This window comes from Anomaloglossus baeobatrachus, chromosome 4 (assembly GCF_048569485.1).
Source record: "Anomaloglossus baeobatrachus isolate aAnoBae1 chromosome 4, aAnoBae1.hap1, whole genome shotgun sequence".
NCBI classification, from domain to species: Eukaryota; Metazoa; Chordata; class Amphibia; order Anura; family Aromobatidae; genus Anomaloglossus; species Anomaloglossus baeobatrachus.
In genome coordinates, this window is record NC_134356.1 from 128,178,109 (window position 1) to 128,754,824 (window position 576,716).

Below are 576,716 nucleotides of genomic sequence, written 5' to 3' on the forward strand. Positions count from 1 at the left end.
GGCTAAAATTCAGCCCTGGCATTTGGGGGTACACAGGCCCACTTTTCGCGTGGTGAATGTGTAATATCTTTCTGCACTTGTATATATGTGAGTACTGTATGGCACTATGTGACACTGTATAACTCTATGTCACACTGTATGACGCTATGTGACACTGTATGGCACTATGTGACACTGTATGCATTATGTGACACTGTATGGCACTATGTGAGTACTGTATGTCATTATGTGAGTACTGTATGGCACTATGTGAGTACTGTATGGAATTATGTGAGTACTGTATGGCACTATGTGACACTGTATGGCATTATGTGAGTACTGTATGGCACTGTGTGAGTACTGTATGGCATTATGTGAGTACAGTATGGCACTATGTGAGTACTGTATGGCATTATGTGAGTATTGTATGGCACTATGTGAGCACTCTATGCATTATGTGACACTGTATGGCACTATGTGAGTACTGTATGACATTATGTGAGTACTGTATGGCACTATGTGAGTACTGTATGGCATTATGTGAGTACTGTATGGCATTATGTGAGTACTGTATGGCACTATGTGAGCACTCTATGCATTATGTGACACTGTATGGCACTATGTGAGTACTGTATGACATTATGTGAGTACTGTATGGCACTATGTGAGTACTGTATGACATTATGTGAGTGCTGTATGGCATTATGTGAGTACTGTATGGCATTATGTGAGTACTGTATGGCACTATGTGAGTACTGTATGGCATTATGTGAGTACTGTATGGCACTATGTGAGTACTGTATGGCACTATGTGAAACATTTTTCCAGTGTGTAGCAGACCTTGATGTATTTTCTGCTCTTTGCTTCCCTGATTTGTGGATTGTTCCGCCACATACCTGTGTCCTAATCACTCTACAAGCGCTGCAGTCACTACAGGGGATTGTACCTGTACGGACAGGTCCAGGACTAATATCACTGATATCACACTAATTAGTCCTCGATTAATAACTCTGCGCCCCTCCCTACACACACCCACACACACACACTAACACGGACACACACACACACACACATAGACACACACAATACAATGCACCCCCATTACCCACACACACACACACACACACACACACTACAATGCACCCCCCATTACATACACACACACACAATACAATGCACCCCCATTACCCACACACACACGCACACACACACACAATACAATGCACCCCCATTACATAAACACACAATACAATGCACCCCCATTACACACACACACACACACACACACACACTACAATGCACCCCCATTACACACACAAACACACACACACACACACAATACAATGCACCCCCATTACTCACACTCACACACAATACAATGCACCCCCATTACTCACACACACACACACACACACACAATACAATGCACCCCATAACCCCTCCCCACACACACACACACACACACACACATACAATACAATGCACCCCATAACCCCTCCCCCCCCACACACACACACAATACAATGCACCCCCATTACAAACACACACACACACACACACACACACACACAATACAATGCACCCCCATTACCCCCACACACACACACACACACACACACAATACAATGCACCCCCATTACCCACACACACACACACACACACACACACACACAATACAATGCACCCCATAACCCCTCCCCACACACACACACACATACAATACAATGCACGCTCCATTACCCCTCCCTCCTACACATAATACAATGCCCCCTCCATTACCCCTTCCCCAGACATAATACAATGCACCCCTTATCACACCATACACACACAAATTACACTACCCCATCACTACACACTCCTGCCTCACCCCTCCCTCGGAATACAGCACTACCCCTCTGCCTGTCACAAAGCTGTGTTCCTTCACAAATGTTCCCCATTATGTCCTCAGCCGCTCCCCACTCATCCCCATTAATTAAACTTGCCATCTTAAGCTCCTCCATGGAGCGCGTACCGCTTCCTGATGTCTCCTGTGTGGCGCCCGCAGCACTGTGATGATGTCAGCCTGGTGCTGGTCATCACGGTGCTGCACGTCAGGGGCGGGGCCCAGTCCCGGCGCACTGTTCAAATTTATTTACGTCTGAAAGACGCAAATACATTTGCATAGGAAGGAGGAAGCTGCAGTCACCGGTGCCGCCACCGCCGCGCTCCTCAGCAGTGTGTGCATGCCGGGCCGGCACAGCAGCACACAACAGGGCCGGCGCAGTACCTTCGCTGCCTCCTGGTCCTGCTGCAGCTAGTGTGCCCGGCATGCACACACTGCTGAGGAGCGCGGCGGTGACTGCAGATACAGCGGCCCACTACAGGCACCGGCCCACCACAGGCACCGACCCATCTGGCATTTGCCAGAATTGCCCTATGGTCAGTCCGGGCCTGTTCACAGCACATGCACTGCATGCTGCCAGGATTCTCTTGTGTCGGTGCTAAGAGCAGGAGGTCACATGGTTTACATACATGCGGTCACGTGCTGACTAGACATGCATGGCCTCACTCAATATGAATAAATTGAGCGAGGCCGGATATGCCTAGTTGGAATACTCGCAAATACTTGACTGTCCACTCTTCTTGCTGGCACTTTGCAATCATGAAAGTGTGCAGTGCGCGTGCTGTATAAATTCAGAAGCCTGCAATCACTTAGAGTGCAGTCTTTCATCACAACTCTGGACAACTCCTTTAATTATAACATGAAGCACTGTAGCATGCACAATCCTAACAGTGTGTAATATACTCCCTGTCAGGATTTGGTTCTTCTTGCCGGTAACAGCAGTCATCACATGACCACTCAAAAGCGATCTTCATACTTATGGTCACAACTTTCGTGACGGCTTTTCTTCCTTCATTTCTCAATGAAGCAGGGACTGTAGTTCCCTCAACATTGAAAAAATTAGGATGAGCAACTCTTTGACAAATGACCGTAAGTATAAAATAGGTGTGAAGCTGTGGCGCCCCTGACCTGGTCAGGCACCACTGAGTACTGCACCCATGCTGGGGACAGTACAATACAGGTAATCCAGAAGGCTGACCGAGGTGTGACTAGACAGGCGCATAGTGATCAGGTCTCACACATGTACCTATGAGAGGACCCCTGGGGATCCCAGGAGGGGGAAAAGCCTTCACCTTCACTGGAATAGTGGAGGGGGCCAAAAGCCTCCATCTCCTCTCAAGGGGTGTGGTAAGAGAGCCTGGTTGCTAGGTGGCGTAGGCAAGAACAGGAGAGGAGGAGCAGTGAGCCGGTTCAGTGCAGAGTCCAGGGAGCTCCGAGAGGAGCTGACCCCTACCCCTGGGGCTGTTGCAGTCTGACAGCGCCCGCGCAGTGGCTACCGACGGGGGAGAACGGTCACCTAGGAGTGCTACCCGAAACCCGTCTCCAGCTAAAGAGAGAGCACAGAGTGGGAAGTAAGGAGACTGCTAGGGAGTACCAGGCCCAAACGGGCGGCAGATCCCGGAGCGGGGATAGATCCACCTTTCCTTGCTAAACCTGCCGGTGTGGGGCCCTCAAAGCCCACACCACAACACCCAAAAGCCGCAGCCACGTAGCCACAGTTAGGGCCCATAGTTCACAGGAGGCAAGCAGCTGGAGTGATCTGGTCCAGGCAACAAGCAAACGGCAAACGAAGGGGAGAGAGGCTTCAGCAACTTCCCTGGGTGACCCCCATAGGGACTAAAAGTCGGGGTTACCCCAAACCACCAAGGGCTAAGGAAGGCGAGTTGGTAGTCACCATCAGAAGTCAGCCTGAAGGATACCTGGTTCCAGCCTGGTTCATCCCAGCTACGCCCGGGTTACTCACCCTGCCATCAACTGTGAGTAAAACCCCTGAAAGACATCCTGCTTGTGTGGAGTTATTCTGCGCCTTGTGGTTCTACACACCTATACAGGGCCCTGGGGCTTGCCTCACTCTCAGGAGGCTATTACAACTAACTGCACCCACCATCAGCCCCAGGCATCCCTTAACCTGCAGTGGCGGTCCCCACTGACCGCAATTCTGAGAGTGGCGTCACGACAATCCTACAAGAAGATCTCCTACCTGTGACAAGATCCAGCTGAGTGGAGTCCCTGAAGGTAATGCACCGACACAGCGTTCTCGGGGCTTCACATCTGGCGTCACGAACAGGATAAGGACTAGACCTGTTCAGACAGGTGACCATGTGCCTGGGCGGTCCGCTTGGAAAATTGGAAGCGCCGCCATATTGCCACCATGAAAAGCGCGCTGAAAAACAACAGCAGCCCGCGCTGGGAGAAGTTACCGCCCACGAAGAGGTGTGGCTACCCAGAGATCCCCTGCAGAGTTCTGACCTCGCTTGTGAAGAGAGCGGAAGCGTCCAGAGACGGCGGAACGGAAAAGAAGCCAGCAGCTTGTTGTTAGAGAAAATGGCGTCTGAATGCAGAGACCCAGAGCCAGGCTCCGCTGCCTGGTGGTGTCGGGAGCTCGCCGAGTTCTGCGATCAACTGGAGGCCAGGGTCGGAAGGCTGATCAGAGAGGGACGTGCGGAGTTCCTGGGAATGACCGCGGCGGTTCAGGCCTACGAAGAGAGAGCCGCGCGCCGAGTGCCAGACCGGGCGGTGACGACTCAGACCCCGATGCTGCCACCGATGGGTGAGTCCAGTGATGCCCCTGCCAGCGCGAGTGCCCCGACCCCTGCTGCCACGTCCGCGGTCCCTGAAGAGGCGTCCGGCGCGGCGACGCTGAAGCAGGCCGCAGCCACGCCAGGTGCAGCCCGCCAAGCTCAGGCCGCCGCAGCGATGCCCTGCTCGGCCCACCAAGACCCGGTCCCTGCAGCGACGCCCAGTCCGGCCCGCAGAGAACCGGCTGCCACCGCGACCCTCATCCGCGCCGCAGGTGTGACGCTGACCCAGGCCGCCGCCATGCTAGGCCCGGCCCGCCGAGACCCTACCGCAGCCGCAACGCTCGTCCGCGCCGCAAGTGAGGTGCTGAACCAGGCCGCAGCCCCGTCAGGTGCGGCCCGCCAAGCCCAGATCGCTGCAGCGACGCCCAGCCCAGCCTGCAAAGACCCCATCGCAGCTGCGACGCCGATCCAAGCTGCGCCAGAAACGCCCATCCAGGCCGCCGCCATGCCAGGCGCGGCCCGCCAAGACCAGGCCGCCGCCATATCGGGCGCGGCCCGCCAAGAAAAGACAGACGTACCATTATTTACCCCGGCCTGCAAGGCCAGAGCAGACACCGCTCCCCAGTCCAGGGAAGTCCCTGCAAGGAAGTCCCTGGTAGGTGAGGACCCTGCATACTGGCAGCTGAAGGCTGACCTGGAGGCCAAGTTCCCACAGGAGATGGTGGACCGGTACATGCTACCTCCGAATACCCCCAAGAGGATTCCGGCAACCCCTGCAGCAACCACGCCAAAGAGTCCCCCGCCTGGGCCTGCTGATGAAAGTCCATCCCCAGCACTGCCACCAAAGGAGTGCTCAGAAGAACTAAGGGGGAGGGGAGGCCAGGAAGCTGAGGAGCTGACTCAGGAGCCACCAGCAGTGGATCCATACCCAGAGCCAGAGATGTTGCCATATTCTCGCTGGGATGAAGAGGAAGACTTGTCCAGCAACCTCACCTGGGAGCCTGCCAGCAGTGAAGCAGCCACCCAGCAGAACCCAGCCCGTAGGACACGGCGCCGCAGTAGAACCCAGTCTTTCCCTGCACCGCAATCTCCAGAGCAGAGAGATGAAATAACGGCCAGAGACCTAGAGGAGAAACGGTTCCTGAGAAGAGCCAAAGCCCAGGTCAGAGGACCCCTTTGTAGAGGAATTGTGGAAGACTTTAGCCTGAAGTCAGGATACGGATTCATCGTTGCACCTGGTATAAAGGAAGGTATCTTCGTCAATAGAAGAGACGTAAGAGCTCATTTGCCCAGAGGACATCCTGGAAGAAACTTAAAGATGGGAGACACAGTGCAGTTTACCATGCATCAAGGCGAAAGAGGCTGGTATGCGCTAGATGTAGCACCATGTACCAGCAAACCCCACAGCCATCCCATGCTACAAGATAAAGAAACAGATGAAGACAGAGAAAGAAAAGACAAGGAACCTACTGATGAGACTACCACGGATGACGAAAGAGAGCGAGAAACCAACAGGTGCCGCAGCCCTACAGGCCCAAGCCCTGGTGAGGAGGAATCTGCATAAAGTAAAGTAAGAAGAGAAGTTACTGTTTTGACCAGTTTGCAACGTTACTGTTTAAGAGATGTGCCCACATAAACTAATGTGAGAAATGAACCTTAAGGCTATGAACTGGCTATAGCCACAAACTCTCGCAGTGTAAATAGTTACACCGGAGGGCACCACCACCACCAGAGTCAGCCTGTTTAGGGGCTTGGCTCGTCTGCAACCAGGGAGCACGTCCGTATATAGGGCCTTGGCTTACCTGCAACCAGAGAGCATGCCTGTTTATGGGGCCTGGCTCTCCACCACAAAGAGGGTACCTGGTCAGCACCAACTGTGGAGGCCGCCTCTACACCCTGCCAGAAGAGGCTGAAGGCGCGGATCCACCAGGCCAGGTATACCCTGAAGACCACCAGACCATGAAAGCCGCCTCTACATCCTGCCAGAAGTGGCTGAAGGCGCGGCCAACGTGAGAGGGTTTTGGGTGGGTTAACGGACTTGTGGGTGGAGGGTGGTGATGTATGGTACCTGGTGCTTTTAAAAATGTTTTACCATGTTTTAATGTTTTAAGCATTTTAAAATGTTGTCTTGCAGCCCGAGGACGTGCTGGTGATAACTAAGGGGGAATGTGGCGCCCCTGACCTGGTCAGGCACCACTGAGTACTGCACCCATGCTGGGGACAGTACAATACAGGTAATCCAGAAGGCTGACCGAGGTGTGACTAGACAGGCGCATAGTGATCAGGTCTCACACATGTACCTATGAGAGGACCCCTGGGGATCCCAGGAGGGGGAAAAGCCTTCACCTTCACTGGAATAGTGGAGGGGGCCAAAAGCCTCCATCTCCTCTCAAGGGGTGTGGTAAGAGAGCCTGGTTGCTAGGTGGCGTAGGCAAGAACAGGAGAGGAGGAGCAGTGAGCCGGTTCAGTGCAGAGTCCAGGGAGCTCCGAGAGGAGCTGACCCCTACCCCTGGGGCTGTTGCAGTCTGACAGCGCCCGCGCAGTGGCTACCGACGGGGGAGAACGGTCACCTAGGAGTGCTACCCGAAACCCGTCTCCAGCTAAAGAGAGAGCACAGAGTGGGAAGTAAGGAGACTGCTAGGGAGTACCAGGCCCAAACGGGCGGCAGATCCCGGAGCGGGGATAGATCCACCTTTCCTTGCTAAACCTGCCGGTGTGGGGCCCTCAAAGCCCACACCACAACACCCAAAAGCCGCAGCCACGTAGCCACAGTTAGGGCCCATAGTTCACAGGAGGCAAGCAGCTGGAGTGATCTGGTCCAGGCAACAAGCAAACGGCAAACGAAGGGGAGAGAGGCTTCAGCAACTTCCCTGGGTGACCCCCATAGGGACTAAAAGTCGGGGTTACCCCAAACCACCAAGGGCTAAGGAAGGCGAGTTGGTAGTCACCATCAGAAGTCAGCCTGAAGGATACCTGGTTCCAGCCTGGTTCATCCCAGCTACGCCCGGGTTACTCACCCTGCCATCAACTGTGAGTAAAACCCCTGAAAGACATCCTGCTTGTGTGGAGTTATTCTGCGCCTTGTGGTTCTACACACCTATACAGGGCCCTGGGGCTTGCCTCACTCTCAGGAGGCTATTACAACTAACTGCACCCACCATCAGCCCCAGGCATCCCTTAACCTGCAGTGGCGGTCCCCACTGACCGCAATTCTGAGAGTGGCGTCACGACAATCCTACAAGAAGATCTCCTACCTGTGACAAGATCCAGCTGAGTGGAGTCCCTGAAGGTAATGCACCGACACAGCGTTCTCGGGGCTTCACAAAGCGCTAAACCCAAGGGCCGGAAAACCTAGATCTGCGTCTGACTACACACTACAGTTCTGTGGATTGATGATGATGATGAGGCTGATGATCATGCAGGTTTTTCTAATACATACTACAGTACTGTAGCTTGATGATGATTATGGTGGTGTTACTATATACTACAGTCCTTTAGTATGATGATGATGATGGAGCAGGATGTTACTAATGCACACTGTAATCCTATAGATTGATAGGAATTGGTGTAGGAAAGAGGGTTTTGGGTTCCTGGAGAATTGGGCCGACTTTTCAGTTGGCTACAGATTCTATGCTAGGGATGGGCTGCATCTTAATGGGGAAGGTGCAGCTCTGCTGGGGCAGAAAATGGCTAGAAGGTTGGAGGAGTGTTTAAACTAGGAATGGGGGGCGAGGGTATTCACTTTATAGAAGGGGAATGTAGTGCAGATAGTGACCAGGGCACAAGTAATGAAATTGGGGGTGGTACGGGGGGAAGGGTTAGGACAGTTAATACAGTAAGCAGGAATAGAGGTACAGAGTCATACGTAACGTGCATGTACACTAATGCCTGAAGCCTCACAAATAAGGTGGAGGAATTAGAATTAATATTGTTGGAAGAAAATTATGATATAGTGGGGATATCAGAGACATGGCTGGATGAGAGCTATGACTGGGCTGTTAATTTACAGGGTTATAGCCTATTCATGAATGACCGTACAAATAAGCGAGGGGGAGGTGTGTGTCTATATGTAAAATCATCCTTAAAACCCATCCTGCGTGACAACATATGTGAGGGTACTGAGAATGTAGAGTCCCTATGGGTGGAGATAAGGGGGGGGAGAATGAATAATAAAATACTGATAGGGGTGTGTTATAAGACGCCGAATATTATGGAAGAGGTAGAGAATCTCCTCATAAAGCAAATTGATAAAGCAGCGAGTCTCGGAGAGGTAATTATTATGGGGGACTTTAACTATCCTGATATAAATTGGGGAACGGAAACTTGCAAAGGAAATAGATTTTTGATAACAATGAAAGATAATTACCTTTCACAAATGGTACAGGACCCCACAAGAGGGGGAGCACTACTAGACCTTGTACTAACCAATAGGCCAGACCGCATATCAAATATACAAGTTGGGTGTTATTTGGGGAATAGTGATCACAAAATAATAAGTTTCCATGTATTCTTTAGTAAGATGTATAGTAGAGGGGCTACAAGGACACTAAACTTCAGGAAAGCAAATTTTAAACGGTTGAGAGATGATCTTAGTGGAATAAACTGGGATGATGTACTAAGTAATAAAAGTACACAAAGCAAATGGGAGACTTTTATGAGCATCCTGAATAGGGCTTGTGCAGAAAATATACCCTATGGGAACAAACATGCTAGAAATAGGAGGAAACCCCTATGGCTAAATAGAGCTGTAAGGGAAGCAATAAAAGAAAAACAGAAAGCCTTAAAAGAATTAAAGAGGGTAGGTAGTGATGAGGCATTATATAATTATAGAAAATTAAATAAAATATGTAAAAAGCAAATTAAGTTAGCTAAGTTTGAGACAGAGAGACTCATTGCGAGAGAAAGTAAAAATAATCCTAAAATATTCTTTAACTACATAAACAGTAAAAAACTGAAAAGCGATAGTGTTGGCCCCCTTAAAAATAGTCTTGGTGAAATGGTGGAAGGGGATGAGGGTAAAGCCAACCTGCTGAATGACTTTTTTTCTACGGTTTTTATACAAGAAAATGCCATGGCAGATGACATGACCAGTGATACCATAAATTCACCCTTGAATATTACCTGCTTAACCCGGCAGGAAGTACGCCGCCGCCTCGAAATCACTAAGGTTGACAAATCTCCGGGCCCGGATGGCATACACCCCAGAGTACTACAGGAATTGAGTTCTGTGATAGATAGACCATTATTTTTAATCTTCTCAGATTCCTTAATAACAGGGTCGGTACCGCAGGACTGGCGCATACCAAATGTGCTGCCAATATTCAAAAAGGGGACAAAAACTGAGCCGGGAAATTATAGGCCGGTAAGTTTAACCTCTACGGTTGGTAAAATCCTTGAGGGTTTCTTGAGAGATGCTATACTGGAGTATCTCAAGAAAAATAACCTTATGACAGAGTATCAACATGGGTTTATGAGGGATCGATCCTGTCAAACTAATTTGATCAGCTTCTATGAAGAGGTAAGTTCAAGCCTGGACCAGGGAAATGCAGTGGATGTTGTGTATATGGACTTTTCAAAAGCTTTTGATACGGTGCCACACAAAAGGTTGGTACATAAAATGAGAATAATAGGGATAGGGGAAAATATGTGTAACTGGGTTAAAAACTGGCTCAGTGATAGGAAACAAAGGGTGGTTATTAATGGTACGTACTCGGACTGGGTCTCAGTTCATAGTGGGGTACCACAGGGGTCAGTATTGGGCCCGCTTCTTTTCAACATATTTATAAATGACCTTGTTGAGGGCATGCGGAGTAGAATTTCAATATTTGCAGATGATACTAAACTCTGCAGGGTAATCAATACAGAGTAGGATAATTTTATATTACAGGGAGATTTATGTAAATTGGAGGATTGGGCTGAGAAGTGGCAATTGAAGTTTAATGTAGATAAATGTAAGGTCATTCACTTGGGTAGAGGAAATAAAATTTATAATTATGTACTTAATTGTAGAACACTGGGTAAAACAGACACATAAAAAGACTTGGGTGTATGGGTGGATGGTAAACTTCACTTTAGTGGCCAGTGTCAGGCAGCTGCTGCCAGGGCTAATAAAATAATGGGATGTATTAAAAGAGGTATAAGTGTTCAAGAATGGCCGGAGCACTGACCCCCCCCTACCCCCGGGCATGTGTGGAGGCCAGCATGACACTGATTGGAGTGGAGGTCATGATGTCACGGGTAGGGGAGGGGGAGTAAGTCAGGGTATAGTAAAAAGGTGAAGCTGGGGGAGGAGCGGCACTTTTCCCGCTCTGGGACACCAGTGAGAGTCCCCATCCCTGTACCTGCTATGGACGCCGGGGATCAGCTCCTGGAGCGGCTGAGAGCTGCTCCTGGGACCATCCCCCCAGGTGGCTGCAGAGCCTGATAGCAAGGATCTTCGGTGGGAGTCCGGGGGGGGGGGCAGGAACGGCACCCCTGCGACAGCGGCGCCCCCGGAGGTCTGGACTGGCAGAGAGGCGGTCACCTGACCTGACTCCCAGGGCCCAGCGTCGCCACAGAAGCCCCCTCCGGGGACCCTCCAGGCCGGACGCCGCGAGCTGCGAGGTCCGGCAGGCCCCGGCCTGGGAGGAATTCAGACGGGCGGCTGGGCCCGGCGGCAGTTGGCAGGCCTACGCTGGAGTTGGGGGCGGGGCCTGCTGCTGCCTTGTCGGCGAGTGACGTCGGCGGTGCGGCGGGGCGCTCTGGTGATGTACCGGCCGAGCGCCCTGAGCCTCTCCTCCCTGCAGCGATAGTATCCCGGATGGATCCCTGTGAGGTGGGCGGAGCCAGGCGGCTGCGGTCGGAACTACATCGGGCCTGGCATTCAGGGCCTGCAGCTACAGAGGCCCTGTCTGGGAGAGGGGCCACATGGAGCGGAGCAGGGGGGGCCGTGCTTGGAGAGCCCTGAGGATAATATGCAGCTCCCCCTGTTGGTCGGCGCTACTGATCGTCATGTCCAGGATATGCGGCCGGCGGGGCCTCGGGCCGCGCGGCCAAAACAGCAATGGAGCAGAGTCGGATGGGAGGAGCCAAGTCATGCTAGATCGGCAGGAGGGACGTCAGGATACAGGTGGTCCGGCTGGCGAGGTTATACCTTTGTGCAGCCTGGTGAGTATGATTACATGTTTTGTTTGTCTTCACATGCTGTTTAGGTACACAGTAAAGGGGGGGTGACGGGTCAGCTGGGGTTCGGTTTGGGGGTGCCAGCGGGTGTTAGGGGGAATGCGTTGAGTGGGGAGTTGTCAGAATTGAAGTTGCGTTCGCCAGTTGCGGGCCCGGATTAGGGGCCAGGAAAACCCCGGCGCCAGTGGCGGCTTGGGTTAATTTGTCCGTCATTGCGGCTAGTGAGTCCAGTTGGGAGTGTCTCTTCCCCAGTATTAGTGGCAGTTCAGACTGAAAGGAGTAAGGAGGTGGCAAAAATTTATTTTGACAAAGGGGGAAAAGACGATAGCAAGAAGGAAGATGGGGAGAAGTGGCGATGGCACTTGATTCCTCAGACTTATGCTAATAGGTTTAAGGCGTTGCAGTTTGGGCAAGAGTAATTGGCGACAGGCGCCAGAGAATAGTTTTCAGTGGTTTTGCTATATGGGCTCGATTAAAAAAAAAAAAAAAAAAAAAAAAGGGTGAGGCCTATAGGATTTATGGGGGGTAGACCTGGATCCGTTATGAGGAGCAGTGTCATCAGAGGATGGCGACCGTCCATCCATAAGATGGGATCAGAAGGATATCGGTTTGTGGTTGCGGGTGATGGCGGCAGCCAGATATGGGCAGTCATTTCAGGGCGGGGCAGGGTTCCCTGGCCGGTCAGGAAGCTGGGGTGCCGGTGGTCAGTACGGACAGACAGGGTCCTAGAAGTCAAGTTCGTGTTGGTAAGTTAATGAGGGGGAAGGCACGTCAGTGCCACTTGTCGTTGTTTGGACATCTCCGCACCTATTGTAACGGAGCATCCCATGGGATGTCCAAGGGTCAGACACCGGTGAGCTTAGTTGCGATGCTGCCGTACCTAAACCGGGATCCTGTTAGGGCCAAAGCTGAGGTTTGAGGTTGGGTTTTGGGGAGGGTTTCAGGATTCCTTCCCCTGTTTTTGAAGTTCCAGGGACAACCGGGAATCTCCCTCGGTGTATCAGCATTTGGCGCTGGTAGGTGGAAAGTTAGGAAAGGAGGTGGCGTTGGGGAGAATGGGGGGCACAGTTAGTCACCCCTCTACCTTTTCTTATTTTGTGGTTTCGTCATTCGGGGGGGGGCCCAAGGAGGAGCCAGGTAAAGTTCGGCTAATCCACCATTTGTCTCATCCCAGGGGTAGGTCAGCGAATGATGGTATACGGGCTGAGCTTCGTTAGGTGTTGTATACGTCGTTTGATGAGGCTACAAAGTAGGTAAAGAGTTGTGGGAGGGGTATGTTGATGGCAATAGATGGATATTGAGGCAGCTGTCCGGCTCTTACCAGTTCATCCGAAATTGTGTTCGTTATTAGTTTGTTTTTGGAAGGGAAATTGTTTTGGAGACCCCTGCTTGCCAATGGGTAGTGCAGTATCGTGCACATTTGTTGAAACCTTTTGTTCTTTTTTAGAATGGGGGGGGGCGTGATGTTTCTGGTTTGGCATCATTGGTACCTTACCGGGATGAATTGTCGGTGTGTGGGATTGGCTGTTTCGGCACAGGCACAAGAATGCTAGCAGCAATGGAATGGATAGCGAGAGGCTTTGGGGTGCCTTTGGCACCTGGGGAAGAACTGTTCGGCCAAATACCTGTATTTAGTTTATAGCCATTGTAATTGACTCAGTGATTTGGGAGGTTCGGCTTCCTGACGACAGGTTGCCACGCTTAAGGTTGAGGTAGCAAGGGCATGCCGGGTGGGGAAGTTACAATTAAAGGAGGTTCAATCGCTATTGGGGGAAACTTAATTTTGCGTGTCGGGTAAGGTCAATGGGCCGAGTTTTCACGTCGGCTAGCTTGCGCGACAGCTGGAGTGCTTGCTCTTCCCCCCAACATAAGTTTGTCGGAGGAACATTGAGCGGCCTTGTTGGTTTGGGGAGGATTTTTTGGGGAGCAGGACAATTGGTGGTTCGTTGCTTAAGGATGAGGTAGTGGTTAATTTCAAATAGGAATTGTTTACGGATGCTGCGGGTGACTCAGGTTTCGGGGCCTTTTTTCAGGGTCAGTGATGTGCGGATTGGTGACCAGAAAGTTGGATGGCGGAGGGGTTGACAAGGAATGTGTCGCTATTGGAAATTTTTTCCGATGATGGTCGCACTCCATTTGGGGAGTGACCAGTTGTGGAATAAGTAGATCCGGTTCAACTGGGACAATATGGGGGTGGTGCTAGTGATTAATAACGGCTCGGCATATTTTACCCAAGTTGTTCGGGTGTTGCGGCGGTTGGTTTTTATTTGTTGGGAAATTAATACGGGTCACAGCAGCTCAGGTACCAGGTATAGAGGACCTAATAGCGGATTTCCTTTCCTGTTTCAGTGAGATTGTTTCCGGGATTTTGCGGTAGTGGCGGACGGCAGCAGCTTGTAGTCCCCTGCGCAGCTTTGGAGCGTGGTCTTTAAGCAGCAAGACCACGGATTCAGGCAGTTTGACTGGTACCACGTGGGCGGCGTATTAGGCCACATGGGTTCCTGGGAGTGGTGGTTGGGTGGTGGCATGATGAATGAGGATTCCCAGTTAGGACTGTTCCTGGTAAATCGGGGGAGTGGCGATAACAGGTTGGTCTTCCACGAAGTTGAGTCATTTGATTACAGGGTTGGCATTTGGTTTCTGGTTGCGAGGTGTACAGGATTGGGAACAAATTTTTGGGTAGTTCAGGCGTTGAAGGGTGTGCATAGGGGCCATAGGTAGACGGCCTGTGTGATTTAGCTTATTGGAATGTTTGGGTAGGGAATTAAGGTATCATTGTTGCGGTTGGCTTTTCGTTGGCGGTTTTTCGGGGCTTGGTGTATTGGCGAATTGGTATTTCCCAGGGTGACGTGCCCCGGGGGCTTGGGTAATAGTGACGTCCTATTTTTGGAGCATGGGGATCGAATTTTGGATCCAGAAATCAAAAATGGATAAAGTGGGGGCAGGCGGGTTCGTTTAGGGAAGGTTATGGCATCAGGTATGTGCCATTGGCAGTGCGTTTTGAGCTTTGCAAAGGTCCACCCGAGTCAGGATGGCCCATTGTTATGTCTCGAGGACGGGTCTTTTTGTCCAGATATTAGTTCATTAGTGTTTTGTGGGCATGTTTGCAATCATTGGGTCTGGTTGGCGAGGTTTGCGTTGCATTCTTTTCGTCCTGGGACGGCAGTGGAAACCTCTGGGTGTGGTCTCCCTGCTAAGACAGTTAAACAGATTGGTCGATGGAAGTCTCAGCGTTGTAAGTCGTGGGTTCGCAATGTTTCAGGGGCAATTGATCGGAAGACCGGTTCTGATGGAGGGGGGGTGGGGGGGTGTCATTCTTTGGGGTGGTATTGGAGCTACTTGGTATTTTTGTTAGTGCTTTGTTTTTCAGACACCCCCTCCCCCCCCCCCCCCCCCCGTTTTTCCAGCCTGGTCTGGATCTTGGGCCATTCTAATGTGTGCTGGGGAACACAGAGAGCGGATACGAGAAGGAACAGGAGACAGCTAAATTTTGTCGGAGGGATAGGGCTCCTGTCGGATGGGTTGGAATCAGGGGTATGGGGTGGAATACGGTGTTGCAGGGGGTGCATAACTATGCTCATTTGGGCAGGCCCCCTGACATTTTGGTTTTACGCGTCGAGGGACCTATTTGGGTGAGCGGCTTTCTCGCACTTTGATAAAGGTACTAAGCATGACTTGTTGCGGTTATGGGTGTCTTTTCCAGGCGTGATAATTGTGTGGTGGGACATTGTTCCAAGAAGGGTTTGGGCGGAAAGCATGGTCTGTGGAGAAGCTGAATAAGGTGCGGGTGAAAGTTAATAGGGTTATCTCAAAAAATTTGGGGGCTGCAACGTGGGAGTCGCAGCTCGGCATTTTGAGCTGGAGCGAGAGGATGACGAATTTTGGTAGGCGGATGGGGTGCATTTGAATGCAGTACGGATTGATTGTGGGCACTTGGATTGCAGGGAGGTATTGAGCGAGCTTTGCTATTGAGGGGGGGTCTCAGGCACTTGAAGGTTATCAAGGTGCCCTCGTTGTGGCAGGTTTTTGGTGGGTCCTTGAAGTTGGTTCTAAATTGGTTCGGGGAACCAATCCGGGTATGGATCCCCTCATTGGCAGAATGGTTGGTCACCTGGTGATTTTTGGGGGATCCCGACGGGGTATGTCGGGGCCCCCGTGGGTGTTTTTGGTGGTTAATGAAGGAATAACCCTTACACTTTGGTGCTCCTGAGCCAGTGTGGGTAACGGCTGGGAGCAATTTGGTTATATGGCTTGGTTATGGGAATCACCAGGGTTTTAGCTTCAAGGACCTTACCACAATGCAAAATTTTACATGTTATGTATTTGTTTAATAAATGGCTGCTATGGCCAAAATTATCCAAAGATAAATTGGTGTCTGAGTGGTTATTAGCAGATAAGGGGGAATTGGAAAAGGGGTGTGTGTGCCTAACTTTGGCCGGAATCTACAATTCCAGGGTCAAGAATGGCCGGAGCACTGACCCCCCCCCCTCCCCCCGGGCATGTGTGGAGGCCAGCATGACACTGATTGGAGTGGAGGTCATGATGTCACGGGTAGGGGAGGGGGAGTAAGTCAGGGTATAGTAAAAAGGTGAAGCTGGGGGAGGAGCGGCACTTTTCCCGCTCTGGGACACCAGTGAGAGTCCCACCCGCCCTCCCTAAAGACTTTGAGTTCGCAATGGGCTGCAAGTTTTGTGGGAGGCGATATGGAAGTTTATCGGGTCGTAGTGGCCTGGTGGCAGGATTTTGGTGGGTCTTTGAAGTTGGTTCTAAATTGGTTCGGGGAACCCATCCGGGTATGGATCCCCTCATTGGCAGAATGGTTGGTCACCTGGTGATTTTTGGGGGATCCCGACGGGGTATGTCGGGGCCCCCGTGGGTGTTTTTGGTGGTTAATGAAGGAATAACCCTTACACTTTGGTGCTCCTGAGCCAGTGTGGGTAACGGCTGGGAGCAATTTGGTTATATGGCTTGGTTATGGGAATCACCAGGGTTTTAGCTTCAAGGACCTTACCACAATGCAAAATTTTACATGTTATGTATTTGTTTAATAAATGGCTGCTATGGCCAAAATTATCCAAAGATAAATTGGTGTCTAAGTGGTTATTAGCAGATAAGGGGGAATTGGAAAAGGGGTGTGTGTGCCTAACTTTGGCCGGAATCTACAATTCCAGGGTCATGAAAAAAATATAGTTCTACCTCTGTACAAGTCACTAGTGCGACCGCACTTAGAATACTGTGTACAATTCTGGTCACCGATATATAAGAAGGACATAGCTGAACTGGAAAGGGTGCAGAGAACAGCCACCAAGATTATTAGAGGAATGGGTGGGCTGCAATACCAAGACAGGTTATTAAACTTGGGGTTATTTAGTTTGGAAAAATGAAGGCTTAGGGGGGATCTAATCACAATGTATAAATATATGAGGGGACAGTACAGAGACCTTTCCAAAGATCTTTTTACACCTAGGCCTGCGACTGGAACACAGGGGCATCCGCTACGTCTTGAGGAAAGAAGGTTTAATCATAATCACAGACGAGGATTCTTTACTGTACGAGCAGTGAGACTATGGAACTCTCTGCCGCATGATGTTGTAATGAGTGATTCACTACTAACATTTAAGCAGAGCCTGGATGCCTTTCTTGAAAAATTTAATATTACCAGTTATGTATATTAGATTTTATGACAAGGTATTGATCCAGGGAACTAGTCTGATTGCCGGATGTGGAGTCAGGAAGGACATTTTTTCCCCATTGGAACTTGTTTGCCACATTGGGGTTTTTTTTGCCTTCCTCTGGATCAACATGTTAGGCTACGGGTTGAACTAGATGGACTTAGAGTCTCCCTTCAACCTTAATAACTATGATACTATGAAACTATGATAAATGGAGGTGAAGGATGGTGATACTTCTATACACTACAGTCCTGTAGATTGATGATGAAGATGCTGCTCCTGTAGAATGATACTAATACACAATGTGGTTCTGTAGAGTGATGATGATGATGATGATGATGATGAGGTAGGATAGTACTAATACACAACATAGTCGTGCAGATTGAAGATGATGATGCAGAATGGTATTAACACACAATATAGTCCTGTAGATGGATGATGATGATGATAATGTAGGATGGTATAGTCCTGTAGATTGTTGATGATGATAATGATGATACTGCAAAATGGTATGAATACACAATATAGTCATGTAGATTGATGATGATGATGATAATGTAGGACGGTACTAGTACACAATATAGTCATGTAGATTGATGATGAGATAATGTAGGACGGTACTAGTACACAATATAGTCGTGTAGATTGTTGTTGTTGATCATGATGATGATGATACTGTAGAATGGTATTAAAATACAGTACAATAAAGTCTTGTAGATTGGTGATGATAATGATGATACTCCAGAATGGTATTAATATGCAATATAGTCCTGTAGATTGATGATGATGGTGCAGGATGGTGCACAATACACACAATACAGTTATGCAGGTAGCTGAAGATGATGGTGCTGCTCCTACACACTCCAGTCTGTAGATTGATGGCAGCTGAGTGCTGTCAGAATGCCTGCAGTCCTCATTGCTGGGACAGTGTAGGTAGCTTACAGCATGAGGTTACTGCCGTGCACAATCCACGTGCTGGCTGGATCACTGCAGCAGGAGGGGCGATGAGGTGGGAACAGCATCACTCTGCTATAAGGAAGCAGGAGGTCCCAGAAGAAGAGCTAAAAATACTGCCCTACTGCATAGGCTGGAGCCGGTGGTCCCGCCCGCCGCTCACTGCAGTGCCTGCCGCGGTGCCCCCTCCGCCTCTCCAGCTCCACTGGTCCATGGTGCAGCCGGCACAAGGAGACATGCTTACATTCCTGATAGTGTCTGGTGGCTCCATCTGGCTGCTGATGGGTAAGAAGAGCCTGCATGATGATGGTCCTCCTTACTTCCCCCCTGCACAGCTGCCACTCCACACCTAATGCATGCTCCCTGCCAGTACAAGGGCATTGGCAAAGGAGGACGATGTTTAATGTCAGGCTGCAGATTAATACTGGAAATGTCTATAGGGATCTAAGTGCAGTGTGTGTCCTTCCATGCAAGCATATCCATATACAGCTAGATACACTGTGTATGTACAGAGCAGTTTCTGATGGTAATATTGCTATTTTCCATAGGTCTGCATGGGAGTTATCTTTACATAGTGAGTTATTATGGAGCACTTAGAAATCAATGACAAATTCTGCTGACATCTGTAAGATGATGATTTATAGATAGAGGGATGGATAGATAGATAGATAGAAAGATACGTGGATAGATAGAAAGATACGTGGATAGATGATAGATAGATAGATAGATAGATAGATAGATACATGGATAGATAGATAGATAGATACATGGATAGATAGATAGATAGATACATGGATAGATAGATAGATAGATAGATAGATATAGAGATAGAGAGATTCTTTTCTGATGAAGCAGTAAGTTTCTGTGCAGTCCTGTGTAAATTCACACCTCCTCATTGTAGAATGTCGATGTCATTGGTCTTGTTCCAGTATTTCGGGCATGTTTAGCAGCCTCATTGCCTCTTGTCTCAGTAATGCAGGTGGAGGGGTGAGGCATGCAGTATTTGGGATGCTGGGTTCTCTCTTGTGCCTTTGATAAGTTATAGCACTGGATCCTTTTAGTAATATATGTAATGATTTTTGGAGGTGTATATCGATATTACCAAGCATCACTATCTTTTCGAATCCCTTCGAACCCCCAAGTCAAGGTCTTACTGCAGTTCGGTCCAGTAGCCCTGACTTCTCATGTGGCAGTTTGCCAGGAGTCCAGGGAAATAATAAATGGGGAGCAATTCTTTGACGTCACTATATGACTTCTCTAAAACGGAAGAAACGATATGGTCAATGGTGGTCGTCTTTCCCTGGTTGATGAAAAATCTAATCTTGACTCCCAGTCATTCCCAAGGACAACGTAATCAGTTGTACTGAGTCAGCAGCCATCAAACTGCCCTTCATAACTCAGCTTCAGACCAATGGGAGTCTGATTCTGAGAGGAGGGGAATTCATCTAGTTTTTTGGGGAGTTGATTAGTTTGGCTCTGACTAAGCCATTGCCTAATATGTCACCAATCAGGGTCAATGATGAAGTAAAAACCTAAGAAGACATGCAGATTGCACATTGATCTAGGCAATATTACTTGTCTGTATAAGAGTAATGGTAGTGCCACATTGCTGAGAGGGTGAGGCTGTTATTGTATTATCGTACAGTGTTACATTGTAGTATCATGTTATACTAATGTATCCAATTTCTCTTAATCAACATCACTAAATCTGTGGCAGAGAGAAAATGTCTGTAAATAAAGCTTAAAGGGGTCGTCCAGCCTTATGATATTGAGGACCTGGTGAGCGCCAGCTCAGCTTATACTCTATATAGGTGAGCTGGGCTGCAGTTCCCGGTAACGGCCGTTACACAGGGATAGAATTTTGCGCTTCCGATTCCATCCACTATAACCCCCCCATTTTCGTATGAAGATGTTAACTTCACTGACAGCAGCCATAGATCTTGACTGTTGATGGATGTCCGCACAGGTTTATTGGCCCATTACCGGATTCTTTAGTACATAATGATTCCATTTCATCTACATAAACCCGCTAAGAATCATACTTATGTGCTATTATGGTCCATACAGAGGAATTGTCCTCATTTTTTCAGTAGCAATTATCAAAATCATACACTGGTTCCTTTTCTAATTTCTCAAAGCACTATTGTATGAGCATATAAACCCTGCTTATAGATGGCAGCTCGCAGTAATCCCATTAATGATGGCGGTCGGGTTAAGAAATCGTTTTTAATTCCCAATTTAAGGAGTAACCTTTGAGCAATAGTGGAAATAGATCATAGGATGGATCCTTCTAATGTAATGTTTTTATGTGTGTATTTAAAGCAATGTGGAGTAAAAAAAATAAAGGGGTATTCCATCTCAGATATGCCCCCCATGGTGAAGCTTCTATGTCTGCAGCCTACACCGATCTGGAGAAGGCTGGCCTCATCCTCTGGCATGGCTGCCAATGGCGAGGTGGCCACACATGCGCGGATATCTATATTTTCTGGTAGTTCAGGATTTAGCAGAGCCTTGATTTTCCTGTGTACATTATAGAAACCCCATCAGTTGTGTCTACGCTGTAGGCCTCCACTTGCATGGTGCGGAGCATGGGGCAATCTGCTGCTTTGCACAGTGTATTGTACATGGTACATAAACCAGTCATCTGTGCAAAAGTAAATGTATTTCTAATCTCGACGAACGCTGCAATGTCTGCTCAGGGGTCTGCATTCTCTGCCTGCATGGTCTGCAATGAGGACGAGTAGGCTCTGTAAGGTACATCACATAACACAATATGGCTTCTGATTGAATCATCTGAATTTTACATTTATATTCCTTAAATTCTCTTCTTATTCTGCTTAGATGTGGCTTACATAATATGTTTCTACACAAATGCAGGTTCTGTTACGTAGATGCTGAATAGTGTACAATTTTATAAGATATTTGGAATTTCCGGGGATCATCTTTTTTATTATTTATCTGTTATATATTGCACAGGATTTTTTTTTAGAATTTCATCTTTAATGTAGTCCCTGAGAATACAAGACACCATATAAAATAGCTCTTTTGGTGATACCCTTGGGTGCAGTTGATGTGTTTCCTGCATGCTGCACTATGTTAATGACAGAAGTGGCTGATTTAAGGTCCCTATTAGTGAGATTGTGTTCCCTTCCCCCACACTGCTGTCACTAGGCCTTCACTATGTATGCCGTTTAGATGCTTTGTGTTAGCCTGGTTATAGAGCTTTTCTTAATAACAACCAAGAGGGAGTCAGCAGGTTTTGCTTAGATCAGCAGTGGCGTATAAGGACATAATGATGTGCTTGATGTATATGCTTTATGCTTGCCACATAATTTTTACTGTGCATATTAAGCGCATATTGCATTACCCTATGATGCGAATTATAATGAATACTGTGAAAATAAAATTCCGATCTCCCAGTTATAAGAAGGAGAGGAATAGATGAGAAGGTTATCAATTTCCATATGCCAATACCACAGTAATTGCATGTGCCACTCATTGGCTGCAGCGTATATTGTCACATTACTGCTGCCCTCAGCGACGCCAACACTGCTGGAGCGGTGCTGCTGCAGGATGTGAGTGTATGCTATGTAGATTTTATATGGCATCCGGAATTCAATAAACTGGGATTGTGTCACAAGGTTTCCACAATGGAGAGCGGTCCTTCCAATTTCTGATGTCAGGAGATCGTAGTGCAGGGCTTCATACACACTTGCTCAGGTTAATACTGGTAATTGTGTGGATTCTTCTTTTATCTAGTGCTGCTACGGTTAAGTAGATTCTCTGGTCTCCTGAACTCTGAATGAAAGCTATAGTCAGCTGTTCTCTATTGCTAATTACCTCTGCTATAAAGACTTCTCCCCCAGCTCAGGTAAACGCTTGTGATAGTTCCTGCTTAGCTTGCCTCTAGAGGGAACCAGTGAGCTGTGGTCAGGAAGCCATTCAAAAATCATTTGCTGTGTGAAAGCTGCGTTGAGTTTTTCCTTTCCTTAGTCCTTTATGGTTTTTCCACTCTGGTCCGTTCCTCATTATTACCTCTTGTCGTTTAGAGTGCTTTGTATGATTGCTGTTTATTTTACCCCTATCTGTCTAATCCTCTCTGTGTCTTTTTAACCTACAGCGGGACTAGCATTTCCACTGCCCTGAGTAATATACAGGGCTGAGTCCTGGGAAAGACAGGCATAGGTATGTGATCGGCGACAAAGTGAAGTAACCCGTATAGGGATGTTAGTCCTAGGACACACGGCAAGAAAAACAGTGCGAGTGGAATGCGATAAAAAATTGCATTCCACTCGGACCAATATTACTCTATGGGGCAGCTCCCATGAGCGATTATTTTCCCCTCCCCTCAGCAGCGCTGGCCCTTTGCTCCGCAGAGCCGGTCCTCCCCTTAGGAGCATCGGCTCCCGTCCGCAACTGTGGTCTGATCGCACGATCAGACCACAGTCGCATGAAACTCGCATGACACTCGGCTCCTGCTGTGCTGTGAGCATGTGCCGAGTGTCATACGAGCACTCGCACAAATTCCCATGTGGCCTCAGCCTTAGGGATTGCAGGGATCAGCTTTAGGTGTGTTTAGGAGGTGATCATGCTCCGCTTTCCCTAGTGCCAGGGCCCATCGCTATATGGTGTTGAGGCATGAGGTTTATAAAAAGCAGTAGCTCATCTTATTTATTATTATGTATATAATTAGGTCCAGAAATATATGGACAGTGACACACGTTTTGGCATTTTAGCTGTTTACCACAACATATTCATGATGCAGTTATAAAGTCAATATAGGGTTAAAGTGCAGACCCTTAGCTTTGAGGGTATCCATATCCTAATTGAAATAAGGGCTTAGGAATTACAGCTCTTTAATATGTCGCTGCCTCTTTTTCAAGGGACCAAAAATAATTGGCCAATTATATCAACAGTTCTTTAAGGGACTGTGTGGGCTTTTCCCTCTTTAGTTCATAATCAATTAAGCAGGTAAAAGGTCTGGAGCTGATTTCAGGTATGGTATTTGCATTTGGAAGCAGTTACTGTGAACCCACAACATGAAAGTCAAAGGAGCTCTCAATGGAAGAGAAACAGATCCAAATCAGGTGAAAAAAAAGAAATCCATGAGATAGATAGCAGAAATGTTAGCAGTGGCCAAATTAACAGTTTGGTACATTCAGCAAAAAAACAGACTTGGGAACTCAAAAAGGCCTGGACATCCAAGGAAGACAATTATGGTGAATGATTCCTTTCCATGGAGAAGGAAAACCCCGTCACAACATCTACCCAAGTGGAAAACACTTTCCAGAAAGTGGGTGTTTCACTATTTACATCTACCATGAAAATACTTAACCCCTTTGCCCCCCGCAGATTTTCCGATTTTCGTTTTTTTTTTTGCTCCCCTTCTTCCGAGAGCCGTAACTTTTTTATTGTTCCATCAATCTTGCCATATGGGGGCTTGTTTTTTGGGGGATGAATTGTACTTTTAAATCAATCCTAAGTTTAACTATATAGTGTACTGTAAAATGACAAAAAAATTCCAATTGTGGAAAAATTGCAAAAAAGTGTGATTGAATGATTGTTTTTGAGATATTTTATTTACCGTGTTCACTATATGGTAAAACTGATGAGTCAGTGTGATGCCTCAGGTTGGCTCGAGTTCGTATATACCAAACATGTATAAGTTTACTTTTATCAAAGGGGTTAAAAAAAATCAGAAGTTTGTCCAAAAAAAGTGGCGCATGTTTTGCTCCATTTTCCACAACCCGTAGCGTTCTCATTTTTCGGGATCTAAGGCGGTCTTTGCACACTACGACATCGCAGGTGCGATGACGGTGGGGTCAAATTGAAAGTGACGCACATCCGGCCTCGCAGTCGATATCGTAGTGTGCAAATCCTTTTTGATACGATTAACGAGCGCAAAAGCGTCGTTATCGTATCATCGGTATAGGGTCCGACATTTCCATAATGCCGGTGCAGCGACAGGTACGATGTAGTTCCTCGTTCCTGTGGCAGCACACATCGCTGTGTGTGACGCCGCAGGAGCGAGGAACATCTCCTACCTGCGTCCCGGCTGCAATGTGGAAGGAAAGAGGTGGGCGGGATGTTTACATCCTGCTCATCTTCGACCCTCCGCTGCTATTGGCCGCCTGCCGTGTGACGTCGTTGTGACGCCGCACGACCCGCCCCCTTAGGAAGGAGGCGGGTCGCCAGCCAGAGCGACGTCGCAGTCCAGGTGAGTGCATGTGAAGCTGGCGTAGCGATATTGTTTGCTACGCCAGCAATCACAAGATATCGCTGCTGCGATGGGGGCGGGGACTATCGCGCTCGACATCGCAGCATCGGCTTGCGATGTCGCAGCGTGCAAAGTACCACTAAGGTTCAATTATGGCTTATCTTTTGTGTCTCGAGCTGACTTTTTAACGGTAATATTTTTGCGCAGATGCTACGTTTTGATCGCCTGTTACTGCATTTTGGGTAAAATTTGTGGAGTCCAAAAAACGTAATTTTGGCATTTGGAATTTTTTTGCTGCTACGCCGTTTACCGATCAGAGTAATTGAATTTATATTTTGATACATTGGGCAATTCTGAATGCGGTGATACCAAATATGTGTATATTTTTTATTTTTTTAATCCTTTCATTTTCAGTGGGGCGAAAGGGGGGTGATTTGAACTTTTAAGTTTTTGGATTTTTTAAAAAATTTTTTAACTTTTTTTTTACTTTTTTTTTTATTTTACTAGTCCCCCTAGGGGGCTATAAGGATCAGCAGTGTGATTGCTCATTTATTTCTCCCAATCAGAGCAGCACAGGTCAGATCGGGAGAAATGCTCATCTCCTGTAACCTGCAGTGCTCGGCTGCTTGTTACAGGACCTGAGTCATGTGAGCTACAGGAGTCATGCACGTTTCCTTGATTTTTCACTTTGCCCTTTTTCTTTAATACGCTGTTTCAGTCTGTGCAGTTTCTGGACTGAGGATCTGCACAAAAGGCGTATTCTGGTGACATCATTACACCTGCTGCGCTAAGACTCAGACATCTCATTGAACTCCAGATGCCAGACCTTGGCTGAACTTGATCAAGGCCTCGATTGAAGTTAAAGGGATTCTGTCACTAGGTTTTTGCTCCCCTGTCTGAGAGCAGTATAATGTAGAGACAGAGACACTGATTCCAGCAATGTTTCACTTAAGGCCGCTTTACACACAACGAATTTGTGACGCACATCCGGCCTCGTTAGCGACGTCGTTGCGTGTGAAACATACGAGCGACCGCTAATGAGCAAACATACTCACCTTATCGTTGCTCGTTGACACCCTCCTCCAATCCCAAATATCGTTGCTGCTGCAGGTACGATGTTGTACGTCGTTCCTGCGGCAGCACATATCGCTATGTGTGACACCGCAGGAACAAGGAACCTCACCTTACCTGCGGCCACCGGCAATGAGGAAGGAAGGAGGTGGGCGGGATGTTACGTCCCGCTCATCTCCGCCCCTCCGCTTCGATTGGGCGCGCGCTTAGTGACGTCGCTGTGATGCCGAATGAACCGCCCCCTTAGATAGGAGGCGGTTCGCCGGCAACAGCGACGTCGCTAGGCAGGTAAGTACGTGTGACGGGTTCGAGCAATGTTGTGCGGCTGTGCGCCACGAGCAGCGATTTGCCCGTGACGCACAACCGACGGGGGCGGGTACACACGCTAGCGATCTCATTAGCGAGATCGCAGCGTGTAAAGCGGCCTTTACTGAGCTGTCATTTTGATAAAATCAATGTTTTCTCTGCTGCAGATCTAGCAGTTTTACAGAGCTCATGAATATGCTGGACTACCTGGCAGCAGGACAAGTAGTCCCCTTAATGATAACCTACTGCTGATTAATCAGTGATTTTATCAAAACTATAGTAAGCAGCCCAGTAAGTGACACATCACTGGAATCAGGATCTCTGTCCCTACGTTATGCTGCTCTCAGATTAAGTTGGAAAAACCTGGTGATAGATTCCCTTTGAGGCTACTTTCACACATCCAGCTTGAGCTCTGCGGCTCAATCCGGCTGTGCAAGCTATGCAACGGATGCGGTGAAAACACCACATCCTTTGCATAAGTTTTTCCTGTGCGGCCAGTCCGGTTTTTGCCGCTTGCGGCATGCTACTGAGCATGCGCAGTGGCAAAAACCCCATGAGGTGGCCGGATGCGGTTATTGCCGCATCGCGCCGCATCCGGCCGCCATAGGCATGCTTTGAAAAATGTGCCGCATCGGCCGAATGCGGCGCAATGCGTTTTTTTTTGCCGCACGAAAAACCGTGCCAGGCAATGTTCCATCCGGCCGCCGCATCGGCTAAATCTGCCGCATGCGGCAAAAACCGGACGGAACGCAAGGCCATGCGACACAATGCGGCACTAATTAAAGTCTATGCAGGAAAATCGCAACCGGCAGCAAAAAAAACCGGTTGCGATTTTCCTGCAAAGTGCCGGATTGTGCCGCATAGCAAAAACCGGAGGTGTGAAAGTACCCTAATGGAGACAAAAGGCTTTGGTTGAACTTTCTAATACCTTGGTTACACTTCATGAACATTTGCCTTTTTTACTGTACTAACTATTTAGAATGCAAGATTGTTGAAGATCACATTCCAAGCCTATGGGTGTAAATATGAAATTGTGCCCTTGTTTTGCAACAGTAGCAGCTTACACGTTTCTAGGAATACTTTCCACAAACATTTCATGTATATCTGTGGGAATTTGGAATAATTTAAGAAAAAAAAAAGTGAGTTCGGAACATAATATTGGATATGAAGCACTGTCTTGCAAGGAGCATTTAAATTCATCCCAAAGGTATTTGATGTGTCCAAGCCAGGAAAGTACTTACACTTGTCTCTGTATGTCTTTACGGGTACAGTTATGATGAGACAGTTAAATTGCCCACAGTTACTACAATTGTCTAAAATGTCTTTGTATTCTATTGCATTACTATTATTCTTCACTGGAAATTAATGACCTTGCCCTGACCTAAAAAACAGCCCAATACAATTTTTCTTCTTAAATAGATTTTTAAATAGTCACTATGTATTCTGGAATGTAGCATTCTGTATGCATGTGTCGAAACCAGATTTTCCCATGTCAGCTACCAGATATAACCATAATCACACCAGAAAACATGTCGACACTACTCACGTTCAGTAGCCAAATGCTTTACTACACCACTCTAGCCTACACTTGGTATTTTAAATGGTGATCTTAGATATACGTGCAGCTGCTTAGGTATGTGTGCAACTGCTTAGGTATGTGTGCAGCTGCTTAGGGTTGTGTGCAACTGCTTAGGTATGTGTGCAGCTGCTTAGGGTTGTGTGCAACTGCTTAGGTATGTGTGTAGCTGCTTACAGTTGTGTGTAGCTGCTTAGGGTTGTGTGCAGCTTCTTAGGTATGTGTGTAGCTGCTTGGGGTTTTATGCAGCTGCTTAGGGTTATGTGCAGCTGCTTAAGTTTGTGTGCTGCTGCTTTACCATTGAAACTCATAACCTAAATCTCCAGATGTTCTTCTGGTCTTATGTCACTTGTGTTGCAGTTTGAAACTCTATAGTGAAGATAGATGACCCTCAGCAAGCTGCAACCTTACTCTAAGATTTTGCATGGTCTACTTCATTTTAATTAAACTGTTGTGACTCCTATTTACCTTGACTCAATAATAACATTTACAATTCACAGGGGAAGATCTACCAGATCAGAAATTTGACAAACTGACTTGTGAAAAAGGGGCTATCTTATACCAGTGCCACATTTTGTGCCACTCAGTTCTTCTGTACAACCTGTACTACTACAGCAACTATATAAGCCTAAGGTGATTGCATGGCTGTGTGTTTGTGTTTATATAACAGTTTGCCATGGGTGTGGCTGATGCATGAACTTAATACTTAGAAGGGGTACTTATACTTTTGACTATAAAAGCTGTGACTGACTTATGAACATCTGACTTCCAAACATCTCCAAGTAATGAACATCGGAGATGTTAAAAATAAAATAAAATAAAAAATATATTTATATGCAGCTCTGGCAAAAATTAAGAGACCACTGCACAGATTTACATGTCTGATAGCTATTCCAGTGTTAGTTGAATTTCAACCAGAGTACAGACCGGCAGAGGGTGAAAGCAACTCTCCACTGACCTGAATGACTGTCATCTTAAGGGTACTTTAGACGCTGCAATCTCACTAGCGAAGAAAAAACAAAAAGCCAGGACTAAATGTGCACTTCAGCACTAAACATTCCAAACTGTACTTATTATAAAAATTTTGAGATTTTTGGCAAAAAATTGCAATTTCTTGAGCTGCCTCGCCACGTCACGGCAAATCTCATTTGAGGCAGTCCTACACTAAAATATTTTTATAAAATGTGCCATACGGCCTCACATATGAATAGTAGAACTGCTCTTAGCAGCACTCACCTGGTCTATTTCAATCCCGTACCCATGACTGAGTCATGGCTGTGGGCGGGACAGGTCCAAGCAAATGCTGCATGAAGTAAATAGCCTGTGGACAAGGCCTGATGACTTAATGTGAACAGTCACCAACCGCCAAAATCTAGACAGATGGAATACATCCCAAATTGGGGTGCATAGCAAGGTGGAGGTCAACCACCGACCAATTCAATGAAGAAAAAACAAAAAGCCAGCACTAAATGTGCACTTCAGCACTAAACATTCCAAACTGTATAAACATTTTGAGATTTTTGGCAAAAAATTGCAATTTCTTGAGCTGCCCCGCCACGTCACGGCAAATCTCATTTGAGGCAGTCCTACCCTAAAATATTTTTAGAAAATGTGCCATACGGCCTCACATATGAATAGTAGAACTGCTCTTAGCAGCACTCACCTGGTCTATTTCAATCCCGTACCCATGACTGAGTCATGGCTGTGGGCGGGACAGGTCCAAGCAAATGCTGCATGAAGTAAATAGCCTGTGGACATGGCCTGATGACTTAATGTGAACAGTCACCAACCGCCAAAATCTAGACAGATGGAATACATCCCAAATTGGGGTGCATAGCAAGGTGGAGGTCAACCACCGACCAATTCAATGAAGAAAAAACAAAAAGCCAGCACTAAATGTGCACTTCAGCACTAAACATTCCAAACTTTACTTATTATAAAAATTTTGACATTTTTGGCAAAAAAATTGCAATTTCTTGAGCTGCCTCGCCACGTCACGGCAAATCTCATTTGAGGCAGTCCTACACTAAAATATTTTTATAAAATGTGCCATACGGCCTCACATATGAATAGTAGAACTGCTCTTAGCTCGCTAGCGAGCATACCTGCCCCCGTCAGTTGTGCGTCCTGGGCACATCGCTGCCTGTGGCGCACAACATCGCTAGGAACAGTCACATATACTTACCTGCCTAGCGACGTTGCTGTGACTGGTGAACCGCCTCCTTTTCTAAGGGGGCGGTTCGTTCAGCGTCATAGCGACATCAGTAAGCGGCTGCCCAACATCCAGCCCACCTTCTTCCTTCCTCATTGCCGGTGGCCGCAGGTAAGGAGATGTTCCTCGTTCCTGCGGTGTCACACGTAGCGATGTGTGCAGCCTCAGGAACAAGGAACAACCTTGTTACTGCACATACAACGATTTTTGGTAAATAAATGACGTCTCCAAAAGCAACGATTTTTACCTCTTTTGCGATCGTTGAAGGTCGCTCGTACATGTCACACGCTGCGATGTCGCTAACGACGCCGGATGTGCATCACAAACACCGTGACCACGACGATATATCGTTAGCGATGTCGCAGTGTGTAAATGGCCCTTTATTCAAATGTCTCTCAGCAATCGCAGGATGACATAAAGTAACTTACAAATGGAATGGAAAATGGCAGCTGGGGTGAAGTGCACAGCAAGAACAGTTCATAACAGGCTCCTAGAGGCAGGGCTCAAGTCATGTAAAGCTAGAAAAAAGCCTATCATCAATGAAAAGCAAAGGAAAGCCAGGCTGAAGTTTGATAAAGACCAAAAGGATTGGACCATAGAGGACTGGAGTAGGGTAATATTCTCTGATGGGTCTAATTTTCAGCTTTGCCAATGTCTTGCACCCACTGTGAAATTTGGTGGAGGATCAGTGATAATCTGGGGATGCTTCAGCAAGGCTGGAATTGGGCAGATTAAAGTTTGAGAAGGACGTATGAATCAAGCCGCATACAAGGTTATCCAGAAAATCAATTGCTTAAATCTGCTCACGCAATTTTCCCCAACTCTGAGGACTGTTTTTTCCAGCAGGACAATGCACCATGCCACACAGCTAGGTCAATCAATGTGTGGATGAAGGACCACCACATCAAAAACCCTATCATGGCCAGCCCAATTTCCAGACCTGAACCCCATTGAAAACATCTGAAATGTAATCAAGAGGAAGATGGATAGTCACAAGCCATCAAACAGAAGAATTGCTTAAATTTTTGCACCAGGAATGGCATAAGGTCACCCAAAGACTGGTGCAAAAGCATGCCAAGACGCATGAAAGCTGTGGTTAAAAATCATGGTTATTCCACAAAATATTGATTTCTGAACTCTTCCTAAGGTAAAACATTAGAATTGTTGTTTCTAAATGATTATGAACTTGTTTTCTTTGCATTATTTGAGGTCTGAAACAATGCATTTTTTGTTATTTTGACCATTTCTCATTTTCAGAAAAAAAATACAAAATTTATTGCTTAGAAATTCGGAGATGTTGTCAGTAGTTTATAGAATAAAAAAAACAATTTACATTTTACTCAAAAATACACTTATAAAGAGAAAAATCAGAAAAACTGAAAATTTTGCAGTGGTCTCTTAATTTTTGCCAGAGTTGTATATTATAGTTCTCCTCACGACTGCCCCCCTGCTCACTGCCAGTATGACATTGCAACCTTATGACGTGCAGACTTCTAACACACAGTAACCTTGGATGTCCTGACCTATAGTGAGACCTATAGCATTAGCAATGTCGTAGCGTGTAAAGCGGCCTTTAGGGTATATACACACAACGGATTTTAAACTCAGGTTAATCCATCACATTTTTTTAAGTGTATCCGGCTTCAGGAAATACTTGTGTTTCTTACAGAGCTTTAAAAATGCTGCAATGGTATTTAAAGCATTACACAAGACACTGAGAGAATGGTCAGGCCAGGCTTTATTAGGCAGGTTTCAGAGCAGAACCACCTAAAAACGACGTAGTGTGCCCATACCTTCGTTAGTCCACCATTGTCACTATGAAGTGTAATAAGCCATGGTCAGCTTATTATAAAAAAGAAAGATGACTTTTTGAGACTTTAAGGCTATGTGCGCACTAGGCCGTTTTACCTGCGGATTTACCTGCGGATTTGCTGCGGAAATTTTTTGAGAAAGGTTTGAAATCTTTCTGCAGACATTTCCCAGCAAAACCTATGGGAACAAAAAATAGCTGTGCGCACGCTGCAGATTTTTCTCAAGAAAATTTCTTGAGAAAATTTTCTCAAGAAACTTTCTTGAGAAAATGAGCATGTCCATTATTTTCCGCAGGTACCTGCGGTATACCCCCGGAATTTCACTCCATTCACTGTAATGTAATCGCGAAATTCCGGGGGTATACCGCAGGTAGCAAATGATGTGCGGTATACCCCCAGTATAGCCGGGATTTACCTGCGGTAATGCTCATCGCTCCCTGCAGTTTTGCAGGAAGTGATGTCATTATGCCAGGAAGAGGAGACGGAGCAGAGTAAACACACACGTCACACTCCCTGGACGCCGCACAGAAGCGCTTCCGTGTGACGTCCGGCGGGTGCCCGTGCAGTCTGTGTCCCGCTTCAGCCCCACCGCTGCACGCACAGCAGTGTCAGTGTCTGCCTGCAGTGTGTCAGTGTCTGCCCGCAGTGTCAGCAGCTTGTCACGCTGCAGCGCAGGCAGACACTGACACTCAGCAGTGCATGCAGCCGCGGGGATGACGAGCGCTGCTGTCAGGAGGTGAGATGAGATCATTACCTGCTGTGACGATCTCCTGCCTCCTGACGTCACCGCGGACACTGCTGTCTATGCCCGTCTCGCGAGTGGCCCGAGACTGTCACTAGCGGTGACGTCACGGGCTCTCGCGATACTGCTGACAACACGGCGGGCAAAGAAGTCAGTGACAGCGCTGATGGCAGGACTGCAGGAGATCATCACAGCAGGTAATGATCTCATCTAACCTCCTGGCAGCAGCGCTCGTCATCCCCTGCAGTGACCTGGGCTATTGATGTTAGCTCAGGTCTCTGCATTGCTCTCCCAGCTAATGGGGAACATTCTGTTCTTCATGGACTGGGACAGTGACTATGGTATGCATCGCCGTGGGACGCCCCCCCCTTATTGGATTACGCCGGATGTGGAATTAATTGTTCTTATCAATAAATTGGTGAAAGAGTGAATGAGGGGAGTGTTTTTTTCAAATTAAACTTTTTTTGTTGCCTATTTTATATTTCTTACTGACTGGGTTTGTGATGTCAGGTATCTGATAGACGCGTGACATCACTAACCCCAGGGCTTGATGCCAGGTGACATTACACATCTGGCATCAACCCCATATATTACCTCGTATGCCACCGCACCAGGGCAACGGGATGAGTTGGGGTGAAGCGCCAGGATTGGCACATCTAATGGATGCGCCACTTCTGGGGCGGCTGCAGCCTGCTATTTTTAGGCTGGGGAGTGTCCAATAACAGTGGACCTCCCTAGTCTGAGAATATCAGACCCCAGCTGTCCGCTTTACCTTGGCTGGTGATCCAATTTGGGGGGGGACCCCACATTTTTTGTTTTAAATTATTTATTTAATGTAAAATAACAGCGTGGGGTGCCCTCTGTTTTGGATTACCAGCCAAGGTGAAGCTGCCAGCTATGGTTTGCAGGCTGCAGCCGTCTGCTTTACCCTAGCTGGCTACAAAAATAGGGGGAACCCCACGTCATTTTTTTTTAAAATTATTTATTTTTTGGCTAAATACAAGGCTAGGCACCCTTTAGTGCCACATGAAAGTCACTAAAGGGTGCAAGCTTAGAATATGCAGGGAGGTGGGACATTATATAGGTCTTTCTCATCTATCTATCTATCTATCTATTTATCTATTCATCTATCCATCTTTCCCTCTATCTATTATCTGTCTATCTATCTATTATCTATATTATTTATTTCTGTTCAGCATAAAAAAAACCGCAGGGACCAACCTGCGGAAAAACCGCTGCAAAACCGCGGCAAAAAAGCATGCGTTTTTCCCGCGGATTCGGTGCGTTTTTATACAACAGGTGCAGTAATCTTCAACTCCCAGAAGTTTCTCAAGAAATTTTCTTGAGAAAAATCACTTTTCTAGTGCGCACATAGCCTAAAGGAGGATGGACAGAGTGTTATGGTTTAATTCTTACATATGTAGCTTAGCCAAAAGTATAAATGAAATAGTATCTCTGATAATATTTTAAACAGAATTACCCATAAAAATTCTGAGATATCTGCAAAAAAACGCGTCATTAACTGAAGTGTTTATAAACTAGTTAATTCACTGCCTTGGAAAAAAATGTGGTTGAATTCTTATAAAGTTTCTGAAATGTGTCAAATTGGCATAATTTCTGTTACTGTTTCAATTGGACCTTGACCTGACAGCACACCTTGACCTGACAGGAGGCCTTGAACTGACAGCAGGCCTTGACCTGACAGCAGGCCTTGACCTGTTAGCAGACCTTGACCTGACAACAGGCCTTGACCTGATAGCAGAGCTTGACCTGACAGCAGACCTTGATCTGGCAGCAGACCTTGACCTGACAGCAGACCTTGATCTGGCAGCAGTCCTTGACCTGACAGCAGGACTTGACCTAATAGCAGACTTTGACCTGACAACAGGCCTTGATCTGACAGGAGGCCTTGACCTGACAGGAGGCCTTGACCTGACAGGAGGCCTTGACATGACAGTAGGCCTTGACATGACAGCACACCTTAACCTGACAGCACACCTTGACCTGACAGCAGACATTGACCTGAGAGCAGGCCTTGACCTGACAGCAGACCTTAACCTGACAGGAGGCCTTGAACTGACAGCAGACCTTGACGTGATAGCAGACCTTGACGTGACAGCAGACCTTGACCTGACAGAAGGCCTTGACCTAACAGGAGGCATTGACCTGACAGAAGGCCTTGACCTAACAGGAGGCATTGACCTGACAGCAGATCTTGACCTAACAGCACACCTTGACCTGACAGCAGATTTTGACCTGACAGCAAGCCTTGACCTGACAGCAGACCTTGACGTGACAGAAGACCTTGACCTGACAGGAGGCCTTGACATGACAGTAGGCCTTGACATGATAGCACACCTTAACCTGACAGCACACCTTGACCTGACAGCAGACATTGACCTGAGAGCAGGCCTTGACCTGATAGCAGGACTTGACCTAATAGCCGACTTTGACCTGACAACAGGCCTTGATCTGACAGAAGGCCTTGACCTGACAGGAGGCCTTGACCTATCAGCAGACCTTGACCTAACAGCAGGCCTTGACATGACAGCAGATCTTGACCTAACAGCAGGCCTTGACATGACATCAGATCTTGACCTAACAGCACACCTTGACCTGACAGCAGATTTTGACCTGACAGCAAGCCTTGACCTGACAGCAGACCTTGACGTGACAGAAGACCTTGACCTGACAGAAGGCCTTGACCTAACAGGAGGCATTGACCTGACAGCAGATCTTGACCTGATAGCAAGCTTTGACCTGACAGCAGGCCTTGACCTGACAGTAGGCCTTGACATGACAGCAGACCTTGACCTGATAGCAGACCTAGGTAAGTTGATCTTTACTTAAAGTATACCAGTGTTCCTAGGTATCAGCCCCTGTAGACAATTTAAGGGAAAGTCACAATGTGATGTCATCTCAGTGCTTTATCAAGATAATCCAGCTTTTACTGAAATTACAGAGTTCTGTTCTCTGCATGTCATCATTTTGGGCAATGCTTTATGCGCAGCATGGGAGCTGTGAAATTAGATTAGAAGATGTATAATATCAGAATTTCATACCGTATTACATAATCACAGGGTAAACAAAGTCTCCTCATTATTTAGACATAGTGACTATAGCATGCTGGGATTCATCTAAGCTTTGAATTGATCACAAATAATTAGTTGCACTTTAGTGCAAATCATTAAATCTGTTATGTCTCAACTGCACTCTCATATTCTGAGAGGATGGCACAACGGGGATAGCTGCATATGACATCCTATAATAAATAAAGAAGATTAGTGGGGATTAAGGCCATGTGGAGAAAGCACGAAAAAAAGAATGACCTTAAGTTCATTTATTGCTGGCTATTTTAGGTCATTGTAGCCTTCTGTGCCTTCCACGTAATCTGCTGCTGATGGAATGGTGTGGCTGTAGAGAGCCCCCTCCGAGCAGCGCCCTGTCATGTGGGGGCAGTCAGATATTCATGCTCCATGATAAATCACAACATGTTCTCCACCAATGCAAACCTCTGCTTCACTATATGACGTTGTTGTGATGTCCAATTTCTAGCCGCCAGTAAAGGCAGAGAAGCAGCCGGTGCCTTATCATTGTAGGTGCAGATGCTTGAAGACGGGTGCACTCATTTGCATAATTGTAAAACATGATGTTTTGTGAAAGTATTTATGTACTAACAATAATTACCTTAAGGGACCTCATAGTCCATATCTAGTCCAAACATGATACATTTTGTCTGTAGGGTCTGCAATAGGTCTCTATGGGAGGCATTAGCGGCACTGTCATCCTCTAGCCCTAATTATTGTTGTCAGTAATACTGGTTTTAGCTGATAAAATATACACCATGAGAAAGCTGCACAGGCAAAAAAATAATTCCGTAATCAGCTTGTTTAATTTCCATTAAAAACCCTGCCCTGTAAAAAGTACATTAAAGGGAATCTGACAGCAGGTTTATGCTGCCTCATCTGAGAGCAGCGTGATGTAGGAAGAGACCCTGAATCCATCTATGTATCACATACTTTACTGGGTGCAGCCGTTCTGACACAATCAGTTTTTAGATTTAGCATGTGACAGAGCTCAGAAACCTTTGCCCGCTCACATTAGGCTCTCTATTAGAGATGAGCGGACTCGCAGATAACTGGGACCGCCTAGGATTGTCGCATCGATTAGATGTGACAAGCTCGGCTCTTTACCCAGCTCTTCCCGATTACCCTGGTGCGGTGGAGATCGGGGTAATATGGAGTCAATGGCAGCTCACAGCAGCCACTAAGTCCTTCATTAATAAGGGAAGGCATCTATGAGACACCCCCATCACTAATCTGTAAGTGAAAGTAAATTGAAAGTAAATAAACACAAACACCGAACATATCCATTATTTGGAATAAAATATAAACAACACCCTCTTTCACCACTTTATTAACCCCCTAAACACCCCTGCAGGCCTGATGTAATCCACACAAGGTCCCACAGCGATTCAGCTCTGTGACATCTGCACGCTGTGAATGCAGACTGACAATGACTGAGCCGCGATGAGCGATGATGTCACTCAGGTTATTTGCGGTCACAGGTGGGAACCTCCATCTGGGTTCGATGGTTTATGCCCAGTTGGACCATTATTACTAGAGGGGAATAAAATTGGAACAGAGGGAAATATAAATAAAAACTATCCCAGAGTCATTGAAGCAGTGCCGCTTGGGGGAGGTACTCAGTTTAAAAAAACAGTGAATGATTAAATCAAATATATTTTTAGCTAGAGATGAAAAACTTAAGGGTTTATCAATCATAAGCTTAAGCGACATCTGTTTTCTGATATTCTTGCCGTCCTCACCTTCCACCATAAATTAAAACTGCTTTTGATGCACATACCAGTCTAATTTGTCCAGGAACTATCCCACATTTTTCATCCATAATTTGCCATTCACTCTTTTTAATGCACAGTTCCTCTTCACTAGCTTTCTGCCAGCACTAAAGGAGCTGGAACTTTCCTTTTCTCATTCGCTAGCATGCAGTTCACCTGCTATTGGCGTGCGTGCTCTGAAAGCCCGCCTCTCTCTTATGACTGTGCGTAGTTTGACTGACATTAGAGCATGAACAGAAAGACAAACACTCACCCTTACTTCTTGTGATCTATCTCAGAATCTCTGCTGCTGCTCTCCTGTACTTTGGAGAGATTGTTCAGGGGTAAAACACCAGCAAGTTTAACACAAGGGTCTTGCATATTTTTATTTAGCACACAGCTTATCACATGAGATCAGGTTGTCTGCAAGTACAGTGAACATTTACACATATTTCCTCCCATTATCACAGCTACATTGATTCCAGAGATTCACAGAGCAATGCACTTATGTTAGCCTCCTAGTATTAGAACACCTCTGCTTATAGTAACAAATTCATATCTAGAATGTGTCCTCATACAAAGGTAAATCTGCTTTTTAACTCATTTGTGACCATTCAAAACAAATGCAGTGTAATAACAAGTTTAAATGTCTTTCAGGCCTTTACACATGCAATCTGGCTCCAGGTGTATGCCAGCCATTGGCCAATAAGGTCATAAGATCAGTGTTCGCTCGATGCTTATGTGACGCCCTGGCAAAACCAGGTAGTCACAAATAGGGCCCTGCATAACACCTTCCCTCATTAGGAAACACACAGCCAACCATAAAACCCTAGTCACCCCCGTTAGGGACAGACAGACACACCAGTGAGCGTTACCAGGTGGTTGGGACACGCCCACCTAGGGGTCTAGACAGCCCGGGGCGGGAAAAACAGGAGTTCAGTCTAGATTTGCAGAGAGTTCAGTTTGGAGAGGAGTGTGGCCTGGAGCTAGGGGTAGCTCCAGCAGTGAAGTCCAAGTTGAACGGTACCAGGGTAGGAGCCCTGGTGCCTTGGCTAGGAGGCAGACGGTGGTCTCCATCAGCAGGAGACGGGAAGACGGCTCGGTGGAACCGAGGTGGACCGGGCCAGGGTTGGAGCCCGCCGGTACAGACACGGGGAACCGACCCGGAAACCGTAGCACAAAGGGAGTACTCGGACCCTGAAGCCAGGAACCAGAAACAAGTGGAACTGGTTAATTAACCGATTGAGGCCAGGACTAGAGGTCCTGTCCCACCCAAAGTCCCTCATAGAAGACAACAGCCCACCGATTAGGGATAAGAGGTCACTGCCAAGGCCCATAGATCCCACGGGCCAGCGTCTGCGGGCACGGCTCCTTAGGCCACATCCAGCTGGGAGCGGACTCCTGAGTTTTATACTGGGAAAGTCCACCTTATACAACAGTGCAGGAAAAGGATAGAGACCACCAGCCGGGTGGGGGATCCCGAACGCAACCGGCCGCGGCATTGGCCACCGCCACCTTGGTTTACCAGAGACTTGTGTGTTTTACTAACAGTGAGTACACCAGCACCCCCTGCAGTCATCATCTCCCCTGCACGCACCTACCGGGTCCCGAGGCCAACATCCCTGCCCACAGAGGGGTTAACAACTTGCTGCACAACATCTCCCCCGGGTGCCCCGTAACAGCAGCGGTGGTGTCCCACCTCACCACACACCGTGGGTGGCGTCACGAACTTACTACGGCCTAGCCCGTACATATACATCCCCCCATTTATTCGGCGTGTCGACGAGACCCCCGGGTCCGGAGACCCTCGAGCCACCACACCGGAAGGTCCGGGCCCGAGCAGCGCTGGCTGCTGGCACGGGGGCAGCACACCCCGAAACTTGGCGTCACAAACAGGATACTTACCCATCCTCTTACTTTATGGAAGTGCGCCTTGTATTGGACAGTCAGCAGTGATCCGTTGCCAAATTTTCAGAAGTCGCCATTTTGGTCTTCATTTTGGCGTGAAAAACTGCAGCCCAGCGTTTTCTTCCCCGCGAAAAGGGCGCGAAAGCCGAAGCCCCGCCCCCTGGGAATGCGGCCGGAAAGTGAAGCCGGAAGTCGCAAATCAAAACTATGAGGCCTGAAAGAGGAGTGCCAGCAAAAGACCAAGGAGGGGGGGGGGGGCGGGTGAAGATTCTGCAGCACGTGACCGAGCAGATAAAGGGCAGGGACTCCAGGACCCTGCCACCCGTCTTGTTCCTGGACACCATCAGAGCAACATGGCCCACCCGTCTGGCAAGCCCAGAGTGCAGGAGCCCGTGCCCGGAACAGCAGCTTGGGTAGAAGCCCAGACGGAACGTTTGTGCCGTTGGATCCAGGCGCAGGCGCGCTATATCTTGGAGCGATGGACGGCCGAGATGGTGGAGCTGGCTGTAGCTGTGCGGGCTCATGAAGTGGAGGCAACCTTGGAAGAGCGGGTAAGCGACCCACGCCCCTATGTCCCTCAGGGACCGGCCGACCAGTCTGAGGGGCTCGGCCTGCCTCTGCCCACCACGCTGCCTCCCTCACCACCCGCACCTGCCGCTGACACTCCGCTCGGTCCACTGCCAACAGCACCGGCAGCGGCGGTGTCCGTTCCATCGGCCCGCGAGGACCCGCCCGAGGAAGCCGCCAGCAGCCAGCCAGTCACCGCCCTGGCACCCGTAGCGGCTCCCCGGCAGACCAGCGCCCAGAAGGTGCCCTCTCCCGCCTTGGACCCGCCAGCGATCCCAGAAGAGGCCGCACCCAAGATGACAACGGCCCCTGCAGCCCGCCCGGCCAAAGCGGAGGTGGTTCCTGACCGGAAGCCAGCACAGCGGGCAACGCTGGCCGCTCCCAGGTTCCAGGCCTCGGCTGAGGCGCCGCGGGGTTGGAGCTGCCAAGCAGCCGAGCAGGCCACGACACAGCGGGGTCCCCCATTGCCAAAGGTACCAGTCATAGCCGGCACGGAGGGACTCCGGCTGGGAACAGCCCCCGCACATAGTAAACCGGAGCAGGCCGTAGATGCTCCATACTGGGAGCGGCAGCAGCGGCAGCTGGGCAGGGAGATAGCTGCACGGGAGAAGAGGAAAAACCAGGTAGTCACAAATAGGCCCCTGCATAACACCTTCCATCATTAGGAAACACACAGCCAACCAAGAAAACCCTAGTCACCCCCATTAGGGACAGACAGACACACCAGTGGGCGTAACCAGGCAGTTGGGACACGCCCACCCAGGGGTCAAGACAGCCCGGGGTGGGAAAAACAGGAGTTCAGTCTATGTTTGCAGAGAGTTCAGTTTGGAGAGGAGTATGGGCTGGAGCTAGGGGTAGATCCAACAGTGAAGTCCAAGTTGAACGGTACCAGGGTAGGAGCCCTGGTGCCTTGGCTAGGAGGCAGACGGTGGTCTCCGTCAGCAGGAGACGGGAAGACGGCTCGGTGGAACCGAGGTGGACCGGGACCGGACCAGGGTTGGATCGGACCAGAGTTGGAGCCCGCCGCTACCGACACGGGGAACCGACCTGGAAACCGTTGCACAAAGGGGGTTACTCGGATCCTGAAGCCAGGAACCAGAAACAAGTGGAACTGGTTAATTAACCGATTGAGGCCAGGACTAGAGGTCCTGTCCCACCCAAAGTCCCTCATAGAAGACAATAGCCCACCGATTAGGGATAAGAGGTCACCGCCAAGGCCCATAGATCCCACAGGCCAGCGTCTGCGGGCACGGCTCCTTAGGCCACATCCAGCTGGGAGCGGACTCCTGAGTTTTATACTGGGAAAGTCGACCTTACACAACAGTGCAGGAAAAGGATAGAGACCACCAGCCGGGTGGGGATCCCGAACGCAACCGGCCGTGGCACCGGCCACCACACCACCTTGGTTTACCAAAGACTTGTGTGTTTTACTAACAGTGAGTACACCAGCACCCCCTGCGGTCGTCATCTCCCCTGCACGCACCTACTGGGTCCCGGGGCCAGCATCCATGCCCATGTAGGGGTTAACTTGCTGCACAACATCTCCCCCGGGTGCCCCGTAACAGCAGCGGTGGTGTCCCACCTCACCACACACCGTGGGTGGCGTCACGAACTTACTACGGCCTAGCCCATAAATCTACGGCCACCCATTTATTCGGCATGTCCGCGAGACCCCCGGGTCCGGAGACCCTCGAGCCACCACACCGGAAGGTCCGGGCCCGAGCAGCGCTGGCTGCTGGCACAGGGGCGGCACACTTATGGCGTCCTCTACCACAACATTACTGCAGCCTGTCCTCTCTGTAGCAAAACACACAGATATTTTGCATCATAAAATATGTAGTCCATGGCATAATACTCTAATCAATTTAAAGGGGATGTACAGGCTTGGGGTTAAAGTTAACTCTTGCTCACAGAGCACAGTAAACACTGTCAGAATTCTCCGGAGCAGGCAGGTGCGTCACCACAAGTATACATGCAGTCATATACCAACTAGAAGTACGCAGCCTTGTGCAATACAAGCAAATTGAGCAAGTCTAGACACATCTAGTTGGAATGTGGCCAGAAGTATGCAAATCACATACTTGCAGTCACATGACCATCTGCTCTTTGCATCAGGGAAACCTGACAGTGTGCACTGTGTGCGCTATGAGGATTCACTAGTATGCAGTCATATAAAGTGACTATAGACTTCAGCCCTAAACCTGGACAGCCCCTGTAAAGAGAGCTTTTAGTGTGCACTCATAACTTATTTTGCTTATGCCTGTATATGTTAAATGCTACAAGGTAAATATACAGTTAGGTCCAGAAATATTTGGACAGTGACACAATTTTCGCGAGTTGGGCTCTGCATGCCACCACATTGGATTTGAAATGAAACCTCTACAACAGAATTCAAGTGCAGATTGTAACGTTTAATTTGAAGGTTTGAACAAAAATATCTGATAGAAATTGTAGGAATTGTACACATTTCTTTACAAACACTCCACATTTTAGGAGGTCAAAAGTAATTGGACAAATAAACCAAACCCAAACAAAATATTTTTATTTTCAATATTTTGTTGCGAATCCTTTGGAGGCAATCACTGCCTTAAGTCTGGAACCCATGGACATCACCAAACGCTGGGTTTCCTCCTTCTTAATGCTTTGCCAGGCCTTTACAGCCGCAGATTTCAGGTCTTGCTTGTTTGTGGGTCTTTCCGTCTTAAGTCTGGATTTGAGCAAGTGAAATGCATGCTCAATTGGGTTAAGATCTGGTGATTGACTTGGCCATTGCAGAATGTTCCACTTTTTTGCACTCATGAACTCCTGGGTAGCTTTGGCTGTATGCTTGGGGTCATTGTCCATCTGTACTATGAAGCGCCGTCCGATCAACTTTGCGGCATTTGGCTGAATCTGGGCTGAAAGTATATCCCGGTACACTTCAGAATTCATCCGGCTACTCTTGTCTGCTGTTATGTCATCAATAAACACAAGTGACCCAGTGCCATTGAAAGCCATGCATGCCCATGCCATCACGTTGCCTCCACCATGTTTTACAGAGGATGTGGTGTGCCTTGTTTCATGTGCCGTTTCCTTTGTTCTCCAAACTTTTTTCTTCCCATCATTCTGGTACAGGTTGATCTTTGTCTCATGTGTCCATAGAATACTTTTCCAGAACTGAGCTGGCTTCATGAGGTGTTTTTCAGCAAATTTAACTCTGGCCTGTCTATTTTTGGAATTGATGAATGGTTTGCATCTAGATGTGAACCCTTTGTATTTACTTTCATGGAGTCTTCTCTTTACTGTTGACTTAGAGACAGATATACCTACTTCACTGAGAGTGTTCTGGACTTCAGTTGATGTTGTGAACGGGTTCTTCTTCACCAAAGAAAGTATGCGGCGATCATCCACCACTGTTGTCATCCGTGGACGCCCAGGCCTTTTTGAGTTCCCAAGCTCACCAGTCAATTCCTTTTTTCTCAGAATGTACCCGACTGTTGATTTTGCTACTCCAAGCATGTCTGCTATCTCTCTGATGGATTTTTTCTTTTTTTTCAGCCTCAGGATGTTCTGCTTCACCTCAATTGAGAGTTCCTTAGACCGCATGTTGTCTGGTCACAGCAACAGCTTCCAAATGCAAAACCACACACCTGTAATCAACCCCAGACCTTTTAACTACTTCATTGATTACAGGTTAACGAGGGAGATGCCTTCAGAGTTAATTGCAGCCCTTATAGTCCCTTGTCCAATTACTTTTGGTCCCTTGAAAAAGAGGAGGCTATGCATTACAGAGCTATGATTCCTAAACCCTTTCTCCGATTTGGATGTGAAAACTCTCATATTGCAGCTGGGAGTGTGCACTTTCAGCCCATATTATATATATAATTGTATTTCTGAACATGTTTTTGTAAACAGCTAAAATAACAAAACTTGTGTCACTGTCCAAATATTTCTGGACCTAACTGTATGCAGTTAATTCTAATGGAACCTCTCACATTAATATTTCTAAAGAAATGGGCAGCATGGAACGTGAACTTCCTGACTCATTAAAGGAGTGGTTCACCCATACTAATTATTGGCCACAATGATATTATGTTGAGAAGCAAGGTTTCTCTCAAATTGCTTGTGTTGCCAATGCTATTGCGGACCGGTCTTCCATCGCCTGACCCCTGGGCTCTGTGACCTCGGGAATTCGGTGATGTCAAGTCAACTTTCTAATAAAAAATAAAAGAAGAGTTGGGCACTGCAGCACTAGGCTGTATAGTGGAGCCGTACTCACAGATATCAGCAATCAGCTGTTCCAGGACTTCTTTGCTGCTCCAGGTAGGGTTCAGCTTACATCGCGTTCAAGACTCAAATAGATCCGAATAGCAGAAAGAATAGCGCCCACATTCCTCTGTCCCCCACCTGATGTTATCTGTACCTACAGAATAAAACATTGCAATTTCCCAGAGTGAGCTGCCGCTATTCTTTCTGCTATTCGGATCTATTCAAGTCAACTTTCTGCTCACCTAACATCACCGCGGCTGGCCCCAGTCTCCGTTAGTGACTGGGAATGTGGGCGGAGTTTCACCGCTCAGCACAGCCCAGTGTCACAGCGGGGCACTTCCTTGCTCACGCTTCCTTGGCTGCAGAGTGCGCAAGCAGGAGGGATGCTGGGCAGTGACACATTACTACAGGGGACAATATGGTCACATTACTACAGGGGACAATATGGGCTCATTACTACAGGGGACAATATGGGCACATTAATAAAGGGTACAATATGAGCACATTACTATAGGGGTCAATATGGGAACATTAATAAAGGGGACAATATGGGCACATTATTAAAAGGGATAAAATGGGCACATTATTAAAGGGGACAATATGGGCACATTACTATAGGGGACAATATGGCCACATTACTAAAGGGGACAATATGGCCACATTACTACAGGGGACAATATGGACGCATTACTGCAGAGGACAATATGAGTACATTACTAAAGGGGACAATATGGGCACATTACTACAGAGGACAATATGGGCACATTACTAAAGGGGACGATATGGGCACATTACTACAGATGACACTATGGGCAAATTACTACAGAGGACAATATGAGTACATTACTAAAGGGGACAATTTGGGCACAGCTAGCGATCATCTAGGGCAGGGGTCAGGAACATTTTTGGCTAAGAGAGCCGTAAACGCCACATATTTTGAAATATAATTCTGCGAGAGCCGTACAATATGTTTAAAGGGCCATTGACAGATCAATCGCTCCAATGTTCACTTAGTACAGCAAGGAATGCTCCTCCCTGCTGTATAAAGCCACAACTGGACTGAAACAATGGTAATTAGCAGTAAAAAAATCAAATAAATAACTTACATTGTGAACTTGCGATGCATGACATCAGTCCAGCAGTCTGGCTTCTTCTTTTTCCTGCGCATGACTGGAAGCTGGCATTCTTCCCACCTGATGTTGAGAGAATGCCAGCTTTGAGGCATTCGCAGAAGAAAGAAGCTGGAATATTGGACATGTCACACAACGCATTGTCTGTTATGTCAATTATCTATTTTATTATTTTACAGCAAATTATTGTTTAGGTCCAGCGGTGGCTTAGTGCAGCAGAGAGGAACACTCCTTTGTGTACTAAGTGACCGCTGGAGCAATTGTATCTGTCAGTGGCCCTTTTAAAAGTGTTGGTCTTACAGAAAATGAACAAAAAAGAGAGGCTCAGACCCAGGAGATACACACACAAGCCATACACAGCACTCAACATGCCGTATACACAGTACATAAGGAGAAGAAAAAAAGCTCTGCAGGTAAACATATGCACACCAGGAATTAGATATACCAATAAACCTCACAATATGAAACTTTATTAAGTGCCAAACACAACAAACACAGCACACATACACACCATATACACAGCACACACTCACACACGCCGAATACACAGCACACGCACGCGCCGTATACACAGCACACGCACGCGGCGTATACACAGCACATGCACGCGCCGTATACACAGCACACGCACGCGCCGTATACACAGCACACGCACGCGCCGTATACACAGCACACGCACGCGCCGTATACACAGCACACGCACGCGCCGTATACACAGCACACGCACGCGCCGTATACACAGCACACGCACGCGCCGTATACACAGCACATGCACGCGCTGTATACACAGCACACGCACGCGCCGTATACACAGCACACGCACGCGCCGTATGCACAGCACACACAGATATAAGTACCTGCTGCTTAGTTGCCCTGTAAGATCAGGTGCAGCACAAGTGATGGATGCAGCAGTTCAAGGGCTGGCTTCATTCTCCTCTTTTCTCTCCAAGAAAAGACCTTATAGACCTGAGCAGCAGAGCACAGAACTGGAGGGTGAGAGGCAGAACGCACGGCACTATACAGGCCCCTGCCCCATCACTCTGCTTCTATCTGCAATTTCACAGGGGAGCATGTAGGAGCCGGAGGGAGGAAGTCCCACCCCCAGTGCTGTCTGCCGGCAATAGACAAGATCAGCGGCTGCCCGAGCACTGCAGCCTCCGGGAATCTGCCCCAGTGCCCCGGGGGCCGCAGAAAAGGTCATCGCGGGCTGGATGTTCCCCACCCCTGCGGCATTTTGGCCACTCGCCTTCAGTTCTGCTGTCCCTGGGCTGAGTTCCGGGGACCGCAGTCCTCGGCAGGAAACTGTGCCTGCCGTCCCTTTAAGCCTTAAAGGGACGGCAGGCACAGTTTCCTGCCGAGGACTGCGGTCCCTGGAACTCAGCCCAGGGACAGCAGAACTGAAGGCGAGTGGCCAAAATGCCGCCCCCCTGACATGTGCCGCCCGGGGCGGACTGCCCCCTCCGCCCCCCCTTTGCTACGCCACTGCAGATCTGCGGGAGAGGCGGGGGGCGGCGGCCCCCCCACCCCTCCACCGGCCAGCCCACCGGGAGAAGTCCCGCCCCTCCCGCCTGTCAGTCCGGGCCTGATCAGCGTGCACCGCGGCCTGATGGAGCGCGGTGCATGCATCCTTCCCATAGACAGGTAGGAGCCCTGTCTGCGAGCCAGATACGGCCATCAAAAGAGCCATATCTGGCTCGCGAGCCATAGGTTCCCGACCCCTGATCTAGGGGGTCACGGGCCTGCGGGTGGCCCGCATCTTTGAGACCACTGCACTACAGAATGTGTGGGAGAGTGCGGGGGAAAGGGAGGTGGGGACTCTGATGCACTGTGCCTGCCCCACTAAGCAGCAAGGTGGCAACATGACGTCGGTTGTGATGCCCGTCAACAAAGGCAGGGCATAAGCTCCTGCCCCTGCGATGTAACATAACAAGAAGTAGCAAAATCTCTGCAGGAGCGGTCACATGACCTCTCTGAGTCTCAGTAGAGGTGCTGACAGCAGGGCAGGTAGTTAGTTGCTAAATACCTAGATGCCCCTATGTAGCTCAATGATGAAATAAAAAAAGCAAAATAAGCCAGATAACCCCTTTAATGAATCTACCCCATACTTTGAAAACAGGCAAGAAAGTCGTGTGCTTCTCCTTATGCTATCTCTCTGCATTTTTGTATATAAGTACAGAACTGTCAAGAAGTGGTCACAGAGGCACCACTAATATTTATCTCCTCTTTCCCTTCTCGTTTTCCAGCTTACTTTGAAATGTTGCAGTGTTTTAATAGTAAAACGTGTCTGTAATCTGTGCGCCGTCCCCTGTTTCATGCTACCCATGAGTCTGGCATCATAAAGTTCTTGACCACTTTCACTAAGCGATTTTCCATTTTTGCGCCTCCACTGATTTCAAGAGCCATAACGTTTTATTTTTCGATATGGCCTTGTCAGGGCTTGTTTTTTCCAGGACGCGTTGTACTTTTGAATGGCACCATCCATTCCATCATTTAATGTACTGGAAGGAGGAAAAAAATTCCAAGTACGTCAAAATGGCAAAAAAAAACCTCCCAAAGTTTTGGGAGGAAAAGTGCGTCGTATAATCTGAAAAATACGGTATATGTAAATATATGCTCTGTACATGTTTGACATTTTGTATGTGTATAGAGGCATCCACAACATAAAGACAGAAAGGTAATTAGTTTGTAATGATTTATTACTTACATAATACATGCAGACAGACATACCTACGACATTTCCACAATTACACTGACATTGGACAGGATAGTCCAATCAGCCGTTTCACGTGGTCCCACAGTGTTGGCCTGCATCCAAGTCATGTGACCTCCAGACCAGCGCTGTGGAGATGCATAGGGACATCCACTGCTCTCATAACGGTTGTAGGTTTGATTCCTAGAGAGACAAGATATTTCATTAATTTGGGGCCGTGAAAGCGATAGCATTCAGTGCGAGAACACTAATGGGCATCACTGAGAGTAGTGGGTATTGGTGTATTGTAAAGTAAAAATTGCTGCAGCATGGTCTTTTTTATTTTTACAATGTTGAGAGGTATGGCTGAAACAGGAGATAGGAGGAGGATCTGACAGAGACTGGGTGTGGCGTCAATTGTGACTTGAACAAAACAGGAAAAGACTAGTTGGCATCTGATCAGATCCTCCAGTATCAGCAGTGAAGCAGGTCACATGCCAAAGTGTGTTATCTATGCAATGGTGCAGAATGCTGACAGTGAGTATATTACACATTGTCAGTATTCTGCAGCCTAGGTACATAGAACAGGAAGAAAAGCCCAGAAAACCCCGTTAATAAGGCTGCGTCACCATGTCATAGTTCAATATACAGTAGTTCAATACAGTCCGAGGAGATCTCACAGTGTCATACGGATTTTCCAGGCAATTAGAGGCTTTTCAGCATTGCAATTTGAATTCCTTTGAGAAATTGGTCTTTAACTAATCTTTTGTAGTAGTCACTAAGCTGTCTTTAAGATTTCTAGTTGTGAAAGTAAGAACCTAGTAACAGCATGTAACATTGGAGCTTTGGACTATGTCCTGCAGACAGTGCCCCCACGCAGTCACAAGCCCCTTTAGCACCTTGGACAGAGCTAATCTTCTGAGCTTCTTAAATTAAGTTAAACTCTTGCATGTAACAAATACACAAATTGTTTCATTTGTGTATAAATTCAAAATTCTAAAGGACTGACATGTTACAAACAAGTGAAATGCTTAGTGCAAAGTACACACGCATACAGACATGCAGGTGGATGGAGCCAGTAGTTCAGCCTAGATTGCTTTAAGCATGCACAATATGAAGATTTTCAATTGTTAATAGTGAACATCATCTACAATCTCTGTCAAAAAAAAATATGTACTGTAATCACCACTTTTACAGGATTTTCACTAATATTATTAAATTCACTACAAATCCATAAAGCACAGATGTGTAACTTATCCAAGCGCAAAGGCAGCGACACTCACCAATAGACTAGCAACCAATAAAGGGAACATGTCAGGTCCCAAAGCCTCAGGAACGTGCCTCAATACTATATAGAACATAATTTCAGCTTCCTAATAATAACCTTAATACTAGAGAGAATATTTATTATCACAAAAGTACACTTTAAGGCTATTTGCCCACGTGGCTTTTTTTGCTTTTTTATGCATTTTTCCTTGCTTGTTTTGATCAATAAAAGCAAGGAAAAAGCATCCCAGCAAAGTCTATGAGTATCGTGACTTGCTGTGCACACACTGCTTCTTTTTTCTTGCAGATTTTGTTGCTGAGAAAACAAGCAGCAATGTTTTATCACTACATTGGATTATAGCACAGCACTTTGCCTCATACATTGTGCATACAGCATGGTGTGTGAGGCTCTCCAGAGCTCAGTAACACTGGGTCATCATGGTGATGACCCAGGGTTACTATGGCAACGACTGGGTCCCTATGATCGCATTACAGGGACCCGATCACCAGAGAGAGGTAAGTGATTCCTCTCACTGCCTGCTGAATGCTGCGATTGCACTGATCACAGCATTCAGGAGGTTAAACTGCCTGGAGCGGCGTGGGCACCGCTCCGCGCAGTGAGAGCCGGGTCCCGACTGTAACATCAGCCGGAGACCCGGCAGGGATACAGCGGATGAACCCCCTCATTCGCCATGACTTAAAAAAGCACACAAAGAAGTGAAAAAACGCACAAACAGATAACAGATTGACTTGCCTTGTGTTTTGGATCCTTGTCATGTTGGAATGTCCAAGTACGTCCCAGGCGCAGTTTCCGGACTGATGAGTGCAAATTTACCTCCAGTATTTGCTGATAACATGCTGCATTCATCGTTCCTTTGACCTTGACCAAGTTTCCTGTGCCTTTGCAGCTCACACATCCCCACATCATCAGCGATACACCTCCATGCTTTACAGTAGGAATGGTGTTCCTCTCATTATAGGCCTTGTTGACATCTCTCCAAATGTAACGTTTATGGTTGTGGCCAAAAAGTTTGATTTTTGTCTCAGAACTCCAAACTACCTTGTTCCAGACGTTTGGAGGCTTGTCTCTGTGCTGTTTGGTGTATTGTAGGAGAGAAACTTTATGGCATTTGCATAGTAATGGCTTTGTTTTGGCGACTCGACCATGCAACCCATGTTTCTTCAAGTGCCCCCTTATTGTGCATCTTGAAACAGCTGCATCGCTAGTTTTCAGTGAGTCCTGTATTTCAGCTGATGTTATTTTCTGGGTCTTTCTTTGCATCCCAAATAATTTTCCTGGCAGTTGTGGCCAAACGTTTTGTTGGTCTACCTGATCGTGGTTTGGTTTTTACAGAGCCCCTGATTTTCCATTTGTTAATCACAGTTTGAACACTGCTGACATTATCAATTCTATGGATATCTTTTTGTATCTCTTTTCTGTTTTTAACAGTTCAACTATCTTTACCCATAGATCTGTTGACAATTCTTTTTCTTTCCCCATGACTCACAATCCAGAAGCATTAGTGGCTTGATGAAAGATGCAAGAGTCTGTCTTCATCCCAGAATCTCACTCGGCTTTTGTGCACACACATTGATTACAAGCAAACAGGTCACAGGTGAGGGTGTTACCTTTATTAGCCATTCAAACCCCTTTGTGTCAACTTCTGTGCATGTTATCAGGCCAAAATCACCAGAGTATGTGAACTTTTGATCAGGGTCATTTGGATGTTTTTGGTTGTCATTATGATTTAAAAAGAAAAAACACAGTAGTTTGACAATAAATGGCTTCACCCAACCACTAACCATGAGTGGGAAAAAGATTTTGTATTATCATTCATATTCTCTGAAAAAAGGCCTAAAAAGCAAAAAATCTGCTTTATGTAAACTTTCGAACACAACTGTATCTACATTACATCAGCAGCATTTTTGAAACATAATGTTTTTTGTTAGGAAGTTAGAAGAGTTAAAATATATAAGCAATCTCTCACTTTTACAACAACATTTACAAAACCAATTTTTTTTATGGACCACATCACATTTGCACTTATTTTGTGACAAAATTTTAAACCACATTCGAGGACTTTATTAACCCTTTAGGTGATTCACAGGAGTTAAAGCAAAATGAAATGAAAAAATAAAAATTTTACTTATTCCCCAAAAAATGTTGCTTTAGCCCCAAACTTTTTATTTTCACAAGCGTAAAACAAAAAAGTGCACCATACAATTTGTTGTGCAATTTCCCCTGAGTACGCTGATATCCCATGTGTGATAGTATGTTGCATTTGCAGAGCCCCTAATGTGCCTAAACGGAAACCCCCCCACAAGTGACCCCATTTTGGAAACTAGACTCATCAAGAAATTTATCTGGATGGGTGGTAAGCATCATGAACCACAGATGCTTTACAGAATTATATGAAGTTGAGCTATCACAATAAAAGTCGCATTTTTCCTACAAAAATGATGCCTTAGCCCCAAATGTTTTATTTTCATATTGTATCAGAAAAATTGTTATGCAATTTCTTTTGAGTACGCAAATACCCCATATGTGGTCGAAAACTAGTTTTGAGGCACAGTACAAAGCTCAGAATTTGCCGAATGGCTTGAAGGCACTGTCATATTGACAGAGCATCTGAAGTACCAGAACATCAGCACAATGAAGTCATCTAGGAGTGCAGTGATTATATTGACACCCCAGATGTGTCACAGAATTTTATACCATTGGGCAGTGAAGAAAAAAAAATTACATTTTTACCACACAAAATGTATTTTAGCCCCAAATTTTACATTTTCACAAAGGAAAAGGGGTAAAAATGGCACTAAAACTTGTCATACAATTACCGCTAAATCTGGCAATGCCGCATATGCGGCTGTACAGTACTGCTTAAGCACATGCTGAGATTTAGGAGGGAAGGAGCGCTATTTGACTTTTGGAGTACAAATTTTCATACAGTAGTTTGTTATCTACATATACAGAGCCCTCAAGTGCCAGAAGAGCAGCAACCCCCCCTAAAGTTACACTCCTCAAGCAGCACCGATTTTGGTTCCATGGGTGTTTTCCAGAAACAAACAGCAATGGATGTTGCTGAGTGAAAATTGTAAATATGCCATTGTAGTGATCAATTGGAAACAGAGGGAAGTTCCAGCACCAAATTCACACAAAATCCCCAAAATGTTATTCAAACATCACTTTTATTGGAAAGATTGAAATAATGAAAAAATATCTAAAAAAAAAAAAAAACACAGGGTAAACAAGGTCTAGGCCAGAGGTCTCAAACACGCGGCCCGCGGGCCACATGCGGCCCCTCAGGCTGCTTCGTGTGGCCCCCAGGCCCGTGCCCCTGTTGACTATCGTGGCCGGTGCAGGGGTCGCTCGCAGCCACTGTCTGCGCTTTATGTCAGATGAATGTTTTGCTAGTGCTGCGCTCTCAGAGTCAAGCGCTCTGTGCACAACTATTCCTCCAATGGAAACTGCCTGACCTCAGCTGCTTACCTCTGATTGGTGGACAGCTACGTCTGCGTTGGAAATGTTGTGCACAGAGCGCTTGATTCTGAGTGCACAGCGCCGGTAAAACAAACATCTGACATATATCGCTGACAGGGGCTGCGGCCCCTGCACCTGCCGCGATAGTCAACGGGGGCACGGGCCTGCAGACAAAAAGCAGAGATGAGGCAGCCGAGGGAACGTGGGACATGTGAGAAGAATGTGGTTTTTTTTTGTGTGTGTGTATGTGAAGGACAGCACATTAACCCCTTAGCGACCTATGACGTACTGGATACGTCATAGCTCCCTGGTATTTAAGGACCCATGATGTACCCAGTACGTCATGGCGAAATCGCGGCCCCGGTGGCGATTGCCGCGGTGGCGATTGCTTTGCAAATACCTTAGATTCGGGGAGGAGGGGACCTCTGCCTGACATCAGGAGGGGTGGTGTCTCCCCCACCCGGACCTACGGAGGCTGTGATTGGCTGATGAATGCCGCTCAGCCAATCACAGCCACTGTAATGTTTCAACCATTGAAAATGTCTGAAAACATTGAAATCCAGCCGTGATCAGTGCAGCTATAGTACTGATCATTGGCTGGAGCTGGGTGACCTCTGTTTCACCCGCCCCTAGCTCTGACTGGAGAGACCGGCCTTGTGACTAATCTCTTCAATCACTGTGGATCTGGGGCCGGAGACCGCTCCTCTCAGCTTCACTCCAGCGTCTGTGGAAGCTGAGGACAGCGATCGGTAAGTTATAGCACCACTGCCCCCTTTTAGCCTCCACCAAATTACTATAGGATGGGGACATTACTATAGAATAGGGACAAGGTGGGAACATGACTATAGGATGGGAACAAGGCTGGGGACATTACTAAAGGATGGGGACATTACAAGAATGGGCACGATACTATTGGATGGGGACATTACTATAGAATGGGGACAAGGTGGGCACATTACTGTAGGATTGGGACTAGGATGGGCACAGTACTACAGATAGGGACATTACTACAAAGGGACAAGGATGGGAAACATTACTATAGGATAGGAATAAGGGATTTTTTAGTATATATATTTAAACAAAGAATGTGCACGTTTGTTATAATAAACAAGTGAAAAATGTTCAAAATCAGTGATCCAAAGGTGTGTAAAAAAAAAATAATGGTACCAATAAAAATGTCACTTTGTCCTGCAAAGAATGCGGCCCCCCAAATTATTTCTTTTCCTCTGTGCGGCTCATACACCCAGCCGAGTTTGAGACCCCTGGTCTAGGTCAGCATTTCAAGCTCTCAGGCTCTTATTCTCTTGCTATCCTGAAAGTCAGACTGGAATCCGTTCACCACTTTCCAACATGACATACTAGAATTGGTGAGCTGATGCCTATTTCCTTTTTCTTTTCTATATGCCATTGTACTGCGCAATACGTTGTAGTGCCATACATTGTGCCCAGCTCTTGCTTCTAGAGACATGCCCTCCATATATTAAGCAGGCTCTTTTCACCACAGAAATGCCAAACATGTGGATGCTATATGTGGTTTAGTTGCACTGTGGGGCTCAGTAGAGAGAGGGGCAATTGAATTTTGGGAGCACAGGTTTTGCTGGATTTCTTTTTGTGAGTGAGTCATAGCTCTTTTTCAGAGCCCTCGTGCACCAGTAACCTGGAAGCCCACTTTATTTCTGTTTACAGATGACGGAATTGGAGCTTTTATTCAGCACATTTCACATAAAATCTAGGATCACTTTTATCCTGTGCACTTACAGTGGGATTTCCATCTGAATCGCCGAATGTCAGGATTCAGATGACACTAATCAATGACTTCAGGTGGCCGAATATACAAAATATAACTTTTATTATTTATATTAAAATGATCACCACCATGCCTTATAAACTCTATCCAAATCCACCGTAGGTTTTAAACAAAGGGGAATATGGATACAATTAATAAACTAGGGTAGGGTAATTATCAAATACAAGGGTAAATTCTAAGGACCTAATTCCGAAGGCTATGAGGCGTTCCTGAGTCAGTTATATATTTTCCCTTAATAAAGGACTGTATAACCTAAATCATCCCTGGGGGCATCATCGTCCAGGTCCTAATCTACCTCAACGTCATCCTCCTTTTTAGGTCGGTGACCACATCTAATATCTCAGGGCTTTTTCCAATAAGAAATGAAGCATGTGGTTATGAAAGACAGGACAGGCTCCTTCAGACCTCAATTAAAGTCAATTTTGTGGATAAAACTAATCCAAAGTGGATGGATGCCAATGGAGAGTTTGATGATAATAAGGATTGAAGGATATTTAGTGCTATTCCTAAGATAAGATGGAATGATGGATATCATTGCCATTCTGGAGATGAAATAGTGGTGAATTGTGACATACAGTGCCTACAAGTAGTATTCAACCCCCTGCAGATTTTGCAGGTTTACACATTCGGAATTAACTTGGCATTGTGACATTTGGACTGTAGATCAGCCTGGAAGTGTGAAATGCACTGCAGCAAAAAAGAATGTTATTTCTTTTTTAATTTTTTTTTTTTAAATTGTGAAAAGTTTATTCAGAGGGTCATTTATTATTCAACCCCTCAAACCACAAGAATTCTGTTTGGTTCCCCTAAAGTATTAAGAAGTATTTCAGGCACAAAGAACAATGAGCTTCACATGTTTGGATTAATTATCTCTTTTTCTAGCCTTTTCTGACTAATTAAGACCCTCCCCAAACTTGTGAACAGCACTCATACTTGGTCAACATGGGAAAGACAAAGGAGCATTCCAAGGCCATCAGAGACAAGATCGTGGGGGGTCACAAGGCTGGCAAGGGGTACAAAACCCTTTCCAAGGAGTTGGGCCTACCTGTCTCCACTGTTGGGAGCATCATCCGGAAGTGGAAGGCTTATGGAACTACTGTTAGCCTTCCACGGCCTCGACAGCCTTTGAAAGTTTCCACCCGTGCCGAGGCCAGGCTTGTCTGAAGAGTCAAGGCTAACCCAAGGACAACAAGGAAGGAGCTCCGGGAAGATCTCATGGCAGTGGGGACATTGGTTTCAGGCAATACCATAAGTAACGTACTCCACCGCAATGGTCTCCATTCCAGACGAGCCCGTAAGGTACCTTTACTTTCAAAGCGTCATGTCAAGGCTCGTCTACAGTTTGCTCATGATCACTTGGAGGACTCTGAGACAGACTGGTTCAAGGTTCTCTGGTCTGATGAGACCAAGATCGAGATCTTTGGTGCCAACCACACACGTGACGTTTGGAGACTGGATGGCACTGCATACGACTCCAAGAATACCATCCCTACAGTCAAGCATGGTGGTGGCAGCATCATGCTGTGGGGCTGTTTCTCAGCCAAGGGGCCTGGCCATCTGGTCCGCATCCATGGGAAGATGGATAGCACGGCCTACCTGGAGATTTTGGCCAAGAACCTCCGCTCCTCCATCAAGGATCTTAAGATGGGTCGTCATTTCATCTTCCAACAAGACAACGACCCAAAGCACACAGCCAAGAAAACCAAGGCCTGGTTCAAGAGGGAAAAAATCAACGTGTTGCAGTGGCCTAGTCAGTCTCCTGACCTTAACCCAATTGAAAACTTGTGGAAGGAGCTCAAGATTAAAGTCCACATGAGACACCCAAAGAACCTAGATAACTTGGAGTAGATCTGCATGGAGGAGTGGGCCAAGATAACTCCAGAGACCTGTGCCGGCCTGATCAGGTCTCATAAAAGACGATTATTAGCTGTAATTGCAAACAAGGGTTATTCCACAAAATATTAAACCTAGGGGTTGAATAATAATTGACCCACACTTTTATGTTGAAAATTTATTAAAATTTAACTGAGCAACATAACTTGTTGGTTTGTAAGATTTATGCATCTGTTAATAAATCCTGCTCTTGTTTGAAGTTTGCAGGCTCTAACTTATTTGCATCTTATCAAACCTGCTAAATCTGCAGGGGGTTGAATACTACTTGTAGGCACTGTATCAGCCACCAATGCAACGGGTTCTGAGTTGGTGAATAGTCTGGGTAAATTATGACAGTTAGAAAAATCCACAGAGAGAAAAGAGACAGTGGATCTCCTTAACGGGAATCTGTCAGTAGTTTTTTTCTATCTCATCTGAGAGCAGTATGATGTAGGTGTAAGTCGTGTTCAGGGTGGGCTCCTCAATGTACAGCAAAACCGCGCACCAGGAAAAGGACTCTGGGCAGTTGGTTGATAAATGATTGTTTTACTTTACCAAAACAAAAAAACATGCAGAAAACAAAAAGAACAGAACAATATATTCACAAGGCCAAAAGCCTACACCCCTATGCTGCGCCACTCGTAATAGAGATTTATACCGCCTTCTCACCAACCTTTGCCTAACCAAGGGGTTGTCTGAACAGTCACCTAATACCTGGTAATCCCTCTGGGTAACAGGAGTAATTGTGTGTGTGTGTCAACACGACCTACCAGTAGTGCAGCATAAGAGCTTACAACTTATCTACCTAAACATAAACAAAACCCTGGAAATCTTCTAAAGCAACAGTCAATGCAAACAGGTGGCGCTGTCCCTTTAAGGTTTTAACTGTAACTGGCAAACTGACACAGCAGAGCCAGCAAGTCCCACTGTGTATATAGTCGGCCTAAGCAGAACAGATCTGTGTTTTGGTACCAAAACAAAGTGTTTCGTGCACACACTCCTGGGCCCAGCCTACCGTACCCGGGTACTGTGGTGTCCAGCTGTTATAAATGGAGACTTGAAGATCCTCTCACGGTGATCAGTATACCCAGCAACTGAAGAATGGTGATCTCTGGCACAGGATGCTGCTCACACACGTCACGGTCTTCCTCACCGCACTCTAACACGAGTCTTCTCACAATCCACCTAAGTATTTCTGCGGCGGCTTCTTTCTGTTATGCAAACCTCTCGTTTTCCCTTCAGCTCACATCCAGCACCTCCTCCGGTCTCTCAGTACACAGTCAAAAGCAGTTAGCTGTTGCTATAGTGACCAAACAGTCAAAGGCAGATGCAAAACAGCGGCCCCTTGTGGCCGGTCAGCAACAATGCATACAATGGACAGTAAATAAGCATTTTGCATTCACAGTGAATAAAGGTCATTAATACACGCTTAAGGGGGCTTTACACGCTACGATATCGTTAATGTTTGGTCGCCGGGGTCAAGTTATTAGTGACGCACATCCAGCGTCATTAACGATATCGCAGCGTGTAATACTTACCAGCGACCTTAGGCGACCTCAAAAATGGTGAAAATCGTTCACCATGGAGAGGTCGTCCCAAAGTCAAAAATCGGTAAGGGTTGTTTAGCGTTGTGGTTCATCGCTCATGCGGCAGCACACATCGCTGTGTGTGACACCGCATGAGCGAGGAACGTCTCCTTACCTGCCGCCGGCCGCAATGAGGAAGGAAGGAGGTGGCCGGGAGGTTACGTCCTGCTCATCTCCGCCCCTCCGCTTTGATTGGCCGGCCGCTTAGTGACGTTTCGGTGACGTCGCTGTGATGCCGAACGTCCCTCCCCCTTGAAGGAGGGATTGTTCGGCAGTCACAGCGACGCCGCCGACCAGGTAAGTATGAGTGACGCTGCCGTAGCGATAATGTTTGCTACGGCAGCAATCACAAACAATCGCATGCGCGACGGGGGCGGGTACTTACACGGTCGCTATCGCTAGAAATTGCTAGCGATATCGCTACCGTGTAAAGCCCCCTTTACTCTATTACATATCAATAACAATGCATACAATGGACAGTAAATAAGCATCTTGCATTCACAGTGAATACCAGTCATCAATACACCCTCACCCTATCACATAGGCAAAGAGACCCTGAATCCAAACAATGTATCACTTAAATTACTGCAGTTTAGCCATTTTGACACAATTGGAACTTTTAGATTTAGCCATCTAGCAAAGCTGAGAGAGCTGCATCGGCGTACACCAGGCTCTCTATAAAGATTCAGCATTCTCAGTGAGATGCCAATCAGAGGGGGTGTGCAGGACTGCCCTTTGCGCAACATTGTACTCAGAGCAATGCTAAGTCCTACTGCTTAAACTAACATAGGAGATAAACAGCAGATCAAACCTTGACAAGACAGGAATCCCTGAATTATGTTTTAAACCTTGCAGCATGCTGTTTTCAAATTACATAGCAAAAACCTGCTGACAGATTCCTTTAAAGGCTATTAATCTCTCTAAGAGAGCGCTGACAGAATATGAGATTGATTTACTGTCTAAGGCCTCTTTCACACGTCCGTGACAATCACGTACATTTTTTATGGACATGTTAAAGGTGCGTATGGCCCTCATTGTGCCGTGTTTATGGCACACGTGTGTTCTCTGTGTGCTATACATGATAACACACAGAGAACAGGAACTTTCTGCTCACCTGTCCTGGTCGCTGCTGTCTGTGGTGCTGATCTACGGTCTCCGGCCCTGCTGGTTCCCCGCTGCTGCTGCTTCCGGCCCGCAGTACAGTGAATATTCGATCAGCATAATGACCGGGGGTCGGAAGCAAGTGACAGCAGCCACAGAGACAGCAGGGCTGGAGAAGGTGAGTACAGAAATTCCTTTTAATTCACAGACATGTGTTTTCTCCGGTGTGTGTCACACAGATCACATCCATGTGGTCCATGTGCGGTCCGAGTGACACCCGTGATGCCAGTGAACAACGGACATGTCTACATGTGGAGGACACAGGCACACCTATGCGCCGTATGGACACGCGGTCCATGGCAAAACACGCACGAGGGCGCAGACCCATTGATTTTAATGGGTCTACGTGTGCCCGTGTCTCTGGCATGTGAGGAAATGGAGCAAACACGTGCCGGAGACACGAACGTGTGAAGGAGGCCTAATGCAGTTTGTTCTAAATGTGAATGTGGCGGTAACAAATATGTGCGCTTTTTCATTTATTTTTGTTTTAACATAAATATATGTATTTATTGGTATATTTTTTTCATTTTTGTTCCTTATTTTTCAATTTTATTTTTTTTTTCAATTTTATTTTTTTTACATTTTTTTACAATTATTTTGAATTTTTTTTTTACCTAGTACCAGGATGGGACATCATCGTTCCCTTGTCTGATAGCTGATCTAATGTTCTGCAATGCAGGACATTATCTCACTGAATCAGACACAGACAGGTCCTGCTCAAGGCTTCCTTGGTAACCGGGCCAATGAAGACAATTGGCACAGTTGTAATCGCGTTGTGGTGATGAAAGCAAAGATAGAGCCCTCTCCGTCTACAAGCAGATCAATGTTGCTGTCACTATAAAGAGTGGCATCAGAGGGGTTACAAGCACTGATCATGGGCGTTAGAGCAGAATGTCACCCGCTGATGATATCGCTAGCACTACACGTGAACTGGCACAAACGTAGCATCATACATGTATGACGATTTGTGGGAACGCATCTCCCAAAGAGCTGTAATTTTCCAGTGGATGTCGTGAAGGGGTTAAAGGGGTGGTCTGACATACTAAGTAATTTTCATCTGAAATCCCTATCTATTTAATGCAGTAATCTAAACTAATTTCTGTGTGACAGATGCTTACCTTATGTGGCTGTGGGTGAGGGTCCAGGATATATGTCACATACGGTAGTATAGGTGAGGACCCTCATTAGTGCCAATCAGCTTATGTTAGCCATGTTATTTAGCTTATGCGATTTATGTTCTTACAGCCCAACTATATACCTGGTTTTGCTGAACCTTTATTTATACTCAGCTGAGGGTAAGCCTTTGTTCTTTATTTTGTCCAATTTCTTCAAATTTTCATCTTCATTTCCTTTAGGTATCTATGCTATGTCCTATCTGAATGTAACTACCCTGATTATCCCATAAACATATGAGATCATTGCACGGACTATTGTACTATTGCACTATTGACTTCCAGTCATTTCTTTTCTTGTGATACCTATGTATCATTAGAACTTTCTGAACATTCAGTTCATTTTGTATTTGTTGTCACAATTTTTTTGTATACGAATCTACCGTATATGACATTTTTGGCTATTAGATTGATATTCCTTCTTTTCTTTCTGTAGTCTGATGAAGGTCTGAATTAGACCAAAACATCACATTTTAACTATGTAATAAATATTCAAGTTATTCAGTTTAAGAGTTGCAGATTATTGTTTATAGATTATTGGGAGTGGTTACCTTTCTCAGCACCCATATACACTAACAATCGGTGGAGTGACGTATGTAAATACAATATCTGCACCAAAGCTGACAGCATTATGACAGGACAACGTCAGCTGTAGATGTGTTTGTAATTAAAGATCAGTTCTACTGAGCATGGTTATTACTGACAGTCATTACATGTCTCACACTGCTAATGGTCACTTTCAATTAACATAGACTCTGGAGGCCGATTCTCCTGCAGATCTGTATCTGCCCTATAGATCCTTTACAGATTGAGAAAAATGTGGATTTCTATGAAATAAGAAGTCAGATTGGAGATACAAAAGTATCTTTTTTATTCAAGTTCTATGATCTATATGCCCATACAGATGGATTAGGAGGGTTGATCTCACTGATAAATTTCCTTCTCCTTAAGATTCACAGAAAACATCATGTATTAACATCCTGAGGTCTCTTTCACACTTCAGTGAAAAACAGATGTTTTTCACTGACATGATGATGGTGCGTATGTCCCTCCGCGTGCCGTGATTTTGGCACACGTGTGATCTCCGTGTGCCATCCGTGATAATACATGGACATCAGGCACTTATATTCACCTGTCCCTGCTCCTGGTGTCCGTGGTACTGAAGTCTCCCACGATGCTGTGTCCCACCACCGATGTCTCCCCTCTGCAGCTACCTCCGGGTTGGCCGTGCAGTGCATATGCATAAGCATAATTTCTTGGCCTGGAAGCAGAGACAGCAGCGGCTAAAGACAGCATCGCTGTAGACGGGTGAGTTTAAAAAGCTTTTTATTTTAAATGTATGTGTCCGTGGGACATCAGTGATGCCAGAAAAAAATGGACTTGTCTCCGCGTGGAACATACAAACATGCGTATGCACCACATGAAAACACGTGAGTGAGAAATCACTGATGTGTGCGCAGACCCATTGATTTTAATGGGTCTGCATATGTCTGTGATTCTGGTATGTGAAAAAACAGTATCCTACGTACCAGAATCACTGACGTGTGAAGGGGCCTTAGAAAGGTTAGGTATGTCATTTCATTATCAACATAGAAAGACATGCCACGTGTAGCTGCCAAGTAGCCATGAAGGACTGCATTTGGCTCAGTTAGGACAATTACGTGTTCTTTCTGTTTTCTTCTCTCCACGCATTTGGCTTCTGTCTGTACTCATTAGATTTCTTTATAGTATATAAATAGTAAATACATTAAAGAAATTATTTGCTTCATAATGAAGTGTGGCCTTACAAGAAATTCAAGCTCTGAAACTCTAGTATGGTTGCCCTGGAAATTACTGGAAGATTTTCTCTGTCTAAGAGCTAAATGGTATTGTTTTTCACTACAGGCATAATGTACCGGTATATAGAAATGTACTAATGCCTTGAAAAATTATTCCTACACCCTAAATGTTTCCACATTGTTTCACATTACACCCACAAACTTTAATGTATTTTCTTGATATGTTACGTGATATACCAACACAAAGGAGCAAGTATTTCTGAAGTGTAAAGGAAATTATACATTGAGTCCACCTGTGTGTGATTTATTCTCAGTGTAACTACAACGATTCTCTGAAGGCCTCAGGGGTTTGTTGGAAGATATTAGGGATCATTAGGGATGACAACCAAGGAACACACCAGGCAGGTTAGGGATAAAGTTGTGGAAAAAACTAAAGCAGGTTTAGCTTAAGCTCTGAACATCTCATGGAAAACTGTTTAAGCCAGCATCCAAAAATGGAATGAGTATGGCACAACTGCAAACCTAGCAAGTCATGGCTGTCCAGCTAAACTGGCATCCCTAGTACTCATTAGAGAAGCAGCCAAAAGGTCCATGGTCATTTTGGAGAAGCTGTGGGTGAATCTGTCCACATGACAACTAGTCGTATACGCCACAAATCTGTTTTTTATGGAAGAATGCATTGCATGAAGAAAGCGATTTTTGAAAGCAAGCCATAAGAAGTCCCAATTCCAGTTTGCAAAAAGCATATGGAAAAAAGTGCTCTGGTCAATGAGACCAAAGTACAACTTTCTGAGATAAAACAAAAGCAAAACGCTATATTTGGTGGAAAACACCATTCCGACTCTCAACCATAAAATGGTGGCAACATCAGGGAAATTGGTCAGAACTAATAGGAAGTTGGATGGAGCTTAATATTGGGCAAACCTGGAGGAAAACTTGTTAGAGGTTGCAAAAGCCTTGAGACTGTGACGTAGGTTTACCTTCCAGCAGGACAACAACCCTAAACTTACAGTACTGCCACAGCTTCAATGGCTGGTTTAGATCAAATCATATCCCCGTGTGTGAATGTCCCAATCACAGTCCAGACCTAAATCCCATTGACAATCTGTGGCAAGAAAAATAATAAAAATAATCACATTCTTTATACAATTTTTAAAAATAAAAATCACAAACTAGTAAATACTGTAACATTGACTTTTTATAATACTATAATCATAACGTCTTGTACAATGTAGTGAGCAGATTATTTATAGTGATCAGTAAAAGGGCTGAACGATGGAATGTGTAATGTGTCATCCATAGTAATATGGATCAGATGTTTATTATTATTTGGAAACCTTTACCTGGAAAATGACAGATATAATTTGATTTATTGCTATGGCAAAACCAGCGTTCCTTTATGTCCTATATGCGCTATACTATTCAATACATGAACCTATGTTTGTGGGAGGAATCTGACGTGATCACAGACCATCTTTAGCTACTTTAGCTGTACAGTGTATTACACAGCCCCTCAGAAAAATCTCAATGCCAATTATGCTGGGCTGTGTGGGTGAAGCAAACTCCCAGCAGGGAAAGTCATAATTGAGGTACGATTATTAATTCTTGATGTACATAATAGATACTGTTTTAGCAAAAAAAGTGTAATAATTTATTATAACACAGAGTGCAAGAAGCCAGTGGAGCTCTAACTGCTGCTTTCCATCAATGTCTTGACTAGTATTCCTGGTATGTCAGGTTTTGTTGGCTGGCTAGTGATTTGGAAAGCTCTAAACACCAGCGACATACATGATGTGAAGAGTAGACCAAGTCTTCCCTCACACTATTGTAGCGCCCCTGAGCCACTCATGGCACTACAAGGAACTGCATCCTCTTGGTGATGCCTGACCTACCCCCAGGGACCTGGAGTACCAGTGCCGATACCACCAAAGCACAACCAAAATCCTAGTTCTCCACTCCACACCAGGGCTAAAGGGTTAATCAAGTATGGGGATGGTCGCCTAGAGTTAGGTATGAGTCCTGGCATTGGCCAGCCTGGTGGGAGGGGAGACACACATGGTCAGACAGAGAGAGAACTGTGGCACATAGAGAGGTGTGCGGACGTGCATGAGCTGAGTCCGTGCAACGGTGACTCGGGGGCACAGAAGAGAGGTCGCCAGGGCGGGTACGAACAAGTATCGCTGGGACCGGAGCACGCACGGGGCACAGGGCCCTAGATCAGGTGCCAGTTCTACACGGCTTGATAATCACCTGCACGGTGTAGACACCTTCATGGACTTCACTGAACCAAATAATCCGGGGGCATCAGCAGTAAACTAGGATCGGGGTTCGGAAACTTCCCCACAGGGTCTGCACTGCCCGCCATACAGAGAAATAGACTGATACCCCAAAAGGGACAGTCAGGCCCCAAACGCTCTATGCTATGGGGACCCAGTCAACGGAGAGTGCCGGGGACAGAGCAACCTGGGTCACTACATTGGCACTGATACTCCATGGGACTTGAACCAGTCATCCGGGGTCGGAGTAAGTAGAGACTGTTGATTCCAACCTTGTGTGGTCTCCGTTAGTGCCCTTCACAACTCCCAGGCACGGCCCTACCTGCGGAGGTCCCAACATCATTGCTACAACCACCACCAGCCCTGGGAGTACCCACATTCAGCAGCAGCGGTTCTCTACCCTTAACTGCAACCCACAGGTGGCGTCACGTACCTTAACTTTCACCCTTACTTAAAACATTTCCCCTTTTACAAGAGAAGCCCCATGGCACGGGACCGGGCAACGGCCACCAGAGTGACATTCCCATTTGCAACCACCCGGGACCGAGTACCCCCTTTCCTGGTCGACACACTATCAGTACCACTCCCATGTGGGCTTGTGGCAGCTTCCTGAGATGTAGTGTGGTGGATGGGACAGGCAAGAAGCAGGAGAGGCTATTACAGTTATCAGCAAAGTCTTTTACTGAGGTTGATGTTTAGAAGATATAACAGATAACAAGCAATTGTATTCACAGATGACATGGACAGAGATTTCGTAGAGATGGTTATATATGGCAGCATTTTACATTTCGTCTGCAATACTATCTGGCAGTCATAGAGTCCATCATTACTACTTCCTGCCCACCAGCTGCAACTACTATCTTTCCAGATTTCCATTAGGCAAAATATAGAATTCCTTCTCTAAAATCTTCCACACTAGACTGACACGTTGCAATCCTCCTTTGTATGAGGGCGACCTTGTCTAGTCGACAGCAGTCTCAGGACTACCTATTGCTCTGCTCCCCCTTGTTTTAACTATGCCACTTTTGAGCCTCTCCCAGCTTCCCATTAAACTGTACTCTCTTCCAGAGAAATGCTTTTACCATTCCTTCTTGATTCCTGTTCAGGAGGAATTTCCATTCTGTCTGGCTGATGCTCACTGTGCTGTAACTACAGGCACTCTGTTTTACTAGGTCTCTACAGAACCTTATATTGCTGAAGCCCCTCCTTTAGTTTTCCACTAAACCCTTTCCAACCCAAAGCTTCTGCAGCTAACATAAGGTTTTCACAGTACAGTATGCATCATCATAATACCATACCTCTCAACCATCCCAGATTCAGACAGTCCTGATGTGAGAGCTCACTCCTGCTGTTCAATGCTTTTGTCCCAGGTTCTTCTCAGTGAATAAATTAACTCACAAATAATATAAACTTTAAGCACCCCCACTGAAGCCATATTAATTGACTCCCGCCAGGGTCATGGACTCGGGCCCTGCCACCACTGACTACTCCCCGGACTAGTCTGGCCCGGCACCGGGTGTCCCATAGCCCTGGGGTGGGCGAGTCAAAGCCAGAAGCAGATATTTCAGCTACATAGAGATATAGATATGGTAGCTGTATACTGCATCTCTATGTAGGTGAAGGAAGAAATCTGATTATTTTGTTCCCATAAAACTACTATACAGAAATGAGAAAAAAAAGACAAAGTTTTACTTCCCACCCCACTTTGGAATCAAACTAACAAATTTCAAACACATTACAGCAGCCCTAGCTGTTGAGGCACAAGCTCTGCTTAAATTATATAAAAAATATTTAGATTAACCTGCATGGCTGCCTCTGTCTCCACAGCAAATTATACTGGACATAGAGATCCATAGTACAGAGCAGCATCTCTATGTCCTGTATTCTACAGGGAAAGTAAAAAAAAAAATTCTTCTAATAAAAATACTAAAAATATTCAAACAGAATAGAGTAATGTAATTTTAAATATGCTTTTTTAAAAAATAATAAATAGCACAAATCAGCAAATAACATGGACACATTTGGTATCCCTGTAATTGTAACTACACGAACAACACAGCGAGTAGATTATTTATGGGGATCTGTAAATAGCGACAAAAATGGCACAATTTATTATTTTTCTCTCTTAAAACCCATAAAAAATGTAATAAAAATGTATCGCTAAGGCCGTGTTCACACGTAGCGTAAATGTTGCGTTTTTTCTGCAGGTGTCCGCACCACACAACGCAATAACAATCTTCTCTGATTATTGTGAGTTTGCTGTGTATTTTATGTGTTTTCCTCGATATTAGATACATATTTGGAACAGATGTGAATCTAGGATTTTAATGCAGTTTAATACTACAGAAAAGCTTTTATTCTGCGTTTCAAATACAATGGCACATTTTTCGCTTGTGTTTTTTTTCAGGCTCCACATAGAAGCCTATAGAGAAGAAAACGCCAAAACTGCACAGTTCAGCGGTGTCTTTAGATGCACCGAGGGCGCAGATTTCATGACGTCTCATCCACTTTGTTTGGACATTTAGTCTGTGTTCACATGTAGCATAAATACCGGATTTTTCCTGCTGCTTTTTTGCACATAAATTCTGCTGTGTTTAAATGTCTAAGCAAAGTGGATGTGATTTCATGAAAAGACTCCGCTGAAAAATTTTGATGCTTTTTTTTTCCTCTAGAGGCTTCTATGTGGAGCTTAAAAAAACACATGGAAAAAACTGCAAATGCTTTTTTAAGTGCAGAATCAAAGCTTTTCTCCACTATCAATTAATTAGAATATCATCAAAAAGTTATTTTTTTCAATAATTCAATACAAAAAGGGAAACGCATATATTATATAGTCGTTACACAGAGTGATCTATTTCAAGTGTTTATTTCTGTTAATGTTGATGATTATGGCTTACAGCCAATGAAAACCCAAAAGTCATTACCTCAGAAAATTGGAATATTATATAAGACAAACTGAAAAAATGATTTTACACTCAGAAATGTGATACATATATTATACATCTCCACTGGTGTTGATCACTCTTCCCCTCTTAGAAGTACACAGTACCTAACATAGTGAGCGCTTACTTCCCTATGACTTGAAGCTGAAGAGAAGATGAGGCTCATGATAAATTGTTGAGCTCAACATTATTGTACTCACATTTATTGTTTGCCATGATAATAATTTACAGTAATCATAGGACTGAGCTGCAACAATGCTTCCAAAAGTGTGGCCCTTTGCTAAGTAAATAGTTAAAGGTCTTGGCCACTTTGTTTTTAACAAACATCTGGGAAACACGATTCTATGGCACTTACCGACAAATAAGTATAAGAGCTTCTTCTACTTGTAATTGTGTCCTTCCTCACAGACCGCACAGCTCTTCTATTCACAAATGGAGGAGCAGTAAATAACATTTCCCATATGTCTACTAATATTTTTTCTTGTACCTTAGCTTTTTTTAGAATTTTTAACAGTGGACAACCCCTTTAAATAATTCCCTCATCGTGCGCAAGTCAGGTGCATATTCCTGACTAGTGGGTAGTAATAGTATTGCTAAAAGGAATCAATCTAGTATATTAGGCGTGTAGCTAAATGGGCTGGAAGTATGTTCAGAGCCGTTGTCACACAAAGTGCATTACTTACCAAAAAGTGAAAATATGTAAGCAGAAAAAAACACCTGCCGGGTAACAGCATTTTTTTTTAATAAGTCAGTTTCCCTTTAAATTATTCGATATCATTTGAAATGGTTTATCATATTAGAGAACATTTGTTCAGACTTAAGTCATATGATAAAAATTATAGAGATCAAATCAATTTACAGTATTTCAAACTTGATCTAATCTGAACAATAAAATGCTTTTCGTATGACCAACTGAAGAAAGTCTTTCATCAAAGCTCAAAAATGGAGTTGTGTGCAGACTGTATACTAGTGCTCCCCCATTCTCACAGTAGCCCCATATTCAGATCTCCTGCCTCATGTAAATTACCATTGCTTCTCATCCAAAGTTACTGGCAGATCTTAGCATAGTGTGTTGTGCTCTTCACCCTGTATTGTCTCCAAATGTCCTACTCATTCCTCCACAAATAAACAGAACCCATTGAGGAATATGTAAGGCTATGTGTCCACGGTAGAATGTACCTGCGGATTTTTCTGCATGACTTTCGCGGCAAATCCGCACCTTATTTTTACCGCGAATTTGCCGCGGATTTTGATGCGGATTTTTTTTTTCCCCCATTCTATACCCAAAATCCGCACCAAAATCCGCAACAATTGACATGCTGCAGATTTTTCCGGATCAAAATCCGCGGCAAATCCGCCGCGGAAAAATCCGCAGCATGGACACAGCATTTCCAAAATGCCATTGAAATGGCTTGGAAGTGCCGCTGCTGCAGATTTTCGGAAAATCTGCGGTAAATCCGTGGCAAATCCGCGGCAAAATCCGCGGTAAATCCACAGCGTGGGCTCATAGCCTTAAGGTTCATTTACACTTAACCACTTTAAGTGATGAACAATGCAATAGTAGATCACAGCTAGCAAACAATGTCAGATGTGTTTACACAGGATGAGAATCATGAATGAAACAGTTGAATAGTGATCGCTACATTGAACATGGTGGACTGTGTTCACCGATGATCTGAAGTGTAGATGTCCTCAATGGTCAAATCTCATATGTGATACCATTTATTTTAAATGCACAAATTTATAAATCATGGTATAACCATTTCAGTTGCTACTGTATATAGAATATTTAATCGAATTGGAGATAACATGTTTGATAACCAATATCACAGGTCTAAATGAACAGTATCATTTGCAATAGCGATGAACAGCATGACACCCCACTGAACAATTACATCGGAGCATGATCAACCAATGCCTGATAGCCCGGCCTGTTTAGGGCTTGACCTTCCATTCCTCCTTGTATGTCATTCAAATCTCCATTAATACTACATAATGTTCAAAATATCAAAAAGAATTCTTCACTTATGTAAATGATTTCATGCACGATACAATAAGCATATTTTGACACATCATTCAGTCACTCAACCCATTCACATTATACAATATGAGTTGTTTTCGTTAGAATCTGAAGGATTATCAACCAGTGTAACTGTAGTTTAAGACATTCTGAAAATGCTAGAGGTGATTGTTTGTACTTTCTAAACATTGCCTCTCTAAAGTGATATTCAGTGACAGATGCATAGAAATGATAGCAAATAGTGTGAATATGCAATAGCTTCTTATTCTACTTTAAACTTTACAGGCCATGTCCAAATCTCACTACACTCAAAAAGGTATGTTTGACTCTGAAATGCTGTATTTTTTTCCAGAAAAATATACTTTAATAGACCAACCGTAGATTAGGTCATCAATATCTGATCAACCGAGGTCCCGCACCCCTGCCAATCAGCTGTTCACGGTGCCGGTGGCAGCAGCAGGCGGCTGGAAATGCTTAGTTCCGGAGGGTGCTTGGGGTACTACTGTCGCACCCATGGATATGGGGTACTTGGTCCCGGGCGGTATATGTCCTGGGAATGTCACAGTGGTGGCCGATGCCCGGTTCCGTGCCCTGGGCTCTTTTTGTAATGAGGTGTATTTACAGGGGATTTAGATTAGTGTTCATATGTGACGCCACTTGCGGTGTTGCGGCTATATATGTGGAGCCGCCGCTGCAGAATCTCATTACTGGGGCTGGTGTTAATTGCAGCCTGGATGGTAGGCCCTCTGTAAGCATTTCCGGGCCCTAGAGGATGGGTGTTGTGACGGGCGTTGGAAGAAGGTAGTCCACACAGAGGTATAGTGCAACTGGTTTTTACTCACTGCTGGTTGATGGTAACAGGTTACCCGAGGCTGTATTTTATCTACTAGGAATTAAAGATGATTTTTTAATAATCACAAATTTTTGTCTACATGGACGTTTTGTGCCGGATTCCTCCTTACTTTGCCTGTCCCCGGTTCTCCCTTTGCTACTGAGTCTTCGGATTTTTAGGGTCAGCGAGGTCCTTGATGGTTTCCTCGCTGTGCAGGTGTTAACAGGTCAACTTGAAGCTCTTTCCTGTCCTTGGGTCCTGTACCCCGTCGGTGCATAGTTCCGGGAGTACTCCACCATACTCCTCCGGCAATACTCTCCTGGGTACCAGGTTACCGTTATCCCGAATCAGGATGTCGCTTCGCTTCCACCTTCACTCTTCTCCTAATCTGTACTTTCTGACTACTCTCCACAGTCTGCCCCTCCCACCTGATCAACTAGTGGACTGGTCTGGCTCCACCTCTAGTCGGCCATCCATTGGTCCGACCCTAGTTAAGTACTATTGTATGGGGGATTATTGGGGAAAAACTGTGATTACCTGGGTTTTTGCTGTTACCGGCACTGGGTCTCCGGGTCCCTAGGGGGTAGGCCCTGCATACTTGTGGGGATGCAGAACCTTGTAGCACCCTGATGGCTTCAGGGCACTACATTCCCACTTGGTTAATTCCAGCACGTCCTTGGGCTGCAAGTGAAACTGGTTACACATTTATTTTTGTAATACATAATCATAACAGGTCTTCCCACGCAGGGGAGGTTCATTACTTAAACGTTTCAACTGGAGTACCCCTCCCTGCACCCACCACCCAAAGATCCTAGTCACAAAACCCTCTAAGGAGGCAGGTCACCGGTTCCGCTGGTGAACAGGTCCAGACCATCTCTGTCCCAGACCTTTCCTGCACCCGGCCTCTCTTTGATCTCTCAGATTGGTATACCGGTTCCTCAGGCTTTGGTGCCCAGATCTTGGATACCGAGTAGTTCCGTAGCACAACACGAATAAACTCGCCTCCTGCAGGCAGGACACACTCCAGTGCGGGGAACAGGTCTGCCGGACCCCCGACCGCGACTGGGTAAAGTACCTAGGGACAGTTGTCAACACTGGCGGCGGCCTCCTCCGCGGCTCCAAATGATGTCATCGCCTGGGCTGCTGTCACTGGATCAGGTGCTTGCTTCTTCTCCAGCGGAGAAGGTGATGCGATCACTTCTGGTCTGGCAGGGGAAGCTGGTGCCACTTTGCCCTTCTCCAGCGGAGAACGTGATGAGACCACTTCTGGTCTTGCTGGCTCTGGTGGTGATGCAGCCTGGTCGAGGATGGATCCCAGTAGCTGGGTCGGTGCAGCCTGGTCAAGCGGCGCTCCACTTTCTTGAGCCCGCATGGCTGCCACCACCTCCATCATCTCCGTCTTCCACTCCTCAACTCTCTGCAGGTGTTCCGTTCGCAGAGTCCAGCACAGCCGCTGGACCCTCGCCTCTAGCCTCTCTGCGATCCAGGTCCCTGGTTGACCTGGTGCACTGACACGATCCCCTGGAGCAGACATGTTGTTGGATATGGTCTGCAGGCAATCTGGTGCAGGGCATCCGGGCTCCCTGCTTCCGGTTTCGTTTTACATCCCGGATAGTCCCAGGGCGCAGGGCTTTCTTTTCGCGTCTTTTGGTCTGCTGTGGCGCAGTTATTTTTCACAGCAAAAATGGTGGCGGTTTTTCAAACAATAAAGTATAGTCCATAAAACACAGTCTTTAAGGCACACGTCACCCGGTTTGACTGGGTCCAGTTCAATCCTGTTCGTGACGCCAGGAAAAAGGGTTGTCGCGCCCAGGGATATGGGGTACTCGGTCCCGGCCGGTATATGTCTTGGGAATATCATGGTTGTGGCCGATGCCTGTTTCCGTGCCCTGGGCCCTTTTTGTAATAGGGTGTATTTACAGGGGATTTAGATTAGTGATCATACGTGACGCCACTTGTGGTGTTGCGGCTATATATGTGGAGCCGCCGCTGCAGAATGTCACTACTGCGGCTGGTGTTAATTGCAGCCTGGATGGTAGGCCCTCCGCAAGCAGGGCCGGGCCCCTGAGGATGGTTGTTGTGACGGGCGTTGGAAGAAGATAGTCCACACAGAAGTATAGTGCAACTGGTTTTTACTCACTGCTGGTTGATGGTAACAGGTTAGCCGAGGCCGGCTGGTTTCACCTCCAGGTCCCCTTCGTCCCAGTGCCAGTTCAGTACTCTGTTACCTTCTTCCTCTGCACCTGTCTCTGGTAAATGGGTCCCCGTGGCGTAGAGCAACTGGGGGTCCCCGTTCGGTGGTTTGTCCACTTCTGTCCGCCTGATGGTAGTGTGAACCCTGTGGGGTTGGAGTCTCTGGTCCTGTCCCTGATTCTCCCTTTGCTACTGAGTCTTCGGATTTTTAGGGTCAGCGATGGTCCCCTCGCTGTGCAGGTGTTAACAAGTCGGCTTGAAGACCGTCGGTGCGTAGTTCCAGGAGTACTCCACCGTACTCCACCAGCAATACTCTCCTGGGTACCAGGTTACCGTTAACCAGAGTCAGGACATCACTTCGCTTCCACCTTCACTCTTCTCCTTCTCTGTACTAACATCACAAAAGACAGTTTAAGTGATGACGCCCGTACCACACCCCAGAATACACTATATATACATATATATACACACATATATTGTATCCTATGTATTCATCTATGTGTATTTTTTATTTATTATTTTTACAAACGTTATTTTTAGGGGTGCAGGGGTACAAGAGGACCATAAGACCACTTCGGACATTACTAATAAGACCAAAAAAGAAAAAAACAAATACGAGGGTCTATAATACATACAAAATATTTTATTAATTAAAAACCATTTGATCTCAAGAGACACAGCCGGAGCTGGACAATAGGCGTCACAATCCAAACAATCATATCATCCCTGTCTCAGAGTTCAATATAAATAGGGAGTATATGTATATATATAAAAATAAAAATAAAAACCCCTTGTCCCAGAGAATTAATAGATTTCTGTGTGTGTGTATATATATATATATACTTATATCCTCCATCTTGAGAGTTTATCCTTTTAGGAACTTATCACCCACCCCTCCCCCTCCCCTTTCTAAGTACTGGTTATACCATTAACTCTTTCCAGCCATCTATGGAGTTTTGACTGTTCTTTTAACTATTTAAATACCAATGTATGTACAGTGCCTACAAGTAGTATTCAACCCCCTGCAGATTTAGCAGGTTTACACATTCGGAATTAACTTGGCATTATGACATTTGGACTGTAGATCAGCCTGGAAGTGTGAAATGCACTGCAGCAAAAAAGAATGTTATTTTTTTTTTTAAATTGTGAAAAGTTTATTCAGAGGGTGATTTATTATTCAACCCTTCAAACCACCAGAATTCTGTTTGGTTCCCCTAAAGTTTTAAGAAGTATTTCAGGCCCAAAGAACAATGAGCTTCACATGTTTGGATTAATTATCTCTTTTTCCAGCCTTTTCTGACTAATTAAGACCCTCCCCAAACTTGTGAACAGCACTCATACTTGGTCAACATGGGAAAGACAAAGGAGCATTCCAAAGCCATCAGAGACAAGATCGTGGAGGGTCACAAGGCTGGCAAGGGGTACAAAACCCTTTCCAAGGAGTTGGGCCTACCTGTCTCCACTGTTGGGAGCATCATCCGGAAGTGGAAGGCTTATGGAACTACTGTTAGCCTTCCACGGCCTGGACAGCCTTTGAAAGTTTCCACCCGTGCCGAGGCCAGGCTTGTCCGAAGAGTCAAGGCTAACCCAAGGACAACAAAGAAGGAGCTCCGGGAAGCTCTCATGGCAGTGGGGACATTGGTTTCAGTCAATACCATAAGTAACATATTCCACCGCAATGGTGTCCATTCCAGACGAGCCCGTAAGGTACCTTTACTTTCAAAGCGTCATGTCAAGGCTCGTCTACAGTTTGCTCATGATCACTTGGAGGACTCTGAGACAGACTGGTTCAAGGTTCTCTGGTCTGATGAAACCAAGATCGAGATCTTTGGTGCCAACCACACACGTGACGTTTGGAGACTGGATGGCACTGAATACGACCCCAAGAATACCATCCCTACAGTCAAGCATGGTGGTGGCAGCATCATGCTGTGGGGCTGTTTCTCAGCTAAGGGGCCTGGCCATCTGGTCCACATCCATGGGAAGATGGATAGCACGGCCTACCTGGAGATTTTGGCCAAGAACCTCCGCTACTCCATCAAGGATCTTAAGATGGGTCGTCATTTCATCTTCCAACAAGACAATGATCGAAAGCACACAGCCAAGAAAACCAAGGCCTGGTTCAAGAGGGAAAAAATCAAGGTGTTGCAGTGGCCTAGTCAGTCTCCTGACCTTAACCCAATTGAAAACTTGTGGAAGGAGCTCAAGATTAAAGTCCACATGAGACACCCAAAGAACCTAGATAACTTGGAGAAGATCTGCATGGAGGAGTGGGCCAAGATAACTCCAGAGACCTGTGCCAGCCTGATCAGGTCTTATAAAAGACGATTATTAGCTGTAATTGCAAACAAGGGTTATTCCACAAAATATTAAACCTAGGGGTTGAATAATAATTGACCCACACTTTTATGTTGAAAATGTATTAAAATTTAACTGAGCAACATAACTTGTTGGTTTGTAAGATTTATGCATCTGTTAATAAATCCTGCTCTTGTTTGAAGTTTGCAGGCTCTAACTTATTTGCATCTTATCAAACCTGCTAAATCTGCAGGGGGTTGAAGACTACTTGTAGGCACTGTATATGTATATATATGTGTGCATGCACACTGACCTCTCTTTTCTCCTCTTTTTTCTACTTATTTTGCACTTTATGGTTGTTCAGTAACCATAATTCTTGGACACATATAAGATTTGCTTATTTATATACTTATCACTTTATGATTAACTAATGCATTGTATTGTATTTATACATTTATTGGTTTGAGATATAATTGGATGAACTTCTATATGGTTGTAATTAATATCCTTGATTATATATAATGATGTGATACAATTATTTTTATATATATATAAATATATATATATATATATATATATATATATATATATATATATATATACATATATTCCCTGTTTATATTGAACTCTGAGACAGGGATGATATGATTGTATGGATTGTGACGCCTATTGTCCAGCTCCGGCTGTGTCTCTTGAGATCAAATGGTTTTTAATTAATAAAATATTTTGTATGTATTATAGACTCTCGTATTCGTTTTTTTCTTTTTTGGTCCTTCTCTGTACTGTCTGACTACTCTCCACAGTCTGTCCCTCCCAGCTGGTCAACTAGTGGACTGGTCTGGATCCATCTCCAAGCGGCCATCCATTGGTCCGACCCTTGCTAAGTACCATTGTATGGGGGATTGTTGCGGAAAAACTGGGATTACCTGGGTTTTTAGTGTTAAGGCCCCTTTACACAGAGACTTTCAGCGATCCCACCAGCGATCCCAACCTGGCCGGGATCGCTACAAAGTCTCTGGTGAGTCTCTGGTGAGCTGTCAAACAGGCAAACCTGGCCAACGACGCAACAGCGATCCGGACCTGCAGAACGACCTAGCTAGTCAAACACTGGAAACGAGTGATGTGTCACAATATCTGTCAATCACTATTCCCTGTCAGTCGGTCTCTCCCTCTCGGTCTCTATTCTCTCTCTGTCGGTCCGTCACTATCTCTGTCCCTCTCTCACAGTCTGTCGGTCATTTTCCCCTTCTTTCTCATACTCACCGATCCCCGATCCCCGGCGCGGCGCTGCACGGCATTCACACTGTTGCGGTGGCTTTTACTATTTTGAAAAAGCCGGCCGCTCATTAAACAATTTCGTATTCCCTACTTTCCCCGCCCAGAGGCGCCTATGATTGGTTGCAGTGATACACACCCCCACGCTGAGTGACAGGTGTCTCACTGCACCCAATCACAGCAGCCGGTGGGCGTGTCACTATGGAGTATAGAAATAAATAAATAATTAAAAAAAACGGCGTGCGGTCCCCCCCCAATTTTAATACCAGCCAGATAAAGCCATACGGCTGAAGGCTGGTATTCTCAGGATGGGGAGCTCCACGTTATGGGGAACCCCCCAGCCTAACAATATCAGTCAGCAGTCGCCCAGAATGGCTGCATACATTAGATGCGACTGTTCTGGGACTGTACCCTGCTCTTCCCGATTTGCCCTAGTGCATTGGCAAATCGGGTAATAAGGAGTTATTGGCAGCCCATAGCTGCCAATAAGTCCTAGATTAATCATGTCAGGCGTCTATGAGATACCTTCCATGATTAATCTTTAAATTACAGTAAATAAACACACACACCTGAAAAAATCATTTATCAGAAATAAAAAACACAAACAAATTCCCTCATCACCAATTTAATCAGCCCCAAAAAGCCCTCCATGTCCGGCGTAATCCACGGACTGTGGACTGTGACTGAGCTGTCACTGAGGTTACCCGCTGTCACTGGATCCAGCGGTGGCCGCGGGTAACCTCAGTGACAGCTCAGCTGATCGCGCTACTCACCTCAGTTGCTGCGTGGAGCTGACCGGAGCGGCGGTGAGTAGCGCGATCAGCTGAGCTGTCACTGAGGTTACCCGCGGCCACCGCTGCATCCACCGCTGGATACAGGTAACCTCAGTGACAGCTCAGCCGATCGCGCTATTGTCTTCATTAGCTGCGTGGAGGTGACAGGAGCGGCGGTGTCTTCTGCAGCTCCTTTCACCTGCATGCAGCTGAGCTGGAAGCGACGCTGGAGGTCCGTGGATTACGCCGGACATGGAGGGCTTTTTGGGGCTGATTAAATTGGTGATGAGGGAATGTGTTTGTGTTTTTTATTTCTAATAAAGAATTTTTCCGGGTGTGTGTGCGGGGAGACGCCTGACATGATTAATCTAGGATTTATTGTCAGCTATGGGTTGCCAATAACTCCTTATTACCCGATTTGCCAACGCACCAGGGCAAATCGGGAAGAGCCGGGTACTGTCCCAGAACAGTCGCATCTAATGTATGCGGCAATTCTGGGCGGCTGCTGACTGATATTGTTAGGCTGGGGGGCTCCCCATAACGTGGCGCTCCCCATCCTGAGAATACCAGCCTTTAGCCATATGGCTTTATCTGGCAGGTATTAAATTTGGGGGGAACCGCACGCCAGTTTTTAAAATTATTTATTTATTTATTTCTATACTCCATAGTGACACGCCCACCGGCTGCTGTGATTGGGTGCAGTGAGACACCTGTCACTCAGCGTGGGGGCGTGTCTCACTGCAACCAATCATAGGCGCCTGTGGGCGGGGAAAGTAGGGAATACAATACGAAATTGTTTAATGAGCGGCCGGCTTTTTCAAAATAGTAAAAATCTCCGCAGCAGTGTGAATGCCGTGCAGCGCCGCGCCGGGGATCGGTGAGTATGAGAGAGGAGGGGAAAATGACCGACAGACTGTGAGAGAGGGACAGAGATAGTGACGGACCGACAGAGAGAGAATAGTGACCGAGAGGGAGAGACCGACTGACAGAGAATAGTGATTGACAGATATTGTGACACATCACTCGTTTCCAGTGTTTTAAGTCCCCTTTAGACATTGAAACTTTCTAGCGATCATGCTGCACAGCGGGAAACAAAGGACCAAAGAATGGTCCTGAACGATTTGTAGCGATCAGTAACTTCACAGCAGGGGCCAGGTCGCTGATGTGTTTCACACACTGCAATGTCGCTGGGGAGGTCGCTATTACGTCACAAAACCGGTGACGTTACAGCGATGTCGTTTGCGATGTTGCAGTGTGTATAGCCACCTTTACTGGCACTGGGTCTCCGGGTCCCCAGGGGGTAGGCCCCACATCCTTGTGGGGTTACAGAGCCTTGTAGCATCCTGATGGCTTCAGGGGCCCTATACTACCATATTCGGTAAAAACTGCATAACAAATTGTCTTGTCCATTTTTTTCTAATACCCCTCCTGTATATTTTAAAATTGGTTCTATATCAGTGTTTTCACATCTAAATATTATAAAATTTTGTGATACACCTGTAGGTTAAAAATTATCATTACACCGATAAATGAATCCTTGAAAGGGGCTAGTTTCCAAAATGGGGTCACTTGTGTGGGGTTTCTGTTGGTTTGGCATGTCAAGTGCTCTGCAAATACGACAATATGTCCACAATCTATTCCAGACAAATTTATGCTCCAAAAATAAATTAAATAGTGCTCTTTCCTTTCCGAGCCCTCCCATGTCCCCAAACAGCAGTTTTTGAAAAGATATGCGGGTATCATCACGTTCAGGAGAAATTGTACAACAAATTATGGGGTCGGTTTCCTCTTATTGTCCTTTGTGAAAATTACACATTTGGGACTAAAACAACATTTTAGAGAAAAAAAAATGTTTGTTTCCACATCTACATTTTAAAAAAAAAAAAACCAGTTTCAGAATCATTGGGAGTCATTGAAGGCTTCCCGCTCACACATAGAGCATAGAGTGAGGTGGATAGTCACAACTGTGGTGACGTCACTTCGAAGCAGAGAACAACGGCGCCAGACACCAGAAAGAGCAGCGGTACGTGAGGATAATTATACACTCACAAATGTAATGAGAATATGGTACCTCTTTTACATTATTATCATCCCTTAATTCCCTAACAGTATTTATGTTGTTATTGACGATAATCCAGTTTAGTTGGCTCCGTTTTCTAGTTATTAGGATCCAATCTGCCCTGTACTCTGTGGCCCCTGAATTTTAGTTACACTTATGTTTAGAGTACTTACCATATATACTCAAGTATAAGCCGAATTTATCAGCCCATTTTTTAAGCTGAGAATGCCCCCCTTGGCTTATACTCGGGTCAGGGTCCCATAAAAAAAAATTATTCTCATATTATCACCTCTACTCCGTTCCCGCGGTGCCTCAGCTGCTCCTTGTAGACCCCTCCGTGATAGCGTCCGATGGACGGGGCTGCTCTCATGTCTTTACTGCAGTTGAATGCTTTACAGCAGCAGCGGTGCACAAAGTATTGAACTGCTGTAAAGCATGACAGCAGCGGTGGCTCCATGCACGCGACTTGATCATCAAGGGGTGCCTCTTGCAGACCACAGGTACATACACCCCTCCGTGATCGCATCCTATACAGGGGGACACTGCTGCCTTCAGTGCTTTACAGCAGTTGATTGCTTTACTGCACCACCGCTGCCATAAAGCATTCAACTGCAGTAAAGCCATGACAGCAGACAGCAACCCTGTGTATCGGACGCTATCACATAGGGGTTTACAAGGAGCAGCTGAGGCACAGCAGGAACGGAGGAGAGGTGAGATTATTTTTTTTTTCATAATAGAGGACAAGAAGGGGACCATTAGCAGGACATTATTACAGGGGAAATTACTGCAGGGCCCAAGGAAGGGGCACAAGGATGGGCAAATTACAATAAGGGGAGGGGGGAGAAGGACGGGGCACATTACTACAAGGAGGGACAAGGATTGGCACATTACTACAAGGGGGGGCAAGGATGGGCACAGTACATTTTATTGGGATCTATTTTTATTTTTGATACTTACCAGTAGCTACTGCATTTCCCTCCCTAGGCTTATACTCGAGTCGAGGTTTCCCAGTTTCTTGTTGTAGAATTAGAGGCCTTGGCTAATACTCGAGTATATGCGGTATTTATTTCAAATACATTTTAGCAAAAAATACACGGACAGTAGAAAAAAATGTCTCCAAAAGTATCTGTGTTTGACACTACCACTTTCTACCACAAGAGGGCAATTCCCCTTTCATTACACCTTGAATAATGCTTGGGTACCATCCAGCAGTTCAGTCACAGAACATTTTGTACCCAGACCAAATATATATATGTATGTATGTATATATATAGATAGATAGATCGATAGATCTATAGATAGATAGATAGACAGATATCTATATCACTGAACACAAAAACAAGTGACATATTGCAACATTTATCGTTTTCATTTTTCAAGAATGATCTCTATTACAGTCTGCATGCAGGATGGAGAGTGAGGCTCAGCTGGTCTCTTCAGAATTCCCCATAGGTGTTCTTTTGGGTTAAGATCAGGAGACATGTTGGCCACTGAATCACTTTCATCCTGTTCTTCTTCAGAAATGCAAAAGATATGCATTTTGGATCATTGTCATTTTGTCCACTATCAATAAAATGTAGCTCCCTGACAGTAGCAGAACTCATGCAGCCCCACATAAGACCACCACCATGTTTGGCTGTCAAGCTTCACCAGTCATGCTGGAACAGAAATGGCCTTACCCAACTTTTCTCACAGAATACAATTATCTAACTATCTTGCTATGCTAAAGCATTAAATGGAGTCTGTCAGTTTCTTCATTTTTAATGTGACAGCAGCATGAGGTAGGGACAGAGACCCTGATTCCAGCAATGTATCATTTAGTTTACTTGGTGCAGCAGTTTTGATAGAATGACAGTTTTCTCTGTTGCAGATTTAATAGAGCTTAGAATGTTGAACTGTGAATAAACCGCCCACACCACTGATTGACAGCTTTCTGTGTGCAATCTGCTAATCAGTGTGGGGCATGGTTGGACAAAGAGGCAGTAGACACCTAGTCGTCAAGTGATTATCATCAGCTGATACAACACTGTATTAAAACAGAAATACAACCAAGTAAGTGACACATTGCTGGAATCAGGCTCTCAGTCCATACATTATGCTGCTCGCAGGTTACATTGCAAAAAGCTGGAGACAGGTTCCCTTTAACATTTTTTTTTCATTGGCACTAAATGGCCTCCTCCACCAAACATTAAAGTTTACACACTGTAGTCAGGCCTTTATTGTTCTCCTAGAAGTGTAGAGCCAGCATCAAGAGATTATATTTAAAACCTTTGCTTTATTCTTAAAAAAATACATTAAAACATAGACGCTGTCTGGTCTATGCATTATCAAACTAATGAATTCTTATTCATGACACATACAAAACCAAAATGGCAAGCTTAAATAAATCCTACCACCATACACAATGCCAAAGGAAAGAGCAGTGGGAGGAGAAAACAAATCAGGTGTAGCAAACAATTTCTGAATAAAAAACACCCACAATGAAGACATCAACCCACCACAAAAAAAATCAATAACTACACATATACACATCAAAATTCAAAAAGAAACGGACAAAGAATAATTATTAATTTTATGTATGTATACACAGCAAAAATATAGAAATGCAAACCCCATCAATATGACATAAATATATGATGTAAACATGATATACATCATTGTCATCATTCCCTTCTCTTGGTATTAACCATCCTTAGATAAAGCACATCTACAATGCTGCAGGGTGCACTGGCAGCATGTTTTACACCACTGCATCCAAGACTTAACACCGAGATTTAACACTGTGCTTGATGATTTAAAGAAAATCTGTTAGCACATCTTTTTCAACCTTTTTATCATCATTTTCTAAAACCTTTTTCATCTTGTTTTTATGAATTTTGTCAATAAAGAAATATTTATATTTATTATCTATGGTTGTTGGTTATTTCTTTGAATTGGTTGTTATATATATATATACAGTCAGGGCCAGAAATATTTGGACAGTGACACAAGTTTTGTTATTTTAGCTGTTTACAAAAACATGTTCAGTAATACAATTATATATATAATATGGGCTGAAAGTGCACACTCTCAGCTGCAATATGAGAGTTTTCACATCCAAATCGGAGAAAGAGTTTAGGAATCATAGCTCTGTAATGCATAGCCTCCTCTTTTTCAAGGGACCAAAAGTAATTGGACAAGGGACTCTAAGGGCTGCAATTAACTCTGAAGGCGTCTCCCTCGTTAACCTGTAATCAATGAAGTAGTTAAAAGGTCTGGGGTTGATTACAGGTGTGTGGTTTTGCATTTGGAAGCTGTTGCTGTGACCAGACAACATGCGGTCTAAGGAACTCTCAATTGAGGTGAAGCAGAACATCCTGAGGCTGAAAAAAAAGAAAAAATCCATCAGAGAGATAGCAGACATGCTTGGAGTAGCAAAATCAACAGTCGGGTACATTCTGAGAAAAAAGGAATTGACTGGTGAGCTTGGGAACTCAAAAAGGCCTGGGCGTCCACGGATGACAACAGTGGTGGATGATCGCCACATACTTTCTTTGGTGAAGAAGAACCCGTTCACAATATCAACTGAAGTCCAGAACACTCTCAGTGAAGTAGGTATATCTGTCTCTAAGTCAACAGTAAAGAGAAGACTCCATGAAAGTAAATACAAAGGGTTCACATCTAGATGCAAACCATTCATCAATTCCAAAAATAGACAGGCCAGAGTTAAATTTGCTGAAAAACACCTCATGAAGCCAGCTCAGTTCTGGAAAAGTATTCTATGGACAGATGAGACAAAGATCAACCTGTACCAGAATGATGGGAAGAAAAAAGTTTGGAGAAGAAAGGGAACGGCACATGATCCAAGGCACACCACATCCTCTGTAAAACATGGTGGAGGCAACGTGATGGCATGGGCATGCATGGCTTTCAATGGCACTGGGTCACTTGTGTTTATTGATGACATAACAGCAGACAAGAGTAGCCGGAGGAATTCTGAAGTGTACAGGGATATACTTTCAGCCCAGATTCAGCCAAATGCCGCAAAGTTGATCGGACGGCGCTTCATAGTACAGATGGACAATGACCCCAAACATACAGCCAAAGCTACCCAGGAGTTCATGAGTGCAAAAAAGTGGAACATTCTGCAATGGCCAAGTCAATCACCAGATCTTAACCCAGTTGAGCATGCATTTCACTTGCTTAAATCCAGACTTAAGACGGAAAGACCGACAAACAAGCAAGACCTGAAGGCTGCGGCTGTAAAGGCCTGGCAAAGCATTAAGAAGGAGGAAACCCAGCGTTTGGTGATGTCCATGGGTTCCAGACCTAAGGCAGTGATTGCCTCCAAAGGATTCGCAACAAAATATTGAAAATAAAAATATTTTGTTTGGGTTTGGTTTATTTGCCCAATTACTTTTGACCTCCTAAAATGTGGAGTGTTTGTAAAGAAATGTGTACAATTCCTACAATTTCTATCAGATATTTTTGTTCAAACCTTCAAATTAAACGTTACAATCTGCACTTGAATTCTGTTGTAGAGGTTTCATTTCAAATCCAATGTGGTGGCATGCAGAGCCCAACTCGCGAATATTGTGTCACTGTCCAAATATTTCTGGACCTAACTGTAATAGCCTTCCTATTTATCTTGTGGAGTATATGTACAGTTAGGTCCAGAAATATTTGGACAGTGACACAATTTTCGCGAGTTGGGCTCTGCATGCCACCACATTGGATTTGAAATTAAATCTCTACAACAGAATTCAAGTGCAGATTGTAACGTTTAATTTGAAGGTTTGAACAAAAATATCTGATAGAAATTGTAGGAATTGTACACATTTCTTTACAAACACTCCACATTTTAGGAGGTCAAAAGTAATTGGACAAATAAACCAAACCCAAACAAAATATTTTTATTTTCAATATTTTGTTGCGAATCCTTTGGAGGCAATCACTGCCTTAAGTCTGGAACCCATGGACATCACCAAATGCTGGGTTTCCTCCTTCTTAATGCTTTGCCAGGCCTTTACAGCCGCAGCCTTCAGGTCTTGCTTGTTTGTGGGTCTTAAGTCTGGATTTGAGCAAGTGAAATGCATGCTCAATTGGGTTAAGATCTGGTGATTGACTTGGCCATTGCAGATTGTTCCACTTTTTTGCACTCATGAACTCCTGGGTAGCTTTGGCTGTATGCTTGGGGTCATTGTCCATCTGTACTATGAAGCGCCGTCTGATCAACTTTGCGGCATTTGGCTGAATCTGGGCTGAAAGTATATCCCGGTACACTTCAGAATTCATCCGGCTACTCTTGTCTGCTGTTATGTCATCAATAAACACAAGTGACCCAGTGCCATTGAAAGCCATGCATGCCCATGCCATCACGTTGGCTCCACCATGTTTTACAGAGGATGTGGTGTGCCTTGGATCATGTGCCGTTCCCTTTCTTCTCCAAACTTTTTTCTTCCCATCATTCTGGTACAGGTTGATCTTTGTCTCATCTGTCCATAGAATACTTTTCCAGAACTGAGCTGGCTTCATGAGGTGTTTTTCAGCAAATTTAACTCTGGCCTGTCTATTTTTGGAATTGATGAATGGTTTGCATCTAGATGTGAACCCTTTGTATTTACTTTCATGGAGTCTTCTCTTTACTGTTGACTTAGAGACAGATACACCTACTTCACTGAGAGTGTTCTGGACTTCAGTTGATGTTGTGAATGGGTTCTTCTTCACCAAAGAAAGTATGCGGCGATCATCCACCACTGTTGTCATCCGTGGACGCCCAGGCCTTTTGGAGTTCCCAAGCTCACCAGTCAATTCCTTTTTTCTCAGAATGTACCCGACTGTTGATTTTGCTACTCCAAGCATGTCTGCTATCTCTCTGATGGATTTTTTCTTTTTTTTCAGCCTCAGGATGTTCTGCTTCACCTCAATTGATAGTTCCTTTGGCCGCATGTTGTCTGGTCACAGCAACAGCTTCCAAATGCAAAACCACACACCTGTAATCAACCCTAGACCTTTTAACTACTTCATTGATTACAGGTTAACGAGGGAGACGCCTTCAGAGTTAATTGCAGCCCTTAGAGTCCCTTGTCCAATTACTTTTGGTCCCTTGAAAAAGAGGAGGCTATGCATTACAGAGCTATGATTCCTAAACCCTTTCTCCGATTTGGATGTGAAAACTCTCATATTGCAGCTGGGAGTGTGCACTTTCAGCCCATATTATATATATAATTGTATTACTGAACATGTTTTTGTAAACAGCTAAAATAACAAAACTTGTGTCACTGTCCAAATATTTCTGGACCTAACTGTATATATTCATTGGTGATAGTCTTGTTTACACACCATTGTGCTCCCATTGGTATTAATCGGTTAGCTTACATGAGAGCAGTATGATGTAGGTAAAGGGACCCTGAATCCAACGATATATCACTTAGTTTACTAGATGCGGTGGTTGTGACACAATCACAGTTTTTAGATTTAGCATGCAGCAGAACTGAGAAAGCTGTCCCCAACCACACCAGGCTCTTTATATACAATGTCTATAGATAGTGAGCTGCTTCTCAGCCAGGGTGTGTCGGACTACCAGGCACAAGGCAATGTATTCCAATCAATGATAAGGTCTTGGTGCCAAAACAATCATTGCAAGTAAACAACAGCACACAGTGTAATGAAAGACGAATCATTGAATTCTGTGTTTTAACTCCTGCAGCATCCTGTCTTCAGATTACATAACAAAAACCTGCTGACAGGTTCTCTTTAAGGTTGCTTGCAGCTGCTGGGCACCTTGTGCCCTTGTCATGACACACCAGCTCAAATTTTGTGTTGATGTTAATGGTAGAGGCTGCAGTTATTGAGTGTTGGCAGCTTTCCTTCACGATGTGCCTCAGTAGTCGGCGACTCTACTCTGTAACTTTACATGGTCTGCCACTTCATGTCAGTTGATGTGATTCCTAAACACTTCCACTTTTCAGTCTTACCACACGTAGTTGATCATGGAATATTTAGTAGGTGAGATATATGACAAACTGACTTGTTCCAATGATCCTATAAGAATAACACACTGAAATTCAGTGAACTCTTTAGAACAAAACATTCTTTCACAAATGTTTGTAAACTTTGCACATTTCTGTGGATCCCTGCTGCTGAGATTCCTAATTTCTAGACCAAGGGACAGGTGACAACCATTCTCCTATGGGCTGGTGGCCAGTCACAATATGCTAGAAAATAATAATAGAAATTATACGAACTTTTTCACCCATTACCAGAACACTAATTGGCTGCAGTAATCACGTGTCCATCCAGGCAGGAGAAAAGTACAAGGATCATTAAGGTAAGTACTGTATATTTAGTTTTGTTATTGTAAAGCAAGCTGGGAGTTTTCTTAAAATAACGTTTTTAGGAGGTGGCAACCCCTTTAATAGTAAACAACCATTAATAAATGCAGGCAGATCTTGACTATAAGAGAGACGTTCTCTAAAACCCTCCCGTGTATACTGGAAATTTGTCTAAATGCTATCCAAATTATATTGAACCTTAATAAGCTTCTGGAAAGAAAATCATTTCTGGAACCCGAGCTAATTGATAGGCCTGATTGGAGACAGAAATACATTTGGAAAAATAAGTGCTATTGACTTTCAGTCCTGGAACTGGGCACTTGAGCATTTCTATATGCTTTCTCTCCCATCTACGTGGAATTGATATGAACTACCATAGATAAACTAGTTTACGGTACCCAGGTAAAGCTTTCTCTTCTTGCAGCACTGGAGAGCACACAGCTCATGCCAGTCGCAAACCCCAATCCAGAAGCAGAGCACCACCCCTCCTTCACAAACTATACTTTTAAGTTTTAGGTAAGTGCAAACCTGGATATTGGTAATGCAGCTGATGTGATTTATTTGGACTTTGCAAAGGCATTTGATACTGTACCACATTATAGCCTTATACTAAAGCTCCAGAAGCAAGGACTAGGGGAAACTATATGCCTATTTTACCAAAAAAACAATTTGTATATATGCAATATGCAAATTACAAAACTGAGAAGTTTAAATTATCTCTTCATAGTATACTCACAAGTACCTATGAAAGAAAAACTTTAGAAAGAACCTTATTCAGAAAAAGCTTTATTCAAAAAGAGAGGGGAAAGGGGAGTGGGATTCATATAAAGGGGGGGGAGATATAGAGTAAATATAAAAAATATAAAAATTATATATAATAAATACAATAAATATAAAAAATCTTTTTACAAAAATCCTTTTTCAAATTTGTTTTTTAAAAAAGTATTTTTTTTTTAAAAAAAAATCTTTTCCTACATATTAAATTCTTTACAAAGCGGGGAGAATATAATTAATACAAGCATATATATACATATGCACACTATTAAATCATATACACAAGTACAAACGCATATATATGTAGTAACCTATGTAAAAACCCCATCCCTTATAGAAAACTACCAAATTTAGGTTATGTAATATTTAATTAATTAAAAGCAAATAGTTCGATTTCATTATTTAATCTGTTAGGTTTAAGTTAATTCAATTCAAATATCCATTCACTTTCTATGTTGGACATTTTTTTACTAAAACTCCTCCCCTCCAATCCTTTTCCACTTTTTGTATACCCCAAAATTCTGATCCAGAGAAAGATCCCCCATGTTTACTAATGTAATGTTTAAAGGATGTTTAGTACACTTTTTATTTATATTTCTAATGTGTTCTCCCACTTGTCTGTAGCGGGATCTAATAGTTCTCCCTATATACCTCTTTTTACAAAGACATTGTACACAATAAATAACTCCCTTTGTGTGGCATATAATGAGATCTTTAATGTGGATAGTCTCAGTTCCATTAGTAAAGGTTTTTCCTTGTTTATTTGATATGTCTTTACAAATAATACAAATAAATACAATACAATACAATAAATACAAATAATACATTTTCTGCATGGGTAGTACCCTTTAATGCCAATAAAATCCCCAATTTTACAGGAATTTTGTAGGGTTCCGGATAGTTGGGGGCTACCTATGTTTTTGGCCATCCTATATATAAATTTAGGATGAGGTGGTATAAGGTCCCCAAAAACCTTATCTTCTTTTAACAAATGCCAATATTTAATTATAATCTTTTTTAAAATTGTCACTTGTCCATTGTATTGTAAGATAATAGGCGCGTAAAGTGTATCTGAGGTCACTTGATTTGCTTCACATTGTTTTCTGTAAAATAAATCTCCCCTTGAGATCTCTCTTATTTCTTGATATACTTTTTCTAGAAATTCAGCTTGGTACCCTTTTTCTTTAAATTTGGTTGACAGAATCCCTGCTTCCACCTAAAAATCTCCTACTTTGCTACAATTTCTGTGTGCCCTCATATATTGACTCTTGGGCACATTTAAAAGCCAACTAGGAAGATGGCAGCTATTCAACAAATTGTAGCTATATTGTCTGTAGATTTACTATAGGTTTTTGTGTAAATTTCCCCATTTTCGATAAAAATAGTAAGGTCCAAAAAATGTATTGTTTCCTTGCTGTATGTGGAGCTGAATTGCAAATGGTATTCATTATGGTTAAGGTCACATAAATACTCTTGTAAGGATGAACTATCACCAGCCCATATAAACAAAATATCGTCAATGAACCGACGCCAGAGGACCAGATCCTCCCGAATCACGCCTCCGGGGTATACAGTGGACTCCTCCCACTTCCCCATATATAAATTGGCATAACTTGGGGCGAATCTGGTCCCCATGGCTGTACCCCACTGTTGCAGATAATAATCATTGTCTTCTTGGAAAAAATTATGATTTAAAATAAAATTAATACAGTCCCTCAAAAATAGAATCTGGTTACATGAATATCATCCAGATTTCTTAAGGAAATGTTGTGACGCCTCACATCCTTTCTGATGTTCGATATTTGTATATAAAGCGGTTACATCTATTGATCCCATAATATAATGATCCTTCCATTTGATATCCTGTATTAGCTGTAGTACTTGAGCACTATCCTTAAGATAGGCCGTAAGTAAGGGGACACATTTCTGGAGGTGGATGTCAATGTATCTCAAGAGGTTGGCTGTTAAACAGCTAATCCCCAAGATAATGGGGCATCCCGGGGGGTTTTGTAATGATTTGTGGATTTTTGGGATATGGTAAGATACTGCCATCCGTGGGAATTGGTTATTAATAAAGAGTGCTTCCTCTTTATTAAGAATACCTTCCGTTATACCTCTTTGAATCAGAGATGCCAATTCCCCTTTAAATTGATTACTTGGGTCCTCATTCAATAATCTATAGGTTCTTGTGTCTCCCAACAGACTGACGGATTCCTCGTTATACTTTTTTTGATCCATTATCACTATTCCACCTCCTTTGTCTGCAGGCCGTATTATGATGTCTTTATTATTTTGTAGTTGTTTAATAGCATTATTTTCTTTTACCGTTACATTATTCCATAATTTTTGCTTATTTTTCATTAATCTGATATCACTTGTGACACACTTCTGGAATGTTAATAGTGCGTCCGAATATTCGTTAGTTGGATGGAAATTAGATTTCCTTTTAAGATTAGTATGAGTAACTGTTGCGTTTACATTAAATGTTTGGGTATTTTTAGAATTTTTGAAAAATATTTTTTTAGGGCCAATTTATGCATAAATTGCTTTACTCCTATAAAGGCTTGGAACCTATTAAATCGAGTAGAGGGGGAAAATTTTAGTCCTTTCTGCAAGAGCGATAACTCATTTTTTGTTAATTCATGATGACTAAGATTAAATATTTTTTGCGGATTTTTTACTTTCTTATAACTCGCTTTCTTTTTGGTGAGTTGCCCACCCGTATATCCCCTCTTACGTTTCTTCTTTCTACCAAGCAAAAATCCAAGGTATTCGCTATTTTATTTCTACTATTGATATTGTTGTTATTATTACTAGTTGTCCTGGTAGAAATACAATTAGTGCCACTCCTCCCCGAAGTCTGTCTAATGATTCTTTTATTATATGTTGTCTCCAAACTTCCACTATATAGATAGTAAATAGGGATGATTGAATACCTCAAATATTCAGCTATGCCCATATTCGATGAATAGGTCACCGCTATTCGACTATTTGCGAATATTCAATGCACAATGTAAGTCTATGGGAATCCCGAATAGTTGCCGAATAGCACTATTCAGGCTTCCCATAGACTTACATTGCGCATCGAATATTCGCATAGCAGCGACCTATTCGTCTAATATTCACAAAGCCAAATATTGCCGAATATTTGTGATATTCGATCATCCCTAATAGTAAAGTGTCAGTCTTTGCTAACAACACCAAACTATGTAGGATATTAAAGGGAACCACTTTTTTTGGCTATAAGCTGTGGCCACCACCACCAGGCTCTTATATACAGCATTCTAACATGCTGTATATAAGAGCCCAGGCCACTGTGAGAACGTAAAAAACACTTTATAATATTTACCTAACGGTCGCGATGCGGTGGAGTTGGGTCAAGGAGGCGTCTCCGTTGTCCGGTGCCGGCGCCGCCTCTTTCGGCCATCTTCATCCTCCTTCTTCTGAAGCCGCGGTGCATGACGCGTCCGATGTCATCCACACTCGCCGGCATTCAGGTCCTGAGCAGGCGCACTTTGATCTGCCCTGAGCAGCGCAGATCAAAGTATTGTAGTGCGCCTGTGCAGGACCGGCGAGTGTGTATGACGTAGACGCGTCATGCTCACAGGCTTCAGAAAGAGGCAGAAAGAGGACGAAGATGGCCGAAAGAGGCGGCGCCGGCATCGGAGAACGGAGACGCCTCCGTGACCCAACTCCACTGCAGCGCCACCTCCTAGGTAAGTATTATAAAGTGTTTTTTATGTTCTTCACAGCGTTCTGGGCTCTTATATACGGCATGTTAGAATGCTGTATATAAGAGCTCTGTGGTGGTGGCCGCAGCTTATAGCCCAAAAAGGTGGTTACAGGTTCCCTTTAAAAATGGATCTTGATAGTACAATATTACAACATGATCTGGATAAGATGTCAGAATGGGCAGATACTTGGCAAATGAGATTTAATGTTGATAAATGTAAAGTAATGCACCTAGGACGGAGTAATCCTATAGCTGCATTTACATTAACTGGAAGTAAACTCGGGACTACAGAACAGGAGAAGGACTTGAGTATTCTGGTTTCAAGTAAGCTGAGCAGCAGCACTCAATGTCAGGCAGCAGCTGCTAAAGCAAACAAGATTTTAGGGTGTATAAAAAGAGAGATTAGATCCCGTGACCCGAACGTATTGTTACCCCTCTATATATCACTTGTAAGGCCACATCTAGAATATGCGATCCAGTTTTGGGCTCCGCATTTTAAAAAAAACATTCAGAAATTAGAGTCAGTTCAAAGGCGGGTAACTAGACTACTACAAGGAATGGAAGGCCTCACATATGATGAGAGGTTGAAAAACTTGGATTTGTTTAGCTTAGTAAAAAGACATTTCAGAGGAGATCTCATTTATATTTTTAAATACATGTGGTCAATATAAAGGACTGGCACGTTACTTATTCCTTCCAAAGAAAATACTAAGGACCATGGGGCAAACACTGCGAGTGGAAGAATAGCGATTTCAGCAGCTAAATAGGAAAGGGTTCTTTACAGTTAGAGCAGTCAGATTGTGGAATTCCCTACCACAAGAGGTAGTAATGGCAGATACTGTCTATAACAGCTTTTATAAAAGGGCTGGGTGATTTCCTCAGTACATAACATTGTCGGTTATAAATGACTTAATGACAAAATGTAGAATTGGTGGAGGAAGGTTGAACTAGATGGACCGAGGTCTTTTTTCAACCAATGTAACTACAGTGCCTACAAGTAGTATTCAACCCCCTGCAGATTTAGCAGGTTTGATAAGATGCAAATAAGTTAGAGCCTGCAAACTTCAAACAAGAGCAGGATTTATTAACAGATGCATAAATCTTACAAACCAACAAGTTATGTTGCTCAGTTAAATTTTAATAAATTTTCAACATAAAAGTGTGGGTCAATTATTATTCAACCCCTAGGTTTAATATTTTGTGGAATAACCTTTGTTTGCAATTACAGCTAATAATCGTCTTTTATAAGACCTGATCAGGCCGGCTCAGGTCTCTGGAGTTATCTTGGCCCACTCATCCATGCAGATCTTCTCCAAGTTATCTAGGTTCTTTGGGTGTCTCATGTGGACTTTAATCTTGAGCTCATTCCACAAGTTTTCAATTGGGTTAAGGTCAGGAGACTGAGTAGGCCACTGCAACACCTTGATTTTTTCCCTCTTGAACCAGGCCTTGGTTTTCTTGGCTGTGTGCTTTGGGTCGTTGTCTTGTTGGAAGATGAAATGACGACCCATCCTAAGATCCTTGATGGAGGAGCGGAGGTTCTTGGCCAAAATCTCCAGGTAGGCCATGCTATCCATCTTCCCATGGATGCGGACCAGATGGCCAGGCCCCTTGGCTGAGAAACAGCCCCACAGCATGATGCTGCCACCACCATGCTTGACTGTAGGGATGGTATTCTTGGGGTCGTATGCAGTGCCATCCAGTCTCCAAACGTCACATGTGTGGTTGGCACCAAAGATCTCGATCTTGGTCTCATCAGACCAGAGAACCTTGAACCAGTCTGTCTCAGAGTCCTCCAAGTGATCATGAGCAAACTGTAGACGAGCCTTGACATGACGCTTTGAAAGTAAAGGTACCTTACGGGCTCGTCTGGAACGGAGACCATTGCGGTGGAGTACGTTACTTATGGTATTGACTGAAACCAATGTCCCCACTGCCATGAGATCTTCCCGGAGCTCCTTCCTTGTTGTCCTTGGGTTAGCCTTGACTCTTCGGACAAGCCTGGCCTCGGCACAGGTGGAAACTTTCAAAGGCTGTGCAGGCCGTGGAAGGCTAACAGTAGTTCCATAAGCCTTCCACTTCCGGATGCTGCTCCCAACAGTGGAGACAGGTAGGCCCAACTCCTTGGAAAGGGTTTTGTACCCCTTGCCAGCCTTGTGACCCTCCATGATCTTGTCTCTGATGGCCTTGGAATGCTCCTTTGTCTTTCCCATGTTGACCAAGTATGAGTGCTGTTCACAAGTTTGGGGAGGGTCTTAATTAGTCAGAAAAGGCTGGAAAAAGAGATAATTAATTCAAACATGTGAAGCTCATTGTTCTTTGTGCATGAAATACTTCTTAATACTTTAGGGGAACCAAACAGAATTCTTGTGGTTTGAGGGGTTGAATAATAAATGACCCTCTGAATAAACTTTTCACAATTTAAAAAAAAATAAAAAAAGAAATAACATTCTTTTTTGCTGCAGTGCATTTCACACTTCCAGGCTGATCTACAGTCCAAATGTCACAATGCCAAGTTAATTCCGAATGTGTAAACCTGCTAAATCTGCAGGGGGTTGAATACTACTTGTAGGCACTGTATGTAACTATGTTACGTTACATATGGCATAACTACTTGTTTAAACATAGTGAGCATAATATGTACAATCATTTATAACCATCAACAAATCTTTCAAAACCATAATGGGCAAAACAAAATAAAAATATTACTACCATAATCAGGGGCTAAACCATAGCAGGGTTTCCAATTGCCTTCTCCTTACTGTACTCCTTTTGCCAACCTTATTTTTGCACTGTACCACATAGCTAGAAAACACCTTTGTTTACCTGAAAGGTAGGAGTCTCAGGGTTTTTCTGCCACCAGTTTTAAGGGAGTGGCCAGAAGAAGATACTCATATTCAGTGCTCCATGACATTTGTACATTGACATTACCATCTGCAAGAGGATCAGAGTCACCAGAAACTGATTTGTAAGGAGTTTGTTTCTTCAAGGAAAAGATTAAAAGGGGACTCTGAGTCAGGTAACAACTTTGCCGCAGTTACCAAATATAAAAGTCTGTGCCAGCAGCAGGAAGGGAAAATTGGTGCCAAGATCATCACAGGAATGTACGTGTGCGCAGCAGAGCCGGCCTGTGTCGTCTGTAGGGGAATCATCTGAAAGTACACTTTCCCCAGAGAAACCTGAAGACCTCATACCATTGCCAGATGAACCTGAAGACTGCATAACATCACCAGAGAAACCTAAAGAATGAATATCATCACTACAGGAACCCAAAAACAGAATATTGTAACCAAAGGAAACCAAAGACCGAATATTGTTGTCAAAGGAACCCAGAGACTGAATATCATCACCAAAGGAACCTGAAGACCGAACACCGGGTACTGGAAGAGGATCAGCCTATGCGAAGATTGGACATCGAGAACCAAAAACTGAGTAATAAATATTTGTTGCAGAGCAGCATCCAAGTGAACTGGGCTGTCACTTCCCGCCTTGACGCACGGTATTGAGAGAATAGATAATTACTAATGTTAAGTGTTGGCGTAGTGTATTGCCACTCAACTGTGCCACATTTAATGAACAGCTAAAATACATGATAAAATTCTAAGTTTTCCCATATAATAATAGCATTTTGTGACCATAAGTAGGGAGACTCCAAAGCCCCCCTGATGGAATTAGCGAGGTTGAGTTATTGTTAAGAGAATTTGTTTGTAATAACCTTCAGTGTTTGCATTTATTTCATCAGTTGAGTATAAATGTTTAATATTTAATTTGTCTGTTCTGTACTCCTGCATTGCTTGCTGCTTACCCATGCCTCCTCCATCTCCATGTTTCTGCCTAGTATTAACCTGAATGAGTCACAATAAAGTCGTCCTTACTGTGTGTTGCAATGCTGGCCTTAGTGTAACACACTCATAGAATGATGGTCTGTCCTAAGGATATGCCCTAATGTGTGAATCCTAGAAAACCCCTTACAATGTTTAAACGTCTACAGGTACCACTAAACTGATCATACTGCATAGTGATTGATAGATATCCCATTGAAATGGCACTTTAATAATAAATAATAATTGAGCTCAATGATAAACCAGCATGGAATATGGTTGGGAAAGATTTATTTCATTGAATTTCTTTTTTCATTTGATCTAACCAAAGGTTTCCAAACAATACTGCAGGTATAAAGGGTACAGGTACACCTTTGACTGCAGGTACTAGACACGCACGTCACTTAGGTTGACCGTGCTCTACATATGTAATGTGTTATGTTTTGTGTAGAAATCTTCAATAAATTTCCCCCCATATACAACAGAATAAACACAGGAGCTGTAGTTTTTACATTGTTAACATTTTCTTGTAACCGCATAACCACCCAGTTTCTAATTTTATTTCATGACTCCAAGTATGGCAATTAGGATAAATTATTGGTTCAATGACTCTTTTCTAACAATCTAATACCCATGATCATGTCATGTTCCCAAATGGACATTTCAGTATGGATGACACATCAGTGTAGGCATATTAGGTTATAGTGTTCCAATATTGGAGAATGTAACAGTATACACAGGAAATATTCTGTAATTATTGTTCTCGTCTCAACTTTCTACTAGTATGTTCCATTGAAAAATACACTGCCTGATTGCTGGGAGCAATGTGATCACTGTCTTTGTAAGCTGCCTCCATACATGTGGACCATGGTCTTTTATCAGGAGCTTTTGAGCTACATAAACATTAGCGTGGAGAGCGTTCCTATGCTATCATAAGCCATGTTACTGAAGAACCCATGAGTCATGTCAGGAGCGTAACACTCTTGTACACCCCCCCATTCTTCTCCATGAATTTTCTTAGTTGTCTAGTATGTTGCTGCCACATGGATCACTTACACATGGGTCAAACGCACAGGTCAGACATTGAGACTTGTGTTACTAATAAAACGTTGAAGGATTGACATATGCATAGTGTTAAAGATTGAGTCCAATGTGGAAAGCAAATATGGCTGTTATTTCTGAGCAATGACAGAGGCACTGCAAAGTACATCATTCACATGGGCGGAGCATGCAAATACAACAACTAGTCTGTGTTTGAAAGTCCTAAGACTCAGAGAATTGAGGCAAGAGGCAATGAGTAACTGCAAAGTGTCGCGGGCGGCAGGGCGCTGCGCTCGCTGACGCTCGGGTCCAGCGCTGCTGCTCGGTGGCTCGAGCGGTGGGCCGGATCCGGGGACTCGAGCGGCGCTCCTCGCCCGTGAGTGAAAAGGGGGTGGTTTGTTTGGGGATTTAGTCCGTGACGCCACCCCCAGGTCGTGGTGATAATGGCACCACCACTGCTGGTGACGGGGATCCCGGGAGCAATGGTAGGGAGCAGCTGGGATGTTGTTTTGTCCCTCCGTGGGTAGGTGTTGGTGGTCCCGGGGCCCGGTGGTGTAACGGGGAGGCCGGATGGCTGGGGTGCAGGGATTGCGCGGTGCGGTGCCGGACGGCACTGGTTTACTCACTCAGACAATCACTGACAGAGTCGTAGGTAAACCAAAACGGCCGGATGGACAGGTGCTGCAGCCGGCTGCAGTGTTGTTGTTGTGCTCTCCCCGGACGGCTGATGGTGGCTGTCTTTCCCTGCACCTTTGAGAATGTTCTTGACTCCTGTGGTTGCCCACCGGTAGTCCGCTCCCCGGCGTATAGGTGCCGTAGGAGCCCGTTTTGCCCGCAGGCGCTGGCCCTTGGATCTCTAGCCTGTGGCGGTGGCTGTATATCCTCTCTGGGTGGACGGTTGCCTTCAATCGGGACTTGGTTGTTAAGAAACCCCTGGGGTTCCTGTCACATTCGGATTTGACTATTGACGGCGGCTCCAAGCCTGGTCAGGGTCCGATGGCCCTGCCTGTGTGCTTAGCTTCACTCCGTTCCCCGGTCCGGTACCGGCGGGCCGACGCCCGACCCTGGTCCTTACGGCTCTGCGGAGTTCCACCAACTCTTGCAGACGGCCACCACCGTCTGCCAACCTTGCTGTCAGTGTCTGGGCTCCAACCCAGACACCTCAAGTGTTCACTCCTCTCCCTTTCACCTCCAAGACTGAACTGTCACTTTTCCCGCCTCCAGTCCTGTTAACTCCTCGGTGGGTGGGGCCAACCGCCTGGCTCCGCCCCACCTGGTGTGGACATCAGACTCTGGAGGGAGGCAACAAGGGTTTTTGGTTTGGCTGGTGTGACTGCCTAGGGTGGAGGTGTGTTTGTGTTGCTATGTATGTGACTACCTGGCTAGTCCAGGGCGTCACACAAAGCATCTGTATGATCTTGAGGCTCTGGGGGGTCTGCTAGTCATTAAAGAGATCCAATGCTTCATGGGAAACAATATGCAAATTAGGTCTCCTCCAGAAGAAAGAAAGTGTACTGCCACCTTTTCAAGATACTTTATGCCTACATTGGGGTTGCGCTAGCCTAAACTGAAGGTCCACCTTGATATCAATTTAATGTCTGGGAACGTCTTGAAAAAATGTACACCAAAATTATAAAATGGCCATATTCTAATGAAAAATATCAGAACAGCAAGAATCGTTCCTTTTTCTTATTACAAAATTACTTGTTATCAAATTGTATAACAGAACCAAGACTTCTCATTTACCCCATAGCAGAGCTCAGCTTTTATTTTTTAATTTTGCTCTGGAACATAAAAGCTGGTTGCTACAGGTATCTAGACTAGCTTTTCATTTGGCAGTCTTCATAAAATGAGGTCTGATTAAGTGGATCTATTTCACTGTGGTAGACATGTTTTTTTCAAATGTTTTTCAGTTTTCAATTAATTTCCAAGCAATGAGTTATTAGCAGTCTTAGGTCACTTCCATATGGCCATAATAAGAGCGTTCTTTTCTGTCCATATTATGGGTGACACAGCTGGACCTTCTGTCAGGTCACCATAGGTTTTTATGATTATCTAACTCCAGTCCTAAATAGCCACGGGAATCTAATGAGAGGTCTGGGTATTTCATCTGTAGTGTGGCCACAAGAAAAGATCCACGTTATGGCTATCAGAAAATGTCCTCACCAACATTATTTACTTCTAAATCTTCTCAGTGGTTTGCTGGCTCGGTGCTGTATTCAGCCGCCTTGTGCTTGGAAAGGTTTTCTCACCTAGATAATAGGAAAGACCCTATGTTCACACACTGCGTTTTTTACCTGCGTTTTGGGTCCGTTTTTGCTGCAGAAATTTCTTGAGAAATTCTTGTAACCTTTCTGCAGACATTCCCCAGCAAAACCTATGGCAAAAAAAATTAGCTGTGCACACACTGCGTTTTTTTCTTAAGAAAATTCTTTCAGTAGATTTTCTTAAGAAAAAGAATGAGCATGTCACTTTTTTCTGCAGCTAACTGCGTTTTTTGCCATAGATAATTGGCACAATAACGCAGGGAGCAACCAGCGGTAAAAACGCACCAAAAACGGACCGAAAACGCACCAAAAACGCACCGAAAACGCGGCAAAAACGCAGGTGCATTTTTGGTGCGTTTTTTAACACAGGTGCACTCTTAAGAAATTTCTTAAGAAAAATCATTTTTCTAGTGTGAACATAGCCTAAATGTTATCGATTGTGGGATCTCTCATTATCTTAGAATGGTATTTCTAATTATTATTCATTATATCACTTGACCTTGGTTTATTTTTTAATTTCAATGACAATTTTATATTTTGATATGACGATTTGGAATTATATTTTATAATTTTAAGTAATGTACCTTGGAGAAATATGACTGGCAGCATTTGTGGTATTATCTGAACATGTAGGCCATGTGCACACACTGAGTATTTGGTGAGTTTTTAACCTCAGTATGTGCAAGCCAAAACCAGGAGTGGGTAATAAATACAGAAGTGGTGACGTGTTTCAATTATAGTTTTCCTTTGCTTGTTCCTCCTGGTTGTAGCTTACAGATACTGAGGTAAAAACTCACCAAATACTCAACATGTGCACGTGGCCTTACAAATACTGAGGTAAAATCTCACCAAATACTCAATGTGTGCACGTGGCCTTATTCTGCAAATACTAACTAATATGACAGTGTGAGGCCACAGGCAGGAAAATAAGGCATGACTTTACTTAAGCCTCATTCTGACATTAATGATCATTTTCGTATGCAAAACAGGTCCACTTTTCATCAGTGTTTTAGTCAGTGTCAGTTTTTACCATCAGTCATTTTCTCATATGCAAGAAAATAAATCATTTCAAAGCTTCTCCTACACATTAAAGTATTAAAAGCAGACAGCACTCAGATGGCAATGTGTGCTGTTAGACTTGGGTGATATTGATATGTAGCACCCCAGGGGGTTAGGGGAAAATACTCATCAACGGGCTGGTGAGGATCAGGGGGATGTCACGGGTGACCCTGCCCGGCTTTGTGACAACGGGGATAGGGGAAATAAGGATGATGGTGGAGGTTGATTTTGTGACAACACCTGCGATATGCGGCCATGGAATTAGCCACCGATGCTGTCGCTGTCCTCTGGGGCGGATGGTAGTAGCAGCCAAGGTGTTTCTGCTCCCCAGGTGGAGTGGGCCCCGGGGAGGATGATGAGGGAAGTAGTGATGGCGGATGCCAAAGCGCGGGGCGGCGCCGCCGGGAATGACAGGCAGACTCACTCTCTGCGGGTTCCAGGTGTTTTACTCACAGTTCTTACTGCTCGCCTGGGAAGCAGGTCACCAGCTGTGATAGGCTCCATCGAACCCGGATCCTTTAGAGGTCAGAGACGGTGAATTGGATGGTGGGACCTATCTCCTGCGCTTGGTGTGGATCCCCATGGCTTGAAGCTCTTGAGGACCTTTGATTCTTCTTACGTGTGTCTACTCCCTGCCCGTATGTAGGTGTCGCGAGTCCGATGTAGGGCCTGCCTTGGAACACAAGCCCGAATCCTGTATGGCACTGTGCTCTGGGAACTGTGAGGGCTGGAGGGACATGTAATCCCCCAAGCCTGCAGATTTTGGTGGATGACCTGAAGTACAATCCACCCTAGGATTCTGCAACCTGTCAGTGCCGGTCCCGAGGGAGCAATGAATCTCTCCCCTCAGCGACTGTATTCACTCCTGTGTCTCGCCACAGCCACCGGTGAAACACGACTGCTCCCTTCCTCTCCTGCTGGAGAACTCTCTAACTGTTGTGTTGGCTCCTCACTCCCCCTGGTGGTTGTTTCTCCCGTCCCAGGTCCCATCACTAGTTGATTGGGGATCCCAAGTGTGATGGTATCCTAAAGACCCAACCACGTTGGCGACCCCGTTTGACCTGAACCTAGCCCAGTCCACGGTAAAAGAAGAGCAACCCTGTTTGTGTGTGTATGAGTTGTGTAAGTGAAACCGGCACCGACCTCCTCTAGACCCTGGTTGAACACTGCACCTTAAGTCAGGTGCAGTACCCTGTGGCGACTGAAGCCTCAGGGGTGCCACAGATACATGACTTGGAAAATAGGACGTCACCATGACTTTTTTTGTGGACATATGTTCAGCATAAAAACACAGACTGTGAATCACCCTTTAGATCATGATGGCTACGTGCTTAATCAATGAAAAAGAAAGCAAGCATACGTGAGAAATGGACATTTAATTCAGGGCTTATAACACAGTCGTCTGTCTGAGGGGTTTACACTACTGTCCCTCTTCATTTTAAGTATTAGTTCAAATATGGAGCATTGTGAAATGGAGGCGGCGCTACTGGCTGGCCAGGAATCCAGTATGTGGGACGGATGATATGGAGACAGATGGAAATCTGTAAATGCACAGAGCTTCTGTGTAAATCAGAATTAATGAGCATTCTTCACAAGTTTAATTATCCCGAGGATAAGAGCAATACAAATCCACAGACCAGGGTCTTGTAATAAACTTCTATTGACCTCATTTTGTGTGGCCAGGCAGCTATGTTACCCAGTATACAAAACCCCTGACTTTCCCTTCTCAAAGAGTTATTGAAGCAGAATTGGCTGTTTGAACTGGTTTATAAAGAGCAAGATACAAATTTGCAATAAAGGATAGCTAATAGCTACATATGAGAACATAAAAGCTTTGTTTTGTTATTTTATTTGTGTTAAGTAGAATTTGTAATTCATATTCAGCTTGAGGGTGCGCTCACACTATCGTGTAGCTAGCATACAACTTGGATGAGTGCTATCTGATGTTTTATAGGGTAGCACTCACTCCACTGTTATACTATGGGGCAGTGCCAACTAGTGGGTATTTTATCAATCCGCGTCAGCATGCGAAAATTATAGCTGAGTGCTGCATTTGACAGCGTATATTGGACGTTCCACACCCATTCAAATTCATATGTGTGTGTAAAACATTGGACTGTACTCAGATAACATCTGGGTGTAGTCTGATATACGCTGAGACAGACAATGGAGAAGATGGAGAAATTAATTTGTCCTTCTTCTCGTTACCTGTGCTCCGATTCTCGTATGCAATGAATGACACTCAGCTCACACTTAGGGTATGTGCGCACGTTGCTTTTTACCTGCTTTTTACCTGCTTTTTTGCTGCTTTTTCTTCTGCGCTGTTTAATGCCAAAATGGTTGTGTTCTGCTATTCAAGCAAAGTCTATGGGAATTTGGGTTTCTTGTTCACACTATGTTGTTCAAAATGCTGCCTTTTTGTGGCAGAACTTTGATCAAAAACTCAGCTTTGCAGTGCAAAACCCAAATGGCAAAAACAATTGACATGTTGCTTCTTTGAAAAGCAGAGTTTTTGACCAAAGTTCTGCCACAAAAAGGCAGCATTTTGAACAACATAGTGTGAACAAGAAACCCAAATTCCCATAGACTTTGCTTGAATAGAAGAACACATCCATTTTGGCATTAAACAGCGCAGAAGAAAAAGCAGCAAAAAAGCAGGTAAAAAGCAGGTAAAAAGCAACGTGCGCACATACCCTTACTGCAGAGTCTGAGACGTGTGTTATTTGGATATAGCATCCGATTCTCTCACAAGAGACATTCATTGGCAGCTATATGCTAGTGTAAACAAACACTAAAACGGGCTTTACACGCTGCGACATCGCTAGCATAGGCTAGCGATGTCGAGCGCGATAGCACCTGCCCCTGTCGTACGTGCAATATTGTGTGATCGCTGCCATAGCGAACATTATCGCTACGGCAGTGTCAAATGCACAAACGTGCTCTGCGTCGTCGCTCTGGCCGGTGAACCGCCTCCTTTCTAAGGGGGCGGTTCGTGTTGCGTCACAGCGACATCACACGGCAGGCGTCCAATAGAAGCGGAGGGACGGAGATGAGCGTGACGTAACATCTCGCCCATAGTGGAGGCAGGTAAGGAGATGTTCGTCGCTCCTGCTTAGTGCTGAAAACCTGAAAAAGAGCAATATTAAAACGCAGTGAAAGGTGCACACTTAAAACCATGAGGCTACGTTCTCACAATGAGTGTTTGGTGATTTTTATGTGTGGCAGATTTTGTGTAGCATTTTTGCACCTATTATGTAAATTAAAGGGATTGTCTGGTCTAAATCCACAAGTTTGCAGTCAGTCTGCATCACACGCACTGTGCGCTCTGAGGATTGTCCGGTGTCAGCTCCAGGAACGGCGGTCATGTGGCCACAAATACACGATATGCAGAATCCCAGCCAAAATCCAACCACATTATATCCAGTGCACTCAATCCAAGTCTATTATATATTTATATGGTTTATAACAGTTATTTTAGCACATTTTGTGTTATTTTTAGATTTTAGACACATTTATGTAAGCCATGTGTTATATTTGAAGCATTTTGTGCCAAATCTGTAATTTTTATTTTTGGTTCATCAAAAGAGGTAGGCAGCTTTACACAAATTTATTACATGCAATGTTTTTAAAATATCACACACAATTTTTGCAAAATCACTAATTATTAAGTGACACAAAAAGTGGAAAACTGACCTCTTATTGGTCTCATGATAAATTCACCCATTTTTCTTTGCTCAGCAAGATAGCTTGTCCTTTTAAACTATAAAAGAGGCTGTCCACTACTCAGGATAACTCCTTCTCAATCACTATATTACCCCCTATCTAGTATATAAAGCTGAGTGTATGTATGTATGTGTATGTGTGTGTGTGAGTGTGTGTGTGTGTGTGTGTGTGTGTGTGTGTGTATATGTGTATATGTGTGTGTGTGTGTGTGTGTGTGTATATGTGTATATGTGTGTGTGTGTGTGTGTGTGTGTGTGTGTGTGTGTGAAGCTGGGAGCTACAGGTCATTAATAGGAGCTGTGATTGGTTACTATAGGCAACAAAGGATATTGTTAGTATAAGATGCCTATGTGTCAGTTAATATGATTTTGGTGGAGAGACGGATAGAGAGACAGAGACAGACAGAGAGAGACAGACAGTGAGAGAGACAGATACTGAGAGAGGCAGACAAGGAGAGACATGCAGACAAGGAGAAACATGCAGACAGGGAAAAAGAGAGATAGAGATAGACAGATGGAGAGACAGAGAGAGAGAGAGAGAGACAGAGAGACGAATAGAAAGAGAGAAACAGAGACAGACAGGGAAACAGAGAGAGACAGAGAGCTGGAGAGAGCTAGAGAGAGAGGCAGAGAGAGAGGGAGAGTGAGATAGTGGGAGAGAGACAGAAAGACACTGTTACTATACCTGGCAATGCCAGGTACTACCGGCAGTATAATATAATAACAGCTATGTCACCTCCGATGCTAGCGTAATTCCAAAGATTGTCTGCGACTGCTCTCCTGGGGCTCTCGTAACACATTGAATTGGAACCTAGTAAATGGTAAATAATCCTCATCTATATCTATATATAATTGTCTAATTCTGTCTGTCTGTAACGGAATTCCGCGTCGCTGATTGGTCGCGCCAGCCGCCCGCGACCAATCAGCGACTGGTGCAGTCCGGCCGTGAATTGGTGCAGGATTTGAACCACGCTTCGCTGATTCGTTGCACACAGACTCCGCTGCACACAGAAGCCTCTATATACACCACAGCAGCCTCTATATACACCCCGATTTACCCTAGTGCATTGGCAAATCGGGGTAATAAGGAGTTAATGGCAGCCCATAGCTGCCACTAAATCCTAGATTATTCATGTCAGGCGTCTCCCCGAGATACCTTCCATGATTAATCTGTAAATTACAGTTAAAAAACACACACACACGAAAAAATCCTTTATTAGAAATAAAAAACAATAACAAAGTCCCTCATCACCAATTTATTAACCCCGACAAACCCTCCATGTCCGGCGTACTCCACAGTCCTCCAGCGTTGCGTCCAGCTCTGCTACATTCAGGTGACAGGAGCTGCAGAATACACCGCCGCTCCTGTCAGCTTCACACAGCAACTGAGGTGAGTAGCGCGATCAGCTGCTGTCAGTCAGGTAACTCACGGCCACCGCTGGATCCAGCGGTGCCGCGATTAACCTCAGTGACAGCAGCTGATCGCTATACTCACCTCAGTTGCTGCATGGAGCTGACCGGAGCGGCGGTGAGTAGCGCGATCAGCTGAGCTGTCACTGAGGTTACCCGCGGCCACCGCTGCATCCACCGCTGGATCCAGGTAACCTCAGTGACAGCTCAGCTGATCGCGCGGCCTACTTCAGTTGCTGTGTGAAGCTGACCGGAGCGGCGGTGTATTCTGCTATTCTGCTGCTCCTGTCACCTGTATGCAGCACAGCTGGACGCGATGCTGGAGGTCCGTGGATTACGCCGGACATGGAGGGTTTGTCGGGGTTAATAAATTGGTGATGAGGGACTTTGTTAGTGTTTTTTATTTCTAATAAAGGATTTTTCGGGTGTGTGTGTTTTTTAACCTCATTTAATCATGGAAGGTATCTCGGGGAGACGCCTGACATGATTAATCTAGGATTTAGTGGCAGCTATGGGCTGCCATTAACTCCTTATTACCCCGATTTGCCAACGCACTAGGGTAAATCGGGAAGAGCCGGGTACAGTCCCAAAACTGTCGCATATAATGTATGTGGCAATTCTGGGCGGCTGCTGACTGATATTGTTAGGCTGGGGGGCTCCCCATAACGTGGAGCTCCCCATCCTGAGAATACCAGCCTTCAGCCGTATGGCTTTATCTGGCTGGTATTAAAATTGGGGGGACCGCACGCCGTTTTTTTTAATTATTTAATTATTTATTTCACTGCACAGTATACACACACACACACTGGCTGCTGTGTTTGGGTGCAGTGAGACACCTGTCACTCAGCGTGGGGGCGTGTCTCACTGCAACCAATCATAGGCGCCGAAAAGCAGGAAAGAAGGGAATACGAGATTGTTTAATGAGCGGCCGGCTTTTTCAAAAGAGGAAAAGCCGCCGGAGTTTAGTGAACAGCTGTGCAGCGCCGCGGCAGTGATCGGGGAACGGTAAGTAAGAGAGAGGGGGGGAAACTGACCGACAGACTGTGAGAGAGGGACAGACAAGACAGAGAGAGACAGACAGAGCGAGACCGACCGACGGGAGATAGAATGAAAAAAAAAATGACCGACATTGCTAGTAAAAAGCACAAAACGTGCGTTTTGGACATCAGAGTACCACACAATCTTTTACGTAAAATCTTTCATGTATTGATCTCAAAAAGTAACATACACCAGCTCTATCTCACTATTGGGTATGTGCCCTTAACATTTCCGCCATGAAAATTCATTTTGGTGTCATTTTGGAATGTTTTCTGGTGAGTCCGTAAAAATGGCGTAAAACTCGGACAAAATTGTTCACAGCTGTGACTTTTGAGTGATAAATGCTTCAAGGGGTCTTCCCCATGTTATTGCCATGTCATTTGAGCACTCTTCTGAGACTTTTGTGACATTTTTAGGGTTTCTACATGCTGCCGGGGGTCATTTCATAAAAATACTCGGGTCTCCCATAGGATAACATTGGGCTCGGTGCTCGGGCCGAGTACACGAGTATCTTGGGATGCTCGGCCCGAGCCTCGAGCACCCGAGCTTTTTAGTACTCGCTCATCACTAATAAAGAACTAAATTCTTTGGGTCTAAACACCAACCACTGCCTCATGGAATCAACGGGGCAAAAGGTCAGAACCAACAGAACTATTAATTCTTTAAAAGGAACCTGTACCCATATGATCAGTTTTTGATCTTCTTATTAACATCCCAAACAAATCTCTGTCAAATTGTATATAATCCGATAACAAGGCAGCCTCTAATCTGTTTTTCCTGCCACTATTTCACCATATTTCAATGCCACAAAAAATGCTGTTCTGAACAGCTGAGCTGCGGTTCATATGCAGATAAATTTGATAAGTACCGACCATAAATTGTGTTATAAACCTAATGTGATTGGCCTGGTCTTAGTCATGGGAATCCAATGCCTGCTAAAACCTTTTAACATTTGCACCACCATAAAGTAACTAGACATAAGCATTAAACTCATTCCACAAATTGTATCAACATTTCACCTCCACCAAACCACTCTATTTAGAAGGCAAATTGTGGTGTTTCCATCTCTGGGTAAATTTTTAGTTTTCTCTATATCTAAATTTGTTTAAATTAGTGTCCCCTTTATCTATGGTTCCATCTATGGTGCTTATTCTGATAGGGATTCTTCCTGCATTGTATGGTTGTTGCGGGTGGATAGGTTTAAGTTTACATCTGTTGTATAAAATTACGGATGTTAGATAGTCTATATAACATGCCATTCTAGTCTTTTTAACTTTTGCCACTATTAAACCCTTTCTGCCATGGCCACTTTAATTTGTTTTGTTTTCTTCTTTCCTTCCACTTCTTCTGGGAGCCATAACATTTTTATTTTTACGTCAGTATAGCCGTATTAGGGCTTGTTTCTTGTGGGACGAGTTGTACTTTTGAATGACACCATTCATTCTGCCACATAGTATAAAATGTAATAACAGGCGATCAAAACAGAGCATCTACACAAAAATGGTATAATTAGAAAGACCAGCTCAAGATGCAAAAATATCCCATCACTGAGTCCTAGATCCCGAAAAATGAGAACACAATGGGTTTTGGAAATGGCGCCAAAAGCGCATTTCTTTTTTTGAACAAACTTCTGAATTTTTTTCCCTACTTTGATAAGTATACATGTTTGGTATCAACGAACTCGTACCATCATGAGGAATCATAAAGACATGTCAGTTTTACCATATAGTGAACATGGTGAATAAAAAACAAACAAAACAAAAAAAAATTGTGGAATTGCACTTTTTTCATTGTTTCTCCACATTTGGATTTTTTTTTCCTGTTTTCCAGTACACAGTATGGTAAAATGAATAATGTCATTTAAAAGTAAAGCTCTTCCCACAAAAAATAAGTCCTCATATGGTTATATTAACAGAAAAATAAAGAAGTAAGTGCCCTCGGAAGAAGGAGAGGAAAAACGAAAATGAAAAAAGGAAAATCACCAGTGATGGTTTTATACATTTTTTTTCCTTATTTTTTTAATTACCCATGCAATTGTTCAATTGCTTACACTATACTTATTGGTTGCCATGGCAACTCATCTGCTCCCTGCAATCGCCATTCAGTGAATTACAGCAACATTAAAATGTATAAACTTAGTGATCGGAGCAAAGTTCTGTTGTATGCAGATTTAGTCACCTATCCAATGTCACAATGACTTAGGGATAGCGGGGAACCAAGGCTCCTAAGCTGTCTCTCACGCTAGGGGGCCCTATGCTATCCCCATTCTCAGGGATACTCCTAATGGTGGTGTCGCGGGCGGAGAGGGTTTTTTAGGGGAACGCCGCTCACCTGGGGAATCTCTGGCGCTCGGGTCTGGTGCTTATGCTCCTCGGTGGCTCGAGCACGGGGCCGGACCCAGGGGCTCGAGCAGCGCCTCCTCGCCCACGAGTGAAAAGGGGGAAGGTTTGGTGGTGGGATGTCGGTTGTGACGCCACCCACGGGGTTGTGGTGATGGTGGGCACCACCGCTGCTGGTGACGGGGAGCAGCTGAGGTGTTGGCCCCTCCGTGGGTAAGGGCGGTTGGTCCCGGGGCCCCAGTTGGGGGTTTGGATAGATGTATGTTGGTGGGTAGGGGCTAGGTGCAGGTGCTGATGCGGGGAAGCAGCGCGGATGCGGGGCAGCAGTGCAGCGCTGTGTCAGTCCTACGGTTCCACAGACGTCCACTAACTCCTGCAGACGGCCACCACCGTCTGCCGACCTTGCTGATGGTGCCTGGCCTCCAACCCAGACACACACAGTCACTCCTTCACTCCTCAACTCCAACTCCAAACTCAATTCCAACTCCAACTGACTACTTTTCCCGCCTCCAGGCCTGTGAACACCTCGGTGGGTGGGGCCAACCGCCTGGCTCCGCCCCACCTGGTGTGGACATCAGACCCTGGAGGAGGGAACAAGGGTTTTGTTTGACGGGTGTTCCCTACCAGGGGAGGGTGTGTGTGTGTGTGTGTATGTGGTGTTATTCTGTGACCCCTGGGGTCCAGGGCGTCACAGTGGAGAGGCCTGAGACTCCTTCCTGGCCCTGCTCCTGACCAGTCTGGAACTAATTTCCCCTCCCCCAGGAAGAGACGAGATTGTAGTGTGTTGATTGTAGTGTGTATAAAAAGACAGAAAAGGGGAAAACCAAAAGCACACTCACACACACAACACACACAGACACACACACACATACACAGACACACACACACACACACACACACACACACACACAGAATAAGACAATAAAAGATTCAGGAGGAAAACAAGAGCAAGAAGGAAGTACAAAACAACAGGGGTAAATTCCACAACAGCACAAAGCAAAAACTACCACTGAAGACAACTTTCACCACAAGGAGTCTGAGACACCACACCTCACAGACCAACATAGAATATACAATGGCTGGCATGGAGGAGTGGGCCAACATAATGAAGTAGGTATGACCAGATTAGGTTGTGTGTAAGCAATTGGTAATAAAAAGTAACTTTTAATTAAATATATTAAAATAGACTCAAGGTCCTAAATTACACCTGTGGAAACATGGACACAAAAAACATTTCGGGTATTTCTGTTAAGAAGTTTTTTAGGCTTATCAAACCTTCTTCAAAAAATCGTATAGTCAGGTATTACTTTGTTCAAGGGACTTCACAATTGGTTATTTTACATGAAGTATCATATAGACTAGTAATATACAGTATCTTGACTGTTTTACCACAAATTGTTACCGTAATTAGCATCTGGCAGAAGTGGGGTGTCATATTGTATCCCGTCCTCTCTGTCAGAAGCATGCATGGATATTATCTTACGAATGGGGCATAGAGTATGGAAATTTCCACAATATCTTAAGAAGCCCAAGGCAAAAATCAAAAAAATGCTCAGCGCTCTCCTTCCCTTCCCGACGCGTTTCCTCATAAATGATTCATCAGGGGAATTTTGGAGGCTTATCATAGGAACATGGAGTTTATTAATCCCTGTGCATGAGACATTCATCACGCTAAACCAGGGGCCGCACTTCCTGTAGAGTCCACGTGTTCTAGTGGACTGACCGGGGGCTAACATACCAACATACCACCAACAGTGAGTGCCAACTTTGTGAAGACTTACAGAAAACGTTTGCCCACTGTCATTGCCAACAAAGGATACATAACAAAATATTGAGATGAACTTTTGTTATTGACTAGATACTTATTTTCCACCATAATTTGCCAAAAACTCTTGCCAAATCTCACACACAACCAGGCACATCATCAGACATTCATCATACACACACCCAAACACATCACTACACATACATAAGGAGGAGACCAGTGAGTGGGGAGGAAGTGCACGGTGAGAGGAGGAAGAGCGAGATATGGGAAGGAGCAGTGTGCTGAGAGGAGGAGCAGGGTGCACCGAGGATGAGCATGGTGTTGGGAGGGGCGAGCAGGGTGCAGAGATGAGGAGCAGGGTATAGGAAGTGGGGGGGGGATACAGGGTGTGGGGAGAAGGAGCAGGATGCAGAGAGGAGGGAGCAGGGTGGCAGGGTGCAGGGAGCAGGAGACTAGGGAGCGGGGAGGAAAAGCAAGGTGAGGGGAGGAAGAGTGAGGTGCAGGGAGAAGGAGCAAGGTGTGGGGAGAAAGAACAGAATGCGCCGGGGAGGAGCAGGGTATGGGGAGAAAGAAAAGGGTGTGGGGAGGAGGAGCAGAATGCGGGAAAGCGGAAGTATACAGCTAATCACAGAGGGCTGTTTTATGTTAGACAAACCCTGCATGTGTGTATGGCCTACAACCAAACCAGCCCATCTGGCATTGCCAGATGGCCAGTCCAGCCCTGGAACACATACATTAAAAGATGACATCTGAATGAAACTTTAGTGTGCAGAAGACTCTAAAGATCTTGTATGAATGTTGTAGCATCTTTGTGCATCAATCTAATATTATTACTATATGCTATATGCAAAAAGGGGACTAATAAGGAGGTGCTTATTAGTGAAATACAGTTAAGTTAAAAGAGAGAGGAGAAGACCTTTGCTGGTTGCTGACTGCCTCTTTAGTCATGGCTTGCGGATATATTGCTGCCCCTACATCATGCTGGTGTCTGATGGGGTAACAAAAGGCTGGTGATAGATTACTTTTAAAGGGAACCTGTTAGCTCAGGATTCCCTATCTGAGCAAAGGCAGAGCAGGCTAGTGCTTATAATTAGCAATCACATCATGTCCTGTGTTATAATCACCTTGCACCCTGCTCCTTACCAGTCATAGAGGCGGGGCATAGCACTGAGCAGTCATGGCTGTTCTCCAATCACACCCTCTACTCAGTTGATTAACGTTCCGCTGAGCCTGTGAATGTGCTAATGTGCCGCCCCCGTGCCAGCAGCCGGCGCTGCTCGGGTCCGGGCCTTCTGGGGTGGTGGCTCGAGGGCCTCCGGACCCTGGGGTCTTGCGGAAACGCTGAATAAAAAGGGGGACGTAAATATACGAGCTAGGCCGTAGTAAGTTTGTGACGCCACCCACGGTGTGTGGTGAGGTGAGACACCACCGCTGCTGTTGTAGGGCACCCGGGGGTGATGTTGTGCAGCCAGTTGTTAACCTCTCCGTGGGTAGGGATGGTGGCCCCAAGACCCGGTGTCTCTGTGCAGGGGATAGCGACCGCAGGGAGTGTTTGTGTACTCACAGTTAGTAAACCACACAAGTCTCTGGTAAACCAAGGTGATGGTGGCCGGTGCCGCAGCTGGTTGTATTCGGATCCCCCACCCAGCTGGTGGTCTCTATCCTTTTTCTGCACTGTTTTGTGTAAGGTGGACTTCCTAGCGTGAAACTCAGGAGTCCGCTCCCGGCTGGATGTGGCCTAAGAAGCCGTGCCCGCAGACGCTGGCCCATGAGATCTATGGGCCCTGGCGGTGACCTCTTATTCCTATCGGTGGGCTGTTGTCTTCTATGAGGGACTTTGGGTGGGACAGAACCTCTAGTCCTGGCCTCAATCGGTGAATTAACCAGTCCGCTTGTTTCCGGTTCTGGCTTCAGGGTCCGAATACCCCCCTTTGTGCTACGGTTTCCGGGTCGGTTCCCCGTGTCGGTACCGGTGGGCTACAACCCTGTCCCGGTCCACCTCGGTTCTGCTGAGCCGTCTTCCCGTCTCCTGCTGACGGAGACCATCGTCTGCCTCCTAGCCAGTGGCACCAGGGCTCCTACCCTGGTACCGTTCAACTTGAACTTTCCTGCTGGAGCTACACTTATCTAAAAAACAACAACAACAAAAAGAGGAATAAAAATCCTCCAACAGCTAAGCAAAAACTCACAGACTAATGGCAGAAGATGTAAACTGCCCAGGCCAAAAAGACTAATGCACTGCCAGGATGCAACAAGACCTCCATTAAATGGAGACATCACAGGCGGAAAGGGAGATGGTAAAATTGCACACTTGTCTCTTGCATAGGGCATTGTTCACACATGCAGGTTCACAGTATCTGGTATGCAGCCTATTAGTTACACCCATCACAGTAGATGCAAGCGGGCTGCGCCAGTACTAAATATGTGCTCCAGTCTTTTTGGCCTTGGGCAGTTTACATCTTCTGCCATTAGTCTTTTGCACAAAATATTTTATATAGGATGCAGCCAGGCCTCTTTATGTTAGACCTTGCATATTATACTCACTGTCCCTGCATGGAGCACATATTTAGGCCGGCTTCTCACTTGCGATTTTCTCGCAGTAGTGCAATGCGAGAAATTCTCGCATTGCACTCAGACACATGTTAACCAATGAGGCAGCTCCCATTTGCTATTATTTTCTCAGTCCAAATCGGACTGAGAAAAAAATCGCAGCATGCTGCGTTTTGGAGAGTTTCTCGCGCGAGTCTCTCCAATGCAACTCTATGGGAGCGGGTAAATAAACGGATGTCACACGGACCGGCACTCACATCATCCTAGTGACATTCGTTTTTCTAAATACATTTATCGCATGTTTCACAAAACGCTGGAAATGAGTGAGGTCTCACAATGTCGGTCAATCTCTATCTCTGTCAGTCGGTCTCTCCCTCTCGGTCTCTATTCTCTCTGTCGGTCGGTCTGTTGGTCGGTCTGTCTCTCTGTCGGTCTCTCTCTCTCTGTCCATGTCGGTCTATCCCTCCCCCACCTCTCATACTCACCGATCACGGGTGCGGCGCTGCACGGTGTTCACACTGCTCCGGCGGCTTCTCCTCTTTTGAAAAAGCCGGCCACTCATTATTCAATCTCATATTCCCTGCTTTACCCGCCCACCAGTGCCTATGATTGGTTGCAGTCAGACACGCCCCCACGATGAGTGACAGCTGTCTCACTACAACCAATCACAGCTGGCAGTGGGAGGGTCTATATCATGCAGTAAAATAAATAATAAATAATTTTAAAAAAACGGCATGCGGTTCCCCCCAATTTTAATATCAGCCAGGGTAAAGCCACACGGCTGAAGGCTAGTATTGTCAGCATGGGGAGCCCCATGTTATGGGGAGCCAACCACCCTAACAATATCAGCCAGCAGCTGCCCGGAATAGCCGCATCCATTAGATGCGACAGTCTCGGGACTGTACCTGGCCATCCCGAATTGCCCTGGTGCGGTGGCAATCGAGGTAATAAGGAGTTAATGGCAGCAGTCCATAGCTGCCACTAAGTCCTAGATTAATCATGGCAGGCGTCTCCCCGAGATACCTTCCATGATTAAGCTGTCAGTTTAAGAAAATGAAGACATACACCAAAAAATCCTTTATTTGAAATAAATAACAAAAAAAAAACAACCCTCTTTCACCACTTTATTCAAGTCCCCAAATACCCTTCCATGTCCGACGTAATCCACAGAGGTCCCTCGACGCTGTCAGCTCTGCTATATCGGAAGCTGACAGAGAGCAGTCACAGACCACGACCGCTCTCTGTGAGTTCCCCGCAGTGACTGAAGTGAGTCGCGCTATCAGCGATGACGTCAGGTTACCCGTGGCCACAGATCTCAGGTGGAGGACTTCTGCTGTGGCCGCGGGTAACCTCAGTGACGGCACCGCTGATCGCGCGGCTCACTCACTGCGGTCACTCAGGGGATTTGCGGTCACCGGTGAGACCTTCACCGGTGACCGAAAATCAGTGGCCATGCCACACAGACAGAGCCGCGGGATGACAATGAAGTCGGGTGAAGTTCATCCGACTTCATTCTGATCGTGCGGCTCTGTCTGTGTCTGCTGTCAGCGGGCATTCAGCTCTGCTACATGGCTCTGTCTGTGTCTGCTGTCAGCGGCCATGTAGCAGAGCTGAATGGCAGATGACATAGTAAAAATGGATCCCATACGCATCAAACACGCATTGCACACACACTGCAATCATAAGAAAAATCCCAGGATCGCAGTGCAGTTGCATTGCACACTGATCATCAAGTGAACTGAAATCGTCCGACTTTTTATCATGCAACTCGGACCGATTTTACACGCATAAGTGTGTTTCCAGCCTTAGTACTGGTGTAGCCCGCTTGCATCTACTGTGATGGGCGTAACTAATAGGCTGCTTACCAGATACTGTGAACCTGCATGTGTGAACAGTGACCTATGCAAGCCTCAAGTGTGCAATTTTACCATCTCCCTTTGCACCTGTGATGTCTCCATTTAATGGAGGTCTTGCTGCATCCTGGCAGTGCATTAGTCTTTTTGGTCTTGGGCAGTTTACATCTTCCGCCATTAGTCTGTGAGTTTTAGCTACACTTAGCTCCAGCCCACACTCCTCTCCAAACTGAATTTCCCGCCCTGGGCTGTCTGGACCCCTGGGTGGGCGTGTCCCAACCGCCTGGTCACGCCCACTGGTGTGTCTATCTTTCCCTTATGGTTGGCTGTGTGTTTCCTAGTGAGGGAAGGCGTTATGCAGGGGCCTATTTGTGACTGCCTGGTTTTGCCAGGACGTCACACTAATAGGGACATCAATGGCGTTTGAGCTGTAATACAGCAATTTACTAATAAAATCAAGCAAGGAAATGGCACTCCCCGGTGTAACATTTACCTTCACAAAATCATTAGCTTTGGCTAACTTGTGACATTCGATATATTTGTATCATCGCCTGGAGGAGATTCCATACTGAATTATTGTGCATATTGTTCTACAAAAGACACGTTCTTGTTTATAAAGACTTTCTGAAATGAGAGAATCCGGCATATATGCCTTACATATAGGAAAGCTCTAAGAGGTTTGGGTGACAGTCAGTAGTTCTAGCGGTGACATACATTCCAGCCAATCAGAAGCCAGGGAATGGCGCACAGACTGTCGCACTCCTGATGGGATGCACTGCAGTAACATCCCAGTATAACCCCGGCACAAGGTCGCTGATAATTCTTTGTACATCTGAAAGGATTGTTTTGTTTCACAGTGCCAGTCTTTGTGAGCTGAGACGCTTCCCTTCCTGGCGCAGTTTCTCACTTAGACCGTTGAATAGCAGCAGTACAGTGCTCTCACCGGAGAGGCTGATTTGGGTGGTGTGACACGGCATTGCCAATAACATCCCAGTCTGGTGTTCCCTTTTGGTACGGCCTATTTGCATATTTCTCATTCACATCATCCTGATCATACACGGCCGAGAAGGCAAAGTTCTCAACTATTGAGCCTGAAGAATGGAGCGCTTGAGCGATTAGGTCAGCAATTTAACACCTTAACTACTAAGGCTTCCTGCATTCATAGGTAGCGTGATGAGAGGGGCACTCACAGGGACACAATGCTCTAGTAGATTGAAGTACATCTTTATTAACCATTTCCTTTATGAAGTTTGCTCCTTATTTGTACCAATGATGCAAAACCTCTATGACTTGACATGTACAGATGTAGCATAATAGGGATTGTCATTTACTTTTCCGGGGCGTATGACAGTTGTGCACTGTGAACCGTACTGCCATAGATAAAACCACAGATGACATAGACTGTGATCTCATAAGAAGCTGTGCTCGCATGCCTAGGATAGAAAGTATACCAGGTGTAATTACCAAGAAGTAGAGGCAGCACCACGTCACTTCACGTGTGTGCAGATATACATAGATTGTAGATTCATTATGCATTCATTATAGTGCTCTCTAAAGTAAATTCTAGAGAATCAGTAACTGTTCTTATCTGGTCCCAGTACAGGGTATATCAATTGGAAGGGTACAGTATACAATATATAGTACATATATTAGCCATATACAAAGTAACGAAATCCAGCGGATCACAGGCAGATGAATTAAAAACTTTATTTTCATCGCTTTAAAAATGGATAGACAGCATCCACAAGGCACAGTTCATCCAACGCGTTTCGACATAACGCAGTGTCGTTTGTTCTTATTCATGAATAAGAACTAACGACACTGCGTTATGTTGAAACGCGTTGGATGAACTGTGCCTTGTGGATGCTGTCTATCCATTTTTAAAGCGATTAAAATAAAGTTTTTAATTCATCTGCCTGTGATCCGCTGGATTTTGTTACTTCGTATCTGCTATTATCTCCTTGTGCCTAGGATTTCCGTGCAGGATCAGCTGGTCTACTCCTCCGACTTACACACCAGAGCGGTGAGCAGGAACACGTTTCTTCTTGCATATATTATCCATATTAACCATATTACAGATCTACAGGGATGGAGTCATAATCCAGCGATCACAGCCGACTACCTCTGTGTGCGGACAGTATATGGAAACACATGAAACTCTCAGCACAGAGAATGAAGTACACTACTATGCAGACATCAGTGCTACTACAAAGCGGCTGCATGGGTGCCATGGTGGCTGAGTGGTTAGCACTAATACTTTATAGTGCTGGTGTGGTGGGTTCAAACCTTAATAAGGACAACATCTGCAGAACAGTTTTGTAGGTTTCCTCTAGGAACTCTAGTTTAGGCTAAGGACACTCGGAGAGAGTGGAAAGAGATAAAAAAATTGCTTTCCATCCAGACCCATGTCACTCTATAGGGTCTCTCCTGTGTGTGTTTTTTTCTTAGACCGAGAAAACAATGGCAGCATGCTGCGGGTGGAATCCGATTTTCACTCGCACCCATACAAGTCTATGAGTGCAAAACAAACATTGCACTGCACTCGCATTACAGCAGCGTGCAATGCAATATCCACATCAGCTGACAATGGAGGATCCTTCCCTCTCCTTCGCAGCTCCCGCCCTGTCCTCTGCAGCTATCATGCGATCACATGATATGACACTCAGCTTACACTAGCAGCAAAGCGGGTGTCGTGAGTCATGCGATGCACTCGCAGTAATGCTCGTATGGCCCCAGCCTTACTCTCACACTCCAAATATAATGACCCTGGGGGGGAGCGTTGATAATATCTGTGTAATATGATGGTGCTAGGTAAGCAATGCATAATAAAGGAATAATAATGCATGTGTGATTGCCCACGTGTGGGACAGACATTTTTCTGTTTTGTATACGGAATGGTGTAGGAGGGGTTTTCAAGTCAGAAGCTCTGTAGTTATAAATGGGGTGTCTGGACACACTGTCACATTTCCCCCTGTATTTCCCATGCTGGTGGGTGGTCAATGCATACTAGCATACTAATGGTCAAGTGCCAACCAGAATCTCCTGTGCATCTCTCAACTCTGTTTTATCCAAACTAACTGCATGAGACAAGTTGGCATATAACCACTAGTATACATATCACCTACTGTACATGTGATCACGTGACCACACCCTGCATGTGGATTACAGGGGAATCATGACAGTGTGCGCATCACATTGCACACTGTCACGATTCGGCAGTCTGTGGTCACATATCTTGACTGTAGTTTTTTTAGTTAAGCCCTGACAAATCATTTAAAGTTGAACTAAAAAAAGAAAACCTAACACAGGATAATGAATGCCCTGACTTTCAATCTTTTTTATAAACTTTAAAGATAAAAATATCTATATTCCATTATTTTACTAGATAGGTTAAATATTGTGATATAGCTCGATTGAGATGTGATGATTCGTGATTCAGGTCACTTTTCCTTTTGGAGTTATGTCACTGATCACAAAGGGAAGGATCAGGATTTTAAAGAAACTAATTTATAGGGAGTGTGACTTCAGAATCTAAAGATGAAGCTTTTTGTTAAACATATATGAAGAAATGGAAGGGATAACTTGGATTTTATGTCACTAACTAAAAAGAAAAAAACCTTGTACAGTAGTTTTCACTCTGAGCACTGGGCCTCACAATAGTCTTCCCATTCCTCCCAACTTTCCAAGAGGAAAAAGAGGGACAGATCATGACAAAAATGCAGGAGTCGCCCATTTACCATTCATTATTTTTTGACCATATAAAGAAAATGTTAAAAAGTGATGAATGAATATTGTAATAACCGAACCCAAAAATCATTTAGGAATTGCATTTTTCAGCATTTCATCCCACTTGGAATTAGGTTGCTATTTCTCAGTACATTATATGAAAAAAATAACTCATGTCATTCAAAACTACAACTTGCACTGCGAAAACACAAACTTTCCTATGGCTATGTCAATGGAAAAATCAAAAAGTTATGGCTCCTGGAAGAAAAGGAGGGACAAATGCACACTATTTAAACAAAAATTGTGTGGGAAAGTAAGGGTTATCACACGGTACGATCTATCAAGCGATTGCACGAGTGGTCGTACCCGCCCCCGTCGTTGGTGCATCACGGGCAATTAGTTGCCCGTGGCGCACAAAGTCTTTAAACCCCCATCACACGTACTTACCTCCCGGATGACCTCACTGTGGGCGGCGAACATCCTCTTCCTGAAGGGGGTGGGACGTTCGGCATCACAGCGACGTCACACAGTGGCCGGCCAATAGAAGCGGAGGGGCGGAGATGAGCGGGACGTAAACATCCTGCCCACCTCCTTCCTTCCGCATTGCCGCCGGGATGCAGGTAAGCTGTGTTCATCGTTCCCGGGGTGAAACACGAAGTGATGTGTGCTACCCCGGGTACGATGAACAACCAACACCGCACAAAAACGCAGCGTCAAAAAGACGCAGTGTGCGAACCTAACCTTAATGTCACCGCTCACCTCCTCCACCTTGTATAGTGACTTCTGCACATTCACACAGAATGTTTCCATAGAAATCGATGGGTCCATCTGTAGACATCTGTTTCCTGTAGTCCATGTATCTATTGTACCGGAATTTCTGAATTGTTGATATCACAGCAGAGAGTTGGCTCAAGCAAGATGGCTGCCACAGTAGCATAAACTAGAATTGAAAAATCCACAATCTGATATGTCCCTTTAATTGAGAAATTGAACCACGCTATACAGCGGTAGTAATCTTTCACTTGCATGTTAACTTGCATTAAAATGGTGGCACTCTTAATACTGTCTGTCAAATTTAGAATTGCTACATCTGTACCTGTTCAAGGCTCCCAAAAAATAGCAATGTGTGACAAAAAGATTCAAAACTATTTTGAAATATAAAAGGTTATAAAGAAAATACTAATTATTTCATTCCGTTACAATTTCCACTGATTGTGGTTTGAGATGATTTAAATGACAGTGTACATTATAACCTGCAGAAATCTGGGAGCTGTGAGGATACATGGCCGTGGAGGATCCATCGGGAAGGTCACATATTGTTAACAAACAAGCCTCTTTCTTTCTTTCTTTCTTTCTTTCTCTCTTTTTTTGTTCTCTCTTTATCTCTTTCTCTTGTTTTCTTTCTCTTCAGTTTTTTTGAAATTTCAGAAGTTTGAGAAATCTATTATATCTACTTCATGTAGTCTGTAAGATTTGGACATAAAGAGAAGGCCTCACTTAGATTCATTTTTCTCGCAAAAAAACTGGCCAATTTTTTTTAATGTTTCGAATCGGCTTTTCATCAGTATTTGGTCAGTGTGTCAGTTTTTATCTTCATTTTCATCAGTTTTTCTTGCATGCAAAAGAAAAATGATGGCGTGCAGTGCAATGTTTTTCATTCATCCATAGTCTTGCATTGGCGAGTTTGATCAGTGACTTGAATCAGAATTGGACATGTCTCCGTGTGTTGATGTGGACCTCACATGTGAACAGCCTGTGGATATGTGATAAGTTGTGGTTACGAGATAAAACTATTTCTCCATGAAGGTAGACCTTCCATGGGGTTCAGGTACAATCTAGTTTGTTCAGCACTCTGTATTATGGTTTCCAGCAAGCATTTGGCATTTTAGAAGATATGGAAACTTCTACCATGCTGGCTCTAACTATTGCACTTCAAGTAGTAAAACCTGATTTCCTTATTAAGAGAGTCCCAATGTCATAACTGTAGAGGGAAAATTCCATATACCGTATATTTCAGCCTCTAATTGATCAGATTTTTTTCTCCTTTCAGTTTGTTGCTTGCATTAATGGGAGTCTGCCTACACGAAACACAGGGATTTACATAGTTGTTCTTTTAGTTTCCATTTCATGTTCACTAATGAGGCGCTTAGTGCACCCTCGAAGCGCCCCATTCCACCTTCATCTTTTGCATCTCTCCTCCCCCACCTTCCATGATTGACAGCTCTGGTTTTTCAGGAGCCAGAAAAGAGCAGAAATCGATGTAAAACAAGTATACGGGAAGACACATTGAATTGCTCGGCCAGGCCAAGGGTGCACGGAACCCCTCATTAACATGTTTCAATAACATATGAAGTGTAGAGTAACACAGGTATTTTTAATTATGTCCTATAAGGTGCTGTGCTTGGTTTGAACAGTCATTTTGTGCTGACAGACTCCCTTTATGCTTCCATTCTGAAAATTGTGTTATGTAAAGTATCAGGAGTAGTTAAGAATATGCCTCTTTCACACAAAACGTGTTTCATCCTTAGACGTTTATTGTGTCAATTCACTTACCAGTTTAGATAATTTAATTGTCACTTACTAAACTTGAAAGCATTTATTGCCTAATCTTCCCCAAATATCAACTACCTCTAATATGGACTTTATCAATCAGCATTTCTAAGGTAGTATGACCTGCCTGATACTGAAAGGGGCTACCAGCCTGATAAAGTAGTGAGCTTGCTTTCCGCTCTAAACCTCAAGGCAGTGGAAGAGTTACCTCCTGGGAAACTTGTGTTGTGACTAAGGGAGTCTAAAGTGACCTCAGCCAAGCTTAACTCATTTGGACACTTTGAAGAATGGGAGGGGAGGGCTGACTGGCTATCAGGCGACTGACAAGATTCATGGAACATTTCCCCTTAGGAGTTGTCTGTATTAGGGAACCTGCAGCAGTGCCGTGCATTCTCCACTACACAACATGGGCAAGGTGGCTGCCCACATAGGGGAGTGAGCCCCTGTATGAGCAGAGTCCCTGATTGTAGCACTGTTGGGGCAGGATGGGTCACCAGCTTCATCCTCAACATTAGTACAGTCTGCAGGGCTCTTACATCAGGCTGTGCTGGATATTTACTCAAGGTAAGACGTCTTCATTTTTTAACTGCTTTATGGTTAGCGCAGGATACAATAGAGAAAATACAGTGCTGCACAGAGATCAGCTATTGTCAACTGTCCGTCTTTTGTTTATAGGTAGTGGGGTTGTTAATATGGAAGTGGTGGGATAATTGTATTAACTGATAAATAATTATGTACTTCACAGACAGGAATGATTAGATCAGTGATAAATACTTAATATCAGTCTACAATGTTTAGAAAAAAACTCTGGGAACTTATCCCTCTGCCATAATGTCGGATTTTTGTGTACTGTAACAGTATATGGCAGAGGTCGGGAACCTATTTGGCTGAGAGAGCCATGAATGCCACATATTTTAAAATGCAATTCCATGAGAGCCATACTCACCAGGGAGGAGCGGCGGTGGTGGAGCGGCTCAGAAGGTCCCAGGAGACAGGGTAGGCGATGCTGCGGGCACGGAGGAGGGGTGTCACGGCTCAAGAGGGTCAGTGTGCGGGGGGTCGGCGATACGGCTGCGGGCTCATGGTGTGTCATGGCGGTGGGCGCCATTGGTCTGCTGACAGGCTACTTTGAATCTCCTGCAGTTGACGAGATCAACTTCAACAAAATGGCCGCGGTACGTGCGCAGATCAGCGCAATGGACTTCAAGAAAATGGCCGCGGACTACTACCTGGACATGCCCTGCCTCTGCGGCCAATTTCTTGAAGTCGATCTTGTCAACTGTGGGAGAGTCAAAGCAGCCCGCAGTCTGCTGGCTATTGCGGGCTTGCCGCCCCGACACCCCATGATCCCGCAATTTTGCTGACCCTGCGCCACCACTACCGCCCCAGTAAGCCATATGCAGTTTGTAAGATGCCCCCATTTTTCCCCCAGTTTTTGCAAATCAGAAAATACGGTATTTTTTTATTTAAGATTTGTCTGCAAGCCAGATGCAGCCATCAAAAGAGCCACATCTGGGTCACGAGGCATAGGTTCCTGACCCCTGGTATATGTGTTTTTATAGTCTTTTTTTCCCCATTAACATTGCATCGGTAATGCATTTACCCTATATGTTTTCCCAGATACCTTTTAAAGTTTATGATTGCCATTTTCTTCTATTTTATGTGTACAGTCTGATTACATAATAGATTTATATTTCATGTATGAATTCATGATACTGTGTTATAAATATATTCAGAGCTGCAATCATAAGACTGCTCGCTTAGCCACTTCACCCCTAGCCTGTTTTCACTTTCATAACCAGGCCATTTTTTACCATTCTGACCAGTATCTTTGTGTGATAATAACCCTGGAACACTTCAACACTAATTCTGAGACTATTATTTTGTGCTACATTGTACTTAATGATAGTGATAAATTTACGATGATATTTTTTGCGTACATTTGTGAAAATATTGAAAATTTGGTGAAAAGTTCACATTTTTTAAACTTTTAATTTTTATGCCCTTAAAACAGAGAGTGATGTCACACAGAATAGTTACTAAATTACATTTCCCACATGTCTACTTCACATCACCATCATTTCTTAAATACAATTTTTTTTCTTAGGAAGTTAGAAGGGTTAAATATTTATCAGAAATGTCTCATTTTTCCAATAAAATTTACAAAACCAATTTTTTAGGGACCACATCACATTTGAAGTGACTTTGAGGATCCTATAAGACAGAAAATACCCAAAAGTGACACCATTCTAAAAACTATCAATAAGTGTATTAATCCTTTAGGTGCTTCACAGGAATTAATGCAATGTGTAAGGAAAAAAATAAAATTTAACTTTTCCACACAAAAATGTTGCTTTAGCTCCACATTTTTCAGTTTCACAAGCGTAATAGGAAAAAATGGACTATACAATTTGTTGTGCAATTTCTCTTGAGTACATAGATAACTCATATATGGTGGAAAGCTACCATCTGGGCGCACGGCAGTGCTCGGAAGGGAAGGAGCACCATTTAATTTTTGGATCTGAAAAGTGGCTGTAATAGATAGCTGGCACTATGTCCATTTGCAGAGGCCCTGATGTGCCTAAGCAGTGGAAACCCCCACAAGTGATTTCATTTTGGAAACTAGAGCCCTCAAGGAATTTAACTACATGTGTGTTGAGCACCTTGAACCCCCGGGTGCTTCACTGAATTTAATAACTTTGAGCTGTGAAAATAAAAAATCAAATTTTTCAAAAATGTTGCTTTAGCCCCAAATTGTTTATTTTCAAGAGGATAGCAGGAGAAAATGAACCATACAATTTGTTGTGCTGTTTCCTAAGTACACTGATACTCCAAATGTAATTTGGACTATTGGACTATTGAACTATTTGGGCTCGTGGCAGGGCTCAAACGGGAAGGAGAGCTTTTCGAGCTCAGATTTGGCAATAATAGACTACTTCAGACACCATGTCTTTAAAGAGCTTCTATGCTGACAAAACAGCAGAAACCAACCACGTTACCCCATTTTGGAGATTACCCTTCTAAAGCCTGCTTTACACCTTTCAATTTCGCATACGATATCATATGCGATGTGACCCGCCCCCATTGTATGTGCGGCACTTTCAATTTTTTGACCGTGCCGCACAATCGATTAAAAGCTGTCACACGTACTTACACGTCCATACGACCTCGCTGTGGGCGGCGAACATCCACTTCCTGGAGTGGGTGGGACTTTCGGCGTCACAGCGACGTCACGCGGCATCCGGCCAATAGAAGCAGAGGGGCGGAGATGAGCGGGACGTAAACATCCCGCCCACCTCCTTCCTTTCGCATTGTCGGTGGGAGCCGCGGACGGAGGTAAGCTGTCGTTCAATAATCCCGGGGTGTCACACACTGGGATGTATGCTGCCTCGGGAACATTGCACAACCGCACATTCAATTTATGAGAAATGAACGACGTGCATGCGATGAACGGATTTTCGTTCAATCGGAATTGCATGGAGGTTTTACACGCTACAATTATACTTACGATGCCGGATGTGTGTCACTTACGACGTGACCCCGCCGACACATCGTAAGATTTATTGTAGCGTGTAAAGCGCCCTTTAAGGAAATTGTCTAGGGTTGTAGTGAACATTTTTTAAACCCACAGATGCTTCACAGAATTGTGTAACATTGGGTTACGGAAATGAAAAATGTAATTTTTTTGCACTAAAATGTTGTTTTAACCCCAAATTTTTAATTTTCAAAAGGCCTATTAGGCCTATTATGAGGAAATGGACCACATGATTTGTTACACAGTTTCTCCTGAGTTTGCCAAAATCCTATTTATGGTTGCAAACTACTTTTCAGGCAGAATGCAAAGCTCAGAAGGGAGTGCCATATTGTAATGCAGATTTTTCTGGAACGGTGGTGTCACTTTGGCAGAGCCCCTGAGGTGCCAGAACAGTGACCTCATTTTACAAACTGCACCCCCTGGGTGAATTTAGCTAGTTATGCAGTAAGGAAGTTGACACCACAGGTGTGTCACAGAATTTTATACCATTCTATGATGATATGATGAAAAACAGATAATTGCATTTTTATCAATAAAATACTGTGTTAACTAGGGATGATCGAATACTTCAATATTTTCCGAATACCTCGCCAATATTCGACTATTCGCGAATATTCAGTGCGCAATGTAAGTCTATGGGAAACCCGAATAACAACTATCCAGTACTATTCGGGCTTTCCATAGACTTATATTGCACATTGAATTGTCGAATAGCGGCGAGGTATTCGGATATTATTCGCGAAGCTGAATATTTGAGGTATTCGATCATCCCTAGTGTTAACCCAATATTTTTCATTTTCACAAGGGGAAATGGCTAAAAAGGCCCCATAATTTGTCACACAGTTTCTGCTGAATGTAGCAATACCCCACATAGGACTGTATAGTACTGTTTGGCAACACGGCATGGTTTTGAGGGAAGCAGCGCTCTTTGACTTTTGTTGCACAGATTTTTCTAGAATAGTTTGCGGATTCCTTTTCCAGAGCCCCTGATGTGCTTAATTAGTGGAAACCCCCCTCAAGTGACCCTTTAATAGAATTCATACTGTTTTGGGAATTCATCTCTGGGTGTAGTGACTATTTTTTTATGCTATGGGCCTTTTCCAGAAACAAACACTCAGTTCAAGTTGCAGAGTGAAAATTGTAAATATGCCATTGTAGGTAGTACCCAATATATTGTAGTGTCTGACACATTGTGCCCAGCTTGTGATCCTGGGATCAAGCACCCATAAAACAAGTGGACTCTCCTCACTATGTTAATGTCAAACATGTGGATACTAACTGTGGTTTAGGCACATTGTGAGGCTCAGAAGGGATGTGGCATTTGGATTTAGGAACACAGAGTTCACTAGATTTCTTTTGGTGGGAGCCATGTCTCTTTTCCAAAGACTTTGTGCTACCAGTAATTTAAACACCCCCAATATTTCTGTTGACAGGAGACGGACCCAAGTGGGGACTTGTTTTTTGTGGGTTGCGTTGAAGTTTTTAATGGTGGCATTTTGGGCTAGAGAACATTTTGGATCAGTTCACATGTAGCCGGTGCTCTACTCTGAGCACTTACATCTGGGTTTCCATCTAAATAACTACCGTAAAACATGTGGTTCAGATGAGGCAGGCAGAGTTAGTTTGGACTCTGTTTGGTCTCTGTTTAGTTGTTTTTGGCTTTTCAGAGGTGCACAGACCTGTGGATGACCACGCTTTGGAGAACGTCTAAAAAGACACCTAAAAAGAGGGAAACTGCTGAATCATAAGCCAGACAGCATCCACAGTGTCTCCCTCTGCCTCATTATAGGAAATCACTGAAATAACGTGAAACTGACAAAATGAATTCTCAATTTAAATTTACTGAATATCAGACATTGCTTTTGAATTGTGGATGAAAATAAAAAATAAAAAATACTAACGAAACTAAATTCTCTATCAGTATGTTCTTGGCATGTAGGAGGAAAGTAGAGTAACCCACACAAAAATCTTACAAATGTTCTTTTCGGTGGGATATGAACCTGGAACTCTAGCACTGCAAGATTATACTGCTAACCACCAGTGACCATTGTGGGGTTTTTTTTAGCAGAATGGTAAAAAAAAAAGTCCCTACAACTGTACAATGAAGGATATTTAAAGTGACATGTTTCCATAGTAAAACAATTGGACACTGTGCTCATTGCGCTCATGTGTCGCCCAGGGCTATGGGGTACTCGGTCCCGGGCGGTGTATTGCTGGGGAGATGTCACTTGGTGGCCAGTGCCTGGTTCCATGTCCCTGGGGACGTTTTTTAAAAGGGGTTATATTTACAGGGGAGATTAAATGAAAGTTTTTAACGTGACGCCACTTGCAGTTTGCGGCTATGTTGATGGAGCTGCCGCTGCACAGTTCTCACTACTGGGGTAGGTGTTGGTGGCAGCCTGGATGTTAGGCCCTCCGCAAGAAGGGCCGGGCCCCAGAGGATAGGTGATGTGGATGGGTGCAGAAAGAAGGTAGGCCACAAAGGGGATTGCAGTTTAACTGGTTCCTTTACTCACAGTCAGATGGAAACTGGTCACCCGTGGATGGCTGGTCTTGACTGCTGGTCTCCTTAGCCCCAGTGCCGGTTTAGTGACCTGGTGGCTTCTTTCCCCTTCATCTGTCTTTGGTTGGTGGGTCCCCGTGGCTTGGAGCGTCTGGGGGTCCCCTCCTGGTAGTCTCTCAATGGTAGTCCGTATGACAGTAGCGTGAACCCTGTGGGGTCAAAGTCTCTGGTTCTGTTCCCCAGTTCTCCTGTTGCTACTGAGTCCTGAACTTCAAGGTCAGTGAGGTCCTTGATGGTCCCCTCACTGTGCAGATTTTATTAGGTCTGCCTGGAGCGTTTGCCTAACCTAGGATTCTGTACCCTGTCGGTGCTATGGTTCCGGGAGAACTCCACCAGACTCCACTGGCAACCACACACCTGGGCCCTTAGGTCACCATCTCACTCCTGTCAGTGCTTCCACTCGCTCTCTCCGTCCGTTACGGATAACTCTCTCTCTCCAACTCTTTACTCTGACTCCCTCTAACTGTCCACTGTCTGCCCCTCCCATCTGGTCGTCTAATGAACTGGATCGGCTCCACCTCTAAGTGGCCATCCATTAGGTCCAACCCTAGTGTGGTACCAGTCTATGGGGAATTTGGGGAAAAACATGGATTAACTGGAATGTTTTTGTTGTTAGCGGCACTGGTCTTCTGGGTCCCTGAGGGTAGGCCCTATATCCTGGTGGGGATGCAGTACCTTGCAGCTCCCTGATGGCTTCAGGGGCGCTACACTCATGTAACAAATAAATGCTTATCACCTGTAGAAGAGGTATGGCTGTACAGATAAACCATAGAAAACAGTGACAATGACGTATTGCATCTATTTATAGATAGACCAGTGCTGCACGCAGGGAAATCAGTGGCCTTTACCTTGTTGTTGTATCACTCATAAATCATTTATTCTCTGCTGGAGTGCAGAGATAAACACCATTACTATTTTATTAATGTTACAGGGCAGTCACTCCATTTCTTATTAGAGTCAGCTACATTTACACTTATGGTAGTAGAGGGTAAATATAGATAAATAAGGCTTGCTGAAGAACGGAACCCCTTTACGATAATGGTGATAACATACAAACTGATGTCGTCCTTTGTGTTTTGAAAACGTTCTTCGTGATATTCATAAGGTCATACTCATGTAAGTCTGTGAATATGAAAACTGGCAGTATAATAGTCTGCAATAGTCCCTGTATCTTAGGTTTATGATGTATTTATTCACTTTTCATTTCTTTTCATTTTTTAAAACTGCTTGTTCTCAGTGGAGCCTCCTATGGCTTTCCTGCATGGTCATACTTACATTTCAGTGATATAACACTGTCACTAATGGCTGTATGTAAATGCAGGGAAGACACAGATCTGAGAATATTTTCTACAACTGGAAACCTTTGACGACAATAATGGTCCCACTGGATCTATAAAGGCTGCTTTTCTGACAGGCCGCTGCTTTTTGTCAGTTCCCTGGAGTTTTGTAAGTGTGGGCAGCCATTGAAATGTCTGATTTAGCTAGTAGCATAGGCAATTTTGTTTGGTTTGGCATAAATCAAAGATGTAAATTTCCATCAATGTCAGAAATGGCCTAACACTTTTCCCAATAAAAGGCGCTGCAAAAGGTTAGTATGCGAGGAATCTTGTATGCAGAATTGAGGAGGGTTGAGGAGGCTCACCTTTTAGTGTTGAGCTTTAGCAGTCATAAGTCTACTATATGTGAAATAAAAACAAAAGGCAACGCTTTTCTGACCAGTGTGATCCTTAGACCTCGGTTCCACTTGCGATTTTCATGTGCGAGTACGATCCGATAAAACATCGTATTGCACTCGCACCAGTGCAAAACTATGGGGCAGTGTCCATCTGCGATTGATTTCTCATGCCATAGCGGCATGCAGAAAGAATCACAGCTTGCTGCGTTTGGTAGCGTAGCGAGTCTCAGCTCACTCACCCCCATGCAAGTCTATGGCAGCATGTGAAACATCGCACTGCACTCGCATGTAATCCGAAGTACGCAGAGACAGGCAGCGGACGAGATGGGGAGAAAGTGCTCCCCTCCCTCCTCTCCACAGCTGTAACCCGATCGCAAGATCACATCACAGTCGCATGACCCTCGGCTGACACCCGCAGCAGAGGGTGATTAGCATATCGCTATTGATGCTGTCGCATCAGAAGCTGCATTCAAGTGGAAAAGTATCCTTAGTTAATGCATTGGGGTATTGACTAAGAACCACACCAGTCTTTTCAACATTTTTTTAATTCAGCTTGGATCTGTTAGAAGAGCACCACTCAGGTGAGCTGACTACGTTCCTTATCAGTAATGTTCCTGTATATTGTGTCAGGAAGGAACACAGCTGATGTCTGGATTCCATCGCCACCAGGGTGAAGTATATGACCAGTGTAAGACACTCTCCAAGCGCAGACTATCACATGGATAACAAATGACTGACTTGGATTATAACTTCAATTTTGTTGATACATCTGAGGCCTAAAACACACTTCCGCAAAAAAAACGTCTGTGTGACACGGTCCGTTTTTCGGGTCCGTGTTCCTTTTTTTGGGGCGTTTCTCCGGTACGTATGGCATCCGTGTGATGGCGTATGCGAGCCGTGTGTGCGTGTGGAATGTCCGTATTGACTATTGACATAAAATACGTACGTGTGCTGTCCGTTTTTAAAGGCCTGCATTCTTACCCAATTAATGTTAATCATTCATCATGAGATCCTGGTGTTTTTGTTTGCCATCAATTGACCTGATAGATTGGTAACAAGTGTTTCAGATTTTGTGATTAAAAACGGACACGGACGATACGTGCTGAACACGAACATACTCCGTGTGCGGTCCGTGCAGGCACGGACCCATAGACTAAAGCGGGTCCGTGCCTGCGTGCTGCCGGCCAAAAACGGACATGTCGTCCGTGTAGAAAAGTGCACACACGTACTTACCACACAGACACACGTTCCGTGTGATTTTACGTGTGTGTGCCATCTACCATTGAATAACATGGGTCTCCGTGTCTCCGGTACGTGCAAATACGTACCGCACACGTACAAAAAAAACGGATGTGTGTTGCGGGTCTGACAAATTCAACTTGTTTCAGAGTTCAAGTAAAAGACTATAGCCCGATTAGTTAAGACTGGTGTTTCATATGCCACTCTTAATGAGGGGCATGCAGGTATGAGATGCCGAAATTCTTTAACACCAATTAATGAAGTCAGCGCCTCTTATCAGTGACACGCGCTTCGACAGAAATATTTAGTGATATAGCTAGTATAACATAGACTTCTACTTTTAATTAATTTATTGTTGCCATTCCCCGTCCCATTCTGGCTGTTCCTACTTGGTTGGTTGAATGTGAGATTAAACGCACTGCAGAAAAATGTGAATTTTCAAAGTATCTTTATGGTGAAAACACTTTGTTCAATCTGGACCAATTATGTGCACAAGCAGCAGTGGCGGCTTCTTAAAACATAATTATGGTATTTAACTGCAACATCGGACTGATATTACAGAGCATGAGAACCGATGTAAATGAATAATAAAAAACTTAGAAGAAAAGAGAGTATAAAATATAGGAATAAAGATTAACCACTATGTAATAATTGGACAGTATGTGAAATCAATAAATTTATAGTGATACATTTACTATGCTGTGATGATGGAAAGAGAACCTGTCATTAGGATTTCATACTCCAAATTAATAGCTTGTAAGCACATTAATGCTGATTAAATTCTTTCCTTTTCTGTAGGAAATTTGTGTTACTATTTTGGAGAAATCCATAATTGAAATTTTATGCTAATGAGTTGCAAGTGCAGTGGGTGGCAGTGCACTACAGCTCCACTGCCTCTGTCCCTATTCCCCACCTGCTGCCTGCCTACTGCCCCGGACTGACAGGTCACTGACAAATACATGACCTCTCGGTCAGAGATAAGAAGAAGGCACTGAGCGGGAAAAAGCAGGAAAGCTGTAAGTGCTCAGCCCACCACACTGCACTTGCAACTAATTATAAGAACATTTAAACTATGAATTTCTCTAAAACAGCAAATTGGATTTCTATAGGAAAGGTACAGATTTATTCAGCATTAGGTGGGGTATAAAATCCTGATAACAGGTTATTTTTACATAAGAAGACCAATAAAATCATTGTAACAACATAAACACTAAGAGACGCTATGTATACCTCTTTACATTAGAGACCAGGTGCTGAAAGATGAGTAAAATCTCAGCAATTAGCAGAAATATAGACATGTATATGCACATAACATGCTTTTCATAATGTTTCCAGACTTCTTCAAACTACTTCACATTTTAGGATAAGTGAAATGAACAATGGACTCACATAATTAGTGCATATTAATACCTTTCAAAACTATGCTGAGCCCACTCTGGAAAATGTTCAGGACTACTACTGAGTTATGTTCTTTACTTTATTAAATTAGAACATGCTCTTTATATATTCTCTGTGCATACCAACTGGCACAAATTGATATATACAGTATATCCTTCTACATGCTTGCTGTAATTTGTTTAGCCATTGGAAAGGTCCATCCATTCTTTTTTCATATATATATATATATATATATATATATATATATATATACACAGTACAGACCAAAAGTTTGGACACCCTTCTCATTCAAGAGTTTTCTTTATTTACATGACTGAAAATTGTAGATTCACATTGATGGCATCAAAACTATGAATTAACACATGTGGAATGAAATACTTAAAAAAGTGTGAAACAACTGAAAATATGTCTTATGTTGTAGGTTCTTCAAAGTAGCCACCTTTTGCTTTGATTACTGCTTTGCACACTCTTGGCATTCTCTTGATGAGCTTCAAGAGGTAGTCACAGGAAATGGTCTTCCAACAGTCTTGAAGGAGTTCCCAGAGATGCTTAGCACTTGTTGGCCCTTTTGCCTTCACTCTGCGGTCCAGCTCACCCCTAACCATCTCGATTGGGTTCAGGTCTGGTGACTGTGGAGGCCATGTCATCTGGCGTAGCACCCCATTACTCCCCTTCTTAGTCAAATATCCCTTGCACAGCCTGGAGGTGTGTTTGGGGTCATTGTCCTATGATGGTCCAACTAAACGCAAACCAGGTGGAATAGTATCCCGCTGCAAGATGCTGTGGTAGCCATGCTGGTTCAGTATGCCTTCAATTTTGAATAAATCTCCAACAGTGTCACCAACAAAGCACCCGCACACCATCACACCTCCTCCTCCATGCTTCACGGTGGGAACTAGGCATGTAGAGTCCATCCGTTCACCTTTTCTGCGTCGCACAAAAACACGGTGGTTGGATCCAAAGATCTCAAATTTGGACTCATCAGACCAAAGCACAGATTTCCACTGGTCTAATGTCCATTCCTTGTGTTCTTTAGCCCAAACAAGTCTCTTCTGCTTGTTGCCTGTCCTTAGCAGTGGTTTCCTGGCATTTTACCATGAAGGTCTGCTGCACAAAGTCTCCTCTTAGCAGTTGTTCTAGAGATGTGTCTGCTGCTAGAACTCTGTGTGGTATTGACCTGGTCTCTAATCTGAGCTGCTGTTAACCTACGATTTCTGAGGCTGGTGACTCGGATAAACTTATCCTCCGCAGCAGAGGTGACTCTTGGTCTTCCTTTCCTAGGGCGGTCCTCATGTGAGCCAGTTTCTTTGTAGCGTTTGATGCTTTTTGCCACTGCACTTGGGGACACTTTCAAAGTTTTCCCAATTTTTCTGACTGACTGACCTTCATTTCTTAAAGTAATGATGGCCACTTGTTTTTCTTTACTTAGCTGCTTTTTTTCTTGCCATAATACAAATTCTAACAGTCTATTCAGTAGGACTATCATCTGTGTATCCACAAGACTTCTGCACAACACAACTGATGGTCACAACCCCATTTATAAGGCAAGAAATCCCACTTATTAAACCTGACAGGGCACACCTGTGAAGTGTAAACCATTTCCGGTGACTACCTCTTGAAGCTCATCAAGAGAATGCCAAGAGTGTGCAAAGCAGTAATCAAAGCAAAAAGTGGCTACTTTGAAGAACTTAGAATGTAAGACATATTTTAAGTTTCACACTTTTTTGTTAAGTATTTCATTCCACATGTGTTAATGCATAGTTTGGATGCCTTCAATGTGAAACTACAATTGTCAGAGTCATGAAAATAAAGAAAATTCTTTGAATGAGAAGGTGTGTCCAAACGTTTGGTCTGTACTGTAAATATATATATATATATATATATATATATATATATATATATATATATTAAGGCATGTGTAGTGCTTAGATGAACAGGTCCATTATGATAGGAATGTTCAACACATATGTTTGTATCTATGTCTTCTAATAATTGCCTCAGCGCTTGGCTTACCAATGTGAAGGGGCCTCCAGGAGTTGCATCACATGCTAAAATTACTTTCTGATTTTTATTCGAATCTTTTTTCAATATATATATATATATATATATATATATATATATATATATATATATATCCATGGTGGAACCTGTTGGCTCCCTTGAAATGTTTCCAAAAAATGTAGTATTTCTCCCAGAAAATTATTGCAAATACTTTATACCAATACTTTTGTTTATTATACACATGTTTATTTCCTTTGTGTGTACTGGAACAACACAAACAAAGGTGAAAAAAAGCTACAATTAACTACAATGTCATGGATTGTAAACTTCTTGATTATGTTGTGCACCGTGGACAAAGGAATATCAAGATCTCTGGAGATGGAATTGTAACCTTGAGATTTTTGATATTTTCAACAATTTTGGTTCTCACCGCCTCAGACAGTTCTCTTGTCCTCTTTTCTGTTCTCCATGCTAAGTGTAGCACACACAAACACACAATACAAAAATTAAGTCAACTTCTCCCTTTTTATCTGGTTTCAATTATGATTTTCATATTGCACACATCTGTTACTTGCCACAGGTGAGTTTGGACGAGCATCACATGCTTGAAACAAAGTTGTTTACCCACAATTTTGGAAAGGTGCCAACAATTTTGGCCTCCCATTTTGAGGGTTTTGTGTGGAATTTTGACCAGTTTGCCTTGTTTTCTCAGGTTGTTTTGTGTTGTTCCAATACACATAAAGGAAATATCCATGTTTATGATAAAATGTGTAATTGCAATAATTTTCTGGGAGAAATGCTTCATTTTCTGGAACAATTTTAAGGGTGCCAACACTTTTGTCTAAGGTCTAGTTTTTTATGTAACTTCTTTTGGTCTATTTTAAATTGTATACACATATTTATTAAAGATCTTGATAATTATTTATGTACTTTTGTATTTTTATTACTTTTTTGTACTAATTTATTATTTATACTGAACATGTTTATGTGTGAACACATAATTTGCATTCTGAGAATGTTTTTTTTACAGTATACCATATCTTTTATTCTTTTTCGATGTTTTTATGTAACAGCAGTTAAAAAAGGGCCACCTAAATCCAACAACACATTAAACTGCTTAGTTAACACAAGTGTATGCTATCAATATGTTATCGGTGTGACCAGTTTTTACAGCCATACAGCACCTGTTTTATGTATCAGTAGTTAATATAATTTAAAAGCCAAATACAATTTCCAATATTTAGAATTGAAATATATATTTACAAATCAGATGCTATTTGGATGATTCACATGGGATCCAAAATATGAAGGACCCAGTGCATGCTGCAATTTCTTCTGTGTGAAAATCTGTATCCTGAAAAGCCTAACTGAGTAACACTGGCCTAGTGCTGCCCGTGCAAGGTCAGATTTTCCATGAACAGAACTTAATAACTAAAAATATGGTCATGAGAACGTAGCCCTATCAGTAACTGCTTTGAATAGAATAAAAGCCTTTGAGATAAATATTTTGACCTGCAGAGGATATTGCTTTGTTTCAATGATATTACCTTAAGTTCAAAAATGTAATTGAAATTTCCCATCTTTGATTGCAATAGCAGCTAACATGGAAGACTTCATTTCTAAAATAGATAAAAGTTGCCATTTATTATTAAGCATAAATACTTGTATAATGTTTTAAGCCAATTTCTAGTTATTATCATGAGAGTAGTTCACCGAGTGACATGTAATTGATAAAAGATAGCGACCTCACACTTTACTGTGTAGGAAGATGTCTATAATTCTGATCCCTACGAGCCCTCTTGGTTAGAAGTATTTTTTTCTTTCTTATCTTACTACGGTAGTCTATGTCATGGCAAAGACACTCAGAGAGTTTAATCTTTAACAATAGACCTAAATGCGGCTTTGGGACATTCAGTTATAAATAATAATCATAAACATAGAAACACCTAGAATTAAACTTTCAAACTAGATTGTTCTAATACACAAGAAAATATGTCACCAATACTGGTGCTATACCTGAAGTGATCACATACATAATTGTAAGATATTTTCATTATTTAGAAATTTTAAGTATGTAATATCTGTCAGAGCCTATCAGGTCAAAAAGCTAACTTTGGTGAGACTTGGCACAAGCCATTCCAATCCCAGACAAACCTAGGCCTTCACCATTTAACTCCTATACAAGGATCTGGACTTACAACAGAGGTCTCTGGATTATATCCGAAGAGTAGCTGCTAGCTGGAAGAATGAGTCACAGCCAAGAGTAGTGAAACTTGCTGGGTCAGTAACTAGAGGGAAAGAACCAGGGAAGAATTAGGGCACAAATCTGTAATCAGGGAAATTGCCAAGATCAGGTACCAGGAAGTCAATCAAAACAGGTCAACCTAGCTAAAGTCAGGATTTGGGCAAATATCAGGGAAATATGTCTGAGGTCACAAGCTGGATCTGGAGCAGGAACAGAGTACTGCAAAATTATACCGGTATACATAAACCAAATACTATAACTGGCAACTCCAAGCCGATGTCAGGGAGGTTTAATAGGGTACAATACTGCTCCATAGACTTCTGCGGGGAGCTGATTAGTCCTACTAGACAGCTGGACAGCAAACACAACTATTTTCTCTGACTTCATGGCACCACAATGCCCAACCACACTAGTATTTTTAGCTGCACAGTGCCAAATTTCAGTAATATCGACAATATGTCTTCCTTCTCTATCACCAGCGTTGCCCGAAGAGTGAATATGGTAGCACCCTGTGACCAAGATGGACATTGCTGTGGTAAATCTAGGGAGAGCTATTACAGTGTAATCTTTAGTACATTTGGATAGAATTACTTTAGACTATCCAATAATACTATAACTGCAACAGAACACATTTTTATCATATGTGTCTATATTTATTAAGTACCAACTAAAGTTTATAAGAACATTTCACTTTTCTTTTACAGTTTTAAAATTGTAAATTTTCAAAGACGAGATCTCTAGTATAAAAGCAATCTCATTTCTATACTGAGCTCTCTCGACCAGCATGGGAGCTATTTGAAGTTTTGTCATGGCTTGTTCAGCTGTTTGTCCGTTTGCTCAGTCCTTGCTATGCTGGATCGAAGTTCCCCACTCCTGCTGTGTTCCAGGCTGTGAGCAGACGCAGAGTTATTTTCACTGCTGTAGTGAAGCAGTTTGTTCTCTGGAAAATTTTCTTTTTTGCTTTTCATTAGAAAGAACAATAAGTGAAAAAGTTCTAATTGTCGTAGGTTGAATCAGATGTGAAAGATGCAGTTTAGACAAAAAAGCCACAGCTGAGGAGATGACTGGGGGAAGGGGAGGAATGGTGATGGCTTTCTCTTGACTAAATTCACTATCGACTCTCTTTATTCAGAATAAAAATATATAGATTTTGGTGCTGTCTATGTAAATACTACTTTCCTCATCATTGAAATTGCAACACCAAAAATAAATAATCATGGAATTATGGAAATCACAAGATTAATAGACATTTTACTGATGTGCAAGTGATGACAAAATGGAAACAAACTTTTCAAACATCTCAACATATTCCATATGAGTGCCACACACAGAAATACACGCACTTACATTCCTTAGCATGCTGTCAATGAGGTTATCAGTGGTTGTATGAGGAATGTTTAACCAGTCTAAATGCAGTTGGGCTTGAAAATCATTAAAATGGCTGACATCTCTCTTTGTAATTGCCGACCAATAACATCTCGGATGTGCTCAATGGGGGACAAGTCTAGAGACACTGCAGATTATGGTATGACTTTTAGGCAAAGCAGGTCGCTCACAGTAGCAGAAGTAAGATTATTTTTAAAAAAATCTCTCTTGGGACAATTTCATGTTCTCTAGTGAAGACCTCTTCATGGCATTGCCTATTGGACTGATCCCCAGTCTAATCTCCTGCTATCATTGCAACCTTGACAAAAATGGGAACTTATCATTGAATAGGATGGCTTTCCATTCCACCCTTAGAGTCCAATCACACTAAGCAACTTACCAGCGATCCCAACAACGATAGGGATCGCTGGTAAGTTGCTAGGAGGTTGCTGGTGAGCTGTCACACTGCGACGCTCCAGCGATCCCACCAGCAACCTGACCTGGCAGGGATCGCTGGAGCGTGGCTACACGAGTTGCTGGTGAGCTCACCAGCAACCAGTGACCAGCCCCCAGTCTCCTAGTTACAGCACACATCAGGTTAATTAACCCGATGTGTGCTGCAGCTAAATGTGCACAGAGCAGGGAGCAGCGCACAATGCTTAGCGCTGGCTCCTTGCTCTCCTAGTTACAGCACACATCGGGTTAATTGCCTGATGTGTGCTGCAGCTAAATGTGCACAGAGCAGGGAGCAGCGCACACTGCTTAGTGCTGGCTCCTTGCTCTCCTAGTTACAGCACACATCGGGTTAATTACCTGATGTGTGCTGCAGCTACATGTGCACAGAGCTGGAGCCGGCAGCACAGGCAGTGAGAGCGGAGGAGGCTGGTATCAAAGGTAAATATCGGGTAACCAAGGACAGGGCTTCTTGGTTACCCGATGTTTACATTAGTTACCAGCCTCAGCAGAAGCTGGCTCCCTGCTCACTGCACATTAGTTGTTGCTGTCTCGCTGTCACACACAGCGATCTGTGCTTCACAGCAGGACAGCAACAACTAAAAAATGGCCCAGGACATTCAGCAACAACCAACGACCTCACAGCAGGGGCCAGGTTGTTGCTGGATGTCACACACAGCAACATCGCTAGCAACGTCACAAAAGTTGTTCGTTACCAGCGATGTTGCTAGCGATGTTGCTTAGTGTGACGGGGCCTTTAGTCTACACCAGTGTTTTCCAAACTCCAGTCCTCAGGGCCTACAACAGATAACATTTGCAGGATTTCCACAGCATTGCACAGGTGATGGAATCATAATCAAGTCATCAGAAATTGCAACATTTTCTCTCATCTGTGCAATATTAAGGAAATCCTGAAAACATGACCTGTTGGTGGCCCTGTGGACTGGAGTTGGAGAAACACTGGTCTACACCATGATAACTTTTCAGAGAGTTGACATGAAATTAATAGAACAGTGTTTCATATCTTAGGTTTGGTATGTGATGACTATAGTCACTTGCCATACAGATCTGATCACTTTGCACCATTCTTCAAATCTAAAACGACCACATAGGCAATAACATGAAGAGGCCTTTAAAAGCAAATGTAACATGAGTCCGACTCCTGAGATTATGGTGGGGTGGCGTAATGTATAGTAGCCATACCCTTCATTTAGTCTTCATTCCAGGATCTGTACCAGCTTGGTGGTACAGCTTAGCTGACAATAATCCTGGACCCAGCAGGACAGTCCAGATCTAGGGGAGATGTTCCACTTTAATTTACTGTGTGTTTGTTACATCTGATCTTCTGCCATTTAGGCTTCACTGTGTGTGTTATTGAATTCAATGCTCAGTAGCATCTCTTCTTCACACTCCAGGGAAGGGGCTGGCATATCTATGCTCTGCACATATAATAATTTAATTAACTCATTCTTTTTGAAATATGGTCTTCCTGGGGATTCAAACTCCCCACCTGCTGCATTGGAGGCAGCAGCAATAGCTGTGATCAACATGCTACACTGTTGAGTATGGGAAAAATTTCTGTACTTGAATGTGCATGTTAAAAAAAGCATGTAAATAATGCCTGTAAACCCCCATAAATCTTTACTAGTAAGCTATCAAATAGAGGGCAAAACACACATATAAAATGCAGCAAACATAACCAGAGAAGATTGCTGTTGTGTAGTTTAGACATGTAAGCACAGTCTAAAGGGGGCTTTACACGCTACGACATCGCTAATGCGAACTCGTTGGGGTCACGGAATTGGTGACGCACATCCGGCCGCATTAGCGATGCTGTTGCGTGTGACACCTATGAGCGATTTTGCATCGTCGCAAAAACGTGCAAAATCGCTCATTGGTGACATGGGGGTCCATTCTCAAAAATCGTTACTGCAGCAGTAACGAAGTTGTTCCTCGTTCCTGCGGCAGCACACATCGTTCCGTGTGACACCGCAGGAACGAGGAAGCTCTCCTTACCTGCCTCCTGGCCACAATGCGGAAGGAAGGAGGTGGGCGGGATGTTCGTCCCGCTCATCTCTGCCCCTCCGCTTCTATTGGGCGGCGGTTCAGTGACGCAGCTGTGACGTCGCTGTGACGCTGAACGAACCGCCCCCTTAGAAAGGAGGCAGTTCACCGGTCACAGCGACGTCGCCGGACAAATAAGTATGTGTGACATGTCTTGGCGATGTTTTGCGGCACGGGCAGCGATTTGCCCGTGTCGCACAACAGATGGGGGCAGGTACCCACGCTAGCGATATCGGTACCGATATCGCAGCGTGTAAAGTAGCCTTTAGGCCCAGTTCACACGTCCATGAAAATCACGCACGTGTTTCACGGACGTGTCAAAGGTGCGTTTTCCCCTCCGTGTGCCGTGTTTATGGCACTACGTGTGTTCTCTGTGTGTTCTCCGTGATAACACACGGAGAACGAGAACTTTCAACTCACCTGTCCCTGGCGTCACTGTCTGTGGTGCTGATCTTCGGTCTCCAGCCCTGCAGACTCCCCGCTACTGCCGCTTCCGCCACAGTGAAGTAAATATTAAATGAGCATAATGATTGGCGGTCGGCAGCAAGCGACAGCAGCGCCAGAGACTGCAGAGCAGGAGAAGGTGAGTAAAGTTTTGTTATTTTTTTCTCTGACACGTGTGTTTCTCCGGCGCGTGTCACACGGGACCGCATCCACACTACATCTGTGTGGCACGGGTGAGGGCCGTGTGACGCCCGTGCTTCTGGAGAAAAACGGACATGCATCTGTATGGAGCACACGGGCTCACGTCTGATCCACACGGAGGCAAGGGCCAATGGCTGCACACGTGCGTGTGCATAAACCCATTGATTTTAATGGGTTTACGTGTGCCCGTGTCTCCGGTACATGCGGGCACGGACCTAGCACGTACCGAAGACATCTTAGGCCCCCTTCACATGCACGTGTCTCCGGTATGTGCTAGGTCCGTGCCCAATATGTACCGGAGACATTCTCTAATATGCCCGAGCGCTGTGACTTCAGTATGTAGCAGAGCCGGGATTTCGTGGTGTGGATTACGTCGGAACTGGATATTTTGGGGTTAATTTTTTATTTTTTTAAATAAAGGATTTAGCGTGTTTGTATTTATTTCTTTTTACTTACAGGATTAGTAATGGTGGTCTCATAGACCCTTCCCCATTACCAATCCTGGGTTTAGTAGCAGCTGTGATTTTTGACAAATTAGAGCTGTCATTAACCCCTTATATTACCCCGATTGCCATCGCACCAGATCAATCGGGATGTGCCAGGTAAAGCACCGGCAATGTCAGATCTAAAGGATGCGACAATTCTCGGTGCCATGGCCTCCCCAGCCTGAAAATACCAACCCTCAGCTGTCGGCTTTATATTGGCTGAGAATCAAAATTGGGGGGGGACCCCACACTTTTTTTAATTTTAATAATTTAAAAAAAGCTTCATGGAGTCCCTCGTATTTTGATACACAGCCAAAATAACACATATGGCTGGCGGCTGTAGCCTATAGCTGTCTGCTTTATCTGTGCTGGGTATCAGTATACAGTGGACCCTTCACCATTTTATTATTTATTTATTTAATTATTTTTACACTCAATTAGGGGACCTAGACAGCCTCTGTGAGTGCAACCAATCAGAAACGCAGGGACGCTGGCAGTCTGACTGCAGCTATTTAATGAGATGTAATGAGTGACCCCGGAAGCTGTGTGACAGGTGCATGTGGAGAGTATGTCCTGCTTTAACCGCTTTGCTTCCTTTTTTTCTTATCCGGATGACAGAATCCAAACAGGAATCGATCATTCAGGAAAAAGTCTCTCTTCAGACATCTGCTGTTTGGTATGAACCCCAAACTTTACAGTTCGGGTTCCCTCATCTCTATTCTGGATGTTACCACGTGGCAGTGTTGGGTGAGTGCAAACAGAGAGCTCTCACTAGAGAGTATCCCACAATTCGGGCCTGACTTTTGCTAGAAAGTACTTTTGTTAACAGACTTTGAGAGATTTTCATTTTGCCTGCATTGTATTGTTTGCCAGAGCAAACAGAGAGATGTGGGAATATATTTCTATTGTTACACGCAGCACATTGCAGTCTCACGCTCTGCTGTTGCTTAGCGCTAGTATGACATTTGTATACATCATCACACCACATGCTGAGCCGCCTCTGTACAACTCCGAAATCCTCACTAATTTAGAAGGAGACTGGAAGGTAAATGGCAGAGAAACCTGAGTAGTACTGATTTTAGCAGCAATATATATATATATATATATATATATATATATATATATATATATATATATATATATATATATATATATATATATATATAAAAAATAAATATATATATATATATATAAAAAATATATATATATATATAATCTACATAATGCCTTGTGAAAGTATTTACCTCGCAACCTGGATTTTCACAGTTTGTTTGTTTTTTTTTGAGGATTTGCATCAGTTCATGTAAAGAATACGCCTGCAACTGTGAACATTTAGTTTTCATTTTATTGTGACGCGAACAACAAATAAGACAAAATAACAAAAACTTCAGTGTACATAACTGTTTACCCCCTTAAAATTAGTACTTTGTAGAGCCTCCTTTTGTAGCAATTACAGCTCCAAGTCGCTTTGGATAAAGTATGTATGAAATTTCTACATCTTGCCATTGGGATTTTTGCACATTTCTCAAGGCAAAACTGCTACAGCAAGTTTGATGGTTTCTGCTGGTAATCAACTATTTTCACAGCTGCTCAAGAATATCTCTGTATTTTGCACTATCCATCTTCTCCTCGACTCTGACCATTTTCTTTGTCCTTGCTGATGAAAAATATCCCCAAGCATGATGCTGCCACCATCATGTTTCACTGTGGGGATGGTGTTTTTGGGGTGATGATCTGTATTGGTTTGGTTCCAGACATTGCATTTAACTTTAAAACAAAAATGTTCAATTTTGGTGATATCTGACCACAGCACCTTCCTCCATATATTTTGGGAGACTCCCAGATGTCTTTTGACAAAGTCAAAATGATCCTTCCAATTTTTGGATGCAAGTAGAGACTTTTTTCTGGTTACTCTTTCATATAGGCCAGCTCTGTGGAGTGTATGGCTTATTGTGGTCTTATGGACAGATACTCCAGTATCTGCTTGTGAACTCTGCAGCACCTTCAGGTTCACCTTCGCTCTCTGTTCTACTCAGGCTGAGAGTTTTGGTGTGAGATTGGGATATTTTTTAGAACCCAACGTTGACTTGTACTTCTCAGCACTTTGTATCTGACTTGTTTGGAGATCTCCTTGGTCTTCATGGTGTTGTTTAGTTTGTGATGCCTCTTTCTTAAATGTATACTCCAGGAGGATAAAATATGTCATATTGTCCCTACCCTCATATACTATGAAGCTGAGCTGGCCGCTGCAGTTCTACTATCTTCAGATCACTTATAAATTAATAATAGCAGCTGCTCATTACCCCTCATCCCTCCCATATGGGATGTTTCGTCACACACCAGTGTAAAGCTCCATGCTGCAACAGAGAACAGGGGGCGTAGTGGGGCATGGCCACTGGCTCCACGCTCTTCCTACCTGCCAGCCCCATGATACTTGCTTTTATCCAGTCTTAGAACAGATGGCGTGAAAGGGGCATGACCTCCAGCTCCATGTTCTTACTACCTGCCAAGAACTGCTGAATGAAGCATTTTATGTGCGAATGTCACGGGCGAAGGGGCCGCGCTCGCTACGCTCGGGTCCGGGGCTGCTGCTGCTCGGTGGCTCGAGCGGTGGGCCGGACCCAGGGACTCGAGCAGCGCTCCTTGCCCATGAGTGAAAAGAGATAGTTTGTTTGGGGAGATAGTTCGTGACGCCACCCACGGGTCGTGGTGATAATGGGCACCACCGCTGCTGGTGACGGGGATCCCGGGAGCAATGGCAGGGAGCAGCTAGGATCTTGGCTCCCCCTCCATGGGTAGGGGTTGGTGATCCCAGGGCCCGGTGGTGGTACAGGGAGGCAGGGTAGCTGAGGTGCAGGGTTGCGGAGGCAGCGCGGCGCGGTGCCGGATGGCACTGTTGTACTCACTCAGGCAAAGATTCACAGAGTCTCTGGTAAACCAAACGGCTAGATGGACGGGCCTCACAACCGGCTGCAGTGTCTTTGCTCTCCCCGGACAGGTTGATGGTGGCTGTCTTTCCCTGCACCGCTGTAGAATGTATTGACTCCGATGGTTTCCCACTGTAGTCCGCTCCCCGGCGTGTATGTACCGAAGGAGCCCCTTTTGCCCGCAGGCGCTGGCCCTTGGATCTCTGGCCTATGGCGGTGGCTTTTTATCCTCACTTTGTGGGCGGTTGCCTTCTGTCAGGTCTTGGGTGTGAGGGAACCCCTGAGGTCCCGGTCACTATCTGATTTGACCGTTGTTGGCGGCTCCTAGCCTGGTCGGGGTCTGATGGCCCTGCCTTTGTGCTTGGTTCAGATCTCCCCGGCTCGGTACTGGCGGGCCACCACCCGTCCCCGGTCCTACGGTTCCGCTGACCTGCGCCATCTCCTGCAGACGGCCACCACCATCTGCCGACCTTGCTGACAGTGCCTGGGCTCCAACCCAGACACTCACAGTTTCTCTACTCCACTTCTCCACTCCACTGCACTTGAACTCCAAACTTAACTTTTCTCCACTCCAAACTGAACTAACTGCTCTTTCCCGCCTCCAGGCCTGTGAACTCCTCGGTGGGTGGGGCCAACCGCCTGGCTCCGCCCCACCTGGTGTGGACATCAGACCCTGGAGGAGGCAACAAGGATTTTGTTTGACTGTTGTTGACTATCCAGGGGAAGGGGTGTGTGTGATGTTGTGTTTGTGACTACCTGGCTAGTCCAGGGCGTCACACGAAACATGCATTGGGTGCAGTGGGACCCTGCTCCTGTTATTTAGAGTCAGTTTGACATCTTTTTACATGCCTTTATCTATGTGGGTATTTTTCATACTTTGTTGTTAATTCATATATCCACACTGGTGTTTTTTGTTACTATTTTTTTGGTTGGGTGGCTCCTTATCCTAGTTTACTCTTGTGTGAGATTGGGTGCATGCATCGGGTGCATATATATGTGCTTCATCCTGTGCATGTGTGTTTCCCTCTGTTGGCACTCCTTTCCAAAATAATTTGCACATTAGTATTTTAATTTGTCCATTATTCATACTCGATTTATAATTGGATAGGTTCTTGTTTTGTGTGTCGAGGTTTTTTTACATACGGTACGTGATAATAACGGGATCTAGTAACCTTTTATCATTTATTGGGGTCAAAGTAGAAGTTTAATCAGGTTTTCCATATATGCTTGATGTGTTCAAGTGATCTACACTGACAATCAAAAGGCTAATGTCGTGATCATTCGACTTTCAGGCTCCATCTCTCACCATCTACTACAGCAGAGGTCCCCAACCTGTAGCTCGGGAGCTACATGTAGCTTGCTGGTCCATGATATGTGGTTTGCGGCTGTATGCCAGGTTGGTGCCTTAACACAACATCTAACAAATAACAGTGAACAGCAGGTCTTCAGGTGGTGGCTTTTGTGATTAGCCCCACACAAAAGAACGGGTCTGAATAGGAGTATGGTAGGGACCCCTGGATCTTGATATACCACCTCATTGTGATTCCTTTGGAAAAGCAAAGGCTGTCATTATATCGGTAATGGGGGCTCTGGATGTCACTACTGTGAAAGTGGAGGGAGCTGGGTGTGGCTCATGATTTTGTTAGTTTTTTGTAAATCCACCTTTGGCATGCTCTCAATCAGATTCAAGCATGTCTCGATCAAAATCTGATCCCAAGTATCTTCTAGCAATATTGGTTGACTCACTTGGGCATATATACATCTTTTTCTTCAACTCTACCCACAAGTGTATGCTTGGGTTGAGGTCTGGGAACCGTGGGAGCCAATTCAGCATCTCTACCTCACTGTCATTGAACCATTTTTTCACCAAACGTATGCTTCAGGTTATTGGCCTGCTGGAACACTATGTTGTCCTTTTCATACCCATAGTACTCGAGTGTACAAACAAACTCATCTTGTAGGATACTCACATATAGATCGGCATTGAGACCACCATCAATCCTGGTAAAATATCCAACACCTTTGGCTGTGAAACATATCATTAGGCTTTCTCCATTGAATTTGACTGTTCCTTCAATTTCTCAATGCATTTTACCCCTTGTCCCTTGTTTCACCAATTTGCACCCATCAGAACCTAGTGTATTGACTTTCAACTCATCACTCCAAATCACCTGTTCCCAATTTTCAACTGTCCATTGTTCGTACTTTTTTGCAAACTCAAGCTGTTGCTTCTTATGACAATATTGAAGTCGAGGCTTCTTCACCTTTTTTCGGGCCACCATTCCAGACTTGTATAACATGCATCGCATGGTGCTTGCTTGGATATCTGTGATCTCACTATTATAAAGCATACAAGCCACCTCCACTTCTGTGTTAGAACTGATGGATCTTGTGATGAGCCAACTTGTTGACTCTGAAATTTTGCCTGGACCTCTACCTCTTGGCTTTTGAATGAATGGACGGACTTCACTTTCTATTCTTCCAACTGTCATGGCACGCTCATGATGCAGTTTGTCAATTTTCTTGGCCGAGAGATTGCTATCAATGAGCTGAATGATGCTGTTTCTTTTTTCTTGCCAAATCTTGTTCTTGGCTGCCCATTGATTTGAACCACTGACCTTTCACTTGGGAGTTAACATAATAACACACTGAGCGATCAGGAAATGTGAGAACAAGTTGTAATTTGTAGTATAAAGGAAGAAAAAGATTTTTCCACCACCAGGAGCAAAGCAGTAACAATAGAATGATATGACAAGAATCTGCATAACTAATCAAATGCTAAGTTGCAAGTCAGATTTATTTATGAGATAGCCAAGATGATTGTCTATAAAAATGAAGGTAGTCTCACGTTCAAAGCTGTAGTGGATGGTGAGGTATGGAGCCAGAAAATCAAATGTTCAAAACATTGTTACCCTTCTGCTCATCAGTTTATTATTCTCATTTTAACCTATAGGTGGCCATGTACATTAGATGGCTGTCAACCGAATGATGTTTCGGCATATTGTTTGGTCCGTAGCCATTTTAATTGACTTTTTCATATACAGGGGCGCTCAAACACTTTTGTGTTCTCTGTGACAATGCTGTTGACTAAAATATAATATCTGAATATTATAATGTGCTTTAGTATTCAGCCCCCTGTAATCTGATTTCCCTACAATGGTTCTGTGAAGGCCTCAGTTTTGTTTGAGAACAGTAGGGTTTAAACAGCATCATGAAAACCAAGAAACACTTCAGACAAGTCAGCGAGAATGTTTTGAAGGAGAGTAAAGCAGGGTTGGGTTATAAAAAAATAGCCCAAGCTCTGAACATCTCACAGAGCACAGTTCAATTTGTCATCCAAAAATAGAAACCGTATGGCACAACTGCAATCCTACCACAATATGACCATCCACCTAAACGGGCATCCCAAGCAAAGAGCGCACTAATTAGAGAAGCAGCCAAGAGGCCCATGGTCAGTCTGGAGTAGCTGAAGAGATCCACAGATCAAGTGGGAGAATCTGTCCACTGGACAACCATTAGTCGGTTCCTTCACAAATCTAGCCTTTATACTAGAGTGGCAAGAAGAAAGCCATTTTTTAAAGTAAGCCAGAAGAAATATTGTTTGAAGTTTGCAAAAAGCCATGTAGGGGACACAGCTAACATGTGAAAGAAAGTGCTCTGCTCAGATGAGTCCAAAGTAGACCTTTTTGGGCTAAATGCAAACCTCTATGTGTTGCAAAACATTAACATCCTGAAATCACTATTCCTAGAGTTGATGAAAAGATGGATGGAGCTAAATACAGGATGATCTGGGAGGAAAACCTGTTAGAGTCTGCAAAAGGCTTGTAACTGGGATGTAGTGTCACCTTCCAGTGGAATAATGACCCTTAACATACTGCCAAAACTACAGTTGAATGGCTTCAAGAGAATGGCCCCTGACCTAAATCCCATTGAGAATCTGTGGCAAGACTTAAAATTTGCTGTTCACAGATGCTCTGCCTCCAACCTCACTAAGCTAAAGCTGGTTTACAATGAAAATTGGGCAAAAATGTCAACGTCTAGTTGAGGAAAGCTGATAGAGACATATTTCAAAAGATTTGTAGCAAAAGCTGGTCCTATAAAGTAGTGACTCAAGGGGACTGAATGCAAATGCATGTCACAATTTTTTGATTTATATATTTCATATATTTAGAAAACCATGTATCATTTCCTTTACTCTTCACAAATATGTGCAAGTAAGTATATCAAATAATCTTCACAAATATATGTAAGTATATCATATAAAATACACCAAAAATACATTTAAGTTTGTGGATGTAACTTGAAAAAATCTGGAAAAGTTCACGGTGTATGAATATTTTTTCAAGGCATGTTAAAAACAGCTGCCATGAATCATTGGTAAGTGGAAAGAAGCAGGTATTGAAAGATGGGGTGACATAACTATTGGGTGTGGGGCTGGTCTCTGCTCACTGGGTTCTCTCCTTACAATGTGCAATTACAGTGCTTTCTCCTCCCGGCTAAATCATTTCTTATTAGAGTCAGTGAGGAAGCGAATTGTCACTGTGCATTGAAAAAAAATATTGCACAATGACAAGGCAGCTCGTACTAGGCATATGTTGAAAATGACAACCAACACATACTCAGTAGAGCAGTAACTAGCCCAGCTCTTGAACAAGACGTCACTGATGACTCTTCGTTTCATGGTGGGGATAGAGGCTGCTGCAGCGACCACAACTCCGGCCCCTGATGATGTCCTGTTTCAGTTTCCCAGAATGCACTGGGGATTCTCAATGATACATCATCAGAACGGAAAAAGATAAAAAAATAAATAAAGCAGTTAGATGGATTAGAGAGGAAATGGTAGAGACTTTTTTTTTATTAATTTGTATTAGAAAACTTATTAGTTGGTTACAATAAGTGTTTAGGTTATGATTAGTTTCTATACAGTATTGTGTGAATTTTAGAATTTTTCAGTTGTGACTGTTAGCTGTGAAAAAAACACACTATGTATCAGATGGATGGGAGCAAAACAATTCCAAACCACCCTGCTCATTAATGGATTTAGAAACTGATACTTTTCAACAATGGTGAAACAGCTTCCAGAATTCGGATTACACATTCCTGAGACTTGGGAAGTTATAATCAGTGGATATCATGTGGATGGTATTAAGAGTAGCCCTAGCAACACCTTAGGCTTTGTCTACATGGTCTATATTGCCATCCATGTTTTATGTAGTTTGGTATTTTTTTAGTGAAGTGCTTCAGCAGTACAATATTACACCGGTTTTTGGGTTCCCTTTTTAGATATCAACATTGTATGTAATTCCTGCCAAAAAATAAACTTGCCTTAAAATGTAATTTTCATAAAATGTAGTTACATGTTGGCATATTAGTGTATCTGGTTCTCGCTGTATGTGTCGCGGGCGGGGAGGAGGGTATCAGCACACTACGCTCACCCCTTCTGCTCGGGTCCGGTGGCTGCTGCTCAGTGGTGGCTCGAGCTGTGGGCCGGATCCCGGGGGTTCTCGAGCGGCACTCCTCGCCCGTGAGTGAAAGGGGGGTGTTGGGTGTGGGGATAGTTTATTGTCCGTGACGCCACCCACGGTTGTGGTGATTTCACCACCGCTGCTCAATATGGGGATCCCGGGGATGGTGATGCGGAGCAGCCAGGTGTTGCGTTGCCCCTCCGTGGGTAGGGGTTGGTGATCCCGGGGCCCGGTGATGAGATGGGAGATGCAGGGCCTGGTGGGCGCAGGGACGCGGGGGCAGCGCTGTGCCTTGCGGCACTGTGGTACTCACTCAGCCTGAGACGTTGACACAGTTTTACGGTAAACCACACGGCTGGAAAGACGGTTCCCATGGACGGCTGCACTTGCTCTCCCAGTAGGTGACGGTGATGTCCCTTTTCCTTGCACCTTTGTTTCTGTGTTGGTAGTGATGGGTTCCCACCGGTAACCCGCTCCCCGGTTTCAAGCTGGACCGGAGGAGCTCTACTCTTTGCCCGCAGGCGCTGGCCCTGAGAAACTGGTGCCCTGGCGGTGGCGGTGTTTCTGCTACAATGGTTGGACTGTTGCCTTCTATCGGGACTTGGTTGTTGGGGGATCTGCGTCCCCTTCACTGACGGATTTGGCAAATTCTGGCGACTCCAAGCCTTGCCGGGGTCCGAGAGGCCCCTGCCCTGGTGCTGACTGTCCTTTGGTACACTGCTCCAGACCGCCGGGCCACTACCCGTCCGCGGTCCTTCCAGGAACTTCCAAACGGTCTCCCTCCAGACAGTCACCGCCGTTGCTGACCTTGCTGACCCTGTCCTGCACTCAGCTGGACTACTTCAGGCTTTTCTCACTCTCTTTCTTTTCTGTCACCACTACTACTTCACTTTCACTTAGCTGCTCTACCACTTCCTTCTACTTTGAACTTCCACTTCTATCTGCCTGGTTCTTCCTGCCTCCAGGGCTGTGTACTCCTCGGTGGGCGGAGCCAACCGCCTGGCCCACCCCCTGGTGGGAACATCAGCCCCTGGAGGAAGGCAACAAGGATTTTAGTTTAGCTTTGGTGTTCCTAACTGGGGTGTAGGGTGTGTTGGTGCATGACCTGTGACCCCTGGCTTGCCCAGGGCGTCACATATGCTTCATATACACTGCTCAAAACAATAAAGGGAACACTAAAATACCACATCCTAGATCTCAATGAGTGAAATATTCCAGTTGCACATCTTTATTCATTACATAGTGGAATGAGTTGAGAACAATAAAACATAAAAATCATCAATGTAAATCAAAATTAATAACCCATGGAGATTTGGATTTAGAATGATACGCAAAATCAAAGTGGCACCAGCAATTCATTCAAATGAAATAGCACTGGCTACTGCTGCGGCCCCCCGCACCGGCCACGATCGTCATGGGGTCCACGGGCCTGCGGGCCACAAGATGAAGCCAGAGGGGCCACATGCGGCCCAAAAGCAGCACGTTTGAGAACCCTGAGTTATGTAAAAGGGCTACCAAAAATTAAAAGGATGGACTGCAATACACTCTAGAAGACACATAGGCCTCAGAAAACATTTTTTTCCCATTTTGAAGGAGTGGCATGAATAGAGTTGGAAAGCATATGCACTAAGTCTAAGGGCTGAAAAACATTTACCCCTGGGGATACTGGGGATATACATCTATATATGTAAGAGCATTGTAAAGATAGGCATCATACACATTCTCAAAACATTATGAAGGAGCGCATGATACTCAGCCTGTAAAAATTAAGACCGAGGGCAGCACGGTGACCCTGTTGATATGGTGGAGGAGGTGGAGGAGGAAAAGAAAAAGAAGAGACTATGAACCTTATACCCTTTTTTGGGTGGAGAGGGTTGCATGGGAATACTAAAGAAAAAAAGGAACCTTTGAATTGGCTGGTGAGGTTGAAAAGTCTGGGCCAATCCAGGCCTTGTTCATTTTATTAAGAGTCAGCCTGTTAGCTTTTTTATTTGACAGGCGGTTGCGCCTATCAGTTATTATGCCCCCAATAGCACTAAAAACCCACTCTGACAATACGTTATTGACCGGGTAGACTAGCACCTCCAAGGCATAGAGGGACAGTTCATGCCATGTATCCAGCTTGTATACCCGTTAGTTATACGGCACAGAGGAATCACAGAGGATGTTAGTACAGTCGTTTGAGTAGACACATAAGCAGGATGGTTACACTGATTATGGCTTCATTGCCACTCACCATTTTCGTTGATTCCTCTACATGTTGTAGAACCTTACAGATGTCAGATATCCATGGCCACTTGTCAGTTCTTATGTGTGGACCAAAATACCGACAGGCATGTTGTAGCTAGCAATCAACTACTGCCCTCTGCTGCCCACAAAGCCTTAGCAATATTTTTAATGTGAAAAGCCAGCGCATGGGCACGTCACACTCCAGTCAGTGAGCTGGCACTTGCAAGCACTGCTGCAGCTCTGCCAGACAGAGCCAGCTGTAGCTAACTTGCAAAAATGGGTGCACATGCAGCATGCCTTCACAAGTAGCATAGGTAAAGCTGGGTATTCAGAAACCGCTGAGCCACTAAGTTGAGTATGTTGGCTAAGCATAGTATGTGTGTGAGCTTGCTAAGCTTCTTCTTCTGTGTACAAGAGATGAACTTTCTTTGGTCTCATATGAGCATATCAACCCAAGAACAAAAGCAAAAGACCTTGTGAATGTGCTGATGGAAGCTGGTAAGATTGTGTCATTATCCACGGTGAAATGAGTACTGTATCAACATAGGCTGAAAGGCCACTCTGCCAGGAATAAGCCATTTTACCAAAAGAAACATAAAAAAGCCAGATCAATGTTTGCAAATGTACACAGGAACAAAAACCTTAATTTTTGTAGACATGTCCTGTGGTCTAATGAAGTTAAAATTGAACTTTTTTGCCATAATGACCATCATTATGTTTGGAGGAAAAAGGGAGAATCTTTGAAGCCAAAGAACACCATCCCAACTGTGAAACACCTGGGTGGTAGCATCATGTTGTGGGGTCATTTTGCTGCTGGAGGAACAAATGAACTTCAAAAATACATGGCATCATGAAGAAAGAAGATTATATGGCAATACTGAAGCAAGATCTCAAGACATCATCCAGAAACTTAAAGCTTGGGTGGAAATGGGTCTTCCTAATGGACAATGACCTGAAGTATACTACCAAACTGGTTATAAAAAGTCAATGTTTTGGAGTGGCCATCACTAAACCCTGATCTCAGTCCTATTGAAATTTTATGGACAAAGCTGAAAAGGCTGGTGTGAGCAAGGCAAGCTACAAACATGGCTCAGTTACACCAGTTCTGACAGGAGCAATGTGCCGAAATTCCTATCAACTATGGTGAGTGTCGCGGGCGGAGGAGGGGATGCCGCACTCTCCCTCTGCTCGGGTCCGGCGGGCACTGCGGCCTGCTGCTGCCGCTGCTCGGTGGCTCGAGCGATGGGCCGGATCCCGGGGACTCGAGCGGCGCTCCTCGCCCGTGAGTGAAAGGCGGTTTTTGGGTGTGGGGATTGTTTATTGTCCGTGACGCCATCCACGGTTGTGGTGATTGAATGTACACCACCGCTGCTCTGGCTGGGGATCCCTGGAGTGATGGTGTGGAGCAGCCAGTTGTTGTGTTGCCCCTCCGTGGGTAGGGGTTGGTGATCCCGGGGCCCAGTAATGGGGTTGGGATGGTGGACAGGCGGGTATGGGGCCTGTGGAGGTGCAGGGGCGCAGGGACAGCGCTGTGCCGCACGGCACGGTGGTACTCACTCAGCCCAATGAAGCACACAGAGTCTCTGCTGAAACAAACGGCTGGATGGACGGGTCCCACAGGCGGCTGCGGTGTTTTCCCCCTGACCCCAGGTTGTTAGTGTAAGTCCTTTCCTTCGCCTCCGTGCACACTCTTCCTGCTCTCCGGTTTCCAGCTGGCTCCCTGATTCAGTACCGGGGGGCCACCGCCCAGCCCCGGCTACCTGCGGTTCCACCAACTGGCACCCCGGCTCCCTGCAGACGGCCACTACCGTCTGCCTGACTTTCTGCACAGGGGCCCTCGGCTCCAACCTAGGCCCCAGTCTGCGTCTGCCTCTCTGCAGACTTCCTCTCTCCTTCACTCCTGAACTTCTCTCTGGGCTTGTTTCCTGCCTCAGGCCAGCTCACTCCAGGGTGGGCGTCTCCATCTCCTGACTCCGCCCACCTGGTGTGTCAGTCTGAGCCCGAGGCAGAAAGCAGGTCACTTTGGGGATGTCTGCTGTGAACTGCTGGGGGTGGGGGTGTGTGTGTGTTGTTACCTGTGTCCCCTGGCTTGTCCAGGGCGACACATGAGAAGCTTGTGGAAGGATATCCAAAACATTTTACCCAAGTCATACTGTTCAAGGGCAATGGCACCAAATACTAATGAAATGTATGTAAACTTTTGACTTTGCAGGAAGTAATAAAAATGCCTTAAAACATTCTCTCTCTCTCTCTCTCTCTCTCTCTCTCATTATTCTGGCATTTAGAAAATATAAATAATTTTGGTTCCTAATTGACCTAAAACAGGAAAGGTTTATTCTGATTTCATGTCAGATAGTGACACTAGATTTCAGCTGTTAGTATAGAAGGACTATTTTGCAATAAACTCTGCCTATATACTGCACCTTCTCTTCTCTAAGCTTCTCCTCCTAGGTCAACTCTTCCTGAACTGAAGTGTATATAAGACCTGATGATGCGATGCAGCCGACCAATCACAGAAATGTCAGTAGCCTACATGTCTATGGCATTACCGTGTATAGGAGGCAATCCACGCATGTTGATTGACTGTGAAAAAACTCATGGGGACTCGAGGACCTGCAGTGCAAGTTCAAGTAATGAGCGTGTCTGAGCACACTGATGAGCAATAAAGTATTGAGCAGATGCGAGTACAACCACGTCTCACTAATCTTCATAGTAATCAGCTAATGTTTAAATGGCACTGTCAATGGTGTCTACCATTCAAATTGCTAGTCAGGGAATATATTGATAAATAATTATTGATTTATTCTCAATACAAACTTACTTTTTGCTCATGACAACAATGAAAATCAGGAGGAGTGAATAATTGTACATACTCCTTATGTTCATTGCTATAAGGTAAACAATATTTCCTACATTGCTGATCGGTGCTCTTTGTGGGCAATGTAAATGGGATCTAAAGGCTGCTTTACACGCAGTGACATTGCTAGTGATGTCGTTCGTGAAAGCACCAGCCCCCGTCGTTTGTGCGTCACGGGAAAATCGCTGCCCGTGGCGCATAATATCGCTAGGACACGTAGCACTTACTTCGCTGTGGGCGGCAAACAGCCTCTTTTTTAAGGGGGAGGTTCGTGTGCCGTCACAGCGACGTCACACAGCGGCCCGCCAATAGAAGTGGAGGGGCGTAGACCAGCCGGATTAAAGACACGCCCACCTCATTGCCGGAGGATGCAGGAACGCTGCTGTTCGTCGTTCCGGGTTGTCACACATAGTGTGCTACCTCAGGAACGACAAACAACCAGCGTCCAGCACCAGCAACGATTTTTTTAAAATGAACGACGTGTCAACGATCAACGATTAGGTGAGTATTTTTTATCGTTAACACTCGCTCATAGGTGTCACACGCAACGACGTCGCTAACGATGCCGGATATGCGTCACGAATTCCGTGACCTCGACGACATATCGTTAGAGATATCGTGTAAAGACCCCTTAAGACTACCAGATCTTTTGTAATATCTCTGCAATTTCCATTGCTCGAAATCTGTAATACAATACTATTTACTTTATATCATTAAGAGCTTTTCAGCAAACTTAGACTGGCTTGAGAAGAAACTTGGCAGTAAACTCTTTATATGTATCTCAGATGTGTTATCTAACAAGATGTAATTAATTATTGTGACATGTAGGAATGTAATTGGGCTTATTAGGGAAGGTTATTACTCTTGTCTGGAATAGACTGCTATTTCATTTTTGTTCTCAGAAGGCTAGGGTCACACAATAGTGTAAAAAATCAGTCCGATTTTTATCTGGGTAAATGGGACAATTTTTTCTCACTTGTCATCTGTCTGCAGTCCTAGTACCTTTTTTTTTTTTTAAACTAGCAGTAATTAATAATTCACAAGACCATTTACCATTTCCTATGCTACAGAATAGAAATTTATCTATCAAAATCGGCATCTACATTTTTTTTCTCACACTTGCAGACTTGAATGGGTAAAGGCGGCGTTACACGCTACGATATATCGTGCGATCGCATGAGCAATCGCACCCACCTCAGTCGTTTGTGCGTCACGGGCAATTCGTTGCCCGTGGCGCACAATGTCGTTAACCCCCGTCACACGTACTTACCTCCCTATCAACGTCGCTGTGGGCGGCGAACATCCTCTTCCTGAAGGGGGAGGGACGTTTGGCATCACAGCGACGTCACAAAGCGGCCACCCAATAGAAGCGGAGGGGTGGAGATGAGCGGCTGGAACATCCAGCCCACCTCCTTCCTTCCTTATTACCGGCGTGATGCAGGTAAGCTGTGTTCGTCATTCCTGGGGTGTCACACGTAGCGATATGTGGTGCCTCAGGAACGACGAACAACTGGCGCGTAGAAGGAGGAATGACATTATGAAAATAAATGACTTGTCAACGAGTAACGATAAGGTGAGTATTTTTGCTCATTAACAGTCGTTCGGAGGTGTCACACGCTACGACATCTTTAATGATGCCGGATGTGCATCACGAATTCCGTGACCCCGACGACATATCGTTAGATATATCATAGCGTGTAACGTCACCTTAAGTCTCATCCGCTTTGCGCAGGAAAATCTGTCATGGGCAATTCCCCATGGAATAATACGAGTCAGGGTGCTTTCCAATATGAAATCAGATAGCACACGTCCGATTTTTACGGTGGTGTGAGCGAGCCCTAAGAGAAATCAAGATCTTTATAAAAAGTAGTATACAATTCACCAACACTGATTCAGATTTAATTAACATTAAATACCTGCAGTATCTATCGAATGCCTGTAACATGATTGTTAAAAAAATTATTATACAAGCGCTATTTGTCTAAGGAGCAAGGATTAATATAAGGTTTCAGTATTATATGTCCTTTTTTCCCATTTTCTAAGACCCGCAACACACATCCGTTTTTTTCGTACGTGTGCGGTACGTATTTGCACGTACCGGAGACACGGAGAAACGGAGACCCATGTTATTCAATGGTAGATGACACACAAACGTAAAATCACACGGAACGTGTGTCCGTGTGGTAAGTACGTGTGTGCGCTTTTCTACACGGACGACATGTCCGTTTTTGTCCGGCAGCACGCAGGCACGGACCCGCTTTAGTCTATGGGTCCGTGCCTGCACGGACCGCACACGGAGTATGTCCGTGTTCAGCACGTATCGTCCGTGTCCGTTTTTCATCACAAAATCTGAAACACTTGTTTCCAATCTATCAGATCAATTGAAAGCGAACAGCAACACCAGGAGCTCATGATGAATGATTTAAATCGTTAATTGGGTAAGAATGCGGGCCTTTAAAAACGGACAGCACACGGACTGCACACGGACTGCACACGTACGTATTTTATGTCAATACGGACATTCCACACGCACACACGGCTCGCATACGCCATCACACGGATGCCATACATACCGGAGAAACGCCCCTAAAAAACGGAACATGGACCTGATTAACGGACCATAAGACATGTACGTTTTTTATTCGGAAGTGTGTTTTAGGCCTAAGAGAGTTATATTTGAAAAGTGCTTGTTAAAGCAACATTACAAATCACTTTTTAATAAAATTTGGCTCACTCTCCCCCTAGTAAAGTTGAGCAAAAATGTTTGCGCTGCCCTGATTCAGGGTCCAGTCCTGTCCTCAGTGGCAGCCAGACGAGGGCAGTCTTCAGTTCGCACGTGGCAGATCCTCCTGAGCGCCTCTTGCGCTTACTAGACCCTTGACGTTGTGATGCAACATTCGTAAACGAAGTTGTGTGGGACCTGGAGGCCATGCCAGTTATAATTTTATGGCATCTCAGGGTCTGGTAAATGGAAGAGAAACCCATGATGTCAGTCTGAGGATGGCAGGTGCAGAAGTGAAGCCTGCATTGGACCAGCTGCTGCAGAAAACCCATCTTTTTCGCTTAACTCTACCTGCAAGCCTTACTTTTATTCTTTATTGTTAATTATAAAATTTGGAGTGGGTGTTGTGGCGGCAGGAGGTAAATAAGGTTGAATTTGTTATTTTCACACATAGGCCAAAAAGCAAAAGTTTGGAGGTGTTTAATATTAGGAAGCAGAGCACTACCCCCTATATTCTTTGACCATCTTTGCATTGATGTGCGGCACGGTGCTCAGTGGTTAGCACTGCAGTCTTGCAGCGCTGGGGTCCTGGGTTCAAGTCCCACCAAGGACACCATCTGCAAGGAGTTTGTAAGCTCTCCCCGTGTTTGTGTGGGTTTCCTCCGGGTTCTCCGGTTTCCTCCCACACTCCAAAGACATACAGATAGGGACTCTAGATTGTGAGCCCCAGTGGGGACAGTGTTGCCAATGTATGTAAAGCACTGTGGAATTAATAGCGCTATATAAATGAATAAAATTATTATTATTAAAAGGCTGCGATGTATCTGTGCTATGGGAACAATGTACCTTAGCCCACAAGACTGTTTCCATAGCCCTGTTTTCTTAGGTCTGGCACATAGAGACAGATATTGCCGCCTCAGCTGTGAAGGTTTTACTGTGAATGCATTTTGCAGCCGAAAAATGTGAAAAGAAACCCAATTGCAATAATACTTTTTAGCAGACATAACATTAAACTAAAAATAAATTGCTGCTGAATGTCTTCTTAAATAAAACGGAAAAGGGATTTAAAAGCTGGTTGAAAAAAGGCATTTTTAAGTAGTAGTAAATCAAGAAATAGAAGAGTAGAAATTCTGTTTACAGTACTACATACAATACTATGATATGCATCAGAAGAGGGAAGACTATAACCTGCTCTGCGGCATTGTCCAGAGCTTGCGTCCTTCAGCAATGGCTGAGTTCATTATTGACAGTATGTAAAGTGTGTAGAGTTTTGCTGACAATGTTTGTGCTGATACATTCTCCTTTCACTATTTACGGTATATTCTCTCTCCAGCTTCCTCTTAGATCAATTGTATCAATTTTAAATAGAGTCAGTTGGTTTCTTACTGAAAAACAGACAAGTCAGTGCGCTGGGTTGCTGAGTATCCTAGAGTCACGTATCTGCAGTCAGCACTCTGTATGCACAATTGATTTATTGAAGCATCATTCCAGCATTTATTTTTTTCACTGCTGCGGTGGCGCTTTAAATCTACAGTTGACACCAGTTTACATACACTATTTAAAAAGACACATCTACAGGATTGACTCCATTTTAGTGCCACTTGCCATTGTTCTGAAGAAATATTAACCCTCTTGATTAAGTGCTCAATGTATTTCCTATTAGACACCGGAGATTTCCTGAGAGTCATCAAGGACCTTGGCCACATATCCCAACAATTCCTGTTAGTCAATTGGGACATGGCAAGCTTGTGTGCTATCATCACATATGCGACGAGCCTCAGGGCCATATGGGAGTTATCTACCAATCTGAATGTTGATACACAGAACATTTGTCTTGATCTTCTACAGTTGGTTTTGAAGACTTTCATCTAATTCCAAGACACCTTTTATTTTCAAGTTCAAGGTACAGGTATGGGGTCCAATGTGCCCCCCTTCTCATATGCCAATTGCTATATGTCTTACTTTGAGAACCATTTTGTTTAAACCCTTGACAATTTTCCCTCTTATGCCTTCTGTTGGTGCCAATTTAGTGATGACATTTTTTTGCATTTGGGGGACCACACTGGATTCCCTCTTGGAGTTCCAACAGTATCTCAATGGAGTGTTGGCTACAATTTGTTCTACATTCTGACTTAACGCACATACATTTTCTTGACCCAACAGTGATCAAAGAAGATGAAGATATACTATACACTGACCTTTAGATAAAAAAAAGGAAAACAACCTTTTACACTTTACAAGCTCCCGCCCCAAAGCCACCAAAAACTCCATTCCAAAATGACAGTTGATTTAAGAACATATTGTTTATTCAGTCAACACATTTCAGAGATCAGGTCACTTTCATCAGGACAAAAAAAATCAACATTTGATTTTTCTATCCTGATGAAGGAGACCTGGTCATTGACACATTGACAGAATAAATAATACGTTCTTAAATCAACATACTGTATTTTTGTGTGGCAGTGCGGCATTAACCCCTTCTCTTCTGAATTATTGACACAATCACTGTGTGGGGCAGTGGCAGCCATTCTCTCCTGTATGTGACATAGTGGTTGTGACCACTTACAACCTGTTGAGGTGAGCCTTATTTTATTGTGATTCCCCCAGGTAAGACCTTTTTGTGCTTTTTTTTCTCCATTTTTTGCTAGTTTACAAGAGTTAACAGGATTGTTATCGAACCAGGTGTCAGAATTATGAGGTTAGATGACAGCAAAAATTTAGGGTCAGGGATTATCCAGAGAAGTTTCTTGATAGGAACAGGAGTCCAGGGAGTCCCATTTCTTCTAACAGTGCTGATAAGTGCCTTGCATTTGTACATAATTACCACCCTTATGCTTACAAAATTCATAAATTGATTTGCAGCCATTGGCACAACCTCAATCTGGGATATTCCCACATTCCGGAATTTAAGGTCTCTTTTCTTCCCTGCTTCAGATGTCCGCCCAGCTTAAAGGCCACGTCTCACTAAGCAACATCGCTAGCAACATCGCTGCTGTGGCACGACTTTTGTGACATAGCAGCGATGTTGCTAGCGATGTTGTTGTGTGCGACATCCAGCAACAACCCGGCCCCTGCTGTGAGGTCACTGGTTGTTGCTGAATGTCCTGGACCATTTTTTAGTTGTTGCTCTCCCGCTGTGAAGCACACATCGCTGTGTGTGACAGCGAGAGAGCAACAACTGAATGTGCAGTGAGCAGGGAGCCGGCTTCTGCGGACGCTGGTAACCAATGTAAATATCGGGTAACCAAGAAGCCCTTTCCTTGGTTACCCGATATTTACCTTCGTTACCAGCGTCCGCCGCTCTCACGCTGTCAGTGCCGGCTCCCTGCTCCCTGCACACATAGCCAGACTACACATCGGGTAATTAACCCGATGTGTACTCTGGCTAGGAGTGCAGGGAGCTAGCGCTAAGCGGTGTGCGCTGGTAACCAAGGTAAATATCGGGTTGGTTACCCGATATTTACCTTAGTTACCAAGCGCAGCATCGCTTCCACGCGTTGCTGCTGGCTGGGGGCTGGTCACTGGTTGCTGGTGAGATCTGCCTGTGTGACAGCTCACCAGCAACCCGTGTAGCGACACTCCAGCGATCCCTGCCAGGTCAGGTTGCTGGTGAGATCGCTGGAGCGTTGCTTAGTGTGATGGTACCTTAAGAAACAAGTTGGTCAGTGCAAATATTGGCATGACAACATCTAGAGTAACTCAAAGCCATATTCTAACACTATTCACACTCTGGCTAATTTTATTTATTTCCTATTTCATGTTTCATGGAGAGTGACATCTCATAGTAAAGTAATTATTTACTTACCTGGCTACATGAGCTTAGTTTTTGTCCAGGTACTATATTATATCATACACATACTGTACCTAGATTAGGGTTCCTGGTCTACTTGAAAATGGTCACCTAATTATGATCTATTGTGTTGTAATATTGATATCACTTGTTTTACACCCGTATATTTTTGTCCTGTGAATATTTATTGATCATAAAGATGTATCGCTAAACAACTAATTGTTTGGCTAGATGATGTCCCTTAATTTTCATTTGATTCTTGATTTTGGACGTTTTGTATATTTGTATATTAATATACCCCTCTTTCTCTGTTATTTTTTCAGTGTATGTTTGAAAAAGGTCATTCACCGAAACGTCACACATGTACACAGATACCGTTTTACCACAATTAAAAATGTGCTGCTTTTACCTTTGAGTGCCGGACCCTATGCCAATTTTTACTTTTTTTAAAATTTATTTTTAAATTAATCTAGACACACACAGCGCCTCTGATCGGTTGCAATATAAATAAATGGTTTTGCACTTGGAAGTAGGTGAGGTGCACATGAAATAGGCATGTCCCAGAATCACAATAGAATATGCCATGGAAATAAAAGTTTATTGTGATATCCATAAAATTAAAGGGATTGATGGGCAACTTGTGTCAAAGACGTATTGACCTCCTGGGTCTTTGTCAAATAGTCACTGTGGGTGAGATTTCAGGATTTAGGGTAGTGCAGGAGTTCAGAATGGTGAATTTTTTATATTCTGATTGGTTGCAGTCAGTCAGACACGCTGTCACACAGGCTCGGAGCGCTATCTGACTAGAACCAATCAGAGACGCCGGGACTGCCAGTGGGCGGGGGAAGCAGTGAATACGTATGAAGGATAGCGAACGGCCTCAGAAGTAGAGTTGGTGTCCTAGAAACAGAGTTACAGCCACTCAGAGACTGGTAAGTATAACTTTATTCTTATTTTCTTTTTCTTTTGATTTTTTTTATTACCCAGGTGGCAGGACCTGGATCGTTACCTGGAGTTCCCTGAGAACTCTGGGCCCAGGGTTGGTGCTTGGGGGTCTTTTGAACCCACGCACATCCAGACTTTTACAATCCGGGGTCCGCCCATCACTACCATGGCTCCTCCCTCTCTGCCTGTTTACTAATAAGATCTTTCGCACCAATTAATGACATAAAGGCCTGTCTCTCTTGGTTAGTGAAATTAGAGGGACAATGGATGGTATTTCTCTCGACCTTCTTAAAGAAAGAGGAAGCTCCTTTTTCAACCAATGAGATAAAAGTTTTAACTAGAGGACTGTTTTTGGGCGGCATGAAAGTACTCTTAGATTTTAGACCTAAGTCCATCAAATTAACCAGTGTGAATGGAGAATTAAGTTTAAATGTGGAAGTAGAATGTACTGATGGAGAGGAAAAATGGGCTTGAGGCAAAGGTTTCTGAAGAACCTCTGTAGTTCCAATCCTAACTGAAAAGGGTTAAATCTAAAGGATGGGCAAGAGGATAAACCTTTTTGTAACAGGTTTAGTTGGTCATATTGTAAATTCTTAGAGGAAATATTAACAACTATAGGGTCTGCAATATCTGAGACCTGGTTACCATAGCTGATTGTTGCATGTTGGTAACATTGTTCCCATGCCTCGGTTTCCTCGCCTGCCTCTGTGGCTTAAAAAATACAAGCTCTGTTGTCTGTCAGAAGGTCCATGTGGACCGCTGCCTGAATCCTAGAGTGATGTGCTGGAAGAATGATTAAATCTTTGTTGAAAGGGCCATGTAGAGGTGTCCTGCCATCGGTAAGCTCTATTATTGAGGTAGTTCTCTGTGCCCCTTATGAATTTCTGGCCTTTATTCCTCTGTGCCTCAATACAATATTTATGTAATGTTTGTTTGTTCCTTTCCTTGACCATGGCATACTCCTCTTCTTATGATATGGATACGAGTTGGCTTTCCATGAAGAAGACTTCTTCACATTTGGTGGTGATAGTCTTGTGTAAATCACCCAATGTCAAAGTCACAGGTCAAATGAGAATTTAAGATTTATTCAAACCTGTTGCAGAAATCCTGAAGATAACTCTCTCTGAATGTAGTCGGATGGAACTTTTACCCTCAAGTCTCTGGGTATTTGCTGTTCCCTAAGGTACACTGCAATTGTTGCACAGTGGACTTACAGTTTTTCTAGACGGTGTATCTCCTGGTCTTCAGATCCAATTTCGGTATTTGAAAAAAGTCACTCTATAGGGTAATTTGGCCTATGATGTTCACTGTCTCGATGGTGAAATAGGAAAACACTTCACTAGTCATGTTGATGAATCGGGTGTATTTAGCTTTGGATGAGTCATTTATGAGTCTCTTTCTTTCTCCATCTATTAGCACAGTTAGTATTTGTTTTACTTGTATGTGGTGAAGCAGGACCCTTGTCTCCAGTGGCGTAGCTAGAGTCTGATGTGCCCCGATGCAAAATTTGGACTTGGGCCCCCCCCCGCATGTTGGTCAGATGTATAGACTCATGTAGCATTTTAAATTCTATAAGGACATATGATTTGCCCGACCTCCCCTATTATATTGTAATGTCCCCCATCCTGGTATATATGGGCCATCCTGGTATATATGTGGCTCATCCTTGTACATATGTCCCCCATCCTGATATATATGTTCCCCATCTTGGTATGTATGTTCCTCATCCTGGTATCATCCTGGTATATATGTTCCCCTACCTTGTTTATATGCTCCCCAACCTGATAGATCTGTCCCCCATCCTGGTACTTATGTCCACCATCCTGGGCCCATTCTGGTATATATGTACCCCATCCTGGTATATAGGATGCTCATCTTGATATATATACTGATGACCAAAAGGGTAACAATGTTTTGAAATTTTCACTTTCAAGTTCCATATCTCACGATCTACTACAGCTTTGAATTTGAGACTACAACCATTTTATAGACAATCATCTTGGCTATCTCATACATTATTTTGATTTGCATCTATTTAGTATATGATTAGTTATGCAGATTCTTGTCATGTCACTGCATTGTTACTGTTACTGTTATGCTGTTAAAAATCTAAATTGTAATTTTTATTATATTGGCTTTTAACATCTTTGGTTTTCAACACTGCCTGAATCCTGCTGGGCATGCTCTCGATCAGATTTAAGCATGTCTCAACTGAAATCTGATCCCAGGTCTCTTCTACACTTTCCCAATGATGGTGCATGCTGGTCCACTCAATTGAGTATGTTCACAGTTTTTTCTTCAACTCTACCCAGAAGTGTTTGATTGGGTTGAGGTCTGTGGACTGCGGGAGCCAATCCAGTGCCTCTACTTCATTGTCATTGAACCATTTCTTCGCCAATCTCGAGAAATCCTTCATGCCGTCGCTCATGTTGCGTTCAGCAGCGAGTCTCAGCTCACACACACCGAAACAAGTCTATGGATGTGTGTGAAACATTGCACTGCACTTGCATGTCATCCAAGTGCAGTGTAATGTACGCAGTGACAGGCAGCGGAGGAGAGGGAGAAAGTGCTCTCTGACTCTTCTCTGCAGCTGTGATCCGATGACAAGACTCACAGCAGAGGGTCATTAGCATATCGCTTCTGATGCTCTCGCATTGAAGCTATGCACAAGTAGAACTGAAGCCTATCTCTAAAGATGCACTTTCCTGTCTTCTCACAAGTTTTATAACATCAGATTTTTTTTTTAAAGTAAAAAGTTCCTTGGCACGATCCAACATTTTATGCAATCCTTTCAACTACAATTGTAATCCAGTGTAATACCCTGTAATATTGACAATTGTATGTCGGAATACTTATATAAATATTGATACAGACTTGACACTAGGCCTCACTATTGCCTGGAGTTGATCTACAGTGGAACCTTGGTTTATGAGAACAATCCATTCTGGGAGTGTGCTTGTAAACCAAGTTACTCGTCTTAGCAAAGCAAAATTTCCCATAGGAAATAATGCAAGCAAAGAGAATTCGTTCCACAACTTGTTCAATGTCCCATCCTGGTCTCCTATTGTGCTATTCCACACATGCACAAACACACACAAACACGCACGCACGCACGCAAGAGCGGGTCAGAGCACGGTTAAAGTACGGGACCGGAAGTGTGTGTTGTGAGTATTTGCTCATACGGCAAAGATTGCTCGTAAACTACAAATTTACAGCAAGCTTTACTCATATAGCGAAATGCTCGCAAACCAGGTTACTCGTAAACCAAGGTTGCACTGTATTCCTATTCTTGATGTATTTTAATCTGGACTCCTAGAGTTATTCAGATATTATTTACATTGTACGTGTCTGCAAAAGCAAAAAAAAGCTGTTACTAAACAATTCAAGAGAAAAGAGCAGTCAGACTGCTGGTGATGGTCTCTAAATATCAAATAAACGCTCCCAGCTCCTTCTGCTTTGACTTGTAAAGTTCTCATCTCCAGATGTGTGTCTTTACCCAGAAATGATCAGACAGAGCAGAATTTAGCGACTGCGTCATTGTGGATGACACAGATCAAATCTGCTGCGTTGTTCTGACTCATCCAATTTACACACAGGAGTTGAACAGACTTTGTATCAGGCATCTCTGCTATGCAGGAAGGTGCTAGTGACACGTAAGACATGTAAAAGAGTCTCTTGGAACTCATTATGCTACTATTACACATTGGTCTCCTCTATTTACATGAGCTTAGTTTAGGGATTTTAGACTGGATTGACATTAACTAATCTTGTGTTGCCTGATTATGTGGCATTTTGCAGAAGCCTCCATTTTATTGTAGTATTGTCATAATGCTGTCACTGCAGACACATAATTATTTGTGATCTTCTGGCTGAAAATGCACACTAAGGTATATTTACAGTTGTGTACATAGAAATAACAGGGCATCATAGCACAAGTTGTAATTGGCCACCCCCTTCCCCCAAAAATGAATATATACACTTTATATACTTGGTGGGGTCATATCTACCAACTTTTGTAAACCAGGAGAAAGAATGTATTGTGGCATGTACACAGTATTAATGTCCCCATTGAAAACCCTTAGTTTTCTCACCAATAATCCCTTTTATGGTCATTATAGAGTATGATGCTTCCAAAAATGCCCCACATTCAGACAGTGTGTATGAATCCCCACAGTAAATCCCTCTCAACAGTTTCACTCCACACATACAGTACAGAACGTGATGACTCCACAGTGGTATAATACTGCCACAGCATAATGCACCTAAAGTGCTCCACTATGGTATGATATATCCATGGTCCCAAATACACATGGAGTATTATGGCCTCCACACAGTGTGATGGCCTCTGAGTATGATGTCCCCACAACCCCCTACTTGATATAAGGGCCACCACAACCCCCACCTCAATATGGTGCTCTCCTTATTCTCAACTCAGTAAGAAGCTTTCACAGTTCCCCACAGTCCCTCACACAGTATTATGGTCTGTTATTTTGTTATTTTGTATTGTCTCATATTGTCTGTACATGCCCCCTCTGAATTGTAAAGCACTGCAGAATATGTTGGCGCAATACAAATAAAACTTATTCTTATTTTTATTATTATTATATAATGTTCCCCACTCAATAAAATACCCCCACAGGCCCCCACTTAGTATTATGGTCCCAACTATCCCCCCACTCAGTATTATGGCCCTCGCCTGTCATCCTCCCAGTATTATGCCCCCCACCAGCACCTCAACCAGTATAATTTCTCCCACCCAATATTATTGCCCCACCAGTCTTCCCATTCAATAAAGTCTACCCCAACAACTGCATATACCTTACTGGTTCCTGTAAAGACGAGAAGATCCCGAGCTGCATAATAATAACATCAACTCAGGCCTGACTTCCTGAAAGGCCATCAAGTGATTTTTTATACCTCCTATGGAAGCAAAGAGGAGGCCACTATGCACAACTTATCAAGAGAGGAAAAGTGTGCAGGGGTAGATTAGGATCCAAGGTGTGGAAACCTAAGGCATGTGCACAAAGGGGGGGAGGGGAGGAGAACAATAAATGAAAGCAAGGGAAACCTTCCACCAACCTAACAGAAGACAGAGGAAAGCTCTTGGGAAGGTAAATAAGCAAACAAAAGCAACAAAAAACAACTGGTCTCTGCCTAGCAAGTAAAAACTCTTAGGCTATGTGCGCACTAGGCGTTTTTGCCGCGTTTTTAGCGGCGTTTTTTACCGCGTTTTTGTGCTGAAAACGCAGTGACATTGCTTCCCCAGCAATGTCAATGGGTTTTCAGAAGTGCTGTCCTCACACAGCGTTTTTTTTTTAGCTGCGTTTTTGTGGTGACCACAAAAACGCAGCATGTCAATTATTTCTGCGTTTTTCACTCATTGAATTCAATGAGATGTTAAAAACGCAATGAATAACGCATATAGCCGCGTTTCTATGACTAAAAACGCAGCTATACACGCAAGGGGTGGGCACTACAGTGACGTGTACAGGAAGAGGATTCCTTCTGTTGGTAAACACAGAAGCATGAATCCTCCCGGTACCGTCACCGCTGCGTCCACCTCCCGTCCTGTGCATGTCCGCTCCGTGCGGCGCCATGTCTGGGCGGGAGGTGGAGGCAGCGGCGAAAACCAAAGTGAACAGTAGAAAAATAAAAAAATGTCATATATACTCACCTGTCCGCAGGGTCCCGGTGCCATGCCCGCTCCCAGCTCCTCCCGGTCCCGCCGCTCTGGCTGTGTGCAGTCTCCCCGGCCGGCAGGACCTTGCTTGCAGGACCTGGCGCTGATCACCTGATGCAGTCACCTGACGCATCAGCTGATCGCGGTGTCGCCGGCTTTTTCGCGCCCGGCCGGCTATCAGCTGATCCTGCCGTCAGGGGACTTCATCAGCTGATTACCGGCAGCTCCGGCAGCGATCGTATAGGATCAGACTCCTGTCCAATCGATCGCTCCAGGAGCTGCCGGTAATCACCACAGCACATAAGTGAGTATTATTTTTTTTTTGGCACTGATGCATCTGCTGATTGTATAATCGGCTTTTATACAATCAGCTGATGTATGATGGGATTCAGGCACTTGATCCTGACACATCATCTGATCGCTTTGCCTTCCAGCAAACCGATCAGATGATATTGGATCCGGATTGGACGGCGCGGGACCCTGACCCAGGATTACTGCGGAGGGGGGTTTATTTCAATAAAGATGGAGTCACTAATTGTGTTGTGTTTTATTTCTAATAAAAATATTTTTCTGTGTGTTGTGTTTTTTTTTTATCATTACTAGAAATTCATGGTGGCCATGTCTAATATTGGCGTGACACCATGAATTTCGGGCTTAGGGCTAGCTGATAATATACAGCTAGCCCTAACTCCATTATTACCTAGCTAGCCACCCGGCATCAGGGCAGCTAGAAGAGTTGGATACAGCGCCAGAAGATGGCGCTTCTATGAAAGCGCCATTTTCTGGGGTGGCTGCGGACTGCAATTCGCAGTGGGGGTGCCCAGAAAGCATGGGCACCCTGCACTGTGGATTCCAATCCCCAGCTGCCTAGTTGTACCCGGCTGGACTCAAAAATTAGGCGAAGCCCACGTCATTTTTTTTTTTTAATTATTTCATGAAATAATTAAAAAAAAAGGGCTTCTCTATATTTTTGGTTCCCAGCCGGGTACAAATAGGCAGCTGGGGGTTGGGGGCAGCCCGTACCTGCCTGCTGTACCCGGCTAGCATACAAAAATATGGCGAAGCCCACGTCATTTTTTTTTTTTAATTATTTCATGAAATAATTAAAAAAAAAGGGCTTCTCTATATTTTTGGTTCCCAGCCGGGTACAAATAGGCAGCTGGGGGTTGGGGGCAGCCCGTATCTGCCTGCTGTACCCGGCTAGCATACAAAAATATGGCGAAGCCCATGTCATTTTTTTTTCTTTTTGGGCAAAAAACTGCATACAGTCCTGGATGGAGGCTGCTGAGCCTTGTAGTTCTGCAGCTTCTGTCTGCTCTCCTGCATACACTAGTGAATGGAGGATGCTGAGACTTGTAGTTCTGCAGCTGCTGTCTGCTCTCCTGCATACACTAGTGAATGGAGGATGCTGAGACTTGTAGTTCTGCAGCTGCTGCCTGCTCTCCTGCATACACTAGTGAATGGAGGATGCTGAGACTTGTAGTTCTGCAGCTGCTGTCTGCTCTCCTGCATACACTAGTGAATGGAGGATGCTGAGACTTGTAGTTCTACAGCTGCTGTCTGCTCTCCTGCATACACTAGTGAATGGAGGATGCTGAGACTTGTAGTTCTGCAGCTGCTGTCTGCTCTCCTGCATACAATGAACATTTTGAAGAAGGAAATGACATCAGACCTTTTTTTTTCATCAACAATCTTTAATGGCATTGTGCACTGATTAAAAACGCAGTGAGCAAAAACGCAGCAAAAAACGCACCAAATCGCGGCAAAAACGCATGCGTTTTTGCCGCGTTTTTTTAGCCGCGGGTGCGTTTTTTAGACAAAAACGCACATAAAAACGCAGCGTGAAAAAAACGCCTAGTGCGCACATAGCCTTAGGGTGACTTTACACGCTACGACATCGCTAAAGCGATCTCGTTGGGGTCACGGAATTTGTGATGCACATCCGGCCGCTTTAGCGATGTCATTGTGTGTGACACCTATGAGAGATTTTGAATCGTTGCAAAAACGTTCAAAATCGCTCATCGGTGACATCACCCCCCATTCCCAATTATCGTTGCTGCTGCAGTAACAATGTTGTTTGTCATTCCTGCGGCAGCACACACCGCTATGTGTGATGCCGCTGGAACGACAAACATCTCCTTACCTGCGTCCACCGGAAAAGGAGGAAGGAAGGAGGTGGGCGGCATGTTCCGGCCGCTCATCTCCTCCCCTCCTTTTCTATTGGGCGGCGGTTCAGTGACACTGCTGTGACGTCGCTGTGACGCTGAACGAACCGCCCCCTTAGAAAGGAGGCGGTTCGCCGGTCACAGCGACATCGCAGAGCAGGTATATGCGTGTGACGCTGCCATAGCGATAATGTTCGCTACGGCAGCGATCACCACATATCATGCCACGGACGGGGGTGGGTGCTATCGCATGCGACGATGCTAGCGATGTCGCAGCGTGTAAAGCCCGCCTTAGTTGCAGGACTGGAACTCCTTAGCTGTAATTCACCTAGAAATATAGCACTGAAACGAAGGCTGGGGCAAGGTAAGTATAAATAGGTCTACCCAAGCTGTGATAGGACAGATACTAAGTAGGAAAGTGAGAAACACATGACTTTAACACAAACCAAGAGAAGCAAAGATAAGAGAACCATCAGCAGTTGGACAGAGACTGACCAAGCTGTGGTTCAGCAAGGAAAGGAAACAAACCACACAGCAAGATGTCACTGGATCGAGTTCCGAAACTGAAACATGACAGTACCCCTCTTCAACGAGGGGCTACTTGACTCTCAGCAGCCCCCACCATCTGACGCTGTTGATGGAACTCGCACACACACAGGCCATATGAGGATTCCTTAAATCAACCCAGGAGTTATTTTCAGAGCCATAACCCTTCCACTTGGCAAAATACTGTAAACAGCACCTGACCCACCTGGAACTCAGCACTCACTCTATCTCATACTTCTCCAAATCCAGCTTAGGGGTACTTGGCACAATACGACATCGCAGGCCGATTGCTGCGATGCCGAGCGCGATAGTCCCCGCCCCCGTCGCAGCTGCGATCTCTTGTGATAGCTGCCGTAGCGAACATTATCGCTACGGCAGCTTCACACGGACTCACCTGTCCTGCGACGTCGCTCTGGCCGGCGACCCGCCTCCTTCCTAAGGGGGCGGGTCGTGCGGCGTCACAGCGATATCACACGGCAGGCGGCCAATAGAAGCAGAGGGGCAGAGATGAGCGGAACGTAAACATCCCGCCTACCTTCGTCCTTCCGCATAGCTGGCGTGGGCTGCGATGACGCAGGTAAGCAGATGTTCCTCGCTCCTGCGGCTTCTCACACAGCGATGTGTGCTGCCGCAGGAACGAGGAACAACATCGTACCGTCGCTGCGGTGCAATTATGAAAATGACCGACACTACACCGATGATACGATTACGACGCTTTTGCGCTCGTTAATCGTATCAAAAAGGATTCGCATACTCCGATGTCGACAGCGACGCCAGATGTGAGTCACTTTCAATTTGACCCCACCGACATCGCAGCTGCGATGTCGTAGTGTTCAAAGTGCCCCTTAATTATGTCTTTAGGACCAGGTGTCCCATTAACTCGTTTTAAAAGGGAAAAAAATTAAAGTTTTTGTTGTTCCAAGCCAAAGGGAGTTGAAGTTTAACTGTCACAGGCTTCAAAATTTGAATAATCTTGTAAGGACTTACAAATTTGCGGGCAAACCTCGTAGATGCCACTTTATTATGTATTTTATCTGCGGACACCCACACAAACTCCCTCACTCCAAAGACATGAGCCTTCTTACATCTATAGTTGGCACCTTTTTTGGCCTGAAAACTGTTACCAAAAAAATCCCTTTCTACATCCTTCCTGGTTTTAATTAATCAGGAATTAAGTGTCTCTTCATTGACAAACTCCATGGTCATGTGAGTACCAGGTGGGGATGGAACCTCGCTAGGTAAGGGTAATCCCACTGAGACCTGAAGAGAGGTTTTAACCCTGGCACAGGCTTTGCAATTACAGACATACTCTTCAATATCCTTATGAGTATTCTGCCACCAAAAAGATCTAGAAGGAGACCTCCATATGGCAGGCAGAAAAATCTAGATGCCCCGCTAAAATGGAACCATACATTTCTTTAACAAATGATAATTCGACACTCCAAATATGAATAAGCTGAATATTTATTTTGTAGTAATTCAAATCTAAAGTTTTGGTGTATAACTCAGACCTTCATCAGACCATATCAGAATGTATGATATAAAAGGTCATATAATAGTCAAGTTTTTGTGAACTGGACTAAGGTAGGGCTTCACTAATGGTAAGGTAGAAGTAAGGGCCACTATGCGCATAGAAATGGGACTGATCCTTGGAGAAATGGTGCCATTATATAACCTTTTATATCATACATTTTGCTCTGGCCTGATGAAGGTCTAAGTTATAGACCAAAACGTTATGTTTGATTTTCTACAAAATAAATATTTAGCTGATACATACTTGGAGTGCTTAATTATCATTTGGTATTTACTAGGAGTGGTACGCCATCTGAGCACCCATTTCAATGTAATAACAGAGTGACAAATACAATTAAATAATGCATGTCTTTAAGCATATCTACTCGCAAAGAGAGCAATACATAGAGTTAGTTTATTGGTAAATCTTCCAACGTACTTTCCTGAGCATTCTGAATGTGCTGACTGAGACCTGCCCTTACGGCACCCACCACCACTTTTTCAACAAGAACCTTGATTGGTTCTTTGTCTCTCAATTCTGGGAGAATGCTATGAGACAAATCATCAGCCTTAACATTCTTAGATCCGAGGAGACAAGTTTCGGGAGCAGAGGATCTCAGGCGGCATCCAGAAAAGCAGCAGTCACCCAGTGACCGTACCTCTTGGGTCTCTCAATTGATGACCGGATTGTGTTTAACACTAGAACTACTGAGGTAGTCATTTTGACTACTTTGCACCATGTATTTCTATATAGGTGTCACGAGTCCAGTAGTTCTAGTGTTAAATAACCATGGCAGACCTAGCACTTCCTGTGAAGGTAGAACCATAAATGAAATGGATTCCGAGTGTAATCCTCCTACCTTTGTATATACTGTGCATTCTCGACCTTCACAGTAATATGATTTGCAGCAAAGTCATGTTCAATTAAATTTAAAGTAGAACCTGAATCAACAAATGCAGGCGTGCAAATAAAACCAGACCTAATCTTAAGGGGTACCTGTAAGAAAAAACTGTACTAAAGACAATCTCAGACTTTAAAACCTGCATCTCCATAAAAAATTGGCTTCTACAGTATATCATGCGAGTGAGTACAACCTTCATATTTTTGTAAATATTTTATTATATTTTTTAATGGGACAACACTGAAAACATGACACTTTGATACAATGTAAATTAGTCAGTGTACATCTTATATAACAGTATAAACGTGGTGTGTCCTCTAAATAATTCAACACAGCCATTATTGACTAAACTGCTGGCAACAAAAGTGAGTACACCCCTACATGAAAATGGCCAAATTGTGCCCAATTAGCTATTTACCTCCCTGGTTTCATGTGACTCATTAGTGTTACAAGGTCTCAGGTGTTAATGGGGACCAGATGTGTTACATTTGGTGTTATCGCTCACACACTCTATAGTACTGATCACTGGAAGTTCAACATGGCTCCTCATGGCAAAGAATTCTCTGAGGATCTGAATAAAAGAGTTGTTGCTCTACATAAAGATTGTCTAGGCTACAAAAAGATCATCCTGAAACTGAGCTGCAACATGTACAAAACCATACAGCAGTTTAACAAGAGAAGTTCCACTCAGAGCAAGCCTCGCCATGGTTGTCCAAAGAAGTTGAGTGCACATGCTCAGCGGCATATTCAGAGGTTGTCTTTTCAAAATAGATGTATGAGTGCTGCCAGCATTGCTGTAGAGGTTACAGGAGTGGGGGGGTCAGCCTGTTACTGCTTAGACCATACGCCGAACACTACATCAAATTGGTCTGCATGGCTGTCATCCCAGAAGGTAACTTCTTCTAAAGATGATACACAAGAAAGCCAGCAGTTTGCCGAAGACAAGCAGATTAGGGACAAGGATTACTGGAACCATGTCCTTTGGTCTGATGAAACCAGGATAATTTTTTTGCTCAGATGGTATCAAGCATGTGTGGCAGCAACCAGGTAAAGAGTACAAAGATAAGTGTGTCTTGCCTATAGCCAAGCATGGTGGTGGGAGTGTCATGATTTGGAGCTGCATGAGTGCTGCCAGCTGTGGGGAGCTACAGTTCATTGAGGGAACCATGTATGCTAACATGTACTGTGACATAGTGAAGCAGAGCATGATTCCTTCCTTTCATATTCCAACATGATAATGACCTTAAAACACACCTCAAAGATGACCACTGCCTTGTTAAACAAACTGAAAGTAAAGGAGCTAGGCTGAAACCTTATTGAGTATCTGTGGCGCATCCTCAGATAAAAGGTGGAAGAGGACAAGGTCTCTAACATCCACCAGCAACGTGATCTCCTCACGGAGGAGTTTAAGAGGATTCTAGTGGCTCCTGTGAAGCTATAGTGAACTCCATGCCCAATAGAGTTAAGGCCCCTTTCACACGTCAGTGATTCTGGTACGTTTGTGCTTTTTTTTAAACGTACCAGAATCACTGACATACGCAGACCCTTTATAATGAATGGGTCTGCTCACACGTCAGTGATTTTTCACTGCACGTGTCTCCGTGTGGCGTACCCGCGTGTGCGTGATTGCCGTACGGAGACATGTCCATTTTTTTCTGGCATCACTGATGTTCCACGGACCATGCAGTGGTGTAGTCCGTGAAACACGTGCCAGAAAAAAATGTGCTTTTAAAATAAAAATCATTTTAATTCACCCGGCGTCCAGCGATGTCCTCTGCAGCCCGTGCAGCTTGCTGCTTCTAAGCCGGCTCATTATTGTCGCGCATATTCATGATGCGCGACACAGCCGACCCGGAAGCAGCTGCTGCGGGGGTCACCGCCGGCCGGATGCTGCACCACGGGAGCGATAAGCACCATGGAGAGCGGGAGTGTGCACAGGTGAGTAGTTTTCTAAGTGCAATCACGGGCCACGGAGAACGGAGCCCGGATTGCACTTAGACAACCCACGTGTGCCGTGAATCACGGCACACGCAGGGACATGTGCGTGTTTTACACGCCAGTGAAAAACGTCACTGTTTTTCACTGACGTGTGAAACAGGCCTAAGGCAGAGCTTGAAAATAATGGTGGCCACACAAAATATTGACACATTGGGCACAATTTAGCTATTTTCACTTAGGGGTTTACTCACTTTTGTTGCCAGCAGTTTTGACATTAATAGCTGTGTGTTGAGTTATTTAGAGGACACTCCAAATTTATCCTGTTATACAAGCTGTACACTGACTACTTTACATTATATCAAAGTGTCAGATCTTCAGTGTTGTTCCATAAAAATATGTAATTAAAAAATTACAAAAATGTGAGGGGTGTACTCACTTTTGTCATAGACTGAATGTGGAGCCTAAAACAAACGCATGTAAAAGACTGCAGTAACTTTTTTAAGAGTAGAATCAAAGCTTTTTTGCACTATAAAAAAAAAATTAAAAACATGGCATCACATCTGCACCAAAAACAAATCATATAAGGGGGAAAAGGCATAAAAAAATGCAGCAAAAATGCAATAACCACAGAAGATTGTTTTTGTAGTTGGTGTAGACATCTGCAAAAACCAGTATTTATGCAACGTGTGAACACAGCCTTACAGACACAAAAAAGCCAGATGTCATATAGAGAAGCTTACAGAAAATGAGAAAGTTGTGGATGTGGCAGTTGAGCAGTCGCTCAGCAGTAAAGCTCCGGGGGTAATCGCTTGCCTGTTTCTCCACTGGGTCCACACACAGCTCAGCAGAAATGGGAAGGTCCCCTGCACATGATAAAGGTGACGACATGGCTGAAGGAGCAACCAGGAGGCAGCGGGAGACTGTGGTGTGCATAGAGGCGCCAATTTGCTGCCGGAAACTACCAGGACAGGAAAGCACGCTACAGTCAGTGCAGTGGCAAAGGTGGCTAGTTTTGCCAGAACACCTCTTAAACAAGCCCCCTCTGCAGTGAAACTGCAGGCACAGCCGGACAGTGTTGCTGTACAACCCCTAAAACTTGGAGGGGAATCAGAGAGAACTGCAGTTACATGCTGTGATAATCTCCCTGTCCTACAGCCTCCGTCTGACGCACCATGCCACGTCAATATCCCTGACCAGTCTGCAGTTGAACCCACACTGAGGGATGTGTTTATTGTGGTAACACAATGCGGCATAGCTCTATCTTCATTTACTGCACAAAAGAGTCTGCTATAGGATGGTTTATCATAAATGCGGCACTGTCTGCAAAAAGTAACAGATCGCACAATAGAAGCAGAAGTGGGAATAAGTGATTTAGAGGATAAGCTGCTGCACTTAACCTGTGATACATGGAAGCATGATAAACAGATATCAGGTCGAAAACAGATGACTTGGAACAGAGGTGTATCTAGGCTTTCTGGCACCCGGGGCAAGACTTCAGTTTGGCGCCCCCCCATGTGACCAATTATTAATATGTCATTTGCACACTCACAGTCATGTGATGACGAGCTGCTCTTAATAATTTAATTCTCTTAATGTTCAAAGAGAAACATATGAAGAAAAGCCAGTTGTCACATGCAAGTATGAAAATCACATATGAATGGAGTGGACAAATGATGACTGCTGGAACCAAACGCAGAGCTGAATCCTGATAGGGAGTATATTACAGAAGCCTGCAGTCACCTAGAGTCACTGCAGAGTTTCATCTCAAATTTAGACAAGCCATTTACTTATACAATTAAGCAGTGTAGCCCAATTCTAAGGCGGGCTTTGCACGTTGCGACATTGGTATCAATGTGTTACCGATGCTGCAGTGATAGTCACGCCCCCGTCGCACGTGCGATATCTAGTGAAAGCTGCCGTAGCGATTATTATCGGTACGGCAGCTTTACACGCACATACCTGCCGTGCGACGTCCCTCTGGCCGGCGACCCGCCTCCTTCCTTAGGGGGCGGGTCGTGCAGCGTCACAGTGACGTCACACGGCAGGCGGCCAATTGAAGCGGAGGGGCGGGGTGTAAACATCCCGCCCACCTCCATCCTTAACATTGCAGCCGGTGGCAGGTAAGGAGATGTTCCTCGCTCCTGCGGCTTCACACACAGCGATGTGTGCTGCCGCAGGAACGAGGAACAACATCGTACCTATCGCACCATCGGCATTATGGAAATGTCGGAGGCTGCAGCGATGATACGATAACGACGCTTTTGCGCTCGTTCATCGTATCAAAAAGGTTTTACACGTTGCGATATCGACTGCGACGCCGGATGTGCGTCACTTTCGATTTGACCCCATCGACATCGCACGTGCAATGTCGCAACGTGCAAAGCCGCCCTTAGTAAAGGGGTTGTCCAATCTTACAATTTATGAATTGTTACTTGTGTACAGGATCAGAGCTAATAACAGCACCAGAACCAGCAGAGCTACAGAAATACATACAGTAATTATAAAACCCAACAGTACAGAAACACAGCATCACAACCACCAGCAGTACAGAAATTCATCATCAGAACCACCAGCAGTAGATAAATACATTCATATAACCCCATCAGTTCAGAAATACAGCATCAAAACCCTCATCAGTACAGAAATACATAATCAGAACTACAAGCAGTACATGGTACATCAATTGTAATGTCAGGTCAAATCGACACACATTTGTATTGCATGAACTGACAACTTCCAGTACATCCAGGGCTAGCTCCAGGTTTTTGTGGGCCCCGGGCAAAAGAGTCTCAGTCGGCCCCCATACACACATAGAAATGCACATATACATATTTAAAAATAAATTCACAAGAATACATCTAAATAGACAAATCTATACACAGTCATATACACTGACATACATAGATACACATCATACATGCACACATACAGACACATTAGAAGTATTAATAAGGATAAGCCAGCAGCCGTCTCACTCACCTCCCCCGCTTGTCTATGTCCATCTCCTTCTGGGCATGTGGCTGTGCCGCACTTATTTCTGGCCATGGCTAACAGACATGGCCGTACACAGAGCACACTGACACTGCAATTTACATCATAGGAGAGACTGGAGACATACAGCAATGGGGTCACGTACATCTCCAGAGGGGGGCATACAGCTCTGAAGTGGCAAACATTACTGGGGTGGGGGAACATACAGCTCTTGGGATGTACAGCACTGGGGTGGGTGAGATACATCTCTGGGGGGTATACAGCTGTGGGGTGGTATACCGCACTGGGGTGGGAGGACATACAGCTCTGGGGGTATAGCGCACTGGAGTGGAGAGTCAGACACTTCTGGGGGGTATACAGTACTGGGGTCAGTGGACAGACAGTTCTGGGGGTATACAGCACTGGTGTCAGGGAACAGACAGTTCTGGGAGCATACAGCACTGGGGTGGGGGAACAGACAGTTCTAGGGGTTTACAGCACTGGGGTGGGGGGACAGACAGTTCTGGGGGTATGAAACATTTGGGTGGGGGTACAGACAGTTCTGGGGGTATACAGCACTGGGGTGGGGGACAGACAGTTCTGGTGGTATACAGCACTGGGGAGGGGGGGACAGACAGTACTGGGGGTATACAGAACTAGGGTGGGGGTATACAGCACTGGGATGGCGGGGACAAGCAGTTCTGGGGGTATACAGCTCTGGTGTGGTGGGGACAAACAGTTCTGGGGGTATACAGCTCTAGGGTGGTAAGGACAAACATTTCTGGGGTATACAGCTCTGGGGTGCGTGGGGCAAATAGTACTAGGGGTAAACAGCTCTGGGGTGTGTGGGGCAAATAGTACTGGGGGTATACAGCTCTGGGGTGCGTGGGGAAAATAGTACTGGGGGTATACAGCTTTGGGGTGTATGGGGCAAATAGTACTGTGGGTATACAGCTCTGGGGTGCGTGGGGAAAATAGTACTGGGGTATACAGCTCTGGGGTGCGTGGGACAGATAGTACTGGGGGTATACAGCACTGGGGTGGGGAGGATGACATACAGCTCGGTGGAATATAGATGCTTTGGCTCCTCTGTGAGTTGAGCCTAGAATGTGTGGGCTCCTTCCATGTTAGTGGGCGTGACCAGCTTCATTACAAATTAAGTCATACCTAGAAGGAGCCCGTACATTCTAGCATCTACCTTCATCTGTTGGACAGGGAGCACAGTGCACAGTGCATGCTAGCTCCGCCCACAGACAAACGGATCCTGCACGCAACAGTGAAAGCTCTGTGCAAGTGAGGAGTTAAGAGCCAGCAGCCAGGAAAGTGCTGGCTGCCGGCAGGAGCTCTGCGGTCCCCGGAACTCGGCCCGGGGGCAGCAGCATACAGTACAGACCAAACGTTTGGACACACCTTCTCATCTCTAGAACAACTATTAAGAGGAGACTTTGTGCAGCAGGCCTTCATGGTAAAATTGCTGCTAGGAAACCACTGCTAAGGACAGGCAACATGCAGAAGAGACTTGTTTGGGCTAAAGAACACAAGAAATGGACATTAGACCAGTGGAAATCTGTGCTTTGGTCTGATGAGTCCAAATTTGAGTTCTTTGGATCCAAATACCGTGTCTTTGCAGAAAAGGTGAATGGATGGACTTTACATGCCTGGTTCCCACCGTGAAGCATGGAGGAGGAGGTGTGACGGTCTGGGGGTGCTTTGTTGGTGACACTGTTGGGGATTTATTCAAAATTGAAGGCACACTAGACCAGCATGACTACCGCAGCATCTTGCAGCAGCATGCTATTCCATCCGCTTTACGTCTACTGTAGTTGGAACATTATTTATTTTTCAAAAAGACAATGACCCCAAACACACCTCCAGGCTGTGTAAGGGCTATTTGACTAAGAAGGAGAGTGATGGGATGCTACGCCAGATGACCTGGCCTCCACAATCACCAGACCTGAACCCAATCGAGATGGTTTGGGGTGAGCTGGACCGCAGAGTGAAGGTAAAAGGGACAACAAGTGCTAAGCATCTCTGGGAACTCCTTCAAGACTGTTGGAAAACCATTTCCGGTGGCTACCTCTTGAAGCTCATCAAGAGAATGCCAAGAGTGTGAAAAGCAGTAATCAAAGCAAAAGGTGGCTACTTTGAAGAACCTAGAATATAAGACATATTTTCAGTTGTTTCACACATTTTTAAGTATTTCATTCCACATGTTTTCATTCATAGCTTTGATGTCTTCAATGTGAATCTACAATTTTTAGAGTCATGAAAATAAAGAAAACTCTTTGAATGAGAAGGTGTGTCCAAACTTTTGGTCTGTACTGTACATCACCACCCTTGCTGACAGCCAGGTGCTGATGCTGGCCATGGCCGCCGGGGAGACTCAGTGCTGCATCAGTTGGCATGACAGTGCCCCCACTGATACTGCGCCCGGGGCAGATGCTCCGCCAGTCCCCCCCCCCAGATACGCCTCTGGCTTGGAAAACATTCTAAGGAGGAATAATATAGGGGAGCTGGTTTTCTGGAAAAGACAGAGGTAAACAATCCTACTGGGCATTTTGAAAAATGGCTGCACTCACTGTTAGCAGATTCCCTGTCCTAATTGTATGCAGTGTAGAGAGTGCACAGGGTGCCCACTAAGCCACTACTGCCGTGTGCCCCTCCACATCCGGTTTTAATCAAGCTGCCTTACTACAGGGACAGAGACGTGTGCAATAAGGGGGATATTTCACTCAATGGTCATAAAATCTTTTTCTCCAGACTACTCGGTTGAGGTTTCAAAGAAAAGAGAGCAATTTGTGGATGTTAAACATCACCTACGCAGTCTGCAAGTTTCTTATTCCATGCTCTATCCAACAAAACTTACAGTGGTGGCTATGGGAGATATTTTCTTTTTTGGGCATCCCAAGGAGGCACTAACATGGGTGAATCTAAATAAGCAAAGAATTTATTGCAGCTTGCAGCATTAACCACCCTTATACCTCAAGCTAAGTGCCATTGGTGTTACTTCGATAGATTTCTGGAGCTTTCTCTTCCGTGACCCAATGGACTATCACACCTTGACATGTATCCTGTCATGTCAGGCTCCAAAGAAACGTTTAGTTACTCACTAGTTGGTTCATCTGATCTCAGCTCGGTTACAGGATGCCTAATGCCGTACTCCATCTGCCATTGCCAAATAAATTTGTAAATGTGTGTTATTTGTTTGTTTTGCGGGTATTAATGTTCTAAACAGAAGGTTCTGCATGACACTAAACAGTATGATGTTCCTAAATATTCTACACAAAAATTGACAAATTAATGTAGTTTTGTGCTGGAACATGAGAAGGCGGTGTAACATAGTATTAGGGATGAAGGAAGCTGAAGAAACTACTGCATTCTCGAAGTCAGCCTGGCCTGTGGCTGACCTGCTCCGCTCAGCCGTCGCTGACTCGAGGACTGTCCTGGTAGTAGCACCTGGCGTCTATCTGCAGCCCAAGTCTATCCACATCTTCAGTGGCTCTAGCGAAGAACCAGGTGGCCGCTTAGTTACGGCCCTCTCGTGACAGAGTAAGCCCGGGCTCTGTGTTTCCGGTGTACTGTTCCCGCTTGCAACAGCGAATATGTGACGCCCTGGCGCCGCCCGGTGGTAACAGAGAAACAGTACACCCCACACAATACCATCCACATCAGGTACCATCTGCCACAAAACCCTAGCCACCCTCCTCAGGGTAGGAAGGACACACCAGTGGGCGGGACCAGGTGGATTGGGAGTGCTCAACTAGGGGTCTTGAGGATCCGGGGGAGGGAACCAGTCAGTGTTGAAGTTGAAGTGGAAGTAGAAGTTGAAGTAGGAGATGAAGTAGAAGTTGAGGTGGAAATTTGAGCCTAGTGAAGGGTAGCCAGGGTAGTGGCCCTGGTCTACTGGCTAGGTGGACCGTGTCCAAAGGCGACGGGACTCCGGTCGCGGGAAATCCAAACAGGAGCGGGGCAAGGTTGGAGCCTGCCGATATCGACAGCGGAGATCAGGTCCAGAAACCGTGCACAGGCGTACCTGGACCCTAGTTAGAAGACGGTTGCAAGCCCCTTCTCTAATTAACCAGGTCGGGGACAAGGTTCCAGATGTTGTTTCAGTGTGTTAGCCCAGATAGAGCGAAACGGCAGTCCACTGCGGAAGATAGGGTATCCGCAACAACTCACTGAGATCCCACGGGTCAGTTTTCGTGGGCACATCTCCCAACCAAAACAGAACCGGGAGAGAACTTCCCCGTTCCACACGAGGTTGTCCAAAGGAGAAGAAAAGTACATAGTGCCGGAGGAAGGGACATTGGTACACCAGCCGGGTTTGGGAACCGTATACACCCGGAAGCGGCAGCTGGCCATTGACACCCTGGTTTACCAGCGGACTTGTGTGCAATAATTTAATCGTGAGTACACGAACACCCTCCGGTCTGGCCCGGCGCACCACCACCGGCAGCCATTACCTCCTGTGTTCTGGACACCTAGCTGCCGCTCTATCGCCCCCAGGTGCTCCCCAACAGCAGCGGTGGTACTCCATCTTACCACACACCATGGGTGGCATCACAAACTTTCTACAACAATCCCCTGTACATATTACATCCCCTTTTTATTTGAGTGTCCACATGACCCCCGGGTCCGGAGACCCCTTGAGCCACTGCAGATCCGGACCCGAGCAGCTCGGCTGCTGATGTGGGGGCGGCACAAATATACTTAAGTTTGTGTTTTTTTTCTGTGTATGCCAGTGTACCGCCCCGGGGCTCGGCTGCTCCCGAGCCGCTTGGATCCGGGCTCGCTGGGTGGTGGCTCGAGCGTCTCCGGACCCAGGGGCCCCCGTGGTCCACGTCGATCTGAAAGGGGGGGGCTGGTGCTTCGAGGGGACGTAGGTTTTACGGTCGGAGCCGTGGATTGTTAAGTTTGTGGCGCCACCCACGGGTTGTGGTGAATGTGGACACCACTGCTGCTGGTTACTGGGCACCTGGGGGAAGATGTTGCGCAGCAAGGTGTTAACCCCTCCATGAGCAGGGATGGTGGCTCCGGGACCCATTGGGTGGGACTGTTGGGCAGTGCAGGGCGATGCGCGCAGCCGGAGGGCACTGTTGTACTCACGATCAGTAACACACACAAGTCTCTGGTAAACCAAGATGATAATGGCCGGTGCCCGCAGCCGGCTGCGGTCGGGTCCCCCACCCGGATGGTGGCCCCTGCCTTTCTCCTGCACAGTGTTGTGTAGATGTAGACTGCCTGCGCTTCAGCGACTGGAGTCCGCTCCCCGGCTTTGTGTATGTCGGGAGAGCCTGTTTGCCCGCAGGTGCTGGCCCGTGGGATCTCACTACCTGTGCGGTGGCTTTCTATCCCCCTCGGTGGGCTGTTGTCTTCAGTCGGGACTTGGGTGGGAAAGGACCTATAGTCCAGACCGCAATCAGTTAATTAACTCAGTCCAGTGGATTCTGGACCTCGTTTCAGGGTCTGAGTACCCCCCTGTGTGCTCCGGTTTCCGAGTCGGTTCCCCGGGTCGGTACCGGCAGGCCACTACCCTATCCCGGTCCACCACGGTTCCACTGAGCCGTCTTCCCAGCTCCTGCAGGCTGAGGCCACCGCTTGCCTCCTAGCCAAGGTGTTCGGGCTACGACCCTCACACCTGTCAATCTCCTCTCACTACTCACTGACTGAACTCACTTTTTCCCGCTTCAGGCTCTCTGAACTCCTCGGTGGGCGTGGCCAACCATCTGGCTCCACCCCTGGTGTGTCCATCAAGCCCTGAGAGGGGTGACTAGGGTTTTGTGGTTGGCTGATGACTCCTTTTTAGGGGACCGGTGTTATGCGGGGCACTAACTGTGACTACCTGGCTAGTCCAGGGCGTCACACTCCCCCTTGGTTAACCACAGACCGTCCGCGGGCTGTCCGACCACCACCGTTTATTTTGTAACTGAAAAAAATAAAAGTTTTAGAACATTTACAAATATAATAACATATTTACATTATGAAAGTTTAGGATTCATCCCTTGACGGGAGGCATTTTGCTTAAATGTTATGGAACATTTTTATTAAACCGGGAATGGGACGGGACCGGGTCCTTCCATTTGCCCACCCAAGCAAACCTAAACCTTGATGCTGCCTCTAAAAACAGGTCAGCACCCTTTTCCCCAGTCCAGGAATTGGGTTCAGGTCCGGGTATTGCCCACACGGGTCGGGTAAAAAGTTCCTTACCCGGCAGTCTCTCAGAGGCCCCACGTCCAGGGGACCACTGGTCCGGAGAGTTGTCACTGGTCTGCATGGTGACAGGACCTCGGCCTACTCTGCCACAGACCCTTCCTCCAACCAGCCTCTCCGGAGACTGTAGGACGGGAAAGGTGGTCCGGGACTATTTACAAACATAAACTCTGCTAACGACGCAGCCTCCTCTAGCCACTTTCCCTCAGTCCACCACAGGACAGCACGGGTCCCCAATGACACCATGACTCATGGGCAACACTGTCCACAAAGACCTCGTCTTCCACTGCCTGCAGTGCGGGTACGGTAGACCGGACTCTACAAACGGGATTGTCCTCACTCCTTACAATTCCTTGCTGTCCTCCACCAGGGGCTCCGACCCCTGATGGCGCCTTCTGCGGCTCCGACCGCAGCGGCGTTCAACAAGTCGGGCACGGTCCTCCTCCTTCCACCCATGTGCTGGATGGCATCCCCCGGAGAACTTGGGGACGTTCAACAAAGGCTGGAGACATTATATCGGGAGCGGGCTCTTTAAAACTTCTCAACTTTAACTTTTAACTTTGGGCGTTAACTTACAGTTGCGGCTACCATTGCAGGGGACCGTACTGCGCTATCTTTGGACGGGTTATGGGGGTCCCCTTCCAGGTGCAATAGATCCCTGGCCTATGCACCTCCATCGGGAATGGTGGCGGGGGTAGCGTAGATGGTATCTCTTCTTCCATGAGCTGCGCTACACCGGGTTCACTTGTCGCGGTACTGGTGGGTTCCAGCTCCCAGCTGATGAGAGACGACATGGGGGGTCTGCGTAGCTTTGTCTCGGCGCTGTACGGCTACGGCGGCCCTCTGCTCACGGGCCCACACCACGGCAACCATTTTCCGGACCTCCGCTTTCCAGTCGAGCACCTGCTGCAAGGTTTGCGCTCTTACCCGGACGCAGAATCGACCCAGCTCCCGCTCCAACCAGGCAGCGGTTCCCGCGGGGAGCTTGTTCGGGTTACAGACCTCGGCATCAAAAGCTACTCTGCCTCTGCCGCTTCTTAGCCTTGCCACTCCGGTGGCGGGCGCCGCTCCGCCGACTTCATTCTGCATCCACATCTTTCCGCATCTCCCCCTTGGTCTTTTCGCGGCATTCCCTTCTTTTGCTGGTTAGTTTCGTTTTTTTCGACTGCGTGCTTTGCTGCACAGCTGTGTTCCCAGGGGGCGGCGCTTCAGTCTTTCGCACCCTTTCTGCGGGGAAGAAGACTCTGGCGGGAATCTTCACGCCGAAAGATGGCGGCAAGATAGCGGACTCCGAAAATTTTGCAACGGATCACCGCTGAATTCACTTCAAGGCGCACTTCACTACGTAAGTGAATAGGTAAGTATCCTGTTCGCAGCACCAGAAGAGTCGATGTGTACCGCCCCGGGGCTCGGCTGCTACCGAGCCGCTCGGATCTGGGCTCGCTGGGTGGTGGCTCGAGCGTCTCCGGACGCGGGGGCCCCCGTGGTCCACGTCGATCTGAAAGGGGGGGCTGGCACTTCCAGGAGACGTAGGTTTTATGGCCGGAGCCGTGGTTTGTTAAGTTCGTGACGCCACCCACGGGTTGGGGTGAATGTGGACACCACCGCTGCTGGTTACTGGGCACCCGGGGTAAGATGTTGCGCAGCAAGGTTTTAACCCCTCCGTGGGCAGTGATGGTGGCCTTGGGACCCGTTGGGTAGGACTGTTGGGCGGTGCAGGGCGATGCGCGCGGTCGGAGGGCACTGTTGTACTCACGATCAGTGACATACACAAGTCTCTGGTAAACCAAGACGATGGTGCTCGGTGCCCGCAGCCAGCTGCGGTCGGGTCCCCCACCCGGAGGGTGGCCTCTGCCTTTCTCCTGCACCGTGTTGTGTAGATGTAGACTGCCTGCGCTTCAGCGACGGGAGTACGCTCCCCGGCTTTGTGTATGTTGGGAGAGCCCGTTTTCCCACAGATGCTGGCCCGTGGGATCTCTCTGCCTGTGCGGTGGCTTTCTATCCCCCTCGGTGGGCTGTTGTCTTCAGTCGGGACTTGGGTGGGAAAGGACCTATAGTCCAGACCGCAATCAGTTAATTAACTTAGTCCATTGGATTCTGGACTTCGTTTCAGGGTCTGAGTACCCCCTTGTGTGCTCTGGTTTCCGAGTCGGTTCCCCGGGTCGGTACCGGCAGGGCACTACCCTGTCCCGGTCCACCACGGTTCCACCAAGCCGTCTTCCCGACTCCTGCAGGCTGAGGCCACCGCTTGCCTCCTAGCCAAGGTGTTCGGGCTACAACCCTCACACCTGTCAGTCTCCTCTCACTACTCACTGACTGAACTCACTCTTTCCCGCCTCAAGCTCTCTGAACTCCTCGGTGGGCGTGGCTAACCACCTGTCTCCACCCCCTGGTGTGTCCATCAAGCCCTGAGAGGGGTGACTAGGGTTTTGTGGTTGGCTGATGACTCCTTTTTAGGGGACCGGTGTTATGCGGGCAACTAACTGTGACTACCTGGCTAGTCCAGGGAGTCTGTTACGAAGCGGCTCCGCCATAGCCACAAGCAGCCTGCTGCGTTTCCTGTTGTGCCCAGGCGCCGGCTGCCATTCTTGGCCGTGCCTCGGGTCATCCAGTTGGCTGTTCCTTCCTCCATGTCTAAGTGTGGAGAGGCGGCTAGTGCGCATGCGTGCGCCGATTTACCCCAGCCAGAGTCTAAGCCCGGTGTTTTGCCTAGTGAGCATGCTCAGCCTGATTGTGTTATTTCTGAGATTAAGTCCTCAGTTCAGGCTACTGAGCATGCTCCCACAATTAACCCTAACAGCCTCTTTGCACAGGTACTTGGACTTCGTGCTGTGTCTAAGTTCTGGGATGTGCCTACTGAGCATGCTCAAACTGATAGTCTGCTTTCTGAGCCTGTTGCTCAGGCTACTGAGCATGCTCAGGCACTTAGTGTATCAGAGGCTAGGTCCGGTAAGGACCTCACTGAGCATGTCCGTGAGGTAGCAGGCCCTGATAGGGCAGAGGGTGTCATGTGTCCTGATGACGTGGCAACTCCGGACTGGCTCATAGAGGCCCGCCCCTATGATCTGGCACCTCACCATTGGTCGTCAGACGATGACTGGTGAAGTGTTTGGGGCGTGGCTGCCATGAGGTCATCAATGACGTGGCGGTTCCGGATAGGTCGCTGGTGACGTCACTGATGACGTGGCACTCTGCTATTGGACCTTGGTGGTTCCACCCTGGGTTTGGGGCGGACCCAGGTTATAAAAGGGGCTGGAGACAACATGGAGGTGCGCAGTCTTCATTTAGAGTTCATGGTGGCATAAGCCTTGTTGGAAGCGGTAGGTAGGGCTAGGCGAATGGTGCCTGTCACGCCAAGATTCGTGGCTCAGCACATGAGGGTCAGGCGCCGTGCTTCCTTGCTACCGTCCCTGTTGTGCTAGAGTAGTCCAGTGGCGTTAACTGGGCTGCGGCTGCTGCGTCACCTGTCCAGTTGTGCCTCCTACGCACACGGACAGAATACCTGTGTCGTCACCTGTCCGAGAGTGCCCTCTACGCACACGGACAGTGTACCTGCTGCGCCACCTGTCCGGTTGTGCCCTCTGTGCGCACGGACAGCGCACCCCAGAACCCCTGTGAAGTTAACAGGGTGTTCCTGGATTGGGTGTGTGAACCCTATTATCCTCCTCGGCTTCCCAGTCAAATGCTACTAGTGTGACTACCTGGTCTGACATGTCCTTTACACACGTGGCCAGTCGAGTGGTGGCCAGAAACGCTAATCAGAGGACCGCTCGGCCTGACGTGTCTTACACACGTGGCCGACAGGGCGCTGTCACAGCGGTCTTCTCGGTCAACGCTAACTGGTTACCATCCGGCCTGACATGTTCCCTACACACGTGGTCGGAGTAGCGTCCGCTCCACCGAATAAAATTCTTAGTTTTGGATTGTAACCCTGTGTGTGCCTCTTTACTATTTCCCTACCAAAGCTGATTCCCTACAGCTGATAATATATATTTCCACTATATTTTTTAGCTCATATACAGATTGGTGTAATGGCTAATAATGTCAAATTTCTTTCAAGCAATGATTGGCATCATGGAGTTTATCTGGACACATTCACCTACAATTGTGTGTCCGCAAAAAAAACAATATTGAAAAGTATAAAACTACAATACTGAACCGCTTGTGGACCAGCCACAGTTTTCATTCAACATACACAAGATATTTCATAGGAGTTACTATTTTACCATAGTCCATAAGTCCATGCCCTTTGAAGCTGTGTCCTCCAAGATTGCTGGAGACGGTAGATTTGTAGGAGTTCACTGTATGATTTTCTCCATGGAATTGTTATTGGTCACAGTTTATGTTTCTGCTGCATATAACAATAAGATTTTGAAGTCAACACATACTACTAATATTAAAAAAATTGGGATCCCTGTATTAATTATGGGAGCCTTTCACAATCTTATTTACCCATATTGGGACAAATTCTGTTCAGATCAGGCCATACAGTCCACCTCCATATCTACATTAGACATGCTGTTCTCAGAATTATAATAACTGTCAGATTGTGGCGTGTTGGAAACCCAAGAGTAAGGCAATTCTCCTGTTATTCAAAGTCTCGTGAATCACTTCCGTGTATTGATTCGGCCTTGGGAACAGAATACTTTGCGCCTCTAGTGGAAAATGTTCAGTATCTGCCTCAGGTCCTGTCGGAACATTCTCTATTGCTACCGTGCTTATGTGTCTCACCTAAACTTACACTATGGCCGTCAACCTCAGGTTTTAGCTTCAAATCATAGATGATAAATTGATCACTTACACTCTTTAATATGACGCTTTAAGGAAAGTAGCAATCTGGTCTCTCAAAATATTTTATGGGGTGCCCTGAAGGCCTGCTTAAGGAAAATATCGATACAGGCAATTAATAGATCTAAAACTAAGGGAAATTAGTTTGGGGAGTTTCTCCAATAGAATAAGATCTATGGAAGAGCAATTTGTTCTCACGGGTGAAGCAACTGATCTTTTGATATGGAAAGAGGCGCAGGATGCATATAATTCCCATGTTAAAGAAAAGACTATAAGTAGAAGTATGTTTTCTCAGCAAAAATTTTTTGAGGCGGTTGAAAAAGCTGGCCATCTATTAGCTGCAAAGGCACGGGGGAGGCTGGGGTCCACGTTTGTGAGGGCCTTAAGGGACAAGGAGGGCACTATAGTCAATCAATCCGATGAGGTTCTCAATCTGTTCCTAGAATTTTGTCAAAATCTTTACAGATCCAAACTGACCTATACTGGGGACCGAATTAAATCATATTTGGACGAGATTAACCTTCCTAGCTTGTCAGAGGCTGATGGAGATTATTTGCTAATAATAAATCTCCAGACTTAGATGATTTTCCCACGGAAATTTCTAAAATATTTGGGGATATTTTATTGTCTCATCTATTATGCACTTTGCAAGAGGCAGTCAAGGGGACAACTCTGCTCTGTTCAATGCAAGAGGTAGTGATTGTTGTACCTAAACAGGGCAAGGATCCACTGCTTCTTGACTCTTATAGATCTATATCGTTACTATCCACTGATACTAAGATCATTGCAAAAGTTTTGGCCATTAGACTTGTTAAGGTTATATCCACTGTAGTCAGTGGCGTAACTAGAGCTTGATGGGCCCTGGTGCAAACTTTGAACCTGGGCCCCCATACACCAACACCCGAGGTACAGGAGAATTACACCGATACTTGAGATATGGGATAATTACACCAACACTCGGGGAACGGGATGCTCGGCTCTTTCTCTCAGCACCTAGCTTTCCCATGCGCTGAAATCCCTCTGTTGTGATATGCATCTTGTCCTTGACACCCTGCTTTCCCACGCTTTACTATACATCTTTCCCTCAACACCCAACTTCCTCATGTTCTGCTGTACATCTTTTCCTCAGCACGCAGGTTTCCCGTGCTCTGCTACACATCTTTACCTCAGTACCCAGCTTTCCCATGCTTTGCTATACATCTTTACCTCAGCACCCAGTTTTCCCTTGATATCAGAGCATGAAAAAGCTGGATGCTGAGGCAAAGATGTTCAGCAGAACATGGAAAAGCTGGGTGCTGAGGGAAAGAGCCTTGTTCACCCAGCTTTCCCATTTCATGCTTGAATCTTTGTCCCCCATCCTTGTCACCATCAGGGTACATATGATTCCCATCACCCCGCACACTTTGAAAAAAAATGTAATAATTATACTCACCTTCCCTCTGCTACCCCGGTGCATGGTGTTGTCTTCTGATAGTTTTTCCCCATGCACTCATCTACTCCTACAGAGAAACACACGCTGTAAACTGTACATACACTATTACTGGTGTATACTGTGCACAATATTACATTTACTGTATATCATATACACACTTATATACAATACAAACTATTATATACATTATATGTCAACTTCTATACACTATATACTACCAACATACACACTGATATACACTATATACTACCCACATACACACTCATATACACTATATACTACCCATATACACACTCATACACCATATACTACCAACATACACACTGATAGACACCATATACTACCCACAAACTCACTGATATACACTATATTCTGCATACACACTATTACATGTACTTATGCAGCGCCCCACGGGGCAGGTGGTTAACCTTCTCGTTGCCAGGGCGTTGAGGGTCAGGTCAGGCAATGTCATGGGTGGCCTTGCCTGGTTCCGTTGCCCCGAGGCGTGCAGTAAATGAAGGGAAAGCGGGGCAATTGGGGAAAATTTGTGGTGACGCCACCTGTGGTATGTGGCCAGGGATTAGCCACCGCTGCAGAATTCCTCACCAGGGTAGGTGTTATGGCAGCTGGGATGGTGTCGCTCCCCACAGGCGGAGCTGGCCCCGGGTGGATTACGGGGTTTGGCATTCCCTTTGAAGCGCCGGAGCACGGGGCAAGGCGTCGCTAATCAGAGTCTGAGTTGGCAACTGCGGTTCCAGGTTTTTTTTACTCACTGATTGAAAGCTGCACCCAGGTGCTTGTCTCTGCTTTCGTGGGCTCCGGTCAATCCCAAGCAAGTAAAAGGAGCCACCACCGGTGTTTGAAGAGAGAGAGAGAGAGAGAATGTCCTTTTCTTAGGATGTCCCCCTCAGGGATTAGGTACCTAAGCTGAGCTCCTGCTCCAAGCCCCGGGCCTAGTGAAGTCCAAGAGTTCCAAGAGTGTCTTGTCAGAACTATGGTCCCGACTGATCTGATCTGGGTTGTGTGAGTGTGTTGCGCCTACTTCTACCCCAAGTGGACCCCGCCCCCAGGTGGCTGGCTTCAGTAAGCGGGGAAGTCCCATGCATCGTGGTGGCCACCCCCCTGTCTACCCTGAGCCATCCCACCCTGTGAGAAGGCTCCTAAGCTGTATGTAGAGTGTGTATGTGGAACACTGGTGATTAACCCCCCCTTACCTGAGATGGATACCGCACCTTAACTGAGGTGCAGTACCCTGTGGTGACCAGAGCCACCACATTCCCCCACGGCAAATAGCAGCACTTCCGGGCTGAAAGAAAACACAGTTAACACCGCAATTTTTATATGAATGTAACAAGTTAACAAGCAAACACCATTCCCTCTATGGGAGGCAGCAATAATTTTCCAAACGTTTCAAACATTTTCAACAATACCGGTAACAGGTCATCAAAACATTTCAAGGCAAGCAAATATCAGCAGTTAGAAAACATTCTGCATATGCAAAACATTAACAATTATTCTTGCTTGGCTGCTGGTGTTTCCAGAGGGCCAGTCCCGACCCCCTGGTTTGGCACGATCACTGGACATCCTCTGGCATAATGTTCTGACTAGCCGCAACAGCGGCAGATGGGCTGCCTGTCAGCATCATAACAGTCAGTTACTGGGGCAGCGGGTTCTTCCCACATCACCGCCAGGGGAGATCATAAGCACTGGAAGCCAGTACAATGGTCATCGGTTGCTGGGTCCCTGTCTTGGTCTGCATAACCTTAATTAGAGTAGTCATGCCTTTGCTCAGTTCCAGGATCTGGAGCCGCAACTCATTGATGGAATCTTTGCCCAAGGTTTGTTCTTTGGCCTCTACCACCACCGGGGTTGCTGGTATCATCCTGGCTTGATGAAATATAGCATTGTCATGAGTCAGTTCACACAGCACCGATCATTAAACTCTGCAAAGCTGAGGTCAGAATGTTGCATAGCCAAGATGCGTAGCTGGGTGCCATGATTATCAGACAACAGTCCCTTAATAAACTGGCCGATTAACAGGCGGTTCTCGTCCGCTATCTCTCCCGGTTCCACCTGTTGCATTGCTTTCATTGCTTCTTGAAGGTTGAGAGCATATTCCCGGATACTATCCCGCACCTTTTGCTTGCATCCATAAAATCGCATTTTAATCTCAGCTGCTGTGCGAGTGTCAAAGGTTTCTTTGAGTTTACTCAGAATATCTTTCAACACCCTCTTATCGGTCGCTGGCCAGGACTTAACTTCACGCCGAGCCGCTGCAGTTAGTTAGCCAATAAGGATGCTGGTCTTTTGGTCCTCCATCATTGGATACACCCGAAATAAGCTGTAAAGTCTCTCCTTGAAATCTGTCAGAGTATAAGCCTCCCCCGAGTACTGGAGTAGCGAGGCTAATCCTGGGAGGTACAGTATATAAAACGGTATCACCGGAGCCACTACTGGTGCTACAGACTCAGCAGCGTGAGCAGCTTGATCCTCCTCCTCATACATAGTTTACCAGTTTAACACAGTTCAGTAGGCGCACAGTACCTGGTTGAATGGGCACGATATTCTGTTCGTGATGCCAAATGCAGCGGTGGTGGTTAACCTACTTGTTGTCGGGCCATTGAGGGTCAGGTCAGGCGATGTCACTGGTGGCCGTGCCCGATTCTGTTGCCCCGAGGCGTGCAGTAAATGAAGGGAAAGCGGGGTGATTGGGGAAAATTTGTGATGACGCCACCTGTGGTATGCGGCCAGGGAGTACCCGTCGCTGCAGAATTCCTCACCGGGGCAGGTGTTATGGCAAACGGGATGGTGTCGCTCCCCACAGGCGGAGCGGGCCTCAGGTGAATGACGGGGGTTTGACAGTCCCTTTGAAGCGCCGGAGCACGGGCAAAGCGTCGCTAATCAGAGTCTGAGTCGGCAACTGCGGTTCCAGGTATTTTTTACTCACTGATTTAAAGCTGCACCCAGGTGCTGGTCTCTGCCATCGTGGGCTCCGGTCAATCCCAAGCAAGTAAAGGGGCCACCACCGGTGTTTGAAGAGAGAGAGAGAATGTCCTTTTCCTAAGATGTCCACCTCAGCGGTTAGGTACCCGGGCTGAGCTCCCACTCCAAGCCCCATGCCTAGTGAAGTCCAAGAGTTCCAGGAGTGTCTTGTCAGAACTATGGTTCCGACTGATCTGAGTTGTGCAAGTGTGTTGCGCCTACTTCTACCCCAAGTGGACCCCGCCCCCCAGGTGGCTGGCTTCAGTGACCGGGAAAATACCATGCATCGTGGTGGCCACCCCCATGCCTACCCTGAGCCATCCCACCCTGTGAGAAGGCTCCTAAGCTGTATGTATGTAGAGTGTGAATGTGGAACACCGGTGATTAACCCCCTCTTACCTGCGATGGATACCGCTCCTTAACTGAGGTGCAGCACCCTGTGGTGACCAGAGCCTCAGAGGCACCACACTTACCTATGCTGAAGTCTCCAGGAGCAGCGGGGTCCTCCCATCCCTGCCTCATCATAGGGCAGAAGCCATGACCAGTGAAGTTTCTGGTCTGCAGGAAATGGAGGACACAGCACAGAGCAGGACTTGGTCCTGAGCTACCCCAGTCACAGGTTCTCCTGCTACAGTTGCCATGTCCTCCTCCCTCTCTCTCTGCTCTCAGTCCCAACTGCTTTCAGTGACAAGAGGGAGGGAGAGGAAGGGGCTGCACTGACCATCAGGTTCCCTACAGCTCACGATGGCAGCACTACCAAACTCCACACACTGTAGAAGACAGCGATGGGGCAGGGCCAGCAAGCCTGAGATCACAGGCAGGAAGAGGTTGGAGGGGGTGGCGCCAAGCACTGGCGGCTACTTGTATTAAAACTAGTATAAGAACAGTGCAGCTCCTCTCTCACTGAGCGGAGCTGGCTGCTTTCTTGCAGGCCTCTGTGAATGCAGTTGTTACGCCCCTGACTGTAGTTAATATTCATCGACTGCATCTTAAGCTGCAATTGCCAGCAAATAATGAGGAGATAGGGTGATATGCTCATTAGATGCCACTAAGGCATTTGACTCAGTTGAGTGGAATTTTCTATGGGCAGTATTGGATTAATATGGTGTGGGAACCCGATGTAATTCATGGATTAAGATGTTGTATGAGAGTTCAAGGGTTCGGTTAAACAGACAGATTACTTTGGTCTTTGTATTGAAGAAGGGCACACAAAAGAATGCCCCCTGTCTCCCCTGGCGATGATGCATTCTTATTTCTGACTCTTTCCATAGTGATGAAGACAATTGAGAGATTTGGTAAATATTCAAGCCTGGTAATTAACTGAAGTAAATCAGCCTTGCTTCCAGGGCTGATTTAGAAAGGAGAGCACGGGGGAGAGACTACACAGGGGGAGAAGAGAGAGCACAGGGAGAGACCACACAGGGGGAGAAGAGAAAGCACAGGGAGAAACTTCACAGGGGGAGAAGAGAGAGCCTGGGGGAGAGACCGTACAGGGAGAGAAGAGAGAACACAGGGACAAGGGAGAGCACAGGGGAGAGAGAGCACGATAGAGACTGCAAAGTGGAAGAAGAGAGAGCACAGGGGAGAGACTACACAGAGGGAGAGAAAGTACAAGGGAGAGACCACACTGAGGGAAAAGAGAAAGCACAGGGAAACAAAGAGCACAGGGGAGAGACCGCACGGGGCGCAGGGAGAGCACATGATAGAGACTGCAAAGTGGAAGAAGAGACAGCGCAGGATACAGATTGCAAAGTGCAAAAAGAGAAAGCACAGGGGAGAGACCACACAGGGGGAGAGAGAGAGCATAGGGGAGAGACCGCAAAGAGGGAGAAGAGAAAGCACAGAGAGACAGAGCTCAGGGGATAGACTGCACAGGGGGAGGAGAGAGAGCACAGGGAGAGAGAGTGCACAGGGGAGAGACTACATAGGGGGGTGAAGAGAGGGCATAGGGGGAGAAGCACATGGGGAGAAGATAGCACAGGGGAGAGAGAGAGAGCACAGGATACAGACTGCAAAGTGGAAAAAGAGAGAGCACAGGAGAGAGAGAGCACAGGGGAAGAATAGAGAGCACAACGGAGAGACCGCACAGGAGGAGAGACTGCAAAGGGGGGGAGAGCGCAGAGAAGAGATAGCCCACAGAGGAAACATCGCACAGGGGGAGAAGAGAGAACAGGGAAGAGTGTGCATAAGGGGAGAAGAGAAAGTACATGAGGGGGGGAGTGGCGGGGGAGAAAGGCCGGGACAGCAGACAGGGGTGGGTGAACAGAACAGGACCCGATCCACAAAGGCCCACCCACAATTCAAAAGTCAATTAAAGTGCAGTGCATTTCTACAACTTTGATTACAGATATTCCAGCAATCAAGCATCTGATCTTTCAACAAATGGTATGCCTGGATTCTGCATCCTAGTGGCAGAATGGCACTGCCTTTACTTTATATAGCAAAATCCTTAAAGGGTTGTTTAATGTGCTATCTTCAGAAGGGCCTTCAGCCTTCTATTGTGTCAGGGGCTGTACCTTCCTTGAGATTAACCATTTGGACCAACAACATCAACATGCCACTGGTCCCAGATACTATAAAAATCAGCTTTGCCTCGGCATCATGGGAGTAGCGTAAGAGTACTCAGATTGGTAAGATTCAGTGATCTGGACTGCTTTTGAATGACGCAAGAAGGCTCTAAATCATGTAGACTTCTACAGTATAAGCTCTTTAGCTAGGTAATTGGTCACTCTGAGACAGCAGGGTGGCCGGTAACCCCGGCATCCAGCTGTATACTATAAAATTATAAATCCTCCTGTTTTTGAGAACTTAGCTGAATTTTAATAGGAGACAAATTACAAAGTAGCTTTTTCTACCCAAACTTTTCAATTGTAACCACTAAAGATCTTGAAATAACGTTTTTAATTGAACCAGGTAGACTACATTATAAGTCGCTGGGGTGTCTTTGGGCTCCTTTGGAATTTGTCAGAAGACTGATCCAGAATTTTGTCCGGGCTTCATAAATTAATAAAAATTACGATGTAGATGTGAACACAGTTAGCAATGTAGAGGCAGTTCACATGCTGAACTTTTTCTGCCAGCCCCATAGAGAAGGAATCGAGCGGCAGTCAGCAATCCAAATTGGTTGTTGATAAAAATTACCTGATATATACAGTTAGGTCCAGAAATATTTGGACAGTGACACAAGTTTTGTTATTTTAGCTGTTTACAAAAACATGTTCAGAAATACAATTATATATATAATATGGGCTGAAAGTGCACACTCCCAGCTGCAATATGAGAGTTTTCACATCCAAATCGGAGAAAGGGTTTAGGAATCATAGCTCTGTAATGCATAGCCTCCTCTTTTTCAAGGGACCAAAAGTAATTGGACAAGGGACTCTAAGGGCTGCAATTAACTCTGAAGGTGTCTCCCTTGTTAACCTGTAATCAATGAAGTAGTTAAAAGGTCTGGGGTTGATTACAGGTGTGTGGTTTTGCATTTGGAAGCTGTTGCTGTGACCAGACAACATGCGGTCTAAGGAACTCTCAATTGAGGTGAAGCAGAACATCCTGAGGCTGAAAAAAAAGAAAAAAATCCATCAGAGAGATAGCAGACATACTTGGAGTAGCAAAATCAACAGTCGGGTACATTCTGAGAAAAAAGGAATTGACTGGTGAGCTTGGGAACTCAAAAAGGCCTGGGCGTCCATGGATGACAACAGTGGTGGATGATCGCCGCATACTTTCTTTGGTGAAGAAGAACCCGTTCACAACATCAACTGAAGTCCAGAACACTCACAGTGAAGTAGGTGTATCTGTCTCTAAGTCAACAGTAAAGAGAAGACTCCATGAAAGTAAATACAAAGGGTTCACATCTAGATGCAAACCATTCATCAATTCCAAAAATAGACAGGTCTGAGTTAAATTTGCTGAAAAACACCTCATGAAGCCAGCTCAGTTCTGGAAAAGTATTCTATGGACAGATGAGACCAAGATCAACCTGTACCAGAATGATGGGAAGAAAAAAGTTTGGAGAAGAAAGGGAACGGCACATGATCCAAGGCACACCACATCCTCTGTAAAACATGGTGGAGGCAACGTGATGGCATGGGCATGCATGGCTTTCAATGGCACTGGGTCACTTGTGTTTATTGATGACATAACAGCAGACAAGAGTAGCCGGATGAATTCTGAAGTGTACCGGGATATACTTTCAGTCCAGATTCAGCCAAATGCCGCAAAGTTGATCGGACGGCGCTTCATAGTACAGATGGACAATGACCCCAAGCATACAGCCAAAGCTACCCAGGAGTTCATGAGTGCAAAAAAGTGGAACATTCTGCAATGGCCAAGTCAATCACCAGATCTTAAACCAGGGGTCTCAAACACGCGGCCCGCAGGCCGCATGCGGCCCTTCAGGTGGCTCCTTGCGGCCCGCTGGCCTGTGGACCCGGCAAAGATGGCGACCGGTGCAGGGGCCGCAGCTGCCAGCTATCTATTTCAGTTTCCAGTTTTGCCTTTGCCGGGCACAGTAAAGTTCTCGCTGCAGAACACAATAACAGCCGCCTGCCAATCAGAGACAAGCACCTGCTCCATATGACCTCAGATGATTACCTGTGATTGGCCAGTGGCTGTTGTGCAGTGAGAACTGCTCTGCACGCGCCGGCAGAAAGTTCAGCAGTGACAGGCAGGAGCTGTGATCATTATCGGGTCCACATGTCTGCGTGCTGCTGAACCGACGGAGGATAGGTGAGCAGAATGTTTTTGTGTGTGTGTGTTTGTTTCTGCTGCTGGCTGAGGCTGCACAGGGAGTGTGTGTGTGTTTCTGCTGCTGGCTGATGCTGCACAGGGAGTGTGTGTGTGTTTCTGCTGCTGGCTGAGGCTGCACAGGGAGTGTGTGTGTGTGTTAGCTGAGGCTGCACAGGGGGTGTGTGTGTGTTTCTGCTGCTGGCTGAGGCTGCACAGGGAGTGTGTGTGTGTTTCTGCTGCTGGCTGAGGCTGCACAGGGAGTGTGTGTGTGTTAGCTCAGGCTGCACAGGGAGTTTGTGTGTTTCTGCTGCTGGCTGAGGCTGCACAGGGAGTGTGTGTGTGTGTTTCTGCTGCTGGCTGAGGCTGCACAGGGAGTGCGTGTGTGTTAGCTGAGGCTGCACAGGGTGTGTGTGTGTGTGTTTCTGCTGCTGGATGAGGCTGCACAGGGAGTGTGTGTTAGCTGAGGCTGCACAGGGTGTGTGTGTGTGTGTGTGTGTGTGTGTGTCAGCTGAGGCTGCACAGGGTGTGTGTGTGTGTGTCTCTGTTAGCTGAGGCTGCACAGGGTGTCTGTGTGTGTGTGTGTGTGTGTCAGCTGAGGCTGCACAGGGTGTGTGTGTGTGTGTGTGTGTGTGTCTGTCAGCTGAGGCTGCACAGGGTGTGTGTGTGTGTGTGTTAGCTGAGGCTGCACAGGGTGTGTGTGTGTGTGTGTGTGTGTGTGTCAGCTGAGGCTGCACAGGGTGTGTGTGTGTGTGTGTGTCAGCTGAGGCTGCACAGGGTTTGTGTGTGTGTGTGTGTCAGCTGAGGCTGCACAGGGTGTGTGTGTGTGTCAGCTGAGGCTGCACAGGGTGTGTGTGTGTGTGTGTGTCAGCTGAGGCTGCACAGGGTTTGTGTGTGTGTGTGTGTGTGTGTGTGTCAGCTGAGGCTGCACAGGGTGTGTGTGTGTGTGTGTCAGCTGAGGCTGCACAGTGTGTGTGTGTGTGTGTCAGCTGAGGCTGCACAGGGTGTGTGTGTGTGTGTGTGTGTGTGATTACTACAAGAAGACATGCATGGGGCACATTAATACAAGAAAGGGACCTGCATGAAGCACATTACTATAGGAAGGGGACCTGCATATGGGGCACATTACCACAAGAAGGGGACCTGCATGGGGCACATTATTATAAGAAGGGGACCTGCATGGGGCACATTGCTACAAGGGGGCAAGGATGCGCACATTTTTACAGAATGGGGAACAGGATGGGGCACATTACTACAAGATGTTGGCCAAAATTACTATGCGGTGCTTATTGTAAATAAAACTGTATTACTTACAAAAAAAATGTGTGCGTTATATATATATATATATATGTATATATATATATATATATATATATATATATTATATTATATTAGTACCACTGCCGTACCACTACCAATGTCACTTTGTCCTGAAAAGAATGTGGCCCCTCAAATTATTTTTTTTCTGTGTGCGGCCCATACACCCAGCTGAGTTTGAGACCCCTGTCTTAACCCAATTGAGCATGCATTTCACTTGCTCAAATCCAGACTTAAGACGCAAAGACCCACAAACAAGCAAGACCTGAAGACTGCGGCTGTAAAGGCCTGGCAAAGCATTAAGAAGGAGGAAACCCAGCGTTTGGTGATGTCCATGGGTTCCAGACTTAAGGCAGTGATTGCCTCCAAAGGATTCGCAACAAAATATTGAAAATAAAAATGTTTTGTTTGGGTTTGGTTTATTTGTCCAATTACTTTTGACCTCCTAAAATGTGGAGTGTTTGTAAAGAAATGTGTACAATTCCTACAATTTCTATCAGATATTTTTGTTCAAACCTTCAAATTAAACGTTACAATCTGCACTTGAATTCTGTTGTAGAGGTTTCATTTCAAATCCAATGTGGTGGCATGCAGAGCCCAACTCGCGAAAATTGTGTCACTGTCCAAATATTTCTGGACCTAACTGTATGTTCCATTTGTTAATATAATTAGTACCTTTTTGAGAATTTTTTTTCTGGGGGGTAGGAGGATACCACCAAATTCATTCCTTTAAATCTATATTTGCTTTTGAATCCACTTTTGGCTTTCGCCCCACAAACGCATCACAAACTGCAGTAGCATCTTTCCAGAAAATCTGTTGTGTCTGAAACCATCCCAAAGCTCCAGAAGGGAAAGATCCATGTTCTCTGTCTCCCGGGAAAGTGTTGTAAGCAGCCGAAAGTGTCAGCAAACCCCTAATTGGATGTAGACTGCTTAGTATGGATACCTAGGATGCCGAGCACTTAGAGTTGTGAACTACACAGCATGGAAGCGCTTTCTGCTGAAACACAGTAATGAGGCATTTGCTAATACATCTAATGGCTGAAGATTACAGAGAACTCAGCAAGACATTTTTATAGTTATAGCTGGAGGTAAACTTTAAATTATTGGTCATCATTTATAATATGGTCATCACGAAGTAAAATGTAAGTTAGTACTATGGTAAAGCATTGATAGTGTAAAGAACAATTCTGTTGTCAGTAGTGAAATGCATTAATGCTCAGTTCTGCTCCTTCAATAACTACAATCTATTATGGATAATAAAAACATCCCTCCAGAAGAGTCACTGGTAATTAATTTTCCTTTTACTACTACCATTTAAACACTGTGTAACTATATTAAATGAATGAGATGTGCTTAGCCTGAAACATAAGATGGCATGGGAGGATATGGCAGCATGATGCCTTCCATTATTATTTTAGGGCTATAAATTTCCTATCCTGCGCCATAGTCTTATCAAGTGCAAAGTCTTAGATGAGGTCAATATACAAAATAACAAGGGCTGGCTGGCAAATTTTGGCCTGGGGGACAATCACAAAACAATGGCCCTCAAGTTGTGGATACCCAACTTTAGCCTGCTTATCTCTGGCTGCTACATTAAAGCAACAGAGGTAAAGGGCTTTCAAAATAATGGTGGCTGAGACTTAGGTATGGGAACAGAACAAAACTTACTACATTGATATAAGAGCAAAACTGAGCTTACTGCATAAATATGGGAACAGAACCAAGCTTACTACATAAATAAAAGAGCAGAACTGTGCCTACTACATAAATACAGAACCAAAACTGAGCCTACTACATAAATACAGAACAGAACTGAGCCTACTATGTAAATACAGAACCAAAAACTGAGCCTACTACATAAATACAGAACCAGAACTGACCCTACTACGTAAATACAGAACCAGAAGTGAGCCTAGTACAAATCACATGCAGTGCACAGACATACACAAACATACGCAGACATGCATCCATACTTTACGCACACATGCACACATATGCAGACATGCACACACACAGTAAGCAGACATGCACACATATAACATGCATACATACAGTACAGACCAAAAGTTTGGACACACCTTCGCATTCAAAGAGTTTTCTTTATTTTCATGACTGAAAATTGTAGATTCACATTGAAGGCATCAAAACTATGCATTAACACATGTGGAATGAAATACTTAACAAAAAAGTGTGAAACAACTGAGAATATGTCTTATATTCTAGGTTCTTCAAAGTAGCCACCTTTATCTTTAATTACTGCTTTGCACACTCTTGGCATTCTCTTCATGAGCTTCAAGAGGTAGTCACTGGAAATGGTTTTCACTTCACAGGTGTGCCCTGTCAGGTTTAATAAGTGGGATTTCTTGCCTTATAAATGGGGTTGGGACCATCAGTTGTGTTGTGCAGAAGTCTGGTGGATACACAGCTGATAGTCCTACTGAATAGAGTGTTAGAATTTGTATTATGGCATGAAAAAAGCAGCTAAGTAAAGAAAAACGAGTGGCCATCATTACTTTAAGAAATGAAGGTCAGTCAGTCAGAAAAATTGGGAAAACTTTGAAAGTGTCCCCAAGTGTAGTGGCAAAAACCATCAAACGCTACAAAGAAACTGGCTCACATGAGGACCGCACCAGGAAAGGAAGACCAAGAGTCACCTCTGCTGCGGAGGATAAGTTTATCCGAGTCACCAGCCTCAGAAATCGCAGGTTAACAGCAGCTCAAATTAGAGACCAGGTCAATGCCACACAGAGTTCTAGCAGCAGACACAGCTCTAGAACAACTGTTAAGAGGAGACTTTGTGCAGCAGGCCTTCATGGTAAAATAGTTGCTAGGAAACCACTGCTAAGGACAGGCAACAAGCAGAAGAGACTTGTTAGGGCTAAAAAACACAAGGAATGGGCATTAGACCAGTGGAAATCTGTGCTTTGGTCTGATGAGTCCAAATTTAAGATCTTTGGATCCAATCACCGTATGTTTGTGCGACGCAGAAAAGGTGAACGGATGGACTCTTCATGCCTGGTTCCCACCGTGAAGCAAGAAGGAGGAGGTGTGATGGTGTGGGAGTGCTTTGCTGGTGGTGACACTGTTGGGGATTTTTTCAAAATTGAAGGCATACTGAACCAGCATGGCTACCACAGCATCTTGCAGCGGCATGCTATGCCATCCGGTTTGCGTTTAGTTGGACCATCATTTATTTTTCAACAGAACAATGACCCCAAACACACCTCCAGGCTGTGTAAGGGCTATTTGACTAAGAAGGAGAGTGATGGGGTGCTACGCCAGATGACCTGGCCTCCACAGTCACCAGACCTGAACCCAATCGAGATGGTTTGGGGTGAGCTGGACCGCAGAGTGAAGGCAAAAGGGCCAACAAGTGCTAAGTATCTCTGGGAACTTCTTCAAGACTGTTGGAAGACCATTTCCGGTGACTACCTCTTGAAGCACATCAAGAGAATGCCAAGAGTGTGCAAAGCAGTAATCAAAGCAAAAGGTGGCTACTTTGAACAACCTAGAATATAAGACATATTTTCAGTTGTTTCACACTTTTTTAAGTATTTCATTCCACATGTGTTAATTCATAGTTTTAATGCTTTCAGGGCGAATCTACAATTTTCAGAGTCATGAAAATCAAGAAAACTCTTTGAATGAGATGGTGTGTCCAAATTTTTGGTCTGTACTGTATAACATGCACATACACTACAGATCAAAAGTTTGGGGTCACCCAGACAATTTTGTCTTTTCCATGAAAAATAGTAATTTTATTTATCAAATGAGTTCCATAATGAATAGAAAATATAGTCGAGACAGTGACTAGGTTAGAAATAATGATTTTTACTTGAAATAATAATTTTCTCCTTCAGACTTTGCTTTCGTCACAGAATGCTCCTTTGCAGCAATTTCTGCTTTGCAGACCTTTGGCATGCTAGCTGTTAATTTAATGAGGACATCTGGAGATATTTCACCCCATGCTTCCAGAAGCCTCTCCCACAAGGTGGATTGGCTTGATGGGCACTTTTTGCGTACCATATGGTCAAGCTGCTCCCACAACAGCTCAATAGGGTTGAAATCTGGTGACTGGGCTGGCCACTCCATTACAGATAGAATGCCAGCTGCCTGCTTCTTCCCTAGATAGTTCATGCATAATTTGGAGGTGTGCTTTGGGTCATTGTCCTGTTGTAGGATGAAATTGGCTCCAATCAAGCGCTGTCCACAGGGTATGGCATGGCGTTGCAAAATGGAGTGATAGCCTTTGTTATTCAAAATCCTTTTTACCTTGTGCAAATCTCCCACTTTACCAGCACCAAAGCAACCCCAGACCATCACATTACCTCCATCATGCTTGACAGATGGTATCAGGCACTCTTCCAACATCTTTTCAGTAGTTCTCACAAATGTTCTTCTGTGTGATCCAAGCACCTCAAACTTTGATTCGTCTGTCCATAACACTTTTTTCTAATCTTCCTCTGTCCAATATCTGTGTTCTTTTGCCCATATTAATCTTTTCCTTTTATTAGCCAGTCTCAGATATGGCTTTTTCTTTGCCACTCTGCCCTGAAGCATGAAGCATCCCGGAATCGCCTGTGAACTGTAGATGTTGACATTGGTGTTTTGCGGGTACTATTTAATAAAGCTGCTAGTTGAGGGCCTATGAGGCATTGATTTCTCAAACTAGAGACTCTAATGTACTTGTCTTGTTGCTCAGTTGTGCAGCGGGGCCTCCCATTTCTCTTTCTACTCTGGTTAGAGCCTGTTTGTGTTCTTCTCTGAAGGGAGTAGTACACGCCGTTGTAGGAAATCTTCAGTTTCTTGGCAATTTCTCACATGAAATAGCCTTCATTTCAAAGACCATGCATATTGCATGTGTGCAGACATGCACACATGCAATATGCAAACATGTACATGAGATATGCAGACATGCATACATAGCATGCAGACATGCACACAACAGTACGCAAACATGAACACTCAGTATACAGACATGCACACACAGTATGCAGACATAAACACACACAGTACACAGAAATGAACACACACAGTACGCAGACATGCACACACAGGCAGTAGATTAAAGAAATTCAGGACTGAAATGTAAAAGTGACAGAGCCTTTAATCGTGGTCAAACGGTAACCATTTTCTTGTGTGATGTTTCGGTCAATGACCTTTTTCAAACATATATACCAGTAATGTACGCCACAAACTTTGTATCTAGGGAATGACGCTGTGAGGAAGTGCGACCATCATCGCTGTAGGCTTTTGTGTATGTTTGGAAATGGCCGAAACGTCACACATGTACATGGTTACTGTTTGACCACAATTAAAATCTGTCACTTTCACATTTGAGTGACAAATTGCTTTGATCTACTGATTACGGGGTGGGACCCTAACTGAGCACCTTTTTCTCTGGAGTGCCATATCACTTGTGTACACACAATAGGCAAACATGAACACACAGTACGCAGACAAGCACACACAGTACATATACAAGCACACAAAATATGCAGACATGCACACATGGTACACAGACCTGCACACACACCAAAACATGCACACATAGAATACACAGACATGCACACATACAATACACAGACATGCACACATACAATACACAAATATTCACACATGGTTAAACAGACCTGCTCCCACACCCAGACATGCACACATATACATTACACAGACATGCACACATACAATAAGCAGACATGCACTCACATATAGGCATGCACGCATACATTACACAGACATGCACACATACAGTACGCAGAGATGTACACAAACCTGCACACACACCCAGACATTCACACATACAGTATTCAGAAATGCACACATGGTACGCAGACATGCGCACACACACAACACACACACACACACACAGACATGCGCACATATAATATGCAGACATGCACAAACAGGCAGACGTGCACACAAACACTACACAGACATGTGCACACATGCAAACATGGTATACAGACATGTATACATACAAGAAGCAGAGATGCACACATATATGTAGACATGCACACATTCAGTATGCAGACGTGTGAGCACACAGAAATGCACTCATACACAGACATGCACACATGCAGACCTGAACGCACACAAATATGCACACAGTACGTAGACATGCATTCGACGGTACACAGACATGCACATGCAGACATACTGTACACATACAGAAATAAATACAAAGAAGTGTGTACAGATACATACACATACAGGCACATACATACTTGAAGAAATATTTACAAAAATATTATAAACAGACTTAAATCTATACACAGTCCTATACACTGCCATACATAGATATACACATCATAATTGCACATACAGAAATATTAGAGATATTTTTAAGATGGGGAAGCCTTCAGCAAGACACCTCACCTCCCCCAGCTACTTGTCTCCAATCAGCTCCTCTCCGGTGGGCATGTAGCTGTGTAGGGCATGCTATGTGACAGCCATCACTTTAGCAAGCATGGCCGAGTGCAGTGCATTGTGCGGCCACAGTGACATTGGCAAGCCGACACTGTACTTTAATTGTGCTTGTGTGCCGGCCATTGCTTGAAGACAAAGCCACACATTGCACTGTGGGCGTCCATGTCTGCTAAAGTCATCACACAGAGCGCCGCAGAAGAAGGAGGTGTCCCAGCACAGCTGTTATGGGAGCGCCCAGGGGGAAATTGCCCCCTGGCCCAGCCCGACCCTGCAAAATAAGCTTGCCTGTAAGTCAGATCAATATGAAAACATAAAAAGAACCTTTCTTAAAGGGAATCTGTCACAAGGTTTTGGCCACCTAATCTGAGAGCAGCATAATGTAGGGTCAGAGATGCTGATTACAGCAGTGTGTCATTTATTGAGCTGCTTAGTGCAATTGTGAAAAAATCAGTGTTTAATCAGCAGTAGATTATCATTAGAGGATTACTTGGCATGCTGTACCGTAGTCCCGCATATTCATGAGCTCTGTATAACTGCTCGATCTGCAGCAGAGAAAACATTGATTTTATTAAAATGACAGCAAACTGCTCAGTAAGTGACACATCACTGGAATCAGGGTCTCTGTCTCTACATTATGCTGCGCTCAGATGGGAGAGAAAAATCCTGAAGTCCCTTTAATGTGACTTGGGATTTTTGTTTCAGTGGAATTTTCAAAAAATGTAAACAATGAAATCCAAAGGGAAAACTTAGAATAACACGATTAATTAAAGAGCAACTAAAAATGCGTAAAAAAATAAATGTACTAAAATATATTAAACAGAAAAAAAGCAACTTGTAAATTCCCCCCAAAAAGCATATAAGGAGGCTGGCATCAGAAACAAAGTCAGACACAAAGTTTGTGTGAGGGAAGCCTATTAGTTGTCTTCATGCTGTTCTTTTCAGTTGGGATCCATTGTTACGTAACCAGATTTTCCCAGAGCAGGTTCATCTCTGTAGTAACTAGATCCTCCGGGCCCTGCCGACAGCTTCTGCATTTTCAGTGCCTTGTGAGAAGAATTAGGTGTAAGAAAGCAACATCAGAAGGAACATTATGCAAAAGTCGATGTGAGCTGGACTGAAACATGTTTGTCAGGCCGAGTAAGGGCGGCTTTGCACGTTGCAACATCGCACGTGCGATGTCGGTGGGGTCAAATCGAAAGTGACGCACATCCGGCGTCACTTTCGACATCGTAGTGTGTAAATCCTAGATGATACGATTAACGAGCGCAAAAGCATCGTTATCGTATCATCGGTGTATTCTCCGACATTTCCATAATGCCGGTGCAGAGACAGGTACGATGTTGTTCCTCGTTCCTGCGGCAGCACACATCGCTGTGTGTAAAGCCACAGGAGCGAGGAACATCTCCTACCTGCGTCCCGGCTGCAATGAGAAGGAAGGAGGTGGGCGGGATGTTTACATCCTGCTCATCTCCGCCCCTCCGCTGCTATTGGCTGCCTGCCGTGTGACGTCGCTATGACGCCGCACGATCCGCCCCCTTAGGAAGGAGGCGGGTCGCCGGCCAGAGCGACGGTCGCAGGGCAGGTGAGTGCATGTGAAGCTGGCGTAGCGATAATTTTCGCTACTCCAGCTATCACTAGATATCGTACCTGCGACGGGGGCAGGGACTATCGCGTGCGACATCGCAGCATCGGCTTGCGATGTTGCAACGTGCAAAGCCTGCCTAAGTCATTTTAACCAATTCTCTTTGGCAGAGACGTGAACATAGCAGACTTCAGTCTTTTATTTTCTCAAATGGGTCCTGTTACCTGAAATAATACGAGAAGGAAATTGGTGAAGAATATGATTTTTATTTAATATACTGAACCATAAGAATTAGGTTATGACATATTTCCACAAGAGTAAGCCCATACTATTGACATTTGCTTTACATATATTTAATTTCACTTACATAGGATTCTGCCATATTCCTCAATACTTCACAGACATTACTGTCACATTCGCCACCAGGGCTCACAATCTATGGCACATATGTTAATACATATGAGTGTAAGAGTAGTGGATAATGGCTGTCACGTTCCTACCCCTGAAGACAACAATAATGTGGTTTAATGCGCCATGTGAAATGTAATATGTCCCTGTGTAATGTATGCTTGATAGCGTTATGTATAGTAATGGGAAGTAAAATATGCATAGTGTGTAGCAGTGTTCTAGGTAATGTATAATATAGGATGTGATAATATAATGTCATAATGTATAATAATGTATGAGTATTAGGATAAGGTGTAAAGTAATATAATCCGTGAAGGAGAGAAGTGTTAGTAATGTAAGGTAAAATGTCTAATGCATAGCAGTGTTGGTAAGGTGTTATGTTTGCATAGAACTGGGTGAAAGGGTAAGTCTGCCCAGCAACAGACTGCAGGGGCAGAGACAGTTAATATTGTGACTAGTCCACAGTGGGAGGGGTTAGCTGCTAGGGACAGAGACAGTTCTTTCTAGGCGGGTTGTGGTAAGAGCTAAACAGGGAAGTTGTGGTCCTGGGTGCGTGGACTTGTGTGGTGCAAGACATATCTTTTTACAGGCCGCTTGTCGCCATTGTTTCTGATAAACCAGGACCAATTCCCACTGAAGTCAGCAACAGCAGCCGATAGTTCTTTTTAATCAATTTTTTATTGAACAGCTTCAACAGCTCTACCAACACAACCTTCCACATGAGAAAGTGGGCACATAACTTAAGCACGGTTTCCATAGTAGACGGCACTATTGGACACACTTCCTTCTCCATCACCACAACCGTTACTTTCACTGATGTTTACAGTCCTTCTACCATCAACCAGCCTTGCATCACAGTGCCATATGTGAAAGTCATTCTAGCACACCCACAATTTTGCATCTTACCAGCAACAGGGATTCACCACACCAGCAACACAACACTTTTGAATCTGCCGCCTAGGAATCCTTCATGTTTTATTTCCGCTCTCATTTCAGTTCATTCCCACTGAGCTATAAGCTATATTGGGTCTTATGCTAAGTGTCTTTTTCCGTGTCCTTCCTAGTGGGATTGCTCCATTCTTGGCTAGAGCTAAGTTTTGATGCTGACGTTCACTCTGGATCCACCTTCCTAATGTCCATCCATTTCCTCAGCTCTCATTGTGTCGCTTTGGTCTTAGCTGTTGTATTTGCCATGAGTCACCCATAAGATGCGGCCTTTAGCACCTATTTGACTTGCAGATCATATTAGTCACTAGCTGTTCCGTATCTAACTTCTAGCAGGAAACACCATCACTTTCTTAGAGACTAACCCCACCCATTGTGGGCTTGTTCTACTCTTAATTTTTCCTGCCCCTACAGGCATCTTGTTGATGGGCAAATTCTTCTTAATAAACATTTACATTCTTATGCAAACATTATCACACATTACTATGCATTATCACAATCACACAGTCTACACTACTGAAGTCTGCACAGCCAAAGTGTTTCATGTAGCTCATACTGCGCTGGGGCACATATTATCCCCTTATCACCCAAATTGTTTTGCTTTATTCAATGAGTTGCATTAATAGCCTGAACCTCAGTGGTATTCGAGGAGGTGGGGGGTATTTTATGCTCATATTGTGACATTAAATATGTAAGCAAATATGTTATTTTATTATTGTTTTGTCATATTTTGAGGTGTTTTAGATGGTGTGGATAATGTTGTTACAAAAGTGATCCTAAAGATATCTTTCTTGATGATGGAGCCACCCAATACTTAGGTACACATGAAGAAGGAGGGATTGACACTATTTCTATACCAGGGCTCAATTGCGAGTAGAAATAAGAGTGGAGAAAGAGGACACCCTTGTTGTGTGCTTCTTTTCATAGGAAAATAGGTAGACGAGAAACCAGTATAACGTACATAAGCCAAGGGATGACTCTATATAAGGTATAGACTCGTGAAAGTAATTGGTCAGGGAAGTTCCATTTCTGGAACACCACAAACAGGTAAGTGCACGAGACCGAGCTAAAGGCCTTTTTAGGATCAAGTGATAACAGCAGGCTTGCTACACTACGCTGTTTGCAGTGATGTAGGAGATACATGATCAGATGCTTGCCTATGGGGTACAAAGATAACTTGATCTTTATGTATAAGGGATCCTGTTGTGAATGTCATTTGAGGGGGTGATGGTTTGGAGCTCCCTCTGGTGGTCAGGACTGGGGGAGAAGCTGAATGTGACTCAACAAGTAAGGCTCCTTTCACATTGTGTTTTTCTCTACGTCCACAGGTCCCGTCGGAGAATCCGTTTGATCCGCCCCTCCCCCACTCTGCAAAGCGTGTTCCAGACGCATGCGCCCGGCAGGGCCATTCACTGTTATGGAGCGCACTGCGTTAGCGTGTGCTCTGTTTTATGCCATTTTTTGCACATATACGCTTCTGCAGACGGACACCCGAACATAGTCCACTACAGTCGGGTGTCCGTCTGCAGAAACATATATGTGTTGTCTTTCTGTTTTGATGAGCATAGGGGTTCCCCCTCTGCAAACCCCACTGCAAGAAAAGGGAGATTCTCCCTGTCCTACTTGATTATTTGCACTTTTGTATTTCTTGTGTTTCTTTTTTGTATTTTGTTTCTCCCATTATTTACAAGAGTACCTGATATAGTTGGGGAGAGACCGTGTTGTCTCAGGGTTTTGTATATCAGGAGATTGGTATTTTTCCACAGGTTTTGCACTGACTGCAATCAGTTTTCTTTCCTTTCCTGTTGTATCTAGGAAGTCGGGCCTCATCTTTGCTAATCTATATTTCCTATCTGTGTTTTGTGTTTTCTTACATCACCGTTGGCTCTATATGTTGGAGGCTTGCTATTCCTTTTGGGACTGCTCTGAGGCAAGATAGGTTTCCTCATTTCTATTTGTGAGGGGTAGTAAGTTTCTCCAACTGTGACGAGGCATCTAGGTGTGCTTAGGAATGCTCCACTGCTACTTCTAGTGTGGTCTGACAGATAGGAGGTTTCGGTCAGTTCAGGTTCCAACTACTTTTGTGAGTTTTTTGTGTTTTTCTGCTGATGGGTTTTTTGTGATCGTCCATGGTTACCAGATCATAACAGGCTCCCAAACAGGAATTCAGGTGCTGAGCTAAGATTTTAAGGTCTATGTTAATTGACGATTTGTGTCTGTTATTTGACCATAATGTTTGATCTGAGTTTGGTTTTGGAATCATGGATATAACCGCTGTCAAGGAGGCTGCAACGGCTTTTGTCCATCTCTCAAGGCTAAAAAATAGACCGTGAGATGAGGGATGAGAGTGGATGCATATTTTTTATATATAGTAAAGGGCTGTGAAGCTGTTGGGGGTCAAGTTTTTTTTTTGTCTTAATTGATGGATGGCTGACTATTTCGGCAGGAGATATACGGTAGCTTAGTTTAAAAGGTGGGACTAATAGTTGGAAGAGAAATAGAGATGAGAAAAGCATCACACAAATGCGGATCATTAAGGGAAGTGTTGTACAATTCTTTGAGCTGCTGATGAAACAGATGGGTGTTTCTCTGTGGGTTGGATGCGAGGTCAGTGTCTGTACGAGTTGTTTCGAGGTGCATGCAGTGGCGTAACTACCGCGGTCGCAGCGGTCGCGATCGCGACCGGGCCCGGGAGGTTAGGGGCCCGGCGGCCGCCAGGCAGATCAGCAGCCAGCTCCTGTCAGTGTGAGAGGAGCTGCGCTGATCTGTCACAGACCTCGCGGCCGCTATTTGAGCCGCTGCCGACACCGGGCCCCCCTGCCTGATGTCAGCGGCGGCACCGGGGCCCCCTACCTGGTGTCAGCGGCTGCGGCGTCTCCCCCGTCACCGCGCACAGTAATGATGAAGCATAGCGCGGCCGGTGCTGTGCTATGCATCACCATTCTCCCCCTGTGCGATGATGTCACTCCCGAGCGACTGCTGTGCTGAGTGCACAGAGTGCAGGACAGGAGGACGCCGACCGCAGCACCGGGAGAATGAGCAGCGGGGAGGACAGCAACGGTGGAAGGAAGAGAGAAGGTGAGTACTTGGGTTTTTTTTTAATATAAGTGAGTAAACGGTGGCCAGAGGCTTGGGAAGGCAGTTCTGTGGAAGCTGCATTATTGTACATGGAAGCCTGGAGAGGCTGCTTTATACATGGAGGTCTGAGGAGGCTGCATTATATGTGGAGGTCTGGGGTAGCTGCATTATTATACATGGAGGCCTGGAGAGGCTGCTTTATACATGGAGGTCTGAGGAGGCTGCATTATATATGGAGACCTGGAGAGGCTGCTTTATACATGGAGGCCTGTAGAGGCTGCTTTATACATGGAGGTCTGAGGAGGCTGCATTATATATGGAGGTCTGGGGTGGCTGCATTATTATACATGGAGGCCTGGAGATACTGCATTATACATGGAGGCCTGGAGATACTGCATTATACATGGAGGCCTGAGGAGGCTGGGTGCATTGTTATACATGGAGGCCTGGAGAGGCTGGCTGCTATATTATACATGGAGGCCTGAGGAGGCTGGGTGCATTGTTATACATGGAGGTGGTCTGGAGAGACTGGGTGCTATATTATACATGGAGGCCTGAGGAGGCTGGGTGCATTGTTATACATGGAGGCCTGGAGAAGCTGGCTGCTACATTATACATGGAGGCCTGAGGAGACTGGCTGCATTATTATATGTGACGCCCTGGGCAAGCCAGGGGTCACAGGTCACAACATCACATGCACCCCACATTCCCGGCAGGTACATCAAGGCTAACTAAAATCCTTGTTGCCTTCCTCCAGGGGCTGATGTCCACACCAGGGGGTGGGCCAGGCGGTTGGCTCCGCCCACCGAGGAGTTCACAGCCCTGGAGGTGGGAGAACCAGGCAGATAGAGTTTGGAGGAGGAAGTAGAAGGAGGTGGTAAAGGAGGACAGAAAAGTGACAGTAGTAAAGCCTGAAGCTGGTCCGGGTGTGTGCCCCGGACTGAGACAGCAAGGTCAGCAGACGGCGGTGATAGTCTGCAGGGGGACTGCTTGGAGGTTGCTGGAAGGACCGCGGACGGGTGGTGACCCGGTGGTACCGGAGCAGTATACGAAGAACAGTCAGCACCAGGGCAGGGGCCTTTCGGATCTCGGCAAGGCTAGGAGTCGCCATAATTTGCCAAATCCGTCAGTGAAGGGGACCTCTGTCTCCTAACAACCAAGTCCCGATTGAAGGCAACAGTCCGACCGTTAAGGGGAGACACCGCCACTGCCAAGGCACCAGTTTCCCAGGGCCAGCGCCTGCGGGCAAGAGAGGGGCTCCTCCGGCTCATGTCCAGGTCGGGGAGCGGGTAACCGGTGGGAACCCATCGCTACCAAAAAGACTTTACATAGGTGCAGAGAAGAGACCGTCACCGCTAACTGCAGGGAACATCAGCACCGTAACCGTCCGAGGGACCCGTCCAACCAGCCGTTTGTTTACCGAGAACTGTGTCGTGTTTACTGGCTGAGTGACTTCCTCCGTGCCGTGCGGCACAGCGCTGCCCCTGCGCCCCTGCACCTCCACAGGCCCCATACCCGCCTGTCCACCATACCAACCCCATCACTGGGCCCCGGGACCACCAAAACCCCTACCCACGGAGGGGCAAACCAACAACTGGCTGCTCCATACCATCACTCCCGGGCTCCCCAGAAAGAGCAGCGGTGGTGTCCACTAAATCACCACAACCGTGGGTGGCGTCACGGACAATAAACTATCCCAAATCCCAATCCCCTTTCACTCACGGGCGAGGAGCGCCACTCGAGTCCCCGGGATCCGGCCCATCGCTCGAGCCACCGAGCAGCAGCAACAGCAGGCCGCAGCAGCCGCGGCGGCAGCCGGACCCGAGCAGGGGGAGAGTGCGGTGTCCCCTCCTCCGCCCGCGACATTATACATGGAGGCCTGGAGAGGCTGGCTGCATTATTATAAATGGAGGTCTGGGAGGGCTGCATAATACAAAATGAAGGACACCTGATACATGGAATATAGGGGTGCCTTATGCATGGAGGAGTATGGGGCTGCATAATGCAATATGAAGTTTTATGGGGTTGCGTTATAATACATATAGGACTATGGGGGCTACATTATAATATATGGAGAACTATGGAGGCTACCTTATACATGGACTATGGGGGTGCATTATAAAACATTGGGGACTATGTGGTGCAGTGTAATATATGGAGAACTATGGGGTGAATTATAATATATGGAGAACTGTTACGAGGGGGACCCGGGGAAGCGTGCCAAGATGGGAAATGGACTGCTTCCGCCGGTCAAGGTCCACTGTGCGGTGTAAGGGACCGCCGCTATGGTGGGTGAAGAGTGAGCGGGTTGCTGCTAGCGATCGTCTGGAATGTCACAGACGATCTATGTACACCGATCTGCCCTAACCCGTGAGGGTTGTATGGCACAGATCTCACGGCTCGGTGTACCTGTTGCACGGGGAAGCACAGAGGTGCCCACGCATGTGTGCCAGTGGAAGTCACGAGAATATGGCACGAGAGTAGCACAGAGGTGCCCACGCACGTGTGCATTCAATAACCAGGTGAGTCCAATGGAGACTTGAGGAGCTCACCTGGGACAGGAACACGGCCTGTTGACGGGGGTACTGCCGGAGCAGCAAGGCAGGAACACGGCCTGCAAACGAGGTACTGCCGGAGCAGCAAGGGCCAAGCCCACAAGAGACAGTAATGCCTGAGCAGTGGCGTGGCAGCACGCTGCTAGACATCCAAACATAGAAGGACGGTCGCGCGCCGCCATGATGGCAGGGGGAGCTTTTAAGGAGGTGCAGCTCCACCCGAGGGCGGGCGCGAGGCGGAGATGACGGACTTGACCCAATCAGGGTCCACGACGTCCCAGCCTGGCCAGTCAGGATTCAGCACGTCACCAGCCTTGTCATCAAGACGTGTGACGTCAGTGAGCGAATCAGGACCCACCACGCATTGCACATGCTCACCCTCCTGCCTCTGGGAAATAGAGGCGGGATCCTCGGTCTCACAATGTGCAGAGATAACGGGAATCTCACTGCTTCCCTGAGCAGTAAACCTCTGCACATTGCGCAGCCTTGCAGACCTTCGGGGCCGCTGAGCAGGAGAGTCTGCGGCAGGCCAGGAATGGGAGACCGCTTCACTCCTTGTAACAGGAGAACCACTAGGTGTCACCCTTCTGCTGCCTCTCTGAGAAGGTATCTCCTGCACACTGCGCAGTCTGGCAGACCTTCGGCGCTGCTGAGCAGGAATGCTCGTGGCAGGCAAGGAATGGGAGACTGCCTCAGTCCTTGCCTCAGGAGAGCCACGAGATGTAACATTACCCCCCCGTCTAGGCCCCCCCCCTGTCCGTGCTCGAAGGCCGCTATCAAACCCGGGGCGCGGATATGATCCTCCAACTCCCAGGATCTATGCTCCGGACCACGGCCGGCCCACTCCACGAGGTAGTACCTCTTGCCCTGTATGACTTTTGTCTCCACAAGTTTTGCCACCTCAGGGTCGTCGGACGGGGAGTCGGTTTGAGCCGGCAGGGACCCCGAGAATTTATTAAGTCGTACGGGTTTCAGGAGGGACACGTGAAAGGTGTTGGCTATAGCCCAGCGTGGAGGGAGCTGGAGTCGATATGCCACTGGGTTTACCTGCTGTAGTACTTTAAACGGACCCAGATACCTAGGGGCGAATTTGGCTGCCTGTACCCGTAGGTTAACATTCTTAGAGGACAGCCATACTAGGTCACCAGGGGCGAAGGATGGTGCAGGGCGGCGGCGAACATCAGCCGTTGTCACCATCCGGTCTTTAGCCCTTTTAAGAGCCTCTTGGGTGTCATCCCAGATCTCCCGGGCCTTGGTCGCCCAATCCTCCACTCTAGTATCGGGTGACGTAATGGGCATCGGAACCGGGATTCTGGGATGTTGTCCGTTATTGAGTAGGAACGGAGTCTGGCCAGAGGATTCATGGACCGAATTGTTAATGGCAAATTCGGCCCAAGGAAGGAGGTTAGCCCAGTTGTCGTGGTGCGCGGATATAAAATGGCGGAGGTAAGTTACCAAGGTCTGATTAGTCCTCTCCACTAGTCCATTGGTCTCGGGATGGTATGCGGAGGAGATGTTCAGCTCTATCTGCAGGAGCTTACAGAGCTCTCTCCAGAAGCGAGACGCGAACTGGGGACCCCGGTCGCTCACCACCTTGTCAGGCATGCCATGCAACCTAAATACATGCCGAATGAACAAGGTGGCGAGAGCACGTGACGTCGGGAGTCGTGGGAGAGGCACCAAGTGGACCATTTTAGAGAAGTGGTCCGTGATGACCCATACGACCCTGTGCCCTGCTGACTTGGGCAGATCTCCCAGGAAGTCCATCCCCACCACTTCCCAGGGACGATCCGGCACTGGCAGTGGGTGAAGAAGACCTGCCGGTCTCTGCCGGGATGGCTTATTCCGAGCACACGACATACAGGCTCCCACATATTCCTGTATGTCCTGGGGTAGTCTCGGCCACCAATAATGCCTGGTCACCAGGTCTCTGGTCCTTTTGACCCCGAAGTGACCCCCGACCTTGGAGGCATGGGCCCACGATAGCACCTCGTTCCGTAGTTCAGGGGGAACGAGGGTTTTGCCAGGTGGCACCTGGTCCAAAGAAGTGGGAGTGACCATCCTCAAGCTGTCCGGGGGTAGTATAAGACGAGGCTCCTCCTCGTCCTCCTCCAAAACAACCATACAACGTGACAAGGCATCGGCCCGTACGTTCTTCTCACCGGCCAGGTGGCGGATAATAAAGCGGAACCGGGAGAAGAATAAAGACCAACGGGCCTGCCTTGGGTTCAGGCGTTGTGCTGTCTGGAGGTATGTGAGGTTTTTGTGGTCAGAAAATACCTCAAATGGATGCTTCGCACCCTCCAGGAGATGCCGCCATTCCTGGAATGCTAGTTTCATCGCCAGTAACTCCCTATCCCCTAGGGAGTAGTTCCTCTCGGCCGGAGAAAAGGTCTTGGAGAAAAAGAAACACGGATGTTTCCTTCCTCGTTCGTTTTTCTGGTACAGGACTGCACCTGCACCGACCGAAGAGGTGTCTACCTCCAGTAGGAAGGGTTTGGAGATGTCTGGACGATGAAGGATGGGAGCTCTGGAGAAGTGGGTTTTGAGAGTGTGAAATGCCTCTACCGTTTCCCGTGTCCATGCTTTGGGATTAGCGCCCTTGCGGGTAAGGGCAATGATGGGTGCTGCCACCGTCGAGAAGTTGGGAATGAACTGGCGATAATAATTGATAAACCCCAAGAATCGCTGGATCGCCTTCAGCGAGCGGGGCTCAGGCCAGTTCATCACTGTCTCCAACTTCCCCGGATCCATTGCTAACCCCTGACTGGACACTATGTACCCCAGGAACGGCAAGGATTCCTGTTCAAAAACGCACTTTTCCAGCTTAGCATATAACGAATGGGTGCGGAGCCTCTTAAGTACTCGGATGACATCCCTCCGATGGGTGGTAAGATCGGGGGAGAAGATAAGAATGTCATCCAGATATGCAACCACGGAAAGATACAAATCCCGGAAAATGTCATTCACAAAGTCTTGAAATACGGCAGGGGCATTGCAGAGTCCGAAGGGCATTACTAGATACTCGTAGTGACCGTCCCTGGTGTTAAAGGCGGTCTTCCACTCATCGCCCTTTCGGACTCGCACTAGATTATACGCCCCGCGTAGATCCAGCTTTGTGAAGACCTTTGCCCCCCGGAATCGATCAAATAGCTCAGTAATGAGGGGCAAAGGGTATTTGTTCTTGATTGTGATTGCATTTAATCCCCTGTAATCGATACAGGGGCGCAGATCCCCTTCCTTCTTCTGCACAAAAAAGAACCCTGCACCAGCCGGTGAAATAGACTTGCGAATGAACCCCTTCGCCAGGCTGTCCTGAATATATTTGGACATAGCCTCCGTCTCTGGAGCAGAGAGTGGATACACTCTGCCCCTGGGGTGCTCGGAGCCTGGCTTCAGGTCTATTCGGCAATCATATGGCCGGTGGGGAGGAAGAGTATCTGCGGCCCTTTTGGAAAAGACATCCCTGTAGGCCTCATAAGGTGTCGGTAAACCCGGCCCCTCAGTATTCCCTGAGGACCCAACCGACCTAATGGTAGCGGGTGGTTCGGTAGTCACGAGGTGCTCTCTACAGGATCCTGCCCAGGATGAGATCTCCCCTGTTGCCCAGTTGAGTATAGGAGCATGCTGTCTCAACCAGGGAAGGCCCAGTAGGATCTCATCCGTCCCCCCTGGAAGCACCAGGAAGGACACCTGCTCATGGTGTCCCGGAGGTACATCCATCCTGAGAGGGATGGTGATCTGGGTGATAGGATCGAGTAGTATGGACCCGTCGACTACCCGGACCCTGAGTGGCTTGGGCAACAGAACCAGGGGAACTGAGTATCGGGTTGCCAGGGAGGTCGAGATGAAATTGCCTTCAGCGCCTGAGTCCAAGCAAGCCAGGGCAGAGAAGAGAGTAGTGCCGAACTGCAACTGGGCGCTGATAGTCAACATAGAGGGAGAAGTAGCGTCTAGAGTCCCCCCTCTGATAGAAACTAGACGCTGTCTTTTCCCGACGGTTTGGGACATCGGGTAGCTATGTGTCCCCTCTGCCCACAGGAAAAGCAGATGACACAAGACCAAGAACCTGGGGCAGAGGAGACCACCTTGGACACCTCCATTGACTCCACGGAGTCGCCTACAGGACTGGCTGGGGGACCTGTCTGATGGAAGACGGGAGTCAGACGCTTTTTAGGCCGAGAAGACGTGGGTGCTGAAGAGACCTCGAGCCTTCGCTCCGCCTGGCGGATGTCTATGCGAGAGGCAACCTGAATCAAGGACTCTAAAGTGGCAGGCACCTCACGTGTGGCCAGTGCGTCTTTGACAAACCCTGCCAGGCCCTCCCAAAACACAGGGACAAGGACCTTATCCGGCCAGTCCAGCTCTGCGGCCAGTGTCCTAAAGTGTACAGCAAAGTCCCCGACTGAAGCAGACCCTTGCCGAAGTCGTAGGAGGCGCAGCGCGGAATCGTGGGTGACTTGAGGCCCGAGGAACACCATTCTCATGGCCCCAAGATAAGCTGCTAAGTTATTCACCACACGATCTCCGCGCTCCCACAACGGCGTGGACCACTTCAGCGCTCTCCCTGTGAGCAGGGACTAGACGAAGGCTACCTTCGCCTTTTCGGTAGCGTAAAGAGTCGCGGACAGCTCTAAGTAGGTGGTAACCTGGTTTATAAAACCACGGCACTCAGAGCTGTTGCCGCTAAAGCGCTCTGGAAGCGTAAGGCGAGGAGACCTTCCGCCCAATAGCACAGCCTGGGTAGCCGCCTGGGTGGCGACTGTCGTCAGAGTAGTCTTATCGGAGGAAGACTGCTCCACTGCTGCCAATCGTGACTCCAACTGCTGCACATAACGCAGCAACTGCTGCTGCTCTTCAGCCATAGCCAGACCTTTGGCGCGACCGTAATGTTACGAGGGGGACCCGGGGAAGCGTGCCAAGATGGGAAATGGACTGCTTCCGCCGGTCAAGGTCCACTGTGCGGTGTAAGGGACCGCCGCTATGGTGGGTGAAGAGTGAGCGGGTTGCTGCTAGCGATCGTCTGGAATGTCACAGACGATCTATGTACACCGATCTGCCCTAACCCGTGAGGGTTGTATGGCACAGATCTCACGGCTCGGTGTACCTGTTGCACGGGGAAGCACAGAGGTGCCCACGCACGTGTGCCAGTGGGAGTCACGAGAATATGGCACGAGGGTAGCACAGAGGTGCCCACGCACGTGTGCATTCAATAACCAGGTGAGTCCAATGGAGACTTGAGGAGCTCACCTGGGACAGGAACACGGCCTGTTGACGGGGGTACTGCCGGAGCAGCAAGGCAGGAACACGGCCTGCAAACGAGGTACTGCCGGAGCAGCAAGGGCCAAGCCCACAAGAGACAGTAATGCCTGAGCAGTGGCGTGGCAGCACGCTGCCAGACATCCAAACATAGAAGGACGGTCGCGCGCCACCATGATGGCAGGGGGAGCTTTTAAGGAGGTGCAGCTCCACCCGAGGGCAGGCGCGAGGCGGAGATGACGGACTTGACCCAATCAGGGTCCACGACGTCCCAGCCTGGCCAATCAGGATTCACCACGTCACCAGCCTTGTCATCAAGCCGTGTGACGTCAGTGAGCGAATCAGGACCCACCACGCATTGCACATGCTCACCCTCCTGCCTCTGGGAAATAGAGGCGGGATCCTCGGTCTCACAATGTGCAGAGATAACGGGAATCTCACTGCTTCCCTGAGCAGTAAACCTCTGCACATTGCGCAGCCTCGCAGACCTTCGGGGCCGCTGAGCAGGAGAGTCTGCGGCAGGCCAGGAATGGGAGACCGCTTCACTCCTTGTAACAGGAGAACCACTAGGTGTCACCCTTCTGCTGCCTCTCTGAGAAGGTATCTCCTGCACACTGCGCAGTCTGGCAGACCTTCGGCGCTGCTGAGCAGGAATGCTCGTGGCAGGCAAGGAATGGGAGACTGCCTCAGTCCTTGCCTCAGGAGAGCCACGAGATGTAACAGAGAACTATGAGAAATTCATTATAATAATTGGAGGGCTACTTTATACAAGGAGGACTATAGGGCTGCATTATAATATATGGAGGCCTATGTGGTGCAGTATAATACATGGAGAACTATGGGGTGAAATATAATACATAGAGAACTGTGAGAAATTCAAGATAATAATTGAAGGGCTACTTTATACATGGAGGATTATGGGGGTGCATTATAATATATGGAGGACTATGTGGTGCAGTATTATATATTGAGTACTATGGGGTGAATTATAATGCATGGAGAACTATGGGAAATGCATTATAATACATGGAGGACTATGGAAGTGTATTCTAATATATGAAGGGTTATGTGGGACCCTTTTATACTATTTGGAAGGCTAGGTGGGTGGCATTATTGTATTTCGAGAACTATATACAAGGGGGGACAAAGATACAAGCAGGGGATGGGAACGTTTTGTGCTGAGGGAAAAAGGCTCTTTTCCCTCAGCACCCAGCTTTCCCATGCTCTGCTATACATCTTCTCTCAGCACCCAGCTTTCCCATGCTCTGCTATACATCATGTCTCAGCTCCCAGCTTTCCCATGCTCTGATATGGGAAAGCTGGGTGCTGAGGGAAAGATGTATAGCAGAGCATGGGGAAGCAGTGTGCCGAGGACAAGATGGATATCAGAAAATAGGAAAGCTGGGTGCTGATAGAGGGATTTCAGATCATGGGAAATCTGGGTGCTGTGTGTAAGAGCCAAGTGTCAGCATCATTATCCTGTACCCCGAGTGTCAGTGTCATTATCCTGTACCCTAAATGTCGATGTACGTGGAGGGGGGGCCCAGGTCTGAACTTTGCACCGGGGCCCATCAAACTTTAGTTACGCCCCTGGGTGCATGGTACCAGAAGACATTTTAATTGATGAGCTAGATAAATTACATTTATTATTTGGAGCACAGAAGCGTAGCTGAGACCACCGAAGGGACGATCTGTATTTTCAGAAAGGCAAAGATCTAGCTCAGGTCTTAAATGTGTAAGATCCCGATATGTTGAGGGGAAGGAGAGCTCTTCATCTAAGATTGGAATGTTGTCATCCTGCCTTCCAGGTCGGCCACTCTATCGATTCTTTCTTTTTTCTTACTAGCGGCTTCTTGAATACAGAAACCTTTCAGGATTCCTTCATGTGCTCCCTAAAGGTAAATTGGACTGCTGATTCAAAGAGAAGTAATCAACAAGGTGGTTACTGAGCCTTTGGGAGATTTCTGGATAAGAAATTTTGGGAGATTTCTGGCCATTCAGTGCCAAGTTAAATGAGAGCGGACATGGACATGGAAGAACAATTCAACTGGATTGGAGATTGATCAGACTGAAGTGTAGTGAGAATAGAAATATTTATTATGTTTTGGTAATAACGCTTGATGGGACAAATACATTATCTATTCTAGTGAAAACCAAGTTACATGGGGAAAAATAGGTATAGTCTAACTGTATGATGTAATTCTCTCCATAAGCAAACCAGTGATGGAAAGAAAGATTGTTCCGGAGAGAGGCTGTGTCAACTGAAGCATGTTCTGTGACCAGGTGGAATAGATGGGAAAAGAAGGCAGACTGGTGAGAATTTAGCTGCCCTCGCTCGCGCTGGTGAGCTAAATGCTCAGGCGTGAGATTATGGCCGGCGCTGTGCATAACCACACCAGCGCCATCCTCGTACCTGCCCATAATCTCGCGCCTGCGCATTTAGCTCACCGGCAAGAGCGAGGGCAGCTATGTTTTCTGCTCTGCCTGCGATATGGCAGAGCGAACTGCGCAAGTGCGAGCCAACATAACTGCACAGGCGCGAGATTTAAAAATGCAACGAGGATGATGATGGAGGTGTCATCACATCAATCAAGACAGAAGGATGGCGATCAGTGGCAGGAGGGGGGACAGAAGCAGAAAATGAGCACGCCCATCTGGCCAACACAGTTAATTAGCATAACTAACGGCCAGGTTTTATAAAGTTATTTTTGGGGTCTGGAAGGGGAGTCAGGGCCAAGGTGCACCTTCATAGAATGCAGCCCAGGAGCTGCAGAAGGTGATTCTTTTAGTTTAATAGGGAAAAATCTGGAGACAGGTTCCCTTTAAGGAAATCTTCTAATTGATGTCTTAGGTGAGTGCCGAGATCTTCTTTGCATGTATTTGCTCCTTCCCTGTGCACCACAATTGAGGGTGGAATGCTGATCATTTGTTGGATTTATTTAAACAAATGCTACACCTTTGGTTTTGTTTGGAGCATTGGTAGTGTAAAAAAGTGGGTAGGAGGGGGACATGAATTTAAGGTGTGATGTTTTAGATGAATGTGTCTTTCAGAGACATATCATGTCAGCTTGTTGGGATCTGTAGTCAAAAAAACTTTTGTGGCCAATAATTAAATAAGAAGTGGCACTCACTGTGAATTACACAGATTTTGTTTGTGGGGCACTACATTTTATTCTAACACATAATGGTTTCAAGTTTGGTGACATGTGGTACATTCAAAAGAATGGCACCGCGATGGGGACCCCAATAGAATGCACATTACCTAAATTGTATTTTGCAGCGTTGAAAGAAGAATATGTGCATAATTTAAGTAACCCTTATTTTAAATTCATCAGATGTTTCTTCCATTATGTGGATGAAATCTTGGTGGTCTGGGCAGGCTCCGAAACAGATTTCAAGTCCTTTGTTACTTACCAAAATACTTTGATTTTTAATAAATATGATCTTTGCATCTCATTTTAGGGAATCTCAATTGCATGTCCTTTATGCACACTGGCATGCAAAAGTGTGGGCACCCCTGGTCAAAATTACTGTTATTGTTAACAGTTGAGTAAGTTAAAAATGATATTGTCTCTAAAAAGCATAAAATTAATATTAAAAATGACATATTTCCTTTGCATTTAGGCAAAAATAAAATATTTTTATCTTTTACATTTTTAAATTAACAAAAAAGGAAATTTGGCTGATGCAACAGTTTGGGCACCCTGCATGGTTAGTATCTAGTAGCCCACCTTTGGCAAGTATCACAGCTTGTAAACTTTTTTTTGTAGCTGGCCAAGAGTCTTTCAGTTCTTGTTTCAGTGAATTTCATACATTCTTCCTTGGAAAAGTCTTCAATTCTGTGAGATCCACTGGTTGTCTTGCATGCACTGCTCTTTGAGCTCTAGCCACAGATTTTCAATGATGTTCAGGTCAGTGGACTGTGAGAACCATTTGTAAAACCTCCAGATTGTGCCTTTTGAGGTGGTCTATTGCTATTGTAGGTTTTGACTTGTGTTTAGGATCATTATCCATTTGCAAAAGCCATCCTCTTTTCAATGTCAGCTCTTTTATTGATGGTGTTATACTCATATTTGCATCAATAATGTGTTCAAATTTCATTGAATCTATTGAATCTATCCTTGAAATGTTCTTTTCAAGAAATTCTGTCCCCTTTTGTCTCCACATGTTCCTTTGATCATTGTGGCCACACAGTTCTATTTTAACCTCATCGGTCCACATTATTTGTTTCCAAAATGCATGAGACTTATTTAGATGTTCTTTTGCATACTTCTGATGCTGAATTTTATGTTGATGATTCAGGAATGGTTTTATTCTGATGTCTCTTTCATGAAGGCCATATTTGTGCAGGTGTCTCTGAACAGTAAACAGTGTACCACAACTCCAGAGTCTGCTATATCTGCCTGAAGGTCCTTTGCAGTCAAGTGGGGATTCTGATTTGCCTCTCTAGCAATCCTATGAACAGCTCTCACAGAAATTTTGCTTGGTCTTCCAAACCTTATCTTGACCTCCGCTGTTCCTGTTAGCTGCCATTTCTTAATCACATTTTGAACTTAGGAAAGGACAACTTGAAAACACTTTTATATCTTCCTATAGCCTTCCACTGCTTCGTGGGCCAACACCATATTCAGTTTTAGAGTGCTGGACAGCTGCTTAGAAGAACACATGGCTGTTGTGTTTTAGCACAAGATTAGTAGAGGCTGGGTTATTATAAAGCTGGGAAAGTTGCATCACTTGGTCTTTCTTAACTATGATAGTGAACAAGCCATAGCCCTAACAGACTAATTAAGGCCCATTTTCCGTTTTGTATTTTTAAAATGTAAAAGATGAAAACAATTGTTTTTGCCTAAACTATAAAGGAAATGTGTCATCTATAATTTATTCCTTTTAGAGATCATTTAATCTTCAACTTGCTTAACTGTTCACAAGAACAGTAATTTTGACCAGGGGTGCCCAAACGTTTGCATGCTACTGTACATACAGAGATTGTGGAGGGTTTCATCCACACAAAAACGTTCAGAACAGAAGCGGTAACAAACTCTGTTCAACAATTTAATAGTGCACATCCATTTTAGGTGAGAAAACACTTCTTCTCAGCCACTTCTTACTACTTAAAAAATTAACAGTGAAAAAAGCGGCACAGGAATTGAAAGGCGAATTTAAGAAAAAAGGGTATCCTAATCACTTGCTAGATAATGCACTAAAAAGAGTGGTTAACATTAGCCAGACTGACATTTTACAATAAAGAAACAAAGATCAAGAAAAAGAAGCACAAAAGAAAACAAAATGATCTTTCAGGTACAGCGCTATAGATAATAATATCAGATCAGCTATTCTAAAATTTTGGCATTTTTTAAGTGGTGACTCGGACCTCCAGGAGGCCCATTAATTTCATATAGATGCGGAAAAAACATTAAAGATATAGTAAAAAAAATGGTTGAGAAGCCAAACCTGACTGGAAAAATCAATACCAAAAGACAATTTTAAATGCAATCAATGTTAATTTTGTAGTCAGCATATGATCAATAATCCTTTGAGGATTGAACAGCTCATGTAAAACATTGTATTACTTATAAAAATAAATATGTCGTTTGTGTGGTTTTTTGCCCTTGATATTTTTTTCATATAGGAAAAAACATGTCAATTGTGTACCAGGTTTAGAGCATCCACATTCAGGAGAAACTGGAAAAGGATCAGCTATTCTAATGAAACACATAGGAGAAGTCCATGCATCGATGCAGATGTTCTTAGGTTTGCAGGATTTAGAAGTAAGATTTCCAGAAAAGGATGGTGATCGACACAAAGCTGACATGATGTATCTTTAAAAGACTCATTTATCTAAAACATTGCACCCTAAATTCATGTCCCCCCCCTCCTGCCACTCCCTTCTTACTTTTTGGACATGTTTTCACTTTCTCCCTCATTGGAATCTAGAAGCAGAGCACCACACATTATTTGTTAGCCACAGAAGTTCGCTGCAGCATACAGTGCCTACAAGTAGTATTCAACCCCCTGCAGATTTAGCAGGTTTGATAAGATGCAAATAAGTTAGAGCCTGCAAACTTCAAACAAGAGCAGGATTTATTAACAGATGCATAAATCTTACAAACCAACAAGTTATGTTGCTTAGTTAAATTTTAATAAATTTGCAACATAAAAGTGTAGGTCAATTATTATTCAACCCCTAGGTTTAATATTTTGTGGAATAACCCTTGTTTGCAATTACAGCTAATAATCGTCTTTTATAAGACCTGATCAGGCCGGCACAGGTCTCTGGAGTTATCTTGGCCCACTCCTCCATTCAGATCTTCTCCAAGTTATCTAGGTTCTTTGGGTGTCTCATGTGGACTTTAATCTTGAGCTCCTTCCACAAGTTTTCAATTGGGTTAAGGTCAGGAGACTGACTAGGCCACTGCAACACCTTGATTTTTTCCCTCTTGAACCAGGCCTTGGTTTTCTTGGCTGTGTGCTTTGGGTCATTGTCTTGTTGGAAGATGAAATGACGACCCATCTTAAGATCCTTGATGGAGGAGTGGAGGTTCTTGGCCAAAATCTCCAGGTAGGCCGTGCTATCCATCTTCCCATGGATGCGGACCAGATGGCCAGGCCCCTTGGCTGAGAAACAGCCCCACAGCATGATGCTGCCACCACCATGCTTGACTGTAGGGATGGTATTCTTGGGGTCGTATGCAGTGCCATCCAGTCTCCAAACGTCTCATGTGTGGTTGGCACCAAAGATCTCGATCTTGGTCTCATCAGACCAGAGAACCTTGAACCAGTCTGTCTCAGAGTCCTCCAAGTGATCATGAGCAAACTGTAGACGAGCCTTGACATGACGCTTTGAAATTAAAGGTACTTATGGTATTGACTGAAACCAATGTCCCCACTGCCATGAGATCTTCCTGGAGCTCCTTCCTTGTTGTCCTTGGGTTAGCTTTGACTCTTCGGACAAGCCTGGCCTCGGCACGGGTGGAAACTTTCAAAGGCTGTCCAGGCCGTGGAAGGCTAACAGTAGTTCCATAAGCCTTCCACTTCTGGTTGATGCTCCCAACAGTGGAGACAGGTAGGCCCAACTCCTTGGAAAGGGTTTTGTACCCCTTGCCAGCCTTGTGACCCTCCACGATCTTGTCTCTGATGGCCTTGGAATGCTCCTTTGTCTTTCCCATGTTGACCAAGTATGTGTGCTGTTCACAAGTTTGGGGAGGGTCTTAATTAGTCAGAAAAGGCTGGAAAAAGAGATAATTAATCCAAACATGTGAAGCTCATTGTTCTTTGTGCCTGAAATACTTCTTAATACTTTAGGGGAACCAAACAGAATTCTGGTGAATTGAGGGATTGAATAATAAATGACACTCTGAATAAACTTTTCACAATTTAAAAAAAAAAAAAAAGAAATAACATTCTTTTTTGCTGCAGTGCATTTCACACTTCCAGGCTGATCTACAGTCCAAATGTCACAATGCCAAGTTAATTCCGAATGTGTAAACCTGCTAAATCTGCAGGGGGTTGAATACTACTTTTAGGCACTGTATATCGCGCTGATTTGATTAAAATATAGTGGCCAGGTATTTCTTTTTTATCTTGGGAAATGCTTTGGTGCCATTGTGTGGAGAATTAAGACCCCGCACATTGTTGGATAAAATGGTTAACCGCATGTTACTTGAGGCGTGTAGTTCACAATTATGGAGCTAGTTCAGGTGAGGTAATCCATTTTACATCCTCTTGGGTAGAAAAAAGGGTAAAGGGTGACACATAAAACAATTGAACTAGGAATTGCAATGTAAATGAAACAGGGAAAGAGGAAGGGGGTGAGGCGTGGCAAATAAAGGAAATGGCTGAGCACAGTGTGTAGTGGGAACACTGAGAGGTCATATCTTTACTGAGAAAAGCAACACAATGATAATAGTGGTTGTGGGGAAAATATGATGGGGTGAGGGCAGGCTGAGTTTGTTAGTTGACTCCATGGGTGATATTTAACGATCTAGAGAGTAGCTAGGAGTAAATTCAATCTCCCATTCTAGAAGCCAAAGATGTTAGGTGATATAATAAGGAAGTTAGCTTACCCACAGAGGAAACCAACACATGAATCATTTAGTAGAATGTCTAGCAGTAAATGCAAAGGAACTCAATCAGGGTTCTACAACTTTAAAAAGAGTGACACCATAGCTAAAAGAGTTAAGGGACATAATAAAAGCAAAAGTTATAATAAAATCGTAGTTGTAGATATGACAATGAACTGAAAGGCACAATAAGTGTTTAGATAGGGGGATAACTCACTGCAGATAGGTCACTTATCTATCCTGAAGGTCCAGTAAAATGAAGATTAGTTGCACAATGTTCAAGGTGGAACATTCAGGTCACGAGATTTGGCTTTACGATCCTTGGTACCTTGTGGGAAAAATGAGGTTGGATTCTTGCTCCAGGAGGCGTAGTTTAGTAAGACAACGTTTAGCATCTTCAGGCGAGAAGACTCTGTGGACCAAGTCTAGATGAGAGATATGTTTTCAGAACAAAGGCCTTCCAGGTATGGTTTCATGGCCCATTTTTGGCAATGTTTGTGAGAGCCAAATCCAGAAAGAGCTCATAGGAATGGCCTTGGAACTTCAGAGGTGAGGAATGGCCTTGCAACTTCAGAGGTGAGGCATTCTATGTGGCCAGTGAAAGCTGCTCTTTTGTCTCATAGAAGTGAAGCTTGTGGATAATGTCATGGGGAGGGCCATTCATTTTACGCTTGCTCAGGGCTCTGGAGAGATACTTGAGAGTAGTTATTGGAAAAGTGCAGTTGTGTTAGATTGGAGGTCTGTTTTAGTTGTGGGCAGCCTTCTCTTATGGATGTTTCATCTGCGGGCTCGATTTTCTAAATCTTCTAGCTTGTTGTTGAAGGAACTGATTTCCTCAACAAGAAGTTCCATATCTTTTCTATGGGTGAAGAGAGTTTAACAAAGAAACAAGAAAGTTCAGAATTTATATCAGCTCACAACTCCTAGAAAAGTGTTGCTGCAGTCCGTGCATGGACAGTCCAGTCCGGCTTACTGGCTTGACAAAAGGTGTACAAAACTTTGGATTTCTACTACCAAGAGTGCTGGAAATTTTCTTCTTTTTTTGTAGAGCTTATGAAGAGAGTTTAAGCAGTAGAATCCATTTCGTCTTTTAGATCAAAGGTTATAGATTCCAGTTCTTTGGATAGCTCTTTGGTCAGTTTGTCTGACATTTTGAATAATTGTGAGTGCAGAAATAATTGGAACTGTGAAAGTAGAGCTGCTTAGTCCAATTGGAGGTTGGAGGAGTTTCTTATTGTGATTGCTGAGATCATTTCTGGGTCTTCCCCATTTGCTGAAAAGGAGCAGATGGACTCAGCTGGTGAGTATGTGACGGCTTGGCCTATCAGGTCGTCACAGGGTATTGTGCTGTCTGCCCTTCTGCACAGTATCCATCCTCCTTGGTTAGGATCCTGGTCCTTTGGTGTTGCTAACAGCTTAGCCAATCAAAATCCTAGGAACACTTCCCACTTTAACCTACCAGACACACCATTGGGGGGCCTGAAGGGAATAGGGCCGCCCACATGGGGGGTTGGTGAAGGGAGAGTGAGGAAAGTGACAGTTTGAGCTGGAGTTGAGCAGAGGAGTGGAAGAGCTAAAGTGACTCTCTGAAAGGGAGAGGTCACGGAGGAGAGCTCCTGTGTACTAGGTGGCAGACGTTGGTCTGGGCCTGGTAGGAGCTGGAACCCCGGTCGCAGGGGACAGTGTCAGGGAGCACGGACTGCCGAGGAGGGCAGCCGGCGGCCTTGAGCTATCACCGGGCTGGGGCCAGGGCACGACGGGGTACGTGGACCTCAGGCCGGAAATTCGCTTCACGCGTTCCGGTAATTTCCCCGACGGGGGTGAAGACTTCAAGTATCATCCCCAGCGCGCTCCAAAATCGAGGTACTAGCGCACCGATGGGATAGGACTTTCCCACTACAGTCCAAAGAAATCCTACGCGTGAACCCTGAGAGGAAGCTCACTTCTTTAGCCATACGGGTGAGCAGGACCCGAAGAGTTTTATACCCACGGGTCCAACAGAGACGAAGGTGCCAAGTACAGGGCCACAGGCTAACAGCAACACCAAGAGCACGGACCCAGGCGTGCTCCCTACAAGCTGCAGTGGTGCTCAGATTTCTGGTTTACAAGCTGTCGGTGTAGTTATTCCGGGACTGAGTGAGTACATTGAAAACCCCTGTTCCTATCCCCAACGGTACCCAAATACCATCCCAGCATTAACGGGCCCTGGGAAAGAAACCCCTTACCCACAGAGGGGATAAACATCAGGCTGCCACACCATCGTCACCGGGCTCCCCAACGGCAGCGGTGGTCCCTCATATTACTACGCACCATGGGTGGCGTCACGAACTTTCCATAAAACCCCTGTACATATCTCCCCCCTTTTTAATCGAGTGTCCGCGCGACCCCCGGGTCCGGAGAGCCCTCGAGCCACCGCGGATCCAGATCCGAGCAACAGCAGCAGCCCGGCTGCTGCCACGGGTGCGGTACAAGCACAGTCCGGGGTATATAGTGATCCTGAGATTAGTTAAAGACTGACTCCTGAGGTTAGAGTTTGCAGAGGAAGCTTTGCGATGCCTCGGCATTCTTAAATAGTTACATAGTTACATAAGTTGAAAAAAGACCTAGATGCATCTATTTCAACCCTCCTTTACCAGTTATACTGCATCTAGAAGAAAATGCTTAGAAATGGCTTCTTTCTAGTAGTCCTTCCAGAGCAGAGGTTATAAGCTGAATGTGACAGAGCTCATCAACTACATGAACATTCAGTGAGTTTGTATTTGCCATCTCTCTGTAGGAATAGATACCTGGAAGCAAGTCAGTAAAGGTCAGAATATACATTTTCTGTATGCAAATTGGTATAATTTATTTATCTGCCAGGACGTCGCACAAGTACGTGGGTTAAGCTAAACTGGGAAGTTATAAATTATAAAATAAATATATGTCACCACCATGCAGCTTCCACAATGCTATGGATGATGGAAGAAAAAAAGCTAAAAAAAATTAGCCTGAGCATTAGTTGGTATTTATGCAATGGGAGCAATTCTGTATTTTTTGTACTCTGTTAAGATGGGGTCTGGTCCCTTCCTCTAAGCTAGGCATTTATTTTCATAGCTTCCCATGGGCAGGTGGCTGCTGTCAGAGCAATGTGCTTTATTGTCCTTATTCACATTAATATCACTGACGCAAGGTAAGGAATTAATACTAGAGTAGGGTTGTCCTGATTAGGTACACCTGTCGCAGTGGGATGGCTCTTATGTTTTTTTGATCAAACAGTGTTAACCAAATATCTTATGTTATTTAAACATACTACTACTATTTGATTATTTATTATATGGTATATGCTCATTTTGTGGTTTTTTTTTCTTGGGTTTTGTTGGTGAGGGAAGAGCGCTGCTAGCAAGTTGGGTCGAGGTGTGAAAATAACAACGATGTAGATAAATATATAACACAACTGTCACAGTAGATGATCGGCAAAGTAATATACCGTAGATGTAATTGTAATTGAAAAACAGCAATAAAGCGCATAGTGCACTCAATATACAATATGAGTTATCAAAAGTATAGAGCACAGGTAATAAATAGTAAAAAAGATCAACTCACAATACAGTATCCAACAAAAAAGTGCACACAAGAGCAATAACACCTCAAAGTAAAGAAGTAGCTGCTGACATTACTAGCACTAATAATACCAAACTTGTTATATCAAACAGTAAGTGACCTGATTAATGAAATTAATAATGGTGAACACAGGCCCGATGCCTCCATACATATCAGCATCTACATACAATTACTGCTGCATGGCAGACTGTTTTTCTTAGTGTTACATGTGTGCTACATAGTTACATAGGTTGAAAAAAGACCTCGGTCCATCTAGTTCAACCTTCCTCCACCAATTATACATTTTGTCACTAAATCATTTATAACCGACAATGTTGTGTGCGCTGAGGAAATCATCCAGCCCTTTTTTTAAAAGCTGTTATAGTATCAGCAATTACTACCTCTTGTGTTAGGGCATTCCACAGTCTGACTGCTGTAACTGTAAAGAACCCTTTCCTATTTAGCTGCCGGAATCACTTTTCTTCCACTCGCAGTGAGTGCCCCCTGGTCCTTAGTATTGTCTTTGGAAGGAATAAGTCATGTGTCAAGAGTGCTTTTCACGCTACGACATCGCTAACGATATATCGTCGGGGTCACGGTGTTTGTGACGCACATCCAGCGTCGTTAGCGACATCGCAGCGTGTGACAGCTAGGAGCGACGATCAACAATTGCAAAAAAACGGCAAAAATCATTGATCGTTGACATGTGGCTCCTTTTCATAATATCGTTGGTGGTGCATGCCGCTGGTTGTTCATCGTTCCTGCGGCACCACACATCACTGTGTGTGACACTGCAGGAATGACGAACATCTCCTTACCTCCGTCCACTGGAAAAGGAAGGAGGTGGGCGGCATGTTCCAGCCGCTCATCTCCTTCCCGCATCTTCTATTAGGCGGTTATTTTGTGACGTCACTGTGACGCCGAACGCACCTCCCCCTTGAAGGAGGGATTGTTCGGCAGCAACAGCGACGTCGCAGAACAGGTATGTGCGTGTGATGCTGCCGTAGCAATATTGTTCGCTACGGCAGCGATGACCACATGTCGCTCGAACGACGGGGGCGGGTGGTATCGCTCGCAACATCGCTAGCAATCGCTAGCGATGTTGCAGCATGTAAAGCACCCTTTAGTTCTTTGTATTAGCCACACATGTATTTATACATATAAATGAGATCTCCTCAGAGACGTCTTTTTTGTAGGCTAAACAAATCTAACTTTTATACACCCTAAAATCTTGTTTGGTTTTGCAGCTGCTGCTTCACATTGAGTGCTGCTGCTCAGCTTACTTGTAATCAGAATACCCAAGTCCTTCTGCTGTTCTGTAGTCCCGAGTTTACTTCCATTTAATATATACGCAGCTATAGGATTACTCCATCCTAGGTGGATTACTTTACATTTATCAGCATTAAATCTCATTTGCCAAGTGTTTGCCCATTCCGACATCTTATCCAGATTTTTTTGTAATACTGTACTATCAAGGTCAGTTTTTAATATCCTACATAGTTTGGTGTCGCCAGCAAAGACTATAGGGTGCTTTACACGCTGCGACATCGCTAACGATATATCGTCGGGGTCACGTAGTTAGTGACGCACATCTGGCGCCGTTAGTGACATCGCAGTCTGTGACACCAATGAATGACGATCAACGAGCGCAAAAACGTGAAAAATCGTTGCTCGTTGACACGTCATTCATTTCCTTAATATCGTTGCTGCTGCAGGTCCGATGTTGTTCGTCGTTCCTGCGGCAGCACACCTCGCTATGTGTGACACCGCAGGAGCGACGAACATCTCCTTACCTGCGTCCACCAGCAATGAGGAAGGAAGGAGAAGGACGGCATGTTCCGGCCGCTCATCTCCGCCCCTCCTCTGCTATTGGCCGGCCGCATAGTGACACCGCAGTGACGTCGCTATGACGCCGAACGCACATCCCCCTTGAAGGAGGGATTGTTCGGCGGTCACACCGAAGCCGCTGTAAAGGTATGTGCGTGTGACGCTGCCGTAGCGATAATGTTCACTACGGCAGCGATCACCAAATGTCGCACAAATGACGGGGGCAGGTGCTATCGCGCATGATATCGCTATCTATCGCTAGCGATGTCGCAGCGTGTAAAGTACCCTTGACACTTTACTATCAATCCCATCCACAAGTTCATTAACCCCTTAACGACCGCGGGCCGTAAAATTACGTAAAATTACCGGTCGGCTGGCGGCAGCATGCCGCGATCGGCACACATCTCAGCTGATTTTCACAGCTGAGATGTGTGCCTAACGATTCTGCTCGTGCCGTTTAACCCCTTAAATGGCGCTGTCAATATGTGACAGCGCCATTATAAGCGCGATCGCGGTAAACTATTACTTACCGCCCGATAACGGAAGTCACGTGACGCGATCACGTGACTTCCGTTAGTTGTCATGGTAGCACAGGGTCATGTGATGACTCCTGAACTACACATGAATTGCTTTCACTTTCGCTGTGCCAGCGGCACAGCAAAAGAGAAAGAGAGCGTTTCTGCTGTTTACAGCTGTATAGCTGTGATCAGCAGAATCAGCAGATCAGCAGATAGTGCAGAGCGATCGGAATACTGATCGCAATAGCCCCCTAGGGGGACTTGTAAAATAAAAAAAAAAAGTTAAAAAAAAGTTTTAAAAAATAAAAAAAAAAAAAAAACCCTAAAAGTTCAAATCACCCCCCATTCGCCCCATTGAAAATTAAAGGGTTAAAAAGAAAAAAATATACACACATTTCGCCGCGTTCAGAAACGCCCGATCTATCAAAATATAAAATCAATTAATCTGATCAGTATACGGTGTAGCGTCAAAAAAATTCCAAACGCCAAAACGACGTTTTTTTGTTGCCACAACTTTTGCGCAAAATGCTATAAGAGGCGATCAAAACGTAGCATCTGCGCAAAAATGGTACCGTTAAAAACGTCAGCTCGAGACGCAAAAAATAAGCCGTCACTGAGCCATAGATCCCAAAAAATGAGAACGCTACGGGTCACGGAATATGACGTAAAACGTGCGCCACTTTTTTCGGTCAAACTTCCAATTTTTTTTTTAACCCCTTATATAAAAGTAAACCTATATATACAACTATAAACCTATATATGTTTGGTGTCTTTTGCAATTTTTCTGCATTTGGAATTTTTTTGCCATTTTCCAGTACACTATATGGTAAAACTTATGGTTTCATTTAAAAGTACAGCTCGTTCCGTAAAAAATGAGCCCTCATATGACCATATTGACTGTTACGTCTCTCAGAAAAAGAATGACGAAAAAAAAAACGGAACGCGAAAAATCGGCCGGTCGTGAAGGGGTTAATAAAGAGATTAAAAAGAATCGGTCCATAGCCCATTTACAGAATGTACCATTTATGACTACTCTTTGTTTCCTATGTTTTAGCCAGTTTCTTACCAATCTGCTTAGAGTTTCTCCTAGTCCTTGCTTTCTCAGTTGTTTTTAGGGAAAGCCAACACCTGTAAGGACGTGCATTATTATATTATTCTGTTTGCTGAGATTTAAAGCGGCAAGCTCCAAAAACATTAAGAGAAATGATAATATCCTTGTTTTATTTTTATTTTGTTTTAGTAAATGTCTCATTTTATATTGTTCAAAATGCTTGTTAACAAAGAAAATGTTCAATAAAAACTATTTAGAAAAAAAAGCCAAAAGATTAAGGGAAATTTATCAGATTTACTTTATTGGAAAATAAGAGGAGATGCTAATAGCACAAAATACCATTGTAGATTTATCAAAAGTAGTGGCAGGTATGTGGATCCATTAATTAATTAAAAGCATTTAAAAAAATATGACCTAGGATGTTATAAGATCTACATTTACCTGTCAGTAGTTTTGATAAACTTATAACATTGTAAATGTATTGGTAGTGGTAAGAGCTATTGGCGGAGACAGACAGAAAAAGGCCACTGTGCAAAAATGGTTTATTTACAGTCCAACACGTCTGCCTGTGACAGAAGCTTTTGAGGTGGCAGTTTCCTTAGGGTACTTTTACACTTGCGTTCAGCGTAGTCCGTCACTATGGAGAATAGCGCAGTCCGTTAACGCACTGCGCTATTCTCCATAGACTTGTATGGACGACGCACTGTAACGCAAGTGTCAGCGTTGCATCCGCTGGACGACACAGCGTTGTTCATTTTGACGCTGCGCCGGGCGGGAGGAACGCAGCATGTAACTTTTTTTGAGCAGCACAATTCGTAGGATTTCACTGCGCATGCTCTCTCTGGCTCCCTGCACCTGTAACCAAGGTAAATATCGGGTAACCAAGCAAAGTGCTTTGCCGATATTTACCCTCGCTACGTGTGCAGGGAGCCCGACACTTCCCCGCTTTGTTCCGCCCCCTCCCGCACTTCACTCCGCATGTATGTATACACACACACACACACACATAGATATACATACACACACGCACACTCACCTGTCCTCAGCGCCATGGCCCGCTCGGCTCCACCCACTTCGCACTCCGCCCCCGCACACATTCTAGGTGGCCGAACGATCAGCTGAGCGCCCGGCCACCGGCATGTAAGAGCGCTCAGCTGAGCGCCCGGCCGCCAGCATGTGAGAGCGCTCAGCTGAGGGCACGGGAGCCGGCTATTGAGAGCGATAAGCTGATCGTTCACAATAGTCTGCTGCCGGTAAAACTGTAGAGAAGAAAAAAAAAAAAAAGCTTTCCGTTGTTTTGTACGATCCGTAGCATCCGTTGTGCCACCATATGCAACGCATCCATTGCATCCGTCACACAACGCAATGCTACGGAAGCAGTTCAACGCAAGTGTGAAAGTAGCCTTACCCACCTCCTGTGCCCCTATGGGCTGCTCAGGCTGCACCAATGATATGGCCTATTCTGGTAACAGGAATTGAGCTTTGGGTCTTAGAAGTCTGCACTCCAAAAACAAATGGGATTTTCTAACACATACCTATGGATTGTCAGCAGATCAATGGTGGGTGAATTTTCTCTTCAAGTCATTCTTTTATTTTATTCTAATCTCATTCTTTATTGCGTCTAAGGCATCCAATATCATGAATCAAATTGAATCCTCTAAATAATAAAATTACTGAAGACCTTACAATCAATCCTTAAGCATCTGTAGGTGTGTGTTTCTCTCTCCATGGCTGCGGAGTGGGTGGGCTCCTCAAGGTGTCATCTGTCAGATGTTTCCCCCTTTCCTGACAGGAAGAGATATCCTGCACCGCATCCTCCTTGAATGGACAAATTTAGGGGATATAAAAGGGTACACTTTACTTTTATTTCTCCAAATAGATTCTACTGTATATTATCAACATTTTAAGTTTGTGATTTGATTACATTAACCGTTTGGTTCCTAAGAAAACATCCCAGTCGCCCCCAAGGTGAAAGGACTATATGTATATACTATACTTATATAACCTCATCCATCTGGCAGATCTAATTACTTGTTTACTGCCCCTTTAAGAGGAAAAGTTCATCTTATATTGGCTACATCTTTTTGTGGTAGTGTTATTGTTTGTCCCGGGCTCACATTTATGATCTCTTCTCTTTCATTTTGCAGAGTTTGCCATTTCAATACTTGAGAAGATGCAGGCACAGGAAATTTTGCGGAGTTTGAGGCTACCAGAGTTTGACGAATTCAGCCAGTTTTTCCGAAGTGTGCCAGCTGCCACATTAGTTGGATTAGGTGCCTTTGCTGCAGTAATTGCATACTGGTTCGCGAGTCGACCCAAAGCTGTTAAGCCGCCATGCAACCTCCTACTGCAGTCAGAAGAAGTAGAGGTAATAAATGTAAATATGTAAATATCAATGGAATTGTGCAGTATACTAGAATAATTGAATTTAAGAGTTTTCCGATCCAATGTCAAACCTTAAACTGAATAAAACACACAAATGGGGAATGAATAGTTGTGAAACTATCTATTATTATAGTTCCAGTGTATGATAACATTCTGGTTTACTGTCAGAAGCTGGGAATCTGAACAAACCTAATATCAATTACAGATACAATATATCCACAATGTGTGAGCTAAATACATCGATCACACAAACCATTCCTGTATTCTGCTACAATTTATCATTGAACGTAAGATATATTGGCCTGTAATCCAGACTATGTAACTCAATTAGTGAGTAATAATATGACACAATGTGACTGTGGGATAGCAAGGGACAAGGGGATCTGTAGCACCCAGGGATATGGGGTACTCGGTTCCGGGCAGAGTCTCTATTGGGGATGTCATGTGGTGGCCGTTACCCGATTCCGTGCCCTTGGCCTTTTTGTAATGGGGATATTTACAGGGGATTATTGAATAAAGTTTATACGTGACACGACTTGCGGTGTTGCGGCTAGGTATAGGGAGCCGCCGCTGCAAAATGTCTCTACTGGGGCTGATGGTATTAGCAGCTAGTATAGTAATCCCTCTGCAAGTAGGGTATTGCCCCAGCGGGTGTATGGTGCGGTGGGCGTTGGAAGAAGGAGTCCAGACAGGTATTCAGTGCAATTGGTTTACTCACTTTAGATGTTAACTGGTTGCCTGAGGCCAGCTGGTTTCACCTCCAGGTCCCCTTCGTCCCAGTGCCAGTTTGGTTCCCTGGTATCTTCTTCCCCTGCACCTGTCTCTGGTAAGTGGGTCCCCGTGGTATGTAATACTGGGGGTCCCCAGTCTGTGGTTTGTCCACTTCTGTCCGCCTGATGGTAGCGTGAACCCTGTGGGGATGGAGTCTCTGGTCCTGTCCCCGGTTCTCCCTTTGCTACTGAGTCATCGGATTCTTTAGGGTCAGCAAGGTCCTTGATGGTTCCCTTTAATGTGCAGGTGTTAACAGGTCGTCTTGAAGCTCTTTCCTGTTCTAGGGTCCTGTAACCCATCGGTGCGTAGTTCTGGGAGTACTCCACCGGCAACTACCTCTCCCGGGTACCAGGTCACCGTCAACCCGAGTCAGGGAGTCATTTCTCTTCCACCTTTACAACCTCTGATGTCACTACTCAACTCTAGACTGACTACTCTCCACAGTCTGCCCCTCCCACCTGGTCAACTAGTGGACGGGAGTGGCTCCACCTCTAGGTGGCCATCCATCGTCCCACCCTAGGTACCATTGTATGGGGGATTGTTGGGAAAACTGTGATTACCTGGGTTTTTGGTGTTACCGGTACTGGGGTTCTGGGTCCCTAAGGGGGTAGGCCCTGCATCCTGGTGGCAATGCAGAACCTTGTAGCACCCTGATGACTTCAGGGGCACTACAGATCCTATGTTGTCTCTCATGCTAGGGGACCCTAGACTATCACTGTCACCTGGATTACTCATAATGGTGTAGATGCTGAAGTCCCGTGCCTTACTATAATACTGAGTAGAGCTAATCTGTTCCCCCCTCCCCCAAGGAAGGAAAGGGCAGTTTTGTGATAGATAAACAAAAAAGACAAACACGGATACCAGAAATTCAGTCACACTGCAGAAATAAACAGAAATAAACTAAAGAGAAAAACAAGTGATGTAAGGCATCAACAAAAGGACAACAAGAGTTAACACCACAACCACTAACAACAATAATATAACAAGCACCAATAAGCCTGGATGAATCCACCTCTCCAGGTCAGTATAGACAAACTATAACTGACACTAATGCAAGTGTCAAGCCAGCATGTATAAGAGGTGAGTGACTATGACTGGCTTTCCCATAGCATGTGACTAAAAGAGATTAACAAGCAGCCCAGCAGAGATTAACTCTTGCTAGCTTGCCTATGAAATACAAGTCTGTGAGCAGACACCCAAGTCTTCCTGCGTTGATCACAGATATCAGAGAAATTAGCAGGCAGAGTGCAAGAATTGAAGTTCCACAGATCCTGATGCTGCCATGACAGTTGGCAATGCTTGCAAAAACATCTTTGTGACAGAATATTTCCATTCACTGTCATATGGTAGAAATTTTTGAAATGATGATGAAATCAATTGGAAAAAATACAGAACTAGATAATTACTATTTAACACTCACTGAGAATGATTAATTATAGGTAACGACAATCCTATAAGAAGGTTGCCCACCTTGTTGGGCAAAATTTATTCTTACTTAAATGCATGTATCTGGGTTTTATTAAAATTGTTGTACCATTTGACTCCTAAATGCTACGATCGCTATTGATCGCAGCATTTAGGGGGTTAAACTTCCCTGAGCAGTGCATGCACTGCTCCTGGCAGTGATAAGCGGCTCTCAGCTATAACATAAGCTGCAGACCTGGCAGCGATCACGATGGCATGGCGCCTGAGCCCCTGCAATCGCGATGACGCACTCGGTACGACCTTGTCGGGATCACACCAACTATCATGATATACCCAGTATGTCTTATGTCGCAAAGGGGTTAAAAGTTTTGCATCGTTTGCCTCCTATAGCTGCTGTATTACATGGTCTGCTGCTGTCTGCAGATTGAGTTAAAGGGGTGGCCACATTATCTTTATTTTAATATATATATACTAGAGACATGATTCTGTGGCTCTTACTATTATATACACTACATCGGGATCGGGTCCCCATAATGCGATCATGGTGAGCGGATCGCTGCCATGGTAACCCGGGGACATCATCATGATGACCCTTGGGTCACCCAGCTACAGAAAGCCTCACATACTATGCCAGATGCATGGTGTGCGAGGTGAACTGTCAGTGCTGGGAGTGCAGCACTGACATATATTCCACTGCAATGATCATGCTTTGCAGTGGATTATATGAGTGATCAGAGTACTAAAAAGTAATGTCTTATAAAGGGAATAAGTAAAAAAATTAAACAGTTAAAAAAAATTGATAGAAATAGAAATATTAAAAAAATCTGAAAATAAAGAACAAAAAATAAAAAAAAATGATTCCAGTATGTAAATGTATGTAAAAAAAAGTACAGATATTTGGTATCGCCACATTCGTAACAACCTTATCCATTGAACTGTTCCACTAGTTAATCACCTCAGTGAATACGGTAAAAAAATAATAAAAAAAGTAGCAAAAACAATGTCTTTTCATCATAGAGCTGACAAAAAAAGTGGTAAAATGCGATCAAAAAGTAAAATCTAAATAAAAATGGTACCACCATCTTGTCCTGCAAAAACAAGCTGCAATACAGCTCTGTTAGCGAAAAAATTAAAAAGTTATAGTTCTCAGAATACAGCAATGAAAAAACTATTTTCTGTAAAATTGTTTTTATGGTGGAAAAGATTCAAAACATAAAAAACTATATAAATGTGGTATCACTGTAAATGTACAGACCCTCAGAATAAATCTTATCACTTTGATAACAAAATGAACAGCGTAACAAACAACAAAATACAATTCCAAAGTTGCAGTTTCTTCTTTATTCTTCATTACAAAAAGTGGAATAGAAACCGATCAAAAAACATTATGTGGCTTAAAAATTTTTACCAATAAAAAATCTTACTCATGCCTCAAAAAACAAGCCTTCTTGTGACTCTGTCAGTAAAAAAATAAAAAAACTATAGCCTTCAAATTTTGGTGATGCAAAAAACGTTTCTTTTATAAAAAGAGTTTTTTAGCATTATAGTAGCCAAAATTAAGGAAACATTTAAACCTGGCATCACTGTAATCATACTGACCTGAGGAATAAAGGCACCTAATAATTTATACCGCAAGGTGAATGGCGTAAAAAATAAATAAATAAAGCCAATTCAACTGCTGTTGATTTGCTCATTCTGGCTCCCAAAGGCATGGCTCATATTTATCCTGCGCTCTACGCTCAGCACTTACACTGGATTTTCTTATAAATTTTTGAAAATCGTCATTCAGCCAAAATTCACAATGGAAAATTTGCTGTAATAAGGCAGAGGAAGTCACTTTGAACTCCCATCTGGCCTGTGGTGCGGCGGTGTCAATCATTTTATGCGTCTTTTTAGGCTTGCACAGAAGTGTGATCATCAACACTTTTGTTCACCTTTGAAAATACGGACATCGCTGAACAGAGGCCCAACAGAGTCCGAAGTAACCCTGCTGCCTCGTTATAATGAATGGATCCATCAGTGATTTCACCTGAAAAACATATTTTGGAGATGTAGATTTAAACCCTGATGCAAGTGCTCAGCAATGAGAATGGGATAAATGTGAACGGATTCAAAATGTTCTGTGCCCAAATTGCCACCACATAGCATTCAACTCAACTCACAAAAACACAAGTCCCCACTCAGGTCCATTATCTATTAACGGAAATATAGACGAAGTGGAGGAAAGCTTGACACGCCCAATGGAATAGGTCATCATCACACATCCATGGAGTGCAACGATATGAAGTCCGCCAGGTGGACTATAACTTGAATAGAAGGAAAAGATATCGGCACATCCAACATAAAATAATTTCTTTCTTTATTTTCACATGGTATTAAAAAAGTCGATCCATATTTAGAAGACCCTGACGCGTTTCCGATGCAAAAAAGCGTCCTTAATCATAGGCTAACATTTTTAGTAAGCTCTAGACATTTATAAGCAAAGATCAACAATATAGTTAGAGACAATTAGTAACACATTATTAAAATCACACACTAAAAAGAAAAAAACAAAAAAGAAGGTGTTACAGTGGGACCGGCAGATTAGGACCAGGGGGTATATATCCCAATCTCCAGTCGGGGCCCACCGTGCTCCAGATGGCAATGGAGCTGCTGGCACCCTGTGGGTTAGGCGGAGACTATAGAGCTTATGACTTCAAACCAGATGACAACCCAGTTAGCGTTTCGGTGGATTGGGCGCTACTCCGACCACGTGTGTAGGGAACACGTCAGGCCAGATGTAACCAGTTAGCATTGATCGAGAAGACCGCTGCGACAGCGTCCTGTTGGCCACGTGTGTAAGGCACATCAGGCCGAGCGGTCCTCCGATTAGCGTTTCTGTTCACCACTCGACTGGCCACGTGTGTGAAGGACATGTCAGACTAGGTAGTCACACGAGTAGCATTTGACTGGGAAGCCGAGGAGGGAAATAGGGTTCACACACCCAATCCAGGAACACCCTGTTAACTCCACAGGGGTTCTGGGATACACTTTCCGTGCACCTAGAGGGCACAACCGGACAGGTGGCGCAGCAGGTACGCTGTCCGTGTGCGTAAAGGGCACTCTCGGACAAGTGACGCAGCAGGTATGCTGTCCGTGTGGGTAGAGGACACAACCTGACAAGTAACGCAGCAGCCGCAGCCCAGTTAACGCCACTGGATCACTGGATTGCTATAGCACCACTGGAACGGCAGCAAGGAAGCACGGCGCCTGACCCTGATGTGCTGAGCCATGAATCTTGGCATAACAGGCACCGTTTGCCTAGCCCTATCTACCACTTCCAACAAAGCTTATGCCACCATGAACTCTTAAGTGAAGACTTCTCACCTTCATGTTGTGTTCAGCCCCTTTTATAACCTGGGTCCGCCCCAAACCCAGGGTGGAACCACCAAGGTCCAATAGCAGAGTGCCATGTTATCAGCGACGTCACCAGTGGCCTATCCGGAACCACCACGTCATTGATGACCTCTTGGCAGCCACGCCCCAAACACTTCACCTGCCATCGTCTGACGACCAATGGTGAGGTGCCGTGTCATAGGGGCGGGCCTCCAAGAGCCAGTCCGGAGTGGCCACATCATCAGGACACCTGATGTGTGTCGGCCTATCAGAGCCTGCCACCTCACGGACATGCCCAGTGAGGTCTTTACCGGACCTAGCCTCTGATGCACTAAGTGCCTGAGCATGCTCAGTAGCCTGAACAACAGTCTCAGAAATCAGACTATCTGCCTGAGCATGCTCAGTAGGCACAACACAGGACTTAGAGACGGCACGATGTCCAAGTACCTGTGCAAAGAGGCTTTTCGCACTAAGTGTAGGAGCATGCTCAGTAGCCTGAACTGATGACTTGGCCTCAGAAATGACACTATCAGGCTGAGCATGCTCACTAGGCGAAACACTGGACTTGGTCTCTGGCTGGGGTAAATCGGGGCGCGCATGCGCACTAGCCGCCTCTCCGCACTTAGACGTGGAGGAGGAAGCAGCCATCTGGACGACCCGAGGCACGGTCTAAAACGGCAGCCGGCGCCTGGGCGCGACAAGGACCGCAGCAGGCTGCTTGCAGCTATGGCGGCGCCGATTCGTAACAGTAGGATTGGACAAAAAGAAGGGGGAAGGGATTGTGAAACACCGTAGTATAAAGTATCTCATATAAAGTACCATTAATAATATTTCAGCAATGACATAGATCAAGTCATATTTAATCTCATAATAATTGCAACGAACTGTGTGACTGAACACTTTGGAGATAGAAAAAAAAGGGAATTTTTTCTCTTTTCTTTTTATTCAATATATATAATATAAATCATTTCTATAGTTTTTCTATTTTGGGCAAAAGGGCACATAATACATCTGTATCCCCCACACCGATAAAAACCTTTCACTTTACTGTGGAAAAAAAGCTGGGGGAAAGTATGTTTCCCAAGGATCGACCTCGTCTTGCCACACACATGCAACCATTTTTTAATACCTTTCCCAGGATCTCATCCTGATTAACAACAGGCAAATATTTGAGAATTATTGCTTTTATTTGCTGAAAATGAACACTATGTGCTGTAGAGAAAATTAATCTCTGATTTTTGTCAGAATGATCCAGATGTAATATGTGTCCTTTTGCCCAAAATAGAAAAACTGTGATTTCACTTCCTTCTGGTAATACGCATACGATAAAATCTTTCATCAATTGTGATACAGATCATGCGATTTATTGTATTGAATGTGCAACATGTGAATTGCGTTATGTCGGATATACTTCTCGTAAAATAAAAAAATGTGTGGCTGAACACATTGCAAACATTAATAATGGCAATGCTTCATACTCAGGAGCTGCCAAACACTTTATAACTGCACATAGGGGAAGGCTGGATAGCTTCTCTTTTTTAGCTATTGAGAAAGTCAATGCATCCACTACGGGTGGTAATAGGATGAAAAATCTAGCTTTGAGAGAAGCTTATTGGATCCTTACATTAAAAACCAAATTTCTAGAAGGTATGAACTATAGAAATGATTTATATTATATATATTGAATAAAAAGAAAAGAGAAATGTGTTCAGTCACACAGTTTGTTGCAATTATTATGAGATTAAATATGACTTGATCTATGTCGTTGCTGAAATATTATTAATGCTACTTTATATGAGATACTCTATACTACCGTGTTTCATAATCCCTTCCTCCTTCTTTTTGTCCAATCTTACTTTTTTGTTTTTAGTGTGTGATTTTAATCATGTTACTAATTGTCTCTAATATTGTTGATCATTGCCTATAAATGTCTAGAGCTCACTAAAAATGTTAGCCTATGATTAAGGACGCTCTTTTGCGTCGTAAACGCGTCAGGATCTTCTAAATATGGATGGACATTTTTAATACCATGTGAAAATAAAGAAAGAAATTATTTTATGTTGGATGTGCCGATATCTTTTCCTTCTATAACGGAAATATAGGCGGCTTTCACATTAATGGTAGTACAAAGGCTCTGGAAAAACGCTTTGGCTCCACCCCTTCAAAAAAGCATAGTTAACGTGCCCATGTTTGGCATTGTTGTAGTGAAGAGAGCAAGCTTAATTTACAGGGGGCAGGTCTCCAAAAGCATGAGCTGGGGACAATATATGGACACTACAATGTCCTGGGCACAACTAGGGCTTATTTGCAATTTTTAATTCAGTATTTTTACTGCATTTCACAGAATGGGTGTTTTCAAGAGACTAAATCATCCCTACACCCCTAGATGAATTCCCAGAGGGGTGTAATTTCCAAAATGTGGTCTCTTGAGGGGGTTTCTGTTGTTCTAGCACTTAGAGGCTCTGCAAATGGAGTCCGCAAACTATTCAAGGAAAATCTGTGCTCCAAACATCAAATGGCGCACCTTCCTTCCCGAGTCCTGTGGTGTGGCCAATCAGTACTGTACTGTTACGTGGGGTATTGGCAATATCCAGGAAAGAAAGAATGGGTGATATTGCCGTGCTACCATAATAATTAAAATATCCAGGAATAGATGAATGGGGTTTATTTCTCTACACGTTTCAGAGAGTCTTTCTAATTCTTCAAGAAAATCACACATAAAAAGGGGGTTATACATAGCAGGCTATAAATACATGACAAATACACAAAAGCACCGGCCCCCTCAGATTTGAAAAAGGGCATGCTAGCAGAAACAGATATAACCGAACATACTGTATCTGTGGAGTATTATAAGTTATCTAATATATAACGCTGAATATGTGTATGTATGTGTGTGTGTGTGTATGTCCGGGATTGGCATCTGCACCGTCGCAGCTACAGCCACAAAATTTTGCACACTCACACGTCTGGACCCCGAGAGCGTGATAGGCTATGTTGTGAGGCGAAATTTTAACCCTGCGCGTTCCAATTTACCAATCAATTTTGCCCCTATCTACATAATGGGGGAAAAGTGAAACGAAAAGTGTATCCGCACCGTCACATTTACAATAACGAAATTTTGCACAGACACCTCATGTGACCCAGGGAACATCATAGACTATGTTTTGACAGGAAAATTTAACCCCGCACTTTCCAGTTACTCTACAAAAAACATACCTCCATTAAAGTAAATGGAGCCTGGAACGACAAGTTATTAGTAGGAGCTGTGATTGGTTGCTATAGGAACAAAAGACATTCATAGTATAAGAAGCTTATATGTGAGGTAATAAGATGTCGGTGGGGAGACGGATAGAGATAGACAAACAGAGACAGACAGAGAGAGAGACAGACCTGGAAAGAGACAGAGACAGACCTGGAAAGAGACAGACATGGAAAGAGACAGATGGGGAAAGAGACAGATGGGGAAAGAGACAGATAGACATGCAGACAGGGACAGAGACAGGCAGACAGGGAAGGAGGAGACAGCCAGAGAGACAGACAAAGATAGATGGGGAAAGACACAGACGTTGATAGAGACAGACAAGGAAAGAGACAGACAGAGACAGGCAGACAGGGAAAGAGACAGACAGGAAAAGACACAGACAAAGAGACAGATGGGGAAAGAGACAGACCTGGGAAAGAGACAGAACTAGAAAGAGACAGATTGGGAAAGAAACAGAGAGCTAGAGACAGACAAAAAAAGAGACACACAGAGACAGACAAACGGGGAAAGAGACAGACCTGGAAAGAGACAGACCTGGAAAGAGACAGACCTGGAAAGAGACAGACGGAGCACATTACTTGGCCAATTTGTTAAATCTGTGTGGAATATCTGTGGTGATGAAATATATGTTGTGAAATGCTTCTATTAGCTTAGTTTTTACCTTTTAATAATTACATTTCTATTTGTTTGTGGTTTTTGAGTGCAGAATACATTTTTGTTAATAAATTCTATTTTAACAGCAGTTATTAACCCGGGCGAAGCTGGGTAGTACAGCTAGTCATAAATATAGTTCAATACATTACATAACCAGAACCATTTACTTACAGTAAAAAGCAAAAATATATACACAAGCAGCTAGCCAATAAAATATACTAAATCATAAACTAGTTCTCTAACATTTCAACAGGTGTATTACCTAACTGAGTTATTCAAGTTAGTGATGTTTGCGAAGAATTATATCAAGATAAAAAGAGAAAATGTGAATAATGTTTCCATATAAATCAAAAACAAAAGAGAGAACACTGTTCATATTATACCAGCTTGTATTACTTAGTCATGGTATTGAATAAAAAGTTATTGATTTTGTGTGAAAAATTGTATTAATTTAATTGTAGTCTATTTTTGTGCTTCAATTTAGAACTTCTGTGGCGGACGTACCAAAGTGAAGAAACTCACTGGTGACCTGATGACACCAAAGTAACACGCTGTAAAAGAGGACAAACTGCAAGAATGTTAAATTAAAAATGAATTGATTGGAATTAAATGAAATTGATGTTAAAGTATGACATAAAAGATAAAAATTTCATATTTATACAGTTGCATTTCAATAAATTAGAATATCATCAAAAAGTTAATTTATTTCAGTAATTCAATACAAAAAGGAAATGTATATATTATATAGTGTCATTACACATAGAGGGATCTATTTCAAGTGTTTATTTCTGTTACTGTTGATGATTACGGCTTACAGCCAATGAAAACCCAAAAGTCATTATCTCAGAAAATTAGAATATTATATAACTGAAAAACGATTTTAAACTCAGAAATGTTGGCCTACTGAAAAGTCTGAACAGTAAATGCCCTCAATACTTGATTGGGGTGCCTTCTGGCGTGGCATGGAGGTGATCAGCCTGTGGCACTGCTGAGGTGTTATGGAAGCCCAGGTTGCTTTGATAGCGGCCTTCAGCTCGTCTGCATTGTTGGGTCTGGTGTCTCTCATTTTCCTCTTGACAATACCCCATAGATTCTCTATGGGGTTTAGGTAAGGTGAGAAACAACCCTACAAATAACTTTATAAAATCCGACCGCCACATATGAAAATGACCTGTTCTGGTGGGATGGGCTTACTCTTTTTTGTCTCCTGTCCCCCCTCCATTGCTGTTTTGATCCTGCTTTGATGATTGACGCATCTGAAACCACCGTCATCCTCCACGTAGCGGGGCTGAATCTCACGCCTGCGAAGTCATTCCTGGCTCACGCAAACGCACTTCACTCTGCCCCATTTCTGGCAGAGCCGAAAATAATAGGTGCGCTTGCATGAGCCCGTGAGCTCTCTGCCCAGATGCGAGATTGTGACCGAGCTTACGGGCTCGCGCAAGCGCACCTATGTTTTTGGCTCTGCCTGCAATGAGGCAGAGTGAAGTGCACCTACCTGAGTCAGGAATAACTGCGCAGGCACGAGATTCAGCCCAATACGTGGATGATAACGGAGATGTCAGATGCGTCAATCATCAAATGAGGATGGCAAACAGTGGCAGGAGGGGGGACAGGAGCCAAAAAAGAGCACCCTCATCTGACCAGAGTAGGTAATTTGCATACATGGCAGTCAGATTTTATACAGTTATTTCTGGGGTCTGCAAGGGGAGTCAGGGGACAAGGTACACCTTCATAGAATGGAGTGATTCTTTTGATTCAGTACTGATAAAACTGGTAACAGTTTCCCTTTAAACCAGAAATTGGTACTTTTGGCAGTGTGGACAAAATTTACTTTCATGTGAAAACAACACATTGGACCACTGAGCAACAGTCGAGTTCTTTTTCTCCCTGATCCAGGAAAGACGCTTCTGGTGTTGTCTATTGGTCATGAGTCGCTTAAACAGAAGGAATGCGACAGTTGTAGCCCATGTCCTGGATACATCTGTGTGTGGCGGCTCTTGAAGCACTGACTCCAGCAGCAGTCCACTCCTTGTGAATTTCCGTCAAATTTTTGATTGGCTTTTTCTTAACAATCCTATCAAGGCTGCGGTTATTCCGGTTGCTTTTGCACCTTTTTCTACCACACTTTTTCCTTCCACCTAACTTCCCATTAATATGCTTGGATACAGCACTCTGTGAACAGCCAGCTTCTTAAGCAATGACCTTTTGTAGCTTGTGCTCCTTGTGGAGTGTGTCACTGACTGCCTTCTGGACATCTGTCAAGTCAGCAGTCTCCGCCATGATTGTGTAGCCTACTGAACCAGACTAAAGGACCATTATAAATGCTTAGGCAGGTGTTTTGTGATAATTATTCTAATTTTCTGAGATAATGACTTTTGGGTTTTCATTGGCTGTAAGCCATAATCATCAACACTACCAGAACTAAACACCTAAAATAGATCACTCTGTTTGTAATGACTCTATTTAATATATGCGTTTCCCTTTATGTATTGAATTACTGAAATAATTTACTTTTTGATGATATTCTAATTTATTGAGATGCACTTGTACTGTATATATACGGTTGGTTTGATAAAGGGCTCATTCATATGACTGTTCCGTTTGTCCTGGTCAGTTCCTGTTGTTTTGCGGACCTACCGACAGAACCATCTTTTCAATGTCTTTTGTGTAGGATCGGGTGGCACACGGAAGAATTTCCGTATGCATCCGATCCTACAAAAAAACACATCAGATGCCGTATGTCCGATCCGTTATTATGGAACATGGCCTATTCTGTTCCGTAATAACGGACCGTGACTCAATACAAGTCAATGGGCCCGCAAAATCCCCGGAAGCCACACGGAAGCACTTAATAATAATAATAATAATTTTATTCATTTGTATAGCGCTAATAATTCCACAGCGCTTTACATACATTGGCAATACTGTCCCCATTGGGGCTCACAATCTAGAGTCCCTATCTGTATGTCTTTGGAGTGTGGGAGGAAACCGGAGTACCCGGAGGAAACCCACGCAAACACGGGGAGAACATACAAACTCCTTGCAGATGGTGTCCTTGGTGGGATTCAAGCCCAGGACCACAGCGCTGCAAGACTGCAGTGCTAACCACTGAGCCACCGTGCCGCACTTCCGTGTGACCTCTGTCGGGTGCCCATGCAGTCTGTGTCCCGCTCCCCGCCAGCCCCGCAGCTGCTCGCACTGCAGTGTGTTAGCATATGCCCGCACTGCAATGTCAGCATATGCCCGCACTGTAGTGTCAGTGTCTGCCCGCACTGCAGTATCAGCAGCTTCTCACACTGCAGTGCGTGCAGCCGTGGGGATGACAAGCGCTGCTGTCAGGAGGTTAGATGAGATCATTAGCTGCTGTGGTGCTCGCCTGCTCTCTTGATGTCAGCGCTGTCACTGCATTCTATGCCCGCCGAGTTCTCACATCACGTCTCGCGGGTGGCACAAGACTGTCACTAGCGGCAATGTCACGGGCTCCCGCGATTCTTCGCTGTGAACGCGGCGGGCATACTGTAGAAGGCAGTGACAGCGCTGACGTCAGGAGAGCAGGAAATCGTCACAGCAGGTAATGATCTCATCTAACCTCCTGAGAGCAGCGCTCGTCAACCTCTGCAGTGACCTGGGCTGACCTATTGATGTTATCTCAGGTCACTGCACTGCTCTCCAAGCCAATGGGGAACATTCTGTTCTTCATTGACTGGGACAGTGACTATGGTATGGATCGTCGTGGTACCCCCTTATTGAATTACGTCGGACCCGGATTTGATTGTTCTTTTCAATAAATTGGTGAAAGAGGGAATGTTTTGGGGAGTGTTTTTTCAAGTAAAACTTTTTTTGTTGTCAATTTTTTTTTATTACTCACTGGGTTAGTGATGTCAGATATCTGATAGACACATGACATCACTAACCCCCAGGGCTTGATGGCAGGTGACATTACACATCTGGCATCAACCCCATATATTACCCCGTTTGCCACCGCACCAGGGCAACGGGATGAGTTGTGGCAAAGCACCAGGACTGGCGCATCTAATGGATGCGCCACTTCTGGGGCAGCTGTGGCCTGCTATTTTTAGGCTGGGGAGTGTCCAATAACGGTGGACCTCCCTAGTCTGAGAATACCAGATCCCAGCTGTCTGCTTTACCTTGGCTGGTGATCCAATTTGGGGGGGACCCCACGTTTTTTGTTTTAAATTATTTATTTAATTTTAAATAACAGCGTGGGGTGCCCTCTGTTTTGCATTACCAGCTAAGGTGAAGCTGCCAGCTGTGGTTTGCAGGCTGCAGCCGTTTGCTTTACCCTAGCTGGCTACAAAAGATAGTGGGGACCCCAAGTAAGTTTTTTTTTTTAATTATTTATTTATTTTTTGGCTAAATAGAAGGCTAAGCACCCTTTAGTGCCACATGAAAGTCACAAAAGGGTGCCAGCTTAGCATATGGAGGGGGTGGGACATTATATACGCCTTTCTCATCTATCTATCTATCTATCCCTCCATTCATTCATTCATTCATCCCTCTATCTCTCTGTCTCTATATCTATCTATCCATCTCTATATCTACTCATCTATTTATCTTTCTTGCTGCTTCCGTTTCTTGCAGTCCGCAAAAAAATGGAAGGCACACGGATGACACACGGATGACACACGGACCGTATATGGAACAGAACAGATGTCACACGGATGCCACACGGATGCATCTGTGAATTGTGGCCCGCAAAAACGGAACGGTCGTGTGAATGTAGCCAAATTGTGAGAACAAAAGAACGAAGCACCAAGTATTAAATTAGTAAATTGGATTCACCTTGTAAGCAGAAAAAAAGTGTAAAGGAATAGAATGATACCGAAAAAATGATTGAAAATAAGATAACACTACATGTCCAGATCTTGAATTGTATAATTAGATTAATTAAAAGGAGGGGGAGTGAAAGAGAACACCATTATGATGTTCGTGATATCACATGCAAAAAAAATGTAATCAGTTTTCTTTCTACAGAATTCATTCACTCCCCTTTCTTTTAATTAATCTAATTATGCTATTCAAGATTTGGACATGTAGTGTCATTTATTTTCAATCATTTTTTTGGTATTATTCTATTCCTTTAGACTTTTTTTGCTTACAAGTAGGGATGGGCGGACCTGGACTGTAAAAGTCCGGATTTGCGCGGTTTTAAAGTTGCCTGGATGGCGGGGATGGGATTACGGGTGTTTGATCCGGATTCGGCACATGAGAAATTAAAAAAATAAATAAATAAAGGAAAAATAAAGAAAATGAGAATGAAGCGAGCGCTTCATACTTACCAAGACGCCGTCGCGGCTGTAAACTGCTCCCGCATGGCTGTATACTGCTCCTGCGGCCTCTCTGGGCCGCTCATCATTTCTCATCCATATGCACTGCTTTACCCACCCACCAGCCTGGCCTCTGTGATTGGTTGCAGTCAGATGCGCCCCTAGCCTGTGTGACAGAGTCTGCCTACATCCAGTCATCGCTCATCGCGGCTCATTCATTCTCTCTCTGGAGCTCACAGTGGGCAGTCATGCTCTATGGCCGCTTGCTGTGACTGAGATGTAGCAAAGTTGGAATCACTGTGGGACCTTGTGTGGATTATGTCAGACTTGCAGGTGTGTTTAGGGGGTTAATAAAGTGGTGAAAGAGGGTGTTTTTTGTATTTTATTCCAAATAAAGGATTTTTCGGTGTCTGTGTTTATTTACTTTCATTTACAGATTAGTGATGGTGGAGTTTCATAGACACCTGCCATCACTATTCTAGGGCTTAGTAGCAGCTATGGGCTGTTATTAACCCCTTATTACCCCGATTGGCACTGCACCAGGGCAACGGAAAGAGTCGGGTAAAGCACCAGATTTGTCACATCTAATGGATGCGACAATCCTGGGTGGCTGCAGGTTGCTGTTTTTAGGCTGGGAGGCGGCCAATAACTATGGCCCTTCCCAGTCTAAGAATACCAGCCCCCAGCAGTCGAGTTTTATCTCGGCTGGGTATAAAAATTTGGGGGACTGCACGCTGTTTTTTTAATTATATATTTAAATAATAGTGATAAAAAAAGCCACATGTGGTTCCTCTTATTTTGATACACAGCCAAGATAAGCGTAGGGCTGGGGCTGCAGCCTGTGGCCATGGGCTTTATCTGTGCTGGTACTGTATCTTAATATGGGGGGACCCTACGCCAATTTTTTTATTTATTTATTTTTACTCTACGAGAAGAGTCACACTGACATATTACTCACATGAGTGCAGTGAGAAAATCTCGCATTGCACTCGGCCCCATGTAAGACATAGCTGCCTCTCACATCTGCAAGTTTTTCCTCAGCCCTAATCGGATTGAGGGAAAAAAATCGCAGCATGCTGCGATTGTTTGCTTGTCTCCTATCACTTGAAACCATGGAAGTCTATGGGTGCGAGAGAAACATCAGACTGCACTTGGATATCAGACAGCACAGGCTGACAATGGATAAGATTGGGAGATTAATCCCTCCCTCTCCTCCTCAGCTGTCATATGATCGCATGATTGGATCACAGTCACATGACACTTGGACCACGCTCGCAGCAGAGCCTGAGCCGAAAGTCATTTGCTTGTTGCATCGGATGCCATACGCCAATGTGACCGTGGCCTACAATATAGACGAGCATAGTGCCTGTGAATGGAAGCAGTCAGCTACCACTCAGTGTGGGGGCACGGCTAACTGCAACCATTTACAGGCACTGGTGGGCAGGGAAAGCAGTGGATATTCAATGAAGGTTAATTAGCTGCATCGGAAGTGAGTGCACAACCTGGAAGCAGCTTGCCTCAATGATAGATGATCAGAAAGGAGATCAGGCGTGCTCCTATCTACTTATCCCTTTTACCAACATTTTTTGTCTCCGGTTTCTGATCCCCATTGACTTATACTGGGACTGGATTGTGGATTGGAACCGGGTTTTGAAAAGAGATAACAGGGACCCTCCAGTCCCGGTTGTCTGCGAGTCTGCCCATCGCTATTTACAAGTTGAATCCAATTCACTAATTTAATACTTGGTGCTTCGTTCTTTTGTTCTCACAATTAAATAAACCAACCCTATCTAATATATAAACCTGAGTGTATGTATGTATGTGTGTATGTATGTATGTGTGTGTATGTCCACTAAAGGATTTCGCACCGTCGTGTTTACAATCACAAAATTTTGCACAGACACCTCATGTGACTCGGGGAACGTCATAGACTATGATTTGACGGGAAAATTTAACCCCGCACTTTACAGTTACTCTCCAAAATCTTGCCTCCATTAAACTGAATAAAGGTGCGAGCTACAGGCTATTAATAGCAGCTGTGAGTGGTTGCTATAGGAACAAAATAAACTGTTAGTATAAGAAGCTTATGTGTGAGGTAATAAGATGTCAGAGGGGAGACGGATAGAGACAGAAACAGATAGAAAGAGACACAGACAGAGACAGACGGGGATAGAGACAGACAGAGACAGACGGGGAAAGAGACAAATGTGGAAAGAGACAGACGGGCAAAGAGACAGATGAGCAAAGAGACAGATGGGCAAAGAGACACACCTGGAAAGAGACAGCCGGGGAAAGACACAGCCCTGGAAAGAGACAGCCCTGGAAAGAGACAGACGGGGAAAGAGACAGACCGGGAAAGGACAGACGGGGAAGGAGACAGAGGGGAAAGAGACAGATTGGGAAAGAGAGAGACAGACAGACACAGACATAGAGAAAGACACAGAGATAGAGAGAGACAGACAGACACAGAGATGGAGACAGATAGACTGATACAGATACGGACAGAGAGATAGAAACAGGCAGACAGAGACATAGACACAGACAGATAAGGAAAGAGACAGATAGAGAAACAGACAGACAGCGACACACAGACATAGACTGGGAGAGAGACAGTTACTATCCCGGGCAACGCCTGGGTACTACAGCTAATATATATATATATATATATATATATATATGTACTGTATATACTGTATATACTGTATATATATATATATATATATATTTTTTTTTATCTTTTATGTCATACTTTAACATCAGTTCATTTCATTTAATTTCAATCAATTAATTTTTCATTTAACATTCATGCAATTTGTCCTCTTTTACAGTGTGTGGCTTTGGTATCATCAGGTCATCAGTGAGTTTCTTCACTTTGGTACATCCGCCACTGACGTTCTAAATTGAAACACAAAAATAGACTACAATTAAATTGAGGACGCTAGGGCGAAACACGTGTCGGGGTCGGGACGCGGACGTGGTACTGGGACCATATACTTTGGCAGGTATGATATGCAAATTGAGTCTGTATATATATTTTTTCAGTGACACAGTATAGCAGCCTTCTCTAATTGTCTTTGGTTATACACCCATGCATTGCGCATTATCATGTGCTTTACATGATATGTATATGTATATTGTTATTTATAATATAACTAGAAGGTGGCCCGATTCTAACGAATCGGGTAGTCTAGAATGTGTATGTAGGTTAGCAGATTGAATAATAATATAATCAGCAAGTCTTGAATAATGATGGTCCATTTTTGCTCGTTGGTCTCCTGCTGTGCAGCACGCATCGGCGTGTTTGACAGTGGGAGACCATCAATCTGAATGGGCAGGGAGCCGGCGTACACTGGTATCCATGTTACACAATCGGGTAACTATGCAAAGCGCTTTGCATAGTTACCCGATGTGTACCATGGTTACCAGCATACGCCGGCTCAAGCACACATGTGCCGGGAGCCAGGGGTAAGGTGGTAACCGTGGTACACATTGGGTAACTATTGAAAGCACTTTCCATAGTTACAGGATTGTGTACCATTTGTTACCAGCGTACGTCGGTAAGCTGATAACCATGGTACACATTGGGTAACTATGCAAAGCAACAGTGCTGGTTTATTTTTTGCTCGTTGGTCTCCTGCTGTGCAGCACGCATCGGCGTGTTTGACAGTGGGAGACCAACGATCTGAATGGGCAGGGAGCCGAGGTAAGCTAGTAACCATGGTACACATCGGGTAACTATGAAAAGTGGTTTCCATAGTTACCCAATGTGTACACTGGTTAACAGCGTACGCCGACTCCGGCACACGTGTGCCGAGAGTCGGGGTAACCTAGTAACCATGTTACACATTGGGTAACTAAGCAAAGCAGTTTCTATAGTTACCCGATGTGTACCATGGTTACCAGCGTACGCCGGCTCAGGCACACGTGTGCCGGGAGCCGGGGTAAGCTAGTGGTTTCACACATCCGGCTTTTCTCGACTTTGTCGGATCCTGCGCGCTCCTGTAGGCTGGTTTCAGACGTCCGTGTTTTAGGTACGTGTGACATGCGTTTTGTAACACGGATGTCACACGTACCCATGTTATTCTATGATGTGCCTCACACGTCCATGTTTGCACACGGACCGTGTGACTTTTCATGACCCTGCACGCACACACGCAGGTATCTTCGGCTGCACGGATGTCACACGGATCGCACACTGATGTGATCCATGCGACATCAGTGTAAAACATACCAGAGAAAATATGGGTCTTTTTAATAAAAATATTTTCTATATTTACTTCTCTCCAGCGATGCTGTCTCCGGCTCTGCTGCCTCCCGCTCCTTATCGCCGCTCATTATACTCACTGAATATTCAGTGCCCTGAGGAGCTGGAAGCAGGAACAGCACTGGGGACTTTAGTGCCGGGGACTGCATCGCTGGGTGTATAGCAGAGTATGTGCGTGTGTGTACATGCATGTGCGCTATGTGTGTATGCGCTCGGTGTATCTATGTGTGTCTGCTATGTGTGTATATGTGCTCAGTGTGTGTGTGTATACATGCATGTGCGCTGTGTGTATGCGCTCGGTGTATCCATGTGTGTCTGCTGTGTGTGTGTGTATACATGCATGTGCGCTATGTGTGTATGCGCCGGTGTATCTATGTGTGTCTGCATGCTCAGTGTGTGTGTGTATACATGCATGTGCGCTATGTGTGTATGCGCTCGGTGTATCTATGTGTGTCTGCTATGTGTATATATGTGCTCAGTGTGTGTGTGTGTGTGTGTATACATGCATGTGCGCTGTGTGTATGCGCTCGGTGTATCCATGTGTGTCTGCTGTGTGTGTATATACATGCATGTGTGCTATGTGTCTATGTGCTCGGTGTATCTATGTGTGTCTGCTATGTGTGTATATATGTTCAGTGTGTGTGTGTATACATGCATGTGCTCTGTGTGTATGCGCCCGGTGTATCCATGTGTGTCTGCTATGTGTGTGTGTGTGTGTGTATATATATATATATATGCATGTGTGCTATGTGTGACACGGACGTCTGAAGACAGTGGCTGCGCCGCAATTTCCTGGTCACATGACAACACGTGATCGGAGCTTGTCGCGCGGCAACTGTAGTGTACACAGTGCATGAGAGCGCGCCGGGATCCGACAAAGTGGAGAAAAGGTAAGCGACAGTGCTGACGTGTGCCGGGAGCCGGGGTAAGCTAGTAACCATCTTACACATCGGTAACTAAGGAAAGCGGTTTCTATAGTTACCCGATGTGTACTATGGATACCAGCCTACGCCGGCTCCAGCACACGTGTGTCAGGAGGCGGGGTAAGCTAGTGGCTTTTCTCCACTTTGTCTTGCGGTGTGGGCTTCCGGTGCTGCAGCAGTGACCTGGGAGTCGAGCGTCTCCATGTGGGTTCGGGGAATGCGTGCGGGGGGGCGGGGCCAGGGCGAGCATCCAATGCGTGAGGGGGCGGGGCCTGGCCAAGCGTCCAATGCGTGCAGGGGGCCGGGGCGAGCGGCCAATCCATGGGGGGGCGGAGCCATGGTGAGCCAAGCGGCCAATCCGTGGGGGGGGGGCGGGGCCATGCCGAGCCCAGCAGCCAATCCGCTGGTTGTCACCGTAAGGACACAATTTTGGAGCAAGACAGACAGACAGACAGACAGAATAAGGCAATTATATATATATATAGATAATATCTTGTTTGTCATTTATTGTGGCAAAGATATATCTTTTTTGTATTTGGCTGTAATCTGTGCCACTGCTAAACTATTAGTGTATCACGTTGTTGATATTATTTTGTGCACATATATCTGCATATTATCATTGCAGCATGTTATAGACATTTATTGCAAACTAGAAGGTGGCCCGATTCTAACGCATCGGGTATTCTAGAATTTATTGTGTAGTTAATGTATGATTTTTGTTATATGTAGATGTTGTTGTGTGTAGTTACCAAGTGTTTGTGTGGGGCACTGTAAATGTTCTGGGTGTTGTCTGGGTGTGGGGGGGTGAGAGTGGTGTTGTTTGTGTGTTGCGTTGTTTGTGGAGCGCTGTGTGTCTGCAGCGTTGTGTGTGTGTGGTGCTGTGTGTGTTGCACGGTTTGTGTGGGTGTGTGTGTTTTGGGGGAGGTATGTTTTGTGCAGTGTTTGTGTGTTGGAGGAGTAGTCCTGGGGAGAGAGAAGTATAATAGGAGGAGGAGTCCTGGGGAGAGAGGAGTATAATAGGAGGAGTAGTCCTCAGGGGAGAAGAGTATAAAAAGAGGAGTAGTCCTGGGGGGAGAGGAGTATAATAGGAGGAGTAGTCCTGGGGAGAGAGGAGGATAATAGGAGGAGTAGTCCTGGGGGGAGAGGAGTATAATAGGAGGAGTAGTCTTGGAGGTGAGGAGTATAATAGGAGGAGAAGTCCTGGGGGAGAGGAGTATAATAGCTGGAGTAGTCCTGGGGGGAGAGGAGTATAATAGAAGGAGTAGTCCTGGGGGGAGAGGAGTATAATAGGAGGAGGAGTCCTGGGGAGAGAGGAGTATAATAGGAGGAGGAGTCCTCAGGGGAGAGGAGTATGAAAAGAGGAGTAGTCCTGGGGGGAGAGGAGTATAATAGGAGGAGGAGTCCTGGGGAGAGAGGAGTATAATAGGAGGAGTAGTCCTCAGGGGAGAGGAGTATAAAAAGAGGAGTAGTCCTGGGGGGAGAGGAGTATAATAGGAGGAGGAGTCCTGGGGAGAGAGGAGTATAATAGGAGGAGTAGTCCTCAGGGGAGAGGAGTATAAAAAGAGGAGTAGTCCTGGGGGGAGAGGAGTATAATAGGAGGAGTAGTCCTGGGGAGAGAGGAGGATAATAGGAGGAGTAGTCCTGGGGAGAGAGAAGTATAATAGAAGGAGGAGTCCTGGGGAGAGAGGAGTATAATAGGAGGAGTAGTCCTGGGGGGAGAGGAGTATAATAGGAGGAGTATTCCTGGGGAGAGACGAGGATAATAGGAGGAGTAGTCCTGGGGGGAGAGGAGTATAATAGGAGGAGTAGTCTTGGAGGTGAGGAGTATAATAGGAGGAGAAGTCCTGGGGGGAGAGGAGTATAATAGCTGGAGTAGTCCTGGGGGGAGAGGAGTATAATAGAAGGAGTAGTCCTGGGGGGAGAGGAGTAGTCCTGGGGGGAGAGGAGTATAATAGGAGGAGTAGTCCTGGGGAGAGAGGAGGATAATAGGAGGAGTAATCCTGGAGGTGAGGAGTATAATAGGAGGAGGAGTCCTGGGGGAAGAGGAGGATAATAGGAGGAGTAGTCCTGGGGAGAGAGGAGGATAATAGGAGGAGTAATCCTGGAGGTGAGGAGTATAATAGGAGGAGTAGTCCTGGGGGAAAGGAGTATAATAGGAGGAGTAGTCCTGAGGGGTGAGGAGTATAATAGGAGGAGTAGTATAATAGGAGGAGTAGTCCTGGGGGGAGTATAATAGGAGGAGTAGTCCTGGGGGGAGAGGAGTATAATAGGAGGAGGAATCCTGGGGGGAGAGAAGTATAATAGGAGGAGTAGTCCTGGGGGGAGAGGAGAATAATAGGAGTAGTAGTCCTGGGGGAGAGGAGGATAATAGAAGGAGTAGTCCTGGGGGGAGAGGAGTATCATAGGAGGAGTAGTCCAGGGGGTGAGGAGTATAATAAGAGGAGTAGTCCTGGGGGGGAGTATAATAGGAGGAGTAGTCCTGGGGGGAGAGGAGTATAATAGGAGGAGGAATCCTGGGGGGAGAGAAGTATAATAGGAGGAGTAGTCTTGGGAGGAGAGGAGGATAATAGAAGGCGTAGTCCTGGGGGGAGTAAATAGGAGGAGTAGTCCTGGGGGGAGAGGAGAATAATAGGAGGAGGAATCCTGGGGGGAGAGAAGTATAATAGGAGGAGTAGTCCTGGGGGGAGAGGAGGATAATAGGAGGAGTAGTCCTGGGGGAGAGGAGGATAATAGGAGTAGTAGTCCTGGGGAGAGAGGAGGATAATAGGAGGAGTAGTCCTGGGGGGAGAGGAGTATAATAGAAGGAGTAATCCTAGGGGGAGGAGAGTATAATAGGAGGAGTAGTCCTGGGGAGAGAGGAGTATAATAGGGGGAGTAGTCCTGGGGAGAGAGGAGGATAATAGGAGAGTAGTCCTGGGGAGAGAGGAGGATAATAGGAGGAGTAGTCCTGGAGGTGAGGAGTATAATAGGAGGAGTAGTCCTGGGGGGAGAGGAGGATAATAGGAGGAGTAGTCCTGGGGGGAGAGGAGAATAATAGAAGGAGTAGTCCTGGGGGGAGAGGAGTATAATAGAAGGAGTAGTCCAGGAGGTGAGGAGTATAATAGGAGGAGTAGTCCTGGGGGGAGAGGAGTATAATAGGAGGAGTAGTCCTGGAGGGAGAGGAGCATAATAGGAGGAGTAGTCCTTGGGGGGAGAGGAGTATAATAGAAGGAGTAGTCCTGGGGGGAGAGGAGTATAATAGGAGTAGTCGTCCTGGGGAGAGAGGAGGATAATAGGAGGAGTAGTCCTGGGGGGAGAGGAAGATAATAGGATGAGTAGTCCTGGAAAGAGAGGAGGATAATAGGAGGAGTAGCCCTGGGGGGAGGTGTCTAATAGGTGGAGTAGTCCTGAGGGGGAGGTGTCTAATAGATGGAGTAGTCCTGGGGGGAGGTGTCTAATAGGTGTAGTAGTCCTGGGGGAAGTGTCCAATAGGTGGAGTAGTCCTGGGGGGAGGTGTCTAATAGGTTGAGTAGTCCTGGGGGGAGGTGTTTAATAGGTGGAATAGTCCTAGGGGGGAGGTGTATAGGTGCCCAATGTTTGCGAGGGGCGTGACCGAGCACCGAGTGGGCAAAGTGTGCAGGGAGTGTGGCCGAGCAGGCAAAGTGTGCGGGGGGCGTGGCCGAGCAGGCAAAGTGTGCGGGGGGCGTGGCTGAGCGGGCAAAGTTTGCGGGGGGCGTGGACGAGCGGGCAAAGTGTGTGGGGGCATGGCCGAGCGGGCAAAGTGTGCAAGTGCGGGGCCGGGCCGAGCGGCCATTGCGACGGTTGTCGCTGTAATGACTTCATTTTGGAGCAAGACAGACAGACAGACAGAATAAGGCAATTATATATATAGATTATTGTAGGTACATACCCTATATGTTTGCATTGGTAATCATACTTATGATTGGTCCCATTGCATGTCCAATCGGCCCCAGTGTTTAAATTTTCAATCTTTAAGCACCTATTTTATTGTATCTACCTTTATTCCATTAAAAATATTCTATTTACATTTTTGGACTTTGTGTCACTTTTTTGACCATCATCATGGGCAAGGTTGTGGGTTAAAAACTGTGCCTCAAAAGTAGTTTTCAACCACATATGGGATATTGGCGTACTCAGGAGAAATTGCACAACAAACTTTATGGTCCATTATCTCCTGTTACTCCAGTGAAAAGGTAAAATTTGGGGTTAAAGCAACATTTTTGTGGTTAAAAATGTATTTTTTCATTTTCACGGCTCAACATTATACAATTCTGTCAAGCACGTGGGGGTTCAAGGTGCTCACCAAACATCTAGGTGAATTCATTGAGAGTTCTCATTTCCAAAAAGGGGTCACTTGTGGCAGTTTTGAGCAGGTTGGGGGTTACAGTTTTTAGAATGGTGTCACTTTGGGGTATATTGTCACCTAGGCCTCTCAAAGTCAATTCAAATATAATGTGTTCCCTAAAAAAATGATTTTGTAAATTTTGTTGGAAAAATTAGAAATTGGTGATAAACTCTTCCAACTTCCTAACAAAAAAAAATGATGTTTCAAAATTTTTTTGACATGTGGGAAATGTTATTTATTAACTTTTTTGTGACATACAGTGGGGAAAAATAAATATTTAGTCAACCACCAATTCTGCAAGTTCTCCCACTTAAAAAGTTGAGAGAGGCCTGTAAAGCCTGCTTTTATCGCATACACATTGTATCTTTCTCTAGAATTGCACGTCAGATTGTTCATCGTACCCGGGGTAGAAAACATTGCAGTGTGTGACACCCCGGGAACGATGAACAGATGTTACCTACGTCCTGCGGCTCCCGGCCCACAATGAGGAAAGAAGGAGGTGGGCGGGATGTTTACGACCCGCTCAGCTCCACCCCTCCGCTTCTATTGACCGGCTGCCGCATGATGTCGATGTGACGCCGAACATCCCTCCCACTCCAGGAAGTGGATGTTCGCCGCCCACATCGAGGTCGTATGGAAGGTAAGTACTTGTGACGGGGGTTAATCGTTTGTGTGGCACGTTCAACAAATTGAACGTGCCACACATACGATGGGGGCGTTGCAAATCGCATATGAAATCATATGCGAAATTGCAACGTGTAAAGCAGGCTTAAATGACATCATAGGTAGACCACAACTGTGAGAGACAAAATGAGAAAACAAATCCAGAAAATCACCTTGTCTGATTTGGCAAGATTTTTTTTGCAAATTATGGTGGAAAATAACTATTTGGTCAATAACAAAAGTTAAATAAGAAGTTAATAGAAAATAAGTATTTAGTCATCTAAAAACATGCAAGATTTTTGGCTCTCACAGACATGGAACTTCTTCTTTAAGAGGCTCCTCTGTCCTCCACTCATTACCTGTAGTAATGGCACCTGTTTGAACTTGTTATCAGTATAAAAGACACCTGTCCACAAACTCAAGCAGTGACACTCCAAACTCCATTATAGTGAAGACCAAAAAACTGTCGAAGGACACCAGAAACAAAATTGTAGTCATGCACAAGGATTGGAAGACTGAATCTGCAATAGGCAAGCAGCTTGGTGTGATGAAATCAACTGTGGGAGCAATAATAAGAAAATGGAAGACATACGAGACCACTGATAATCTCCCTTGATCTGGGGCTCCACGCAAGATCTCACTCCGTGGGGTCAAAATGATCACAAGAATGGTGAGCAAAAATCCCAGAACCACACAAGGGGACCTAGTGAATGACCTGCAGAGAGCCAGGACCACCATAACAAAGGCTACCATCAGTAACACTACGCCGCCAGGGACTCAGATCCTGCAGTGCCAGACATGTTCCCCTTCTTAAGCCAGTACATGTCCGGGCCCGTCTGAAGTTTGCTAGAGAGCATTTGGATTTTCCAGAAAAGTATTGGGAGAAACCAAAGTAGAACTGTTTGGTAGAAACACAACTCTGTTTGGATGAGACAGAATGCTGAGTTGCATCAAAAGAATACCATACCTACTGTGAAGCATGGGAGTGGCAACATCATGCTTTGGGTTTGTTTTTCTGCAAAGGGACCAGGGCGACTGATCTGTGTACATGAAAGAATGAATGCGGCCATGCATCGTGATATTTTGAGTGCAAACCTCCTTCCATCAGCAAGGGCATTGAAGGTGAAGCGTGGCTGGGTCTTTCAGTATGATAATAATCTCAAGGACACCACCAGGGCAACAAATGAGTGGCTTTGTAAGAAGCATATGAAGGTCCTGGAGTGGCCTAGCCAGTCTCCAGATCTCAATCCCATAGAAAACCTTTGGATGGAGTTGAAAGTCCATGTTGCTCAGCGACAGGCCCAAAACATCACTGCTCTAGAAGAGATCTGCATGGAGGAATGGGCCAACATACCACCAACAGTGTGTGACAACCTTATGAAGACTTACAGAAAACATTTGACCTTTGTCATTGCCAACAAAAGATACATAACAAAATATTGAGATGAACTTTTGTTATTGACCAAATACTTATTTTTCACAATAATTTGCAAAAAAAATCTTGCCAAATCAGACAAGGTGATTTTCTGGATTTGTTTTCTCATTTTGTCTCTCATAATTGTGGTCTACCTATGATGTCAATTACAGGCCAACATCATCTTTTTAAGTGAGAGAACTTCCACAATTCGTGGCTGACTAAATAATTTTTCCCCCACTGTAACTCTCATATTTAAGGGCACAATAATTCAAAGTTTGAAAATTGCGATATTTTCTAACTTTTTGCTAAATTTCCGATATTTTCACAAATAAACACAAAAAATATTGTCCTAAATTTAGCACAACGGGATCTGTTGGAATGTTCCAGCGTTATGACCTGTCAAAATGATACTGGTCAGAATTTAAAAAAATGGCCTGGTCAGGAAGGTGAAAACACGGCTTAGGAGTAAAGGAGTTAATGAATCCTAAATGAAAAAAATAGTTTTAGCCCTAATGAATGCATTTAAGCAAGAAAAAAAAATGTTCCCAAAGATGAAGAACTTATTTAAGTTAATTCTGCTTAAAACTGTACAACATTTGGCTGAATTCTGAATTGTAGGTAACATTGCATTCTGGTTATTTCACCATTATTTATTGAACAGCTTTAGTAGATTGGCAAAGTGGCAGATAGCATCTGCTTTGTGAGCTGTCCAGATGCTGAATTTCTAATGTACTCAGCCAATCTAGTTTCTGACGTCACAGTTCTCCTTTTCCCAGTATGGAACTGTCATGTTCAATCCCAAGCCCTACCACTTGATAGTGACAACCCACAGTAGAAATTTAAAGGGGTTCTCTTCATTGGACTTTCATAACTTGTTAGATGATCTTTTGGCAAAAAGCGGTTAAGGTGTCCCCCTGATAGGACACTAGATGTCAGATTTCAGAAACAAATTTCTGCAATAAATTTCTGCACCAAATCTACATCTACTGGCAGAAAAACACATCAATACTGCATCACATTTTTGGTGTGTTTTTCTGCCAGGATATGCAGATTTGGTGCAGATCTGTGCATCTCCCAGAAGAAAAATGCTTCAAAACCTAATTGCTTTTTCGTGAGTTTTTCTGCTAGGAGATGCAGATTTTCTGTAACCAAATATTCAATGTGCACACATAGCCTAAGCCAGTAATCTGGCATTGAGTTCATGGAGTTTACCTCAGGTGGGTTCATAGAGTCCACCTGAGGTGAGTTTACTGAGTTCATTGAGTTCACCTCAGGTTACAGCTGGGGTACTGTGGGAATCACCAGCTGTGACCTCAGGTGAATTTATCGATGTCACCACTCTCACAGCTGTAGCTCCATCAGTGTGTCCCTGATTCCGAGTGATTGGTCACATTTTTTAATGTGACCGTGCACTCCAACCTCAGATGTAGCAGAGCCGGGATTGTTTTGGGACCTCATGGTGTGTATTATGTCGGACCTGCAGGGGTGTTTTGGAAGTTAATATTTTTTTTTTTTTAAATACAAGGTTTTTATCTGTGTTTTGTGTTTATTTCTTTTTACTTCTGATTAGTAGTGGGGGGCTCTCTCTACCCATTACTAACCTCAGCCTTGTTGACAGCTGTGATTTTTTGACAAATAACAGCTGTCATTAACCCCTTATATCACTCGGAATGAGCCAGGTAAAAGTCAGGATTGCCACATCTAATGGAGGCATCAATTCTTGGGAAGCTGAGGGCTGCTATTTTTAAGTTGGGGCTGGCCCAATAACATGTGCTTTCCCAGCCTGAGAATACCAGCCCCCAGCTGTCTGCTTTATAATGGCTGGGTATCAAAATTGAGGAGGGACTGCACACTGTTTTTTTTAAATTATTTATTTAAGTAATTAAAAAAAGATGCAGATGGGGTCCCTTGTATTTTGATACACAGGCAAGATAACGCACACATCTTGGGGCTGCAGCCTCCAGCTATCTCCTTTATTTGCGTTGGGTATCAAAATACGGGGGGACCCCATGCCATTTTTCCAATTATTTATTTATTTTTATACTCAACTCTGGGGACCTAGACAGCTAGTGTGAGCACAAGCAATCACAGATGCTGTGTGTTGGCAGTCTGAATGCAAACAACCACCAATGCTGTCACAGAGGGTGGGCAGAGGGAGCAGGGAATCTTCTTGAGATTTAATGAGCAGACTCAGAAGCAGTGGGATAGCCACACGGAGACTTGGTAAGTATAATTGTCCTGCTTTAATCTCAGTTTTACTTCATTTTTTTTACTTATTTATTTTTATCCAGGTGGGCAAACTCCAACAGTAACACGGACTTCCTTGAGAAGTCCATGTTCGGGGTCTGTGTATGGACACTAGGTATCTGGTATGTACCCTAAGCTTTACAGTTCGGGTTTGCCCATCACTAGTCTGGACGCAAAAAGTTCAGATGCTTTCTTAAACAGATTTACATCTTAAATTGGGTAATTGAGTTCTTTTTGGCTTAATGGCTGAGGCCTAGAAGAGCTTCCCTCAAATTCACTTCCACTGTTACTACCTGCCATACACTCCAATCCCGGCTTTTTTTAGAGCCTGACAGTGGATGGTCTGGTAAACACAGGTATGGGAAAGTCATTGCCATGTGGAATAGGTCATCTTGCTGATTATAAATCAGGATAATCGCACCGAGCTTTCTTGTAACGATTAAAGCCTTTAATCTTTACAACACAAAAAAACAATCGTCACTGTGGTTTTTCAATTCTCTTCATTCCATAGGTACACTAAAGTGGAAACTTTGTCTTTCACCATTTTCCCACTGTTATAGGTATTTCACATATGTTTTGCAAACCGTATGTGGAGCTCAGAACTTATCCTGGTCTAGTTGTACTCCAAAATAAGCCACGTATACTCAATGCACAAAGTCTATGATATTGCTTCTTTGTTTCTCAACCATGTCCTCTGCACAGATGTAGCAGAATACATCAGGATTTTTTTAATTCGGGCTCTTCTTGACGAAGCCATTATTTTTAATATTATTTATATACTTAAAAGACAGAACTTTTTGAGTATAATCCAAGACTGAGTTGCCAAACTTTTACTGTAGCTGACTTCTTTCCTCAGCCAATACACAGTAGAATTTTGGCTTCAAAAGTGTCTTTTATAGCATTGTAGGGTAAAAATTGAAATGCAAAATAATTATATGGGAAATTTTATTACCAAACACACTGTTAAAGAGTCAAAAGACAGAACAAAAGCTATTGCATTTGGTAGCACACACGTCGCATTGGGTGAATGCATTATTTTCCTGGATGTCCATTATCTCAAAAACTATAACCAATTCAGCAAAAGTAATGGGATTTTTTAATTCACCACTCACTATGCCCTAAATCCATTCAAAAAACCTTGGTATCTGCAAAAATTTTTTTTTTTGTATACCTGTGTAATCAATGTTTTTGTGTAGAGGGGATAGTGAGATGTTACCAGGTAAAGGTATGAACAATTCCTATATGGGACGATGGTTTTGTGAACATTTATGAGTTATGTGGAACATGATTTACAGGAATAGAAATGCACTGTACTGTACAGTCTGCAGTTTCTCAAGAAAATGGCTAAAAGGACGATGGATTAGTGTAAGCTCCCAGCAGTAGAGAAGTGTACATGCACATATGTTCCTTCTGGTTATAATGAGAGATTATGTCTCTTCCTACTTTGTCCGGTCCTGACCATTTATACTGCTCATTACCAGTGAAGCCGAGTACACTGAAGCTAAACCCATTTTATTAAGCATTCCTTTTACCCTTTTGCTGAACTGTCCATAATATTCCAGCTATCTCCATGCCTTCTGTGCACAGGTAAATGGCATCTGGTAAATTGGCAGATAATGTTTTTATACTTTGGTTCTAAATCATTACACATATTAGTACCAATTTGGGACAGGATTTGGCGTATAGTATAGCCACTGAGTCACTGAATTATACACCTCTGTTTATAACCAGCGGTACAGATTTTGTTAGTGCACATGTATGACTATGCTTGCTGTATACATCAGGAAAGATCTGAACATAAGTAAAGATGAGCGAACTGGAGATTCGGTGTTCTGTGTTCGTACCAAACACATTGTTTAAAATAACTGCAAGCTTTCGAGACTACTCAGGTCTCTTCATCAGGCTCAGCATAACACAAAATCTGACTCTTCAGATTTTGTGTTATACTGAGCCTGGTGAAGAGACCTTTGTAGTCTCGAAAGCTTGCAATTATTACCATCTTTTCAGTTAGCCATTAAAAGGTATCAACCACTGAGGACTTCAGTTATTTTAAACAATTTTTTTTATCTCTGCTGGCTAACACGGTACAAAGATTTATTGTACCAAACACAGACTTTACAAAAAAAAACAGAGTTCGACTTCAGGTGCTTTACATACTGTATGAACTCCACACGTGCGAGCATCTCTGTGCTCGGGTACGCTCGGTGCTCGGGTACGCTTGGTGCGATTCGCTTGCAGTGTTTGATCTGCTCGCACTTGAGGTAACAACAGTGTGAACCGGATGTAGTGTGCACCAAACAAAAAAATGGAAAAACGCCACCCACCCTGACCTAGAAGTGATACAGTCATATGAAAAAGTTTGGTCACCCATATTAATGTTATCCTTTTTTCTTTATAACAATTTGGGTTTTTGCAGCAGCTATTTCAGTTTCATATATCTAATAACTGATGGACTGAGTAATATTTCTGGATTGAAATGAGGTTTATTGTACTAACAGAAAATGTTCAATCCGCATTTAAACAAAATTTGACCGGTGCAAAAGTATGGGCACCTCAACATAAAAGTGACATTAATATTTTGTAGATCCTCCTTTTGCAAAAATAACAGCCTCTAGTCGCTTCCTGGAGCTTTTAATGAGTTCCTGGATCCTGGATGAAGGTATATTTGACCATTCCTGTTTACAAAACAATTCCAGTTCAGTTAAGTTTGATGGTCACCGAGCATGGACAGCCGCTTCATATCATCCCACAGATGTTCAATGATATTCAGGTCTGGGGACTGGGATGGCCATTCCAGAACATTGTAATTGTTCCTCTGCATGAATGCCTGAGTAGATTTGGAGCGGTGTTTTGGATCATTGTCTTGCTGAAATATCCATCCTCTGCGTAACTTCAACTTCGTCACTTATTCTTGCACATTATTGTCAAGAATCTGCTGATACTGAGTTGAATCCATGCGACCCTCAACTTTAACATGATTCCCGGTGCCAGCATTGGTCACACAGCCCCAAAGCATGATGGAACCTCCACCAAATTTTACTGTGGGTAGCAAGTGCTTTTCTTGGAATGCTTGGTTTTTTTGCTTCCATGCATAACGCCTTTTTGTATGACTTTTTTGTATGACCAAACAACTCAATGTTTGTTTCATCAGTCCACAGGACCTTCTTCCACAATTTAACTGGCTTGTCCAAATGTGATTTTGCATACCTCAGGCAACTCTGTTTGTGGCGTGTTTGCAGAAACGGCTTCTTTCGCATCACTCTTCCATACAGCTTCTCCTTGTGCAACGTGCGCTGTATTGTTGACCGATGCACAGTGACACCATCTGCAGCAAGATGAAGCTGAAGGTCTTTGGAGGTGGTCTGTGGATTGTTCTTGACTGTTCTCACCATTCTTCTTCTCTGCCTTTCTGATATTGTTCTTGGCCTGCCACTTCTGGGCTTAACATGAACTGTACCTGTGTTCTTCCATTTCCTTACTATGTTCCTCACAGTGGAAACTGACAGTTTAAATCTCTGAGACAACTTTTTGTATCCTTCCCCTGAACAACTATGTTGAATAATCTTTGTTTTCCGATCATTTGAGAGTTGTTTTGAGGAGCCCATAATGCCACTCTTCATAGGAGATTCAAATAGGAGAACAACTTGCAAGTGGCCACCTTAAATACCTTTTCTCATGATTGGATACACCTGCCTATGAAGTTCAAAGCTCAATGAGGTTACAAAACCAATTTAGTGCATTAGTAAGTCAGTAAAAAGTAGTTAGGAGGGTTCAAATCAAGAAATTGATAAGGGTGGCAATACTTTTGCACCGGTTAAATTTTGTTTAAATGCGGATTGCACATTTTCTGTTAGTACAATAAACCTCATTTCAATCCAGAAATATTACTCAGTCCATCAGTTATTAGATATATGAAACTGAAATAGCTGTTGCAAAAACCCAAATTGTTATAATGAAAAAAGGTTAACATTAATAGGGGTGCCCAAACTTTTTCATATGACTGTATGTTTATGGCTGGCTGCATGTGGGCGGAGACCTGAACAGCCCAATTAGTGACTTCCAATGGGATTCAGGTCAAGTCCAAACTTTATATATTATAATGAATTTAATAAAAAAAATCCTATTTAATGCTGGTATATTTTAGGTTTTAGACCTATGAATTGGCGATTTTTTGCTTACTTATATCGATATAATATTGTCAATGTTCTGTATTTTAATCTAATTGTAATAAAATTTAGACCTTTTATACTGTTTGAAACTTGGTTTCTGATTGCGTTCAAGTCCAAATTTTATCAAGTCCGGCTGAACTTGACGCACTGAACTTCCACTGGTCTGCTTATCTCTAATCATAAGATGATTATGGTCTATATTTTCGGAATTTAGAGAATCGCTCAAAAGTAAGGATACAGTAGAATCAATGACATTTTTCACCACAGCTTGTATGGGTAGACATACACACAATAAAGGAAGTTTATTTGCACTTTCTTACATTGTTGTTTATTACATTTATACTTATTTAACACTTTAATCTCTTTAAGTGCTCGAAATGGCTTCAATCAACATTTCTATGCCTAAATTTAGCCAGAAAGTATTTTGAATGCTGCTCTGCAGATCATCTTCCCGTAATCTTTTCATACTGTATCATTACTAGTAGAATAACTATGTGTTGACTTCATATTACTTAGTTCTTTCTAGTTTCCCAGTATTATTTTGCTCATTTCTTTGCAGGACGGTGGTGGTGCTCGCCATTCTGTTTTAGGAGATGGCCCAAAGCTGCTTACACACTATTATGATGATGCCAAGACAATGTATGAAGTGTTTCAGAGAGGGCACCACATATCCGGTAAGAATACTTCATACACAAACCTTAGATTATTGCTCATGCAGACAAGGTCTTCGTTTTTGCCCTATTACACCATAGACAATATAAAGAGGAGTCTCCTACTTCTCTCTATTACCCAGATACAAGAGCTCCTAGTAAAGAGTTGCTTTAACTTAAATGGTCCCATCCTGACCATATACAGCATTAGAATGGCCAGCATGTAATACTACAATTCCACTACAACGATTTCTGATACTGTACCTAGACGTTATTTGTATGTTGTCTAAATGAATAGTTTGAAAAGATCACAAACTGCTCTACTTAGATGGACAATTTTGGTATAAATGTATTTTTTTATGCCATTAGCGGTGAAGACAATGATGGTAGAATTTAAAGGGGTGAGCTCTTTCTATGCGATTAGCCACATCTCTCATTCTTCTCCATAATAACAAACTGCGCTTAGGACTGTAGATCAGGTACGGGGATGGACTTTGAGTGGCATGTCTGTTCAGCACAGCCCAGACAATGGGAGCATGAACGAAGAAAATCGGACACAACTATAACAAAGGATAATCGAGTACATTTTACATTTGAGTGCTTACACTATCTGATGTCTTATTCCAGAGGAATCCATGTTTCTCTTGCAATGTAAATGAGATGTTAAGATCTCTGGGCCAGACACTGATCTCATGGAATCATAGAATTATAGAATGTAGAAATTGTAAGGGACCTCCAGGGTCATCTGGTCCAACCACCTGCTCAAAGCTGGACTCACTATATCATCCCATCCAGATGTCTATCTAGTCTCTTTTTGAAGACTTCCATTGAAAGGAAATTCACTACGTCTTGTGGGAGCCTGTTCCACTCATTGATTACTCTCATTGTGTAAACATTTTTTCAAATATTAAATCTGTGTCTCCTCTTAATCAGTTTCATCCCATTGCTTCTAGTCTTTCCTTGTGCAAATGAGAATAACGCTGATCCCTCTACAGTGTGACAGCCCTTGAGATATTTGTAGACAGCAATTAAACATTCCCAAATCCTGTAACCGTTCCTCATAGGACATGGTTTGTAGACTGGTGACCATTCTGATTGCTCTTCTCTGAACTTGCCCACTGTTCCAACTTGTTTAGATCTTGTTGAATCCTCTCTCTCTCTTCTCTAGTATTAGCTAACCCTTCTAGCTTTGTGTCATCAGCAAATTTAATCATTTTACGCCGAATTCCTTCATTTAAATCATTGATAAAGATGTTGAATAACACAGGTCCCAGGACAAAACCCTGTGGTACCCCACTTGAGATATTCCTCCAGCTAGATGTAGAGCCATTTATTACCACTCTTTGGGTCTGATCACTAAGCCAGTTGTGAATTCACCTAACAGTTGCCTTGTCCAATACATATTTGGTTAATTTTTCAATAAAGATGGTATGAGATACTTTGTGAAATGCTTTGCTGGTCAAGATATACAATATGCATTGCATTTCTCTGATCCACCATCAGTGGTTCTGTAATTGAAGGAAATTAAGTTAGTCTGACATGACATATTAGTTAGAAACCCATGCTGGCTCTGGTTAATCACTTATTTCTCATCCAGGGACATACATGTTGTTTAATAATTTGTTCAAAGATCTTTCCTGGTATGAAGTCAGCCTCATAAACCTATAGTTCCCTGTTCCACTGTGTTTTCCCTTTTTCTTCCTGAGAATCTTTCTCCAGGTATTGTTTTAAATGAAAGGGGGCGTTAACAGTGTGAGACATGTAATCACTGATTCTTCTCTCTCCTGATATCACTATGTGCAGTCAGCTCTACTGCAGTGCTGTGCCTGATTAACTAGCACAGTACAGCAGAGTTGAACTTTATCTTATTACAACAAATTTGCAGTTGTCCGCTCACAGTCAGCTTTGCTTTACTGACCCTCCCCATAAACTAGCTGCCTGCGAGATGGAAGCTAAAGCACTACGAGAGGACAACAGTAGCCACAAAAGTATTTGTAATGAACATAGTTCAGTATTGCTGTTTTATGTTAGCACCATTGTACCATACTAGGTACAGTTAAGTCCAGAAATATTTGGACAGTGACACAAGTTTTGTTATTTTAGCTGTTTACAAAAACATGTTCAGAAATACAATTATATATATAATATGGGCTGAAAGTGCACACTCCCAGCTGCAATATGATAGTTTTCACATTCAAATCGGAGAAAGGGTTTAGGAATCATAGCTCTGTAATGCATAGCCTCCTCTTTTTCAAGGGACCAAAAGTAATTGGACAAGGGACTCTAAGGGCTGCAATTAACTCTGAAGGCGTCTCTCTCGTTAACCTGTAATCAATGAAGTAGTTAAAAGGTCTGGGGTTGATTACAGGTGTGTGGTTTTGCATTTGGAAGCTGTTGCTGTGACCAGACAACATGCGGTCTAAGGAACTCTCAATTGAGGTGAAGCAGAACATCCTGAGGCTGAAAAAAAAGAAAAAATCCATCAGAGAGATAGCAGACATGCTTGGAGTAGCAAAATCAACAGTCGGGTACATTCTGAGAAAAAAGGAATTGACTGGTGAGCTTGGGAACTCAAAAAGGCCTGGGCGTCCACGGATGACAACAGTGGTGGATGATCGCCGCATACTTTCTTTGGTGAAGAAGAACCCGTTCACAACATCAACTGAAGTCCAGAACACTCTCAGTGAAGTAGGTGTATCTGTCTCTAAGTCAACAGTAAAGAGAAGACTCCATGAAAGTAAATACAAAGGGTTCACATCTAGATGCAAACCATTCATCAATTCCAAAAATAGACAGGCCAGAGTTAAATTTGCTGAAAAACACCTCATGAAGCCAGCTCAGTTCTGGAAAAGTATTCTATGGACAGATGAGACCAAGATCAACCTGTACCAGAATGATGGGAAGAAAAAAGTTTGGAGAAGAAAGGGAACGGCACATGATCCAAGGCACACCACATCCTCTGTAAAACATGGTGGAGGCAACATGATGGCATGGGCATGCATGGCTTTCAATGGCACTGGGTCACTTGTGTTTATTGATGACATAACAGCAGACAAGAGTAGCCGGATGAATTCTGAAGTGTACCGGGATATACTTTCAGCCCAGATTCAGCCAAATGCCGCAAAGTTGATCGGACGGCGCTTCATAGTACAGATGGACAATGACCCCAAGCATACAGCCAAAGCTACCCAGGAGTTCATGAGTGCAAAAAAGTGGAACATTCTGCAATGGCCAAGTCAATCACCAGATCTTAACCCAATTGAGCATGCATTTTAATTGCTCAAATCCAGACTTAAGACGGAAAGACCCACAAACAAGCAAGACCTGAAGGCTGCGGCTGTAAAGGCCTGGCAAAGCATTAAGAAGGAGGAAACCCAGCGTTTGGTGATGTCCATGGGTTCCAGACTTAAGGCAGTGATTGCCTCCAAAGGATTCGCAACAAAATATTGAACATAAAAATATTTTGTTTGGGTTTGGTTTATTTGTCCAATTACTTTTGACCTCCTAAAATGTGGAGTGTTTGTAAAGAAATGTGTACAATTCCTACAATTTCTATCAGATATTTTTGTTCAAAGCTTCAAATTAAACGTTACAATCTGTACTTGAATTCTGTTGTAGAGGTTTCATTTCAAATCCAATGTGGTGGCATGCAGAGCCCAACTCGCGAAAATTGTGTCACTGTCCAAATATTTCTGGACCTAACTGTATATTCACAGAGTTCTGCAGTGAGATCAGGAGAGCAGTCCTTATATTTCACAATGGTATTACCCACTTTCATTTCAAATAAGATCTGCAGGCAGATTCTCAGGGAGATCTGTCTCTGGACCATGGACCTTAACAGCTCATTTACATATTAAGAAAACTATGGATTTCTCTGGAATAAGACATCAATTTGCAGATATCAAGATATCATTTTATTCAACTTTCTATAACCTGCATGCCCAGATAGACAGCTCATGAGTGTTGATCCTACTGACATTCCCTTTAAGACACAAATAGACTATTACAACTACTGTTCAGTTATTCTTTACGTGACAAAAAATTGGGACTTGTTTCCTTATCAGTGGCATAATTAGGCTCTCATGGGCCCCATAGAAAATTTTTGACCAGACCTCTCAAAAGCCCAACTCACTCTTCAACAACCACCCTCATTCTCCTCGTTCTGAATTAGCACCCATTGTATCCAGATATTAGCTGACTCAAACATCCAGCAAACCTTTCATAGCACAAGTGCTGGTGCTGCTCAGCTCCTATGTACAGAGCACTAGAGTCCAGAGTGTAACGTTTACTTGTAACATCTCCTTCCCCAGTTTCAACCCACAATTGTTGTACTTGCAGGATTTAAAACAATGCTCCAGCCTTTCTGTTGGTGGACTTGTAATACTGCAGACCTTCCTACCGCTTTGAGCTAGGTCACAGTCCCACCCCCTGTGATCGCAATCATTACGCCATTGTAGCCTATAGACCGGAGACAGACAAGCATATTGCATTGAATACACTGTGATGCAATCTTGCAATCAGAGCACAGGTGCAGAGAAGAGGGAGAGATTAATTTCGGCATCTGCTCCATTTTTTGTGTCTGCTTATATTGCACTGCACTCGGATGTCATCAGAGCTCAGTCCAATGTTTCATATGCACCCATATCCTTGTATCGGTGCAAGTGATTCAAGAGTCACTGCCAAATGCAGCATTCTGCGATTTTTTTCCTGAGTCCAAATAGAGCTGAGACATAAATTGTAGTCCGGAACTGCCCCATAGACTAACATTGGTAGAAGTGAAATGCAATTTTTTTTATCGCATTCCTCTTATCCGATTTATACGCTCATGTGCTGGAGCCCATGGGGAATAACTGATATCCTCAATCGTCCTTTCACTGTGATTTGCACAAAAATAGAGAATAAGTATAATGCATGGGAGAGTCTCACAAAATTCTAAATATGTTTTAATGACATGAAATGGTTTACATGGGATATAATTATATGATTTCATGACATTTTGATGATAATTTTAAAGATAAAATACATTTGTTTTCAATGAACAGTGTCTTTTTGGGGGGTAATGGTGTCCAGTGCAGGAGTATTCAGTAATAAGAGGCTTTCATGCAAATGGCATCCTGTACAATCAACATTTTGTCTTTAATGAAACGCATTCTTCAAGCTGCTTATCTGAGCAAATTACAGTAACCGACCCTGCAGCTGATATTTCTGGCCTGACCTATATTCAGTGTAGATCACGGGAACAGAAAATATGATTTTCTTGAGTAAGAACAAAGTCTCCTGTGGCCTGCTCTGTGCACTTAACCATAATAAAATGGATTTCAGTTACAAGTCATCAGAATGGCAGTAAAAGCAGAACCATCCATATTTATTATTGTGGGAAAAACAATCCCATCAAAATAAATTGCGGGTAAAAACAATTCCTTAATTAACCAAAAATATGGGAAAAAGACAATGAGGAATTGTTCATGTTAGTAATGAGGAACATTGTGGAATAAAAATGTGTAATTTGTCTTCCCTGTTTTTCCTAATGTAGTTGTGGAGGGTCTTATAGCTATACCTCTATCGGTGCCTATTATTGAACACTAAAGTCACTAACATGATATGTTTTTGTATTATTTCAGAAAATGGTCCATGCTTGGGATCCAGGAAACCTAACCAGCCTTATGAATGGCTCTCATATAAAGAGGTGAGGACCTTCCACCGGGCTGTAACACTGCTTCCAGGTCATTAGCTCTCATACATTCACTGCTTCCCCCACTCACCGTCAGTCCAGGTGTGTGTGATTGATTGCAGTCAGATCACACCCTCACTCTCTGTGACAGTATCTGTGATTGGTTGGAATCACACACTGTCTACGTCCCTATAGTGGTGTAAAAATAAATAAATAAAAAATTACGTAGGGTCTCCCATATTGTGATAACCAGCACAGATAAAACAGACGACGTTAGGCTGCAGCCCCCTGCTGTGTGAGTTATCTTTTCTGTGTATCAAAATACATGTGGCTTTTTAAAAAATTATTTAAATAAAGGATTTTAAAAAACAACGTGCGGTCCCCCCAATTTTGATAGCCAGCCAAGATAAAGCCAACAGCTGGGGGCTGGTATTCTCAGCCTGGGGAGGTTCATAGTTATTGCCCCCCTCAACCTAAAATGAGCAGCCTGCAGTCACCCCGTTGTCACAACCATTAGATGCGACAATTCCAGTGCTTTACAAGGCTCATCCCGATTGCCCTGGAGCATTGGCAATTAGGGTATTATAAGGGGTTAATGACATCTGTGATTTGTTAAAAAGCCCAGCTGTCATAAAGCTCGAGATTACTGTAGTAATAGGGGGGTGTCTACAAGACCCCCCATTACCATTCCTGTGCGTCAAAGGAAATAAACACAAACAGAAAAATTTGTTAAAAAAAAAAAAACACACCCTTTTCTCAAAAATATTAACCTACAAAACACCAAGTTCCGACATAATACACACCACGGCATTCAGCTCTGCTACATACTGAAGTCGCAACGTGCAGGCAAATTGGAGAACATAACCACCCGCTGTGGCTTCAAGCAGACACTGACAGAGCTGTCGCTGTGAGCATTGACATCACTGAATTTACCTGCAGTTACAGCTGGAGGTTTCCACGGTACCCCACCTGTGACCACAGGTAAACTCACCTCAGGTGAACTCATTCAACTCAGTGACTTCATTTACTTCATTTCAAGTGATCTCATTGAGCTCAATGAGGCCTGAATCGCCTGGCAGAAACCCGCGTTTTGTGCTGTTTTTTTTGCCAAGAGATGCAGATTTGGTGCTAGAATTTATACAGGAAATTGCTGCACCAATAGTGCATCTTCTGGCAAAAAAAATACATATGCCCTTGGAAAAAGCCACGGCGAAACACGTTAGGGTGTCTCATTGGTAAGGTTTTATTTATATATTTTATTATGTGGTACAATCATCTATTGGCATTTGGCAGTTTAGCTACTTTTGTATCAGGTCTTTCCTGACATATCTATTATTATTTATTCATCTGCCATCTTATTGATTTTCACATTGTTTCACATTGACATCATATTATGCCTACGTCATCTTTCTATGTAGGTTTCACCATTCTAAAATGCTGTGTATTTGTGTAATTTTTTGTAATAAATATTTATTTTGATTTGAAATCATTTGGAGTTTCTTCTGGGTAGTTTTATAGGCAAAAAAAATTATCAAAACGCGATGCCTGGAGATGCAGATTCGGTGCAGGAATTTGGTATAGAAATTCCAGCACTAAATCTGCATCTTCATGGCAGAAAGCCTCTCAAAAGCCGTGGTTTTGATGTAGTTTCCATGCGGTTTTCTGCCAGGTGATGAAAATTTGGTTCAGAAATCTGATGCAGACATTTCAGCACCAAATTTGCATCTCTTTGCAGAAAACTGCACCTAAACTGTGTTTTTTTTGCCAGGAAAAGCAGATTTGGAGCTGAAATTTATACACCAAATTCCTGCACCAAATCTGCATCTTCTAGTAGATGTTTCAATTAGTACGTCTTTTACATAGCAGAGTTATTCATGAGCATCAGGTATATATTACTGTTCATCTACAAGAGCAGCGCCATGACAGCTAAAAGATTTATTACAAAAAGTGTCTTAAAATTCTTGATACCTGTGAGTTATTGAAGACAATTTTCCCCTACATAGATCTTATGCGGGCTTCACACGGTACGATCTATCGTGCGATCACACGAGCAATTGTACCCACCCCTATCGTTTGTGTATCACGGGCAAATCGCTGCCTGTGTCGCACAAAGTCGTTTAACCCCCGTCACACGTACTTACGTGCTGAGCGACGTCGCTGTGGGCGGCGAACATCCACTTCCTGAAGGGGGTGGGATGTTCGGCGTCACAGCGACGTCACACAGCGGCCGGCCAATAGAAGCGGAGGGGCGGTGATTAGCAGGACATAAACATCCCGCCCACCTCCTTCCTTCCGCATAGCCGGCGGGTGCCGCAGGACGCAGGTAAGCTGTGTTTATTGTTCCCGGGGTGTCACACAGTGTGATGTGTGCTACCCCGGGTACGATGAACAACCTGCGCAAAGTAAAATAAACGATTTTTTAAAAATAAATGAGGAGTACACGATACCCGATTTCTCACCGATTTGCGATCGCTCGTAAGTGTCACATGGGACGACGTCACCAACGAAGCCGGATGTGCATCACGAAAACCGTGACCCCGACGATCTATCGCACGATAGATCGCCTCGTGTGACGTCCGCATTATTCTCCACAGTATAGAGAATGAAAAAATGATTCAGCTGCCTGGTGTCCTGCCTGTCAGTTTATGGGTTAAATTCTGGTTTGACCGCTTGCAGAGGTTCGGATGCTATCTTCTATAATTAGTCATGTTAAAACACACAAGTCTCTCCAATTACTGTACCAAGCAAATCACTGAAAAGCACCATATCTCTTTGTATCCGATACATTTCCAGTTTGAGTTTGCAGAACAATTCGGCAGTGATTTCAACATAAATGATTTTTTTCTTTATAGAAAAAGAGCAGGTACGGTAATGCATTTAACCTGAGATCAGCTATAAAGAATAAAACATAAAGGAAGCATGGGGTTTATTACACATGTCACAGCTTAGGCAAACGTATGCAATACAGAAGTACAATAGTAGGAGTGAACAGGCATTATATAGCAGAACATTCTGTAAGAAATATGCCACGCTTTACACTGTGGATATAAGAAAAGTTTTTTAACAAGATGTACTAATATACCTACAGTTGAAACCAGAGGTTTACATACACTATCTAAAAAGACACATCTACAGGTTTTTCTGTTTCTCCGACATGAAATCAGAATAAACCTTTTCCGTTTTAGGTCACTTATGAACCAAAATTATTTATATTTGTCAAATGCCAGAATAATGAGAGAGAATGTTTTAAGGCATTTTTATTACTTTCTGCAAAGTCAAAAGTTTACATACACTAAAGGCGAATAACATTAAACAAAGTTGAGAGACAATACTGGATCTCATAATACAATTATATGGCAAAGGCTTCATAAAGCATAATGAACCAACAGACATAAGAAGTCTTTTAGAACTGCCAAATAAATACCCCTTATTTCTCTTACACTAGCTCAATGAAGTATAACAAGAAAATGCATATAAAAACATTTTTATTGATACAAAAAGTCATTAAAGCCATTAAGGGGGAATAATAATTACAAAGTGGTATAATAAAACCAAGTTCAGACAGACACAGGAGGGTGAAAGAAAACCCCGACAGGTCTACACATCACATCTCTATGCATAGTTTCCTAGGACCATGTAATTGTCACATAGGCAAAATAGATAGATAAATTCCCAGTTACAGTAACTAGGGATCTCTCTGTTGCTGCGTTGGTAAAATACTGCACAGCACAACCAGAGAGTCACCATACAATAGAGGAAAAAACAAACAAAAAAAAAACACATAGTGGCATACAGGTACACCAAGTATAAACCATTGCAGACTGCTTACCAGAATAGGACGTGTAGACAGGTGGGGGGACAAGTCCCAACACGTGTTTCGCGTGTTGGTTCGTCGGGGGACCGTAGACACTGAGGGGGAAGTGAGTCTTCCAGAGTCCACATGATGCAGCTCACCTGACGCACTCAGGGTCCTTAGGTGTAATGCTGCAGACGGGGCGGGATCTCCAGTGCTCCACAGGCTAGGGAGAACACTCCCAGTGACGTCATTTACCCATGGAGCACCGAGTAGGAGACCGCGCCGTCTGCGCATACGCAGACCAGGAACCAGGAAATGCAAGCCACTGTCACCATGTTGGAGACTGGCAGCGCTAAGGGCAACAGCAAATAGATATCTCTGTGCATTTAGCACAAGAGGTCATGCACAATAGCGGGGCATACAGATCACATCAGTATAGCAATAATCAAATATATTTAATTCCAAGGTCTTGCAGTGCTGGATGTAAATCCATAGGACCCTAGCAAATCAACATGGTCATATTCCAGCAGGGTAACAGTCGCAACATCTCATCAGGGGGCTCAGCAGAGGAAAGGAAGACACAATAATGGAAAGATAGTGAAAGAAAAAATATTAAAAATTTAATAGGAATAAAACGAGACTGGGGCGAAATCTATATCTATTATAGATTGTAAGGAGATAAAACATCCTTTTTTAATTAGTTGTCAGATGAACAAAGAATGATGAGACAAAGGTGGCTCTACGTGGGAGAACAGAGATAGGATAGTATACCTATAGGGCAGCAATTGCTCCACACAAAGCAACTAGTACCAGGCAAAAAAGTAGGAAGGAAAACCGGGTCAAAGAAAAGAATCAAAGCTTTGCTTCTCATTCAACCCCTTAGGTGCCACAGTATCCAGAAGGGAGATCCACCGGCACTCTGTTCGTACCAGTGCCTTGTGGATGTCCCCCCTCTCAGGCCAAGGTGAACCCGGTCAATACCTCTCACTTTAAGACTCGAGGGATCCGACTCATGCTTCAACCAAAAATGGCGTGGGAGGGTTTTCAAGGTGTTTATATCCTCCGATTTTACCTTTCTGGATGCTATGATGTCTCTAACATGCTCCCTCGTCCGGGTCCGGAGTTCGCGACTAGTCAGACCCACATATATCAACCCACAGCCACACGTAGTGTAATATATCACGCCCGTGGTGCTGCAAGAGATATAGTGTCTGATCTGAAAACTCCTGGACCTGTCCGAGGGATCAAATGAGATGGCTCTAATGATGTTTTTGTGGCGACAAGCGACATAGGAGCCACAGGGGAAACAACCCCATTTGGGGTGTCCCGTGTCAAATGGCAATCTAGAGAAGGAGACATAGTGACTATGCACTAGGGTGTCCCTGAGACTGCTCCCACGTCGCGCCGTCATCAACGGGAGAGGGGGTAGCATCTTTTTCAGGGATGGCTCGGTCTGTAAGACCGCCCAGTGTCTAGTCAAAATCTGTCTGATGCAACCCCATTGTTGGTTAAATGTTGAAATAAATCTTATCTTGGGCTCATCAGACAGAGTCTTCTCTGGATTGTACCTTAACAGGAGGCGATCACGTGGGGTCTGTTTGGCTCGATGGTATGCCTTTTTAATGGAACCCTGGCTATATCCTCTTTCGGTGTACACGCATTTCCTTGGCCCGCTCCTCAAAGAACCTGTCCCTCTGAGCAGATCCGCTTAAGGCGAATAAACTGGCAGTAGGGGCAGCATTAATGGTGGTTCTAGGGTGGCCAGGGGAAGCGTGTAATAATAACGCATTCACTGATGAGGGCTTCCTAAATATATCAGTAGTCAAATGGCTTTAATGACTTTTTGTATCAATAAAAATGTTCTTTATATGCATACACTAAAGGCCGCTTTACACGCAACAACATCGCTAACGAGATGTCGTTGGGGTCACGGAATTCGTGACGCACATCCGGCCTCGTTAGCGACGTTGTTGCGTGTGAAACGTACGAACGACCGCTAACGATCAAAAATACTCACCTTATCGTTGATCGTTGACACGTCGTTCTACTTCCAAATATCATTGATGGTGCAGGATGCAGGTTGTTCATCATTCCTGAGGCAGCACACATCGCTATGTGTGACACCCCAGGAACGACGAACAACACCTTACCTGCGTCCTCCGGCAACGAGGTGGGCATCACTTTCTTTCGGCTGCTTGTGCGCCACGGGCAGCGATTTGCCCGTGACGCATAGATTTGCCCGTGACGCATAACCGATGGGGGCGGGTGCTTTTGCCAGTGACATCGCTAGCAATGTCGCTGCGTGTAAAGTGGCCTTAAGAGTACTATCCCTGTAAACAATATGGGACAGCCCATATAATGATGTCATGTCTTTCGAAGCTTCTGATTGGTTTATTGACAACATCTGAGTTAAAGACATACTTTTGGATGTATTTTAATTCACCCCTGAAACACACTGCTTCTTTGTGTAGCATCATGGCAAAGTCATAAGAAATCAGCCAAGATCTCAGGAAGAGAATTGTGAACTTTACAAGTCTGGTTCATCCTTGGGTGTGATTTCCACATACCTGAAGGTGCCTCGTTCATCTGTACAATCAATTATAAGCATGTATAAACAAGATGAAAATGTCCAGCCATCATACCGCTCAGGAAGGAGATGGGTTTTGTGTACCAGAGATGAACATGCTTTGGTCAGACATCTGCATATCAACTCAAAAACAAAAGCAAAAGACTTTGTGAAGATGCTGGCACAAGCTGGTAAGATTGTGTCATTATCCACAGTGAAACGAGTACTGTATCAACATGGGCTGAAAGGCCACTCTGCCAGGAAGAAGCCATTTCTCCAAAAGAAACATTAAACAGCAAGATTAATGTTTGCAAATGCACACAGGAACAAATATCTTAATTTTTGGAAATATGTCCTGTGGTCTGATAAAACTAAAATTGAAATGTTTGGCTATGATGACCATCATTACGTTTGGAGGAAAAAGGGAGAAGCTTTGAAGCCTAAGAACTGTGAAACACACGGGTATCAGCATCATGTTGTTGGGTTGTTTTGCTGCAGGAAAGACTGGTGCACTTCACAAAATAGATGACATCATGAGGAAAGAAGATTATGTGGCAATACTGAAGCAACATCTCAAGACATCAGCCAGGAACTTAAATCTTGGGCTGAAATGGGTCTTCCAAATTGACAATGACCCAAAGCATACTGCCAAACTGGTTACAAAGTGGCTTAAAGATAACAAACGCAATATTTTGGAGTGGCCGTCACAAAGCCCTGATCTCAATCCTATTGAAAATTTATGGGCAAAGTTGAAAAGGCAGGTACAAGCAAGGGAACCAGCAATCATGGCTCAGTTACACCAGTTCTGTCAGGAGGAATGGGCCCAAATTTCTACCAAATATTGTGAGAAGCTTGTGGAAGGATATCCAAAACGTTTGACCCAAGTCATACAGTTTAAGGGCAATAGTACAAAATACTAATGAAATATATGCAAACTTTTGACTTTGCAGAAAGTAAAAAAAAAATGCCTGTGAGACAGGGGATATAGCTCAGCTGGGATCTTTGCTTTGGTCCAAGCAAGTGGCTATGGATTCACAGATGACAGCAGCAGACTGGCAGGTTCCACACAGATACGGCCACTGCCGTGTTTATTGTGTACACTTATCTCTCAGTGTTACACATGCAAAAACAGGAAAATAAATGTCTAAGGCTGTCTGGCCACTAACTAAGAACAGAATGCTAACTACAAAATAAACCTATGTAACAAACAAAACAGTATTCTCTTACTGTGTCAGTTCTTCAGCACAGCAAGCGGAGGTATTGAGTCTCAGCACCAGCAGCCATGAGCCTGGACTGCTCTCCTCAGCAGTCTCCTTGTACTGAATGCCTCCTGATTATTTCAGCTGATCCAGTGAGGAATCAAAACCTTGATTGAATATGGAGAAGGGACCAACCAGTCCCACTGCCATTCCTACTGATTGCTCCAGGAAAAACCGAGCCCAAAATTACACTGAAATAAACAGGCTTCAGTGACTAACTTATTGCTGAGCCAGATATAATTTTCCCAGCCTTTCCCAGCCCATTTGCATGGGCTGACTGCTCCACAGTCAGTAGATGGAGGCATATGAAATGAACCGAGGGAAAACATACCTGTTCTCTAGTACTTCTCCCCTCGGCATGTCACATGCCTTAACATATTCTCTCTCTCATTATTTTGGCATTTGGCAAATAAAAATAATTAGGGTGTATTAATTTTAACAGTAAGAAAATATCAAAAATAAAATCTAGAAAATCACATTGTATAAATTATATAATTATTTTTATTTTGCAGAGAGAAATAAGCATTTGATCCCCTACCAACCATTAAGAGTTCTGGCTCCTAAAAAACAGACGCTCCTAATCAACTCGTTACCTGCATTAAAGACAGCTGTCATAAATTGTCACCTGTATAAAAGACTCCTGTCCACAGTCAGTCAGACTCTAACCTCTGCAACATGGGCAAGAGCAATGAGGTTTTTAAGGATGTCAGGGACAAGATCATAGACCTGCACAAGGCTGAAATGGGCTACAAAACCATACGTAAGAGGCTGGGTGAGAAGAAGACAACTGTTGGTGCATTAGTAAGGAAATGCAAGAAATACAAAATGACTGTCAATCAACAACGATCTGGGGCTCCATTCAAAATCTCACTTCGTGGGCTATCTAGGATTATAAGGAAGGTGAGAGATTAGCCTAAAATTACACAGGGGGAACTTATCCTGCAGTGTCTGCAAAGTCCCACTGCTCAAGAAGGCACATGTGCAGGCCTGTATGTAGTTTGTCAATGAACATCTGGGTGATTCTGAGAGTGATTGTGTAACACCTGCCTGGATCCACAGACTCAGACGGGCTGTAATGGACAGGATAGAGGGAAGCCACTCACCAAGCAGAACCCCCAGAACCCTGAAAGCCTTTAACCCCTATACAGGGATTTGGAATTACACAGGGCACTGGAGATCACTACATGTGGAAGGCAGTAGTCCAAGAGAGTAGTCGACAGGCAGGGTCAAACCAGGAATCACAGAACAGGGACAGAATTGGTAGGCAAGGACGTAATCAGAAACAAGCAGAGGTCAAAAACGGAATGGGCAGCGAGGTACAAAAGCAGCAGGCAGAAGAGGTAGTCAGAACACAAGCAAAAGTCAGAACACCAGAATCACAAAACAGAACTGGAGCCAGAATAACAGAACTATCTCTGGCAGTGGTCAGCAGACAGGAGGGGAATTAAGAAGGGTGTGGTGTCTTCCCATTGGCTGTAGCTGAATGATGGTAACTTCAGCTGGAAGACATACGCCATCTATAGTCAGCCCGTGGTACTGCAGATCCCAAGATAACCCAGCCCAGTGGATGAGCGGAGCCTGCGCCCACCGGTACCGCTGGCATCGACTCCTCTCCCATCACCAGCACCATCCACGGCAGGAACACGGTGTCGCCTGGTGATCGGAGTAGAAGTCGATGGAGCGGACTCCGGTGGTGACGTAACAGATTGGGAGAAAGTGGTTTAGTCAGTTGAGACAAAAATTGAGCTCTTTAACTTTAACTCAACTCGCCGTGTTAGTGTCGCGGGCGGGGAGGAGGCTGCCGCCGCTGCGCTCTCGCTGGCGCTCGGGTCCGGCGCTGCTGCTGCTTGGTGGCTCGAGCGGTGGGCCGGATCCGGGGACTCGAGCGGCGCTCCTCGCCCGTGAGTGAAAAGGGGTGGTTTGGGTTTGGGGAGTTGGTCCGTGACGCCACCCACGGTTTGTGGTGAGGTTGGGACACCACCGCTGATCTGGACGGGGATCCCGGGAGCGATGACAGGGAGCAGCCGAGATGTTTCTCTCCCCTCCGTGGGTAGGGGGTTGGTGGTCCCGGGGCCCGGTGTGGTGGGACGGGGAGGCAGGGTTGGCGAGGTGCAGGGTCATGGGGGCAGCGCGGTGCCAGATGGCACGGTGGTACTCACTCAGCCAAGAATGGATACAGAGTCTCCGGTAAAACAAACGGCTGGATGGACGGGTCCCGCAGCCAGCTGCTGTGGTTACTCCCGGTAGGTTGGTGGTGGCTGCCTTTCCCTGCACCTGTTGTATATCTTCGGTCCCGATGGCTTCCCACCGGTAGCCCGCTCCCCAGCTTGGATATGGGCCGGAGGAGCCCCTTTTGCCCGCAGGCTCTAGCCCTGGGAATTCTAACTGTGGCGGTAGTTGTATTTCCCTTTCTCGGTTTGGACGGTTGCCTTCAGTCGGGTCTTTGTTGCTAGGAAACCCCGGAGGTTCCGGTTGCTAACGGATTTGCCCGGTTTAACGGCGACTCCAAGCCTGGTCGGGGTCCGTAGGCCCTGCCGGTTTGTGCTGGCTTGTCTTCGCTCCCTGGTTCGCTACCGGCGGGTCACCGTCCATCCCTGGTCCTACGGTTCCGCGTCAATCTGCCTCTCCTGCAGACGGCCACCACCGTCTGCCAACCTTGCTCTCGGTGCCCGGGCCACGTACCCGGACACGGTCAGTCTGCTCCTCTACTACTCCGTCTTACTCCTTCTCTTTCACTCTCCCTAACCGTTCAACTCCTCGACTACACTGTTCTGACTTCCTTTCCCGCCTCCAGGACTGTGAACTCCTCAGTGGGTGGGGCCAACCGCCTGGCTCCACCCCACCTGGTGTGGACATCAGCCCCTGGAGGGAGGCAACAAGGATTTGTGTGTGACTGGTGTGCCTATCTCGGGGTGTGTTGTTGCAGTACCTGTGACGACCTGGCTTGCCCAGGGCGCCACATTCCCCCTTGGTTAAATGCAGACCGTCCGCGGGCTGCCCGTCCATCACCGGTTTTATTTTTTGTAAAACTGTAGAAAAAGGTAGAAAACATTTAAACAAAGCATTTTTAGGTATCTTTCCTTAATGGGAGGCACGGCACTTAAACGTTACTAACAGTAGTCACTTTTATTAAAACATACGGCTTCTGCTCTCTCCCGCCCAAACAACCTGGCCCTGATGCTGCCCCTAAGAAGTGGGCAGCACCCCTTGACCCCAGTCCATCTCCAGGCTGCCCGAGCGGGTACGGGTACGGTGTTTCGCACCCTACGGTCTTTTCAGGGGACCCACGTCCATGGGGAACTCCTGACCCCCGGAGGATGGCCACCGGTCCAGGTGGTGGCCGGTCCCCAGCCTTAATCTGCTGCGGGCCCTTCCTCCAATCTGCCTCTTCGGAGGCGACTACGGATCTTATGCCAAATATTTACATTTCCACTAGTTTGTGGTTGCCCTGCAAGTTCTCGGACGTGTCCGTAAGCAGTTCCTTACGCACGGTGCAAAGGGTCCCTACGGGGACAACTTGCCGGCAACGGCCGGTTCAATCACGGTTGACAATCAGGTTAACTTCTCGGTTGATTACTTTCATTCATTTACTTAACAACAGTACTGGTGGTCCCAACGGGGACAACGGTGCAACGGAGAGACCGATGACTCACTTCAAATCTACAACGCAGGCCGGAGGAGGGGGCTGGGCTGGTGCTTGGGCCTCCTGGCCTCCTCTCAGTTTGGCGTCCAGGGCAAACCAGCCCCTCTCTCCACAATGCCGTGTGTATTGTACCAGATCTCCTGGGAGCAGGTTACGGCCCGGGTGGTCCTCTGGCAGGTGGGCATTAACGTCCCGTCGGGCCACAAAGACTTCGGCCTCCAGGCCCGGCTCGAAGATAAAACCGTACCCCCGACGGACATCGAACCTTCTCACTTGCCCCTCGTGGATCGGGCCCCGTACTCGGAAGGTGGATTTGCGGAGGCTCTCTTTTTCTCTGATGGTGCGGGCGATCAGTTCAGCCTTCAGCTTTTCCCTCTCCGCAATTTCTCGGCCCAGCGGGGTCGGTTCCCTGTCCCAGTAAGGGGCTACTGCGTGCCCATGCGCGCGGGTCGGGCCCCGCTGGATTTTCACCACACTGCCCATTACTGGCGTTCTCTGTGGAAGATCCCGCGGTGTCATGGCCTGGGGTGCTGCCTCACAGCAACGACCCGGCGCAGCCTCAGCCGAGGCGTGGGGGATGGCTACAGGGGTCCTCTCCCACTTGACCTCCGCCTCCTCCTGCACGGAACGGACCGCCGGTGCCAGAACGGAACTAGGCACGGTCACCGCAAGTGCCACCGGCACATCTTCATCAGCGGGCCACGGCTTCGGCAACTTCCAGGGAAGCGGTTCAGAGCGACTACGGGCTTCGGCTGCAGGTCGGTCCGCTTGGGTGGACGAGCAGGGTGCCGCTACCGGTTGTGCGGGTAGCGGGCCTAGTGACGGGGTGGTAGCGACTAGCATGGGTAGCGGGGGAGGCAGCAGGGTGAGCGGGCGCAGGCCGGGCCCCTCAGCCGCAGCGGTCGATCCATTGGGAATACAGGGGTGTGGGTCGCTTACCCGCTCCTCCAAATCTTCCTCCACCTCGCGTCTCCGTATAGCCGCCACCACGTCCGCCATGTTGACCTTCCACTCCTCCAAGAGGAGCTGCATTCGGACCTGAAGACGGCTGCTCAACTGGATGGTCCGGACTTCCACCCACGCTGCGGTACCAGGCGCTGACGCAGGGACTGCGATGTTGTCGGACAGACTGTACATCTTGGCAGCGGTATCTTCCAGGAACCAATTATGGCCGCAGAGTCCTGGCGTTCCTGCTTCTATAGCCGCACTTACATGCGGCCGGACGCTATCCGCCCCCCCTTGGTTTTTTTCTCAGCACCTCCTCTTCAGGGGTGGAGCTTCGGCTTTCGCGCCTCCACTGCTCGAGAAGACGCTCGAGCAGGAAAGTTTTCGCGCCCAAGATGATGGATTCTGAAATTTTTCGCCCGGACACCGCCAGCGGGACACAAGGCGCACTTCTACCAGCTGGTAGAATGGTAAGATCCTGTTCGTGACGCCAAGTTATGTTGCGAGCGGGGAGGAGGCCGCCGCCGCTGCGCTCTCACTGGCGCTCGGGTCCGGCGCTGCTGCTGCTGCTCGGTGGATCGAGCGGTGGGCCGGATCCGGGGTCTCGAGCGGCGCTCCTCGCCCGTGAGTGAAAAGGCGTGGTTTGGGTTTGGGGAGTTGGTCCGTGACGCCACCCATGGTTTGTGGTGAGGTTGGGACACCACCGCTGCTCTGGACGGGGATCCCGGTAGCAATGACAGGGAGCAGCCGAGATGTTTCTCTCCCCTCCATGGGTAGGGGGTTGGTGGTCCCGGGGCCCGGTGAGGTGGGACGGGGAGGCAGGGTTGGCGAGGTACAGGGTCGCAGGGGCAGCGCGGTGTCAGATGGCACGGTGGTACTCACTCAGCCAAGAATGGATACAGAGTCTCCGGTAAAACAAACGGCTGGATGGACGGGTCCCGCAGCCGGCTGCTATGGTTACTCCCGGTAGGTTGGTGGTGGCTGCCTTTCCCTGCACCTGTTGTGTATCTTCGGTCCCGATGGCTTCCCACCGGTAACCCGCTCCCCAGCTTGGATATGGGCCGGAGGAGCCCCTTTTGCCCGCAGGCTCTGGCCCTGGGAATTCTAACTGTGGCGGTAGTTGTATTTCCCTTTCTCGGTTTGGACGGTTGCCTTCAGTCGGGTCTTTGTTGCTAGGAAACCCCGGAGGTTCCGGTCGCTAACGGATTTGACCGGTTTAACGGCGACTCCAAGCCTGGTCGGGGTCCGTAGGCCCTGCCGGTTTGTGCTGGCTTCTCTTTGCTCCCCGGTTCGGTACCGGCGGGCCACCGCCCGTCCCCGGTCCTACGTTTCCGCGTCGATCTGCCTCTCATGCAGTCGGCCACCACCGTCTGCCAACCTTGCTCTCGGTGCCCGGTCCACGTACCCAGACACGGTCAGTCTGCTCCTCTACTACTCCGTCTTACTCCTTCTCTTTCATTCTCCCTAACCGTTCAACTCCTCGACTACACTGTTCTGACTTCCTTTCCCACCTCCAGGACTGTGAACTCCTCAGTGGGTGGGGCCAACCGCCTGGCTCCACCCCACCTGGTGTGGACATCAGCCCCTGGAGGGAGGCAACAAGGATTTGTGTGTGACTGGTGTGCCTATCTCGGGGTGTGGGGTGTGTTGTTGCAGTACCTGTGACGACCTAGCTTGCCCAGGGCGCCACATTAGGAGGACAAGAAATGCTGCCTATGACCCAAAGGCGGGCTTTGCACGTTGCGACATCGGTAACAATGTGTTACCGATGCTGCGGCGATAGTCCTGCCCCCGTCGCACGTGCGATATCTAGTGAAAGCTGCCGTAGCGATTATTATCGCAATGGCAGCTTTACACGCACATACCTGCCGTGCGATGTCCCTCTGGCTGACGACCCGCCTCCTAGCTTAGGGGGCGGGTCGTGCGGCGTCACAGTGACGTCACACGGCAGGCGGCCAATTGAAGCGGAGGGGCGGAGATGAGCAGGATGTAAACATCCCGCCCACCTCCGTCCTTCTCATTGCAGCCGGCGGCAGGTAAGGTGAAGTTCCTCGCTCCTGCGGCTTTACACACAGCGATGTGTGCTGCCGCTGGAGCGAGGAACAACATCATACCTGTCGCACCATCGGCATTATGGAAATGTCGGAGACTGCAGCGATGATACGATAACGACGCTTTTGCGCTCGTTCATCGTATCAAAAAGGTTTTACACGTTGCGATATCGACTGCGACGCCGGATGTGCGTCACTTTCGATTTGACCCCATCGACATCGCACGTGCAATGTCGCAACGTGCAAAGCCGCCCAAAGAAACACATCCCCACTGTGAAGCATTGTTTTTTGGGGGTGTTTCTCTGATACGGCACAGGACTACCTCACAGCATCAATGGGACAATGGATGGAGCCATGTACCGTAAACTCCTGAGTGACAACCTCCTTCCCTCCGCCAGGACATTAAAAATGGGTTGTAGCTGCGTATTCAAGCATGACAATGGCCCAAAATATACAGCCAAGGCAAGAAAGGAGTGGCTCAAAAAGAAGAGTGGCCTAGACAGTCTCCAGACCTTAATCTCATAAGAAACCTATGGAGGGAGCTGAAGCTCAGTTGCCAAGCGACAGCCTGAAAATCTTAATGGTTTAGAGATGATCTGCAAAGAGAAGAGGAGTAGACCAAATTTCCTCCTGATATGTACGCAAAACTCATCATCAACTACAAAAATAAGTCTGACTGCTGTGCTTGCCAATAAGGGTTTTACCACCAAGTAATTGTTTGCCAGAGGGATCAAATACTTATTTCTCTCTGCAAATGCAAATCAATTTATATAATTTATACAATGTGATTTTCTGGATTTTATTTTGTATATTCTCTCACTGTTATGCCGCCTTTACACGCTGCGACATCGCTAACGATATATCATCGGGGTCACGTCGTTAGTGACGCACCACATCTGGTGCCGTTAGCGACATCGCAGCGTGTGACACCAAGGAGCGACGATCAACGAGCGCAAAAACGTGAAAAATCGTTGCTCGTTGACACGTCGCTTCTTTTCCAAATATCGTTGCAGCTGCAGGTACGATGTTGTTCATCGTTCCTGCGGCAGCACACATCGCTATGTGTGACACTGTAGGAACGACGAACATCTCCTTACCTGCGTCCACAGGCAATGAGGAAGGAAGGAGGTGGGCGGCATGTTTCGGCCGCTCATCTCCGCCCCTCCTCTGCTATTGGACGGCTGTCGTGTGATGTCGCTATGACGGCGCACGACCGCCGTCTTAGAAAGGAGGTGGACCGCCGGCCACAGCAACGTCACAGGGAAGGTAAGTCCATGTGACGGGGCCTAACAATATTGTGCGGCACGGGCAGCGATTTGCCCATGACGCACATCCGATGGGGGTGGGTGCTTTTACCAGCGACATCGCTAGTCCACCGGCAATGAGGAAGGAAGGAGGTAGGCGGCATGTTCCGGCCGCTCATCTCCGCCCCTCCTCTGCTATTGGATGGCTGCTGTGTGATGTCGCTGTAACGCCGCACGAACCACCCCCTTAGAAAGGATACGGTTCGCCGGCCACACCAACGTCACAGGGAAGGCAAGTCCGTGTGATGGGGCCTAGCGATATTGTGCGCCACAGGCAGCAATTTGCCCGTGACGCACAACTGACGGAGGCGGGTACGCTCACTAGCAATATCGGTACCAATATCGCAGCGTGTAAAGTACCCTTTAAAATTAGCCTACCCTTAAAATTTTAGACTGTTCATGTGTTTGTCAGTGGGCAAACTAACAAAATCAGCAAAGGATTAAATACTTATTTCCCTCACTGTATATATAGATAAATACTGCATATACTATATACACACACTTATATATGGAAAACCTATGCATCATCATTAGTCTTTTTCCCTTTTGACTATTCATATAATGAATTCTTATAATTTTGTAAAATAACATTCATTCCATCTTCCATTTGTAATGGAAAACATTAATGATAAAGAGGCATTTGAATCATTTCCAGGTATCAGACAGAGCAGAATTTTTAGGTTCTGGATTGCTATACCAGGGATGCAAGCCATCATCAGATCAGTTCATTGGAGTCTTTGCACAGAATCGTCCAGAGGTAATCTACTCCCCAGTCCTCAGTATCCTCTGCTCTATAATCCTTTTACAGCCTGGGCTTCAGTCTGATGTTTCTGTCTTCACAGTGGATCATTTCTGAGCTTGCCTGTTACACATACTCTATGGTGGTAATCCCATTATATGACACTCTGGGCCCTGGCGCAATCCGTTATATCATAAATACAGGTAAGACTATGCTGTGATAAATCCACCTGCATAAGAATGTAATAAGAATATATATTTTAGTTCATAAGTAGTGATCGAGCACTACCATGCTCGAGTACTCGGTACTCAACCGGGGCAGGTCAGACGTTTGGACAGCTAGTACTGAGCATAATGGAAGTCAAAGGGAAACTCAAGAAATGTTCCAGAATATTTTACAGAAAATGATTTCCATCATACTCGGTACTCAAGTTGTGCCCGTCCGAGCGGCTGACCTTGCTGTTTTGAGTACCGAGCACCCCAGCATGGCAGTGCCCGCTCATCACTATGCATAAGACATAAATTAGGGATTGCTTGTTTTAGCTTGATGTCTAGCCTTAGTAAATTAGGACATGTGGTGGAGGATAATTTGTCCCCTGAATGTAGAAAGGGATGATGGAACTAAATATCTTAACAATTTTAGAAAAACTGATTATTTTACACTTGGCCTTAACTTCAGTACCAATATATTTTTGTTCTTTAAAGAAGCCATTCTAAATGTGATTTCAAGAACTGGTTCTGTTGAAGGCTACATCAGAGCACTACATGTAAAAGCAGAAAGAATAGGACACTTTATGGTTTGGAAAGGAATTTGGCTTTTAAACACACATACAGAGTTAAAGCCTGCCATATATGATTAATAGGTGTCAGTCAATTTTACTACCATACGTTTTAGTGGGAAGAAACAAGTAAGCCAAGAACATAGGATTGGATCCTTTTTTTTGCCAACATCCACTGTCAGAGAACGCTGAGGAGGCCTCCATTCGTCACCGAATTTGGTGGGCTTGACTGGTGTAAGTCGGCACCATAATGGAGTTGTTGGATGACATCCCTCTCAAATTACCTAAACATTACAAGCTAGTCTCAGTCATTAAGTAACTGAAGACTGTTGTGACAAGATGCTAAATGGTGAATGTCTAGTAATAGGGGCGTTGTTTTTGCTAGACTAGTCATCCCACTAGCCATGTTATCACACTCCTGTGAAGATGAGTAACATGGCTTGTAAGAGTGGTGTCACTGATGGTTCTTTGCACATCAGTAAGCTGAGTGTATACACCTGGCTTCAGTACACTGCACATACTCAGGGTGACAGTCGGTATCGCCAGCTCTACAGTCTTGTAACTGGCTGTGCTCTACATCACCACTGGCTCCATGGACGATGACGCCCACAGGGGTGTCTAACATGATTAGTATGATGATTAGTCTGGAAAAAACAACACCTCCATGACAAGTCACCCACTAATTGCATAACACCACAACAGTTATACAATTGTTCTTTGGCATATGCAGTAACCAATAAGATAATAAAAATAATTAGGAAGGAAATAATGATAACAATAAATAATTGGAGGTAGTTTGGAGGGCTGAGAAAGCTGTTAAAGTGACATTGGAACACTAATATAAAATTACTTCAATAATGGTCTCTTATAGACTTGAGTTCACGTTTTTATCAAATAATTAGTATTGAAAAGGAAATTAATTCAGTTTGAATGAGTTGTATCACTAACAAAAGTGTAATTAAAAATTAAAGAGGACCAACCAGCAGGATTTTCATATATAAAGTAAAGCCAGTGTTATACTGGCGCTAGGATACTGAATGGAAGCATAGCTTTTGTTCTGAGATTGGATGTTCTATTTCAGTAATATGTGAAAGTAAAGTTCCAGCAATGCACTGCTATTTGATTGACAGGTGCAACAGGAAGGGAATATGTGTGTTGGGTCTTGCTATCTATTTCCACCCCTATCTGCTTGCCTTGCCTTCCTCCCCTTGTCACCATCATAGACGATGATTCCCACGCAGGGAGACAGACAGGGGCTGGAATAGATAGCAAGACCCGACCCACATATTCCTTTCCTGTTGCACCTGTCAATCAAATAGCAGTGCATTCCTGGAACTTTACTTTCACATATTACTGGAACAAAACATCCAGTCTCTGAAAAAAAGCTATGGTTACATTCAGCATCCTAACGCCGGTATGGTACTGACTTTACTTTATATAGGAAAATCCTGCTGGTTGATTCCCTTTTAGAATGTTAACAATTGGATGTGTTTTAAAATAATGTTCATGTGCAGAGAAACTGATAATGCTGCCTCTGCTGTACACTTTAAGGCCTCTGCCACACTCACGTGAAATTCACGCACGTGCCGAGAGACACGTATTTTCCCTGCGTGTTGCGTGCAGGTAAGTACGTGTCTCTGGTACGTGCGTGACACGTGTGTTCTACGTGTGCTATCCGCGATAGCACACGTAGAACCGGTAATTATTATACTCACCTGGTCCTTCCTGCTGTCCGTGGTGCTGATCCTCGGTCTCCAGCCCTCCCGTCTCCCCGCTGCTGCTGCTGTCAGGCAGTGAAGTGAATATTCAATGAGAATAATGAGCGGCGGTCGGCAGCAAGAGGCAGCAGTGGCAGAGACAGGAGGGCTGGAGAAGGTGAGTTAATGTTTTTTTTTTTTTTTCACTGACATGTGTGTTTTCTCCGGCGCGTGTCACACGGGACCGCATCCACACTACACCCGTGTGGTGCGGGTGCGGGCCGTGTGACACCCGTGCTGCGGGAGAAAACACTGACATGTCAGCGCTTTCAAAAACGCACACACGTACAAACGCACACGGACACACGTTCCGTGTGGTTTTACGTGTGTGTGCCTGCTACAATAGGGTAGCATTGGTTAAAGTGTCTCCGTGCCGCCGGTACGTGTAAAAAATGACAAACACGTGCCGGAGGCACGGATGTGTGGCGCAGGCCTAGGATATTTTTCTGGCTGATCATGGTGAGATGCTTTAGCTGCTGGTCGGCATGTGCTGCGAGTATTGAATCCACAGAAGGAGGGAAGGAAGATTTGTGAATATTCTCTCTTGTGGGGCTGGCAGAGGCTACTTTATGTTGCTCCCTTTTACTTCTTCATTTCATCTGTATAAGAAAGTATAGTAAATAATAATGTGTTTATCTATGTAACAATGTATGTGCTATAGTAGTGCACCTTTGAGCTCACTTCAATAAATCACACCAGTGCAGTGTAAAGAGCTGAACATGTAAACTAATGAACAGCATACTTACTCATTGTACCACACTGCTGTGATTTATTGCAGAGAGGTCAGAGTTCCTCTACTATAGCACATACCTTTGTTACATAGAGAAAAGAAATAGGCCAAGAGGAGTAATGTCAGAAGTATGGAACAGCCTTTGCTAGCTGCATAAGTAGATAATATTCACGTATCTTCCCTGCTTCTGTTGGTTCAATACAAGCAGCACATGCCAACTAGCATCAAAGGTCCTCTAAATGATTAGGCAGAAACCTTAGACAGGATACAGCCGTAGCACCATTATCACTTTATTTCTGCATAGCAACATTAGTTCAAAACATACAATTGTAAAAATGCTTCACCCCCTTAAAGGGAATGTGTCATCAGGTTTTTAACACCTAATCTGCAGCATAATGTGGAGACAGAGACCCTGATTCCAGCGATGTGTCACTTACTGGGCTGCTTAGTATAGTTTTGATAAAATCACTGTTTAATCAGCAGTAGATTATCAATAGATGACTACTTGCCATGCTGCCAGGTAGTCCAGCATATTCATGAGCTCTGTATACCTGCTAGATCTGCAGCAGAGAAAACATTGATTTTTATCAAAATGCCAGCAAAAAGCTCAGTAAGTGACACATCGTTGGAATCAGGGTCTCTGTCTCTACATCATGCTGCTCTCAGACAGGGGAGCAAAAACCTGGTGACAGATTCACTTAAATCCTCATCAAAACCTTCAGTAAATCTTCCACATGTGACTTTGCCCGAACCATGAAGCCAAGGGTATGACCGCACTTTGTGTTTTTACCTGTGTTTCTGCAGCGTTTTGAGCTGCAGCGTTTTCATGCCAAAAGGCATGCGTTTTGCTTTTCCATAATAGTCTATGGAAAAGGTTGATTTTCCAGCGTTTTAAAACGCTGCGTTTAATTTGCATATTTTGAGGCAAAAACCATGCGTTCAAAGAAGCAGCATGTCAATTGTTTTTGCCATTTTGGGTGCGTTTTGCTAACATTGAAGTCAATGAAAATGGCAAAAACCAAGAAACTTCAAATTTCCTGCGTTTTACCTGCTTTTTAGGTGCACACAACATGCGTTTTGGACTACATAGGTAAACGCATGCTTTTCTGACATTAAAATAATGGAATAATATGTCCCTTTACACACACACAGACTCTGACAATTAAATTAAAGAAAATTATGATTTTATTGCTATTTTAGCATTAAAGATTATAAGGCCACTATAATTTCATGAAATATAACTATTATCTTTATTAATTTCAAAATTATATATGTTGTCCTTTTTTTTTCTCTTTTTTCATTCTGTTTGACTATTTAATCTTTATTTAGCAGTGTCTTGATGTTCAAAACGCATCTGTCAAAACGCAGGTGAAAAAGCATGTAAAAAGCGCTGAAAGCGCATCTAAAACGCGGTAAATACGCATGCGTTTTCAGCACTAAATTTCTGAAAAAGGCAACTTTGGCTAAATCAATTAAGGCAAAAACGTGCGTTCTGAACTGCAAGTAGGACAACGCAAAGTGCGGTCATAGCCTAATAAGGAAAACAACACAACCAAGGAGACTAATAATCCCCACTGTTCACACGGGTTCACACAAACAGTCTCAGTGCAATATAGCAAGGGATATCACTGGTCTCCAGAGAGGAGGGTAAACCAGCAGTCTCGTTTCCATGTCGGGGGTTTGTTGCTAACCACGAGACTTCCCCTTAGGACAGCTTTGTATATTTCCTTTAGGATCTTGTCTGGGAAATATGATGTGTGACCTTGTCTTTAATTAATGGCAAATAAAAGTTCTATATCTAAGTACAATGTATTCAGGTGATACTAGCCAAACGAATACATGTATACATGTACACTACTATGAAATGTCTGGGAGACTCCTAATAAGACCTCATTCAGACAAACATTGTGCATTGCGAACCGAGGGTCCCCAAAAACTCCAAAACAGAGACATCTATTTTGATGAGACTGAGCTAACTCGCCCATTCAACCCTATAGGATTGCATGAAAAATGGATGTCTGCTAAGTCTAGATGAGGTAATAAGGGCAAATCTCTTGCATGCCGCAATTGGTTTCTTAACCCAACATATGACACACAGTTAGGTCCAGAAATATTTGGACAGTGACACAATTTTCGCGAGTTGGGCTCTGCATGCCACCACATTGGATTTGAAATGAAACCTCTACAACAGAATTCAAGTGCAGATTGTAACGTTTAATTTGAAGGTTTGAACAAAAATATCTGATAGAAATTGTAGGAATTGTACACATTTCTTTACAAACACTCCACATTTTAGGAGGTCAAAAGTAATTGGACAAATATATCAAACCCAAAAAAAATATTTTTATTTTCAATATTTTGTTGCGAATCCTTTGGAGGCAATCACTGCCTTAAGTCTGGAACCCACGGACATCACCAAACGCTGGGTTTCCTCCTTCTTAATGCTTTGCCAGGCCTTTACAGCCGCAGCCTTCAGGTCTTGCTTGTTTGTGGGTCTTTCCGTCTTAAGTCTGGATTTGAGCAAGTGAAATGCATGCTCAATTGGGTTAAGATCTGGTGATTGACTTGGCCATTGCAGAATGTTCCACTTTTTTGCACTCATGAACTCCTGGGTAGCTTTGGCTGTATGCTTGGGGTCATTGTCCATCTGTACTATGAAGCGCCGTCCGATCAACTTTGCGGCATTTGGCTGAATCTGGGCTGAAAGTATATCCCGGTACACTTCAGAATTCATCCGGCTACTCTTGTCTGCTGTTATGTCATCAATAAACACAAGTGACCCAGTGCCATTGAAAGCCATGCATGCCCATGCCATCACGTTGCCTCCACCATGTTTTACAGAGGATGTGGTATGCCTTGGATCATGTGCCGTTCCCTTTCTTCTCCAAACTTTTTTCTTCCCATCATTCTGGTACAGGTTGATCTTGGTCTCATCTGTCCATAGAATACTTTTACAGAACTGAGCTGGCTTCATGAGGTGTTTTTCAGCAAATTTAACTCTGGCCTGTCTATTTTTGGAATTGATGAATGGTTTGCATCTAGATGTGAACCCTTTGTATTTACTTTCATGGAGTCTTCTCTTTACTGTTGACTTAGAGACAGATACACCTACTTCACTGAGAGTGTTCTGGACTTCAGTTGATGTTGTGAACGGGTTCTTCTTCACCAAAGAAAGTATGCGGCGATCATCCACCACTGTTGTCATCCGTGGACGCCCTTGCCTTTTTGAGTTCCCAAGCTCACCAGTCAATTCCTTTTTTCTCAGAATGTACCCGACTGTGGATTTTGCTACTCCAAGCATGTCTGCTATCTCTCTGATGGATTTTTTCTTTTTTTTCAGCCTCAGGATGTTCTGCTTCACCTCAATTGAGAGTTCCTTAGACCGCATGTTGTCTGGTCACAGCAACAGCTTCCAAATGCAAAACCACACACCTGTAATCAACCCCAGACCTTTTAACTACTTCATTGATTACAGGTTAACGAGGGAGACGCCTTCAGAGTTAATTGCAGCCCTTAGAGTCCCTTGTCCAATTACTTTTGGTCCCTTGAAAAAGAGGAGGCTATGCATTACAGAGCTATGATTCCTAAACCCTTTCTCCGATTTGGATGTGAAAACTCTCATATTGCAGCTGGGAGTGTGCACTTTCAGCCCATATTATATATATAATTGTATTTCTGAACATGTTTTTGCAAACAGCTAAAATAACAAAACTTGTGTCACTGTCCAAATATTTCTGGACCTAACTATATATGTACATTACTCAAGATACATGGAGCAGGCTCAGAAGCTTAGATACTCGGAAGATGTTCTGACTGTACTACACAGCTAGAATCAACATGTAACAGCAGAGATCGGAGCTAGGCTCTGAGTTAGGGTGTTAACCCTTTAAATGCCCCAGTCAGTCTCTAACAACAGCATTTAAAGGCATTCTGGTAGCCCTTTGACTTTTTTCCCCATGAGGCAAATGTGGGTTTCTGATGAGTTGTTATTGCAGCCTAAAGGCCGCTTTACACGCTGCGATATCGTTACCGATATGGCTAGCGTGCGTACCCGCCCCCATCGGTTGTGCGACACGGGCAAATCGCTGCCCGTGGCGCACAACATCGCTCAGACCCGTCACACTACTTACCTACCTAGCGACGTCGCTGTGACCGGCGAACCGCCTCCTTTCTAAGGGGGCAGTTCGTTCGGTGTCACAGCGACGTCACTAAGCGGGCGACCAATACAAGCGGAGGGATGGAAATGAGCGGGTCGTAACATCCCGCCCACCTCCTTCCTTCCGCATTGCCGACGGCCGCAGGTAAGGTGTCACACATAGCGATGTGTGCTTCCGCAAGAACGATGAACTACATCGTACACGCAGCAGCAACGATAATTGGGAAAAGGGGGGCATGTCAACGATTAGCGATTTTGCACGTTTTTGCGACGATGCAAAATTGCTCATAGGTGTCACACGCAACGACATCGCTAAAGCAGCCAGATGTGCGTCACAAATTCCGTGACCCCAACGAGATCACTTGACCAATGTCGTAGCGTGTAAAGCGGCCTTTAAGGCCTGCTGGCTACAATGTTGGTACTCCTATGAAGCACAAGTCAGGGTGCTTTCCAATATAAAATCAGTTAACACACATCCGATTTTTAACTTTGACAACACTTTAGAAAGCTCTCCTTCTTTGTCTAGTTTTTTGAGGAATTTTTTGTTTTCTGAAGTGGTTTTGAAGCCTTTTTGGACAGTTGTTTTATTGTAGAGACTTTTTCGCAACTTTTTGGTTGGACGATGCCTACTTTGGAGCATTTTCTCTCAGGAGCTGGTTTAATTAAAGAAGTAACACAAACTATCCTTTTTCCCACCAGGCATTTTTTTAGAACATGAACATATGAACAACAAAGTGGTTTTACAATAGAAATTAAGAGAAAGTGTCTTTCAAGTATTGTATGGATGAATTTACAGTAAATTTTCATTGCAAACCCGCTGCTAAATATTCTTTAAAAACTGTGTGCATATAGCCTAAACAGAATTAAATTAAAAAAAATAGTGTTTAAAAATATTACAAAAATAAAAAACAAAACATGAAACTTGGATTCATCGCCCAGTAAAATTATATATAAAAAAATAAACATTTTCAGTTTTGCAGCGTTTGTAAAAGTCCGATGTATCAAAACATAACATTATTTAGGCCATACATTAAACGCTGTACGGCAAAAAAAAATTGAAACATGAGAATCGACTTTTTTTTTGCTCTGCAACTCTCACAAAAAAATGAAATAAAAAGCAATAGTAACATTATATATCCCAACATGGTATAAATAAAAACATTATTTGCCATACAAAATAGATTTCAGCAAATGGTGACAGAAAAACAAATTAGTTTTTTTCAGTCGAGAAAAATGGTCCAATAATACTATTCAGACTCTGATCCGAGTTTCATCAGAGGTTGATCAGAATGTGATCCATTTACTTCGATGTGGAGAAGAGTAAAGAATTAATGTTTCCGTCTTCTCCATTCTGTCAGTCCGTGAAAATTACACCACGCTTGTATGTCATACGAGTGCGGTCCGATTTTTTTCAGAGACCCATAGACTTGAATAGACGAGTGTAATCTGATTCATAGAGACAAATTATGCATGCTGCGACTTTTTTCCTCGGACCCCTCAGGCCGAAGAAAAATTGGTCATGTGCACTGACTCATTGCATAATATTGGTCCTAGTCCAATTTGATGTTTTGACAGATGGCACTTGTAACAAAAATGTAGTAGTACCTTGGGAAGGGGTTAATAAAACATACATCTCTCTATCTTTGCATACTTTTTCACTCCCAAGTGCTGGTGCATATCTGTCCTGACACTAAAGCTGGCATGACTAAAGGCCACTTTACCTGCAGCGACATCGCTATCGATGTCGCTGCCAATCGCACCCGCCCGTTTGTGCATCACGGGCAAATCGCTGCCCGTGGTGCACAATATTGCTAGGCCCCGTCACACGGACTTACCTTCCTAGCGACGTCGCTGTGGCCGGCGAACAGCCTCTTTTCTAAGGGGGTGGTTCGTGCGGCGTCACAGCGACGTCACAAGGCAGGCGTCCAATGGAAGCGGAGGGGTGGAGAGCAGCCGCATGAAAGAAATGCCCACCTCGTTGCCGGAGGACGCAGGTACGGTGCTGTTCGTCATTCCTGGGGTGTCACACGTAGCAATGTGTGCTACCTCAGGAACGACGAACAACTTGCGTCAAAAAGCAGCAACGATATTTGGGATTAGAACGACGTGTCAACGATCAACGATTAGGTGAGTATTTTTGATCATTAGCGGTCGCTCATACGTGTCACACGCAACGATGTCGCTAATGAGGCCGGATGTGCGTCTCAAATTCCGTGACCCCCAACGACATCTCGTTAGCGATGTCGTTGTGTGTAAAGTGGCCTGATGTGTCTGCTTTGACACCCTTGGGTGAAGTGGGGTTCTGGAGTAAAGACTTCTAGGACTCTCTACATTTTGCTACTCATAGATTATGTGGCAAAATCTTGTGAGAGATTTCCCCTACTCTTATACTCACCCGCCGGTTTCTTCACCTTTTACCGACGCCGCTTAAGTCCCGTGATGCCATCTTGTGACTGCAACTTCTGACTGGCTGAAAGTCTGAAGTCATGTCACAAGCTCTCAACACAACTCTATGAGAGCCAGAACAAGGCTCTCATAGTGTTGTATTGAGTTGTGACCTCCTTCGCATGAAACACTGGAGCTGCTGGCAGATCACAAATTGCTGGAGACCGACTGGAGCGGCAGCGATAGAAAATGAAGATACTGGAGGAATAAGAGTAGGTTCAAAAGTGCCACTCCAGCTGTAAAATTTTAGAAGGAATGCTGAAGTGGTGCTTTAAGGCATCTGATGTGGGGTCCATATATTTTTTGAGTGACTGGAGTCTCTATTTTTGCTGTATAGTTATGAGTTTAGTTAAATGATCCTGTATTGATGAAATGAAAAAAGAGGTAATTTGAAAAAATCTGCAAGTTGGTGATACGTCCTTTATAAATGGACAAGAAAAAATTGCAAAACCTTTGCTTGACGAGCACAGTGTGTCATTTTGACACTCTTCTGAATCTTCCTGCTGTTTACTCCAAAAAGCAGGCCAGTATGATACCTAGCATGTAAAGTATGTGTGTGTATCCACTGAATTTAATTTAACATTCTATTAATGTGTCTTTGGCAGCGGATATCTCAACAGTAATATGTGACAAGCCAGAAAAAGCCAAAGTTCTTCTAGAGAATGTGGAAAAAGGAGAGACGCCTGGTCTTAAATCTGTTGTTCTCATGGATGCAGTGAACCAGCAGTTGGTGGAAAGAGGGAAAAATTGCTCTGTGCGCATTCAGACTATGCAAGAAGTGGAGGTACTACTTTCCTAAAATCACTCTAATTGAATCACTATGAGAAAACATACAATATACTTTGCAGAATTGGTCCATAACCATCACACTGGCTTCCATGTTAAGCTATAGGAAACTCAAGATTGTGCCATGATTTAGGTGTAGACTCCAAATGCCTCTGAAAAAAAAAAAAAATAAATCCTGTTTATTGCCGCAGAGTCTACACAGGAATGCCGGCAGAAAAGCCACACTGCACAAAATCTTTGAGTATGTTCATACTGAGATTTCTTTGAGGAGTTTTTGGAGCAGAAACTGAGCAGGGAAGTACCAAACCCTTCTCAAAAAGTCATAATTCCTCAAAAACCTGGAGTTACCGCTCAGATTCTGCTCCAAAACCTCCCTAAAAACTATGGGTGCACATGCCCAGTTTGCACATACTTTTTGTAATAGCTACAGAGGATGTAGTAAATATGTGTACAATTATCTATACACAATATATATTCTGCAACTCTAGTTCATGTAAGTGGGGTTAACCATGTGCTTACTGCAGAAACATTCCTATTCTCATCAATGCAACTGATTTTGCAAAGTACCTGAAATTTCTGCAACAAACCTGAGGCATGTAAATTGTTTTGTCATTGTTGACTGCCGGTGTTTTTAGTGTTTTTCCAATCTTTTTTAGGTCTTTTCTTTTTTTATTGGATAGTGAAGAAAGCAATAGTGGTTTCTCACACAAAAACTCTGGAAAAACACTTAAAAGACACTATACTGAAGACTTATATTGACATTGTATAATTAGTACACAAATTTGGAATTTATACTTATTGCTTTCTTGGTTGTGGGCCTCCACCATTTTCAGAGTGCTAGGCAGCTGCTTAGAAGAACCCACAGCTGCGTTTTTTTGGCACAAGTTTAGAGGAGGCTGGGTTTTTATAAAGCTGTGAAATTTCCATTACTTGGCCTTTCCTAATGATGATAGTGAACAAACCTTAACCCTAACAGGATAATTGAGCTCTGATACCTTGGGCAAAGTTTTCTGAGCACACAAATCTTCCAAGGGTGCCTAAACGTTTGCATAAGCCCATTTTCTTTATTGTAATTTTTAAAATGTAAAAGATAAAAAAATATATATATTTTGGCCTAAAATTCAAAGGAAATGTGTAACCTTTAACTTTAGGCAATTTAAAGATAAATTTTATCTTCAACTTGCTTAAGTGTTCATATTAACAGTAATTTTGACCAGGGGTGTCCAAACTTTTGCATGCCACTGTATGAAACTATAAATTGAATATTATCTCTCCTTTTCTAGGAATGTGGGCGAAAGAACAGAAGATCACCTCTTGTGAGTGTTGTCAATAAGTCTACTTAAGGCTCTTTCACACACTATTTTTTTTGGTATGTGTCATACCCGTTATTTTTATGGATAGATCATAGTCCCATTAAGGTCAATAACATAAGACAAAAAAAACTAACTGTGGAGTGCCAATAGGATTTGGACACAGAAAACAAAATATAACACATAGAAGACATGCGATATTGGTATTCACCCGCAAAGTGTGTGGTGTTGCTAGACACTACATAGATCCCAGATAGACGTTGATGATAGTGTAGAAGAATGGAGGAAATTTATCATGGTGGTCACATCACTTAGTCCCCTAGTTTCAGCTCCTTTTCACAATTAAATACACAGCAGCTGTCCCCTTCAGCCGGTATCAAGATTCAGTAGTGTGGGCAACAATCAAGCAGGCCTATGACAACATAAACAAGCACAGCTATTGGAGAGAATATGAAATGAGGAAGTGAAATGGGACAGTAATAACACTTAAACCATTTAGTGGGGGGATAATAGCAAGACTCACCACCACCATCTAGAAGGATCTCACATGCTGGAGGAATCCACTGGCGTAGCCAAGATGCCAGTAAAAACCAGCGTTTAATATAATGACCAACAATACATTTATTTGATATAAAATCTCAATGCATTTCGGGGCTGTTTAGCAGATAAACACTTCTTATTAAGCATTATCAAACTTATCATGTTGCTCCATCTTTGTGGATGAACAACTGAAAAGAAAAGAATCGGGAAGCGTGTGCTCAACCAATACAGGTTGGGCATATAATTCCTATTATAGGCGACACTAGATCTCAGATTAAATCTGCTATTATAAAACATGGTGACAGGCCCGTCTGGCACCGTCAGATAGGTTTCCTTTGCTGGCCGCCATCTGTGTCTGCGACAGTTTGTCGGAGATAAGTATATTGTATTTTTCGGTTTGATCACTATATCCAGCTGTTGTAAGTTTTTAGAATACAATAAGCTTAATATATATATAAAATTTAATATACGGTGACCCCCATATTTCAAGCCCAGCCAGGTAGGTTTCTGAATTATTGGTGTACTAATTTTGAAGCTAGTATGCCTTATGCTTTCCACTCATTAGGTATAGTCAATTTGTCCCTCAAGAGTCTTAGGGAGGTCCATTTCTTCATTTCTTACGCATACTGGCCTGTCATGGGAGTGATGTAATTATGTCATTGCGATATGAATTCATATTAGAGGGTATCAGTGATACACATACAGTGCAGCACTCGCCTATCCAATCTAATTGATTTAATTTAATAATTATGCAATGGTCTGATCATGTGTTCTATAATCAGCATTGTTGTATATAGAACAAGTAATAAGATGTAATAAAATGCTTACAAAAATGTGAGTGGTGTACTCACTTTTATTATATACTGTAGGTTGGTGGATTGTGATAATGGAGTAATTAATGGTGGAGGCTTTTGTTTGGATACTGAAAAACTGGTGGCAGTTTCCCTTAAAACTAATAAATTTGATAGACTCCATGTTATTAATAAACTGAGCGCACATAATCAGGACATTGCAGTAAGATAAAAGTCAAGAATTGATATCTGAGCCTCTCTAATGGTGGCGTCTCACTTTATTACCGACACACATGGATGCAAAGTATTGTGCAAACTTGTTTTTTGTGTGAAGATATCATTGTGCCGAGATGCATATAGTCTATGTTCATCTCTGCAATAACTACTTCATCTATATTGGATGTTGTTATTCTATAATAGTTTGACTAATTATTCTTAAAGGGGTTGTCATATAATTACATCCCTTTCCCCCTGTACCAAATCAGGTCTTATAAACATCAGACTATTACTTTGCATTTTACTGGCCGTTATGTAGTACTATGAGCAGATATATCCTACAGAAGTCTCTTCTGGGAAAATGAATGACTGTGTCTAGCTAAATATTAAAAAAATGAATGACATGGCACACAGCAGGATAATATCTTTAATGCAAAAGAAAGGTCAGTACCACAATATAAATGGCTGCACACCTGGTATATATAGGCACAACACTATTGAGAGTTTACGGTAATAAGAAATGACTGCTGCAATCGTCATTAAGTGAGAAGTATTCCCCCAAAGTCGCCATAAACGAGACAAAATGAGCAGATCATGGACGTGGTGCCAGTGACATGTCCAATGTCCACATCATCATAAGGTTATCAAAAGATGTTCAATTAACAGTGTATAAACTCTATAGATTACATAAAACAATTAATAAACTTCAAACAGAAACCAGTATTTTGACCTATAAAAACATATCTGCTTATCAAAACATTTAGGCTTATGAATATATAAAGATTGATACCAGCACTTACCAATCAATCGTCATTTTGATACGCCTCAGGCGTCCCATACTATTATGGAAATGCTCGGATTGTTTTATCCTTTTTATATGGTCTAGTACCATTTCTTAATGGTAAGCACAGTATATCAATCTTTATATAGCGCTTGCTATCTCGATATTTATTTATATGCCTAAATTTCGCTATCAGCAGTTATAGTCTATTATAGATCATAATATTGTTTTTTACTATTAAGTATGTTTATGTGTAATTATGTATGTTATGTTTATTATATATGCTTTTATACATTTTTTTAATTCATTTTAATTCATTTTTAATTGTACGGTTTTGAGATATATATATATTTTAAATTCTATGTCTACCTCTGACATCATGTGGGTGTGGCTTAGTCGGTCCCATTCATGCAGGAAGGAGCAATTAATTTTTGCCATATGAAAAACTTGGACTCTTGAACGAATAGGCTGAAAAAAGTAGTCGAAATGTCACAGCTGTAGCCGGTAAACAAAGACTTGGCAGCGATGGAAAGCCAAAAGGCAATTATCCTGTTACCGTAAAACGTTGTTTATGTCACACGATCGGCGGGGAACGTGGGGTAGAGGCGATGAATGACACGAGTGGACTATGTGCCCACGGGGAAAGTGTCCTACGGATATATCCGCAGCAGAAAACCGCAGCACAACTTTGTCTGTTTTAATGCTGCAGTTGTATTGTGGAATGTCCTGCGGATATGCTGCGGCCATTCTGCATTGAGGATACAGTACCATGGCTTCGGCACTGCATCCTCAATGCAGAACAAGTGCTGGAGTGATCGTAAGTTCGTACTAACCTCCATCACGTAGCACTTCACTTTCCAGCCATGTCTGTCTGCACTTTGCAGGAGAAGGTGGGCGGGCCTGAACTAGCCCCAGCTGTCACATGACCGGAGCTCGTGCAGGCCACGCCCACCTCATGCTGCCTGCTCCTGGCTCCACTGCACTCCTCTGCACTGGAGGAAGTGACTCCTGTGTCTTCTATCAAGGCAGGTAAGTATAGGATCCTGTGGAAAAAGCCGCAGAAATAATTGATATGCTGCAGATTTTTCCGCAGGGAAATCCGCACTATATCCGCTGTGGAAAAAAACGCAGCATGGGCGCAGCACTTCCCAAATGCCATAGAAATGACTGGGGACTCGCTGTACTGCGGATTTTTGAGAAATCCCCGGAATTTCCGCAAAAAAATCGCGGCAAATTCCGCCAATTTTCCGCAGCGTGGGCACATAGTCTAAGAGGTAAGTATACCTTTTTTATTCAATGCAGCAGTTGTTCAGTAGTGGACAACTTTTTTAACCCCTTAAGGACAGGGCGATTTTTCATTTACGCGCTTTCGTTTTTTCCTCTCTTTGTTCCAAGAGAACAAAGTTTTTTTATTTTTCCATTGCTATAGCCTTCTAGGGTTTGTTTTTTGCAGAACGGGTTGTACTTTTCAATGACACCATCTTCCGCGGGCAGCAATCACCTGGGCCCTGTCGTAATTCCAAATCCCTGTATAGAGGTTATATTGTTGCGGGGTCCGGGTTCCTGCTTTGTGGGCAGTTGCCTCTATTCACCTGTTTCACCGATCCTGAGCACGTGGCTCCAGGTAGGCGTCACACCTTTTTGCCTCAATTTGCACAGATCTGCAATGTTTTTTGCAAAATTGATGCTTGTCAATTCATGCTAATGGACTTAATGAAGAGGGCAGTTCATTCTCAAAATGCATACTCTCAAATAAAGATGGATTTGAACTCGATGATCATTTAGGCTGCTTTCACACATCAGTTTTTTGGCATCAGGCACAATCTGGCAAAAAACAGATAAAACTGATCTGGCGCCGGATCTGTTTTATTCCCCATAGACTTGTATTAGTATTAGATTGTGCCGGATGGCATTGCGTGGCATGCGGCGTCTGCTGGATCCGGCGAAAAATTGTTGTTCGGCGGCCGGAAAGGATGCAGCATGCAGCATTTTTTGGCTGCGGTGAAAAAACGGACCACGCCGAATCCGCCGCCAAATGGCATGTTGTATAATAGAAGCCTATGGGCGCCAGATTCGGCTTCATCCGGCATATGCCCAAAACCAACGATAGATCCGGTTTTTGTTCTGGGCATGCCCAGGCGTTGTGTAAATAGTCTCTCTCTCTCTCTCTTTCTGTCTGTGTTTTCTGTCACTGCTCTGGTGACTTCTCCAGCTTTTAAAAATGCCGGCTTCTCATTATTCCATCTAGTATTCACTGCTTCCCCCACCTATCGGCGCCTATGATTGGTTGCAGTCAATCGAGCCCCCACGCTAAGTGACCGCTGTCTCACTGCAACCAATCACAGCCACCGGTGGGCAGGTCAATATAGTGCAGTAAAATAAATAAATAATTTAAAAAAACTACGTGCGAACCCCCCCTATTTTGATATCGCCAAGGTATAGCCACACGGCTGAAGGCTGGTATTCTCAGGATGGGGAGCACCACGTTATGGGGATCCCCCCAGCCTAAAAATATCAGCCAGCAGCCGCCTGGAATTTTCGCATCCATTAGATGCGACAGTCCCGGGACTCTACCTGGCTCATCCTGAATTGCCCTGGTGCAGTGGTAATTGGGGTAATAAGGAGTTAATGACAGCCCATATCTGCCATTAAGTCTTGGTTAATCATGGCAGGCGTCTATGAGACACCCCCTGTCACGATCGAGGGTTGATAAGCGGTGCTCACACCCCTCCTTTATACCTCCCGACCGACAGACTGAGCACGTGACGCGCTCTCTAGCGCCCCTCTTATAGTCAGGCCAATTATGGAATTGCCAGAAAATGAGCAAGGAGGCCGCTATTCTACTGTGCCGATGCTTGAAGGGCTCCCGGGGAGAGTAGGGTATATATTCCCCCGACCTCCGCGGACGGAATATATAAAAACCTCCCCAAATCTCACTGGCTGCCCCACAATGATCCCTGGTACAAACTCGCTGCCACCAACCGATTTACGGTAACTATTAGCCTAACACACGGACATGGGATTCACGATCGAGATAACAGAACAGCCCAAGATTAATTATATAATTTAATCAGCCTAAGGCACACTAGAAACTACAATATATACAATAGAGGTTTTACAGAATATATACATAGATGAGTCAGAGTACATATACAAGTAATATATGGATTGCAAGCAGGCATACAATTCAAGCAGTTACCTTGTGCGTCTGGCCACAGGGGGGCGCTGTTAGACAAGGTTTCCAGAACTCCCTCACAGGTCTTTCCCGACCAGGCCCCCGAGCAAAGAACACTGGAAAATGGCCGATCTGGGGATATCAATCTGGGCAAATCCAGGTCTCCTCCTACCCTTGTGACCTCACATGGAAGCACTGCCACTCCCCCGGCCTTGAGTCAGAGTAATATTCCCAAGGGATTTATTAATCATAACTTTGCCTGGGAATGTCGTAGGCAGACGCCAATGCTCTCATTTTGACAGTTAAGAATTTAGCTGCAGAACGAGAGGACTCATGGCTTGTCTGCTAGTTCCCCACTGGCTGATATCACGCTTGGGGTACTTCCCAAGGTCCCACTCCCAGAAAAAAGGTGTGCCAGCATCGTCCGCATGCGGAGACACCATTTTTATGGTTGCCGTTTTTATCGGAAATATGGCTCACAAGATATTAACCATATTTTACCGGAGTCTTCCTGTCTGGGGGGCTTCCATGACCTTGTAATGAAATAGGAACTCCTGTGGCAGGGTCACAGCAGGGGGTCATCCTGTGTCCATTGTTCACAGCTCATCTAATCTCCATATCAGAGGAGATTGCCTCTGCTGTGTGACTGAGATGTGACACTTTTCTCTTGACTCTAGTCATCAAAGGATTCGGGTGATGTGTGAAGAAGGGAGGGGGGATGTCCTGTCAGGAGTGACTGGATCATAATTTATTGTCACCTCTGGATTTACCTCACACCCCCCATGATTAATCTACAGTGAAAGTAAATAAACACAAACACCGAAAAATCCCTTATTTGAAATAAAATACAAAAAAACACCCTCTTTCACCACTTTATTAATCCCCAAAGATCCCTCCAGGTCTGGCGTAATACACACAGGGTCCCACGACGCTTTCAGCTCTGCTACGTTGGAAGGTGACAGGAGCGGCCGTAGAGCACCGCCGCTCCTGTGAGCTCCACACAGCAACTGAAGTGAGTAGCGCTGTCAGCGTAGACATTACTCGGGTAGTGCCGATGTATATGCGGTGATGATGGGGGCGGTAGTGCTTGTGTGTGTACGGTGATGATAGGGGCGGTAGTGCCGGTGTGTGCAGTGATGATGCGGGTGGTAGTGCCGGCGTGTGCAGTGATGATGGGGTGGTAGTGCCGCTGTGTGCAGTGATGATGGGGGCGGTAGTGCTGGTGTGTGCAGTGATGATGGGGCAGTAGTACCGGTGTGTGTGCGGTGATGATGGGGGTGGTAGTGCCTGTGTGTGTGCGGTGATGGGGGCGGTAGTGCCTACGTGTGTGCGGTGATGATGGGTGCGGTAGTGCCGGTGTGTGCAGTGATGATGGGAGCACTAGTGTCGGGTGTTCAGTGATGATGGGGGCGGTAGTGCCTGCGTGTGTGCGGTGATGATGGGGGCGGTAGTGCCGATGTGTTCGGGGATGAGGATGATGGGGGCAGTAGTGCCGTTGTGTGCAGTGATGATGGGGTGTCTCTCTCTGTCTCTCTCTCGGCATGAAAAAAAAATTAATCTGTTTTTTGGTGGATCCGTTGCATCAGTTTCTAAACAATATGCAACATATCCGTTGCATCAGGCACAAGCCGGATTGTGCCTGATGGCAAAAAACGGATGTGTGAAAGCAGCCTAAGGCTATGTGCGCACGCTGCCTACTGGCCCTGCAGAAATTTCTGCAGTGATTTGAACAGCACACATGCGCTTCAAATCGCTGCAGAAACAGTCCGTAATGAAAAAAAAAAGCTGATTCCATGCGCTCTGACTGCAGCCCCTCCCATAGACAGAGCAGGGGCTTCAGGCAGAGCGCAGGAAATAAGTGACATGTCACTTCTTAGAACGTGCGCTTCGGGCCGAAGCGCTGCGCTCTAATACACCACGTGCGCACGGCTCCTGCATAATCTTCATAGATTATGCAGGGGAGGCAGGATGCATGCAGTTATGGTGCTGTGCAGATCGCAGCATAACTGCATGTAAATACGCAACGTGCGCACATAGCCTTAAGCCTGCTTTACACGTTGCAATTTCGCATACGATATCGTATGCGATTTGCAACGATCATCGTATGTGTGTGGCACGTTCAATTTGTTGAACGTGCTGCACAAACAATTAACCCCCGTCACACGTACTTACCCTTCCATACGACCTCGATGTGGGCGGCGAACGTCCACTTCCTGGAGTGGGAGGGACGTTCGGCATCACATCGACGTCACGCGGCGATGAATGTTTTAACCTTCAATCGCAATCGCACGTACCTGTCACACACTACAATGTACCTTACGATGCCGGATGTGCGTCACTTACGACGTGACCCCGTCGACACATCGTAAGATATACTGTAGCATGTAAAGCGGGCTTTAGACCTTTGCTATTGCACTGGCAGTGAATCTGTGATCCATTTGTTTTGTCTCATATGCTGCCCTATATCTATGTCTATCTGTCTATGTGGTATGATAATAGAATTACATGACAACTGATTGAATGGGCAGAAGAAATCAATCTAACTTTATTTTTATCATGTTTCAGCCGCCTACACCAGACGACCTGTCTATTGTGTGTTTTACCAGTGGAACAACAGGTAGGTAACTCTTTATTCAATTTTTAATAAAGTTGATCAAAACAATTCAATGCAAATCAATTTTGAGTTTAATTTTGTTAAATTTTCTGGTCCTAGTGAATTTCTAAGCTTTTGTGATTCAATATATGCGAATTATCAAAAATTGTCTACAATTATTCTACACAAAATATCACATAAGCTACAGAATTCTCACATGATCCCATCACGAGACGACAACGAACTCCCCATAATGCCATGCAGTTATCACATCACATAGTATAGTGCAGTCAATCAAGAGGGACTATCAAAGCCTGTATAAAAGCCCAAGCAGGGGGAATGCAGGAGCAAATCTTAGAGCTTTTTCACATGTCCATGCAACACGGTCGGTGCACAGACCAGAATGCATGGACTTGTCGTGGCTCTCCCAACCAGAGAGTGACAGCTTCATATATTTCTATGAGGCTGTTAGGCTTGGGTCAGGAGACCCCCTGCCAGTCTGTTGCACTGTGGTTTGTGCTGGACTGGCCGTGACAGCCTCACAGAAATATATGAAGCTGTTGTGGCACCCCTGACCTGGTCAGGCACCACTGAGTACTGCACCCATGCTTGGGGCAGTACAACACAGGTAATCCAGAAGGCTGACCGGAGTATGGACACGCAGGCGCATAGTAACCAGGTCTCCCACATTGACCTTTAAAGGGACCCCTGAGGAATCCAGGAGGGGGCGTGGCCTCCATCTCCACTCAAGGGGTGTGGTAGAGTCTGGTTGCTAAATGGCAGAGGCAGGCACAGAGGGGAGGGAGTAGTGAGCCAGTCAGTCAGTGAAGCTCAGGGAGAGAGAGCAGTCACAAGGAGAAAACCTGGAGGCTGTTACTAGTCAGACACCGCAGGAGCAGTGGTTGCTGGTGGGGTAGAACGGTCACCTGGTAGTGCCGCCCGAAATCCACCTAAGGCCGGAGTGCAGAGAGGTGGCTGAGTACGGGACTACCAAGTGAGGACCAGGCCCGCACGGGGTTACAGGTCCCCAGAGCAGGGGCCCATTCAGTTGGCCTGCTCAAACTGCAGGTGGGGATACTTCATACCCTCCACCAAAACACCACAGAGTCCGCAGCCACGTAGCAACGAGAGGGCCCATAGATCACAAGAGGCAAGCAGCCGGAGTGACCTGGCCCAGGCTACAAGCAAATGGGCCGAAAAAGGGGAGAACAGGCGGAAGCATCTTCTTTGGGTGACCCCATAGGACTTCAAGTCTGGGTCACCACAAAAACAAGAGGGCTAGGAAGGTGAGTCAGCATCCACCCCCTAAGTCAGCCTGAAGGAGCCTGGTTCCCTACTTGGAGCATCACAGCATCGCCAGGGTTACTCACCCCTGCCACCTGGAGTGAGTAAAAACCCTGAAAGACATTCCTGCTGTGCGTGTGAGTTCTTCTGCGACCTGTAGTACTACACACCTTCACCGGGCCCTGGGGCTAGCCTCACTCTCGGGAGGCCACCACATCTAATTGCACCCACCATCAGCCCCAGGTGTCCCCTAAACTGCAGTGGCGGTTGCCCTGACTGCAATACCGAGAGTGGCGTCACGAATCCCCCAATGAAGTTAACCTACCTGTGACAAGAAGGACCCAGGACGTGCCGTGCCTGAAGACCCTGAGACGACCTGAAGGTAATGGGGCCACGGGGCGGCACACTGTCACTCTCTGGTTGGGAGAGCCGTGACCAGTCCATGCATTCTGACCTGTGCACCGACCGTGTTGCATGAACATCTGAAAAAGTTCTTAAAGTGATTTTAGGATAATGAGAGTTCATCAGAGCCTAGAGTTCAATATTAGAGACAGGAAGGAAAGGTCCTAAAACATGAGACAAATAGTCCAGGCATAATCTAGTGATAAATTGAATAACTGCACAAGTGAAGAAGATGAAAGCCGTAGTCTGTGATTAATACATACAGTACAGACCAAAAGTTTGGACACACCTTCTTGTTACGAGGGGGACCCGGGGAAGCGTGCCAAGATGGGAAATGGACAGCTTCCGCCGGTCAAGGTCCACTGTGCGGTGTAAGAGACCGCCGCTATGGTGGGTGAAGAGTGAGCGGGTTGCTGCTAGCGATCGTCTGGAATGTCACAGACGATCTATGTACACCGATCTGCCCTAACCCGTGAGGGTTGTATGGCACGGATCTCACGGCTCGGTGTACCTGTTGCACGGGGAAGCACAGAGGTGCCCACGCACGTGTGCCAGTGGAAGTCACGAGAATATGGCACGAGGGTAGCACAGAGGTGCCCACGCACGTGTGCTTTCAATAACCAGGTGAGTCCGGTGGAGACTCGAGGAGCTCACCTGGGACAGGAACACGGCCTGTTGAAGAGGATACTGCTGGAGCAGCAAGGGCCAAGCCCACAAGAGACAGTAATGCCTGAGCAGTGGCGTGGCAGCACGCTGCCAGACATCCAAACATAGAAGGACGGTCGCGCGCCGCCATGATGGCAGGGGGAGCTTTTAAGGAGGTGCAGCTCCACCCGAGGGCGGGCGCGAGGCGGAGATGACGGACTTGACCCAATCAGGGTCCACGACATCCCAGCCTGGCCAGTCAGGATTCACCACGTCACCAGCCTTGTCATCAAGCCGTGTGACGTCAGTGAGCGAATCAGGACCCACCACGCATTGCACATGCTCACCCTCCTGCCTCTGGGAAATAGAGGCGGGATCCTCCGTCTCACAATGTGCAGAGATAACGGGAATCTCACTGCTTCCCTGAGCATTAAACCTCTGCACATTGCGTAGCCTCGCAGACCTTCGGGGCCGCTGAGCAGGAGAGTCTGCGGCAGGCCAGGAATGGGAGACCGCTTCACTCCTTGTAACAGGAGAACCACTAGGTGTCACCCTTCTGCTGCCTCTCTGAGAAGGTATCTCCTGCACACTGCACAGTCTGGCAGACCTTCGGCGCTGCTCAGCAGGAGTGCTCGTGGCAGGCAAGGAATGGGAGACTGCCTCAGTCCTTGCCTCAGGAGAGCCACGAGATGTAACATTACCCCCCCGTCTAGGCCCCCCCCTGTCCGTGCTCGAAGGCCGCTATCAAACCCGGGGCGCGGATATGATCCTCCAACTCCCAGGATCTATGCTCCGGACCACGGCCGGCCCACTCCACGAGGTAGTACCTCTTGCCCTGTATGACTTTTGTCTCCACAAGTTTTGTCACCTCAGGGTCGTCGGACGGGGAGTCGGTTTGAGCCGGAAGGGACCCCGAGAATTTTTTAAGTCGTACGGGTTTCAGGAGGGACACGTGAAAGGTGTTGGCTATAGCCCAGCGTGGAGGGAGCTGGAGTCGATATGCCACTGGGTTTACCTGCTGTAGTATTTTAAACGGACCCAGATACCTAGGGGCGAATTTGGCTGCCTGTACCCGTAGGTTAACATTCTTAGAGGACAGCCATACTAGGTCACCAGGGGCGAAGGATGGTGCAGGGCGGCGGCGAACATCAGCCGTTGTCACCATCCGGTCTTTAGCCCTTTTAAGAGCCTCTTGGGTGTCATCCCAGATCTCCCGGGCCTTGGTCGCCCAATCCTCCACTCTAGTATCGGGTGACGTAATGGGCATCGGAACCGGGATTCTGGGATGTTGTCCGTTATTGAGTAGGAACGGAGTCTGGCCAGAGGATTCATGGACCGAATTGTTAATGGCAAATTCGGCCCAAGGAAGGAGGTTAGCCCAGTTGTCGTGGTGCGCGGATATAAAATGGCGGAGGTAAGTTACCAAGGTCTGATTAGTCCTCTCCACTAGTCCATTGGTCTCGGGATGGTATGCGGAGGAGATGTTCAGCTCTATCTGCAGGAGCTTACAGAGCTCTCTCCAGAAGCGAGACGCGAACTGGGGACCCCGGTCGCTCACCACCTTGTCAGGCATGCCATGCAACCTAAATACATGCCGAATGAACAAGGTGGCGAGAGCACGTGACGTCGGGAGTCGTGGGAGAGGCACCAAGTGGACCATTTTAGAGAAGTGGTCCGTGATGACCCATACGACCCTGTGCCCTGCTGACTTGGGCAGATCTCCCAGGAAGTCCATCCCTACCACTTCCCAGGGACGATCCGGCACTGGCAGTGGGTGAAGAAGACCTGCCGGTCTCTGCCGGGACGGCTTATTCCGAGCACACGACATACAGGCTCCCACATACTCCTGTATGTCCTGGGGTAGTCTCGGCCACCAATAATGCCTGGTCACCAGGTCTCTGGTCCTTTTGACCCCGAAGTGACCCCCAACCTTGGAGGCATGGGCCCACGATAGCACCTCGTTCCGTAGTTCAGGGGGAACGAGGGTCTTGCCAGGTGGCACCTGGTCCAAAGAAGTGGGAGTGACCATCCTCAAGCTGTCCGGGGGTAGTATAAGACGAGGCTCCTCCTCGTCCTCCTCCAACACAACCATACAACGTGACAAGGCATCGGCCCGTACGTTCTTCTCACCGGCCAGGTGGCGGATAATAAAGCGGAACCGGGAGAAGAATAAAGACCAACGGGCCTGCCTTGGGTTCAGGCGTTGTGCTGTCTGGAGGTATGTGAGGTTTTTGTGGTCAGAAAATACCTCAAATGGATGCTTCGCACCCTCCAGGAGATGCCGCCATTCCTGGAATGCTAGTTTCATCGCCAGTAACTCCCTATCCCCTATGGAGTAGTTCCTCTCGGCCGGAGAAAAGGTCTTGGAGAAAAAGAAACAAGGATGCTTCCTTCCTCGTTCGTTTTTCTGGTACAGGACTGCACCTGCACCGACCGAAGAGGCGTCTACCTCCAGTAGGAAGGGTTTGGAGATGTCTGGACGATGAAGGATGGGAGCTCTGGAGAAGTGAGTTTTGAGAGTGTGAAATGCCTCTACCGTTTCTCGTGTCCATGCTTTGGGATTAGCGCCCTTGCGGGTAAGGGCAATGATGGGTGCTACCACCGTCGAGAAGTTGGGAATGAACTGGCGATAATAATTGATAAACCCCAAGAATTGCTGGATCGCCTTCAGCGAGCGGGGCTCAGGCCAGTTCATCACTGTCTCCAACTTCCCCGGATCCATTGCTAACCCCTGACTGGACACAATGTACCCCAGGAACGGCAAGGATTCCCGTTCAAAAACGCACTTTTCCAGCTTAGCATATAGCGAATGGGTACGGAGCCTCTTAAGTACTCGGATGACATCCCTCCGATGGGTGGTAAGATCGGGGGAGAAGATAAGAATGTCATCCAGGTATGCAACCACGGAAAGATACAAATCCCGGAAAATGTCATTCACAAAGTCTTGAAATACGGCGGGGGCATTGCAGAGTCCGAAGGGCATTACTAGATACTCGTAGTGACCGTCCCTGGTGTTAAAGGCGGTCTTCCACTCATCGCCCTTTCGGACTCGCACTAGATTATACGCCCCGCGTAGATCCAGCTTTGTGAAGACCTTTGCCCCGCGGAATCGATCAAATAGCTCAGTAATGAGGGGCAAAGGGTATTTGTTCTTGATCGTGATTGCATTTAATCCCCTGTAATCGATACAGGGGCGTAGATCCCCTTCCTTCTTCTGCACAAAAAAGAACCCTGCACCAGCCGGTGAAATAGACTTGCGAATGAACCCCTTCGCCAGGCTGTCCTGAATATATTTGGACATAGCCTCCGTCTCTGGCGCAGAGAGTGGATACACTCTGCCCCTAGGGGGCTCGGAGCCTGGCTTCAGGTCTATTCGGCAATCATATGGCCGGTGGGGAGGAAGAGTATCTGCCGCCCTTTTTGAAAAGACATCCCTGTAGGCCTCATAAGGTGTCGGTAAACCCGGCCCCTCTGTATTCCCTGAGGACCCTACCGACCTAATGGTAGCGGGTGGTTCGGTAGTCATGAGGTGCTCTCTACAGGATCCTGCCCAGGATGAGATCTCCCCTGTTGCCCAGTTGAGTATAGGAGCATGCTGTCTCAACCAGGGAAGGCCCAGTAGGATCTCATCCGTTCCCCCTGGAAGCACCAGGAAGGACACCTGCTCATGGTGTCCCGGTTGTACATCCATCCTGAAAGGGATGGTGATCTGGGTGATAGGATCGAGTAGTATGGACCCGTCGACTACCCGAACCCTGAGTGGCTTGGGCAACAGAACCAGGGGAACTGAGTATCGGGTTGTCAGGGAGGTCGAGATGAAATTGCCTTCAGCGCCTGAGTCCAAGCAAGCCAGGGCAGAGAAGAGAGTAGTGCCGAACTGCAACTGGGCGCTGATAGTCAACCTAGAGGGAGAGGTAGCGTCTAGAGTCCCCCCTCTGATAGAAACTAGACGCTGTCTTTTCCCGACGGTTTTGTGACATTGGGTAGCTATGTGTCCCCTCTGCCCACAGGAAAAGCAGATGACACAAGACCGAGAACCTGGGGCAGAGGAGACCACCTTGGACACCTCCATTGACTCCACGGAGTCGCCTACAGGACTGGCTGGGAGACCTGTCTGATGGAAGACGGGAGGCAGACGCTTTTTAGGCCGAGAAGACGTGGGTGCTGAAGAGACCTCGAGCCTTCGCTCCGCCTGGCGGATGCCTATGCGAGAGGCAACCTGAATCAAGGACTCTAAAGTGGCAGGCACCTCACGCGTGGCCAGTGCTTCTTTGACAAACCCTGCCAGGCCCTCCCAAAACACAGGGACAAGGACCTTATCCGGCCAGTCTAGCTCTGCGACAAGTGTCCTAAAGTGTACCGCAAAGTCCCCGACTGAAGCGGACCCTTGCCGAAGTCGTAGGAGGCGCAGTGCGGAGTCGTGGGTGACTTGAGGCCCGAGGAACACCATTCTCATGGCCCCAAGATAAGCTGTTAAGTTATTCACCACCCGATCTCCGCGCTCCCACAACGGCGTGGACCACTTCAGCGCTCTCCCTGTGAGCAGGGACTGGACGAAGGCTACCTTCGCCTTCTCGGTAGCGTAAAGAGTCGCGGACAGCTCTAAGTAGGTGGTAACCTGGTTTATAAAACCACGGCACTCAGAGCTGTTGCCGCTAAAGCGCTCTGGAAGCGCAAGGCGAGGAGACCTTCCGCCCAATAGCACAGCCTGGGTAGCCGCCTGGGTGGCGACTGTCATCAGAGTAGTCTTATCGGAGGAAGACTGCTCCACTGCTGCCAATCGTGACTCCAACTGCTGCACATAACGCAGCAACTGCTGCTGCTCTTCAGCCATAGCCAGACCTTTGGCGCGACCGTAATGTTACGAGGGGGACCCGGGGAAGCGTGCCAAGATGGGAAATGGACAGCTTCCGCCGGTCAAGGTCCACTGTGCGGTGTAAGGGACCGCCGCTATGGTGGGTGAAGAGTGAGCGGGTTGCTGCTAGCGATCGTCTGGAATGTCACAGACGATCTATGTACACCGATCTGCCCTAACCCGTGAGGGTTGTATGGCACGGATCTCATCACGGCTCGGTGTACCTGTTGCACGGGGAAGCACAGAGGTGCCCACGCACGTGTGCCAGTGGAAGTCACGAGAATATGGCACGAGGGTAGCACAGAGGTGCCCACGCACGTGTGCTTTCAATAACCAGGTGAGTCCGGTGGAGACTCGAGGAGCTCACCTGGGACAGGAACACGGCCTGTTGAAGAGGATACTGCCGGAGCAGCAAGGCAGGAACACGGCCTGCAAACGAGGTACTGCCGGAGCAGCAAGGGCCAAGCCCACAAGAGACAGTAATGCCTGAGCAGTGGCGTGGCAGCACGCTGCCAGACATCCAAACATAGAAGGACGGTCGCGCGCCGCCATGATGGCAGGGGGAGCTTTTAAGGAGGTGCAGCTCCACCCGAGGGCGGGTGCGAGGCGGAGATGACGGACTTGACCCAATCAGGGTCCACGACGTCCCAGCCTGGCCAGTCAGGATTCACCACGTCACCAGCCTTGTCATCAAGCCGTGTGACGTCAGTGAGCGAATCAGGACCCACCACGCATTGCACATGCTCACCCTCCTGCCTCTGGGAAATAGAGGCGGGATCCTCGGTCTCACAATGTGCAGAGATAACGGGAATCTCACTGCTTCCCTGAGCAGTAAACCTCTGCACATTGCGTAGCCTCGCAGACCTTCGGGGCAGCTGAGCAGGAGAGTCTGCGGCAGGCCAGGAATGGGAGACCGCTTCACTCCTTGTAACAGGAGAACCACTAGGTGTCACCCTTCTGCTGCCTCTCTGAGAAGGTATCTCCTGCACACTGCGCAGTCTGGCAGACCTTCGGCGCTGCTGAGCAGGAGTGCTCGTGGCAGGCAAGGAATGGGAGACTGCCACAGTCCTTGCCTCAGGAGAGCCACGAGATGTAACACCTTCTCATTCAAAGAGTTTTCTTTAATTTCATGACTCTGAAAATTGTAGATTCACATTGAAGGCATTAAAACTATGAATTAACACATGTGGAATGGAATAAAATACTTAACAAAAAAGTGTGAAACAACTGAAAATATGTCTTATATTCTAGGTTCTTCCTAGAAAGTAGGCACCTTTGCTTTGATTACTGCTTTGCACACTCTTGGCATTCTCTTGATGAGCTTCAAGAGGTAGTCACCGGAAATGGTTTGCATTTCACAGGTGTGCCCTGTCAGGTTTAAAAAGTGGGATTTCTTTCCTTATAAATGGGGTTGGGACCATCAGTTGTGTTGTGCAGACGTCTGGTGGATATACAGCTGATAGTACTACTGAATAGATGGTTAAAGTTTGTATTATGGCAAGATAAAAGCAGCTAAGTAAAGAAAAAATGAGTGGCCATCATTACTAAGAAAGGAAGGTCAGTCAGTCCGAAAAATTGGAAAAACTTTGAAAGTGTCCCCAAGTGCAGTGGCAAAAACCATCAAACGCTACAAAGAAACTGACTAACATGAGGACCGCCCCATGAAAGGAAGACCTAGAGTCACCTCTGCTGTGGAGGATAAGTTTATCCGAGTCACCAGCGTCAGAAATCGTAGGTTAACAGCAGCTCAGATTCGAAACCAGGTCAATGCCACACAGAGTTCTAGCAGCAGACACATCTCTAGAACAACTGTTAAGAGGAGACTTTGTGCAGCAGGCCTTCATGGAAAAATAAATGCTTGGAAACCACTGCTAAGGACAGGCAACAAGCAGAAGAGACTTGTTTGGGCTAAAGAACACAAGGAATGGACATTAGACCAGTGGAAATTTATGCTTTGGTCTGATGAGTCCAAATTTGAGATCTTTGGATCCAACCACTGTGTCTTTGTGCGATGCAGAAAAGGGGAACGGATGGACTCTACATGCCTGGTTCCCACCGTGAAAAATGGTGGAGGAGGTGTGATGGTGTGGTGGTGCTTTGCTGGTGACACTGATGGGGATTTATTCAAAATTGAAGGCATACTGAACCAGCATGGCTACCACAGCATCTTGCAGCGGCATGCTATTCCATCCGGTTTGCGTTTAGTTCGACCATTATTTATTTTTCAACAGGACAATGACCCCAAACACACCTCCAGGCTGTGTAAGGGCTATTTGACTAAAAAGAAGAGTAATGGGGTGTTACGCCAGATGACCCACAGTCACCAGACCTGAACCCAATCGAGATGGTTTGGGGTGAGCTGGACCGCAGAGTGAAGGCAAAACGGCCAACAAGTGCTAAGCATTTCTGGAAACTCCTTCAAGACTGTTGGAAGACCATTTCCGGTGACTACCTCTTGAAGCTCATCAAGAGAATGCCAAGAGTGTGCAAAGTAGTAATCAAAGCAAAAGGTGGCTACTTTGAAGAACCTAGAATATAAGACAGTTGTTTCACATTTTTTTGTTAAGTATTTCATTCCACATGTGTTAATTCATTGTTGTGATGCCTTCAATGTGAATCTACAATTTTCAGTCATGAAAATAAGGAAAACTCTTTGAATGAGAAAGTGTGTCCAAACTTTTAGTCTGTACTATACCTTCAAATGATAGGGAGAAATAAGAAATGTGCTAGCAGCAGCTAGACTCACTGTGACTGAGCAGTGATGTTGTAGCTGGTATTTGTCCTGCTGGTTTTGCATTACAATACATGTATTTTTATTCTTCATTTTTAATTCACTAAAAAACAAAAGCAAGACAGCACAATAATTTCTGTAGAAAAAAAATCTGAAATCACAGCCGACATGACTGAATGTTGTTAATTTCTTCTGCAATCGTTTTTGTGAAGCCATGAATATCTATTCATTTATTTTTTTTAATACAAAAGAAAATTCTCCATAATCCAAACATTTATCTGTGACTGTCTACCTCACAACGTGTGATCCTTTCATTCTTTGTACATCTGTTTTACTAGTAAAATTTTCCATCCGTACACACCACTAATTTAGTGCTGTGTTATAGGTGCCAGATTTTAGGTTGTGTACTGTAGTATATTTATTACCTTATTTTTGAGAGGGGACTGAATTTTGTAAAGAAGAATGATTTTTTATTTTGACATTTAACTGTGCATTTGCACGCTTTTTTACTAGCCCAATTTGTCATCTGTACACATCGTACGTACCACAATTTTTACATATATGTTATATCAGCATTACATTGTTATTTGCATTATGTTTGGTTTCTTTTGCAGGCAATCCCAAAGGCGCCATGCTCACACACGGCAATGTTGTAGCTGACTTCTCTGGCTTTTTGAAAGTGACAGAGGTGAATATTTTGGAAAGTGATTTAGGCATACATAAAAACAGACATGAGCGTACAATATTTATTCATCATGCGTCATACATATACAATATTCTATTAAAACAATTTAGAATCTTGTCTTAATATCTTTTTTGAAAACTTCCCTGAGTTAATAATCCTTTAGCTATTTCACATAAATGAGGGATATGTTTTTCTTATGATGGTAAAAGACTGCATACAAACATTCCTATGTGCTAAGAGCACTTGGATGAGCACGTTTAGTCAGTAAAACTTTCATCCTTCCCAAAACTTAACTGAAGAAGAGCTGAAGAGTAGTCTCATCTTTACACAATCAGTGATTCCCTAAAAATTAGGTTTAGTTTCTGCATTACAATGATTTCAGAATTCAGTCTGCTTTATAGTAAATTGCAAGCTGCTTTTTTTTCAGAATGCAGGCTGCTTTATTGCAGAATACAGGCTGCTTTATTGTTGAATGCAGGCTGATTTATTTCAGAATGCAGACTTTTTTCAGAATGCAGGCTGATTTCTTTCAAAATGCGGACTGCTTTATTGCAGAATACAGACTTCTTTATTGCAGAATGCAGGGGACTTTTACTGCAGAATACGGGATGCTTTAGACTGCATGGTGTTTTATTGCAGAATGCAGGTTGTTTTTTTAAATTGAAGGGTGTTTTATTCGAAAATACATGCTGCTTTTTGTAAAATGCAAACTGCTTTATTTCAGAATGTAGACTATTTTTTTTAGAATGCAGGTTGCTTTATTGTAGAATGCAGGGTTCTTTATTGCAGTATACAGGCTATTTTATTACAGAACACAGGTTGCTTTATTGCAAACTATAGGCTGCTTTATAGAAAAAAAGAGACAAATATCCAGATAAGACTCACCGCAAATTGAAATCAGGTCCTTCTCCGCATATAAAGTATACTCCTCATATACAATGCAGCCTCATGCAGTAAAATATAGAAAAAAGTATTCCCCAAGGAAAATGATATGAGGATAGTACCAAATAAAGTATTCCTTTTTATTCAGACATGGTTAAAAACAGCCATCTCGTGTGACAGCCATTCCTCTGACGCGTTTACGGCGCCTCTTGCACAATTAATCATAGAAACTAGATTATTGTTGTTCAGACACATTTAAAAGCATGGACAGCCAATGAGAATGTATCACGGGAAAAAAAAACCTGAATGACAATAATATATAACATATACAAACGAATATAAATCAAACAAAAAAAACTATAGAAACCATACTATACTGTATGATTAGTATAATAGCATGTATCTTGTCGAAAAATTCATTCGATTTGGTTGTTTAGTATTTCATTTTAAGATCCAGTGCATTTTCCTTCAGTAGATTGTGTTCCTGTGCTGAGATAATCTAATAAATCATCCTGTACAGTCAGACACGGCCATTACACAGCACATAGCAGGAGCACATATTATAAGATTATCTCAGCACAGGAACATTTTTTTAAAGCACTAATCCAGCATTTCTTTTTACTACACCACTGAAGTGGCGCTTTAAATGTAAGTGCCCTGTCTCCTATCTAATACTCACCTTCCAACGGCTTCACCCGCTACCGCTGCTGCTTCATTGGGCTCTGGCGATTTGTGACTTGCTGCATGAGACACTGGAGCGCGCCGGAGGTCACAAATTAATATATCTTATGAGAGCCTCTTTCTGGCCCCGTTCTGGCTCTCATAGACATGCATTGGGAGCCTGTGGTGTAACGTCTGATTTCTGACCAGTCAGAAGTTACTGTCACAAGATGAGACTGGAGTGGTATTGGTAAATGGTGAAGCCACCAGAGGATGGGTATATGACAGGGGCAGAGGACTTATATTTAAAACACCACTACATTGCTGAAAAAAAAGCTAAACTCTGGAGTAGTGCTTTAGCACATCTAATTGTGGAACTTAGTATTATTTTATGATCTATTGATTAGAATGTACTTTGTTCATGGGACAACCCCTTTAAATAGATTCTAAGCTTGTGTTTTAAAGCATAGTAGATTACTAACATACATATTTAAAATTACGATATGCTACGCTCCACCAATATTATTTGGGTACCACTAAACAGTAATTAACACATGCCCTCTTGTTAAAGTTGGGCACTCGTAGTGTGGTGTGTGGTGGTATTCGTGGGCAAGGGATTGATTCCAGACTCCCCGACACATTACATGAAAGCCTGGTCCTGGTTGGGTGTGTGGACTTACGCAGTTTGGGCTCTAAACCCATGTAGGCCGCATACTGCAGCTAACATCGGCTGGCCAGGACTGGATGACGACACACTCACATGGAGACCAACAATTAAACAACAATTCTTTACTGTACAGTTTATTCTCTGTCACAGCGTCACAATACAGATAGCGGGCACATATCTGCCAACATGTTACAGTTTTGTACAACATTATCAAACATAGTTCAACTTTCCACTGGGTTGTTTCAGATCTTGCTGGTCTTGTGAGTTTCAGTGCAACCCAGTCCAGTGTTACAGCACACAGCTTTCCTTCTAATAGTCCCACATCCAGTTTCCTTAGGGGGTTCAATCATCACTGGAGTAAAGCTTTGCACTCCTGGACGTTTAGCAGGAAACTGCTCACGGGTTTGACTACATTCACACCAGTTAAGATTAACCCAGTACCTTGACAGGTAAGGGGCCTGAGTCCTGTCCTCCGATTCCTATTGTCTTGGGCCACTCCGTTTGAAGATCGTTATTTCATTTCAACACTGTCCACACCATGTGTCTCCCTCAATACTCAAGGTTCACTCTATATTCCCTTCGATCTCCTCTCCTTCTCTTTCGTTACCACAAACCACCCACTGTATGCGACCTTCATGACTTACTGACTTTCACTCACTAGGTCTTCACTGATTCTTCTAGAATGAACCATTACTTTGCCTTTCACTTGATTGATCCTATAGTGGGCTAGTCCCAACACTTAAATGTTACTGAACTTACAGTTTGGCAACGTCTTGAACAAGTGCTACATAGCATATTATCACATACAATACTTACTATATATTACATTAAACCTTATACTCTACACCACAATACAATTCACATGACACAATATTTACAAAAGAAATAAGACATTATTCACATTACACTACATGACAAGACAATAACGCGATTAGTGCCTTTAGGGGTATGTATTTAGTTCGGTGACCATACAGATCCTGACCAGTTCCTTCTAAGGCTTTATGAATTTGTTTGTGGGCAACACACTGAATTTTTTATGCAGTATGACCCTAATTCATGAAAATGTTTACACTAGAATACTGGCACAATGCGAGACTGGGTTAAAATGTTGCGACTTTTGACATTTTCATACCATTTTTAGCCAGTTTTCTCACAGGGGGCAGAGCTGTTTCAGAACAGGGGGTTTGCAATTCCTACTCATCAAATTCATGATGAGTGGCAACATTCCTTACCCCACATATCTTATTCCAGTCATCAACCAGAGTACGTTTTATTAGCACACAAGGAGGTGCATGCCAATTTTCTGATTTGCAGAAAAGAGACGTTCACCTCTTAATGATTCAGGGGCATCTGACTTCAGCACAACCCCTCATCAAGACTGGTGTGAAAACTCAGATCTTACTGAATCAAAGCCTATATGTACAGTTCTAGGTATCCTGTTACACTAAATATCAACTATACTGAGTCCTGTAAAAAGGACTCGTCAGCTCACCTTGCATGTCTATGTTAATTAAAAATTGATAACCATTTTGAAAAATATGTCAATAGAACTCTGGGTTGTGCTATTTCTACTAGAAATGTATAGATATGCTAACTTGGTGGCCAGTAATAGGTGCATCTTTGTCACTATTACTAGTATCAGACTGTGTAGGGACGCACTGCATTCACCGCATTGACAATGGTGATATTTCTAGAAGGAATATTAGAAGATTGGGACAATGGGACAATACAGAGCATTAAGAAAAGGTGCAGTAGAATTGTTAGATCAAGGGCAATGTAAGAATTTACTAAAACACTTAGGAAAGTCAGCCGGTCCTTTTTAAATAAATCAGAATCCCTTGCATATTAACATTTAGATGTGGAACTGGATCTATTAGTAGATGGGAAGGTCATCCTACCTTCTTCTAGCATCAATTGGTCTGCTGATTCAGTGATCAAGGACAAGTATTATGCACTGCGGCAGCCAGATGAATAAATGATGAATTAAAATCTATCTATATTCAAAAGATTAAAATGCGTATGGTTTTCTGGCCAAGACGTCCAAAATTCAGAGCGTTATACTGCTATTAAGGCTCTGGCTCAGAGATAATTTTGGACTAATGGTACTGAACGAGTACTGCGATGTGCTCCCCAGAGGCTTCCCATTGGTCAAATAGCAAAGTTTTTTGCATAGTGTGCTCTTACACCAAAAACCCTATAAGAGCAATGTAATGGGTCAATGTTCTTTTTTTATCGGCTACCTGTAGATTAGAAGGCAGTGTCTCAGGATCATAGAATGAGTTGCTGATTTACAGAACCAAATTCCATTTTGTTTAGTACCCTATAAATACACTCTAATAGCACCGTATGTTCTGACATCGAAAGAAGAATATGCTGCTCTACAGTATATGTGTAGTCATGCAGCAATAGGAAACAGTACGCAGGACCATTTAGATGGAAGTGGAAAGTTCTCAAAAACAGATGTATTAGTTACTTTATTAATTACTTTGTCGTCGTGGAGTGTAGAGCCATACTGACACCTTCATTGGGTACATACAGAATATATGGAACTGATACACATTAACACACAAGTGACATCATGGAGCCACATGGAATTATTTTGACAGGAAGCAGCATTCACTAATAATGTGCTCTACCTATTTAAATACTTGTACAATTATATAAGGCAAGTATTTTAATCCAAGGTTATTTCTTGGGTTGCTTCAACTATGGTCCTGGTTTAGCCAGGCAAAGATAGCACACTCAGATTCTACAATCAATCTGCTCATAGATAATTTCCATTATTATACCCAAAGCAGACAATGAATCTTGGTCAAGATATAACAACTTGATGTTTTGTCCTCTGTTACTTGAAGCGTCTCTGAAGAAGTCATGGATGGAGGGGTTCATCATAGAAGAGGACATTTAAATTAAAATCCCATCAGAAAATTGACACATTTCAGACATTAGTTCCAAAAACATAACCAAAGAACACACTCATACCCTATGGTTTGGTATCTTCTGGGCATCAATATTTTCCTGGTATGACAAATGTATATGTCATTGAATAGACCTACAGTGAAGGAAATAATTATTTGATCCCTTACTGATTTTGTAAGTTTACCCACTGACAAAGACATGAACAATCTATAATTTTAAGGGTAGGTTAATTTTAACAGTCAAATCACATTGTATAAATTATATAAATTTATTTGCATTTGCAGAGAGAAATAAGTATTTGATCCCCTACCAACCATTAAGAGTGCTCCTACAGACACTTAGGAGTCTACTAGTTTATTAGTAGTCTACCAGACTACTAATCAACTCGTTACCTGTATTAAAGACAGCTGTCTTAAATTGTCCCCTGTATAAAAGACTCCTATAATGGGCTACAAAACCATAAGTAAGACGCTGGGTGAGAAAGAGACATCTGTTGGTGCAATAGTAAGGAAATGGAAAAAATACAAAATGAGTGTCAATCGACATCGATCTGGTGCACCATGCAATATCTCACCTCGTGGGGTATCCAGGATTATGAGGAAGGTGAGAGATCAGCCTAATACTACATAGGGGACAACATCTGCAAGGAGTTTGTATGTTCTCCCCGTGTTTGCGTGGGTTTTCTCCGGGTACTCCGGTTTTCTCCCACACTCCAAAAACATACAGATATGGATTCTAGATTGTGAGCCCCAATGGGGTCAGTGTTGCCAATGTATGTAAAGCACTGTGGAATTAATAGCGCTATATAAATGAATAAAATTATTATTATAATAGGGGGAACTTATTAACGATCTCAAGGCAGCTGGGACCACTGTCACCAAAAAACATTGGTAACACATTACTCCATAATGGCTTAAAATCCTGCAGTACCCGCAAAGTCCCACTGCTCAAGAAAGCACATGTACAGGTCCATCTGACTTTGCCAATGACCACCTGGATGATTCTGAGAGTGATTGGGAGAAGGTGCTGTGGTCAGATGAGACAAAAATTGAGCTCCTTGGCCTTAACTCAACTCAAAGAACAACGTTTCCACTGTCAAGCAGGGTAGTGGAAACATTATGTTTTAGGAGTGCTTCTCTGATAAGGGTACAGGACTACTTCACTGCATCAATGAGACAATGAATGGAGCGCCATGTACCGTAAAATCCTGAGTGACAACCTCCTTCTTTCCACCAGGACAGTAAAAATGGGTCGTGGCTGGGTCTTCTAACATGACAATGAGCCAAAACACAGCCAAGGCAACAAAGGAGTGGCTCAAAAAGAATCACATTAAGGTCATAGCATGGCCTAGCCAGCCTCCAGACCTTAATCCCAAAAAAACTTCTGGAGGGAGCTGAAGCTCCGAGTTGCCAAACGACAGCCTCAAAATCTTAATGATTTAGAGATGATCTGAAAAGAGGAGTGGACCAAAATTCCTTCTGACATGTGCGCAAACCTCATCATCAACTACAAAAAATGTCTGACTGCTGTGCTTGCCAACAAGTATTAAGTTCTGCTTGTGTGACGCCCTGGGCAAGCCAGGGGTCACAGGTCATCACACCACCACACCCTACACCCCAGTTAGGAACACCAAAATCCTTGTTGCCTTCCTCCAGGGGCTGATGTTCACACCAGGGGGTGGGCCAGGTGGTTGGCTCCGCCCACCGAGGAGTACACAGCCCTGGAGGCGGGAAGAACCAGGCAGATAGTTTAGGGAAGTGAAGTAGAAGGAAGTGGTAGAGGAGCTAAGTGAAAGTGAAGTAGTAGTGGAGAAAAGAGTAAAAGAGTAAAAGTGAGAGTAGTAAAGCCTGAAGTCGGTCCGGCTGTGTGCAGGACAGTGTCAGCAAGGTCAGCAACGGCAGTGATTGTCTGGAGGGGGACTGCTCGGAGGTTGCTGGAAGGACCGCGGACGGGTAGTGGCCCGGCGGTCTGGAGCAGTATACGAAGGACAGTCAGCACCAGGGCAGGGGCCTCTCGGACCCTGGCAAGGCTAGGAGTCGCCATAATTTGCCAAATCCGTCAGTGAAGGGGACGTCTGTCTCCAAACAACCAAGTCCCGATTGAAGGCAACAGTCCAACCATTAAGGAGGAACACCGCCACCGCCAGGGCACCAGTTCCTTGGGGCCAGCGTCTGCGGGCAAAGTAGGGCTCCTCCGGCCCATATCCAAGCCGGGGAGCGGGTTACCGGTGGGAACCCATCGCTACCAACACAGGAACATTAGGTGCAGGACAAAGGGACATCACCGTCACCTACTGGGAGAGCAAGTGCAGCCGTCCGTGGGAACCGTCTTTCCAGCCGTGTGTTTTACCGAAAACTGTGTCAACGTCTCAGGCTGAGTGAGTACCACAGTGCCGCAAGGCACAGCGCTGCCCCTGCGTCCCTGCACCCCACCAAGCCCTGCATCTCCCACCTCTTCACTGGGCCCCGGGATCACCAACCCCTACCCACGGAGGGGCAACACAACAACTGGCTGCTCCACATCATCACTCCCGGGATCCCCATACAGAGCAGCGGTGGTGTCAATAAATCACCACCACCGTGGGTGGCGTCACGGACAATATACTTTATCCCAAAACCCAATCCCCTTTCACTCACGGGTGAGGAGCGCCGCTCGAGACCCCCCGGGATCCGGCCCACCGCTCGAGCCACCACTGAGCAGCAGCAGCCGGACTCGAGCAGAGGGGTGAGCGCAGTGCTGACACCCTCCTCCCTGCCCGCGACAACTTGGCGTCACGAACAGGATCTTACCGCTCTGCCGTTGGGTAGAGGTGCGCCTTGTGACCGCCGGAGGTATCCGGCTGAAAAATTTCAGAAGTCGCCATCTTTGGCGCGAAAAGTTCCCGCTCGAGCGTCTTCTCGAGTAGCAGAGGCGCAAAGGCCAAAACCCCGCCCCAATAGAGGAGGGGCCGGAAAGAAGCTAAGGGGGACGCGATGGCGGCTGGCTGCATGTAGCAACGCAGCTAAAAAGACGGCGACACGAATGGAGGAATGGCCGCGTCCTCAAATTGGAGTGCGGGAATCCCCGCAACCGGAGCACCCCAGCTCTGGAGGAAACGAGGAGGAGTAGCCTTTGAAGACTGCGGCCCGGGTGAGCTCCCCGCCGGGACCGCTGAGTGGCTGGAGCGGGAGTTGGGTCGGTTCTGCTTGAAGGTGAGGGCGCAGAGCTTGCAGCAGTTGATGGATTGGAAGGCAGAGATGCGAAGGATGGTTGCTGTAGTGGGGGCCCGTGAACAAGGGGCCGCTACGGCCGTGTCGCGTCACGATCAGTCCACCCAAACCCCAGAACCGGCCCTGATTGAGTGGGAAACGGACATCAGCACCGCGGCTGGAGGTCCGGAGAGAATGTCGTTGATGGAGGAAGAGGTCCCCAGTATGCCGCCTCCGCCACCATTCCTAATGGCTGTCAGTGGTTCAGGGTTGAACTGCCAGTGGGAGGAAAATCCCATGTACCGCTCGGTCCCGGAGTGGGCTGACCCCCTGCGGTGGTAGCCGCCTCAAGGGCAGCGGATGCCCGCTGCAGCAGTCCCCGTTGGGACCACCACTGAGGTTGTATTTGTTTGAAAGTTTTGAAAGATGATGGAAGCAATGATAACCGAAGAATTAACCTGATTGACTGTGATTGGAAAACCGGCCGTTGCTGACACTGTTGTCCCCGTGGGGGCCGTTTAAAAATTGTTTTGCATGGAGGACTTTCCATGGACAAGCCCGTGAACTTGCAGGGCAACCACAAACGTTAGTGGCTTGTAAATAAGTTGCTTACCGTTACCGTTTTCGCATTGCCGCCTCCGTAGAGGCAGGTTGGAGGGAGGGCCCTCAGCAGAGCAGGCTGGGGCCCAGCCACCACAGGAACCGGTGGCTACCCTCTGGAGGGGAAGGACAGATCCCGCTCGGGTAACGTGTGCTGGACTTGGGGACAAGGGGTGCTGCCTGGGTTTTAGGGGCAGCATCAGGGCCAGGTTGCTTGGGTGGGAGAGAGCGGAAACCGTGACCGTGAACCGTTTTGCAACGTTTAAGTAAAGTGCCTCCCGTTATGGGAAGAAGTAATAAAAATGTATATATGTTACTGTTTTACTTTTATATATTTACAGAAAATAAAACCGGTGTTGGACGGGCAGCCCGCGGACGGTCTGCATTTTGCTAAGGGGGAATGTGACGCCCTGGGCAAGCCAGGGGTCACAGGTCATCACACCACCACACCCTACACCCCAGTTAGGAACACCAAGGCTACCAAAATCCTTGTTGCCTTCCTCCAGGGGCTGATGTTCACACCAGGGGGTGGGCCAGGTGGTTGGCTCCGCCCACCGAGGAGTACACAGCCCTGGAGGCGGGAAGAACCAGGCAGATAGTTTAGGGAAGTGAAGTAGAAGGAAGTGGTAGAGGAGCTAAGTGAAAGTGAAGTAGTAGTGGAGAAAAGAGGAAAAGAGTAAAAGTGAGAGTAGTAAAGCCTGAAGTCGGTCCGGCTGTGTGCAGGACAGTGTCAGCAAGGCCAGCAACAGCAGTGATTGTCTGGAGGGGGACTGCTCGGAGGTTGCTGGAAGGACCGCGGACGGGTAGTGGCCCGGCGGTCTGGAGCAGTATACGAAGGACAGTCAGCACCAGGGCAGGGGCCTCTCGGACCCTGGCAAGGCTAGGAGTCGCCATAATTTGCCAAATCCGTCAGTGAAGGGGACGTCTGTCTCCAAACAACCAAGTCCCGATTGAAGGCAACAGTCCAACCATTAAGGAGGAACACCGCCACCGCCAGGGCACCAGTTCCTTGGGGCCAGCGTCTGCGGGCAAAGTAGGGCTCCTCCGGCCCATATCCAAGCCGGGGAGCGGGTTACCGGTGGGAAACCATCGCTACCAACACAGGAACATTAGGTGCAGGACAAAGGGACATCACCGTCACCTACTGGGAGAGCAAGTGCAGCCGTCCGTGGGAACCGTCTTTCCAGCCGTGTGTTTTACCGAAAACTGTGTCAACGTCTCAGGCTGAGTGAATACCACAGTGCCGCAAGGCACAGCGCTGCCCCTGCGTCCCTGCACCCCACCAAGCCCTGCATCTCCCACCTCCTCACTGGGCCCCGGGATCACCAACCCCTACCCACGGAGGGGCAACACAACAACTGGCTGCTCCACATCATCACTCTCGGGATCCCCATACAGAGCAGCGGTGGTGTCAACAAATCACCACAACCGTGGGTGGCGTCACGGACAATATACTTTATCCCAAAACCCAATCCCCTTTCACTCACGGGCGAGGAGCGCCGCTCGAGACCCCCCGGGATCCGGCCCACCGCTCGAGCCACCACTGAGCAGCAGCAGCCGGACCCGAGCAGAGGGGTGAGCGCAGTGCTGACACCCTCCTCGCCGCCCGCGACACTTGCCAGAGGGATCAAATACTTATTTCTCTCTGTAAAATACAAATACATTTACACAATGTGATTTTCTACATTTTATTTTGGATATTCTATCTCTCACTGTTAAAAATTAGCCTACCCTTAAAATTATAGACTGTTTATGTCTTTGTCAGTGGGCAAATTTACAAAATTAGCAAGGGATCAAATAATTATTTCCTTCACCGTACATAATAATGGTGATGGAAGTCCCAAGACTTTGAGCCTAATTAACTACCATGACCCCTCTTGTTGCATACTATAAATGCAAACATGGTATAATATCCTCTGGGGTGACCACCCATAATTGTAGTGAGAAATGGTCCTTTAGACCAGATCAAGTTGCCATACATCATCAGGTTACGATTGTGATGATAAGAAAGTAAGAAAAAGTTGCAAATAAACAAATAGGTATTACATTATTCAGCTGTACAGAAGCATATTGTGAAAAAAAGGTTTCTTGGGCTGTTGTGTTCTTTGTGTATGTTGCCCCAATGTTACTCTTCCCGCTAACACACTTCATTAACTTTGTGGCCTAACACTGTGATGTGAATGCTGCTTTCTTCTACGTGACTTTTTCTCTTAATAACCCCTTCCCTTTATTGCACCATTTTCTTCTCTATTGTTTTATGACTTTCTCGTTGTCTTCCTGTCAGTGTTTCTCTCCTTTTCTGTCTCCCACGCCCTTCACCTGCAGAAAGTGATATTTCCGAAACAGGACGATGTGCTCATCTCCTTCTTGCCTCTGGCTCACATGTTTGAGAGAGTAATCCAGGTAAGCCTCTTGCCTGATCTGACTTAGCCTCGTTGGGCTGTCTGTGTTTTTTTTTCTTTCCAGAGTCAGTGGTCCCCCACATCTGAGGATGTACACATTTCCTATTTGCCCTTAGCACACATGTTTGAGAGAATGGTGCAGGTAAGGTCTTTGTGTTGGTGAAAGTAGAGACACTATCACCCAATTAATTGAACTATGATTGAAATCTTAACTAAAATTTGAGATCACTAATAAAACCAATCATTACAAAGGGAACTAACAAAAAATCCTTTACATTGATTCTCAGATTCCAACAAGTATACTTAGATATATAGACTCAGTAGATACAGTGTGCTTAAATGTGTATCTACAATATCACATGAAAGTGTTTATCGTTAATGGTCCTGATTCCATGTATATGGTAAGCAAAGCATTTCAGTGTCTATCAAAATATCTGGAATAGGATTTGGGGAACTGAAGAATATGGAAAGTTAATACCAAACACCTTCTCAGTTTAGGCTTGAAATGAAAAGAATGATATACAATTCAATAAGTCAATAATTCCACTTAGATTTGATAGCTATGACTATTAGTGATATTCCATTGAACCCGATCTCCATAGAGATCTCTTACATGACACTTTTTCCTGGATTCTCCTTGGCAATTTATTTTCTTGCTGCTTTATATAAACATTCGCCTTTGCCAAGTTCTTTAACTGAGTTCATAGTATAGGTCTAGTCACACTAAACAACTTGCCAGTGATCCCAACAACGATACAACCTGATAGGGATCGCTGGTAAGTTGCTAGGAGGTTGCTGGTGAGATGTCACACTAAGCGACGCTCCAGCGATCCCACCAGCAACCTGACCTGGCAGGGATCGCTGGAGCGTCGCTACATGGGTTGCTGGTGAGTTGTCACACAGGCAGATCTCACCAGCAACCAGTGACTAGCCCCCAGCGCCGCGTGGAAGCGATGCTGCGCTTGGTAACTAAGGTAAATATCGGGTAACCAACCCCATATTTACCTTAGTTACCAGCGCACACGGCTTAGCGCTGGCTCCCTGCACACCTAGCCACAGTACACACAGTTAATTACCCGATGTGTACTCTGCTACCTGTGCAGGCAGCAGGAGCCGGCTTCTGCGGATGCTGGTAACCACGGTAAACATCGGGTAACCAAGAAGCCCTTACCTTGGTTACCTGATATTTACCTTCGTTACCAGCGTCCGCCGCTCTCACACTGCCAGTGCCAGCTCCCTGTTCCCTGCACTCCTAGCCACAGTACACATCGGGTTAATTACCCGATGTGTACTGTGGCTACGTGTGCAGAGAGCAGGGAGCCGGCACTGACAGCTGAGAGTGGCGGACGCCGGTAACGAAGGTAAATATCGGGTAACCAAGGTAAGGGCTTCTTGGTTACCCGATGTTTACCGTGGTAACCAGCGTCCGCAGAAGCCGGATCCTGCTGCCTGCACATTCAGTTGTTGCTCTCTTGCTATCACATACAGCGATGTGTGCTTCACAGCAGGAGAGCAACAACTAAAAAATGGCCCAGGACATTCAGCAACAACCAACGTCCTCACAGCAGGGGCCAGGTTGTTGCTGGATGTCACACACAGCAACATCGCTAGCAACATCGCTGCTACGTCACAAAAGTTGTTCCTTAGCAGCGATGTTGCTAGCGATGTTGCTTAGTGTGACGTGGCCTTTAGCTCTTTAAAAAAATGGATTAATTAAAAAATTTGTGATGAAATTCTTGGTAAGTGCATTTACAAAGTATCACTCCATAGACTTCAAACTCTGAAGGGCGCTTTACACGCAGCGACATCGCTAGCGATGTCGCACGTGAAAGCACCCACCCCCGTCGTTTGTGCGTCACAGGCAAATCGCTGCCCGTGGCGCACAATGTCGCTAGTACCCGTCACACATACTTACCTTCCTAGCGACGTCGCTGTGGTCGGCGAACAGCCTCTTTTCTAAGGGGGCGGTTCGTGCGGCGTCACAGTGACGTCATACGGCAGGCGTCAAATAGAAGCGGAGGGGTGGAGAGCATGAAAGTCACGCCCACCTCGTTGCTGGAGGATGCAGGTAAGATGTTGTTCGTCATTCCTGGGGTGTCACACGTAGCTTTGTGTGCTGCCTCAAGAACGACGAACAACCTGCGTCCAAAAGCAGCAACGATATTTTGGAAATGGAGGACGTGTCAACAATCAACGATTTGGTAAGTATTTTGCATCGTTAGCGGTCGCTCGTACGTGTCACACCCAACGACGTCGCTAACGAGGCCGGATGTGCGTCACGAATTCCGTGACCCCAACGACATCTCGTTAGCGATGTCGTTGTGTGTAATGGGGCCTTTCACCTTGAGATTAGCAGGGCGATATGGTGCTGGATTATAGCGGGGTAAGTATGGTGGACAATTATGCCTACAATACTTTCTAAGCAACACAATATAATTACAAAATAGAAAAACCTATTAGGTAACATGTTGATGGCTCCCAGGTAGTAAAACTTAAATAAATCAACTTTTTGATATATAATGAAAACCACAAATATGTGATAATATATGTTTAACTTAAAGTGAAAGGGTGCGACCGCACTTTGCGTTCACCTACTTGCAGTTCAAAACGCACGTTTTGGGCTTAATTGATTTGACCAAAGTTGCCTTTTCCAGAAATTTAGCGCTGAAAACGCTTGCGTATTTACCGCATTTTTGATGCGTTTTCAGCGCTTTTTACCTGCGTTTCCACCTGCGTTTTCACAAATGTGTTTTGCACATCAAGACACTGCTAAATAAAGTTTAAACAGTCAAATATATTGAAAAAACTGAAAAAAAAAGGAATTCATACATAATTTTCGGAAAAAAATAGAATATAGAAATAAATAATAAAATTTAATATTAATTAATATAGAATTTATTAGAAAAATAGCCAAAAATTATAATTTTCCATACATTTAATTGTCGGATTATGTGTGTGTGTAAAGGGACATATGAAATCATTAATTTTATGTGCAAAAAGCATGCGTTTTGGTAGTCCCAAACGCAGGTTTTCTGCACTGAAAAAGCAGGTAAAACGCAGGAATTTGCAAAACACCAAAGAGAAAGAGTCAATAACACTACCTTCATGCAAAAGACAGTATTTTATTAAACACTTATATAACAAACACAATTAAAAACTTCAAGGTGTGCTGGTAAGGATACAAACAGTAGTGGAGCATGCCCACCATTGCTGGCACTAAATATATTGGGCAAAATAGCCTATAGCTGGGAATTATGTGTCATGAATGATAATCTATCAAAAAAGCACTCAGTGGTTACCCAGTAAAATACATACAGTGCAACGTAATGCAGAGATGTAATTACTGTTAGGCAGTCAGTAAATCCCTAAAAAATAGAGCAAACCGCTCACAGGTTGTATGAGGGAAGGGGACAAGGCACCACTTCCACTCCTTCCCAACTGGTGACCAAAAGAGACTTATATCTACATGAGGTTAAAGATAACACATACCCATGATAGCCAGTCAGCAAAGGTGATGCAGCTCCACGGACCCCGACGCGTTTCGCGAGGGCTTCTTCACAAGGGGGGGTCACAAAGAGTAGTGTCATTCCCAGGGTATAAATACCCACACATCAGCTGTTACCGATCGCAAGCACTGGTGACGCATATAGTGGCGCATGCGCGGTCGGCCGCAGCAAGTCGCCCTGGAAGTTGCGTCAGCACTCCAGTATCTGGGTCCGGGAGGGAAAACCCCTTCAGACGTCACATCCGGCCCGTTACCAAGGGGAGGCTTCTGCAACAACAAGGCGACGCCGGCCAAGCGCGCATGCGCACAGCGTCACCAGCGATAGGAGATGAAACTCACAGCGGCCATCATGGGAAGGTCGTACCCATCGTGGATGCATACCGACGCCATGATGGGAAGGTCAATACCTGGGGAACATGTATATAGTGTCAGCCAGAATCCAAGTCCAAGACAGTAATTATATGAATCGGTGCACATATATGGAAACAAATACAGTACGTCATCATGCTTAAAAGTGCATACAAGCAAAATACAAGAAAAATCCATAATATGGCACTGATAATGTGCGTCCAGGCAAGCGGCTGTCATTTCTAAATGGTCCACAGGGAAATGTTGTTATTTCATCATCCAAAGGATCATAGATGGAATCACATGCAGGGGAAAAGAATCCAATGAGAATAATCACAGCACTAAAAACATTAAAAAAACAGAAAATGACACATAATTAAAAGATGTGGAAAGGAGAGACTCAGCATATCACTAGTAACAAATACTGAGAGGACACCCTAGGTTTGGAGGAGTGGGATCTTACAAGTATATTTTAAGAAAAAGACAAAGACAAAACAGAGCTAGGACAGAATTTGGACCGAATTAAACGCAGGAATTTGTAGGATTTGTAAGATTCTTGGTTTTTGCCATTTCTCATTGACTCCAATGTTAGCAAAATGCACCCAAAATGGCAAAAACAATTGACATGTTGCTTCTTTGAACGCATGGTTTTTGCCACAAAATATGCAAATTAAACGCAGCGTTTAGAAACGCAAAGTGCGGTCTAGAAATCCCCATTTTCCATAGACTTTGCTGTAAAATCAAAACGCATGCCTTTTGGCATGAAAAAGGTGGTTCTCAAAACGCACCTAAAAAGCATCTGAAACGCAGGTGGAAACGCAAATGCGGTCGCAGCCGAACCGTCATTTTAATTTTTATTTCATAAATCAATAGTACACATGAAAATAGGCAACTTTGTAATATGCACTACTCCCAAAAAGTCAGGGATATTTGGCTTTTGGGTGAACCTTAAAACGTAAAACGTTCACGCTGTAGTGATATTTTATGATGAAAGTAGGGCAATTAAGTAGAAGCAGCAATGGTGATTTCCTCATCTAAAACAATTTATTGAAACGAAAGCAAACAGCAGTGGTGATAATAATCCTCCCCCAAAATCTCAATGTCTCAATAACTTGTCATGTAGCCTTTATCATCAATTACAGCTTGACAACGATGTCTCATGCTGTTCACAAGTCGAGTTATTGTCTGCGGAGGCATAGCATCCCACTCTTCTTGGAGGGCGGCCCTCAGGTCATTGAGGTTGTGTGGTACAAAGTTGCGAGCCTCTAAGAAGATTGCATAGATTTTCTATCGCATATATGTCTGGAGAAAGCCATCCCACTTGAGGTATCTCAGTTCTCCAGCAGCCATTTCCTTATGATGTGACCTCGATGAACTGGAGCATTGTCGTCCATGAAGCTGAATTTAGGCTTGTGTTCATACAAAAGCCTCAATGACTGATGAATTATGTTATTCGAGTATTAGGGCCTTGTCACTGTGCCATTAACAATTTTGTAGAGCAGTTCTGCCTGCACTGTAACCCCACCACCACCAAATTGTCTGGTGACAACAGTAGCTGATGGATTTCGCTCTCCTTGACATCGCCAACATTGTTGGCGGCTATGATTTCTGCTCAGTGTGAATCGACATTCATCAGTGAACAGTACTGAGGTCCATTGGTCCCTCGTACACGATGAAGTCTGTGCCTGGTGGTCAGGTAATTCTGCAGTTCGTCTAGCACACAGACCATGCTGATATAATTGGTTTTGTATGGTCTAATGGGACACCTAGGTGCCCATCACCTCCCAGGGAACCAACCAACAGGATTTTCATATATGTAGTAATTCAGTGCTATACAGGTGCTAGGATGCTGATTCTAACCATACCTTTTGTTCTGAGATTGCTTGTTTTATTTCAGAAGTATGTGCAAGCAAAGTTCCAGCAATGCATTGCTATTTGATTGACAGATGCATCAGGAAAGGAATTTGTGGGTCAGGTCTTGCTATCTATTCCCGCCCCTGTGTGCCTGCCTGCGCTACCTCTAGCCGTTGATGTGATAGACGTTAAAGGGAACCTGTCAGTAGAATTTTCACAATTAAACTAAATGATTCCCGTTCTGCAGCTCCTGGGCTGCATTCTGGAAAGGTTCCTCTTGCTACTGTGCCCCTTTTGAGACCTAAATAAACACCTTATAAATTCTTACCTTTTTGTATGCTAATGTGGTTTTATGGTCACGGGGGCAGGCTGTATTTCGTCCGTTATTCGCACCCCGTCCCCCATTTCTCATTTACATACATAAGGACGCCCCCCCCTCATGTAACTGTGTGCTCCCCAGGTCTCGCGCATATCCAGTGGCACTCTCACGGGACTAAGTACTGTGCAAAGTGTGAACGCTGGTGAGGTGATTGCGCAGGCGCGAGATTATGGGCGGCGCTGTGATTGTCATCAGCAGCGTCATCCAAGTACCCGCCCATAATCTCGTGCCCGCGCTTTTCCCTCTGCCTCCACCGTTATGCGCAAGCACTGGCCATATGAACCATGTTACCTATTACCCATCTTTCCCTGGAGCAGGAAATAATGTCAGGAGCAGCACACCACCGATCAATAGAGGAGACGCTGCTGATGACAATCACAGTGCCGCCCATAATCTCGCGCCTGCGCAATCACCTCACCAGCGTTCACGCTTTGCACAGTGTTCAGTCCCGCGAGAGTGCCACTGGGCATGCCCAAGACGTCGGGAGCACACAGTTGCATGAGGGGGGCGTCCTCATGTATGTAAATGAGCAATGGGGGATGGCATACAGCGGCAGGGGTGTGAATAACGGATGGAATACAGCCCGCCCCCGTGACCATAAAACCACATTAGCATACTGTGGCGCCCTGGACAAGCCAGGGGCCACAAAGCACAACACCCACACACCCCACACTCCCAGCAGGCACATCAAAGCCAGAACACAAAACCCTTGTTGCCTTTCTCCAGGGGCTGATGTGCACACCAGGGGGTGGAGCCAGGCGGTTGGTCTCCGCCCACCGAGGAGTTCACAGTCCTGGAGGAGAGAAAACAGTCTGTCTAGTTGGAGAGGTGAAAGTGAGAGCAAGTGAAGTAGCAGTCGAGCAGTCTGAAGTGGTCCGGGTGTGTGGCCCGGACAGATCAGCAAGGTTGGCAGACGGTGGTGACCATCTGCAGGAGTGGCCGATTGGAGTCTATCGTAAGGACCGTGGACGGGCGGTGGCCCGGCGGTACCGGACCGGTACACAAAGAGGAGCCAGCACCATCGGGAAGGGGCTTTTCGGACCCCGGCAAGGCTAGGAGTCTTGCCAAAAACGGAATTTGCCAAATCCGTTAGTGAAGGGGACCTCCTGGGTTTCCAAACAGTCAAGTCCTGACAGAAGGCAACCGTCCAACCGAGAGAGAGAGACACCGCCACCGCCAAGGCAACCGTTTCTCAGGGCCAGCGCCTGCGGGCAAAAGGGGCTCCTCCGGCCAATATCCAAGCCGGGGAGCGGGTTACCGGTGGGAACCCATTGGAGCCGTACAGACATCTTAGGTGCAGGGAAAGGCAGTTACCACCAACCTGCTGGGAGCAACAACACCGCAGCCGTCTGTGGGACCCGTCCATCCAGCCGTGTGTTTTACCGAGAACTGTGTCTTCATCATTGGGCTGAGTGAGTACCACCGTGCCGTGCGGCACAGCGCTGCCCCTGCGACCCTGCACCTCCCCAGGCCCCGTAACCTGCCTGCCATCAATCCTGACCCCATCACCGGGCCCCGGGACAACCAACCCCCTACCCACGGAGGGGAGAAATAACAACCAAGCTGCACCCTGTCACCGCTCCCGGGATCCTCGTCCAGAGCAGCGGTGGTGTCACCATTATCACCACAACCATGGGCGGCGTCACGGACAATATCCATAATCAAATCCCCACAATCCAATCCCCACCCTTTTCACTCACGGGCGAGGAGTGCCGCTTGAGTCCCCGGGATCCGGCTCACCGCTCGAGCCACCACCGAGCAGCAGCAGCAGCCACAGCAGCAGCGGCGGCCGGACCCAAGCAGTGGGAGAGCGCAGCGTCCCCTCCTCCGCCCGCGACAACTTGGCGTCACAAACAGGATCTTACCGCTCTGCTATTTGGTAGAGGTGCACCTTATTACCGCCGGAGGTGTCCGGCCGGAAAAATTTCAGAAGCCGCCATCTTTGGCGCGAAAAGTTCCCGCTCGAGCGTCTCCTCGAGTAGTGGAGGTGCGAAGGCCTAAACCCCGCCCCGATAGAGGCTAAGGGGGACGGAAACAAGATGTCTGCGCCCGACGAAGCCGCCGGAGGAGCGGCGGTCGCAGCCGCAGTGTCACCCGTGGATGGGAATAGGCCTGCCCAGGTCCCGGCCGCGCTGGCGGGGGGTGCCGCGGTCCCAGCTCTCGCTCAGGTGATGCCGTTCTCCTTGCCCTATGTGTCCGGAGCTACCTGGCTGCCGCAGTACGACGGGAAACCTGATGCGTTACAGGTCTTCCGGAAGAAGCTTAGCCCGCTCCTAGAATTGTACCCCCTGACTGATAAGCAACGTGCAGCGGTAGTGCTGGGGCAGCTAACCGGCGCGGCTGAGCAGGAGGCGGAGACCTGGGCCGAAGGGGACCGGTCCTCTGTAGCCACCATCTTTGAGAAACTACAGACTGCCTTTGAGACCCGTACCGGAGTCGAGCTGAGGATGCAGTTTTACCAATGTCGGCAACGGCCTGTGGACAGTATTCGGGATTACGCTTTACGTCTGCAAACCGCCCTCCGCACACTGAAGCGGGTAGACACCATCAATGAGGCGGACAGCAACAAATTGTTGATAGAGCAATTTGTGCAGGGGATGAGGTCCTCCGAGGATCTCAAACAACTCCGGCTGTGGGCCCTAGAACACCCTGATGTGGACTTTGCTGTGTTAAAGGAACGGGCCATTAAAGCTCTGCAATCCCCAGCTTCGGAAGTCTTGGAACCAGCCCCATGGCCAGTTGAGACGGCCCCCATCGTGGTGGCCCCTGCCCTACCAGCATCTCCAGTACCTACAGCTCCAAGCAGCACGATGGAAGAACTGGCTGCCCAGGTCCGCCGCATGGATGGAGACCTCGCCAAGATCCTCGCCGCACTCCAGCCTCCGACCAGATCCCAGCCCCCGGCAAAGATACAGCTCGCCGACCATCCTGAGGACGTCCCCTGGATGCAGCGGAGAAGAACCAATGACTCACGGTATGGACCCCCGATTTGTTACAGGTGCAGCAAACCCGGCCACTACTCCCGACGGTGTCCGTTAAACGAGCAACCCCTGGGGCCACGGGCCAATCCTCAGGAGTAGAACCCCATGGCCCCCCAGACTGGCGGGACCGATACAACGGGGCCCGACCCATCATCGCCGTGGCTGTGGACGGCATTCCGGTGATGGCTCTCCTGGACACTGGATCACAGGTAACCACCATACCATACACATTGTATCAACGGTATTGGGGGACCGACGAGCTGGCTCCCCTAGATGCTAGTATAACACTGATTGCTGCTGATGGACTCCCATTGACCCAAGTGGGATACAAACAAGTGGCCATGACTGTGGAGCGAGCTGAACTGCAACATCAGGGTATGATTGTGATAATGAATGAACCCAGTGATCATAACCCGAAGATAGTGCTAGGAACCAATGTGATGGAGCACTGTATGAGTGATGTGTTGACCCTACTGCAGCAGCTGGCCGCCACGGCGGCGGGGAGCCGACAGAGAGCTGTGCAGTGTGAGATCCGAGCCTTGATGTACCGCCAGCATGTGAACTCGACGGGAGGAGAGATTGGTGGGGTGAGAGTGATGGATGTTGCCCCGTTGATTGTGCCCCCTAGGAGTGAGATGATGATTTGGTGTAGGGCAGCAGTAGGGCCTCAGGGGTGTGACTACCCTGCCATGATAGAGCCCATGCCCTCCGAGCACTGGCCCACAGTAATGGCCGCCCGAGGGGTGGTAGATGTAAAGAAGGGGTGAGTGCCTGTGAGGGTGCTGAACTGTGGGGAGGAAGAAGTCAGGCTTCCCCGGTATGCTACACTTGCTAAGTTGCTCACTCTGGATCCCCACACCATCCGCGAGGCAGTTCCCCCAACCTCACCACCGACTGCCAGCACTCACCCGCCCCAAGGGGAGTCAGATGAGTGGCACCGACAGTTACACGTAGGCACTGACGATACCCCTACACATCACAAAGAAGGGGTATACCGGGTGGTACGGGAGTATGAGCAAGTTTTTAGCAAACATCCCCTAGACTTTGGGCAGATCAAAGGGGTCCAACACCATATCCCCACCGGTGAGCACCCCCCTATCAAAGAGAGGTACAGACCTATTCCCCCGGCACACTACCAGTGTGCCAAGGACATGTTGATGAACATGAGGGAGGCAGGGGTTATCAGGGACAGCTGTAGTCCCTGGGCCGCCCCGTTGGTACTGGTTAAGAAGAAGGACGGTACCATGCGGATGTGTGTGGATTACCAGAAGATTAACCAGATAACGCATAAAGATGCTTACCCACTGCCCCGTATTGAAGAGTCCTTGGCCGCACTGAGAACCGCAAACTACTTCTCTACCCTTGACCTCACCAGCGGGAACTGGTAAGTGGCTGTGGCACCCGAGGACCAGGAGAAAACTGCCTTCACCACCCCAATGGGGCTCTGTGAATTCAATAGTATGCCGTTCGGGCTGTGCAACGCCCCTGGAACCTTCCAACGGCTGATGGAATGCTGTCTGGGGCATCTAAATTTCAAGACCGTCCTGTTATACCTGGATGATGTGATTGTGTACTCCCAGACGTATGAAGCCCACCTGGAGCACCTGGCCGAGGTGTTCGCATCCCTTGCCAAATACGGGATGAAGTTGAAGCCCTCCAAGTGTCACCTGCTGAAACCCAGAGTGCAGTACCTGGGGCATGTGGTGGGTGCAGAAGGTGTCGCCCCCGACCCCGGGAAGATCACTGCCATCCAAGACTGGCCGAGACCAACCACAGTGAGGGAAGTAAGGCAGTTTCTGGGTCTGGTAGGGTACTACCGTCGCTTCATCAAGGGGTACACGAAGATGGCTGCCCCCATGCAAGACCTCCTCGTGGGACAGACCAAAGGTGGTAGACCCCTCGGAGCCCCACTGGTGTGGGAAGAGAGGCATGAGGAATCCTTCCGCCAGCTGAAAGCGGCCTTGACCGGAGAGGAGATCCTAGCGTATCCTGATTACAGCCACCCGTTTATCCTCTACACCGATGCCAGCAATGTGGGCTTGGGGGCAGCTTATCCCAGGTCCAAGACGGGAAAGAAAAAGTGATTGCTTATGCTAGCCGAAAACTCCGACCGACTGAAAGGAATCCTGAGAACTACAGATCTTTCAACCTCGAGCTCCTGGTGCTGGTGTGGGCTATCACCGAGCGGTTTCGCCATTACCTGGCCGCAGCAAAGTTCACCGCTTTCACGGATAACAATCCGCTGACCCACCTGGACACGGCCAAGTTGGGCGAGCTGGAACAGCGGTGGGTGGCCAGGCTAGCCAACTACGATTTCACCATCAAATACAGGGTCGGTCGTGCCAACGTTAATGCTGATGCACTCTCTCGGATGCCCCACCTGTCGGAAGAAGGGTGCGAGGATGACGACCTCGAAGAGATCGAGTTGCCTACATTTCACCAGCCACCAGCTGAGAAGGTGCATGTCTACCAACAACGGGTGAACCTGGACCCGCTGCCCAGTCAGGAGTTGCAGGAAGCTCAAAACCAGGCGCCCGCTGTACGCCTAGTCAAGATCCTGGTGGAGCAAGGTGCTGCTGGAATAGACCCTGCCGCCCCAGCTGAGGCCCAACGCCTGTGGCGAGAACGGACCCGGTTGTATCTACACCAGGGGAAGTTGTACCGTGAGCTGATTAACCCGAAGACTCATGAGAAAATCCGCCAGTTGGTGATTCCCCAAGCTAATGTGCCCACTGTTGTACAAGCGTACCATGATGGTGCCGGACACTTCGGATGGAAAAAGCTGGAAATGCTGTTGAGAGAGCGGTTCTATTGGAGCGGGATGTGGGAGTCTGTAGAGGCATGGTGCCGAGAATGCGGCCCTTGCACGCTGAGAAGGAAGGACGAGGCCAGCCAGAAGGTGCCCCTACACCCGATCATTACACATCAACCGCTGGAGCTGGTCGCCCTGGACCATGTAAAGCTCACCCCCAGCCGAAGTGGGTACACCTATGCTCTAACCATAGTAGACCACTATTCAAGGTTCGTGGTGGTTGTCCCAGTCAAAGACCTAACTGGCCGTACCGCCGCTAGAGCGTTCCAGGCTTATTTCTGTCGACCACATGGATACCCTGAGAAGGTGCTTACTGACCAAGGCCCGGCCTTTGAAGCGGAGGTATTCCATGAGTTTTGTCAGTTGTATGGCTGCAAGAAGATCCGGACCACGCCTTACCATGCCCAGACCAACGGCATGTGTGAGAAGATGAATCACTTGGTCCTGGGCCTCCTCAAGACGTTGCCGCTAGAAGAGCGGAACCTGTGGCCGGAGAAGCTACCTGACTTGGTCGATATGTACAATAATATTCCTTCCAGCTCGACGAAGTGCACCCCAGCATACCTGATGAGGGCTCGCCCCGGCCAGCTACCGGTGGATCTGGACATGGGATTGGAAGCCCCAGAGGCACTCCCTTCAACAGCTGAATGGGAAACTCGACGGAGGGTGCAATACCGACAGATTCAGGAATATGTTGAGAAGAACTTGAGTCGGAGTCGGGAACAACAGGAGCAGCGCTTCAACCAGAAGGCGTCTGCTGGCCCTTTCCAGCCTGGAGATGTGGTGCTGAAGCGAAAGAGGAGGACCCACAAGCTGGATGATCAATGGGAGCAAACCCCATATGTCATACAGCCCACAGGATGGGAAGATGGGAAGGCCTACCAGATCAGTCGTGACCAAGGGGGCACTTTGGCCACGGTTTCCCGGGATCATCTAAAGAGGTGCCCACCAGCATTGAGGGCAGCAGCTGAAGTTCCGGTTCCTCCACCAGCGGAGAAGGCAAAAGAGGTAATCCACACTGTGATGGGTGACTTCCCAGCGGACTGGCCTACACAGAATGGCGCGGTGTTTCTTCCAGTGATACTCTTCCCACAACCCATGGATGAAGAAGTGATGGAGGCAGTCAACCGTGAGCCAGTGCCAGTGCCCAGGGATGAACCTGTGCCCAGCTCCCCTATGCGTCCGCCTGCCCCACGTGATAGCAGGGAAGAGGAACTGATTGTTCCCTCTCCCCCGCTGCCTGTCACCTCCAACACCGGACCCCGGAGGTCCACTCATCCCAACCTAGGTAGACCCCCACTTAGGTACAGGGAAACTACTATTTAGAGGGGGGGGCATTGTGTTTTAAAGTTTGAAAGTACCGTTTAAAAGAATGATAAGTAAATGATACCGTGAAAGTTACCTGATTGACAAGCCTTGATTTGCACCGGTCGTTGCCGGCAGCTGGTCCCCGTTGGGACCCCCTTCACCATTTTACATAAGAAACTACTTATGAACAAGCCCGAGAACTTGCAGGGCAACCACAAACTTGTGGCATGTAAATAATGTTTGTTACAGCTCCCACCGTTACCGCCTCCGGAGAGGCAGATTGGAGGAAGGGCATGCAGTGGAGCAGGCTGGGGCCCAGCCACCACCGGAACCGGTGGCAATCCTCTGGGGGTTTCAGGGGTTCCCCATGGACGTGGGTCCCCTGAAAAGGACAGAACCCGCTCGGGTAACTTGTGCTGGACTGGGGTCAAGGGGTGCTGCCTGTTTGCTTAGGGGCAGCATCAGGGCCAGGTTGCTTGGGTGGGAGAGAGCGGAAGCCGTAACCGTTTGCAACCGTTAGTAACGTTTAAGTAAGAGTACCTCCCGATGTGGGAAGATGTTATTATAATTATATGTCTGTTACTGTTCTTTTATATTTTTCAGTTGGTGAAAATAAAACCGGTGATGGACGGGCAGCCCGCGGACGGTCTGCATTTAACTAAGGGGGAATGTGGCGCCCTGGACAAGCCAAGGGCCACAGAGCACAACACCCACACACCCCACACTCCCAGCAGGCACATCAAAGCCAGAACACAAAACCCTTGTTGCCTTCCTCCAGGGGCTGTTGTCCACACCAGGGAGTGGAGCCAGGTGGTTGGTCTCCGCCCACCGAGGAGTTCACAGTCCTGGAGGAGGGAAAACAGTCTGTCTAGTTGGAGAGGTGAAAGTGAGAGCAAGTGAAGTAGCAGTCGAGCAGCTGAAGGGGTCCGGGTGTGTGGCCCGGACAGATCAGCAAGGTTGGCAGACGGTGTTGACCGTCTGCAGGAGTGGCCGATTGGAGTCTACCGTAAGGACTGTGGACGGGCGGTGGGCCCGGCGGTACCGGACCGGTACGCAAAGAGGAGCCAGCACCATCTGGCAGGGGCTTTTCGGACCCCGGTAAGGCTAGGAGTCGCCGTGAATTTGCCAAATCCGTTAGTGAAGGGGACCTCCTGGGTTTCCAAACAGTCAAGTCCCGACAGAAGGCAACCGTCCCAACCGAGTGAGAGAGACACCACCACCGCCAAGGCAATCGTTTCTCAGGGCCAGCGCCTGCGGGCAAAAGGGGCTCCTCCGGCCAATATCCAAGCCGGGGAGCGGGTTACCGGTGGGAACCCATTGGAACCGTACAGACATCTTAGGTGCAGGGAAAGGCAGTTACCACCAACCTGCTGGGAGCAACAACACCGCAGTCGTCTGTGGGACCCGTCCATCCAGCCGTGTGTTTTACCGAGAATTGTGTCTTCATCATTGGGCTGAGTGAGTACCACCGTGCCATGCGGCACAGCGCTGCCCCTGCGACCCTGCACCTCCCCAGGCCCCGTAACCTGCCTGCCATCAATCCCTACCCCATCACCGGGCCCCGGGACAACCAACCCCCTACCCACGGAGGGGAGAAATAACAACCAAGCTGCTCCCTGTCATGCTCCCGGGATCCCCGTCCAGAGCAGCGGTGGTGTCACCATTATCACCACAACCGTGGGTGGCGTCACGGACAATATCCATAATCAAATCCCCACAATCCAATCCCCACCCTTTTCACTTACGGGCGAGGAGCGCTGCTCGAGTCCCCGGGATCCGGCCCACCGCTCGAGCCACCACCGAGCAGCAGCAGCCGTAGCAGCAGCGGCGGCCGGACCCGAGCAGTGGGAGAGCGCAGTGTCCCCTCCTCTGCCCGCGACAATACAAAAAGGTAAGAATTTATAAAGTGTTTAATTAGTTCTCAAAGGGGGCACAGTAGCAAGAGGAACCTTTCTAGAATTCAGCCCAGGAGCTGTAGAACGGGAATCTTTTAGTTTAATTGCGAAAATTCTGCTGACAGGTTCCCTTTAATTAAGGCACAGGCAGAAAAACAGTGGCTGGAATAGATAGTAAGACCTGACCCACTAATTTCCTTCCTGCACCTGTCATTCAAATAGCAGTGCATTGCTGGAACTTTACTTGCACATATTTCTGAAATAAAATAACCAGTCTCAGAACAAAAGGTATAGGTATATGCAAAGATTCAGCATCCTAGTGGCAGTATAAAACTGGATTTATTTTATATATGAAAATCCTGATGGTTGGTTCCCTTTAAATAGACCTTGAGGTGTGTGGCATTCATCGTCCAGTTCCGAAAGGCATTGTTCACAATAAAGTGTTCATCACTGTTGAATTTGGCCAAAGGACATCGACTTTTGTTCCTTTCTGTGTCTCTTCTAGTGTCTGTGTATCTCTGATGCAACCTGCTGATGACACTCTGTGTCACTCTAAGCTCAGTGCCCACCTTCATTTGAGAACTTCCTGCTTGAAGCCTTGCAATGGCGAGGTACTGTTGATATTAGGTGTCATCTTGATCACATGATGTCAAAATGTGAACAGCATGATGAGGAGGACTGTTTACATACCAATTCAAACTGAACTCTGAAATTTATTGGGCGATTCATGGATCAAACACCTTGTAGGAGAACAGCAAGTTGTGCAAAAAGTACTGAAACATTGAAGAGTTGGATATACAGACTGATAATCTTGCACAGCAGGCCACTGTGTAATTATTACTGTAGGTCGCATCCACGGTTGCGGGCGCTTTTCCGGCCGTCGGACCTTTTAAATCAGGGGTCTCAAACATGTAGCCCACAGAACTTTTGGTAATCGTGGCCCAATGCAGGGGACGCCGCTGCTATCAGACCTTTACTTCAGCTGAATGTATTGTCGGGGTCATGCACAGCTGTTAACCAATCATAGGCCAGCAATTGACATCATACATCAACATCAGCTGCTAGCCTCGGATTGGCCAGCAGCAGCAATTGGTATAGATGTGAAGATAGTTTGTCTCTGTGCAGCGCTGCCAATTTATTCAACTGAAATATAGCCTTGGTAGCGGTGGCAGCCACTGCACCAGCCACAATCATCAAAGGTTCTGTGGGCCACAAGAAGCAGAAAATGGGATGCCGAAGGAGCAGAGGACAGGTGAGAAGACATTTTTTATATGTGTATGTGAAGAAGCAAGGGCACATTACTAATACTTCAAGGGACAAGAATGGGGACATTACTATTGCTACAAGGGCACAAGGATGTGTACATGACTATTACCACAAGGGGACAAGGATAGTCACATTACTAATACTAAAAGGGGACGAGGATGGGCACATTACTACAGGATGGGGACAAGGATGGACACATTACTATTACTACAAAGGGACAAGAATGGATACATTACTACAGGATGGGGACAAGGATGGACACATTACTATTGCTACAAAGGGACAAGGATGGACCCATTACTACAAGGGGACAAGGATGGGTAAATTACTACAGGATGTGGACAAGGATGGGGAACATTACTACAGAATGAAAACAAGTATGGTGTTACGGCCCCTGGATCTGTTGCTCCACGTTCCCCTTCTTCCCCTTCTGCTTCTCGTTTGCGTCGTTCCACTCGTTTGGGAACTTCATAGCTTCCTGAGTCTAAGTCCCAATTTTGAGCTACTGAGCATGCTCACGGACTTAGTCATTTCTGAGGCTAAGTGTGTACTCTGTTCTGAGCATGTCTGCGATGTGGCATTACATGATTGGCCGTGTGTAATGTCACAGATGATGCGGGGATCACATGGTTCTCGGCATGTGACGTGGCATTACATGATTGGCCGAGGGTGACGTCACTTCTGTCATTGCTCGTTACTATTGGCCCAGGGTCGTTCCTGTTAATTATCCTCCATCTTGTGGGCGGAGCCAAGTTTATAACAGGCCCTGGAGCCCGCCTCTCGGTGCTCAGTCATTACATGTGCTTGTGTGGGAGTAGACGCTCCATGCGAGTCTGCATAATATACCCGCTTCCCATGCTTTAGGGGAGTCGAGCTAGGTAGGAACCTCTCCCCCTTCGCTCCTGTTTACGCTCTGCGGATAGCATAGAGAAATCCCTGGCTCCTTATAGTGCAGTTAGCACACGAGGCTTGGACAGGGACTTGCACTTGAGCCATTTCAAGAAAGCTATTGCTCTCTGTTATCAGTTGTCATATTACACTTCCTCTATGAGCATAATAGAGGTTAGTTCTTAGGTTTGCCTGTGACCATTAACAGGAGACCTGTGCATTCTCTCCTTACCTAGGAGCATTGTTTATGCTTTGTTAATTTACTAGCTTACTTGTTGTGAATGTTAGTTATGTTTTGGCTGCTGGGAGGCTCCCTCTGGTGGCCAGGAATGGTTTGGACTTGGACCAGGTGTGTTGAGCAATGGGCGTTTCCATTGCTAACTCTCTGCTTATTTAAATCCTGGTCTGATTGCAGGCTGTTGCCGGATGTCAGTTGTTCTTTGTATCTCCAGCCTGCTTAATCCTGCTCTACACCACATCTTCCCCAGATAAGTGCTTGCTCTTTATTTATTGTCTGGTTCTTTTGTTTATCTGGGTTTGTCATTTGCTGTGGTTGGTTTCAGTTTATTTGCTTGTAGGGATTTTTCCCCTTAGTGTATTGTTGAGGAACTCCCTGCAGTTCTGTGTGGAGTATAGCTCCTTTGGGTCCATGGGTTTGTGGCTTGTTGACTTTGTTATAATTCTTGTTTTCTGTTCATTGGTATGACAAGGGCACCTGGTATAGGACGGAGTTCAGATCGTGCGATCTGAGGGCCTTTTTGTATTATCAGGAAGTTGGTATTTTGCAGGGTTTTTCTCTGGCCACCATCAGTCCCTTTCCTTTCCTATTTTAGTCAGCGGGGGCCTCACCTTTTGCTAATCCTGTCATCTACCTGCGTATTCTGTTTTTCCTATATCACCGCAGTCTTTGAATGTGGGGGGCTAGCTATTCTTGTCTATTTTCTGAGGCAGAGAGTTATTCATCTTTCCTACCTTTAGGATAGTTAGTTCTCCGGCTGGGTTCGCGGTGCACAGGATGTTAGTTCACCCCTCGGCTACTTCTAGTTGTGATGGTTAGTAAGGGGATGGCGGCCAGATTAGTTGCCAATGCTCTTGTCACCTTTTGCCAATGATTTGTGGTTGTCTTCCATGGTTCCGGATCATAACACTTACTTCTGTGAAGTAACAGAGGTATTTCCTATTCGTATTGGGTAGTCGCCCTAACTTATTTATTTGCTACCATATATTAGTTTATGCTAATACGGTACTCGCTGTGAGTTAAACAGGGTGTGTCGTACTAGTCCTTGTGTTTCTGTGAAGTAACAGGAACAAGTACTACTTCTGTGGTACAGACACCCTTTTCTGCTGTCACTAGCAGCAGTTGCACGGTGGGCCCTGACTGCCTGTTACTCGTAATTAGTTATAATACCAGGCAGCCCCATAACATATGGAGCACATTACTACAAGATGGGGACAAGGATGGGCACATTACTGCAGAATAGGGACAAGGATGGGAATATTACTACAGGATGGGACAAGGATGCGGAACATTACTACAGAATGGAGTAAAAGATGGGCACATTACTAGAGGATGAGGATAAGAGTTGGGCACATTACTCCAGGATGAGGATAAGGATGGATACATTACTACAGGTTGGGGATAAGGATGGGCACATTACTACAGGATGAGGACATTACTGAGATAGAAGATGGCAATTGTCACTGATGAGATTCCATATAGATAGAAGAGGTAGGAGGCTCGAAGCTCTGCCTCTAGCTATTTCCTCTGCCTCTAGCTTCTCCCTCCTGCTATCATCATAGAATCTCATCAATAACAACTGCCATCTCCTATCTCAGTAATGGGAAAGTCTTCACTGAATACAGATTTTATCTCAGGATTGAAAATTTTCATGACTGATCAGTTCTGGCAGAGAAAGAACCAAACTTGTCTGATAAGATAAATTACAAAGTTGCTTATTTTTATGTGTACTACTAATTCATGAAATAAAAATTAAAACAACGGTTAAGCTTTAACTTCAGAAGGTTTTTATTTTCTAATTCTTGACTTGCTTTCATATCTCCCATCAAACTAATTAAGACAATCCCACAACAAATAAGAAACACAACCATCAAAATTATGATACATATTCACTGGCATATATGGGGCTTATGGCATCGGTCACTAATATTGATTTGGGTTCACATCTTGAAAGCGGTCCATTTGTCTTCTCTTAAAGGAATCTCCTCTACTTCTATACCTGCAATGCTCAAAACACAGGATAACCATGATGTACATCTCTTATATGAGAAATTAACCTCGGCGATGACCCTATCCCTGATGATATTGATCTGTAATGTTCCCAGAAATGTACTTGTATGCTCCTGAACAGTGGCGTAACTAGAGTTGGATGGGCCCCGGTGCAAAGTTTAGACCTGGGCCCCCCCTCCACATACACAGACACTTGGGGTAGGGGATAATGACACTGACACTCGGGGTACAGGATAATGACTCTGACACTTGGCTCTCACCCAAAGCACCCTGAAATCCTTCTATCAGCACCCATCTTTCCTATGTTCTGATATTTATCTTGTCCTCAGCACCCAGCTTTCCCATATCAGAGCATGAGAAAGCTGGGTGCTGAGAGATGTATATCAGAACATGGGAAAGCTGGGTGCTGAGAGATGTATAGCAGAGCATGGGAAAGTTGGCTGCTGAGGGAAAGAGCCTTTTTCCCTCAGCACAAAACATTTCCATCCCATACTTGTATCTTTGTTCCCCCTGTATAAAGTTCTCAAAATACTATAACAGCCCTCACATAGCCTTCCAAATAATTGTATAAAGGGTCCCACATAACCCTTCATATATTAGAATGCAGATACAAAGCCCTCCATATATTATAATGCACCCCCATAATCCTCCATGTATAAAGTAGCCCTTCAATTATAATGCATTTCCCATAGTTCTCCATGTATTAAAATTCACCCCATAGTTCTCCATATATTATACTGCACCACATAGTCCTCCATGTTTTATAATGCACTTCCATAGTCCGTGTATAAGGTAGCCTCCATAGTCCTCCATATATTATAATGTAGCCCCCATAGTCCTATATGTATTATAACACAACCCCATAAAACTTCAGATGGTATTATGCAGCCCCATACTCCTCCATGTATAATTCACCCCTATATTCCATGTATAAGGTGTCCCTTCATTTTGTATTATACAGCCCCCCCCGACCTCCATTTTAATGCAGCCCTATAGACCTCCAGTATAATGCAGCCTCATAGACCTCTATGTATATTACACCTCTATATTCAATGTATAAGGTGTCCTTCATGTTTATTATGCAGCCTCACCAGGCCTCCATATATAATAATGCAGCCAACCTCTCCAGGCCTCCATGTATAATATAGCAGCCAGCCTCCCAGGCCTCCATGTATAATATAGCAGCCAGCCTCCCCAGGCCTCCATGTATAATATAGCAGCCAGCCTCCCAGGCCTCCATGTATAATATAGCGGCCAGCCTCCCCAGACCTCCATGTATAATAATGCAGCCAGCCTCCCCAGACCTCCATGTATAATAATGCAGCCAGCCTCCCCAGGCCTCCATGTATAATAATGCAGCCAGCCTCCCCAGGCCTCCATGTATAATAATGCAGCCAGCCTCCCCAGGCCTCCATGTATAATAATGCAGCCAGCCTCCCCAGGCCTCCATGTATAATAATGCAGCCAGCCTCCCCAGGCCTCCATTTATAATAATGCAGCCAGCCTCCCCAGGCCTCCATGTATAATAATGCAGCCAGCCTCCCCAGGCCTCTATGTATAATAATGCAGCCAGTCTCCCAGGCCTCCATGTATAATAATGCAGCCAGCCTCCCCAGGCCTCCATGTATAATAATGCAGCCAGCCTCCCCAGGCCTCATGTATAATAATGCAGCCAGTCTCCCAGGCCTCCATGTATAATAATGCAGCCAGCCTCCCCAGGCCTCCATGTATAATAATGCAGCCAGCCTCCCCAGGCCTCATGTATAATAATGCAGCCAGCCTCCCCAGGCCTCCATGTATAATAATGCTGCCAGCCTCCCCAGGCCTCATGTATAATAATGCTGCCAGCCTCCCCAGGCCTCCATCTATAATAATGCTGCCAGCCTCCCCAGGCCTCCATGTACAGTATCATGCAGCCTCCCCACCCCAGGCCTCCATGTACAGTATCATGCAGCCCCCCCACCCCAGGCCTCCATGTACAGTATCATGCAGCCTCCCCACCCCAGGCCTCCATGTACAGTATAATGCAGCCTCCCCACCCCAGGCCTCCATGTACAGTATCATGCAGCCTCCCCACCCCAGGCCTCCATGGACAGTATCATGCAGCCTCCCCACCCCAGGCCTCCATGTACAGTATCAGGCAGCCTCCCCACCCCAGGCCTCCATGTACAGTATCATGCAGCCTCCCCACCCCAGGCCTCCATGTACAGTATCAGACAGCCTTCCCACCCCAGGCCTCCATGTACAGTATCATGCAGCCTCCCCACCCCAGGCCTCCATGTACAGTATCAGGCAGCCTCCCCACCCCAGACCTCCATGTACAGTATCATGCAGCCTCCCCACCCCAGGCCTCCATGTACAGTATCAGGCAGCCTCCCCACCCCAGACCTCCATGTACAGTATCATGCAGCCTCCCCACCCCAGGCCTCCATGTACAGTATCAGGCAGCCTTCCCACCCCAGGCCTCCATGTACAGTATAATGCAGCCTCCCCACTCCAGGCCTCTGACCACCGTGTACTCACTTATATATATATAAAAAAAAACAAGTACTCACCGCTCTCCTCCTTCCACTGCTGCTCTGTCCTGACGTCTCCGTGTTCCACTGCTGCTGTACTCCCTGCTCTCCTCCTTCCACTGCTGCTCGTCCTCCCCTCTCCTCGTTCTCCCGGTGCTGCGGTCGGCGTCCTCCCTCCCTGCGCTCTGTGCACTCAGCACAGCAGTCGCACAGGAGTGACGTCACTGCGCAGGCACAGGGGGAGAATGATGATGCAGAGCGGCGCCGGCCGCTCTATGCTTCATTATTACTGTGCGCGGTGACGGGGGAGGGGGGGCCCGATGCCGCCGCTGACATCGGGCAGGAGGGCCCGGTGTCGGGGGCGGCAGCGGGTCATATAGTGGGCGCGTGCACTGTGACAGATCAGCGCAGCTTCTCTCTCACTGAGAGGAGCTGGCTGCTGATCTGCCGGGTCCCCGCGGGCCCCAAACCGCCCGGGCCCGGTCGTGATGGCGACCGCTGCGACCGCGGTAGTTACGCCACTGCTCCTGAAGAATGTGAGCCTGTTGAATTTCAAATAGATCTATATAAAAAAAATGTGTAAGCTTAATTAATCTAACTTTTTGTTAAAGGAGAAAAAAAAACAAATAAGAAGGATAAAAATCAGGTTTTAATGCTAATGATTTACTATATGATGTAGAAAGAAATACTATTTCTCTCTTAAATGATTTTACATATATTTTTAAAATGTTAGAATGGTTGAAAATAGACAAATGTCCATCACGTTCAACCTGGGGTGATGAGAAAGGAATGGGGTTAAATTACATCCATAATTCATGATCCAGTCTTCCTAAAAAGCAAGTTTTTTTACTCCTGATCCTGATTGTTGATTAACTAGATCTATAAGTAGAGCTGGGTGAATCTGCAGATGTTGGTGGGTCCAGCCAGATATTTTTAAAAAATCCAGTTTGGGACTGGACTTGAACCTGAACATCTGCCTGGATGCCGAACCCCTATGCATTACAATGAGGACTCGGACATTGTGCTGTAAAATGGTGGTAGAAAGGGCAAGGGGGATTAGAGCAGGAAGCATTATACTTACCGAGTCTCCTGTGTGGCTGTAACACTACTTCTGGGTCTGCTCATTAACCCTCATATATAGTCACTGCTTATCCCACACACTGTTAGTCCCAGCGTGTGACTGGTTGTAGTCAGACCCCACGCTGACAGCATCTGAGATTGGTTGGAATCACACATGCTGTCTGCATCTCTATAGTGGTGTAAAAATAAATAAATAAAATAATTGGAGTAGGGTTCCCCATATTGTGATGCCCAGCTAAAATAAGGCATATGGCTACACACTGTAGCCCCCAGCTGTGTGCTTATCTTGGCTGTATATAAAAATAAGAGGGATCCTAAGCAGCCTTTTTTGTTTTTTTTTAATTATTTAGATAAATAAATTAAAAAAACAGTGTGGGGTTGCCCCCCAATTTTGATAACCAATCATGATAAAGCCGACAGCTGGGGGCTGGTATTAGGCTGGGGAGGCCCATGGTTATTGGGCCCCTCAGCCTAAAAATAGCAGGCTGCAGCTGCCGAGATATGTCGCATTCGTTAGATGCAACAATCCCGGCACTTTACCCAGCTCATCCCGATTGCCCTGGCTTGGTGGCAGTCAGGGTAATATAAGGGGTTAATGACAGCTTACAGCTGCCACTAAGCCCTAGATTAGTAATGAAAGGTATCTATGAAACCCCACCATTACTAATACTGTACAGTAAGTGAAAAGAAATAAACACAACCATCGAAAAAATCCTTTATTTTAAATAAAATACAAAAAAACACCCTCTTTCTCCAATTTATTATCCCCAAACATCCAGCTCCAACATAATCTACACTACAGTTCAAAAGTTTAGGGTCACTTAGATATTTCCTTATTTTTGAAAGAAAAGCACATTTTTTTTCAATGAAGCTAACATTAAATTGAACAGAAATACACTCTATACATTGTTAATGTGGTTAATCACTATTCTAGCTGCAAATGTCTGGTTTTTATGCAATATCTACATAGGGGCCCCCTTTCAACAACCACCACTCTAGTGTTCTAATGGTACATTGTGTTTGCTAACTGTGTTAGAAGGCTAATGGATGTTTAGAAATCCCCTGAAAATTCTTGTGCAAGTATGTTCGCACAGCTCAAAACAGTTTTGCTGATTAGAGAAGCTATAAAACTGACCTTCCTTTCAGCTAGTTGAGAACCTGAAGCAATACATTTGTTGAATCCATTAAACTCTCAAAATGGCCAGAAAAAAGAGAACTTTCATGTGAAACTCGACAGTCTATTCTTGTTCTTAGAAATAAAGGATATTCCATGCGAGAAATTGCCAAGAAACTGAAGATTTCCTACAACAGTGTGTACTGCTCCCTTCAGAGGACAGCACAAACAGGCTTTAACCAGAGTAGAAAGAGAAGTGGGAGGCCCCGCTGCACAACTGAGCAACAAGACAAGTACTTTAGAGTCTCTAGTGGGAGAAATTGACACCTCACATTTCCTCAATTGTCAGCTTCATTAAATAGTATTTGAAAAACACCAATGTCAATGTCTACAGTGAAGAGGCAACTCTGGGATGCTGGCCTTCAGGGCAGAGTGGCAAAGAAAAAGCCATATCTGAGACTGGCTAATAAAAGGAAAAGATTAATATGGGCAAAAGAACACAGACATTGGACAGAGGAAGATTGGAAAAAAGTGTTATGGACAGACGAATCGAAGTTTGAGGTGTTTGGATCACACAGAAGAACATTTGTGAGATGCAGAACAACTGAGAAGATGCTGGAAGAGTGTCTGATGCCATCTGTCAAACATGGTGGAGGTAATATGATGGTCTGGGGTTGTTTCGGTGCTGCTAAAGTGGGAGATTTGTACAAAGTAGGGCTGGTTTCAGACGTCCGTGTTTAATCAAGTACCAGTCACACGCATGGTTATGGTCATACATGTGTCATACGTGTGTCATAAGTGTGTCTGACATGTGGCACACGTGTGGCACACATGTGAAATCCGTGTTTACATGCGTGTGACAGGTACGGGAGAAAACACGGGTCTGTGAAATAAAAAGATTTTTCATATTTACCTGCTTTCTCCGGCTCTGCTGCCTCCCGCTCCTGACTGCCGCTCATTATATTCATCGATTATTCACCGCACTCAAGACCTGGAAGCCGGAGCATCGCAGAGACAGCGAGGGATATAGCACCGCCAAGGACAGGCAAGTATTCTTCAGCACAGTGACATCCAGGAGGTCATCGGAGTTCCCAATGAACTCTGACATCCTGATGACCCCCGCGACACCCGCGCTACAGCTTCATGGGTTCATCAGAGTTAACTGGGAACTGTGATGAGTCCCCGATGCTGTCCCCACAATATTCTGGCTTCTAGATTCTCACCACACACACACAGACACACACACACACACACACACACACACTGCTGTACACTCACCCAGCGATGCCGTCCCCGGCACTGAAGTCCCCAGCGCTGCTCCAGAGGGCACTGAATATTCAGTGAGTAAAATGAGCGGCGATAAGGAGTGGGAGGCAGCAGAGCCGAAGACAACATCGCTGGAGAGAAGTAAATATAAAAAATCTTTTTATTAAAAAGACCCATATTTTCTCCGGTATGTTTTACACTGATGTCACAAGGATCACATCAGTGTGCGATCTGTGTGACATCCATGCTGCCGGAGATGCCTGCGTGTCTGCGTGCGGGGTCATGAAAGGTCACATGGTCTGTGTGCAAACACGGACGTTTGAGGCACATCAGAGAATAACATGGGTACGTGTGACATCCGTTTTTAAAAATGGATGTCACACGTACCTAAAACACGGACATCTGAAACCAGCCTAAAAGGGATTTTGAATAAGGAAGACTATCACAATGACCCAAAGCACACCTGCAAATTATGCATGAACTATTTAGGAAAGAATCAGGCACCTGGTATTCTATCTGTAATGGAGTGGCCAGCCAAGTCACCAGATCTCAACCTTATTGAGCTGTTGTGGGAGCAGCTTGACCATATGGTACGCAAAAAGTGCCTATCAAGCCAATCCACCATGTGAGAGGGGGGAAGCATGGGGTTAAATATCTCCAGATTACCGCAGCAAATTAACAGCTAGAATGCCAAAGGTTTGCAAAACTGGAATTGCTGCAAAGGAAGCATTCTTTGAGGAAAGCAAAGTTTGAAGGACAAAATTATTATTTCTAACCCTGTCAATGTCTGGACTATATTTTCTATTCATTATGCAACTCATTTGATAAAAAAAAAGTATGATTTTTCATGGAAAAGACAAAATTGTCTAGGTGACCACAAACTTTTGAACTGTAGTGTACATGAGGTCCCACGAAAATCCCGGCTTTGCTATGTGGCGCCCTGGACAAGCCAGGGGCCACAGAGAACAACACCTACACACCCCACACTCCCAGTCAGGCACACCGAAGTCAGACTAAAACCCTTGTTGCCTCCCTCCAGGGGCTGATGTTCACACCAGGGGGGTGGGCCAGGCGGTTGGTCCCGCCCACCGTGGAGTACACAGTCCTGGAGGCGAGAAAAGTTTACAGTTGAGTGATGGAAGTGAAAGTGAGAGAAAGGAAAGTGGTAAAGGAGCAGACAGAAGTTGGTCCGGGTGTGTGGCCCGGACAGATCAGCAAGGTTGGCAGACGGTGGTGACTGCAGGAGTGGCCTATCAGAGTTTACTGTAAGGACCGTGGACGGGCGGTGGCCCGGCGGTACCGGACCGGTACGCAAAGAGAAGCCAGCACCATCCGGCAGGGGCTTACGGACCCCGGCAACGCTAGGAGTCGCCGTGAATTTGCCAAATTCGTTAGCGAAGGGAACCTCCTGGGTTTCCCAGCAGCCAAGTACCGACAGAAGGCAACAGTCCAACCGAGAGAGGGAAACATAGCCACCGCCAAGGCTACCGTTCCCAGGGCCAGAGCCTGAGGGCAAAAGGGGCTCCTCCGGCCCACATCCAAGCCGGGGAGCGGGTTACCGGTGGGAACCCATTGGAACCGTTACACTACATAGGTGCAGGGAAAGGCAGTCACCATCAACCTGCCGGGAGAAACAACACCGCAGCCGTCTGTGGGACCCGTCCATCCAGCCGTGTGTTTTACCGAGAACTGTGTCCTCATCATTGGCTGAGTGAGTACTACCGTGCCGTGCGGCACAGCGCTGCCCCCGCGACCCTGCACCTCGCCAGGCTCCGTAACCTGCCTGCCATCCATCCCTACCCCATCACCGGGCCCCGGGACAACCAACCCCCTACCCACGGAGGGAAGAACTAACATCCAGGCTGCTCCCTGTCATCGCTCCCGGGATCCCCCGTCCAGAGCAGCGGTGGTGTCACCAATATCACCACAACCGTGGGTAGCGTCACGGACAATAACCAAATCCTCACCATCCAATCCCCACCCTTTTCACTCACGGGCGAGGAGCGCCGCTCGAGTCCCCGGGATCCGGCCCACCGCTCGAGCCACCACTGAGCAGCAGCAGCCGCAGCAGCCGCGGCCGGACCCGAGCAGTGGGAGAGCGCAGCGCCCCCTCTTCCGCCCGCGACAACTTGGCGTCACGAACAGGATCTCACCGCTCTGCCGTCTGGTAGAGGTGCGCCTTGTAACCGTCAGAGGTGTCCGGCCGGAAAATTTGAGAAGCCGCCATCTTGGGCACGAAAAATTCCCACTCGAGCGTCTCCTCGAGTAGTGGAGACGCAAAGGCCAAAGCCCCGCCCCTGTAGAGGAGGAGCCGGAAAGAGACTAAGGGGGACTGATGGCGTCTGGCCGCATGTAGCCCGCGGCTATAAAAGCAGGGACGCCAGGACCCTGTGGCCATCTTGTTGCTGGTTCCTGGAAGAGGCCGCCAGAAAGATGTTCATGCCGTACCGTAGCACCGTAGCCACCGCGCCTGGAACCGCGGCGTGGGTGGAGATCCGGACCGCACAGCTCCAACAACGGCTGCAGGTCAAGATCCAGCTCCTCTTGGAGGAGTGGGAGGCCGACATGGCGGAGGTTGTAGCGACCGTGCGGAGACGCGAGGAAGAGGGAGCTTCGGAAGGGAGGGTGAGTGACCCACGCCCCTGTACCCCTAGTGGGTTGGTCATCGCGGCCGAGGGACCTGGTCCACGCCCGCTCACCCTGCTATCTCCCCCGCTATCCGTACCGGCCGCCGCGGCCCCGCCACTAGGCCCGCTACCCCCGCAACTGGTACCGATACCCTGCATGTCCGCCCAGGCGGATCGACCTGGAGCCAGAGCCCGTGATCGACCGGAAGTGCTACCCTGGAAGGTGCACAAGCCTGAGCCGGAGGCATCCCCTGAAAAACTTCCTGAGCCGGAGCCGAAAGGCCGCTCCGTGCAGGAGGCCCGGCGGAAGAGGACCCCTGTGCCCATCCCCCACACCTTGGCTGAGGTTGCGTCGGGTTGCCGCTGCAAGGCAGCACCCCAGGCTAAGTCACCGCGGGACCTTCCACCCCGATCACCAGTGGTGGGCAGTGTCCAGAAGGTCTCGCGGGGCTCGACCCGTGCACCGGAGCTCGCAGCAGCTCCGTATTGGGACAGGGACCCGACACCGCTGGGCCCAGAGATTGCCGAGAGAGAGAGGAAGAAGGCGGAGATGGTGGCCCGTACGATCCGGGAAAAGGAGAGTCTGAGGCAAGCAACCTTCCGTGTCCGGGGCCCCCTGTATGAAGGGCAGGTGAGGCGGTTTGATGTCCGCCGGGGCTATGGTTTCATCTACGAACCGGGCCTGGAGGCCGAGGACTTTATAGCCCGGCGGGATGTTAATGCCCACCTACCAGAGGAGCATCCAGGCCGCAATCTAATGCCCGGAGACCTGGTACAGTACACCCGTCACTGCGGGGAGAGAGGGTGGTTTGCACTAGATGCAAAGTTGAGGGGCAGCCAAGAGGCCCGTGTGTGTACCACGCCCCCTCCCCCGACCGATGCCGAGGAATCCGAATAATGGCAGCGGAGTCCCGTTGCAGTTGTCCCCCGTTGGGACCACCAGAGTGCTGTTTAAAGTTCTATGAATGATAAGCCAATTAACAGAAGAAAGTTACCTGATTGTCAGCCTGATTGAGACCGGTCGTTGCCGGCACCGTTGTCCCCGTGGGGACTGTTTACAAGTGTTGCATAAGGGACTCCTTATGGACAAGCCTGAGAACTAGCAAGGCAACCACGAACTTGTGGCTTGTAAATAAAAATGTTGTTTTATGGCTTTCACCGTTGCCGCCTCCGGAGAGGCAGATTGGAGGATGGGCCTGGAGGGAAGTGATGGCCCAGGCCCGCCACTACCGCAACCGGTGGCAATCCTCTGGGGGTTTCAGGGGTTCCCCATGGACGTGGGTCCCCCGAAAAGGACAGAACCCGCTTGGGTAACTTGTGCTGGACTGGGGTCAAGGGGTGCTGCCTGTTTGCTTAGGGGCAGCATCAGGGCCAGGTTACTTGGGTGGGAGAGAGCGGAAGCTGTAACCGTTTTGCAACGTTAAAGTAAGAGTACCTACCGATGTGGGAAGATGTTATTTTAATTGTAATCTCTGTTTTACTGTTTATCTTTTCAGTTGGTGAAAATAAAACCGGTGATGGACGGGCAGCCCGCGGACGGTCTGCATTTTACTAAGGGGGAATGTGGTGCCCTACTAAGGGGGAATGTGGTGCCCTGGACAGGCCACAGAGAACAACACCTACACACCCCGCGCTCCCGGTCAGGCACACCGAAGTCAGACGAAAACCTTGTTGCCTCCCTCCAGGGGCTGATGTTCACACCAGGGGGGTGGGCCAGGCGGTTGGTCCCGCCCACCGAGGAGTACACAGTCCTGGAGGCGGGAAAAGTTTACAGTTGAGTGAGGGAAGTGAAAGTGAGAGGAAGGAAAGTTGTAAAGGAGCAGACAGAAGTTGGTCCGGGTGTGTGGCTCGGACAGATCAGCAAGGTTGGCAGACGGTAGTGACCGTCTGCAGGAGTGGCCTATCGGAGTTTACCGTAAGGACCGTGGACGGGCGGTGGCCCGGCGTTACCGGACCGGTACGCAAAGAGAAGCCAGCACCATCCGGCAGGGGCTTACGGACCCCGGCAAGGCTAGGAGTCGCCGTGAATTTGCCAAATTCGTTAGCAAAGGGAACCTCCTGGGTTTCCCAGCAGCCAAGTCCCGACAGAAGCCAACAGTCCAACTGAGAGATGGAAACACAGCCACCGCCAAGGCTACCGGTCCCAGGGCCAGAGCCTGCGGGCAAAAGGGGCTCCTCCGGCCCACATCCAAGCCGGGGAGCGGGTTACTGGTGGGAACCCATTGGAACCGTTACACTACATAGGTGCAGGGAAAGGCAGTCACCATCAACTTGCCGGGAGAAACAACACCGCAGCCGTCTGTGGGACCCGTCCAACCAGCCGTGTGTTTTATCGAGACCTGTGTCCTCATCATTGGCTGAGTGAGTACTACCGTGCCGTGCGGCACAGCGCTGCCCCCGCGACCCTGCACCTCGCTAGGCTCCATAACCCGCCTGCCATCCATCCCTACTCCATCACCGGGCCCCGGGACAACCAACCCCCTACCCACGGAGGGAAGAACTAACATCCAGGCTGCTCCTTGTCATCGCTCCCGGGATCCCCCGTCCAGAGCAGCGGTGGTGTCACCAATATCACCACAACCGTGGGTGGCGTCACGGACAATAACCAAATCCTCACCATCCAATCCCCACCCTTTTCACTCATGGGCGAGGAGCGCCGCTCGAGTCCCCGGGATCCGGCCCACCGCTCGAGCCACCTCCGAGCAGCAGCAGCCGCAGCAGCCGCGGCCGGACCCGAGCAGTGGGAGAGCGCAGCGTCCCCTCCTCCGCCCGCGACAGCTACATACTGAAGTTTTAGAGTCAGGCACATTAGAAAACATGACCGCCCACTGTGGCTTTAGGCAGAGACTGACTGAGCCGCAGCTGTGAGTGTTGACGTCACTCAGTTTATCTGTGATTACAGGTGGAGGTTGCCATGGTATGCCATCCATGACCGCAGGCAGACTAACCTCAGGTGACCTCATTGAATTCAGTAACCTCACCTCAGGTGAACTCATTCAGTTCAATAAGACCTGCACCTCTTGGCAGAAAACCGCTTTTTTTTGCCAAGAGATGCAGATATGATGCTCAAATTTATAAACCAAATTCCTCCACCTATACTACATCTTCTGGCAAAGAAACATATCAAAACTCAATGTAGTTTTGATGTGATACTGTGACAGGAGGTGCAGATTTGGTGCTGAAATTTATTCACCACATTACTGCACCAAATCTGTATCTTCTGGCAAAAAAACGCGATGCAGTGATGATGCAATATTGATGCTATTTTTGTAAGAATATGCAGATTTGGTGCAGACATTTGGTGTATAAATTTCAACACCAAATCTGCATCTCCTGGCAAAAAATTGCATCAAACGAGGGAGTGTGCGAGAGTCTTTTTTTCACATAAACTATTTTCCTGTGTGTTTTTGTTTTTTTTTAACTGTACACTTATCGGGTTAGTAATGTGGTTGTCCGAGAGAGCCCAACAATTTATTAGCATACAAACAGCACCCAAACTCCGAACTGGGACTCGAACCTCCGTGAACAGTCTGTGTACGACTTCGAGCCCTGGACACCAGGTGCCTGGTACAAACCCCAAACTTTACAGTTTGAGTTTGCTCATCCTTAATTAAAAGTAAAGAAGATATAATTAAGAAAAAAAGCATATAAACGAGGTAAAAACGGTTAAAGGAAGCTACAAAGTGTTGGTTAAAAGAGTACTAATTAGAAGAGGAGTTTCGACAACTGGATAATGTAGATACAATGTATATGAAAAACTAGTCAAGGATCTGACTATCCAAATCCAAAAACATTTTCAAAACAATTAAAAAAAATGAAAAAAGGCTCATCACTAAAAGGATGGTGCAGAGACTGTTCCTCCATTACTGAGGAAGCTGTCTGGTATTATTTACCACAAGTTCATCAGAACTTTTCAGAATAAGATCAACCTATAGTTGTAGGAATAGGATCAGTTAGTAAACCACTATCAAGTTACATAATCTGGGGGGGCGGGGCGATGTAGCCGACCAGAGAGGACGCATGGGAAGAGAGCTCCTATAATCCTGATCTTATCCTGGCCATTTACACCCGGTTACCTGACCCATTTACTCACTGACCTGCTGCTGTGACAGGAGACACCATCTGGAGGCTGGTGATTCCCACTAGAGGTATTCCCTGACTCTTGCATGGCGTTGCTGGATCTCCTGAGGCTGGAGAGTGTGGAGCAGCAGCCATCTTCCCTACAGCCTGCATTTTGACAGTGAACAGCAGAGCATGACTCCGGAGAGCAGTGAGGAGTGACAGATTTATGGCCAGAGGTGAAGACCCAGGAGCGTGAGCACAGGGAGTTAATCCCTTAGCTGTGTAACTGGCAGTCAGTGAGCAGCAGCCCATTAAGGGGCCGGCGGCTGTGTAGGAGACTTTAACCCATAGCGTGCTGGAGGGTCTGGAGTGTGTGCCTTGAAACACAGGCCCTGCAGATTCTCCCTGACACATGAAAACAAATAAGTGGCACATATTGAAGTCCACACGCTGCGCAGGCCTGCATCATCCTGATAAATACACCCTGAGTGCTGTGCTGCCCTGGGACTCCCTTCATTCTTATTATCCACCATATAAGTGGCTGTTTTCTGGCTCTCTGTACGTGGTGAGGAAGTGGAGACAGACATATTACTAAATATACATTATAAAGGCACAGATTCAGACGCACGGGGGCACGATAAGAGAGGGGTGCAGAATCAGCAAATCCCCAGTGTATCAATATGAGTCCCCCTAAACAAAGTGGAGCTATTGACAAACTTAAGGAATTCGCAAGGGGTGGTCAGGCAAATGCCCCTAAAGCCAAGAGAAATGCAACCCCAAAAGGTCAGGCACTATTGGATGACGGGTCAGAAGATCAAGATGATTTAACCCTGAGGCAGGTGTATGAACAGCTTCTACAAGCAATTTCTACAAGCAACAGCTCCCTCACAGGGAAGATTGAGGAGGTACATTCAGAGGTGGGCCTCCTGCGTCAGGACATGCAATCCCTGAGGGCCCGAACAGCGGAAGTCGAGACGCGAGTGTCTGAACTGGAGGATCAAACTGTAACACTCAAAACAAAAATGACCACAATGGCCGGGTCGGCAAATGCATGGCGCCAGAAAGCAGGCGATCTGGAGAACCGCATGCGTCGACACAATATACGAATCATAGGACTGCCAGAGCACTCGGAAGGTCAGCTTCCGGAACAATTCCTGGAGGAGTGGCTGAAATTTAATCTCGGAGATGAGTTCTCCTCGACATTTGCGGTGGACAGGACGCACAGAGTTCCAATGAGGCCTCCTATTCCAGGCGCACCACCACGTCCCTTTTTAGCAAGGATGCTCAACTACAAAGATAGAGACACATCACTCCGTCTGGCCCGACAGAAGAGCCCACTCAAGTTCAATAATGCTGCGCTTTCGATCTTTCCGGACTTTTCGGTGGACCTCCAGAAACAGAGAGCCCACTTCATGGAGGTGAAGAAGAAATTAAGGGAGCGGAACATCATCTACTCTATGCTGTACCCTGACCGACTCCGCATAGTGCATGAAGGGTCGTCTCTGTTTTTTACTACACCTGCTGAGGCTGAGGACTGGCTACAGGTACACCCAAAACCTAAGGGGCAGAAGCAATGAGATTACTTTCCTAGGTGACATTTTCTGTGCCCCCAGGCGACCCTCTTCTCCCATGGTAGCTTGAAGCCCCCTTTGGAGACAGATGGGACTTCCCTGTGCCTCGAGTGATGGAGGAATTGGCCAGGAATTGGTTCTTGTGAAATGGGAGCCCTATCTTGTGCACCCTTATACCACCTATAGAGGACACTGTATTCAATGGTGGTATCCCCATTGATGTTTGAAATGTTTTACAGGACTTATCGGAAAGGTCCTGAAGTTCGATATTGGTTCTTTATGTCTACAGCTGCAATTGCATTAACTTTATTTCTTTGCAGGGACAGGCTTATTACTGTTGGAGGGTTAACCACACTTAATTGCAGGGCAGAAAGCGTCTTATACCTGGGATCCTGGTTCTATAATAAGATCTATGTGATATGGGGGTCAGAGCTGATATTTATGACCTGGAATGTCAGAGGCCTTAAATCGCCCAAAAAACGTATTAAGGTATTCTCCCAAATTAAGCAAGTCAAGGCCCAACTGGTGGTACTGGTAGAGACTCACCTCATACGGGACACAGCCAGACTAGTAAACAAACCGTGGGTACAATGGTTGGCACATGCGTTCCACACCAGCTACTCCAGGGGTGTCTCTCTATTGGTCCATAGGCATATCCGTTGGGAAGTGAAGGTGGTGAGGCGTGATCCGGAGGGGTGATTTGTGTTTATATATGCATCTATAAACTCTAGAGATTATGTGCTGTTATGTATTTACAGCCCCCCGCCAGCTTGCATCTCCATTCTTAAACAAGCACTGAGCTTTGCCCTCAATTATCCAGATGCGTATGTGTTATGTATGAGGGATTTTAATCTTGTGATGAATGAGGAGCAGGACAGGTTTCGGATGGATGGAGGGGGACAACATTCGGCCACACACTTGACTGATTTGCAGCAATGCGTGGAGGGAGGTGGGTGGATTGACCTTTGGCGACTCCAGCTTCCTAATACCAGAGAATATACATGTCATTCTTCTACTAGACGCACGATGTCCCGACTGGATTATATTTTGGGGTCGAGCAATATCGCAACCTGGGTGGATGACGTGGTACACGGGGCCAGGGGCATATCTGATCACAGCCCAGTGATTCTTACTATGAAGACTAACCAAGGTATTGGTAAACCCTTTTGGAGGTTAAACCCCTTTTGGCTTAAACTAATAGATCAAAGTGATAGAACTCTGACCCAAATAGAGGATTTCCTGGAAGCCCACCCTAAACCCTGGAATATTAACTTGGTGTGGGACACTCTTAAAGCCTACCTTAGAGGGTGTTTGTCTTCAACTATAACATATCTTAAAAGAGTGACTAAAACTGAGGATGATATAGTAGAGGGGAGACTTAGGGACTCAGAGGCAATATATATATCGGCCCCAACCGATGGAAATAGGGCGGCCTGGATGCAATCATATAGGTTATATATGCAGCACTCTGAGACCAAGTCCAAACGCAAATTGTTCTTTACCCAACAATCATATTTTGAGCTTGGAAATCAATCCAGTAAATTATTGGCATATATGGTTAGGCAACACAACACTTCAAATACAATATTGGTTATAAGGAGGATGGATGGCTCAATAGCTACATCCCCTGAAGATATTTTAGAGTGCTTTTATGAATACTATAAAACCCTATACACTTCTAGAAATCCTCATGGAGTTCAAAGTTGCGTGACATATTTGTCGGATTTGGAGTTTCCCACTTTGAGTGGATCACAACGGGAGTCTCTGGAGGCGGACATCACATTGGATGAAGTGATTACTGCCATCTCGGGTATGGCTAGGGGGAAATCTCCGGGTCCAGATGGCCTTCCCATAGAATTCTATAGTAAATATTGTGACGTATTGGGCCCGATTTCTTTTAGAGGTTTTCTCACATTTTTCAGCCGGCGACTCTCTACCTGCCTCCTTGTACGAAGAACATATAGTCGTGCTGAGGAAGGAGGGTAAAGACCCACTAGACTGTGGTTCATACCGTCCTATATCCCTAGTTAACGTGGATTACAAGATCTTTACCAAAATACTGGCGTCCAGGCTTAATTCAGTCATATTGAGTATAGTTCACCCAGATCAAACCAGATTTATGCCTGGGAAAAACACCTCGATAAATATAAGACGGGTCCAGTCCATAGTGCAATATAGCACACTGGTCCAGGAGAACGAGTGGGCCTTGGCCTCGCTGGATGCGGCCAATGCATTTGACTCGGTAGAATGGCCATTTTTATTTGCCTGCCTCCAGAGATTCGCCTTTGGGCCTAAATTCAGTAATTGGATTCATATGTTGTATAGGTCCCCGACAGCCAGGATACTAGTCAATTCTCATTGAATCGAGGCACAAGACAGGGATGCCCTCTGTCTCCAGCATTAATTGCACTTGTTATTGAAGCTTTGGCAATTAGAATCCGCTCTCATCCACAGATCACTGGAATCACTATAGCCGACCGCACAGATCAAATAGGATTGTATGCGGATGACATGGTTGTCTTCTTAGATCGAGTGCAAGAGACTCTACCGGTGGTTATAGACACTATAGATAAATTTGGGGAGTTTTCGGGACTACGCATCAACTGGGATAAGTCGGCTTTGATGCCATTAATGCATGGGTCTGGAATTTCAATGGAGGGTAGGTCACCTCTGCAAGTGGTAACTAGCTTTAAATACCTGGGAATACACATACAGTCATGGCGAAAAGTTTTGAGAATGACACCAAAATTATATTTTCACATGATCTGTTGCCCTCTGGTTTTTAATTGTGTTTGTCTGATGTTTACATCACATACAGAAATATAATTGCAATCATATTATGAGTACCAAAAGGTTATATTGACAGTTAGAATGCGTTAATGCAGCAAGTCAATATTTGCAGTGTTGACCCTTCTTCTTCAGGACCTCTGCAATTCTCCCTGGCATGCTCTCAATCAACTTCTGGATCAAATCCTGACTGATAGCTGTCCATTCTTGCATAAGCAATGCTTGCCTTTTGCCAGAATTTGTTGGTTTTTGTTTGTCCACCCGTCTCTTGATGATTGCCCACAAGTTCTCAATGGGATTAAGATCTGGGGAGTTTCCAGGCCATGGACCCAAAATCTCTATGTTTTGTTCCATGAGCCATTTAGTGATCACCTTTGCTTTATGGCAAGGTGCTCCATCATGCTGGAAAAGGCATTGTTGGGCTCCAAACTGCTCTTGGACAGTTGGGAGAAGTTGCTCTTGGAGGACATTCTGGTACCATTCTTTATTCATGGCTGTGTTTTTAGGCAAGACTGTGAGTGAGCCGATTCCCTTGGCTGAGAAGCAACCCCACACATGAATCGTTTCAGGATGCTTAACAGTTGGCATGAGACAAGACTGGTGGTAGCGCTCACCTCTTCTTCTCCTAATAAGCTGTTTTCCAGATGTCCCAAACAATCGAAAAGGGTATTCATCTGAGAAAATGACTTTACCCAAGTCCTCAGTAGTCCACTCCCTGTACCTTTTGCAGAATATCAGTCGGTCCCTGATGTTTTTTCTGGAGAGAAGTGGCTTCTTTGCTGCCCTCCTTGAAACCAGGCCTTGCTCAAGCAGTCTCCGCCTCACAGTGCGTGCAGAAGCACTCACAGCAACCTGCTGCCATTGCTGAGCTAGCTCGGCACTGCTGGTAGTCCGATCCAGCAGCTGAAACAGTTTTAAGATACGGTCCTGGCGTTTGCTGGTCCTTCTTGGGCGCCCTGGAGCCTTTTTGGCAACAATGGAAGCTCTCTCCTTGAAGTTCTTGATGATGCGATAGATTGTTGACTGAGGTGCAATCTTTATAGCTGCGATACTCTTCCCTGTTAGGGCATTTTTGTGCAGAGCAATGATGGCTGCACGTGTTTCTTTAGAGATAACCATGGTTAACTGAAGAGAAACAATGATACCAAGCATCAGCCTCCTTTTAAAGTGTCCAGTGGTGTCATTCTTTCTTAATCATGACTGATTGATCGCCAGGCCTGTTTTCATCAACACCCACACCTGCGTTAATGGAACAATCACTAAAACAATGTTAGCTGCTCCTTTTAAGGCAGGAATGCAATGATGTTGAAATGTGTTTTGGGGGTTAAAGTTCATTTTCTTAGCCAATATTGACTTTGCAAGTAATTAAGCTGATCACTCTTTATGACATTCTGGAGTATATGCAAATTGCCATTAGAAAAACTTAAGCAGTAGACTTTGTAAAAATTAATATTTGTAGCATTCTCAAAACTTTTGGCCATGACTGTACAGAAAGACCATACACTAGACCTGCAGATGAGTATAACACCACTTCTGGAGCACGTTAAACTTAAATATAACTTGTGAAGGAAGCTACCCCTGTCAGTGGTTGGCAGAATAAATTTAATCAAAATGATATTACTTCCAAAGCTTAGTTATACACTACAACATAGTGCAGTATCAGTACCCAAATCCTTCTTCTCAATGTTGAACTCACTTACTACCTCTTTCACATAGGGGAAATCCAGACCCAAACTTCGGTTATCCATTTTACAGAGATCCAAAAGACTGAGAGGGATGGCTTTACCGGAGTTCTTCCTCTACTACCTCGCGGGACAGCTTAGGGCACTAGAGACTTGGATGCCTGGATGTCAGCTGCCAAACTCTGAGAGTCACTTGGCACACGCGGCTGGGACTGATTGTTTAATGGGTTTTCTGGAATCAGATGGACTGAGAACACCATGGCAATTATCCCTCCTCAGGTTGGCAAGATTAGTCTGGTGAGAAGCCAAGAGGGTGGCACACTTCGAATGGGTGGTGGCGGAACTCCCATTATGGGGGAATAGCCACTTCCATACTCTGAGAGATCACCCCTCGGCGCAATTCTGGGCCACTCACAGCGTCAGTGCATTAGGTGATCTTTTGTCCCGGGAACCACAACCTTCAAGTTCTTTGAACAAGTCCAGATTGAACATAATGTTCCAAGATCACAGTTTTTTAGATACCTGCAGATTCGCACAGCGATTCAATCCCACAAACAGAAAATTGGAGTGAGGAGATTGATATAATCACTTCCTATGATAGGTATTCTAAAATCACAAGGACCTCGAGGCCTAATCTCAGCTATATATACTTACCTGTTGTCGGTGGGGGTGGAGTCGGACCCCTTGCCAGCCCAGGATAGATGGAAATCTCTAATTCCCTCTCTACAGGGAGAGGAAGGGGAAGAGATATTGGAATCTCCGACTGCGGTATCTCCTTCGGTTAATAATAAGTTGATTCAATGCTACATTGTCCACCAGGCATACCTTACTCCAACTCGATTATTCAGTATGGGCCGTTCTCGTACATCGGAGTGCCCGAGGTGTCATCTCCCAGGGGCAAATTTCATACATATGATTTGGAGCTGTCCCAATATATCTTCGTACTGGCGGGGAGTGACATCTCTGCTGACATCGATTGTGTCGATTCCTGTTTTGTGTGACCCTTTGATATGCCTGTTTGGGGTGGTGGAGGAAGAGTCCTGGGATCATTACATGACAATATTCCTCAGAGAGGCATTGTTTCTGGCTAGGAAATTAATAGCTCTGATGTGGATGGCAGATTCAAATCCAACTGTGTGGTCCTGAGTTAAACTAGTCAATGCAACCATAGTCTATGAGCGGGTGGTATATTATAATAGGGGGTGCCCGGGAAAATGTAACAAAATCTGGGGTTTGTGGAATTCTTCTCCAGACACACTTGCGGAGGTTTGAGGGAGATTATGTGGATAATGGTGGTTCCCATTAGATGTTGGGATATGAAACACTGTTCAATGGTATATTGTGGTATAATAATGCAATGTGGCTGTTGTTGTTCTTTCTATCTTCCTTTTTCTATTCCTCTATCTTGTTTTCAAAATATGGTCATGCTGATGGATAGAGCTGTTCTTATGCTCAATATAAAATTAGATATATATGCAAATGATAAGAAGTATGGATAATAACATTGTTCTATCTTAAGTGCTAAAGATATTTTGGACTTTATATGACTGTTCATTGTTATATTCAAATATTACTATCCATATACTGAACTATTTTTATATGGCAAATGTCAGTTGTACCATGTTTGAAATTGTTAATAAAACAAAGTTAAAAAAAGTTACATAATCTGGCTGTTACATTTAATGCTTGAAAACCTTCTATCTTGTATAAAAGACATAAATACAGTTTTAATGTATTACAATGTGTTCAATGGCAGCAGAAATTCCTCCTGGCTTCAACAGACTTTGAAAATCTGTACATTAAGGATACCTCAGGAGAGGGTTGTGGAGTTAGACAGATAGGACAGTATAAAGTATAGATTTTGTAAGTTTTATTTTTGAAACCCTAAATTTTGTGTAGCCTAAAAATATTTTTAAATTTGATTCTAGGAAACAGAACCACAATGGGGACTCTGGTCTGCTGTACTTCTATGTCTACTGTGTCATTACTTTTTTGCATCAAATATTTTAATTTTAGGTATTTTGATGATGTTTATGTAGAGTAGAAGGTACTGGTGAAATTTTTTTTGTGGATTCCTTGAACAAGATGAGCGATATCAATATAAGGCTTATATTCACATAGACTAACTCATTTGGAGATGTTAGATGTAGCTATAACAATTGAAGAAGGACTTATACTTACCCTTGGCTGTAAAACGTCTACTGATACCTTTCATTGCTACACTACAAAAGCTATAACCTAATCATATTTACAAGGCCATGAAATAAGGCTAATTTCTATAGTTATGTAGAATTATTAGTTATAGGCACACATGTATGCATCAGGCTTCGGAATTAAAAGAATGCCTTCTACAGCGAGGTTACCCATAGATGTAATAGAAGAAGCACTGAAGGCCAGATGTAAGAAATAAGTCAGATTTATTGAAAAGTGACAAGAGAAATAGATGTTTTGTGTTTTCTTTTCAGTGTAGGTAGGCCTTTGATGTCCCAGAATAAGTCCACAATTAGGAGGAATTAACACATGATAGAAAGAGGTCAAATATTAAGAGAAATATCTACGAGAAAACCAGTTGTCAATTTTAGAAGAATCAAAACTATTGTTTTACTACACACAAAAGTAATTGGCTTTAAAAAGATGGTGTTTAGGGAAAAGTATAGGTGTGGATCACGTAATCACTGTAAAGACTTGTTGAAAACAAAATCTGGAGGTTGGAAGTGTCAGTCATAGGGAAATAGGGTAAAATATTTTTTTCTTCAAGGCATAAACTATATAAGTAATATATATAGTATATAAGTAATAAAATGTCCTTGATGTGGTTCTTATATTGGAAACACAATTAGGAGCATTCAGATACGTGTCAGGGAACATCACAAATAATTATCCTCAGGAATGAGGATAATTTCTCATATAAAAGATGTACATCAGGATAATCCTGATGTTTTGAGATTCGCACATACAGTGGAAATAATTTAAAGTGAACTTGTCACAAGCATTTTCCCTTATAAGCTGTGGCCACCACCAGTGAGCCCTTATATACAACATTCTAGAATACTGTATATAAGAGCCCAGGCCAATGTGTATAACATAAAAAAACCCTTTATTATACTCACCTAGGGGTTGGTCCGATCTAATGGGCTCTTGGGTCCAGCGCCTTCTCCATGTCATGCGGTCGTCATCCTCCTTCCCAGCCTCTTGAGGATGATGTGTCCTACATCATTCACACAGAGGTGGCCATTGCACTTCAATCTGCCCTGCTGAGGGTAGATCAAAGTACTATAGTGCGCATGTGCAGGTTGTCTTTGACCTTTCCTTGCACCTACGCATTACAGCACTTTAATCTGCCCTCAGCTCAGCAGATCAAAGTGCTCATGGACAGGACCGCAATGGCAGTCTCTGTGTGGATGACTTAGGACATGTCTTCCACACGGGACTTGGAAGGAGGACGGTGACTGCACAAGATAGAGAAGGCCAAGAGTGGCAGCGCCCATTGAAACTGACCACTCCCTAGGTGAGTATAATAAAGGTCTGTTATGTTATACAGAGCAGCCTGGGCTCTTATACACAGTATTCTAGAATGCTGTAAATAAGAGCTTACTGGTGATGGCCACAGGTCATAAGGTGACAAAAATGAAGCTTTTTTTTTTTTTTTTTTTTTAAAGATGTGAAGATAAATGGATAATGAAGATTGATCCCATGGGCCCTTAATGTTTATACAGTGTCATCACGTATTTGTCAGGTCACAGACCTGTAGAAGTGTAGTGAATAACAAGAAATGGCCATCAGCTCAAGAGCCAGCTCCCTTCGCAGCAATTCAAGAAGATGTTTTAATTTCTTGCAAGGCAAAAATTAAAAGATGTCTTTAAAGGACCAGTGTATATGCCATCATTGTTTCTATCTATGCTATGTGAATCTTCACAAAATCCACTTTGCTATGTACTTTTATTACCTGCCTCCTTACTGTCTAAGTTTCATACGAAACTAGAGAAATGCGTCATAATCCTACCACTGAGGGCACCAAAAAAATTGATTTGATTGATGCATTGTCTGAGGAAAAAGGTGGAGGGGACAAAACAGACCAGGAAGGAGGAACTTTACGTCAACAATACAGGTGACCCCTGCAACATGCGCTCAGAGAAGAAGCGCGAGAAATAACATTATCTCCAAAAATTCATTATTTTGACAAATTGAAATATATGAAAGCAGGTTAAGAAATAAAATTAAAAAATAACACAGAAATTAAAAGAAAAAAACTTTAATTAATTTTCACAGTGTGATTTACAATTATTTTGTTTACGTAATTTCATATTTTATCTTTTTTTTTTTCAATAATAGCCACAGTATTTTTGTAGTCAGTCATCATAAATACAGGTGTTCTCTAGTGCACTCTTTGGTTACTGCATTATTAAAGGGAACCTGACATCAAAATTTAGTATATTAAGCCCACTTCAGGGTTCTGATGTCAATGTACGGTCCATAATAAAAATGTTTTTTGCATTTTTGTTTTGTTCAGGTGTTGTATTATAAATTCATATATAAAATGTGCTTACTTATATAGAAATCTATTACCTCGAGTCATCTGAGCATTACACAATCCATCTCGCATTCCACAATCGTCCTGTTGAGCCCACCATATATTTGAATTGATTGCTTGTAATGCTCATGGGTGCGAACGAGAGTGGACTATTGGGTTGCAGCACACAGAAAACCTAAAGGAGTTTGACTACGGTTTCACAGCAGGTTTTCACTAGAGCCACTGATGGTGAGGGCGTTCCGCTGCAGGGCGAAACCAGGTGCCACTCAGGAAGACTGGTGCCGCGACAGCTGACCCCAGGGGTATGGACAAGAACAGTCTCTAATGAAGCAGGTGTAGTCAGGATGGCTGATGAAGCAGACTGGGCCAATAGGGTATGATGTAGCAGTGGCCAGGATTGCAGACTTAGCTGATAGGCTCCGATGCAGCAGTAGTGGATACGTCAGGTACTGAAAAACACACAGACAGGTATTAGCAGTATGGAACACAGCACTTATAAGCGTCAGCAGCACTTAGGGACCTGACAACATAGACAATGTTGCCCAGGCACCTCCCTTAAGGGGAGGGTGCCTTAAATATCTGATGTCTCTCAGTAATAGGCTGAGAGGCACTTTTAGGTTAGGGCAAATTGGCCTTTAAAAAAAGGTGTGCAGGTGCCCTAAGTGCACTCCCAGAAGATCTGTGCGGCGTGTGCAGGCCCCCAGAGGCGACGGTAGAAACCGGGGATGGAGCAGCCACTGCTGAGCGGCCGGGAGGGTGAGTGTGCTGGCATCTATGCCAGAGGAGGGAAGCAGGAGAGCACAATAAGGGCGTTACTGTACACCCCTTACCCTTACACCCCTTTCCAGAAATTTCTTAAAGGAGAAGAGGGGAATAATTTGCTGAGCTGCCTCCTCTTGACTGGCTGACAAAAAGAAGCAGGACCGTGCATCTGCCTTAACATTTATTTTGGCCAGACGAAAGTGCACAACAAAAACGAAATGGGCAAAGAACAACAACGCAGATATGTCAGGTACTGGAACACAGACAGGTATTAGCAATATGGAACACAGCACTAAACAGAGCCAGCAGCTCTTAAAGACCTGACAACTAGCAGACCACGTTGCCAAGGCACATCCCTTAAGGGGAGGGTGCCTTAAATAGCTGATGCCTCTAATACATAGGCTGAGAGGCATTTCCAGGTTATGGAGTATTGGCCCTTTAATAAAAGGTGCATGCACCCATGCCCTAAGAGCACTCTCAGTCTAGGGCCCGACTTTGCGTTTCCACCTGCGTTTTAGGTGCTTTTTAGGTCCGTTTTGAGAAGCACCTTTTCCATGCCAAAAGGCATGCGTTTTGATTTACCAGCAAAGTCTATGGAAAAAGTGGATTTCCTGACCCCACTTTGTGCTTCTAAAAGCTGCGTTTAATTTGCATATTTTGTGGCAAAAACCATGCATTTAAAGAAGCAACATGTCAATTGTTTTTGCCATTTTGGGTGCGTTTTGCTAACATTGAAGTCAATGAGAAAAGGCAAAAACCAAGATTCCTACAAATTCAAGTGTTTTACCTGCTTTTTCAGTGCAGAAAGCATGCGTTTTGGACTACCAAAACGCATGCTTTTTGAACATCAAAATAATGATTTCATATGTCCCTTTACACACACACACACATAGTCCGACAATTAAAAATAAGAAATTTATTAAATTAGTGCTATTTTTCCTTTAAATATCATATTACCGCTATAATTTCATTAAAATAATTTATTTCCCATTATTTTTACCAAAATATATTTATTTGTTTCTTTTTTCCAATTTTTTCATTGAGTTTGACTATTTAAACTTAATTTATCAGTGTCTAGATGTTCAAAATGCATTTGTCAAAACGCAGGTGGAAAAGCAGGTAAAAAGTGCTGAAAACGCATCTAAAACGCGGTAAATACGCATGCGTTTTCAGCGCTAAATTTCTGAAAAAGGCAACTTTGGTCAAATCAATTAAGCAAAAAACGTGCGCTCTGAACTGCAAGTAGGAGAACGCAAAGTGGGGCCCTAGCCTCAGGAGGCCTGTGCAGCATGCCCAGGCTCTGGGAGGTGGCAGCAGGAACCGGGGATGCAGCAGCCACCACTGAGCGGCCGGGAGGGTGAGTATGCCGGTGTTCCCACAGGGGGAGGGGAGCCCATGGCGCAATCGATGGAAATACACATGCAGGTTCAGCAAGATGACTATGGGACTTGCAAGGATTTCTGTTACTCCTCGATGAGACAGGGCAATGGAATACGAATAAGCGATTTTTATATATGCATTTATAACAGAACATCTGTACAAAGTGAAAATTAAAAAAGTGAAAATCTTTATTATAGACATTACATTGACAACAGGCCCCTGGGGTCAGCTGAATGTGAAGAATTCTGAGCACAAGTTCCCTTTGAAGGTTGTACTGTAAATTCTGTTTAAAAAAAAAAAAAATCAACAGTTGTTGCAGTGCATAATAGGGATAGGTTCTCTTTAATTTCTTCAGATTTCTAGGATTTCTCTAAACTTCACTTCTGAGTAGTATTTTGTATTAGATTAGACCAGATCACCCACTAGAAGTGTATTTATGTGAGCTGAAATAACCCTACATCAGACTATTCACTAATACCTTGTGTGTGCACTAAGCTGTAATACTTGGTACTAACTCTTATTCTTATCTCATATTACAGTCAGTAGTATATTGCCATGGTGGACGCATTGGGTTCTTCCAAGGTGACATTCGTCTTCTTTCTGATGACATGAAGACTTTACGGCCCACTATTTTTCCAGTTGTTCCAAGGTTATTAAACAGAATGTATGACAAGGTGGGTATATTCAGCACAAATATTGTAAATGGATGGACTCACGGCACCGATTCTGAAAGCTTGATCAGGCTACGCCAAAAATCAGCTTCTCAATGGAGGAAATGAGCCATGGGTTATTGTCAGTTGAAATATGTCAGCATTTCTTTTAGCAATGCTAACAATCGGCTATAAAAATTGTTGCTGCACTATGGTAGAAGGGAATATCCATAACATAATGCTATGGCAAGTGACTAAAAGAATGTTTGGATAAAGGGAGGACCCTGAATATGTCTTTTTGGAATTGAGACTAAGGGGTACTTTGCACTCTGCGACATCGCTAGCCGATGCTAGCGATGCCGAGCGCGATAGTACCCGCCCCGGTTGCACATGCGATATCTTGTGAAAGCTGCTTCACACGCACTTACCTGCCCTGCGACGTCGCTCTGGCCGGCGACCCGCCTCCTTCGTAAGGGGACAGGTCGTGCAGCGTCACAGCGACGTCACACGGCAGGCGGCCAATAGAAGCAGAGGGGCGGAGATGAGTGGGACATAAACATCCCGACCACCTCCTTCCCTACGCATTGCCGGTGGAGACAGGTAAGGAAATGTTCCTCACTCCTGCGGCTTCATACACATCGATGTGTGCTGCCGCAGGAACGAGGAACAACATCGTATCTCCTATTGATGCGACATTATGGAAATGTCCGACACTACACAGATCACCGATTTACTTCGCTTTTGCAATCGTTTATCAGCGCATCTAGGCTTTACACGTTGCGACGTCGTTACCGGCACCGGATGTGCGTCACTTTCAATTTGACCCCGACGATATTGCAGTAGCGATGTCGCAACGTGCAAAGTACCCCTAAGGGTGGCTTTACACGCTGCGACATCGCTAGCCGATGCTAGCGATGGCGAGCGTGATAGCACCCGCCCCTATCGTTATAGCGATATTTGGTAATCGCTGCCGTAGCGAACATTATCGCTACGGCAGCGTCACACGTACTTACCTGCTCAGCGACGTCACTGTGACTGGCGAACCGCCTTTTTTCTAAGGGGGTGGTTCGCTCGGCGTCACAGCGACGTCACTAAGCGGCCGCCCAATCAAAGCGGAGGGGCGGAGATGAGCGGGACGAACATCCTGCCGACCTCCTTCCGTCCTCATTGCTGGCGTGTGGCAGGTAAGGAGAGTTTCCTCGTTCCTGCGGCGTCACACGGAGCGATGTGTGCTGCCGCAGGGACGAGGAACAACTTCGCCCAAGCGACAGCAGCGATAACTGGGAGCGGACCCCCATGTTAACGAGGAGCGATTTTGGACGTTTTTGCAACGATCCAAAATCGCTCCTAGGAGTCACACACAACGAGATCGCTACAGCGGCCGGATGTGCGTCACAAAATCCGTGACCCCAACGAGATCGCTGTAGTGATCTCATAGCGTGTAAAGCCCGCTTAAGGCTCTGGCTCCACAATCAGACTATACTGGACATAGAGATACATTGTACAGAGCACTGCATCTCTGTGTCCTGTATTCTAGATGGAGAATAAAAGAGATTTTTTTTCTTTTAATAAAATTATAAGAAATAAAAAAAATACAATAATGTAATTTTTAATGAACTTTTAAAAAAATGAAATAAATAAATATAGCAAATCAGCAAATGACATGGACATATTTGGTGTCCCTGTAATTGTAACGACCAGTACAACATAGTGATCAAATTTATTAGGATTGGTAAATGGGGTAAAAAAATGGCATGATTGATTATTTTTCTCTATTAAACCCATAAAACAATGTAATAAAAGTTTATCAGGCCATGTTCACACATAGCGTAAATACTGCATTTTTTCTTCAGGCATCCTCACCATGCAAAGCAATAACAATTTTTTTCTGATTATTAAATGTTTGCTGTGGTTTGTTACGCATTTTCCCGGATATTTAATACATGTTTGGTGCAGATGTGAATACTGGTTTCTAATGCAGTTTAATACTTCAGAAAAGCTTTGATTCTGCGTTTAAAAATACAACGGTATTATTTTTGCTTGCATTTTTTTCAGGCTCCACATAGAAGAATATAGAGAAAAAAGCACCAAAAACGCACGGTTTAGCAGCACCTTTAGACGTTCAGCGGGTGGAGATTTCACAAAATCCCATGCACTTTGCTTAGTTTATGTTCACATGTAGCGTAAATGTTGCGTCTTTTTCCTAAAGCATTTTTTGCACAGAAATTCTGCTGTGTTTAACTGTCCAAACAAAGTGGATGTGATTTCATGAAAACTGCGCCCACTGTGCATCTAAAGACACAGCTGAACACAGTTTTGGTTCTTTTTTCTCTCTGGAATGGTGATGGGCGGACTCCTAGATAACCGGGACCGGCGAGTCTAACCGGGTTAAAAAGAAAACCCTGGTTCAGGCTCAGGATTGACCTTGGCTATCTGTCCAGATGCCGGTCACCATATAAGTCTATGGGGACCAGAATCCGGGAACTAAACATGGTGGTAGAAGGGATAGGGGCATAGGAGCAAGCAGACTATACTTACTGAGGCTCCAGCGCGGCTGTAACTGCTTCCAGGCCACTCATTCACTTCCGGAGCCGCTCATTTATCTTCATGCATATGCACTGCTTTCCCTGCCCAACCACGTCTGTGATTGGTTGCAGTTAAATGCGCCCCCACCCTGAGTGTCAGTATGCCAGCTGACTGCTTCTAATCACAGACACTATGTGCGTTTATCGTCGTATAAAAATAAATAAAATATTTAGCATAGGGACCCACCACAGATAAAGCATACTTCAAGAGGCTGCAGCCCCCAGCTGTGTGCTTATCTTGGCTGTGTATCAAAATAAGAGGAACCACATGCAGCTTTTTTTTAAATTTATTTAAATAAATAATTAAAAGACCAGGCTGCGGTCCCTCCCCAATTTTGCTACCCAGCCATGATAAAGCCCGACAAGTGGGGCTGGTATTCTCATCCTGGGGAGGACTATGGTTGTTGAGGCCCCCAGCTTAAAAATAGCAGCCTGCAGCCACCTGGGATTTTTGTGGACACTGGTGCAGTGGCAGTTGGGTTAATAAGGGGTGAATGACAGCTCACAACTGCCACTATGCCTAAGATTAGTAATGGGGATGGTCTATTTAATTATTTATTTATTTAAAAAAAAAAAAAAGCCGCATACGGTTCCTCTTATTTTGTGAGTAAGTGCACGGCTGGGCGTTGCAGCCTGTAGTCATATGCTTTATCTGTGCTGGATATGATAATATGGGGGGACCCTATGCCAATTTATTTATTTATTTTTATACCATAGTATAGTGACCAGCAGACCGTGCCTATGATTGGTTGCAGTCAGACTGGTGATTGGTTCCTGTCACACAGGCTGGGGGCTCGTCTGACTGCAACCAATCACAGATGCCAGTGGAAGGGGAAAGCAGTGCATATGGATGAGCAATAATGAGCAGCCCCGGAAAAAGAATGAGCGGCCGCAGAAGCAGTTACAGCCGTGCCAGAGACTCGGTAAGTATGAAGCACTTGCTTCATTCTTATTTTCATTATTTTTCATTTATTTGTTTTTTTTTCCCGAGTGCTGGATCCAGATCTTTAGCCGGAATTCCCTGAGAATTCCAGGCTCAACATTCAAGTACGTTTGAAACCTTCAGATCCGTACTTTTATAGTCTGAGTCCGCCCATCACTACTCTAGAGGCTTCTATGTGGAGCTTTAAAAAAAGCATATAAGAAACCTCAGGTTTTTTTTAAGTGCAGAATCAAAGCTTTTCTGTACTATAAAACAACTAAAAATGCAGCTTCACATCTCCACCAAAAATGCATGAAATAATGGGGAAAAGGCAGAAAAAAATGGAGCAAACTGCAATTGTCAGGCAATAACAAAAAAACACAGGATTTTTGCAATGTGTGAACATGGAATTACAGACACAAAAAAGCCAAATATAGTGAAGCTATACAAAGATGAGAGCGCTCTGGCTATTATAATTATGAAGAATGAAGAGCTTGGGGCATCTTCTGAATGTCCTTCACTGCTAAATAGGTGTGGATAGGGGCATGGTGAAAATATGCCATCGAGTACCTTGTTAAAATGCAAAAGTGGCCGCCCGTGGGCTGCACCGTTTCATTCATTGTCTGTTTGATCGCTGGGGATAATACAGCGCTCTATTCTGACGCTCTATTGCAATGGGGCATTTCAAAACCATTTTTTAAGTTGGGACAACCACTTTTATTTACTAGGCTTTTTTAAGTCTAATAAAGCCTTGTACCAATGCACATTCTTTTAATCAAATGCGTGGTGAGCTTGGCACTTACAGGTGACCAGTCTTTAAAGAAGATACAGTATGTCGTCAGGTTTTACATTACAAACAAACCATAAACATAATTAGATAGATCTTTTATACCTGATAAGATTCTTGTACTTACTTTATACATCAATGTAAAAATGGATGCATGATTATTTGTGTTAAAGGGAACCTGTCACCACTTTTTTGGCCTATAAGCTGCGGCCACCACCACCGGGCTCTTATATACAGCATTCCAACATGCTGTGTATAAGATCCCAGGCCGGGGGTATGACATTAAAAACACTTTATAATACTTACCTAATAGTCGCGCGGTGGGCCTATGGGGCGTCTCCATTGTACGGCACCGCCTCTTTTGGCCATCTTTGTTCTCCTTCTTCTCTAGCTGTGGTGCATGATGGGTCCAATGTCATACGCACTCGCTGGCATTCAGGTCCTGAGCAGGCTCACTATCATCTGCCCTGAGCAGGGCAGATCAAAGTATTATAGTGCGCTTACGCAGGACCAGCGAGTGTGTATGACGTAGACGCGTCATGCACCGCGGCTTCAGAGAGAGGACGAAGATGGCCGAAAGAGGAGGCGCCGGCACCGGACAACGGAGACGCCAATTAGGCCCACCGCGCGACCGTTAGGTATTATAAAGTGTTTTTTATGTTATACCCCCGGCCTGGGTATATATAGCATGTTAGAATGCTGTATATAAGAGCCCGGTGGTGGTGGCCGCAGCTTATAGGCCAAAAAAGTGGTGACAGGTTCCCTTTAATAATGTCTAATGTGGCGCCCTGGACTAGCCAGGTCGTCACAGGGACTACAACACAACACCCCCCACCCCGAGATAGGCACATCAGTCAGACACAAATCCTTGTTGCCTCCCTCCAGGGGCTGATGTCCACACCAAGTGGGGTGGAGCCAGGCGGTTGGCCCCACCCACTGAGGAGTTCACAGTCCTGGAGGCGGGAGAAGGAAGTCAGTTGAGTGAAGCTCGGGCAGAGCTCGAGTGAGGTTGGAGTTGAGTTAGGGAAGTGGTAGTAGAGGAGCAAAACTGACCGTGTCCGGGTACGTGGCCTGGGCACCGAGAGCAAGGTTGGCAGACGGTGGGGGCCGTCTGCAGGAGAGGCAGATCGACGCCGAACCGTAGGACCGGGGACGGGCGGTGGCCCGCCGGTACCGAACCGGGGAGCAAAGTGAAGCAAGCACAAACCGGCAGGGCCTGCGGACCCCGACCAGGCTTGGAGTCGCCGTTAAACAGGTCAAATTCATTAGTGACCGGAACCCCAGGGGTTTCCAAACAGCCAAGACCCGATTGAAGGCAACCGTTCAAACAGCAAAAGGGAAATACAGCTACCGCCACAGCTAGAGTTCCCAGGGCCAGAGCCTGTGGGCAAAAGGGCTCCTCCGGCATATATCCACACTGGGGAGCGGGTTACCGGTGGAAAGCCATCGGGACCGAACACACACAAAAGGTGCAGGGAAAGGCAGCCACCACCAACCGTCCGGGAGAAGCCACAGCAGCCGGCTGCGGGACCCGTCCATCCAGCCGTTTGTTTTACCAGAGACTGTGCCTCCATTTGTGGCTGAGTGAGTACTACCGTGCCGACTGGAACCGCGCTGCGCAGTCCAAGCGACCCTGCACCTTGCCAGCCCTGCTTCCCTGTCACCTCAACCATCCCCGGGACCACCAACCACCCCGTACCCACGGAGGGGGAAAACATCTCAGCTGCTCCCTAACAACGCTCCCGGGATCCCCGTCACCAGCAGCGGTGGTGCCCACCTTCACCACAAACCGTGGGTGGCGTCACGGACCAAATCCCCAAACCAAACCACCCCTTTCACTCACGGGCGAGGAGCGCCGCTTGAGTCCCCGGATCCGGCCCACCGCTCGAGCCACCGAGCAGCAGCAGCGCCGGACCCAAGCGCCAGCGAGAGCGCAGCAGCGACGGCTCCCTCCCCGCCCGCGACATCTAATATTAAAATTAGCATTTTTCAACCTAGCTGCAGAATATCTCATAAAATGATCATCTTAAAGGGAATCTGTCAGCAAGTTTTTGCTATGCAAGCTGAAGCTAGCATGCTGCAAGGGTTAACACAAAATATTCATGGATGCCTGTCTTGTCACAGTCTGATCTGTTATTTATTTGCTAAGTTTGTTTAATCAGCTGGGCCCTTATTATTGCTCAGACTGCAATGTCAATTGCAGTCCAAACGCCCCCCTCCAGTGATTGATACCTCACTGTCAATGTACAATTTGTATAGAAAGCCTGGAGTGTGTGGGGGCAGCTCTCCCAGCTCTGCTATGTGACTAAATCTAAAAATTCTGATTCTGTCAGTAAGGCTGCACCCAGTAATCTAAGGGATACATCATTGCATTCAGATTTTCTGCATATGTCATGTTGCTCTCAGATGAGGTAACAAAAACTTGCTGATAGATTCCCTTTAATACCAGGCTTAGCAATTTGGAGACTTTGACTCCCTTTAAATTCAGATAACCATTTAAAGTTAACAAAGAGTAAAAACCAAAAGTTCAATAGAACATTTAGAATAAGCCAGCTTGTACCATCAGCAAAAATGAGTTAAAAATGGGGAAGGAATATAATTTATACTAGCTGTACTACCCGGCTTTGCCCGGGTTAATAATTGCTGTTAACAAAATAGAATGTATTAACAAAAATGTATTTTGCACACAAAAACCACAAAACAAATAGATATAAATGTAATTATAATGTCTGTCTCCCACTCTGTATATATTTCTCTGTCTCTCTCTCTCTATCTCTTTGTCTGTCTGTCTCTTTCCCTGTCTGTCTCTGACTGTCTCTGTCTCTTTCTCCATCTGTCTCAATCTCTTTCCCTGTCTATCTATATCTTTCCCTGTCTGTCTATCTCTGTCACTTTCCCTGTCTGTCTCTTTCCCTGCCTGTCTCTTTCCTTCTCTTTCCCTGTCTCTCTTTCCCTCTCTTTCCCTGTCTGTCTCTTTCCCTCTGTCTCTTTCCCTGTGTCTGTCTCTTTGTCTTTTTACCTGTCTTTGTCTGTCTCTTACCCTGTCTGTCTCTTTCCCTCTCTTTCCCTGTCTGTCTGTTTCCCTGTGTCTGTCTCTGTCTCTGTCTCTTTACCTGTTTGTGTCTGTCTCTTAACCTGTTAACCTGTCTCTCTCTTTCCCTGTCAGTCTCTCTCTTTCCCTGTCAGTCTGTCTCTTTGTGTCTGTCTCTTACCCTGTCTATGTCTGTTTCTTACCCTGTCTGTGTCTGCCTCTATCCCTGTCTGTGTCTGTCTCTTTCCCTGGCTGCATTATGACAAGCCAACATTCCATTTAAGGGCCTGGCTGCGCATTCTTCTGAAGTTCTGGCTGCACTGTGGCTCCCAGCTCCATTCGCTTTAATGGAGGCAGGTTTTTTGGTGAATAACTGTAAAGCGCGGGGTTAAAATTTCCCCTCAAAACATAGCCTATGACGCTCTCGGGGTCCAGAAGTGGGAGTGTGCAAAATTTTGTGACTGTAGCTGCGACGGTGCAGATGCCAATCCCGGACATACACACACACACACACACGCACACACACACACACACACACACACACACACACACATACACACATTCAGCGTTATATATTAGATTACTTCACTTGCTTGGCCTCTGAGGCACACTCTTTCCTTTAGACTATCACTTCTCATGCATAGTTAATTTGTGATTACACTTCTATTTCCTTATAAACTGTAAGCTTGCGAGCAGGGCCCTCACTCCTGTAAGGGTCAGCACACACGGCGAGTAAAACGGAGCTAGTGGAATGGAATACAAAATGGCATTCGGTCGGACCACTGTTACTCTATGGGGCAGCTCCCATGAGTGATTTTTTTTCTCAGCCCTAATCGGACTGAGGAAACAATTGCAGCATGCTGCTGGTGGAATCCGATTCCAGACAAGTCTATGGGCGTGAGACAAACAAAGCATTGCACTCGAATTACACCGGCGTAATGCGAGTGCAGTCCGAGAATCGCATCAGCTGAGAGTGGAGGAGATGGGGAGAATAGTCCCTCTCTCCTCAGCAGCGCCCGCCCTATCCTCCACGGCTGTGCTGTGATCGCAGGACAGTAGAATGACAATTGCATGACACTTGGCTTACACTCCAGCAGAGCGGGAGCTGAGTGTTATGCGATTGACTCGCGATAAAACCCATGTTCCCCCAGCCTAATTGTTGAACTATTTGTTACTTGGTTTTGTTTTTATTGCTGTACGTGTCCCTGCTTCATTGTGAAATGCTGCAGAATGTGTTGGCGCTTTTTAAATAAAATGTATTATTATATTACTATTGGTCAAATTATTCCCTTTCTGCAGCAGCATTACCAACAACTGCCCACTACAACTGACTCTCACTCTGAACAGCCGCTATGCCTGCCATTCTGGAGTCATCTTGATTCTTGACTTAAAGTGCCACTCCAGCAATTTTTGCTTTTCTTTTACTACTGGAGTGGTGCTTTAAATCTAAGTTTCCTGTCCTAGTCCTATACTCTCTCTCTGGCATCTATATATGTTATCACAACTGCTCCGGTCAGTCTTCTGCAGTCTGTGACATGGACCACGCCGAAGGTTACAACTTAATGTAAGTCTATGAGAGCTTAATTTTGGCTTTCAAAGACTTACATTGACAGCTCGTAATGTAACTTCGACTCCCAGACAGTCAAAAGTTGCGGTCACAAGATGGACAAGAGCAGCATTTGTGAAAGTTTAAGACACCAGAGGGTGAGCAAAAGAGTAGGGGCATGAGATGTAGATTTAAAGCACCACTCCAGTGCTGAAATAACGAGAAATTCAGGAGTGGTGCTTTTAATGCTGTCTAGTATTTGTAATTATTTTATTTATATCTAATTGTAACTTGTATATACTAAAGCTAAAGCAGAATATATTTTTCTCTGGGTCAGATCTTCAGTCAAGCTGATACACCTGTTAAGAGATGGATCCTTGAATTTGCATCACGACGGAAGGATGCTGAAGTTAGAAGAGGGGTTGTCCGAAACAACAGTCTATGGGACAAACTACTTTTCAATAAAGTTCAGGTAAACAAAAAAATACTGTAAAAATATAATTAAAAGGACTTTCCATGTGGATCTGACCAAGTATGAGAAGTTTTACATTCTAGAGTTGTCTTCTAGTAAACATCCTGCAATCCAACAAAAACTTTGGGCTTCCATACTGAGTAATTAAAGTGGGGAAACTCTGTCCGAATTATATTTTTATCAGTACTGAAATAGGAAGTCCATATTCAGGGCAATTTTTTTCACTTAAATACATTTGGAGCTAATAATCATTTTTTGCAATTGGGCTTCAGAAAAATTTTGCACAATGAAGCTTTTAAAGGGAACCTGTCACCAGATTTGCTGACTATAAGCTGCGGCCACCCCCAGTGGGCTTTTATATACAGCATTCTAGAATACTGTATATAAGAGCCCAGGCCACTGTGTCGAAGGTAAAAACCACTTGATAATTTTCACCTAAGGGGTGGTGCGGTGCAGACTGGTTGGATGGGTGTCAATGTTCTCCGGTACCGGTGCCTCCTCTTTCGGCCATCTTTATCCTCCTTCTTCTGAAGCCGGGGTGCATGACGCGTCCTATGTCATCCACACTAGCCGGCATAGAGGTCCTGCGCAGGTGCACTACAATACTTTGATCTGCCCTGCGCAGGACCTCTATGCTAGTGTGGATGACGTAGGATGCATCATGCACCCTGGCTTCAGAAGAAGGAGGATAAGGATGGCCGAAAGAGGAGGCACTGGTACCGGACAACAGAGACACCCATTCAACCAGTCTGCACCGCCCGTTAGGTGCGTATTATACAGTGATTTTTAAATTCTACACAGCGGCCTGGGCTCTTATATACAGCATGTTAGAATGCTGTGTATAAGAGCCCACTGGGGGTGGCCGCAGCTTATAGGCCCCAAAACTGGTGACAGGTTCCCTTTAAAATTTTTTATTTCTTGTACATTCATATTTGATGTAATCTGTAGACTTGATGTAGGCAATGACTGGAGTAATATTTCTGGTGTAAGGAACGCCACAGCTTGTCATGAATTTGACCAGTTGTAACCTCACACCCCGTCCTGCTCCTGTTCTGCCAAAATGACAGAGATGGGAAAATCTGGTATCAATATGTCAAAAGTGAGCAAAAATTTTGCAACTTTTCAAACCTTTTTTTGTCAGTATTCTGGCATAAAATGTTTGATGAACAGTGTATGCTAAAATCAATGGTGTCATTAAAGACTACAACTTGTCTTGAAATTGAAAATGAAATGAAAAATTCCAGTGTTCTTAAGGAATTAAATGTTGATATACCACACAAATATATTTTATGGGTCACAATGAGTGAAATTAATTAATGAAAGCATAAAAAGGCAGCAAAAATATACTTAAAAAGCCACTGCTGGTCCATATTGGTTTTATTAGCGCAGCAAAATAGATTGAAAGGGGAACAAATGTTAAAAGGTAATAAAAAAGAGTTTTATTAAAAATTGCCACATATGGGCAAGAAAAAGAATATGAATATAACATAAAAATTAGATCCCACATTTCATAAAAAAAAGCCAAAATTTTGAATATCCAGACAAGAAAAATGTTTAGAGTTCTTAAAAAGGCACATAAAAAAATCCCCCGAAATTTGCCTAGTCAGGAATAGTGGAGAATGGCCAGGTCTTGAACTGGTTAAAGTCCTGTAGCCAGCCAGTCAGCTGATCAATAAATAATTAAGTACTATAATTATTGTCCACTGTGTCCGGTCCTCAAGGGACAAATTAGGTAAAACTGTATATATAGCACTGAGAACCTACAGTGCCTTAAAAAAATATTCAGACTCTAAACTTTTCCATATTTTTCAAACTACATCCACAGGTTTAAATGTATTTTATTGAGGTTTTATGTAATACACCAACACAAAGTAGCAAACATTTGTGAAGTGTAAAGGAAAGGATACATGGTTTTCTAAACATTTAAAAAAATCTTACAACTGTGACATCCATTTCTATTCAACCCCCTGTAGACTGATACGCCCAAATAAAATTCTGAGTGACCAATTGCCTCAAGAAGTCACCTAATTAGTAAATTATGTCCACCTGTGTTTGATTTGCTCTTAGTATAACTGCAGCTGGTTTGGAAAAGCTTCAGAAGTTTGTTTCAGAACATTAGGGATCAAACCGCATTATGAAAACCAAGAAACACACCAGACAGGTTGGGGATTGATTGTGAAGAAGAGTAAAGTGGGGTTAGGTTATAAAAAGTATCCCATGCTCTGAACATCTTACGGAGCACTGTTTAATCCATTATCAAAAAATGGAAGAAATATAGCTCAGCTACAAAGCTAACAGGACATAGCAATCAACCTAAACTGACATCCCAAGCAAGGACAGCACTAATCAAAGAAGCAGCCAAGAGGCCCATGGTCACTCTGGAGGAACTGCATGGATGCACAGCTGAGATGGGAGAATCTGTCCACAGAACAACTATTAGTTGTAAACGCCATAACTGTGGCCTTTATGGAAGAGTGGCAAGAAGAAAACATTTTTAAAATTAAGCCATAAAATGTCCCATTTGCCGTTTGCAAAAAAGCCATCTATGGGATACAACTAGCATGTGGAAAAAGGTTCTCTGGTAGGATGAGACCAAAAAATAACTTTTTGGGCTAAATGTAAAATGCTATGTTTGGCGGAAAGCTAAGACAGCACGTTGCTATGAAAATACCATCCCATCAACAAAAATGGCGGTGGTAGCGTCATGCTGTGTGGGTGCTTTTCTTCAGTAAGGACAAGAAATCTGGTCAGCATTTATTGGAAGATTGATGGAGCTAAATACAAGGGAATCCTTTAGACTTGCTGTTAAAACACCTGTTAAAGGCTGCAAAAGACTTAAGACTGAGACACAGATTCACCTTCCAGCAGGACAACAGCCTTTAATATACTGCCAGGGCTACAATGGAATGGTTTAGGTCAGGAGTGTCAAACCAATTTATACCAAGGTCCACATCATCATTATGGCTGCCTTCAAAGAGCCACTTGTAATTGTAGAGGCGCATGCATATCTCCATGCAACATGGAACAGGAATGGACTGCAATGCACAAACTCGCCAAGGGCTATAAGAGAGCTGTCCTAGGGTTGTAGGGCTGTACCACAGCTGTTCCTAGGTAGTAGGGCTATCAAAGAAATGTTCCAGGGTAGCAGGGCTATACCACAGCTGTCCTTGGGTAGTAGGCCTATTATACAGCTGTCGCTGGGTAGTAGGGCTAAACGACAGCTGTTCCTGGGTAGTAGGGCTATACAACATCTGCCCTTGAATAGTAGAGCTATACGACAGCTGTCCCTGGGTAGTAGGGCTTTCCAAGAGCTGTCCCTGGGTAGTAGGGCCGTACAAAAGCTGTCCCTGGGTAGCAAGGCTATAAGAGAGCTGTCCCTGGATAGTAGGGCTATAAGATAGCTGTCCCTTAGTAGTACAATTAAGAGTACTTTTCTTAGGTAGGAAGACTAAGAAAGCTGTCTTTAGGTATTAGGGCTAAGAGAGCTGTCTTTGAGTATTAGGGCTAAGAGTGAGTCCTTGTTTAGCTGTCTTACAGGTTCAAAGATGGAACCTGCTCCCTCTGCTTATGACACCCCCTTTGTTAAGTGCCTACTGACTACACCCCGTTAATTTCAAAGATGACACCACCTTCTTTTGTTGCCACTGCCCCCTCTATTAGGTACTTGCAGTGTCCTCTCAGATTCCAGGATGGCACCAGCTCCCTTTTGCTAGCTCCACTCCTTTGGTAATCGCTGGCTATGTTGATAGATTAAGTGGCATCAGCACAGGGGACGAGTGCCATCTTGAATTTTGAGATTTGGCGCATACCTCCACATTGCTCTTTAAAGAGAACCCATCAGCAGCATTTTACTAAATCAACTACATGCAGGCCCATATGGGCTCTCTCATATTGATTAAAATGATACTTACATGTTGTATATTTTGTTTAATCTGTGTTTGAAATCTTCCTCTATTCACATCTTTCACATTCACATTGGGCGGGCCTTTTTGGCGGGACTGGTGGAAGGCTCTTCAGCTCCTTTGCAACCTCCCCACTGCCTCTGAGTGCCTTTCCTTCAACCTTATATAAAGCTGGCATTGTCCCAGCTGTGGCCGGCGCTTGCACAGATTCATCTTTTGGCAGTCTTTAGGAAAATGGTGCTGGGCAGCTGCACATGCACACATTGCTTAATGCTACCAGCGCCATTTTACTGAAGTGTACCATGAGATCAATCCCGCAAGCTCCACGTACGGCTAGAACAGTGCCAGCGCAAAATTTAAATCCTTCTGTGTCATGACCTTGCGGGCCACATAAAATGATGTGGCGGGCTGGATTTGACTGTAGGGCCTAGAGTTTGACACCCCTGTTTTAGATCAAAGCTTATTCATGTGTTTGAATGGCCTAGTCAAAGTTCAGAACTAAATCCCATTGAAATTTGCGGTGCTGGGTATGAATACTTTTTCAAAGTACTGTAAGTGTTGAGCTGACAAAGACAATATCTACCAATACTCTGTATGTTCCCCCATTTTTGTGCAGGTTTTATGTTCCTATAGTTGCACTGTTTTCTTTAAAAACATTCTTATACATTGCCTTCCATTCTATAAAATTCTAGCTAGTTGATATGGAGGAATACTTGGCACAGGTGCCTGTCCTTTCCCTGAGATAAAGAAAACAGAAAAGGCATTCCTGTGTGAAGCTGTCAGCGGGTAAGAGGTGAATGTGATATCAGTTACACTCACCTTACCGTGTTGTGCTGACAGGCACAACACTGCAGCAGCGCGTGTGAAAGGTTCACCGCAAAGTGATCCAGGTCAGGATGATTTCAGCCTGAAGTCCTCTCTGCCTCCTTCCTCCGCTCCGTTAGAATAGTATCCCCCTTTCCCAGCTGACAGGTTTCTGGATCGCAGCTTCACCGGCCGCCCACTCCATCCTGGGAGCTGATTAGACCACAATTCAAATAGAAAAAGGGCAGTAATCCGGGCGCTGCACAGATCCAACCACACCGACACCGACCAGGAGGTTTATCACTTTAATTGCAAAACGCGTTTCCATGACAGTATGTCCCCTTCATCAGGTAATCTGATGAAGGGGATGTACCGTCCCGGAAACTCATGTACTACTTTGCTCCTCTGCGAGAGCTCCATAAATCTGTGCTCAATATCCAATCTTCAGGTAGGCCCTTCTGGTCCGTTCTGGTCCGTTCTGGTCTGTGTCACGAAGGTTGTTTGTTACCCTCCCTATGACAGTCACACCCCACTTTGTTTTTGTAAAACTCTGACTGAAATGTCAAATCTGGAATGGGGTCTTATGTGGGAAAGGGTGGAATTAATCTACCTTAGACAGATCTTTGTGGCTGTGGCTTTTAAGTTTTTCCAGATGGTAAAAGAGCTGAACCTTCCATACAGTTACTTTTTCAGCTACTTATAATTGTAACGTGCCCTTCAGATCTTGGTCACTGTCTATCCCCTGTCCCACGTGACTTACTATAAGTGTCCACGGTCTTCCACATGCTAGCTGTTTCCCCTACATGGCTTTTTGCAAACGGTATTTCTTATTCCTTGCTTTCAAAAATGGCTTTCTTCTTGACACTCTTCCATAAAAGCCAGATTGTGGAGTATACAACTAATAGTTTTCCTGTGGAGAGATTTCCCAACCTGGCCTATGGGTATCTGCAGCTCCTGCAGAGTGACCATGGACCACTTTACTGCCTCTCTAATTAGAGCTCTTCTGGCTTGGGATCCCCACAGCATGATGCTGCCACAATCATGTTTGATGGTGGTGATGATGGTGATGTGCAATTTTCGTTTTCCGACACTCATAGTGTTTTACATTTAGCTCCAAAAGTTTTAATTTCGTCTTATCTGACCAGAGCACTTTCTTCCACGTTCTAGATCTGTCCCTAGATGACTTTTTGCAAACTGCAAATGGGACTTATGGCTTGCTTTCAAACACTTTTTCTTCTTGCCACTCTTCCATAACATCTAACTATGTGGAGTATACAACTTATAGTTGTCCTATGGACAGATTCTCCCACCTGAGCTGTGGGTCTCTGCAGCTCCTTCAGAGTGACCGATGGGCCTCTTGGCTACTTCTCTAATTAGTGATCACCTAGCTTGGGAGGTAAGTTTAGGTTGACGGACATGTCTTGGTAGATTTGCAGGTGGGCCACACTCCTTGAAATTTTTAATGATGGATTAAACAGTGTTCAGTGAGATGTTCAGTGCTTGGTCTATTTTTGCAACCTAACCTTGCTTTTCTCTTCTCCACAATCTTAGACCTGCCTTTTGTGTTCCTTGGTTTTCATGATGCTGTTTTTGATCCCGACCCTAATGTTCTCAATTAAGTGACTTCTGGAGGCAATTGAGCACTCAGGTTTATATTTAAAAAAGGCCCTCACATGGCTCTGTACATAGAAAAATAAAAAAGTTATTATGATGAAGATGGTGATGCAAAAATAGCTTTTTGTTGTAATAAAATTATTTTTAATGTGCAAAGCATAAAAAAAACTATTTAAATCTTCTATCATTGTAATCATACCGATCTGAAAAATAAAGTGTATCACTTTTATTGCACAGTGACCGGCATAAGAAATGAATAACTCTTCCTGAATTGCTGTTTTTTGTTCATTTTTGCATTTAAAAAATCTGAATAAAAAGTAATTTAAAAATGCTATGTACTCAAAAATTGTAACAATGAAACTCCATAATCAAAAAAGAAAAAGAAACCGCTCACCATTCTACAGGTATGTACTGTAATGTATGTAATAAAACTCCATTGCGATAAAACTAGTCCTTCCGGCTCTGTCAGGCAAAAAAGTTATAGCTCTCATAATATGGTGCCGGAAAAATAATTTTCTATAAAAAAATCTTTTTTAGTGAGCAAACTTACCAAAACATAAAAAAAACTATTTCAATCTGATATCGTTATTACCATACTAATACAAAGAATAATTTTGTCTTATTGCATTTCATGAACTTTTGTTTCTCTGTTCATTCTGCCTCCCAAAAATCAGTATAAAGCTTTGTTCACATTTATCCTTTGCTTTATGTTGAGCACTTACATCAGTGTTTCCATCTAAATTCCCCAAAACTTGATTCATTGAAAATCCCTGATGAAACCATTCACTAGAATGAGGCTTATGGACACACTTTGGACTCCTTCTGGCCTCTGTTCTGGAAGTGTCCAACTTTTTAGCTGTCTTTTAGCTCACAAAAGTGAGCTCTCAGATACGGCAGCAAAACCTGATGACAGATTCCAGTCAATCAATTAGACCCTGGCGCTGCACTCTTTACAATAGTAGATGGCGCTACAGGCAGAAAAACAGTTTGTGTGATAACTGATCAAAATGAATTGCACTAACTACAAAAAGTTCAACTACCGTGCTTCCTATAAATAACCACTAGAGGGCGGCCATACAAGGTAATATACAAAACCAAATTACATCCACTTACCCTAGAAAGCTAACAGTGATTAATTAGTGCAGCCGTTTTAAGCATGACAATAATAAATGATACACATAAGAGAAAACAATCTTGAGAGATTGTACTCTATAGCTAAATAAATACAATAATAATTTTTGGTGTCTTTATAAAAGGACATAGGTGGATGTGCTTTTGTTGACGGCATCAAATGTCTGACTCAGATTAAAGTGCAGCAGTTAATGCATACATACATACATGCTGCAGTGAAAATAAAGACTACGTAGAAAAAAAGTCCAAGACATATATATATATATATATATATATATATATATATATATGTATATACAATGCGGGGTGCAGCAATGATGAACTGATACTGAATAGTTTGTGCTTACTTGTTCTGCATGGTGATGATCTCCCCACAATCCAGCAGAGGGCGTCCCGCTCGATGACATCACATGCTTGAAGAAAGTAGCTTAGAGCTAAGGAGTCCTGCTTGACTCCAAATCCAACGTGTTTGAAAGGATCCTCTGTCCTTTTTCATCAAAAGACAAAATAAGGGGTTAATCAATAAAGTACAAATTACTCGGAATATTTTCTCTCAAAAATATACTGTATCCCAATCTGTTCAGCTTCAGATCAATAAAAATAGATACAATAGAGAATAATCGTAATTTTTTTTTCTCTATAAATCAGTAGTACACATGAGATTAAGAAACTTTTTAGATGAATCTACTTCTTACCCCTCCTGGACTGATTGTTCTAAAAATCTTCAATGTACAGGTAAAGTCGTTCTTCAGTGAATACAGATTATCACATTGCTGAGATAATAGAGGACAGTTGCTGCTCATAAGATTCTATGGAGTGAGGAGGGGGAAGGAGAATCAGAATGTCTGTGTCTGCCTCTAGTTCCTCCTTCCCCTCTCCATAGATCATTATAAGCAGCAACTGTCATCTTTTACTTGAATGATATGAAAATCTGTATCTGCTGAGATTTCACAGAATTTATCTATGAACTTGAGAGCAAGTTTCTCTGATAAGATATAATACAAAATATATTATCTTCAGCTGTACTATTGATTTATGAAAAAATAAATAAACTAACAAACAACGCTTACTCTTTAAGTCTTTTGGACAAATGTGCAATAGTTCTGTATATTGTGTAAATGTTTTGTATACATCTACATGCCGTATGATATACATGTATATGACTGTGTGATGTAGATTGCATATCATTTTACATTAAGCCAAGTAACTGCGGTGTTATCAGTTTACATGAAGTTTTGGTTTCTGTGTCTAGTCAAGTCTTGGGGGACGGGTCAGAATGATTGTAACAGGAGCAGCACCTGCATCTCCAACGGTTCTAGGATTTTTACGTGCAGCCCTGGGCTGTCAGGTAAGGATAGTGATTTTTATTCTTGTCTTGCTGCAAAAAGGATTCTGTCAGCAGGTTTTTGCTATGTAGACTGAAGCCTGCATGCTGCAAGTGTTAACACAGGAAATTCAGGAATGCCGATCTTGTCACAGTCAGATCTGTTGTTTATTTTCTGTTTGTTGAAGCAGGACCCTTCTCATTGCTCAGACTACAAAATCACCTGCAGATCAGTCCAGCATGCTCCCTCCTCTGATTGACACCTCACTCTCACTGTACAATCTTTATTCAGAGCCTGATGTGGACGGGACAGATCTCTCGATTCTGATTGTGTCAGAATGGCTGTACCCAGTAATTAAGTGATACATCATTGAATTCAGGATCTATTTGCCTACATTATGCTGCTCTCAGATGAGGTAGCAAAAACCTGCTGACAGATTCTCTTTAACTAGTGCATATAGAACAATGGTATGGATGGCATCTAATGAAAACTTACATCTGGAGTATAAATGTTATAAGGCAATTGTATCTAGCTTGCTTAGCCCAAGTATCTAATGCTAATGAAGTTTTACTTGCTAAATTTCTTTTTCATCATAAAATAGCAATCATTATGATGTATTTTAATACTACAATTGTGTAACCTTAAACAGTAGTTGGAAACAGACAGAAGTTTTGGTATAGCTTCTAATGTAGTTTTTTAAGCCAAAGCTGGTAGTGAATAAGCTAATCAACTCCTCCAGACTTTTTGCTTAAAACATTGCATAAAATCTGTCAAAAAAACTGCTACTTTGTTGCTACTCTCCAAAAATGTATAACGCATCAGTTAATGTGCATGGACCAATGGGTTTATTACTAGTGATGAGTGATGCATTAAAATGCTCAAGTGCTCGGTACTTGAACCGAGCAGGCTGGACACTTGGATGGGCTCGACTTGAGGAAAAAGTATAATGGAAGTCAATTGAAAAGTATAGCATTTTTCCAGAAGACCCTAACAGGAGTGCTGAAGCGAGGGGTAGAAAAATTGCTGAAATGGATGGAAACAGTGCTCAAATGGAATGGGAACAGCATAGGCAAGATGCACGGACACCTCTGATTCCGAGGTCGCTGCTAGGAATGAAATAAATAATTTAAAGAAATGGCGTTGAGTCGACCCATTTTTGATAAACAGCGAAGGTAAAGCAGTCAGCTGGGGGCTAGTATTATCAGGCCGGGAAGGTCCATGGTTATTTGGCCCTTCCCAACCTAAAAATATCAACCCGCAGCAAAGTGGTGCATTAATTAGATGTGCCAAATCTGGCTCTGTGCCCTACTCTTCCCTATTTCGATTGGAAATATTTTATGGGGTTGATGTCAGCTATATAGTGTTCTATCATTACTAACTCAGTAATCCAAAAAACACACACACACTATTGTTGAGACTTTGCAAAGAAGGCATATGGCATTATTTATTCCAGCAAGGCTGAAATGTTTTCCCAGAAAGCAACATAGGCACATGCATATGAATGGCCTTTTATGGCAGAAAAGCAGAAGTGTTGCCCAATAGGGAGCAGGCTGAGTACATGACAGTTCCTTCTAGCATTGTAGGAGCTTGTGAAAAGTATATAATGGAGAATTTATAAGGAATATTCCTCATGTAATCATTGGGGGAAGGGAATGCTTCCATAACTGCTAGAAAATTGAGGGAAATGCAATGGAGGGGAAGTTTCTGTGACTACTGTGAATAAGGGAAATTTGGTGGTATATAGGGACATTGCATTAATTGATTTAGAGGGAATTACATGTGACAGGCCCAACAACCACTTTTTTATTGTTTATATTCTTAATAAATATAAGTATTTGGCAAGTTATCAATGTCAAATTATGTATATAACAGGTGTATGAAGGATATGGGCAGACAGAATGTACAGCTGGGTGCACATTTACCACGCCTGGGGACTGGACCTCAGGTAGGACTTGTTTGATTAATTTTTCATTTCAGAAAGTTTAGAGAATTCTATATAATGATTTACATGAATCATCAAGTACCCATTGTGTCATTAAAACAATTCTGACCCACCAAGGCATGGACTACACAAGATTTATTAGGCACATGCACACTTGCTGCTTCCATTGATGTTTTCCACTTCTATACAAGGCTTACCCTTTCAAGGCAATATACCAGGTGCCACTCCAAGGGCAGTAGCCAGGAGTGTGGCAGCTGAGCGGAGCAGGGAAAGAGCAGAACACGGAAACAGTCACAGACAAGATGTACAGGACAGGTACTGGCAAGGCAAACAAAGCTGGCAGGACTGGCAGGATAGAAACAGGACAGGTACTGCCAGGACAAACAGGTCAGAAACAGGAAGCACAGTTTGGATTCGGAACAGGCAGGACAGGTCATCAGGCTCAGGTCACCAGCCATGGGACATCGGGCATAGGACATCGAACACAGGTGCAGCCGGACGGCTGAGGCAGACAGGACAACAGATGCAGGTGGGTACTGGTGGCATGCAGGACAGGAGCAGGAGGCTGGGAGACCAAAGCAGACAAGTAGGATCAACACACAGCTAAGATGAAATCTTAATGCATTGCTCTGGCCTCTCCCATCAGGGGAGGGAGCCTTAAATACTTGGTGCGATAGGCTGTGGAAACCTTTGCAAGGTGTGCATGCTTTCTCTTAAAGGGAAAGGAAGCACGTGCCTCCTAACCTTGAGACCAAGAAATTCCATGCAGCATCGCAGGTCCTGTAGCCTAGGTGGAAACTGGAGACCAACACACACATGATCAAGAGCAAGGGTGGGGGGGTGAGCCGGGCACTGCACCACATATGGGCGGCAACAAAGCGATACAGAGGACCACGCAACACATGGGTGGCCATGGGGGGTGAGCTGAGGACTACGCAACACGAGGATGGCTGTACGGAACCGCAGAGGACCACGCGATACATGGCAGTCATGCACTTAAGCAGAGGACCGTGCAGCACGAGGATGGCCATGCATGATAGAGGAGAGTGCACGGACAATGGCACTAGGACGCCACGGTGTGGCGGCGCACAAGGGAAGCTGCGCTACAATTAGGTTGTGCATGGAATATTGCTTCAGTCTATAGGAAATACTTAGTTGAACTGGAGTATCTGTAGTGTTGGACAACCAAATTAAAGAAGGTAACAGGTACATAAAACCTATAAGCTAAAACCTAAAAATTCACTATAATTAGCACATGTTCAGTAAACGTACCCATGGCTTTCCTTAAGTTGCACACTGGGCTGTTCACATATTCTTGCTTCCAGTCCTCTTCTTTCCAAAATGTCCACTGTTGATTCACACAGCACTATGGGGAGTGCTGCTGAAAAAAAATTCTCCCATCCCTCTGCCCATAAATAGGGCCACACTAATCATGTTACCAAGAGAAGTGAAGGGGCTTGGGTCATGTGTCTGGGGGAAATATTCAACTAACGGTCTATACTTTACTATGTACCATAGCATCAGTTGTATTTGGTAACCGATAAACCACTTTCCCCCCACCCCACCAGTAATCTCACATTTTTCACTTTTAAACCCTAGGATGTTACACAGTAATGCATTGGCATTTGGCACATATGAATGAGCAGAGTAATTTACTAATCCTAGTTTACATTTAGAATGAATTTTTGAAAATGCACCAAATCTGTCCCAGGGGCTCCCACTGGATGATATAAGCGGCACTTCTTTAGCCACTTTTATATAAATTTACATCACCTTTGTTGCTTTGTGTAACTTTGCTTCTAAAATGTGGTGCAATGTGGTACATGGTGTGACATTTTAAAGGCCGCTTTACATGCAGCGACATCGCTAAAGCGATGTTGTTGGGGTCACGGAATTCGTGACGCACATCCAACCGCGTTAGCGATGTCGTTGCGTGTGACACCTACGTGCGATCAAAAAAGGTCGCAAAATCATTCATCGTTGACATGCTCCCCTATTCCCAAATATCATTGCAGCTGCAGGTACGATGTTGTTCATCGTTCCTGCGGCAGCACACATCGCTATGTGTGACACCGCAGGAACGAGGAACCTCACCTTACCTGCGGCCGCCGGCAATAAGGAAGGAAGGTGGTGGGTGGGATGTTTCGACCGCTCATTTCCGCCCCTCCGCTTCGATTAGGTGGCCGCTTAGTGACGTCTCTGTGACGTCGAACGAACCGCCCCCTTGGAAAGGAGGCGGTTTGCCGGTCACAGCGACGTCGCTAGGCAGGTAAGTAGTGTGACGGGTCTGCGCGATTTTGTGCGGACGATGAGGGCGGTGTTACGGGGGGCTGTCTGATAATAAACCTAAAGGAATGTCAGAAAGTCAGGGTCCACCGTGCAAAGACTCTGCTGCAGACTATGGCAGAGGATAAGGGGTATATAAGTGTACCACTGTAAAAAATAATAGCACAAGTGCAGAGTGCAATACCTCTGTTAAACTCACAGAGGAATATAATTTGAAAATAAAGCAATTCCTCCCTTACTTGGAGGGCGTGTGAAATGGTCTCTGTTAAATATCACAGAGACAAAAGCAGTGAGTGTGAAATGGCACCTACCTAGGTCCGTTCCTCTAGTGGTGCCCGGAGACGGACAGCAGCGTAAGCCGCACAAAGCTCCTACCTGCGTTCGCTCTACTAGTGTGCGAGGACACGAACCACTAGATATGGCACCTGCCTAGGTCCGCTCTTCTAGTGGTGCAAAAGAGACGGACAGCAGCGTAAGCCGCACAAAGCTCCTACCTGCGTTCGCTCCACTAGTGTGCGAGGACACGAACCACTAGATATGGCACCTGCCTAGGTCCGCTCTTCTAGTGGTGCAATAGAGACGGACAGCAGCATAAGCCGCACAAAGCTCCTACCTCTGTTCGCTCCCCTAGTGTGCGAGGATACGAACAACTGCCAGACGCAGTATAAGGAACGTTACCCTAGCGGCAACGTCCACCTACGAGTAGAATCACAAGGCCCAGCCAGACCATGTGCCTCAGGCACCTGCCTATGTCCGCTCCACTAAGAGGTAAGGATACGGACTGCAGCCGAAGCTGTAAGGTATAAGAACGCTACCCTGCCGGTAGCGCTCACCTAACATAGACAGAGAGATGCCTAGAGGGACGTGCACAGGGCGTCTACCCTCATGCATGAACCAAGAGGACTGAGCACCGGGCAGCGTGCGTCAGGGTCTTATATAGACTCTGTGCCTCATCCAAGATGGAGGACACCAGAGCCAATCCGCTGCCAGAATGACAGCAATGGCGTCACGCTGGCCTATCACCAAGCAAAGCGTCACAAGTACATGACCAGCGACCAATCGGCATAGAAGGTGTCAGAGACATGTGACCACGTGTCACAAGCACATGACCAGTGGCCAATCAGCTTAGAAGGTGTCAGAGACATGTGACCTCGTGTCAGTGATGATGTCACCCGCACATGTGCAATGGCTCCAAGATAGGACTTAGTCTCCAGCGCTTGCACATGTGCAGTAGCAAGAAATCCGGACATAGTCTCCAGAGCCACAGCAACCGTAACAGGCGGGTACGCACGCTAGCGATCTCACTAGCGAGATCGCAGCATGTAAAGCGGCCTTAAGTCACTTCATTCAAGTAGATGTGCTCTATTTTTCTGCATTGCTGCACATTGTACTTATATTTTATAGGAATTGATTCAGTAATCAATGATGATTAAGAAACATTTGCTGTAAGCTGTAATATTTTTTAGATAAAAATTCTCCACCATATATGTAGCAATATTGTTAAAAGTGATCTTTTCCAGGTGTCCCATTATAATGTATAAATACATGTACGTGCCTGGAACATTTGTAGGTGTGGATGACTAAGCCAAGTTTAAAGAGAACCTCTCACTAATTTAAGCATGTTAAACTCAGCACATCATGGAAATGTGGCTAAAGAAATTAATAACATGTGGTCTTTATTTTTTATCTCTCATCTCTGTTGTGAAGATACTAGCTTTTAAAGTTTAGATTCTAAATTCTGTTTAGGCCAATGGGTCATTAGTAGAGATTTGTTTCTGATTGTAATTACTCTGTCTCTGCATGATGTTGAAAAAAAATGAACACGCCAAAATTGAAGTTTAGAATATCTTTTCTCCTGTGAGACATGTAATGACAGACAGCCTTGTTCTCCTCTGTGATATCTCTGTTGGCGTCCGCTGTGGGAAGTAGAGCTGACAGTACTGTGAGAGGAGAGCAGAGCTATGTGCTATTACAGACACCTCTTGCAGCTTTCGTCTCAGGTCACTGTCAGCCCTGCTGTATTCCCCCACCTCCCACACTGAGATGAAGGCTAGAAGAAGTTTTGAGAATCACTGTTATATCTTCTGAAGATCTATCAGTTCTCTGAATGCTAAGCTTTTAATCACCCCACCAATACCACTGATTACCAGCTTTCCAGCTCTGCACAGTGAGCACAGAAAGCTGTCAATCAGTGAAGTGTTATACAAAGCACACAAATATGGGCAAATACATGGCAGCAGGTTTACTAGTTCTATAGTGATAATCTCCTGCTGATAAACAGTGATTTTTATCAAAACTTCAACCATCAGCTGAGTAAGTGGCACATCATTGGAATCAGAGTCTCTAAATTATGCTGTTCTCAGATTAGGAGAAACAAATCTGTTGACAGACTCCCTTTAAATTCCTACTCACACTGCTCTAGAGCCTTCCATTGGAGGTATAGGTCGGGAGGATAGCCTAATCAAATCGCAGGTAGGTGCCACTCATGTGTTAACTTTACATATCGCTTTCAGATTTTATCTGGTACTGGCAGTCCCTGGGTTTCAAACTAGATATGTTTTGTAACTTTGTTCATAACTCAGATATATAAGTAAGATGGAACAGGGCTGGGAAAAAAATAATACTCACCTCACCATTGACTGCTCCAGCTGCCCTGCTGCTCACCTTCCGTGCTCTCCATGGGGGCGCCACATCTCCTGGTCTCTTCACTATAGGCAGGATTTATAGTCATGTCCTCGGATGTTTCTGCGCATCATAAGTTTGCAACGGCAACGTAACCTCCGGGGTCAGGACGTGGCCGGACGTCTTGGAGATATGGCACATGACAGTGGAAAGGACAAGATGACGAGCAGCAGGGCAGCCAGAGAGGCGAGTATTACATATTTATACATGTGATCATATAGCAAAAATTAAGAGACCACTGCAAAATTGTCAGTTTTTTGATTTTTTTTTATAGGTATATTTTTGAATAAAATATAAATTGTTCTTTTATTCTTTAAACTACTGACAACATGTCTCCAAATTTCCAAGCAATGCAATTTGTATTTATTTTCTGAAAATGAGACATGGTCAAAATAACAAAACAATGCATTGCTTTCAGACACCTCAAATAATGCAAAGAAAACAAGTTCATAACCATTTAGAAACAACAATACTAATAATGTTTTAACTCAGGAAGAGTTCAGAAATCAGTATTTTGTGGAATAACCATGATTTTGAAGCACAGCTTTCATGTGTCTTGGCATGCCTTTCACCAGTCTTTCACACTGCTTTTGGACGACATAATGACACACCTGGTGCAAAAATTTAAGCAATTCTTTGTTTGATGGCTTGTGACTATCGATCTTCCTCTTGATTACATTTCAAAGGTTTTCAATGGGGTTCATGTCTGGAGATTGGACTGGCCATGATAGGGTTTTGATGTGGTGGTCCTTCATCCAAACATCGATTGACCTAGCTGTGTGGCATGGTGCATTGTCCTGCTGGAAAAAAACAGTCCTCAGAGTTGGGGAACATTGCCTGAGCAGCAGGAATCAACTGATTTTCCAGGATAACCTTGTATGCGGCTTGATTCATACGTCCTTCTCAAACTTTAATCTGCCCAATTCCAGCCTTGCTGAAGCATCCCCAGATCATCACCAATCCTCCACCAAATTTCACAGTAGATGTAAGACACTGTGGCTTGTACGCCTCTTCAGCTCTCCATCTAACTATTAGACAACCAGGTGTTGGGCAAATCTGAAAATTAGACTCATCAGAAAAAATTACTTTACTCCAGTCTTCTATGGTCCAATCCTTATGGTTTTTGGCAAACTTCAGCCTGGCTCTCCTTTGCTTCTCATTTATGAAAGGCTTTTTTATAGCGTTACCTGACTTGAGCGCTGCCTCTAAGAGCCTGTTAGAAACTGTTCTTGTAGTGCACTTCACCCCAGCCTCCATTTGCCATTCCTTTTGTAGGTCACGTCATGGACAGCCCAATCTCCAGACATAAACCCCATTGAAAACCTTTGGAATGTAATCAAGAGGAAAATGGATAGTCACAAGCCATCAAACAAAGAGGAACTGCTTAAATGTTTGCACCAAGAGTGGCATAAGGTCACTCAAAAGCAGTGTGAAATACTGGTGGAAAGCATGCCAAGACACATGAAAGCTGTGATTAAAAATCATGGTTATTCCACAAAATATTGATTTATGAACTCTTCCTGAGGTAAAACATTATTAGTATTGTTGTTTCTAAATGGTTATGAACTTGTTTTCTTTGCATTATGTGAGGTCTGAAAGCAATGCATTTTTTTTGTTATTTTGACCATTTCTCATTTTCAGAAAATGAATACAAATTTTATTGCTTGGAAATTCGGAGATGTCAGTAGTTTATAGAATAAAAAAACAATTTACATTTTACTCAAAAATATAAATACCTATAAAGAGAAAAATCAGAAAAACTGACAATTTTGCAGTGCAGTGGTCTTTTAATTTTTGCCAGAACTATAACCAGTCATGTTCTTTCTGTGTTCGGAGTTTTTAATGATTACGCAGCCTGATGCACATAGAGCTCTGATCTGTCCTAGTCTGTAATGAATAGACCAAAGATGCAGCTCATGGCGGTGGACATAGGAGTACTGCAATCAGGGCCGGCTCCAGGTTTTTGTGGGCCCCAGGCAGAAGAGTCCCAGTGGGCCCCATCCACATGCAGACACACATATGTACACGTACATATACATATTTAAAGACAAACTCACAAAAATACATACATAGATACACATCACACATGCATACAGACACACACAGCTCTGCTGCATACACACAGACACACACACAGCTCTGCTGCATACATACAGACACACACAAACACACACAGCTCTGCTGCATACATACAGACACACACACAGCTCTGCTGCATACATAGACAGACACACACAGCTCTGCTGCATACATACAGACACACAGCTCTGCTGCATACACACAGACACACACAGCTCTGCTGCATACACACAGACACACACAGCTCTGCTGCATACACACAGACACACAACTTTGCTGCATACACAGACACACAGCTTTGCTGCATACACAGACACACACACACACAGCTCTGCTGCATACACACACACACACACACACACACAGCTCTGCTGCATACACACACACACACAGCTCTGCTGCATACAGACACACACACAGCTCTGCTGCATACACACACAGCTCTGCTGCATATACACACACAGCTCTGATGCATACAGATAGACAGATACACACAGCTCTGCTACATACATACAGACAGACACACACACATGACTCTGCTACAGACACACACGCGGCTCTGCTACAGATACACACACGCGGCTCTGCGGGGCCCACACACGCGGCTCTGCGGGGCCCACACACGCGGCTCTGCGGGGCCAGGGCATACATCTCGGGGGGGAGAAGCCCATACAGCTTATAGGGGCCCATAAATCGGGGGGCGGGGAGGGCACATACAGCTCGGGTCACGGAGGAGAGGGGGCTCACAGTCACACAGCGCCAGAGAGAAGCGCTGTGCTGGGGGTCGCAGGCTGGCAAAGCGCCTCCTGGCTCCTTCATCTGTGGGACTGAGCAGGACGCTGGGCGGTAGCTCCGCCCACAGATGAAGTTCAAACCAGGAGGTCTGCGCGCCTTAAACAGATGGTGCTGCAGATTACTGCCATGTATTGCGATCCCCGGAACTCGGCCCGGGGGCAGCAGAACTGACAGCGAGTGGGCCCCGGGCAAGGGGCAGCAGAACTGATGAGGCCGAGTGGGCACCCCCGGCTCTCCGGGGCCCCGGCATTTGTCCGGGTGTGCCGCGTGTTGACACCGGCCCTGACTGCAATGGTGGCTGGAAAGGTCAGGTGAGTATATAAGTTATTTTTTTTTTTTTTACTATCTGACGTTTCTAAACTAGGTGTGGCATGTAAGTCGGATACTCGTAAGTCGGGCACTCACTGTACTCTCCTGTAGAAGTTTCTTCGGTACAGAAGACCAATAAGTGCTTTTCATTCCTTTGTTTTGTCTTTTGGTTACAATAGTTATCAAATATTACCATTACTGCATATCAGAGATTACTGATGTATATTGCAAGGTATTTTGCAAAACTGTATTACCTAGCTTACTACAATATTTGCGTGGCATTTGCAGGACATGTTGGTGCTCCACTACCGTGTAATTATATTAAACTAGTCGATGTGGAGGACATGAATTACTTTGCTTCAAAAGGAGAAGGGGAGGTATGTACTACGTCTGCATTTACACTGAATTCCTAATTGCCACTGATTTAAGAAGAACCCTTCTAAATGAAAATGACTAATTATGCTATTTTATTATCGAAAATTAATTGGAAATGTTGTTTGTGGTTTTATATAAATTCTTGCATTAAAAATGATCCATTCTTGAAGGATATCTACCTGTATAGTAAAGAGGAACCAATCTTATTAAATATTATGGGTTCTGGCCAAAAGATTATGGCTGCACCAGGGATACCACTATCAGCAGATTTTCAGTTGTGCATCTTTAAAGGGTACTGTTCCACTTGCGCACAGCTTCCGATGCAAGAGCATCGGAAGCGATATGCTAATGACCCTCTGCTGTGGGTGTCAGCCGAGGGTCATGCGACTGTGATGTGATCTTGTGATCGCATCACAGTTGCGGAGAAGAGGGAGGGAGCACTTTCTCCTCATCTCCTCCGCTGCCTGTCTCTATGTATATCTCACTGCACTCGGATTACATGCAAGTGCAGTGCGATGTTTCACACACTCCCATAGACTTGTATGGGTGCGTGTGAGCCGAGAATCGCTGCCAAATGCAGCATGCTACGATTCATTTCTCATGCCGCTATGGCATGAAAAATCAATCGCAGATGGACGCTGCCCCATAGATTTGCACTAGACTGAGAGCAATCTGATGTTTTATCGGATTGCACTAGTCCATGAAAATCGCAAGTGGAACTGTACCCAAAGGAATATCCTCAATAACGGATAGCACAGCACTAGAATATAACAAAACCTTATAACCACTGGGGTACCAAACTCTGACACATTCACCATTCTTGAGAATTTAAAGTGCCACCCTGCTGCTTCAGGACTTCGCCCCCTTCAAATTTCTTCTTCTTTCACAAATGCATTCTCCATCGCCTGCTGCAACATGGCTTAGTCCAACTAAATGGGGCAGTTGTATGCACAGCCAGGTGGCTGGGAGCAACCCTGTGATTTTAGGGGCAAAAGTAGCGCCCCACAGGGCAGGTGTTTTAACCTACTCGTCGCCGGGTCGGGGGTGCAAATTGTCTGGGTGGCCTGACCCGGTTTAGTTGCCCCGAGGCGTACAGGAAGGAAAGGATGGTGGTGTACGGGAAGCAGGAATGGTGGATGGGGGTGGTAGTGACAGTTAAGAAAGTCTATTAGATGATCGTGATGCCACCTCCAGCACGCGGCAAGGTATGTGGCCGCCGCTGCAGAGTCTCTCACCGGGGCAGATGTTGGGTGCAGCCGGGATGGTGTCGCTCCCCACAGGCGGAGCAGGATTACCCCGGGGAGGATGAAGGAGGACGGGGGTGGTGGTAGTCCCCACTGGCGCAGCAGCACTGGGCGACGACGCCGATTAAATGAGAGGCAGGGGCTGCGGTTCCAAGTCTTTTTACTCACACGGTGCCCGTGAAACTCTGTTAGTGAAGTGTCCTTCAGTTGCCTTCAGTCCTTGCCTGCTCCAAGCCGCGGGCCTATGAAGTGAGAGAAACACTAACTCCAGTTGTCAGCGCTAGGTGTTATCCCAAGATGTGCCCAGGAAGGTTCTCCCTAAAGTGTGTTGGTTGCCCCTACTTCTACATTCGTGATGGCTAACTATCCTGTCTGCCCTAGTCCAACCCCCTGTGAGTAAGCATCTTACTGTTGTATATCTGTGTTTCGTGAAGGCATTGGCAGGTTAACCCCCTCCTTACCCGGGATAGATATTACCCCTGAAAAGTGGTGTAATACCCTGTTGCGACTGAAGCCCAGGGGCGCCACACAAACATATCACTGGTGCAACCTGTGCACAGGGGTTCAAGAGGTGGGGGGGCATTTCCACCTCCCAAACAGTGAGTATTTTTCTATTATGATGAGCTATTGGACTACAAAGGGCCCATATTTTGCTCTAGCCCATGGTCCTGTTCTGTCTGTGTAGCACCCAGGAGGCAGAGGGATTGAGGCATGGGTCTCATCCCTGTTTTACTCGACAACGGACTGGTGTGGTGGTCTGGGATGTCGCGGTGTCCTGCCCGGCTTTGTGCCCCGAGGTGTACACCAATAAGAAGGGAGGATGATGGCGGTTGTAATAGGATGATTGTCGTGATGCCATTTGTGGTACGCGAGAAGAGATTATCCGCCACTGCTGTCGCTGTCCTCTGGGGCGGATGGTAATAGCAGCCGAAGATGGTATCGCTCCCCACAGGTGGAGTGGGCCCTAGGAAGGATGATGAGGGGAGTAGAGATGGCGATGGCCTTTGGCACCAAGGCGTGGGGCGGCAGCATTGGTAATAAGAGTCTGAATCAGATGCTGCAGTTCCAGGTGTCTTTACTCACTCGTTGTGCCGCTCGCCCGGGTAGTACCGGTCACCCGCTGTGATGTGCTCCGTTGACATCGGATAAGTTAGAAGCAGTCACTGGTGTTTGAATAAAGAAAGACCTTTGTCAGAGTTGCCCTTCCAGCCACTTCAGCTCCAAGCTGCAGGCCCCGTGAAGAGAAGAGAAGAAAGTGATGATAGTGTCATGTCCCAAAGCTGGTGTTCGGATAGACTGACTGAAGATTGTGTGAGTTTGCTCCTACTTCTACCCCAAGTGCAACCCGCCCCCCAGGTGGCTAGCTTCAGTGACTGGGGAAGTCCCATGCATCGTGATGGCCCCTATCTACCCTGAGCCATCCCCCCCCGTGAGAAGGCTCCTAAGCTGTGTGAATGTGGAACAACGGTGATTAACTCCCTCCTTATTCGAGGTGAATATCGAACCTTAAATACGTTGCAATACTCTGTGGCGACTGGAACCCCAGGGGCGCCACATTCCCCCACAGCAAATGGCAGCACTCCTGGGCTGCAACTAAACAAAATTAGTACACCACAATTTTTCAATATGCAATATAACAAATAACATTCTTACCTTTATGGGAGGCAGCATCAGTAAGCCGTTTCAAACATTTTCAACAATTACCGGTCAGCAGTATCATTATTAAATATCAACATTTGCACATGAAAATCAAAACAGTTATTCTTTCTTGACTGCTGGTCAAAAGGCAAAAACTAGTAAATCCAGAGTGTCACCAGAGTGGTTGGAAACTCAGCTGACTGCAGACCTCACACTGACAACAAATCTAGAAGTAGCCATGGGAGGAGCTTGCGATGACCTAGTCACCTCGACACAGCCGGAGAACTAATTCTTCCTAAAGAGAGAAAAATACGAAAAGCTAATCTGCCTCGGAGCAGTTCCCCAAAGATATAGATAGCCCCCAAACATATAAAACCGGGGAGACAAGATGAAACAAAGTACACAGGTAGAAAACAGATTCAGCAAAGATGAAGCCCAAACTATTTATATAGGAAAGAACAGAAAAGAGCACTGTCTGCAGCCGCGCAATACCCTAAAGAAAAAACATCACACCTGATAGGAAAAAAGCTGAGACCACATGGCCTCTCCCCAACTATATCAGTACTCTGGTGTTACTGGGATCCAAGCAAAACACTAATATAGAGGAAGGACTAAAATTAATACCAAGCATGACAAAACACAAATACATTGCAGAATATGGAACAAGGTAAACAGACATTCCCAGCAGGGAATGATCCAACTAAACCCAGAACTCCACAAGAAAAAATTTGGGAACAAGCCTTAGTACCTCCAAATTAAACAACAGAAAAATGGAAACAAAACCAGCAGAGGTACAAGACCAAACTTATCTGTTAGGAGTTCAGGTAGAAACAGAAGATAGGGCAGGCTGCAGAATGTCCACAGCACCACAGGAAGCAACATTGATCACCGGCCCAGACCAAGAGAAACTACTCAGTTATATAGGCCCAGTCTCAACAACCTGATTTCCAATCATCATCAGCTGTCTGGCTTCTATTAAGCAGACCAACGCCACTACCAGCACTGGCCACAAGAGGGAGTCCCAAACCAAAACTCTGTCCAAATGTGTTCACAACAGTACCCCCCCTTGAGGAGGGGTCACCGAACCCTCACCACAGCCCCCGGGTTTGTCAACATGTGCTCGATGAAAAGCACGGACCAAACGATCAGCATGTTTGTCAGACGCAAACACCCAAGAATTATCCCCCTGACCATAACCTTTCCACTTGAGCAGGTACTGGAGCTTCCGTCTAGTACAACGGGAATCCAAAATCTTTTCCACAACATATTCCAGATTCCCTTCAACCATCACAGGATCAGGAGGCTCAGCCATGGGCACTACCGGTTCAACATACTTTTTCAACAAAAACTTATGAAAGACATTGTGAATCTTGAAAGTCTCTGGAAGAGCCAAACGGAAAGAAACAGGATTAATCATCTCGAAAATCTTATGAGGCCCAATAAACCTTGGCTTAAATTTCGGAGAAGAAACTTTCATAGGAACATGTCTGGCGAACAAGCTGACCAAGTCCACCACTTTAAACTGGGGACCCACGGTTGGCAAACCGTTGGGCATTTTCCTGGGAGTGGGACAATTTATCCACCACTTGATCCCAAATTTGCTGCATTTTCTCTACCGCCGAATCAATGCCCGGACAGGCTGAAGCCTCCATCTGCCCCGAAGAAAACCGAGGATGAAACCCCTAAATTGCAAAAAAAAGGAGACATCAAAGTGGCTGAACTTGCCCTATTATTAAGAGCAAACTTGGCCAAAGACAAAAAAGAAGACCAGTCATCATGATCAGCTGACACAAAACATCTCAAATAAGTTTCCAAAGTCCAGTTTGCCCTTTCAGTCTGTCCATTGGTCTGAGGATGAAATGCAGAGGAGAAAGATAACGCAATTCCCAGCCTTAAACAAAAAGCTCTCCAAAATCTAGACACAAACTGGACTCCTCTGTCGGACACAATGTTTACTGGAATACCATGCAAACGAACCACCTGACGGAGAAACAAGGGCACCAACTCCGAAGATGATGGCAACTTAGGAAGTGGCACCAAATGGACCATTTTGGAAAATCTATCACAGATTACCCAAACAACCGTCATTCCCTGAGAAACAGGGAGATTGGAAACAAAATCCATTGAGATGTGAGTCCATGGTCTCTTGGGCAACGGCAATAACAATCCAGTAGAATGAGAACACCAAGGTTTGAATCTAGAACAAATCCCACAGGATTGCACAAAACTCTTCGCATAACAAGATAAAAAAGGCCACCAAAAGGACCTACTCATCAAATCCCTGGTGGCAAAAATCCCAGGATGACCAGCCAACGCAGAACAATGAATTTCAGATATCACTTTACTCATCTACTAATCAGGAATGTACAATTTCCCCACTGGACATCTTTCAGGTTTGTCCTCCTGAAATTTCTCAAGAGCTAGTCTCAAATCGGGTGAAATAGCGAAGAGAACCACTCCCTCATGCAGGATGGTAACAGGCTCAGTCACATCAAGAGAATCAGCAAAGAAACTCCTAGAGAGGGCATCCGCCTTAATATTCTTAGTGCCCGGAATATAAGAGACCACAAAATTAAAGTGTGTGAAAAACAAGGCCAATCTAGCCTGCCTGAGATTCAACTTCCTGGCTGATTTGAGATAAATCAAATTCTGATGATCGGTGAGTACAACAATTTGATGTATTGCCCCCTCCAGCCAATGTCTCCATTCTTCAAAGGCCCACTTCATAGCCAATGATTCCCTATTCCCTACATCATAATCTTCATTCTGGTGGTGAAAATTTTCGGGAAAAGAAGGCACAAGGTTTCAGTTTAGAAGTCACTGGGTCTTTTTGAGACAAGACAGTCCCTGCTCCAATCTCTGACGCATCAATCTCCACCTGAAATGGAAGAGACACATCAGGCTGCCGCAAGACTGGAGCAGAAGTAAACCTCCTTTTAAGGCCTCTTTTACACGTCCGTGAAAATCACGCACGTGTTTCACGGACGTGTCAAAGGTGCATATTACCCTCGGTGTGCTGTGTGTATGGCCTAAGTGTGTTCTCCGTGTGTTATCCGTGATAACACAAGGAGAACGGGAACTTTCTACTCACCTGTCCCTGGTGTCGCTGTCCATGGTGCTGAACTTCAGTCTCCGGTCCTGCCGACTCCCCGCTACTGCTGCTTACGGCCGCAGTGAAGTGAATATGCAATTAGCATAATAAGCAGCGGTCGGCAGCAAGTGACAGCAGTGGCAGAGACAGGAGGGCAGGAGAAGGGGAGTAATGTTTTGGGTTTTTTCTCGCAGACATGTCTTTTCTCCGGTGTGTGTCACACGAAACACATCCGTGTGGTCCGTGTGTTTTACGTGTGACCCGATTGCATTCTGTGTGACACCCATGATGCCAGAGATAAAACGGACATGTCGGCGTGAGAAACACACGGACACACGTAAATACAGAACGGACACATGGTCCGTTTGAAAATACTTATGTGTGTCCAAAACCAAAGGAATACATAGGTCTACGTGTGTACGTGTCTCCGGTACGTGAGAAAATTGCCAAACATGTACCGGAGGCACGTACGTGTGAAAGAGGCCTAAGCTCCTGAAAAGCCAAGGCTGCCTCTGGAGACCAATTGACAACATCAGCTCCCTTTTTGGTCAAATCAGTCAAAGGCTTAACAATACTGGAAAAATTGCCAATGAATTTACGAAAGAAATTAATTAACCCAAAAACCTCTGAAGGGCTTTTAGAGAAGTAGGCTAAACCCAATCATGAATTGCCTGGATTTTGACCGGATCCATTTCAATAGAAGATGGGGACAAAATGAACCCCCAAAAAAGAGATCTTTTGTACGTCAAAAAGACATTTCGATCTCTTAATATACAGCGCATTGTCCATGAGAACCTGAAACACTGTCCGAACCTGTTCATTATTAGAATCCCAGTCGTCAGAAAAAATCAAAATGTCGTCCAAATAGGCAATCAAAAACCTGTCAACAAAGTCCCGGAAAATATCATTCATGAAAGACTGGAAGATGGAAGGGGCATTAGTGAGCCCAAAGGGCATCACCAGGTACTTAAAATGCCCCTCAGGGGTATTAAAAGCCATCTTCCATTCATCACCCTGCTTAATGCAAATGAGATTATACGCCCCAAAAGATCGAGCCTAGTAAACCAACTGGCACCCTTCACTCTAGAAAACAGGTCGGAAATCAGAGGCAATGGATACTGATATTTAACCATAATTTTATTAAGCAGACGATATTCAATACAGGGTCGCAAAGAGCCATCCTTCTTGGCCACAAAATAAAAAACGGCACCCAGAGGTGAAGATGATGGTCTGATGTGACCCTTCTCCAATGACTCCTTAATATAAGTCCACATAGCAACATGTTCAGGTACACATAAATTGAAGAGCCGTCCCTTGGGAAATTTATATCCAGGCACTAATTCAATAGCGCAATCATAGTCCCTATGCGGAGGCAAGAACGCAGCCTCAATCTCATTATACACATTCATAAAATCTCACAAGTAGTCAGGGACCTCTTGTGTCTGAGATGAAATAGACAAAACAGGAGTATCACTATGCACACATTGACAGCCCCAACTAGTCACAGACAAAGATGTCCAATCCAGAACTGGATTTTGGGTTTGTAACCAAGGGAATCCCAGTACCAAAGTGTCATGCAAATTATGCAACACCAAAAACTTACAAACCTCCTGATGATCTGGTGCAACCCGCATCATCACCTGGGTCCAAAACTGGGGCTTATTTTCAGCTAAAGGGTAGCATCAATACCTCTCAAAGGAATAGGAGTTTGCAAAGGTACCATAGGGAAACCACAACATTCAGCAAATCCAAAATCCATCAAGTTCAGGGCAGCTGAATCAATAAAAGCCATAGCTGAAAATGACGACTAGGGAACAGAGCAATGAAACTGACAAAAGAAACTTAGGCTGTATATTGCCCAAAGTAAATAAACAGGCAAATCGTTTTTCGTGCTTAGGGCAGACGGAAATAGTATGAGAGGCGTCTCCACAGAAAAAACATAGCTTATAACGCCGTCTAATACCCTGCCATTCAGCCCTAGAAAGGACCCTATCACACTGCATAGGCTCCGGAGACTGCTCTGAGAGCGACACCTCAGCTCGCATTGTTTTACGTTTTACGTTCACATAAACGTCAATCAGAAAGGACAATGACATAGAGTCATTGAGACCAGAAGGGACAGGAAAGCCCACCATAACATCCTTTACAGGCTCTGCCAAACCCTTCCAAAAAAGAGCCGCATCGTTCCATTCAGTAAGGATCGCCCACTTTCGAAATTTCTGACAATATATCTCTGCGGGTTCCTGACCCTGGATCAAAGCCAATAATGTCTTCTCGGCTTGATCAGTAGCATTAGGTTCATCATACAACAACCCCAGAACCTGAAAAAAAAAATCCACATCAGCAAGAATAGGATCTCCAGGCACCAGATAAAAAGCCCAATCCTGGGAGTCACCACGCAACAGGGAGATAACAAACTGAACTCGTTGCATGGAAGACCCTGAGGACTTTGGTTTCAAGGCAAAAACAACTTACAATTGTTCTTAAAGTTAACAAATTTAGACCGATCCCCAAAAAACAAATCAGGGACAGGGATCTTAGGTTCTACAGTAGGTGCCTGAGCAAGAAAATCATATATATCCTTAACCTGAGAAAAAAGATGATGAACTCGATCAGCTAATTGTGTAACATCTATTGGGGCACAAGATCCTCCACGACACCCAGAGAAGAATAGGAAAAATACAAAAAGAAAAAAAGAAAATCTGACACTTTTTTATTTCCTTCAATTGAGTACCCTTGTATCTTAAATCTGGCCGGTGATACTGTTATGATTCAGTGACTGAGGAGGATCAAAAAAAGGCAAAAACTAGGAAATCCAGAGTGTCACCAGAGTGGTTGGAAACTCAGCTGACTGCAGACCAGACACTGACAACACAACTAGAAGTGGCCGTGGGACGAGCTTATGATGACCTAGTCGCCTCGACACAGCCGGAGAACTAATTCTTCCTAAAGGGAGAAAAATACAAAAAGCTAATGTGCCTCAGAGCAGTTCCCCAAAGATATAGATAGCCCCCAAACATATAAAACCGGGGAGACATGATGAAACACAGTACACAGGTAGAAAACAGATTCAGCAAAGATGAAGCCCAAACTGTCTATATAGGAAAGAACAGAAAAGAGTACTGTCTGCAGTCGCGCAATACCCTAGAAAAAACCAACACACCTGATAGGAAAAAAGCTGAGACCACATGGCCTCTCCTCCACTATATCAGTACTCTGGTATTACTGGGATCCAAGCAAAACACTAATATAGAGGAAGGACTAAAATTAATACCAAGCATGACAAAACACAAATACATTTCAGAATATGGAGCAAGGTAAACAGACATTCCCAGCACAGAATGATCCAACTCCACCCAGAACTCCACAAACAAAAATCAGGGAATAAGCCTTAGTACCTCCAAATTAAACAACAGAAAATGGAAACAAAACAAGCAGAGGTACAAGACCAAAATTATCTGTTAGAAGTTCAGGTAGAAACAGAAGATAGGGCAGGCTTCAGAATGTCCACAGCACCACAGGAAGCAACATTAATCACCGGCCCAGACCAAGGGAAACTACTCAGTTATATAGGCCCAGTCTGAACAACCTGATTTCCAATCATCATCAGATGTCTGGCTTCTGTTAAACAGACCAACTCTACTACCAGCATTGGCCACAAGAGGGAGTCCCAAACCAGAACCCAGTCCAAATGTGTTCACAATAGTCCAACTTTATTGCCACATCGGCAGATCGATTGCCGGTCAGCATCATTACAATCAGGAACTTGTGGCAGCGGGGCTCTCCCGCGCCACCGCCAAAAAGATCTTTAGCACTAGAAGCCAGTTCAATGGTTACAGGTTGCTGAGTCCCCTTTTGAATTGCACTGCTTTGGTTAAAGTAGCCTTATCTTTCATCAGTTCCAACATGCGGAGCCGCAGTTCATCACTGGAGTTTCCACTCGCAGCCTGTTCCTTAGCTCCCATCGCACTGATGTAGTTGGCTGTAATCCCTGTTGCTTTAGCACAACACTGCCGCAATCCAGTCTGCGCAGTGCTTGGATGGCCCGGTCTTTGAACTGTACAAAGCTGAGATCAGGGCTTTGCATGGATAAAGTACACATGTGGGCATCGGGCAGAAGCCCCTCTATGAATTGATCAGTTAGCAGGCGATTCTCATTTTTCACCTCCTCCGGTTCCACCTCCTACACTGCTCTCATTGCCTCCTGAAGATTTAAAGCATAGTCCCAGATACGTTCTTGCACCTTTTGCTTACATCCATAGAATCACATTTTTATCTCAGCTGCTGTATAGGTATCAAAGGTTTCTTTGAGTTCTGCTAAAATGTCCTTTGCCACTCTTTTATCAGTCTCCGGACAAAATTTGACTTCACGTCGGGCTGCCCCGGTCAATTGACCGATGAGGACACTGGCTTTCTGTCCTTTCGTCAGAGGGTACACCTGGAATAAACTGTAAAGTCTTTCCTTGAAATCAGCTATGGTATATGTCTCCTCGGAATACTGGGGGAGCCACGTTGCCCTGAGAAGATATGGCATGGTAAATGGCAGCACTGAAGCTGGTGCCATTGCTGCGGGTTCGGCAACAGGGGCGGTTTGGTCTCTTTCCTCCATAGACATATCTCTGCCAGTTTTGAGTTTCCGGTCAACTGCTGGCAGTGGGGATCATTTTGGCGCTCTTTTTGGGCTTCACCCATGCTTTTGCTCTCTTTACGGGTACCGCCCACAATGACACGCCCCTTCTTTTCCCACGCAAAATGACTAATGGCGACTGTCCTTTTTAAGCAAAATGTTAAACACAGTCCAGTAAGGAGCACAGTACCCAGGTTTTGGGCCTGGTCACAATATTCTGTTTGTGACGCCAAAATGTAGCCCCCAGGGGGCAGGGGTATTCAGGCATGGGTCTCATACCTGGTTTACTCGTCACCGAGTCACTGTGGTGGTCTGGGATGTCGCGATGTCCTGCCTGGCTTCGTGCCCCGAGGTGTAGACCAATAAGGAGAGAGGATGATGGGGGTTGTAATAGGATGATTGTCGTGACACCATCTATGGTACGCGACCAGAGATTAGCCGCCATTGCTGTCGCTGTCCTCTGGAGCGGATGGTAATAGCAGCCGAAGATGGTATCGCTCCCCACAGGTGGAGTGGGCCCTGGGAAGGATGATGAGGGGAGTAGTGATGGTAATGGCCTTTGGCGCCAAGACGTGGGGTGGCAGCGCCGGTAATAAGAGTCTGAGTCAGATGCTGCGATTCCAGGTGTCTTTACTCACTCTTTGTGCCGCTCGCCCGGGTAGTACCGCTCACCCGCTGTGATGTGCCCTGTCGACCTCGGATAAGTTAGAAGCAGTCACCGATGTTTGAAAGAAGAAAGACCTTTGTCAGAGTTGCCCTTCCAGCCGTGAGGAACCAGGGCTGAGTGCTCCACTTCAAGCTGCAGGCCCCATGAAGAGAAGAGAAGAGAAGAGAAAAAAGTGGTGATGGTGTCGTGTCCCAGAACTGGTGTCCCAGGTAGACTGACTGAAGATTGTGTGAGTTTGCTCCTACTTCTACCCCAAGTGGAACCCGCCCCCCAGGTGGCTGGCTTCAGTGACTGGGGAGGTCCCATGCATCGTGATAGCCACCCCCCTATCTACCCTGAGCCATCCCCCCTGTGAGAAGGCTCCTAAGCTGTATGTAAAGTGTAAATGTGGAACACCGGTGATTAACCCCTTCCTTACCTGAGGCGAATACCGCACCTTAAATAAGGTGCAATACTCTGTGGCGACTGGAGCCTCAGGGGCGCCACATGTGTGGCCTCAGGGGCACCAGTGTTGTGACCCATTGTCAGGCACCCAGCGACCATTATGTTATGGCATATCCTAGCATTATGCAATCACTTACTGAACATAAAATACCATAAGCTTTGGGTGGCATTTTGTACCATAACCCCAGCCTTCAACCATAGGCTCACTTCTGCCCAAATCACTATGTATCAGCAAGAGCTGTAGGAAATTCTTGTTTTACTAACTAGAATTCACGTTTGGCAAATCTATCATTTCACAGAATCTCTGATAACTTGTTAGGTCAAAATATGCAAAGTTTAATATAAGAAGGATTGTAATATATCTTATCAGAACGTTTTGCGTTTAGCCCACTTATGAGCCACTGCTTCCTTTCCCCTGCCTTTTGAAATCACCATCCATTCTGAAAAGCAACTTAAATCCATCAAACAAGACAGACTGCCACCATAGTGAGGTGTCAGGTTACAGAGCCCATTAATCTCTATGGAGTTAAGTTAGCTTGAAGTCCACAGTTACACTGCTCAGTACTGCTATGCAATGATGTGATGTGACCTGCTGCACTGGGATGTGAGATGCCAAGGAAAAATGATGGCGGAGAGAGCGGACCGCTCCCTCTTTAATCATTACTTTCAACTGTGAAATAATGTGTGGAGTGCCCTCTGGCACCAGGTAAACCACGATTTACGGGCCCCATACTGACCATGTGGTCTGCCACCATTGGTGTCATTATAATATTTGGAGGACTATGTCGGTACCTTTATACTTTATGGAGGGTTATGTAGAGGCTATTACACTATATACAAGCAATCATACATTAGGAAGGTTTATGTGTGGTTCATCAGACTGTGTGGAGAGTTGTATGGGGGCCATTCTGCTGCTTAGAAGGCTTAGTGGGGGCCATTATACTGTTTGGAGGACTAATTGTGGGCCATTATACTGTTTGGAGGGCTATGTGTGAGCCATTATAATGTTTGTAGGGCTGTTTAGCAGCTATTATAATGTTTGCAGGACAATGTGGGGGAGGGACCATTACACTGCAAATTTGTGTGGGTTGAGAGCTATGTGAGGCCATTATTCTGTATGCAAGCATTTAAAGAGTTTGAAGATTTGTGTGGGGGCTATAATACTGTGTAGAGGGCTATGTATGGGCCATTATTCTGTTTGGAGGGCTGTATGGAGGCCATTATTCTTTTTAGAGGTCTGTGTGGGAGTCATTTTACTGTTTGGAGGGCTAGTGGGGGCTATTATATCGTGTGTAGGATTGTGTTGGGGCCATCATACTGTGTGGAGAGGTGTGGAGGGCATTATACTGTATGTATTCTCATTATACTGCATGGAGGGCTGTGTGGGGGTCACAATTGGGAACAATACTGTATTGTGGTCGCCATACTTTGCCATGGGAGTTGAGGGGGGTACAGTAGGGTCATCATACTGTGCGAGTAGTGAATACTGTGGATGAATTCACTGTGAGGGCATCATACTATGTTTGGGGGCACTTCTGTCTGCGTCATACTTTATGGGGGTAATGAAAGGGGAATCTGACGGCTTCAATAGGGGAAACATTACTTTGTTGGGACTGTAAAGTTGTTAGATATACTCTTTTGTGACCCAGCTGAAACTTCTGCTATGGGATCCTATGATTTTTGTGTACGCTCCTGTTTTAGGCATATCAATATATCTCTTTCAGATATGTGTAAAAGGACCCAATGTATTTAAAGGCTACCTTAAAGATAAAGAAAAGACAGAAGAGGCTTTAGATGAGGATGGCTGGCTTTACACTGGAGATGTTGGAAGGTGGCTACCGGTAATTAACTGTTCAACCAATATGTAAATTATATGAATTCCTTTTCCCTTTAAATTAAACTAACCAGACTTGATTCATGCCGGTTTTGGCCTTCATTTGAGAAGCCATTCCTACTTTTTCCATAAAAAGAGAAATTAAAATCCTACAGTAAACCATGTTTGGGTGTACCATGCACGCAGCATTAGATGATATAAATGTCCAGTGCTCAAGTGTGAATGAACCCTGAAATTGAAGGCTGCTGCCCCCTTAACATTTTATATTTTCTCTTGACTTCAGAATGGTACACTTAAAATCATAGACCGGAAGAAACATATCTTTAAGCTTGCACAAGGGGAGTACATTGCGCCAGAAAAAATTGAAAATATTTATATACGCAGTGAACCTGTGTCCCAAATATATGTCCATGGAGATAGTCTACAGGTAAGTGCCATCTACAGCATAATCCATTATGTTTGATTTCTTCAGCCTTTTTTAAGACAAGTTCTATTTAAATAAAGTGATTGTCTTGGACTTTTGCTGGTTCTAAATATCTTATCTGGGGGGTGTGATACCTGGCACCTCTGCCAATCATCTATTCCCGGTGCCAGTGGTGGCCGGATGTGCTCAGTTATGGCTCTACACAGCACAGCTCCGCCAATAGCTGAGGCCGGGTACTGCACATCTAACCCCAATTCATTTGAATAGGAGGCACATGTGCTGCCCTTGGCCACCAACACTATACCATTGATGGAACTGTTGATTGGCAGGTGTGCACCCCCACAAATCAGATATTGATGACCTATTCTAAGGGGCCCTTTGCACACTACGACATCGCAGGTGCGATGTCGGTGGGGTCAAATCGAAAGTGACGCACTTCCGGCGTCGCTCTCGACATCGTAGTGTGTAAATCATTTTAACTACGATTACCGAGCGCAAAAGCGTCGGTATCGTATGATCGGTGTAGTGTCGGTCATTTTCATTATTTTGGCTGCTGCGATGGTACGATGTTGTTCCTCGTTCCTGCGGCAGCACACATCCCTGTGTATGAAGTCGCAGGAGCGAGGAACATCTCCTACCTGTGTCCCGTCTGCAATGCGGAAGGAAAGAGGTGGGCGGGATGTTTACGTCCCGCTCATCTCCGCCCCTCCGCTTCTATTGGCCACCTGCCGTGTGACGTCGCCGTGACGCCACACGACCCGCCCCCTTAGGAAGGAGGCGGGTCGCCGGCCAGAGCGACGTCGCAGGGCAGGTAAGTGCATGTGAAGCTGCCGTAGCGATAATATTCGCTACGGCAGCTATCACAAAATAGCGCAGCTGCGACAGGGGTGGGGACTATCGCGCTCGGCATCGCAGCATTGGCTTGCGATGTCGTAGTGTGCAAAGGGCCCCTAAGGTTAGGCCATCAATGTGAAAGTCCAGCACAATCACTTCAGAGGGTTTTTGTGCCATGCAGGGTCTTAACCCCCAAAATTTACATTAAGTAAGGGGCATGTTAGAAGTCTGACAGATATTAACATGTATGCAATGTAATATATCAGGCAGTTTAGGTGTGCAGATAAAAGCAACTTCTTGCATTGTTTCTATTTCCACATCAAACCAGCATGTAATGTATGAGACCATATTTTGGCATATAACTATGCTGGCCAACTTTGAAGAGGATCATCTGGGAAATGTTAAAGTGGATAAGAAAAAGAAGAGTGCACCACACAACGCTTCTCCCCCTCATGAATCTCTCATTTATTCACTCTATTGAATTTTACTCAGAAGTATAACACTTATCACTCTACAGATCATACAGTACTGATTTAACAGCCAGGACTTGTCTCTGTAGAGTTTTGCACATAGTGTGAGTGCAGACTTTGCTTCCTAGACTGGGTACCCGGTTTAAACACCCCAAAATTACTAGCTCCCCCCACTTAAAAATATCAATTATGCTTTTGTAGCCATATATTATAAGTTAGGATACTGTATATAAAAATAAAGGAAAAATACAATTTATAGGAAGAGTAGTGTATGTAATAAAGAATGATGTTATACATTCTAATGGAGGGCAGTGATTGTAATAAATTGTATTGCTATACTGTCTGATGGAGGAGACTATATAAGACAGGACAATGCTATATATACTAATGGAGTACAAAGAATATAATAAAGGACAATGCTACACATAGTAATGGAAGAAACTGTAATATAGGATAACACAATACATAGTAAGGCTAGGTTCACACACTGCGTTTTTTTGACGCTGCGTTTCTGTGCGTTTTTTAATGCTAAAACCGCACAAACGCAGCGTCTTTAAAAACGCATGAAAAAACGCACGCGTTTTTTGCCGCAATTTGCTGCGTTTTTTGCTGCGTTTTGCTGCGTTTTTGCTCACTGCGTCTTTATGCGTTTTTTATCAGTGAACAAAAAAAAAAGGTCTGATGTCATTTCATTTTTCAATATGTTCTTCATTCTCCACTAGTGTATGCAGGAGAGCAGACAGCTGCAGAAGTACAAGGCTCAGCATACTCCATCCAATAGTGTATGCAGGAGAGCCAACAGAAGCTGCAGAACTACAAGGCTCAGTATACTCCATCCAATAGTGTATGCAGGAGAGCAGACAGCAACTGCAGAACTACAAGGCTCAGCATGCTCCATCCAGGACTGTATGCTGGAGGGAGAGTCTGGTGGGAGCAGACCTACAAGGCTCAGCATCCTCCATCCAATAGTGTATGCAGGAGAGCAGACAGCAGCTGTCAAACTACAAGGCTCAGCATCCTCCATCCAATAGTGTATGCAGGAGAGCAGACAGCAGCTGCATAACTACAAGGCTCAGCATCCTCCATCCAATAGTGTATGCAGGAGAGCAGACAGCAGCTGTCGAACTACAAGGCTCAGCATCCTCCTTCCATGACTGTATGCAGGATTTCTTTGCCCCCCCCCCCCCAAACAAGAAAAATGATGTCGGCTTTGCCATATTTTGGTATGCTAGCCGGGTACAGCAGGCAGGTACGGGCTGCCCCCAACCCCCAGCTGCCTATTTGTACTCGGCTGGGAACCAAAAATATAGAGAAGCCCTTTTTTTTAATTATTTCATGAATTTCATGAAATAATTAAAAAAAAAAAATGACGTGAGCTTCGCCTAATTTTTGTGTCCAGCCGGGTACAACTAGGCAGCTGGGGATTGGAATCCACAGTGCAGGGTGCCCATGATTTCTGGGCACCCCCGCTGCGAATTGCAGTCCGCAGCCACCCCAGAAAATGGCGCTTTCATGGAAGCGCCATCTTCTGGCGCTGTATCCAACTCCTCCAGCTGCCCTGATGCCGGGTGGCTCACTGGGTAATAATGGGGTTAGGGCTAGCTGTATATTATCAGCTGGCCCTAAGCCCGAAATTCATGGTGTCACGCCAATATTAGGCATGGCCACCATGAATTTCTAGTAAAGATAAAAAAAACACAACACACAGAAAAATATTTTTATTAGAAATAAAACACAACACAATTAGTGACTCTATCTTTATTGAAATAAAGAACCCCCCTCCGCAGTAATCCTGGGTCAAGGGTCCCGCGCCGTCCAATCCTAATCCAATATCATCTGATCGGTTTTCTGGAAGGCAAAGCGATCAGAAGATGTGTCAGGTTCACATCACACATCAGCTGATTGTATAAAAGCCGTTTATACAATCAGCAGATGCATCGGTGCAAAAAAAAAAAAAATACTCACTTATGTGCTGATTACCGGCAGCTCCTAAAGCGGAGTCTAGTCCCGTCCGATCGCTGCAGAGCTGCCGGTAATCAGGGATGAAGTCTCCTGACGCATCCGCTGATAGGTTAAACCGGCCGGCCGCTGGCGTCACCCTGAGACTTACGATCAGCTGATGCGTCAGGTGACTGCATCAGGTGATCCATCGCCAGGGCCTGCATCCTGCAGGCATACGTACCCGGGGAGACTGCACACACCCGGAGCGGCGGTACTGGGAGGAGGCGCTGGGAGCGGACATGGCACCGGGACCCTGCAGACAGGTGAGTAGGATATTTTTTTTTCTACTGTTCACTTTTGATTTAGCAGCCGCTTCCACCTCCTGCCCGTACATGACTCCGCACGGCAGCTGACATGCACAGGACTGGAGGTGGAAGCGGCGGTGACGGTACAGGGAGGATTCACGCTTCTGTATTTACTGACAGAAGGAATCCTCTTCCTATACATGTCACTTTACAGCCCACCTCCTGCGTTTATAGCTGCGTTTTTGGTCTTAGAAACGCACCAAAACGCACCTATTTGCGTTTCTCATTGCGTCTTTCAACATCCCATTGCACTCAATGGATGAAAAGCGCAGTGAAAAACGCGGGAATAATTGTGGCACCACAAAAACGCAGCTGAAAAAAAACGCTGTGTGCAGACAGCAAAAATGAAAACTCGTAGACTTTGCTGGGGAAGCAAAGTCATGCAGTTTTCTGAGCAAAAACGCACCCGAAAACTGCTCAAAAACGCTGCGAAAAACGCACTGTGTGAACTTACCCTAATAGAGGACATTGTGCCTAATAAAGAAGGTCACTGTATAGAGAAGTGTACATATGAGTACAGTAAAGAATAAGTGTAGGCATTGCTTCTTAGACCAGACAACCTTTCTAATATGTTACTGTGCACTGTAATACAATTAAATGCCACTGTGCCCCTTAATATAGCACTGTGTCCCCCTTATATAGTTAATATGCCAACGTATTAGTAATCCCTGGACCTCTCCCCGGGTCTCTCATACTGAGAAAGGACTTATAGTTTTGATGAGACCTGGGAGGATTCAGCACAAGTAAGCGAAAGGTCACAGCATCTTGACATCACGGCATGTGTTGTAAATTTTACATGTGCAGAAACTTCCCAGACCTTATTAAATTTGAAAATTTCAGAGCACACAGTGGCAATCTAAAGACCAGATGCAGATGGGCCAGAGAGGTGAGCAGTGAGATCACTTTTTTTTTTTGTTTTAATAATGTTTTACATTTATTATGCTCTGGAGTCTGGAGAGACCCTAGAGCATAATAAGGGGCTTTAGATTTGAAGGAACTATTTTCCCAGAAAGATCCACGCAAGCAAGTGAATTTGAATTTTCACAGATCCACTCATCTCTATCTCTCACATCTACCCCAGCGAGTCCCTCCTCATTCAGCAGGAAACTCCTTTCCATATTTTCAAGAGATATCAGCAGGGGTGCACATACTGCCAGTGCAGTCGGTCCAGTTGCACTGGGGCTCCGAAGGGAAGGGGAGCCCTAACAACTGGTGAAACTTGTAGGCCCATCTATAATAGGCTAACAGGGGATGAAGAATAAGTGTTCGCTTTGCCCTGGAGTCACATCTTGGAGCAGGATACTGCAGAAGACAACTGTGGACAAGTCTGATCAGAAGAGTCAGGCATGTCTGCAAATTGCAGAAGTGACAGGCTCCATGTGCATAGCAAAGAAGCGCTGCCTGGTATTGACATGTACTAACCATCATGTGCCTGTTAAGTGCCTCTGTCAATCTTTTACAGTAAATGGAGTCAAAAATAAGTAAAACCAATTTTTGACCTGCTGTTGATTTGTTCATTCTTCCTCCTATAGCTGACAGTAAAACTTGGCTCAGATTTATCCTGCACGCTACATTGAGCACTTACATCGGGGATAACATGTAAATGTCTGAAATACATGATTCAGACAAAACTCCTGCTGGAGAATTCCCTATAACGAGGCAGAGAGAGTCACTGTGGACTCTGACCTATGATCAAGCGGTGTCTCTCTTTTTAGGTGTGCACAAAAGCGCGGCCGGCCACAGGTTTATGCACCTCTTAAAAGCCGGACACCATTAACAAAGACCACACAGAACCTGAAGTAACCCTGCCTGCCTCACTAGTGAATAGAGTAATTTGGGGTTTCATCTGAATCATATGTTTCAGATATTTAGATGAAAACTCTGTAAGTGCTCAGCGTAGATGTGGCGCCCTGGACAAGCCAGGGGCCACAGAGAACAACACCAACACACCCCACACTCCCTGCAGGCACATCAAGGTCAGACATAAAACCCTTGTTGCCTTCCTCCAGGGGCTGATGTCCACACCAGGGGGTGGAGCCAGGCGGTTGGTCTCCGCCCACCAAGGAGTTCACAGTCCTGGAGGAGGGAAAAACAGGCAGATAGAGTTTGGAGGAGGAAGTGGAAGGAGGAAAGTAGTAGAGAGGAGAAAAGTGACAGCGAAAGAGCCTGAAGTTGGTCCGGGTGTGTGGCCCGGACAGAACAGCAAGGTTGTCAGACGGTGGTGACCGTCTGCAGGAGTGGCCGATTGGAGTCTACCGTAAGGACCATGGACGGGCGTTGGCCCGGCGGTACGGGACCGGTACACAAAGAGAAGCCAGCACCAGATGCAGGGGCTTTTCGGACCCCGGCAAGGCTAGGAGTCGCCGTGAATTTGCCGAATCCGTTAGTGAAGGGGACCTCCTGGGTTTCCAAACAGTCAAGTCCCGACAGAAGGCAGCCGTCCAACCGTGCAGGGGGGACACCGCCACCGCCAAGGGCAACCGTGTCCCAGGGCCAGCGCCTGCGGGCAAAAGGGGCTCCTCCGGCACATATCCAAGTTGGGGAGCGGGTTACCGGTGGGAACCCATCGAAACCAACAAAGGACTTAGGTGCAGGGAGAGACAGTCACCACTAACCTGCAGGGAGGAACAACCGCAGCCGTCTGGGGGACCCGTCCATCCAGCCGAGTGTTTTACCAAGAACTGTGTCCTGATTACAGGCTGAGTGAGTACCCCCGTGCCGTACGGCACAGCGCTGCCCCTGCGACCCTGCACCTCACCAGGCCCCGCAACCCGCCTGTCACCCATCCCAACCCCATCACCGGGCCCCGGGACAACCAACCCCCTACCCACGGAGGGGAGAACTACCATCAAAGCTGCTCCCTGTCACCGCTCCCGGGATCCCCGTCCAGAGCAGCGGTGGTGTCCACAAAATCACCACAACCGTGGGTGGCGTCACGGACAATAATAAAATCCCCACAATCAACCCCCTTTTCACTCATGGGCGAGGAACGCCGCTCGAGTCCCCGGGATCCGGCCCACCCTTCGAGCCACCACCGAGCAGCAGCAGCAGCAGCCGGACCCGAGCAGTGGGAGAGCGCAGCGTCCCCTCCTCCGCCCACGACAACTTGTCGTCACGAACAGAATCCTACCGTTCTACCGACTGGTGGAAGTTCGCCTTGTGTGACCGCCGGAGGTGTCCGGCCGGAAAATTTGAAAAGCTGCCATCTTGGGCGCGAAGAGTTCCCTCTCGAGCGTCTCCTCGAGTAGTGGAGGAGCGAAGGCCAAAACCCCGCCCCTGTGAAGGAGGGGCCGGAAAGAGGCTAAGGGGGACGAAAACAAGATGTCTGCGCCTGACGGAGCCGCTGGAGGAGCGGCGGACGCAGCCGTGGGAGCACCCGCAGATGGGAATGGGCCTGCCCAGGTCCCGGCCGCACTGGCGGGGGGCGCCGCGGCCACAGCTCTCGCTCAGGTGATGCCGTTCTCTTTGCCCTATGTGCCCGGAGCTGTCTGGCTACCGCAGTATGATGGGAAACCTGATGCTTTGCAGGTTTTCCGGAAAAAGCTTAACCCGCTACTGGAACTGTACCCCCTGACTGATAAGCAATGTGCAGTGCTAGTGCTGGGGCAGCTAACCGGTGCGGCTGAGCAAGAGGCAGAGACCTGGGCTGAGGGGGACCGGTCCTCTGTAGCCACCATCTTTGAAAAGCTGCAGACTGCCTTTGAGACCCGTACCGAGGCGGAGTTGCGGATGCAGTTCTATCAATGCCGACAACGACCCGCAGATAGCATTCGGGACTATGCCCTGCGCCTGCAAACTGCACTCCGCACCCTGAAGCGGGTGGACAACATCAACAGTGTGGACAGTAACAAGATGCTAAGTGAGCAGTTTGTGCAGGGGATGAGATCCTCAGAGGACCGCAAACAGCTTTGTCTGTGGGCCTTAGAACACCCTGACGCGGACTTTGCCATCAAGGCTCTGCAACCTCCCGCATTAGATACTCCTGAACCAACCCCGTGGCCAGTTCAGACTGCTCCCATTGTGGTGCCCCCTACCCCACCAGCACCTCCAGTGCCTGCAGCCCCGAGCGGGGCGATGGAAGAACTCGCTGATCGAGTCCGCCGCATAGATGGGGACCTTGCTAAGATTCTCGCCGCACTCCAGCCTCCAACCAGATCCCAGGCACCGGTGAAGATGCAACTCACCGACAGCCCGGAGGACGTCCCCTGGATGCAGCGGAGAAGGGCCAATGATTCCCGGAATGGGCCCTCAATCTGTTACAGGTGCAGCCAACCCGGCCACTACTCCCGACGGTGTCCGTTAAACGAGCAACCCCTGGGGCCACGGGCCAATCCTCAGGAGTAGAACCTCATGGCCCCCCAGACTGGCGGGACCGGTACATCGGGGCCCGACCCATAATCCCCGTGGCTGTGGACGGCATACCGGTAATGGCTCTCCTGGACACTGGATCACAGGTAACCACCATACCATACACATTGTATCAACGGTATTGGGGAACAGACGAGCTGGCTCCCCCAGATGCCAGCATAACACTGATTGCTGCTAATGGACTTCCATTGACCCAAGTGGGATACAAACAAGTAGCCATGACCGTGGGGCGAGCTGAACTGCAACACCAGGGTATGATTGTGATAATGAATGAACCCAGTGATCATAACCCGAAGATAGTGCTAGGGACCAATGTGATGGAGCACTGTATGAGTGATGTGCTGACCCTATTGCAGCAGCTGGCCGCCACGGCGGCGGGGAGCCGACAGAGAGCTGTGCAGCGTGAGATCCGAGCCTTGATGTACCGCCAACATGTGAACTCGACAGGAGGAGAGATTGGTGGGGTGAGAGTGATGGATGTTGCCCCTTTGGTTGTGCCTCCCAGGAGCGAGATGATGATTTGGTGTAGGGCCGCAGTAGGGCCCCAGGGGCGTGACTACCCTGCCATGATAGAGCCCATGCCCTCCGAACACTGGCCCACAGTAATGGCCGCCCGAGGGGTGGTAGATGTAAAGAAGGGGAGAGTGCCTGTGAGGGTGCTGAACTGTGGAGAGGAAGAAGTCAGGCTTCCCCGGTACGCTACACTTGCCAAGTTGCTCACTCTGGATCCCCACACCATCCGCGAGGCAGCTCCCCCAACCTCACCACCTATTGCCAGCACTCCCCTGCCCCAAGGGGAGTTAGATGAGTGACACCGACAGCTACACGTAGGCACTGATGATACACCTACACATCACAAAGAAGGGGTATACCGGGTGGTCCAGGAGTATGAGCAGGTTTTTACCAAACATCCCCTAGACTTTGGGCAGATTAAGGGGGTTCAACACCATGTCCCCACCGGTGAGCATCCCCCTATCAAGGAAAGGTACATGCCTATTCCCCCTGCACACTACCAATGTGCCAAGGACATGTTGAGGAACATGAAGGAGGCAGGGGTTATCAGGGACAGCTGTAGTCCCTGGGCCGCCCCGTTGGTGCTGGTTAAGAAGAAGGACGGCACCATGCGGATGTGTGTAGATTACCGGAAGATTAATCAGATAACGCATAAAGATGCTTACCCTCTGCCCCGTATTGAGGAGTCCTTGTCCGCGCTGAGAACCGCGAACTACTTCTCTACTCTTGACCTCACCAGCGGGTACTGGCAAGTGGCCGTGGCGCCCGAGGACCGAGGGAAGACTGCCTTTACCACCCCTATGGGACTCTGTGAATTCAACAGTATGCTATTTGGGCTGTGCAACGCCCCTGGTACCTTCCAGCGGCTGATGGAGTGCTGTTTGGGGCACCTGAATTTCGAGACCGTCCTGTTGTACCTGGATGATGTGATTGTGTATTCACAGACATATGAAGCCCACCTGGAGCACCTAGCCGAGGTGTTCGCGTCCCTTGCCAAGTACGGGTTGAAGTTGAAGCCCTCCAAGTGTCATCTGCTGAAACCTAGAGTGCAGTACCTTGGGCATGTGGTGGGAGCAGAAGGTGTCGCCCCGACCTCGACAAGATCACTGCCATCCAAGACTGGCCGAGGCCAACCACAGTGAGGGAAGCAAGGCAGTTTCTGGGCCTGGTAGGGTACTACCGTCGCTTCATCAAGGGGTACACGAAGATGGCTGCCCCCATGCAAGACCTCCTCGTGGGACAGACCAAAGGTGGTAGACCCCTTGGAGCCCCGCTGGTGTGGGAAGAGCGGCATGAGGAATCCTTCCGCCAGCTGAAAGCGGCCTTGACCGGAGAGGAGATCCTAGCGTACCCGGATTACAGCCACCCGGTCATCCTCTACACCGATGCCAGCAATGTGGGCTTGGGCGCAGTCCTATCCCAGGTCCAAGACGGGAAGGAAAAAGTGATTGCTTATGCTAACCGAAAGCTCCGACCGACTGAAAGGAACCCTGAGAACTACAGCTCTTTCAAGCTTGAGCTCCTGGCGCTGGTGTGGGCTATCACCGAGCGGTTCCGCCATTACCTGGCGGCAGCGAAATTCACTGCTTTCACGGACAACAATCCGCTGACCCACCTGGACACAGCCAAGCTGGGCGCGTTGGAACAGCGGTGGGTGGCCAGGCTAGCCAACTATGATTTCACCATCAAATACAGGGCCGGCCGTGCCAACGTTAATGCTGATGCACTCTCTCGGATGCCCCACCTGTCGGAGGAAGGGTGCGAGGATGATGACCTCGAGGAGATAGAGTTGCCTGCATTTCACCAGCCGCCAGCTAAAAAGGTGCATGTCTACCAACAACGGGTGAACCTGGACCCACTGTCCAGTCAGGAGTGGCAGGAAGCTCAAGACCAGGCGCCCGCTGTCCACCTAGTCAAGACCCTGGTGGAGCAAGGCGCTGCTGGGATAGACCCTGCCGCCCCGGCCGAAGCCCAATGCCTGTGGCGAGAACTGACCCGGCTGTACCTACACCAGGGAAAGTTGTACCGTGAGCTGATCAACCCGAAGACTCATGAGAAAATCCGCCAGTTGGTGATTCCCCAAGCTAATGTACCCACCGTCCTACAGGCATACCATGATGGTGCTGGACACTTCGGATGGAAGAAACTGGAGATGCTGTTCAGAGAGCGGTTTTATTGGAGTGGAATGCGGGAATCGTTGGAGGCCTGGTGCCGAGAGTGCGGCCCTTGCACGCTGAGAAGGAAGGATGAGGCCAGCCAGAAGGCACCCCTACACCCGATCGTTACACATCAACCGCTGGAGCTGGTCGCCCTGGACCATGTAAAGCTCACCCCCAGCCGAAGTGGGTACACCTACGCTCTAACCATGGTAGACCACTATTCCAGGTTCATGGTGGTTGTCCCAGTCAAAGACCTAACTGGCCGTACCGCCGCTAGGGCGTTCCAGGCTTATTTCTGTCGACCACATGGATACCCTGAGAAGGTGCTTACTGACCAAGGCCCGGCCTTTGAGGCGGAGGTGTTCCATGAGTTTTGTCAGTTTTCTGGCTGCAAGAAGATCCGGACCACACCTTAACATGCTCAAACCAACGGCATGTGTGAAAAGATGAACCACCTGGTCCTTGGGCCTCCTCAAGACTTTGCCGCTAGAAGAGCGGAACATGTGGCCGGAGAAGCTACCTGACTTGGTCGATATGTACAACAATATCCCTTCCAGCTCAACGAAATGCACCCCAGCCTACCTGATGAGGGCTCGCCCCGGCCGGCTACCAGTGGATCTGGATATAGGATTGGAAGCCCCAGAAGCACTCCCTTCGACAGCTGAATGGGAAACTCGGCGGAGGGTGCAATACCGACAGATTCAGGAATATGTTGAGAAGAACTTGAGTCGGAGTCGGGAACAACAGGAGCAGCGCTTTAACCAGAAGGCGTCTGCTGGCCCTTTCCAGCCTGGAGATGTAGTGCTGAAGCGGAAGAGGAGGACCCACAAGCTGGATGATCAATGGGAACAAACCCCATATGTCATACAGCCCACAGGATGGGAAAATGGGAAGGCCTACCAGATCAGTCGTGACCAAGGGGGCACTTTGGCCACAGTTTCCCGGGACCATCTAAAGAGGTGCCCACCAACATTGAAGGCAGCGGCTGAAGTTCCGTCTCCTACACCAGCGGAGAAGGCAAAAGAGGTAATCCACACCGTGATGGGTGACTTCCCGGCAGACTGGCCTACACAGAACAGCGCGGTGATTCTTCCAGTGATACTGTTCCCACAAACCGTGGATGAAGAAGTGATGGAAGAAGTCAACCATGAGCCAGTGCCAGTGCCCAGGGATGAACCTGTGCCCAGCTCCCCTATGCCTCCGCCTGCCCCACACGATAACAGGGAGGAGGAACTGATTGTTCCCTCTCCCCCGCTGCCTGTCACCACTGACACCGGACCCCGGAGGTCCACCCGTCTCAACCTAGGTAGACCCCCACTTAGGTACAGGGAAACTACTATCTAGGGGGGGGGGGAAGAAAACTGTGTGTGTTGAAAATATGTTTAAAGTTTGGAAATAAGAATAAGAATGAATAATCTACTGATGAAAGTTACCTGATTGACTGCTTGATTTGAAACCGGTCGTTGCCGGCACCGTTGTCCCCGTGGGGACTGTCTACAGTTGCATAAGGAACTCCTTATGGACAAACCCGTGAACTTGCAGGGCAACCACAAACTAGTGGCTTGTAAATAAATAAAGTTTTGTTGGCTAACCGTGACCGCCTCCGGAGAGGCAGATTGGAGAAAGGGCCCGCAGTGGAGCAGGCTGGGGCCCAGCCACCACCGGAACCGGTGGCGATCCTCTGGAGGGGAAGGACAGATCCCGCTCGGGTAACTTGGTGCAGGACTGGGGTCAAGGGGTGCTGCCCATTTTGCTTAGGGGCAGCATCAGGGCCAGGTTTCTTGGGTGGGAGAGAGCAGAAGCCGTACCGTTAGTAACGTTTAAGAATATGCCTCCCGATGTGGGAAGATGTTAATATAATTGTAAGTGTGTTACCGTTTTTTAATTCTTTTTCATTTCGTAAAAAATAAAACCGGTGATGGACGGGCAGCCCGCAGACGGTCTGCATTTAACTAAGGGGGAATGTGGCGCCCTAGACAAGCCAGGGGCCACAGAGAACAACACCAACACACCCCACACTCTCTGCAGGCACATTAAGGTCAGACATAAAACCCTTGTTGCCTTCCTCCAGGGGCTGATGTCCACACCAGGGGGTGGAGCCAGGCGGTTGGTCTCCGCCCACCAAGGAGTTCACAGTCCTGGAGGAGGGAAAAACAGGCAGATAGAGTTTGGAGGAGGAAGTGGAAGGAGGAAAGTAGTAGAGAGGAGAAAAGTGACAGCAAAAGAGCCTGAAGTTGGTCCGGGTGTGTGGCCCGGACAGAACAGCAAGGTTGGCAGACGGTGGTGACCGTCTGCAGGAGTGGCCGATTGGAGTCTACCGTAAGGACCATGGGCGGGCGGTGGCCCGGCGATACCGGACCGGTATACAAAGAGAAGCCAGCACCAGAGGCAGGGGCTTTTCGGACCCCGGCAAGGTTAGGAGTCGCCGTGAATTTGCCAAATCCGTTAGTGAAGGGGACCTCCTGGGTTTCCAAACAGTCAAGTCCCGACAGAAGGCAACCGTCCAACCGTGCAGGGGGGACACCGCCAAGGGCAACCATCTCCCAGGGCCAGCACCTGCGGGCAAAAGGGGCTCCTCCGGCCCATATCCAAGTCGGGGAGCGGGTTACCGGTGGGAACCCATTGAAACCAACAAAGGACTTAGGTGCAGGGAGAGACAGTCACCACTAACCTGCAGGGAGGAACAACCGCAGCTGTCTGGGGGACCCGTCCATCCAGCCGAGTGTTTTACCAAGAACTGTGTCCTGATTACTGGCTGAGTGAGTACCCCCGTGCCGTACGGCACAGCGCTGCCCCTGCGACCCTGCACCTCACCAGGCCCCGCAACCCGCCTGTCACCCATCCCAACCCCATCACCGGGCCCCAGGACAACCAACCCCTTACCCACGGAGGGGAGAACTACCATCAAAGCTGCTCCCTGTCACCGCTCCCGGGATCCCCGTCCAGAGCAGCGGTGGTGTCCACAAAATCACCACAACCGTGGGTGGCGTCACGGACAATAATAAAATCCCCACAATCAACCCCCTTTTCACTCACGGGCGAGGAACGCCGCTCGAGTCCCCGGGATCCGGCCCACCGCTCGAGCCACCACCGAGCAGCAGCAGCAGCAGCCGGACCCGAGCAGTGGGAGAGCGCAGCGTCCCCTCCTCCGCCCGCGACATAGCGCTTCACAAAATGCCACCAATAAAACTTTCAACTCAACCCACAAAGAGATAAGTCACCATTCGGGTCTGTCATAAGTAGAGATGAGCGAACCAGCCGTGGTTCGGCTCGAGTTTGGTTCGTCGAACGGAGGTCTCGTTCGAGTTCAGTTCGGCGAACGTTCGACGAACCGAACTTGAACCAATAGGATATAATGGGAGGCAATCACAAACACATAAAAACGCATTATAAATGTACACATACAGTTAATAAACATTGCCATAACACTTACCGGTCCCCGCGATCCCCGCGGTCTCCTGCCGCTATTTCATCCGATGATCGCTGAATCCTCCCGGTGACCAGCACTGCCAGCAGTGATGCAGGACCTATCGTGATGTCAAAATAGCCATGTGACCAGTCACGTGGCTATTATCTCATTGGCTACAGACTGGTCACATGACTATGACGCGTCATGTAGGACCTGCGAGTGCATCTCTCCGGTACACGGTGCACATTTGTGTATCGCCGTGTACCGGCGACATGCTCTAGCACACGGTCAACTCCCCGTTCCGTTAGGGACCGGCTGACACAGCCGGTCTTTAACGGAGATCACCGTTGCCATAGCAACGCAGTTAGCGGTGATGTCACCGCTAACCGTTGCTCCGTGAGCACCGTTGCTATGGTAACGCGTCTGTCAGCGTTACCGCTGTTACCGCTGACAGCCAGCAGCACTGATCACTCATGGAGTGAAGGCTGCACGCTGCTTCCCGTGCAGCCTTCACTCCGTGAAGGCTGCACGGGAAGCAGCGTCTTCCCCCATGCAGCAGTGATGGAGCAGAGCTGCATTTGTTGAACGAGAAAGACAGAAGACCATGGATCGTGGAGGGCTGACAGGGGGTAATAAAGATGGAGTCTCTAATGTGTCTGTGTATTTATTTCTATTAAAGTATTTTTTCTCTGTGTGGTGTCTTTTTTTTAACCCTTTATTGGAGATTCTTAATGGCCGGGTCAAACGTGCCTGACATTAAGAATCTCTGGCTTAATACTAGCTAGTAAAACAAAGCTAGTATTAACTCATTATTACCCAACAAGCCACCCGGCTCCAGGGCTGTTGGAAGAGTTGGATACAGCGCCAGATGATGGCGCTTCTATGAGAGCGCCATTTTCTGGGGCGGCTGCGGACTGCAATTCGCAGCAGAGGCGCCCAGAAACCTCGGGCTAACCTGTTCTGCGGATTCCAATCCCCAGCTGCCTAGTTGTACCCGGCTGGACACAAAAATGGGGCGAAGCCCACGTCATTTGTTTTTTAATTATTTCATGAAATAAGTGAAATAATTAAAAAAAAACGGGCTTCCCTATATTTTTGGTTCCCAGCCGGGTACAAATAGGCAGCTGGGGGTTGGAGGCAGCCCATGGCTGCCTGCTGTACCTGGCTAGCATACAAAAATATGGCGAAGCCCACGTCATTTTTTTGGTGGGCAAAAAACTTCTCCAGACAGACAGCAGCTGCAGAACTACAATGCTCAGCATATTCCATCCAGGACTGTATGCAGAAGTTTTTTGCCCCCTGAAAAAATGATGTGGGCTTCGCCATATTTTTGTATGCTAGCCAGGTACAGCAGGCAGGTACGGCTGCCCCCAACCCCCAGTTGCCTATTTGTACCCAGCTGGGAACCAAAAATAAAGGGAAGCCCTTCTTTTATTATTTCATGAATTTCATGAAATAATTAGAAAACAAATGACGTAGGCTTCGCCCCATTTTTGTGTCCAGCCAGGTACAACTAGGCAGCTGGGGATTGGAATCCGCAGCACAGGTTGGCCTGAGTTTTCTGGGCCCCACTGCTGTGAATTGCAGTCTGCAGCCGCCTCAGAAAATGGCACTTTCATAGAAGCGCCATCTTCTGGCGCTGTATCCAACTCTTCCAGCACCTGCCTGCTATACCTGGCTAGCATACAAAAATATGGCGAAGCTCACGTCCTTTTTTTTGTAGTTTTTTGGCAAAAAAAATAAAAAATGCTTCCCTGGATTTTCCATTGCCAGTGAAGGTAACACCAAGCAGTGGGGGTTAGCAGCCAGTAGCTGCTTGGATTACCCTTAGCTAGCAATACAAAAAATGCAGCGGGAGCCCATATATATTTTTTTTAATTATTTATTTAAATAACTAAAAACAAAAAGGGCTTCCCTGTATTTTGATTGCTGGACATCACAGTGCTGTAAAAATAAATCTTTAAAAAAAATGACGTAGCGCTCCGCGGTATTTTTGATTCTCAGCGCAGATAAAGCAGACAGCTATGGGTTGCCACCCCCATCTGCCTGCCGTTACCTTGGTTGGCAATTAAAATACAGGGAAGCCCATTAATTTTTTCTATCTAAAAGATAGTTAAAAAAAAATGACGTTGGATCCCCCCATTTTTGATAGCCAGCTAGGGTAAAGCAGACGGCTGTAGCCTGAAAACCACAGCTGGCAGCTTTACCGTGGTTGGGGATCCAATGTGGAGGTCCCCCCAGGCTCTTTTTTTATAATTATTTTATAAATATTAATAATTACACAAAAAAAGTAGGGTCCCCCCCAAATTGGATCACCAGCCAAGGTAAAGCGGACAGCTGTGGTCTGGTATTCTCAGGGTGGGAAGGTCCATAGTTATTGGGCCTTCACAGCCTAAAAATAGCAGGCCGCAGGCACCCCAGACGTGGCGCATCCACTAGATGCGCCAATCCTGGCGCTTCACCCCAGCTCATCCTGTGCCCTGGTGCAGTGGCAAACGGAGTAATAAATCGGGTTGATACTAGCTGTAAGGTCACCTGACATCAAGCCCAGCAGTTTGTGATGTCATGGCGTCTATTAGATACCCAACCTCATAAACTGTCAGTACTAACAAAAAAAAAATCGACAAAAGAAATTTATTTGAAAAAACAGTCCCCAAAACATTTCCTCTTTCACCAATTTATTGTAAGAAAAAAAATAAAGGGGTCCCACGACGACTCTGGACCGTCTAGAACAGGGGTGGGCAATTGAATTTCTCATGGGGCCGCATGAGAACTTGGAATCCTTTTAGAGGGCCGGACTGATATACTTAACTCAATTCTACCCAATACTCTGTGTGTGTGTGTGTGTGTGTGTGTGTGTGTGTGCGTGCGTGCGTGCGTGCGTGCGTGTGTGTGTGTGTGTGTATGTATGTGTCTATATATATACTGCCCCTGTAATGCATTACAGCACTATATACTGCACCTGTAATACATTACAGCACTATATATACTGCCCCTGTAATACATTACATCACTATATACTGCCCCTGTAATACATTACATCACTATATACTGCCCCTGTAATGCATTACAGCACTATATACTGCACCTGTAATACATTACATCACTATATACTGCCCCTGTAATACATTACATCACTATATACTGCCCCTGTAATACATTACAGCACTATATACTGCACCTGTAATAGATTACAGCACTATATATACCGCCCCTGTAATACATTACATCACTATATACTGCCCCTGTAATACATTACATCACTATATACTGCCCCTGTAATACATTACAACACTATATACTGCCCCTGTAATACATTACATCACTATATACTGCCCCTGTAATACATTACATCACTATATACTGCCCCTGTAATACATTACAGCACTATATACTGCACCTGTAATACATTACAGCACTATATACTGCCCCTGTAATACATTAGATCACTATATACTGCCCCTGTAATACATTACAGCACTATATATTGCACCTGTAATACATTACAGCACTATATACTGCCCCTGTAATACATTACAGCACTATATACTGCACCTGTAATACATTACAGCACTATATACTGCCCCTGTAATACATTACAGCACTATATACTGCCCCTGTAATACATTACAGCACTATATACTGCACCTGTAATACATTACAGCACTATATACTGCCCCTGTAATACATTACATCACTATATTCTGCCCCTGTAATACATTACAGCACTATATACTACACCTGTAATGCATTACAGCACTATATACTGCCCCTGTAATACATTGCATCACTATATACTGCCCCTGTAATACATTACAGCACTATATACTGCACCTGTAATACATTACAGCACTATATACTGCCCCTGTAATACATTACAGCACTATATACTGCCCCTGTAATACATTACATCACTATATACTGCACCTGTAATACATTACATCACTATATACTGCACCTGTAATACATTACAGCACTATATACTGCCCCTGTAATACATTACCGCACTATATACTGCCCCTGTAATACATTACAGTACTATATTCTGCCCCTGTAATACATTACATCACTATATACTGCACCTGTAATACATTACATCACTATATACTGAACCTGTAATACATTACAGCACTATATACTGCCCCTGTAATACATTACAGCACTATATACTGCCCCTGTAATACATTACAGCACTATATACTGCCCCTGTAAAATTACATCATTACATTCCCATATACTACATCACTACAAACAAATATTACACCAGTTACCCCCCCCTCCCCCTTCCCCTTCCCCTCCCCCTCCCCCTCAGGTTATTAGTGACCACTCACCTCTATCTCCTCAGGCACCTCCGTACGGGTCCCCCGCTGAGCTGTTTCTTCCCTGGTACGGGCCCTGGCTGCGACGCTGTTGTTCTTGTACGACCCCTGCTCCCGCCGCTGCGTCTCTCTGTCCAGGCACCGGCTGGTGCCGCTTTTCCTGCCGGGCGGGAACTTTTCAAATTACATACACGCGCTGTACTGCCGACATCAGGGCGCGCGTGTGTCACAGAGAAAGCTGCCGCAGGTCTGCAAAAAACAGTCCTTTTTTTTCACGGGTGCATCCGTGTGGTATCCGTATCCGTGTGGTATCCGTAGACGGTCCGTATGTCATCCGTTTGTCATCCGTGTGCCTTCCGTTTTTTTTGTGTACTGCAAAAAAACTGAAGGAGGGAAAATACATAAATTTACCCAGGATCCATAGCTTCAACCTACATGAGGCGGTCACATGTTCACTCCAGTGCCATTTTCTACTGCTTTTCACAGCGTAGAGCGCTCTGGTGATTTTCCTGTGCTTGTACACTTCATATCAGTCTTTTCTGTCATTATAATGGCAGAAAGACACATAATGTCCCACTCTCCTGCATTTTGTAATTTTGCACCCTTTGGTGCCTTTCATGTGGCACTAATGGGTGCTTAGCTTTGTATTTAGCCAAAAAAATGAAAAAAAAAATGACGTAGGGTTCCCCCTATTTTTGTAGCCAGCTAGGGTAACGCAGACGGCTGCAGCCTGCAGACCACAGCTGGCAGCCTCACCTTGGCTGGTAATCCAAAACTGAGGGCACCCCACGCTGTTATTTTAAATTAAATAAATAATTAAAAAAAAAAAGGGGTCCCCCCAAAATTGGATCACCAGCCAAGGTAAAGCAGACAGCTGGGGTCTGATATTCTCAGACTAGGGAGGTCCATGGTTATTGGACTCTCCCCAGCCTAAAAATAGCAGGCCACAGCCGCCCCAGAAGTGGCGCATCCATTAGATGTGCCAATCCTGGTGCTTCGCCCCAGCTCATCCCGTGCCCTGGTGCGGTGGCAAACGGGGTAATATATGGGGTTAATACCAGATGTGTAATGTCACCTGGCATCAAGCCCTGGGGTTGGTGAGGTCAGGCATCTATCAGATACCCGACATCACCAACCCAGTCAGTAATAAAAAAAAATAGACGACAAACACATTTTTATTTGAAAAAACACTCCCCAATACATTCCCTCCTTAACCAATTTATTAGAAAGAAAAACAAATCCAGGTCTGGTGTAATCCAAGGGGTTGCCATGACGATCCACACTGTCCCAGTCAATGAAGAGCAGGATGTTCCCCATTGGCTGGGAGAGCAGTGCAGTGACCTGAGCTAACATCAATGGGTCAGCCCAGGTCACTGCAGGGGATAACAAGTGCTGCTGTCAGCGAGGTACATTACCTGCGCTGATCTCCTGCACTGCTGACAGCACCTGTCACTGAGTTCAATGGCCGCCGCCTTCACAGCCAAGTATCGCGAGAGGCCCGTGACGTCACCGCTAGTCAGTCTTGGGTCGGAAGCGAGAGAAGGTGATGTGACAAGCGGCGGCCATGGAGGACAGTGACAGCGCTGAGGTCGGGACTTCATCACCGCAGGTAAGCTGAGCGGGACCATGTGTGCAGAGTGCCAGGTGGGCAGAGCCTAGTGGGGTAATGTGTGCAGAGTGTCAGGTGGGCGGAGCCTAGCGGGGTAATGTGTGCAGAGTGGCAGGTGGGCGGAGCCTAGCGGGACCGTGCATGCAGAGTGCCAGGTGGGCGGAGCCTAGCGGGACCGTGCACGCAGAGTGCCAGGTGGGCGGAGCCTAGCAGGACTGTGCGTGCAGAGTGCCAGGTGGACGGAGCCTAGCGGGACCGTGCGTGCAGAGTGACAGGTGGGCGGAGCCTAGCGGGACCGTGCGTGCAGAGTGCCAGGTGGGTGGAGCCTAGCGGGACCGTGCGTGCAGAGTGCCAGGTGGGCGGAGCCTAGCAGGACCGTGCGTGCAGAGTGCCAGGTGGGCGGAGCCTAGCGGGACCGTGCGTGCAGAGTGCCAGATGGGCGGAGCCTAGCGGGACCGTGCGTGCAGAGTGACAGGTGGGCGGAGCCTAGCGGGACCGTGCGTGCAGAGTGACAGGTGGGCGGAGCCTAGCGGGACCATGCGTGCAGAGTGACAGGTGGGCGGAGCCTAGCGGGACCATGTGTGCAGAGTGACAGGTGGACGGAGCCTAGCAGGACCGTGCATGCAGAGTGCCAGGTGGGCGGAGCCTAGCGGGACCGTGCGTGCAGAGTGCCAGGTGGGCGGAGCCTAGCGGGACCGTGCGTGCAGAGTGACAGGCAGGCGGAGCCTAGCGGGACCGTGCGTGCAGAGTGACAGGCGGGCGGAGCCTACCGGGACCGTGCTTGCAGAGTGACAGGTGGGCGGAGCCTAGCGGGACCGTGCGTGCATAGTGACAGGCGGGCGGAGCCTAGCAGGACCGTGCGTGCAGAGTGACAGGTGGGCGGAGCCTAGCGGGACCATGTGTGCAGAGTGACAGGTGGGCGGAGCCATGTGTGCTGGCGGCGGAGTGCGAAGTGGGTGGAGCCTAGCGGGGTCATGTGGCGCTGAGGACGTCAGTGTCGTGGACTGCATGGCTGGGGACAGGTGAGTGTGTGTGTGTGTGTGTACATGCCGCGTGCAGGAGGGGGCGGAGTGAGCTGAGCGTGGAAGTGTGGGCTTCCTACACGTAACTAGGATAAACATCGAGTTACTAACCAAAGCGCTTTGCTTGGATACCCGATGTTTATCTTGGTTACCAGCTTCTGGCAGGCTGCCAGCGATGGCTCCTGCACACTGTAGCTGTAAAAAGCCCTGCTTTTTGCTGCTAGAACCGTTCTCGAACGTAACTAGAACTATCGAACTTTAGCAAAAAGCTCGAGTTCTAGTTCGATCTAGAACAGCCCCCAAAATCACTCGAACCGCGAACTGGAGAACCGCGAACCGCGCTCAACTCTAGTCATAAGCTGACAGAAATATATGGGGTGTCCAACTTACTGGTGGCACAAAGACTCTAGAAAAGTGACATGGCTTCCACCAAAAGAAGTTTAGCAAAATCTGTGCCCCTACATCTAAATGTCCCCTCACTTTCAAGCCTCACAATCTGCCTAAACCACAGTTAAATGTGGATGTCTGACATTAACATAGTGAGGAAAACCCACTTATTTTATGGGTACATGGATCCAGAAGCACAAGCTGGGCACAAGGTATTGGGTGCTACAATGTATTGGGCACTACAATGGCATATTTGCAACTTCCACTGCGTGATTGTTTCTGAAAAAAGTACATAACGTAAAAATAGTCACTACACCCATCGATGAATTCCCAGAGAAATGTAAATTCTAATAAGGGGTCACTTGTGCAGGATTTCCACTGTTTAAGCACATTAGGGACTCAGCAAAGAAAGTCTCCAAACTATTCTAGAAAAATACGCACCACAAAAGTCAATTGGTGCTCCTTCCCTCTTGAGCCCTGTCATGTGGCCAAACATTAGTGTACAGTCACATGTGGGGTATTGCCATATTCAGCAGAAACTGCAGAAACTGTATAGCAAAAATATGGGGCTTTTTTAGCCTTTTACCATGAAAAAATAAAACATTTGAGGCTAAAACAGTATTTTAGTGATAAAAATGCAATTAATATCTGTTCACCAAAGACTGGTTTAAAATGCTTTGGCACACCTGTGGTGTCAATATCATCACTTCATCATTAGATGTATTCATCTAGTGCAGTTTGTAAAATGGGGTCAATTAGAGGGTTCTGGCACCTCAGGGGGTCTGCCAATGTGACATGAACATTCCAGCAAATCTGCATTTCAATATGACACTTTTTCCCTTCTGAGATTTGCACTGTGCACGAAAAGAAGTTTCTAAAAATAGGATATTGGAAATGTAATTTCCACAGCCCAATGTTACACAACTCTGTAGCATTAAAATGCTCATTACACCCTAGACAAATTGCTCAAGAGAAGTACTTTCCAGAATGGGTTCATATGTGGGTGGTTTCTGCCATTTTGGCACCATAGCGGCTCTTCTGTTGCACAATGGCAATTGTTATCTATTCCTGCTAAATCTGCACTTGATCAGCACTCCCTCCCTTCCAAGTCCCTGCTCTGCATCCAAACAGTAGTTTTCCATTGCATATGGGGTAGTGGTGTACTCAGGAGAATTTGCATAACACATTGTATGGTCCATTTTCTCTTTTTACTATTATGAAAATGAACAATTTGGTGCAAAAGCAGCATGTTTGTGGGAAAAATGTTTGTCTCATTTTCACAGCTCAACGTTATAAAAGTCTGTGAAGCACCTGTGGGTTCAAGGAGAGCACAACACCGCTAAATAAATTCCTTGTGGGGTGTAATTTCCAAAATGGGGTCACTTGTGGGGTTTTTTCTGTTTAGGCACAGGAGAGTCTCTGCAAATGTGACACTGCGACCGCCATCTATTCCAGCCAATTTTATGCTCGAAAGGTCAAATCGCTCTTCATCAGAACCCTGTCATGTGCCAAAACAGTAGTTTTCCAACACATATAGGGTATCAGTGTACTCAGGAGAAATTGCACAACAAATTGTATGTTCATTTTCTCCTGCTACCTTTGTGAAAATGAACCATTTGGGGCTAAAGCAACATTTCTGTGGGAAAAAGTTTAATTTTCATTTTATCCTTCCACGTTGCTTTAATTCACGTGAACCACTTGAAGAGTTAATAAACTTCTTGAACATGGTTTTGAGTACTCTGAGGGCTGCAGTTTTTAGAATGGGGTCACTTTTGGGTATTTTCTGTCACCTAGGCCTCTCAAAATTACTTCAAATGTGATGTGGTCCCTAAAAACAATTATTTTGTAAATTGTTAGATATGAGAAATTGCTGATAAGCATTTAACCCTTCTAACTTCCTAAACAAAAAAAATTATGTTTCAAACATTATGGCGATGTAGACATGTGGGAAATGTTATTAATTAACTATTTTGTGTGATATAACTATCTGGTTTAAGGGCATAAACCTTAAAAGTTTGAAAATTGCGAAAGTTTTAATATTTTCCTTCAAAGTTTGATATTTTCACACAAAACTAAACTTACCATTTTAATAAAGTACAATGTGTAAAAAAAAAACAAAACAGTCACTCTGGGATCCATTGAAGCGTTCCAAAGGTATTATCTTGTAGCATGTGACACTGGTCAGGATTGTAAACTTTGGCCTTATCAGGTAGGTGGAAACAGGCAAGGCGTGAAAGGGTTAACCACAGTAAAAAGTTAAATAAATTTTTTTTTTTAAATATTTAAAAAATTAAAATAAAAAAATCTAATTATTCGCCCTTTTGCCCCATTAGAAAGAAAACAATAAAAAATTCACATATATAAAGGACTGGCACATGACTTATTCCTTCCAAAGACAATACTAAAGACCAGAGGGCATACACTGCGAGTGGAAGAAAAGCGATTCCGGCAGCTAAATAGGAAAGGGTTCTTTACAGTTAGAGCAGTCAGACTGTGGAATGCCCTACCAAAAGAGGTAGTAATAGCATATTTGGTATTGCTGCATTTGTAAAGGTGCGATCTGTTAAAATATAAAATAAATAAATCTGATAGTTAAATGGCATAATGAGAAAAAAAAAACAAAAAAAAACAGAATTACCAGATAATTGCAATAAGCTGCAATAAAGGGCTATCAAAACGTAGTATCTACCTCAAAATGTAATCTCAGTGCGCAAAAATCAAGCTCTCACACAGCCCCATATCCCAAACTTTAAAAATGTTATGGGTCTTGGTAAACGGCAACTCAAGGGACATTTTTTTTTACAAATTTCCTAATTTTTTTCACCACTTAAATAAAGAAGACAAACTATACACGTTTGGTATTTGCTTACTCATCCGGACCTGGAGAATCATTGCTAAGTCTGTTTGATAGTGAGTATGGTAAATAAAAAACAAAAACCATTGTGAAGTTACACTTTTTGTGCAATTTCAACACACTTGGCTTTTTTTTTTTACAGCTATGTGGATGGAAAAATAAAGAATGATCGCTTCGGGAATTAAATGGAACCTGACATTATGGTTTAACACTAAAAGGAGCACTTCATCAGCCTCCTAATAAGCTATTTGATGCCTACACTCTATATGTATGTGTTTAAAAACTATGTCGTCCTTCGGCTCCTCCATCCTGCTCACGCCGGGATGTCAGACACACTGCGGTGTTGGAGCACTCGTAGACTACATGTACAAGTTTGCTGACTGCAGGAAGGAATGATTAAACATCATTTTTAACCACATTTAGTGATTTGGGCAGGGGAGGACAAATTACATGTGCAGCTGGTTCAGCTGTACATGGACCCAGTAGGCTAGGCAGGCTCTGGGGTAGAGGGCCATTTGCACTACAGGTTGCTCAGATCGTTCCATTTTCTCCCTACATAGATTTCCCTTCTCAAACATTGGGAGGGCTACCTTTGGTGTCTCTCTCTGGTCAGAGGATGCTTTAATATATAGTTAATTATTTTATTAAGTGGTTTCTGTCCTGGCTCTAAAACTCACAAGCTTAAGGGATCACTCACATTGGTGTATACCATCCAATGATTACCTCATGCAAGAGAATCAGATACTATAGGTCAATGACACTCAGCTCACTGGACTCAGATTCTCTCACATGTGAAGATTGGATCACAGGTGCGGAAAAGAAAACAATAATTTCTCCATCTTCTCCATTGCCTATCTCGGCATATATTGGACCACACTCGGACAACATCAGTGCAGTCCGATATTCACACACACTGATAGACTTAAATGGATGTGCTGTCCAATATATATTGCCTATTGCAGCATGCCATGATTTCTTTGTCCGCCAACTCGGCATGAGAAAAAAAACGTTAGTCAGCACTGCCCCATAGAATAACATTGGAGCGAGTGTTACTTGGCAAGCGGCACGGTGGCTCCAGTGGTTAGCACTGTAGTCTTGCAGCGCTGGGCTCCTCGGTTCAAATCCCACCAAGGACAACATCTAGGAGTTTGTATGTTCTCCCCGTGTTTGCGTGGGTTTTCTCTGGGTACTCCGGTTTCCTCCCACAGTTCAAAAAAAATAAGCAGGTAGGGAACTTAGATTGTGAGCCCCAATGGGGACAGGGTTGCTGATGTATGTAAAGTGCTGTGGAATTAATAGCGCTATATAAATGCATAAATATTTTTATTATATTATTATCAGATAGCACTCGTCTGATTTATAAACTCGCTGTATGCTAGTGTGAACGCTCCCGAACTGCAATGCTTACAAAAAGTTTTGTAGACTTTCTAAAACTGGGTATTCACTGCGTCATTCAGGAGGGGCGTTCAGCAAAAGCACAGAATGTTCCCCTGCTGCACATTAGTGGACAACGGCTTATGATATTATTTTGCCTATTGTCCTATTATATTGTATATATAAATCATGCTAAACCCCAATCTATATCACAGTGATTTTTTTTTCACCAACTGTATGATAAAAGAAACTTGGAGTTGATTGCACCAAACCAGATTTTAGGCTTAAACATGAATGAGAAACAATAGAAAATGAATTAGCATTGTCCTCAAGGTTAAAAAGGACTTGTTCCTTAAAAGGTAGTTTGCAGCGTGGCAAGTAAGGTATAAAAAAATCATCAGTGTAATCCAGAAAATTCAGACAATTCTTTTCTCACTTGTCATCAGTGTGTAATCCTTATGCAGTCAGTTTTTTTAGCTATTAATAATTTAAAGATGATTTACAGTTTCTTATGTTAAAGAATTGCAATGTATCTGTCAAAACAGATGCTACGATGGGCTGCAGATATGTTTTTGGTTTTACCCAGAAAGAAACAAGATCGGATGATGAAGCTTTATAATTAGTCCACATACTCTCCACTGATGTCAACACACTTATTACATCGGTATTGCAAGTTCTGTAAGCCTAGCAAAAAGAAGATTTTTGGTTGTGCCTCAAACCAGGCATCCGTAGCAGCAATGGCATCAGAAATGGTGTGAAAGTTGGTACCCTGGAGGTGTTTCTTCAGGTTTGGAAACAAATGATAGTTGGAGGGAGCTAGATCTGGTGAATAAGGTGGGTGGTCAACCAGCTGGAAGCCCAGCTCTGCCAGTTTTGCCATGGTCGCTTGTGCAGTGTGAGCGGAGGTGTTGTTTTGCAGGAACAAGATTCCTTTGCGCAGCTTGCCACACCTTTTGGCCTTTAGAGCTGCCTTTAATTGGTCCAAAATGTCAATGTATTTCTTTGCATTGATGGTGGAACCCTTTTGAAGGTAGTCCACTACCAGCACGCCCTCCTTATCCCAGAACACAGATGCCATCACCTTAGTGCCTGATTTTTCCACCCTGAACTTCTTTGGACGAGGAGAACAACTGTGCCTCCACTCTTTTGACTGCTTCTTGTTTTCAGGGTCATACAAATAAATCCAGGTCTCATCCAAAGTAAATAGTCGATCCAGGAAGTTCTTATCTGTCCAGAAACGCTGACAAATAGACTGGGAAGTTTTCACTTGCATGCTTCTCTGATCTGATCGGATTATGATTCATGCTTCTCTGATCTGTTGTCAAACATTTGGGGATCCACTTTGCAGATAGCTTCCTCATGTCCAAATGGTCATGAATAAAGACACAAACATGTCCACGGGAAATCCCCATGATGTCTGCTATTGCTTTAGCTGAAATTCGTCAATTCTCCAGTATGAGGTTATGCACAACATTAACGATCTCCGGAACAACAGCCACTCTTGGTCGTCCAGGACGTTCCTCATCATTGGAGCTGAAGTGGCCCGTTTTAAATTCAGCAACCCAGTTCTTAACTGTGGAATATGAAGGACATTGATCCCCCAATGTCTGCTACATATCACCATGAATATCCTTCGCGGACTTTCCTTGTGGAAAAAAGAATTTTATCACTCCTCTGCTCTCAGTTGCTGTGAATATCGCATTAGATGCCACCATTTTGTTTTCCCACGTGCATAGAAAAATGTTGCCATAAGCAAAGAACACATGATTTTGAAAACAAATATTAGACACATAAGGCTTCATGTGATGTGATGTAACATTCATTACCATAGAAACAAAAAAAGATCACAAAGTCAAAGGCTTATCAGTAGACCCTCATATATGTAGGGCATCCAATTTATACGTACAGAAAAACTTGAATGGGATGCAATTTACAGAAGAAATTGTGTATGCTGTGATATTCACATGCAGATTTGGTCCGTAGAAAAATGTGCACATCTGCAATGCTCCATTGAATAACATTGGTCCAAATGCTGTCCGCTTTTTACAGATAGCACGCAAATGAAAATACGGTTGTGGAACGAAGGTTAGTAAATCTTTTCTCTGTTTTTTTTCCCTCTTTAGGCCTTTCTCGTAGGCATTGTTGTTCCAGATGCCGAAGTGATGCCAGGATGGGCAAGGAAGAAGAATTTTGAAGGAACATTCGTAGAACTATGCAATAATTTGGTATGAAATGAGAACAAACAAAATAATAAATGTTATTCATACTAAAGAAAAATAAAGCAAGATAAGTATGTATAAGTCCAAAAAGCAAATAAATCATAAACTGGAAATCTGTCCTGGTCATAGAAAAGGAGTCCAGCACAGATATGTTTGTTATTCTGTAGGTATAGACATGTACAAAACACTCGGCCGAAACACGTTTATAGCCGTTAGCTATAGCCGCAAATAAGTTAGCACATTTATTAGACAAAACTTTGATGGTAATCCAATCAGCACTCATTCCATATATTGGACTACATGGGTGCCTCACTATAAATTCCTATAAAACATACATCATTGTTCACATGATACATGTAATCTTAGAGCTCACGTTGCATTTTTTTTGCGACTCTGCAGCATTTCAAGCTGCAGCGTCACATTGTCAAAATTCATGCGTTCTGCTTCCCCAGCAAAGTCTATGAGAATCATGCAAAATCCATGCGCACGATGCTTTTTTAAACGCAGCGTTTTGATTGTCAAAAATTTGACAAAATCTCTGCGTTTAAAAAAGCAGCATGTAACTTCTTTTGTCCATTTGGGCAGTGTTCTACACCCATTGAAATCAATGAGTTGTAGAAAAACGCTTACCAAAATGCTATTGCATTCGCCCGGAATTGCCGCATCCATTAGATGCTACAGTCCTGGGACTCTACCTGGCTCATCCCGAATTGCCCTGATGAGGTGGCAATCTGGGTAATAAGGAGTTAATGGCAGCAGCCCATAGCTGACACTAAGTCCTAGGTTAATCATGGCAGGCGTCTCCCAGTGATACCTTCCATGATTAACTTGTAGGTTAAGGAAAATAAACACACACATCAAAAAAATCCTTTATTTGGAATAAAAGACAAAAATTATTAAAATCCACAAATACCCCTCCAGGTCCGACATAAAACACACGAGATCCCACGACGCATCCAGCTCTGCTACATGAAGCTGACAGGAGCAGCCACAGACCATGACCGCTCTCTGTCAGCTCCACGCAGCAACTGAAGTGAGCCGCGCGATCAGCGATGACGTCAATCAGGTTACCCTCAGCCACCGCTCTCAGGTGGAGGACTCCTCATGTGGCCGTGGGTCACCTGAGTGACGGCACCGCTGATCACGCTGCTCACTTCAGTCACTCATGGGATTTGCGGTCACCGGTGATTCCTTGACGTGTGACTGCAAATCAAGCTGCGACACAGAGAGAGAGAGACGCCCGATGTCAGTGAACTTGGGTGAAGCCCTGACGTCACTGCTGTGGACTCCTGTGTCCTGGCACTGACCTTGGAGGTTCATCTGCGTTTATGACAGCACACAGAGACAGAGCCGCGGGTGACAATGAAGTCGGGTGAAGTTTATCCGAGTTCATTCTCATCGCCCGGCTCTGTCTGAGTCTGCTATCAGTGGGTATGTAGCAGAGCTGAGTTGCCGGGGGACCGCACTGACAAAAATGCACCCAAAACGCATGTAAAATGCATTCAAAATGTATCCAAAATACATGCGTTTTGGATGCATTCTTTTTGTCAAAACGCAGTGTCAAATCTGCCAGAGGGTGCATTTGTTTCCGCACTGGTCAGGACGCAAGGTGCGCATGAGCCCTCAATAAAACAGAAACATAGTAGTACATAGTGTGTGAATGTATGTATGTGTGTATGTCCGCTAAAGGAAATCGCACCGTCGCATGTACTATCACAAAATTTGCACAGATAATCCATTTGACTAAGGGAACGTCATAGACTATGTTTTGAGGGGAAATTTTAACCCCGTACTTTACAGTTATTCGCGAAAAAACCTGCCTCCATTAAAGTCAATGGAGCTGGGAGCCACAGTGTAGCCAGAACTTCAGAAGAATGCACAGCCACACCCGTAAATGGAATGTTGGCGTGTCACAATGCAGCCACGGAAAGAGAGAGACAGAGACAGACAGACAAAGAGACAGACAGGGAAAGACACAGACAGAGACAGACAGGGAAAGAGACAGACAGAGACAGACAGGGAAAAAGACAGACATACAGAGACAGAGAGACAGAGAAAGAGACAGACAGACAAAGAAACAGACAGAGAAAGAGACAGACAAAGAGACAGACAGAGAAAGAGACAGACAGGGCAAGAGATAGATAGACAGGGAAAGAAACAAACAGGGAAAGAGAGACAGGGAAAGCGACAGACAGGAAAAGAGATAGGGAGACAGACAGACAAAGAGATAGAGAGACAGACAGGGAAAGAGAGAGACAGACAGGGAAAGAGACAGAGAAAGAGACAGACAGGGAAAGAGATAGAGAGACAGACAGACAAAGAGATAGAGAGACAGACAGGGAAAGAGACAGACAGACAAAGCGATAGAGACAGACAGACACAGACAAAGAGAGACAGACAGAGGGGGAGACAGACATCGACATCAATAGTGTGATAGCCTCATTTGCATATGAAATTAAAAGCTTTTTTCAACCGATAAAATACTGAATTGTATACTGCAGGTATGAGTTTTATATTTTCCCATATAACAGCATAAATATTTGACCTTGTATTTTGGGAGGGTAAAACACTACCCTTAAGGGTTTAACCACCATTTAGAACTTTTAGTGTGAAAATAGTTCCTGGGAAAACTTGTTTATATTCATCTCTTTTTATTTTTAAGTCAAATCATTTTGAGGTTCAAAATCCAATCCTGAATAATTTCTCAGCACAATGCAGAGCTCCAAATCCACTACAGAGGCACATTGTTGTAGTTACAGGGATTTTTAACTATTTTTTTTTTTTCAAAGTGGGCTCAGGCTGGTCTTAAAATAAGAAAAAAAAATCATATACTTATCTATCTACGGTAATCCCCATCATTCCAACGCACCTTTGTCCATGTTCCTCGCTTGTCTCCTCTCTTCCTTTTCCATAAAGGCCTCCTTCACATGTATATTTAGCACCCCTGAACCCATCAGGGTCCTACTAGGTACTGTGTCATGTCAAAGATGCAGGGCCTACCCCCAGGGACCTGGAAGACCAGTGCCGATAACATCAAAACACATAAACATCCCCAGTTTCCCTCTCCCAATCATGGGTGACTGACTAGTCTGGGACCCAATAGATGGCCACCCAGGGGTGGAGCTAGTTCAGTCCACTAAACAACAACCATGTGGGAGGGGACAGACAGAGAGACACGGGAGTCCGGTAGTGACAGTTGAAGGGGACGGACGTGTCTCCAGACGGGGTCGTGTAGCAGTGACCTAGGTGGAGTAGAAGTGTCGTTGACAAAGAGGGTACAGCCAGGGACCCCTGGAACCAGAGCACCGATGGGGCATAGGGACCTAGGTCAGGCGAACGCTTCAGGCTACCTGAAAAATACCTGCACAGTGAGGGGACCATCATGGACCTCACTGACCCAAGAATCCGGGGCACCAGCAATTAAGATAGAGCCAGGGACCAGAACAGAACATGGACCCTACAGGGTTCACACTGCCCACCAGACCAGAGACTGCCGACAGACAGTAAGGGACCCCCAGACGCTCCAAGTCATGGAGTTCCACCAACCAGTGAGAGGTGTCGGGGATAGAAGCCACCAGGTTACCACACTGGCACTGGAACAAAAAGAACCAGCCGTCCTCAGTGCATCTGCCTCCACATCGCTGTGAGTAAACAAGAGTTGCACTGCATTCCCATCATGTGGTCTCCCTTCTTTCTGCGCCGGATCCCCTCATTCACTCCCTGAGGCCCGGCCCTACTTGCGGAGGGCCTACCACCCAGGCTGCTATCACCATCAACCCCAGTGGTAAAAGACAGTGCCGCGGCAGTTCCATCACCATAACCGCAACCTGCAAGTGGCGTCACGATATAAACTCTTTAATCTCCCCTGTATATAACCCCTTTTAAAAAGCGCCCCCCAGGGTCATGGAACCGGGCATCGGCCATTACACAACCGTGACACAGCATCACTGTATATATATGGCCCGGGACCGAGCACCCCATAGGCCTGGGGCGACACAAATATGTATGAGCATAATGAGCGGGCCTGGAAGTACCAGCAAAGGCAGAGACAGGTAAGTATAAAAAAATCTTTATTTTTATGTGACCTGTGTTTTCTCTGTTCACACTGACATCACATGGATCACATCAGTGTGCAGTCCGTGTGACACCCGTGCTGACGGAGAAAAATGGAAAAATGGACATGTTGCTGTGTGGAGCATACGGACATGTGTGTGTACCACAAGGACACATGGTCCATACTCATTGTTTTTAATGGGTCTATGTGTGTTCATGTCTCCAGTACTTGTGAAAATGGACATCACATATACTGGAGACACGGATGTGTGAAGGAAACCTTAAGGATGTCCTGTAATCACTGAAGCCAAACAGCAGCATATGATTGGCTACAGGTGGGGTGTTTTGCTATCCTCTGTTGGAACATCACTGCTGCAGGGAATAAGGTAATTTAGATGTCACCTCAAGATTGGTTGCAATGGTTACAAATTTCTTGAGACAAAGTACGACTAGCAGAGATCCCTAGAAGCATCAGAGTTGGAGCACTGAGGAATGAGTAAGGATAGTATCACTTCTGTTAACGTTTTTCAGACTAAATTTAAATTTAAAAAAAATACTTTTTAAATTGTAGTAATATGTTGACCGTTATATTTTTAGGAACTTAAAAAAGCAATAATGGCTGATATGGTGAGACTTGGAAAAGAGAGCGGACTCCATTCCTTTGAGCAGGTAAGAAATGTTATAGGGGAACATATGGAGTTATTATTATTGCCTTTTTTACATATTGGTGATATTACGGTAGTTTGATTTCAGTGCTACATTGTGATACTGCCATATTAAAGGTGATGTCCAGGGGGAGATTTTTTTTTTCTTCTTTAAAAGAGCTTACATGAGTTAAAATAGTAATAATAGTAATAACAATAATAGAAACGACACTTACCCGCAATGATTTTAACAGCTACATTTTTCTGACTTATCTAGTCCCTGCTGGTCTCTATTTCTTGGTCCTTATCTTGACACACACAAAATGACCAATGACTGCAGTGATTATCATCTTTAGGATGGAATCACATGAGCATCCTGTCAGGTCCACATTGTTCCTGATACTGTCAGTCACGTCTTAGTGTGGCTTTGAAAATTAATACTATTGGAATCCTGTTCAAATTGTAAAGGATGACCTCCTGTCCATCTGTCCCTCAGCTGTCTGCTGCACTTAATCTCTGTCCCCAACAGCCACAGGCCAAATATGTACAATATACCACCACACCATGATCAGACGACATATTACGACCATACAATGACCGAATAATACCATATGCAAGGGACAAATACCACCACACCTTGACCACACCACATATTATCATCACATAGTGACTGAATAATACCATATATATGGGACAAATACCACCACACCATGACCAGACCACATATTACGAGATTGGTATATAGTGTACAGGTAATACATTAATGTGATAACTGGTGACATTATACATTGGAGCTCTGTATATAGTATATATAGTATATAGTGTATATCTCACAGGGTGTGACGGGATCACTACATACAGGGGAGCCTAAACTGGCCCTCATACTAGGGGAACCCTCGCTGATCCCAAAGATATACCTGAAGGTGGTGATGTTTGGGCTGACTTCTTTATCGTAGCTTTTGAATAACCCTGGTCTAGTGGCCCCTCTCCCTCCATCCAAGAGGGGGCCAGGACAGGAGTTATTAATCACACACAAATAAACAGACGGGGAAACACCAAAACTCAACTCAAACTCACAGCAATCACTCACAGAGGTACAGTATAGACAATACATGATCAGGAAGAATCTAAAGCAACGAATCAGGCAACAAGAGTATTTCAACAACACACCAAACAGCACACAGAAGTTTATCAGCAACAGGATATCAAAACACAAGGATCAGGATCGTAAAAGCTATCCTTGATATGGGAGACCAGGCTCCACCATCTTTGAAAGGGTGGAGGCAACTGTGATAGCTCTTCTTCAACATGTGACTCAAGCAGTAATCCACTGGCTAGCAGAAATTAATTCCTGCAAGGCTGATTACTAACAAGAGCACAGCTGGTCAACTCCCGAGCCTGTCTGTGCAACTCATAAGCAGTATCGTGTTAAGTGTCTGACTCTGCTGTGTGAATCGCGTGAGAAGTAGTCCTGACAATCAGTGAGTTTTGAGCCATACACCTTTTGACAGTGTATTGTAGAGATAATACAGTGAGCATCAGTGACACTATACACATGAGCTCTGTATATACCGTAGAATATAGTGTACAGGTAATACAGTGATGACCAGTGATGTTATACACAGAAGCTCTGTATATAGTATACAATGTATGTGTACAGGAAATACAGTGATCATCACGGACATTATACACATGAGCTTTGTATATAAGGTCAGTGTAATACAGTGCTCACCGGTGACATAATACTCAGGAGTTTTGTATATAAAGTCAGTGTACAGGTAATACAGTGATCACTGATGACATTATGCACAGGATCTTTGTATATAGTGTAAATATACAGCTAATACAGTGATCACTGGGGACATTATACACAGGAGCTCTGTATACAGTTTAAGTGTTCAAGTAACAGTGATCATTGGTAACATTATACATAGGGGCTCTGTATATAGTGTACAGGTAATGCAGTAATCACTAGTGACATGCACATGAGCTCTGTATATAGTGTAAATATATAGGTAATACTGTGATCACCTGTGAAATTTTACACATGAGCTCAGTACTGTATATACAGGTAGTACAATGATCTTCGGTGACATTATACACAGTAGCACTATGTAGAGTGTAAAGGCCCTGTTACACACAGAGATAAATCTGCAGCAGATCTGTGGTTGCAGTGAAATTGTGGACAATCAGTGCCAGGTTTGTGGCTGTGTACAAATGGAACAATATGTCCATGATTTCACTGCAACCACAGATCTGCCAAAGATTTATCTCTGTGTGTGACGGGGCCTTAAGTGTTAAGGTAATACATTGATCACTGGTGACATTATACACAGGAAGTCTATATATAGTGTCAATCTACAGATATTACAGTGATCACAGGTGACATTATACACAGGAGCTCTGTATATAGTGCACAGGTAATACAGTGATCACCAGTGACATTATACACTGGGGCTTTGTATATAGTTTAAGTGTACAGGTAATGCGGTGATCAAGATGGTAATAACTTTTATGTTTATGCCTTATTTTTTAATTTGCACCTTTTCTTTAAAAGGAATCTGTAAGTAGGATCAACCTATTTGACCAGTCTATATGGGCATTTAGGTCAAAGAAAGTTGAATAAAATTATATCTTGATATCTGCCATCGGATGTTTTGTTCTAGAGAAATTCATGTTTTTCTTCATATGTAAATGAGCTGTTCAAGGCAATGGGCTAGACACAGATCTCCCTGAGAATCTGCCTCCAGAGCTTATATTAAATGAAAGGGGCATTACTCATGTGAGATATGTAATGACTGACAGTCTGCTCTCCTGAGCTACATGTCTCACACTGGTAATACCCGCTTTCATTTAAAGTAAGCTATAGAGGTAGAGTCTCAGGGAGATCTATCTCAGGCCCATAGATGTTAAAAGCTAATTTACAAGAAGAAAGTGGATTACTGTGGATTAAAACATTAGATTGTAGATATCAAGGTATCATTTTATCCAGCTTCCTATGACCTACATGTCCATATAGACGGCTAAGAAGAGGTAATCCTACTAAAATGATTCCCTTTAAGTTTACTTGAGTTGATCTCAGGGATTTTTCGACAGATGTTTTAGCCTAATTCATTATTTGTGACTAGTGTTAAGCGAGTAGTCGTACTCACTACGCTGTTAGCGAGTACTGTCCGCTACTCGCATATTCATTACGAGTAGTGGGCGCAATGTCAGTCAATGGGAAATACTTGCTAAGTAGCGAGTAACCCAAAAGCTGTACTGTTCGTGCGAGTAGCGAGTACTACAGCTTTCGGGTTACTCGCTACTTAGCGAGAATTTCCCATTGACTTACATTGCGCTCATTACTCGTAACGAATATGCGAGTAGCAGACAGTACTCGCTAACAGCATAGTGAGTTTAAATGGTTAACTACTCGCTCAACACTATTTGTGACGTTTCAAAATATTGCCAAATTTTTGCGTAATTGTAATTCAGTACTTTAGCAGAGTATATACTTTAATTTTAATGTTACACAGTTGAAGACTAATGTATGACATTTCAAAGGATCTTATGACTTTTAGCTCTAGAAAGGTGCAAAAATGTAAACGACAAAAAAATAACCTTTTGATTCTACCAAAGTTCAACAACCTATGTACCCTGTTCTGAAGAGCTTGAAGTAAAAGATGGCAATGAATCTCGGAACGCAAAAAAAGTCCCTTTGCAAAAACCACAAATGATGAATCAGAGCCAAGGTTCCAGAAAGGGGTAAAATACCATTAGAAACTCTGAGGACTGCAGCCTTAAATAGAACCAACCACCAGGATTTTGCTATGGGAAATAAAGGCAGTGCCCTACATACACTAAGATGCTAAATTCAGGCATACCTGCTGTAGAAAGATCGGATACTCGGTTGATGAAATATCTTTAATCAAAGTTGCAGAAATGCACTGTACTTTGATTGACGTGTGCAATGGGGGCAGGCCTTTGTGGGTCAGGTCTTTGGTGTTTATTGCTCCTCCATCATCCTTCTGGCTTGCCCCCTTTTCTTTACTTGAATATCGCACTGTACCGCCATTGTTGTTGCTGGCGGTGCTTGTGCATTGCCACAGTAATTCTGACTTCACTAAAATTGCGCCAGAGTCTGCGATCCCTGGTGCCATTTTATTGAAGACACTGCAGTCAAATATTATTAGCCTGTACAATGAGACATGTAAAAAATGACAAATTGACCTTTTAATTACCTTTTCCGGGTCCCACAATGTCTCTCTGCCACTTTTCTGTATTTGGTAATAGGCTGCAGTGTTACCACCACTGCAGCTAATCATTAGACTAATCAGCGGCTGTGAGTGGATCTGTGGCAAAAACTTGGCTTGTTTTATATATATCTAAGCCAACGGGCTAATAATATTTCAACGGACAGCCCATTTAATGCATGCTCACCTATTACATATTGGTTTTGATAATTCTATGTTTTGTTGTAGGTGAAAGCCATTCATATCCATAAAGAGATGTTTACTGTACAAAATGGTTTGCTGACACCAACGCTCAAGGCAAAGAGACGTGAACTCAGAGACTTCTTCAAACAAGAGATCGAGGAGCTTTACGCTACTGTTTCTGTGTGACAAAGTGTGGACGGCCAAACTCCCAGTAAAGTGTCCACTGTAATGCGGAAGTCATACCAATAACCGGATACTTTTGTTCCCTTCATTTTGGATTTTATTTCCTTTAACCCAGTTTTCGTCAAAGTGCTTGGAATGCATAAACGCAATGAAAGACAAGAGAGGTTAAATGAAGCAATTCCTATTTTTCTGTTATGTTATAGCATGTACTGTACAGCAGCGCAGACTGAAGGCTAATACCGATAGTCCCGGAGGCCAGCACAGCTTCTAGAAGGACACTTTGTTTTTAAGCACAGAAATATTTTAGAATTAAACTACAGTTTAACAAGTGCACGAACCATAAAAAAGACAAGACATTGACCTGTTTTCTGGATTGCAAGGGCAGACGTGTCCTTTTTATATAGCAGTACATATTGCGCAAGCTGTGTAAAATGTTTAAAAAGATTTCAAGAAATTAATTTTCAATAAAATAACTATAATGGTATAAATTACAGACTCACTCATGTTATTTAAATAGGTTGTCTCCTTTCAAGTCCATTACATCACCTACTATCCCATATCCAGCGCTACGTCTTCGATCTGGTCCAGTGATTGTGTATAGATGTGGTAGAAACACTACATCGACAGTGTTGCAGCCAATCACTGTGTGAGCCGCTGACCTTAGTTTTTTAATTTTATTTAATCGTATGAACGTTTACCTTACCATCATATAAAAATAAACAACAGTCAACAGACAATGATTGAAAAATATCAAAAGGATTAAAATCAAAATCGAATATCAAGATTTTCTATATATTCAATAGCATTAACATTTACATTGCTGGATGGTTTGACGATCTGCTCCACAGTCACAGGTCGGAGAATCAAATTTTCCCCACTTATAAGATCTGCACAGACGCCAAAGTTTGTTCTGATATGATTTAGAGTAACCCATGTTTTCCTTGGTAGATTGAAGCCTGGTGGAGGGTTTTGTAAGTTAAGGAACAATTGGAGATCACAGTCTACTACACTGACCCAAAGTTTTCGCCATTTGAGCTTAGTGATTGGCTGCAGCTCTATCAACATGACTTCACAGTTGCAGTAAACAACATAGACCTGCTCAGCAATAGAGACGCAGTGCTAGACGCAGGGGATAAGAAAGATGTGGTTTGATTTTTTTACAACAAACCAGCAGGTAAAAGTTTTCTGAAAGATGGTAACTCCGTGTTACATTTTAATTTGTTGAATTTTCGATACATTAGCATGGAAGAATAACAAGGAGATATAGTTAACCTCTTTATAACTTTAACAATTTTCGCTTTTATTTTTTTTCTCCTGTTTTTCTATGGCAAAGTTGTTGTTTTGATATCAACATAGCTGGAATAGCATATATAGATTTTTTTTTTTTTAAAAAAAAAAAAAAAAAAGACCACAAAAAACAGCATTTCAACAGTTGACAAGTTAGCACAAAAAAAAAATTTGTTTTGTTTCACCATTTTTAAAAACCCATACCTTTTTTATTTTTTGGTTGAAGGTCCTGTTTTACAGCTTATCTTTTCATGGCAAACTGTACACTTATTGGTATCATTTTGAGTTTATAATGAGAGAACCCGAAATGTAAAGTTAAGCACACCTAGTGCCCGTGCACTGACCCAGAACACGGACTTCACGGGGAAGTCCATCTTACTGTTTGGGTGCGGCCACCGGAATAAAAATAAAAAAGTTAAAAGGAAGCAAAATGGAGGTTAGAACAGGATTGTTAGGCTGATGTCACACTTGCGTTTGAAAAATCGTTCCGATTCTCATGCCTGAGAGTAATATGAGCTATGTCCGAGTGTTAATCCGTGTGCAATGCAATTCCAATGCGAGTTTGTGATTTTTGTCATGATAGTAGTCTGTGAGCAATCCGTATTCAATCCGCATGTGATCCATTTTTTTTCTCAGCAGCTATTAGTCATTACAGTCATGTGCAGGAGAATTTATAGTGGTCTCTGCTACATGATAGAATTTACACCAAAGGTCAGCCTTGGTTAAAACAAATATTAGGGGTAAAAAGACCATAAGGTGGTTCTTCAAAGTGATAGAATGTACCACCACCCACTATTCGTATGTATTTGTTGAATTAACTGATCCATGACAGACAGAAAACCGTTTCACAAAAAGGATCAGAAACAGAAAGTAAAATAGATAATCTATATTTCAATTAATTAAGATTAAAAGTGAGGTGTAGTAATAAAAAAGGTACACTAGATGGCATACCAGAACAGCAGAAAGCAATATAAGTGCCAATTACAGGAAAAACTAATGTAAACAGCCTCTAAGTAAAAGTATGAATCACACACATATATATCAAAGCATAGTAGCATAAAGGACACTGTGATACGAGGTGAAGCACTAGGGCAAAAGTATTCAATCCGAACGGCACATACTTACTGCTGGAATGGCGCCAAGTCCAATTTGACGCGCGTTTCAGCAATAGCCTTCGTCAGGGGGGGTGTGGCGACATACCGGCAAGGTAAGCAGTTAAATACGGAGTCCCAACTAATGGATATCTATGTGCAGCGTATGCGCCGTGCAGCTCAGCGCAGAGCGAGGACAGTAAGGCGCGTCATCATCATGTGGTAAATGAGGTCGTCCCAATATGAGTTACAGCATCACGTGACAACCAGTCACGTGACGCGATGACGCCGATGGGACGGGAGGAACTCAGAAAGACGATAAAGATACGCCCCCTGAGTGCGCACCGCCCGGAGACAGCGCATGCACACTAATCCATGGCAACAACCAGACATATAACATAGAAGGGAGTATAACGGTCTTATCCAAATTATAATTTCTATTATAAGAGAAAATGTGTGAATATTTAATTATATATAGGTGAATTGATACCATATATATGCAAAATTAGATATATGCGTATATAAAAAATGCAAAATACATTAGAAAAACATATCAGTGTTGGAATAAAATACAAGAAAACTGAAATAAGATATACAAAAAAGGAGGGGGTAAAAATATAGGGTGTACAAAGACATATATATATATATATATATATATATATATATATATATATATATATATATATATATATATATATATATATATATTATATACAGTGCTGGCCAAAAGTATTGGCACCCCTGCAATTCTGTCAGATAATACTCAGTTTCTTCTTGAAAATGATTGCAATCACAAATTGTTTGGAATTATTATCTTCACTTATTTAAAAATCAAATAATTGATCATTTCACACAAAACTCCAAAATTGGGCCAGACAAAAGTATTGGCACCCTTAGCCTAATACTTGGTTGCACAACCTTTAGCCAAAATAACTGCGAACGACCGCTTCCGGTAACCATCAATGAGTTTCTTACAATGCTCTACTGGAATTTTAGACCATTCTTCTTTGGCAAACTGCTCCAGGTCCCTGAGATTTGAAGGGTGCCTTCTCCAAACTGCCATTTTGAGATCTCTCTACAAGTGTTCTATTGAATTCAGGTCTGGACTCATTGCTGGCCACTTTAGTAGTCTCCAGTGCTTTCTATCAAACCATTTTCTAGTGCTTTTTGAAGTGTTTTGGGTCATTGTCCTGCTGAAAGACCCATGACCTCTGAGGAAGACCCAGCTTTCTCACACTGGGCCCTACATTATGCTGAAACATTTGTTGGTAGTATTCAGACTACATAATGCCATGCACACGGTCAAGCAGTCCAGTGCCAGAGGCAGCAAAGCAACCCCAAAACATGAGGGAACCTCTGCCATCTTTAACTGTAGGGACCGTGTAATTTTCTTTGAATGCCTCTTTTTTTTCCTGTAAACTCTATGTTGATGGCTTTTCCCAAAAAGCTCTACTTTTGTCTTATCTGACCAGAGAACATTCTTCCAAAACGTTTTAGGCTTTCTCAGGTAAGTTTTGGCAAACTCCAGCCTGGCTTTTTTATGTCTCGGGGTAAGAAGTGGGGTCTTCCTTGGTATCCGACCATACAGTCCCTTTTCATTCAGACACCGACGGCTAGTACGGGTTTACACTGTTGTACCCTCGGACTGCAGGGCAGCTTGATCTTGTTTGGATGTTAGTCGAGGTTCTTTATCCACCATCCGCACAATCTTGCGTTGAAATCTCTCGTCAATTTTACTTTTCCTTCCACATCTAGGGAGGTTAGCCACAGTGCCATGGGCTTTAAACGTCTTGATGACACTGCGCACCATAGACATAGGAACTTTCAGGTCTTTGGAGATGGACTTGTACCTTGAGATTCCTCATGCTTCCTCACAATTTGGATTCTCAAGTCCTCAGACAGTTCTTTGGTCTTCTTTCTTTTCTCCATGCTCAATGTGGTACACACAAGGACACAGGACAGCGGTTGAGTCAACTTTAATCCATGTCAACTGGCTGCAAGTGGGATTTAGTTATTGCCAACACCTGTTAAGTGCCACAGGTAAGTTACAGGTGCTGTTAATTACACAAATTAGAGAAGCATCACATGATTTTTCAAACAGTGCCAATACGTTTGTCCACCCCCTTTTTTATGTTTGGTGTGGAATTATATCCAATTTGGCTTTATGACAATTTTTTTTTTTTTTCATTGAAGACAAATTAATGAAGATAATAATACCAAAGAATTTGTGATTGCAATCATTTTCAAGAAGAAACTGAGTATTATCTGACAGAATTGCAGGGGTGCCAATACTTTTGGCCAGCACTGTAAACTTCTATATAAAATATATTTTTTTTTTGTGTATGCATATATAAGATAAACAAGAGTGATAATGCATACAGGGAATGTGTGATTGTGCAGGAAAAAGTGTAGAAGTGATAATGAATGTGTAATAAATAAGTGTAATTATTCAGTAGTGTGAAATATATAAGATGTGCACAAAATAGAATATAAGAAGACCGAAATATAAAAATACATTAAAAAATATAAATAGCTATAATTCTTTTAAAAAAATTATACAAAATGTTATATGTAGAAACACTCCGGTGTTGATCCATGGGTCCTTCATGGAAATGGATATCCAATTGATTCTTGAAATCCATGTACAAATGGACGGAAGAGGAATCCAAAACCATGAGTAAATGACGTAAACTACTGAGAAAGACCAAAAAAGTGTGAATAAAAAGCAAATATTAAAAAAGAATAAAAAAATATATAAACAGCTAAAACCGTAGAGAAACCCTGCCCAGTAGGTATATGATCAGAAGGATAGGAATATAAAAGACAAAAGAACCCCAAAAAGCAAGCAAACACGACAAACAGAGACACCAAGAAATGACAAGGTCTTCACAGGAATGGTGCAAAACTCAAATTTTCGTTTAACCCTTTCGGGTAAACAGTATCCAAGGTCCATATCCAACGACTTTCACATTTGGACAATTATTTGGCCACATTTCCTCCACGGATGTTCATAGTAATGTGATCAATTCCACAAACTCGTAATAATGTCGAGTCAAACTGATGAAATTTTTTGAAGTGTCTTGGGATTGTTCTTAGTGACTCGACATCCTCTTCTTTGACTGCCGCAATGATGTCTCGAACGTGTTCTCTTACCCGAACTTTTGAAGCACAGGTAGTGAGACCCACGTAAATCTTTCCACAAGGGCAGGTGGTATAATAGATCACGGCTACTGTGGTATATGTGATATGGTGCATGATGGTATATGTCACCGATCCACGTGAAGTTGTAAAATGTGCCACGCATTTCCCACACAGGGAACAACCCCAGCTTGGTCGTGTCTTGAAGTAAAGAATTGCCATTCTAGTGGGTTGGTAATGGCTGAATACCAGCATGTCCTTCAGATTCTTACAACGTCTGGCTGTGATACTGACATTTGGCGAGAGATATTGTCTTAGAGATGGATCTGAACGTAGAATAGGCCAGAATTTCTCCATACATTTCTTCATCTCACTCCATTGTGAATGGAATGTCGTTATGAATTATACCTGTTCTTTAGTTTGTTTATTTGGTTTGGTATACAGCAATGTCTGTCTATTACTATTACTTGCTCTAGAATAGGCTAGATCTCCATTTTTCTTGCTGTAACCTCATCCAAAAAAATCTCTTTTTCATCACATCTGCTTGTTTCCTAAAGTCAGAATCAGTGGAACAGACTCTCCTCAGACGCAGAAATTGTCCTTAAACATCTGTGGGGATGTGATGAAGTCGCATGGAGTAAAGAGTTTACCGCCATTCCTTTTCTGAACATGTCAGTTTGAAGTTGATTTCTCTGGTCTCGTTTCACAACGACATCCAGAAAATCAATCTCATTTGAATCGTATTTATATGTGAGATGAAGATTATAACGATTCCTATTCAGGGCCTCAAAGAATGTTCTGAGTTCATCGACCTTACCCTTCCAAATGATGAAGATATCGTCAATGTACCGGGCCCAGAGTATGACCCGGACCATTAACACATCTCCATCAGAGAGGAACAGCTCCCTCTCCCACAGCCCCAGGAACAAGTTGACATACGATGGGGCACAAGCTGCCCCCATCGCTGTTCCCTGGAGCTGCAGGTAGAAGGCATCACTGAAGGTAAAGAAGTTATGTGTCAAAGTAAATTCCAATAACTCCATAAGAAATTCCACAAAACTAGTCTCCATATTGCTCATTCCCAGGTAAAAGGAGGTAGCTCTCATACCATCTTGGTAACGGATGGAGGTATAAAGAGCCTCTACATCGCATGTCACCAAGAGCATGTCATCCTCAATGTAAACTATCCAAGTATCTTGGAGGTAAGACGGTAGATTTTCAACAGATTTCTTCAAATGATGATCAATAAATTGACATGCGTTTTCCAATAGACCTCCCACAGCAGAAACAATAGGCCTACCTGGTGGGTTTTCTTGATTTTTATGTATTTTCGGTAAAAAATACATGGTAGGTACAACCGGATTGGAGACATTCAAAGCCTCTGATAGTTCCTTGGTAATTTGTCTTGACAAGATGGCTTTCTCCAGGATATCTGTAAGAATGGCTCTGTAAGAGTTTAAAGGGTTAAAAGTCAACCTCTTATAACATTGCACATCTCTCAGTTGTCTATATGCTTCAGTTTCGTACATCTTTTGGGGCCAAAGGACAATATTGCCCCCTTTGTCTGCTGGTTTAAATAGAATACATGAAACTCGTTGAAGTTGGTTAAGGCTTTGTCTCTCCTCTAAAGACATATCCTTATAAAATTTTTTGGATATTCTACCAAGATCTTCCGATACCAATTTAACAAAGAGATCTACTGCTGGACACGAAGCTAGAGGGGGAAACTTCTGAGATCTTTGCCTAATTTTTTCAAGTATCTTACCCTTGTCACCTAGGGCATGTTCTTGTGCCAGTTGTTCAAGGATACGGATAGATTCTTATTCAGCCTCTGATGGAAAAAGACTTTTTTCGTCCTCATTATGAAACCACTTCTTGAAAATCAGGTTTCGGCCAAATAGATGCAAGTCTTTTATGGCTGTGAAAATGTCAAAACGTGCAGATAGTGCAAATGTTAGTCCTTTTGATAGAACCGAGATATCAATTGGTGTCAGATGTAAATTAGATAAAATTGATTACCTTCAATGGGTCATCATTCAGGTCTCTCCTCCCCTGTTTGTTCTTATGTGCCGCCCCCACGTCAGCAGCCAGGCTGCTTGGATCCGGACGCGCGGTGGCTCGAGGGGCGTCCGGACCCAGGGGTCGTACGGCCACTCAAATTAAGGGGGTATTTACAGGGGATGGTGTATCTAAAGTTCGTGATGCCACCCGTGGTATGTGGTAAGGTGGAGTACCACCGCTGCTGCTGGGATTACCCGGTGGCGATGGAGTGGGCAGCCAGGTGTTTAACCCCTCCACGGTTAGAGAAGATGCCCCGGGACTCGGGTGATGGTGGTGAGATGTGCCATTGGGAAGGTAGGGGTCACTTGCGTACTCAATCAGTCCATAAAGCTGACACCGACAACTTAAGGGGGCTTTACACGCAACGACATTGCTAACAAGATGTTGTTGGGGTCACGGAATTCGTGACGCACATCTGGCCTAGTTAGCGATGTCGTTGTGTGTGAAATGTACGAACTACCGCTAACGATCAAAATTACTCACCTAATCATTGATCGTTGACACGTCGTTCTAATCCCAAATATCATTGCTGTTGCAGGACGCAGGCTGTTCATCATTCCTGAGGCAGCACAAATCGCTAAGTGTGACACCCCAGGAACAAGGAACAACACCTTACCTGCGTCCTCCGGCAACGAGGTGGGTGTCACTTTCTTTCGGCCGCTCTCCGCCCCTCCGCTTCTATTGGACGGCTGTTGTATGACGTAGCTGTGACGCCGCATGAACCGCCCCCTTAGAATGAGGTGGTTCGCCGGCCACAGCGACGTCGCTAGGCAGGTAAGTACGTGTGATGGGTCCTAGCGATGTTGTGCCACGATTTGCTTGTGACACACAACCGACGGGGGGCGGTTGCTTTCACCAGTGACATCGCTAGTGATGTCACTGCGTGTAAAGCAGCCTTTAGTAAACCAAAGTTCTGGACACCGCTGTCACTTGGGGGAAGCATGTCTGGGTCCCGTTTCTGCTGGTGTTGCCTGATGATCTGTGACCTTTCCCTTGGCACCTTGTTTTCTTCTAGTTGGCCCCTATAGCTTGAAATTAGTCGGGTCCCGCACCCCAGTGTGGCTAACTGAGGGAGCTTGCTCTCAGGGTTCATGCTTGGGATTTCCTGGACCGCTTTAGTGGAAAGTCCTATCCCCCTCGTTGCGCTGGTACCCCGATTTTGAAGTGGGTGGAGAGCGGATCTTGAAGGTTCCATTCTCGTCGGGTAAATTGTCAGGTTGCCTGAAGCTACTCCCTGACCTAGGGTCCACGTACCTCGTCGTGCCCTGGTCCCAGCCCGGTGATGGTACAAGGCCGCCGGCTGTCCTCCACGACAATACTATGCCCCTTATCACGATCCCCTGCGACCGGGAGTCCAACTCCTACCAGGCCCAGACCAACATCAGCTACCTAGTATGTCCAAGGAGCCCAGCTTCTGACCTCCTCTCTCCTTCACTTCTAACACTACACTGGCTTACTCCTGACACTCCTGACCTCACCTTAACCAACCCCTCAAGTGGGCGACCCTATTCCACTCAGGCCATCCACTGGTGTGTTTGGTGGGTGTGGTGCAGAGTGTTCCTAGGATTTTGATTAGCTGGTTTTGGCAACACCATTGCTTAGGGACCCGTAACCAAGGAGGAGGTGGATATTGCAGGGATGACCAGACCAGTGGAAGTTTGGGCTCATAGGGTTCAGTCAAGCCAGACTTTAGTTAAAAGTTTGGTTCAGTTTACCCCAAACACTGAACCCCATATAAATTAATGGGAAGCCGAATGTCTGTGCTGTAAAATGGTTGTAAAATGGTGGTAGTATGGGATGGGGGGCTGCAAAAGGCAACAAAATGGAGTTATTTCACTGCAAACAATGTGGATCAGTAAAAAATAATAAACAACATATGCGGGGTGTTACCTATTTTTGATAACCACTGCTGGTAAAGCAGACAACTGTGAGCTGCAACTATCAGCTATCTGTTTTACCTTTCCTGATTATCAAAAATAGAGGGGATCCCATCGTATTTTAAAAAATTATTTAAATAAATAATTTAAAAAAGCATAGTGGGTACCACTCTATTTTTGATAACCAGCCAAAGTAAAGCAGATAACTGGGTGTTGGTATTATCAGACGGGGAAGGCTATGGTCATTTGGCCTTCCCCACCTAAAAATAGCAGCCCGCAGCAGCCCAAGTTTTGAGTGTCGCGTTTAATTATGGCACTTAGCCCTGCTCTTCCCTATTGCCCTGGTACAGTAGCAATCAGGGTAATACTTTTAGGGTTGATATCATCTGTGAATTGACAGCTGGCATCAAACTGAGGGGTTAGTATTAGATAGGCATCAATTAGACATCACCATTACTAACTTGTCCAGTCAGCAGCATACCCATAATTTCTTACACTTGTGAGAAATTCTGTACTTACCACTGATTTGGACTGACCTATAGAGCCTTAGTCTGACAATGAAGCTCATTAGGAATTGATGGACGCTGTGGAACATTACATCATTGGACTAAAAAGGAACTTTGTGGATTTAATTTTAATTAATAACTTAACCCCTTAACGACCGCCGATACGCCTTTTAACGGCGGTAAATAAGGGTACTTTTTCCGATCCGCCGCTTTTTAACGGCGGTCGGAAAAAAGGGTCTAGCGCCCCCCAGAGTCAGAAAATTTCCGGGGTCTCAGCTGCCGGGGGTAGCTGAGACCCTGGAGATCATGATTCGGGCCGGTTTTTCCGGTCCCCAGTCACGTGATGACCGGTATACACCGTATACCGATCATCAAGTTATAGCAAATGACCGCGCCGGTAAAAAATGATTTATCTCCCATCTGGCATGATCAAACATGCCAGATAGGAGATAAATCTTTTTCCCGGTTCCCTCCGGTCCCCCGGTGTCCCCAAAGTGCCCCCCCCCGACCCCCAACCCCCTCCCGAAAATCCAAGAGGGCCGCGCGCACCGCCGATCACAGCAGCGCGCCGGCCGCATTTCCACTGTTCCTATGGTTTCTGTCGCATGTGCCATAACACATGCGACAGAAACCTGCTGCCTAGGCCCTGCCGGGTCCCCCCCTATCCCCCCCGGTGTTCCCCGGTGTCCCCCGGTGTCATACATACCTGTGGGAGCGCTGATCCCCCGCGGCCCCCTCCTCCGGCTCCTTCTCAGCAGACGCCGGTCACATGTGCAGAGCGCGGCTGTCAGCTTCCTGTGTTCAGGACGCTGGCTGCTGCTGCTGCTGCTGCTGCTTGCACAGTCTGCAGCTGTGACCCAGGGAGGGTGGGTGCAGATTCTTTGCACCCACTCTCCTCAAATGGAGGGTCTGCCCTCCTAGAAAATGGGGGATACGTTCCCTGAACGTGCCCCCCATATTCTAGAAGGTCCAGAGTCGACGTGGGACGTCCAAATGGATTATTGTGGATTTTTTTTTCTTTTCAATAAATTGGTCAATCAGGGAATGTTTTGGGGAGTGTTTTTTCAAATAAAATTTTTTTTGTTGTCAATTTTTTTTTTATTACTGTCAATTAGTTATGTCGGGTATCTGATAGACGCCGTGACATAACTAATTGCTGGGCTTGATGCCAGGTGACATTACACACCTGGTATCAACCCCATTCATTACCCCGTTAGCCAACGCACCAGGGCGCGGGATGAGCTGGGGCGAAGCGCCAGAATTGGCGCATCTAATGGATGCGCCACTTCTGGGGCGGCTGCGGCCTGCTATTTTTAGGCTGGGAAGAGTCCAATAACCGTGGCTCTTCCCATCCTGAGAATACCAGACCCCAGCTGTCAGCTTCACCTTGGCTGGTGATCTAATTTGGGGGGACCCCACGTTTGTTTTTTTTTTTAATTATTTGTTTATAAATAATTAAAAAAAAAAAACAGCTTGGGGAGCCCTCCAAATTGATCACCAGACAAGATGAAGCTGTCAGCTGTGGTTTGCAGGCTACAGCTGTCTGCTTTACCCTAGCTGGCTAGCAAAAATAGGGGGGACCTCACGTCATTTATTTTAATTCTTTTTTTTTTTTTTTTGGGCTAAATACAAGGCTAGGCATCCTTTAGTGTCACATGAAAGGCACTAAAGGGCGCCAGCTTAGAATATGCAGGGGGGTGGGACGTTATATATGTTTGACATCTATCCATTCATCCATTGTAGCATTTTACGCTGTGTGCCCACAATCAGGGTTTGCAGCGTTTTGGGCGCAGAGTGTTTTCCCTGCGTCCATAATGCTGCGTTGTGCAGTAGAAGCACAGTGGAAGGATTTTTAGAAATCCCGTGCCCACTGTGTTTCTTTTCTCCGCAGCATAAATCGACCTGTGGCGCAGCTTCCCGAGCCTCAGGATGTCAATTTATGCTGCGGAGATGAGTGTTCTTTGCAGGTAGAATAGAACTAAAGTCCACAGCAGCATGAACCCAAATCGTGGGCATGGGCAGCTGCGTTCTCCCGTGGACAACACTCACATTTCTGCAGGAGGCTGACACTGGGTACTAGACGCCGTGTCGCTGGATCATGGCCACATAGCCTAAAGGCTACTTTACACGCTGCGATATCGGTCCCGATATCGCTAGCATGGGTACCCGCCCCCATCTGTTGTGCGACACGGGCAAATCGCTGCCCGTGCCGCACAACATCGCGCAGATGCGTCACATACTTACCTGCCCAGCGACGTCGCTGTGACCGGCGAACCGCCTCCTTTCTAAGGGGGCGGTCCGTGTGGCGTCACAGTGACGTCACTGAGCGGCCGCCCAATAGAAGCGGAGGGGCGGAGATGAGTGGCCGGAACATCCCGCCCACCTCCTTCCTTCCTCATAGCGGCCGGGAGGCAGGTAAGGAGAGGTTCCTCGTTCCTGCGGCGTCACACATAGCGATGTGTGCTGCCGCAGGAGCGACGAACTACATCGTTACTGCTGCAGTAACGATAATCGAGAATGGACCCCCATGTCACCGATGAGCGATTTTGCACGTTTTTGCAACGATGCAAAATCGCTCATTGGTGTCACACGCAGCAACATCGCTAATGCGGCCGGATGTGCGTCACCAATTCCATGACCCCAACGACTCCGCATTAGCGATGTCGCAGCGTGTAAAGCCCCCTTAACAGTGAGAAATTTGTTGCTACAGCAACAGTTTTGTGAAGTACCTGTGGATTCAAAATGTTTACTATACTCCTGAATAAAATCCTTGAGGGGTCCAGTTTCCAAAATGAGGTCACTTGTGGGGGGTTTCTGATGTATAGGTGCCCAAGGGGCCCTGCTAATGTGACATGGTGCGCGCAATTTACTTCAACTTTTCCAAAATTCAAATGGTGCTCCTTCCATTCCAAGCCCTCCCATTTATCCAAACAAAGGTTTTTGGCCACATGTGGGGTATCCCTGCGCTCACAAGAAATTAGGTAACAACCTGTGGGGTACACGTTTTGTTGTTGCCTCTTGAAAAAGTGAAAAATGTGTAGCTAAATCAACATTTTTGTGAAAAAAATGAAAATTTCAATATGGCAACCTAAGCTTATCAAATTCTGTGAAGTATTCGTGGATTCAAAATGCTCAATATACACCTAGATTAAAGCCTTGAGGGGTCTTATTTCCAGAATGGGGTCACTTGTGGTGGACCTCCACTGCTTAGGCACCTCAGGGGTTCTCCTAATGCAACATGGCGTCCGCTATTGATTCCAGCCAATTTTGCAGTCAAATTGCACTCCTTCTCTTCTGAGCCCTGTAGTGTGCCCAAACAGTTGATTTCCACCACATACAAGATATCAACAAACTCAGGAGAAATTGCGCAATAAATTTCATGGTGATTTTTTTCCTGTTACCCTTGTGAAATAAAAAGCTACCTGGTTGAAATAACAATTTTGTGGTAAAATTTTATTTTTTTATTTTCATGGCTCAACGTTATAAACTTCTGTAAAGCACCTGGGGGTTCAGGGTACTCACCAAACATCAAGATAAATTCCTTGAGGGGCCTAGTTTCCAATATGGGGTCACTTGTGGTGGTTTTTTGCTGTTTACGTACCTTAGGGGTCTTCCAAATGCGACATGGTGCCCGCAATCTTTTTCAGCCAAATTTCCTTTCCAAAATTCAAATATTGCTCCTTCCGTTCCAAGCCCTCCCATTTCTCCAAACAAAGGTTTCAGACCACATGTGAGGTATCACCGCGCTCATAAAAAAGTGGGTAACAAACATTGGGGTCAAATTTTTGGAATTACCTCTTGAAAAAGTGAAAAAATTGATGCTAAAGCAACATTTTTGAGAAAAAAATGAAAATTTTCAATGTGACAACGTAACGTTATCAAAATCTGTGAAGTACCTGTGGGTCCAAAATGCTCACTATACCCCTCGATAGAAGCCTTAAGGGGTCTAGTTTCCAAAATGGTGTCACTTGTAAGGGGTTTCTGCTGTTTAGGTACCTTAGCGGACATGTAAATGCAACATGGTGCCCGCAATCTATTTCAGCCAAATTTGCTTTCCAAAATTCAAATATTGCTCCTTCTGTTCCGAGCCCTCCCATTTGTCCAAACAAAGGTTTCTGACCACATGTGGGCTATCAGCGCGCTCATAAGAAAGTGGGTGACAAGTTTTGGGGTTCATTTTGTTGTGTTATTTCTTCTAAAAGTGAATACATTTGGGGTAGAGCAACATTTTAGGTAAAATTTTATTTTTTGCTTTTTTTCATTCCACTTTGCTTTAGTTCCTGTGAAGCACCTGAAGGGTTAATAAACTTCTTGGATGTGGTTTTGAGTACTTTGAGGGGTGCTGTTTTGAGAATGGTGTCACTTTTAGGTATTTTCTGACACTTAGGCCTCTCAAAGTCACTTCAAATGTGATGGGGTCCCTAAAAAAATGGTTTTGTGAATTTTGTTGAAAAAATGGGAAATTGCTGATGAACTTTGACCTTTTCTAACTTCCTAACCCCAAAACATTTTGTTTCAGAAATTGCGCTAATGTAAAGTAGACATGTGGGAAATGTTATTTATTAACTGTTTTGTGTGACATAACTCTCTGGGTTAAGGGCATAAAAATTAAAAGTTTGAAAATTGCAAAATTTTCAAAATTTTCATCAAATTTCCGATTTTTATACAAATAAAAGTAAAAAATATCGTTCTAAATTTATAACTATCATGAAGTACAATATGTCACGAAAAAACAATGTCAGAATCACCGGGATCCGTTGAAGCGTTCCAGAGTTATGACCTCATAAAGTGACACTGGTCAGAATTGCAAAAAATGGCCTGGTCATTAAGTACAAAACTGGCTTCGTCCTTAAGGAAGGGGTTAATGAACAAGGGAGCGTGTGGGAGTTTATTTAAGTAAACTATTTTTTTCCAATGTGTGTTTTTTAATTCTTCACTTGCAGGGTTAGTAATAGAGGTGTCTGATAGATGTCTCACCATAAGTAACTCCTAGGCATGATACCAGCTCTAAATACACAGCTGACATGAACCCCAAAAATATTACCCTGATTCCCTGTGCACCAGAGCAATTGGGAAGAGCTGGACAAAGTGCCAATGGATACACCCCTTTTGAGGCAGCTATGAGCTGCTATTTTTATGCTGCGCAGGCCAAATAACCATGGACATTCCCAGCCTGATAATTATAGCCCCCAGCTGTGTGCTTTACTTTAGCTGATTATCAAAAGTACGGGGAACACTTCTAACCTAAAAATAGCAACCCGCAGAAGCCCAAGTAGTGAGTGGCGCATTAAATTCTTAAATTCTAGCGCATTTATTGATAGGTGTTTATTAGGTATTCCAATTACTAACCTGTGAGAAATTCCATACCTATCACTGACCAGGAGTGACCTATGGAGCCTTATTTTGAGAACGTTCTCAGAATGAAGCTCGATATTAATTGATTTGTGTCATTGGACATTACACTGCTGGATTAAGTTGGAACATCATGGATTTCTTTTTAGTTAAAGGGAACCTGTCATCAGAAATTTAGCTTTAAACTTAAAGTTTTCCCTTCTGCAGCTCCTGGGCTGCATTCTACCAAGGTTCCTATAGTTTTTGTGCCATCTTTGAAACCAAATTAAAGACTTTATAAAGTTGTACCTTTTTGTCTGCAACTCTTGTAAATTATCCATGGGGGTGGGCTCTCTGGTGTCCGTTGCTGATTGACGCCGTCCCCCAATGCTCCATTTCATATCTCAGGACGCCGCCCACTGCGCCCGAGGTGCCGCGCACGCAAGGACCGCTGGTGACGTGGTCGCAGGCACGAGATTATGGGCGGCGCTGTGATTGCATCGCAAGTGCCCGCCCATAATCTTGTGCCCGCCCTTTCCCCTCTGCCTCCAGTGTTCTGCGCAAGCGCTGGCCAGATGAACCCGACGTCACCTCCTTCCCATCTTACCCTGCAGCAGGAAATAGATGGGAGGAGCGGAGCAGGCCACCACAGGTTACAAAAAAAAACGTTTAGTGCTTTTCACTTTTCAGAAGACAATGTGTGTCTTTGTTTGATTTTACATGTTTTTTTACTGTGTACGTCGCTCAGATCCTCTCCGCATCTCCTCGTAACCTGTGGTGGCCTGCTCCGCTCCTTTCATCTATTTCCTGCTGCAGGGTAAGATGCTGCAGTGTGAGCCATTCAAACACTGCAAACGGCTCGCACTGGACCGAGCACTGAGCATACCTGAGCACAGCGCTTCTCGCTCGAGTGGTTTATATACGTTAAGCACTCAAACACTGATTTTGTTTTTTGTAAAATTTTGGTTTTGGTATGAACGCCAAACTTAAAAGTTGGAGTCTGCTCATTGCTACCAGTGTCCAGTATGAACCTTGAACTTCACTGTTTGGGTTTGTGCATCCCTAGTTAGAGCCTGCACTACAGTTTCAAAATTACAAAATTCTGCCAATGCTATCAACAGAGCCTGTGGCTCTAGGCTCTAGCTCTTTTCTGCAATGTTGAAGGTTGACATTTTTGCAATTGTTTTTCATTATTTTTTAGCAGTTTTATAGGAATAAAAAAAATCTGACTTTTCTTCATCTCTATTATACAGGTACATAGAAATAAAAATACACTCCTACATGCATATGTATCTCTAGGTTCCTCAATAATTTGCTTCTGGGTTCACTGACTGCAATACAGCTTAAGTATACCAAAATATCCTATGTTCCTCAATGTGCGTAGTGGCTCATAGCTAGAACTGCTACCTGTGAACATTCAGGCTCTGGTTGTGGCTGTTAGCTTTCTCTTAAGGGTACTTTACACGCTGCGATCTCGCTAGCGAGATCGCTAGCGATCGTACCCGCTCCCGTCAGTTGTGCCACATGGGCAAATCGCTGCCTCGTTGGTCCCAGTCTCACAGACTTACCTGCCCTGTGACGTCGCTCTGGCCGGTGAACTGCCTCCTTTCTAAGGGGGTGGTTCGTGCGGCGTCACACGGCAGGCATCCAATAGAAGAAGCGGAGGGATGTAGATGAGAGGGACGTAACATCCCGCCCATCTCCTTCATTCTGCATTGCCGGCGGGACGCAGGTAAGGAGATGTTCGTCGCTCCTGCGGTGTCACACACAGCGATGTGTGGTGCCGCAGGAACGAGGAACAACATCGCTAATAAGCAGACAACGATTTTTGGTTTCAGGATGACCTCTCAACGGCAAACGATTTTGACCTCTTTTGTGATCGTTTAAGGTCGCTTGTAGGTATCACACACTGCGATCTCGTTAATGAAGCCGGATGTGCGTCACAAACACCGTGACCTCGACGATAATTCACTAACGATATCGCAGCGTGTAAAGCCCCCTTTAGAGTTGCATGTAGCTCTCAAGGAAAGCTGGCGGCGCATGTGCAGACAGCGACTGTCAGCTGGCTCCTTGCAAGCAGGGACGCTGATCTCGCTGCTGCACTGTGGACCTGGGGAGCGTGAGTGCAGTAATCTGCAGCCACACTCCTCACATGGAGGGCCTGCTGTTCCAGAAAATGTGGGATATGTTCTCTCAGCGTGCCCCTCATATTCTGGAATGAGGTTACTGCAGGTCACTCTGCCCTAGGTTGGACCAGGGCAGTGTGAGTGCAGTATTCTCAGATTACTGCACCCACACTGCTCACAGGAAGAGCTTGCTCTTCCAGAAAATGGGGGATACGTTCCCTGAACGTGCCCCCCATATTCTAGAAGGTCCAGAACCTCCAAAATGGATTACGGCGGACTGGAATTTTTTTTATTTTCAATAAATTGGTGAAAGAGGGAATGTTTTGGGGAGTGTTTTTTCAAATAAATTTTTTTTGTCGTCTTTATTTTTTTTCTATTACTGACTGGGTTAGTGATGTCGGGTATCTGTTTAGATGCTGTGACATCTCTAACCTCTGGGCTTGCTGCCAGGTGACATTACACATCTAGCATTAACCCCATTTATTACCCTATTTGCCACCGCTCCAGGGCAACGGGATGAGCTGGGGCGAAGCGCCAGAATTGGCGCATCTAATGGATGCGCCACTTCTGGGGCGGCTGCTTTCTGCTATCATTAGGTTGGGAAAGGCCAAATAACTATGGCCCTTCCCACCCTGATAATACCAGGCCACAGCTGTCTGCTTTACCTTGGCTGGTAATCCAATTTGAGGGGGATCCCACTTTTTTTTTAATCATTTATAAATAATTATAAAAAAACAGCTTGGGGTGACCTCCAAATTGGATCACCAGCCAAGGTGAAGCTGCCAGCTGTGGTCTATAGGCTGCAACCGTCTGCTTTACCCCAGCTGGCTATCAAAAATAGGGGGGACCCCACGTCATTTTTTTTTAATTATTTATATTTGGGCTAAATACAAGGCACAACACAATGAAAGTCACTAATGGGCACCAGCTTAGAATATGCAGGGGGTAGGACATTATATATGTGTTAGACATCTATCCATCCATCGATCCTAGCTCTTTAGGCTATGTGCCCACAATCAGGATTTGCAGCATTTTGGATGCAGAGTGTTTTCACTGCGTCCATAACGCTGCATTGTGCAGTACAAGCACAGTGGAAGGATTTTTAGAAATCTCCTGCCCACGTCACTTCTTTTCTTTGCAACATAAACTGACCTGCGGTGCGGCTTCCTGAGCAGCAGGATGTCAATTTATGCTGCAGAGACTAAAGTGTTCTTCGAAGGAAGAATAAAGTCTGCAGCGGTCTGAACCTGGAGTGTATACACAGGTAGCTGCGTTCTCCCGTGGACAACACTCACATCTCTGCAGGAGGGCTCGCACTGCATCCTAGACAGTGTCGCCAGATTGTGGGCACATAGCCTAAAAGTGAGAAATTTGGCGCAACAGCAACATTTTTGTGAAGTACCTGTAGATTTAAAATTCTCACTATACCCCTGAATAAAGTGCTTGAAGGGTCTAGTTTCCAAAATGGGGTCACTTGTGGGGGTTTCTGCTGTATAGGTGACCTAGGGGGCCTGCAAATGCGACATGGTGCCCACAATTTGTTTCAACTTTTACAAAATTCAAATCATGCTCCTTCCGTTCCGAACCCTTTTTCACCACATTTGGGGTATCACTGCGCTCATAAGAAATTGGATAACAAACTGTGTGCTCCATTTTTTGGTATTTCCTCTTGAAAAAATGAGCAATTTTGTGCTAAAGCAACATTTTTCTGAAAAAAATCAAAATTTTCAATATGACTACCTAAGGTTATGAAATTCTATGAAGTATCTGTGGGTTCAAATGCACTATACACCTAGATAAAATCCTTGAGGGGTCTATTTTCCAAAATGGGGCCACATGTTGGGGAGCTTCACTGTATAGGCACCTCAGGGGCTCTCCAAATGCAACATGGCATCCGCTATTGATTCCAGCCAATTTTGCAGTCAAATGGCACTCCTTCCCTTCCGAGCCCTGCCATGCGCCCAAACAGTTGATTTCCACCACATATAAGGTATCGCCAAACTCAGGAGAAATTGCAAAAAAAATTTTATGCTGAATTTTTTCCTTTTACTCTTGTGAAAAAAAAAGCTACCTGGTTGAAGTCACGATTTTGTTGTAAAATGTTATTTTTTTATTTTCATGGCTCAACGTTGCAAAATTCTGTGAAGCACCTGGGGGTTCAGGGTACTCACTAAACATCTAGATAAATTCCTTGAGGGGTATATTTTCAAAATGGGGCCACATGTTAGGGAGCTTCACTGTATAGGTACCTCAGGGGCTCTCTAAATGCAACATGGCGTCCGCTATTGATTCCAGCCAATTTTGCAGTCAAATGGCACTCCATCCCTTCCGAGCCCTGCCATGCGCCCAAACAGTTGATTTTCACCACATATAAGGTATCACCAAACTCAGGAGAAATTACACAATAAATTTTATGCTGAATTTTTTCCTTTTACTTTTGTAAAAAAAAAAAAGCTACCTGGTTGAAGTAACGATTTTGTGGTAAAATTTTATTTTTTTATTTTCATGGCTCAACGTTACAAAATTCTGTGAAGCACCTGGGGGTTCAGGGTAGTCACTAAACATCTAGATAAATTCCATGAGGGGCCTAGTTTCCAAAATGGGGTCACTTGTGGGGAGTTTCTGCTGTTTAGGAACCTTAGGGGACCTCCAAATGCGACATGGTGCACGCAATATTTTTCAGCCAAATTTCCTTTCCAAAACTCAAATACTGCTTCTTCCGTTCCAAGCCCTCCCATTTGTCCAAACAAAGGTTTCAGACCACATGTGAGGTATCACCGCGCTCATAAGAAAGTGGGTAACAAACATTGAGGTCAAATTTTTGGAATTACCTCTTGAAAAAGTGAGAAAATTGATGCTAAAGCAACATTTTTGAGAAAATTATTAAAATTTTCAATATGACAACGTAACGTTAACAAAATCTGTGAAATACTTGTGGGTCCAAAATGCTCACTATACCCCTAGATAGAGGCCTTGAGGGGTCTAGTTTCCAAAATGGCATCACTTGTGAGGGGTTTCTTCAGTTTAGGTACCTTAGTGGACCTGTAAATGCAACATGGTGCTCGCAATCTATTTCAGCCAAATTTGGTTTCCAAAATTCAAATATTGCTCCTTCTGTTCCGAGCGCTCCCATTTATCCAAACAGAGGTTTTTGACCACATGTGGGGTATCGGCGCGTTCATAAGAAAGTGGGTAACACGTTTTTGGGTCCATTTTGTTGTTTTATTTCTTCTAAAAGTGAATAAATTTGGGTTAGAGCAGCAAAATTTAATTTTTGCTTTTTTTCATTCCACATTGCTTTTGTTCATGTGAAGCACCTGAAGGGTTAATAAACTTCTTGAATGTGATTTTGAGTACTTTGGGGGCTGCAGTTTTTAGAATGGTGTCACTTTGGGTATTTTCTGTCATCTAGGCCTATCAAAGTCACTTCAAATATGATGTGGTCCCTAAAAAAATGGTTTTGTAAATTTTGATGTGAAAATGAGAAATCGCTGATAAACTTTGAACCCCTCTAACTTCCTAACAAAAAAAGATTTTGGTTCCAAAATCGTGCTGATGTAAAGTGGACAAGTGGAAAATGTTATTTATTAACTATTTTGTGTGACATAACTCTCTGGTTTAACGGTATAAAAATTCAAAAGTTGAAAATTGTTAAATTTTTGCCAAAATTATTTTTTTTTCATAAATAAACACAAAAAATATTGTCCTAAATTTGGTACTAACATGAAGTCCAATATGTGACGAAAAAACAATCTCAGAATCACTGGGATCGGTTGAAGCGTTCCAGAGCTATAGCCTCATGAAGTGACACTGGTCAGAATTGCAAAATTTGGTCTGGTCATTAAGGTGAAAATTAGCTCCGTCACTAAGGGGTTAAATAATGTCTTCCCTATTAATTGCACCTACAATTGTTTTGGCTCTATTAAGAGTCCAAGGAGGATAGCCCCTCTTAGAAAGCCTGCTGCAAACCTGTCTTTCTTCCCTATTGTAATCACTGGATTGGGAACAGTTTCTTTTGATTCGAATCAGTTCCCCCACCGGGATATTATTCTTTATCTGTACTGCATGGCAAGAATCTGCTGTTAAGATGGCATTAGTGGCAGTGGGTTTGCGGTAAGGAGAGACTATGACAAAATTCGAATCACTGATAGATAAGGTGACGTCCAGAAAATTAATTGTGGTCAGATGATGATAGGAGGTAAATTTCAAATTGAATTCATTAGTGTTCAAATATGAAACAAAACCCTGAATACAATCCTCTGGACCGCACCAAATCATCAGCAGATCATCCAGATATCTGCCATACCATAGCAGACATCTGGAAAATGGATTCTTATCTAAATACAGGAAATCCTCTTCCCACCTCGCCATAACAATATTTGCCAGCGAGGGGGAGAAGCGAGCTCCCATGCTAACTCCTCTGCACTGCAAATAAAAATTTTTGTCAAAAGAAAAATAATTATGCTTTAAAAGAAAGTCAATAGATGAGATTAAACAAATCCTTCAAACTAGTGTCATAGTCACTGAATCTGTCTAGATGTTGAGATAGACAGCGTAATGCAACGTTATGGGGTATGGATGGGTTTAGCGAAATCACGTCGCATGAAAGCCAGGAATAATGAGATTTCCAACAAAAATTGTCCAGAGCTTTGACCACCTCTTTTGTATCCCTGATATAACCTGGTATATCAAGAATCAAAGGTTGGAGAAAGTGGTCTATCCAGCCTCCCAAATTCTCCCCCAGTGAGCCAACGCCTGAAACTATTGGTCTCAGTGGAGGAGGAAATACATTTTTGTGAACTTTTGGGAGACAATGATAAATCGGAACTACAGGATTTTTGTTGAATAAGAGATCCTTGGTTTTCTCATTAATAGTACCCACACAGGCACCCTCCTCCAAATTTTTCAATAATAAATTATTATAGTGTATGGTGGGGTCCTTGTCTAACTCTATATAGGTGTCTTCATCCTGTAAGTCCCGAAGTATCAATTTTTTATAAAGACCCGAATTCAACAATACAATGCCCCCCCCCCCCTTGTCGGCCTCCCTGATTGTGAGATCAGGGTTAAGTTTTAACTCTTTCAGGGCCAATCTTTCCCTGTGTGTTAAATTATCTTTGGGAGGGACCATTGTATCATTCAACTCTATGAGTTCGGTGACAATAAGCTCCTGGAACAAATCCAGTATTGGGGGTCTTGATTGTACCAGGTAATATTCCCGATTAGAAAGTACGGGTTGAGCAAGCATGCTGGGTTTAGTTAAAGCTATGTCACAATTAGCAGAAAGAAGTCTGAGATCCATTACCGCCTTCTGTTCACAAAAGGAAAAAAAACGGTGGTTACTGCAATTAGAAATGACCATGTCAGCTTCAACATTGACATCAGCATCCTGTGGGGAAATCTCATTCTTATTGCTAAAAAAATGACGCTTTAGTGTAATATTACGTGCAAATTTGTTCAAATCCAATTTGGTCTGGAAAATGTTGAAGTGTATATTAGGGGCAAATCCCAATCCCCTGCTCAACAAAGAAATCTGCTCTTCGGACAGCACATAACTGGACAAATTCCACACAGGAAGGGTTAATGTCTCTGATGTTGGTGGCGCACAGGAAAAATATTGTTTCTGGTGTTTCCTGCCTGCTCTTCTGGTACGTTTTTTGACTTTTTTTGGAACACTTGTGCTGAATCCTTATTTTTATATTGTTTCCGCGCTTTTTTTTCCCCAAAAGGGTAAAATAATAATAAAAAACTTTTGCTCTCTGATACAATCTTGATGATGTGACCTTTATGTATTTAGTATATTTAGTATGCATCAAGTTTATATAACCCGGATAGTGGATTTGTGGTATACTACATATAAGACCTAATACATTTTTTTTTTCCAAAAGGGTAAAATAATAATAAAAAACATTTGCTCTCTGATACAATTTTGATGATGTGACGTTTATGTATTTAGTATGCATCAAACTTATATAACCTGGATAATGGATTTGTGGTATACTACATATAAGACTTAATATGTGAGATGTTTTTTGAACATGTTGTAATGATTATGGATTATTGATTGCTATATTCATCTTTTGTCACCTTATATTGGGAGTATTTATATCTTCTTTTCAAAAATTATATGTTATGTCATTTATGTTTTATGTTGTCTACACTGGCTGTTGTTCTCCCTCCTATTTTGTCTGGTTCTCCTACCATCAGGAGCTGCCTTGAAGCAGCACACACATGTGTTTCTGATTTTTGGAGGTGGGAGAATACAACAAAAGGAAGCTGGATGCATTCAAAGTCAGAACATGATTAAGACCTGAGGCGTCGAAACGCATTGTTCTGTTACCATCCGACTGATATGCTATACCTGCTGGAATTTTAATATGCATTGGCACAATAAAAATGGATTTTTAATTTTCCCATTCCTGGCGCTGGATCTCTCTTCTCTTTCTACTATTGATTGACTGCCAAGTCAAATCCATGCGCAGGACCTGGAACACACCAAAAGGGCAGTACGGTGAGCTGGATTACCCCTTTTCCCTTTTCACTTCAACAGTGAGTAAAACAGTGCCACCCGGCCGTGCACCACCCTGCACCACCCAGCTACTTTCCCCAACGGGTCCCGGGTCTATCATCCCTGCCCAAGGAGGGGTTAACATCTGCTGCATAACCATCTCCCCCGGGTGCCCCGTAACTGCAGCGGTGGTGTCTACACCTTCACCACATCCCGTGAGTGGCGTCACAAACTCAAACACGGCTCCGGCCGAACACCTACCTACCACCCCCCTACATAGCGCCAGCATCCTTTCAGAGCGAAGTGACCCTAAGTCCAGAGGCGCTCGAGCCACCCACCAACAAGCCCGGATCCGAGCGACTCAGCTGCAGCTGAGCGTGGCACGGTACATTAGCAAAAAAAAATAATATAAAACTGTTAACTATATTGATATATATATATATATATATATATATATATATATATATATATACTGTATATATATATGTATATACACGGTGTGTGGTGAGATATGGCATCACCTCTGCTGCTATGGGGTACCCGGGGATGATGTGATGGCAGTTGGATATTAACCCCTCCGTGGGTAGGGATGGATGCAGGGACCAGTAAACTTACAGTTCGGTTGTCGTGGTGCTGGATGAGGTTGCACTGATGTGTGGAGTCAATAAAAACAGTCCTTTTGGTAAACCAAGGTGTTGGTGGCCGGCCGCAGATGGGTGTATCTGATCCCACACCCGGGCTAGTAGTCAATGTCTCTCTCCTCTACACGCTTTGTGTTGTGTGTTGGACCTCCCGTTGTGAAACACGGGGGGTCCGCTCCCAGTCCTTTGGTTGGGAGCCTTTCCCACTGACGCTGACCCTTGGGATCTACCGGGAGCAGGCGGATGCCCTATCCCTCTCGATGGGTGGTTGTCTCTTTTCGGGAGTTAGGTCGGGACAGGACCTATAATCCTGCTCTCAGTTGGTTAATTAGCTAGGCCATTGGTTTCGGTCCTGGCTTCAGGGTCTAAGTACCCCCTTGTGTGCATGGTTTCCGGGTCGGTTCTCCGGTGTCGGTACCGGCGGGCTACAACCCTGCCCCTGTCCACCTCAGATCTCCAGCAGCCGTCTTCCCGTCTCCTGCTGACACTGGCCACTGTCTTCCACCTAGTGAATATAGCAAATGGCACTTCCTTGAAATGGTGAATATTATGTGGATGGAAAGGGGTGCACTTAGTAGGTTCCAAAGCCAAGAAACTAAGTATAGACACAAGGCACTCCCAAGATTCTTGATGCTGTCATTTTATTTAACAGTGGATGTGCATAAAAAACGTTTTCGGTCACAGAAGACCTTCTTCAGTTGCACATGGGGAAACTGGATGGTGCTCGTGTCACAGTGCGGTATCCACCGCTGCATGGTGGCTTCCCTCATGCAGCGGTGGATACCGCGCTGTGACACGAGCAACATCCAGTTTCCCCATGTGCAACTGAAGAAGGTCTTCTGTGACGGAAAACGTTTTTTATGCACATCTACTGTTAAATAAAATCACAACATCAAGAATTTTGGGAGTGCCTTGTGTCTATACTTACTGTCTGCCACCTAGCCAGTACGCCAGGGCTCCAACGTCAACGTCTGTCAACTAGCACCTCCAAACTACAATTTACAAACTCAACTCCCACTCAAAACTGACTGCTTTTCCGCCCCCGGGTTCTCCAGACCCCTAGGTGGGTGTTTCTCATCCGCCTGGTCCGGCCCACTGGTGTGTCTGTACCCAAAGGGGGGGTGGCTGGGATTTCAGATCGGCTGAATGTAATCCTGTGTGGCAAGGTGTGTTATGCGGGGGCCTATCTGTGTGACTACCTGGTTTTGCAAGGGCGTCACATATGTGTGCATGTTCGGGATTTGCATCTGGACCGTCGCCGCTATAGCCACAAAATTTTGCACACTCACACGTCTGGACCCCGAGAGCATCATACGCTATGTTGTGAGATGAAATTTTAACCCTGTGCGTTACAATTTACCAATCAATTTTGCCCCTATCTACATAATGGGGAAAAAGTGAAACGAAAAGTGTTGGAGGCAAATTGACAGCTGCCAGATGGGAACAAGGGGGACTTAAAGAATGAGAGCGATGGAGCCAAAGAGTATATACCGTACAGTCGCTAAGGTGGGGCCCCGACATGGGATACTCACCACACTCGGGGATATGAACACACACACAAAATGCGCCACACACTACCACGTGCTTGATCACATATACCACCCTCAGCACACATTTCACCACACATACACCAAAGTCGCCACATAATCGCTGTAAAACAAACACAAGTCTGGTACACATACCACCCTCAGCACATATTTCACCACACATACACCAACCTCGCCACATAATCGCCCTAAAACACACACAAGTCCGGTATTATCCTTCAAAAATAAAAGTCTGATTAATAAGCAGCCAAACTACAAGAACAACAAATGTACCATATATGAAATACGGCAGCTGTCAGTCACATGACCTGTCTATTTTGTGTATGTGTGAGCTAATATATACTGTCAGGGGGGAGGGTTTTCTGTTGCCTGGGGATTTACCAGGCTGCCAATAGCAACCAATCACATCTCAGCTTCTATTTTGCTACAGTTAATTAATCTGAGCTCTGATTGGTTAATATAGGCAACAAAGGACATTCTCAGTATAACAAAGCTTGTGTGAGGTAACAGGATGTCAGTTAGGGTGTGTTGGTGGAAAGGCTGATATCAGTTACATTACCTCTATGTGAGAGGATATAGAAACTGTCAGTTACAGACTATTTTTACCACAATAATGCCTCATAAAAAAAGGAATTCCTTGGCACGAATGTCAGCTGATGCGAAAAGAAAAGCTGCATTACGGGCCAATGAATAATGTGAAGACTGAGAAACAAAGCTTACACACATGAGAACAACAACTGCTTCCTCAAGAGCCAATGAACTTTCTAGTGAGGCTAGCAGACATGAAAACAAGAGCTGCTTCCTCAAGAGCCAATGAATTTTCTGAGGAGAGGGAAGCGAGGCTTGCAGAGAAGAGAACAAGAACTACTTCCTCAAGAGCCAATGAACTTTCTGAGGAGAGGGAAGCGAGGCATGCAGATAAAAGAAGAGCTGATTCCTCAAGGGCCAATGAGTCAACTCAGCATAGAGAAGGCCGACTTGCCACTAAGAGAATTGCCATTTCTTCCACCAGGGCACAGGAAATGGTTGGATATTTGAATCATGCTGCCTTTTGTTACCAGTCAGACATATATTTAAAACTCAAATAAATCCCTATCTAAAACTTAACATTTATTGATAAATATAATTATTTATTTAAGTTTCACACAAACCTATTAACTATTGCTTCTACATAAACTATCAGGATCATCCTAAAGTTCAGATAGGAAAAATGGATGTAGTCTGCATGTACTGCAGTGCCCTGAAATGGAAAGATGAACTGCCAGGTTTATGCTGTGCAAATGGCAAGATAAAACTTCCACCTCTCCTGTCACCACCAGATCCCCTAAAGTTCGACTGGCATTTGCTAAGTCCATCAACAAGGCTCAGGGACAGTCTTTGAAAGTAGTTGGAATTGATTTACAATCTCCATGCTTTTCTCATGGTAATTTTTATGTGGCCTGTTCAAGAGTTGGAACAGCCAAATATCTGTCCGTCTTTGCACCTTAAGGAAGAACTAAGAATGTCATTTATCAAAAGGCTCCCAAATAAGGAGTAGAAGATTACTTCACATTACTTGGCCAATTTAGTTAAATCTGTGTGGACTATCTGTGGTGTTGAAATATATGTTGTGAAATGCTTCTATTAGCTTAGTTTTTGCCTTTTAATAATTACATTTCTATCTATTTGTTTTGTGTTTTTTGTGTGCAGAATACATTTTGGTTAATACATTCTATTTTGTTAATAGCAGTTATTAACCCGGGCGAAGCCGGGTAGTATAGCCAGTGTATGTATATATATATATATATATATATATATATATATATATATATATATATATATATATATGTATATATATTAATTATATATATTGTTAGGTAGCAGCATTGCTTGGGCAAAAACGTGAGGCAGTGAGGCAGCAGCGTGTTCACACCAACAGTCTATTTATTGTTGCAGCATAAATAGATCCAATTTCCCACAGTCAAAGTCTCTGACGGAGCACAGCCGGTGCATACAGACAAATCCTTTGTATCAAAAGTCTTGTTACCTTAGGGTTCTCCTAGGCTCACATTCCTGGCCTGTGTTCACTCCACAGAGAGCCAGCTCAGCTCACACAGCATGTGTTAGCTTCCACAAGCCTGGCTCTCAACTGAGACACACCCTGATGTGCTCTGCCAGATTTAAACAAAAATGCTGGACATGAGGATTGCTACAAAACCTGGACTGGGAGGAGGGATCTGTCTCCCTGTTACCCTTTGTGCTATACTCCCCGTAATAGCTATAGCAAAGTCAGAGGGTTTCCAGACACATTCTGGGGGACACATAGCGGTCTTCAAATATTACCCCTGTCACTGCCTCACATATTCCCCTCTCAGTTCAAACGGGCGGGGTTGAACTTTTGCCAACATACAGGGACCTCTGGACAGGGCATCTGCATTGCCCTGCAACCTACCAGCCCGGTGTTCCACAGAAAAGTGAAAGTTCTGCAAGGAGAGAAACCACCTGGTGACTCTAGCATTTCTCTCCTTAGCATTCCTCATCCAAACCAAAGGGGAGTGGTCTGTCACCAAGCGAAAGTGTCGCCCCAGCAGGTAGTAGCGTAGGGATTCCAGAGCCCATTTTATGGCAAGGCACTCCTTCTCCACTATGCTATAGTTCTTCTCTGCCGGGGTGAGTTTTCTACTCAAATAGGTGACCGGGTGATCTTCTCCATCTACCTCCTGGGACAGAACTGCACCCAGACCCACCTCAGAGGCGTTCTGCCTGTACTATAAACTCTTTTTGAAAGTCAGGGTTGACAAGGACAGGCTGACCACATAGGACAACCTTTAGCGCCTGAAGGCTTCCTCTGCTTGTGTATTCCAGTGGCCCATGACCGACTTCTTCCCTTTTAAGAGATCGGTCAAAGGCGCCGACCTTCCAGCAAAATTGGGTATGAATCGTCGGTAATACCCCATTATACCCAGAAAGGCACTTACCTGTTTTGTGGTAAGGGGACGAGGCCAGTTTTGAATGGCTTCGATTTTGTTCACTTGTGGCTTGATAACCCCTTGGCCTATCACATACCCCAAGTAACGGGCTTCTTTGAGAGCCATAGCACATTTCTTTGGATTCGCTGTCAGACCAGCAGCTCTGAGCGAATCCACTACTGCTTGTACCTGTGATAGGTGGGTGCTCCAGTTACTGCTATAGATGATGATGTCATGCAAATAAGCGGAGGCATACAGTTGAAGGGGTTCTAACACTATGTCCATTAACCTCTGAAACGTGGCCGGAGCCCCATGTAAACCAAATGGCAAGACGACATAGTGATAGAGCCCCCCTGGCGTGACAAAAGCGGTCTTTTCTTTTGCCGCCTCTGTCAGCGGCACCTGCCAGTAACCTTTAGTGAGATTGAGAGACGTGAAGTATTGGGCCCGTCCCAGTCTCTCTATCAGCTCATCGACCCTGGGCATGGGATACATATCAAATTTCGAAACCTCATTTAACTTTCGGAAGTCATTACAGAATCTTAAAGAACCGTCTGGTTTCGGGATCAGCACAATCGGACTGGCCCATTCGCTAGTGGATTTTTCAATAACCCCTAGTTGGAGCATCTTTTTTACCTCCTCCGTAATGGCTTGCCTACGAGCCTCTGGTATCCGGTATGGCCTCAGGCGTACCCTTACTTGAGGCTCGGTGACAATATCATGGTGGATTACGGTTGTTCGGCCGGGTAGGCTTGAGAACACATCTGTATTACGCTGCACTAACCTCCGAGACTCCCGTCTCTGCTGCTTTGAGAGAGAATTCCCTATCCTTACTCCCGATTCATCATCAGGGGACTCCTCCTTGGTTGTTGTCAAGGCACCTGAAGAGGTTAGGTCCAACGTTATGTCAGTCACCATACATTCTCTGTCTTTCCACGCCTTTAGCAGGTTTACATGGTATATTTGCTCTGGTTTTCTTCTACCTGGTTGATACACCTTATAGTTTACTTCCCCTACTTTCTCTCGGATCTCATAGGGACCTTGCCATTTGGCTAAGAACTTACTTTCTGCGGTAGGTATTAGGACCAAGACACGATCCCCCAGTTTAAAAGACCTGACAGAGGCCTTTCTAGTATACTAAGTACTTTGGGCCGCCTGAGCATCCAGCAAATGCTCTTTAACAATGGGCATTACTGCCGTGATACGATCCTGCATACCCATAACGTATTCAACCATGCTTTTGTGAGGGGTGGGATCCTGTTCCCAAGTTTCTTTAACAATATCCATCAGTCCCCGGGGATGCCTGCCATACAGTAACTCAAATGGCGAGAACCCGGTGGAAGATTGTAGGACCTCACGGATAGCGAACATTAAATAGGGCAATAACATGTCCCAATCTTTCCCCTCTTTGGAGACCACCTTTTTCAACATAGCCTTCAGAGTTTTATTGAAACGTTCCACTAGACCATCGGTCTAGGGATGGTAAACTGACGTGCGTAGCTGCTTGATCTGAAGGAGTTTGCACAGTTCCTTCGTAATTTTAGACATAAAGGGAGTGCCCTGATTGGTCAGGATTTCTTTGGGTAACCCCACGCGACAGAACATAGTAAACAACTCCCGAGCAATAAGCTTCGCCGAGCTGTGACGCAGTGGAACGGCCTCCGGATAACGCGTCGCGTAATCCATCACTACCAGGATGTGCTGGTGACCACGGGCTGATTTTACAATGGGTCCGATCAGATCCATAGCAATCCGCTCAAAAGGCACCTCTATAATGGGTAAAGGTATCAGAGGACTACGGAAACGGTGCGTGGGTGCGGTCAACTGACAAACGGGGCAGGACTAACAGAACCTCTTAATTTCTGCACCGACCCCTGGCCAGTAAAACTGCTGAAACATGCGTTCCCGCGTTTTCTCTTCACCTAGGTGCCTACTCATTAGGTAGTTATGAGCCAATTCCAAGGCCTGACGGCGGTACGGCTGAGGGACCACCAACTGTTCCACTATTTCCCCCTGGATTTTATCAACCCGATAGAGCAACTCTTGCTTTAGAGCCATGTAGGGAGTTTTCAGCTCGGCACCAGGCCGCTGGGGAACCCCATCAATTACCTGTACATTTCCACGTCCTGGAGCCAATGTGGGGTCCCGGAGCTGTGCTGTTCCAAAATTATCTGGAGACACGTTCAACTCCGGGATTGCCTCGGGTGGCTCAACCTCTCCTGCCATTACCTCTAGGGGGAACCTGGCAGGGTTACTCTTTTTCCCTATACTGGAGACCCCTACGGCAGGTATCCCTGAGTCGGGATCGTCCGGCTCAGGGCCTGGTTCTATTATACACCTAGGAGGGCTGGGTCGCCTCCCACGTAATGTCCAGAACAGGGGCAAGTCTCTTCCCAAAATAACATCATATGGAAGACTTTTCATCACCCCCACTTCATGTTGAACCTCTCCACATGAGGTAGAAATAGTGACCCTTTCCATAGGGTATTCACGTAGGTCTCCATGTATACAAGGTACCCCTACTTTATGTCCCGTGGGGTTTTCCCCGGAGACCAAGGAGGCATGTACAAGAGTCACTACACTTCCTGAGTCCAACAAAGCCTCTGCTGTATAGCCATTAACACATACTTTGCAGAGATGGGGCTCCTCCCCCATAGTAACAGTGCTTACGGCACAAACAGTATGGGCATACATTGATTCCCGGCGAGCGTACCGGCAGTCCATGGGTTCTGATGTGAGTGGGCACTGTGCCATCATATGCCCCAGCTGATGGCACCGCCAGCACATAACAGCAGAGGTGTCCCTGTTTCGTGTGTCCAACTTTGGGGAACTGGGACTCCGGCTGACCTTAGTCTGGGGTTTACTCTCTGCCAGGGCTGAAGACGGGGCAGCACCCGAGGAGGGACGGAAATCTTTCACCAACTGTGAAGGGGGCATATCCCTACGGATTGCCCGCCGTGAAGCAGAGTCCCGGACCAACTCCTGGGTAGCTGTGTAGCGTTCCACCAAATTCACTAGTTGGTCTAGGGTACCGGGATCCCCCTGGCCCACCCACCGTTGAATGGGGGCTGGCAAAGTCCGCACAAATAGTTCAATCACCACCCGCTCAATCATCTGTCCGGGGTTCAAGGTCTCCGGCTGGAGCCATTTTTTCACAAGGTCCAGTAAGACATGGGCCTGTGAGCGTGCAGTACAAACAAAGGACCACTGATTCACTCGCTGGGCCCGGAGATAAGTGTTAACCCCCATTCGTGCAAGGATCTCACCTTTCAGTGTGCCATAGTCCTTGGCATCCTCTGTACTGAGATCCAGGTAGGTTTTTTTGGGTTCACCTACCAAGAATGGGGCCACGACATCAGTCCAACGGTCGATAGACAATTTCTCTCGCTCAGCGGTCCTCTCATACATGGAGAGAAAAGCTTCTGGGTCGTCCTCTGCACTCATCTTCGTAAGTGCCGCCCTTATTCTGTCCTGAGCCGCAGGAGGGACTGGATGACCTGGAGTTACCGCTGGGAGTGCATCTCGCAGAGCCGCAAGCTGCTTAGTCAGCAAGCTGTTTGTCTCCTGTTGCTGAACTAACGCCCGCTGCAGCTGGGCATTGGTTTGTTGCTGCTGAGCATTAGCCTGTTGCTGGTGAGCATTAGCCTGTTGCTGTTGTGCACTGGTTTGTGCAAAAGCCTGCTGTAGTTGAGCACTAGACTGGGCCAGCTGCTTTACAAGATCCTCCATGGTGACTGCTGAGTTAAACTGTAACTTTGCAGGCTTGATCATAAACATGTGAAAACTGGGTTGTTGCCCCTAGCAACCAGGCTGCCATGCCCGCATTCTCCACCATAATGTGAGATAGCAGCATTGCTTGGGCAAAAACGTGAGGCATCGAGGCAGCAGCGTGTTCACACCAACAGTCTATTTATTGTTGCAGCATAAATAGATCCAATTTCCCACAGTCAAAGTCTCTTCCGGAGCACAGCCGGTGCATATAGACAAATCCTTTGTATCAAAAGTCTTGTTACCTTAGGGTTCTCCTAGGCTCACACTCCTGGCCTGTGTTCACTCCATACAGAGCCAGCTCATCTCACACAGCATGTGTTAGCTTCAACAAGCCTGGCTCTCAACTGTGACCCACCCTGATGTGCTCTGCCAGATTTAAACGAAAATGCTGGACATGAGGATTGCTACAAAACCTGGACTGGGAGGAGGGATCTGTCTCCCTGTTACCCTTTGTGCTATACTCCCCGTAATAGCTATAGCAAACTCAGACTCAGAGGGTTTCCAGACACACATTCTGCGGGACACATAGCGGTCTTCAAATATTACCCCTGTCACTGCCTCACAATATATATATATATATATATATATATATATATATATATATATATATCTATATATCTATATATATATATCTATATATATATATATATATATATATATACACATATATACATATATATACATACATATATATACATACATATATACATACATACATTATACATTCATATATACATACATACATTATATATATCTCAATTTCTATCCCGAAAAAAAAAAATATTAGTTTATAAAGCATAATATTTCACTTTTAGGAGTCTAGTTTTAGGTTTATCTCTTATTCGTCTTCTATGAAGTAGGAAAATCAGTAGATTTGCTCTCGTTCTTAGTTTCCTCTTAATCTGTAAATCTCCAAGTTATATATGAGCTTACAAATAGCCATGCAAAGTCAACTTTTCTTACTGTAGTCTATGAAAGCAGTGCATGATTAATTAGAAAGCATATTATAACATTTCATTGTATAGTCATCATTTCTTTGGAACGCATGGATTAGTCTGTAGAGTGATATCACGGTGAACGTTTACAGGACAGTGAACTGTTTTAGTATTCTAGTGAGCAATTGCAATATAATTACATGTTTTCGCTCCGGGTAAGTGCTGGAGATGAGGAATGGTCAGTGATCTTCTGCAATCAATCAGAGCAATTGTACTCTTCTTAAAATACTATATTCCAAGGTAAATGGCACTTTATTCACAAGTTACATTTTCTAACACTCTTTATTCAGCATTAGATAGCAACTTCAGGCACCAGTGATTTCGAGTATTGGCTCTTAGCATGATCGGCTCTTGTACAGACAAGTTTTCTTTACAGAACAGAATGCAATATATCACTTTGTTTTGATAATCTCCATCATATTTTTCTATAGAGAAAGTATTTATTTCATTGAAATAAATAAATCTATAGCTTTCTGGGGGTTTTTTTCTCATGCAAATATACAAAGAAATGGCAATTACAGGACTGGAGTGACTTCTTGTAAATTTATTTTTCTTTTATGAAACCAGACCTTCAATTAAAAACAGGCGGGAAAATAGTTTTTGCCTAGTACAATATTGGCCCAAAATTCTATTCAATAGTGTCATGTCCCACAACTTGGGAATCATACAGTATTGTATTGTCATTGTATGGATTCTGTTGCTGTGTCATAAGGTTTGCCTTTTAGAAGTTTTTCCTCCCTATCTCACTGTAGCTACTCTGATGTCAGTGTCTTTCATCCATCTTGCTAGTATCATCTATGCAGCTCTGGTTCAGAATTGTCTTTCTTACTGTAACTGTACATAATCACAAGAATGCTGCAGGAAAATAAACCACTTCTTCAGGAATCTTCATATGTGCAGTTGAGTCAAGCTATCTGGCAAAGTCTCTACGTATGAGTAGTGGTACATACAGACACCCAGTGTCTCAAGCACCCTACACTTGCAGCCTAGAAGTCAGAATAGTAAAAAATACTCCTGCAGGTAAATCTGTAAAGACAGACTAAAGCACAGTCTCCCTCATATAGACCCTGCTAAGAGTCCAGCAGCCCACATCACTACACAGATTGATTCTGCCTATGATGTATCATGACTGAGGATAAGACTGCATGGTCTTTGCAAGGTCCGCAATCAGATGAACAAAGGTTAGATCTTTATCCACAGTCCAGTGAAAGGGTAAATGCTCTAGCAAGCTCAGGTAATGAGAATTTAGGGAGTTCTTTGTAGGGCAATCCTGGTCAGGCTGCACTACTGTGCAGAGCACAACCTGACCGGAAGTGACCTATGAAGATTGTCTTCAAAGTTTTGGTCTGCCCGGCAGCCAGTGTTCTTTAAGAACGTGTCTTCAGCACTGCTGGTGGTGTATTGACAGATAAGTGCACCTGGCTGTCCTCTGAAAGTGTAGACCACCTAGCTTTCAAACAGATGAGCAAGTCATGGATGTCCAATGACTTTGCCACCCCAGTCCCAGACTGTGCAGATTGCCTGTAGTGCAAGGGTTCTGGGAGCAAGGGGCCTACACTTGTCTATCGGCTGTCCCTGGTGAAGATAAAAATGTTGGTTCAGTCCTTGTTGCAACATAAAAAAAAAGAAATGGCACTTCCTTGTAGGGATAACAAGAGAAATAGGGATGCCCTTCAGGTTCCAAAGCCGTACAATGTAATTAAACAAGGCACTCCCGAACTTGAAAGTGATGCAAGTTTATTTAATGGTGGATACCGCGCCTCACACCATCCTATGCCTCCAGTCCAGTCCACTAATATGCAACTGAAGAAGGTCCGTAGTGGACCGAAAACGTTTTTTCATGCACATTAAATAAACTTGCATCACTTTCAAGTTCGGGAGAGCCTTGTTTAATTACATTGTCATGCCTTGTTACAAGGCTGGGTCCACGTATCCATGTTGTGGCATTCGACTATTTGTAGTCTGTGCCAATTTTTGCCACTTTTCCTGTTGTCTGACCATAACTTTTGTAAATGTGGAAACTCCAAGTATGGTCTCAAAATTGTCTTTTGTCTGTAGTACCAGGGCTCTTCTCTTTTGTTCTCTTCTGGCCACACTCAAGCAACAGCATGACGTGTGACCAACATGGCTGAGTATCATCACATAAAGTGATAGTATTATAGCGTTGGGTGGGTTGTAATTGCAACTGCGTGAGTGTTATAGTCAAAGTGAGTGTTATGTAATTGTGGGTTAAATTATGTATTTGTGAAGGTATTATTTACTGGTGTTTTCCTGTATTGTATTTGCATACAATTTAGTATATGCTTTTCATATTGATGACATGTACCAGTATTATATTGTTTAAGTTTAGTCTTGTTAGTGAATAAATTCGTTATATTTTATTATTATAACAAAGTGTCTTGAGTCTACACGTGTTTGGGATACACCAGATAGAAAGCATTCAAGCAGTAACAGATAAATTATAAGCTTGGGAATATGAGCAGTATATCTGTGGTGTGGGAATAGCCAGGCTTTTCACATAGGCAGCATGGTATATTCCCAATTACAAAAGCAAAGGGTTTTTTTAGAATGGCGGGCTCAGGCCCAGATGGTTTTTCATTTTCTTTCTGTGTTTGTGATTTATTGTGAACTAAGATAGGGAGAGGGTTGCAGAGAGATAACCCTTTTATTCACGGTGAAGTGTTGCACCTAGGCCTTGAAGTTCACGCAATTTAACTTAACATAGAATTAAATTAAAAGCAAAGAACCTAAGAATTAATGCAGTTTTTTGTTCTAAGGGTATTAACATTTTTTTATGTTTGTTTTTTTTTTCCAAACATTTTTTATTGATTTTACAAAATTTTTATACAATATCGCATCAAAAAAGTGTATGATTTGCAAAAGACAAACTTTGAACTGTCCGAATATGTCAAAGAGGAGGGTAAAATCCCCCTTTCTATCTCAAGTCCATCTTCAGGTTACATTGATATAAAATAAATCAAGATAGGAGAAACCAAACATAACATGTCATAACAAACCCTCGAGCCCCAATGTCATTCTTTGCAATTTCTGGTGTCGATGTCGAGTCTTGAAAGTGTCATATCCTCTTACCCCTGACCTTCACCTTATTCCCCGTTAAACAATCCTCAGTTTTCCCAAGCTATCCTGTATGTCATTCAGAAGGTACCACTCCGTTTGCCTGAAAGGTGTCACTAGATGATTTATTTCTTCCTGTTTGCAGTAAATTTCGATGAAAGTTTTCCATCTCCTGAAAAACTTGGTTGTCTTATTGTCTCTGTCCCTTTCTGCTTCTAATCTCTCCATCCTCAGAAGATTGTGTAACTCACCAATGACTTCCCCTGTTGATGGGGCCTCCTCCTGTATCCAGTGCCTTAAAATGCATCTTTTGGCTATCATGGCTACGTCGTGTATGATTGCAAATGCCTTTTTGTCCTGGTTGTTTAGTCCCCCTCTGACTCCACCCTCAAAGAAGTGGAAAATCCACACCATTAGCTCTGATTTACAGGAAATTCTCCATGTTGTCTGGACTAATGTTCTGACTTGGTTCCAGAACCTCTTTATCGTCCTACACTCCCACAAACCATGTAGCATGTCTGTTTTTTCTGTGTGGCATTTAGGGCACCGTGTCTCTCTGCTCGGAATGTTGAAACCCCAAACAGCCCTGTGCAGTATCCTAAATTGAGTGTCTCTCCAGCTCTCATTGGTGACTTGTTTTCGCATCTGGACCCATCCTTTCAATATGTCCTCCACCACTTCTTGACCTTTCATTTGTTTTTTCCATGCTAAGAGTGTCCGACTATCTTCCCGGGATATCAGCACACCTCTAAATATTCGGTAGATTCGAGAGACATTTAAATTTGTTACATTGTCCTCCATGAGCTCATCAATCATACTTTTATTCAGTTCCCTTCCAATCTCACCAAGCTCTCTCATTATTCCATGCTTCAATTGTACGTATTGGATAATGTGGCAGCCGTTCAGATTGTACTTATCGAGCACTTCCCGTCCTGTCATCCATCTTCTCTCTTCCACATTCATAATATCTATCGTTCTCTTAATACCCCTCTCTTTCCATTTGAGGAACAGTTTATTCTCCCTCCCCTGGGGGAAGCCTGGTGATGCCCAAGGATTCAGGTATTTTGATACCTTCCATGAAAGACCAAGCTTCCGTCTTACCAATCTCCAGGTCAACATAGTGTCTCTGAGTATAACTGAGTTTTTTATGTGACCTTCGACCTTGGACAGCGGGGAATGGAGAATAGACGTTAGATCCCATGGTTCTACATATTTAAGTTCCGTACCATAATCTGAATGTCTGCTCGTGCCTCTCAGCCAATCAATCACGTGTCTCATGATACACACTATGTTGTACCCTCTGACATCCGGGAAATTTATCCCTCCCTCCTCCACTGACTTCATCAGTGTACGCAGCTTTATCCTGGGTTTCCTTCCCCTCCAGATAAAATCCGCATACGCTGAATTGAGTCTGCTGACATCCTTTAATGTTAACAATAACGGGATGGTCTGAAAGGGGTACAGCAGCCTGGGGAAGCTCATCATTTTTATGAGATGGCACCTTGCCAATAATGGCAGGGGTAATCCCTTCCAGCCCTTCAGCTGAGTTATGATTTTTCTGATCAGTGGACCAAAATTCATTTTATAAATTGCCTGCGCCGTCCTCCCTATGTGCACTCCCAGGTACTTGACTGATGTTTGTGCTACTGGGATTCCACTTACATGCCCCTCATTTAAGATGCCCCTGGTTGGCCCTTGGTCCCCGTGTAGGAATAACAGTTCACATTTCTTTTTGTTTAATTTAAAACCTGAAAAGGCGCCAAATTTTTCTATCATGCTAAGTGTCCGGGGCAAGTCCGCCTCAGGGTCCCCCATATATAGAATCACGTCATCAGCAAAAAGCGCTAACTTCATTTCTGTTCCCCTTATGTTGATCCCTTTGAAACTGCTATGGCCCTGCAGCACTCTTGATAGGGGTTCAATTGCCAGGTTAAATAATAGGGGGGATAGCGGGCATCCCTGTCTCGTCCCTTTCATCAGGGGGAACACATCTGACAGAAAGCCCGGGGTGTGGATCCTTGCTCCCGAGTTAGCATATAAGCTGTTAATATAGAGTCTCATCTTACCTAATATCCCCACGGCCTCCATCACCTTATCTAGCCAGATCCAGTTGACATTGTCGAACGCTTTTTCAGCGTCTAGTGTGACTAACGCTGGGCTTGCCCTCCCCTTCGTGCGCCCCAGTCTAACCGCATCAACCACTAGTATAGTCCTCCTAATGTTGGTCACCGCACTTCTCCCTTTTATAAACCCTACCTGATGTTCTGAAATTAATCTAGGCAGGACCGTAGCCAATCTATCAGCCATGATTTTAGACATTATTTTTAAGTCCTGGTTGATGAGCGAAATGGGCCTATAACTCGAAGGGTCGTCCAGGTCCTTGGAGCCCTTAGGTATTAGTTTAATGTATGCTATATTGGCGTTTTTAGGAATTTCCATTCCCCCCAAGATCGCATTAAAAACTGAAGTTAAGTCCGGGGAAATCTGTTCCCTGAGGGCTTTATAAAATTCGCTATTGAAACCATCAGGTCCTGGAGCCTTGTTAGTGCTAAGTTCCCCGATTGTTTTTGCAACCTCTTCCTCTGTAATATCTGCGTTTAAGATTTCCAGTTCTGCCTCCGTTAAGTTGGGTAGTTGGGCTTGCCTTAGCCACTCCGCCTCATCAGTCATGTCGTTATGTCCTGGCCCGTATAACTTTCTGTAATAGTCCCCCAGAGCCTTATTAATTTCCTTGGGGTCCGAGGTCACCTCCCCACCCTTTGTTTTCAATTTTGAAATTACCGTCGTCTTTCTGTTACCCCTTGCTAAATTTGCCAGCATCCTCCCCGCCTTATTCCCAAATCTATGTAAATCGGCCTCTTTATATGACCAAAATAACTGTTCCTTTTTTTTTGCCCACTCATCAAAGTCTCTCTTGGCTGCCACCCACCTATCTTTTGCCGTGACCGATCTCACTGTCAGATAATTAGTGTATGCCAGTCGCACTGCCTCGCTGTGAGAGTTGTATTTCGCGATCGTCTTTCGTTTGATCATGGCCGCATACCCCACCAAACGTCCTCTCAAGACCGCTTTCGCCGCCTCCCAGAATAATATTGGAGTCGCCCTATGCTCCTTGTTATTTTCTGAGTACTCTTCCCACCATTCTTTTATTATTTTATGGAAGTTATCCTGTCTGAGGAGGAACGACGGGAATCTCCAGATAATGTCTGATCCTCTCTTGAATTTCTCCCTAAGGTCCACTCTCACCGGACTGTGGTCCGAGATCACCATGTTCTCAATCATGCAGTTTCGCACGCCATTCGTCAGCTCCAAAGACAGCCAAATCTGATCTAGACGAGACCAGCTGTTATGCGGGTGAGAGAAATGCGTGTATTCTCTGTCATGTGGGTGGGTTAACCTCCATATATCTTTCAAGCCTATATCCTCCAATGAAACCTCTCCATAGGCTGAGCCCTTGTCCCCATGACTCAACTCACCCTCTCCCTTACTTCTATCTTCCTCTGAATCTGGCACTGCATTGAAATCTCCCGCCACTATGATGTTAGGTTCCTTGTCTGAAAGAATTATGGTTTTTATTGCGTCATGGAACTGTTTCTGCTTCGAGTTTGGGCCATAGATATTATATATACTGAGTGTTCCCGCTGGACTAGTAATTGTTAGATGTTGCCATCTTCCTTGAGCATCCTCCTCCTGAGCCACTACCTCATGACTAAGCTGTTTGTTTATCAAAATCATTGTGCCCGCCTTCCTTCCCACTGCCGCTGCCCCATAAACTGAACCCACCCAGTATTTCTTCATGCGGAAAAAATCTTCCTTCCCCAGGTGTGTTTCTTGTAATAAAGCAATATCAGTTTTTAGTCTTTTCAAGTGTCTTAGTACCATTGCCCGCTTGTTGGGTGATCTCAGACCCTTAACATTCCACGTTGTCAGCTGCACCATGACTGTCCAAATAAGTTGCTCTTATCGATATTACCCTTCAAGACCTCGACTGAAAGAAAAATGTGACTATCAATCCTGCCTTCACAAGTGACTCTACCAGAATGACATTTCTTTTCCCTAACTTGTAAATGAACCCTTATACAACATATAAAAATTATGAATCCTACAACATTAGAACAGGTTATCCCTTTAAAAGGACTTTCGGCTCTTTTTGCCATGTTAGTGACTTCCCTTCTTCCTGGCCTAAATATGAGTCTCCCAAGTCACCCCCCTGATGCGCAAATTCTAAGTTTTATCCCCCCGACAAAATACAACGGCCTTAAGAATTAAGCAAGGATTAACACATTATGTCGTATAAAATATGACCTTAGCGAGAGTTCGTCTGTTGAAAAAGTCCTGGTTTTGTGGGACCATCCTTTCAACCCGTTCGGATCCACTGTACTAGGGTCTGAAAAGCAGTCCAAAAAAAGAGAAGCAGAGCGGGAAAGAGAAAAGAGAGAGAGTTGAGGAGGAAGGTCAGAGAGAGAGAGAGAGAGAGAGAGAGAGAGAAAGAGAAAGAAAGAAAAAAAAAAAAAAAAAAAAAAAAAAAAAAAGGGGAGAAGAGAGGGAAGAGGGAAAATAGAGAGAGGAAAAGGAGGAAAGAAAAGAGAGAGGGGAGAGAGAGGAAAGAAAAGAGAGAACAGAAGAGAAGAGAGGAGAAGAAGGAGAAAGAGGAGAAGGAGGGGACACAGGAGAGGGAGAAGGGAGAGAGAAACAGGGGGAGGAGAAGAGGCAGAGAGAGCAGGAGAAGCAGGAGGGGAAAAGGAGGGAGAAGGAGAAGAGAAAGAATAAGAAAGAGGGGAGGGAGGAGAGGAGCCTCTCATCCTCCCCTCTCCGCTGTCACTGAAGATAAGAAATGCGATTGGTCCTCTCTCCCCCCGACCCCCCCACATCGACCCCCCCCCCCGTCCCCCTCCCCCCCTCTGGTCGAGGGGAACGATTAAGAGCCAATAGAAATAAGTTCAAGAGACATCACATGTCTTGGTGGCTCTCAAGGGCGCTTCTCCCTGGTGCCCGGTCTGGGACTGGGTTGCTGAGTTGGGCTCCGATTCCCCTGTCCGCTGGTCTCAGGTTGTGATTGCGATTGTCTCTCGTGTAGTCCGCCCTCTCTTCCTGTACCTGAAGAGGATCCTCCTCTGTAAGTTCCTCCCTCTTTAAATCTCCCCTCCCGTTCCTCCGGTCCTCCTCCGTCATGCTCTGACATAAGGATGTCTTCCGCCTCCTTGTGGTCTTTGTAATACGAGAATGAGCCATTGGAGTTCCTGACCTTCAATATGGCTGGGTAGAGTAGTTGGCATTTTACTCTTTTGTTGTACAGAAATGTGCACAGTTTACTGAAATCCTTCCTCCGCTTGGATACATCAACGGAATAGTCCCCAAAAATCAACAGTCTGTTTCCTTGGTATTGTAGAGGCCGTTTGCGTTCTCTAAAGGCCTTCAATATTTCTTCTTTGTGTTTGTAGTCTAGGTACTTGACTATCACCTGTCTGGCTCTTGGAGGGGATTTACCGTTTGTATTTGTATTCTGTCCATTTCCTTTGTTCACCTCCTGTTGCCTCAATGGTCCCACTCTGTGGGCTCTTTCCACTCTAAATTTTGCTTTTATACCCAACGCCTGTGGCAGTTCCGCTTCGCAGATGTTGTCTAGCTGCCCCAGAGACACCGTTTCTGGCAGCCCCACAATGCGGAGATTGTTTCGTCTCGACCTGTTTTCTAGGTCCTCTGCCTTGGCTTTCAGGTGCTCGTTGGATTGTATTAGAGTTGCTATTTGCTCTTGCATGGTCAAGATTGCCTCCTCAGAGTTAGAGATTCTCTGCTCTGTTTCTGTCAGCCTGTCAGAATGGTCAGTCAATTGCTTCTGCATGGCGGCTAGTGAGGTTTGTATTGCTGTCTCTATGGCTGTTTTTATTTCCTTAGACAGATGAGATGTCACTTCTATTGCCAGTTTTTTATAGTCCACATGGAACTCTTGTATTTGCTTGCTTTGGCCAGCAGGTGGTGCTGGTTTCCTAGGCCTTCTTGGTTGTGCTGAGCCTCTGTCTCCCTCTGGTGACTGATGGGATTGGGGTGGCAGTGGATCCTGCTGCTTCTTGCTGCCTTTACCAGGGATGCCAGAGGATGTGCTCCTCCTGTAATGTGGTTGTCCCCGTTTACCCCCGCTCTCTCTCCTCTGTCGGCCTGTACACTCCGCTGGCCCTCTCACTCCTCCATCACCCCCCCCCGTCTCAGCAGGCCCTCCCTCTCTCAACTCTCCCTCCACATCTCCCTCATCCTCCCACTGCGAGCCGCCCTCCTCTGACCCCTGCAGCCATCCCCCTCCAGCTCCGCTTCCCCCTGCCTCCTCGGCTGTGTCCTCCGTTGCTCTGCCGCTCCGGCTTACATCCATCGCCGCGCTCCCCTGCACCGCTGACTCCGCCCCCGACAGGCACTCCGGCGCCATGTTCGCAGCTTCCACCTCGTTCGTGTCAGCAGCGTCTCCGCTTCTCCCGGCTCCCTCGCCGCCACCAGCGCTCCTTAGAAGGTACCTATCCATCGCCGCTGGTCTCCGCTTCCCGTCTGTGTGGTTTTCGCCGCTTGCACAGCTGCGGGGGGGCTTCTCTCCGACTGATTCTTCCAGGGGGTGGCGGGAGTTTCTCCCTCAAGTGTCCACCTCAGCCAGGACCGGAACCGGAAGTCTATGTTTGTTTTTTTAAGCAGCATTTGGGATGATCTACACACAGTCAGCCATTGTTTTCCAGGAACAAGGAGGACAAAAAAAGATGACTCCTGGAAGAGTATGGATTTATTTACCCTTAAACGCTTAGTTAATGACAGTCACCCCAATACCTCCCACTAATCCCAAATCTGCACAATTTCTATGGTCTGCTCTGTTGGAGCAAGCATGTATCTGTGGCGCCCCTGACCTGGTCAGGCACCACTAAGTACTGCACTCAGGCTAAGTGAGTACAAAACAGGTAATCCCAGAGGCTGACTAGGGTGTGGACACACAGACACGAAGTAACCAGGAACACACACAGCTTAGAGGGGACCCCTGGGCAGACACAGAGAGGGGGCGTGGCCCTCGCATCCCAGCTAGTGGTGGGTGATGGGACTGGAGACAGAGAGTTGTGCAGTGGCAGCCAAAGGAGAAGGAGTGGAGGAGCCGCGTCTGGAGGGTAGAGCAGAAGAGCAGGACCCTGTCATACCCTGCACCTGTAGTGGCTGCTGGCGGGAGAGAGAGGCTACCCTGTGTTGCCGCCTGAAAACCACCTAGGGCAGTAGCAAGAGGTGGCTGAGTAAGGGGACTACCAGTAGACCAAGCCCGCACGGGGAGACAGGTCCCCAGAGCAGGAACCCATTTACTTGGCCTGCTAAACCTGCTGGTGAGGGTACTGTATGTGCCTCACCAACCTACACAGAGTCCGCAGCATCAGCAGCAACGAGGGGGCCCATAAGGAGGATTGAGCCTGGAGCCATCTTAACCTTGGTCCACGCTGCCCGCAAACGGGCCAGAAAGGGGAGAACGGCAGTTGTGACTTCCCTGGGTGATCCCCCAATACTAAAAGTAAGGAGTCACCCCAAACAAGAAGGGCTAGGAAGGCGAGTCAGCAGTTACCCCTACATCAGCCGAAGGGATACCTGGTTCCACCAGGTTCATCATAGCATCCCCCGGGTTGACTCACAGCTACCACCTGAAAGTGAGTAAAAACCCTGAAAGACATTGCTGCTTGTGTGTGAGTTCTTCTGCGACCTGTGGTACTACACATTACACTGGGCCCTGGGGCCAGCCTCACTCTCGGGAGGCCACAACAACTGACTAAATCTACCATCAGCCCCAGGCGTTCCCTAAACTGCAGTGGCGGTCACCGCCTGACTGCAAATACCGAGAGTGGCGTCACGATTCCCGTAGAAGTTAACCTGACCTACCTGCGGCCAGAAGATCACCAGCACGTAGAGTCCCTGAAGACCCTGAGGCGACCTGAAGGTAATGCGGGGCTCCACAACTTGTGTCACGAACAGGATCTGGACTAGACCTATTAAGACAGGTGACCATGTGCCTTGGCGGTCCGTTTGAAAAATTTGAAGCGCCGCCATGTTGCCACCGCAGAAAGTGCGCCAAGAAACAACAGCAGCCCGTGCAAGAAGAAGTAACCGCCCATGAGGAGGTGTGGGTACCCAGAGGACCCCTGGAGCGCTCTGACCTCACGAGTAAGGGGGGCAGGTCTGACCTTACCCGGCGGAGATGTTCAAGGCTGGTGGAAAAGGAAGGTTCTAGTCTGCTGCAGGAAGTGAAGCTGAGAGGTTGCAGAGAGAACCTGGTAAGCAGCGACAATGCAGGAAGAATGGTGTCCACGTGCAGTGACCCAGAACCAGGCTCTGCTGCCTGGTGGGACTGGGAGCTCGCCCAGTTCTGCGACCGTCTGCAAGCAAGAATAATGCAGCAAGTAATGGAGGGGCGCACAGAGCTCCGGGAGATGGCTGCAGCGGTTCGGGCCTATGAGAGGTGGAGCGCACGACAAGTGCCACACCGGAAGGCGACCACCCAGACCCCGATGCTGATGCCTTTGGGTGAGTCCCACGTTACCCCTGCCCGCTCGGGGAAGCTGACCCTGCTGGCGCTGTTACCGGAGGCGATCCCTGCAGCGATGCCCGCTGTGATCCATGCTGCAGTGCCCGCGGAGATCCCCGCTGCAGTTCCTTATGAGACCCCTGCTGCAACGCCACGCCCGGCCGGACCAGACTCGGCTGCAGCAGTGTCCCGTCCGGCCAGACCAGACGAGGCCGCAGCCACGCCACGTCCGACCAGACCAGACCAGGCCGCAGCAGTGTCCCACCCGGCCAGACCAGACCAGGTCGTAACGTCGTCTACCCCAGCCTGCAAAGCAGAGGCAGCCACCGCACCCCAGCCACCGACCAAAGAACCGAGTCCTGCGTCCCCGCCGGGAGAAGACCCAGTATTCTTGCGGCTCAAGGAGGAGCTGAGTGCACGTTTCCCCAAAGACCTGGTGGACACGTACATAGTCCCCAGGTAGTCACCTGGACATGGAGCGGTCCCATCAACTGTCGTAGCTAGGAAGAGCCCACCACCCTGGCCCTTCGATGAACGTCCATCCCCAGCGCTGCTGCCGGAACCACCGGAGGAGTGCTCAAGATCACTAAGGGGGAGGAGAGGCGTGGAGGCTGCAGTGCCGATTCCTGGGCAGTCGGAGGAGAATGCTGCCCCCTTGGGAAGTAAGGGAGGCCTGGAGGTCATGATGTTGCCCTACTCCCGCTGGGAAGAGGTTCCAACACCCCCTGCTGAAGAAGAGCTGACTATCTTCATGCCCAGTATGCACGTCACCTGGGAGCCCGCAGACAGACAGGTGGCGGTGATGCAGAGGCCAGCCAGCCGAATACGGCACCACGCAAGAGCAAGACCACCCCCGGTGCAGCATTCCCCAGACATGCAGAAGGAAGAGGTGACAGCCCGAGATCTGCAGGAAAAACAGTCCCTCAGAAAAGCCCAGCACAAGGTTAGAGGTCCTCTCCACTGCGGAGTGGTTGAGGAATTCAACCTGAAGACCGGCTACGGGTTCATAGTAGCGCCTGGTATCAAGGAGGGCATTTTTGTAAGTCGAAGGGATGTCCGGTCCCATCTGCCCAGAGGACACCCTGGCCGTGATCTACACATGGGAGACCTTGTAGAGTTTACCAGACACCAAGGCGAAAGAGGCTGGTATTCACTGGATGTAGTGCCATGCCCAAGGAGCTCCAGCTACAGCCCAGCAGCTTACACCAAGTCCTCACAGCAAGATAAAGACACAGAGCAAGATAAAGATACAGAGCAAGATAAAGATACAGAGCAAGATAAAGACACAGCAAGCACTACAGAGGAAGACACAGAAACCTCAAGGTGTCAAAGCCCTACAGGCAAGAGCCCTGGTTGTGCAAGGAGAAAGTCCATGTAAAGTAAAGAGTACAGCAAAGTTAAAGTTACCAGTTCTGCAGCGTTGAAGAAAAAGTTCAAGAGAATGTGCCCACAAAGACTATTGTGAGAACCCTTTCAAAAATTCTTTGCACCTGGTTTTGTGCAGTTTTCTACTAAGGACCATAAGGCTATGAACTGGCTATAGCCACAAACTCTCACAGTGTATGATAGTTACCCCAGAGGTACCAACCAGAGCACGCCTGTTTATGGGGCCTGGCTCTGCACTACCTGGAAGCACGCCTGTGATGGTGCTTGCTATCCTAAAGCTAAGAGCATGCCTGTTTATGGAGCCTGGCTCGCCTACGACAAGGGAGCATGCCTGTTTATTGGGCCTGGCTCTCCACCATAAAGAAGCGGGTACTCTGTTTGAAGCAACACCAACCAAAAACGCTGCCTCTACATTCCTGCTAGAAGTGGCCGAAGACGCCGCTCGACGGGAGAGGGGCTTGCCTTCAACCACCAGCCCCAGGAGAGGAAGATTGGAGGAAAGGTCTGGGGAAACAGATGGCCCAGACCTGGTTGCTAACAGGACCGGTGACCTACCTCCTGAGAGGGTTTTGGGTGGGTAACGGACTTGTGGGTGGGGGGGGGTGAAAAGTGGTACCTGGTGTGTTTACAATGTTTTTACATGTTTTATACTGTTTTAATGTTTTAAATGTTTTGCACTTTAAAACCTAATTGTCTTTACAGCCCGAGGACATGCTGTTGGTAACTAAGGGGGAATGTGGCGCCCCTGACCTGGTCAGGCACCACTGATTACTGCACTCAGGCTGTAATACCAGAGGCTGACTAGGGTATGGACACACAGACACGAAGTAACAAGGAACACACACACACACACAGCTTAGAGGGGACTTCTGGGCAGACCCAGGGAGGGGGCATGGCCCTCGCATCCCAGCTAGTGGTGGGTGGTGGGACTGGAGACAGAGAGTTGTGCAGTGGCAGCCAAAAGAGAAGGAGTGGAGGAGCCACGTCTGGAGGGTAGAGCAGAGGAGCAGGACCCTGTCAGACCCTGCACCTGTAGTGGCTGCTGAGGGGGAGAGAGGCTACCCTGTGTTGCCGCCTGAAAACCACCTAGGGCAGTAGCAAGAGGTGGCTGAGTAAGGGGACTACCGGTAGACCAAGCCCGCACGGGGAGACAGGTCCCCAGAGCAGGAACCCATTTACTTGGCCTGCTAAACCTGCTGGTGAGGGTACTGTATGTGCCTCACCAACCTACACAGAGTCCGCAGCATCAGCAGCAACGAGGGGGCCCATAAGGAGGATTGAGCCTGGAGCCATCTTAACCTTGGTCCACGCTGCCCGCAAATGGGCCAGAAAGGGGAGAACGGCAGTTGTGACTTCCCTGGTTGATCCCCTCAATACTAAAAGTAAGGAGTCACCCCAAACAAGAAGGGCTAGGAAGGCGAGTCAGCAGTCACCCCTACATCAGCCGAAGGGATACCTGGTTCCACCAGGTTCATCATAGCATCGGCCGGGTTGACTCACAGCTACCACCTGAAAGTGAGTAAAAACCCTGAAAGACATTGCTGCTTGTGTGTGAGTTCTTCTGCGACCTGTGGTACTACACACTTACACTGGGCCCTGGGGCCAGCCTCACTCTCGGGAAGCCACAACAACTGACTGCATTTACCATCAGCTCTAGGCGTTCCCTAAACTGCAGTGGCGGTCACCCCCTGACCGCAATTACCGAGAGTGGCGTCACAATTCCCGTAGAAGTTAACCTGACCTACCCGTGGCCAGAAGATCACCAGCACGTGGAGTCCCTGAAGACCCTGAGGCGACCTGAAGGTAATGCGGGGCTCCACATATCCATGATAGATTTTATATAGACAAATGATCAATCTTAAATAAAACAACCAAACAGCTCCACATGCTTGTTAAACTAGTGTGTGTATGAGGAATCATTGTGTAGAGATTCCCCAAACTTCCATTGCCATGATTGTGTACAGGCACAACTGATAGAGAAAGATCAATGTAACATTGATAGAGGGAAGCAGATCTCTATACTTGAATCACAACTGCTGGAGATGAAAAATCATTGTGTTGAAATGGAGAAAAAGCTGACTCAGTTTAGTGCTGAGGTTATAGAAAAGAATGTGACAATTAATCAGTTGAATGATACATTTTCTGCCAGTTCTAAACTTAGAACTTGTATGCAAAATATCATGAATAATTTTCCAAGCATGTTGCCAGCCTTATTGTCTGAGAAACCAAGGGCAGATTCTAAACTAATTTTGCCATGTGCAGGCCAAAGGGGGGAGTAATGGAATAAATGATCTAATATTTCAAAATTTGATCCCATTAACAAAACGTAAAGGTGAACATGATTTTTCTAATTAAGAAAGAATGTAAAAGGAAAATTGTTAAAAGTACATCATTACTATTGGAACAATTTAAAAGATCTAAATAGAATAAACCATGTACTTATAGAGGTACAAAATCAGGGATCACATGTGTTAGATGCTATTCCTGCAATGGCTTAGGTCATATTGCCAGGTAATGCAAATGGTCTGGAACTAAAATGGAGAAGAAACATGGCTCTCTTCAATGCTTCAAATGTGATCTTTTTGGACATATTGCAAGGAATTGTAAATCTAGCAATAATGTGAACGAGAGTAGAAATGTAAAAGAACTAAATAGCCAGAAAAGTGTTGTTTATTTTTCTCATATTATATCACATACAGTCATATGAAAAAGTTTGGGCATCCCTAATAATGTTAACCTTTTTTCATTATAACAATTTGGGTTTTTGCAACAGCTATTTCAGTTTCATATATCTAATAACTGATGGACTCAGTAATATTTCTGGATTGAAATAAGGTTTATTGTGCTAACAGAAAATGTGCAATCCGCATTTAAACAAAATTTGACAGGTTCAAAAGTATGGGCACCTCAACATAAAAGTGACATTAATATTTTGTAGATCCTCCTTTTGCAAAAATCACAGCCTCTAGTCGCTTCCTGTAGCTTTTAATGAATTCCTGGATCCTGGATGAAGGTATATTTAACCATTCCTGTTTACAAAACAATTCCAGTTCAGTTAAGTTTGATGGTCGCCGAGCATTGACAGCACGCTTCAAATCATCCCACAGATTTTCAATGATATTCAGGTCTGGGAACTGGGATGGCCAGAATATTGTAATTGCTCCTCTGCATGACTGCCTGAGTAGCTTTGGAGCATTGTTTTGCTGAAATATCCATCCCCTGCGTAACTTCAACTTCATCACTGATTCTTGCACATTATTGTCAAGAATCTGCTGATACTGAGTTGAATCCATGCGACCCTCAACTTTAGCAAGATTCCTGGTGACGGCATTGGCCACACAGCCCCAAAGCATGATGGAACCTCCACCAAATTTTACTGTGGGTAGCAAGTGCTTTTCTTGGAATGCCGTGTTTTTTTGCCTCCATACATAACGCCTTTTTGTATGACCAAACAACTCAATCTTTGTTTCATCAGTCCACAGGACCTTCTTCCAAAATGTAACTGGCTTGTCCAAATGTGCTTTTGCATACCTCAGGCGACTCTGTTTGTGGCGTGCTTGCAGGAACGGCTTCTGTCGCATCACTCTCCCATACAGCTTCTCCTTGTGCAAAGTGCGCTGTATTGTTGACCGATGCACATTGACACCATTTGCAGCAAGATGAAGCTGCAGGTCTTTGGAGGTGGTCTGTGGATTGTCCTTGACTGTTCTCACCATTCTTCTTCTCTGCCTTTCTGATATTTTTCTTGGTCTGCTACTTCTGGGCTTAACAAAAACTGTACCTGTGTTCTTCCATTTCCTTACTATGTTCCTCACAGTGGAAACTGACAGTGTAAATCTCTGAGACAACTTTTTGTGTCCTTCCCCTGAACAACTATGTTGAATAATCTTTGTTTTCAGATCATTTGAGAGTTGTTTTGAGGAGCCCATGATGCCACTCTTTATAGGATATTCAATTAGGAGAGCAACTTGCAAATGGCCACCTTAAATACCTTTTCTCATGATTGGATACATCTGCCTATGAAGTTCAAAGCTCAATGAGGTTACAAAACCAATTTAGTGCTTTAGTAAGTCATTAAAAAGTAGTTAGGAGTGCCCATACTTTTGCCCCGGTCAAATTTTGTTTAAATGCGGATTGCACATTTTCTGTTAGTACAATAAACCTCACTTCAATCCAGAAATATTACTCAGTCCAACAGTTATTAGATATATGAAACTGAAATAGCTGTTGCAAAACCCCAAATTGTTATAAAGAAAAAAGGTTAACATTAATAGGGGTGCCCAAACCTTTTCATATGACTGTATGTGCAAAAAGGTGGACATGTGAAAAACAGGAAGAAAATACTGGGTTCAGCTAACCTTGTGTAGGCCTTGAAGAGGGCTGGTAGTATTTCTTATGTGTATACAGTGTAAGGCATATAGAATTTTGTTTTATTAGTTTCTATGTATTATTATATTATGGTTGTTTTACATTTAGATTGTTTTATTATTGTTTATAAGGTATTTGTTCTTTTGGTAACGGAAATAATCGTCAGTTCTTGGAGGCTCAGACAGGTTAAGGATAGTGTAATCTTAGTTGTTATGTAAATGTAATTTAAATTTGAACCCAGTCTTAGGGGTACTTTGCACGCTGCGACATCGCTAGCCAATGCAAGTGATGCCGAGCACGATAGTACCCGCCCCCGTCGCAGATGCATTATAGCTTGTGATAGCTGCCGTAGCAAACATTATTTCTACTGCAGCTTCACACAGACTTACCTGCCCTGCGACGTCGCTCTGGCCGTTGACCCGCCTCTTTCCTAAGGGGGCGGGTCGTGCGGCGTCACAGCGACGTCATACGGCAGGCGGCCAATAGAAGCGGAGGGGCGGAGATGAGCGGGACGTAAACATCCCGCCCACCTCCTTCCTTCCGCATTGCCGGTGGACGCAGGTAGGAGATGTTCCTCGCTCCTGCGGCTTCACACACAGTGATGTGTGCTGCCGCAGGAACGAGGAACAACAACGTATCTTCTATTGGTGCGACATTAGGAAAATGTCCGAGCTACACAGATCACCGATTTATGACGCTTTTGCGATCGTTTATTGGCACATCTAGGCTTTACACGTTGCGACGTCGTTACCGGCGCCGGATGTATGTCACTTTCGATTTGACCCCGACGATATCGCAGTAGCGATGTCGCAACGTGCGAAGTACCCCTTAGTTTGTTGGTTGGTTTCTGTATTTTTTTTTTTTTATCAGACCTCCTATGACGTGAATGAGCTTGTACTCTTGTTTTAAGTTGCTGTTTTTCGATAGTTTTACAGGAGTAATTCAGATTGCAGAGATGAGGATGTGGCAGAACAGGAAATGTAAATTGCTTTGTCACCTCTAAATTAAGTAGATGCGAGGGTTGGCTGTTTCCGTATTTTTTGGACTATGAGACGCACTGGACTATAAGACACACCCTGTTTTTTTAGAGAAGGAAAATAGGAAAATATAATTTTAAGCAAAAAATGTGGTCATGATACACTGTTATGGGGCGAGGATCTGTTGCTGACACTGTTATGGGGGTAATGTCCCCAAATTCTCTGCTAAGGTACCCCATCCTGGTAATGATCCTCCTGCCTTGTACATGAACCCCATGCTTGTATACATATGTCCCTCATCCTGGTATAGCCCCCATCCTGCTATATACTGCCATCCTGGTATGTGCTCCCATCTTGCTATATACCCTTTCCAGGCATATGGCCGCATCCTGCTATATATCCCCATCCTGGGATATAGCCGAATCCTGTTATATACCCCCATCCTGACATTTGGCCACATCCTGCTATGTACCCCATCCTGCTCATAATATACCCCATCCAGGTGTATGGCTGCATCCTGCTATCTACCCCCATCCTGCTATCCACCCCATCCTGCTATATGCCCCCATCCTGCTATATACCCCATCCTGCTATATTGCCTGCATCTTGTGGCACACAAAAAAAAAAAATGTTCATACTCACCTTTCCCCACTCCCTGCAGCATCGCTCCTCCTCCCATCTGTGTCAGCAGCAGTGGCACTGAGTTGAGCCGGCCACGATCCCTGCAGCATCGCGATGTCCTCTTGTCTGTGCCAGCCGCGGCTGTGTGTGGACACATGAGCACAGCGATTACATCATTGCTGTGTGCACCGCTAGTCTCCACACACAGCCGCGGCCGACACAGACAGGAGGACTTCGCGATGCTCCAGGGATCGTGGCCGGTGAGTATACTGATTCACTGCACCCAGCGCTGATGATGGTGCTGCGCGGGAAGCAGTGAATACAGCCGTGCATTATCACTCCAGGCTGTAGTTGCCAGGTGTGATCATGTGGGCCGGCTGTTTATTATGCGCGCATCCCCCCGCCCATTATCCCACCCACCTATCAGCTTCAGCGCTGAGATGATGGGCGGGATGATGGGCGTGCATATTAAATGAGCGGGCCCACGTGGTCACGGCAGGTGCTGCTCCAGGCTGCTCGTGCTGCTGATAACCTGCTCCACCGCAGCAACCTCATTCCCTGCAGCCATGCCCTACATTCAGACTATAAGACGCACCCCCCACTTTCCCCCAACATTTGGGGGAAAAAAGTGCGTCTTATAGTCCGAAAAATACGGTACATCATTTGTATTACGAAAGACTGGCCGAAGTTAAATATTAGGAAACTGTTTTTTTGTGTTTCTATGAACATTTAGTTTGAATACAGATTGTTTTTTACGTGAGCAAAGACAGGCACAGAGACATGAATAGATAATGAGCGAACACGGTGTAGTGACGTATTATTCTTTGTGCATAGATCTTGAAGTTTGGACGATTAACATAGTTTTATTTAAAAGTTGATGAAGGAAACAGATAAAAACAGTGTATCTAAGTTAGTTGTTTTTTTTTTACAACAGTACAAGTTGGTAGGCTTAGTAGAGGTTAAAGTAACAATGGACTAGGGACAGACTAAGGAAAATTGCATTTATTCTGTGATGGTCAAGATAAAATTTCCAGAGGTGCCCACTAAATTATATCAAGAGTGGTGACTCTGTAGTAACAGCTACACCCATATATATGCAATAGAATGAGTGAGTTTGGTGCAGCAGGGCAGCATAAAATAAAACATTGCATGTATTATGTCAAATACATCTGAAAATAAAACAAAGAGGGAGATCTAAATAATGGCCTAAAGCGGACCACCATTAACCCCATAGGAGTATAATGAAAAAATACCTGGTAGAGACTCAAATAGACATATAGACCTATATTAATGAAAAAGAATCAAGAAACTACCTTCATGCAAACCTGAGTGTAATTTTATTAACTCATTAATCATAGAAACACCAATAAAACATACAATTAGAACAAAAGTGCTGGTGAGGAGACAAAAAAGGCAAGAGCACCCAGACACTGACCAATTCATAATAAGGAGGTGGGTATTAAAGTGCCTATGCAAGATAGCAGCTTCAGTATTTTCACACAGTAGGAGATATCCGGCCCACAGAAAAAGTGCTCAAATGCAATAGCAGCATAGCTAGATCCAGCAAAAAGTACAGGGATACCAGTTCCCACTCCTCATAAAAAGCAATTGCAAAACCAAAAACCCAAGAAGCGGCTCACTATGGAGAAACACTTACCCATAGTACCTCCTTTGGCGACCCCCCCACAACAAGCCCATGCGAAACGCACGTTTGGGTCCCAGTGATACATCTCCTTACTAACCTGGAGGTACTATGGGTAAGTGTCTCTCCACAGTAAGCCGCTTTATGGGTTTTTGATTTACTATAAGATTGGATACTATAAGATTGGCAACGATGTCATTCGTACCCCATTACACCAGGATGGAAAAACTGGCAGGGTGAGGGAATGTAGACAGGTTATGATTAAAGGTACCCCGAAATGAGGGAGGTGCTCTACGTGGCGAAGCCCATTTACCGGTTGTGAAACCAGGCAGTCCCATCACATCAGGACGCCAGGAAGAAAATGGTATATTCTGTAAATGGAAAGGGTTACAGTACAGCAGGGAGGAGTTACCAAAATGGTTAATGTTTAGATACCTAAGAATAATACTTCCGTCCATCCTAAACTATTATCAGTTACAGGGTTAAGCAGACACATATTAGCTCCAGCACAAAATTTCCCTCAACTGTATTGTCATGATTTCAACAACAGGGGGATTGTAGCAGGAAAATGGTTTTACATTTTATATATATATATATATATATATATAACCCGCCCCAGGGCCGTGGGGTACTCGGTTTCGGGTATTGGTTAATGGGATTATGTCACGGGGGCCTGTGCCCAGTTCCATGGCCCTGGTGGTCGCTGAAAGTCAATAAATAATAAAAATAAACTAAAAAAAAATAATAAAGAAAATAAATAAATAAATAAAAAAATAAAAGCATTTTGTGACGCCACCTACGGTTCCAATATGGTTACTGGGGCTAACAGGTCAGACCTCTGGGGTGATGGTTAGGCAGCCAGTTGTTTACGCTTCCCGTAGGTGAAGCGGGGTCCCCAGGGCAGTTTTAGCAGTACACAGATATGGCGGCCGTTTTTCCTCACAGCCTTTTCAACTGTCACTTTAGTGCAGCAGCCTATGGCTCCTCAGATGAAGAAATAAAGTATGTCACACCAATTCATTAACTCTGACCAGATTTTACTTGCAGGTGTTGAAAAGGGGTTCAGTTTCTGATGTTACAGTTTTTGGTGATCTGGGAACAGTTCAGGATCTCTGCACCAGGTCAGTTGTGTGGCCTCCCTGCTGCGCTGTGTTTCTCCTTGGTACTAGGCTGCCTGTAGCTATATCTTGTCCCTCTCTCACTGTCTTCACCTGTATGACAGGCGGCGGGAGCTTCTCTAAGGGGCACTGCTGTACTCACTGTGGTCCCTAAACTCTGTGTAGTGACTTTGCCTTCAGGTGCTGCTGCGGCCAGGAGATTTGCAGTCTCCCTGGACCCCGGTCTTTATTGCTGGGCAGATTAGATCCCTCACAATTTCGGATGCCGGTGTCCGATAATCAGCGCTGTTCCTTGGGGATGAACCGGTCTGGCTCCAACTCCCCGGTCACTCCTCTTTTGCCTCACTCTTGGTCCCTCAGGCGGTCACACAGTTACTTGTGCGGGCTAAGCACTGCCCTCTCCATTTTGATGTCTTCCCTCACTCTGCTCGCACAGTCTCCTGTGTCTCCAACTGTCAACTGTATCTCTGACTCCGCATCCAAACCTGGAATTATAGGGGACGTCACCTGAACTCGACTTGTAGAGCTCCCCCTCCAGGCTTGGAGTGGAAATGTTGTATGTGGGATTACCTAATGTGGAGATCCTTCCCTGCCCAGGTACAGGTATATTTGTGGCAACTGAACCCTGGGGTGCCACATTCCCCCTTAGTTAAATTCAGTACTCCTGGACTGGAAACACAAACTTATAAAACATTAGCAACAATAAAGAGTAGTACAAAGTCTTAAAAAATAAAAATTACAAAAACCAATAAAACAGAAAAATGCAGTCCTTCCGCTGCAAAATGTGAGTATGGTAAATATAAGAAAGTTTTTGACCACTACCAGTTCTGTGGTCTATTGGTCCATAAAAGTTCAAGAAGATGCAAAAGTTCATGCAAAAAGTCCTGCAGGCTCAACACGCTTGACGGTTACGGATTTACTTAGTTGCAATAAACAAATAAATAAAATATTTTTACATTTTACTAACTACTACACTTTCTATTTAATATTCTTCTATATAACGGGATGGGGGCTGACCAAAGTTGCTACGGCTAGACCTACGTAATGCCTGTGTCACAACTGGTCGGTGCAGTGTACTGGTACCTAGTGCTGGTGCTATGCGTGCACTATCTACTAGTCTGCATGAGGATTTACGCAATATTGGTATGCGTGAATGTTGTCTTAGTCTTACCATAGGACTGGCAGGATCCCCAATAGCAGGGTTCTACTGCGACAGGTAGTTCTTCTGAAACGTTGACCGGTTCTTCCAGTCTTTCTGGGACTTCTACTGGTTGAGCGCCAGTCAATAATGGTATAATTATGGCTCCATTGTACTGAGGCCAACTTTCAAGAAAATCACAAAGTACTGTTCTTAGCATCTTTTCTTTCTTTTCCTCTTTAGGTTGAGGTATACAGGGGATTACTTCTTTTTGCTTCAACTGTTCAGGACATTTTTTAAGGTGGTCTCTAGAAACTGCTGCTGCCGTTTTTCCCTTATCCTTGCTGATTAAGCAGATTTTCTTGTTGTCAAATTTAGAGGGCAATACTGTGTATGGTTCTGCTTCCCACTGGTCATCAAGCTTATGGTTCTTTCTTTTTCTTTTTAGAACCATCTCTCCAGGTAATAAAGGAGCAGCTGGTGCATTCTTGTTATAATCTTTCTCTTGCCTTTCTCTAATTTGGTCTAGGCTTCTTTCTATGCACTCCTGTACCTTTTTGTACTGCTCTTGGCACTTAGTGTCCCAATCAGCTTCAGGTGAACTGGTTTCAGGAACAACAATTCCCATTTCTAAGTCAACTGGTAACTTCCCGGGTCTTGCTCTCATCAAGTATGCTGGCGTGCAATTGGTGGAACTCACAGGGATGTTGTTGTACATGTCCACTAAATCAGGCAACTTCTCTGGCCACATGCTTCTTTCTTCCAAGGGCAAGGTTTTCAACAGGTCTATAACCACCTGGTTCATTTTCTCACATATGCCGTTTGTTTGTGGGTGATTTGGTGTGGTTCGGATTTTCTTACATCCATACAGGTTGCAAAACTCCTGGAACACTTCAGCTTTGAACGCAGAACCTTGATCCGTCAACACCTGTTCCGGGTAGCCATGTGGTCTGCAGAAGTAGGCTTGAAAGGTTCTCGCTGCGGTTCTTGCTGTCAAGTCCTTTACAGGTACTACAACCAGAAACCGGGAATAGTGGTCCACCATAGTGAGGGCATACGTATAGCCAGATCTACTGGGTGTCAATTTCACATGGTCCAAGGCTACAAGTTCCAGCGGCTGCTTGGTGACAATTGGTTGTAGTGGAGCTCTTTGACTGTCACGATCCTTTCTTCTCAGGTTGCATGGGCCACAGTTTCAGCACCAGTTCTCAATGGTAGTTCTCATGCCAAACCAATAGAACCTGCTGCGTAACAGTACCTCAAGCTTCTTCCACCCGAAGTGTCCTGCTCCATCATGGTACACCTCCAGCACCATCTGAACATCTCTCTTCGGTACCACTATTTGCCACACCCTCTCATAGGTTTGGAAGTTGATGTAGTGTCTGCATAGTCTACCCCTGTAGATGAACAATCTGCTCTTTTCCTTCCACAGGTGCTGCGCTTCCGGTGGGGAATCTGGGCTAAGACTTGAGTCTGGTTGGATTATTAGCTCTTTAACTAGGCGAACAGCCGGATCGCTGTCTTGCGTTTCCTCCCACCCGTGGTAAGGTAACGGGTTCAGCGTGGCTTCTTGGCGTTTGCCTTTAACACCTTGGTTACACTGGGATGCACTGTTGCGGTGAAAAGCCGGCAGCTCTATCTCTTCTAGCTCATCCGAGTCTTCTCCTGCATCTGGTAAATGGGGCATTCTCGACAATGCATCAGCGTTAGCATTTTTGCGGCCTGCCCGATATTTGATGGTGAAGTCATAGTTTGACAACCGGGCCATCCATCGCTGCTCTAGTGCACCTAGCTTTGCGGAGTCCAAGTGAGTAAGCGGGTTGTTATCCATAAATATGGTAAACTTCGCAGCCGCCAGGTAGTGCTTGAATCGTTCAGTGACGGCCCAGACTAAGGCCAGGAATTCCAGCTTGAACGAACTGTAGTTTTCTGGGTTTCTCTCAGTAGGACGGAGCTTCCTGCTTGCAAAGGCAATTACACGTTCTTTGCCATTCTGCACCTGCGACAGCACAGCTCCCAATCCCACATTACTGGCATCTGTGTACAGCACGAATTGCAGATTATAATCAGGGTAGGCCAGGATTTCCTCACTGGTCAGGGCCCACTTTATGTGCTTGAAGGAGTCTTCTTCTTTCTCACCCCATTTAAACGGAGGGCCGGAAGTCTTGCCCTTTTTGGTCTGGCCTACCAGGAGATCTTGCAAAGGCGCCGCTATTTTCGTGAAGTCCTTTATGAACCTCCTGTAGTATCCTACCAGCCCCAAGAACTGACGCACCTCTTTGACGGTTGTTGGCTTTGGCCAGTCTCTGATAGCAGTGACCTTTTCAGGGTCTGGTGCCACACCATCGGCACTGGCCACATGCCCAAGATACTGAACCTTCGGCTTCAGCAAATGGCATTTTGAAGGCTTTAGTTTCATACCAAACTTTGACAATGCTTCAAACACCTCAGCCAGGTGCTCCAGATGTTCCTCATACGTCTTGGAATACACGATGACGTCATCAAGATATATCAGTACAGTCTCGAAGTTTCGGTGCCCCAGGCAACACTCCATCAGCCTTTGGAACGTGGCGGGTGCATTGCAGAGTCCAAACGGCATGCTGTTGAACTCACACAGACCCATCGGCGTCGTGAATGCGGTCTTCTTTCGATCTTCTTCTGCCATGGAAACCTGCCAATACCCACTGGTAAGATCTAAGGTGGAAAAGAAATTAGCAGCTTTCAGTGCAGCAAGTGATTCCTCAATGCAGGGCAACGGGTAAGCATCCTTGTGTGTTATGCGGTTTATCTGCCTATAGTCAACGCACATCCTCATTGTGCCATCTTTCTTTCTTTCTTACCAGGACAAGTGGGGCTGACCAGGAGCTACAACTATCTTTAATAACCTCAGCTTCCTTCATTTTCCGTAACATATCTTTAGCACACTGATAGTGAGCTGGTGGTATAGGCCTGTATCTCTCTTTTATAGGTGGATGGTCTCCCGTGGGTATGCGATGGTGTACCCCTTTTATCTGCCCAAAGTCTAATGGATGCTTACTAAAGACCCATTCATATTCCTTCACCACCCGATAAACTCCGTGCCTTTGGTAAGAAGGGGTGGAATCAGTGCCGACATGCAGCTTCTGACACCAGTCCTCCAGCTGTCCCTTGGAGCTGTTGTCCTCCGCCTGGTCGGACGGGGTCAAGGGTTCCACTGCCTGAATTGAGTTGTTGTTGACAGTGAACAACTTGGCAACAGTAGCATATCTGGGTAGCTTGACCTCTTCCTCTCCACAGTTTAAAACTCGTACAGGTACCCTCCCTTTGCATACATCAACTATCCCCCTGGCTGTCAGGACTGTGGGCCTACTATCTGAGTACATGGGCTCTACCATTGCCTGGTAATCCCGCCCTCTGAGGCCTATAGCTGCCCGACACCAAATCATCACTTCACTTCTTGGGGGTAACACAATGGGGAATGGGTCGCTTACCCGTACACTGCCGATTTCTCCACCAGACAACTCTACCTGTTGTCTCTGCAGAAGGGCTTTGATTTCTTTCTGTAAAACCCTCTGCTGCCCGATGCTGGCAGTTTCTGCAACCTGGTGGAGCAAGAAAAGAACTTCTCCTAGACAATTTTCAACAACATTAGTACCTAATATCATTGTTGGATTTCTTTCACGACAATCAGTATCCACCACAATAAGTCCTTGGCCCTTTAGCTCCTCCCTCCCCACCTTTATGGTCCCCTCCTTGTACCCTACTTGTGATACCGGCTGTCCATTAGCAGCATATATAGTAAGGTCTGGGTCTGGGCGAGTGAGCTCAGAATCGGCCCAAAATCTTTTGTAAAGGATATGCGGGATCGTCGTCACCTGTGAGCCAGTGTCCAATAGAGCAAGTGTGGGAATGCCATCTAGCACGATAGATAGGAATGGTCGTCCTCCCACATATCTATCGTGCCAGTTCGATGGGCCTGGTTGTTTTATTCCTGGTGGCTGGCCCGCTGCCCCAGGAGTCGCTGGTTTAAAGGATATGACCTGGCAAAGTGGCCCGCCTCGTTACAACGGCGGCAGATAGGTTGTCCTGACGAGTCGTAGCGGTCGTTGGGTCTTCCTCTGGGCGGTGGGTTCCTCCTTCCTCGCATCCATGGGATGTCCTCAGGGCTGTCAGCCAACTGGATCCTCTCCGACGACTGTGGTTTCTGCTGGAGTTGCATGGCCTTTAGGAGCATGGCCACATCTTTTGTCAGCTGCTGTACCTGGGAATGCAAGTCATCAGAGGCACCAGGTATTACAGTCTGTCCATTGATTTCTGCTGTAGTTAAGGAAAGGGATGCCACCTCTGAGGGAGAGGTGATGGCTTGCCGCGGTTGAGGTGCGGGGTCTGTAGTCACAGGGACTCGCAGTGCTCTCATGGCCCGGTTCTTCAGAGTTACAAAGTCTAGACTCCGATGCTCCATGACCCATAGACGCAGCTGTGTTTGATGAATTGGTGAATGTAGCCCCTGAAGAAACTGTTCAATTAACATTTTCTCTTCCTCTCATGCACTTTCAGGGTCTACCTGCTTTACAGCCTGCAGCGCCTCCTGAAGGTTCAATGCATAATCCCGTATGCTATCCTGCGGTCTTTGTTTGCAGTTGTAAAACCTCATTCTTAGCTCAGCTACAGTACGAGTTTCAAAAGCAGGTTTTAAATAAGCAAATATCTGGGTTATTGTCCTTTTATCTGTATTCAGCCAGGATTTAACCTCTCGCTCTGCTGCATCCGTCAGTTGCCCCAGCAAAACAGACACTTTTTGCTTGTCAGTCATAGAGTATATATCCAGGAAATTGCACATCTTTTCTCTAAATTCAGCTAGGGTATTAGGCTCCCCAGCATATTGCGGTAACCATGCCGCCCCTGGGACATACGGCAGAGCAAGCGGCATGATCGGGGCTACAGCTTCAGGTGCTGCAGCTGCTCCAGCGGCATCAGCATCGCCTTGCATCTCCATCCTCACTGTAGCGCAGTTAGTTTTTCAAATGCTCAAAATGGCGGCAAAGTTCAGTTATTATTAAACAGTTTTCAAGGCACACGTTACCCAGGGTTACTGGGCCTTGTCCAGATCCTGTTCGTGACGCCAAAAGCTGACCCGCCCCAGGGCCGTGGAGTACTCGGTACTGGGTATTGGTTAATGGGATTATGTCATGGGGGCCTGTGCCCAGTTCCGTGGCCCTGGTGGTCGCTGAAAGTCAATAAATAATAAAAATAAAAAAAATAAACTAAAAAAAATAAAGAAAAAAATAAATAAATAAATAAAAGTATTTTGTGACGCCACCTACAGTTCCAGTATGGTTACTGGGGCTGCAGGTCAGACCTCTGGGGTGATGGTTAGGCAGCCAGTTGTTTACGCTTCCCGTAGGTGAAGCGGGGTCCCCAGGGCAGTTTTAGTAGTACACAGATATGGCGGCCGTTTTTCCTCACAGCCTTTTCAACTGTCACTTTAGTGCAGCAGCCTATGGCTTCTCAGATGAAGAAATAAAGTATGTCACACCAATTCATTAACTCTGAACAGATTTTACTTGCAGGTGTTAAAAAGGGGTTCAGTTTCTGATGTTACAGTTTTTGGTGATCTGGGAACAGTTCAGGATCTCTGCACCAGGACAGTTGTGTGACCTCCCTGCTGCGCTGTGTTTCTCCTTGGTACTAGGCTGCCTGTAGCTATACCTTGTCCCTCTCTCACTGTCTTCACCTGTATGACAGGCGGCGGGAGCTTCTCTAAGGGGCACTGCTGTACTCACTGCGGTCCCTAAACTCTGTGTAGCGGTTTTGCCTTCAGGTGCTGCTGCGGCCAGGAGATTTGCAGTCTCCCTGGCCCCCGGTCTTTATTGCTGGGCAGATTAGATCCCTCACAATTTCGGATGCCGGTGTCCGATAATCAGCGCTGTTCCTTGGGGATGAACCGGTCTGGCTCCACCTCCCCGGTCACTCCTCGTTTGCCTCACTCTTGATCCCTCAGGCGGTCACACAGTTACTTGTGCGGGCTAAGCACTGCCCTCTCCATTTTGATGTCTTCCCTCACTCTGCTCGCACAGTCTCCTGTGTCTCCAACTGTCAACTGTCTCTCTGACTCCGCCTCCAAACCTGGAATTATAGGGGACGTCACCTGAACTCGACTTGTAGAGCTCCCCCTCCAGGCTTGGAGTGGAAATGTTGTATGTGGGATTACCTAATGTGGAGATCCTTCCCTGCCCAGGTACAGGTATATTTGTGGCAACTGAACCCTGGGGTGCCACATTTACAATACACATGCCCCATGACATCACAGTTTGCAGCCAATGACAGGAGAAATTAATCTTCTATATTGCCTGACCTCATATCCTACGGGTCCTATTTCTTCACTCTTCTCTCTTGCTCCTCTCATGGAACAGCATGATGTGTGACCAACATGGCTGATATCATCTGATAAAGGGATGGCATCATAGTGTTGGATGGGCTGTAACTGTAACTATGTAAGTGTTTTAGTCAAAGTGGGTGGTATGTAATTGTGGATTTAATTGTGTATTTATGAAGGTATCAACTGGTGTTTTCCTTTATTGCATATGTGTTTAATTTAGTATATGCTTTTCATATCGATTACATTTGCTAGTATTATACACTGTGCGCAGAATTATTAGGCAAATTAGTATTTTGATCACATGATAATTTTATACATGTTGTCCTACTCCAAGCTGTATAGGCTTGAGAGCCAACTACCAATTAAGTAAATCAGGTGATGTACATCTCTGTGATAAGGAGGGGTGTGGTGTAATGACATCAACACCCTATATAAGGTGTGCTTAAAGAGAACCTGTCAGCAGAAATTTTGCAATAAACCTAAAAGATTCCCCCTCTGCAGCTCCTGGGCTGCATTATGGAAAGGTTCCGGTTTCTATTGTGCCCTTTTTGAGACAAAAATAAAGACTTTATAAAGTCTTACCTTTTTGTATGCAAATCTTTTTTTATGTACACAGGGGCGGGCTCTCTTGCATCTGTTAGTCGCCCTCCTGCCGCTTTACGCCATCCCCCATCGCTCATTTCCATAACTGAGGACACCGCCCAGTGCTCCCAAGGTCTCACGCATGCGCCGTGCCACTCTCGCGGGACTGAGCACTGTGCAGAGTGTGACCGCTGGTAACGTGATTGCGCAGGCGTGAGATTATGGGCGCTGCTGTGATTGTCATCAGCAAGTTCCCGCCAATAATCTCGTGCCCCCGCTTTCCCCTCTGCCTCCACTGATCTGCGCAAGCGCTGGCCAGATGAACCCACGTCACCTCTTACCCATCTTTCCCTGGAGCAGGAAATAGATGGGAGGAGCGGAGCAGCATAACGGTGGAGGCAAAGTGAAAAGCGCGGGCACGAGATTATGGGCAGGTACTTGCTGATGAAAATCACAGCGCCACCCACAATCTCATACCTGCGCAATCATATCACCAGCGGTCACACTGCACAGTGCTCACTCCCGCGAGAGTGGCACTGGGCATGCTCGGGGACCTCTGGAGCACTGGGCGGCGTCCTCATGTATGGAAATGAGCGATGGGGACGGCGTAAAACGGCAGGAGGGTGACTAACGGACGCAAGAGAGCCCGCCCCCGTGTACATAAAAAAAGATTAGCATACAAAAAGGTAACACTTTATAAAGTATTTATTTTGGTCTCAAAGGGGGCACAATAACAACAGGAACCTTTCCAGAATGCAGCCCAGGAGCTGCAGAGGGGGAATCTTTTAGGTTTATTGCAAAATTTCTGCTTACAGGTTCCCTTTAATTATTAGGCAACTTCCTTTTCTTTGCCAAAATGGGTCAGAAGAGAGATTTGACGGGCTCTGTAAAGTCCAAAATTCTGAGATGCCTTGCAGAGGGATGCAGCAGTCTTGAAATTGCCAAACTTTTGAAGCGTGATTACCAAAAAAATCAAGCGTTTCATGGCAAATAGCCAACAGGGTCGCAAGAAGCGTGTTGGGAAAAAAAGGCGCAAAATAACTGCCCATGAAATGAGGAAAATCAAGCGTGAAGCTGCCAAGATGCCATTTGCCACCAGTTTGGCCATATTTCAGAGCTGCAATGTTACTGGAGTATCAAAAAGCAAAAGGTGTGCCATACTCCGGGACATGGCCAAGGTAAGGAAGGCTAAAAAAATGACCACTTTTGAACAAGAAACATAACATAAAACGTCAAGACTGGGCCAAGAAATATCTTAAGACTGATTTTTCAAAGATTTTATGGACTGATGAAATGAGAGTGACTCTTGATGGGCCAGAGAGCTCCACTTCGACTCAGACACCAGCAAGGTGGAGGTGGGGTACTGGTATGGGCTGGTATCATCAAAGATGAACTTGTGGGACCTTTTTGGGTTGAGGATGGAGTGAAGCTCAACTCCCAGACCTACTGCCAGTTTCTGGAAGACAACTTCTTCAAACAGTGGTACAGGAAGAAGTTGGTATCGTTCAAGAAAAACATGATTTTCATGCAGGACAATGCTCCATCACATGCATCCAACTACTCCACAGCGTGGCTGGCCAGTAAAGGTCTAAAAATGAAAAAATAATTACATGGCCCCCTTGTTCACCTGATCTGAACCCCATAGAGAACCTGTGGTTCCTCATAAAATGTAATATCTACAGGGAGGGAAAACAGTACACCTCTCGGAACAGTGTCTGGGAGGCTGTGGTGGCTGCTGCACGCAATGTTGATCATAAACAGATCAAGCAACTGACAGAATCTATGGATGGTAGGCTGTTGAGTGTCATCATAAAGAAAGGTGGCTATATTGGTTACTAATTTTTTTGTGTTTTGTTTTTGCATGTCAGAAATGTTTATTTCTAAATTTTGTGCAGTTATATTTGTTTACCTTGTGAAAATAAACAAGTGAGATGGGAATATATTTGCTTTTTATTAAGTTGCCTAATACGTCTGCAATAATAGTTACTTGCACAAACAGATATCCTCCTAAGATAGCCAAATCTAAAAAAAAACCCCACTCCAACTTCCGAAAATATTAAGCTTTGATATTTATGAGTCTTTTGGGTTGATTGAGACCATAGTTGTTGATCAATAATAAAAAAATCCTCTAAAATACAACTTGCCTGATAAGTCTAGACACGGTGTATATATATATCTATATTATACCAAAAAAGAAGAAACCGAACTAAGAGGTCACTTGAATATTATATCTTTATTAACACATAATTAAAGATGTACACATAATAAAACACACGGCTGTTGACTGGAAAAAAACGTCAAAAACCTGCATAGCATATAAGGATCATAAGAATGTAATGATGAGGCAAAAGGGGTAGTGTAAGGGAATTCAAAGACGATGGATAAATATGAATAAATAAGTAAATACAAAACACAACTAAAATGTCAAGTGCTAGAGGATTGTGGCTAGAGGTCATGCCACAATAATGGAGTAAAATCAGCAGAAAATTCAGCTGATGACAACCAGCAAAGTAACCATCATGTTAGAATTTCACAAAACACTAGGCCAACGGCCCCAAGAAAAGCAGGTGGAATGCGAGGAGGGGAGGAGACGGCTCAAAATAGTACCGACCAGTAGGGGAAGAAAGAGTGTCAGAATCGGCACAATGAAACACTAAATAGTGGTATAATCACCTAGGGTCACAGAGCACAGCCTCCTCCAGGTATGCGACGCCTGCCCCGACGCGCGCACGTTTCGTAGCGTCTTCTTCAGGGGGTGGAGTCATTGGAGATTGCCTGGAGTTAAATGTATACTAGCGACCAATCAGCACAAAGCCTGTGCACATGCGTTGTTAGTTGTGCACGTAAGAGGTCACGTGGGGAAAGTGTCAGAGAGCGTCATACCCGGACCGCTGAATCACTGTACAGAAGCAGGGAAATGGGCGTGGAAGTGCAGCATGGAGTAACAGATTGAACCAACCAAATAAATTTCATACATTGCAGCAAAGTCATATATATAGAATTTAGATATATAAAGAAATCGGGCACTAACATTGGTATAAATGTGATAATATTAATCAAAGGGGAATCATGTGATAGGTGCAGCGAGTAATAGAAGGGGCGGAAAACACTGACCGTGTCATAAAGGGGGCGGGTGGCCCGAGCGTGTCACAGAGAGGGCAGATAAGAGGAAGCTGATAGCCAAATACATGATGGAAAGGGCGGATCATATATAAGTGTCATAGAAGAGGCGGATAACCAACGTGTCAGAGTGTCATTGAAGGGGCGGGTAGCCAGAACGTGTCGTAGAGGGGGCGGATAAAAAAGGTCGAACATGTAATAGAAAAGACAAATCATGTGAAAGTGTTATAGAGAAGACAAATGAATCAATGTGACAAGTGTCATGGAAAGGGCGGACATGACAAGAGAAGCAAATAAAGAAACTAATACCCCATATGTATCATATAGAGGTAACCCATATGTAATAAAAGGGGGGAAAATGAATGGGACATTGCGCAACTAAAGATATAGAGGGGACAGTGGGTGCAATCAAAAGGATCATGTAAACGTAATATTGAGTGCTTATCATAAAGGGTAACACGGACGTGTCCAAGATGGGGTGAATCAAGAAAAAGATGAGTAGACCAATCATATCATATAGAGATAGAGAGGGCAAATAAGCCAACGTGACAGATGAATAACCTAGAAGTGTCAAAAAAAGGGGGGGCAGATAACCAGCATAACAAGTGAGGCAAATAGCCTACACATAGCATGTAAACTAACTGTGTCATAAGGGGGACCAATAATAAGGCGAATAAGTGACCGAGTCATAGAAAAAACAGATAACCCAAACATATCATATAAGGGGCTCAACAAATCACAAGAGGGGGGGCAGGTAAGTATGACTATGCTCAACTGCAAATATAGACAGAACAATGCGTATGATAAAAGATCATATATCTGCGGTATCATATCAAGAGAACTTAATAATATATTAATCATTCGATAATAGACTGTAATTGCATAATACATAAAGGGTACACCAATACAGTCTATAGACTGAACTAAAATGTTCTTATAGTCAAGAGGTAAAATTCAATATAATATAAAATTTCATAAGAATTCGATCACGGTCACTACGAAAATCAAAATTCATATATATATATATATATATATATATACACACATACAGATAAAGAAATGTATGATTAGCTTTTATCAACGCATTGGCACATATAGAGAAATTCATTTTGGTATATACGCCAGTCCCATTTATAGTGTTACCCCTCCAACACCATAGAGTAACTATGTTCATCCATATATGTAAGTGATGTGAAACAGTGAGGGAGGGGAAGTGACAATGTGAAGGAGTGAACAGGATCAAAGCATATATTAAACCATGGTCAAGGGCTGAGTCACACCAAACATGGGAACACTAGATCTAAATAAATAAATATAAGTAAAATTATATATAGATACATGCATGTATATGTATACAAATATATAAACCACAAAGATAGCGCAAACAACCACATGTATGTGTGCACGCGTAATATCGCGCAAGCACATAAAATTGTGGGTGCGCATAGGTTAAATGTGAATGAACATATATAGTAATAATACCGAACCAATGGGAGATCACAATGACACATATAGAAAATAGCAATAAAACTGCAAAACATGAAAAAAAATCAATTTAATGAATAAATAAAGCGTCCAGCTCATTCCAGAAATGGTCCGGACACAACGCTATATTTCAAGGTACGACCATCCAGTGTTTCCCCAGGAGTGTATACATGAAGTTCATGATATCAGCAATCCAATGTATTCTCCATCATATACAGTCAAAGATATAAGACTACAAAAAGAGAAAATATAAAAGGTTAAAATCATAGATTAAAAACATGAATCAAATAAAATACGTATCGATATAATATGATGGAAAACCCGATACTATATGATATGACTCACAGGTCGTCACAGAAAGGGAACAAAGCTGAGGTTCTCGTTAAGTCCCAAAGGGGACACCGTGTTTAGAGTCCATATCCACTTAGCCTCAAGTCTTGCTAATTGTTTTTTAATATTCCCACCTCTTATATGGGGGCAAATATGATCTATCCCTCTCACCAAAAACAATGATGCATCACAATTATGGTGGAGTTTAAAATGTTTCGGGATAGTCTTTAGAGTGGATATATCAACATTGTCCTTAGCTGCCACAATTCCATTGACGTGTTCACGTTTCCTAACTTTAAGTTGGAGAGAAGTAAGGCCTACATATATCAATCCACATGGGCAAGTGGCGTAATAAACAACAGCCTTAGTAGTGCATGTAATAGGATGTGTGATGTTAAAAATCTTATTAGCCTTAGAGTCAATGAATGTTTTGGCCTTAACAATATTCGGACATGCAACGGAATTTCCACATGGGGAGCAACCCCAAGGTTGGCGATACTGGTCAAGGAAGGTGATAGGTCTGTTGATATAGTGGCTTTGGACTAGTCTATCACGTAAATGTGTCGACCTTCTGAAAGTGATATTCGGTCTAGTGTTAAGATATTGAGAAAATACTGGATCTGCAGTCAGTATCAGCCAAAATCTCTCAAGGCAGGAGTACAGGAAGGAATACTGTGAGTTTTAATTTTGTAATAAACCTCACCTGATTGGTTTTGATTTTACATGGTTCTGAATTGTATAGAAGACTCTGTCTTGGAGTAAATATGGCTCTATTCAATGCCTTTTTAACTAGTCTGTGACTGTAGCCCCTTTCATAAAACCTCTCACTGAGTTCAACAGCCCGTCTATTGAAGTCTACATCACTAGAACAAATCCTGCGCAGCCGCAGAAATTATCCGACGGGAATGGCCTTAATCAAGGCTGGAGGATGTGAAGAACTAGCATGTAATAGAGAATTAGTCGCAGTCTTTTTGCGAAAGAGGTCTGTATGGAGATAATTGGACTTGTCACGTTTCACGATGACATCAAGGAATTCAACAGAATTCCGATCAGCCTGGTAAGTAAGATGGATATTACAGTCGTTTTTGTTTAGAGCTCCCATAAATTGATACAATTCCTCCTCAGTGTCCTGCCAGATCATGAAAATGTCATCAATGTACCGCGTCCAAAAGAGGACGCGGTCCATTGAGAGACCATGATCTGACAGGAAGAGGTCCCTTTCCCACAGCCCCAGGAACAGATTTGCATATGAGGGCGCAAAGGCCGCCCCCATAGCTGTTCCCTGGGTCTGAAGGAAAAAGGACCCCTTAAAGGTGAAGAAATTATGTGATAACGTGAATTCCAAAAGTTGCAAAATGAATTTCTGCATAACTGGTGAAATTGAGGAGGAACTCATAAAAAATCGAGTAGCTGTGACTCCATATGTATGTTTTATGTTTGTGTAGAGAGACTCCACATCGCATGTAACCAAAATTGATTGGTTATCAATGTGGAGTCCCTCAATTTTCTTAAGGAATTCACTTGTATCTCGGGTATGGGAGGGAAGACATTCAACCAAAGGTTGAAGCTTGGCATCAATGAATTTGTTGACATGGTCGAGATAATTATTATTACCAGAAATAATCGGACGACCCGGGGGAACCTTGCTATTTTTATGTATTTTTAGCAATAAATAAAACGTTGGTATTGTGGGTTCACATACCTGTAATGCCAAAAATAAATCCTTGGTGATAGTGTTCTCCTCCCTTGCCAAATACCGAACAACTCAACCTGGAATTTAATTATTGGATTAAAAGTCATTTTCTTATAACAAACTGGGTTGTTCAGTTGCTTTAATGCTTCAGTTTCGTACATATCTTTAGGCCAGATCACGACATTTCCACCTTTGTCAGCAGGTTTAATTACCAAAACCGATAATTTTTCAAGTTTTTGGATACTTTTATTTTCCATTCGATTAAGGTTGTTATTTTTGATATAGCCAGGAATTCGATCAAATTTCTGACTAACAGCTTTTACAAAAAGATCTAGATTTGGGTATGACGACAAAGGTGGAAACTTAGTTGATCTGGTCCTAATGCTATTAGGGATCTTACCTCCCTCTGTTGTATTATGTTCCTGAGCCAATTCCTCCAATACGCCTAGCGCTGCCTGTTCTGTCTCCGTGGGGAAAAGAATCGATGTAGAATCATTATGGAAATATTTTTTGAACATCAAGGACCTAGCAAAAATATGCAGGTCCTTGATGGCCGCAAATTTATCAAATCTTTCCGAGGGACAGAAAGAGAGACCTCTACTAAGATATAGAGAGGTCAGAACTGGACAAAACATGTGAACTCAAATTGATTACCTTATGAAAGTTCCGTTTATATTCAGGCGAATGTCCATACATTCTTTTAGGAGAGTAGGCAGAATTAGGTCTGTTGATGTTAAACCTATTATCACGTTTCCATTTAGGTGTTAAGTTGTTGGACATAGGAGGTGCCTGGTTGGAGATCTCTGAAACGGCACTCATGGATGTACTTGATGTAATTGATACAATAGAGGGGGTTCGTTCCTTATTGATATTGCGGATTACAGGTTTTCTCCACATATAGACATTATTATTTGCGAAGTCTCGTGTATCCCTTGCATATTTATTGGCATGGTTGGATCTAATGTCTTTAACCCAAGAATCTAAATATTTGTCCATTTGGTCATTGAGCACAGTATATTGCTCGGGGGGTAATTCTGCCTGTGCAGTGGTATACATTTCGTTTAACGTCTTGTCAATATCAATGAGCTTCTTAGTATTTAGGCTGATTAGTAATTCCATAAACTTCCGAGATGCATCTGAACATATACTTTTCCATGTTTTTTTGAAGACCTCATCATTCACTTCAAAGGACGGTATGACTCTGACACGGAGCCCCCTTGGAATGATTTGTTTGAGTATATAATTCTCAAGGAATGCTCTGTTCCACCATATTTTGGTCTTTTTTAAAAGAAGATCTTTAAGATCATGTGCAATAGTATCGACCTGTGTACCACTAGGTCCAGCAACAGCAGTCTCATTAAAAACTTGATTGATCGGATTGAGCCAGCTGGTCTCCCTGGCTTTAAGATCCATTTCCTCATAGAGACCTGTGCAAAACACAGCATAAATGAAACACCAATAATTAGAGGATAAAATCCATACCACACAAGATTGCTAATAAATATTAAATATGAAATATAAAAATCAATAATATAATATTATCAAGGTGTGGGGATATGGGATCAATGGGACCATTCGGAATTAAATGTACTATACCAAAAAAGAAGAAACCGAACTAAGAGGTCACTTGAATATTATATCTTTATCAATACATAATTAAAAGATGTACACATAATAAAACACACGGCTGTTGACTGGAAAAAAGCGTCAAAAACCTGCATAGCATATAAGGATCATAACAATGTAATGATGAGGCAAAAGGGGTAGTGTAAGGGAATTCAAAGACAATGGATAAATATGAATAAATAAGTAAATACAAAACACAACTAAAGTGTCAAGTGCTAGAGGATTGTGGCTAGAGGTCATGCCACAATAATGGAGTAAAATCAGCAGAAAATTCAGCTGATGACAACCAGCATAGTAACCATCATGTTAGAATTCCACAAAACACTAGGCCAACGGCCCCAAGAAAAGCAGGTGGAATGCGAGGAGGGGAGGAGACGGCTCAAAATAGTACCGACCAGTAGGGGAAGAAAGAGTGTCAGAATCGGCACAATGATACACTAAATAGTGGTATAATCACCTAGGGTCACAGAGAACAGTCTCCTCCAGGTATGCGACGCCTGCCCCGACGCGCGCACGTTTCATAGCGTCTTCTTCAGGGGGTGGAATCTGTTCCTGGGTCTGTGGGAAAGGGACCTCTTCCTGTCAGATCATGGACTCTAAATGGACCGCGTCCTCTTTTGGACGCGGTACATTGATGACATTTTCATGATCTGGCAGGACACTGAGGAGGAATTGTATCAATTTATGGGATTTCTAAACAAAAACGACTGTAATATCCATCTTACTTACCAGGCTGATTGGAATTCTGTTGAATTCCTTGATGTCATCGTGAAACGTGACAAGTCCAATTATCTCCATACAGACCTCTTTCGCAAAAAGACTGCGACTAATTCTCTATTACATGCTAGTTCTTCACATCCTCCAGCCTTGATTAAGGCCATTCCCGTCGGATAATTTCTGCGGCTGCGCAGGATTTGTTCTAGTGATGTAGACTTCAATAGACAGGCTGTTGAACTCAGTGAGAGGTTTTATGAAAGGGGCTAAAGTCACAGACTAGTTAAAAAGGCATTGAATAGAGCCAAATTTACTCCAAGACAGAGTCTTCTATACAATTCAGAACCATGTAAAATCAAAACCAATCAGGTGAGGTTTAATAAAAAATTTAACTCACAGTATTCCTTCCTGTACTCCTGCCTTGAGAGATTTTGGCCGATACTGACTGCAGATCCAGTATTTTTTCAATATCTTAACACTAGACCGAATATCACTTTCAGAAGGTCGACAAATTTACGTGATAGACTAGTCCAAAGCCACTATATCAACAGACCTATCACCTTCCTTGACCAGCATCGCCAACCTTGGGGTTGCTCCCCATGTGGAAATTGCGTTGCATGTCCGAATATTGTTAAGGCCAAAACATTCACCGACTCTAAGGCTAATAAGATTTTTAACATCACACATCCTATTACATGCACTACTAAGGCTGTTGTTTATTACGCCACTTGCCCATGTGGATTGATATATGTAGGCCTTACTTCTCTCCAACTTAAAGTTAGGACACGTGAACACCTCAATGGAATTGTGGCAGCTAAGGACAATGTTGATATATCCACTCTAAAGACTATCCCGAAACATTTTAAACTCCACCATAATTGTGATGCATCATTGTTTTTGGTGAGAGGGATAGATCATATTTGCCCCCATATAAGAGGTGGGAATATTAAAAAACAATTAGCAAGACTTGAGGCTAAGTGGATATGGACTCTAAACACGGTGTCCCCTTTGGGACTTAACGAGAACCTCAGCTTTGTTCCCTTTCTGTGACCACCTGTGAGTCATATCATATAGTATCGGGTTTTCCATCATATTATATCGATACGTATTTTATTTGATTCATGTTTTTAATCTATGATTTTAACCTTTTATATTTTCTCTTTTTTATAGTCTTATATCTTTGACTGTATATGATGGAGAATACTTTGGATTGCTGATATCATGAACTTCATGTATACACTCCTGGGGAAACACTGGATGGTCGTACCTTGAAATATAGCGTTGTGTCTGGACCATTTCTGGAATGAGCTGGACGCTTTATTTATTCATTAAATTGATTCTTTTTCATGTTTTGCAGTTTTATTGCTATTTTCTATATGTGTCATTGTGATCTCCCATTGGTTCGGTATTATTACTATATATGTTCATTCACATGTAATCTATGCGCACACACAATTTTATGTGCTTGCACGATATTACGCGTGCACACATACATGTGGTTGTTTGCGCTATCTTTGTGGTTTATATATTTGTATACATATACATACCATGGTTTAATATATGCTTTGATCCTGTTCACTCCTTCACATTGTCACTTCCGTCCCTCACTGTTTCACATCACTTACATATATGGATGAACATAGTTACTCTATGGTCTTGGAGGGGTAACACTATATATGGGACTGGCGTATATACCAAAATGAATTTCTCTATATGTGCCGATGCGTTAATAAAAGCTAATCATACATTTCTTTATATGTATGTGTATATATATATATATGAATTTTGATTTTCGTAGTGACCGTGATCGAATTCTTATGAAATTTTATATTATATTGAACTTTACCTCTTGACTATAAGAACATTTTAGCTCAGTCTATAGACTGTATTGGTGTACCCTTTATGTATTATGCAATTACAGTCTATTATCGAATGATTAATATATTATTAAGTTCTCTTGATATGATACCGCAGATATATGATCTTTCATCTGACACGTTGGTTATCCGCCTCTTCTATGACACTTATATATGATCCGCCCTTTCCATCATGTATTTGGCTATCAGCTTCCTCTTATCCGCCCTCTCTGTGACACGCTCGGGCCACCCGCCCCCTTTATGACACGGTCGGTGTTTTCCGCCCCTTCTATTACTCGCTGCACCTATCACATGATTCCCCTTTGATTAATATTATCACATTTATACCAATGTTAGTGCCCGATTTCTTTATATTATCTAAATTCTATATATATGACTTTGCTGCAATGTATGAAATTTATTTGGTTGGTTCAATCTGTTACTCCATGCTGCACTTCCATGCCCATTTCCCTGCTTCTGTACAGTGATTCAGCGGTCCGGGTATGACGCTCTCTGACACTTTCCCCATGTGACCTCTTACGTGCACAACTAACAACACATGCGCACAGACTTTGTGCTGATTGGTTGCTAGTATACATTTAACTCCAGGCAATCTCCAATGACTCCACCCCATGAAGAAGACGCTACGAAACGTGCGCGCGTTGGGGCAGGCGTTGCATACCTGGAGGAGGCTGTGCTCTGTGACCCTAGGTGATTATACCACTATTTAGTGTTTCATTGTGCCGATTCTGACACTCTTTCTTCCCCTACTGGTCGGTACTATTTTGAGCCGTCTCCTCCCCTCCTCGCATTCCACCTGCTTTTCTTGGGGCCATTGGCCTAGTGTTTTGTGGAATTCTAACATGATGGTTACTTTGCTGGTTGTCATCAGCTGAATTTTCTGCTGATTTTACTCCATTATTGTGGCATGACCTCTAGCCACAATCCTCTAGCACTTGACACTTTAGTTGTGTTTTGTATTTACTTATTTATTCATATTTATCCATCGTCTTTGAATTCCCTTACACTACCCCTTTTGCCTCATCATAACATTCTTATGATCCTTATATGCTATGCAGGTTTTTGACGCTTTTTTCCAGTCAACAGCCGTGTGTTTTATTATGTGTACATCTTTTAATTATGTATTAATAAAGATATAATATTCAAGTGATCTCTTAGTTCGGTTTCTTCTTTTTTGGTATAGTACATTTAATTCCGGATGGTCCCATTGATCCCATATCCCCACACCTTGATAATATTATATTATTGATTTTTATATTTCATATTTAACCCCTTCACCCCCGGCCACTAAAACACCCTAATGACCGGGCCATTTTTTGCAATTCTGACCAGTGTCACTTTGACAGGTTATAACTCTGGAACGCTTCAACGGATCCTGGCGATTCTGAGATTGTTTTTTCGTGACATATTGTACTTCATGTCAGTGGTAAATTTAGGCCGATATTTTTTGCGTTTATTTGTGAAAATTTAGGAAATTTTGCGAAAATTTTGAAAATTTCGCAATTTTCAAACTTTGAAAATTTATGCCCATAAATCTGAGAGATATGTCACACAAAATAGTTACTAAATAACATTTCCCACTTGTCTACTTTACATCAGCGCAATTTTCGAAACAAATTTTTTTTTCGTTAGGAAGTTAGAACGGGTCAAAGGTCATCAGCAATTTCTCATTTTTCCAACAAAATTTACAAAATAATTTTTTTTAGGGACCACATCACATTTGAAGTGACTTTGAGAGACCTAGGTGACAGAAAATACCCAAAAGTGACCCCATTCTAAAAACTGCACCCCTCACAATGCTCAAAACCACATCCAATAAGTTTATTAACCTTTTAGGTGCTTCACAGGAACCAAAGCAATGTGGAAGGAAAAAATGAAAATTTTACTTTTTAACACAAAAATGTTACTTTAGCCATAAAATTTTCATTTTTACAAGGGAGAAAAGAGAAAGTGCACAATACAATTTATTGTGCATGTTCTCCTGAGTACGCTGATACCACATATGTGGTAAAAATCAATTGTTTGGGCACACGAAGGGAAGGAGCGCCATTTCAATTTTTGAACGCAAAATTAGCTGCACTCATTAGCGGACGCCATGTCGGGTTTGAAGACCCCCTGAGGTGCCTAAACAATGGAGCTTCCCCACAAGTGACCCCATTTTGGAAACTAGAGCCCTCAAATAATTTTTCTAGATGTTTGGTGAGCACTTTGAACACCTGGGGGCTTCACAGAAGTTTATAACGTTGAGCTGTGAAAAGAATTTTTTTTTTTTTTTTACCACAAAACGGTTGCTTTAACTAGGTAGCTTTTTTTTCACAAGGTTATCAGGAAAAAATGCACCATAAAACGTATTGAGAATTTTTTCCTGTGTACGTAGATACCTCACATGTGGTGGAAAGTAATTGTTTGGGCAAATGGCCGGGCTCAGAAGAGAAGGAGCGCCATTTGACTTTTCAAACGCACAGACGCAGTGCACTGATCGGCCGCTGCAGGATGCACGGTCGGATGCGATACAAAAAGCGTCGCAGATACGGAAAAAAGTCACGCCAAAAATTGACCATGGATGCATTTACGTTATGTGCATCCCTGATCAGCGCTTGGCGGGATGCACGGACGGATGCGATACAAAAAGCGTCGGGGATACGGAAAAAAAAGTCCCGCCAAAAATTGAGCAGGGATGCAGATACGTTATCTGCATCCCTGATCAGCGCTTGGCGGGACGCACGGACGGATGCCATACAAAAAGCGTCGGGGATACGGAAAAAAAAAAAAGTCACGCCAAAAATTGAGCAGGGATGCAGATACGTTATCTGCATCCCTGATCAGCGCTCAGCGGGACGCACGGAAGGATGAGGTGTAAAAATGGACAGGGGATACAGAAAAAAAAAAAAAGTTATACTCAGTACCCAGAGGATCACTGACCAGAAGTGCTGCAGGAGGAACAGCTTTACAGGAGCAGCAGGCAGATCAGCAGAATGCCCAGGAAGGACCCAGCGATGGAGGCAGATGTGATCGCGCCGGTGAAGACAGGTAAGAGGACGTCGGGGGGAGAGCAGAGGGGCAGAGGGGGGGGGGAGCAGAGGGGGTGGGAGAGCAGAGGGGGAGGGGGGAGAGCAGAGGGGGAGACCGGAGAGGGAGCTGCAGAAGCAGAATAGAGATAATGGGGGAGGCAGTCAGATCGCGGGGGGAGCAGATCGGGATGTCGGGGGGGGGGAGCAGATCGGGATGTCGCGGGGGCAGATCGCAGAGGGGCACAGGCAGGGGCTAACACGGGAGCGCGCAGGGGCACCACGGGAGCGTGCACGGGCTGCAAGGTGAGCACAGTACTCACGTGCAGCAGGAGCGGTGACCTCAGCTACGGCGGCGGCAGCAGCAGCGGTGGCGTGGTACCACAAGTACCAGCCACTGCACGCTGCAGACATGTTGGGGGAGGGCTCGCAGGCCAGCACAGGCCTGGGGAGGCGGCCACCGGCAGATCAGACCGCCCCACTGCACACTGATTGGAGAAATCGTGCTATGACGCGCAATCGCTCCAATCAGTGCTGCAGGGGCTGGGGGCGACATGTTTGAGGTCCACCTATGATATGCTGCAGCAGCTGCGGCATCTCATAGCTGGATCTCACAGTATCGCACTAATTCGGGCATTATTTTTGCCGAAATTAGTGCGAATGATGTGGTTGGCGGTTCATTACGTCCCTGGTCGTTAAGTCACGTTAAAATAGGACGTAATTTTACTGCCCGCGGTCGTGAAGGGGTTAATATTTATTAGCAATCTTGTGTGGTATGGATTTTATCCTCTAATTATTGGTGTTTTTATATATATATCTCCTATATATATCCTACAGTACAGACCAAGAGTTTGGATACACCTTCTCATTCAAAGAGTTTTCTTTATTTTCATGACTTTGAAAATTGTAGATTCATATTGAAGGCATCAAAACTATGAGTTACCACATGTGGAATGGAATACTTAACAAAATAGTGTGAAGCAACTGAAAATATGTCTTATATTCTAGGTTCTTCGAAGTAGCCACCTTTTACTTTGATTACTGCTTTGCACACTCTTGGCATTCTCTTGATGAGCTTCAGGAGGTAGTCACCGCAAATGGTCTTCCAAAAGTCTTGAAGGAGTTCCCAGAGATGCTTAGCACTTGTTGGCCCTTTTGCCTTCACTCTGCGGTCCAGCTCACCCCAAACCATCTTGATTGGGTTCAGGTCTGGTGACTGTGGAGGCCAGGTCATCTGGCGTAGCACCCCATCACTATCCTTAGTCAAATAGCCCTTTCACAGCCTGGAGGTGTGTTTGGGGTCATCGTCCTGTAGAAAAATAAATGATGGTCCAACTAAACGCAAACCGGATGGAATAGCATGCTGCTGCAACATGCTGTGGTAGCCATGCTGGTTCAGTATGCCTTCAATTTTGAATAAATCCCCAACAGAATCACCAGAAAAGCACCCCCACACCATCACACCTCCTCCTCCATGCTTCACGGTGAGAACCAAGCATGTAGAGTCCATCCGTTCATCTTTTCTGCATCACACAAAGACACGGTGGTTGGATCCAAAGATCTCAAATTTGGACTCATCAGACCAAAGCACAGATTTTCACTGGTCTACTGTCCATTCCTTGTGTTCTTTAGCCCAAACAAATCTCTTCTGCTTGTTGCCTGTCCTTAGCAGTGGTTTCCTATCAGCTATTTTACCATGAAAGCCTGCTGCAGAAAGTCTATATGTAGTTGTAGTAACCGGGCGTTGCCCGGGATAGTAACTGTCTCTGTGTGTCTGTCTCTGTGTTCTGTCTCTGTGTGTCTGTCTCTGTGTGTCTGTCTCTGTGTGTCTGTCTCTGTGTGTCTGTCTCTGTGTGTCTGTCTCTTTCCATGTCTGTCTCGTTCTCTGTGTCTTTGTCTGTCTGTGTGTCTGTCTCTATCCATGTGTGTCTCTGTCTCTATGCAAAACAAGACTGCCGCGGAAACACCATCACATGTCTCAACGCTGGCAGGAAACTAGCCAGGTCTTTCACCGGGAAGGAACAACCACGGGAAGGGCAGTCTCCAGTCAAGGAAACCACCTATGCCAAAACATGGTATCCATCCACAGACAGCTGTTTCGGGGTATTTGCCCCTCATCAGTGTGGAGTAGGAAACTTGCTAGTGGGAGCAATGCCTAGTAAAAGACTACATAAGCAAGGATAATTGACCTTAGGGAGATTAACATCCAGCACCACGGAGACACCATCACGTGTTTCTCAACGCAGTAATTCTAGAACAAGGCCCCCTGGGAAAATATGCAAAACAAGACTGCCGCGGAAACACCATCACATGTCTCAACGCTGGCAGGAAACTAGGCAGGTCTTTCACCGGGAAGGAACAACCACGGGAAGGGCAGTCTCCAGTCAAGGAAACCGCCTATGCCAAAACATGGTATCCATCCACAGACAGCTGTTTCGGGGTATTTCATCAATACATTAATCAGGTCAATCATCCTTGCTTATGTAGTCTTTTACTAGGCATTGCTCCCACTAGCCAGTTTCCTACTCCACACTGATGAGGGGCAAATACCCCGAAACAGCTGTCTGTGGATGGATACCATGTTTTGGCATAGGCGGGTTCCTTGACTGGAGACTGCCCTTCCCGTGGTTGTTCCTTCCCGGTGAAAGACCTGGCTAGTTTCCTGCCAGCGTTGAGACATGTGATGGTGTTTCCGCGGCAGTCTTGTTTTGCATATTTTCCCAGGGGGCCTTGTTCTAGAATCACTGCGTTGAGAAACACATGATGGTGTCTCCGTGGTGCTGGATGTTGATCTCCCTAAGGTCAATCATCCTTGCTTATGTTGTCTCTGTCTCTATGTCTGTCTGTCTGTGTCTATCTCTCTGTCTGTCTCTGTATTAGTCTCTGTCTCTATCTCTGTGTCTGTCTGTCTCTCTGTATCTGTCTGTCTCTCTCTAGCTCTGTATCTGTCTGCCTGTCTCTTTCCCTAACTTTTTCCTTGTCTCTCTTTCCTTGTCTCTCTTTCCTTGTCTCTGTCTCTTTCCCTGTCTGTCTGTGGTTGTCTGCCTCTGTCTCCTTGACTGTCTCTCTCTCTCTGTCTCCTCTGTCTTTTTCTGTCTGTCTGTTTCTGTCGGCCTCTGTCTCTTTGTGTGTTTGTCTCTCTCTCTGTCTCTTTCCCTGTCTGCCTCTTACTTTGTCTGTGCCTATGTCCGTCTGTCTCTCTACCGACATCTTATTACCTCACACATAAGCTTGTTATACTATGAATGTCTTTCGTTCCTATAGCAACCACTTACAGCTTATATTAATAACCTATAGCTTACAGCTCCATTGACTTTAATGGAGGCAAGTTTGTTGGAGAGTAACTGTAAAGCGTGAGGTTAAATTTCCCCGTCAAAACATAGTCTATGACATTCCCTGAGTCACATGGAGTGTCTGTGCAAAATTTCGTGATTGTAAATGCGATGGTGCGGATTATATAAAGCTCAGTGTGTGTGTGTGTGTGTGTGTGTGTGTGTGTGTGTGTGTGTGTGTGTGTGTGTGTGTGTGTGTGTGTCCGCTAAAGGAATTTGGACCGTCACATTTCCAATCACGAAATTTTGCCCAGACGCCTCATGTGACTCAGGGAACGTCATAGACTATGTTTTGACGGGAAAATTTAACCCCGCACTTTTCAGTTAATCTCCAAAATCCTGCCTCCATTAAACTGAATTGAGGTGGGAGCTACAATCTATTAATAGCAACTGTCAGTGGTTGCTATAGGAACAAAATAAACTGTTAGTATAAGAAGCTTATGTGTGAGGTAACACGATGTCGGTGGTGAGACAGACGGGCAAAGAGACAGAGAGAGACAGACAGACACAGAGATGGAGACAGACAGACTGATACAAACACAGACAGGGGGATAGAAACAGACAGACAGAGACATAGACACAGACAAACAAAGAAAGACAGAGACAGCGACACACAGACAGAGACTGGGAGAGAGACAGAGAGACAGTTACTATCCCGGGCAACGCCCTGGGTACTACAGCTAGTAATATATATTATATATATATACATACATACACACAGTACAGAACAAAAGTTTGGACACACCTCATTCAAAGAGTTATCTTTATTTTCATGACTGAAAATTGTAGATTCACATTGAAGGCATCAAAACTATGAATTAACACATGTGGAATGAAATACTTAACAAAAAAGTGTGAAACAACTGAAAATATGTCTTATATTCTAGGTTCTTCAAAGTAGCCACCTTTTTCTTTGATTACTGCTTTGCACACTCTTCGCATTCTCTTGATGAGCTTCAAGAGGTAGTCACCGGAAATGGTCTTCCAACAGTTCCCAGAGATGCTTTGCACTTGTTGGCCCTTTTGCCTTCACTCTGCAGTCCAGCTCACCCCAAACCATCTTGATTGGGTTCAGGTCTGGTGACTTTGGAGGCCAGGTCATCTGGTGTAGCACCCCATCAATCTCCTTCTTAGTCAAATAGCCCTTACACAATCTGGAGGTGTGTTTGGGGTCATAGTCCTGTTGAAAAATAAATGATGGTCCGACTAAACACAAACCGGATGGAATAGCATGCTGCTGCAAGATGCAGTGGTAACCATGCTGGTTCAGTATGCCTTCAATTTTGAATAAATCCCCAACAGTGTCACCGGCAAAGCACCCCCAAAACATCACACCTCCTCCTCCATGCTTCACGGTGGGAACCAGGCATGTAGAGACCATCCGTTCACCTTTTCTGCGTTGCACAAAGACACTTGGATCCAAAGATCTCAAATTTGGACTCATCAGACCTAAGCACAGATTTCCACTGTTCTAATTTCCATTCCTTGTGTTCTTTAGCCCAAACAAGTCTCTTCTGCTTGTTGCCTGTCTTTAGCAGTGGTTTCCTAGCAGCTATTTTATCATGAAGGCCTGCTGCACATAGTCTCCTCTTAACAGTTGTTCTAGAGAGGTGTCTGCTGCTAGAACTCTGTGTGTCATTGACCTGGTCTCTAACCTGTGCTGCTGTTAACCTTCGATTTCTGAGGCTGGTGACTCGGATAAACGTATCCTCTGCAGCAGAGGTGACTCTTGGTCTTCCTTTCCTGGGGCAGTCCTCATGTGAGCCAGCATTTGATGGTTTTTGCCACTGCACTTGGGGACACTTTCAAAGTTTTCCCAATTTTTCTGACTGATTGACCTTCATTTCTTAAAGTAATGATGGCCACTCGTTTTTCTTTACTTAGCTGCTTTTTTCTTGCTATAATACAAATTCTAACAGTCTAGTAGTAGTAGTAGGACTATCAGCTGTGTATCCACTAGACTTCTGCACAACACAACTGATGGTCCCAACCCCATTTATAAGGCAAGAAATCCCACTTATTAAACCTGACAGGGCACACCTGTGAAATGAAAACCATTTCCAGTGACTACCTCTTGAAGCCCATCAAGAGAATGCCAAGAGTGTGCAAAGCAGTAATCAAAGCAAAAGGTGGCTACTTTGAAGAACCTAGAATATAAGACATATTTTCAGTTGTTTCACATTTATTTGTTAAGTATTTCATTCCACATGTGTTAATTCATAGTTTTGATGCCTTCAATGTGAATGTACAATTTTCAGAGTCATGAAAATAAAGAAAACTATTTGAATGAGAAGGTATGTCCAAATTTTTGGTCTGTATATATATATATATATATATATATATATATATATATATATATATATATCTATATCTATATATATATTTTGAAATAAAGGTTGTTTGTAGACCAGCTCACCTGTCAGAGCTCAAGCCCCGGCGTCCTTGTTCTCCTTATTGCACGGACCTGAAGTGGGAGACTTCCAAGGAATGTAGAACAAGATGAAGAAGGATCCAGCAAGGCAGAATGACTCCAAGGGCAACAAAAGTTTTTTTTTTTTTCTCTGACTTTATTATCTAAGAATAAAAAATTCCAGAGCTCTTGACAAATTGTTAAGTGCAAGGTATATGCAGTATGGACTACGCGTTTCGGCGGTTGCAGCCGCCTTCTTCACGGTCCCAAGACAAAAAAAAACAAACAAAAAACCGTGAAGAAGGCGGCTGCGTCCGGCGAAACGCATAGTCCATACTGCATATACCTTGCACTTAACTTGTCAAGAGCTCTGGAATTTTTTATTCTTAGATAATAAAGTCAGAGAAAAAAAAAAAACCCTTTTGTTGCCCTTGAAGTCATTCTGCCTTGCTGGATCCTTCTTCATCTTGTTCTACATATACATATACACACACACACACACACACACACACACATACATACATACATACATATATATATAAAATATGTATTATCACTTTTGTAATAAAAATAATTACACCCAGCGCTGATTGTTCAGATTTCCCCAAGTTTGACTTTTCCTGTATGCCCAACAGTCCTGGATACAGCACCAACATTTTTCAAAAGTGGACGGAGATTCATGGGGAGAAGCGTAACTGAGCCGATGGAGTCATCCTAATTTAGGTCACTTCTGTGTTATAAATTTTGACCGGAATATCCGGGGTACTGGAGTACATTTATGTTGTAATGTATGACATGAATCATCAAAATGTACAACACAAAAGTGTCATACATTACAACATAAACATACTCCAGTATCCCGGAGCTCCGTCTTGGTCACGACCTTCTCCGCAAATCTCAACCCGCTCTTCAAAATGGTGTTCATTCAAGAAAAGTTGAATGCTATCAAAACTGAACAATCAGGGCTATGTGTAATTTTTTTAAACTACAAAAATCAATAATAAAAAATAAATATTAATGTAAAAAAATAAATACACAAAGTGACCCAACTTTCTCCCCCTCAACCTTTATTACGGTAATACTGACATACAAAATTCTGTTCTTCATTAATTGAGGCTGTAATCTTTTATGACTGTCTGCCAAAAAATAACTACAGCAACTCTATGCTGTCTCACCACAGAGGTTCTAGATCAGAGCTGCTGCACTGAGGCTCATGATTTCTGATCTCATAGCACTGTCTATAAGGAATGTCCTCTGTACATCAACTCCATCATAGATGTCTTAGTGCCAGGGGCGTAACGACCGCAGTCGGAGAGATTGCGACTGCGACCGGGTCCCTGCAGAGAAGCAACCGGCTATGGGCCTGTGAGTCAGGGGGCCCGATGTCAGCGGCAGTGGTACCGTGTCCCCCTTGCCCATCATCGCACACAGCAATGATGCAGAATGGAGGGGAGCGCTCTGCTCCATCCTTCTTCATTCTCCCCCTGTGCCTGTGCTCAATGTCTCAGCGCAGCAGAGCGTGGTGATGTCACAACTGTGCACCTGTTGTGCTGAGACTGCAGAGCACAGGAAAGGAGGATCCCTGACCGGAGCAGCAGGGTAACGAAGAGAGGTGAGGACTTTTTTTTTTTTTTAAATCAGTGAGTACACGGTGGCCACAGTTTATGGGAGTGCATTATACATGGAGGACTATGGGGCTGCATAATACAATATGACGGGATATAGGGGCATTAGAATACATAAAGAACTATGGGGCTGCATTTTATGGAGAACTAATGGGGTTACCTTATACAAGGACTATAGGGGTGCATTATACATGGAGGACTATGGGGCTACATAATACAATATGACGGGATATAGGGGCATTAGAATACATAAAGAACTATGGGGCTGCTATTTATGGAGGACTAATGGGGTTACCTTATACAAGGACCATAGGTGTGCAATATACATGGAGGACTATGGGGCTGCATAATACAATATGAAGGATACCTTATACATGGACTACAGGAGTACTTTATATATGGAGAAGTATAGGGCTGCATAATACAATATGATGACACCTTTTACATGAACTACAGGGGTGTATTATACATGGAGGACTATAGAGCTGCATAATACAATATGTAGTACTATGGGGCTGCATTATAATACATATAGGACTATAGGGGCTGCATTATATGGAGGACTAATGGAGTTTCCTTATACTTGGACTATGGGGCTGTCTTATAATACATGGAGGACTATGGGGGGAATAATATATGAAGGACTATGGGGACTGCATTATAACACATATAGGACTATGGGGCTGCATTATAATACATGCACGATTATGGGGGCTGCATTATATTATATGGACTAATGGGGTTACCTTATACATGCACTATGGGGGGTGCATTATAATATATGGCGGACTTTATGGTGCAGTATAATATATTGAGAACTATGGGGTGCAGTATAATATATGGAGAATTATGGGGTGCAGTGTCATATATGGAGGACTATAGGGTGAATTACAATACATGGAGGACTATGGGAGTTGAATTACAGTAATTGCAGGGCTATGATGGCTACCTTATACATAGAGTACTATGGGAAATGCATTATAATACATGGAGGACTATTGGGGTGCATTCTAATATATGAAGGGTTATGTGGGCCCCATATACTATATGGAAAGCTATGTGGGGGGCATTATAATATTTGGAAAACGATATACGAAGGGGGACAAAGACACAAACATGGGATGGGAAAATTTTGTGCTGAGGGAAAGAGGCTCTTTCCCTCAGCACACAGCTTTACCATGCTCTGCTATACATCTTCCCTTAGCACCCAGCTTTCCCATGCTCTGATACGGGGAAAGCGGTGTGCTGAGGGACAGATGTATATCAGAGCATGGGAAAGCGGAGTGCTGAGGACAAGATGGATATCAGAACAAAGGAAACCTGGGTGCTGAGGGAAAGAGCCAAGTGTTAGGGCAGCGCCACATGCTACGATATATCGGGCGTTTGACATATCGTAGCTTGTGACAGCTACGAGTGACTGGTAATGAGCAAAAATACTCACCTTATCGTTGCTCGTTGACACGTCGCTCATTTTCATAAAAACGTTCCTCCTTCTGCGCGCCGGTTGTTCATCGTTCCCGAGGCAGCACACGTCGCTCCGTGTGACACCTCGGGAATGACGAACTGCAGCTTACCTGCGAACGCCGGCAATGAGGAAGGAAGGAAGTGGACGGGATGTTACGTCCCGCTCATCTCCGCCAATCCGCTTCGATTGGGTGGCCGCTGTGTGACGTCGCTGTGACGCCGAACGTCCCTCCCCCTTCAGGAAGAGGATGTTCGCCGCCCACAGCGAGGTCGTTCGGGAGGTAAGTACGTATGACGGGGGTTAACAACTTTGTGCGACACGGGCAACAAATTGCCCGTGACGCACAAACGATGGGGGCGGGTGCGATCGCTCATGCGATCGCACGATATATCGTCCCGTGTAACACCCCCTTAGTGTCATTATCCCGTACCGTGTGTGTGTGTGTGTTGGGGGACAGGTCCAAACTTTGCACTGGGGCCCATCAAACCCTAGTTACAGCACTGTTCGGTACAGAGATGACTAGATCGCAGTTATTGTACTGAGGTTCGTGATTTCTGAGCGCTGTACTATCTATAAGGCCAGAATCACACTGGCTGATTACTCGAGAAAATCTCACATTGCATTCTGCCTCCTGTTAAACAATGGTGCAGCTCAGATCTACGATTTTTTCTTCAACTCCAATCAGACTGAGGAAAAAATGTCAGCATGCTGCAATTGCAGGGTCTTGACTCACTCGCACCCATACAAGTCTATGGCTGCGTCTGAAAAATTGCATTGCAGTCGGATGACATCTGGATATATGCAGTGACAAGGAACACCCTTTGTACAGCAACTCCATTCTAGTTTTCTCAGTACAGAGATTACTTGATTGGAGTTGCTGCACTGAGGTTCATGATGTCTGATCTCACAGTACTGTCTAAGGAACGTCCTCTGTACAGTAACTCCATTTTATCTCTCTACAGAGGTGACTAGATCAGAGTTGCTGCAATGAGGCTCATGATTTTTGTGCACCCTGTACTGTCTATAAGGTTATGTGCACACGTTGCGTATTTACATGCAGTTACGCTGTGATCTGCACCGCAACGTAACTGCATGCGTCCTGCGTCCCCAGCATAATCTATGAAGATTATGGAGACGTGCGCACGTGGCGTATTAAAGCGCAGCGCTTCGGCTGCTGCCCGAAGCGCATGTTCTAAGAAGTGACATGTCTCTTCTTTCCTGCGCTCTGCATGCAGTCCCCGCTCTGTCTATGGGAAGGGCTGCACTCAGAGCGCATGAAATCGGCTTTTTTTTTCATTACGGACTCTTTCTGCAGCGATTTGAAGCACACGTGTGATCGCTCACACCAGCCGGCCGCCGGGTGATCAGCCGATCGCTCACACCAGCCGGCCGCCGGGTGATCAGCCGATCGTTCGACCGCCAAGAATGTGTGCGGGGGAAAGGCGGAGTGGGTGGAGCCAAGCGGGGCCATGGCAGTGAGGACGTCAGTGCCGGGGACTGCATGGCTGGGGACAGGTGAGTAAGGGAGTGAGTGTGTGTACACATGCCGAGTGCGGGAGGGGGCGGAGCAGAGCGGGGAACTGTCGGGCTCTCTGCAAACGTAGCCAGGGTAAATATCGGGTAACTAAGCAAAGCACTTTGCTTGGTTACCCAATATTTACCTTGGTTACCAGTGTACACCGCTTAGCGCTGACTCCTTGCACACATATTTAACCTGGCTATGTGTGCAAGGAGTCAGCGCTAAGCGGTGGACACTGGTAACCAAGGTAAATATTGGGTAACCAAGCAACGTGCTTTGCTTAGTTACCCGATATTTACCCTGGCTAAGCAAAGCGCATTGCTTAGTAACCCGATGTGTACCCTGGTTACGTGTGCAGGGAGCCAGAGAGATCATGCGCAGCAAAATCCTACGGATTGCGCTGCTCAAAAAATGTTACATGCTGCGTTCCTGCTGCCCGGCGGTCAGTCGTTCCACGACTGATCAGTCAGGCGGAGGATGCAACGCAGCATCATCAGTCACAATCCGCCGCTCACACAAGTCTATGGGAACAACGGAATCCACCAAACGGATTCCGTTGTTTACCAGAGCCGCGGATTGTGACTGATACAAATTGACGGAAATGTGAACCTAGCCTTATAGTCCGAAAAATACGGTATGTCGCCACAAAAGGCAGGAAACACTGAGAAACAGAAACAGGCTGCTGAAGACTGAAGATCTGATGAATTTAGTGGGGGGTGGGGGGGGGTCTAAATGCGAGGACTGTGTGAGTTGTTGTGGAAACTACCTACAACAATGTGTGAATGTAGCCAATACAGATCCAACCAGCAGTTACTGTTCACTAATGTCACACCGAGCTTTATAACTATAGAAATGAACATTCATCCCATACGTCTAACAGTTTTATTAAAACAAGTTTATCAATAATTCTAACAAAAAGGAGAAGGATATATCTATACATTTTTATTATTATTTATAGAGAACCATTGATTCTATGCTGTACATAGGGGAATGGGTTACACACAAAATACAGATGTACCGTATTTTTCGCTTTATAAGACACACTTTTGTTCCCCCAAATTTTGGGGGAAAGTAGGGGGTGCGAGCGTGTGTGTATATGATATGATATAATATATATATATATATATATATATATATATACACACACACACACATATATTATACATACATACATACATACATACACACACTAGAGTTCAGGGGAGGTGGGGGCAGCACTGGAGCGGTTTGGGGCAGGTGAAAGCTGCGGGCGGCAGCGTTTGATCTCCTGCTCCCGCTCATATAATATGCACAGCCGCTGTCCATCACCATGGTGCTGAAACCGCACCGCGGCGATGGGCTGGGGGAGCTGCGCATATTATATCTGCCTGTGCTCCCTTTGATCGCACATGCACCCCTGTGTTAGATATGGTCCCCATAGTAAAATAAAACACTCTTTACTCACCTCCTCCAGCGCTGATCTCCCCGGTCTCCCTCCTGCTGCTGTGATCATGCACGCAGAGATGTCACTCTGCTATGCCGATCACATGCCCGGCCGAGAACCAGGAAATGCAGGAAGCCGGAACTCAACCCCAAGGAGGGAGTCACGAGACAGGACAGTGCTGGAAAAGGTAAGGAAAGAGTTTATTTTACTAAAAGCAGCAGCATGGGGGCGATATCTAACACAGGGTGCCGTGTGCCAGCCACAGGGGTCGGTGTGCCAGCCACAGGGGGCCGTGTGGCATCACTGGGGGATGTGTGCCAGCACAAAGGGGCTATATTCAATATAAGGTGGCCAGATTAAGGTGGCTAATTTTAGGATGGGGGGGCTATGAGGGACATATACCCTATATGATTTGTTAAACGGACACTGGCATTATAAGACGGACACCATTTATTAAAAAATTCTCTATTCCTTCACCAAATTTGGGGGTGCGTCTTATAATCAGGTGAGTCTTATAAAGAGAAAAATACGGTAAATTACAGTGAATAAACCAATCCTCACAGACGGGTACAGAGGAGAGTGGACCCTGCCCTTGGGGGCTTACAGGGTAATGGGGAGGAGACAGTAGGTCAGGGATAGAAATATATAACAATCAACTTTACAAGTCAATACATTACATTTGAAAAGTTTGTCACTTAAATATTTCCTTATTTTTGTAAAGAAAAACACATTTTTTTCAATGAAGTTAACATTAAATTAAATAAAAATACACTCTATACACTGTTAATGTGGTAAATGACTATTCTAGCTGCAAACGTCTAGTTTTTAATGCAATATCACATAGGTGTATAGAGGCCAATTTCCAACAACCACCACTCCAGTGTTCTAATGGTACATTGTGTTTGCTGTGTTAGAAGGCTAATGGATGTTTAGAAATCCCTTGAAAACCCTTGTGCAAGTATGTTAGCACAGCTGAAAACAATTTTGCTGATCAGAGAAGCTATAAAACTGACTTTCCTTTGAGCTAATTGAAAATCTGAAGCATTACATTTGTTGGTTCCATGAAACTGTCAAAATGGCCTGAAAAAGAGAACTTTCATGTGAAACTCGACAGTCTATTATTGTCCTTATAAATGAAGGAAATTCAATGCGAGAAATTGCCAAGAAACTGAAGATTTCCTACAACGGTGTGTACTACTCCCTTCAGAGGAGAGCACAAACAGGCTCTAAGCAGAGTAGAAAGAGAAGTGGGAGGTCCCGCTGCACAACTGAGCAAGAAGACAAGTAAACTAGAGACTCTAGTTTGAGAAATCGACGCCTCACAGGTCCTCAACTGGCAGCTTCATTAAATAGTACCTACAAAATGCCAGTTTCAATGTTTACAGTGAAGAGACGACTCCGGGGTGCTGGCCTTCAGGGAAGAGTGGCAAAGATAAAGCCATACCTGAAACTGGCTAATAAAAGGAAAAGATTAATATGGGCAAAAGAACAGACATTGGACAGAGGAAGATTGGAAAAAAAGGTGTGATGGACAGATGAACCAAAGTTTGAGTTGTTTGGATCACACAGAAGAACATCTGTGAGATGCAGAACAACTGAAAAGATGCTGGAAGAGTGCCTGACACCATTTGTCAAGCATGGTGGAGGTAATTTGATGGTCTGAGGTTGCTTTGGTGCAAAACAAAAGGGATTTTGAATAAGGAAGGCTATCACTCCATTTTGCAATGCCATGTCATTCCCTGAGGCAGCTGGTATTCAATCTGTAATGGAGTGGCCAGCCTAGTCACCAGATCTCAACCTTATTGAGCTGTTGTGGGAGCAGCTTGCTTGACCGTATGGTTCGCAAAAAGTGCCCATCAAGCCAATACAACTTGTAGGAGAGGCTTCTGGAAGCATGGGGGGAAATATCTCCAGATTACCTGCGCAAATTAACAGCTAGAATGCCAAGGGTCTGCAAAGCTGTAATTGATGAAAAGGAGGATTCTTTGACGAAAGCAAAGTTTGAAGGCGAACGTTACTAGTTCAAGTAAAAATCATTATTTCTAACCTAGTCAATGTCTAGACTATATTTTCTATTCATTATGCAACTCATTTAATAAATAAAAGTATGATTTTTCATGGAAAACACAAAATTGTCTGGATGACACCAAACTTTTGAACTGTAGTGCATGTAGAATTAAGCCATGTTGGACATAAGCGACAATAAAAAAAAAAATATCATCTTTTGTACCCGAGTCCCGTCTCTTTTAGGTGTAAAAATTGTATTTCTGCATCTACCATAAAAATCTTCTCTCGTTGAATACATTGAAGGACACAGGACATCTGATGTGGATTAGCCAACACTGTTCTCTCGGTCTCTAAGGTGGAACGACGAGGAGCAATTACACCCAGTTGCCAGTAGTGTAGCGGTGTCCAACATAAACTCAAAAATTTTTGTTAAGCTAATCTGTGCTGTATTGTCATATAAAACACCCCTACATTGTTATTTTTTGTTTTCTAACTTTTGTTCCCCTTGAATTATCCCTTTATTCTCTGCAGCTCCTTGTTTACATTTAGCTCCAGCAAACTGACCACTTCCTGTGCTAAACCTCACAGCTGGCACCGCCCACCTCACTGTCCAGCCTCGCCCCCTGCCCGCCCCCTGCACACACACATTCCCTGTCAGTATTCTGCCCCAGCACCTGACCTGTTATCACTACAGCATTGGAAATAACAGCCCCACATCGGGCTCTGCACCACACACACACATGGCTCTGCACCACACACACACATGGCTCTGCACCACACACACACACACACACACACATGGCTCTTCACCACACACACACACGGCTCTGCACCACACACACACGGCTCTGCACCACACACACACGGCTCTGCACCACACACACACACACGGCTCTGCACCACACACACACGGCTCTGCACCACACACACACACACACACACATGGCTCTGCACCACACACACACGGCTCTGCACCACACACACGGCTCTGCACCACACACACGGCTCTGCACCACACACGGCTCTGCACCACACACACACACGGCTCTGCACCACACACACACACACACACACACGGCTCTGCACCACACACACACGGCTCTGCACCACACACTGCTCTGCACCACACACACAAACACACACACACATGGCTCTGCACCACACACACACATGGCTCTGCACCACACACACACACACACACACACATGGCTCTGCACCACACACATGGCTCTGCACCACACACACACACACATGGCTCTGCACCACACACACACACACATGGCTCTGCACCACACACACACACACACACACACACAGCTCTGTACCGACCCCCTCTATCCCTATAAGGAACACATGTAGGGAATACAGTCCTGGCCAAAAGTTTTGGGAATGCTACAAATATTAATTTTTACAAAGTCTACTTCTTCAGTGTTTCTAATGGCAATTTGCATATACTCCAGAATGTCATAAAGAGTGATAAGCTTAACAGCAATTACTTGCAAAGTCAATATTGGCTAAGAAAATGAACTTTAACCCCCAAAACACATTTCAACATCATTGCATTCCTGCCTTAAAAGGAGCAGCTAACATTGTTTTAGTGATTGTTCCATTAACACAGGTGTGGGTGTTGATGAGCACAGGGCTGGCGATCAGTCAGTCATGATTGAATGACACCACTGGACACTTTAAAAGGAGGCTGGTGCTTGGTATCATTGTTTCTCTTCAGTTAACCATGGTTATCTCTAAAGAAACACGTGCAGCTATCATTGCTCTGCACAAAAATGGCCTAACAGGGAAGAGTATTGCAGCTACAAAGATTGCACCTCAGTCAACAATCTATCGCATCATCAAGAACTTCAAGGAGAGAGCTTCCATTGTTGTCAAAAAAGCTCCTGGGCGCCCAAGAAGGACCAGCAAATGCCAGGACCGTATCTTAAAACTGTTTCAGCTGCGGGATCGGACTACCAGCAGTGCCGAGCTAGCTCAGCAATGGCAGCAGGCTGGTCTGAGAGCTTCTGCACGCACTGTGAGGCGGAGACTCTTTGAGCAAGGCCTGGTTTCAAGGAGGGCAGCAAAGAAGCCACTTCTCTCCAGAAAAAACATTAGGGACCGACTGATATTCTACAAAAGGTACAGGGAGTGGACTGCTGAGGACTGGGGTAGTCATTTTCTCAGATGAATCCCCTTTTCGATTGTTTGGGACATCTGGAAAACAGCTTATTAGGAGAAGAGGTGAGCGCTACCACCAGTCTTGTCTCATGCCAACTGTTAAGCATCCTGAAACGATTCATGTGTGGGGTTGCTTCTCAGACAAGGGAATCGGCTCACTCATATTCTTGCCTAAAAACACAGCCATGAATAAAGAATGGTACGAGAGTGTCCTCCAAGAGCAACTTCTCCCAACTGTCCAAGAGCAGTTTGGTGCCCAACAATGCTTTTTCCAGCATGATGGAGCACCGTGCCATAAAGCAAAGGTGATCACTAAATGGCTCATGGAACAAAACAGAGATTTTGGGTCCATGGCCTGGAAACTCCCCAGATCTTAATCACATTGAGAACTTGTGGGCAATCATCAAGAGACATGTGGACAAACAAAAACCAACAAATTCTGGAAAAATGCAAGCATTTCTTATGCAAGAATGGACAGCTATCAGTCAGGATTTGGTCCAGAAGTTGATTGAGAGCATGCCAGGGAGAATTGCAGAGGTCCTGAAGAAGAAGGGTCAACACTGAAAATATTGACTTGCTGCATTAACTCATTCTAACTGTCAATATAACCTTTTGGTACTCATAATATGATTGCAATTATATTACTGTATGTGATGTAAACATCAGACAAACACAAATAAAAACCTGAGGGCAACAGATCATGTGAAAATATAATTTTTGTGTCATTCCCAAAACTTTTGGCCATGACTGTACATACTCACCCGTCCTCTGTCCCCGCCGCTCCTGCACATTCGCACGCTGTCTGTGCTCTGGCCATATCAGCACAGTAGTGATGTCAACGCTCTCCTGAACTGTCAGACACAGACTGCAGAGGTGGAGGGGAGGTTGTGGGCAGAGTATGGGGTGCGGGGGAATGTGTAAGAGGGTGCAAGGAAGGGTGGGGTGGGGACTCCACGCACTGTAGACGCCCAGGAAGGCGGCAACAAGCTGTTCACAAATTTGCATGTCAACATGGTCCTGCCCATGTTGACATGAAATGACCGGAAGCAGCAAAATCGCGGCAGGAGCTGTCACATGACCGCTCTGAGCCGGGGGAGAGGGGCTGACAGCGGGGCAGGTAAGCGGTCTCTATCTACTTACCTGCCCCAATGTAGCCCAATAGGGTAATAATAAAAAAAGCAAATTAAGCCGGATAACCCCTTTAATAACCCACAATTCCCTGTGCAAGCCCCCCCAATGTGCAAAACGGCCCCCTGCCCAGCGGGAGCTTTCCCCAACGTTCAACACGGTCGCCGGCATTGCCGAGCTCAAGCATCGCCAACTTGCAACATGGTCCACCTGCCCAGCACAAGCCCCCCCAACTTGTAGAGTGGGTCCCCTGCCCAGCGCAAGCCCCGCCAACTAGCAGCGTGGGACCCCTGCCCAGCGCAAGCCCCGCCAACTTGCAGCGTGGATCCCCTGCCCAGCGCAAGCCCCCCAACATACAGCGTGGATCCCCTGCCCAGCGCAGGCCCCCCAACTTGCAGCGTGGGCCCCGTGCAGGCCCTGCCAATTTGCAGCATGGGCCCCCTGCCAATTTGCAGCGTGGGCCCCCTGCCCAGCGCAAGCCCTGCCAACTTGCAGCGTGGGCCCCCTGCCCAGCGCAAGCCCTGCCAACTTGCAGCGTGGGCCCCCTGCCCAGCGCAAGCCCTGCCAACTTGCAGCGTGGGCCCCCTGCCCAGCGCAAGCCCCCCAACTTGCAGCGTGGGCCCCCTGCCCAGCGCAAGCCCCCCCCCAACTTATAGCGTGGGCCCCCTGCCCAGCGCAAGCCCCCCCCCCAACTTGTAGCGTGGGCCCCCTGCCCAGCGCAAGCCCCCCCCCAACTTGTAGCGTGGGCCCCCTGCCCAGCGCAAGCCCCCCCAACTTGTAGCGTGGGCCCCCTGCCCAGCGCAAGCCCCCCCAACTTGTACCGTGGGCCCCCTGCCCAGCGCAAGCCCCCCCAACTTGTAGCGTGGGCCCCCCTGCCCAGCGCAAGCCCCCCAACTTGTAGCGTGGGCTCCCTGCCCAGCGCAAGCCCCCACCAACGTGCAACATTGCCAAGCTTGAGCCTCACCAACTTGCAGTGTCGGCCCCCTGCCCAGCGGGAGCTCTCCCAAACATTCAACACAGCCCCTTCCCCAGTGCAAGCTCCTCCAACATGCAGCGTCACCACCTGCCTAGTGCAAGCCCCCCCAAATGTGCAGCCTCTCCCCCTGCCCAGTGCGAGCCCCCCCAAACTTGCAGCCTTGCCCCTGCCCGATGTGAGCCCCCCCCCAAACGTGCAGCGTCGCCCCCTGCCCAGTGCGAGCCCCCCAAACATGCGTTTACCCCTGCCCAGTGTGAACCCCCCAAATGTGCAGGGTCGCCCCCTGCCTAGTGCGAGCCTCCCCGAAATACCCCTGCCCAGTGCAAGCCCCCCAAATATGCAGGCTCACCCCCTGCCCAGTGCGAGCCCCCCCAAATGTGCAGCATCGTCCCCTGCCTAGTGCGAGCCCCCCCAAACGTGCAGTGTCACCCCCTGCCCAGTGCGAGCTCCCCCAAACATGCAGCGTTGCCCCCTGCGAGCCTCCCCAAACGTGCAGCGTCGCCCCCTGCCCAGTGCAACCCCCCAAAACATACAGCGTCGCCCCCTGCCAAGTGCGAACCCCCCCAACCGCACAGCATCACCCCTGCCCAGGGCGAGCCTCCCCAAACGTGCAGAGTCGCCCCCTGCCCAGTGCGTGCCTCCCCAAACGTGCAAAGTCGCCCCCTGCCCAGTGCGAGCCCCCCCAAACGTGCAGCGTCGACCCTGCCCAGTGCGAGCCCCCCAAACGTGCAGCGTCGCCCCCTGCCCAGTGCGAGCCCCCTCAAACGTGCAGTCACCCCCTGCCCAGTGCGAGCTCCCCCAAACGTGCAGTCACCCCCTGCCCAGTGCGAGCTCCCCCAAACATGCAGCATCGCCCCCTGCGAGCCTCCCCAAACGTACAGTGTCGCCCTCTGCCCAGTGCGAATCCCCCTAAACGTAGAGTGTCGCCCAGTGCAAACCCCCCCAAACGTACAGCGTTGCCCCCTGCCCCGTGAAACCCCCCAAACGTACAGCGGCGCCCCCTGCCCAGTGCGAATCCCCCTAAACGTACAGCGTCGCCCCCTGCCCAGTGCAAACCCCCCCAAACGTACAGCGTCGCACCCTGCCCAGTGCAAACCCCCCAAGCGTACAGTGTCGCCCCCTGCCCAGTGCAAACCACCCCCCCCCCAAACGTGATTTCCCACCTCAGGGTCAGGATCCGTCCGCTCTGCAGGAGGCCGAGCACTGCTGCTTCCCGCTCACAGATCTGCACTGAGGATGCCCCGCCCCTCCTGGTGACGTTGTTCCCTCAAGAAATCAACTCCTCTGTAGACGCTGCCCTGCCGCCTCTGCGCTGCGGCCCTGACGCTCGGGTTGCAGTGTGACCAGCTGACCCGGTCACATTACAGCCGCGTCTCTGACCGGGAAGTCAGCTCCGGCGGTCAGGAGAATGGATTAGGATCCAGCGCGCTGCAGTTTCTTGACTTGACAGCTGCTCTCAGAGAATGAACAGTTTGGTTTTTTTTACCTCAGTATTACGTCCAGTATTGGTGAGTTTTTTACCTCAGGATAAAGTCTATATGCACACATTAAGTATTTGGTCTGTTTTTTCTCTCAGTATTAAGGCCCCGTGCACACATTGAATATTTGGTGAGGGGTTTTTTTACCTCAGTATTAAAGGCCACAAGCAAATGTTTAGTATTTGGTGAGCTTTTTACTACATTATTAAGGCCAAGTGTAAATGTTCTGTGTTTGGTGAGGTATTTTTTTACCTCAATATTAAGGTCCCGTGCACTCATTGAATATTTGGTGAGGTTTTTTCTTACCTCTGTATTAAGGCCAGGTGCAGATGTTCAGTATTTGAGCTTTTTACCTCAGTATTACAGCTTTTTACCTCAGTATTAGGCTATGTGCGCACTGGGAAATGGAATTTTCTTGAGAAAATTCCGCATACTCTCAAAGATTACCGCACCCGCGGTAAAAAACCGCGGGAAACCGCACCCGAAAACCGCATGCGGTTTGCTGCGGTTTTACCGCGGTATTATTCGCGGTATTGCCGCGGTTTTGCCGCGTGCGGGTTGGGATGTGCTTTATTGCATTCAATGCAATAAAGCACATTGAAAAAAAAAAAAAAAAGTCATTTAATTCTGAGATAGTAGATAGACAGAAGAATAGATAGAGGGATAGATAGACAGACAGAGGGATAGATAGATAGATGACAGATCGCTGCATTTCTCACGGTCGGCAGTGAGTTCACATTACCGGCCGTGGGAAATGACCGGTAATTACCTCTGCTGTCTGCTGCTTTCATTCAGCGCTGTGTCTGTGACAGTCGCGGCTGGATGTAAGCAGCGCAGGACGTCGGACCTGTGGATTACGCCGGAGCGGTGGATTACACCGGAGCTTTGGTGCGGGAGGGGTTAATAAAATGGTGAACGAGGCTTGTTTGTTTTATTTAAAATAAAGGATTTTTCGGTGTGTGTTTTTTTCACTTTACTTACGGGTTGATCATGTCAGCTGTCACATAGACGCTGCCATGATCAAGCCTGGAGTTAATGGTGGTGGTCCCCCACCATCATTAACCCCTTGTATTACCTTGCTGCCACTGCTACACGGTGGCAAGAAGAGCCGAGGACACGCCGGTGCTGCCGCATAATGCATGCGACAGTGCCGGGGCAGCTGTGGCTGATATTCTCGGCTGCCGGAGGGGGAGTGAGGCAGGGGACATTAACCCTGTCCCTCTCCCTCCCCAGCCTGAGAATACCGGGCCGCCGCTGTGTGCTTACCTCGGCTGGACGGTAAATATGCAGCGGAGCCCACGTTCTTTGTTTTCTATATTTCCGTTTTCTTTCTATGTGTGTTCTATGTGTCTGTGATGTCTGTGTGTCTGTGATGTGTTTGTGTTTACTCTCTGCTTTGCTTCCTCTTCCTGTAATGACATCACTTCCCTGCAAACCGCAGACAAGCGATGTACATTACCGGAGGTAAACCGTGAAATACCGCAGGGAATAACGCAGGAAAACGCAGTGAACCGCACAGAATTTGCTGCCTGCGTTATTCCCTGCGGGATTTCATGATTAACATTGGAGTCAATGGAGTGAAATCCCGCAGCGATGTGCGGAAAAGAAGTGACATGCACTTGTTTTTGCTGCGGGATTCCCGCAGCAAAACATGCAGCTGTCAAATTTCGCCCAGTGCGCACAGGATTTTTTTTCTCCATAGGATTTGCTGGTAATTCACTGCAGAACTGCATGTTATGAACATTTTCTGTAGCGAAACATGCAGCAAATCCGCGGAAAATCCGCGGCAAAATCCGGTAAGTGTGCACATAGCCTTAAGGCCATGTGCAAACATTGAATATTTGGTGAGGGTCTTTTTTTACCTCAGTATTAAGGCTATGTGTCCACGTTGCTTTTTGCTGCTTTTTCAACTGCAGCATTTAATGCCAAAATGGATGTGTTCTGCTTTTCAAGCAAAGTCTATGGGAATTTGGGTTTCTTGTGCACACTATGCTGTTCAAAATGATGCCTTTTTGTGGCAGAAATTTGGGCAAAAACTCTTTTCAAAGAAGCAACATGTCAATTGTTTTTGCCATTTGCGTTTTGAACTGCAAAGCAGAGTTTTTGCCCAAATTTCTGCCACAAAAAGGCAGCATTTTGAACAGCATAGTACGCACAAGAAACCCAAATTCCCATAGACTATGCTTGAAAAGCAGAACACATCCATTTTGGCATTAAACGCTGCAGTTGAAAAAGCAGGTAAAAAGCAACGTGGACACATAGCCTAAGGCCAGGTGCAGATGTTCGGTATTTGCTGAGCTTTTTACCTCAGTATTAGGCCTGTTTCACACGTCAGTGAAAAACACAGACGTTCTTCACTGACATGTAAAACACGCACATGTCACTCCGTGTGCCGTGATTCACGGCACACGTCTGTTGTCTATGTGCAATCCAAGCTCCTTTCTCCGTGGTCCGTGATTGCACATAGAGATTAACTCACTTGTGCCCGCTCCCGCTCTCCATGGTGCTGAACACTCCCGTGGTGCAGCATCAGGCCGGCGCTGACCCCCGCAGCAGCTGCTTCTGGGTTGGCTGTGTCGTGCATTCATGAATATGCACGGCAGTAATGAGCCGGCTCAGAAGCAGCAGGCAGAACAGGGGGCACAGAGCGCCGCTGAAGCCGGTAGAGTAAAAATGTTTTTTATTTTATAAGCATGTTTTTTTCTGGCACGTGTTTCACGGATCATACCACTACGTGGTCCGTGGGACATCAGTGATGCCAGAAAAAAATGGACATGTCTCTGTGCGGCAATCACGGACACGCCGCACGGAGACACGTTCAGTGACAAATCACTGATGTGTGAGCAGACCCATTGATTATAATGGGTCTGCGTATGTCAGTGATTCTGGTACGTTGAAAAAAAAGCACAAACGTACCAGAATCACTGACGTGTGAAACAGGCCTTAAGGCCAGGTGCAAATGTTCGGTATTTGGTGAGCTAACCCCTTAACGACCACGGGCAGTAAAATTACGTCCTAAATGTCATAATGTTACTGCCCGCGGTCCTCCGGCGGCAGCATGCCGCGATCGGCGCACATCTCAGCTGATTTTCACAGCTGAGATGTGTACCTGCTAGGCACGAGCAGAATCGTTATCTGCTCGTGCCGATTAACCCCTTATATGGCGCTGTCAATATGTGACAGCGCCATTATAAGCGCGATCGTGGTAAACTTTTACTTACCGCCCGATACCGGAAGTCACGTGACGTGATCACGTGACTTCCGATAGTTGTCATGGTAGCACAGGGTCATGTGATGACTCCTGTACTACACATGACTTGCTTTCACTTTCGCTGTACCAGCGGCACAGCAAAAGAGAAAGAGAGCGTATCTGCTGTTTACAGCTGTGCAGCTGTGATCAGCAGATACTGCAGAGCGAACGGATTGCTGATCGCAATAGCCCCCTAGGTGGACTAGTAAAATAAAAAAAAAAAGTTAAAGAAAAAGTTTTAAAAAATTAAAAAAAACAAAAAAACCTAAAAGTTCAAATCACCCCCCATTCGCCCCATTGAAAATTAAAGGGTTAAAAAAATAAAAAATATACACACGTTTGGTATCGCCGCGTTCAGAAACGCCCGATGTATCAAAATATAAAATCAATTAATCTGGTCAGTATACGGCGTAGCGGCAAAAAAATTTCAAACGCCAAAACGACGTTTTTTTGTCGCCACAACTTTTGCGCAAAATGCAATAAGAGGCGATCAAAACGTAGCATCTGCGCAAAAATTGTACCGTTAAAAACGTCATCTTGAGACGCAAAAAATAAGCCGTCACTGAGCCATAGATCCCGAAAAATGAGAACGCTACGGGTCACGGAATATGGCGTAAAACGTGCGCCACTTTTTTCGAACAAACTTCCGATTTTTTTTTTTAACCCCTTATATAAAAGTAAACCTATACATGTTTGGTGTCTACGAACTCTCACTGACCTGAGGCATCACACCCACACATCAGTTTTACCACATAGTGAACACTGAATAAAATATCTCAAAAACCATAGTGCTATCACACTTTTTTTGCAATTTTTCTGCATTTGGAATTTTTTTGCCGTTTCCAGTACATTATATGGTAAAACTGATGGTTTATTTTAAAAGTACAGTTCGTTCCGCAAAAAATGAGCCCTCACATGACCATATTGACTAAAAAATAAAAAGTTACGTCTCTCAGAAAAAGAATGGCGAAAAAAAACGGAAAGCGAAAAATCGGCCAGTCGTGAAGGGGTTAAAGCCATGTGCACACATTGAATATTTGGTGAGTGTTTTTTTTTTTACCTGAGTATTAAGGCCACGTGTACATGTTCAGTATTGGTGAGGTTTTTTTTTACCTCAGTATTAAGGCCACGTGCACATGTTCATTGTTTGAGGATTTTTTTTTTACCTCAGTATTAAGGCCTCGTGCACGCATTGAATATTTGATGAGGTTTTTTTTACCTCAGTATTAAGGCCATGTGCACACATTGAATATTTGATGAGGGTTTTTTTTACCTCAGTATTAGGCTATGTGCGCACACTGCGTTTTTTTGACGCTGCGTTTTTGTGCGTTTTTGGCCGCTAAAAACGCACAAAAACGCACCTGCGTCGAAAAAACGCGGCAAAAAACGCACGCGTTTTGCAGCGATTTGGTGCATTTTTTTGCTGCGTTTTGCTGCATTTTTGCTCACTGCGTCCTTATGCGTTTTTTTATCAGTGAACAAAAAAAAAAAAGGTCTGATGTCATTTCCTTCTTCAATGTGTTCTTCATTCTCCACTAGTGTATGCAGAAGAGCAGACAGCTGCAGAACTACAAGGCTCAGCATCCTCCATCCAATAGTGTATGCAGGAGAGCAGACAGCAGCTGTCGAACTACAAGGCTCAGCATCCTCCTTCCAGGACTGTATGCAGGATTTCTTTGCCCCCCCCAAACAAAAAAAATGACGTGGGCTTCGCCATATTTTTGTATGCTAGCCGGGTACAGCAGGCAGGTACGGGCTGCCCCCAATCCCCAGCTGCCTATTTGTACCCGGCTGGGAACCAAAAATATAGGGAAGCCCTTTTTTTTAAAATTATTTCATGAATTTCATGAAATAATTTAAAAAAAAAATGACGTGAGCTTCGCCCAATTTTTGAGTCCAGCCGGGTACAACTAGGCAGCTGGGGATTGGAATCCACAGTGCAGGGTGCCCATGCTTTCTGGGCACCCCCGCTGTGAATTGCAGTCCCGCAGCCATCCCAGAAAATGGTGCTTTCATAGAAGCGCCATCTTCTGGCGCTGTATCCAACTCTTCCAGCTGCCCTGATGCCGGGTGGCTTGCCGGGTAATAATGGGGTTAGGGCTAGCTGTATAGCTGGCCCTAAGCCCGAAATTCATGGTGTCATGCCAATATTAGACATGGTCACCATGAATTTCTAGTAAAGATAAAAAAAAAACACAACACACAGAAAAATATTTTTATTAGAAATAAAACACAACACAATTAGTGACTCCATCTTTATTGAAATAAAGAACCCCCCCTCCGCAGTAATCCTGGGTCAGGGTCCCGCGCCGTCCAATCCGGATCCAATATCATCTGATCGGTTTGCTGGAAGGCAAAGCGATCAGATGATGTGTCAGGATCAAGTGCCTGAATCCCATCACACATCAGCTGATTGTATAAAAGCCGATTATACAATCAGCAGATGCATCGGTGCAAAAAAAAAAAAATAATACTCACTTATGTGCTGATTACCGGCAGCTCCTGGAGCGATGGGGCGGGAGTCTGATCCTGTCCGATCGCTGCAGCAGCTGCCGGTAATCAGGGATGAAGTCTCCTGACGCATCCGCTGATACCGGCCGGGCGCCCGCGTCACCGCGATACTTACGATCACCTGATGCGTCAGGTGACTGCATCAGGTGATCCATCGCTAGGTCCTGCATCCATCGGAGCTTTCCCGGCCGTCTGCACACAGCCGGAGCGGGGGTGGCGATACCGTGAGAGGAGATGGGAGTAGGCATGGCACCGGGACCCTGCAGACAGGTGAGTATAACTTTTTTTTTTTTTTTCTACTGTTAACTTTTGTTTTCGCAGCCGCTTCCACCTCCTGCCTGTACATGGCGCCGCACGTCAGCATACATGCACAGGACGGGAGGTGGACGCGGCGGTGACGGTACCGGGAGGATTCACGCTTCTGTATATACTGACAGAAGGAATCCTCTTCCTGTACACGTCACTTTACTACCCACCTCCTGCGTTTATAGCTGCGTTTTTGGTCTTAGAAACGCACCAAAACGCACCAAAACGCAGCTATTTGCGTTTCTCATTGCGTCTTTCAACATCCCATTGCACTCAATGGATGAAAAGCGCAGTGAAAAACGCGGGAATAATTGACATGCTGCGTTTTTGTGGTCACCACAAAAACGCAGCTGAAAAAAAACGCTGTGTGGGGACAGCAAAAATGAAAACTCATAGACTTTGCTGGGGAAGCAAAGTCATGCAGTTTTGAGGCCAAAAACGCACCCGAAAAACGCGCAAAAACGCCGAGAAAAATGCACTGTGTGCACATAGCCTTAAGGCCATGTGCACACATTGAATATTTGGTGAGGGTCTTTTTTACCTCAGTATTACGGCCATGTGCACACGTTTAGTATTTGAGCTTTTTAGGCAATGTGCGCACGCTGCGTTTTTCGCAGCATTTATGCGCGTTTTTCGGGTACGTTTTTGGTCTAAAAACTCCATGACTTTGATTCTCCAGCAAAGTCTATACGTTTTCATTTTTGCTGTCCGCACAGTGCATTTTGTATTAAGTGCGTTTTTGTGGTGACCACAAAGATGCAACATGTCAATTATTTCTGCATTTTTTCCAGCGTTTTTCACCCATGCAATTCATTGGAAAAAACGCAGCAAAAAACACAAACGCATGTGGTTTTTTTGATGCGTTTTTATCGCGGGTGTATTATTGTGCGTTCTTTGTGGCCAAAAACGCTGCATCTTTGTGGTCAGAAAACACAGCGTTCGCATATAGCCTTACCAACGTTTTAAGGCTACGTGCACACATTGAGTATTTGGTGAGATTTTTTTTTACCTCAGTATTAAGGCCACGTGCACACGTTTAGTATTTGGTGATCTTTTACCTCAGTATTAGGCCCGTTTCACACGTCAGTGAAAAACACTGACATTTTTCACTGGCGTGTAAAATACGCACATGTCCCTGCGTGTGCCGTGAATCCAGCACACGTGGGTTGTCTAAGTACAATCCGGGCTCCGTTCTCCGTGGCCCGTGATTGCACTTAGAAAACTACTCACCTGTGCGCGCTCCCGCTGTCCATGGTGCTGATCGCTCCCGCGGTGCAGCATCCGGCCGGCGGTGACCCCCGCAGCAGCTGCTTACGGGTAGGCTGTGTCGCGCATAATGAATATGCGCGACAATAATGAGCCGGCTCAGAAGCAGCCGGCAGAACGGGCTGCAGAGGACATCGCTGGACGCCGGGTGAGTTAAAATGTTTTTTATTTTAATAGCACGTTTTTTTCTGGCACGTGTTTCACGGACCACACCACTGCGTGGTCCGTGGAACATCAGTGGTGCCAGAAAAAAATGGACATGTCTCAGTGCGGCAAACACGCACACGCGGGTACGCCGCACGGAGACACGTGCAATGAAAAATCACTGACGTGTGAGCAGACCCATTCATTATAATGGGTCTGCATATGTCAGTGATTCTGGTACGTTTAAAAAAAAAGCACAAACTTACCAGAATCACTGATGTGTGAAAGGGGCCTTAAGGCCATGTGCAAACGTTCAGTGTTTGGTGAGCTTTTACCTCAGTATTACGTCCACATGCACACATTTAGTATTTGGTGAGCTTTTACCTCAATATTAAGGCCATGTGCACACGTTTAGTATTTGGTGAGCTTTTACCTCAGTATTAAAGCCATGTGCACACATTTAGTATTTGGTGAGCTTTTACCTCAGTATTAAGGCCACGTGCACATGTCCAGTATTTGCTGAGTGTTTTTTTTTACCTCCAGGATTTGTAGCAAAAACCGTGAGAGAGTAGAAAATACAGAAGTGGTGGTGATGTGTTTCTATTATACTTTTCTTCTGCTTGTCCAACTCCTGGTTTTGGCAACAAATACTGAGGTAAAAAACTCATCAAATATTCACTGTGTACACGAGGCGTTACAAATACTGAGTTAAAAAAAACCTCATCAAGTGCTCAACGTGTGCACGTGGCCTAATACTGAGGTAAAATACTGACCAAATATGCAGCGTGTGTGCATGGTCTTACAGTCAGACTAATGACACCCAACAAGTGGTAATGGTCATTGTTGTTTCAAGAAATTTGAATAAATCCACAGTATGGGCAAATATTAGAAATTCTGTATTATATATTATCAGATAAATATGCTTCTTTCTCCACATATCAACCTTTTCTTCCATTATCCCTGCCTATTCTGAAGAATAACTCAAACCAAAATGATTTCAAAACAGTGAATTGTCAGGTTACAGCGCTTTTTAGAATTTATGAAGAACAAAGGGGAAGAAGTGAGCAGAACTCAGCACAGACACACAAACTTGTGCTACAGTTTCAAGCCACTGTTATACATCAGTTCTGTATTCACAGCCACACAGCTCAGTACTGCTGTGTAATATCCCCCTATTCTGCTGTATAATGTCCCCCATGCTGCTGTGTAATATCCCCCCATACCCAATATTGCTGTGTAATGTCCCCCATGCTGCTGTGTAATATCCCTCATTCTGCTGTATAATATCCCTCATGCTGCAGTGTAATATCCCCCATTCGGCTGTATATTGTCCCCCCCTGCTGCTGTATAATGTCCTTCACGCTACTGTATAATATTCGCCATTCTGCTGCATATGTCCCATGCTATGAAAATTTCAAAAAACTCCCATGAGCAAATAACAGGCATGAAATTGCTCACAAGAGTCAAAACACCATACGATAAAATGTAAAACAATATATCTTTTATTAGAAAACCATTTAAAAAAAAATATAAATATTACGATATCTAACATAATTTCCGGGAACAAAAAATGCTTAAAAAGACAGGGTTATTCCACAAAGGCAGATGACGAGGGGAATAAATACCAGAGAGACCACTAAAGGCTATAATTAAATATCCATCAAATGACGACGAAAAAATGAACTAGGTGCCAGAAAAATAATTAAATGCAGTGCGTTTCTATTATTAAAGTTCCAATAGCAGATATCTATTTAATAGTAAGGTGCATAGTGCTCAGAAAGAAATGCTGCAGCAGAGACTGCAAAGATGAAGTAGTTAGAGAGGGATATTAAATACCTAGAATTAAGGTCCATGGAACTCGTCAGCCTTCAGCCCGACGCGCATTTCGTCTTGCGATAGACTTTCTCAGGGGGGGTAGTGAAGCGAATGAGTGTGGGTTGTAGAAAAAACAGCTATTTATGCAAGAGAAAGTGTAGATCCGGCACGGATGAATATCTAATTTGCCGCCTGGAAATAGCCGGATATGGTGGCGCACAAGTCATGTGACCAGTCTCCGTATCATGTGATTTCTGGCCGTCGGTTGTGGAACGCAAGCACAACTACTGTTCAGGAACAGACGGTGGTCAATGCCTGATGCCGATATGCTTGGTGCTGCAGAAGTCAACGAGGAGGTAACACACCTGTGCACACATCCAGATGTGCAACTGGGAATTATGTCTAATGCAAAAGGATTTTCAAGGACGGATAAAGCAAAAAAAATAAAAAAAATGAACTAACATTAGTAATGCAATGTCATACAAAAAAAGTATGAACAGAAAAACTGTATGCAATACAGTGAAAAAGAAAAGAAAATATGAAACATAGTATAAAAATATGTATAAATGAGGTGAATGCTAGATGTATAGAACAATATGTGGGGAAAAGCAATCATAAATTGTCTATGAGAAGAATGAAATATTATAGATGAAATACAGTATGACAAAAAAATGGTAGAGTAAAAGAGGACCGTAGGAAGAAAAATGTGTAAAAAGGTCAGTGTATATAAAGAAGTACCAAAGAAGTGTGTAAAGTGTAATTCATGCAAAATAATGAGTGTATGAATATATGCAACAAATGGATGTAAGTGCAAAAAAGTGTGTAGTATGTGACGTGTGTGCGGATGGGCTTGCAGGAACATGAATACTGTATTAAATTGATGAAATTGAAAAAAAACAATAATCCCCAGCACTAGACTGAATATGTTCAGTATATATACAATTAAAGAATTAAAGTGCAAAAATGTATAGTATGTGAGATGTGTACGGATGAGCTTGCATGAACATGAATACTGTGATATACCGTATTTTTTGGACTATAAGACACACTTTTTTCCCTCCAAATGTTGGGGGAAAGTGGGGGGTGCGTCTTATAGTCTGAATGTAGGGCATGACTGCGGGGAATGAGGGTGCTGAGGTGGAACGGGTCATCGGGGGCATGGGCAGGCTGTAGAGCGCCTGCCGTGACCACGTGCGCCCGCTCATTTCATATGCACGCCCATCATCTCCCCCATCATCTCTCAGCGCTGAAGCCGGCGCTGACAGGTGGGTGGGGGATGCGCGCATACTAAACAGCCGGCCCGCATGATCACCCCTGGCAACTACAGTCTGGAGTGATCATGTGTAAATACGTTCATACTCACCTTTCCTCGCTCCACGCAGCATCGCTCCTCCCGTTTGTGCCAGCAGCAGCGCCACTGACCTGTGTAGAGCCGTCCACGATCCCTGCAGCATCGCTCGTCCTCCTGTCTGCCGGCCGCGGCTGTGTTGAGTCTAGTGGTGCGCACAGCAATGACGTCATCACTGTGCGCACGTGTCCAGGATGCGGCCATATGCCAGGATGGGGTATATAGCAGGATGCGGCCATATGCCAGGATGGGGTATATAGCAGGATGCGGCCATATGCCAGGATGGGGTATATAGCAGGATGCGGCCATATGCCAGGATAGGGTATATAGCATGATGCAGCAATATAGCAGGATTTGGGAATATAGCAGGATGGGAGTATATAGCAGGATTCGGCCATATGCCAGGATGGGGGTATATAGCAGGATGCGGCCATATGCCAGGATGGGGGTATATAGCAGGATGCGGCCATATGCCAGGATGGGGGTATATAGCAGGATGCGGCCATTCGCCAGGATGGGGGTATATAGCAGGATGCGGCCATATGGCAGGATGGGGGTATATAGCAGGATGCGGCCATATGCCAGGATGGGTGTATATAGCAGGATGCGGCCATATGCCAGGATGGGGGTATATAGCAGGATGCGGCCATATGCCAGGATGGGGGTATATAGCAGGATGCGGCCATATGCCAGGATAGGGGTATATAGCAGGATGCGGCCATATGCCAGGATGGAGGTATATAGCAGGATGCGGCTATATGCCAGGATGGGGGTATATAACAGGATGCGGCCATATGTCAGGAAGGCAGGATGCGGCCATATGCCAGGATGGGTTATATAGCAGGATGCGGCCATATGCCAGGATGGGGTATATAGCATGATGCGGTAATATAGCAGGATGGGGGTATATAGCAGGATGGGAGTATATAGCAGGATTCGGCGATATGCCAGGATGGGGGTATATAGCAGGATGCGGCCAAATGCCAGGATGGGGTACATAGCAAGAGGCGGCCATATGCCAGGATGGGGGTGTATAGCAGGATGCAGCCATACACCAGGATGGGGTATATAGCAGGATGCGGCCATACACCAGGATGGGGGTATATAGCAGGATGCGGCCATATGCCAGGATAGGGGTATATAGCAGGATGCGGCCATATGACAGGATGGGGGTATATAGCAGGATGCGGCCATATGCCAGGATGGGGGTATATAGCAGGATGCGGCCATACGCCAGGATGGGGGTATATAGCAGGATGCGGCCATATGCCAGGATGGGGGTATATAGCAGGATGCGGCCATATGCCAGGAAGGTGTATATAGCAGGATGCTGCCATATGCCAGGATGGGGGTATATAGCAGGATGCGGCCATATGCCAGGATAGGGGTATATAGCAGGATGCGGCCATATGCCAGGATGGGGGGTATATAGCAGGAAGCGGCCATATGCCAGGATGGGGGTATATAGCAGGATGCGGCCATATGCCAGGATGGGGGTATATAGCAGGATGCGGCCATATGCCAGGATGGGTGTGTATAGCAGGATGCGGCCATACGCCAGGATGGGGTATATAGCAGGATGCGGCCATATGCCAGGATGGGGGTATATAGCAGGATGCGGCCATATGCCAGGATGGGTGTATATAGCAGGATGCTGCCATATGCCAGGATGGGGGTATATAGCAGGATGCGGCCATATGCCAGGATGGGGGTATATAGCAGGATGCGGCCATATGCCAGGATGGGGGTATATAGCAGGAAGCGGCCATATGCCAGGATGGGGGTATATAGCAGGATGCGGCCATATGCCAGGATGGGGGTATATAGCAGGATGCGGCCATATGCCAGGATGGGTGTGTATAGCAGGATGCGGCCATACGCCAGGATGGGGTATATAGCAGGATGCGGCCATATGCCAGGATGGGGGTATATAGCAGGATGCGGCCATATGCCAGGATGGGGGTATATAGCAGGATGCGGCCATACGCCAAGATGGGGGTATATAGCAGGATGTGGCCACATGCCAGGATGGGGGTATATAGCAGGATGCGGCCATACACCAGGATGGGGTATATAGCAGGATGCGGCCATACACCAGGATGGAGTATATAGCAGGATGCGGCCATATGCCAGGATAGGGGTATATAGCAGGATGCGGCCATATGCCAGGATGGGGGTATATAGCAGGATGCGGCCATATGCCAGGATGGGGGTATATAGCAGGATGCGGCCATATGCCAGGATAGGGGTATATAGCAGGATGCGGCCATATGCCAGGATGGGGGTATATAGCAGGATGCGGCCATATGCCAGGATGGGTGTATATAGCAGGATGCGGCCATATGCCAGGATGGGGGTATATAGCAGGATGCGGCCATATGCCAGGATGGGTGTATATAGCAGGATGCGGCCATATGCCAGGATGGGGGTATATAGCAGGATGCGGCCATGTGCCAGGATGGGGGTATATAGCAGGATGCGGCCATATGCCAGGATGGGGGTATATAGCAGGATGCGGCCATATGCCAGGATGGAGGTATATAGCAGGATGCGGCTATATGCCAGGATGGGGGTATATAACAGGATGCGGCCATATGTCAGGAAGGCAGGATGCGGCCATATGCCAGGATGGGTTATATAGCAGGATGCGGCCATATGCCAGGATGGGGTATATAGCATGATGCGGTAATATAGCAGGATGGGGGTATATAGCAGGATGGGAGTATATAGCAGGATTCGGCGATATGCCAGGATGGGGGTATATAGCAGGATGCGGCCAAATGCCAGGATGGGGTACATAGCAAGAGGCGGCCATATGCCAGGATGGGGGTGTATAGCAGGATGCAGCCATACACCAGGATGGGGTATATAGCAGGATGCGGCCATACACCAGGATGGGGGTATATAGCAGGATGCGGCCATATGCCAGGATAGGGGTATATAGCAGGATGCGGCCATATGACAGGATGGGGGTATATAGCAGGATGCGGCCATATGCCAGGATGGGGGTATATAGCAGGATGCGGCCATACGCCAGGATGGGGGTATATAGCAGGATGCGGCCATATGCCAGGATGGGGGTATATAGCAGGATGCGGCCATATGCCAGGATGGGTGTATATAGCAGGATGCTGCCATATGCCAGGATGGGGGTATATAGCAGGATGCGGCCATATGCCAGGATGGGGGTATATAGCAGGATGCGGCCATATGCCAGGATGAGGGGTATATAGCAGGAAGCGGCCATATGCCAGGATGGGGGTATATAGCAGGATGCGGCCATATGCCAGGATGGGGGTATATAGCAGGATGCGGCCATATGCCAGGATGGGTGTGTATAGCAGGATGCGGCCATATGCCAGGATGGGGGTATATAGCAGGATGCGGCCATATGCCAGGATGGGTGTATATAGCAGGATGCTGCCATATGCCAGGATGGGGGTATATAGCAGGATGCGGCCATATGCCAGGATGGGGGTATATAGCAGGATGCGGCCATATGCCAGGATGGGGGTATATAGCAGGATGCGGCCATATGCCAGGATGGGGGTATATAGCAGGAAGCGGCCATATGCCAGGATGGGGGTATATAGCAGGATGCGGCCATATGCCAGGATGGGGGTATATAGCAGGATGCGGCCATATGCCAGGATGGGGGTATATAGCAGGATGCGGCCATATGCCAGGATGGGTGTGTATAGCAGGATGCGGCCATACGCCAGGATGGGGTATATAGCAGGATGCGGCCATATGCCAGGATGGGGGTATATAGCAGGATGCGGCCATATGCCAGGATGGGGGTATATAGCAGGATGCGGCCATACGCCAAGATGGGGGTATATAGCAGGATGTGGCCACATGCCAGGATGGGGGTATATAGCAGGATGCGGCCATACACCAGGATGGGGTATATAGCAGGATGCGGCCATACACCAGGATGGAGTATATAGCAGGATGCGGCCATATGCCAGGATAGGGGTATATAGCAGGATGCGGCCATATGCCAGGATGGGGGTATATAGCAGGATGCGGCCATATGCCAGGATGGGGGTATATAGCAGGATGCGGCCATATGCCAGGATAGGGGTATATAGCAGGATGCGGCCATATGCCAGGATGGGGGTATATAGCAGGATGCGGCCATATGCCAGGATGGGTGTATATAGCAGGATGCGGCCATATGCCAGGATGGGGGTATATAGCAGGATGCGGCCATATGCCAGGATGGGTGTATATAGCAGGATGCGGCCGTATGCCAGGATGGGGGTATATAGCAGGATGCGGCCATATGCCAGGATGGGGGTATATAGCAGGATGCGGCCATATGCCAGGATGGGGGTATATAGCAGGATGCGGCCATATGCCAGGATGGAGGTATATAACAGGATGCGGCCATATGTCAGGATGGGGGTATATAACAGGATGCGGCCATATGTCAGGAAGGCAGGATGCGGCCATATGCCAGGATGGGTTATATAGCAGGATGCGGCCATATGCCAGGATGGGGTATATAGCATGATGCGGCAATATAGCAGGATGGGGGTATATAGCAGGATGGGAGTATATAGCAGGATTCGGCGATATGCCAGGATGGGGGTATATAGCAGGATGTGGCCAAATGCCAGGATGGGGTACATAGCAAGAGGCGGCCATATGCCAGGATGGGGGTGTATAGCAGGATGCAGCCATACACCAGGATGGGGTATATAGCAGGATGCGGCCATACACCAGGATGGGGGTATATAGCAGGATGCGGCCATATGCCAGGATAGGGGTATATAGCAGGATGCGGCCATATGACAGGATGGGGGTATATAGCAGGATGCGGCCATATGCCAGGATGGGGGTATATAGCAGGATGCGGCCATACGCCAGGATGGGGGTATATAGCAGGATGCGGCCATATGCCAGGATGGGGGTATATAGCAGGATGCGGCCATATGCCAGGATGGGTGTATATAGCAGGATGCTGCCATATGCCAGGATGGGGGTATATAGCAGGATGCGGCCATATGCCAGGATGGGGGTATATAGCAGGATGCGGCCATATGCCAGGATGGGTGTATATAGCAGGATGCTTCCATATGCCAGGATGGGGGTATATAGCAGGATGCGGCCATATGCCAGGATGGGGGTATATAGCAGGATGTGGCCATATGCCAGGATGGGGGTATATAGCAGGAAGCGGCGATATGCCAGGATGGTATATAGCAGGATGCGGCCATATGCCAGGATGGGGGTATATAGCAGGATGCGGCCATATGCCAGGATGGGTGTGTATAGCAGGATGCGGCCATACGCCAGGATGGGGTATATAGCAGGATGCGGCCATATGCCAGGATGGGGGTATATAGCAGGATGCGGCCATATGCCAGGATGGGGGTATATAGCAGGATGCGGCCATACGCCAAGATGGGGGTATATAGCAGGATGTGGCCACATGCCAGGATGGGGGTATATAGCAGGATGCGGCCATATGCCAGGATGGGGTATATAGCAGGATGCGGCCATACACCAGGATGGAGTATATAGCAGGATGCGGCCATATGCCAGGATAGGGGTATATAGCAGGATGCGGCCATATGCCAGGATGGGGGTATATAGCAGGATGTGGCCATATGCCAGGATGGGGGTATATAGCAGGATGCGGCCATTCGCCAGGATGGGGGTATATAGCAGGATGCGGCGATATGGCAGGATGGGGGTATATAGCAGGATGCGGCCATATGCCAGGATGGGTGTATATAGCAGGATGCGGCCATATGCCAGGATGGGGGTATATAGCAGGATGCGGCCATATGCCAGGATGGGGGTATATAGCAGGATGCGGCCATATGACAGGATGGAGGTATATAGCAGGATGCGGCCATATGCCAGGATGGGGGTATATAACAGGATGCGGCCATATGTCAGAAAGGCAGGATGCGGCCATATGCCAGGATGGGTTATATAGCAGGATGCGGCCATATGCCAGGATGGGGTATATAGCATGATGCGGCAATATAGCAGGATGGGGGTATATAGCAGGATGGGAGTATATAGCAGGATTCGGCGATATGCCAGGATGGGGGTATATAGCAGGATGTGGCCACATGCCAGGATGGGGGTATATAGCAGGATGCGGCCATACACCAGGATGGGGTATATAGCAGGATGCGGCCATACACCAGGATGGAGTATATAGCAGGATGCGGCCATACACCAGGATGGAGTATATAGCAGGATGCGGCCATATGCCAGGATAGGGGTATATAGCAGGATGCGGCCATACGCCAGGATGGGGGTATATAGCAGGATGTGGCCACATGCCAGGATGGGGTATATAGCAGGATGCGGCCATACACCAGGATGGAGTATATAGCAGGATGCGGCCATACACCAGGATGGAGTATATAGCAGGATGCGGCCATATGCCAGGATAGGGGTATATAGCAGGATGCGGCCATATGCCAGGATGGGGGTATATAGCAGGATGCGGCCATATGCCAGGATGGGGGTATATAGCAGGATGCGGCCATACGCCAGGATGGGGGTATATAGCAGGATGTGGCCACATGCCAGGATGGGGGTATATAGCAGGATGCGGCCATACACCAGGATGGGGTATATAGCAGGATGCGGCCATACACCAGGATGGAGTATATAGCAGGATGCGGCCATATGCCAGGATAGGGGTATATAGCAGGATGCGGCCATATGCCAGGATGGGGGTATATAGCAGGATGCGGCCATATGCCAGGATGGGGGTATATAGCAGGATGCGGCCATATGCCAGGATAGGGGTATATAGCAGGATGCGGCCATATGCCAGGATGGGGGTATATAGCAGGATGCGGCCATATGCCAGGATGGGTGTATATAGCAGGATGCGGCCATATGCCAGGATGGGGGTATATAGCAGGATGCGGCCATATGCCAGGATGGGTGTATATAGCAGGATGCGGCCATATGCCAGGATGGGGGTATATAGCAGGATGCGGCCATGTGCCAGGATGGGGGTATATAGCAGGATGCGGCCATATGCCAGGATGGGGGTATATAGCAGGATGCGGCCAAATGCCAGGATGGAGGTATATAGCAGGATGCGGCTATATGCCAGGATGGGGGTATATAACAGGATGCGGCCATATGTCAGGAAGGCAGGATGCGGCCATATGCCAGGATGGGTTATATAGCAGGATGCGGCCATATGCCAGGATGGGGTATATAGCATGATGCGGTAATATAGCAGGATGGGGGTATATAGCAGGATGGGAGTATATAGCAGGATTCGGCGATATGCCAGGATGGGGGTATATAGCAGGATGCGGCCAAATGCCAGGATGGGGTACATAGCAAGAGGCGGCCATATGCCAGGATGGGGGTGTATAGCAGGATGCAGCCATACACCAGGATGGGGTATATAGCAGGATGCGGCCATACACCAGGATGGGGGTATATAGCAGGATGCGGCCATATGCCAGGATAGGGGTATATAGCAGGATGCGGCCATATGACAGGATGGGGGTATATAGCAGGATGCGGCCATATGCCAGGATGGGGGTATATAGCAGGATGCGGCCATACGCCAGGATGGGGGTATATAGCAGGATGCGGCCATATGCCAGGATGGGGGTATATAGCAGGATGCGGCCATATGCCAGGATGGGTGTATATAGCAGGATGCTGCCATATGCCAGGATGGGGGTATATAGCAGGATGCGGCCATATGCCAGGATGGGGGTATATAGCAGGATGCGGCCATATGCCAGGATGGGGGGTATATAGCAGGAAGCGGCCATATGCCAGGATGGGGGTATATAGCAGGATGCGGCCATATGCCAGGATGGGGGTATATAGCAGGATGCAGCCATATGCCAGGATGGGTGTGTATAGCAGGATGCGGCCATACGCCAGGATGGGGTATATAGCAGGATGCGGCCATATGCCAGGATGGGGGTATATAGCAGGATGCGGCCATATGCCAGGATGGGTGTATATAGCAGGATGCTGCCATATGCCAGGATGGGGGTATATAGCAGGATGCGGCCATATGCCAGGATGGGGGTATATAGCAGGATGCGGCCATATGCCAGGATGGGGGTATATAGCAGGATGCGGCCATATGCCAGGATGGGGGTATATAGCAGGAAGCGGCCATATGCCAGGATGGGGGTATATAGCAGGATGCGGCCATATGCCAGGATGGGGGTATATAGCAGGATGCGGCCATATGCCAGGATGGGTGTGTATAGCAGGATGCGGCCATACGCCAGGATGGGGTATATAGCAGGATGCGGCCATATGCCAGGATGGGGGTATATAGCAGGATGCGGCCATATGCCAGGATGGGGGTATATAGCAGGATGCGGCCATACGCCAAGATGGGGGTATATAGCAGGATGTGGCCACATGCCAGGATGGGGGTATATAGCAGGATGCGGCCATACACCAGGATGGGGTATATAGCAGGATGCGGCCATACACCAGGATGGAGTATATAGCAGGATGCGGCCATATGCCAGGATAGGGGTATATAGCAGGATGCGGCCATATGCCAGGATGGGGGTATATAGCAGGATGCGGCCATATGCCAGGATGGGGGTATATAGCAGGATGCGGCCATATGCCAGGATAGGGGTATATAGCAGGATGCGGCCATATGCCAGGATGGGGGTATATAGCAGGATGCGGCCATATGCCAGGATGGGTGTATATAGCAGGATGCGGCCATATGCCAGGATGGGGGTATATAGCAGGATGCGGCCATATGCCAGGATGGGTGTATATAGCAGGATGCGGCCGTATGCCAGGATGGGGGTATATAGCAGGATGCGGCCATATGCCAGGATGGGGGTATATAGCAGGATGCGGCCATATGCCAGGATGGGGGTATATAGCAGGATGCGGCCATATGCCAGGATGGAGGTATATAACAGGATGCGGCCATATGTCAGGATGGGGGTATATAACAGGATGCGGCCATATGTCAGGAAGGCAGGATGCGGCCATATGCCAGGATGGGGTATATAGCAGGATGCGGCAATATAGCAGGATGGGGGTATATAGCAGGATGGGAGTATATAGCAGGATTCGGCGATATGCCAGGATGGGGGTATATAGCAGGATGTGGCCAAATGCCAGGATGGGGTACATAGCAAGAGGCGGCCATATGCCAGGATGGGGGTGTATAGCAGGATGCAGCCATACACCAGGATGGGGTATATAGCAGGATGCGGCCATACACCAGGATGGGGGTATATAGCAGGATGCGGCCATATGCCAGGATAGGGGTATATAGCAGGATGCGGCCATATGACAGGATGGGGGTATATAGCAGGATGCGGCCATATGCCAGGATGGGGGTATATAGCAGGATGCGGCCATACGCCAGGATGGGGGTATATAGCAGGATGCGGCAATATGCCAGGATGGGGGTATATAGCAGGATGCGGCCATATGCCAGGATGGGTGTGTATAGCAGGATGCGGCCATACGCCAGGATGGGGTATATAGCAGGATGCGGCCATATGCCAGGATGGGGGTATATAGCAGGATGCGGCCATATGCCAGGATGGGTGTATATAGCAGGATGCTTCCATATGCCAGGATGGGGGTATATAGCAGGATGCGGCCATATGCCAGGATGGGGGTATATAGCAGGATGTGGCCATATGCCAGGATGGGGGTATATAGCAGGAAGCGGCGATATGCCAGGATGGTATATAGCAGGATGCGGCCATATGCCAGGATGGGGGTATATAGCAGGATGCGGCCATATGCCAGGATGGGTGTGTATAGCAGGATGCGGCCATACGCCAGGATGGGGTATATAGCAGGATGCGGCCATATGCCAGGATGGGGGTATATAGCAGGATGCGGCCATATGCCAGGATGGGGGTATATAGCAGGATGCGGCCATACGCCAAGATGGGGGTATATAGCAGGATGTGGCCACATGCCAGGATGGGGGTATATAGCAGGATGCGGCCATATGCCAGGATGGGGTATATAGCAGGATGCGGCCATACACCAGGATGGAGTATATAGCAGGATGCGGCCATATGCCAGGATAGGGGTATATAGCAGGATGCGGCCATATGCCAGGATGGGGGTATATAGCAGGATGTGGCCATATGCCAGGATGGGGGTATATAGCAGGATGCGGCCATTCGCCAGGATGGGGGTATATAGCAGGATGCGGCGATATGGCAGGATGGGGGTATATAGCAGGATGCGGCCATATGCCAGGATGGGTGTATATAGCAGGATGCGGCCATATGCCAGGATGGGGGTATATAGCAGGATGCGGCCATATGCCAGGATGGGGGTATATAGCAGGATGCGGCCATATGCCAGGATGGAGGTATATAGCAGGATGCGGCCATATGCCAGGATGGGGGTATATAACAGGATGCGGCCATATGTCAGAAAGGCAGGATGCGGCCATATGCCAGGATGGGTTATATAGCAAGATGCGGCCATATGCCAGGATGGGGTATATAGCATGATGCGGCAATATAGCAGGATGGGGGTATATAGCAGGATGGGAGTATATAGCAGGATTCGGCGATATGCCAGGATGGGGGTATATAGCAGGATGTGGCCACATGCCAGGATGGGGGTATATAGCAGGATGCGGCCATACACCAGGATGGGGTATATAGCAGGATGCGGCCATACACCAGGATGGAGTATATAGCAGGATGCGGCCATACACCAGGATGGAGTATATAGCAGGATGCGGCCATATGCCAGGATAGGGGTATATAGCAGGATGCGGCCATACGCCAGGATGGGGGTATATAGCAGGATGTGGCCACATGCCAGGATGGGGTATATAGCAGGATGCGGCCATACACCAGGATGGAGTATATAGCAGGATGCGGCCATACACCAGGATGGAGTATATAGCAGGATGCGGCCATATGCCAGGATAGGGGTATATAGCAGGATGCGGCCATATGCCAGGATAGGGGTATATAGCAGGATGCAGCCATATGCCAGGATGGGGGTATATAGCAGGATGCGGCCATACGCCAGGATGGGGGTATATAGCAGGATGCGGCCATATGCCAGGATGGGGGTATATAGCAGGATGTGGCCATATGCCAGGATGGGGGTATATAGCAGGATGCAGCTATATGCCAGGATGGGGGTATATAGCAAGATGTGGCCACATGCCAGGATGGGGGTATATAGCAGGATGCGGCCATATGCCAGGATGGGGGTATATAGCAGGATGCGGCCATATGCCAGGATGGGGGTATATAGCAGGATGCGGCCATACGCCAGGATGGGGGTATATAGCAGGATGTGGCCACATGCCAGGATGGGGGTATATAGCAGGATGCGGCCATATGCCAGGATGGGGGTATATAGCAGGATGCGGCCATATGCCAGGATGGGGATATCTAGCAGGATGCGGCCATATGCCAGGATGGGGGTATCTAGCAGGATGCGGCCATATGCCAGGATGGGGGTATATAGCAGGATGCGGCCATATGCCAGGATGGGGGTATATACAGTGCTGGCCAAAAGTATTGGCACCCCTGCAATTCTGTCAGAT

At 45.6% G+C, this 576,716-nt stretch overlaps 1 protein-coding gene across 3 annotated transcripts; it reads left to right on the forward strand.

Annotated features, from left to right (window-relative positions):
* The first annotated feature begins 18,528 nt into the window (after window positions 1-18,528).
* Window positions 18,529-458,012, forward strand: ACSL6 (acyl-CoA synthetase long chain family member 6). 3 transcript variants are annotated; one of them, XM_075344540.1, is made up of 21 exons: window positions 18,529-18,674; window positions 234,670-234,890; window positions 268,273-268,387; window positions 273,985-274,049; window positions 290,254-290,355; window positions 290,441-290,540; window positions 300,809-300,987; window positions 302,273-302,305; window positions 310,368-310,419; window positions 320,927-321,000; window positions 332,239-332,316; window positions 377,717-377,851; window positions 387,036-387,170; window positions 395,874-395,969; window positions 397,819-397,891; window positions 406,328-406,416; window positions 419,850-419,966; window positions 420,243-420,386; window positions 448,131-448,232; window positions 452,877-452,948; window positions 457,387-458,012. In XM_075344540.1, the coding sequence occupies exons 1-21, from the start codon at window positions 18,602-18,604 to the stop codon at window positions 457,525-457,527; spliced, it is 2,196 nt and encodes a 731-aa protein (XP_075200655.1). In that variant the 5' UTR covers window positions 18,529-18,601; the 3' UTR covers window positions 457,528-458,012. The 3 variants fall into 3 exon arrangements, with proteins under 3 accessions (XP_075200655.1, XP_075200656.1, XP_075200654.1); XM_075344541.1 differs by lacking the exon at window positions 18,529-18,674 and adding an exon at window positions 119,815-120,019; XM_075344539.1 differs by lacking the exons at window positions 18,529-18,674; window positions 332,239-332,316 and adding an exon at window positions 332,380-332,457.
* Window positions 458,013-576,716: the final 118,704 nt, after the last annotated feature.

What these genes read in the sequence shown, in the direction of transcription:
- ACSL6 (XM_075344540.1), top strand. Translation starts at nt 18,602, where the DNA reads ATGGTGCAGCCGGCACAAGGAGACATGCTTACATTCCTGATAGTGTCT. An exon ending in TAAACAGAATGTATGACAAG is followed by an intron (nt 377,852 to 387,035) that starts GTGGGTATATTC and finishes TCTCTGGGTCAG; the next exon opens with ATCTTCAGTCAAGCTGATAC. An exon ending in TACTTTTCAATAAAGTTCAG is followed by an intron (nt 387,171 to 395,873) that starts GTAAACAAAAAA and finishes TTCTGTGTCTAG; the next exon opens with TCAAGTCTTGGGGGACGGGT.